Genomic DNA, 528,002 nt, shown 5'->3' with positions numbered 1-528,002 from the left:
TTTCCTTGTATCTGTATACAAATGCTAGAACCCTAAAAAATAAAATAGGAGAGTTAGAGTATATAGCACTGAATGATGAGGTAGATCAGTGGTTCCCAACCCTGTCCTTGAGGACCACTAGGCCAATTGGGTTTTCAGGGTAGCCCTAATGAATATACATGGAGAAGATTTGCATGCCTGTAACTTCCATTATATGCAAATCTCTCTCTTGCATATTCATTAGGGTTAGCCTGAAAACCCGATTGGCCTGGTGGTCCTCCAGGACAGGGTTGGGAACCACTGAGGTAGATATAATAGGCATCTTGGAGACCTGGTGGAAGGAGGACAATCAATGGGACACTGTATTACCTTGTTACAAATTATATCACAAGGATAGAGTAGATCAGATTGGAAGGGAGTTGCACTATATGTTAAAGAGGGAATTTAATCAAATAAAATAAACATTCTGCATGACATAGAAAAAAGTGTGGAATCCATATGGATAGAAATTCCTATGTGTGAAGGGAAGGAATGTAAAGGTAGGGTTATACTACTGTTCCCCGAGACAAAATGAGCAGACAGATGAAGAAATGTTTTCAGAGATTAGGAAAACTGGAGAATTGGGCAACAGTATAAGGCAGGGGTGCCCAATAGGTCAATTGCGATCTACCAGCTGATCAGCCTTCCTCTCCCCGATGTCAATTCTGCTGTCGGAGAGGAAGTTCGGGCCTGCCAATCACTGCCTGGCTGGGCCGGAACTTCCTCTCTAACAGCAGAATTGACGGGGAGAAGAATGCTAGTCAGCCTCATGCAGGGAGAGCTTGGGGCGGCGGTGGCTTTGGGGCCTGTTACCCAATGGTGGCAGCAGTGGCTTGGTGGAGGGCAGGGAGAAGGAAAGAAAGGGGGCAGGCAGGAAGACAGAAGGAAAGAAGGGAAACAGAAAAAAAGAAAGGGGGCATGAAGAGAGAAAAAAAAAGAAAGGGAGGCAGGGAGAGAGGAAGAAAAAGTTGGGGGAGGGAATGAAGTCTGGAGGAGAGGAAGCATACAGGCTGAAAGAAGTGAAGAAAGATTGGATGCACAGTCAGAAGAAGAAAGTGCAACCAGAGACTCATAAAATCACCAGACAACAAAGGTAGGGAAAATGATTTTATTTTCAATTTAGTGATCAAAATGTGTCTGAATTTATATCTGCTGTCTATATTTTGCACTATGGCCCCCCTTTTACTAAACCACAATAGCGGTTTTTAGCGTAGGGAGCCTATGAGCATTGAGAACAATGCTGGGCATTCAGCATAGCTCCCTGCGCTAAAAACTGCTATTGTGGTTTAGTAAAAAGGGAGGGGGGTATATTTGTCTATTTTTGTATGGTTGTTACTGAGGTGACAGTGCATAGAGTCATCTGCCTTGACCTCTTTGAAAAAACCCCGGAATAGGAATGATAATTAACATTTTCTCAGTGTGCTTTGTGGGTTTTTAAAAAATTTTATTGTTGGTAGATCATTTTGACTTGGTCATTTTAAAAGTAGCTCGCAAGCCCAAAAAGTGTGGGCACCCCTGGTATAAAGCTTTTCCTCTACTACAGGGAAACCTTCCAGGGCCGCTGAAGCCAGCGTGTGTACTTCTCTCATGCTGCCCACAGCCTGAAGAGTACAGTCCAATGTTCCCTCCAAAGACTGAGTTCATATGAGCAACAACATTTTTTTGTGAGCAAAACTTTTCCATTACATTACCCTGATGGTATCATACACACTGTACAGTACAAATTAAGAGTTACAAATATATAAATTTTTAAAAAATAGAAGATATTTTGAAAGGACTTAAAACATTTTTCAGTTAGCTCTTAAAGACTAACACCTCCTTCCCCAAGCCAGGTCAAGAGGTCACTTGAATTTTCTCCCACAAATTGCAGGCACTCAATCCTCCCCCTCCTCCTGTTCCGCATAATTCAGTATTGGGGGGAAGGGGGGCAATATCCCACATCCCAAAATTCAATCCTCCCCCTTTGCTCCCTGTGCCCTGATCCCTCTTTGAATGGCACTCTACTGCAGCTTTCCATCTCCAATGCCTGTTCCCTCTCAGAATGGGAAAATTCATAGTGGCCAGTTCATTGCAATGGAGGAGTGGCCTAGTGGGTAGAGCAGTTGCTCAGTACTGAAGGTGTGACTTCAATTCCCACTGCAGCTTCTTGTGATTCTGGGAAAGTCAATTAACATGTCATTGACCCAGGTACAAAATAAGTACCTTTCAAATATGTAAACTGCTTTGATTGTAACCACACAGAAAAAATGGTACAGTATATCAAGTCCTATGCCTTTCCCATTTTGGATCATCAATTTCTACTTCTGCTTTGAAGCAGTCTTGCATCACTTCTTCCCCATTGAAGATACTCCCTTATTTTCCTGGGTCTTGGCAGAAGGCCAGGTAATCAAAGACCCCTGTACTCATTTACTCGCTCCTTTTATCTTCCTCTTGCCCCACCCCTTTGGCTTGGGCTCTCAAGCGATACGCTCCCTGGGCTCCTCCCTCTGCAAAGCTCCCCTACCAAATGGACATCACAGGAGGCCTTCCTCTATCCCCTCTTGAGTTACTCATGGCACACGGGAAATTCCCAGTCCAGTGGGGGAGAACTTTTTGAGCATTCCAAACATGCACGCGTACACACAAAAACACCCAAATAGAAAGTACATTAGCTTTTATGCTCATAGGAAAACTGAGAAGCTGACACAATGCCACTCTCAAGGTGCTCAATGAAGCAGTTTTAGAACTACGGTACATTAAAGTAGCAGAGTACCCACTAATCTTGCCCAGTTTGCAACTGTGTTGATTCTTTAGATTGCTTCATTTCAACTTTTATGAGGTGATCATTTCTTTTATTAGTGCAGACATTCCACTATTTCACTCACCCAGTTTTTACTAAGATCCTTAGTTCAGTATTCATATACAAACTTTAGATTTATCTAGTTAAACCTGAACTACACACAGGGCATAATATTTTGGTGTCTTATCCATACACAAAACATATGATTACGTAAGTGATGGGCACCCATCGGATCTTTAGTAAAGGATGTTAGGGGATCCCCATATCAGAATGCGTTTCTGGGGACATCTGAAGAAATACTGCATTTTCATATAATGCAGAACTATCGCATGAGATTTTGCTGTAAATCAAGCAAAATGAGTACAGGTCACAGATCAGCAAGAAAAGCAAACGATCATCACTAGAGGAAGGTAATAAAGCTATGAACAAGGATGCATAGGAAGTAAGGCTAAGAATCTGAGGGTCAGAAAAGGGGAAAGAGATAAGGAGAGGCACAAAATGAGTTTAAGTAAAGAAATATATCCCCCTCTCCCAAAAGTTCATTACAGAAAGAGAAACTGAAGGTGGGAGGGAATGCTTTAACTAGGACTGTGGTTTCACCTAGTCTGAGGCAGATTTTTGTGAGACAAAGTAGTTGCAGACTAGTTGGAAATAAGATCCACAACCAAAAGCCTTTTCTGGCAAAGAGGGTGAATGTTAAGCAATCTGACATTTATGCAAGGATCAGTGACCTCAGTAGAGACATCACGTCCCAGGGAAATAGGAGTGAAATTGCGTGACATGCAGTGGATCCTACAGGAATAGGAGGGATATAACATTTTTGCTGTTATTTCTTCTATTTCCCCCAGGATTATAATGGAAAATCTTTCTTTTCTTGTCAGGTATGGAAAACAAACATTTTGGATTTTTTGTAATTGCATTTTGGCAATTCACTTCACAAGGTCATTGCCTCCTGTCTCAGCTCTACATTTCTTGCAGATCAGCTATGTAACTCTTTCAAATTAAACATTTTGTACAGAGTTTGAAAATTAAGATAGTTTCAGATTTTACATGTACTCAGACCATGTAATTGACCATATTATTATTACTCCTAATAAGACAAGTGCCTTGGGTTTTATTGGGGATGGTGTTGAATGCAGTGCTGTGGGTATGCCCCAATATAACTAAAAAAAAATATAGGAGCTATTGCAGTATGGACAAGTAAGGTTTTCTGTGGGGGGGAGGGGGGGGTTAATCAGTTTCTCAGATTGGGGCTTCTAGGTTTGTGGTTGAATCAATCATAGCATAGGTGTCGGCTCATTGGGCACAGAAATGTTTGAACATCTGTACAAATACTAAGCAAATTCACTAGTACAGAAGCTACTAGAGAGATATATAATGTTTCTATCCAAGAACAGAAAAGAGGGCCAAAACATGCAAACAGACAGAATCATTTCACTTTCTCAAAGGCTTTTCCCTTCCTTAGGTATTACTATTTAAGATAGTAACACAGTAAATGATGGCAGATAAAGCCTGATGGTCCAGCCCCACAGGTTCATCTGCCCAAGGCGGTCAGAACTACACCGCCACTCTGCGCAGGCCCTAATCACCCATGCTTAAATACTGGTTGTCAGATCTTCACAATACTAACCATATAGGTAACCAAACATGATGGAGTCTTGGTTATAACCACATATCCCTAAGTATCACCGAAAGCATTCAACATGTTTTCCATTGCCTCTGAGCTGTACAGTACCCTCACTCACAGTTGCATGATAAAATGATCTACAACACTGAAGTTGCCGAAGCTTCACCTGTCTTTTGCCAATTGCAGGATACAGATCATAGAAGTCTATCTAGCATTGGCTGCAGTTCCCCCATCACAAACTGTTTTCAAGAAAAGTAATAAAAAACCTATACGAAATTGTAAAAATCAAAATTTGACGAGAACTGGAAGTAGTAAATTTCCCTAACATGACACATGCTGAAATCAACGCAGGTGCATGCATTTCTCCTAATCTCTATGCAATTCAGGTTGGAGGGCTGAAAAGTAGAGAACTGCAGATTCCAGGTTGGCAGTGAGAAGCAGAAAAAGTCAGAGGGCTGGAAAATGGCAAAGAGAGATGCAGATTCCACTCAGAGCCATTAGAAGCAAAAAAGGAAGCGTTTTAGACAGATGATACTGGAAGAAGTCTAAAAAGACTGCCACTGAACCTGCACTATCCTCAGATAGCCAATTACAGACAAGATGATGCATGTTAGATGTTTTTGGCTGAGAGACTGTGTCAACTCCACACCGGTACTGTGGTGTAAACAAAAAAGTTTTTTCCTCTCTCTTTTAGGTCCTAGCTCACACTTGCTTTCTAACACAAGCTCTGGCAGGATATACATTTCAAATCTAACATATTGTAATCACAAATTAAAAAAAAATTTTCTACCTTTTGTTGTCTGGTCATTTTATTATTCAAATCATGGTGATCCCAGGCTTTGGTTTCTGTTTGTCTTCTGTTAACTTGCTCGCCAGGGTCTCCTGCCCATTTGATGTTTTCTTCTTTCTCTGTGCTCACCATCCTTGTATCTTCCTTTCCACTGCCATATCCAATATTTCTGTTTCTTTCCCACTGTCTACCATCTCTCTCCCTGCCTTGTGCCCTGGGTCAAACCTTTCTAATTCCCTCCATGCAGCATATCTTTTTCTCCCCTCCATTATGTCCAACATTTCTTCCCCCCCCCCCAATGTGTCCACAGGAGAACAATAAACTAAAACAGAAGAAGCTGTAGAGACAGATGGCATTGATACAGACTTTTATTCTTTAGAGGTGATAACATAAGAACATAAGCAATGCCTCTGCTGGGTCAGACCTGAGGTCCATCTTGCCCAGCAGTCCGCTCACGCGGCGGCCCAACAGGTCCAGGACCTGAGCAGTAATCCTCTATTTATACCCTTCTATTCCCTTTTCCAGCAGAAAAATGTCCAATCCTCTCTTAAATCCCAGTACTGTATTCTGCCCTATAACGTCCTCTGGAAGCGCATTCCAAGTGTCCACCACACGTTGGGTAAAGAAGAACTTCCTGGCATTTGTATTGAATCTGTCCCCTTTCAACTTTTCCAAATGGCCTCTTGTTCTTTTATTTTTTGAAAGTTTGAAGAATCTGTCCTTCTCTACTCTCTCTATGTCCCTCATGATCTTATAAGTCTCTATCATATCCCCTCTAAGTCTCCTCTTCTCCAGGGAAAAGAGACCCAGTTTCTCCAATCTCTCAGCGTATGAAAGGTTTTCCATCCCTTTTATCAGACGTGTCGCTCTTCTCTGAACTCTCTCGAGTAACGCCATATCCTTCTTAAGGTATGGCGACCAAAACTGGACACAGTATTCCAGGTGTGGGCGCACCATCGCCCGATACAGCGGCAGGATAACTTCTTTCGTCCTGGCTGTAATACCCTTCTTGATTATACCTAGCATTCTATTCGCTCTCTTAGCGGCCGCTGCGCACTGTGCAGTCGGCTTCATTGACCTGTCCACCATTACCCCCAAGTCCCTCTCTTGGGTACTCATTCAATGACATCCCTCCCATCGTATAGTTGTACCTCGGGTTTCTGCTTCCCACATGCAATACTTTACATTTCTCAACGTTGAACTTCATTTGCCATTTTGTCGCCCATTCTCCTAGTTTGTTCAAGTCCCTTTGCAATTCCTCACAGTCCTCTTTAGTCCGAGCTTCCCTAAATAGTTTGGTGTCATCTGCAAATTTTATTATCTCACACTTCATCCCTGTTTCTAGATCATTTATGAATATATTAAATAACAGCGGCCCGAGCACCGAGTCCTGCGGAACACCACTCGTGACCCTCCTCCAGTCAGAGTAGTGTCCCTTCAACCCTACCCTTTGTTTCCTACCTGCCAACCAGTTTCTGATCCATCTATGTACGTCTCCGTCCACCCCATGGTTCTTCAGTTTCCGGAGTAATCGTTCATGGGGCACCTTGTCAAAGGCTTTTTGGAAATCAAGGTATATGATGTCTATGGGGTCACCTCTGTCCATCTGTTTGTTAATTCCTTCGAAGAAGTGTAGTAAGTTGGTTAGGCACGATCTCCCCCTGCAGAAACCATGTTGGCTGGTTATAAGAAGTTTGTTTCTTTCCAAATATATGAATGATAAGAACCCGACACAGTCCTTGTTTCGACCTGTATATCTTCCTCAGGTGTCCCAGTGTAATGGTATAAAAAAAAACATAGGCGTGGAAAAAATAACCGTGTGCACCAGAAACTGCTCTGGAAAGCTGTACCCTCTCTCCCTGCCCTCCACCCTATATCCAACATTTCCCCCCTCTCTCCTCTCCATGTCTCCCTACCCTCCTCCATTGCAGGATTTCTCCCTCACCCCTTTCTACTTCTTTGTTGCTTCTCTCCCTTCCTCTCCTCCACCCTATGTCCAACAATTCATCCTCTCCCCCATGCACAGCATCTTCCCCCCTCCTCCTATCCCCCTGTGCAATACCTCCCAACTGACCCCATCTAACGTGAGATCTGACATACGGGCCTCCCAAAGCAGCGGTGGCTGGCAGGAAGAGACAGCTCTCTGAACAGGCTGCTTCTGGTCTGCCCCAATAGGGCTTCCCTCTGCCACATCATTAGTGATATCTTCAGTGATGCAACAGAGTGAAGGCCCCTGTGAGGCAGGCTAGGAGAACCCTGTTCTGAGCACTGCCTCTTCCCACCAGCCACCGCCACTACTGCTGCTGCTTTAGGAGACCTGTATGTGTAAGGACTCACTGAATCAGAATCCATTTTTTTTTTTTTTTTTTAAGAAAGCGAATTGTTGTGAATCGAAGAATTGGGCAGCACTATTGTGAAGAGTGTGATTCTTTCCTCAGTTGTGCACACTCTTTCTAAAAGAGTACAGATCACTAAACAACTTGGAAAATAAAAGACTGAAAATGTTGTGATGTGCACTCCTATATTTTATTTTATATCTGTCCTATATGAAAATTTGAGGCAGGGATACGTCAGCCAGTGCAGGCATGTTTGTGTTTGAAGTGTTTAATGTTTGTCTTATTTTTAAATTTTAAAAAAGTTTGGTGGTGACTTCTATCATTCCAAAAATTGAAATATGTCTGGCCCCAAGGATTTCAGATCAAGGACCTTGTACCTGTACTAGTAAATCCATTCTGACAAAGTTCAAATAGAAGAGGTTCCACCTGTACCTGCAGCCAGGGCCAATACCACTGAAAGCAAATTAGATGCCCTAGGACCCTAGGTGAATCTTGGCTTTACACCCTCCTCACTTAAAAGGTGACATGCTTTTAAATATTATATACTGTATAGACAAACACACAAGAGAGGGCAAAGTTAAATGGGCTATTAAACTACAGAAGAGCCCTTCAAGTTTATATACACAGAACAGCAAGAACTAGGGCTGCACCTACAAGAGATACCTCGACAGAACACTATCATTCCAAGCAGGCAAATGGAACAAATGGTTAACCAACTTCATTTCAAACGCACCTTCGTACCAAACGTTTAGAAAGTCAATAAAAACCTACCTCTTTGACAAATTTCTCTGACCCCCCCACCTCAACCTGATGCTCTTTCAAAACACTTCCAGATAAACCTGACTCAACTTAACATTCATAAGTTCACTGTAATGTCACTGTCTGTATACAGTCTCTTCCCTTGTAAAGCACTTAGAACTGTTTATGGTATGGCAGTATATAAAAATAAAGTTATTATTATTATTAATTGTCCTCAATTGTTTTTATGTTTAGCCTCTAACAAACTGGGGAATCCAGTGTCTACAAGGATGCTAATTGGTTGGCTGAATGTATAATGTATTGTTACAATTCTTAGTCTTCATCCTGCACCTAGTGATAGCTCATAAATCAGAGCTGCCCTTGCATATTTACATTCTGTACCTCAGATTTCTGGAGAACACCACAGGTGTTTGCTCGATGGGGGACACCGCAAATAGATCTGTTCGCCTCCCCCCTCAACCACAAACTGCCTCGCTTCTGTTCCAGGATTTACTCCCCGGCTCGTCTCGAGGCAGATGCTTTCCTGCTGGATTGGACGGGCCGGTTCCTCTACGTGTTCCCTCCTTTTCCTTTGATCTTGAGGACTCTCGTGCAGCTCAAGTCAGCTCGCACCACCATGATCTTGATAGCTCCTCGCTGGCCCCGGCAGCCGTGGTTCTCCCTTCTCCTTCAACTCAGTGTCAGGGAGCCTCTGCTGCTGCCTGTGTTTCCTTCTCTGCTGTCTCAGAGTTGGGGTTCACTATTGCATCCCAATCTGCTTAACAGCTTGGTTCCTCTCCACGTGCCTCCCTCCTTCGGCTTCTCTCAGTCGGTGAGGGATGTTCTCGAGGCCTCTCGGAAGAGCTCCATTCAACAATGCTATTCCCAGAAATGGACCAGATTTGCTGCGTGGTGTGCTGAGCACCGCATGGAGCCCTCCTTGCTTTCCGTGCTGGATTATCTGTTCCACTTGTCTCGGTCTGGCCTCAAATCAACATCTATTTGAGTCCACCTCAGTGCGATTGCTGCCTTTCATCAGCCGCTTGATGCGAAACTGCTCTCCGTCCATCTTATGGTTTCCCGATTTATGAAGGGCCTCTTCAATATTCATCCTCCACTCAAGCCCCCTCTGGTGGTTTGGGATCTTAATGTGGTTCTGGCTCAGTTGATGAAACCTCCATTTGAACCCATTGATAAGGCTCATCTGCGGTACCTCACTTGGAAGGTGGTGTTCCTGGTTGCTCTCACGTCTGCTCGCAGAGTCGGTGAGCTGCAAGCGATGGTTGCGGACCCGCCTTTTACTGTATTTCATCATGACAAGGTAGTCCTTCGTACTCATCTCAAGTTCTTGCCCAAGGTGGTTTCGGACTTTCACCTCAACCAGTCCATTGTTCTTCCGGTGTTTTTCTGAAGCCCCACTTTCATTTGGGTGAGGTGGCGCTTCACACCCTGGACTGTAAGAGGGTGTTGGCTTTTTACCTCCAACGCACCCAGTCTCATAGGATGACTCCTCAACTCTTCCTATCTTTTGATCCCAATCGGTTGGGCCGCCCTGTTTCCAAGCGTACCTTGTCCAACTGGATGGCTGCTTGTATTTCCTTCTGCTATGCCGGTTCAGGTCACGGGGCATAAAGTCAGAGCGATGGCGGCATCTGTCGCTTTCCTCAGGTCCACGCCTATTGAGATCTGCAAGGCCGCCAAGTGGTCCTCGGTTCATACATTCACCTCTCACTACTGTCTGGATACCTTTTCTAGGACCGACGGCCAGTTGGTTTTGCGTAATCTGTTCTCCTAAATTGCCAACTCTCCCACCATCCCATCCTGGTTAGCTTGGAGGTCACCCACGTCGAGAATATGCTGCCTGCTTGTCCTGGGATAAAGCATGGTTATTTACCGTAACAGGTGTTATCCAGGGACAGCAGGCAGATATTCTCGCAACCCTCCCACCTCCCCGGGTTGGCTTCTTTGCTAGCTATCTGAACTGAAGACCACAAGGAGGGGACGCGCCCTCTAGTGGAGCAGGAAGGCACACGCATGCGTGGTGCAGCACTAGCAAACTTTTAGATCTTCAATCAAGTTTGCTTGAAAAGCTGTCCGCAATGGGGCTCAGTGGATGACATCACCCACATGTTGAGAATATCTGCATGCTGTCCCTGGATAACACCTGTTACGGTAAGTAACAGTGCTTTCTGTACCTCAGATTTCTGGAGAACACCACATACTTTTGTGCAACATTATTGTGTTGACCAGATGTTTCTAAATTATTCTTTACAAAGTGTATTAATAAATATATCCATTTAATAACTTCAATCTGCCTCCTCCTCATATATCAGGTTGCTCCTATTCATGAGTTGCCACCTTTGCGGGTTTTGCTGATCCTGCTTGTTGAGAAAGCAAATGTTGCACACCTGTAACAGGTGTTCTGTGGACAACACGATACAACAGCCACACAATCCCATCCTACCCAACCCAGTTATTTATATATATATTTTTTAACTGAAGGGAACAGGTCTTTCCAATGGATACATTATGGTGGGAAGCTACCACACAGACTTGGAGGCCTTTTGGAAAAGGTTAATCTGAACTATTTGACTGCGGCTCAGTGCTGTCAGCTGTGAAGTCTCCTATATGCGTAGCTGTTGGCTATGCTGCTTGTTCATGGAGAAGGAAAGATGCAGCAAATGTCTGGAGCCAGGAAGTCAATTCGTAGAATGACAATTGGTAGGGACTGCCTGCATCCTCTCAAATATCTTTCTCCTGGAATAAAGGCAGGGGTAAAGTAGTGGTAGAGAAAGGAGAAAGTAGTGGTAGAGAAAGGAGGAAGTAGATTCCTGGATGATTTGATTAGGCAGGGTTGGACATTTTTCTATCAGTTGCTAGCTATAGCCGCAATACAAACAAAGCAGACTATCACACAAAGAGAAAAAGGCATAAAGCTAAATTAAGCCAAGCCTCATTTACACTAAAAGCTGATGGGCTCTAACAATCAAATTGTTTGTCCAGGGCTTAGTTGAAGTAGGAGTTGATTGCAACAAAATAAGACCAACATACGTGAAAGCTTTTCACCTAATTCACTGCTGGGGAAGGGGTAAAACACAGACCTCGTGGATCTTAACTGCACATACTTAAAAAAATCTTCATTTACTGTATTGACAGCTGAGGTCTCAGATTTCATGGCTGCAGGTCCACGTTTTAGCCCCTCATTCCACCGCTGTAACTGTTGACATTTCTAACCCCACAGATCTGTGCTGACAGTCTTATTAATAATTAATTTGAGGAAACACTTCAGCTAAGGAAGGTCTGCATTTTACCCCACAGCTATGGCAGAAAAATGTATTTTTGTTTGGTTCAAGCCAGATAGTATTCAAGAGGTTACTGAAAAGTTCTCAACCCAACGAAGAAGAGAATGACATGGATATAATTCAATCAATGGTCTGAAACAATGCCAAAACATATAATTTTGTTTCTGCAAATTGGCACTTAAACAAAATAAGTTAACACTTTTCAGCTACAATGGCAAAAAAAGCACTCAGAATTTAGGAAGTTGGTTGATTGAGCTAAGAACTTTTCAGCACTCCCTCATAATAAAGAATTAAAAAGCTCTTTTATTACAGTGGCAAAAAAAGCACTCGGAATTTAGGAAGTTGGTTGATTGAGCTAAGAACTTTTCAGCACTCCCTCATAATAAAGAATTAAAAAGCTCTTTATCTTTGTAAGTTAAAAGATGGAAAGAAAACTACATCTTTTATTTTCTTTTGTTCTGCTACCTTGTCTAGTCTCACATCAGCAAGGCAGGTCACTAGCCAAGTATTAAAATAAATTTAGAATCAGAACTTTTGGTGGCAGCTCAATTTAACTCAAAGTTTCTTTTCTAAAGTTTATAACTCAAGCACTTTGTGTTTTTCCTCTAAGTTTTTAAATCTTCTGCCCAAATTAAGAGCCTTCATCAGTCTGCTGAGGTAACAATGCTAGTTGAAAAAAAAAATGGGCCACTTTATACCATCAGTATCTCAAATCAAGCTTTTTAGGCATGTGATTTGATACAGGGGCATATCCATTGGATCCTTTCTATCTGGTATTACCTACAATATTCTCTTTGGTCAACTCACCCCACCCCCTTTTACTAAATCATGATAGCGGTGATTAGCACAGGGAGCCGAGCTGAATGCTTCACGCTGCTCTCAGTGCTCATAGAGTTCCTATGAGTGCTGGGAGCAGCCCAGCTCCCTGCGCTAATAACTGCTATCATGGTTTAGTAAAAAAAAAAAAAAGGAGGGGGGTAAGTTTGTTATCAGTGCCTTCCAAATGGAGTTTAGCCCACTACACTTAATGGAAGATTAAGTTTTCACCTTCGATAATCTTCTGTTAGTCCCTGTAAGATTCCATATGGTAGGTGTTCAATCTCAACCCATACTCTAGAAGTTACAGAAATCCAATACTTTACTGAGCACATGTTCCTCCGACTTAGAGCTAAAGCCATATACAGTTGAGTCCCAAAGCCAAGCAACATACCTGAACAAATCCATGATAAGGGGGGTACGGAAGAAGATCCCCAGCAACAAATAATTTATAAACTGGTCTGCTCTGCAAAACATGAAACAAGTAATAAAGAGGCACAAAGGCAACCAAGAAAAACATTGAGGAACAATGTAGAACTAACTTTACTGTGTGCTACAAGCACCCACTTGAGACAGCCTTCAGTTAAGCATACTCACAGAAGTAGAAAACCCCACAGAATACATCAACTAGCTGGAAAGTCTTCAATACTGTAAGGAGAATAAGCAAGGCAGAAAGCAGGCTATTCCAAACAACAGCATACACAGAGAGGGCAAGTCATATGGAATCCTACAGGGACTAATAGAAAGAAGATTATCGAAAGTAAAAACCGAATCTTCCATTCTGTTACATCCCTTCCAGATTCCATACGTTAGGTGACATACCAAAGCAATGGTAGCAGCTAGGGAGGGACAGAAAAATCGGCACTTAACAATGAGGTCCTAAAAACGGCATCCAAATGAGTCGCCACATCCACTCGGTAAATCTGGGAAATGTATGAAGAAAGGACCAAGTAGCTTCCCTGCAAATTTCATGTGGATGAATCATGCAAGACTCTACCCATGACACAGCAACACTTCTAGTCAAATAGGCCATGGAAGTTGTTGCTCCTTGCCATGAGCGATGTAAGATGTGGAAAATGGCCAATTGAACCCACTGAGCGATCGAGGACTTGAACCCTGGCCAACAGACCATGGTGAGGCACAGCAGTCAGAATTAAAGAGGTGATCAGACAGCTGAAAATTATTAGTTCTCTTCAAATAGAGGAGCAAGACTCTCCTGACATCCAACTTATGCAAGATCTGATCCTTTTGCCCAATCCTGTGGAAATGCTGGCAAATGAACCTCCTAGTTGACATGGAAGGTAGAAACCATCTTCAGGAGAAAAGGAAGGTACAGTATAGAGAACAACTTCCATGTCCATAATACGGAGAAAGGGTTCCCTGCAGTAAAGAGCTAGAAGCTCCAAATACACCAAACTGAGACAATGGCAACCAGAAAGACAGTCTTGATCCAGAAGAGTAGCATCTTTCAGGAGCTTGAATGGAGCTTCCCCAAAGGCTCTGAAAAATGATGTTAAGATTCCACGAAGGGAAAGGAGGACGCAAGGGAGGCCACAAACGAAGCGCCCCTCTCATAAATCTGGTCACATCTAGATGAGCAGTAAGTGAACTAGAACCTCTTGTGTGCACTGAAGTACAAAAGGCTTGCAATCTGAACTTTAAGGGAGGCAACTGTTAAACCCTTCTCTAGGCCCACTGGAAGAAAAGCCAGGACCACCAAAATGGGAGCCTTCTCAGGCTCCACCTGATCCTTAACACACCACTGATGGAAAGCCTTCCAGGCTTTGACATAAGAAGTGATGAGTGTTGAGAGGACTACATCTGAAGAACCGCTTCAGCAAAGCTAAGCGCTCAAGAGCTATGATAGAAGACCAAAACACTGTAGATTCTCCATGGACACTGGACCCTGACTGAGAAGTTTGCCAGGGAGAAGGAGGTTGAGCTTCATGTCCCACTGAAGACTGACGAGATTCACAAACTATGGATGATGAGGCCAGCCCAGAGCAACTCAAATCATGAAGCTGGGATGCGTCACTATCTGGTGGATGACCCAACCAACCGCAGGCCACGGAAGAGACAAGTAAAGGAGTTCATGAGGTGGCCAGGGCTGAATGACTGCATCCAGCCCTAAGTTACTGTGCTTTGTTCAATGACTGAAAAAGTGCCTGACCCTCGAGTTCTCTACTGACACCATTAAGGTCATCTGGGGCTGAGCCCCAGTACTGTACAATCAGATGGAAATGCTTTCCATGAGAAGGACCATTCTCCTAGGTCCAGGACTTCTCGACTGAGGAATTTATTCAATTTTCTATACCGTTCTCCCAAGGAAGCTCAGAATGGTTTACTTGAATTTATTCAGGTACTCAAGCATTTTTCCCTGTCTGTCCTGGTGGGCTCACAATCAATGTAATGTACCTGGGGCAAAGGGGGGATTAAGTGTCTTGCCCAGGGTCACAAGGAGCAATGTGGGTTTGAACCCACAACTTCAGGGTGCTGAGACTGTAGCTTTAACCACTAGGCCACACTCTCCCCTGTCAACTTCTGCCATGTGCGCCACCACAAGGGACAGAAGACGTAACTCCACCTAGCAAAACAGCATGCGAGCCTCCTGGCCCAAGGGAGTGCTTCTTGTGCCCCCTTGACAAATTATATACACCACCGCCGTGGCATTGTTCCTTCTAAAGAGGCTGGAAGTGAGTAATGCCAAGCAAATCGCCTGAAGCTCCAAATGATTGATTGACCAACACCACTGACGAGACCACTGCCCCTGAATGTTGCAGTCCCCAAAGTCATCACCCCAACCTGACAGGCTGAGATCCATCATAAGAGTTAACCACTCTAAGATCTGAAGAAATTTGCCCTGGCACAACGCTTCTCCCACCAGCGCAGACTTCTGCATGCTGGTGTCATCCAGGGGAGCGGCATCTGAAAAGGATGATGTTGTGGAGACCAGCAAAAGAGGAGGGACTCCTGTAGAGGATGCAAGTACGCATTGGCCCAGCACCTGCAGATAATGCCAGGCGTGGGAGTTGGAAGGTACAGGAGATCTATGATCTGCTATTGAAATTTCAGACTGCGTGGTTTGGGAAGAAACCCCTGACCCTGCCGCATGTCAGAGAGAAGGCCCAAATACTCCAAAGTCTGAGACAGCGCCAACTGGCTCTACTACTGCTACTAATTATCACTTATATAGCACTGAAAGGCGTATGCAGTGCTGTACATTTTGACATTTAATAGATGTTCCTCCTCGGAAGAACTTAGTGTAACTTGGACAGACATGACAGGGTTGAGGATGCAGAACTTAAGGTGAGAGGATTTAGATATCAAAAGCACTCCGAAGAGGTGGGCTTTTAATTGGGCCTTGAACACTGCCAGAGACTGAGCCCACCTTAGGGCAGCTTGTTCCAAGCATACCGCACAGCAAGGTAGAAGGCACGGAGTCTGGAGCTGGCAGTTGAAGATATGGATCTGGAGGGCTGAGGACAGCTGGAATAGAAGAGTTGTCATGGAGACCGTATCCCTGGGAATATTTTTGGGAGGAAGAGCCCAAGGATCTCTGAAAACGGCATACCCTCCCAAAGTCCGGCGAGACTTGTGCACAGGGAGAGACTTAGGTCAGTGAACTGCAACACCAGCCCTGAGGTCATCCAGACCTGTCCCAAAAACGAAGCTAACTCTTGAAAGGAAGTCTGCTTAAAGTGGCCTTGGAGGCAGCGATCCCAGCCCAAGGACAGAACCAATGAGGCCAACACAGACACTGCATAAGCGATAATAACTTGAATGAGATCAGAAAGGGTGTCTGCCATAATCCACACTGTTCAGCATTAGTTGGGGACAGACCTCCACTTCCACAGAGGGCACCCTGTGCAAGCATGCCTAACATGCACTTGCCATAAAGGAGGCTGTCGCCGCCTGGAAACCTGAATAAGACACTTCAAAAAAGTTTTTAAAATAATTTTTTAAATAAACAAAACCACCACTGTGCAATCCTGGGAATCCTTAAACACTTCTCCTCCAACACTAGGGAGGTCCATGTGTTGGGTATTCTGCACAACGGCGGAATCCATCTTAGGGTGCTCAAAACTGCTGAAAGCAGGATCCAGCGGCGAAAGCTTAGACATAGCTTGAGAAAGCCAGAAAGAGCAGCTTGGGCATCCTTTTGTCCTGTAACCAGACCAAGCAGCCATGGATGGAATGGAAAAACAGAGGGTTTTTTTGTGTTTTTTTTTGCTCTTGCAGAGCCCCAGCAATATACATGGACAAATCCATGCATAAAAAGCCTGCTGACGAAGGGGTCGTCAAGCCAAAACTGACCACTCAGGGTGACCGTGTGAACTAGTCCCAGCAAGGGTGTCAGCCAGATCTAAAATAAAAGCAGTGTCAAGAGATAAAAGCAGCATAATATTCGAATGGCATAATGTAATTGAGCTCTGCCATAGCCAGACAAGAGGGCTCCTGAAAAAGGACCTCTGCTACTGGCGCAACTGGGTTAGAAGAAACAGACGCACCCACCAGCAATGTCCAACAAGCTGGGTTCAAAGAATACATTTTCCAGAGGAGCCAAAAAAAGGTCTGGTGAAAATTCACATTGTGAACACTGCAGGGCCCTGCTAAGGCACTCGCACCATGTCAAAAGAGTCCCCAGACTTGGAACATAGGCGTTTGGTGCCAAACTCCAGAACAACCTCTGGGTGAGATATTTCCTCCAAATCATGGACCCAGGCTGGCTCCCCAACCCTGAGGGATCTCAAGGAGGCGAAGCCCATAGCTCCCACCCCCTACCCCAGCATGATGTAGCACATATTCAACAGATTAGGTGCTGGGGAGTCCATCTCAAAATATTTTTAAGCAAATCGAGGGGTTTTGAGGCAGAAATAAAACTTAAAAAAAACAAAAGACTGATTAAAATACAATATGGCGAATTTCTGACACTGGAGTGCTTGGGGGGGTGAGGGGGGGGTTTGGGGGGTGGGTTGTTCTTGGCTTTTGATGAGTATCTTTTGTCTCCGCGCAGAAACCACGCGATAGACCCTTTTGTCTTGTGTTTTGATTTGTTCCTGGTTCTTTGTATTCAGATTGTGGTTTACTTCTTTGTATTCTTCTTTTCTTAATAAAAGAAAATTTAAACAAACAAACAAAAAAAATACAATATGGCTGCCACCAGCGAATTCACACCAAAAACAAACAAAATCCAAAAATAAAAAATAGCAATTTGGGGTCTGGAGAGGTGGGGGACCCAAATTCTACCTTCAGAAACTGTGAAAAACAATTTTTAAAACGTTTAGCAACCCTTCCCCAAAATTTTCATTGGAAATAATGGAGGATTACTCATAGTTTCTGATATGCCAGCCTGTCAGCTCTTTCACGCAGCAGCTGAATGGAGGAAAAGGATTTTCTGCCTCCGAATAGCTCCAAAATGACCAGACTTGAAGATGACTGCCGGTCAGATGAACACAGACTAACCTCTAGCCCTATGGATCCTCACCATGCAATCAGGGGCAGGAAATGCAGCCCACACCCTGAAACCCAGGGAAGTGTCACTTCAGATGCATAAAGCCTGTGCTTAAACCCCTGACAAGGTCAGTGGGCAAGCAAATTCTCAGGAGAATGGACCCCTGAGTTCAAGAATGGTGACACAAGACAGGCTGGCTCCACAGATCCACTAAAGTTTCTCCGTGAAGCAGCAGTCTAACTCCGCAGGACTGAGTCCTTTCCACCAACAGGGGACCACCAGAAAGGGGTCTCAAGGCACTGAAGCCATTGAAAAATACAAAGTTTAAGTGAAAAAATAAGAAAAAGAAGCAGAACAATTCAAAAGAAACGTAGAAACATTACGGCAGATAAAGGCTAAATGGCCCATCTAGTCTGCCCATTCATAGTAACCATTATCTCTTTCTCTCTCTGAGAGGTCCCATGGATTGCTTGCAGAAATTGAAACTATATATAGCTCTAGCTCTCAGTCTAAGTGGGAGGAGCACTCAGAAAAGTGTTGGATTTCTGCAATTCCCAGATTGCGGGTTAGGATTGAACACCTAGTGTATGGAATCCAGAAGGGACATAACAGAAAGTAGTCATTCTCAGTTAAATCATCTTTTGGTTAGAAGAAACAGATGCCAATATTTTTATTTTTTGGTTAAATCAAGGTAGTTGCAGCCTCATCATATTATTTCCTTGAATGGGGGACTTTTTGAATCAAGTATCAGGCTTTGGAAAGACATTTGGAACCGAGGCCATTCTTGCAGCTTCCTGGAGACTGATTTTCTCCATGCACAAGCAGGAGACTAGCCACACACCAGTGACATTATCCAAACACAACATGGAAAGATTAGCTTTCCTAGAGCAATAGTTCTCAACTCAGTCTTTGGAGCACATCTGGCCAGTTGTATTTTCAGGATGTCCATAAAAAATATGCATTAGATAACTTTGCATGTAAGGGAGGCAGTGCATGTAAATCTCCCTCTTGCATATTTAGTGTAGGACTCCTGAAAACTTGATTGGCAAATTATGGCCCAAAAACTGGGTTGAGAACCACAGTCCTAGAGCTTAGAAAAATCCAGAAAAGACCAGAGCACATGTTAGCTACCTGCCTCCTGTGTGCTGCGGTTATGCTCTAGGTTCCCAGTCTAATGGATGCATCCTCCTGTTCTGGTCTCCTTCCTAAGGCTATCTTTTACAGCCAAGGAAAAAAAAAACCCCATTCCACCACCATTAGCACAAGGTTGCTCTTTGGAATACAGAAGAAAACTATAAAAGGTGGTCTTTCCCCCAGCACTGTCACATGTTCCAGTCATCTCCTCTCAACTACATCACTGCATGAATCAGAGTAAGCCCATTCTGGGCCATCTCTCCCTGTTCTGAAAATTTTGGAGCAAGATTTTAACTTCGAGAAACCTGTTCTCCCAAACTTGCTACATTGGGAAGTCTTCAGCAATTAGGACCCCTGTCCGGGCACACTTCAACCACACAGGTTATATCTACTCAACTGTGCTGCTGAGACTGCTGCTTCAACTCTCCTTGTTCCCTGGCAATATAGCTCCAGCATTTTCTTTCTAAAATGGATGTAGAATGTCCTACGCCCCTTCCAATGTGTTACCTTCTTTACAGGAAAAGTATTGGTGGAATCAGTTCCAGTGAATTGCCATATTTGATTTTTTTTTTTTGTACAATATATAGTGCCAATATTTGTTACATGTGTGTTGACTGCTTTAGGGAAGTCAACTACATCATCTGTGCAGCAGACTTCCGTTTTAGCAGTCCCAAACAAGTATGGGGCCCTGCATTTTTACAGCACTAGTGAAGGCAGCATGATGGCTGCAAGTATTTTCCAGTCAAGGTTTAGAAATCATGCATCAGAAAATGTGCCACATTAAACTAACAAAAGAAACATAATATATGAAATACTGTACTAAATGAGAAAAAGACTTTTAAAAAAATGATGTCCTCAATCATTATTACAGGCCTGCATGCAAGCACTTCCTTCAAGCTGGAAGTCTATACAGCTTTGAAAACAAACTCCTTCAATAATTTTTGTTAATGGATCTTGTAATGTGCCTCATTCTATGCTAACTTGGTAAAGAAAGTGGAATTTTCAGTGCTAGTCACAAATGTACTAAGTAAGCCTGTGGCCTATTGGGGTCTTTTACTGCCATGGTAGAACCTCATGCTATGTATCTAGTTTTAAAATGTCTTTCTGCTGACAGCTATATTGGAAAGAAAAGGAGAATTATTCTAGGCTAAACCTTTCTTCTAGAGAACTGCTGATAACCTCATTCTCTACTCAGCATACTCTTCTCTTAGAGAATAGAATGTCCTGGCCTAAATTCATGTTGAATTGCAGTACTCAAGGCTGGAGCTGGAACACACAAGGCTCCTGTTATAGTATCATAGAAGCAAGGCCTACAAGAATCAATTCATCTTATGCATGGAAACACTGGTGCAATTCTGTGTTCAGTAACTGAACCAAAGAGGATTCAACCCAGAAATACACATACAGAACCCCACTCCAAGAAGGAAAAACAAAGGCTTAAAATGTTCATTTTTCTTCTTCTTAAGAAATACAGACATATTATGCTTATGAATTGCTCCAAAAAAGAATAAACCATTGCTCCTTGGATACTCATTGGACCAAAACACCCCACAACAGGAAACAGCATGGTTTGAAAAGAGAAGTTTCCTGATTGGCCTATGACATGCATAGCGGTGGGCAAGATCCTCACATATTAATTGTTTATAAAAAAAAGTTGAGATCTGCTTTCTGAGCAACATAATTCAATTAGAAAACATTATGAATCCTTTATAATAAATTAAGTCCATAGAAAGGAGGTGCGTAGGCTTCTGCCTTATTTGAAATGACAACCTTGTGCTTTAGTGTTTAAGTCTGTTAACTTGTGGCAAAGAGCTGAGTCCATTGCTTTACAGTGCCACTGTGGTAGGTCTTCCTTCTCAGCAGTTCTTAGCTCATCTGTGGACAAAGCTCCAGCACCAACTGACAACAGAGTCCCGGCTGTGGCTGTAGTTGGGACTGGATTACAATGTGCTGCAAAGATGTCTTAAATCAGCAAACTGGTAGTACCCTGGCACCTACACCTCTGTAGAGAACAGGATGCTCTGGCGCCTGCTGTCTGGTGTTGGGATAGTCTCCAGCTGTAGGAAGTAAAGAAGAACTTGAACCTGAAAGAGAAGAGTATGAGAGAATTCATTCAAGAAGTCTGAAATAAGAAATGTTCCATCCCCAGGGGGAATTGCTAGAAACATGACGGTACATAAAGGCCAAATGGCCCATCTAGTCTGCCCATTGGCCCTTCTGCGGAATGTAAATGTCACAATTGTACTAATAGGCCAACTGCTTTTACTCCAGACCTGTGACATGACTTCTAGTGACCAGCTGTCTGTCAGTGTTATGGGCTGTGAGGGGTTTGCAGGAATTCTGCTGTCCTTCTCAGAGGGTCTCAGCAACGTGGGACCAAACACTGTTGCTAGGTTATGCATAGACATCTTATTGACACTTTCCTTCTCTGCAACTCTGAGAGAGAAGAAAAAAAAAAAGAGAACCAAAGTGAGGGGGAGGAACAAAGGGGGACATGTGGTGAGAAAATGTTTTGGAGGAACAAGGTAGAGATTGACTTGGGGAGAGGGGCATGGTTACCTCTTTAGATGGTCCAAGAGGAAGAGGAAGGTCACCAGGTTGGGTTCTGGAAGTGACAGCAGCAGATTTAGCATACAGCTTTCTTTTGCAACAGAGTCTGAAAGAACTGTTGAATGAGAAAAGAAAGCAGTAAAAATGAAGTCAAGGTGTAGAAGTTAGATTCATATTTACTATAGCATCACATGTTGTTTGTGAAACTTCCCTGCTATGAGATCTGAATTTTACTATCTCATAATACAGTTCTCCAGAATAGGCACTGGAAGGATACAGCACCTTGTAACACTCTGAAAATTGGCACGCTCTTCATCTTCTGCTCCTAATATTAACTACAAGGAAGTTGTTTCAATTAGAATAGCCCAAGTCAAAATTCAAGTCATAGTCCAGAATTTAGCAAAAAAGAGCCATAGCATCTTGTGGACATCTGCAGGATACCGATATAGCAGAGGCAGCTCAAAGAAGAGCCACCAAAATGGTGCATGGGTCATACAACAAGCCTTTTACAAAGTAGTTAAAAATATACTGTCTGGAAGTAAGATATGAAAAGATACAAGTAAGATATGGAAGTAAGATATGATACAAATACTTAAATGAAAACATCAGAAGGTAGCTTTTTTCCACAGAATGAAAAATTTAAGAAATGGAAGGATGAGACCACCACAGAAAAAATGAGACATTTGCAGAGCTCAAGCATATATAGGATAGACACATAGGGACGTTAATAGCAGAGCAAGGGAAACATATCACAAAACTAGTAAGACCTATGACAGAAGAGCAGACAAGTAGAAATGGGCAGACTGGGAAGCCATAACAGTTCTTTTATGTAACACTTTCTATGTATACATACCAATGCCCTCAGCAAAATTTGGGTAGAGCTCGTCTGTGAATAGAGGCTCAGGAAGCTCCCGAAAATAGAGTTTCAATGTGCCAGCAATAGCATTAACATCCATCTCACTCATCATCACAGATACATCTTTATTATCTGCAAGACACAAGAAGTTGTAAGCTCAGTATGTCTCAACTGATTCATGCTACCATATTGCTTCAATGTAATCCTATAGCAGCATCTTCATGTTGCTAGCCCATTCCAGCACATAGCACCTTTCCATTCCAACAAACAATGCACAAAAATTGAATGGTGTTCCTTCTATTTCTTAATTTTACTCCTGGTCTGTAAACTGTCTTGTTATGCCTTCAGGAAAGGCAGTATAGCATCATGTGGTAAGCGTGGGCTAGCGCTTATTGTAGATTAGTAAAAGGACCCCTAAATAACCTATTTTTATGTTTCATCTGAGAAGTTTTAAGTGCAGAAATAATGCTTACTAGCATCAAATGCAGTCTTCAGAGCCTGAATATCAGTGGCCACTCCAGAGACACGGTATATCCCTACTTCCTCCATGCCTCGGCGCTCAATCTCCTCCACACACTGCCGCACAATGTAAGGCACCTTTGACCTTTCCCTCCTGTAACCAGGGGTATGATGATATGGTCAGTGCAAGAGAATGATAAGAAAATGAGAGAAAAATCAAGAACTGTGTGACTTATTTTTTGTGCTTTTATTTACTATAGTTTTTATTGTTTTTGTTGATTTTATAAGGTTGCAATGCACTGTGAATGTTGGAGACAGTAGGATCTAAATTTTATTAATAATGAAAACTGATTTTTAGAACACCAAACAAGGGAGCAGAGAATACCAAAAGGCAAAAAGAACTGAGCTCCATCTATGAAGATCTGCAATTACAGGACACCAGCAGGAGAGAAGCAAATTTGAAGTAGATACACAGACAGATATAGAAACAATAAAAGAATAGATTGTGTGACCCACTTTTCACTATTTAAGCTCTGAACACACAGCAGAGCTCACCCATGACCTAGCTAACAAATCCTGCCAAAGAACAGTTAACCCAACTTCAGAATAAAGCAGAATAGTTCCAGTCAGCATCATCTGGCGAAAAAGTTATGTTCAATGAAGCCTACAAAGTACTGTCCTGGTTCAAACCTGAACTTGAGGGGAATTACTTAAGATATGATACTGATATACTTCTATGCATGAATAAAGAAAGAGCTTTGCATGGGGGGGTGGAGGGAGGGGTGAGAATCCAAGAAAGCAATACTTACTTGGTGACAAATGAGATCTTTACACCAAAAACTCCAGTTTGTTTCCGAGATGGCAACCTCTTTAAACTAAGCTCTCGGCTGGTAAACTTCACAGAAAGCTTCACTTCAGGCTACAAGGAAAAAAAAAAAAAAAGCCGACACTCTAGGCAAACTTGATCCAGATTCACTTAGCGATCCAGACATTTATCAGGCTAACTGTCAAGTTTATATTTTTTAAATTTTGGGTCTTAAACTATACATCACTTTGTTAATACTTATCAAAAGGTAGATTCTCCAATCTTAATTTCACATACAAAATGAAAAACAAGCGCTTTTCATCCACTATAGCTCTGCAAGGTTTGAGACTAAATGGAACTAGAGGCTGCAACCTGCCCAAAGTCACCACAAGCAGAAGAAAAGGGGTATGAATGCAGAAGAGGAGACTCCCCACATCTAGAGGAAGGGGGTTTCATGCAAAATATGAAAATGCCACGGCCTGTGTGAATCAACACCTGCTCTGTGTACTCACTCCATTCATGGAAATCACAGTACGCTGCCAATCTTTGTTCTGCAATAACTGTGGATCCAACTGTAAAACAAACATCTGTGATTATTTAGTGTAGGTAAGAATGAGGTAAGTCTCTTACTGTGATTAGAAAACTGTGTGCACCATTTTCCAGCCTGAGCTCCAAATGCATTGGCAGAGCTATATGCGAGTGTTAGCTGGGAAGAGTGCTGCAGGGCATTTATGTTTGCAGAACTGTGGTTGGGGCAGGGAGGAAATGCTGCTGCTGATTTATCAGGCCCAAAAGTTGAGGTCTTACGGTAGGGGGGGAGGTTCAATTGGGAAGTCCTGCACGGGTGAATGGGAGGAAGGAATGGAATTCCCTTTTTCCACGCAGAATTTCGCTATGTCAGCATTGAATCTTGCCATCTCACAGTATCAGCAGCAATTCCCACATGCTGCCTGCTGCTGACCTGAAGTCTCTCTGTGGCAGTCATTGCTGATACTGTGACCCGAAGAAGCAAACCTTGGAGTACAGGGGAGAAGAGGAAGGAAAGATAGTGGCACAAGGGGAGGAGAGGGAGATATGCATGGTGAGGGGAGAGGATGAAATTGCACATGATAGAAGGGAGGAAGGGAGAGATGGTGCATGGAGGGGGATAGAGAGATTTGACATAGGGCACAAGGAAAGGAGAGAGAGAGAGAGAGAGGTATTGGACAGGGGGGGTAGATGACAGGTAGAGAATAATAATAATTTATTTATATGCCGCCATACTGGGGAGGTTCTAAGTGGCTCACAGCATGAGAAAAACAATACATACATGTCCATAAAACATCTTATTAAAATATAGCAAAAAAGGCAATACATACATATCAATAAAATGATCAAAATAAAAGTACAGACATTTCAGTAAAATTGATCAAAATGGAAGTGCAAACCATACAGGTAAGAAATGTAGGAGTACAATGCAACATGGTTAAAATGAAAGAAAAAGACAACAATTACAATACCAGCCTATTAAATAATTGAGTCTTTAGTAATTTCCTAAAATCTAAGTAAGAAGAAGCCTCTAACATCATTTTTCCGAGCCATATATTCATTTTAGCGGCCTTCCTTTCTCCCATTCCCCTGAGAGAGATACACAGGAGATGGAAGGGGAGAAGGAGGGAGATGTTGGATCCAGGAGCACAATATGGAGAGATGCCTGGAAATGGGAGTGAGGGAAGAGAATGGGAGATGTCAGGCTACGAGGATGGGAAGGAGATGCTGGGCTATAAGGGTAGAGGAAAGAAGATGCCGAGAATGGTACAACCCTGAGGGGAAGGAGAGGGTGAAAAGGAAATGGATGAGAGGATAGATATAACAAAAGGTAGCATGGAGGTACATTGAAGATGAAAATAAATGGAAGGCTCAGGAAGGAATGAGTAGGGGAATGGGAGAGAAGATGGAAATTTGATAGATAAAGTTTCAAGTTTATTAAAAATTTGATATACTGCCTATCATACTTCTAGGTGGTTTTATATTATAAAACATTTTAAACAAGTAAAACTCTAAAAAAAAGGAGAAACAAACAAGAGACTAACAAGACTGACTTAAACAAGAGGGTTAGAAATCCATCACCACAAAAAGCACAGTTACTTACCATAACAGGTGTTATCCAGGAACAGCAGGCAGATATTCTTAACGCATGGGTGATGTCACCGACGGAGCCCCGGTACGGACATTTTTCACTAGAAAGTTCTAGTTGGCCGCACCACGCATGCGCGTGTGCCTTCCCGCCCGACGGAGGAGTGCGTGGTCCCCAGTTAAGATAAGCCAGCTAAGAAGCCAACCCGGGGAGGAGGGTGGGTCGTAAGAATATCTGCCTGCTGTCCCTGGATAACACCTGTTACGGTAAGTAACTGTGCTTTATCCCAGGACAAGCAGGCAGCATATTCTTAACGCATGGGTGACCTCCAAGCTAACAGAGAGGGAGGAGGGATGGTTGGCCATTAGGAAAATAAATTGTGTAACACAGATTGGCCAAAGTGCCCATCCCGTCTGGAGAAGGTATCCAGACAGTAGTGAGTAGTGAATGTGTGAACTGAGGACCAAGTGGCCGCCTTGCAGATTTCCTCGATGGGCGTGGAACGGAGGAAAGCCACAGAAGCAGCCATAGCTCTGACCCTGTGGGCCGTGACAGCACCTTCCAGTGAGAGACCGGCCCGAGCATAACAGAACGCAATGCAGGCAGCAAGCCAGTTGGAAAGCGTCCGTTTGGAGACAGGACGACCTAGACGGTTAGGGTCGAAGGACAAAAGGAGCTGAGGAGATGAGCGGTGAGCCCTGGTACGGTCAAGGTAGTAAGCAAGGGCACGCTTACAGTCCAGCGTGTGCAATGCCTGTTCCCCAGGATGAGAATGGGGCTTAGGGAAAAAGACAGGCAACACAATGGACTGGTTGAGATGAAAGTCCGAGACCACCTTGGGAAGGAATTTAGGATGGGTACGCAGAACCACCTTATCATGGTGAAAAAAAGTGAAAGGTGGGTCGGCAACCAGTGCATGCAGCTCACTAACCCTCCTGGCAGAGGTGATGGCAATGAGGAAAAGCACCTTCCATGTAAGAAATTTGAGTGAAGTTGTGGCAAGAGGCTCAAACGGAGGTTTCATGAGTGCTGATAAAACCACATTCAGGTCCCAGACGACTGGAGGAGGCTTCAGAGGTGGTTTGACATTGAAGAGGCCTCTCATGAACCGGGAAACCAGGGGATGAGCCGTAAGAGGTTTTCCGAGGATAGGCTCATGGAATGCAGTGATGGCACTGAGGTGGACTCTGATTGAGGTCGACTTGAGGCAAGCGTCGGAGAGAGAGAGCAAATAGTCCAGTACGGTTTCCACCGCCAATGAGGTGGGATCGTGATGATGAAGCAGACACCAAGAGGAGAACCGGGTCCACTTCTGATGGTAACATTGGAGGGTGGCCGGTTTCCTGGAGGCATCCAGAATACGACGGACAGGCTGAGATAGATTCTCTGGAGAGGTCAGCCCGAGAGAAACCAAGCTGTCAGGTGGAGCGAGGACAGATTGGGATGTAGTGATGCTGCTGTGTAAGTAGAGTAGGAAACACAGGAAGAGGAATGGGCTCCCTGGAGCTGAGCTGGAGCAGGAGGGAGAACCAGTGTTGGCGAGGCCACCGAGGGGCGATGAGAATCATGGTGGCTTTGTCCCTGCGGAGTTTGAATAATGTCCGCAACATCAGAGGCAGTGGAGGAAAGGCATAGAGGAACCGATCCGTCCAGTCGAGCAGGAATGCATCCGGGGCCAGACGATGAGGAGAGAAGAGTCTGGAACAGAACTGGGGCAGCTGATGGTTGTGAGGAGCTGCAAAGAGGTCCACCTGAGGGGTGCCCCACCGAGCAAAGATGGAGCGGAGTGTGGGGGGATCCAGAGTCCACTTGTGAGGTTGAAGGATGCGGCTGAGATTGTCAGCCAGGGAGTTCTGTTCGCCCTGGATATAGACAGCCTTGAGGAAGAGACTGCGGGCCGTGGCCCAGGTCCAGATGCGGATGGCCTCCTGACAGAGGAGGGGAGATCCGGTGCCGCCTTGCTTGTTTATGTAGTACATGGCGACTTAGTTGTCTGTGCACAGGAGAAGAACCTGAGGGTAGAGAAGGTGCTGGAAGGCCTTGAGGGCATAGAACATGGCCCTGAGTTCCAGGAAATTGATGTGATGTTGACGCTCCTGAGGGGTCCAGAGTCCCTGAGTGCGAAGTTCTCCCAGGTGAGCTCCCCATGCATAGGGGGAGGCATCTGTGGTTATGATCATGGAGTGAGGGGGTAGATGAAAGAGTAGACCCCTGGAAAGATTGGATGAGTTCAACCACCATTGAAGAGATTGCTGAAGAGACGATGTCGCAGAGATGGGATGAGAAAGAGGAACGGTGGTCTGTGACCATTGGTTGGCTAGAGTCCATTGAGGTGTCCTGAGGTGGAGTCGCGGCAGAGGAAGCACATGGACCGTCGAGGCCATGTGGCCCAGGAGGACCATCATCTGCCGAGCTGGAATGGAGTGATGAAGGAGCACCTGGCGGCAGAGGTGGAACAGGGTCCGTTGGCGGTCGGAGGGGAGAAACGCCCTCATGAGAGTGGTGTCGAGAACGGCTCCAATGAACTGAAGTCGCTGTGTGGGAAGCTGATGCGACTTGGGGTAGTTGATCTCGAACCCCAGGAGATGGAGGAAGGAGATGGTGTACTGAGTGGCTTGTAGCACAAGTGGAGACGTAGGTGCTTTTACCAACCAATCGTCCAAGTAGGGGAACACCTGGAGGTTGTGAGACTTGAGAAAGGCCACCACCACAATAAGGCACTTGGTGAACACCCTGGGCAATGATGCAAGGCCAAAGGGTAGCACCTTGTACTGATAGTGGCGGTGCTGTATCTGAAATCGGAGGTAGCGACGTGAATTCAGATGGATTGGAATGTGAGTGTAGGCCTCTTTGAGGTCCAGGGAACATAGCCAGTCGTGTTGAGAGAGAAGAGGATAAAGCGTGGCCAGGGAGAGCATTCTGAACTTTTCCTTGACCAGACATTTGTTGAGGTCCCGGAGATCGAGGATGGGACAAAGGTCTCCTGGAACCAGGAAGTAACGGGAGTAGAATCCCTGACCCCTTTGGTCTATGGGAACCTCTTCGATGGCATTGAGGAGAAGGAGGGATTGGACCTCCCTTAGGAGGAGAAGGGACTGGGAGGAGTGGGACGCAGACTCTATAGGAGGGTTGTCTGGTGGAAGAGTCTGGAAGTTGAGAGAGTAGCCGTGGCGGATGATGTTGAGGACCCACAGGTCTGATGTGATGACCTCCCAACGGTTGAGGAAGAGTTGGAGACGTCCTCCGATTGGCTGAGGAAGAGGTAATGATGGTGGAAGACTGGCTATGCCCTGGAGAAAGGAGTCAAAAGGGCTGAGATGGTTTTGATGGAGGAAGAGGCTTGGCAGGTTGGTGAGATTGAAAGCGAGCCCGAGTGTGTTGTTGTTGACGAGGTCTGCGAGGCTGCTGTTGGGGCGGGTTGAGAGGCCTGGCCGAGAACCTGCGCTGGTAAGAGGACTGTGGTCTATAAGGACGAGCAGGTGGAGCCTTCTTTTTAGGTTTTACCAGAGTGTCCCATCTGGTCTCATGTGCTGAGAGCTTCTGGGTGGTTGAATCCAGGGACTCCCCAAAAAGTTCGTCCCCAAGACAGGGTGCGTTAGCTAGGTGGTCTTGGTGGTTGATGTCAAGATCAGATACCCTCAACCAGGCCAGACGTCGCATGGCAACAGCTATGGCAGACGCTCGGGAGGTCAGATCAAATGAATCATAAATAGAGCGCACCATGAATTTCCGCAGTTGAAGGAGGCTGGAAATTTGTTGTTGAAAGAGTGGAACTTTGCGTTCCGAGATGTATTTTTGTAGGGCGGATAGTTGTTGTACGAGATACTTCATATAAAATGAGAAGTGAAATGTGTAATTATTCGCCCTGTTGGCTAGCATGGCATTTTGATAAAGGCGTTTGCCAAACTTATCCATCGTTTTGCCTTCTCTGCCAGGAGGGGTGGAGGCATAAACACTGGAGCCCTGAGTTTTCTTTAATGTAGACTCAACTAGGAGAGACTCATGGGGCAATTGAGGTTTGTCAAAACCCGGAATTGGGATGACCCTGTATAGGCTGTCAAGCTTACGAGGAGCTCTGGGGACAGTGAGTGGATTTTCCCAATTTTTATAAAAAGTTTCCCGCAGTATGTCATGGACGGGTAACTTGAGGAACTTTTTGGGAGGTTGTTCAAAGTCTAAGGCATCCAGAAAGGCCTGGGACTTTTTGGAGTCGGACTCTAAAGGAATAGAAAGAGCCGCCGACATCTCCCTGAGGAATTTGGTGAAAGAGGATTGCTCAGGCTTGGAAGTGGTATCGGTCACTTAGGGTTCCTCGTCTGTGGATGATGCGTCCTCCTCGGTACCGGGTGGGGATTCTTCCCATAAGTCCGGGTCCCTGATATCAGTGTGCGCACACCGAGATGTTGGGGTGGAAGGCTCGGTGTGGCGGGTCTTAGAAAGAGACTTGCCAGAGCGCATGGAGACGGTACCAGGAGAGGAAGACCGGTGCTGATCCCGGTCCCAGGAAGAGCGGTGCCATTCTGGGACCCGGGGAGACCGGTGCCCTTCCTGGTCCCGAGGAGGATCGACCTCAGAGCGGGTCTGTACCACAGGATGAGAACGGGGTGGTTCAGCCGAGAGGACTGGCATGGAAGTGTTGAGTGGCACCGAAGGGATGGACACTGGTGGGATGGTGCAAGGCTCGGGCCGGTCTGGTACCGAAAGAAGTGGTGCCAAGAGGGTCGGTAACAGGTGCTGGAGTTGTTGCTGCAGCTGTTCCTGCAATTTGTCATGGAGTATGGCCACGATGCGGTCATCCAGGGGTGGCACCGGGACCGCTTTTTTCTTTTTCGGTTCCATAGGTGCTGCTCCACGCCCCGGCGATGAGGAGGCCGATGATGAGGCACTCACCGAGATCGGGGCGGAGCGTTTGCGGGGTCGGCGTGAGGCTGGGAGGACCGACGTCGCCATTGTGGCAGGCGGGCGCTCAAGGGAGGTGGAAGGCTTCTTAGCCGGCTTACCTGGTGCCAGCGACCCCGAGGAAGGATCGGGCGTCGAAGTGGTCGGTGCCGTCTTTTGCGGTACCGTCGACGTCGCTGCAGGTTCCATAGCAGATCCGGTACCGAAAAGGATGTTCTGCTGGATCTGCCGATTTTTTAAAGTGCGTTTCTTAAGAGTGGCACAGCGGGTGCAGGTGTCAGCCCGATGCTCTGGACCCAAACACTGTAGGCATCAATTGTGTGGGTCAGTGAGGGAGATCGGGCGTGCACACCGCTGGCACTTCTTAAAGCCCGGTTGAGGGGGCATGAAGGGAAACACGGCCTCCGCAAAATCAAAACCGGAGGCCTGTATGGTGACAACAGGGCCCGCTGGGGCCGGTTTCAAAAAATAGAGAAAAATCGAGAGATTTTTTTTTTTTTTTGAATCGAATAAAAAAGAGAACCCGAAGTGGGGAAAAGAGAAAAAAACGAGAAAAAAGCGCGAGCGGGAAGGCAAAAAGGATGTTTTCAACGGCCGTTGAAACCACATGCGTCTTCTTCGCTCCGCGGAAACGAAGAAACTGGGGACCACGCACTCCTCCGTCGGGCGGGAAGGCACTTGCGCATGCGCGGTGCGGCCAACTAGAACTTTCTAGTGAAAAATGTCCGTACCGGGGCTCCGTCGGTGACGTCACCCATGCGTTAAGAATATGCTGCCTGCTTGTCCTGGGATAAAAAGCAGTCCAAAGAGCTAGGAGGAATCGGGAAACTGAAGTAGGAAAGATTTAAGGATTAAAAGCATCCTTAAAGAGGAATGTTTTCAGTTTTCCTTTAAATTTGTCAAGCAAGTTTTCGTTGCGTAGTTCGATAGGTAGAGAGTTCCAAACAGTTGGTACGGTAACTGCAAAATTTGTTGTTCGAGTGATACTCAAAATTCAGAGGGATGGAATAGAGAGTAGATTTTGTGACTGGGACCTGAGTATCCTGGGTGGGGTATATGGAGTTAAGATATTATTAAGGAAATCAGGTTGATTATTTTGAATCACTTTGAAATTTAAGATAGATAGCTGAAAAGTGGAAAAAAGGAGAAGGGTAAGAAGCAGAAAAGAACTAAAAAAGAATAATCAATATGTCTGAGGCAGGTGTGGTGAAGGAATAGACAGGAGAGACTAGAAAAAAAATGGATAGCAGCCACTTGAAGGAGAATTAGTAGACGACAGGAAAGCAAAAAAAAGAAACTGGAACCAACATGATGGAAAAGCAATGTTACTTACCGTAACAGTTGTTATCCAGGGACAGCAGGCAGCTATTCTCACTAGTGGGTGACGTCATCCAACGGAGCCCCGATGCGGCCATCTCACAAGCATACTTGCTTGTAGAAACTTTTAGAAGATTCGAGTTGCCCACACCGCGCATGCACGAGTGCCTTCCCACCCGATGCACCGGGCGCGTCTCCTCAGTTCAGATAGCTAGCAGAGAAGCCAACCCAGGGGAGGTGGGTGGGACGTGAGAATAGCTGCCTGCTGACCCTGGATAACAACTGTTACGGTAAGTAACATTGCTTTATCCCAGGACAAGTAGGCAGGTATTCTCACTAGTGGGTGACCTCCAAGCTAACCCAAAAGGGATGGAAGGAGAGTTGGCAACTTAGGAGAATAAATTTTGTAATACTGTTTGGCCAAACTATCCATCCCGTCTGGAGAAGGTATCCAGACAATAGTGTGAGGTGAAGGTATGAACCGAGGACCAAGTGGCAGCTTTACAAATCTCCTCAATCGGTGTCGATCTGAGGAAAGCTACAGAGGCTGCCATTGCTCTGACCTTATGGGCTGTGACTGTACTGTGAAGGGGTAATCCAGCCTGGGCATAGCAGAAAGAGATACAAGCCGCCATCCAGTTGGAGATGGTGCGCTTAGAGATAGGGCGTCCCAACTTGTTCAGATCGAAGGAGATAAAAAAGTGGAGGAGCAATTCTGCGAGGCTTGGTGCGTTCCAGGTAGAAAGCCAAAGCACGTTTACAGTCCAGAGTGTGAAGAGCTGATTCTCCAAGATGAGAATGAGGCTTTGGAAAAAACACAGGAAGAACAATGGATTGATTCAGATGAAATTCCGAGACCACCTTGGAGAGGAATTTGGGATGAGTGCGAAGGACCACCTTGTCATGATGAAACACTGTAAAGGGTGGATCCGCAACCAATGCTTGAAGCTCACTCACTCGACGAGCAGAAGTGAGGCCAATGAGAAACACCACTTTCCAAGTGAGAAATTTCAGAGGAGCCTTGTTAAGAGGTTCAAATGGAGGCTTCATAAGTTGAGAAAGAACAACATTGAGGTCCCAAACCACTGGAGGCGGTTTGAGGGGAGGATTGACATGGAAAAGTCCTTTCATGAATCTGAAAACCACAGGATGTGCAGAAAGAGGTTTCCCTTGAAGAGGCTGATGGAAAGCAGCAATTGCACTAAGATGGACTCTGATCGATGTAGACTTGAGGCCAGATTGAGACAGGTGCAAAAGGTAGTCCAAAACAGAGGACAAGGAGGCACGTTGAGGCTCCTTGTGATGAGAAAAACACCAAGTAGAGAATCTAGTCCATTTCTGGGAATAGCATTGTCTAGTAGCAGGCTTCCTTGAAGCTTCCAAAACATCCCGCAAACTTGTGAAAACTGAAGGGGAGTTACGCTGAGAGGAACCAAGCTGTCAGGTGTAGCGACTGCAGGTTGGGATGAAGCAGAGATCCCTGAAGCTGCGTAAGCAGAGATGGAAAAACTGGCAGAAGGAAGGGCTCCCTGCTGCTGAGTTGCAGAGAGTTCAAAAGCGTCGTAAGAGAGAGACAGAGAGACAGGCAGAGAAAGAGAGAGAGAGAGACAGACAAAGAGAGAGAGACACACAGAGAAAGAGAGACCAGAGCGTCCAAACCTGCGCTTCCAGGCTCAGATATTTGACTGAAGAATCGGTTCGCCTTCTTGTTTCTTGCTGTCACCATCATATCGAACATTGGGAGACCTCAGCGCCAAAGAACGGATTGGAAGGCTTCTCAAACAGTGTCCATTCTCCCAGATCCAGTGTGTCTGCTGAAGGAATCGACCTGGACATTGACCACTCCTTCTACATGCGCCGCTGAAAGCGCCTGAAGATGAAACTCTGCCATCTGAACAGTAAGTGGGCCTCCAGACACAGCTGTGCACTATTGGTGCCTCCCTGGCGATTGACATATGCTACTGTCTGAGCAGACTCGGACCGCTTGTCCCTCCGGATCTTCTCCAACCTCTGCAGTATCAATTGAATGATTCAAAGTTCCAACCTGTTGATTGACCATTTCCTCTGGGAGACCGACTAACACCCCTGAATTAGGCATCCATTCCAGTGAGCCTCCCATTCAAACAGGCTGGCTTCTAGAGGGGCATGCCCCTTGATAATGCCTGTGGATGGAGCCACCAGCTCATACTGGCTTGGGCTTCTGGAGTCCTTGGCAGAGACATATGCAGGGAGTCTGATTGAGATGACCACCTGAACAGTAACACACCCTGGAGAGTTCACATGTGAGCTTTTGCCCAAGGGACCATGTCTATCTTGGCTGCTAAGGAGCCTAGCACTTGTAAATAGTTGCTATGAGGATGGCGTTGGTTTGGCCAACAAGCTTGTTATCTGGATGCAAATCTTTGTCTGCATACCTTTGGAAGGTAGACACGACTTTCTGCTGTTTTGAAGACAACTCCCAGGTACTCTAGGGAATAGGACAGAACCAGTTGTCTCTTTTAGAAATTCACTATCCAGCCCAGGGTCTGCAGGACCTGAACCAAGTAGGCTACTGAGTGAGCCTGCAAGGATGACTTGCGTAGATGGGAAGCTACCATCACCAACACCTTGGTAAAGATGCGAGGAGCTGTCGCCAGCCCAAAGGGAAGAGCTGAAAACTGGTAATACAGACATGAAGTCTCAGGAACTTTCTGTATTCCAGAAAGATGGGAAAGTGCAAGTAGACCTCTGTGAAATCCAGAAATTTCACTGGTGTCACACCACTATGACTGACTGAGCAGTCTTCATGCAAAAGCATGGCACTTTCGACACTATTTTGACTTGTGAAAGATCCAGAATGGGTCTCCAATCATCTAAGCCTTTCTTATGCATGACAACGTATATGGAGTATCTGTCCAAGTCCAGATAGTCAAGCGGTACCAACTCTATGGCCTGAATATCTAACAGCCTTTGAACTGCAGCTACAACCTTGCTTGCTTTCTCTGGTCACCCAGCCGGGGAGGCCACAAATCAGTCCTGTTAGGAGCTGGGCTAATTCGAACTTGTAACCGCTCTCAATGATCTCCTGCACCCAGGCCTCCACATATTCCAAGAGCCATCCCCCTATCTTCACGGGAATTGTTTGGGATCTGGTGTCATTGTGCTTTCGTGGAGGTTGGAGTGGAACGAAAACTGGAGGCTTGGTTCTGCCTGGAATCTGAGAATCTTTCTGGCTCCCTGGAGGGATCTCTGAGAGGACGCGCCACCTGAATACTGACAAAAGCATCTGGAGCCACAAAAATTAGACCGCCCAGGGCCTCTAGAGACTTGCAGTCTGCTGTCAGGTAGAGATTTCAACCGACAATCTGCCACAACAGTCATGAGATCATCCAGTCCCTTTCTGAACATTTGCCCCTTGAAAGGAAGTTTGTTGAGGGTAGCCTTGGAGGAGGAATCTCCAGTCCATTGCCTGATCCAGAGCATTCTGCGGGCAAAGATCAAATAAGCTGAAACTTTGCTCATGATTCTGATGATGTCAGAGAGAAAGTCAGCTAAATAGTCCACTCCTGCTAATAGGAGCTGGGGCAAAGGCTCATCTTCAGCCATCTCAAGCTCCTGCAACCTGGTACGATAGGAAAATGTCACAAAGGCAGTTGTTGCAGCTGCCTTGATTCTAAAGGCTAGCACTTCAATTTGTCTTAAGAATCACATCCACTCTGCAGTCCTGTATATCCTTTAATACCACACCTCCTTCGCTCAGTAGAAACGTGTGTTTGGTTATCTGCTCCACCAAGTAATCTACCTTTGGGCTGAGCAAACAGATGCTGACACTCCTGTGCCATCGGATACAGCTGAGCCATTGTCTTGGCTATTTTAAGGGACTGTTCAAGAGCATCCAAATGCTCTGTGACTAATACGTTGATGTCAGGATGCTAGGGAAATGAGGAAAACTGGAATCTCACTGTGCTCATTATAGAGCAGGAAGCAGAGGAGACCTACTGGGAGATCAATAAGCTCAATAGGCTCCGACACTGAGGCAGATGTGCCCTGCCTTGGGAGGCCAAGCCCCCTCGAGCGTCCCCCTGGTGTGCTTCCAGATTTCCCCTAGGAATCTCATCCATCCAGATAAGTTCTCCTCATTAGATTGACAAATTCTGGAGAAAATGACATATTAGGCAGTGCAGAGTCTCCTTTTAGATATCTCCAGCTTGCATCTCTTGGGCTCTGTGGCCTCCATGTTCCTGCGCTTAGAATGGCCACCATTCTGGAGCTATGGAAGGGATTACTCCCAACCGATGGAACCCCCGACCATTCTTCAGCACTAGAGAACAAAGGGGAGGCTATGCCGACTGTTTCTGCCCTCTCTTCACGTTCTGTAAGCATGTGGTGCAAGGTCACTCTTCGGGCGCCCATCCTGTGCACACCTGGCATGAATTAAGGGTAAAAGAGCCAGAGAACTCCATCACAGCCAGTTCTGAGGTAAAATGAGGTGATTTGAAGGTTCTGGAAAATTTTGAAAAACAATAAAACCAAAAAATTAGGAAATCAAAGATGGTCGTGACAGCAGCGTTTTGGCACCATAAAGTGGCTCCAAAACCAGCAATTTTAGGATTTTAGTGGTGGGGAAACCTAAGGGAAGGGGCAGAAACTTAAAAAAAAAAAAAGGTTTAAAGACCCTCTCCCCTTGATTTTCCTCAGGCTGCAATGGCCTTGCTCACTGTGGCCTGTGCTGGAAATGTGCTGTAGCCTGCCTCAGCTCCAAAACTAGCTGGATCTGGGAGAAGAAATCACTGCTTCAAATCGACCGCTCCTTCAACAATGAATCTTCGGACTGCCAGTCAGACCAATGTATGACTGAGCCTTGACCCCCTCCCCCGCAGATACAAAAGAAGGGAAAGGTGAAATGCAGCTGGCACTCGGCAGAACCCCGCTAAGTCCCATACAAATGCCTGACAGCCTGCACTAAAGCCCCTGCGATGCAGTAGGCAAGCAATGCTACAAGAGGAACCAATCCCTGAGCTCCAAAAGGTTTCTGCAGGCTGGCCAACAGGTACCATAGAGGGATTAGCCTGTCAGCCCTAGACTTCAGTCTGCTTCTTCTCCATGCAGGCAAAGCTGAACCCTCGATAAGGGGAGTACTGAGCACCAAAAGCCATCAAAAATTCACCAAAACCCCCCAGAAAGAGACAAAAAAAAAAAAGAGAGAAAGAAATATACAGAACAGATCAGAAAGACTCCTTCTGGCTCACATGCAGAAGGAAAACTGAAGGGGCAGCAGAGCCCTCTAGTGAAGCAGAAGGGAATCAAAAGCTGGAGTGGATTCCTTCTGCATGGCTCATGAGCATGGGGATATTAACTGTCTATCCAGAATGACACACCCAGTGCATTAGAAGAGTCTCTACTACTAAATATCTTATCTACTGATTTCTTAATGTCTCACCTGAATCTGGCCTTTACCCATGATTCGGTCTGTGATCTCACCATCTTCTTTGGCAAGCCTGGACTTATTACACTTCTCATAGCAGAGAATCCGCAGGGTTTGTGAGCCTTCCAGCTCAATCTCAAACTCCTACAACATTAGAGAAACAAGAACAGCTAAAAGTCTATAAGATGTGGCATACTAAGCCATAAGATCAAAAAGTGTAATACGGGGACACAAAAGACAACAAAGGGTGAAGCATCTCTGTCACACCCCTACAGCTTTGATGAGAGAAACCTAACCTCTCACACTGCAGCTAGGGGGTGCTCTAGTGCCTAGAGTAATTATTTAGTTTAATTGGACTACTACTTATTTACTTAACCAATCATGAGTTCAAGCTGGAATTCAATTTAACCATTCTATAAAAAAAATAATAAAGTACATCAGCAAATAATTACAGAAACAATAAAATAGCAATACAAAATATTTAAAATATCAAAACTAAATGAGGAAATGACATGCACATCCCTGTGAGCCATTTAAAGGGGTGTTTCTATTTTGGAGGAGATCCAAACCCAAAGTAGGGGTCTGAACAGCCTGCGGTCCCCCTACCCTAGCCTGCGGTCCTGCCCTGGGTCCCACTACCCAAAGTAGTGGGACTCAGGGCCCCCCCATGGCTACACCTGTCATCATTTACAAGATGCAGAAATGAAAAAATAAAACTATAACCTTACCTCATTCCAGTTGGGATCAGATGTGTCTCTATACACTCGTGTTTTGGCCTTGTTCACAAAATAGCCGAATGAATCCACCTCTAAGGTACAGTACAGATCTGCAGGTCAGATACAGGAAAATACTGACACCATACTGTATCCAGAACCGAGAGCCTACCGCAGTTTACATAAATTTCTTCCCAAAACCAACATATCTACAACTTACTTGAGCTTTGTCGGAATCCAGAAGCTGAATGAACAATGACGTTCAGAAATCCATATAGTCCAGGAGATTCATCATCTATGGAAAAGCAGAAGAGAGAAAAAAAAAAAAATCAGGCTGATCTTATACAGCTGGGAAAAGCATACCCAGCCCTCAATCAGTACATCTAACCTTAGAGGGCAAATAAAAGGTAAGAATATAAACCCACTAGATTTAGGGTGATATGACCTGCCTATCCTCTTCGATGATGGCTAGTGGGACATGGCAACCTGCCTACCCTCTTTTTTCATGGTGAGACGTGGGGCCCTGCTTACCCTCTTTATTGATGGTTAGTGGGATATGATGCACTGTTTGCAGTTTAACACATGAATTTGTCAGCATCTGCAGCTCTAGAGAAGTTAGTGAAAAACTTTTAAAGCCTGTAAAGGAAGTTGAAAGGATAAATTTAAACACTGCATAAAAACTTTAAATTTCATTCCCCTTCTATCAAACTCGGGCTACTAAAAACTGCGGCATTTTTAGCATGTGAAAAAGCATACTGCAGAAATGGAATGTAAAAATATCATAATATGAAAGAAAGAGGCAGCAAAACAAGTAGGTTATGGGAAAACAGAGCAGAATGTGGCTAAGAGAGAAGATGGAGATTGGAGGCACTGAAAGGCAGATATAGCTTAATGTTAATCTCTGCAACCATTTCAGGTACTGAATTATGCACATTTAACACATCAAATGGTATAGCATTTCTAAAATTTGACCCAAACAGCACTTCAATGGGCACTCCCTTATCCTACAATAATTTAATTGGCAAGACACATCCAGTCTATAGGTGATACCTATTCCACACAATGCTCAGTTAGCAATCAAAATTCCACACTCAGCAGCAACTGTTAAGCAACCTTCCCACCCTGCAAATCACTTACATTTCTTTTGCTGTTCCAGGATGTTCTCCCTCCACTCGGCACGCTCATAGTCTGATGAGATTAAGAAGGTGTAGCTCTGCAGACAGTATGCAGCAAAATTTTCCAAAGTTAAGTGGCGCAAACAGGGTAAAATAAAGCATCTATTAAGTTGCAATGAAACAGATATTTTGTTGGAACTTACCATATATACTCGAATATAAACCGAGATTTTTGGGCCCAAAAATGGGGGGTCTTGGTTTATATTTGCAGTAGCACCCAGCACCCACCCATTCCTCCTCCTGGACTTGTCGCAGGCCTCCACCGTGCCGCCAGGCTCTGTACCCTGTGTCCCCTCCTTGCCCTGTCCATTGTACGTCCTCTCTGCCGCATACCTGGAATTCTTGGTGGTCTAGAGGTGTAAAGGGCAGAAGCGAGCTTTCCGTGATCCTGCCCCGCTGCTAAACCAGTCGCTGCCGCAAGTTCTGGCTTCAGCTGTACTGAGCAGGAGCGTGCTTTGGTGCTGCTACTCGGCTTCCTGAATGGCTGTGGCAAGTCTCATGAGAATTTATGGGAGTCATTCAGGAAGCCACTCAGCGCCAAGCAGGAGCACACTTTGATACTGTTGCTAGGTGCTGAGCGGCTTCCTGAATGGCTGTAGTGAGTCTCACGAGAATTCATGGGAGCCACTCAGTGCCAAGCAGCAGCGCCAAACCGCACTCCTGCTCGGTACAGCTGAAGTCAGAACTCAGCAGCGACCGGTTTAGCAGCGGGGCAGGAGGGCAAAAGCGCAGAAAGCTCACTCCTGCCCACTACACCTCTGGACCCCCAGGGTTTCCAGATACGTGGCAGAGAAAACATACAATGGACAAGGCAGGGAGGGGGGACAGGGTGCAGAGCCTGGGAGGACAGGGAAAGAAGGGGGCTGGGTGTAGAGCCTGACAGGGGAGGAAGGAAAGGGGGCTGGATGCAGTGCCTGGCAGGGAGGGGGCTGGGTGCAGAGCCTGATAGGGGAGGGAGCAATGCCTGGCAGGATAGGGCACTTGAATATTAAGCTGCCTGACTTATATTTGAGCCAACTATTTCTCCTCCTTTTTGGGGTCGACTTATATTCAAGTATATACGGTAACTGGTAACAAACCACTAACATCCACTTTGGAATAACAGAAACCAGATACAGAGAAATGTAACCCCACTATACACATATGCATAGGGTATCTCAGGCAGGTATGTCCCTCTCACCTTGCCATTCCGGTTCTGGAATCTAAAGGCCATGTTAGGAGACATCAGCAGAAGTAGTGATTCTTGCTCTGACAGTTTCTTTTTCATCCTCTCGATCACCTTACTGCCTTTGTTAGCTCTCTGTGAAAAAGACAAGGCTCGCAGTGAAAACTCCTGCTGAAATTGTCCACCAACACGAGCAGAGTCACACATGCATTGGAAAGGCAGATGCACAAGACACTTTTCAAACACAGCCTGTGGAATTTTGCAGATTCTTTTTTTTTTTTAAACTTCTTTATTCATTTTTAAAAAACTTACACAAGTGTACAAGATTACTTCCTTAACAAACATTTACAGAAATACTTGAAAATACTTTCTCTTATCATCATACATAGACAAAAAATTTAAATCCCTTCCCACTCACCCCTTCTCAATTAATTTAAAGGAACATATCATATAACATTCATATATTTAATTATACAATACTGATTCTTACCCAATCCCTCCCCCCAAAAAGAAAAAATATTGTCAGTGAGAAAATGATGTCTACTCATTACAGTAATTTGCCAATGGTCCCCAAATCTTTATAAACTTATTATAATTTCCTTTTTGCAAAGCAATAACTCTTTCCATTTTATATATGTGACATAGGGAATTCCACCAAAATGAATAATTAAGATTGGTATAATTTTTCCAGTTATTGGTAATATGTTGGATGGCAACACCTGTCATTATCAATAAAAGTTTATTACTTGAACAAATTTGACTTTTAGTTCTCATTGACATGCCGAACAGAATAGTATCATAAGATAAAGCTACATGATTTTCTAGAAGACACTTTATTTGAGACCAAATAGATTTCCAAAAGTTCATAATGCAAGGACAATAAAATATTAAATGATCCAATGTCCCCGCTTCCAAGTTACAGTGCCAGCATCTATTAGACTTAGAGCTATCCAACTTTTGTAAACGAACTGGGGTCCAAAAAGCTCTATGTAACAGAAAAAACCAAGTTTGTCTCATAGATGCGGACACTGTACACCTTATTCTCCAAGACCAAATTTCGTGGCCATTGAGAAGCAGAAATATGATGCTTAATCTCAATACTCCAAATGCTTCCACATGTTGTGAATAGAATCTTTGTGCAGAATCTGAAACTCTGTGTGCAGATTTTTCCCACAAAGTACAGCATACAAAGTTTTAGTCCCTATTCTGTCCAAGGGAAGGGAGAGGATTATTCTGGACCATGGAAGGGTGTAGGAGATAATCCTATCCCTTACACCATCCTGCCTCAGTTAGAGATAGAAAAAAAAAAAAAAAAGAGCAGCTATTTTAGCTCCTGCACAACCCTGTTGCCATGAAGGGAGGAGGTGAATTTTACACCCCTGCTTTATCTTGCTTTGGTTTGCTTTGTAATGATTCTTTTCACCTTTTCCCTCTGTATGTCATTCTTCAGCTGTGATATCTTCATCTTCATGGCCTCCAGTTCCTCTTCTGGCACTACTGGAATATTAGGGATTCCTTCTATTTCATCTAACATCTGGAAGTTGAGATCTGTGAGCGGAATGTACCATTTACAGTCATACTGCTGGTTCCTCCTATGAAACAAAGAAGAAAGTGTATGAGGTGGGAGGGGAGAACAAAGGGCAGGGTGGAGTATATGAAGGGAACGCCTTACCCCCCTATCTGCTTTTTCATCTTGGCACATAGACATAGATCTGTAAAGAGAAAAACATGGCGCAACTTCCGGGCTCCTTCCACCAACTCAACCATAAAGCTGTCCTTCAGGAGCTGCCGGTGCTATAGGAAGAGCAGACAGACAAAATAAGGACAGCAAACATGCTCGTCCCATTCCTGCACACTTATTCTGGCTCACACCACAGACAAGTGTCTCTAGTCTAGATCAAAATTTCCAAAACACAATCAGCCAAGAATAACTGACCATCTCCTAGAGAAATTGGGACTTGCAGCCAACCATGTTTCTCAGGATATCCAAACACCACAAATAGTTAATTTTGTATGAAACATAAGTAGAGCACAGTCAGCTTACTTGGGAGCCTTTTTTGGGCCTTCTTGACCGGGTATGCTTGTAGCCATGTATTAAATATTTGACTGTGTAGTTATTTTCTTGTATTGCCTGTGACATTTGCTCTTCTGCTGCTCTATGCCTTTTATTTCTTTATTTCTTTTGGGTGGGGGGGAGAGGGAGGTTTTTATGGTTTTGAAAATTTGGTCTGGTGGGAGTTTTTTGTGCTTTTGACCAATAAACAGTTTTGCAAATAAGTAGACCACAGCATGCAAATTTATCTTATTATAGATATCCTGTAAACACAATTAGCTGCCTTGAAGGCATCCCACAGACCAGGTATGAAGCCACTGTCCTAGACCCAGTAATCCAAAATGCAAATCTGCAAAATCACCTCTCCTTTCTTCACAGTCATGGACTGCCTACGAGGAGTGATGTCCTCATTGATGCTAGACAGAAAGTTTTGAGAGATACGCAATGCATCCTGCAGCAGGGAGTGGTCCGGGTGGCTTGCTGGAGTGTGTTTCAACAGATCCTATCAACCCCAAAATTAAGAGGCAGATAAAGTGAGACACCAATATCACAAAGGTCAGCCCCTACCCAGTCTATGCAGTAAATCTTGTTCTCTCATTTTACTCACATGAAGAACAAGTGTACTGCGTGTCACTCGATCGACAGGCTTGTACAGCAGAGCTGTGGAGAGAAAACAATGCTTAAGCTTACTAACCACATACATTTATAACTACATATTTAGAAGAGAGGAGACTTACAATCCTCCTCCATTAATTCCCCTTCCTCCTTTCCAGAGTATAGAGCTGACCTGTCCTTCCCATAATCCCTCATTGGTTTTCTGACCCAACCCTACATCTGGCCATTAGATTCATGGTACAGAAAAGGGCTCACTCTCTAGCGAGTTCTTTGTCGTCTGCTCTTTAGAATCCTTTGTGCTTCTGGCCTTCAGGTTCTGGTAATGGGAAAAAAAGCAAGACAATTGATCAAGGGAAATTCCTAAAAGCGTAAAAAGAAGGGATGGGTAAAGCAAGGAGGTTTTCCTTATCACTCTGCACATCTTTTGGAGACAGTGTTTCCATGACAGTAATAAATCTCACTCTCAAACCAGGGTAATTTACTGCTACTGCTCAGCTTAATAGCTGAATTGTTCCAAAGAACTTCCATCAGTAATTTAGGTATTTTTAAAAACTAGGGCTGCATATTTAGTGCATTAATGCAATTTGCAGAAAAATGTCATGTTTAACTTTGTATCACAAAAGTTGCATCAGATTCTATTCCTTGAAATACATCATTTGACTAAAGCACTTAACAGTTGCACATAGCTGTACGGGCAACGTATGAAGGGGTGCTTGGAAAGACTTTTTCATCCGAGGAAGTGAAGAGTAATATAATCATGCTATTTGACTGCTGTTGCACATATGAGATGCTAACTGCTGTCATTCTTTTGTTATGTATGATGACTGTATGCTGTAGTACATTTTTCAAACTGTAATTTACAGAACTTAGGCATATCTGTGCTGTAGATTGGTCATGTGGAGAATAGCTACCTCAGAAATTTCAGCAAACTGCGCATTGGCCTGGCAGCATTTTTCTGCCGTTTCCACAGCAGTCTCGTAGTTATCCACAAAGGCTCGGTACACTCCCAGTTGGCTGGCCTGGAATCATGACACCAAACCCAATAAGAAAAGTGAATGGTCATTAAAAAGCCAATGAGCACCCAAGCTGTATCACAGGCCCCATTCCAAAGCCTCCCCAGCAGCAACGCAGAGTTTGGCAAGACAGCTACAGAAATATGCCAGTTTTACATTAGAACTAACCCATCACATTAAGGTTTGGCAGGGGCCAAAAGAATCTTGCTCAGTCAGGATATAAGCAAGTGCTGCAGAGTCCCCTACAACCAGTACTCCTGCAGAGAGAACTGGAACAGCAAGAGTTGTGCACTCCAGTACCATTCCCTACATCAGCAAATAGTGAAAAGTATACAAGTTGCAGGCTCCCCCACTGTTAGCACTGGGTTGAACCTTTTCCCTACTAATCCTACACCATACTATATACAGCAGATAGAGACACAAGCCAGCAATGTGTGAAACTAATGCATGTTAGCTAGGCCTTAGGTACATTTCCAAAACAGTTGATTTTTAACATCTTACATCCACAGCATATGCTTCCTTCCACAAACCCAAGAGCGCTTTGCAGTTTAGCATTTCAGAAACGTACATGCACTACTTCTGGCATGGAAAAGGTGGAAGTGCAGATGAAACAGGAGTTTATAAAAGTGCAAGGAGGTGAACTCACGAGTTTCTGAAAGAGGTCGCCCACTCGCTGCTGGTGACTCCACTGCTGTACACGAGGGAACAGCTTGTCATAGAAGTCCTTGTGGATCTCGTACAGTTCAGGTACTTTGAAGAAGATGGTCTCAATTTGCTGACAGCTAAGCATAGGCTGGGAAGTGGTAGCAGCTGCCTTCAGAGGCTTCATGGGCTGCGGGCGAATGAAAGAACAGAATACAGCATGTGGATTCCCTTCAGGCAATGAGATGGCAGGATTCACCCTAGGACACTAGATAAATCTACATTTTACCCTCTTTGTATAAATTTCCCCTCTTCCTTGAAAATCATTTAAGTGTCTTCATAATCACTGAAGATACAAAAATGCATAATATGCCAATACCCATCCCATTTCTCTCTTCTTCAGAATTCGTGGAATACACAACATTAAGCTATGTGGGGATAATTCCAGCTCTGTCTCAGCCTTTTACCAATAATTTGAGGAATAGCAACTGCAAGGGATCCCTTTTGTAGCATAATATCTGGAAAAGAGAAAACCAGAATAGGAATTGGCTCACTGTGCACTTTTTTATTTTTTTAAATTTTCATTGGCTATTTTAAAGATAGAGGTATTCATTAGCACTAGGCTGATCCACTTCGACTGTTAAGCCAGTGGTCTACTTTATTGAACTTCGCATAGCAAGATTCAATATCCAACAAAGGATATTTAACTCGTGGTCATCTGACAAAAATGTTTTTTGGTTACTCTCCAAACTGAAATCTGGTCATATTCAAAATTTGTTAAGAACTCATCTTTTAAAGAGAAGAAGCGGCTAGGGGAGTCTCGTTATGACATAGAACTATGTTTTGTGGAAATGGCAAATTAAAGGGAATATCCTTGAGAAAGCTTCAGCGCTTAGCCACTTCTCTTTAAAAAGGTGAGTACTTAAACAAGTATTTTAAGTACTTAAATAAGTTATTTTAAAAATTGAAAATTAAAATAATGAAAGAGAATTGCTTTAGATTAGTCTTGAGAGTTTTAACCAATGATGACAATGGTGATATAAGTCTGTATGCTGAAGCTTTATACATGCAGCAACACTGCCGAGGTCTGAAAATACATTGCAATGTCAACATAATACGCAATAAAGCATTTTAATAGACAGCATAGGGTATAAACAAAGGAGTAGTGTATAGATCAGGGATCTCAAAGTCCCTCCTTGAGGGCCGCAATCTTGAAAGCCCAACTGGATTGCGGCCCTCAAGGAGGGACTTTGAGACCTCTGGTATAGATAGAAGAGACAGAGTTAAGAGGGGTTACAAAATAAGGGACTAATTTGATGTAAGTTGCAGAGGAGGTCAGACTGGTGTTTGAAAATTCTCTCAGCTAAGGTAGGAGAGGATAAACATGTCCTGCTATAGTATGTGCAGTATAGTAATGCTCTCCACTTAGCAACACACTACAGCAGGGGTAGGAACTCCAGTCGGGTTTTCAGGATTTCCCCAATGAATATGCATGAGATCTATTTGCATGCACTGCTTTCAATGCATATTCATTGGGGAAATCCTGAAAACCCGACTGGAATACGGCTCTTGAGGACCGGAATTCCCTATCCCTGCACTACAGGATTACCACCTCCTATTAACAGCCAGAGAAGGGAACTGAGAAAATATTGCTTTTCCATTCACAAGTAAGATGAATGCAGCCACATATGCGATGGTGACATCATCCAGAAAGTGCTGGGAGAGAGAGAGTTCCCCAGAGCCCAGAAAAGCCTTTACTGGGCATTTGCAGCTGTTCCTGTGTGCCCCATAATCCAAGAATGCTGCAGGTTCCCTTATCTGTTTCAGCTAATCAGATGCACAGTGATGTTCTCCAATTTCTTTCTTTTCTAATCATCCATTATAACAGAAAGACCAGGGTTCACTTCAAGCCCTGTTCTAAACTGCCATAAAACCATGACTACTACTGGCATATATGACCACTGAATATGCCATTTCAGAGCAAGATATGACCCTTTGTCTTATCTGCAGTATGTCCATGTCTATTTATGCTAAAATTATACAAGCTTTCCTTGTAGGAGTATCTGCAGCAACCTGGGAAAGTCTCTAATTAGCCCATGCTTCCCCAGCTGCTTTGCCCCTGAATAAAATTAATCTCCTTTGAGACAGCACTCAGCAGTGCCAAATTAACTAGGGGAGTTCCCACTACCCAAAAATTGATCATGCACAGTATCTGTGAGTAATAAACACAGTAAAGACAGTCAATGGCAAACCTTCTAGGACACAGAGCCCCACTAATAGCTCAGTTTTTCTCTTCTCCAGGATGCCTCAAAAGCGGTTCATAGACAACAGCGCGAAAGACAAAGGCGCACCCGGACAATTGAGCGCAGTGTGGAGGCACGCACCGCTCAAAATTACTGATTTTAGGGGCTCCGAAGGGGGTTTTTGTTGGGGAACCCACCCACTTTACTTAATAGACATCGCGCTGGCGTTATTGGGGGTTTGGGGGGTTGTAACCCTCCACATTTTACTGAAGTGGATAGAATTGCTAATCAATGTGATGGATATGCTTGTTTTTGAGCATAACTTAAACAGGGAAAAAGTGAAGTTTTCAGTAAAATGTGGGGGGTTACAACCCCCCAAACCCCCCACAACACAGCGCGATGTCTATTAAGTAAAATGGGTGGTTCCCCCCCACACACCCCCTTCAGAGCCCTAAAAACAGTAATTTTGAGCAGTGCGCGCCTCCACGCTGTGCTCAATTGTCTGGGCACGCCTTTGTCCCGGCACGCTTTTGACCTGACACCCTCAAAAGCTGCCTGGTATGTGGGCAAGTCCAGCTTCAATGTCACTGACCGGGAAAAAATTCCTCAATTTCATCAATATAAAAGGTTAACATTCTCAACACTTAGCCACTTACACCTCTTGAGGAGAAACTTCTTGAGGGGAAAGGAGAGGGATGAAGACAAATCCTCTTCCTCCCCCAACTACCCCACCCCCTCAGTTCTCATAATAATCAAAAGCTTTTATCAATATGACAAAAATATACATGAGGTAGTATCAACTCTGAGGCTTTGTGCGCCAAGCCAAATACAAGTCCCAAGCTTTATGAAAGATATTAAACCAATGTATCTCAAACTGTGTGCCACGGCACAAGTGGTGTGCCTCAAAGAGATTCTGGGTGTGCCAAGAGAGATTCCAGAATTTTACTTTATTTTTTAAAATTCTCTTCATAAGTATACACTAGGATAGATGACATGTATATTGCTTACGCAAGAGTCTGTCAATGTTATGAGCATGTGTGTGTAAGGATACAACCACCCAGACAAGTATTCTTTGATGTGATGTAATTTTAATTTTTATGCAGTAGTTATCCTAACTTGAGCAACAAAGCAATCAAGGTTTGTTTGCTTGTTGATTATCGAGCCGCATTTTGAGTTAATTTGCACTCAAAAACAAGCATATCCATCACATTGATTAGCAATTCTATCCACTTTAGTTTCACCATTGTTACAATTACTCATACATAGCTTAAAGTACTTTAAATAAGTAACTCTCAATTGTAATTTTTGGTTGGTTTTGCAATTTTATAATTTTAATTATAATGTGCCACGAAAAACATTTGCTCCATTTAGTATGCCAGAGCTAAAAAGGTTTGAGAGACTCAGTATTAAATGTTCATATTTAAAGGCAGTCAATTTAGAAATTAAACAAATATACACCCTTTTTTTTTTTTTTTTTACAAAACCGCGATAGCGTTTTTTTTGCGCAGGGAGGTGTGCTGAATGCTCCTTGCTGCTCCAGAAGCTCATAGGATCCTATGAGCATCCTACAAGATGTGGAATCCTACAAGATGTGAAAAATGTACCTCTAACTTCACACTCCCTGCAGCAAGATTCAGTGCCTTAACATCTTTGATAATGAAACTAGGGTGAAGACGCCACTTATAGAAGATTTTGTACCTATTTTCTATTGGTGAGACTGTTATAGAGACCTTAAACAAATGCTTAAAAGATTTAATTCCACTGAAGCGCAGTGTTATTATGCTCCAGATATTTCTCCCACCGTAGGATATGACACTACACTGGGCTTCTTTATTTGCTTTTACCTCCTCTCCCTGTGCCAGTGCTTTATCTAATATTGTTTCCTTTAATTCGAATTCCTCCTTCCCTCTACGTCTATCAAAATCTCAAAGCTGGTTATAGTGGAAGAGGTCTACTACTACTATTAATTATTTCTATAGCGCTACAAGACACAAGAGGTCCTTATATAAAGTACCATATTCTCCAACTAATATTTCAAAGGGCTTTATCTCACCCCCTCCCATATTTGATTCAGCGTGCGCAGTGATTGCTTTGCCCAATGGAGAAAATCTGAGAGATAAGAAATCGGGGTAAGAAGAAAATATTTTGTATCTGGAAATAATTTATGACACTGTACTATCCAAGCTGCTAATGGTGTTCTCATAAAGATATTAACCTCCGAAAGGATTTGCCTCAGTCTAAGAGGAGCCAGGGCAATGCCCAAAGAGGGATACTTTCAATCAGTAATTGCTCTATATCACCAAGCTGCAGATTATAACTGAATGGGTGAATATCTCTTCTAAACCCTGGCTTCATATGGAACAAAGTGTGGAACTCGCATAGCCCCTCTTTAAGTTGACAAAACAGAGCTCTTCCCAACCATGGTTTCTTCTTCCAGATGTAGGAGAAAACTCTTCTATTTAAAATATAAAAGAAACATTTAGGGATTTTTATTGGTAACGCCATAAATAAATATAATAACTTAGGTAGGATCACCATCTTGACTGCATTAATATGCCCAAGCCTGGAAGTATCCAACCACTATCCTCAGGATTCTGGGCCACATGGCAGCTATAGTCAATGACTACCTCTCACGAGGCTCCACATAGTAGTTGAAATTTCAATGGCATCAAAACAGTCATCCCCATCAACCCCTCCTTCTGGCACACCCTTCAGGGATGGCACCATTTAACTAACCAGTATCTCAGCAGCCTGTTCTAGCATCCACAGATGCCTCTCTCACAGCTTCTCAATCTACGTCCTCGGAGCAGCAAGTCCTCTCATGAAAGGAGTTTTCACATTAAAGTACCTAGAACTCCATACTATCTTCAAAAACTGGGTTGTAGATAAAGTACTACTCATACATACAAACAATCAGATTGCCATAATAAATCAGGGCATATCCGGCTCCTGCAATTGTACCATGAAATGACCAGAATCTGGCACCTTATGTTTTTCCTCGACTGCTTCCTGATCAGATGTGAGACTATCAGACAAACAGAAACAGAGAGCAGACTCACTCAGCCACAGGCTGGATCTCCACGAATGGTTTCTTGACTATGGGCCAATCATCTTTTCATGTAATGGTGCATGCCAGAGATCAACCTGTTTACTACTCAGCTCACCTCCAAATGTTCAATATTCTGCTCCCAATGATTAACAATGAACCCATCTTGTATAGGATATTTTTACAATCCACCATTATTAGGGCCTCATACATGCCTTTCCCTCCGATTCTATTACCTCGAGGACCAAAATAACAAATACAGGACTCTGTTCACCTCATCCTAGTTACCCCATTTTGGTCTCACCAAATATTGTTCCTTTACATGATCACCCTGGCGATAGTGGATCCGAACCCCTAGAAACCCATCTTTTAATACAACAAGAGGGCAATCCCCATCATCTGAACTTGTACCTTACCACTGACAGCTTGAACAATGAAGGACAACTAATCTGTACATTACTTGTGCTTCAGTATATTAGAAATCTCATTGTTGCTTCCTGGCAACATTCTATCACGAACTTCTAACAGTTTAAATACGGTCAGTTTATAAACTGGTGCAGAATCAACCAATCAAAAAACATCTAAATGCCAGGTCTCTGCAATGTTGATACCTCTTTTCTCTCTCTGAGGCTGTACAAGGTCACTTTAGGGCCATTGCAATATACCATGAACCAGTTAACAAGCCAGCGTTCTTTCACATAAGAACATAAGAACAAAAGAAGTTGCCTCCGCTGGGGCAGACCAGAGGTCCATCCTGCCCAGCGGTCCGCTCCCGCGGCGGCCCACCAGGCCCACCGCCCGAACAGTGGTCCCTGACCAACCCTATAATTTACCTCCAATCCTGTCCCTATAACCTCACCTCCACTCCCATCTGTACCCCCCAATCCCCCCGTCCTCCAGGCACCCGTCCAGACCCTCCCCGAAGCCCTGCAGCGCACCTCCGCCCATCACATCCTCCGGCAGCATGCTCCACGCATCCACCACCCTCCGGGTGAAAAAGAACCCCCCGGCGTCCGTTCCAAACCCCTCCCCCCCAACCTCTCTGAGTGCCCCCTTGTACCCCTGGCCCCCCCAGCCTGAAAAATCCATTCCCGTCCACTCTCTCCACGCCCCTCATAATCCCAAAGGCCTCCATCATGTCTCCCCTGAGTCGTCGCTTTTCACCCCATGACTTATGACAGGTCTCATGCATACAATGCTATACTCTGTCAATCCAATTTAGGGACAAAATATCATACTAGCTCAGGTCACATATCCTCCCTTGAGCCCCCAGAGGATGTGCCAAATTCCTTTCATCAAAAAAAATTATCCTCATCATCATCTCTGTATGAAGGGGCAGCAAACTTCAAGTGCTAGTGCACTACCTTCCCCTATACACATTTCTTCCCCAATAGGGCAGTACTCTTCACCAACCCAAAGTTTCTCCCAAAGATGGTTGCTATTTCCATCTCAAACAATCACTCAGCGAGGCCCCCCTTCACACTATGAACCAAATTGCAGCAATGCTCACTGCCATTTATCTCCTTTGATCCTAACAAACTAGGCATGCAGGTTAATCATGCATACCATCTCCAACTGGATATCCAAACTGCATCAACTTCTGCTATTCTCAGGCTCAGGTCCCTCTGCCATGCAGGACAGCAGCACACCACACCACACCATGCTAACTCCAAGCCACTATCATCTGTTGCCAACCTCAGATCCGACTCACCAGTGGACAATCTAAGGCTGCCACCTGGTCCTCCATTGTAGCACTTCATCGTAGCACTCCATCGTAGCATCCATCACATAGCACTTCTGCTTCAATCTGTCATCCAGATAACATGAGGCCTTTGCAAGTCTTACAGAACCTCTTCACGACTGCTTCAGCTCCAGATTGTCCATTTTCTGCTTTCCAAGGCTGCACAGACCGATACTAATGAAGCGGCTCTGGAGTCACCACATGTGGCTGCATCCCACCCTGCATGTTGACAAAAAACAGCGTTACTTAGCTGTAGTGGGGGGTTTCTCCATAGACAAGATAAGCAGGCACACAGTCCTTCCCACCTTCTCCACTCATTTGAACCTGCTGTCTCTGTACCAACTGAAGCAGGCACTCAAATGGCGATAGTGTCATCCAGAGTGTGCATCACCCTGTTGTGTACGGAGAACCCCCCATTACAGATAAGCAACTCCACTTTCTCTGGACAAACTGAAATATAAAAACGGTCAGAAATACAGCTTGGCTGAAGAAACTAGTCAGGAATTTTCAACAATTTCTTGCCATACTAGTGGTATGGGAGATCACTGAACATGGAACCAGTACAGAGTAAGACATGAGGGACACTTTTCTTTAGGAGATGTTTTGGTATAAAATCAATTGTACTTAGATAACAGCATAAGAAGGTATACAAATAAGTTCTAACTCATGTATAGACTAGTGCTGCCGATTCAGAGAAAAATATTTCGATTCAATTCACCCTGTTGAATCGATTTTTCGATTCGATTCACTGTTAATGACACAGCTTTTTAAGTTTAAACATTTTATTTAACCAAGGCAATATCATATCAAAAATTCCCAGCTTCCATCCCCCGCTCCCCAGACTCACCAGCCCCCCTGCTGATTCCCAGCTTCCATCCCCAGCCCTCCAGACTCACCAGCCCCCCTGCCGATTCCCAGCTTCCATCCCCAGCCCTCCAGACTCACCAGCCCCCCTGCCGATTTCAGCTTCCATCCCCAGGCCCCCAAGACTCACCAGCCCCCATTCCGATTCATTTACTTACTGGACTGGATATTAAATCGCGGGAAGAGAGAAGAAATGCGGGGAAAGAGCCAGCCAAAAATAGTATTTGCTGCTGCCGAGGTTTGCTGCACGAGGTCCGCTCGCTCGCCGATTGACTCTCCCACTCCTTTCATTTCTTCCAATGTAACTTCCGGTTTCGCAAAACCAGAAGTTACATTAGATGGGTAGAGTCCAGCGGCTGGCGGCGTGAAATATCCTGAACTCGTCTTGAATCGGTAAGTCCGGTTTTTAACAAAAACGCACCGATTCAAATCGATTCACCTGATTTGAATCGGTGAACCGATTTAAATCGTGAATCGGGCAGTACTAGTATAGACACTGCATTATTCCCTATGTGCCCAAACAAGTACTCATTCAGCATATTTGTTACAGACTGTTACAAATAACGTAATCCAAGTTTTCCAATCAATAAATAGATTTTCCATTCCAACACCACTCAAGTGCTGTTGACTCCTTACAATGGCCTAGCTTGAATATGCTTACCAGAAGAAGTGCCTCAAGGTGACTGAGGTAGATCTCTTCACTGGCCAAAATTCCTGACAAAACCCATTTTCGCATCTCCAGGCCTTTCTCCAAATCCGGTTCACTCTATGGTAAGAAAAACAGAACTGTTAAGAAATTCTTTTCCATGAAGAGTCTTCCTTCCATCCCCCTTCCTCATTAACAAACATGTGGTTAAGCAGAATATAAATACATACAGTTAAAAGATACTCTAGTGTCCCACTGAGAATCCTTATCTGGCACCATAACATTGTGCTTATCATACACTGTAGCAGCAGCAGCCTTCTCCAACTGACTACCTTCAAGAGTCTCTTCCCTACTAGCTCCCACTGCTCAGGACTCACAGATTTCATGGACTCCAAGGAACCCGAGGACAGGGTGTTGCGGCTGTTACAGCGCGGCGAGGATGCTGGTGAGTCATCCACATATTGCATCAGGTCCTGGTGCTGGCGGTGCTCCTCCACATGATCCAAATCATAGCTATAGCTGGGTGGTGTGCCAGTAAAGGAGGCATCTGCAAAGAAGAAAGCCCAGGAATAGCAGCAAGAAGCTCCATGCTCAAAACACAGCCAAAAATGTCAGCCCTCATTTCAGGTGGTTACTGGCAAATCTGTGGAACAGCTTAGCTGTGGGGACAATCATGAATAAAGTGTGAAATGGGTCTGTGTCTGTGGGTGAACATTTCAGCCCAGAGACTGATAACCTAGAATTCAAATTCTATGGTCTTGGGCAAGCCACTTAGTCCTCCCTGCCCCAAATAGAAAACAGACCATACATTCTCCAGGGACAACTACATTTTTACTGCATTTGTAAATAGTTTTTACCTTTGTAAATCTCAGCTTAAGTAATATTCACATCTAAACTCCAAATCCATAAAGACATCTTTCTGTTGAAGGGATCCATAACTCTGCTTATAAGAGATTGTTTGGTTTTATGATATCAAAAATCTAATACAAAGCAGCTTTACATCTATAAAAGTAACAAATGCAAATAAATGAAAGGCGCCTGCAAAGTACAGGTACAAGATCCCTTATCCAAAATCTTTGGAATGATAATGTTAAGTCAGCAACTTTCAAACCCTCTAACCTTTTCTGTTTCTTATTGCCACCCTGGAATCTGCAGCTCTCCACTTTCCAGCCTTCTGACCTGAATTGCATTGGTTTCAGCGTGTGTCGCATTGGGGAAATTAACTACTTCTGTTTCCCATCAAATTTCAGTTTCCAGAGTTCTTTGTTTTTTTGAAATTGCAGATAAAGAATCTTGTACCTGTACCCTTAAAGTCACTGCAGAATCCTTTCAATTGGAAATGAACTTGAGAGAAATTACTTTTGGCATATCTCAGTATATATACATTTACTGCTTTTTCTTCTTACAACATTGACAATTTTACTGCTTTTTCTCCCTTTTGAAAGATGGCATCTTCAGTTTGGTTCCATCCCACCCTGGTTCCATCCATCCCATGATCCTTCTGGAATAGACTCAACATTGTTCAGGTTCTAACAATTTCTACCACTCTCTTCCCTGAGGCATCTTCTCATCCACATATTGAAACTCTAGAGGTCTCCCTGTCTGTGTGGCCCTGCATGTGGAATAAAGAGCATGATTGAGAACTTTCTAATTAAGATGCTCTTATATATTGCCTTTCTTGAACAAAAGTTCTGCCTAAGCAATATAAACTAGGGCTCCAAGGGCAGTGGAAAATGTCAGTTTTTCCTTAAGCGCTCAGTATAGGCCTTAACTTCTGAAAAGAGAGGCAATATGTAGCTGCATACCTTTCAAAATACTTTTGGCAGCAGTTTACATGCATAGTATGCTCAGGGAGCTCATTGTGAGCAACCCTAAGAATTTCTGACGATTACCTAAGGTGGGATCATAAACCCAAATGAACAATTTTGCCCCTGATGAAGGCATGGAGGTACCACAACATGTTGGGCATGCGATATTATTTGATTTTGACCAATCTATTATAGTCACTGGCTTTTAGTAGGCTGCATCTGTATTGGTTGCTTTACCTCTGTATAAGTAGTTGCAAACTGATCCTGCCATCATTTCATTTTTATGTATTTATTTCTAAAGAAGTGTGTCATATCACTCCACCAAATTTCTTTCACCAGAGCTCTCACCAAGTCTTGCTAAGTATCTTTATATAGTGACCCTGCACCACTATATTTATACTGGTAACATGAAAACCTAGAAAGCACCTACAGATCACTTGTATGAAAAAATAACAAAATATTCTTAGGGATCCTTTTACTGCAGGGAAATATTAATAGGAGGAAATATTTTTCACTCAGAGAACAGTTAAGATCTGCAACGCATTGCCAGAGGTTGTGGTAAAAGTGGATAGTGTAGCTGGTTTTAAGAAAGGTTTAGGCCAATTTCTGGAAGAAAAGTCCATAGTCTGTTATTAAGACATGGGGAAGCCTCTGCTTGCCCTGGATCGGTAGCATGGACTATTGCTACTCCTTGGGTTTTGGCCAGGTACTAGTGACCTGGATTGGCCACCATAAAAACGGACTATTGGCTTGATAGACCATTGGTCCGACCCAGTAAGGCTATACTTATGTTCTTATGTTAAGGTGCACTAATGATTTATATATTATACAAGGTATTAATTTTAATAGTTTTATCTTATTATCTTTGAATACAATTGGCATGGGCATATGTTTTTGTCTATCTGACATGAACAACTGATATGTACTTTTTACATATTTTTATTCATAGCTACCACTTAGTAGAAATATAGTTTAATGTCTGTTTTAATAATCAGCTTGTTTTGTAATAACAGTCATTCAGTATGTCTATGCCTAAAACTTTTTGTAGTTTCAGATATATCTATATCCACTGGAAATTGTACAGTTTATAATGTTTCATACATTTACAGATTTGTAAGTTTTCTGTGTTTGATTTTATCTGTGGCTCTAGATTGCTCTAAATCCTGATGCAGGCAGCACTAAAACACAGCACCATATTGAGTCCATCAAGCCCAGTAGCCCATTCTCACGGTGGCCAATCCAGGTCCCTGCTACCAATCCAGGGCATGCAGTGGCTTCCCCCGTGTCTTTCTCAATAACAGACTATGGACTTTTCCTCCAGGAAATTGTCCAAACCTTTCCTAAAACCAGCTACGCTATCCGCTCTTACCACAACCTCTGGCAACGCATTCCAGAACTTAACTATTTATCAAGTGAAAAAATATTTTCTCCTATTGGTTTTAAAAGTATTTCCCTGTAACTTCATCAAGTATCCCCTGGTCTTCGTAATTTTTGACGGAGTGAAAAATCGATCCACTTGTACCCGTTCTACTCTACTCAGGATTTTGTAGACTTCAGTCATATTTCGCCTCAGCCGTCTCTTTTCCAAACTGAAGAGCCCTAACCTTTTTAGTCTTTCCTCATATGAGAGGAGTTCCTTCCCCTTTATCATCTTGGTCACTCATGTTTTTATATACAGTATTTGTTTTACATAGACATGGCATTTTTTTTTATTATTATTATAAACTTTGACTCCAAAGTTTCCCTTTTCTACTTTTTGTTGGTCCTCCCCTATTTCCTTTTCTTTAGTATTTTTTCTATACAGGACTTTTCTCCTTTCTGATGTTTGTTCTACCTCTTGCAAAAAACAAAAGAAAAACTGCAGACTAAAACGTACAATATGCAGGCTATGTTTATTGTACCAAATATTAATGCAGTTACTAATATCACCTTATTACAAACCAAGGGACTCAACATGGTCTGTGTTTTGGAGAACACACCTTCTTCAGGGGTCCATGGTTGATAAGGTTTAGGATAAACTGCAATAAAAATGGTATAAAGCAAACGCCTGCAAGCCAGCAGTGCAACGCCAAAAATAAAGGTAAAAACCTCTTGACCAGATATCTACTCCTTATATATGTTTTCGTTCTGGAATCTTTGGTATATAGTATCAAATTCAAATTAGTTTCATAAAATGCTACAATTATGTGATATATAATGTATATTTATGAAAGATTAGGTTCTTACCTCTGCTAATTTTTCTTGTAAATACACTCTCTATTCCTGGACAAGTAGGTTATGCATCTCCAGTAACTAGATAGCTTGTAAACTCATTTACATAACTTTCTTGACCCTCCCCTCTTATCTCAGGACTACCCTCAGGAATTCAGTTTGTAGAAAAGCAGACATTCACCTGTAAAGGACAGACAAAATGGGGAGGCACGGGGAAACTCCCTGCCAATCAGTTTAATCTGTTCGTAACACGAAATATCACAACAATCATACAAAATTGAAACAGGTTATAAAACAGTATAAACCTGAAACAAACCGTGCTATAGACACAGCCTGCACTAATGGAAGGGGGTGCTACAACTAGGAACCTCCAAGGAAAAGTGTGAAACAAACTCGGATGGAACTCCTGGACTTCAGATTTTCTGGCCAGCTTTTCTAGGTTACCTGTACTGGTTAAGGCAGACAATCGGCGAATCAGCAACTCCCAGGACAGGTTCCAGGAATGTGGCATGGATTTACAAGAAAGATTAGCAGAGGTAAGAACCTAATCTTTTGTTCTTGTACAATCCCACTCTATTCCTGGACAAGTGGGACGTATCAGAGAAGTCCCGTAAAATCAGGGTGAGACTGATGAGCCCACTGCCAAAACAAAGGAACCAAAGCAGCATCCTAATTGATTGCAACACCGATCCTGCAAAACTTGGCAAAAGTATGGAAGGAGGGAGAAGGATGTGATGTCACAGCCCATGCTGGCCGTTCAAGTCCTGGGCTCCACTGGACTTGGCCCTTTTTTTGCAAAAATTAGCAGTTAAAATTATTTTCCCCCTCCCAACGACGGAGCATTAGCTATCTGATCAAAGGCTCATCACGGGAATATGCAAAGTGGCTTGGTGTCCCAACCAGACTTAGCAAATTTTGCTTATAAAGCTCTACCCACCTGCCAAGATGGCAGATGAGCAAGACAGCTTACCAACTGATCCACAGTCTGGAGCAGCAGAAACACTGGTGTCCGTGACCATATTAGACCCAATGTTGGATTTTCGCCAGCTGCTTGAGGAAATCAAGACAGATATCAAGGCAGTCCGATTGACTGCTCTCTCTGCGGACTTGCATGATGAAATCACTGAGTTAGGTGGGCAAGTAATGGAATCAGAGACTCGGCTGGAGGAGCACCAAGAAGCGACTGTTTCCTTGGAAACCTCGCTACAGGATTGTAAGTCTGCAAATATGTATTTTGGGACAAAATTGAAGAGTTGGAAAACAGGTTGAGAAGAAACAATTTCCGAGTTTGAGGTTTATCTGAGCTTCCAGAATATTCTGAATGTGACTCCACTATCCAGAGGCTGGAAAGCACACTCTTATCTAATTCATCTCACCCGCTAGCACAGGAAAATATTCTCCAAGAGCACACACCGAGCACTGGGTACACGAACATGCCGCAGGATATCGTAGTGTTTTTCCATCTTCAAATTGAAGGAACTTATCTAATCTACTGCCTGCAGGGTAGAGTCCTTTATTTGGGATACTTATCCGATTCAGTTCTTCCAGGATCTGGCTGCTACTACCTTGCATCACAGGAACAAATTGAGGCCCTGCATGCGGCTGTTGATTGACAAAGGTGTCAAATATAATTGGCAGCACCCCTTCGCACTTTCATTCTACTTAGAGGGAAAACTACAATGTTTGCACACCTTGGAAGAGGCTCAGAAGCTGCTCCCAGAGCTTATACCTTCTACAGCAACACCTAATAAGGTGGCGGACCCTTCTACCAATCACTTGTCTCATCTACTGCTCGCCCGAAATGGCAGAGGGCTTCTCAGGAAAGGGGGGCACCTGTTGCAACAGACCACAGCAGTTAAACTCTGAAAGGGTATCCCCATTCTTCTTGCCGCTTTGTCTGGCACCTTGACTTATACTTTGGTGCTACAGCAAGTGCATTTTTGGTTTTTCTACCTTGTTGTTGTTTATTCTCATGAACACTGGACTTGGGTACTCGTTACTTATTGCTTACATAGTTTTGAGTGTTTTTAGTGCTCATCATCACATGCTTTCCTTAGTGTGCTCAGTGATCTCTATGAGGTGGCTGGGAGAGAGGGGACCTGGAACTATGGGGGAAGACTTTTCCCAGTATAGATTTGTGAGAGCTGGGGTCTCTTGTGAAGCGTCATTCCTCCTCTCTCTTTATAGACACACCTGTGCTATGATGCGCTTGGTTATCCTGTTGGATTGATTGAGGGCGAGGGTGAGTTTGTTAGGGATTTTCTTTTGTGGCGGGGTTCTTTTTTTCTTTTAGTGGGGCTCTGGTTTCATACTTGTGCTCCAGGGAGAGTGGGAGGTTAGGTTTCTTTCTTTCTGCACTTTTTGTGGTGCTGTGACCTGAACAGATGGGTGAGATCCAATTTTTATCCCTTAATGTGCAGGGACTAAATATTCCTATTAAACTCCAATTGTTATTTCATGAAGCCATCCAGTTGAAAGATGATATATTATTTATCCAAGAAACTCATCTGATCCCCCATCACGAATGGGTATTCCTCAAACAATATTCACAGATTTTCTTAGTTTCCAAGAGATATCAGAGCAAATCTGAGTATTTTGTTTTCCCATCGCCTGCCTTGGCACATTATATCTACTGTACTGGACAAGGAAGGGCACTATGCCCTAGTTAAGGTGAAGCTTTACCAGAGCTGCTACACCTTTGTGAATATCTATGTGCCTAATTCGAAACAAGGATCATTTTTCAATTCTATTTCAGGTATTTTGGCTAACTTTGTGGAGAGCATCCTGATTCTGGAAGGGGATTTTAACCTTACAGTTGACCCCTGGTTGGATAACTCTAGCCCCTCGGTTTTGTATGCTGTGCAGGGCCAGTTTAAATTTTGCCGGTTCCTGGACCAATGGGGTTTCGGGGATGTCTGGGGCCGGTTTCATCCAGGGGTTCAAGATTATACTTTTTTCTCAATTAAACATTCCTCCTAGTCTCATATTGATATGTGATTTATGAGCACATTGGGGCTGGAGTGTGTACGGGACATTGCTAGTCACCCAAACACTTGGTCCGATCATGAGGCAGTCTCACTACTCTATACATGTGACACCAAGGGGTCCAGAAATAGACCGTGGCATCTTTCAGATCCTAAACATATTGCACAGCTGGAAGGTCAGATTCATGATTTCCTAGATATTAATGATACTTCTACGGTCTCTGACTTTATCCTTTGGAAAACCTTAAAAGTAGTCATGCGGGGCCATATCATCTCCCTACAGACATATGCTCTTTGAACTCGTCGGGAGCAGGAACTCTCCTTATGAGCACAAGTAGCTTCGTCATCATCGGCCTGTAAGGGCTCAGGTAGCACTCCTGAGTTGCTATCTCAACTTCATGTCTCCACCTTACCGTTACTTGAGCTTGAATTGGTTGACATCGCTGAGCAATTGAACAAAACAAGACAAGAACACTTTGAATATGATAAGATTAGCAGGCTTTTGGCCTATAAATTGCAGAAGTGTCAAGCTCATAACTGTATCACTTCTCTTTCTACAACTGAAGGTACTCTTCTTTCCAACCTAAAGGCGATTCAGCAAGAGTTTACTCAATTTTATCAACACTTATATACACCTCAGGCATCTCCCTTGGAGGAGATGCTTAATGGTTTTCTTACATCTTTGTACCTTCTATCATTTCCTCAGCGGAAAATGAGATGCTTTCTCAACCCATAAAGCTCAAAGAAGTTCTTTGGGCCACTGTTGATCTACCCCTATCTAAGGTGGTGGGAATGGATGGGTTCACTAATTGCTTTTATAAATGCTTTAGTAAATAATTGGCTTCTCTCCTGGTCTAGATGTATAACAGTATTGATTCTTGGAGATTGGCAGTGGTGACTCTCTTGCTTAAACCGGGCAAGGAGCCCCTTTCCTGTAGCTCCTATTGCCTAATTCCATTGCTGGGAACAGATTATAAAATCTATTCAAAGATTTTGGCAGCCAGACTGCAACAGGTGCTGCCACAGACAGTACACCCTAACCAGGCAGGTTTTATTGAAGGACGGAAGACTTTTGATAATATTTGAAAGATTTCACCTTCTTGGGATACTGCTCGTAGTTCCCATACTCCAGCAATACTTTTGTTACTCATGTGGAGAAGGCTTTCAACAGGGTTTCCTGGCCCTTTATGTTGATGACATTGCGGCAAGTTGGGATATCGGGGGTTTTTTTGCACTGGGTACAAGTACTTTATACACACCCCTTGGTATTGTTAAAAATAATCAATACACGGAGCCCTTCAAGTTGCACCAGGGCACTTGACAGGGCTGCGCCCTTTCCCCCCTATTATTTGCACTTTCCTTTGAACTGCTGGCTCACATGATTCAGACATCCGTGGAAATCATGGGTATTGCTCTGGGGGGGAAAGGAGCATCGTTTATTATTATTTATAGATGATATCTTACTCACTGTGGGTGACCTGAGACAATCTCTTGAATCTTTGATGGATATCTTAGAGCGATATGGCCTGGTTTCCGGATTCAAGGTTAATATGGAAAAGTCAGAGATCCTTAATATCACACTACCGGATACAGAGGTTCAGTATTTGCGCTCCCAGTTTCCATTTATATGGGCACCTAAATATATTCGCTACTTGGGGGTGAATTTGACTAGATCCCCACTGGAGCTTTATTGTCATAACTTTCCTCCAAAGTTAAGAGAACTTATAACTGATCTTTATAGGTGTGAGGGATTGAGCACTTCCTGTTTGGAGCAGATAAATGCTGTTAAAATGGTGGTCCTACCCAAATTATTGTACTTGTTTATGGCTCTCTCAATAGATATTCCAAAATGTTTCTTCTTTTTGTTAAATAAAAAACGGTTTGCTTATATTTGGAAGAGGAAACCTCCCTGGATAAAAAGAACGATACTGTACCAACCAAAATCTAGTGGTGGCATGGGGCTTCCTCATTTTGCATTATATCACCAGGCAGCTCAGATACAGATAGTAGCAGAATGGATACAAGGTCCCACTAAGCCTTGGCTTCATCTGGAGCAGCAGTTGCTTGAGTCCATTCCCTTTTAGCCATTGCTTTGGCTTCCTCTAGACAGGATACACCAGCTGAAGAGCTTATATCAGAATATGGCATGTCTGTGTGAGATCTTTTACATTATCATCAGTTGTGTACTTTTATAAAGCGTATGGGGAGAGAAGAACTTGTACCCTATTTACTGCAGCTTTCTGTCTCCTTCATTACTGCCCTTCAGGGATACCGATACCTGAACACAGATTTGCGACACACCTCTTTGTGGCAGCTAAATTGGCTTTGGCTTGTTGGTGGAGGCAGGTAGCAATGCCCCCACTGGACATGGTACTGGTCAAACTAGACTATTTTTGCTTACTGTCTAAACTGACTGCTTTGTGACAGGGATTCCCATGTATCATGGCATAACTTGTAATGTTTCTTAGTACTTTCCTCTCCTTTACCTTTCTCCATAACATAAGACTTTATTTTTATGTCTAAAGACTTAAGATGTCACCATGGCATTGTGTACTTTGTGAAGATTGGGGGGAAGGGTCTGTTTTATGTTATTCTGATACTTTTTGGTATGTTTTGTTTACCTTTAAATAAAATCTTTTTTTTTAAAGTATGCAAGGAGGACCATGTAGCAGCCCTCCAAAAAGATCACCGATGCCTCTGCCCAAGAAGAGGAAATGCCACTAGTAGAATGAGCCCTCATAGACAGGGAGGGTTTCTTTCCGGCTGCAATATAGGTGGAAGAAAAACAGATCCATCTAGAAATGATGGCTTCTGAAGCTAGCCTGCCCTTACGGCAGGACCCACCAGTACGAACAGATAGTCAGAAACCCCAAACTTGTTTATAACCTCCGGGTACCGCAACAAAATCCTGAATGCATCCAGTGACTGCAACACCCTGTTGTACTCCCATGACCCAGAGAGAGAAAGTAGGAAGTCGAACCTTCTGATTAAATGAGGAAACTAGAGACCACCTTCAGAATAAAGGAGGGAACAGTATGCAGAAACACACTGTAAACCGGGATCCTAAGAAAGAGATCCCGGCAGGATAGAGCCTGAAGCTCAGAGGCCCTACAGTTGGAAGGAATGGCCACCAGGAAGACTGTATCCACAGTGAAATCCATTAAGTACACTTGCTCTAAAGGCTCATAAGGCAGACAAGCTAGAGACTGGAGTACAAGATTGAGATACCAAGTTAGAAAGAATGGCCACAGTGGAGGCCGAAGCCTGAGTGCCCCTCAGAAACTGGACAACATCCGGTGAGAGGCCAAAAAACCTCTCAGAGGCTTGGGACCCAGACAGGAGAGACCAGCGATTTGGGACCCTCATAAAGCCAACAGCCAGTCCCTTTTCCAGGCTGGCACAGCCGAATCTTCACGCCTTTGGATGCACCATGATCAATAACATCTCCAAGTTTTCGCCTAGGCTGCCACAGTTGACTTCCTGTGCAGCGCAGAAGAATAGCAATCACGCCCAAAGAGTAGCAGACTAAGGCCACGCGTTCAATAGCCAGGCCGTAAGACTAAAACAGTCCAGATTCTGAAGCGCTATTGGGTCCTGCGTTAGAAGACAAGGATAACATGGAAGATAGAGTCCCAGGTCCAGTTGCAGATGAACCAGGTCAGCGTACCACAGACACCTCGGCCAGTTGGGCGCCACAAGAATCGCCCAACTCCTGTGCGCCGTGATCCTTCTAAACAGACGGCCTATTTGTTGCCTGATTCACGCTGGCAGCTGAAGAACCAATCTATTGTCTTGATGACCACTAACACCATGAGATTGAATGTCAGACAATCCCACCGTTCCATTATGCAGCCGAACGCCCTCAGGAACAGAGACCATTCCCTGGGGTCCAGAATCTGACATCTGAGATAATCTGCCTGGATGTTGTCTACCCCAGCCACGTGTGCAGCTGGAAGTGCCACAAGGTGGTTTCCAACACTGAAAGCAAAGCTGGGTCTCTGCACATAGAGGTATGTTCCTGGTGTCCCCATGGCGACTGACAGAAGCCACTACCATGGCAGTGTCTGAAAAGACCCACATGGCCCGATTCCGGAGAAGACACTTGGAGTGGAAGAGAGCCAGCCAAAGCTCCAGGCGATTGATCAATCACTTCCATACCAAGGGGGAGGACCACTGACCCTGAACCGGACTGTCCAGGTAAAGAACACCCCAGCCGAAGAGGCTGGAATCCATCTTCAAGATCACCCACTCGGAGATCCAGAGGGGGAAGACCCCTGGACAGTGAAAAAGACTAGGCTGTTCTGAGCCTCCGCCCTCCAGGGGAGTCAAGCATGCAACAGATCCCACTGCAAACCCCAGTGGTAAATAAGCGCATCCTGCAGCGGGCCCTGGCCCAATGAACCACTTTGATCGTTGCTACCATAGACCTCAGGGCTGAAAGGGACTACCAGGCCTTCAAGACAAGACAATCTAGAAAGTTCTGGAATAAATGGCGAAGCTTCTCCTGGCGTGAGACAGGTAGGCAGCCTTTGTTCTGGCCCAGGGTGAAGCAAACCCCCCAGGTATTCAAAGTCCTGTGTCGGCTCAAGGTGACTCTTTAGAAAGTTTAAAGAAAACACGAGCAGAAAAGACTAGCTTCTACTGTCTAGCTTGTAGGAAAGCAACTGGATTCCTGAGGGCAGTCTTGAGGTAAGAGAGGAGGGTCTAAAAAGTTATGTAAACGAGTTTCTTACAAGCTGTCTAGCGGCTGGAGATGCATAACACACTCGTCCAGGAACAGAGTGCGATTGTACAAGAAAGATGGGAGTTACAACTTGGTGGGCACAAAAAACAACACCCCCCCCACCCACACACACACACACGTCATTGGCTCCATTCTCCATTTCAGTCTGTGTGGGTTCCACAAAAGGAGGTATGATGGTGGCTGTCATGATGAATGGAGTTCTCCAAGGAGAAAAAAAAGAGGAGAGAGACAAGTACATTCATGTAGCTCCTCAGTATGTTCAAACTTCTCTGAGGCGCCACAGAATGAATGTACTTGTATCTCTCCTTTTCCCTCTCCCTGGAGAATGCCATTTATTGAGACAGTCACTTATCTGTGTCCTTAACTTCCACCACCAACTCTAGATGCTGTTCCATCCATTTGGCTGCAACATACTCCTGGAAAAGACTTCTTGAGTCAGTAGGTCATGCTCCATCATTGATTCTATTCAAATCCAGGCTAAAGCCCACCATTTTGAGACTGTTTATAAATCTTAACCCCTTATTTGCCCGTTTGTAATCATGTAGAGTGCATTACAGTAATTCAGCTGTGGTGATGAAATCAGTGTTCCCTCTAAGCTGCGCTGGCGTGCGCTGGCGCACAAAATATTACATCCAGCGCACAAGTTTCACGTCACAGCGCACGGCGGGCAGGGCGGCGAGAGGAGAATCGGGCGAGTTGGCTCATAACTTGCTGGCGCCCGATATTTGTAGCGCACAGCGAAAAAAATTTTGCTCACAACACCCGCCCGCTTAGAGGGAGCACTGGTGATGATATGGCGTGAACCACTGTGAGAATACTTGCTTTCCTCAATGTATGGCGAGAGATGGCATAGTTGTTGCGGATGATAGGCAGCTTTCTGAAGGTTGTTTGGATTTGGTGGAGTGAGTTTCATTTATTATGAAAATGATTAAAATGACATGGTTTAACAATCAAATACTAGGCTTTTCTCCCAAGCCTTTAATGTGAAACCTCAGTCCTTGAGGGCTACAACCCAGTCCCAGTTATCAGGATTTCCCCAATGAATACCCATGAGATCTATTTGCACGTATTGTCTATTGCATTAAAATTTATCACATGAATATTTGAGAAAATCCTGAAAACACAGTGAGCATGAATAAGCATTTTCACACACTTTTTCTTGCTCAATATTCAATTTTTCCTTAAGTTAGCCACCTTATTGTTTACCACATATTACTCTATCTTATCCATTCCGTTTATTGTAAAAATCATGGAGGGACTAGTACACACCCAACTGATGGACTATCTTAATCAGTTCTCTCTTCTACACAAAACCCAATCCGGTTTCAGACCTTTATTCAGTACGGAGACAGTAATTGCAGCTATTTTAGACAACCTGCGCTATTGTTTAGCAGGGGCCTCAATGCATTGGTTATGCAATTCGATATGAGTTCAGCCTTTGACCTGGTAGACCACAGGAAAATGCTACAATGCCTAGACGCCATTGGTATCAAAGACGAGGTGCTGAACTGGTTTCGTGGCTTCCTTACATCCCGCACCTATCAGGTACGCTTCAATTATGAGCTTTCCAATACCTGGAGTAATCCATCCGGTGTACCACAAGGGTCACCACTGTCTCCACTGCTATTTAACGTCTACATGTCCTCACTGAGCTTGCAATTAACTCAGCTGGGGATAAAACTATTCAGTTATGCAGATGACTTCACGATTATAATCCCATTTGCTGACTATCTCAGAAACTATTCCCAAGGCTTCAGAAGCCATAAACATGTTGGAGCAATGGATGACAAACTTCAAGCTCAAACTTAATTCAGAAAAAACAAAATTCTTCATTGCTCTACCACATCCGTTTGACACCAAAACACCTCTATGCATCAATGAACTTAATCACCCCATCCAGCCCACCATAAAGATACTAGGTGTAACTCTAGACCAATGCCTAACCATGAAAGACCAGGTGGACTCCTTAATCAGAAAGGGTTTCTTCACTCTCTGGAAACTCAGATCCATTAAGGCTTATTTCAATACGTCGGCATTCAGAACCCTGGTCCAATCCCTCGTACTAAGTCAACTTGACTACTGTAACATCGCCTACTTAGCCATTTTACCAAAAAATATGCGACGTTTACAACTAATGCAAAATGCAGCGGTCAGACTAATCTTCGGACTAAATAAATTCGATCATGTATCATCCTGCTACCGATGGAAGCATGCATAAAGTTTAAATTCGCCCGTTTCTGCTTTAAAGCGCTAAACGGACTTGCCCCTAAATACATAACTGACCTTTTCTCCTTCTCTGCCAACAGACACAAGAGAAGCTCTCATTCCTACTTAGTTTTCCCCCCAGTTAGAGGTTGTAAACTGAAAAAACACCATGAACACCTTCTTTCACATCAAGCAGCATTGTGGGGTAAAGACCTAGATCAACTGCTTTCGCCCACTACTTATGAGGAAGTCAGAAAACGTCTAAAAACTCAACTGTTCCTAAAGTATCTAGACAACTGACCCATTCATCTTCTTTCTCCTCCATAGTGTTTCCTCTGTCCTGTTACGGTAATCTCTTTCTCCTCAACAACGCATTTCCGGTCCTATTAATTCTCCTCTTCTCCCCTCTTAAATTTAATCAATTTGTACCTCGCTTAATCTTTAGGAACCGCATAGAACTTAACGGTATTGCGGTATATAAACTGTTATTATTATTATTATCTCTCTGCCTCTGCTTATATCCTATGTAGTTAAGGTGTTGATATTGTAAGTAGACCTAGTGGTTAGGGCTGCAGCCTCAGCATCCTGAAGTTGCAGATTCAAGCCCAGCACTGCTCCTTGTGACCTTGGACAAGTCACTCAACACTCCACTGCCCCAGGTACATTAGTCATATTGTGAACTGCTTATAAGCAGAGTATAAATACAGGCAGTCCCCGAGTTACAGACACCCAACTTAAGTACGACTCGTACTTAAGAATGCGGTTACAGCTTCATTTGATTTCACTGAGTATTATTTCCAGTGGCATAGACTCCTACACTTCTCCTGTAACAGATTCAAGAATGATGCATGGCTACATTAACAACACTGTGTGGTTGTGCATGCTGTACCTTAGAGGGAACCCTGGTTAGGGACAGTTGGCCCTTTTGTCAGCTGGGAGCAGAAGTAAGCAGCAAGAATCTTAAAATCTACAAGTTTCGAGTTACATTCAAATCCAACTTAAGAACAGCTTTAAAAACATAACTTGTTTTTAACCTGGGGACTACCTGTACTAAAAATAAATAAATATATTTACAGCTATAATTGTCTATTACCTATGCATGGCTGTACATAAAGGGTGAATTTCTTCATAAAGGCAGTTAAGTAAGAGATTATTTATGTTAAAATTTATTTCCTCTATTTGTCTGCCTTGAATAGATTGTAAACTTTGTCAAGCAGGACCCGTCTCTTACATGTTTGTGTACAGCACTGCATATGCCTAGCCATAGAAATAATAAGTAGTGGTATTAGTGGTCAAGGCAAATAATATACTGGACAAATTCCTGGAGAAAGCATTCATAAAAACAATTTGTCAGACTTGGGGAAACCATCACTTATCCCTGGAAACAAGTTGTAAGAAACAAATCTACTTATTGGTACTTGTGACTCACACCGTGCAGTAACAATCAGATGCCTGGTTCAATGAACTTTGGTCTATTACTAAAAACTCTCACTCTACATGGAAACAGTACCCTCAGTTTAAAACCTTGCTCACCTGTATCTCCACGGAAGCAGCTATCCTGATTAGCTCTTACAGATGTAGCATCCCCATCATTCTGCCACATTAGCCCTGATCTCCGTATTCCTGTTATGGGAGTGTCAGAAACCAATACCTTGTGCTTCTGATGTTTTTGGGACTGGGGGGTTGGTGGGCTGCTGCTTTCTAATGACTGCTGGGAATTTTCAGATGGAGAACGGCTTTTTTCTCTGCAAAGGTGATAAGCAATAGGACTAGGGGAAATGTGACTGGATTGGCCGGAAGAGAAATCTTCCTCACTAGAGCTAAGATTCTCATTGGAACTACAGTCTGGGGTGTATCCTCCACCAATGTCCTCAAAACTCCCTGGTGAATATGACCTCTTGGGCCAAGTCAGATGCTTCTCCTGATCAGAAGAGTTTTGATGTGGAACAGGGACTTTTCCTTCTTCTTCCATCATCCCCCCAACATAAACACTTTGGTAAGGCTGATACTCTACAGACTGCCACTGGGACCGACCTCCCCCATTGGTATTGTTCAAGTTGTCTTTTAGGAATCTGGGGTTCAGCTCGGCATCTTCATACTCCCTATCATACCCATAGCTGCTATCGACTGAATAGCCTTGATAAGCCTTCTGATAATCCCCCAGCCCAGTGCTGCAAGGATGAGTGTGCACTGCCTTCTTGTGCTCCTGTTTCATGGCTTGAGTGCCCAGCGTACTGATCTTATCGGAAACATCGCGGTCATTGACTTTCACGAGGCCTCTCTCATGGTGGTATTCCATATTCACATAGAAAGGTCTCCCATCCCCCCTTTTAATCCTCTCGAAATTATATCTCAAAGCAGCCACGGTGCCGCTTCCTACGTCCCTATTCACAGCATCAGAGGAGCCATCCGCCTTCTGAGCAGCAGAGGTCTTAGGTCTGGAAGCCGTCCTCTCTTCTGCCTCTCCTGGAGCCTTGGTTTTATCTTCAGCGGCCACTGGCTCCTCTGGTCCTGCCCCCTGTGCTTTTCTCCGGGATGACATCCGTGGTTTCAGCTTCTCCTCCTCTCCGTGGCCGGACTGGCTAATCTCAGCCGCCTCCTCCTCGGGGACCCGGGACACCCTTTTAAAGCCCCAGCGCTGCCGATCGTAGCTTTTCCTCTCCTTGGCCAGTAGGGTTTGCAGGTAAATCATGCGGAAGCGCTCCTTGTTCACCTCCAGCTCCAGCCTGCGGATAGAGGCTTTACACGTATCCAGCTCCTGCTCGATATCCACCACCGACTTCAGCTCCATCCTCGGCGGCTCCGAATCTGGGAACTGGGCTCTCCAAGCCTCCACGAAGCCCACCGGCTCCACCATGGCCACGGAGGAGAAGGAGGCGGATCCTGAGCTTCACCCGTCCTAGAAACAGACACAGCACATCCTGAAAGAACGAGAACACCGGCGGCGGCGGCAGCTGGCTCAGCTTATTGTGTACCGCAAGAAGCTCCTCCTGCCTAACCCAGCATTCTTTGCTCCAGACGGAGCATTTCCGGTAGCCCCTCTGTCCTCCGCCTCTCTCCCTTCAAGTGCGTCTCGCTGACCCCTTCAAGACCCTAACTGAATCCGCATGCGCAAATTAAGTAGACCTATTGAATCTCCAGTGTGAATACAGAGCAACCTCATAGTGCAGTCTGTCACCCTTCAGCGAATTCATCTGTGTTAAAGGAGAGATCATTTCCATTGAGTTTAGCATACCCAATAATTTTGGAAAAGTTGGCTCGTCTAATCAGATGTGGAAATGGTTGATAGATGTCCTTGTAGAGATAGGGGTGCCAATGTGAAATAGTCCTGTAGCCAGTCTTTCTAATTTGGGTGAGGAATCCTGAACCTAAACGTAGGGAGGGGAGTAAAAAAATTTGCCCCATTTTCCATCCTGTCCAGCTCTCCATGCCACCCCCTATGACCACCAAATATCAGAGTTGGCAGGGATCCCTAAGCCCCACCAGTGGAACAGGTCCTCCACTAGCAGCCTGGCAGTACTGTACGTTCCATGGGCCTCTGCTGTGTCAGACCCTCTGCACTTGATCAGTTTTCACAAGAGTATGAAACCCAGAATTTGGAACCTAGGACAATACCAGGTGGACTTTACAGTATATGACCCAGAAATATCAAATAGACAAGTTAATTTAATCATGTATTTTTAGTGGGTATAAGTAATGGGCAGACTGGATGGACAATTCAGGTCTTTATCTGCCATCATTTACTAAGTTACTATGCAGACATGGTGGAGTGGTGTACCATGAAAAGTGCTACTGTCTGCCAGGTAGATGACCTACCTGTTCCACTGGTGGGACTTGGGAATCTCCATAGGAAAAACACAATCCCATAGACCAGTGGTCTCAAACTCAAACCCTTTGAGGGCCACATTTTGGATTTGTAGGTACTTGGACGGCCTCAGAAAAAAATAGTTAATATCTTATTGAAGAAATGACAATTTTGCATGAGGTAAAACTCTTTGTAGTTTATAAATCTTTCCTTTTGGCTAAGTCTTAATAATAATATTGTAATTTATTGCTGAAGAGACATATGGTCAAGAAACTTTTATTTTACTTTTGTGATTATGATAAACATACCGAGGGCCTCAAAATAGTACCTGGCGGGCCGCATGTGGCCCCCAGGCCGCGAGTTTGAGACCACTGCCATAGACTGAAGCATAAAGTGTTAAGATAGGGTGGTTGAGAAAGCACAGTTACCTACCGTAACAGGTGTTATCCAGGGACAGCAGGCAGATATTCTCACACATGGGTGACGTCACCAATGGAGCCCTGGTACAGAAGCTTGAAAAGTGAATCACAACTTTAAGTTTTAGAAAGGTTGTAATCAGCCCACACCGCGCATGCGCGAGTGCCTTCCTACCTGACGTAGGTGCACGGTCCCTCAGTTAAGATAAGCCAGCTAGGAAGCCAACTAGGGGAGGAGGGTGGGTTGTGAGAATATATGCCTGCCGTCCCTGGATAACACCTGTTATGGTAAGTAACTGTGCTTTATACTAGGACAAGCAGACAGCATATTCTCACATATGGGTGACCTCCAAGTTAACTAGAATGGGATGGTGAGAAAGCTGGCCTTTAAGAAAATAAATTTTGTAATACTAACTGGCCAAAGTGCCCATCCCGTCTGAAGAAAGACTCCAGACAATAATGTGACGTAAATGTATGAATTGAGAACCAGGTGGCAGCTTTACAGATTTTCTCAGATCTAAGGAAAGCTATAGGAGCTGCCATAGCTCAGACTTTGTGAGCTGTGACACGACTTTCCAGGCACAGTCCAGTCTGAGCACATCAGAACGATATACAGGCCGCTACCCAGTTGGAAATTGTTCTCTTGGAAACAGGATGACCCAACTTATTAGGATCAAATGAGACAAAAAGTTGAGGAGATGTTCTATGTGGCTTTGTCCTGTTGATGTAATAGGCCAAAGCATGTTTACAGCCCAGAGTGTGCCGCACCGTTTCTCCAGCCAGAGAATGAGGCTTAGGGAAAATAAACCTGGAACAATTGACTGATTGAGATGAAACTCCGTGACCACTTTTGGTAACAACTTAGGATGTGCGCGTAGAACCACTTTATTATGGTGAAAAACTGTGAAGGGTGGATCTGCCACCAATGCTTGCAACTCACTGACACTCTTGGCAGAGGTGAGAGAAATAAGAAAGCCAACTTTCCAGGCGAGAAACTTGAGATGAGCTGTGGCCATCAGCACAAATGAAGGTTTCATTAAGCTGGAAAGAACCACATTAAGGTCCCAGACCACTGGAGAAGGTTTGAGAGGTGGTTTCACATTGAAAAGTCCTTTCATTAATCTGGAGACCAAATGATGAGCAGTAAGAGGTTTTCTCCCAACTGGCGTGTGAAAAGCTGTAATAGCACTGAGATGGATATAGATTTAAGTCCAGAGTCAGTCAGATGAAGTAGATAATCCAACAGTTCCACTGACAAGGAAGTTGGATCGTGATGATGAAGGAGACACCAGGAAGAAAATAGAGTCCACTTTTGTTGATAACATTGTTGAGTGGCTGGCTTCCTGGAGGCGTCAATAATATCGTGAACAGGCTGAGAAAGATGTAATTCATATGAATTCAGCCCGAGCTGTCAGGTGTAACGACTGCAGGTTGGGATGTAGAAGAGATCCTTGATTCTGAGTAAGCAGAGTAGGAAAGATTGGTAGAGGAATTGGCTCCCTGGTGCTGAGCTGAACTAGAAGGGAGAATCAGTGAGCAATAAGAATCATGATGGCTGACTCTCGTTTGAGTTTGAACAGTCTTCAACAGGAGAGATGGAGGGAATGCATATAGAAACAGGCCCGTCCAATCCAGGAGAAATGCATCGGCTTCCAGATGGTGAGGAGAGTAAAGTCTGGAGCAAAACTGGGGCAACTTGTGATTGTGGAGAGTTGCAAATAAGTCAACCTGAGAAGTGCCCCACTGAGTAAAGATGAGATGGAGAGTGGCAGAGTTGAGAGTCCAGTTGAGAGGCTGAAGAATTCTGCTGAGATTGTCTGCCAGGGAATTCGTCTTCCCTTGAATGTAGACAGCCTTTAAGAAAATGCTGCGAGCTGTCGCCCAAAGCCAGATTTTCTGAGGCTCCTGACATAACAGAAGAGAGCCCGTGCCTCCTTGCTTGTTTATGTAGTACACTGCTACTTGATTGTCTGTGTGGAGGAGGAGGACTTGAGGACTCAAGAGGTGCTGGAAAGCTTTGAGAGCATAATATATCACTCTGAGCTTGAGGAAATTGATGTGAAATTTCTGCTCCCTGGCAGACTAATGACCTTGTGTTTGAAGGCCCTCCAGGTGCGTTCCCCAGGCATAAGGAGATGCATCCATTGTTATCATCTTTTGGTGGGGATAAGTGAAAAAGACAAAATAAATTAAGGGAGTGAATGTATGGTGATTGGTTTTAAACAGACTGCTAAGCTCCCTGGGGTGATATGCAAAAAAATCAGGTAATCCTATTATTCTGGGTCAACTGAAAATACTTACCTTTGAGAAAAAAAATCCAAACATATATACAGTATATGGATGGTTGGATTGTGCCAATGAGTTGGTTACTGACCCTTGACAACACCCTGTGATGTTTCATTGCAGAGAACAGGAGTGGTTAGCCATTGCCTTCTCCCATGCAGTGTGTGACTCCATGGCTCTAGTAAAGGTGTTATGATACATTAGCACAGGTCTCAAATGTACAAAGGTTGGCACCAGTATCATGCCCTGTCACTGTAAAGAAATCCAGCAGTAATGTTCCTAGGACAAGGCAAAAGGCTTCAGGGAATATAAATGGCCCTGAGCCACCATCTTATTTGCTCTTGAATAAACATGCAGCTAGCCAAACCCACTGACAGGATTCACACCCACTGCTTCCAGCAGAACACAGAGAGGGGAAGGGGTGAGTGAGACAACCCTTGCGAGCACACCAGTGCAGGCAGTAGCAAGATCAATTAGGCAATCTCAAAGACAGTCAATGAGAGCCTCTACTGCACCATGTGTTTCAGTTAAACAGCCTGGGAATCTGAAGCTAAGGAAAAGTGGCATCAGTTCCTGGGAGAACCTCAAACACAACACACCTTAGGGGAAGGAAAGGAAAGCTTACGTTCCATACCCTTAAGCTCTTCAGCTGCTGACAGAAAAAGAGCTGAATTAAAGAATCTGGCAAGAAACTACCCATGCTAATTCAGACAGATAAGTGCTACCAAGATTTAAGCCAGTCATTTAATTGTCCAGAGGTAGACATGTTATCTGTGTCTGAGATGAGCTTAACAGAGCCAGAAATGGCTGTTTGTATAAGTGTATGAGAGTTCAGTTAGGTGAAGAAATTATTTGGGAGCCGGGAACTGAAATGCCACTAGTGAGTGAGCTGGCCTGAGTATTGGAAAGAGGGAGATTAGGCTCACCATATTTATGCAAACCAGACCAGCAGGTTAAAAGCACTCCAGAGTGAAGGGGGAAGGGGACCCTTAGTCCCTTCCTGAGGAAAGCACAGTGATATTATTTGCATTGTTAAGCTTATGTAATTCAAAGCTCACATCTGATTCATAGTTCATTCAGGGATTTTTTACATATGGGTGGGACAAGAAGTCAGGGATGCTTGACCCTTTTTCACTGAGCCAAATAGTTATGTTTAAAGGTTCAGTGGAGAGCTGAATTACTAGTGGTAGTGAATGTTTAAGCTCAGTGCACAGTTGGAGAAGAGGGAAAGAATTAACAGAGCACAGGGCTGTTTTACATTGTAAAACTGTAGTGGCAGTTTACCTCAGAGGAAGGGGGCTAGAAGTAGGGTTACCAGATTTTATGTAAGTAAAATATGGACCAGTGGCCACACCCCCAGGCCCACCCAGTTCTGCCCAGCTCCACCTCATTCCATTTGTATCACGCTCCGTTATGCCCCAGCCCCAAACCTTCAACCTATTAATTTGTTCGGCATTGGGATGGCATCTGCGCGTGCACAGGTGTGATGATGACATCACATGCCTGCGCACATGTTCATGACATCACCATGTTGCATCCGCACATGCACAGCTGCCCTCCGGACACCGCTCCCAGCTCAAAGCTTTTCAAAACCTGGACAAAGTGCTGAGTTTTGAAAAGCTGTCCGGATGCCTAGACATGTCCTCTAAAGAAGCCATGTCCAGGTAAATCCAGACGTCTGGTAACTCTAGCTAGAAGCCACTTTAGAACCCCAAGATAGGGCAAATCCACCAAGCCTGGAATACAGGAGGCACAGCATAGAGTCGTCATTGATCTAGCCAATAAATACAAGATGGCAGGAGCCACAGTATCTTAAAGGACTCTGGTTTGTGAGCTTAATATGCAGCTGCTAGCAACATGGAGAACTGAGGAGGAGAGGATGACAGTGTGTCTTTGTCATGATCTGTGATTTTGTTCTCAAGCTGCTAGCAAAGCCATAGAGAAAAGCCTATATTTTTTATTTTTATGGACAACTAGAGGGGCATAATCAAAAGAAACTTCTAAGTCCGTTTTGGCCTAAGTTGTAAGTCGCCCAAAGTCAGACACAGGAAAAGGTCCATTTTCGAAAAATAAGTCAGCATATTTTTTTTTTAATCATCTAACTGTACGTCCAGCCATCTGATCGCCCAGACCGCTAAGTTGTCCATCTTTATACCCCATTTTCAACCAAAAATTCATCCAACTCAAAAACGCATAGAAAAGGACCTTTTGGCCACAGGAGGGGCCAGAAAAGTAAGGGACTGGTCACCCAGACATGGCACCAGAGTAGTGGGGTACCTTATAGGGCACTGCTGTAAACTTCACAAAAAGGATCCCACATACACATCTCACAACAGCTCCCTTATAGGTCATGGTGAGCCCCCCAACACCCCCCCCCCCCAGAATCTACTAGATCCACCTACCACCCCAATAGCCCTTATGGCTGCAGGAGCCACTTATATGGCAGTACAAAAGGGTTAACATAGCGGTTTGTTGCTTCTTGTATGGTGGCTTTCAAAGTCGGAGACTGTCACCCAAAGTGGCTCTAAAGAATATTCTACCAAAAATGTAAAGAAACACACCACTTATAGAGATGCTACAACCACCTAAGCTTTTTTACTTATTTTTTACTTTTTAAGAAAAATTATTATACTGTATTCACTCAGGAAAAAGCCTCAGAGTAGGAGCCCACGCTCAGTCTTATCAGACTTATCTTTCAGCGTGGTTTTTTCGCTCCATGGTTCCAGTCATTGGCTAAAAAAACTGAGACTCAATTTTTAATAATAAATAGTTCAAAACGTTTTTATCATAAATATCTTTACAAATTTTTAAATCTTTGAAATAACTACTTTTTTTATATATAGCTGTGGATGCAACACTTCCTTAGTTTGAAAAAACTAGCAACCAAGCACTTATCTCAGCGTTCGTTTTATGTGCTGTCATGCTGTCAAATAATTGCCGCTGCCTGCCAACGTTTCGCGGATATAACATTTAGTCCACTGCTTCAGGGCTAAGGGCAGAAGCATTCAAGCATTGTTCTCAGCTGTAAATAATACAAAAAAGAGAGAAGAAACTGACTTAGTAACGTTTCTTATCCTAGTTCACCTAAAACAGAGTGTAACTTACTGTTCTCAGCTGCAAAGGATTTTCCAAACCGAGGCAAAATGGCCCCGGCATTCATTTTATACTTTAACAGTAACATGCTGACAAAGGATGTTATATCACGTGCTGACGTCATCGTTCCCGACATTAACTCTTACAGGGAATATAGAAGAATCTATCAGTAAAAATGCTGCCACTCTATATTCCTATTGAGCCCGCTAGGGGCTAAAGAACCCAGTCGATCAATCCAGCGTTGTTCTCGCTGGGCAAGATAACGTTTAAAGTTCCCCCCTCTATTACTTTGATGAACAATTTCAATGATTATAGCTTTGAGAGAGAAAAAATCATGATTATTTTCTACACAGTGTCTAGCCAAAGGAGCTCCTAAAACACGATTTTTGATGTAACATCATTGAAATTGTTCATCAAAGTAATAGAGGGGGGAACTTTAAACGTTATCTTGCCCAGCGAGAACAACGCTGGATTGATCGACTGGGTTCTTTAGCCCCTAGCGGGCTCAATAGGAATATAGAGTGGCAGCATTTTTACTGATAGATTCTTCTATATTCCCTGTAAGAGTTAATGTCGGGAACGATGACGTCAGCACGTGACATAACGTCCTTTGTCAGCATGTTACTGTTAAAGTATAAAATGAATGCCGGGGCCATTTTGCCTCGATTTGGAAAATCCTTTGCAGCTGAGAACAGTAAGTTACACTCTGTTTTAGGTGAACTAGGATAAGAAACGTTACTAAGTCAGTTTCTTCTCTCTTTTTTGTATTATTTACAGCTGAGAACAATGCTTGAATGCTTCTGCCCTTAGCCCTGAAGCAGTGGACTAAATGTTATATCCGCGAAACGTTGGCAGGCAGCGGCAATTATTTGACAGCATGACAGCACATAAAACGAACACTGAGATAAGTGCTTGGTTGCTAGTTTTTTCAAACTAAGGAAGTGTTGCATCCACAGCTATATATAAAAAAAGTAGTTATTTCAAAGATTTAAAAATTTGTAAAGATATTTATGATAAAAACGTTTTGAACTATTTATTATTAAAAATTGAGTCTCAGGTTTTTTAGCCAATGACTGGAACCGTGGAGCGAAAAAACCACGCTGAAAGATAAGTCTATGATAAGACTGAGCGTGGGCTCCTACTCTGAGGCTTTTTCCTGAGTGAATACAGTATAATAATTTTTCTTAAAAAGTAAAAAATAAGTAAAAAAGCTTAGGTGGTTGTAGCATCTCTATAAGTGGTGTGTTTCTTTACATTTTTGGTAGAATGGGCTTTCAAAGTCGACCACATTTATAGAAACATAGAAATAGATGGCAGATAAGGGCCACGGCCCATCTAGTCTGTCCACCCCAATGATCCTCCCCTACCTTTCTCTGTGAATAGATCCCACGTGTCTATCCCATTTGGCCTTAAAATCAGGCACGCTGCTGGCCTCAATAACCTGAAGTGGAAGACTATTCCAGCGATCAACCACCCTTTCAGTGGTTTTTTTTTGGGGGGGCTCACATTTTTCACCATGAATACAGTGATTAGAGTGGCTTATGGGTCTGGGCCCTCCTCTTTATGGTTCACTAACCCACCCCCAAGACCACTTAAGCCACCTCTGTGCAGCTCTACTAGGCTTTCCTATGCCAGGTGCTGATGTTCTGGAGGCAGATATGTAAAGTTTTATTACGATGTTTATGGGGGTGGGGGTGGGGTCAGTGATCACTGGGGGAGTATGTGGGGGTCTGTACTTTGTGTCTGCAGTTCTTATCTGGTCACTTTGGATACCTTCTTGTGACTTAGACCTGATTTTAGATGGACTAAGTCACAACATCCAGGTTCCGTCTAGGCAGTGTTGTAAAACTTTCAGTTATACATGCATTATGACTAAGTCTAGGACGGCCCACGTCCCACCCAAATCCTGCCCTTGACACTCCTTTTGACACACCCCTTTTAGCTCTGGTCATTCAGCAGCACTGTGAAACCTAGGTCATTTTTAAATACGTCTAAAACCCATTTCAATTATCGGCACTTGGATGACTTGTCTTTGAGATCGTCCAAGTGCCGATTTAGGCTATTTTTTAGATGTTTTTCTGTTTCGATTATGAGCCCCCTATTGTTTGGAAACAAAGCAGTGCATGAGGGAAGCACTTAAATGTACTCTTATTTTGATATTGGTCCCAATGCGGGAACAAATAAAGTACTCTTATTTTGTGCACAACTTTTGTTGGACTCTTTTCCTTTTGGATAGCAATCTTGCTTTTAGTCATTTCAGTAACCGCTTAACTGGGCTGCATTCAGGAATAGGGCTGGCTTCCTTCTGACCCCTCTCCCCCCCTAAGCGCGCATGCGCACTCTTACCTGCGTGTTCCGTTTTCCATGAACCTGTAGGTCCCCGCCAGCAAGAGTGCGTATGCGCACTTCTACTCCCTCCCTCGACTCACTATAAGGAAGCAGTTCATTGTCTTCGGCCCCTCCCTCCCCGCTGCACCCAAACCCCCGTTGAGCCTTCCACCCACCCCAAAACAACAAAAAACCTTCCGGAACCAGCAGCGTCCCCAGCACTTTAAAGACACTGCTTCGCGACCTTCTAATGCCGATTTCCTCTGCCGTGTCTCTGTCTCTGATGATGTCATCAGGGATTCGGCAGAGGAAATCGGCATTAGAAGGTCGCGAAGCAGCATCTTTAAAGTGCTGGGGACACTGCTGGTTCCGGAAGATTTGTAGGTTGTCTCGCAGTGGGAGGGGCGGATGGGAGGGTCAATGAGGTCGGTTGCACGGTGGCGGGGGGAAGATGGAAACAGGCTGATCACCGGTTCTACTGCACAGGGGGATGGGAGGGAGGGAAATAAAAATGCCGGGTTCTATTGTACAGGGGGAATGGGGGGTAGAAATTTAAAGATGCTGCTCATTGGGTCTACTACACAGGGGGATGAGAGGAAGGCAGGCTTCGGGAGTGGGGTTGGGTCAAAGTCTGGAAGGCAGTGAGGGGAACATAGGAAGGAGGCACTGGAGGGCACTAAGGACACAGGACAGAGGCACTGGGGGCACTAAGGACATGGGAAGGAGGCACTGGGGGCACTAAGGACACAGGACGGATGCACTGGGGGCACTTAGGACATGGGAAGGAGGCACTGGGGGCACTAAGGACGTAGGAAGGGGTACTAAGGACATGGGAAGGAAGCACTGGGGTACTATGGACATAGGAAAGGGCACTAAGGACATAGGAAGGAAGCACTGAGGGCACTAAGGTCATAGGAGGCACTGAGGGCACTAAGGACATAGGAAGGAGTCACTGAGGGCACTAAGGACATAGGATGGGACACTATGGACATAGGAAGGGGCCACTGAGAGACAGGCAGGCATGGCGCAACAGAGAAATGCAGGGGGGCCAGGGAGACAGCGACAGAAAGAAAGATAGACAGACAAGGGGCCAGGGAGAGACACAAACAGAAAGAATGACAGACAGACAGACAGCATCCAAGGAGAAAAAGACAAAGAAAAAAGCCCCCCAAAATAGACATCTACTCTAGCACCCGTTAATGTAGCGGGCTAAAACAATAGTGTATATATATATATATATATATATATATATATATATATATATAAGTGTGTGTTTGTTTTTTTCTGAAAGGTATATTTATAAAGAAAGTGCACATGACAGGTAGTTAAGAGACCAAATCATTTAAAAACAAACCCGATCTGCCTCATCCATTTGCTTCAGGACACATGTCAGTACTAAGTATTATTTTATTATGTACAGTGTCTTTTCAGCAAGATCTACTACTTCTACTACTATTTATCACTTCTATAGCACTGAAAAGCATATGCAGCGCTGTATATTCAACATTCAACAGAATGTCCCTGCTCAGAAGAGCTAACAATCTCATTTGAACTAACTTAATACTTAAGTCAAAATACTTAATAAAAATAAACAGTCAATTTAATTTTTTTTTTCCTGAGTGAGGGGTTCTCAGCAAACCACATGATGGGAAGAAATACTTTTACATGATTAAAGACATTATCCAAATAGCCTGTGCAGCAAAAGAACAGACTCTTTCTTCCACTATTAGTGTCACTGATCATGCACTTGCCTCATTCTAACAGCCTTTGGGCTAGATTCACAAAGCAAACCGATCGTGTACCGATCAGTTTGCGACCCCTTTACTATCAAATTTCCCTCCGGCCTGATTCACTTACCTCTCCTGCAATCCGCTTCGAATCTGTGCATGCAAATGAGGCAAAACGCATACAAAGTAGGTTGGGATGCGATTCACAACACTAAGGGCTCCTTTTACGAAGGCGCAGTAGCAGTTTAACGCGTGTAATATCGTGCACTAAACCTCCGGCTGCACTAGCCGCTACCGCCTCCTCTTGAGCAGGCGGTAGTTTTTAGGCTAGCATGGGGGTTAGTGTGTGATGAAAAGTCACGCGCACTGAAGTCGCTACTGCAGCTTTGTAAAAGGAGCCCTAAATTTCAGATCCGACTGGGCTGGCCAGTCACCTGAATAAGCGACTGCTGGGGACCAGTCGAAAACATCTTTCCGACTGGAAGCCCTGCTCTCTGCCCTGCAATCTCTCCTCCCCGCTCGCCCTGAATGCCGCCCTGCTTTTTATCTCCTGCTGCTCACCCCACATGCCACCCTGCTTTGCCATGATCTTCCCTGAATCTCTCCTGCCGCATTGCTGTTCTCCTGCCCTTCCCCAAATCTCTCCTGCCGCATCGCTGTTCTCCTGCCCTTCCCCGAATCTCTCCTGCCGCATCACCGTTCTCCTACCCTTCCCTGCCCTGCGAGCTTGTGGTTTTAACCCACGGGTTTAAAGCGGGTTAAAACCACGGGCTCGCAGGGCTAAAAACTAATAAAAAAAAGTTTTAAGTTAAAAAAAAAAGAGTTGCGTCTCAGACAGGTATGTGCAGACCATCACAACAGCAATCCATGCAGGCAAATGGGGGCCTGAATTTGTCGGACCTGCCCAGATCGGGCAGGTTAGTGAATCTAGGTCTTTGTCGGTACTGTTTCATATCAGACCTCACAAAGCAGCAACATAGAGACTGTACTAAAGCTGTTCACACCTTCAGAATCCATGGCAGCTGCAGGTGCCATAGGGAATCAGTTCAGGGACTCACAGAGGATGGATGGTCAGTTCCCTTAATACAACACTGGAAAGGAATTTGGTTTTATGGGTCATCTTGTCTACAAAGCACACAGTACATGTACACCATAAAATGTGCTGTTCCACTGTGCACTTACATACATACTTATATGTAGGAAGTACGCAGAGAATTGCTGTCTTTGTGTCCTATGAGAACACAGACAATTTTTGGTGGGCTACCAGGAGAGATACTAAGGGTCAGATACACAAAGCTCTGACACCACAGATAGAAAATACCGTAGTGGGGATGATTTTTCTTTTAATAGCGATGTTCAGCACACTAGCATGTAAATTACATACACACTATTCGATTGGAGAATTGTTGGTAAAAGGGGGAGTAACTAAGCCTTGTGCTTGCTCAGAAGAGCAATCACTAGGCACAGCTCCTCCCTCCTATCAAGCTAGCTGCTCTCCCTGCCCCAAACAGCTGAGTGCCTTTGGGGCTTCCACTGCTGCTCAGCTATTGGGGGCAGGGGGAGAGCAGCTGCTTTTTTTTGTTGTTAATGTACACAGCTACTGTGCGTGTGTTACATTCTCACATCTGTGTGGATTAAAAAAAAAGTTGAGTCAGGACCAACCAACCAATGCCCCCCCCACCCCTCTGTACTTTTTTTTTATTATTGGCAGAAGAGATGCTCACTCCCTCCTGCCGCTGGCCACACTGACAACCCCCTGACAAAGGGCCACCTGGTGATCTATGGGGCTACCTCCACCTGACCATGTCAACTGAGACCCCATACCTTTAAAGTGAAGACTGGCAAGAGGGATGCCCATTTCCTCCTGCCGGCAGGCCCACCTCTTCAAAATGGCAAACCTTCCCCTTCCTGGTGCATCCTAGGGGAGTGGCCTTAGGTCCCTTCTAATGCATCATTGTGATACACTGAGGGACCTAAGGCCCCTCCTCATGGGTAGGGCCTTAAGTGCCTGAGACAATCAAGGCCTTAGGCCCTTTCCAGTGCATGCAAGGATGCACTGGGAAGGGGAAGGCCTGCAATTTTGAAGAGGCGGGCCTGCCCACAGGAAGAAGTGAGTATTCCTCCTGCCAATCTTGAAAAAAAGTACAGGGCTTGGGGGGGCCCAGCAGGAGCGTGAACAAGGAGCAGTATCGGGGTGAAGGCTCGGCAGGAGGGAAGATGGGGGGGATTGGTGGGAGGGAAGGATTTTTATTTTTAAACGACTGCCTTTACTGGCAGGGTGGGCTGTCGTCATAGCCTTACTTTCCTGTGAAAGCCTGAGCCAATCAACATTCAGGCACTGACAGGAAAGTAAGACTATGACAGCTCAGACCCTGTCGGTAAAGTCTGCATGGGTACTTTCCCTGCTGTGCATTACACGGAGTGCTCATTAGAATACTAATGGGCTTCTTGCAATGTATTAACATAGGATTCTTGGTGGCTGCTACTGATGATTGGATGCATCCAAAGAAAAGCCTTTCGTGCATCAGCAGGAAAGTTTCCTTGCAAGTAATACTAGTTAAAACCAATCTTACCTGCAAGGAAACCTTTTGTGCATCAGGGCCTAAGAGGCTGATATTCAGAAAATAGGCCTGGATAACTTTAGGAGTTATCCAGATAAATCTTGATGTTTTAATTTCTCATCCCCCCATCCCCCACCAACTGAATATATCTGTCCAACTAATTAGCCAGACAAAATGTATCCAAATATTATGTTTGGACCATGTTTGGGATATTTGGGGGGCACAGGTTTAGTTTACCAGTACCTGAATACCAGTGCTATGTACTTACACATAACAAGATAAGCGAGGCCACTGAAATAGCTGTCATAAAGTTAAAAAGATAATTTTAACTAGTTATAGTTGGTGGCAAGACTTTCTTGGTTAAGACTGCTGAATATCCAGTTATACTGTAGTATCCAATAACTAACTGCACAATGTCCACAGAATATTAGTTCTTAAGAAAACAAAAATCATATAAGGTTTTTGAAACATAACAGTAATTCATGTTTTGATTATTGGTGTTCCATCCACCCCCATAAGCATGTTGTTTATGGAATGTGTCCTATTACCCAAGCAAAAAAGTGAGCAGAGAGAGATGAGAGAAGGCAAAGTACATGCAAAGACTGCATTTTTACATTGCCATGCAAACCTTTAAGCACATACTTTGTATCTGTGCATACCAATGGAATTTTCAAATAGAAAGTCCAGGACAAGCTTTCTTTGAAAATGACCTGCAGTCCTGCAAGTACCCATGGTCAGATTCAGAAAAGGGTAATTTTATAACTGTATAGACGCATAAATAGTATGCACATACATTTCTCTGTGCAGGTACAGCAAATTGCAAAGAGTATGCAATTTCTTCCAGTATGAAAATCACCCCCGAGAATTTCTGTGCATATATTTCTGTTCTTTGGCATGCACAAATTTCCTGCAGTGGTGTAGTAAGGGGGGCGGACGGACTGCCCCAGGTGTCATCTTGGTGGGGACACCGGCACCTCTCCTCCTCTCTGCCCCGCTCCTTCCCATCCCTCCCTCAAAGCGCGTACCTTCCTTTTCCCCACAGTACCTCTAGCTCTTCACTGGTATGGGCAGCAGCTCCAACTTGCTGCTCACACTGGCTTTGGCTCTCCCTCTGACGCCACTTTGGGTTGTGGGACTAGGAAGTGACATCAGAGGGAGAGCCAAGGCCAGTACAAACAGCAGGTTGGAGCTGCTGTTCGTGCTGGGGAAGTTAGAGGTACAGGGAAAATGAAAGGGGGTATGCACATTGGGGAGGTGGGGAAGCACGATGGGGGTAAAGAAAAGGGCACCGCCCAATCTCACTATGCCACTGATTTCCTGGATTAATTTGTGTGCTTGTCTTATAAAGCATGCACTTTAATACTATCCCCTCCCCATCTCTATCCCTGATAATGCTTCCACTTAGTCTGGGTAAATTTATGCACATGAAATTGTGAGCATATCAGGAGGGCAGATTTACAGAAGTTGTTCCTATGTGTCTCCAATGGGGTCATTCTATGATGTGGGTGCATACATTTAGGTGCCACCTATGCACATAAATCATTAGAATACCAGCATTCACACACTGAAGTGTGCATATCTGATGTGTGATAGGCCATCTAAGCAGTATTTTATTTCTGGTAGCACATAGTTTGTAGGTGGGCAAACACATGGGCAGAGTGTAGGCAGTGCACAAAGTTACACATATAACTTAAAGAACACCAGAAGTTATCTGCATATCTCTGGAATATAGAAACACACATTTACACCAACCCAAAGGCTGGCGTAAGTGCTCACGCCTAGCACTTACACACATGTATACCCAGTTACACTCTTATTCTAAAAAAGGAAAGTAGGTACCTTCTTTCTTACAGAGAATAGGCACCTATATATATGTGCACTATTATAGAATTATTGCCTAAGTGACCAACATACAAACATTACAAATTAATTATATATAGAAAATGGTACACATGAAAACTATTATCAAATGTTGCACACACATTCTATACAGAATTGGGCCCAGAAAGCTTGGTACATTTATTCCTTCCTGCCCACCAGGTCTGTCTGCTAACAGCAGCTGATGCTGGCCTGACTGCTGCCTTTCACATTCTCTGCTTCATCCTTCTCCACTTCTGAAATGAAAAAAAAAAAGGAATTGCTTTTAAGTTGACACTCACGCAGTGTTACAATACTCCAGCCACATTTTGCATATCACAAAAGAAACAGTTTCATTACAAATAGCTCCGTCCCCTCAACGAACTTGAGATGTGGAGGGGCACTTTTGAAAGAATGTCCAAGTCAGACTTAGGATGTACTGCTTATAACAGTGGTTCCAACCCTGTCCTGGGGGACCAGCAGCCAGTTGGGCTTTGAAGATATCCCTAATGAATATGCATGAGAGAGATTTGCATATAATGGAAGTGACATAAGAAGTTGCCTCTGCTGGGTCAGACCATAGGTCCATTGTGCCCAGCAGTCCGCTCCCGCGGCGGCCCATCATGTCCATGACCTGCAAGGTGATTCTTTGCCTAAAACCCTTCAATCCCCTTTATCCCTCTGTCTATACCCTTACATAATCCTATCTATACCTCTATCTGTATCCCTCAATCCCCGCATCCATCAGGAATTTATCCAATCCTTCTTTGAAACCCCGTAATGTACTCTGTCCTATCACAGCCTCCGGAAGCGCATTCCAGGTGCCCACCACCCTCTGAGTGAAAAAGAATTTCCTAGCATTGGTTCTAAACCTGTCCCCTTTCAATTTCTCCGAGTGCTCCCTTGTTCTTGTGGTTCCCGATAGGTTGAAGAATCTGCCCCTCTCCACCTTCTCTATGCCCTTTATGATCTTGTAAGTCTCTATCATGTCTCCTCTGAGTCTCCGCTTTTCCAGGGAGAAGTGACAGGTATGCAAATCTCTCTCATGTATATTCATTAGGGACATCCTCAAAGCCCAACAGGTTGCTGGTTCCCCAGGACAGGGTTGGGAACCACTGGCTTAAAACATACAAAAATCCACAGCCATTTTGCATAAGAAAAATATTAGCATTTTCTGTTCAAAAATATATGAGAACTTGAATATACAGCCATTTTCTAAAATAAAGCGTCCAAATGATGAATATAAAAAAACAGGGACAAGGAATCTGTCTGGCAGCATAAAAACGGCCACACAGATGTCCTTGCAGAGCAGAGGGGCAGCCTAGTGGTTAGTGCAAAGGACTTTAATCCAGAGCATCCAGGTTTGTATTCCACTGCAACTTTATTTTAAATGGTAAGCCCTCCAGAGACAGGAAAATACCTATAGTATTTGAATGTGTATCACCTCAATAGTCTGCTTAAGAACATAAGAACACAAGCAATGCCTCCACTGGGTCAGACCTGAGGTCCATCGTGCCCAGCAGTCCGCTCATGCGGTGGCCCAACAGGTCCAGGACCTGTGCAGTAGCCCTCTATCTATACCCCTCTATCCCTTTTTCCAGCAGGAAATTGTCCAATCCTTTCTTGAACCCCAGTACCGTACTCTGTCCTATTAAGCCCTCTGGAAGCGCATTCCAGGTGTACACCATACACTGGGTAAAGAAAAACTTCCTAGCATTCGTTTTGAATCTGTCCCCTTTCAACTTTTCCGAATGCCCTCTTGTTCTTTTATGTTTTGAAAGTTTGAAGAATCTGTCCCTCTCTACTCTCTCTATCCTTCATGATCTTGTAGGTCTCTATCATGTCTCCTCTGAGTCTCCGCTTTTCCACGGAGAAGAGCCCCAGTCTCTCCAATCTTTCAGTGTATGAAAGGTTTTCCATGCCCTTAATCATTCGTGTCGCTCTCCTCTGGACCCTCTCAAGTATTGCCATATCCTTCTTAAGGTACGGTGACCAATACTGAACACAGTACTCCAGATACGGGCACACTATTGCCCGATACAACGGCAGGATGACTTCTTTCATTCTGGTCGTAATACCCTTCTTAATAATACCCAACATTCTGTTTGCCTTCTTCGCGGCTGCTGCGCATTGTGCCGTTGACTTCATTGTTGTGTCCACCAGTACACCCAAATCTCTTTCAAGGTTACTTCCCTTTAATACTAATCCCCCCATTTGGTAGCTGAACATCGGGTTCTTTCTCCCTATATGCATGACCTTGCATTTCCCTACATTGAAGTCCATCTGCCATTTATTCGCCCACTCCTCCAGTTTGTTTAGGTCCCTTTGTAGGTCATCACACTCTTCCGCAGTTCTAACCCTTCTACAGAGTTTAGTGTCATCCGCAAATTTTATAACTTCATACTTCGTCCCCGTTTCCAGGTCATTAATAAATACATTGAACAGCAGCGGTCCGAGCACCGACCCCTGCAGAACTCCGCTCGTGACCCTCCTCCAGCCCGAGTAGTGACCCTTCACTCCAACCCTCTGCCTTCTGCCTGCCAACCAGTGTTTGACCCATCTGTGTACATCCCCTTCCACCCCGTGGTTCCACAGCTTCCTAAGTAGCCACACATGGGGTACCTTGTCAAAGGCCTTTTGGAAGTCGCGGTAAATGATATTTATGGGTTCCCCTTTGTCCAACTGGCTGTTTACCCCCTCAAAGAAGTGCAGTAAGTTTGTTTGGCACGATCTTCCCTTGCAGAAGCCATGTTGGCTCGCTTTCATCAGCCCATTTTTTTCAATGTGCTCACAGATGCTGTCCTTTATCAGTGCTTCTATCAGAGTTGCAGGTATCTTTAACATTTAGGTTTCTGGCAGGCTCACAACTTAAAGGTAAAAAATAAGTGTTGAAGTGGGATTTGAACGTGGGTCCCCTGGTTTACAGTCCACTGCATAAGAACATAAGAATAGTCTTACTGGGTCAGACCAATGGTCCATCAAGCCCAGTAGCCCGTTCTCATGGTGGCCAATCCAGGTCACTATTACCTGGCCAAAACTACTAGGTTCCTCTTCAGATCTGCTTGCTGCTGTTTTCAGAATGCTGATAATGCCTTATGTTGGTCAGGGAGTCTAGTTTCCCTTTCCAGTGAGGGAGGGGACTGAGAGGTCATGCCTTAATCTTTCCAGGGGTCACCTGCTCAATCAGAGCACCCTTTTGTGCCCCGGATGTGCCTGGACTAGGTCTAAATAAAAACATCCTTTTTAGACTTGGATGTTTCTTCTGGTTCAATTATCACTAATTGTGGCCCTCCCAAGTCCCAACTATAATAGACCCATAACATGCTCCTTTCCTATTTGGATGCACTACAGTGCTAGAACATTCAAATTCTGCCACTCCAAAATTGCAATTTGGATGTTTGGGCATTTTGAGACACGAGCGCCATAGTCACATATGTGTCCTTATAAACAAGGGCTTGGATTCTCAAAACAGTTAGGCAGCGATAGGCACCCTACTGCTGCCTGGTTTAATTGGTTCAATTGGTGCAGTAATTGACTGCGCCGATTAAAATCCAATTAATAGGCTGTTAAAAAAATAATAAAAGCACATAATTGCACCTCCTAAAATGGCAACGTTGTCCTGTCTAAGGAGGTGCCTTGCATCACTTAAGGCCACTGTAGGCATGGTTAATGCTGCAAATGGACTTAGGTACCATTAGGTGCCTCCTTAGGTGTGATTCAGATAAAAAGTAGGCGCCAGAAATGTAGGCCTTTAAAACCCTGGCTTACATTTTTGGCGCCTACCTTTCATGTAGCCATGATTCTCAAAACATTGTTGTTGCATGATTTACACGTGATTGGCACCGCTTTTGAAGGCAGCTGCTGATAGCACTGTTTAGAGAATCCAGCCCTAGGGGTCTTCCTGCCTTAATATCCTAGGCACACTGTTATAAATTACCCTTATACATGCAATACTGCCAGATTTAAAAAAAAAAGCATTGAATGTATAACTGCTTTTTAAATATGAGCTCCAGATTAGCCCAAATTTATTTGTATAACAAATTTTATATTATTCGATTCTTGGTCCATGCACATTTATACAGTCAGAGCTCAATGGTTACCCATTCTGATTATCCTGCCATGCCCCAACCTTCCATCCAGTAGTTTGATAACTTTTGTTATACATACTGATAAGATTTCCTGTTCCAATTTGGGTCATGGGACCACTGCCCTTCTCCAGCTCCTTCAGCACAGAATGCTCAAAGGCAAGTGCTGCAACACGGAAGAAAAATTCCTTCACATTCTCTCCTGCAGGACAGGGAACACAAAAAGCCATGCTATACATGCATGTCCGAATAAAACACTACCGTACTACTGTGTAGCACACCAAAATTACCTAAAAATAGGCTAATACCAGAGTAAACTAATCTCAATAAAACTCTATTAGAGACAATGGATCTCAAGTGCTCACAGCCGGTAGCCGCTTGAACTTGTCTAGGCTTACTGGCCTATATGCGAGTTATCATCAGTCCAATAAGTCTCTTATTAAGTGCTGCTTAATTGCTAATTTTGTTACTATCTTGTTACTATTTCTTGTCATATATTTCTTTTTATCTTGTATTTCCCGATATATAAATAAATAAATAAATGTCCAAGGGCTTTTACCCAACTAACATGAAAGAATATGAGCCCTTCTCAGGGCCCTAGTATTTGTATAAAGTACTTAGTTTGGGTTTGTCTACCCGGCCTCAACACCAACGACGGAAGATCTCCGTTTCGCTCGCATGCTGTAACGAGAGCTTCTTCAGGGCATGGATGGTATGCGTTTACAAGTATAAAAGAGAATAAAAGTATAAATTATACATACTAAAATTCCCTAATATATAAACTGATCAAACTTAAGAAGAGCATAATCTGGCCAATAAAGAAGACCCAAGGGGATCGTTAAGGGATTTCAAAGACCATCCTATTGTCCTGATGCTGTCTACCTTTCAGGCATAGGTTTGGCCAATTTTATTGGGGTACTCTTTAGGATTTGTTAGAGACTTGTTTTAAAGCTGTTGGCCGCAGCTTATGTGGTGGGGGAGCGGTAACAAGCTCGAGGCGGAAAATGGGGTTTGGCCCAGTTGTATCTGGGAGATGAGCAGTTAATAAATAAATAAATGTAACACTCGTAGGTGATACCGCTGCGAGGGGAAGCATGGCCTTGCATCACCGTGGATCATGTTTGGGGGGAGGGGAAGCATGGCCTTGCATCTGGGAGATGAGCAGTTAATAAATAAATAAATGTAACACTCGTAGGCGATACCGCTGCGAGGGGAAGCATGGCCTTGCATCACCGTGGATCATGTTTGGGGAGAGGGGAAGCATGGCCTTGCGTCACCGTGGGTCATGTTTGGGGGGAGGGGAGGGGAAGCATGGCCTTGCGTCACCGTGGGTCATGTTTGGGGGAATATTATAAATTTAAAGACTTAACAGGAGCTAGTTTCGACACCGGGGCCATTAGAGAATTATTGTAATGAATGAACATCATTTTCCTTTCTGATGGATACATGTATTTTATTGGGGGGAGGGGGGGAAATTGGATGATTAATATTTTTATTTAATGATTGGATTTCTGTTGAAGAATTGTTGGGTGGGGGGGGAAAGGGTTATAATTTCTACTTTAATGGATTATATGTATAAGAATGTCAAGTGCTATATATTTTATTAGTAATGTAATGTTTTAATATTAATCACTTGTTTGTCAGTTTTAAAATGAATAAAGAATTTAAAAAAAAAAAGGGATTTCAAAGAAATCACAGCAGGATTTCTTAATACCTGCCCTGTTCACTTCATAGATTTAAATCTTAAGTTTTAAATTGGAATTAATAACAGAATTACAACTATATTAACTTCATAACAAACTATTTAAAATCAAATTTATTGAAGTCAAATTTTCTACACCCACTCACTATAACACCTGATGTTCATACCCTGTATGCCTATAGATGTTGCTAATGATATTATCATAATCGTGGCAACCAGTAACAACAAGCATTACATCTACGGAAACCTTCTAGTTAAACTAACAGCCTAAGCGCAACACCCTCACTTACCTAGTAATACTGCCCCAGCGCTTACTCGTCGTTGCACGAAACTTTCAGTAACGTAAACAGGGAACAAATTCTCCTGTATCTAGTTTTAAAGGTTCATACTGTAGAATTTCACACAGGAAACACATACACGCAGTCTTAGAGTTGGGGAGGAAGCACTCTAAATGGATGGTCTCTCCCCCTTTTATTGATAATCATAGCTCCATTAATTACTTAGCTTTATTTATTTATTTTTTTTGAAAAGGATTGTTTTGTATTACTTAACTGTTTTAAAATTTTGTATAAGAAACCTTTTTCTTTAATATCATCTGATATTGTTAAGCATTAAATTTATAAATTAAAAAAAAAAAAAATTAATTACTTAGCTAATGCTCTACAAGGTTATAATTTCATAATGCATTTACAGTGAGGCTTAGACCAAGGTAATTCATTGTTTACTTATTTCATGTGCTTCTCAAAGCTACTATCTCAAGTGACATATGAATACATAATAACAGTTACAATAAAGTGATTCCCAATGTGTACATTTCTGATATGTCTCAAATCTTACTATACACGCTATAATCTCAGTCAATACTCTGGCATTGGTAAACCATTCATAATACCACAACTATATCTCTCAATGCCGCTCTCTCTTCTTAATAAATTGCTTTAGTCAAACTATCAGGGCTTCAGACATGCCATTTGGTCACCATACAATTTTTTTGTGTTTGCTTGGTTGCCAAAATTCTTCTCACTGGCTATGGCTTCTTCACTATCCCCTACTCAATATGTTTCACAATTTTTTGGTTTTTTTTAAGTGCTTCATTATATCTCAAACTTATTAAAGTGCTTAAAGTGCTTAATGTCAATAACTTAACCGTTATAAAAACTGGTTAAAACGTATCTTATTATATTCTTTTTCTTGATGATCTTATCTCATCGGGAAAGGGACCTGCCATATCCGACATGTTTCGCCGACAGGCTGCTTCAAGAAAAGGTCCCCCCCATCACAACTTATTCTGCACCATCCCGATCCCATAATTTTTCCCTCCCTGCCAGGAGGAACGGTGGCATAAACCTTGGAAGGATGGGACCTCTTCAAGGAGGACTCGACAAGCAGGGATTGATGAGATAACTGTGAGTTGTCAAAGCCTTTGCGATGTACAGTTTTATACCTAGAGTCCAACTTTCCTGGAACAGCTGGTATGGTATAAGGTGTTTCCAGGCATCGACCAAAAGTCTGATTCAAAAGCTTATGAAGAGGAAGCTTAAGTGACTCTGCCAGAGGTTGAGGGAGATGCATGACTTCGAGATACTCCTTAGAGTATTTAGAGCCAGTATCTAATTGAAGATCCAAGTCCACAGCCATCTGACGAAGGAAAGATGAGAAAGATAGCTGATCCGCCAATGCTTTTCCTCGAGAAGGACTTGAGGACATCAAGGCAGCCTGGGTCGAAGATGAAGCTTTGTCAGGAAAAAAGGCATCGAAGGAACATGGTGACTTGGACGAGGCAATCGAAACCGGGACATCTTCGAGGTCCGGCATTGGAGACCTCGAAAGAGGAGTCGGTAGTCTAGTCGAAGTTGGGGTAGATCGAGGCTTAGTTGAAGAAGGTCGTTCTTTAGAAGAAGAACTATGCCTGGAAGGATGCCTTGATGAAGGCCTCGATCATCAGTGAGAACTGTGCCTGGAAGCAGATCTCGAGGATCGAGGAGACTTTGCCTCGGAGACGGAAGCAGCTGATGCTATCAAAGAATGGATAGGACTGGAGGCTGTAGATCGAAGCTCCAGAGGCTTGATGGAGGAACCTTGATGCATTCCCAAAGACTCTGCACCTTATATAGTGTGAGGATTCCTGCCGAGGCACTTGCAAAGATTCTGCTCCTTGCTGCACGTGCTTAGATACCAGACCAGACACTTGCAGAGACTCTGCTCCCTGTAAAGAGTGTGTGAGTTCAGACTGAGGCAAAGGAAGCAGCTCAACCCCGTGGGAGTCTGCTGAATGCCCAGGCTGGATAAGAGAGAGAAGCTTCGGTCCCATATTAGTAAGGAACTGAATTAATTGCTTCTCCAACATGGTCTGGAAAGAAGCCGGCAAGGATGGATCCACGTCTGAAACCGGACCACCTGCTTTGGCTGGAGGTTCCTTCGAGGTAGTGTGAGTGTGCTTCGACTTGGAAGTCTTAGGCACTTTACTCACTACCGCTGGAACCGACTGCTGAGCTATCTGACCTGTGGAAACAGGGGAAGATACAGCAGATGTCATCGAAGAAAGAGCTGCTGCAAACAACGAAGGTCTGATGAGGCTCGAGGTGGAAGCAGGAGGAGCAGGAGGAACCTTGGTAGGAGTCGAGGCCGAGGTCGCCTTTGAAGTTGAGGGATCAGTAGAAGATTCCATCTCGAAGAGCTTGTCCACCAAAATATGACGATTGAAAGCTCGAGGCTGAAGTGTTTGACAAGACAGGCATGACCTAGGATGATGTTTCGGCCCAAGACACGGTGTGGGTCCGTAAGAGAGATTGCACGTTGGCACTTGTCACACTTCTTGAAGCCTGTGACAGGCTGGGAAATAGAAGAAAAAATAGCCGCCGCAAGATCAAAGCCCTTGGGCTGCGGCCAAGCAGCCTGTCCTGAAAAACAGACGGACGAGGAAAAAAATTTTTTTTTTTAAACTGAAAATGAAAGAAATAAAATAAGAAAAGCAATTCATGAGGAAAAAAATACAAACCGCGATTCAAAGAAGGCACAAAGTAACGAAGAGAGTCAAAGACTGACTTCTCAGCTCCACGGAAAACTGAGAACTGAGGAGATGCGCCCTGCATTGGGCGGGAAGGCACTCGCACATGCGCAGTGCGGGCGACTCGAAACTTCGAGTTTCTTCAAGGTAGTCTGCTTGTGAGGCGTCCGCATAAGGAGCTCCGTCGATGACGTCACCCACATGTGAGAATACCTGCCTGCTTGTCCTGGGATAATACTCTATACCTGAATTCTAGATGTCTGGAAATGGGCTGTCTAACATCTGTCCTTCTGTTCTCCCATATACAGGCAGTCCCCGGGTTAAGAACAAGTTACATTTTTAAAGCTGTTCTTAAGTCAGATTTGTATGTAGTTCAGAATTTGTAGATTTTAAGATTCTTGCTGCTTACCTCTGCTCCCAGCTCACAAAAGGGCCAACCGTCCCTACCAGTTTTCCCTCTTTTTTTATTTTTTTTTATTTTATATTTATTAGATTATTCATTACAATATCTTAGTAACAAACCTACATGAATGAACACAAATAGTACAAATGTAAATTCCCCAACGGGAATTAACATAATATATAAGGAAACTAATACAACTATATCCTAGTCCACGTTAAAGCTGATCGCCAGTACAAATAAAACATCAAAGCAAATCTTTCTATCTACTATCTAGGAACAGGCAAATGGCTTTTATATATATTATACATCATCCTCCAAAAATAAACTAAATATTAGGAATTTAAACTTTCAACAAAGGTTTCTCTTTAATAAAATCTTCCACCTGGGCTGGCTCAAAAAACACATATTTATCACTTTCATATGAAATCAGGCATTTACATGGAAATTTTAAAAAGAAAGTAGCTCCGACTGCCAAAACCTTTGGCTTTAGCTGAAGGAACTGTTTCCTCTTAAACTGGGTCTGTCTAGAGACATCTGGAAAAATTATCACCCGTTGACCACAAAACATCTCTTGCTTTTTCAGGAAATATAATTTCAAGATATCTTGCTTCTCAAGCTCTGTCTTAAAGGTCACGAGAAGAGTTGCTCGTTTCTCAATTATGTCTTTAGATGACTCCAAAAACTGTGATACATTCAAACTCTCAGGTGATACTATTCTATCCATTCCACCTTCATCTACCTTTTCTTTGGAATCTCTTGAGATGTAATATAAATTTTCGACCTCAAAGGTCTCCACTTTATTATAATGTAATATTTCCCTCAAATACATTCTCAAGAGTTCCATTGAAGAGAGGTAATGTGTGATCGGAAAATTTAACAGGCGAAGATTCTTAACTCTAATAGCATTTTCCATTTTTTCTAATTTAGCATGTATCATCATACTATCCTTTATATTAGAAACAGCACTGGCTTGTAAATTACCTACTGCCTGATCTAACTTTTCAACCTTTACAGCTGTTTCTCCAATTTTTTTATCTTGTTCTTTAATTTTCACAGTTACATCAGATGAAAATTGACATAAGTTCAAAACGGTTTTTTGTAAAGATGACTCTATTCTGTTAATGCTAAGCCAAACATCATTTAAAGTGATCACTTTATCCTTGGGGAGAACGTCCGAGCTTTGCCCAGTAATCATCTGCACTGGGGTTAGTTCTTTAGCTTGCCCCAGGGATTGTCCTGAAACCTCCAGACCAGATAATAACAATGATTGGGGGGAAGAAGAAGTTATTCCTTCCTTAAAAGGGGAAGGAGATTCTTCTAACCGTAGGGAATATGATGGTTGAGGAGGTGGTGTTGGTTCCCCAGAAGATAAGGAAACAGCTTGAATATTAAAAGTTACCTGTTCCTCAACAGGAGGCAAGATAGGAACCACAAGATGGCGATCCATCGGGCCTGTTGTTCCAGCAGATGGTATTGCTTTGGCTTTCCTCTTACCCATGCTGAAGAATCGGTAGACCTGCTCCCTGCTCCTCTTAGGCTCCGAAGGGGCTCAAAAGGGGCAAGCCCCTTTAGCCACGCCCCTTCAGCACACGCCCCGGGGCTCACGACCGCGGGCCGCGTACCGCGGCTGGACCGCTGTTTAAAGGATCTCCGAAGGACCCTCTCAGCTGGGAAAAGTCGGGCAGCAGCGGGACTGCCTGTCCCGATGGAAACAGTGCTAAACAGCACTAGCGACAGGCTCCCTCGGCGGCTGGACCGCTGTTTAAAGGATCTCCGAAGGACCCTCTCAGCTGGGAAAAGTCGGGCAGCAGCGGGACTGCCTGTCCCGATGGAAACAGTGCTAAACAGCACTAGCGACAGGCTCCCTCGGCGGCTGGACCGCTGTTTAAAGGATCTCCGAAGGACCCTCTCAGCTGGGAAAAGTCGGGCAGCAGCGGGACTGCCTGTCCCGATGGAAACAGTGCTAAACAGCACTAGCGACAGGCTCCCTCGGCGGCTGGACCGCTGTTTAAAGGATCTCCGAAGGACCCTCTCAGCTGGGAAAAGTCGGGCAGCAGCGGGACTGCCTGTCCCGATGGAAACAGTGCTAAACAGCACTAGCGACAGCCAGTTTTCCCTCTAAGGTTCAGCTTGCACAACCACACACTGTTCTTAAAGTGGCCATGCATCATTCCTTAATCTGCTACATGAGAAGTGTAGGAGTCTATGTCACTGGAAAACTGCTCAGTGAAATCAAATGAAGCCGCAACTGCGTTCTTAAGTATGAGTCATACTTAAGTCGGGCGTCTATAAGTTGGGGACTGCCTGTACACAAACAGTACTCCCCTCCCATCTGTAGTCCCCTCCCTAGCTGCTCAGTTCATCTCTTCTTCCTATTACTCCAAAAGGTATCTAGCATCTCTCTCTCCTTCTCTCTCCCCCAATAGCTTTCTTTGTTAGTCTCTATTTTTTTGTAAGTATTGTTATTAATTTATGAATTAATTGTAAACCACTTAGTTCTTAGGCGAGGTATGTTTTAAAAAATAAAATAAAGAAAGAAGTGCCAAGTATCTTCTCTTCCCCCTCTTCCAAACTGTCCAGCATCTCCCTCAAGGTGTCCAGTGCCTCCCCCCTCTTCCCATCCCATGCTACCACTGCTACTGCCCCTACCATCCTACCATCACAAGAACCCAAAGAAAATAGACTTTGGAATAAGATGCAGCAGTGCATTAAGAACATAAGAATAGCCTTACTGGGTCAGACTAATGGTCCATCAAGCCCAGCAGCCCGTTCTCATGGTGGCCAATCCAGGTCACTAATACCTGGTCAAAACCCAAAGAGAAGCAACATTCCAAGCTACCAATCCAGGGCAAGCAGAGGCTTCTCCCATGTCTTAATAACAGACTATGGACTTTTTCTCCAGGAATTTGTCCAAATCTTTCTTAAAACCAGCTATGTGATCCGCATTTACCACAATCTCTGGCAACGCGTTCTAGAGCTTAACTATTCTCTGAGTGAAAAATAGCCTATTGGTTTTAAAAGTATTTCCCTTCAATTTCGAGTGTCCCCTAGTCTTTGTAGTTTTTGAAAAAAGTGAAAAATCAATCCACTTGTACCCGTTCTACTCCACTCAGAATTTTGTAGACTTCAGTCACATCTCCCCTCAGCCTTCTCTTTTCTAAGCTGAGGAGCCCTAACCTTTTTAGTTTTTCCTCATATGAGAGGAGTTCCATCCCCTTTATCATCTTGGTTGCTCTTCTTTGAACCTTTTTTAGTGCCACTATATCTTTCTTGAGATAAGAAGACCAGAACTGAAAGCAATACTCCAGATGAGGTCGCACCATGGAGCGATACAGGGGCATTATAACATTCTTAGTCTTGTTAACCATCCCTTTTTTAGGTTCAAACAATTTTTTATTGATGCAAGCAACAACAAATTGTCACACTCCCGGTACCGGATTCTGGAATGGCTACCAGGCAGTGTGCAAAAATACAGTCTCTGGCGTGCCTTCAAAGGTTGAAAGCCCTGCTGGTCATAATAATATGAGGAGAAAATAAAAGTCAGAACAGCACGGTTCTCCTCAAAAATAATAAGGCTTTAATCCACAATAAAGCTTTACTCAGTAATGTAGCCAATGCTCAAAAGTTCCAAACAAACAAAAACAAACGCAAACAAACAAAAACAGTACTTTTGCCTTGGCTACCAAGTCAGCACAAGGCTGGTCAGACCCTTTCCTCAGGGTAAGTATAACTAGTCTCTCACTAGCTTCTTCCAAAGAAAAAGAACAACAGGAAAACAGTAATTGGTGAGTTTGCACAGTTTCATAGCAGTTATTCAGAACAGTCCATTGGTACTGATAAAGCACACCGTGCTTGCCTGGATTTAAGCAGGCTTCCCCTACCAACTTTAGCAAGCTGGCGGGGGTGGGGAGTTGCCGAATCCACTATCAAAATTGCCTAAATCGGCCCCACAATCTCAACCCAGAGGATCTTCTGTGGATTAGCCCCACAACCCCCACAACCCCCACTATCACATTCAGTGGCTATATTCTCCAAAACAGAGAGAGAAAAAAAACACAGTCCAAAGTCCTTTGAACAGGGTACCATCTCCCTGTAGTGAGTTTTGAAATGCTCACTCAGACAGCACTAGTCCCTTCATTCATCAATACCAAAATAGTTCAAAAGTAAAAAGAAAACTTAGCTTGCTTCCATGCAAACCTCCTCAGGTTCCAGGGAAATGTCCATAGCTTCCTCTGACTGTGGACAGACTGGCTGGTTCACCAGAGAGGAATCTTCCAAGTCTTCCATTTCAATTTCATTCCCCTGCTTGAGCTCTGGGGCACCTGTCCATGTGTCTCCTTCCTCTGCTGGCTCAGGACTGACTCTCCTAGGCTTGTTCTGCTCAGTTTGTCTTGCTCTCAGAAAGCTACGCCCTAACCTGACTAGGGGATGGGCAGGCTTTTGCTTTTGCTGAGCTTTCTCCTGCTGTTCAATTAACTTTAGCAGGTGGGCGTTCAAAGGGCTAAGAGCCTGACTTCTAGGTTGTGCTTTACTGGGAGCTACTCTAGGCTTAGAGGAGTGAGTGTTTTCATACTGTTCCCTCTCCTCCCAGGGCTCCTGCTCTTGGGCACTCTCAATAGGAACAGTCATGTTGCCTACTAGTAGAAGAACTTCTACACTGGTCAGCCTTCTTCAGCTTCAAAGTTAAGTTTTTTTGTCTTTTAACTGGAACAAGGCTATCTGTAGTGCTAGGCTTGTGACAAAATACAACACCAAAGTGCCTTAACTTAGCTGAGGAAGCAGGAGGAATCTGGGTGGCTCTTGGGCTCCTCTGGTGGCGACCTGAATTCTGTCTGTCTCTCAGTTTCTTAGATATTTCCGGCTCCCCATGGTGGTTAGCCGGAAAATCATCATGCTCAGATCCCTGACCGACTTTGTAACTTCCTTTCCTGGGTTTTCTATGCACCTTCATGTCAGCCTTGCCTGGGACCTTGAAGGGCACGGTGCCTGGCTGGTCACAGTGGAAGGTTTCATCGTATTGTCTATGATGATATCCAGATCCTTTTCTTGGGCGCTAATCCCCAAGGTGGACCATAGCATCCTAGCATGTGATTCGGGTTAGTCTTCCCAATGTGCATCACTTTGCATTTGTCCACATTAAATTTCATCTACCATTTGGACGCCCAGTCTTCCAATTTCCTAAGGTCCGCCTGCAATTTTTCACAATCCACATACGTTTTAACAACATTGAACAGTTTAGTGTCATCTGCAGATTTAATCACCTCACTCGTTGTTCCAATTTCCAGATCATTTATAAATAAGTTAAATAGCACTAGTCCTAGTACAGACTCCTATAACACTTCACTGTTTACTCTCCTCCACGGAGAAGAATGACCATTTAACCCACTCTCTGCTTTCTATCCGATAACCAATTCCTAATCCACAGCTGAACTTTACCACCTATCCCATGACACTTTAATTTTCTCAGGAGCCTCTCGTGAGGAACTTTATCAAAAGCTTTCTGAAAATCTAGATACACTATATCAACCGGCTCACCTTTACCCACATGTTCACAATAGTGCTGCCCGATTCAGGAAAAAAATTTTGATTTGATTCAGCCTATTGAATTGGTTTTTCGATTCGATTCAATTTTCCTGCCCAATTGGATGTTTTTTCAAACATCCTGGTGGGTTTATTTTATAGCCTCTTCACCCCCTTTGCCTTCTAACCACACTGGCGCTGTGATATAAACAAAATAAACAAACAAAAAAGACTTTTCCTCTCTCTGTTAAATCCTAGCTCATGTTTGCGGTCTAACACCAGCTCTGGCAGGATACACATTTCAAATCTGACATTTTGTAATTACAAAATGGAAAATAAAATTAGTTTTTCTACCTTTTGTTGTCTAGTCATTATTCAAATCTTGTTGGTTCCAGGCTCTGGTTGTCTTCTGATAACTTGCTTGCCAGGGTCTCCTTCTTTCTCCGCGCTAACTATCCATCTGCCACCTCTGTCCTCCCCTTCCCTCCCCCGGAGGTCTGGCATCTTTCTTTTTCTTTTATCTCCATCCACAGATCCACTTTTTCTTAACTACCCTTTCATCCAGCATCTCTCCCTCCTTCCCCACCATCCAAGGGTCCACCATCTCTCCCTTTCTTTTCCCAATTACCCTCCTATCCAGTATCTCTATCCCCCCTCCACACCATCCCTTGTGTCCAACTTCTCTCCCTTTCTGTTCCTTCCCTCCCTAAATCCCATTGTCCATCATCTCTCTCCCTCTTCTCTATTTTTAGACTCATTATTTCTTCTCCCCCAAAGTCCGGCATATGTACGTCTCTTTGAACACCCATTTCCTCCCTCCATGTACTTCTACACCAAGGCCCCCCACCCCTGAAGGTCTGCACCTACCCCTGAAGGCCTGTCCTACCCCTTGAAGGCCTGTCCCCCCCTTAATGGCCTATGCCACCATCCCTGGCCTGTCCCCTCCTTGAAGGTCTGTCCCTCCCCTTTAAAGGCCTGTCCCCCCTGAAGGCCTATGCCACCATCCCTGGCCTATCCCTGCTTTGAAGGCCTGTCCCCCCTTTGAAGGTCTGTCCCCCCCCCTTAAAGGCCTATTCTCCCTGGAGGCCTATGCCACCATCCCTGGCCTGTCCCCCCTTTGAAGATCTGTCCCCCCCTTAAAGGCCTGTTCCCCCTGAAGGCCTATGCCATCATCCCTGGCCTGTCCCCCCCTTTGAAGGCCTGCCCCACCCTCCACTCCTAAGGACTGTGCACCCCCACCGGGAAGGACTCTGTGTTTCCCCTGGCCTCCCCGCACTGTTTACCTTCTAGTTGCAGCCTGCACAGAAGATCGCGGTTATAGCGTCTTTGCAAACTGCTTTGAGCTGTTTCCTCTGCTGTGGTCCCGCCCCTTCTCTGACGTCAGAGGCAGGATCGCGGCGGAGGAAACAGCTCAAAGCAGTTTGCAAAGATGCTATAACCGCTATGTTCTGTGCAGGCTGGAACTAGAAGGTAAACGGTGTGGAGAGGCCAGGGGGGAAGCCGGACGCCAGGGGGGGAACTGGATGCTAGTGGGGGGAAGCCGGACAGCAGCACAGCAGCATTTCCCGACTGACCCTCCCTCCTCTCCCTCTAAAACAGGTGCGGCAGTGGCTGGCCAGAAAGAGCTGCGCTGCCACTCCTGCTTTAGGGGGCAAGGGGGGAGGGTCCAAATCGGGAAGCCAATTTTTTTTTATTTTAAATCAATTCGAATTGATTCACCCGAAGTGAATCGGTGAACTGATTCAAATCGTGAATTGGGCAGCACTAGTTCACACCTTCAAAGAAGTCAAGCAAATTTGTGAGGCAAGATCTCCTTCGGCTGAACCCATGCTGACTCCGTCTCATTAAATCATGTTTGTCTATGTGTTCCACAATTTTATTTTTTATAATTGTTTAAACTATTTTGCCCAGGACTAAAGTGAGGCTTAATGGTCTGTTTCCTGGATCTCCCCTGAAGCCCTTTTTAAAAATTGGTGGAACATTGGCCATCCTCCAATCTTCAGGTACTATAGACGATTTTAGTGAAAGGTTACAGATCACTAACAGCAGGTCAGCAATTTCATGTTTGAGTTCCTTCAGTACCCTGGGATTTATACCATCCGGTCCAGTTTTTAACTTGTTGATTTGGCTTTGTACATCTTCCAGATTCACAGAGATTTCTTTCAGTTCCTCCGCATCATCACCCTTGAATACCGTTTCCAGTTCTGGTAGATCGCTTACATCTTCTTCCGTAAAGATCGAAGCAAAGAACTCATTCAATCTCTCCACTATAGCCTTATCCTCCGAGTGCCCCTTTTGCTCCTTGATCATCCAACGGTCCCACGGATTCCCTCACTGGTTTTCTGCTTCTGATGTACCTAAAGAAATTGTTATGAGTTTTTGCCTCTTTGGCAAGTTTCTCTTCATATTCTTTCTTAGCTTTATCAAAGCTTTGCATCTAACTTGCCAGTGCTTATGTCTCTTCTTATTTTCTTCATTCAGATCCTTTTCCCATCCTTTAAAGGATGTATTTTTTGCTCTAATAGCCTCTTTCATTTCACTTTTTATCCATGCCGGCTCTCGTTTCCTCTTCTTTCCACCTTTGCTAGTACGTGGGATACCTCTGGTCTGGGCTTCCATGATGGTATTTTTAAATAACATCCATGCCTGATTTACAGTCCTAACCTTTGCAATTGATCCTTTTAGCTTCTTTTTAACCATTTTCATCATTTTATAATAGTCTCCCTTTCAAAAATTAAATGCCTTTACAGCAAATTTATTTTGCGATGTCACTCTAGGTATCAGATTAAATTTGATCACGTTATGATCACTGTTTCCAAGTGGACCCAACACAGTTAACTCCTGTACTATGACTTGCATTCCACTAAAGACCAAATCTAAAATAGCTCCCCCTCTTATTGGTTTCCGGACTAGTTGCTCCAAGAAGCAGTCATTTATGACGTCCAGGAATTTTACCTCCCTAGCACTCCCTGATGTAACATTAAACCAGTCAATGTTGCAGTAATTGAAATCACCCATTATAATACTGTTGCCCAGTTCTCCAGCTTTCCTAATCTCTGAAAAAATTTCTTCATCTGTCTGCTCATTTTGTTCCAGGGGACGGTAGTATAACCCAACCTTTATATTCCTTCCCATCACACATTGAATTTCTATCCATATGGATTTCACACTGCTATCTATGTCATGCAGAATGTTTATTTTATTTGATTCAATTCTCTCTTTAACATATAACGCACCTCCCCCCCTCCAAAATAAACTACTCTATCCTTGCAATATAATTTGTACCCAGGTAATACAGTGTCCCATTGATTGTCCTCCTTCTACCAGGTCTCTGAGATGCCTATTATATCTACCTCATCATTCAGTGCTATATACTCTAACTCTCCTATTATACTTTTTAGGCTTCTATATAGATACTTCAAATTGTGTTTTTTTTTTTCTTGTAACTACAGACTGCTGAGAAGACAGGGAAAATTTGGGTCACTCACTCTGCCTTCCTCTTAAATCCTCCTGGCTTTCTTTCACCATTATTGAAACCTCTCTACTGGGACTCCCTAAATATCTTGTTTCAATAGTATCCTTCAAGGATACCTCACACCGAACAATCAGCTCCTGGGTGACTGTTGGTTTTCCCTTGCATCTCAGTTTAAATGCTGCTGTATTTCCTTTTTAAATTTTAGCATCAGCAGCCTGGTTCCATCCCAGTTAAGGTAGAGTCCATCCTTTCGGAACAAGCTCCCCCTGTCCCAGAAGGTTGCCCAGTTGCTAACAAATCCAAACCCCTCCTCCCTGCACCATCGTCTCAACCACGCATTGAGACTTCAGAGCTCTGCCTGCCTCTTGGGTCCTGTGCATGGAACTGGAAGCATTTCTGAAAATGCTGGAGGATCTGGATTTCAGTTTTCTACCTAACAGCCTAAATTTGTCTTCCAGAACCTCCCTCCCACATTTTCCTATGTCATTGGTACCTACATGTTCCAAGACAGCTGGCTCCTCCCCAGCACAATCTAAAATCCTATCTAAGTGACACATGAGGTCCGCCACTTTCACGCCAGGCAGGCAAGTGACCAGGCAATCCTCATGTCCACCAGCCTCCCAGCTATCTACATGTCTAATGATTGAATCACCAACTACAACAGCTGTCCTAACCCTTCCCTCCTGGGCAGAGGCCCCTGGAGACACATCCTCTGTGCAAGAGAATATAGCATCCCCTGTTGGGCAGGTCCTAGCTACAGGATTATTTCCTACTTCACCAGAGTGATGCTAACCTTCTAGGAACAACAAATCGAGCCACCAAAGTCAAGCAACACTCCACCCGACAGCGGGAGAGATGCCCACTCTCTCCTGCTGCCAGGCAACACCCCCCCCAACATTCCCTCAGCAGCAGGAGAGATGCCCACTCTCTTCTGCTGCAAACACCCCCACCCACCCCCGGGCAGTGGGAGAGATGTCCACTCTCTTCTGCTGCCAAGCAACACACACCCCAACATCCCTTCGGCAGCAGGAAAGAGTGGGCATCTCTCCTGCTACCAAGGGGGGCTATAATACACATGCTCAAGAAGCATGTTTTTAGCACTCCCACTAAAAAAAAAATATAATTTATGAGAATCATGTACTTTTTAATTTTTTCATTAATCACAGTCAAAACACATGCCACAAGATACTGATTTTTGTTGCCAAAAGCTGATGCCGCTCTTGGAGAATGACTCGGCGATGTTTAAGAATCCACCGGAGTGCTCATTTCAATATTCAAGCCCATTTGCTTGACAGTGTCAGAGACTACTAGAAAGCTTGCTAAAGACTGCGATAAGCTGTTTTGATAATCTGCCGCTAAACCCTCTGGAACCAGTTTAGCGGCTGCGTTAAAGGCAACCTTAAGTTTTGAGAATCTGGCTCTCAGTCTGCTTAGTAGTAGGGCCTGCCCTGCAGACATGCAAAGAGGCCACATTAAAATGCATGTGCAAACACACAGTTACATATAAATGAATGTCTAAACATGCACTAGAGTGAATGAATGCACACATTTAAGGGTTAATAGAGAAAAACACATGTGCACAAACAGTTAAACTTACCTGTCTTGGCTGAGACTGTCCAGTATTCCGCCTGCATCTCATTAGCATACCTGATAGCATCACATTCTGTATGCTTACATTGAGCAGATGACTGCAGGGAGCAACAAAAAAATTGTACATGTTACATTTAGCGAATACCAAAAAAATGACTCCAAAATATCCACAGAGAAGAAAATCCAGAAGAAATCAAAAGAAACTCTGTAGAATGACGATGTTCCTTAATGGACTTTATTTGAAAATGTCAAAGTTCCAAAGGTACACCAACCAGAGTGCAACCTGTACTAAGAGCTTGGGAGATAAGTCAGATACCCCCCTTAGATTCTTCAAAGTGGCATTCACATCCTCTATCCTTGTCAATGCTGGATAAAAGAAAGAAATAAGACATCCAGATTCCCCCAGCACATTCAAGGCAGTAAGCAGGTAAATGGAACATCTGATAGGATGGGCTTCAGAAATAATGGGCTCCTTTTACAAAGGTGCTTTAGTGCGCGCTACCTGAAAAACTACCGCCTGCTCAAGAGAAGGCGCTATTCCACACGTTAAGGCCCTAATGCACCTTTGTAAAAGGAGCCCAATGTCTCTACTAGAAAGATTACCGAGGTAAGAACCTCATCTTTCCTTTTTGTGCGACAGACACATTATTCCTGAACAGTGGCGTACCTAGGGTATGTGGCACCCGGGCCCATCATTTTTTGACACCCCCCCATGTAAAAAAATATTTTTTGTAATGACCATGAAACGGAATAAATGGTCAGAATAGAAACAGGCAGTGAAAATTTTCTTATATTCCAAACATAACATAACATAAATTATGTCTGAATTGTCATGACATCAGAAGTACATATGGAGTAGTTGCAGGTGATGCTTGGGACAGTTCTGATTGTGTTAGTTCGGTTTTATGTGTTTTTTGAATAGAAGGGTTTTTATTTCTTTTTGAAGGTTTTGCAGTATGTGGTCGATGTCAATTGGTTGTAGGGTTGGGGGTTGAGTGTTGCAGCTCGAATGGCTAGGAGGTTGTCGAACAGTTTTTTTCTTTTGACGTTTTTGGTTGGAGGGTGTGTGAATGGTGTGTGAGTTCTCCTATGTCTGTTTGAAGTGGATTGAATTATTTAGCTGAAGAAATTAGTTACCCCCTCATCCCACACACATTAATTCTCTTCCATTTTTGTTCCCATTATAAAAAACACTGATAAGTTCCCAGAAAAAAAATACATTAAAATAAGAAGTGAAAACAAAGGCCCCTACAGATGAGAATATAACATAAGAATAGCCTAACTGGGTCAGACAATTGGTCCATCATGCCCAGTAGCCCATTCTCATGGTAGCCAATCCAGGATACTAATACCTGGTCAAAACCCAAAGAGTAGCAACATTCCATGCTACCGATCCAGGGCAAGCAGACACTTCCCTCATGTCTTAATAACAGATTATGGACTTTTCCTCCAGGAATTTGTCCAAATCTTTCTTAAAACCAGCTACACTATCTGCTTTTACCATAACTTCTGGCCACTTCATTTTTCAGTTTAGATCTTTCCTTTCAAACAGAGACCTTGCTAGATGTCAAATACAGCACAAGGTAACTTCACATGGACTTAGCTGTGCAGGAAATGTGAATCTCCTCATACACCCACCATATAGTGCAAAAATGTGCAAAGGTCTGTTTTTTTCTTTCGATCACTACATAGCCTAATGCCACACAAGCAGCGCTGTTACAAACATATTCTGTAGGTCAATGCTAAGGATAACAAAGTTTCCTTCCTTGGACCAGAAGGAGATGCTGATAAACCACTGGAAGAGAGAGATCCCAACACAACACCCAAAGACCCACTCAGTGTGTGAACCAGTTGAGTGGAGTGGACTAACTGGGGGGTGGAAATGGGCCCGGAGTTTGCTCAGCAGAATTTCCCAGACCACCTCTTCCTCTCAACACATTGACACGCTGCCACCACCACCACTAGAAACACCTCACTGGGTAGGCCAGCTATGCTATAAACTTTATAAAACACATTATTATATTTTCTTATAAAGCACATATTTTAACTGAACTCTCTGACATCCTCAGCCTTTCCATTCACAAAAATAGAAGGAAGAAAAGTTCCCATTTCCTGCCTATACAATATAGTCCCCGGCCTATACAATATTTTTTTTCTGCAGACCCTTCAAAAGTCTGACCAAATCCTCGTTTCACTTGCATTATAAAGTACTGAGGATGCCATCTCTCCCCAATCCCAGGTCCTAAAGTCTAAGACAGTAGCGCTAACTAATGCTGCCAGATTCAGGAAAAAAAATTTCGATTCGATTCAGCCTATTGAATTGGTTTTTCAATTCGATTTTCCTGCCCAGTTGGGTGATTTTTTTTCAAAACTCCTGGTGGGTTTTATAGCTTTTTTACCCCCTTTGGCTTCTCCTAACCACACTGGCGCTGTGGTGTAAATAAAATAAAGAAACAAAAAGGACTTTTCCTCTCTCTGTTAAATCCTAGCTCACGTTTGCAGTCCAACACCAGCTCTGTCAGGATACACATTTCAAATCTGACATATTATAATCACAAAACAGAAAATAAGATTAATTTTTCTACCTTTTGTTGTCTGGTTATATTTCAAATCTTGTTGGTCCAAGGCTCTGGTTTTCTTCTGATAACTTGCTTGCCAGGGTCTCCTTCTTTCTTCTTTCTGCGTGCTAACCATCCATCTGCCAACTCTGTCCTCCCTTTCCATTTCCCTTCCCTCCCCAGGAAGTCTGGTATCTTTCCTTTTTTTCATCTCCCTCCACAGATCCACCTTTTCTTAACTACCCTTTCATCCGGCATCTCTCCCTCCTTCCCCACCACCCCAGAGCCCACCATCTCTCCCTTTCTTTTCCCAATTACCCTCCTATCCAGTATCTCTATCTCTCCTCCACACCATCCCTTGTGTCCAATTTCTCTCCCTTTCAGTTCCTTCCCTCCCTAAATCCCATGGTCCATCATTTCTCTCCCTCTCCTCTATTTTCAGACCCATTATTTCTTCATCCCCCCCCCCAAAGTTTGGCATATGCACGTCTCTTTGAACACCCCCTTCCCTCCGTGTACTTCTAAATCAGGGTCCCCCCCAAAGGCCTGTCCCCCCTTAAAGGTCTGCCTGTCCCCCCTTGAAGGCCTGCACCCCACTTGAAGGCCTGTCCCACCCCCTTGTAGGCCTGTCCCCCCCTTGAAGGCCTGTCCCTCCCCCTTGTAGGCCTGTCCCCCCACCTTGAAGACCTGCCTGCCTGTCCCCCCCTTGAAGGCCTGTCCCTCCCCTTGAAGGTCTGCACCCCCCCGAAGGTCTGCACCCCCCTGAAGGCCTGTCCCCCCCTTGAAGGCCTGTCCCACCCCCTTGTAGGCCTGTCCCCCCCTTGTAGGCCTGTCCCCCCCTTGAAGGCCTGTCCCCCCCCTTGAAGGCCTGCACCCTCCCGAAGTCCTGCACCCCCCCTGAAGGCCTGTCCCACCCCCTTGTAGGCCTGCCCACCCCCTTGTAGACCTGTCCCCCCTTGTAGACCTGTCCCCCCTTGAAGGCCTGTCCCTCCCCCTTGAAGGTATGCACAGCCCCCCCCCGAAGGCCTGTCCTCCCCCCCTTGAAGGCCTGCCTGCCTGTTACCCTCCTCCCCCTTGAATGCCTGCCTGCCTGCCCACTCGCCCCACCCCGAAGGACCGCTCGTCCCCCTGGCCTCTCCGCACCACCTATGAAGCAGCACTACCTATGCTCCCGGCCTTGCCGTTCAGTCCCCACCACCATCACCACCCCCGAAGGACCGCTCGCCCCACTGACCTTCCTGCACCACCTATGAAGCAGCCGCAGCAGGATCGCGACGTCAGCTATCCCTGCGCTGCTTAGGCGCTGCTTCCTGCGCCGCGTTCCCGCCCCTCCTCTGACGTCAGAGGAGGGGCGGGACTACGGCGCAGGAAGCAGCGCCCAAGCAGCTCAGGGATAGCTGACCTCGCGATCCTGCTGCTTGCTGCTTCACAGGTGGTGCAGGAAGGTCAGTGGGGCGAGCGGTCCTTCAGGGGTGTGGGGGGACTGAACGGCCAGGCCGGGAGCACCCCTTCAGGGCTGGCACCCGGGGCGGACCGCCCCTCCCGCCCCCCCCTTGGTACGCCACTGTTCCTGAACCTTTGGGACATATCAAAGCAGTCCCCAGAGTCTAAGACAGGACACATAACACATAACACACTCTCAGTTCTGTGCGGTTAACAAAATAAAATATTACTGTACATTCACAGTGATTGCAAGGTCCATCAGAGAAGCTTGCTCTAGAGCAGGGGTGTCCAACCTGCAGCTCAAGGGCCACATGCGGCCCTGTGAAGTATTTCACACGGCCTCGGTCGAGGGCAATGCAGTGTTTTCCTCTACTGCCCCCAGGTGTTTACCGTCTTGCCGGCTCCTTCCTCTGTCTGCTGCAGGGTTTGCAAATTTGTGCGGCCCCAGAAACATTTTTTTTTTGCCAATGCGGCCCAGGGAAGCCAAAAGGTTGGACACCCCTGCTCTAGAGGTTCATAGGGTGCTCTAGCTAGCACCCATAGGACCAAATTAAGACTCCATGCCAGACAAGGCAAAGCGCCCTTCAAAAACTTAGCTACATCTGGACGTGTGGAAACGGTGCTCTTATTAACCTTAGGCCCATAACATGAGAGCCCCGCAATCTGAACTTTCAAGGAGCCAACCGCTAGGCCTTTTTCCAGTCCTTCCTGGAGGAAGGTGAGCACCAAAGATATTGGTGCCAAGCTCAGGTCCTCACTACTCTGAGCACACCAAGCTTGGAAACACTTCCAGGCTTTTGCATATTCGGCTAGAGTCACTTTCTTCCTACATCTTAGAAGGGTGGAGACCACTCTGAATAGCTTTTGTGTGCTAGCGCTGCACGCTAAAGAGCCATGCTGTAAGACCGAATCATTCTGGATACTCCAGCAATTGGGCACTGAGGGAGCAGTTTCAGATGACATGGAAGACTGACCAGATGGACCAGATCTGCATTCCATGGTCACCTTGGCCAGTCTAGAATCACTAGTCCTTGGTGCATCATGATTCTGTGCAGAAATCTGCCTATCATGGGCCATGGAAGGAAGACATAAAGAATTTTGCCTTCAGCCAAGGCTTGCACCAGAGAGTCCAAACCTTCACTTCCACTGAAGATCCAAGTCACCTTCTTGTTGGCTGCCAATGCCACCAGATTAAAAATTGGGTGCCCCCACTGGCTCACAATGCAGGTGACGGTTTCTGGAAACAGTGACAACTCCTTGGGATCCAGAGTCTTCCAACTGAGGAAATCCACTTGTACATTGTCCACTCTTGCCACATGCCGCCGAGAGTGCCAAAAGATGGGACTCCATCCACCAAAATAGCATCTGGGCTTCCAAGCGTATAGGAGCACTCTTGGTATCCCCCTGGCGATTGACATAGGCTATTGCCATTGTGTTGTCAAAGAAAACTTGTACTGCTTTGTTCTACAGTGTGCTCCTGAATGCCTGAAGCACCAGGTAGATGGCTTGAAGTTCCAAGTGGTTATCAACCAATTCCTCTGAGAAGGGGACCAGCATCCCTGAACCGGATGCCCTTCGCAATGTACACCCCAGCCATATAGGATAGCATCCATCGTCAGGATCACCCATGCGTAGATGCGAAGGAGAACTCTGGCTAGAAATTTGGGACTCCAACCACCAGGCCAAACTGTGACAAGGTAGCCGCTGATGCAGTGCATCCTTCTGTGGATACTAGTGCTGCCCGATTCATGATTCGAATCGGTTCACCAATTCACTTTGGATGAATCGATTCTAATTGATTTAAATTTTTTAAAAAATCGGGTTCCCGATTCAGACCCTCTCCCCTTGCCCCCTAAAGCAGGAGTGGCAGCGCTGCTCTTGCTGGCTGCTGCCACACCTGTTTTAGAGGGCGAGGAGGGAGGGTCAGTCGGGAAGTGCTGCGTCCGGCTTCCCTTCTGGCCTCCCCGAAAGACTGCCCCCCCAAAAAAAAGACTGTGCACCCCCCCCGGGAAGGCCTCCATGTTCCCCCTGGCCTCCCTGAACCATTTACCTTACAGCTTCAGCCGAAGATCGCGGTTACAGCTCTTTGCACTGCAGTGCTTTGAGCTGTTTCCTCTGCTGCGGTCTCGCCCCTCCTCTGACGTCAGAGGAGGGGCAGGACCGCAGCAGAGGAAACAGCTCAAAGCACTGCAGTGCAAAGAGCTGTAACCACGATGTTCGGCTGAAGCTTTAAGGTAAACGGTTCGGGGAGGCCAGGGGGAACACGGAGGCCTTCTCGGGGGGGGGGGGGGAGTGCAGTATTTTTGGGGGGAAGTCCTTCGGGGGGGCCAGTCCTTCAGGGGGTGTGACAGGCCTTGGGGGGGTGCAGGCCTTCAAGGGGTGAACAGACCTTTAACGGGGAACAGGCCTTTAAGGGGAGGAACAGGCCTTTAAAGAGGGGACAGGAAGGACTGGGGAGGCAGTCCTTTGGGGGGGCAGTCCTTCAGGGGGTGGGACAAGCCTTGGGGGGGTGCAGGCCTTCAAGGGGTGAACAGGCCTTTAATGTGGAATAGGCCTTTAAGGGGGGGAACAGGCCTTTAAAGAGGGGACAGGAAGGACTGGGGAGGCAGTCCTTCGGGGGGGGGGAGGGCAGTCCTTCAGGGGGTGGGACAAGCCTTGGGGGGGTGTAGGCCTTCAAGGGGTGAACAGGCCTTTAATGGGAAACAGGCCTTTAAGGGGGGACAGGCCTTCAAAAGGGGGGACAGGCAGGCCTGGGGGGGCAGTCCTTCGGGGGGCTGTCCTTCAGGGGGTGGGGACAGGCCAGGGATGGTGGCATAGGCCTGCAGAGATGACAGGCATGCCTTCAAGGGGGGGGACAGGCCTTCAGGGGGGAGGTGCAGGCCTTCAGCAGGGGACAGACCTTCATGGGAGGGGGGCTCAAAGAGATGTGCATATGCCAGACTTTGGGGGGGGAAGAAATAATGGGTCTAAAAATAGAGGAGAGGGAGAGAGATGATGGACAATGGGATTTAGGGAGGGAAGGAACAGAAAGGGAGAGAAGTTGGACACAAGGGATGGTGTGGCGGGGAGATAGAGATACTGGATAGGAGGGTAGTTGGGAAAAGAAAGGGAGAGATGGTAGACCCTGGGGTGGTGGGGAAGGAGGGAGAGATGCTGGATGAAAGGGTAGTTAAGAAAAGGTGGATCTGTGGATGGAGACGAATAAAAAGAAAGATGCCAGACCTCCGGAAGAGGGAAGGGAATCGGAAGGGGAGGACAGAAATGGCAGATGGATGGTTAGAACGGAGAAAGAAGAAAGAAGACGACCCTGGCAAGCAAGTTATCAGAAGACAACTAGAGCCTGGGACCAACAAGATTTGAATAATGACCAGACAACAAAAGGTAGAAAAACTAATTTTATTTTCCATTTTGTAATTACAATATGTCAGATTTGAAATGTGTATCCTGCCAGAGCTGGTATTAGACCGCAAACGTGAGCTAGAATTTAACAGAGAGAGGAAAAGTCTTTTTTGTTTGTTCATTTTGTTTACACCACAGCGCCAGTGTGGTTAGGAGAAGGCAAAGGGGGGTGAAGAGGCTATAAAATAAACCCACCAGGATGTTTGGAAAAAAAAAGCCAAAACAAAACACCCAATTGGGCAGGAAAATCGAATCGAATTGAAAAAAACCAATTCAGTAGGCTGAATCAAATCGAATCAAAATTTTTTTTCCTGAATCGGGCAGCACTAGTGGATACCATCAGGAGAGGAGCGCATTCTGAAGTGGACGCAAATGTGCCCTTGCCCAGAGAACCACATCCATGTTCGCTACCATTGATCCCAGCACCTGTAAGTAATGTTGCTGTCAGAGCTGTCTTGCTCCAAAACTTCCGTACCTGACACAGGAACTTCTCTCTGCGGGCTTCTGGGAGGAACACCTTGTTCTCCCTTGTGTTGAACTGGACTTCCAGATACTCCAAGATTTGATTTGGATCCAGGTGGCTTTCCAAAAGTTAACCACCAAGCCCAGCCTCTGTAGCAGTTAAATCACTCTTTGCACAGCCATTCTGCCTTTGGATTTGGACTGGGCTGTTATCAACCAATCATCCAGATATGGATGTACTTGTATATCCGCTCTGTGTAGGTGTGCTGAAATTATCACTATCACCTTGGTGAAGGTGCATGGCACTATCGGCAGTCAGAAGGGTAAGGCTGCAAACTAGAAGTGTTGCCCAACATATGGAATTGTAAGAAATTCCTGTGCTTCAGAAAAGTGGGAGAATTGTGCAGATAAGTCTCTTGTCAAATCCAGTAAGGTGAGAAATTCCTCAGACGCCACTGAAGCAATTACCAGCCTCACCACCTCCATCCGGAAAGTGGTATCTTGAGGGCTGTATTGACCGCCTTGAGATCTAGAATTGGCTTTTAGTCTTCTGAGTCTCTTTTGGGCACTATGAAGTATATTGAGTAATTGCCAGAGCCTGAGTCTTCTTCTGGTACAGGCTCTATGGCTTCCAGATCTAGCAGCCTTTGCACCATTGCTCAAACTCTGACTACTTTTTCTGGCTTCCCAGCTGGAGAGTCCAGAAAGAGGTTCAGGAGGGGATGAAAGAACTCAAGCTCGTACCTCTCCTTAGAGCAGGATTAATTCTTCGAGGGCCCCTAAGCACACAAGTATACTGGGCCCTCTGGCCCTTCCCCGCCCCTGCCCCGCCCACACCCCGCCTCCATTTATCTGTTTTCTTATTCACTTCTTTATTTCCACTTGTATTTCTTTTTTTTAATTCAAAATAAAGATTAGCATACCAGTGCACAGTTTTTCTTCTATGCAACCCCCAAACATCTCTGAACAAATCCCCCTTCCTTCCCTTCCCACCTACTTACCCAGGACTTTAACTCTGAATCCTTTCCATACATATATAAAAGTATTCAAATATATTGTAAAGCAGAAATACTATCTGAAATATAAGTCTATATTAACCAAGTTTACAACGCCTCTCAATGGCCTCACTCTATGTCAACCAACTATAACCCATATGTATGTATAAACAACCAAATTTGTAACTCCTCTAGTACATTCCACTCCATGTATGTTAACTTGTAACGAAACAACAAGGCAAGCAGTCCACCAAAGAATCCAACATGAAACAAAAGAAGATCGGCAGAAAATAAGGAGATTCAAATCAAGTCTATTCAAGGTGCTCCCAAGAACCATGCCTGATGCATTTCGCCAAACAAGGCTAGTCAACGCTAACAGAAAACCATGTCTTTCATACACACAGAACACAGATACACCCTCACCCAGTATGGAATAAGTTAATCACAACTAAAAATAGGAATATGTAGATAAAGGTTAAACTGAACCATCAAGAAGCCAAACTGCATACAGTAAAACACCAGAGAAACAATGATACATAGCCTCCTAATACTCTGCAAAATATAAATATAGCAGATGTAAATTTGAAGAAACTGACAATCACCACTTTACAAATTAACAAATAGAAATAAAACAAAAATTGAAAATAAGAATATACCATTTTATTCATTTTTCAATTAACTTTCAGAGGCCATAGCCTCCTTCAGGTCAATATAGTATACTGCTTTTACATTATACTGTCCTGACCTGGTCTCTAAAAGTTAGTAAAAAAACGTATTAAAATTAGTCTAGTAAAAAGATTACCTTATTTTCTGTTTATAAAAGTTTTATCAATACAACTACAATACTATTTTATTCTAAAGCAACAAAAAAATCTTTTTTCTATTTTTTGTCTTCATCAATGATGCGGCAGAGGGAATCACTGGCAGGAGAAAGCTGTGAAGCAGCCTGTTTAGAATGCTGCGGCTGCCGACACTGCTGGAGGGAGGTTTGTTGGTCAGTCGGTCGTTCTTCTCGAAGTGGGAAGATTGGTGGGGTTTGCATGGGAGGAAGAGATAGGAGGGTCGGGGGTTGGGGCCTGAGGTGACGACGCTGCTGCTGCTGCCGCCACCGGCGAATCCAGCAAGGGTTAAGCCCTAAAGCACCGCATCGGCGGGCCCCCCTAACCATTTTGGGCCCTAGGCCTGTGCCTACTGGGCCTACCCTTTAATCCGGCCCTGTCCTATATAATGTCCAGCACTCAGTGGTCTGTAGTGATCTCTGCCCATGCTTCCAAATAACCTCCCTCCGATGCGTGGAGGCCCGGCTGACGGCTTGGCATCATAACTGCTTTTTGGGAGCTGCTATGGAGTGGGATCCTGAAGATTGGGGGTGCCTAGCCCCTACAAATCTTTGTCCCGAGCTTTGAAATGATCTCTGGCCCAAAGGCCCTCCTGAGAACTGACGATATCGCTTTGAGGCCCAATAATTACAGAACCCTGACCCCCTAGGGGTTCGAGGTCTGCTGTTTAGTAAGGTCTTCGGCTTGCAATCCTACACACTGGCCATAAGATCGTACAGACCTTTCCCAAAGAGTAATTGTCCTTTAAATGGTAGCTTATTCAAGGTTGCCTTGGAGGAGGAGTTCCCCACTCACTTTCTGATCCACAGCATCCTGTGGGCGGAAATGGAATAAACAGACATTTTGCTCATGACTCTGAACAGATCATACTGAGTATTAGCTACATAATCCACTCCCAACATCAGAAACTGGTGATCCTTCCCAGCCACTGCCTCTGGATCACGGCGCAACTTGGAGTGGCAAGCATGTGTGACAAAAGAAGCCGCATCAGCTGTTTTAAACCTGAGGCTGTGGCTTCAAATAGCTTCTTAAAAGCAAAAGCCAGCATGTGGTCCTGGGCATACTTTAATACTACACCACTTTCACTAGAAGGGAGGTACGCTTGGTAACCTTTTACACTAAGGAATCCACTTTCATTGGATAAAAGAGCTGGTTAAATTCAGCATCCATCAGATAGAGCTTTGCCATGGCTTTAGTAACCTGAAGGGGCCCCTCTGGGACCTCGCAATGGTCCATTAACATTTTTGTAATGACTTGATGAGAGGGGAAACATGTGGGCTGTGCTTTTGTGCTGCTCATAAGCAAGCACTATGTAGACAAGGACTGTGGAGCCTCTATCTTTAATTCCTGGAGGGATTCCATGATTACCTCCAAAAGCACTGAAGGTTTAAACAGCCTGCGCACAGTCGGGTCCTCTCCAAGATCAAAAGCCTCCACCAGATCCAGATCTGGCCCTTCTAGAAATGACAAACAAAAAAAAATAGGTTATAACGCACTATAAATCTGTTTTGCAGGTTTCCACGTTCATCCAGTCAAAAGTATATCAAACTAGACAAAAAAAAATCATAAATGCACAAAAAAGTGGAGAAAAACAGACCTCATACATAGATGGCTGGGACTGCACTGTACCCTAAGGGGCTCATAATAATTAAAAAAAAAAAAAAAAGTCTAAAAAGTGGCCTAAATGGCTACTTGGATGATCAAAAAGCCTGATCGTCCAAGTACCCATAATCAAAGCTGGTTTTAGGCATATCTAAAACCAGCTTAGGCCTTTCCCCTGCCTCTAAACGCACAGAGAGAAAAGAGGCATTTTTAGAGGAAGGGAAAGAGCGGGCGGTGGGCGGGAGGTGGGCCGACCTACAACTAGGCGTACAACACGTATAACCAAAACATTTGACAGGTTGCCTAGTCGGCACTCATACGTTTTGACTTAGACCGAGTCAAAACAGGTATAAGTGCCGAAAAAGGGGCCGCTGAGCTGATCGCTGCGGCTCAGTGGCCCCAGCAACCTGCCTATTGCTGCAGGAGAGATGGCTCATCTCTCCTGCCGCGATGATGATCGCCTACACCCCTCCGAACCGCGGCACTTCGGGGTCAGCATCAGGGCAGGGCATCTCCCCTACCGGCGATGCTGACCCCGAAGTGCCGCGGTTCAGAGGGGTGTAGGCTATCATCATCGCGGCAGGAGAGATGAGCCATCTCTCCTGCAGTGATGAGCCCCCCCCCTTACAACAATCAGGCAAGAGGGAGGCCAAGCCCTCTTGCCCCACCAGCCGCGACCCTCTCCGACAACATCGGGGCAAGACGGAGCCCAAGCCCTCTTGCCCCACCAGCTGCGACGTTCCCCGACAACATCGGGGCAAGAGGGAGCCCAAGCTCTCTTGCCCTGCAATCTCCCCACCCTATGATCTGGCCAGGAGGGAGCCCAAGCCCTCCTGGCCCAGCGATCTTCCTCCCCTCCTCCCCCCCACATGATCTGGCCAGGAGGGAGCCCAAGCCCTCCTGGCCGGCGACAACCTCTAACCTCCACCCCCCACTAAAATACGGGCAGGAGGGATCCCAGGCCCTCCTGCCCTCGACGAACTCCCCCATGGCTGCCCCCTAACCCCCAATCGGCCCCCCCCCCCCGCTGACCCGCAACCCCCCCGCCGACCCCATGACCCCCCCACCCCACCCCCCTTCCCCGTATCTTAAAAAAAGTTGGTTGGACGGACAGGTGCCAAGCCCATCCGTCCGACAGGCCAGCCATCACGGGAATGCCCCTCTAAGCCGTTTGTATCATCACTGGTCTGAAAAAATCTCATGCATTCAGTGGACTCTATATTTTCAAAACTTTGCTTCTAAACAGGCTTCTGCACTCCTGCATGGCAGAATTGGCAGAAAATGGCTGTGCAGGAGTACGGAAGCCTATTACAAAATTTGGAATACTTGAGCGATGTTCGCGTGAAAAATTTCCCCTGATGTAGCACCATTGAGAGTGCGAAACAGGAGTATTTTCTGTTGGGAAGAAGACTGTATGGGCAGGTTTCTGAAAAGAAGAAACTGATATCAACTGCCATAAATATAGGATCTTCAGATAAGTGATATTTACGCTTCAAGATTTGCGAATAAGTTGTTTTTTGCACATCTGCCTCCTTATGCACTATGTTCACCTGTAGCCATTGATTGTGTTTTTTGCAGTGAAGCTACTCTTCTTATCCTGTTTAGAAGCAAAGTTTTGAAAATGCATGAGAGACTTATATATTTATGTATGGAGTTTTTTTCAGACCAGTGATGATACAGACGGCTTAGGGTACAGTGCAGTCCCGACCATGTGTATGAAGTCTGTTTTTCTCTACTTTTTTGTGCATTTATGATTTTTTTTGTCTAGTTTGGATGAATGTGGAAACCTGCAAAACAGATTTAAAGTGCATTATAACCTTCTTTTTTGTTTGAAATTATACAACTGTATTTTTCTCAAGATTTAATGATTTACCTTCTAGAAATGAAGCAGCATCTCCTGTTACTGAGGACCCAGCCTGGAAAAGTAAAGGCATTGCTATAGAGACCTCGTTAGCCTAGTTCTCCTCAGACTGGACTTCCACATCTTGCGCATGATACAGATGCTTGGGAATTGCTCTTTTTAAAGGGGGAAACCCCTGGCGCCAGCATGGCTGTGATCCCTGAGGGTTCTATGTGGCCCTTGTTAATCATGTAAGCTTCAGACATCATATTGATGAATTTAGAGAAGAACCCCTGTCCAGTCATCCCCTGAAGATGCTCCTGAGTTCCTTTCTGGGGTTTTGCAGCAGTAGCAAGGCTGTGCTTCACTGGGGATGCACTTGCGCTGCTCTCCAGCTCAAACCTGGACTTTTTGCCTGGCCCTCATGCCAGTAGGACACTAATACCTCCTGAGGGACTAGAGGAGGCCTCTGCCCCCCTCAAGTGCCGTACGACACGTGGAACATGGATGATTCTCAGACAGCCATCCAGTGCAAATCTAGCATGAATCCAATGTATCTTGGATTATGCCTGTTATCAGGTGTTATGCCTGGTTTTGATCAAAATCGAGGTGTTTTGAGGCAGATAGAGGCTTTTGTTTTCAAATTAGGAAATCCAAGATGACTTCCATAGCAGAGATTTTAGCACCAAAAACAGTTTGTGGGAGCTACATTGGGGTCCAAAAACTAGTGATTTGGGGATTTTAGAGGCGGAAGACTCTGGTTCTAATCCCCAAATACACAAAAAAAAATCACCATTTTACCCCCCCCCTGATTCTGATTTAAAGGTTGTCAGCCTGTTACTCACTGTGAAAGGCTGTGTGCTGGGGGCTGTTTGTGATGAAGCTGCAGACAGCTTACAGGGAGAACTTCTGCCTCAAATAAGCCTGGAATCCAGACTGCTTGTCTCTTCAGACTGCTTCTTGGGCCTAACAACTGACCGAAAACCTTAACCCCCACCAGAACCTAACATGCGCCGTCGGGAGACGAAAGCAGCTGATCCTGGAAAACAAATGCCATGGAGGCACTCATCTTACACTCAAGCCCACTGTGGACAGAACCTGTGGCAATCCTTGCTCCAAAGGGAACAGTCCCTGAGCTCCTGGACTTTTAGTGTAGGCTGCCCGAGTAGGTGCACTGCAAGGCTGTCTGCCCTTGAATATAGACCTCCGACCTTAGAGTCTGCCCTCTCCCACAGCTAGAGATGTTCTAAGAATGGGATCCTCTGCAGCACCAAAAAGCCTCACAAACATTAAGCAAAAACTTAATTTAATGGAAAAATAAACACAAGCAAAAAAGACAGGCTCCTACCATCTCGCTTGAGGAACTGGAGGACAGACTACAGAGATGGGAGGCAGAGCAAAATAATGCTAATGAGGCTCTCTACAAGAATTCTCATAGGAATAGATTGACTACCCGAAGGTTCAGGAATAATGTGTCTGTCACAGTAGAAGTACATGGATGCTTTTAGCATGAGTATTTTGCATCTGCTGTTTGTGTACATTGACAAATGGCAATAGTATAATACATATACTTTTGGAAATGTCTTGTTAACAGCAGATGACAATACACATTTATTTATTTAATTCATTTTCTATCCCATTGTCCCTAAAGAGCTAAGAACGGGTTACAGGTTAAAAATACATAATTTCAGTTCAAGTTTACGATACAAGTTTTTATCCTAACCTGACACATACTAGGGATATAATATTAATATACATAATATACAGTTTACCAATTACAATTTGCTATAGGTATCCTTATAGTGCAAGGTTTTCAGTACAAGTTTTATCCTAATTTGACACACAGATAAGTTTACATGTTAGATTTGTCATAGCTATAGTGTAAGATTTTACAATACAAGATTCCTTATCTGACACATACCAGTTCTGGTACCAATATACATCTCTTTGTAGTCCATTGGTCAAGGGCAGATGTTTAGGTGAAGAGGTATGTTTTTATTGCTTTTCTAAAGCTGAGGAATCCTTTAAGGGATCTGATCTGTGGAGGGAAGTCGATTCCAGTGGTTCGGTATGAAGTGGGAGTAGGATGTCGGTGGTTTGCAGTCAAAGGGCATGACCAGGGGGCATTTTGAGGCGTATTTTGTCCCAGGAGCGGAAAGACCAGTTTGGCACATACAGAGGAAGCTTAGCCATCATGTAGCCCGGCGCCATGTCATGTAAGGATTTGAACGCTAGCATCAGGCCCTTGAAAGCACAACGTTTGGCTATGGGTAGCCAGTGAGCCGACGCTAGAGCCTGGGAGACAGAGTCGCAGGCACTGAGGTTTTTTTAGAAGCCTGATTGCCATGTTTTGAACACACTGGAGCCATTGTACATTTTTTGACGTGAGACTGCTGAATAGCGCATTGCAGTAATCCATGCGGGAGAGTATTAAGGTGTAGTTGGGAAAAGTCAGACTCTGAAAAGTAGTTCCTTATTTTTCGGCGTTGTCGCAGGTTGTAAAATGAGAAAGATACCACCTGAGAGATATGGTTGGAAAACGACAGGTTGCAGTCAAGGAGTATTCCTAGGCTGCGCACTTGGTTTTTCACAGTTAGAGTAGTCGAGTCCCAGTACAGCGAAGGACACGCTTATTAAATTTCTCCTTGTATGTGCATGCAAAAACAGAAAACTTATGAGCCCACGGTTCTCTACCTGAAGGCGGTGCACAAACTTATATCTTCTCTGCAACTCACCACTTTATCTTTCTTTGTCCCAACCAGGAAAATTAAAGTGGAACTTGGTTCATTCTCCCTCTGTGCATCTTCCAGCCAACATCTGGGAGACATAGAGAAGAGAATGAGGTAGATGTTTTGAGAAGGAGAGGGTTGGGCAAAGGAAAAAAGCAACACAAAGAAATGAACAGAAAAACAAGAGAATTAAAAGGAAGGATGGGAATAGAGAAACTAACCAAAGATGAACGCACCCTAGATCTCTCCCTACCTTCATCAGTCCCCCCCATCCTCTCCAGCAAGACCCCCAATCCTCTCTGCTCCTCCCCAGAGGTGTAGTCAGAACTTGATTTTTTTTTTGGGGGGGTGGATGTGGCAGAAATGGACTGGGGTGGTCAAGCATTCCTCTCAGTTCTCCTACCCCTACCAAATCATACCTTCGCTGGTGGGGTTGCTCTAGCCCAGTGCCCTGCAATCTTTGTCAAGCCGCAGCACACTAAGGGCCTTTTTTTACAAAGCCACGTTAGCGACTGCCACACGGCAACAGCCCCGAAGCCCTTTAAATCTCTATGGGCTTCGAGGCCGTTACCGCGCTGCAGCTGCTAGCGCGGCTTTGTAAAACAGGCCCTAAATGTAGTGGCCATAGCTCAAGGCATCAAGAACTGTGCAGAAGTCCATGTCCATGCATGCATGAAGGCGCTCCAGATGGGCCCTGAGCCACCAGTGGGGGGCGAATGCAGGGAAGATGTGCAGAGAGAAGGAGAAATGTTGGAACTGGCTGATTGCCTATAGGATGTTCCTCTCATCGCGAGAAGCACGTCCTGTAGGCAGTCAGCTAGTGCCTCTCCTCCCCAGCATCTCGCGGCACACCTGAAATCTCAGGAGACACAGTTTGCGATACACTGCTCTATCCCCACCCAGCTGAAGAGATTCTCTGCTACAGCTCCCACCCATGCTGCCTGAGGAGCGAGGAAGCCAGTAGGGTGTTCCAGCCTCCAGTGCCAGCACTTCCACACATGCTTAGTTCAGTGTATTAATTAAGCATGCATGGAAGTACTAGCATCAGAGGCTAGAGTACTGCTAACTTCCTGCTGCTCAGGCACGGGTTTGGATGGTGTATCTCCTTTGGCTGGCAGAGTCTGAGTATCCCCGCCAGCCATGCATCTGTTGCCACAATTTTAAAAAGGGTGTGAACCCAAGTCCCCCCTCCTGTAGTTATCCTAGCAAGACATCAGTATTATATCCCCAAGCTCATTATCCTTGTTTAAATTTTTTTGCCTCTGTTTTAAATCAATATTTGGTTTGGCCCCTATGTACTTGGTTTCTCATTTTAATTTGGATTAATCTAATAGGCCTACACATAGAATTCATATGTTCACTTATCCAACAATAAAGGTCTGTTGTTATAAAAGATTCCTGGACAGAACTCTTGCTTTCCAGGCAGGTAAATTGAACGATTGGCTGGGTAACATTATTATGCACTCATCCTATTTTAGTTTTAGAAAATCAGTAAAAACGAAATTGTTTAATCAATTTGTAACCTAAGAATTTTACTGTTTTTACTTCTTTTATTCTGTATGCATGTATTTGATGATTTTATATTGTGCCTATTTCTCCGATTGTCCAGCACTTCTTATTGTAAACCGCCTCAAACTATTATGGCTTTGGTGGTATATAAGAATAAATTATTATTATTCCCTCTGCTCTCATTCCCTCCCTCTCCTACCCCAGGAACACCCTTCCAGCTTGCTCTGTTTCTGCAAGAGCAAACTTTCTCAGCATGCTCTTCCCCCTCCCTCCAACTTGACAGAAAATAACCTCAACATGTTCTCTCCCTCTTTCAAACCAATCCCATAATATAGTAAAACCCCTCAGGTTGCTCTTTAAGAACATAAGACTTGCATACTGAGACAGACTGAAGGTTCAACAAACCCAGTATCCTTTTTCAATAGTGGACAACCCAGGTCCCAAATACCTAGCTAGATCTCAAATAGTAAAACAGATTTTATGCTGCTTATCCTAGGAATAAGCAGCAGATTTCCCCAAGCCATCTCAATAATGGCCCATGAACTTCTCTTTTAGGAAATTTAAACCCTGCTAAGCTAACTGATTTCACCACATTCTCCAGCAACAAATTCCAGAGTTTAATTACACATTGTGTGAAGAAATATTTTTTCTGGATTGTTTTTGTTTTATTTTATTTATAAGTTTATTATAGTTTACAAGCATAATACTTGATAAAGAAACAAGGAATTATTTATACACTTGATGTCAGATGTAAAAATGAATAAAAAATTTAAAAAAATAAAGAAAGAAAGAAAGAAGGAATAAATATCTTATAGGAAAGCTCTATATACATTCCTCACAAATTGAAGGAAGAAAGCAACAAATAATTCTCCGGTTTGTTTTAAATCTACTACTTAGTAGCTTCATCGCATGTCCCCTAGTCCTAGTATTTTTGGAAAAAGAGTGAACAAGTGATCTACCCTTTCCACTCCACTCATTATTTTATAGACCTCTTATCATTTCACCCTGAGCCGTCTCTTCTCTAAGCTGAATAGCCCTATCCACTTTAGCCTTTCCTTATAGGGAAGTCGTCCCATTCCTTTTGTTGCCCTTCTCTGTATCTTTTCTAATTTCACTATTTTTTTTTGAGATATGGTGACCAGAACTGCACACAGTATTCAAGGTGTGGCTGTACCATAGAGCGATATAAGGGCATTATAACATTTTCATCTTTGTTTTCCTTTCCTTTCCTGATAATTCCTAATATTCTATTTGTTTTCTTAGTAGCCGCCGCACATTGAGCTTAGGGTTTCAACGTATCCTCAACAATGACACCTAGATCCTTTTCCTAGGCAGTGACTCCTATCACAGAACCCAGTATCACATAGCTATAGTTTGGGTTCCTCTTTCCCACATGCATCACTTTGCACTTGCTCTTTGTTCCCTCCCCTCCTCTACTAACAAAACCCCTGAGTGTGCTCTCCCCTTACCCCTGCAGCAGAAAAACCCTCTTCAGGCTTCCACAGGCATCCCTCCTGTTTGCTCTGTTGCCCCATTCAACATACCCCCTCAGCAAATCCCTCTCCCTTCTCCCAATAAAAACACTTAGCTGCTCTCTCTATCCTTCTCATTCCTACACTACACTCCATCAGAAAAATAGAATACTCACTGTACTCTCTTCACCCTCATAGCAATCACTCTTGCTCCTGTTTCATACAGCCACCAATAAACAGCAAGGGAGAGAAGGAGAGCAGTTTCATCAAGCTGCATTTTTCTCCTCCACTGCCCAGTGTCAAATGTTAATTTGAACCACAGCTGTACAGTGTCCTACATGGTTCAAATTTAATAGGGCTCAGAGCAACAGAGGAGGAGGATGCAGCACAACAAATAGCTACTCTCCTCCACCTTGCTGTAAGGAGCCATTCCTATAGGGATGGAGAGGGTACAGAGAAATTAGGTCCTTACCTGCTAATTTTCTTTCTTTTAGTCCCTCCAGACCGGCACAGAAACAGATGCCAGCAGGTGGAGGCTGAGAAATTGACTTTTGGCTACAGTACAAGTGGGCTGTGCAGTCCCTATTACATTCAGTCTTAACGAATAGACAAGCAGAAAAAAACTAGGCTGAAAACAATAACATCCCAATGCCATACTTACATGGAGAAGACAAAGGAAAAAACTTTTGGATACTGATTAGAACATTAACCTTTCTGAAACACCCCACAGTTTGCCAACTAAACCAGCCAAAGCAAATGCCGCTTCTCTTTAAACTCCCCAAACAAACAACCACAAATAAAAACCGAAGAGAAAAAAAAACACAAATTCTTCACGAAAACACCAAACAAAATGACAGGGTGGGGTCTGTGCTGGTCTGGAGGGACTAAAAGAAATAAAATTAGCAGGTAAGGACCTAATTTCTCCTTCTTTAGCGTCCCTCCAGACCGGCACAGAAACAGATGGGATGTACCAAAGCAGTACCCATCATGGGTGGGACCCCCGAAGGGCCGCCACAAGCATACACTCACTGAACACCGCATCCCAATGCGCCTGAATGTCCACACAGTAGTGGCGAACAAAGGAATGGAGAGAAGACCAAACCGCAGCTTTACAGATATCCACCGGAGGAACAAGAGAAGATTCAGCCCAAGAAGCTGCTTGACCCCAAGTAGAATGAGCTTTGAGAAATTCAGGATCAGGCTTCTTTTGGAGAAGGTACGCCAAAGCGAAAGCCTCCTTGATCCAGCGTGCAATGGTAGCCTTGGAAGCAACATCCCCCTTATGAGGATCCGCTAAGAAGACAAAAAGACGATCTGACTTACGGAACTCCTGGGTCCGCTGAACATAGGAGTGAAGGACACTATGGACATCCAACTTGCGCAATTGCCTCTGCTCCAACGAGCCCTCTCAACTACTCAAGACCAGCAGAACCACAGACTGGTTGACATGAAACGACGAAACCACCTTCAGAAGAAAGGAGGGAACCGGCCACAGCACAACCCGCTCCCTTGGTATTCCCTAGGGAACTCCAAGAAGGGAAGCCTACAAGAAAAAGCCTGCAGTTCTGAAATGCGTCTTGTAGAAGTAATGGCCACCAAGAAAACTGCCTTAAGAGTAAGGTTCTTCCATGTACATGTGCTGAGAGACTCAAACAGAGGATGCACAAGCCTGGAGAGGACTAGATTGAGGTCCCAGGAAGGAACCGACGGTTGAACTGATGGCCGAAGCAACTTCGCAGCTCTCAAGAACCGAATCACATCCAGAGAAGAGGCCAAACGCTTATCATGCAAAAGGCCATGAAAAGAAGACAAAGTGGTAATCTGCACCCGAAGGGAAGACCAGGCCATCCTGCAGAAACTCTAGAATGTGAGGCAAAGCAGCTCGAAGGGGAACCACACCATGCACGGAACACCAGTCCTTAAAAAGACGCTAAACACGGACATAAGCCCGAGAGGTGAAAATTCTCCGAGACCCTAAGAGAGTGGAGATCACCTTATCCAACTATTCCTTCTTCCTTAGGCAAGCCCTTTCAAGAGCCAAGCCATAAGACAAAAGGGACCTGGTTCGAACTGGGAACTCTCCTGCAACGATTTTGCTTGAATCAACCAATCGTCCAGATAGAGGTGCACTAGAATGTCCTTCTTGCGCAAAGCTGCCACCACCACTACCATAATCTTGGTAAAGATGTGCGGTGCCGTAGCCAGACCAAAAGGAAGCGCACAAAATTGATAATGCTCTCCCAAAATCACAAAGCAAAGGAATCTTTGATGGGTGGCCTGAATGGGAACATGTGGATAGGCCTCCATCAGGTTGAGAGAAGTCAGAAATTCCTCAGGCTGGACTGCCAAAATTATAGATTTCAGGGTTTTCATGCAAAAAGACAGAACCCAGAGAGCTCTGTTGACACCTTTGAGATCCAAAATGGGCCGAAAAGACCCCTGTTTTTTGGGCACTACGAAGTAAATGGAGTACCTGCCAGTGTAAATCTCCTGAAGAGGACCTTGGACTACCATTTTGAGACCCAGTAACCTGAGCAGTATCTGCTTGGGTTTTCCAAGTTGCCTGCCAAGGAGAGAAAAGGAAATGATCTGGCAAAGATTGTGAAAACTCCAGATCATAACCATCCCGAATCATCTCTAGGACCCACTGATCCATTGTGATCTTAGTCCTTCCCTGGTAAAACTCCCGCAACTGGGCTCTGACTAGAACTGGGGGTAGGACCCACAATGAGCCATTGGGCCAGACGGGCAGCCGAGGAGCCTCTGGAGGAGTCATGACGTCCAAAAACCAGCCTAAGTTGGCACTTGGACGAACATTGTCAAACTACGTCCAAGTGCGGATAATAAAAACGGGTTTTGGACATATTTCTAAACGACTTAGGCCTTCATAGTGCCACTGAACGACCATAGCTAAATGGGGCATTTCAGGAGGAGTGTTGAGGGCGGGAGTTGGGCGGGACATGGGCCGGCTTAGACTTAGTCATCCTGCATGTATAACCGAATGTTATACAGCACAGGATTGACGGAACTTGGATGTTGTGACTTAGACCATTTAAAACATGGTCTAAGTCACAAAAAAACACCTAAAGTCGCCAGATAAGTACTGCAAACACATAATACAGACCCCCACACACTACCCCAGTGATCACCGATCCCACCCAACTCCATAAAAATCGTAATCACACCTTTAAAATTCAGCCTCCAGACCATCATCACCTGGTAGCCCAGGATAGGAAAGCCTAGTTGACCTGTACAGAGGCATCTTAAGCCATCTTGGGGGTGGGTTAGGGACCTATGGAGAGGAGGCCCCATGCCCATAAGCCCCTATAATCACTGCATTGATACTGAAACATATGCACTCCCCAAACCCTTTTGTACTGGCATATAAGTGGCTCCTGCAGCCATAAGGACTATTAGGGTGGTAGATAAGTGGGTCTAGGGGATTCTGGAGGTGGTTTGGGGGACTCACCATGACCTATAAGGGAGCTGTAGTGAGATGATGACATGGCATCCTTTTTGTGAAGTTCACAGCAGTGCCCTGTAAGGTACCCCACTATTTAGGTGCCATGTCTGGGTGTTCAGTCCATCACTTTGCAGACCCCTCCCATGTCCAACAGGGCTTGTTCTAGGCGTTTTTGACATGGACGAAAAGTTGGATGAAAATGTGGTATAAAGATGGACGACTTAACGGATATATAGTTAGACAATTTTCGAAACGAAACAAAACTTGGACGTATTTTTCAAAAATGTGTCCTAAGCTATTTTTTTTACTTTGGAAGACTTGCGACTTGGACGAAAACGGACTTAGACGTTCCTTTCGATTATGCCCCTCCACATATTAAAAGAAAGAAAGATAAATAAAACACCAAACGGGTGAAATACCTGAGAGGGAAAAATATAATAGATTAACACAAACAAGAATAACGCAAGGATTCAACATAAATTAGCAAAATATAATAAGCTCAAAATAAAATATAATTTCAGTCAATGTAAACTAAACTAAACTAAACTAAATAAACCTTGGGTTTATATACCGCACCATCTCCACGAATGCGGAGCTCGGCACGGTTTACAGGAAGAAGGATGAAAGAGGAACTACAGTGGAGAGATTAAAGAGTTAGGTGTAAAGGGGGAAGGTGAGAGGCCTAAGAGGGGGGAAGTGTTACAGTTTTGAGAATAGCCAGGTTTTTAGGTGTTTGCGGAAGAGTTGGAGGGAGCTTGAAAAAAAACAACAACCCAACTTAGTTCAGTCCATGTAGAGCGACAATCATCTGATCTCCAAAGACAGGAGAGCAGGCTGGCCACAGAAAATCTCCCAATGCCAAGCCCCATAGACTCCAGCAAACTGTCTCCAATGGCAAGCAACAGACCCTGGACTCCTAATGACATGAGAGGGAGTCGTGTCAAAATTGCTGTCGCTGGTGAAGGAACAGCCACAGGGCTCAACAGTCAGCTGCTCCCAACAAGGCTGATCGCCTATATCCCTGGCTATGTGCTGCTTTGATACAGTCCCTCAAGGCCTGAACCAGTTTATCCAACTCCTCCCCGAAGAGAAAGGAGCCCCGAAAGGGAAACTTACTGAGCTTAGCCTTAGATACTGCATCCGCTGACCAACCCCGAAGGCACAGGGTATGGCGGGAAGCCACAGGGTACAGCGGGTCGCTACACAGAGAGTCATGGACTTGGCCGAGGCATGCAACAGATCATACATAGCATCAGAGAGATAAGAAGCTCTCAGCTCAATCTTAGCAACTTCCTGATCCACTAAGGACCAGTCAGCCATCTCGTGGTCAAGAACTTTCTCAGACCACTGGAAACAAGCCTGGGCTACCAGACCGCCACAAATCGCCACCTAGACAGCTAGAGCAGCCACATCAAAAGAAGAGCCTACATTTTAAGGTCCTGAGGTCTCTCAGGGCCGAGCCACTTTCCACTGGCATGGTATGTGTGCACGCAATAGCTGAGACCACCACGTTCACAACAGGAGACTTAAAAGTATCTCTTTCCACATCTGAAATGGGATTCAGTCTGGCCATGAACCGCACCAAATGAAAAGGCATGCCTGGAACTTTCTACTGAGCATGCACTACATTCCGAAAATCCTGATGCATAGGGAAAGAGTAGGATGCTGACCGAATCCCTCTAAGAAGAGGGTCCTCCACACTAGGGGGGGGGGGGGTCCTTAGCTTCCTCTTCAAGGTGTAAAACTGAGGACACCTGAAGAATGAGCTCCTGCAACTCTTCCCGATGAAAAATGCACCCAACTGACACATCCTTGCCAACCGGTACAAGATCCAAGTCCTCATCCAGAGAAAAATGGATCAGCCAAAAAAGCATCCTAATCCTAAGACACCTACGGCCGCTTGGATGATGGCTGAGGGGGCTGGATAGAGGCAGCTATAGCAGGGGATTGAATGGGGGTGGCCATGAAAAGGAAAACCTCTCCAAATGACCCTGTGACCCCCAGAACCAAAGAAGAACCCCCAGCCGCCTATAAATAAGCCTTGCACGTGGCTAACATAAACTCAGGGCTAAACAACCCTGACAGCAAACCAAAACTCATAGCAAGAGCAGAAGACACATTTAAGACCTGTTCCTGTCTCTCTAAGACAGGAGGAAGATCATTTGAGGCCGAAGGCAAAATGGCCACGCTTCCCGCCATAACTGAGGGAAGAGACGTCACTAAACTGCCACCTGATATAATACACAGCACCAAAACCAAACTCAACCCTGCCACTACAAAAACCCTGCTAGCAGCGCCAGTTGCAGCAACAAGGGAATCCCCAGCCTCCCTGGTGGTCCAGAACACCAAATCTACCAGACCGCTGGCAGATGAGGAAACCCTGGCATGGGCAGCAGGTGAGGCCCAGGCATCACCACCACCTCCCAACGAGCAGTGCATACATGAAGAGAAGCCTGAGACGCCGATACCTGAAGCTGGGTCCCCCGGAGGTGGCTGGAACATTTTGTGCACCTGCCAGCCGTATCCATCGCTTGACACCCACCATAAAATGCACTTATGCTGCTTTTTTTTTTTTAAAGCACTCATACTAAAGGAGCCAAAAACCCACGCACAACGCCATACAAATATGGCGGCCTCAGGATCACTTTATGCTCCTTTTATTTTTTGTGTCTTTTATTTTTTTAACTTCTCATAGTTCACCAGCTGTCTCAAAGAGAGCAGACTGTAGTCTGTGCCAGACAGGGGGTCAGGCAGATAGCTGAGACTCCTCTAAATTCAGAAAACCTGGGGAGGTTGTGTAAATGGGGGAGGGATTCAAACCTTCCGAGTATGGCACCCCAAATGTTGGTAGGACCCCAAGAGGGTCCCCCAAGCTCTGTCCGTACAGCAAAAGGGACAAGAAAAAATTCCCTAACCAGATCCCTAACCAGATTCCCTAACCAGCACAGTCTTTCCACTCCACCTGTGGGAGACTGAGAAAAGACTGAGTGTAATAGGGACTGTGCAGCCCATTTGTACTGTGGCCAAAAGTCAATGTCTCAGTCTCCACCTGCTGGCAGAGGAGCTTAAACCCATCCGTTTCTGTGCTGGTCTGGAGGGACACTGAAGAAAGTAGTTTTTTTCTGGTTGGGAGTGGACGAGATAGAGAGTGAGAGCAGCTGAGGCATTTCCAGGCAAAGGAGATAGGAGAGAATGATATCAACTACCACTGATTGTGTTGCTGACCTTTGTATAGGGGAGGATTTCTGTACAAATTCTCTTAGGAGTACCAGATAGAAAGCTTGTATTGCTAGAGGCACAAAGACTTACCTAGTGTGTTCCAGGGTCTGAATATCTGCCAGGTCAAACACTGTGATAATCACTGGAAATAAATGGCACCCAAAGAATCAATAAAAGACTTCAAGTACAGGCTACAATCATTCTGTGCTACTATGGGAAAAGCAATCAAGAGATGGAGTTGTAGAGTGGTGAGGGGTAGGGTTACCATATTTGAAGCCTAAAACCCAGATGCATGTCCCACCCCATTCTGCCCCATCCTTCCTTTATTCTGCCAACAGCCCCACCCAGTTCTGTCTCAAATCCTGCCCCTAGCCCCACCCCCCTCAAAGCCTCATTTTCTTCCCCAACGAGCTCCGTCCACGTCTGGACTAGGGTCTCGAGCATGCGCGGATGTGTGTGATGTCATCTGCGCATGCTCAGAGGCCCTTCAGATGCAGCCAGAGCTCGTTGGGGCTTTCCAAAACCAGGACAAACCACTGGGTTTTGGAAAGTCCATCCAGGAACCCAGACAGTCCTCTAAAAAGAGGACATGTCTGGGTTTTACCAGACGTCTGGTAACCCTAGTGAAGGGAAATCACTGCTGAACACAAGGGATTTGGCAACACTGTAGAAGCTGGCACTGCTGAGCAGATGAGAGCATGGGAGTGCAGTGTATTGAGGTGAGAACACTGCTATAGAAAAGAGAGCATATAGGTGATCTCAGAGGACCAGGAAGGTGATCTGTTAGCATTTTAAAGAAATAAATACCAGGGGTAGGGTTACCAGACGTCTGGGAAAACCTGGATATGTCCTCTTTTTAGAGGACTGTCTGGATGCCCGGACAGACTTTCCAAAACCTGGTAGTTTGTCTGGGTTTTGGAATGCCCCAACCTCCCAGCTGCAGCTGGAGGGCCTCTGAGCATGTGCGGATGACGTTACATGCCTTCGCACATGCTTAGAGACCCTCCAAACGTGGTCCAGAGATTGGAAAACAAAGATGAGGCTTTCTGGGGGCGGGGCTAGAGGCAGAACACGGCAGGGCTAAAGGCGGAACAGGGCAGGTTAGGGGCGGGGCCATGTGTCCAGGTTTCTCAGGACAAAAATCTGGTAACCTTAACCAGGGGCACAGCCAGTCAATTTTGGATTGGCCTGGACTGAAGTTGGGTGGGCAGATCTCTCCCTCTCCTGCCCGGGTGATCTGGCCTCCCCCAGCACTCTAGTGCCTCAAACTGCCCTCTCCCCCTATACTCTGGTATCTCAAGCCCCCTGCAACCACCACATACCTTTCAGAAAGCAGATCTTCGCTGACAGAACTGCTCAGGACAGTTTCATAGCCTTCCTTCTAATGTACTCTGCCTATGTGGAAACAGGAAGTTGCATCAGAAGGAAGGTTGTGGGGCTGGCGCGAGCAGTGTGAATCAGTCACGCTGCTTGCTGCAGGCAAAGATCTGCTGATTAAGGGCATACAAAAGTGAGAGATTTCAGAACTTTATAACTGATGTGGCTTGGGTTTCCTCACCAGCTACCTCATAGGTGCGCTGCTACTGGGTGGGCCATGGATAACGTAACCATTTATTTTTTCCCTCAAAAGGGGACATCTACTAATTTCCCCCAATCCTGCCCTAACCCCATCCCCGATTTTTTTCCATTCATTTTACATGTGCATACAATATCTTATTAATTCATAATGGTAAGCATAAAATTAAAAAACAACAACAAAGCACACTGTATGCAGAGCAAATGTTAATTTTCATTTATATTTGTTTTATTTTTCAAAGAAGTCAAGGCAGATGACTTTAAAATATGCAATGTCATACACCAAGAAGTGATGTTGTATTATATATTTGGTTGATATTTACTGTACACTTGATGTAAGTTTAAAAATGAATAAAGAAAAAAAAAAAAATATGCAATGTCACCTCAGTAACAACTATAGAAAAATAGACAAATATAGTGTAAAATATAGACAGCAGATATAAATTCTCAGAACTGACACATTTTGATCACTAAATTAAAAATAAAATAATTTTTCCTACCTTTTTGTTGTCTGGTGAGTCTCTGGTTGCATTTCCTTCTGACTGTGCATCCGTTCTTTTTCTCTCCCTGTCCCCCCCTATTTCTTTCTTTCTTTCAAACACAAATCTCTCTCCTGTTGCATCTTTGAAGAATGTTAAAGCTAGAGCAGCTGGTTGGCGTTGAGCAGCAGTTCCTTCAGGCTGCAGCTGTAGCAGTAGATCTCATCGGGCACAGCCTGCAGGGAACAGTGCCACTTGCCCACTATGCTGGTTGTAGTGCCAGAGGGGAATGCACTTGAGCATGGCGAGGGTTGCTGCCGCCGAAGCCCGGGCTGCTCACATCCAACGTGCAGACAGGGGGGGGGGCCCTCCTCACACCGCAGCCTAAATCGGTTCCTCCTCACACCTAAGCTCCTGTGACGAACACTAGGCCAGGGCCAGAGGGAGGGGGCGGTCCTTTCGGGGGGAGGACTGAGGAGAGCGAGTGCAAGTGTTTGCTGAAGTACACAAGATTGACCAGTCCTAGCATGCCCATGGATCGAAAGTCTGTCTTGGGATCATCACCTTGGAAGCCAATGTCTCCCCACTGCTTAGTGATTCGTGACTTCAGTGCTTGATTGGCAATTAGTAGATTCCAAAGCTCCATTAATTGCTCCTCATGGTCCTCATTATTGCTATCATAGGGCTGCTTTCGAAGATTTGCCACACACAGATAGAGCTGTTTATAGCCAGATATTTGTAGCAAGCATACTCTCAGACTGAGCTTAAACCTTGGATCCTTCTGCACATAAATCTTCTTCGCTTTCATTATGTCCATTAAACACTTGTCCAGGTCATCCACATCAACATTTACTGCCCTTCTTAGAACCTTACTCTTTGAACATTTCAATGCGTATTCTATTCTGTGTATCCTGGGAGCACCTGGGTTTAAACTGTCAAAAATTCTCTGTAATTCACATTTTCTGGTCACCTGTTTCAAAATCTTGTATAACCAAGTATTGCCACAAGTAGAGAAGCATCTTAGAGTTGCCTTTCTGCTGCTGCTGCTGCTACTACTACTCTGCAGGGCTGAACCTTGTAGCAGTGCTTTTTTAAAAATGTTTTCCTTTCTTTCTTTTAAATCTGTCCATGTACAACTGAGCCAGCTTCCTTGCGTTAGACTGGCAGAATGGAAAGTCAGCGAGCGAATCCGTCAACTAGAAAAAGCGATGAAGCGGTGTTACACCCCTGTTGCCATCATGAGTACCTTTGAAGAGGAAGAGGCCAGCATCAACGAGCTGCATTTTGATGGCTACAAGCACTAGAAATTCAAAAGGGCCGGAAATATCCGACGTTGCATGCAGCCACTGGTGCAACAGCAAGAGTGTTCCGTGCTGTAAACAGCGCACGAGCCGAGGTTCCCAGGGCACTCGGCGCTCCCTGCGCATTCCCTCTCGGCCCTCATAGTCAGCCGCTCGCATCAACAGGGAGAAATCCCGGGCTCTTTTTGGGCATCCCTGCACGTTGTCCCCAAGCACAGCTTCGGGACACCGAAATGTCCCGTTTTCAGAAAGAGAGCAACTAGACTCTAGTTGCTCTCTTTCTGAAAACAGAACATTTCAGCATCCCGAAGCTCTGCTTGGGGACAACGGGACAGGGTATCTAAAAACGGGCGGTCCCATTCAAAACGGGACGTATGGTCACATTAGCCATGGACTACTTTAGTCTACTTTACTAAGCTCCCCCTAGTAAGTCTACTCTACTAAACTACATCTCACCTTCATTCTATGAAACAAGCTTCCAAGCATTTTTGACCTCGCCACCATTGTCTCACAAGTCTGAAAAGTCTCACTAATCTAGGCCTAGGAAACTCCCATTTCTAGGATAAATGTTATTGTCTACTAAGAAGGCACAACAAAAAGAATCCAACAAACTCTGCAGTATACCAAACACCAAGGAAAAAACAAACAAAAACTGCAGGCTATGTACAAGATGCAGGCAAAATTTATTGTTCTAATATTTTAATGCAGTAATATACAACCTTATTACCAACCAAAGGACCCGACAAGGGCTGTGTTTCGGACAACACACCTTCCTCAGGGGTCCATGGTAAATAAAGTGTGAAGCAAACCGCATAAAAATAAATGATAAACAATTGCCTGTGTGAGTCAATCAGGAAGGTGTGTTGTCTGAAACACGGCCCATGTCGGGTCCTTTGGTTGGTAATAAGGTTGTATATTACTGCATTCAAATATTAGAACAATAAATTTTGCCTGCATCTTGTACATAGCCTGCAGTTTTTGTTTGGTTTCTACTAAGAAGGCACGCCTTCCCCCTCTATGACTCCTGTACACTACCTCTTCCTACTACTAATACTGACTTTTCCTCAGTTCTCTCTTCACCCCAAACCACCGAACCCCTCACCACCATGTTACTCACTTTTTGGATTCACCACTTCACTCTCCCTTTTGTCCTCCACCCCATTCTCTGCCCTAAAGCTTCAACTATCTCTTTCTCATTTAACCATCCCCACTCTTCCTGTGTGCGGTTTCCCCCCCCCCATGCCTCTTCCATTCTCATCTGTATTCTCTCGCTCCTTCTTTTGCTCTCTGCCAGGAATATCAATCCCAATACTGATCCTCCCATTCAATTCTCACCCTACTCATGCAGATTGCTTGCACTAGCTGAGACCTGGATCTCAGCTGACACCCTGTGTCATGGAGGCTAACTTATCTCACATATACCTTGCTTAGTTGGTTGCGGAAGTGGTATTGGGCTGTTACTCTCGCCATCTTGTAGATTTTAACCCCTTCTTCCACCTTAGTCTCACTGTTTTTTTCTTCTTTTGAAGTTCATGCCATCAGTCTATTCATTCTGCTACCCCTCCATGTAGTGGTCATTTACTGACCCCCCTGATATGTCCCTTTCCTTCTTTCTCACTGACTTTGACTCCTGGCTTCCCTTCTTTCTTGAATTTCCATCCCCTTCCCTCATCCTTGGTGATTTTAACATTCATACCAATGACTCTCAGTCTCTTATGCTTCTAGCCTTAACATAGGGCGAGGTCTGCAGCGGTCAAAACGGCAGTCAGGGAGGCCAAACTTCGAGTGGAAGAGACTCTGGCAAAGAACATGAAGAAAGGGGACAAATCCTTCTTCAGGTATATAGTGATAGGAAAAAGAACACAGATGGGATAATACGCCTTAGAAAATCAGATGGCAACTGCGCAGAATCAGATTCTGATAAAACAGAACTACTGAATGAATACTTCTGCTTGGTCTTCACCTGCGAAGCACTGGGGCATGGTCCACAGTTGCAGGCAAGGCCCAGCGTGGAAGACCCGTTTCAGAATTTCGAGTTCACACCTGGCGACGTCTACTATGAATTGGCAAGACTCAAGGTGAACAAAGCCATGGGATCGGACAATCTACACCCCAGGGTGCTCAGTGAGCTGCGTGATGTTCTGGCAGAACCGCTATCAGGACTCTTCACTCTCTCCCTAAGTTCGGGAAGAGTCCCCATAGACTGGAAAACAGCTAACGTCGTTCCACTGCACAAAAAGGGTTGCAGGGCAGAGGCTGCAAACTACAGACCGGTGAGTCTCACATCAATAGTATGCAAACTCATGGAAACACTAATCAAACGTAAATTAGATGCAATCTTGGATGAGGACAATCTACGGGATCCCAGTCAACATGGATTCACCAAGGGTAGGTCTTGCCAATCCAATCTCATCAGCTTCTTTGACTGGGTAACAAAACAGTTAGACTTGGGAGAATCCGTGGATGTCGTATACCTAGACTTCAGCAAAGCTTTCGATAGTGTCCCGCATCGCAGGCTGTTGAGCAAGATGAAATCAATGGGGCTGGGAGAAACACTAGCTACATGGGTCAATGACTGGCTGAGTGGCAGACTTCAGAGGGTGGTAGTTAACGGTACCCTCTCTAAAACATCAGAGGTGACCAGTGGAGTACCGTAGGGCTCAGTCTTGGGCCCGCTCCTTTTCAACATATTCATAGGTGACCTAACTCGGGGGCTTCAAGGTAAGGTAACGTTATTCGCTGATGACGCCAAACTATGCAATATAGTGAGAGATGGCAATTCACCCGATAGTATGACACGGGACCTACATTTGTTGGAGCTTTGGACCTCGACCTGGCAGCTGGGCTTCAACGCTAAGAAATGCAAGATCATACATCTCGGCAGCAGAAATCCATGCAAAACTTACACCTTGAATGGTGAGACCTTAGCTAGAACTTCAACAGAACGAGACTTGGGAGTGATCATCAGCGCAGACATGAAAACTGCTGATCATGTGGAGAAGGCTTCATCTAAGGCAAGACAGTTGTTAGGTTGCATCCGCAGGAGTTTCGTCAGCCGGAAGCCTGAAGTCATAATGCCATTATACAGAACCATGGTGAGGCCTCATTTGGAATACTGTGTGCAATTCTGGAGGCCAGACTACCAAAAAGATATGCTGAGAGTAGAGTCGGTGCAACGGATGGCCACCAGGATGGTCTCAGGGCTCAAGGATCTATCGTACGAGGAAAGGCTGAAAAATTTGCGGCTGTACTCATTCGAGGAACGTAGGGAGAGAGGAGACATGATCGAGACGTTTAAGTATATTACCGGCTGTATCGAGATGGAAGAAGAGATTCTCTTTCTCAAAGGACCCTCAGCCACAAGAGGGCATCTGCTCAAACTCAGGGGCGTGAAATTTCATGGCGACACCAGGAAATATTTCTTCACCGAGAGAGTGGTTGATCCTTGGAACGAGCTCCCGGTGCAGGTGATTGAGGCAAACAGCGTGCAAGAATTTAAGAGCAAATGGGATGCCCATGTGGGATCCCTTAGAGGGTTAAGCCAAGGGAACCTGTCACCAGGAATGGGATCCCTAGGATAGTAGACTTGGGGGTGGGTCAGTAGAGTGGGCAGACCTGATGGGCCCTTATCTGCCGTCATCTTCTACGTTTCTATGTTTCTATGTAATCTTCAGCTGTGCTCTACCATCCCTATGCACCAAAATGGCCACTGCCTTGATCTTGTCTCTTCTCCAATTGCTCCATCACAAATTTCTCCACCACAATTCTTCCTCCCTCTGACCATCATCTGAAAACTTTCACAACTTATCACCCTCCCACCATTCCCAGCCAATCTCTCCCAATACATTTAGGAATCTACAGGCTATTGGAATAGAGGGAGATATACTAAGATGGATAGGCAAATGGCTAGAGAACAGAAAACAGAGAGTGGGCATAAATGGGAAGTTCTCAGAATGGGAAAAAGTGATTAGCGGTGTACCCCAGGGCTCAGTACTTGGATCCATCTTATTTAATATTTTCATAAATGACCTGGAAAAAGGAACATCCAGTGAAATCATCAAGTTTGCAGACGACACAAAGCTATGCCGGGCAATCAGATAGCAGAAGGACAGCGAGGAACTCCAGAGCGACTTGAATCAATTGGAGAAGTGGGCAGATAAATGGCAGATGAATTTTAATGTGGAAAAATGCAAAGTGATGCATTTAGGCAGAAAAAATAAAGATCACAAGAATAGTATGTCAGGTGTAACTCTGGGAAAGACTGAACAGGAAAAGGACCTGGGTGTACGGATATATAGGACCCTGAAACTGTCGGCGCAATGTGCGGCAGCAGTGAAGAAAGCAAATAGAATGCTAGGCATGATAAAGAAGGGAATTACGAGTAGATCAGAGAAAGTTATAATACCGCTCTACAGAGCCATGGTCAGACCGCACCTGGAATACTGCGTCCAGCATTGGTCTCCATACCTAAAGAAGGATATAAAACTGCTTGAGAGGGTGCAGAGCCGAGCAACGAAGCTAGTGAAAGATATGAAGAATCTGGACTACGAGGAACGACTTAGGAGACTGGGGTTGTTCTCCCTTGAGGAGAGGAGACTGCGAGGGGATCCGATCGAGACTTTCAAAATAAGAACATAAGAACATAAGAACATAAGAAGTTGCCTCCGCTGAGGCAGACCATAGGTCCATCCTGCTCAGCGGTCCGCACCCGCGGCGGCCCATCAGGCCCATTGCCTGAGCAATGGTCTATACCTATCTATACCCCCCAATCCCTTTTTCTTCTAGGAATCTATCCAAACCTTCTTTGAAACCATTTAATGTTTTCTTGTCTACAACAGCCTCTGGAAGCGCGTTCCATGTATCCACCACCCTCTGAGTGAAAAAGAACTTCCTAGCGTTTGTTCTAAACCTGTCCCCTTTCAATTTCTCCGAGTGCCCCCTTGTACTTCGACAAACTGGAGCAGGGAAAGCAGTTATTTACAATGTCCAGTGTGACACGGACAAGAGGACATAGACTGAAGCTGAGGGGGACAGGTCCAAGACGAATATCAGGAAGTTCTGTTTCACGCAACGAGTGGTGGACACCTGGAATGCTCTCCCAGAGGAAGTAATTGCAGATTCCACCGTTCTAAGATTTAAGGGTAAACTAGATGCACATCTCCTTAAGAGTATTAGTATATAGGCTTATAACTAAAGTATAATTGTAGAAGAATGTGTACTATGACAACCTAAAGAGAGGGTTTCACTATAACCCTCCCCACGAAATCTTCTATATCCAAACTGCTCAATAAGCTTCCTTCAGGCCCTCAGAGGTGCCACCAGATGCTCAATAATATCTCATAGCAACTGGCTTTACGCCCCCTATCGTCATCGGGTCATTAATTTTTAGAGATTTTTTTGTGCAATGCTATAGTTTGCTCGTGTGTTCATTCAATAAATAGTTAGTAAAATTTGTTACACTTATCTTGGGTGGTTCAGCCAAGAGGGACAGAGTACTGCCAACATGTTTCACCCTATCCGGGTTTCCTCAGGGAACAATCCCTACAATAAAGCATAACTTAAATTAGATACTTCTAAAACCCATTACATCAACCACAAACAACTAATAGTGCAGCTTACCTCAAAACTGTGTAACTCTGTGTAACTGAATAATTGATCCAAGATGGCCGCGGCGTGTACTGGAGCTCATTAAATATTCTACAATTCAGCTGGGGCTGACGTCATCCTATCAGCACGGCAAAACCGAAAACCCGAACCAGGCAGGGTTAAACACAGGTAAACACTCCTTACTATCAATCCTTTCGAAGCACTATAGGTCAGGGGACCCAGTGAAACCTCACCAGAGGGATTTCCACTCAAGCTCCAAATTAAGCCCTTTCGGTATAACAGAATCCAACAAGTAGATCCATCTTTGTTCAAGAAAATTGAGTTTAGCTTCCAAGTTTCCCTCCGCCTGCTGGCTGTCAATCACATCTATGATATGCCATCTAATTTGGTCTGTGGTATGTTTCTTATCCTGCCAGTGAGGGACTAGAGGGGCTGTTAGCGTCCCAGTTGTTATCCGGGACTTATGTTCATTCAGTCTTAGGTGAACCGGCCGTCTAGTCCGTCCTACATAAACTAGGTGGCACGGACAGACGATTACATAGACCACTCAATTAGATTTGCAGTGAGACCTCATGGGCGGAATGGGAATTGATCCAGAAACGATTGATGAGAGCTGAACTACACAGTAGCACCCTAGTACAGTATTTGAAAAAATCTATGATACCCCGGGGCCTGAGGATTGTTAAGGAGCCAAAAGTCATGTCTTCCAACAAATCTTTCCTTGACAAATGGACAGCTATACTGAATAAATGTTCAAGAGACTTGATGATCTTGCTTGTTGAAAGCACCATGGAGATTGAACAGGACCTTAAAGTCAAAGTGGTGGATATCCAACAAGAACTTCAGGCTAAATATTCAGTGGAGGAATATGACAAGAAAAGAAAAGAGATGGAGGAAACCCTTAACAAGGCACGGGAAGCATTGAAACTAACCAAGATTAAGAAACTTAGAAGGGATGAGCGAGATTATCAGATGGGACATGTGTACACTTGGAACAAAAAATCAGTTATACCGACAGCCCCCAAGCGTAGGGTGGCATTTGATGCTACATCAGAGGAGTCTGATGTAACTAGTGGTGAGTCCACTGATAACTCCTGTCCAAAGCCATCGGGGGAAGCAGATCCAGCCTCAAAAAACCTGCTTTCTCGGACCAGAGGCAGGGGCCCCCACAGGACGGGGGGAGCTCAGAAACCCAAATAGTATCTTCGTTGGTGGTGAATATATCTTCCTCGAATCTTACCAACATACAGAAGGAAGTTTTGCAACTAGGGTTGGGATTTGTAGTTCAGGAAAAGCCGGACTTTTTCAGACTATTGATTGCTTTTCACAGATTTATCAGGAATGTACAGATCAAGGTCTTCTTTCAGAATGTAGAGGAGCAGGAGGAGACTTCCAGGGAGCATGATGATTCCATCTGTAAGGTGAAATCCACATGGACTCCTCCCCCGCCTATGGATGCCGCGGTAGCCACTTTTCGGGATTTGGTGATCAAAGACATTGAACATTTACAGAAAAATTACAACTTTAGACACCAAAAATACAACATATCCCATTCCCAATACCAGGCTATCATAGAATTGGCTAACAGAGATGATATTACCATCAAACAGGCGGATAAGGGGGGAACCATAGTTGTGCAGGATTCCATTAAATACAGGGAGGAAGTTACTAAATAGCTAGGTGATGTAGCCGCCTATGAATTGATCCCCAGTGATCCAGGGGAAGCGTTGGCAAAAGAGATTTTCAATTATATTACAGCCACATATGAGGCAGGACACATCACCTTGAATGAGTATAAGTTCCTTCTGGAAAAATCCCCTGTGACCCCTAAAATTTGTTTTGTACCGAAGATTCATAAGAACCTCTATAGTCCACCAGGTAGACCTATAGTTAACACCAGGGCTAGTCTGTTGGAGCCCTTGTCCAGGTTCCTGGATATATTTTTGAAAGAGGCAGCGTTCAAGGTTCCTTCATACTTGAAAGATTCTTCTCATTTCCTCAGGGAATTAGGGCTTATTGAGCATGTCCCCATACAATGTTACATGGTCACCTTGGATATAGTATCCCTTTATAAAAAAATCCCTCAAGCTGGAGCTTTGGAGATCATAAGGGATACCTTGGAGGCCAGACAGGATCCCCAGCGTATACCAACGGACTTTCTCATGACATTAGCCAAATGGGTGATCCAGGAAAATTATTTCAAATATGAGGACATGTTTTACAAACAAACCCAGGGGATGGCCATGGGGGCGACGTTTGCTCCCTCTGTGGCTACCCTCTATGTAGGTAAACTTGAAGCGCAGGCCATATACCCTTCTGTAATATTCCAGGAACATGTCATCTTATGGAAATGTTTTTTAGATGATGTATTCCTTTTGTGGACAGGGACAGATATTGAACTTCAACTATTTGTAGACTGGATCAATACCATTGATTTGAACATACAGTTCACAGCATCTTATAGTTTGACAAAAATTGAATTTCTGGACATTCTCATTCTTAAGGAGGGTAATATGTTTTCCACCACTTTGTACAGGAAAGCAGTAGCTAGGAACACCTTACTCCATTTTTCTAGCTTCCACCCTTATAAGCTCAAGTACAATCTTCCGGTCAGCCAGTTTCTTAGGGCCAGGAGGCTGTGTTCAGACTTATCCTGTTTCCAGGGGGTGGCCATGGAGATCACTCAGAGGTTTCGGGCCCGGGGGTACCCAGATAAGGCCATTCATAGGGCGCATGTAAGGGCCCGTTATGCCAACCGGGAATTGTTGTTACAGGACGCCTCTAATAACAGGGACCAGGAGATGGGCACCACTCGTATGGTGTGTGTGCTCCCTTTTTCTGATGTGGTTAGGAGTGTAGTGGGATCCATCAGAGCCCACTGGCCCATACTTAGAGCCCTTAGGGGTTTGGAGGAATTTCCTCTTATAGCTTATACTAAGGGCACCACCATAGGGCAACTGCTTAATCGTAAAAGGTATCCCACCATTGATCAGGCGGTCCATTCCCCGTGTTCCCACTGCCAGTGGTGTGACAAAACCCTGGCAGGGAGTGATTGGCAGGATCCACACACTAGACGTACCATCTGGGCCAGAGTCCATACCACATGCAAATCTAATTGGGTGGTCTATGTAATCGTCTGTCCGTGCCACCTAGTTTATGTAGGACGGACTAGATGGCCGGTTCACCTAAGACTGAATGAACATAAGTCCCGGATAACAACTGGGACGCTAACAGCCCCTCTAGTCCCTCACTGGCAGGATAAGAAACATACCACAGACCAAATTAGATGGCGTATCATAGATGCGATTGACAGCCAGCAGGCGGAGGGAAACTTGGAAGCTAAACTCAATTTTCTTGAACAAAGATGGATCTACTTGTTGGATTCAGTTATACCGAAAGGGCTTAATTTGGAGCTTGAGTGGAAATCCCTCTGGTGAGGTTTCACTGGGTCCCCTGACCTATAGTACTTCAAAAGGATTGATAGTAAGGAGTGTTTACCTGTGTTTAACCCTGCCCGGTTCGGGTTTTCGGTTTTGCCGTGCTGATAGGATGACGTCAGCCCCAGCTGAGTTGTAGAATATTTAATGAGCTCCAGTACACGCCGCGGCCATCTTGGATCAATTATTCGGGTTGCCACGTCGTATAGAGTTACACAGTTTTGAAGTAAGCTGCACTATTAGTTGTTTGTGGTTGATGTAATGGGTTTTAGAAGTATCTAATTTAAGTTATGCTTTATTGTAGGGATTGTGCCCTTAGGAAACCCGGATAGGGTGAAACATGTTGGCAGTACTCTGTCCCTCTTGGCTGAACCACCCAAGATAAGTGTAACAAATTTTACTAACTATTTATTGAATGAACACACAAGCAAACTATAGCATTGCACAAAAAAATCTCTAAAAATTAATGACCCGATGACGATAGGGGGCGTAAAGCCAGTTGCTATGAGATATTATTGAGCATCTGGTGGCACCTCTGAGGGCCTGAAGGAAGCTTATTGAGCAGTTTGGATATAGAAGATTTCGTGGGGAGGGTTATAGTGAAACCCTCTCTTTAGGTTGTCATCTCCTTAAGAGTGGCATAGAGTGTTACGGGTAAGGGTAAATTAGATGCACATCTCCCTTTTTTATTTTTTTCAATTCTTTATTCATTTTTTCATCTTAAATCAAGTGCACAAATATTATTTCAATTGAACATATACATATCACTTGAAATTTTTAATAATATCATCTTACATACATAAATTTATTTCCTCCACCCCTCACCCTTTCCACAGATATTATAGTCAAAATATCATATAAATATTACATTCATAATTATTAATTAAATCTTTAATATAACTAAAAACCCGCCTTCCCTTCCCCTAATTATAAATATACTTTCAGTATAAAAAGGCGTCTAATCATTACAATAGTTTATCAATGGCCCCCAAATCTTTTTTAAATTATTATAATTCCCTTTTTTGCATGGCAATTGTTCTTTCCATTTTGTATATATGACACAACGAATTCAACCAGAAAGTGTAATTAAGTCTAGAATAATTTTTCCAATTCATGGTAATATGTTGAATGGCAACTCCTGTCATTATCAATAAAAGTTTATTATTATTTGATGAAATTTGACTTTTTATTCTCATTGACGTCCCAAATAGAATAGTGTCAAGAGCTACATGGATTTCTAATAAAGAATTAATTTGAGACCAGATTGATTTCCAAAATGCCATGATACAGGGACAATAAAATATTAAGTGATCTAAAGTCCATACTTCCAGATTACAATGCCAGCATCTATTAGACTTAGAGCTATCCAACTTTTGATGTACATCTCCCTTGAGAAGCATACAGTGATATGGGGACTAAAACTATGCCAGGGTACACCTGGCGGGGCCTCCGCGTGTGCGGATCATCGGACTTGATGGACCCAGGGTCTGATCCGGAGATGGCAATTCTTATGTTCTTATTGCCCTTTGCACTCTCTCCACCATTGTTTCACTCCTTCTCGCAACCACTATGCTACACAAGTCTGCTAATGAGGCTGTCTCCTATAATACCATTCTCTCCTCTGCTCTAGACACCCTCGCTCCCCCCACTCCACATCCCATATGACATGCCATAGAAACATAGAAAGATGACGGCAGAAAAGGGCCATAGCCCATCAAGTATGCCCACTCCATTAACCCTCCCCAAACTACCCCCTAAGGGGTCGCTCACAGGTGGCATCACCTCTACACTGCCCTCGTAAAGATCTGACGTGGGCATCCCATTTTTTCTTAAAATCTTGTATGCTGCTGGCCACGATCACTTGCTCTGGGAGTTTGTTCCAATGGTCTACCACTCTTTCTGTGAAGAAGTACTTCCTGGTATCCCCATGAAATTTCCCGCCCCTGATTCTTAGTGGATGCCAAACCCCAGCTCTGGTTGAGCCTTAAAATCTACTACTTACATTCATATGTCAAATCTTCTGAATGTCTTTGGTTCAAATCCCACACTCATGCCAACTGCATCCACTTCAAATTCCTCCTGACCTCCTTCCAGTCTGCTCTTTCACTTACCAGACAAGACTACTTCACCCATCTGACTGACTCTCTCAACTCCAATCCTCACTGTCACTTTCCCCACAGTCTACAGCTGACCATTTCTATGACAAGGTTCACAAGATCAACCTTGAGTTTTCAACTAAGCCACCTCAACCTCTCCCTTCTCCAGCCCATTCTTTCAACTCCCCTTGACCCCCTGCTGCTTTTTCTTCCTTTCCCAAAATCACTGAAGGGAAAACTGCACACTCTTTCCTCCTTTAAACTTACCACCTGCTCCTCTGATCTGATTCCCACCCATCTCCTCAGCATTATCTTTCCTGCTATCACCCCTTCCATGTGTTACATTCTCAATCTATCACTTTCCATGGCAACTATCCTGGATATCTTCACACATGCCATAATTACACCTCTCCTAAAAATAAAACCACAAAAAAACAGTCACTGGACTCTACCTGCCCTTCCAACAATCACCCCATCTTCCTCCTTCCCTTCTTATCTAAACTTCTTGAATATGCTGCTTACCGCCGTTGCCTTGACTTCTTGTCAACCCTAATTGTTCTTGATCCACTCCAATCAGGCTTTTGCCCCCTACACTCTACAGAAATTGCCCCTGCTAAAGTCTCCAACAACCTGTCCTTGGCCAGATCCAAAGGCCTCATCCTTCTAGATCTATCAACTGCTTTTGACACTGTAGATCACCACCTTTTCTTTGATTTTCTGTCCTCACTTGGATTTCAGGGCTGTGTTCTTTCTTGGTTCTACTCTTATCTCTCATACCACACCTTTAATGTATACAGTGGTGGATCCTCCTCCACTCCTATCCAGTTATGTTGGAGTACCCCAGGGCTCTGCCCTGGGATCTTCTCTTCTCCATCTATACTCTGATCTCCTGATAACTCTCAGAACTATCTCTCCACACCAGAAATCTCTAAAGGTATCCAGGTCCAAGTTTCAGCCTGCCTGTCTGGCATCGCTTCCTGGATGTCCCATTGCCACCTAAAGCTGAATACAGCCAAGACTGAGTTACTTATCCTTCTGCCAAACCCAACTATCCTCAACCCTATTTCAGTAGATGGCATTCTCATCCTCCCTGTCTCGTCAGTTCACAACCTCGGGGTCATCTTTGACTCCTTTCTCCTTTCTTTCTTTCTCTTCTTCTCTGCACAAATCCAGCAGACTGCCAAAACCTGTCACTTCTTTCTCTATATCAGTGTTTTTCAACCTTTTTTGGGCAAAAGCACACTTGTTTCATGAAAAAAATCACGAGGCACACCACCATTAGAAAATGTTAAAAAATTTAACTCTGTGCCTATATTGACTATATATAAAGTAATTCTCTTGAATAGGAATCAAATAAACACAAAGAAAGTATTTTATAATTACTTTATTATGAAATATTAAGTAAACAGAATAGTGAAAAATTATAAAATACTTTATTCAGTGCGAAACCTGAGCCTGTTTGGCTGAACACAAAGCTGATATTCTGGCTGGAATCGAAGAAAGACACACACGTAGCTCTTCGTCAACAGCTCTCAGTCTCTCTCTGTATTTGGTTTTTATAGCATACAAAAATAGACAAATATACCCTCCATCCTTTTTATTAAACCACAATAGCAGTTTTTAGTGCAGGGAGCTGCGCTGAATGCCCAGCGCTGCTCTTGACGCTCATAGGCTCCCTGCGCTAAAAACCACTATTGCGGTTTAGTAAAAGGTGACCATATTGTAAAATATAGACAGCAGATATAAATTCAGAACTGTGCATAGTAAGTGAAGGGAAGTTTTCATCTCTGGGAATTTACCCAGTTAACTATTAAGTTATTTGGGCAAATTCCTTTGAAAACTGTGGTAATATTGCCTCCACTTTGCTAAATTTAAAATAAAATCATTTTTCCTACCTTGTCTGGTGATTTCTGGTTGCACTTTCTTCTTCTGACTGTGCATCCAATCTTTCTTCCCTTCTATCAGCCTGTATGCTTTCTCTCCTCCACACCTCATTCCCTCCCCCAACTTTTTCTTCCTCTCTCCCTGACCTTTCTTTCTTTTTTTCTGTTTCTCTTCTTTCCTTCTGTTTCCCTGCCTGCCCCCTTTCTTTCTTTCTCCCTGCCGTTCCCCAAGCCACTGCCACTGCCGCTGCCATCGGGGAACAGGACCCACCAATGGATAACAGGCCCCAAAGCCGACGCCGACGCATGCTCTCCCTGACGTCAATTCTGCAATCGGAGAGGAAGTTCCGCCCAGCCAGGCAGCGATTGGCTGGCCCAAACTTCCTCTCCGACTGCAGAATTGACGTCGGGGAGAAGAAGACTTATCGGCTCGATAGATTAGATTGCCAAGACAAAGTGAGTCCTGGGTGATCGACTCACTTTGCCTTGGCGAGCTACTGGCGCCCCTGCCTCGGGCCCCCTGTCAGCTCCGGGCCCCTGAATGCAGGACTGGTAGTACTGCCCTGATGGCGGCCCTGCGGCACACCAGGCAACATCTCGCGGCACACTAGTGTGCCGCGGAACAGCGGTTGAAAAACACTGCTCTATATCATCAAAATCCAACCCTTCCCCTTGGAGCAGACCACCAAAAACCTTACTACCTCTCACCTTGACTACTGCAACTTGCTTCTCACAGGTCTTTCTCGTAACCACCTCTCTCCCCTTCAATCCATTCAAAATTCCGCTGCACAATTTATATTCCACCAGTTGTTATACCCATTTTACCCCTCTCCTCAAATCATTACATTGGCTCCCCATCCATTGCTGCATACAATTCAAACTCTTCTTATTGACTTACAAATGCATTCACTGTGCAGCTCCTCAATATTTTTCCTCTCTTATCTTTCTCTATATTTCTCCCCTAGAACTCTGCTCATCGAGTAAGTCTCTCTTATCAGTACCCTTCTCCACTAATGCCAACTCCAGACTCCATTCCTTTTCTCTTGCTGTGCCTTACACCTGGAACAGACTCCCTGAATCACTACATCAAGCTCTGTCCCTGGGTTATTCAAATCCAGGTTCAAGACCCACTTCATTGAGGTTGCTTTTAACTCCTAACCTCCACTCACTGTAAGGCATTCGTGCCTGATGAACTCCCCAATCCCTACTTGTCATGTTTCTCTGTTAAGTAGATTGTAAGCTCTTCTGAGCAGGGACCATGTCTTGAATGTTTTTATGTACAGTTCTGCTTACATCTAGCAGCGCTAGAGAAATTAGTAGTAAGTACACATTTCCCTGGAACTCACCTTGAGCTCCACGATAATACGCAGATGTAATGCACTTAAACTTTTCCTGCCCTGCAGTGTCCCAGCTGTGGGTAAAAAATGGAAACATCAGATCCAAAAAATATATCTGGTTAAAACAAAATGCATTCAGGAAAAGGCTAGAAATGATAACTTCCTCTGGAAAGATCCTCTATCAGCATTAGAAAATGACACGAAGACAACATTTATCCCTGTCCCTGCGAGCTCTGTCCCCTTCCCCACCCCGTTCCCACAAACTCAGTCTGATCCCATCTGAAAAGCCTCAAACAGTTATGATTTTATATTTTAATCATTTTATTAAAGTATAAAAAGAAACAATATTCAGTACAACTGTCATTTTTATAAATCACAAATATAGTACAGAACAAGGATCAACAAAACCTGTTTCCCCTCACATATATCCCCCTCCACTATTGGGAAAACTAAATAAGCCAAATTGCTACAGAATGAAACACAGAAAACTACAAGATCAGCATCTATGAGTCAAACATGGTTGTTTTTATTACATAGAGTTTTATGGACCCCTACGAGATTACAAAAATTAGATAGTAATAGATCTAATAGATGCTGGCATTGTAGGATAGAAGTGGGGACATTGGACCATTTACTATTCTTTTGTCCCTGCATTAATGTAATGTAATGTAATGTAATTTATTTCTTATATACCGCTACATCCGTTAGGTTCCTTTTGGAAATTAATTTGGCCCCAAATTAATAATTTATTAGAAAATCATGTTGGACTATCATATGATACAATATTATTTGGAACAGCAATGAGAACACAAAGTCCGATTTCAGCTAATAATAATAAACTTTTATTAATTTTAACAGGGGTCGCCATACAGCAAATTACTCAGAACTGGAAGGATTACACTAAATTGAATTACACTTTTTGGTGGAATTCAATTTGTCATATATATAAAATGGAAAAAGTATTGGCATTACAACAAGGTTATATTAAAAAATTTAATAAAATATGGGGACCATTGACAAATTATTCTACTGATCAGATATAATAACACATGTATAGAACATATAGAAGGGGTAGGGAGGGAAAACTATTGTAATATTAATATGATATAAAATTCTGATAAAGGGTTTATTTAATTCACATTGTAAGAACATTTAATAATAATTTCAAGTGTTTTTTCATAATTGAATGTATTACATGTATTTCACTTGATGTAAGAATTTAAAAAAAGAATAAAAAATATTTATTAAAAAAAAAAAGAAACACAGAAAATTCATTCTAACAGAATACCTCAGTCACACACAGACAACACAAATGCCAAACATGAAATATAGTAGTAACATAGTAAATGACAGCAGATAAAGACCTGAATGGTCTATCGCTAACCAAAAATGATAAACATAAATTAATATCCTAAGATGTCACAACTTCCATTTAGTACAACATCAAAGAAATGTCCATCTTCTCCTATTCTGTGCAAAATACAAAGCTCACATATGCTAGGGATGGTGCTAGGGGAATGCAACTGGGGCAACTGCCCCCTGGCCAGAGAGAGCCTTATACCTGTTGGAAGCTGAAGGTGGCATGGCCTGGTAGTGGGTTTTGAGGTCCCCTCTGAAATTTCTGTTCCCCATGTCTAACACTAGCACCGGCAGGATAAACATATCAATTTTGACATATTCCAATCACAAAATAGAAAATAAAATTATTTTTCTACCTTTTCTTTTTTTTAACTGGTTATTTTATTTTTAAAGTCATGTTAATACCATGCTCTAGTTTCTGTTTCCCTCTGTCTTCTCTTAATTTACTTGCCAGAGTCTCCTGCTCATTTGACATTTTTTTCTTTCTCTGTGCTCACCATCCATATTTCATCTCTATATGCTTATTTTTCCTTTCTTTGTGCCCCTTATATACTTCCCTGACCAGCATCTCCCCTGTGCTCATCTCCCTGTATTTATCATCACTACTTTAATGTATGTCTCAAACTCCTTCCCCTGCATCTCTATGTCCCCAAGTTCAGCATCTCTCTTCTGTGTTCCTATTATCCCCCATATCTAGCACCTTCCCTCTGTGTCCATATACGTCCTCCCATGTCTGGCATTGCTCCTCTATGTCCATGTACCATTTCCATGAAGCATCTCCCTTTATGTCCCTATCTGTATTTTCCTCTTCATGCCCATTATTTCCCCTCTGTTTCTGTATACCTTCCTGTGTGTGTCTCCCTCTCTCCCTGCGCTGTGTGTTCAATATTTCACTTCTGCCTCCTTCATCCGTTTAGTACAGCATCTCTCTTTCCCTTCCTTTCTGCTCCCCCACAGGTCCAGCATCTCCAGCAGCCACCCTCCATACACACAGCTCCAGCATGCTTCTTTTTTTCCTTCAGCTCCAACTCCAGCACCCATCTCCCTTCAGTTCCAACCCTCCCTTCCCCACCAGTTGTTTTTGGGTAAATTTTGGAGGGCTCACCATACAATATAGATGTGTTTTTGTGGGATGTGTATCTGGGACCATTTATGTGAAGATCACAGCAGTGCCTCCTTTGGTACCCTACTTCTCTGCTGTAATGTCTGTATGGCCAGTGTACTAAAAATGCTGGCCCCTCCTATGTCCAAATGGCTTGTTTTGTATGTTTTTCATTTGAATGTTTTCATTTTTCAAAAATGGCCCAAATAGATAGACACAGTAAGGGTGAACATGTCTAGAAATATCCATTTTCTAAAAAGATAGACATTTTGTTGTTTCAAAAAAAAGACATATTTCCTACCCAATTTTTGGATGTACTTCACAAAACATCCAAACTCAGACTTAGACGTCATATTAAAAATGGCCCTCATTATGTTTTTTCACACCACTATACTACTGGAGTTTGTCCATATCTATTTCAATTGTGTTAATAAGTTCATAGACCTATATGGATTTTTTGGCTTTTAAGGGGATAAATTTGTCCCTGTCCTCACAGGATCTAGCTCCATCCCTGTCCCTGCAAGCTCTGTCCTCATCTGCACAAGCCTCGAATACTTTAAAATCTTGTGTTTGAGGCTTGTGCAGATGAGGACAGAGCTTGCAGGGACAGAACAGAGATAGAGATGGAGAAAGATCATGTGGGGATGGGGACAAATTTGGTACAAATGTATCCCTGTGTCATTCTCTAATTTGAAGTGTTTTGGTATCCTTGTTAGATGCAAATGAACATCCAAATTATACTTTTGATTGTTATTAAAGTCTGAGCAGTAGGGTGGAAGTGCACTGCTCTATAGTAACATATCATATGTTATCTGTGCACAAGCATTGTATGATGCCTTTCCATCACCACCACCACCAAAAATCATGCTGAACTGAGCAGGCAAAATGAATAACTTTAGAGTTGGTGTATCATGTACAATAAAGAATTATCTAGTTATGATGAGAACTTACATCTGAAGGTTATAAGGAATTCCAGCTATTTCAAAACGTTCAATTTCAAAATCCACTCCAATTGTTGCTTTGTAGTCTCGATCAAAAACATCTTTACAAAATCTAGAAAGGATTAAAAGAGAGTTTTAAACGTTAATTTACATTTTGTTTCAATCTAGAAACAGAGTAGAAGGCTTCAACTTGGTAGATTATCCTAATTTATTGAATAAGTGGACAAAGTTATGCATAGGTAGATTGTTTTGAAATAGTTTGAGGCTACCTTATTTCATCAGGTAATAACAATAATATTCAAGGGTGATGAGGTTAGCCTGCTAAATCTACCATTGAAAGAAAAGGTTTATAGTAGTGGTCTCCAACTTCTTTCTTGTAAAGGGCCACAGTGTGAATACGAGAAAGTTCTGAGGGTCACCAAAGATTTTAAGCTTACACATATTACTAATTTTGTAAACTGCTTGTTTAGACTGAGTATGAAACATTAAAAATTAATACTAATATTGATTCTATGAGAAGATATATTTCCAAAATTCTATTTTGGATTGTCAACATTAGAAAATTCCATAAATGAGACACCTGACTAACACACTTAAGAGGTTGTTTGCAGTTACTATTATTAAGTGGGCAGGATTGAAATTAAAAAAATTACAGGATAAGAAGAGCATTTCAGCCAACTGTTTGAGGGCCACAATGGAGGACTTTAGGGGCTTCATGCGGCCCTGGGGCCACATGTTGAGGATCACTGGTATACAGAAGCTGGATAAAATTAGATATTGGTTCCAATGTAACTTTAGATACCACTGCAGTTGACACATGTTAAATTATATGAACAGTGGCTGCCATATGTCCCATGTGATAGTGTGCTGACTGAGGTACGAGGGGTGTTCAATAATTTATTTACCTAAGTATGAAAGTAGCAAGCGTGTTGAAACAAGTCTGTGCATGTTGTAACATGTCTCAAGATTATTCATGCACAGTTGTGACTCAGTACGAATCTAACATTCCAAGAGTAATCATGTCAGGAGTGTCCTTGTGCGAATCAAGTAAGAAACTGCTAGATTTGGAACACCGCTCAGTGATAAAATATCTCACATAAGAAGGGAAAAAAACCAAAGGAGATCCATGAACGCATGATTGCAGTTTATGGTGAGTCTGCCCCATCATCCTACAAAGTAAAATTTTGGAACAAGCAATTTAAGTGGAGTAGAGAGTCCATTGAAGATGACCCTCAAACTGGATGGCCTGAGGAAGCAACTTCTACAGAAATGTGCAAGTCGAGGATTTAATTTTGTCAGACAGACGAACTAAGGTTTCCTGAATAGCTGAAGAAATGGGCATCTCGGCAGGTATAGTTTGGAAAATAATTCATGAAAAATTGGACATGTCCAAGGTTAGTGCAAGATGAGTTCAAAGAATGCTGATGCCATATCAGAAGGCCACAAGGCTCCAGTGCTGTCAGGAGAACTTGGGAGATGCTCTGTGAAGACCAAGCGAATTTCCTTCTTTGTTTGGTGATTGGAGATGAGACTTGGGTTTATCACAGAGATCCTGAGTCCAAAATAGAGTCAATGCAGTGAAAGCACCAGTCATCACCCACCCCCAAAAAGTTGAAGACAAAAAAATCTGCAGGCAAAGTCATGGCAACTGTGTCTTCTGGGTTGATGAAGGATTTTTGCTTCTGGAGTTCATGCCACACAAGACAACTATAACCAGGGAGAGTTACACCAACACAATTATCCCTTTGCAAGAATCAATCAAGGAAAAAGACGAGCCAAACTCACAGCAGGTGTGCTGCTTCTTCATTACAATGTGCCGGTGCACATGTCATGACAATCACAGGTTGCCATTCGAGAATGTGGGTTTTAGCAGCTGGACCATCCACCCTATAGTCCCGACCTGGCTCCCTTGGATTATTTCCTGTTCTGAGTTTTGAAGAAATCTCTGTGGACAGCAGTTTTCAAGATGTCAAGGAAGCTGTTATGTCCTAGTTTGAAGGTCAAACAGAATTCTTTTCAAAGGAGTTAAAGTCATTGCAGGAAAAGTGGATGAAGTGTATGGAGCTATCAGAGGACTATATTGAAAAATAAAACAAAAGTTTTTTGAAATCAAACTATTTGTTTAAACTCCAAGATTCAAATTGGCGGATTTAAGGTCATCTGGAAGCAATGGATGATAGCAGGTATACGGATTTTAGATGATGTAATTTCAAATAATAAACTGCTTGATTTTTCACAGCTGCTACAAAAATATGGTCTTAATAAATCACAAAGCTTTAGATGGTTGCAACTGAAGCAGGCCATTCAGGCAGGATTCCCTGAATGGAAAAATCTTAATACGCAATATAGTTTAGAATTCTTATGCTTTCAGGTGGACATCTTGGGACACCAGGCCGCACAGTGGTATAAATTGCTAAATGGATTTGTAAATAAAAAACCTAATTGGACTTAGGGACATTTGGAGCATTAAGCATCAAATTACTGCGTCTCAATGGCCACAAATTTGGTCTTGGAGAATAAGATGTACAGTGTCCGCATCTATGAGACAAACTTGTTTTTTCCTTTTACATAGAGCATTTTGGACCCCAGTTAGATTGCAGAAGTTAAATAGCTCTAAGTCTAATATATGCTGTCATTGTAATCTTGAGATTGGGACATTAGATCATTTATTATATTATTGTCCCTTTATCTTGACCTTTTGGAAATCAATCTGGACCCAAATAAATTGTTTATTAGAGATTCCTGTGGCTTTGTCATATGATACGATTCTATTTGGTATGTCAATGAGAACAAAGAGCCAAATTTCATCAAACAATAATAAGCTTTTATTGATTATGACAGGAGTCGCCATACAAAATATCATGCATAATTGGAAAAATTGGAGCAGGCTTAATTACAGTTTTTGGTGGAACTCATTGTGTCACATCTATAAGATGGAGAGAACAATAGCCATACAAAAAGGGAATTATAAAAAATTTAAAGAGATGTGGGGGCCATTGACAAATTATTTAATGAATAGATACCATTTTTCCACTGTAAGTATGATACAAGTAATGGGATGGGAGGGAGAGAATTTTGAATTTTATTAAAATGTTTGGATCAGTTAAAAATAATTTTTCATAGGATATATTTGATTGCATATGTTATGGTAGGCTTGGGAGGGAAGGGGTTAAATTTTATGTATTATTCTTAAATATGACAGAAATTCAAGTGATGTATTTATTTTCAATTGTTAATTTATTGATACACTTGTTGAATGAATAAAGATTTATTTAAAAAAAAAACCAAACATCTCTTTTCTTTCCTACTGAGGTAGATAAACTTTTGAACGCTACTCATAGCACCTATGTGAAATTGAAACTGTGGTGGCAATATGTTGCTAAGCTTGCAACCTGTCTTTTTAAAGAGAAGTTTTTTCCACAGTAGTGTCCAATGGGTGCCAATACATTGCAGTCCCTGCAACAAGGTTAATGTGAACTTTTCTACATAATGAAGAAATCCAGTTCTGAAGGATATCAACTGTGGCATTTACAGTACATGGCACAGCAGAATGTGCAGGTGCAGAGATAAGTCAATCATCAATGTACAGAAAGACATATAGTGGCCTTCTCTTGGCAAGACCACAGCCACAACAACTAGGCACTTTGTAAATACCCATAGAGTCAAGAAAAGACCAAAAGGGAGAATTTTAAGAACTGCCAAAGACTTTAATGAATTGGGATATGCGTATAGGCATCTTTTAAACTGATAGCAGCAAGCCAATCATTTTGGTTCATAGCAAGGGAGTTCATCTTTAACTTCTTCTTGATGTACCAATCAATATTGTATAGGTCTAGGATGGGCTACAGACCTCCTGACTGTCAGCATAGCTATCCTTACACTAACATTTTAGGAATGAGGAAGATTCTTGAATAAAACCCTTGTTTTGACAATACAATGGGACTTCCTCAATGGCATTTGCTAAGATGGTGCATAGGAAGGAGTGAGTCCCCTGCCGGAACTTGCTATGGAGGTTTGCTGATGAAATTTAGGCTGTAGCCTTAGGAAATTATTTGGAGAACTCAGCAATTTGTTGTGAAGGCATGCCACCGATTAAAGAATAATGGAGCCTTCCATCTACAACAGTCAAAAGGCAAATGAAGGTTTGGCAGATGAAGATTCCAGCAGCCCTTGTAATTTATGTACTCTTGGATGCTGCTTCTGAGGATATGCCTGATGAGTTTGCCATTCAAACTGTGGCCTTGTATAAGGCTAGTAATTTCTCTTGGGCCAAAATTGTTGAACGTATTGATAGGGATTCCTATACTGATATTGGTGATGCTTCTTAGATTGAACAGCAAGGTTTTGAGATTGAGCTGAGAGCTCTTAGTTGAAAAGTGGTTGTTATTTTTAGATACTGCATCATGATCCTTTTTCCAAAAAGACACTCACTTATGGATGGTGCATCTGTTAACCTATCATGAAGGTCTTCTCTGAAGCCCAATACTTGTGAGTAAGGCTGAGCTAAAATAGCTCTGCTGCTGTTCTGGGCATCATCATTATCATCATATCATAGGTGGCTCGAATAAGACAATATATGGATTCTTGAAGGCATAAGTAAAAATTGATGATTTGATCTTGAGATGCAAATGTAAAAGCAGTCTATAAGCTCCTATAATTTGGTGTGCAATTAATGTAATATTGACAGGCTAATGTGCTACAATTTTGAGAGAATGTATAATGTGACCATATGTCCCATTTTGAATGGGACAATCCCATTTTTAGGTCTCCTGTCCCGTTGTCCCCACACAAAGCTTCGGGACGTCGAAATGTCCTGTTTTCAGACAGCATCCCGAAGCTGTGTGTAGGGACAACGGGACAGGTGATCGCGGAGAATGGGCTCTCTCCCAGCTTCCCTATCTGCTGCCACAACTACAGGAAAGGAAGGTCCAGGCGCCGGCCCACAAGCCTTCTCTCTGACGTCAATTCTGACTTCGGAGAGGAAGTTCCAGGCCAGCCAATTACTACCTGGCTGGCCCGGAACTTCCTCTCCGAAGTCAGAATTGATGTCGGGGAGAAGGCTTGTGGGCCAGCACCTAGACCTTCCTTTCCTGTGGTGGCGGCAGACTGGGTGGGGGGAGAAGAGGGGGACAGGAAAGAGAGAGGCAGAAAAGGGGGTGTTATAAGTAGAAGAAAGTCAGAGGGGGAGAGACCCTGAGGAAGAACAGAGAGGTGGAAGATCATAACAGAGGAGGGAGAGAGAGGGAGACCTGGAACAAAGGTGGTGGTAGGTACAAAGGAGAACTGACACTGGATCGAGAGAGAGAGAAGTCAGAAGGAAGTGCAACCAGAGACTCATGAAATCACCAGACAAAAAAGGTAGGAAAAATGATTTTATTTTCAATTTAGTTATCAAAATGTGTCAGTTTTGAGAATTTATATCTGCTATCTATATTTTGCACTATATTTGTCTATTCTTCTATAGTTACTGAGGTGACATTGCATATTTTAAGGTCATCTGTCTTGACATCTTTGAAAAAACCCTGAAATTCATAAATGATAATTAACATTTTCTCTGCATACAGTGTGCTTTGTGTTTTTTTAAATTTTATGGTTACCATTATGAATTAATAAGATATTGTGTGTACATGAAAAATGAATTGAATTGGGGGTGGGGCTAGGATCTTCCTGTTTACTCACAATTCAGTAAAGCAGAGACAATCAATTATCTCATAGATTTCTTTGAATAGACATGTTTTTAGGCAAATTAATACACCCCCTTTATATAAAACTACAATAGTGGTTTTTAGTGCAGGCTGGTGTGCTGAATACTCTGTGCTGCTTCTGACTCTCATAGGAACTCTTTGAGTGTCAGGAGCGGCGCAAAGCATTTAGCACTAAAAACTACTATTGCGGTTTTGTAAAAAGGGGGGTAAGTTTCCTGCCTAATATACATAGGGAGAGCATTCCAAAATATTGGTCCAACCACTGCTATAAATCCTGTGTCAGATGATATCCCATCTAATATAGTAATTTTTAAAGAGGGTACTACCAGAAGATTCTTGCTAAATGATCTTAGGTTTCTGGTCAGATCATATGGAATTAAAAATCAGACTAAAAAGTAAAGTAGATCTGAGTTATGAATCTTATGGACATGGCTTGAATTATAAACCAGAGCCTTACAGATATTGGTAACCAACATTCATTGCAAAGAAGAGGGGGTCACATTATCATATTTTTTGCATACATATGTTAGTTTAATTACCGTGTATTGTATTAATTGAAGACATCATATTTCTCTTATCTGTAAAACTCAAGGGTTTTTAATGGTCCCTGAATAAACAGATTGCATACCAAGCAGATTGATTTTAGTTCGTAGAAGCATTTTTGCATTACTGATACGAGTATGGAATGATAATTCTGAGTCAAGAAAAAGTCCCAGTATTTTGAGTACAGATACAGATGGTACTTATATACCAGAGGATTTTAAGACTTGAAATTTTTTACTACTAAAAAAATAAATAAATCATAGCTTATGCTTTGTCTGACTTTAGTCTTACTTTCTGCATCTGAAACTAATTACTTTGGTTTACCTTTTGTTAATGGGATGAATATTTAATGGGTCTGATGGCTCAAAGACAGTCAACAGCTGAATACTATTAGCATAAAGGAACGGTATGAAGTCTAATAACTGTAGCAAAGAGGAAAGAATGATATAAAAATATTTAAAAGGATAGGTGCTAAAATTGAGCTCGGGGGCACACCATATGTAAACTGATACTCTTTAGAATGACATGATTCTATTAAACTAGATATTTTCTATTTCTGACACAACATTTTTCAGCTGATGTGCTGCAGCTGTCCCCAGGTGTGCCTGGAGTCCATGGGGATCTTTCAGGTCATAGGCAACAGAATCACAACAAGTCCTCTTCAGGTCTGGATTCACGTCATTATCTTCCTGCCCATCGTGTCTCTGTCCGCCTCAGTTCTACAAACTGCGGTTGCCAGTAGCTTTTAGGCCTTCCTCTGGCCAGCCTTGGGGTCTTCCTTCTGATGTGATCTTTACTAATCCGGCTTGTTTAGTTTTATAATGGGTGTATTGATGTTCTAGTGCTCACTGCAGTGTGTAAGGTGCTGCCTTTTCCTAGGTACACGCTTGTTGTGCGAGTTGTAGATTATTACAAAAAATCATGTTTTTCAAATAAAGGAAGGGGTGTTGAAAAATGATCAGCTCCAGGTATCATATATACTAGATATGCCATTGACACTGCCAAATCAGGGTCATCATCAACATACCTTTGGACTGCTCAAAACATAATCAGGTACCTAGACAGATCTAGAAAGAAGCTGTTCTACAAACCCAAAAAGGTCTACCAGATATTCATGGCATGCTGTATCCTAAACAACTTGGTACTAAAGCATAGAATATCACGCCTAGAGGGCCTTGAGTCACAGGATAGGGACACAAAGGAGAAGAATCAGGCACCAACAGCACTGGTGTATGCCCATCCATACCAGCAGGGCACAGCAGCAAAGAATGAACTCGCTTATCGCTCATTTTGGTGGTGTATTTGTCTTATCAGAAAAAGTGAATCATGTATACAAAATATTTTCTAAATATCACCTAAATCTTAACGGTTCCCTGTCTGATCAGTGACTGTCCCCACCACCATCTATGTGTGTCACTTATAACCATTCCACTATCATCTACCCTTTCCCCCTCCACAAGCACTTGCCCCCCAAATCATCCTTTTTCCTCCCTGATTCCCCTAAATCATACAACCACCTTCCTGCAGCCCATTTACTTTTCCCCCTTTTCTCTTCCCCTTACCTTCTAAGTTTCACTTTTCACTTCCTTTGGCAAATCCTGGTTGTCAGGGTGTTCTGGAATGTTCAGATGTTGGGAAAAGACCCTGTGAGGCTCCCAGGGAGTGGCCCAAAATAGGTAGGATCAAAAGATAAAAGATGAATTAAATGATCCAGATGAGAAAAATATCCCATGGAAACAATGGAGATGAGGAACCAGGAGAAACTTTTGACAAAGGGGAATTTGAGGTCTTTTCTCCTCGTTGTGACTATTGGTATCATATTTACTGTATTTAGTTTTAGATGTTTAGCCTGGTAAGCTGCAATAAAAAAAATATGTCGGTACCAAATGTGGACGTATCCTTGCATCTAGAGGCCTCCTCTTGGGGGATGGAAGTGTACAATGAATTGATGTCTAAAGTAAACATCAAAAACAGCTCATTATTATGAATGATGTTAGTTATGATGTTCAAAAAATGAGTTGTGTCCTTGATGTATGACGACTGTCCCTCAACAAATTCAAGCAAAAACTTGTCTACATAAGTTGACAATGGTTCCAACAATGAACCTTTCGCTGACAAGAACCTGATGACAACATTCAAACATTTATTTTACAGTATATCAACACAAGTCCAAGGATCACCCGTATCGTAAAGAAGCATTGAAACATCATTCAGCACACGATATTTTCAAACATAAAAGATTGAGGATTGCATTTTCTAGAGGAAGAAATTTAAAAGAAATTTTAAGTCCTTCGACCTTGAGGATGTCATTTCAATATTCAAAACAAGTTCTAACGGGACATTACAAGTGTGGACGTTGTAAGAATTGTGACATAATTACTCAAACAAGAACTTTCATTAATCCTGTGGATAGAACAAGCTATTCAATCAAACATTTCAGCAACTGTATACCATAGCCCCCAACGAATTCATATCCCAATGGCGAACATTAAGTGAATCCATCCTGAACGAACTTGCTCCAGAAAAATCTGCAGACTGTCAGATAAATGATTCGACTCTGAACTTCTCCAAATCAAAAAACACTGCAGACAACTAGAAAGAGAATGGAAAAAAAGAACCTAGAACACACTAAAATAGCATGGAGAAGCCTAATCAAACAATACAAGATTAAACTCAAAGAAAAACGGAAAACCTACTACTCCAAAATGGTAGGAACGGATACCCAAGACACAAAAAAGCTATTCAAACTAGTAAAAAACCTCACAGATACCAAGCCTTTCCTAGCTACTCAAGGAAACCATCCACCAACAGCCATCCAACTAGCAGACCACTTCAAAAGCAAGATCACTATGATCAGGACCACCTTTAACAGCACACCCACCCACCTCGACGAGATAACTACAAACCCTACAAAAGGAGAAGCCATTGCTGCAGACAGAAACTGGACCAACTTCCCAGCAAGACACTGGTCTGACATGAATTGACTCTACAAAAAATATAGCCAAGCATCATGCGACCTAAACAACTGTCCCATATACCTGATAACAAACGCCTCCACCAAATTCAGAGCCAGCCTCATGCAATGGATACAAACCACGTTAATGGAAGGACAATTCCCACAGAACCTAGGAGAGATCATAATCACCCCAATTGTGAAAGATTACAAAACCCCAATTGATACCCCCTCCAACTATAAACCCATCGCTTCAATACCAATATATGTTAAAATAATAGAAGGTCTAGTAGCACAATTTCTCACTAACTACCTGGAAGACCACAACCTACTTCATCCCTCACAATCAGGTTTCCGAACCAACCATAGCACAGAGAGACACTATTAGTAACCCTACTAGACACAGCTCGCCAGTACCTTAACAAAGGAAAAAAGATGCTGATAATTCAACTTGATCTCTCTGCGGCATTTGACCTGGTCGACCACACTATACTACTACAGATACTTGAAGCCATAGGGATCACAGGTAGGGTATACAATTGGTTCCTAGGATTCCTCAAATCAAGAACCTACAGAGTAAAGTCCAACGATCTCAAATCTGATCCATGGTCCAACCCCTGCGGAGTCCCACAAGGATCACCTCTATCACCTACGCTCTTCAACCTCTTTATTTCCTCCCTCGGAACCACTCTAGACAATTTAATTTATCATGCACTCTTCGATCTTTAGCACAAGGATTACTGATAGTCCCTTCTTTAAAAGTGGTAGGTACCAGACGTCATGACATGTTCTCAATTGTGGTCCCCCAGACCTGGAACTCTCTGCCACAATATATAAGAGATGAAAAGGAACTCAGTCTCTTTAAAAATAAATTAAAAACTTTCCTTTTTAAAGATGCTTTTAGTCTTTAACATAAATACTTTTTAATTAGTGTAGTTAAGTCATCCCTCCTTATGTTTTTTCCTTGAATGTTCCCTTTTCTTCTTTTCAAAACATTTATTATGTAACTTTTCCCCTTTTATCATTTTGTGTTCCTGTTTTCGTCTGTTTATGAGTCTGTTTTTTACCTTTTACTTAATATTATTTGTATGTTTTTTAAAATGCTTATATATCTTATTGTAAATCGCTTAGTAAATTATGGATAGGCGATTCATCAAATTAATAAAATAAACATAAAATAAACATTACATCTTTCAGCTACGCAGACGACATCACCATACTCCTCCCCTTTGACCCACCAGACCCCACCTCAACAGTAAAACTTGAAAATACTCTAGATGCAGTGAAAAAATGGATGATAGACCACAAACTGAAACTAAACTCAGATAAAACAAAATTCCTTCTGCTCGAAAAGTCCAAAACCCCCACCATCACAGCACTAGAAATCAAGGCCACCAAATACCCATTGCAGCCCGAACTTAAACTCCTAGTTGTAACGATAGACAGATGCTGCACAATGCAGGCTCAAATCAACAAGACCACCCGGAAAGCTTTCTTAATCATGAGAAATCTACATAAAATAAGAAAATTCTTCAACATAGAGCAATACAGGCTCATAGTCCAATCCCTTGTCTACTACTGCAACTCCCTCTATCTGCCATGCCCTGCCAACATGCTGAAACAACTACAGACTATACAAAACACTGCTCTCAGATTGATCTACTCACTGAGAAAATATGACCACATCACCTCTGCCTACCTAGACTCTCACTGGTTACCAATACAAGCACAAATTCAATTCAAACTTTACTATCTATTATTCAAAGCATTAAATGGCTCTGCCCCCCTCCTACCTAAACAACCGCCTAAATCAGATCCGCTCCACTAGATAAAGAAGATCTCTGATCCCATTTACCTATCCTCCACTAAAAGGTACTCAACGCAAGAAGATGTTTGACAACCTACTTGCGACGCAAGCAGCAAAACTCGACCACTCCATCTCCAACCTGCTGACAACAACGTGCGACCTCAAAACATTTAAAAAAGAAATCAAAACCCTGCTATTCAAAAAATTTATCCGGTCACCTTAACCCCACTCATCTTCCCTCCCCTCCCTTATATAATCCCTCTCAATCCACCGCTCTTCTGGTATTCTTTTCCTCTCCAAAATATCAACCAAGAATACAGTACCCTAAAATGTAATGCCTCTGGAAATACCCAGCTATCTTATTTGTAATATTGCCTAGAAATGTCCAGTTGTTCTACTTGTTATCTAATTTACAATATCTCCTGGAAATATCCAGCTATCTCAGCTCATTTGTAACCCAAAATTGTAACCTTCCTGGAAATGTCCAGTTAGCTCTTTTGTAATCCGCTTTGAACTGCAAGGTACAGGCGGAATAGAAGTCACTTATGTAATGTAATGTACCCACGTTGTGTATCTCATTACATGTCCTTGTAACAAGGTTTATGTGGGGAAAACCATCAGAAGTTTAAAAATTAGACTCAATGAACATCGTTCTAACTTGAAAAGAAACAAAATTGAAGCACTATTAGTAGCCCATTGTGTAGAATTTCATCACAGGTTTGAACATTTGCGATGTCTGGCAATCAATATAGTAACTAAGAATCAGAGAGGGGCTAATCGTGCTAGGAAACTACTGCAGAGAGAGCAACACTAGATATTTAAACTAAAAACTTTGGAACCAGACAGGCTCAATAGCCAGATTGAGTGGAGTGCTTTCTTATGATTAAGATATCGTGTCCATCCAGTTTTTTTGACATCTATAATTTTTGGTCATCAACATAATCTAATGAAGGTTTCAATATAAATTCTTGTTTTGAGTGCAGCATTGAGCTTCTCAGATATCAATACCATTTAAGGCAGCCGCAATATGAAACAGTTTTACAAGAACAGGATTTTCCTGCAGATTAATCAGATGATAGCATGACAGTGATGTGTACTACGTTTGAAGTTTTTTCACTGATGTTTCTCTTTCACGGTCATTTTTTCTTTTGTTTTTGATTACCATGAGACCACAAACATTAAAAATGAGGTTATTCAACAGCAATCTGAATCTTAACACAAAATTTAAAATATTCAGATGATGTCATGAGCAAATAACATCCCAATTGGATCAGCAGCGCGCTGGTGTTTTTTAATGCCGGCGCCATTTTAGAATACGTGTGGGAGAAAGAAAGAGGCGACCGTGTGATATGTGAGCGATACTTTTGTGTTGAAAGTTCATTGTAGAAGTAATCTTTAATTTCAACAACCACGATTCCAAAAGAATATGGAATGATGTACTAAGTAGGATTTCTTTCATCTTCACAGGATTTAACAACTATTCATTTGTCGGCATTAATGATAACAACAGTTGAGCACTTCCCATGATAAAGCCAATATAGGATGAAACGGATTTGGCCTCCGTCGGAACCTAAAAGAAAAGTGCCCGCTTTTTGTTTTTTTGTGATATTTGTTGTGTCAGTTGATTTTCTTTTTTTTTTAATCAAATTCTTTATTCATTTTTCCATCTAACATCAAGAAACAATATTACATCATTTAAACCCTATAAACATCTCTTGTATTTCTTTCAACATCTTCTTAAAAACACATTTATACCCTCACCCCCTCCCACAAACATTTCAATCAAAAATTTCATATAAATATTATTAATTGATCAAACCTTAATATAACTTTATACCTTCTCCCTTACCCCCTATGTGCAAGTGTACCTTCAATGAATAATGGTGTCTAATCATTGCAATAACTTGTCAATGGTCCCAAATCTTTTTAAAATTATTATAACTCCCTTTTTGTATGGCAATTACTCTTTCCATTTTGTAAATGTGGCATAATGAATTCCACCAGAAGGTATAATTTAGTCTACTGTAATTTTTCCAATTACTGGTAATATGTTGTATGGCGACTCCTGTCATGATCAATAAAAGTTTATTATTACTTGATGAAATTTGACTTTTTGTTCACATTGACATCCCAAACATTATTGTATCATATGATAATGATACATGGTTGATTTTCAATCTGGTTGCAGATCTTCCGTGAACCACATGAGAGAAAATCAGTATCGTAATACATTTTCAAATAAGTAAATTAAGAAAATAAAAGAAAAAATACAAAATGAATTGAAAAAAGTAAATTAAATATTCACTTATACTAAACAGAGGTTTTTGACCAGTGACAGTACCCTTAAACCCCTAAATGGTGTCTTTCAATTGATTTGGCACCTGGGGTTCTTTGAGGTTTTTTTTCTCTTAGATCAGTGGTTCTTAACCTGGGTTCGACCGAACCCCAGGGGTTTGGTGAGTCAGTCTCACGGGTTCGACGGTGGTCAAAACACACCTCCGACTCATATAGCGCTTCGGTCACGTTCAATCATCTATCAGTTATTCAGTGATTTTGATCAAGACTGATCGTGTACTCGGTTTCTTGATCTATCAATCTGTAACTAACGCCTTATATACATCAATCAATTCCTGATCAAAATTTGTGATTTAACTGATAGATGATTGAACGTGACCGAAGCGCTTATGATTCGTGATGATACGCCCCGCTTGTCCATAATTGGCTGCAGGTGATCACGCAACATCGCTTGGCCTATCTGTGCTGCAGGGGATTTGATGCGCACAGTACTCGAATTGTAACTGTTGTGATGGTACGTCGTGTGATATCTATCTTAATATTTTAATCCCTCTGAGAGGCAACAGCAGAAGTCACCCTGATTTGTAGTAAATTTCATTATTATGTTATTATTATTCGAAATATAGGAGAGCTTTTTTGTTTTCAAAATTGATATTATTTTTTCCCTCACTGTATACCTATGTTTTGAATTTGTAAAAATCATATTTTATTTTTCCAATAAAGAAGGGTTCGGTGAACACGCATATGAAACTGGTGGGGTTCAGTACCTCCAACAAGGTTAAGAACCACTGTCTTAGATTATATTGTACATCATTTGCCATACTCAATGTTCATAACATACATATTACCTTGGGATTTATATTTTAACACTAATTAGAGTTCTGCACTTGATACGAGCCAGTTTTATTCTAAAAATAAATAAGTAGAATTTTATCTACTTGTTTATAAAAAAGAATTAGGAAACTTAATTGGGAGCATACTTAACAGAAAATTCACTTTAGGAGCAAGTAACGTTTTAATGGCATCTAATCTCTGGCTTGACCAGTGAAACAAGAATTCTTGTTGAGTTTTGTTTGCATGGAGTTGAACTAATCCTTCGGCAACATATGGAATTTGGATTATCATGTGTAAGAAACTGAAGCCCGGATTTACAAGACTGCACCAGATAAGTTTATGTTTTGTGAACTCTTAGCCACAGTTGAGAGCGTTTCTTCTATGCTGCAAGATCATTTATGCATAGGTTGGAGTTTTTTATGTTAATGACTGATCTTATGGAAGCACTGCACTGATTGTGCTTATTACTGCCATGCTATTCTGAGGCTTTTTTCTCCACCCTGTTATGTTTGCAGTGCTGACTGATATACGCTCGCTCTGTGATCTTATTCCCTTTCAACAGTAAAAGTGTATATGAGTAATAAGATCTAATCTCCTCCACCAACTAAAGGAGAGGAAGACCATTGTTCTGTAAACTCTTTTAATGATTTTAGTTGAATGGCACATTTCTTTTGTAGTTTCCTCTACAGTATGTCCAAAGAAAATTCCCAAATATTTAATAAATGAGGATTGAATCTTAAATGTAAAATTAGTTAAGTTAGTAAGTGGGACAAGGCTATTCAAAGATAAACATTCAATTTTGTCCCAATTAATTTTGTATCCAGAAAGAAATGAGATTGAATCAAATAAGGTGAGAATATGTGGAATTGAATTTGGATTAGTGTACAATAATAAATTGTCAGCATATAAAGATACATAATTTAATTTCAGATTGAGCCATTTTAATACCAGTAATATTGGGATTTGAACGTAAAGCTATTGCTAGTGGCTCTGTTGCTAAATAAAATAGGAGAGGAGAAAGGAGGCAACTTTGTCTTGTTCACCTGGACACAGAGAAGGTGTCAAACAGCATAAAGTCTACAAAGATTTATAGGATTCAAATAAAGTATATTGACCATCTTGATAAAATGTGGGCTGAAACCAAACCATTCTAATATATGAAAGAGGTAGGACCATTCAACTTGATCAAACACCTTCACTGCTGGGATTTCTGTATGGCCAGTCTACTACGAATTCTGGCCCCATCTACATCATAATGGTTTGTTCTGTACGTTTTTCTTTTGGACATTTTTTTTTTTAATGGTTCAAAAAGATAGATGCACATCTGAAAAAAGGCCATTTTCGAAAAAATAAGAGACAATTTGCAGTTTTGAAAATGGCCATGTTTGGTACTGGATTTTTGTGCATCTTCCACAAAACATCCAAACTCAGTTTTGGACATCATATCAAAAATGTTCTTCTATATTACTATGTAACTGTATTGTTTCTTTACAAAACTGATGGAGAGAATGACTCTTGAAAGCTTACCAAAGATATATTGTTAGTCCAGTGAAAAAACTCAACTGCAGCTTGTTTTTTTTAATTTTTATTTCCACATATCCAATTAGACTAACAGCAACCACCATTCTCCTTCAGGAGAAAAACATGCCTCTTCAGGGTGAACATAAGAAGTTGCCTCCACTGGGTCAGACCAGAGGTCCATCGCGCCCAGCGGCCCGCTCCCGCGTCGGCCCATCAGGTCCGTGACCTGTGAAGTGGTTTCTGTCTAATCCTATAACCTACCTCTACTTCTATCTGTACCCCTCAATCCCCTTATCTTTTAGGAACCTATCTAGACCCTCCTTGAACCCCTGTAGCGTGCTCTGGCCTATTACAGCCTCTGGGAGCGCGTTCCGTGTGTCCACCACCCTCTGAATGAAAAAGAACCTCCTAGCATTTGTTCTAAACCTGTCCTTTTTCAATTTCTCCGAGTGCCCCCTTGTGCTTGTAGCTCCCCACAGTGAAGGGAGAGATAAAAGAATTACAAGACTGTGGATGAACAGCTCAGAGATCAACTGTACCTGTTGATGAGACTGGTTTTCCCTACATAAAGATCTCCGACAACCACCACCTTTGACATCTTCAACCTATAAAAGACATTTCACAGCAGTTTTTAATTTCATACATGCGCAACAGAGACAAAGCACAGTTACTTACCATAAAAGGTGTTATCCAGGGACAGCAGGCAGATATTCTCACATGTGGGTGACGTCATTCACGGAGCCCCAGAACGGACAGTTTAAAAAACTGTACTGTCACTTTAAGTTTTGAAAAAGTTCGCGACTGTTCGGTAGGAGGGACTGGGCATCCTCCCTGCTGGCGAACTTTCAGTGGAGTGTCCGACAGGAAGGACTGGGCATCCCTCCTGGTGGTGATTGTTTTCGGGGTTTATGGGGGGTGTCCGGCAGGAGGGACTAGGCATCCTTTCTGACGGTGTTTTCAGGGTTCAGGGAAGGCGTTCCGGCAGGAGGGATTGTGCAACACTCCTGCTAACAATGTTTTCCGGGTTCGGGAAGGGGGGGGGGGGTTGTGGAAAGGATCCAGCAGGAGGGATTGGGCATCCTTCCTGCCGTTGATGTTTACGGGGTTCATGGGGATGTCTGGCAGGAGGGATTGGGCATCCTTCCTAAAGGTAGTCTTCGCAGGGGGGCGAGGGACAGGTTGCCTGGGACGCTAAACTGATCGCAGCAGGGAGATCCCTTGACGCGATCAGCTCAGCGGCAACCCGATGTGGCACTTATACCTGTTTTGAGTTCGTCTAAGTCACAAGGTATAAGTTCTGTCCAGGCAGCCTTGTAAAACTTTCAATTATCACTGCAGAACAACTAAGTCTAGGTCGACCCACATCCTGCCCACCTCCCGCCCTAAACACTCCTCCAAAACCGCCCCTTTGAGGTCTGGGCGCACAGTGGGATTCAGAGGCTTAAAAAGTCTCTGAATACATCCAAAAACTGGTTTTGATTATTGGCACTTGTACGACCTGTATTTTAGGTCATCCAAGTACCGATTTAGACCGGTTATTGGATGTATTTTTGTTTTGATTATGAGCCCCATAGTGACAAAATGAAGAGAGTAACCTTCCTTGATGACTTTGAGAACCCACAGGTTAGTTGTTATCAGAGTCCAACGTTGATGGCAGAATTGTAGATGACCTTCAATTGGTTGAGGAAGAGGTTGAGATAGGGGAACAGCAGCCATGCTTGCCATAAGCACGTCAAAAGGACTGAGAAGGTTTCTGAGGAGCTGCCGCTTGAGCTTTCTGAGGCCTCTGGTTTTGCTTCTTTTGCAGTGGTGACCTAGAAGCAGAAGGTTTAGAAATATATTGTCTCTGAGATGAATAAGAAGACTTAGCAGACTGCTGTGAAGCTTGATGCTTAGGCTTTGTTCTTACTAAATAATTCCAGTTCTTTTCATGTTGTGTTAATTTTTGCGTGGTTACCTTGATGGAATTGCCAAAAAGTTCTTCTCCTAAACATGGAATATTGGCTAATCTATCTTTGAGATTGATGTCCATATCAGAGGCTAGACGTCTTATAGCCATCGACATAGCAGATGCTCTGGATGACATCTCAAAAGCATCACAATCTGGCCTTGCTATATATTTTCTAATCTGTGAAAGAGTGAATAGTTTGCTGATATTCTGTAAGGTGGTCTGAAGGAATATACTTTTCAAAGTCAGGCAATTTTCTCACCAGATGTTTTAGACAACAGGACATGGAGAAATTGTAATTAAGGATCCTGTTTGCCAGCATAGAATTTTGATAAAAGTAACTTCCAAATTTGTCCATAGTACGGCCTTCATGCCCTGATGGGGCTGAGGCATTAACTCTTGCATTGGAAGAATTTTTAAGGGTTGATTCCACAAGAAATGATTGATGTTGTAGCTGTGGTTTATCAAACCCTGGATAAGAAATGATTCTGTAAATGGAATCCAGCTTTCTTGGAGCTACTGTGATAGTTAAAGGTGTTTCCCAATTTTTAAGAAGCTTCTCTTTAAGAATGCCATGTAACAATAATTTGAGGAGCTCTTTGGGAGGCTCATCATAGCCTAAGGCATCCAGATTCTCAACACTTGGTCCAGTGTCAGTTTCCATTCTGAGAGGTAGGACTTTGCCCAACTGCCTGATATACTTAATAAAGGAAAGTCTTTCTGAAGGAGATCTTCTTCTGGGAGGTATTTTCTGTGGTGACTGTTCTAAAGGTGTGCCATACGACTCAGTAGAGGTATATCGCAAATCTGAATCATGGAGAAGCTGTGTGTCAAGGAAAACAATGGCTATGGGAAGCTTTGTGACCAATCTGATGAAGACGATAATGAGGATAGATGAGTATCCCTTTTTTGCTTTGAAGCATGAGATCGACATGATGAGGAACGATGATACCTTGGCACTGAATGCCGAGTTGAAGAAGAGCGTCGATGCTTTGAAGTAGTGGATTGTTGCCTCGATGGAGAACATCAATGAGATGAGCTAGAACGTCGAGGTGAAGATCGATGCCTGGAGGTAGAACGTCATCGAGATGGGGAGTGACGATGCTTCACAGAAGACCCATTAGAAGTAGCTCAATGCTCTGATGGATAGCTGACATCAGTACCTTGAGGCCTCATAGTGCTATGTTTAGGCTGGGCCAGTACCGGTGCCTGCTTGTCCTAGGTTAAACATTTATACACATGCTCCCAAATTCTATAATATTAGTTCCTAAAATGTAAGCACTATTTCTGTGATAGAATACTAGCACTTATGCACATGAATGCTACATTCATATGTATAAGTAAGCCACTCAGCGCCATTCAAGAATCTGAGCATACAGGTTTCATAAGGGGGGTGTTCAAAGGAGGGGAGCTACAAGAGCTGGTTCCACATTATACTCTAATTCAAGGTTGTTCAACGTCAGCCCTCGAGGGCTGCAATCCAGTCAAGCTTTCAGGATTTCCCCAATGAATCTCAAAGAGATCTATTTGCACACACTGCTTCCATTGTATGCAGATAGAGGCCCCCCTCTCAATGTTCCCTCTAGCTGCACAGTCGCTGACCTTTCAACAGGAGGCTGTGAGGCTGTTCAGCCCGATCGCGCACCTGGTGGGGTCGGGACCAACAGCTCCCTCACTTGTCATTCTTCCACCTTTTGACACTGCTGCTATTGCTTTCTGAAAGCAGCAGCGGCAAACAGAAACAAACCAGCTGCCCACAGCTGCTGGTCCGCCCTCTCAAACATCACTTTTTCTGGGGCAAAGTCGGCAGCCACTGATGTGTATGGAAAGGTCCCGCAATTAGTTTGTTTCTGTTTGCCGCTGCTGCTGTTGCATTAGGAAAGCAGCAGTGGTGGGGATGCTAGGGGGCATACGCTGGTGGATCTGGGGTGAGGGGGATAGAAGGAAGGCAGATGATGTGGGGTGGGGGGGAGAGATGGGAGGCAGATGCTGGTGGATGTGGGTTGGGGAGAGAGAGGGGACAGGTGCTGGTGGATGTAGGCTGGGTGGAAGAGAGAGGGGGAAGACCCTGGTGGAAAAGAGGTGGGGAGAGGGGTAGACTGGTGGAAGAGGGGTGGGAGGAGAGAGAGGGGGCAGAAGCTGGTGGAAGTGGTTTGTGATGGGGATAGAGAGAAGGGGTTGGTTTTGTATAGAAGTGGAAAGACAGATTCTAGATAGAACAGAGGAGGGAGAGAGAGAGAGAGAGCAGATGATAGGGGGTGGGGTACAGAAAGGAGGAAAATGATGGAACGGGGAAGTGAAAGGTGAGATGCTAAATAGTAAGAATAAGTTAAATCTGGACATAGAGGTAGAAAAATAAATTGAAGAAAGCCGAAAAGCAGGAGAGAAAAATCCTGGAAAGAGACTTAACATTACATTACATTACATTAATGACTTTTATTCCGCCCATACCTTGCAGTTCTGGGCAGATTACAAAAGAAACTAGCTGGACATTTCCAGGAAAATTACAATTTAGGGTTTTGGATTACAAAAAGATGACTGGACAGTCCCAGGAAATTTACAGTTTGGGGAGCTGTTTACATGGTTGAGACTTTGAGGAGAAAGAATTACGGAGAGGGAGAGACTTTGAGGGGGAATTTGTAAGGAAGGAGGAGAACAGGGGGTAGAGTTAAGACATCTGGATAAATTTTTTGAATAGCAGGGTTTTAATTTCTTTTCGAAATGATTTCAAGTCGCTCGTTGTTAATAGCAAGTTGGAGATGGTGTGGTCAAGTTTTGCTGCTTGTGTCGCTAGTAGGTTGTCAAACATCTTCTTGTGCTGAGTGCCTTTGAATGGGGGGAAGGTAAATGGGGTCTGGGTTCTCCTTTGTCTAGTAGTGAGGTTTTGATTTAGGCGGTTGTTTAGGTGGGGGCAGTGCCATTTATTGCTTTGAATAATAGACAGTATAATTTGAATTGAATTCGTGCTTGTATTGGTAACCAGTGTGAGTCTAGGTAGGCAGTGGTGATGTGGTCAAATTTACTTAGCAAGTAGATCAATCTGAGAGCCGTGTTTTGTACTGTCTGCAGTTGTTTTATCAAGTTTGCAGAGCATGGTAAATAGAGGATGTTGCAATAGTCCATTAGACCTAGGACTAGGGATTGGACTATAAGCCTATATTGTAAGATAGAGGAAAGCAGAAACCAGAGAAGTGAATGACCAGAACATAAAGGTAGAAAAAAGAATTATATTTCTAATTCAGGATAAAGTAGTGTGGTACCCATGTTTATAAAGGTTAATAAATATAAATGGAAAATAGAATGAAGATGATATCTTTTCACAGAACTAATTTTAATAATTTTTGACCAACTGTCAGAGACCAAAACCTCCTTTCTCAGGTCAGGACAGCTTACTGTCTATTTTAAGGCCTTTCAATAAAAAATCATCTTATTTTCCAATTTTTAATTTGGAATGTACAGTACTATGTACTATGTTTTTACCTGTCTTCCTCCTGTATTTTTCCTCTGTATTGCTTTACTATATCGAATTGTATTTCACAATCCCTTCTTACCTTATGTTCCCAAAATGATGTTTTAGTTTTTAACCCAATGTTATTATTTAAAGTATGTTTTGTATTGTTTTTTTTCTTTTTTTTTTATATAATGAATGTATTTTAAACTGTTCATCGCTTTGAAATATGATTAAGCGATTAATCAAGAGAATTATTAAACTTGAAACTTGTATAATACCAACAGGGTAACATAACGGAAAATTTTTGCTCACATGAACTTGGTCCTTAGAAAGAACATTCCCCCCTCTGTTCCAATCCCCCCCCTCCTGCAGCTCCTCCCACCACAAAGCAGTCAGTAGAATCCATGCCCTTCTCATAGCTCCTCCCCCTTTCCCCCTAGTGGGATGGTGACAGTGTGGGCCCCCCCTGCTCCCACCCCATCTGGCTCTGGGTACAACATATTTGCTGACCCCTAGTAGTAGTTTTGTGATACTACTGTTAAGAGGTCAGCCTTTCATATAAAGGCAATTGCAATAGATTCAGATATATAGTCCAGTTCTTACAAAAACATTTAAGGAGACAATATATGTAAATAGAACCTGAAGGAGGATGGCTGGTAATTTCACCATAGAAGAGGTAGACTTATTAGAGGCAAGCACTCAGATATTTTACTTTATTTCTCTCCAGTAAGGGCTTCAGTTCTTTTAACTGAAGGACATTTTGACATATGTAATGTAATGTAATGTAATTTATTTCTTATATACCGCTACATCCGTTAGGTTCTAAGCGGTTTGAAGAAAATATACATTAAGATTATAAATGAGAAGTAAGAAGGTACTTAAAAATTCCCTTACTGTCCCGAAGGCTCACAATCTAACTAAAGTACCTGGAAATTAATAAAGAAGAGAAAATAAAGATGGTTGAGAAAAGAAAAATTCTATGTGAATTTATAGGATGGAAATTAAACTGACAGTGAAGAACTGTATGAAAAATACATATGGAATGCAGTTAGAGAGGGTAGGTTACAATCTATTTATGGTATTTGTTTAATTGGACGGTGTTAAGGTGGGTAATTTGGGGGAAGGTTATCTGTAATTATTAGCATGTCCATGGTCTACTCTACAAATTATTTATACTTCATTACAAATTTATGAGTGGTAGTAACCTCTGTGCATTCTAATATTAGGTGCTTCCCAACAAATGATGTGATACAAATTTTTTTTAAAAAAAAGATGGTCTGCCCCACCCTAAAACACTCACCCAATAGTCCCTGTACTCCGTTGCTGGCAGGCAGCCCTCACCTGCACATGGAATTGATCTTTGAACTGTAGGCAGGCCTCCGGTGTGTACCACTGCAGAGAGACATGGATGTGAAGTTTGCAGCCGCTATGTAACAAATGTACAAATGGCTTTGTGCTGGGAAAGAAGGATCTTTGTGTGAAAGTCTTTCCGAGCCCAACTTTTAGCACATCAGTTCCATAATGTTGAGATCTTCTGCACCAAAGAATACTTGGCTTTATAAGTATCCTCTGCCTATACAGCTTGTGAGGGGTGAGGGGAGAAAGAAGCATGGAAGTCTGAATAATGGGGGGGGTTACATTTTTCTTCCCCTCTGCAAGGGAAGGGCCAGTGCAGGAACACTGGGCAACTTAGGTGAATCTTCAGTCTTGACTCCCTTCCCTTATCCCTCCCTTACCTACTAGCAGCAGCTCTGGCACCCTCCCAGTGGCGGTGCAGCTCTGGCACAGCTAGGGTTACCATATTTGTGAAGACAAAAAAAAAAAAGAGGACACATGACCCCGCCCATTGTCTACCCACAGCCCCACCCATACCACCCATTGCCTTGATCCCCCTTCCCATCCTCTGTACCCTTTTAGTGCTTCTCTTTCCCTCTTCCTCCAACCCTCCTCCCCCACAAGATGCTTCTCTCTCTCCTTCCAACCCCCCTCCACCCCGTGGGTGCCCCTCTCTCTCCTTCCAACTTCCTCTCTTGTTGTTTGTCTCTCCCCTCCTATCTAACACTATCTTTTACTCCATGTTCTTTTATCTTGCACTCTCTCCTTTCCATAATGCTTCTCCAGCTATCCTTCCTCCATTATGTTTCTTTAAGTTAAAAGACCTTATCATGAGATGCATTTTGTAACATGTTTATAGTGCTATCTTTGGCTGGTAGGAGCCTTCCCTCCCTCCATGCTGTTTCTCCGGGCCCCTACCTTCCCTCTCTCCTCCAACCTCTGATGCAGCTTTGCCTCACGATCTCTCTATCTCCTGACTCCCACTATTACCTCCTCCCCAGCTGTAATTTAATCTTCAGGCAGCTGGCGGTAGCAGAAATGAGGTGAGCCTGCTACAGCCACTTCTCTACAGCAACTTCCTGTTCCTGCATAGGCGAGACTTGCAGAGTGTTGGCTTCTGGGGCAGGCCGATGGTAGCAAGTTCATCTCATTGTTGCTGGAGAGGTGTCCCTCCTTTCCTATACTTACCACAATCAACCTTCCATTTTTATTATTCCCATCATCTATCATCATGGCTCCTTCCACAGCATCCATGCCTCTTGATTCTCCCTACTCCCTCCTATTCCTAGCATCTAATGTCTTCTGCTTCTCCTTGTAATATTTGTCACCTGCCTTCCTCTCCCCGTATCTGGCCTTTACTGCATGTCTCTGGGTCATGTGATTTACTTGAGCAGTGAGAGCCTGATCTTCAATGCCAGCACCTCAAGCATGTTCAAAATGAGTGCTTGCAGGTCAACACATTTCATGGTAATGTTGCAGTGTATGAAATTAACCAGTGGTGTCCTATCTCACAGTGGCCACAAGAGGGAGCTTTGGATCCCTATTTCTATGCAAAAGCTTAAAAAGGAAAAGAAGGAAAAATTATGTTCTTACCTGTTAATTTTCTTTCCTTTAGACGCAGCAGATGAATCCAGAGACCAATGGGGATAGCATACATCTACCAGCAGGTGGAGATAGAGAAACTGATTAACAGGTGGTCCTATTGGCTGGCACTCCTCCTGTAGCTCCTTGCCCAAGCATCTGTAACCATCAATAGGCATAGCATGTAAAAAACTTCTTTCCCATAAAAAATCTCAAAAGGCAATAATACAGAATACAACCATCAATAATAACAAACTTCGAAAGTTGGAAAAGAAAAAACCGACAGACAATATCCAGAAAGGGTGGGGCTCTGGATTCATCTGCTGCGTCTAAAGGAAAGAAAATTAACAGGTAAGAACATAATTTTTCCTTCCTTAGCAACAGCAGCAGATGAATCCAGAGACCAATGGGATGTAGCAAAGCAATCCTCAATCTGGGTGGGAAGCAAATGCTGCCTCTGCAACAATCGAAGCACTAAACGCATCTACCGCATGCGCCCCCACATCCAACCGGTAATGCTGAGAGAAAGCACTCTTGGAAGACCAAGTAGCTATGAGACAAAACTCCTCCAAGAAAAAAACCTCTGGACCGAGACCAAGAAGTAGCCATCGCTCTGGCAGGATGGTCATGAAGTTCTTTCACCAAACGCTTCCCTGCCATCAAGCAAGCGTAAAGAATGTCCTCCTGGACCCATCGAGCGATGGAGGCTTTGGACGCCGCCATACGTTTGAAGCGTCCCCTGAAGAATACAAAAAGGTGATCTAAACAACTAAAAGTCGTTAGAAACCTAGCTCGGGAGAACGCTATGCACTTTCAAAAAATTGCAGTGAATAAAAGCACGTCTCCCCACTTCTCCTCCCAGAAAGAAGGAAGGAAAAGTGAGAGTGTCATAAAAGAAAGGATGACACCTCCTTAGAAAGAAATTGTGGTACTGTCTGAACTGACACCCCAGATTTTGTAAATCAGAAATAGGAATCCCCGTCAAACAAAGCCTGCAACTCAGAAAACCGCCGAGCTGAAGCCATGGCCACAAGAAACCCGTGTTCAACAGCACAGCCCTTTAGAGTCTCAAAAGACAAGGATGAAATGAAGCCTTCGGTAAACTGCGAAGAAGTACCTTAAGACTGTACTCCGGACAGGGCTTTCTAAGAGGTGTACGAATATACCATACTCCGTTTAGGAACTGAACTACATGAAGCTGAGAAGTAAGCGAAGAGCAATATACCTAGCCCTTGTAACAAGCTAAGAATGGCACTTGAAGCTGAAGGGAATTGAACGCTAAGCCCTTGGCAATACACTTGTGCCAAAAAAGAACTCTGGAAGGGTGCAAATGTTGAGAAGTACCCAAGAAAGGAAAAACCTCCAAAAGGAAGCAGAAGCCACAGGTGAAGGTCTGTATCGCCTGGATAAGAGAAGAAACAACCTGCTTCGCATAACCCTTACACGTCAGCCATGACTTTTCAAAAGCTAGGTCGCAATACCACAGTAGTATGAATATCCATGTTCATCGGACCCTAGGTGGGCAAATCCGGAGATACCAGGAAACTCAACAGTCCGGCTATCGAAAGACTCATCAGATCCGCAAAGCAAGGATGGCACAGCCAATCCAGAGATTCTACAAATACTGTGCCCTGAAAGCAAGCTTGAGATGGCAAATCCAAGCCATCATCAGCCAGGGGAAAACACTGAAAAAAGAGAAACCAGAGGCGAGAAAGAAGCCACGCTGCTACCCCCTCTGACTCCCACTCCCTGTGCCCGCCGAAGAAGCTAGGAAGCATTGAATTGTGAGACGAGGCCATGAAGTCAAGTTCCAGGAGATCTCACGTCCATAAAAAGAGCTGGAATGCCTGAGCCAAAACTCCCAATATCCAGGATGTAGAAGATTTCACTATTACTAACATTTACACTTTCTAGAGTGTACACAGCGCTGTACACTGTAACATACAATAAATGGGCCATGCTCAGATTTTGCGGAGAGAAAGTCTATCCAAACTCTTTTCCTGACCCATAAATTGATCTGCCAACAGAAGAGGAAGATGAGGGTCCACCCACTGAAGTAGAACCACAACTTTACCCGCCAACTGAGTACATCACCTACTGCCCAGGATGTTGAGAAATACCCCCATCATAATACTGACTGTAAAGACCTTCAGCATCATTCCGGAAGAATGGTCTGAAGCTCCAGAAACGGTAGCCTAACCATGCTCCAGAGTAGAAGAATGAACAAGTACTGAGTCACCTCTTAAGACCAGACTCCTGGAGCTGAGGATGGAAAGCACCGAGCCCCCCAACCCAACAGCCCAGGATGTTTGGTGGCCATGAGCTAGTCCAGCAAAGACTGAGGCATGCCTTTGAAAAGAGAAATCTCGCTGAGCCACTAACTCATACAGAGCGATGCTTGAGGAGCCTACCAAATAATTGGAGCCCTGAGATACCAGGAACCACCGGAACAAAAGCGACTGCTGTAGCGTTATAATGGGAAAACAAGCCGAAGTTCCCAGTGGAGTCAGCAACATGGATCCTAGAACCTGTACAGAATCCCATACTTTTGGTCATGGTGACCGAAGAAGAATGCAAACCTGAGACTGTGACCCATTGCCCTAGTCTCTGGGAAGAAACACATTTCTCTCCTATATGAATAAAAACATCTCCCCGATATACCTATAAATAGTACAGGAGAAAAGAGCGCTGTGCAAATACGAAGATTCACGTCCAAAGAACTGAGGAAAAGAAACCACCCTTTTCGTGTCAGTCAAATGGCCCAACTGGAAGACGTCCGAATCAAGTAGTGAGTCAAGAAGAAATTAGGTGAATCGCCTGGTAGCGCCAAAACGGTACCACTGCCCACATTTTTTAAAATGTTCGTGAAGCCTTGGGTAGGCAAAATGGCATGTGCTGCCCTGAGGACCAGTAACACTGAAAAGGGAAACACAAAACATAGAGACTCCAAGAACAAACCGGAAACCTGAGGAGGATGCAAAGTTGCAAGCATCCTGGAAATGTTCACAGCCCCCTGACCTGACATTATAATGTCTTCTCCCTCATGAGAAAGCCTGAAGAGTCATTGGAAGAAGTCAAGATCCCCTCAGAATGAAGTGCAGAAGGTCAGGGAATGGCAGGATGAGAACTGTAGGATCTGTAAGAAGAAAGAAATTCTCCTAGGAAAAATCAAGTTTCACAATGTAAAGAGGAGTATACTGGAACCATGAAACCAGTACTAACTCCATGCAACGTGAGCGAAATATGTATGTCCTTTAAAGTGAATACATACTAGACGCAATCAAGATGCTGCATCTACCGCCCCGTGGAAAACAACAGCATCCTAACAGGTATCAGACAAAGCTCACATCGCTAATGAGAGCTTCAGGGATGAGGCTAACAGCCACATAGCGCGCACTCCTCCGCGGGTTTGATAGAATAGGTAACTGGCTCCTGGTGAGAAGGAGCTGCACAGCCCTTCCTGTCTGGTCGGGGGGAGGGGGGGTCCATCTAGCATGTGCCATGAGAAGATGGCGACAGGAGAAACCACTGTGATAAGCATGGGAATCTGAAGTCCAGGCCCTCTCAGAAATAGAGAAAGAGAGTTCTGGCTGCAGGAAGATGTGAAGTGTCATTATGCCCATAGAGACAGCCTGAACTTGGAAACTGTTAGTACCACCTTTATGCATATATTGTCACAACCCTAGCCTTAAAGCTAGGCTTGTGCCCAAGAGAACTCCTCAGAACTCTAGTCTGAAACTGAAAAGGGCTGATCAATGTACCAGCTCTAACTCAGGAAGACAGTCAGGCTCTGAGTTCAAAATGAGTACTCAGGAACAGGAACTCTGTGGGGAGGTGGAACACCAGGGGAACAGCTTTGAGGAATCTAGAGTAACCTTGGGAAAGGAACAGCCTAGGAGGCGGGCTCCTAACTCAGGGAATGCTCAGCTGCTGAGATTAATTAAGTCACAGGAGAAAGCTAAGCAGAAGCAGCAGTTTGCCCTTCCCTCCCCCAGGTTAGGGCGTGGCCAACTAAGAGCTTTAGAAGCAGAGCTTAGGAAAGTCAGTCAGTCTGTCCTGGGCCAGCAGAGGAAGAAGTCTCAAAAGACTGGGCTCCTGAATGCAAGCAGAGTAATGAGGTAGAGATGGTGGATGCAGAAACTTTCCCTGAGGCAAACCAGCCAGCCAGCACTGATGCAGTAGAGGAGATGGACACTTCCATGGATTTATCAGAAGTCTACATGGATGAAAGTTTAAGTGTGATTTCCTTACTGTTTTTTTGAATCCTTTTTGCTGTCTGGAAGCACAAGGACTAGTGCTGGCAGAGTGAGCATTGCTAGACTCACTGCTGGATTTGGCGCCTTGTTTTGTGGGACACTGAATTAAGTTTGTTTTTGCATTTTTACTTTTACCTTTTTCTGCTTGCATGAGACTTTGTTGCTGAATGTGTGAGAGGGGTAGTAGTGGGGAGAATCCACTGAAGATCTTCTCGGGTTGGGGATCGTGGGGCCAGTTTTGGCAAGCTTTATATGGTGGATTCAGCTACTCCCCTCCCCCACCATCTTGTTAAGATGGCTGGGAAGGCCTGATCAAAGCCAGGCATTTTCAGTATAGTAAACTAGGGCTTGTGAACCCTAGGGAAATCTAAGACAAGATTGTGCAAGTTTTGGTAGCTCTGATTTTTCCCCTGTGAGGATGAGAACTGTGAGAAAGAGCTATAACAGGACTATTTGGACACTTACCTGCAAGAAAGGGGGGACTATTTTTGCAAGTCCCAATTTTCTGTTCATGTTTGATTCTGAGTTCAAAGCTTAAGCTGTGACACTTTTGCTATTTGGGGAACTGTGATAAGAAATAAAGTTGGACTCAGATTTTGAAAAACGCTTTATTTTCCTGACATTTTTATGTTACAATGTTTATGAAATCCAGCAGGACTTTCAATCTCTTTTGAAAGCACGCTAAGATCTGTTGTTGTTGAGCCCTGGTCGGTAGCCAGTCACCAAACCCGGCACCGGCAAGCTCACAATATATCCAATGCCACTACTGGACACATGCAGCGCAGCACAGAGGCCCAAATAAGAAGGACAGTTACCAACAAAGACTCAATCTGCAGGGACCTCAAGAGAGACAATGAGATATCCGTGTGAAATACAGGGCACTATCTTACTGCTGATCTCACTGTGCCGTGAGTTGCCGTATGTTGACCCAGTCCAGAGACAAACCGAGACTGGGTGACCTAGCACAGGTCAGAGTCTCTCTGGTAATCCCCTTGAGTGCTAACCCCAGAGTCCAATTAAACTAGCAGCTTCCTTCAAGGGAATACAGCAGGAACACAGACATAGACATATAAATCTGCCCAAGCTTGTCCCAAAGCTGGTGAAACACGTACAACTTGTCTGAACCAGAAAGGAGAGAAGCCGTGGCATACCCTGACCAAAGTCAGCTGTAAATAAACTACCGGTATGCTGCAGCTCTCCCGCCATCACCGGAGATCCAAGCGCATGCCTGATTCTCACTGACACGTGGCCACTGTTTCAACGCTCCTAGAAACATAGTCGAATTCAAGCCCCGCAAAATTTACCCTGCCACGGCCTGCATAGAAAGAAAATCAGACTCAGGGAATAACTAGAAAAATGGTGTGGTGCTTCCCACAGCGCCGGAAAAAACATGTCCCATCTCATGTGCTATAAACCGGCACCTGCACAATCAGCTACACATGGCCACGACAAACACCGACGAAAGAGAACCTTGGAATAAACAGGACTACTACTGCTGCACTGAAACCCGAGGAGAACAAGTGCGAGCAAGAAATCGCACCGCTACTGCCGTGCTGTAACCAACAAGGAAACCAAGCGCGTGCATGCAAAGGGCGGGAAAGTCCCGGCTCCCTCAACAGATTTCTAGTCATAAAATTTAGCCTCAATAAAATATCCATTCCTTAAACATACGTTGACCGAACCCACAGTACTAAGACTCCCAAACAGAACCTGAAGTTCAAACAACAGTAAAAACCACATACATACTCAAGCTTGTTGTTAGGGCCAGTTGAAGCCAGTAAGAGCTGGTTGTGCAGCACTAACAGGGCAGAATGTAGCAACTGTGGTCTCCCCTTTTTTTTTTTTTTTAAACAGAGAAGGGAAAGAAGAAAAAATTGAGACCCAGTCAGATCCTCTAGCAATGGAGGGAGGGTGAGGCAGCGACTTGGGGGGGCCCAGGTGTAACCCCTAAAGCCGGCACCGTTCAGCCGGACATCCCTGTCTCACTGAAGAGAAAATCTCAACAGGAGAAATAGCATCACCAGCTCACTGGAGAGAAACCTCAACAGGAGAAATAGAATGGCAGTCTCAGTGAAGAGAAACCTCAACAGGAGAAAATAAAGTTCCAGTCACAGCCAAAATCCAGGAGCTCTTCGAATAGCGACCATCACCTGTTGGGAGATAGAGCATACTGGAGATACAGGAGGAGTGTCAGCCAATAGGACCACCTGTTAATCAGTTTCTCTATCTCCACCTGCTGGTAGATGTGTGCTATTCCCATTGGTCTCTGGATTCATCTGCTGCTGTTGCTAAGGAATGGTATTTCCTCTTTAAGATCTGACAAACATGGGACCTATCAGGGAAGAAGAAGGTGTTCCTATATGGGGAAGTTAAGAATGAAGCTGAATTTAGAGTCTCTAGAGACCTTTAAAAACACTCCCTAGGTTGAAGCAGGTTAAGCTATTGCCTGCTGTTAAAAAAACACATACCCTGAACCATAAAATACCTACTTCTATGATTCATGAATTTCATATTTTCTTTTTGGTGAACTGGAGGTAGAGGACAGGACTGTAAGATTAAGGTTAACTGTTGTCCTCTCCAAGGGCTGGTGGCTGTTTAACGAAGCCCCTATTTTATTTATTTATTTAAAAATTTATATACTGTTTAAAACTAAGCGGTTTACATAGGGCTCCTTTTACTAAGCTGCGATAGCGGTTTTAGCGTGCGCTAAATTGCCACGCATGCTAGACGCTGACATCAGCATTGAGCTGGCGTTAGTTCTAGCCGCGTAGCGTGGGTTTAGCACGTGCTAAAAATACTATCGCAGCTTAGTAAAAGGAACCCATAATTTACATACATAGTATTTAAAATAGACACATGATAAAACAAATACACGATGAAACAGACATTTGATAAAATAAACATGCAAATAATCCTCAGAAAGATATCATAGTTTAGATAATAAAAATCGTGGATAATTCATCAACTTTGCCAGAAATAGCTAAAAAAAAAAAAAAAAAGGCAAATAATTGGGTCTTAAGCAGTTTTCTAAACCTGCCCTTTTCACAGCAATTTTGTATCTGACCCACCAAGGAGTTCCACAACTTAACTCCTGCACAACAGAAAGTCATTTTACCAGTCTCAACAAGACTTGGCTTCACAGATGTCCTCAGTAAAGCTAAATTCTCAGAACGCAAAGATCTTTTTGGTATATAGCCGAGTATATTATTTTTAAACAATTCTGGGATGTTTCCATACAAGAACTGATGGCAAATCATCACTGCTTTATACTGTACTCTGAAGGTGACTGGAAGCCAATGTAATTTTTGGAGTTATGGTGAAATATGATCAAATTTAGATAATCCCATTATCAATCGTGCTGCTGCGTTTTGTATAACCTGAAATGCCATCAAGAGCTCAATATTCATATTTTGCTAACTGGGGAAAAAACCTGTTTGAACCCCCCCATCAGAGGCGATTAGAAAAGAGGATGAGGGAAGGCTAATCTGTATGAGGCCTGGAAGAGGGGAAACTAATCTGCATTCTCCCTAAGTTCTCTAATCAAGTTTGGTTACTGTTGAATCAGAGAAGCCATAAAGTTCTAGAAGCAAGAAGAATTTGTTCTGGACCCATAGAAGGTGTGCTACAGGAAAGCACAGTTACTTACCGTAACAGGTGTTATCCAGGGACAGCAGGCAGCTATTCTCACATATGGGTGATGTCATCGACGGAACCCGGACGCAGACGTCTCACAAGCAGATTTGCTTGAAGAAACAGCACAGTTACTTACCGTAACAGTTGTTATCCAGGGACAGCAGGCAGATATTCTCACACAGGGGTGACGTCACCGACGGAGCCCCGCAGCGGACAACCTCGAAAGCAAACTTGCATTAAGATCTCGAGCTTTCGAGTGCTGCACCGCACATGCGCGCGTGCCTTCCCGCCCGAACTAGGGGGCGCATCTCCTGTGAGGATCCTCAGTTTAGATACTTAGCCAAGAAGCCAACCAGGGGAGGTGGGAGGGTTGTGAGAATATCTGCCTGCTGTCCCTGGATAACAACTGTTACGGTAAGTAACTGTGCTTTATCCCAGGACAAGCAGGCAGCATATTCTCACACATGGGTGACCTCCAAGCTAAGTAAAAAGGGATGGAGGGAAAGTTGGCAATCAAGAAAAAAGATTTTGCAAAACAGATTAGCCAAAATGGCCATCTCTCCTGGATAAAGTATCCAGACAGTAATGAGAGGTGAAAGTATGAACCGAGGACCAAGTGGCAGCCTTGCAGATTTCCTCAATAGGAGTTGATCTGAGGAAAGCTACAGATGCCGCCATAGCTCAAACTTTATGGCCCGTCACTCGACCTTGCAGAGGAAGACCAGCCTGAGCATAGCAGAAAGAGATGCAAGCAGCCATCCAGTTGGAGATGGTACGCTTCGAGATAGGACGTCCCAACCTATTCGGATCAAAGGAGATGAAGAGTTGAGGAGATGTTCTGTGAGGTTGAGTGCGTTGAAGGTAGAAAGTCAAGGCACATTTGCAGTCCAAAGTATGAAGTGCCGTCTCTCCCGGATGAGAATGCGGCTTTGGAAAAAGACTGACAGAACAATAGATTGGCTGATGTGAAATTCTGAAACAACTTTAGGCAAGAATTTAGGATGTGTACGAAGGACCACCTTATCATGGTGAAAGACCGTGAAAGGTGGATCCGCAACCAATGCTTGCAACTCACTGACTCGTCGAGCTGAAGTGAGGGCAATCAAGAACACAGCTTTCCAAGTGAGGTACTTGAGGTGAGCCTTAACAATAGGTTCAAATGGAGGTTTCATCAGTTGAGCCAGAACAACATTAAGATCCCAAACCACAGGCGGCGGTTTAAGAGGTGGATGAAGATTAAAAAGCCCTTTCATAAAGCGGGAAACCATGGGGTACGCAGAGAGCGGTTTCCCATCCAGAGGCTGATGAAAAGCAGCAATAGCACTGAGATGGACTCGAATAGATGTAGATTGGAGGCCCAATTGGGACAAGTGAAGCAAATAGTCCAGAACTGAAGCTAAGGAGGAAGACATCGGATGAAGCTGACGGCTGGAACACCAAGCAGAAAATCTAGTCCACTTTTGGCCATAACATTGACGAGTGGACGGCTTTCTGAAAGCAAGGAAGACATCTCGAACAGACTGAGAAAATTGAGAAGAGTCCGTTACGCAGAAAGATACCAAGCTGTCAAGTGTAGAGACTGCAGATTGGGATGAAGCAAAGGCCCTTGACTCTGAGTGAGCAGAGAAGGAAAAACTGGTAGAAGCAGAGGCTCCCTGATGCTGAGTTGAAGAAGAAGGGAGTACCACAGTTGTCTGGGCCACCGAGGAGCTATCAGGATCATGGTGGCATGTTCCGACTTCAGCTTTGACAAGAGTCCTGAGAATCAGAGGAAATGGAGGGAAGGCATAAAGAAACTGATTCCTCCAGTCCAGAAGAAACGCATCCGCCTTGAGACGGTGAGGTGAGGCGAGAAAATGCGGGAGCAAAACAGAGGGAGTTTGAAGTTGCTGGGCAACGCAAACAGGTCTATCTGAGGGGTCCCCCATCGAACAAACACCTGACGAAGCGTGGGGGAATTGAGTGACCATTCGTGAGGTTGCAGCAGACGACTCAATTTGTCTGCCAGACAGTTCTGTTGACCCTGAATGTAGACAGCTCTGAGAAAGATGTTGTAAGAAATTGCCCAGTGCCACAACCGGAGAGATTCCTGACAAAGGGAGTGAGATCTCGTCCCTCCCTGTTTGTTGACATAATACACGGCTACCTGATTGTCTGTCCGAACAAGTACCACCTGGTCGTGAAGTAGATGAAGAAAAGCTTTGAGAGCAAGGAAATTCGCTCTGAGTTCCAACAGATTGATATGACACCGACGGTCTGTGGAAGTCCACAACCCTTGCATACGGAGACCATCTACGTGGGCTCACCACGCGTAGGTGGACGTATCGGTTGTGAGCACTTTCTGATGAGGAAGATCGTGAAACCGCAAACCTCTGGAAAGATTGGAAGAGAGCAACCACCAGCGGAGAGAATTCTTCAATAAAGGAGTCACCGCTATTTGACGAGAAGGCGAGTACAGAGCTTGTTGCCATTGAGACGCCAGGGTCCACTGAGGAATGCGAAGGTAAAGTCTGGCAAGGGGGGTCACATGAACCGTAGAAGCCATGTGACCGAGCAGAACCATCATCTGACGGGCAGAGATGGTCGGAAGACAAGACACCTGCTGGCAGAGTCAAAAGTGGGTTTCCTGACGGTTCAGTGGAAGGAACGCCCTCATGCTGACAGAATCCAGAGTCGTGCCAATAAATTGTAGAGACTGGGCTGGAACCAATAGAGATTTGGGAAAGTTGACATGGAACCTCAGACCTTGAAGAAATGTAATAGTCTGATGGGTCGCTGCAATAACCTCTGGAGGAGAAGGGGCCTTGATAAGCCAATCGTCGAGGTAGGGAAACACCTGAAAACCTCGAGAGCGCAGAGCCGCAGCCACTACAACCAAACACTTGGTGAACACTCTGGGGGAGGCTGCCAGGCCGAAAGGAAGAACCCTGTATTGGAGATGAAGATTCCCCACCTTGAATCTGAGATATTTGCGAAAGTTTGGATGAACAGGGATATGAGTATAAGCCTCTTTGAGATCCAGTGAGCACATCCAATCCCCCTGATCCATGAGGGAGTATAAGATCGGCAATGAGAGCATGCAAAACTTCTCTTTGACTAGAAATTTGTTGAGGGCTCAAAGATCCAGAATGGGTCGCAAATTCCCCGTCTTCTTGGACACCAGGAAATACCTGGAGTAGAAACCTAGATTGGGCTGGGAAGGAGGAATCTCCTCCACCGCTCTAAGGCGAAGAAATGCCTGAGCCTCTTGAAGAAGAAGGGGGAGTTGCGAGGAACTGGAATGACACTCTCTTGGAGGGTGATCTGGGGGCACCTGAATCAGGCGCAGAGAGTATCCCTTGTGGATAATTGTCAGCACCCAGAGGTCCGATGTTATACTTTCCCAACGGGAAGAAAACAGGGAAAGGCGACCTCTGATGGGCAGAGGAGAATTTTGCAGGGAGGATAGATTGCTCAGGACCGGAACATCAAAAAGATGGAGCCGGTTAGGCGGCTGCAGGCGCCTGAGGCTTCTGAGGACGTTGATGCTGTTGAGGACGTCGAGGAGGAGGCCTAGAAAAAGCAGGTGTTGTCTTCATCGGGTAACGCTGAGCCGGTGGTTTATAAGCCCGGGACGTAGACGGTTTGGGCTTCGATCTGAGCAGAGAAGCAAAAGAGCGCTCATGTTCAGAGAGTCTCTTGGTGGCAGCTTCAATGGAGTCGTCAAACAACTCATTGCCCTGACAAGGCAAGTTGGCGAGACAGTCCTGCAAGTTAGGGTACATGTCGACTATGCGGAGCCAGGCCAGGCGACGCATGGCGACCGCAAAAGCCGACACCCTCAAAGAAAGCTCAAAGGCATCATAAGATGCCTGCAACATAAAAAGCCTCAACTGTGAAAGAGCCTAGAGGATTTGCTTGAATTCAGACAAACGGTGTTTGGACACGTCGGGATAGAAGGATGGCAACATCTTTAAAAAATGGTTGAAGTAGGACGTAAAAACATAGTTATAGTTCAATATCCTATTAGCCATCATCGAATTCTGATATAATCGACGGCCAAATTTATCCATGGTGCGACCTTCGCGACCAGGGGGAACAGTTGCAAAGATCTTAGATGGATGAGCTTTCTTGAGGGAGGACTCAACTACTAAAGATTGGTGAGAGAGTTGAGACTTTTGGAAGCCCTTACAGGGGATAGTGCAATATCTCAACTCCAACTTTGATGGAATAGCCGTGACAGAGTAAGGAGTTTCCATATTGCGCATGAAGGTCTGCTTAAGAACCGGAGTCATGGGCAACCTCAAAGTCTCCTTGGGAGGATGTGAGAGTTCCATGTCTGCCAAGTATTCTGGGGTATATTTGGAATCTGAGTGTAAGTCCAAATGAAGAGCCTGCCCCTTTTCGAAGACAAACTTTGCAAACGAGGATGATTTCGAGGATGAAGCCCCCTCAGGAGAGGCAGACCGGGAACGAGGCGCCACGGAATAAGATGGAGAAGCCTCACGGGAGTACTGAGACACCGGCTCCGATTCCAACCGCACTGTCACCGAAGAAGCCCCACTCCCAGTTTGCGGCGGAGTGAAGGAATGCTTCCTCTTTAGACTCCTCGACGGTGTCGTCCTTGGAGTTCGAGGCGCGGAATGCCTCGAAACTGGAGGAGACAAGTCTCGAAGCAAAGGCCTCGAGGGAGGAGTCCTCGATCTCGAATGCCTCGAAGATAAAGGAGAAGAGGTGCCCTTAATATCAGAACGAGGAAGTTGCCTCGAAGAAAATTCAGAGGGCTTCGAGCTCCTCGAAGAAAGGTGCTTCGACTGCCTCGAGCGATGTTTCGGACGAGGCAAAGAGGGTTTCGAAGGAAGATCCGGGGAGGAGTCTGAAGAAGAAACCCTCCTGCGAGACCTGCCCCGTGGATGCTGTAACAGAGTCTCGGGCTGCTGCTCAGGCTGGCCCACCGGAGGTAAGGTCGAAGTCAGGACCAACTGAGCTACAATGGAAGAAATTTGCGTGGTCAAGATAGACTTGAGCATATCTTCAAACATGGGCACCGAGACCAAGGGATTCGGTGCGCTCCAAGGAGGGCGATCTCGATTGAGAGTATTCCCGAGACTTGGAGGCACGTTTAGCTGAAGGCCTCATGGACAGCGTCCCACCCGGAGCCACGGGTTGCATGGACAGGGACTCTGGAGGCTTCTTGGACAAGGTACCTGAAAAGGAAGCAGGAGATTTACCCCCAGGTGCAGGCTTCGAGGACGGGACCGAGGAGGCCTTCGAGGCTGAGGCCGGGGCAGCCGTCGAGGGCGATGTCTTAGCGCCCGAGGCCACCCCCGAGGTCGAGGACTTAGGTCCGGAAGGCATCGATACAGTCGAGGTCTTCTCAGGTTCCATGGAGAAAAGTTGCAAAAACCGGTCACAGCAGCGGCGAAAAGCACGAGGCTGAAGGGTGAGACAACGAACACAATCCTCGGGGTTGTGAGTGGCACCCAAACAAATCATACACCGACTATGAGGGTCAGTGATAGAAATCATCCTGCCGCACTGGTAGCAACGTTTAAACCCCGTCAAAGGCCGGGACATAGAAAAAATGAAGTCCGTTCCGGTGAAAAAAGAGACTGGGCCTATGCCCGGAGTCTCCGCGCCCGGAGAAAAGAAAAAACAAAAACTAAACTATAAATTTGTTTGTTTGTTTTTTTTAAAAAAAAGAAAAAATGAAAGGCAATAATCAGCAAACGCACAGCGACTAAATAAAATCCAGCCGTGGTGCGAGAAGGCACAACGCTGCGGAGCGAGATGAACAAGTCTTCTCGGATCCACGGAAAACGTTGAACTGAGGATCCTCACAGGAGATGCGCCCCCCTAGTTCGGGCGGGAAGGCACGCGCGCATGCGCGGTGCAGCACTCGAAAGCTCGAGATCTTCAAGCAAGTTTGCTTTCGAGGTTGTCCGCTGCGGGGCTCCGTCGGTGACGTCAGCCATGTGTGAGAATATGCTGTCTGCTTGTCCTGGGATAATCGAACTTTCGAGTCACCCGCACCACGCATGCGCAAGTACCTTCCCGCCCAGCGCAGGGCGCGTCTCCTCAGTTCAGATAGCTAGCAGAGAAGCCAACCAGGGGATGTGGCTGGGTTGTGAGAATAGCTGCCTGCTGTCCCTGGATAACACCTGTTACGGTAAGTAACTGTGCTTTATCCCAGGACAAGCAGGCAGGTATTCTCACATATGGGTGACCTCCAAGCTAACCAGAATGGGATGGTGGGAGTGTTGGCAATTTAGGAGAATAAATTTTGTAATACTGTCTGGCCAAACTGTCCATCCCGTCTGGAGAAAGTATCCAGAAAATAGTGAGAAGTGAAGGTATGAACCGAAGACCAAGTAGCAGCTCTACAAATTTCCTCAATAGGTGTAGATCTGAGGAAAGCTACTGAAGCTGCCATAGCTCTAACCTTATGGGCTGTGACTTTACTGTGTATGCCCAGCCTGGGCATAGCAGAATGAGATACAAGCTGCCATCCAGTTGGAGATGGTACGCTTAGAAATAGGATGGCCCAACTTATTTGGATCGAAGGAAACAAAAAGTTGAGGAGCAGTTCTGTGTGGTTTGGTGCGTTCCAAGTAGAAGGCCAAAGCACGTTTACAGTCCACAGTATGAAGAGCTGATTCTCCATGGTGAGAATGAGGCTTTGGAAAAAATACTGGAAGAACAATGGATTGGTTGAAATGAAATTCTGAGACCACTTTAGGGAGGAATTTAGGATGAGTACGAAGAACCACTTTGTCATGATGGAACACCATGAATGGTGGGTCAGCAACTAAAGCCTGCAGCTCACTGACTCGTCGAGCAGAAGTGAGGGCTATGAGAAATACCACTTTCCAAGTGAGATACTTCAGATGAGCCTTTTCAATTGGTTCAAATGGAGGCTTCATGAGTTGAGTAAGGACAACATTGAGGTCCCAAACCACAGGAGGTGGTTTGAGAGGAGGTTTGACATTGAAAAGTCCTTTCATGAATTTGGAAACCACTGGATGAGCAGAGAGGGGTTTCCCTTCAATAGGCTGATGGAAAGCTGCAATTGTACTGAGATGGACTTGGATAGATGTAGACTTGAGGCCAGAATTGGATAAGTGCAAAAGGTAGAACAAAACAGAAGATAAGGAGGAATGCTGAGGCTCCTTATGATGAGAAAATCACCAGGTAGAAAATCTAGTCCACTTTTGGTGATAGCATTGTCTAGTGGTAGGCTTTCTAGAAGCTTCTAAAACGTCTCTTACAGATTGAGAAAACTGAAGAGGGGTTATGTTGAAAGGTACCAAGCTGTCAGGTATAGAGACTGCAGGTTGGGATGAAGCAGAGATCCTTGACTCTGTGTAAGTAGAGAAGGGAAAACTGGTAGAAGGTATGGCTCCCTGCTGCTGAGTTGAAGTAGAAGGGAGTACCAAGGTTGTCAAGGTTGTATCGGCCACTGAGGAGCAATTAGAATCATGGTGGCATGATCGTTCTTCAACTTGACCAGAGTCTTGAGAATGAGAGGGAATGGAGGAAATGCATAGAGAAAAAGATTTGACCATTCCAGAAGAAAAGCATCTGCCTCCAGGCGATGAGGAGAATATATCCTGGAGCAAAATTAAGGTAGTTTGTAGTTGTGGGGAGCTGCAAAGAGGTCTATCTGAGGCATTCCCCACTGCGAAAAAATTTGATGAAGATGGGCAGAATGGAGTGTCCATTCGTGAGGCTGCAGGAGACGACTCAAGTTGTCCACCAAGCAATTCTTTGCCTCTTGAATGTAGACAGCTTTGAGGAAGGTTTTGTGGCGGATTGCCCAGTCCCAACCTTTCAGAGCTTCTTGGCAAAGGGAGGCAGATCCTGTCCCTCCCTGTTTGTTGACGTAATACATGGCGACTTGGTTGTCCGTCCGGATGGGGACTACCTGGTTGTGAAGAAGATGTTGAAAAGCATTGAGAGCCTTGAAAATCGCTCTGAGTTCCAACAGATTTTTGTGACACTGATGATCTGTACTGGTCCAGTGGCCTTGTGTACGGAGACCATCAAGATGAGCGCCCCAAGCATAGGTCGAAGAGTCTGTCGTGAGGACCTTCTGATGAGGGGGCGTTTGAAAAAGCAAGCCTCTGGAAAGATTGGAAGAGAGCATCCACCAACGGAGAGACTTCTTGAATGAAGGAGTGACTGAAATGTGTCGAGAGGGAGGGTCGCAAACCTGCGTGCATTGAGATGCCAGGGTCCATGAGGAATTCTGAGGTGAAGTATGGCAAAAGGAGTTACGTGTACTGTAAAGGCCATGTGACCCAGAAGTACCATCATGTGTCTCGCTAAGATGGAAGAGCGGGAAGACACAGTTTGACAGAGGTGAAGAAGAGCTTCCAGGCATTGTGGAAGGAATGCTCTGCATTGGACAGTATCCAGAACAGCTCCAATGAATTGTAGAGTCTTTGAGAGTTGAAGCTGAGATTTTGGAAAGTTGATTTCGAATCCAAAACTTTGTAGGAACCAGGTAGTCTGTCGGGTCGCTACAATAACCCCTTGAGTTGTGGAATCTTTGATAGAAACATAGAAAGATGACGGCAGAAAAGGGCTATAGCCCATCAAGTCTGCCCACTCTACTGACCCACCCCGTTAAGTCTGAGTGCTAATGACCTAGATCCTTGACCCGACTTCCGTAGGGATCTCACATGGATGTCCCATTTATTCTTAAAGTCAAGCACGCTGGTGCTATCTCACCTGAGGAAAAAGGGGAAGATACAGCAGATGACGTCGAAGTAAGAGCCGCTGCAAAAGACAAAGGTCTGATGAGGCTCGAGGTGGAAGCAGTAGGCACAGGAGGGACCTCAGTAGGAGTCGAGGCCGAGGACGCCTTCAAAGTCGAGGGATCAGTAGAAGACTCCATCTCGAAGAGCTTGTCCACCAAAATACGACGACGCTTGAAAGCACGAGGCTGAAGTGTTTGGCAAGGCAGGCACGACCTAGGATGATGTTTTGGCCCAAGGCACTTGAGGCAGCGTACATGAGGGTCCGTAAGAGAGACCGCACGCTGACACCTGTTACACCTCTTGAAGCCCGTGGCAGGCTGGGACATAGAAGGAAAAATAGCCGACGCAAGATTGAAGCCCTCAGGCTGCGGCCGAGCAGCCTGTCCTGGAAAACGGACGGAAGAAGAAAATTTATTTATTTTTTTAACCAAAAATAAAAGAAAGAAAATAAGAACAGCGATTCGTGAGGAAAAAAATACAAACCGCGGTTCAGAGAAGGCACAAATGAACGAAGTTAAACCCAGAGAGTCAAAGACAGACTTCTCGGCTCCGCGGAAAACTGAGAACTGAGGAGACGTGCCCTGCACTGGGTGGGAAGGCACTCGCGCATGCGCAGTATGGGCGACTCGAAACTTCGAGTTTCTTCAAGCAAGTCTGCTTGTGAGACGTCTGCATCCGGGCTCTGTCGTCACCCATATCTGAGAATATCTGCCTGCTTGTCCTGGGATAAAGGAAGTTCAGTTCAAGAATATTGGAAGGTCACCCTGACTGTAGAGGGGTCTGGCAATGAGGACTACTACATTAACACAACAATCAAAGTTTACTGTGTCTGAGCTTTTTCTAAGAGACGTAATTCTTCACTGATTCTTTGAAATATTGCTGGTTGTGACCTTGTTATAATTTTGGTAGTACAGTACTGGCTTCTTTAAGTTAAAAAAAACTTTATCACGAGATGCATTTTGTAATATGTTCTTAGTGCTATCTTTGGCTGGTAGAAGCTCTAAAGATTCTCACTAGCTCTACTGTTTTGTCTGACTGCTTCTACTTGTTTTGCTGTCTCCATGATCTAGTTTCACCGAAGCTAAGCTGCTCCCTTATTTTGGTAGTCTGAATCTTAGTGATATGTTCTGACATGTTGTGCTGTTAGAGGTCAGGACTCAGGTCCCCTCCCCCCATTAGGACCACAAAGGACTTACAGGCAGGGGAAAGTGCCTGACATGGGTGGGTGGACTTTTAACTAACTCTTGCTCATCTAGTGGGGGTAAGGATAAGGTTACCAGATTTTGTGGAGCCAAAAAACAGACACGTGGCCCTGCACCCAGTTCCGGCCTGTTCTGCCCCAGCCATGCTCCCACACATACCTCTACTCCTCTCTTTCCTCAAGCTCAGGGCCAAATCTGGAGGGCCTCCGAGCATGCACAGATGTGACACAATGATGTCATATACATGCACACATGCGCGTGATGTCATTGCGTCACATCCATGCATGCTTAGAGACATTCCAGATGTGGCCCTGAGCTTGGCACTCTTTGAAAATCCAAACAGCTATTTTTTTTAAATCTGTTCGGTCACCAGGACAGTCCTCCAAAAAGAGGACATGTCAAGATTTTCCTGGACATCTGGTAATTCTAGGTAAGGAGGGCCAAGAAAATCTAATCCCTTTGACACAAGCCCAAGAAAAACTAAGCCATTTCATCCGAGCCCGCCAGAGTAGCTAGAAAGAGGCCGCAATTCTCCCAGTATTGAAAAATGACAGGACCCATTCTGGGCTTTCCATCTGGCATTACTGCAGCCAGGTATGCCAGTTGTTCCCAAATGCAGTAATACAACTTAAAATTTATGATGGATTTACCTATAAGAGGCAGGATTGATGAGGACAAGACCGAAAGGCTCCAATGCAAATGAGAATGTGCAAAGACAGAACCCAAGATGGAAACAAGTGGGTAAAGGAGGAAAGACTGATGTAAGGTCTTCAGTCTACCTTCCTGTAGCAGTGTCATCCATTCTCTCCAATACTTTGCTCCCCTCCGTCCATTCCTATCATATCTATGCCTTTCAATTCATTTACACATGCCAAAGTATTATATTTACAAGAATTTCCTTTACCATTCTTCTAATACATATTTCAGTAAAACATGATTTCAATGCTTGTTCCATCTTCCTTTGCTGTTTGCTCTGAAATTTGTGGGAGTTAACTATAACCATTTGAAACTGAGCATTTCAGACAAGGAGAAATTAGCTCTTACCTTTAGTCACAACAGATCAATCCAGAGACTTGCGGGTTACATCCTCCCCCTAGCCACCTCTTTGCAACTGCATCTTCCAGCAGGCGGAGATAGAGTTCTGCCATAACGGATACTATTCAGCAGTTTCTCTTCAGTATTTTCGATAACTGAACTTAAAGGCCAGGAGCAAGCACCACACAGAAGGCTGCAAGGGATGTGAAGGGAGGCTGCTGAACATTATCATTTATGGCAGAGCTCTGCTGATCTCTATCTCTACCTGCTGGACATAACGCACATAACACATATAACGCACATAACGCATATCTCTACCTGGACATAACGCACAAGTATTTGGATAGATCGGTGGGATGAAATGGAAGGTAGCATTTCCCTTTCAAAGGCAGATTTACTTCAGAAAGGATAATCTTCTCAGTTTGACTAGCTCTATGTACCCAGTGGGGCTGGGTACCAGTTCTGTGCATGTTCGAGCAACTCCATTATTGAGTAAACTCATTTACTGCTTATGTTGGATTTAGAGCCCTCAGTCGTTTTGAAAAGATGGTTCTTATGACAGGAAAGCTTTAACTCCCTTTCTTGTACAGGCTTTTGATTTCAGTCAGAGGGCTCAAAAAGGACTACCAGTTAGTGGCTCACATTGTATATCTGAAACTTTAGGTTTACCTTAGGGAAGTCTGAGAGGACTCTGTTCTTGCTGACTGGTGGCACTAGCTGCAACATTCTGTGATTCCTCACTTCCTGAGCAGAGGACCAGCAAATTCAGTTCATCTGTTAAGTCAATATAAAAACACAAAGATAGTCATCACTGCCTATAATCTCTAGCTGCTACCTGAGTTTTCAAAACCTGTTTCAAATTTTGTTTTACTGTATTTTAAATTTTCAAAGTTTAAGTATTGGTTCTATTTTATTCTGTGCTATTACAAAGTTCTGTAGTGCAAAAATGCCACACTTGGGGCTTGGAAGACACACAGAGTGAAGAAACTCCTTTAGCTCCAGGGACAAGAAAAAGGAAAAGGATAATAATAATTTATTTTTATATACCGCCAAACCATCAGTTTGTGGTAGTTTACACAGTGGTATTACACTAGGAAATAGAAATACAAAGTCATAAAACAATTTTTAAAATAGAAGAAAACACAATTCAGAATAAAAGCACTAGGGAAAAAATACAACATTGTAAAACTTGTAGAAGATAGTAATTACACAGTACAAGTAATTACAATATAGTAAATAGAAATTACATAATACAGTTGATTGTACGAATAATCATAAATTAGTTTGAAGCTTAATACCAGTAAAATCAATACAAGAAAGTTTGAGCTACAGATAGTGCAGGCCCAGATTTAGCCATAGGCAATGTAGATGCCAGTGGTGTGTCAGGGCCTTCATTGAATCCCCTGCTGCCTCAAACTCCACTCCATGCAAACCTTGTCTCTTCTTCCCCAAGTCTGGGCCGCATATGGAGGGTTTCCAAGCATGTGTGGATGCGACACAATGATGTTTCACAAAAGCGCATGCGTGTGATGTTATCACAACGCATCCATGAATGCTCAGTGGCCCTCCTGACGCGACTCAGAGCTCAGTCAGGACCTTCCAAAATCTGGAAAAACTGCCAGATTTTGGAAATCCATCGGAGAACCAGAACAGTCTTCCAAAAAGAGGACATGTCTGGGTTTTCCTGGGCATCTGGTAACTCCACTAATTAAAATGATTTACTTTCCTCTTCTCTATCACTCCCCTTCCTCTCTTTTCTCATCCCTTCTGCTTTGCATGATTTTCTCTTTCCTGCTTCTCCCTCACCCCTCCAGCATTCCAATCTTAGTCTTCTATAATTCTCTCTCACTTCCCCTGCTCACTCTCAGCCTTTCGCTTTATTCCAAGCCTCATTCTGGTGCTCCTATGGCCTCTTTCAGTGTATTAGAAGTCTCACTATGATTTTGAGTATGTTCTTTTTGTCAGCTGCAAGGCAAGCAAGCAGTCCCCACCTCTTATCTCCTCTCCTAGCTGCCTGCTGTATGCATGTGCCTCTCTGTACAGCCATTTATTTCTCAGGCTGCAGCCCACAGACAAAACATTAAAAATGCTGCCCAGACCCAGTTCATAGTCTGTCACGTGCGAGACACCAGCGTGTGGACAATCCAGCGCTGACAATTCGGCGCATGAAAGAAGCGCGCCGCAGAAAAACTTAATTTTAAAGAGCTCCGAAGCGGGGTATGAGTGGGGAACGCCCCCACTTTACTGTATAGTGTTTGCGCTACTGTTGGGGGGAGGGGTTTGGGGGGTTGGAATTATAGAGAAAACGGAACTTTTTCTGATTTTTTTTGGGAAAAGTTCTGTTTTCTCTAGAATGTGGGGGGTTGTACCCCCACAGCCCCCCCAACGGCAGCGCGAACACAATACACACCTTGTCGGAGCTCTTTAAAACAAAGTTTTCCCGCGGCGTGCTTCTTTCTTGCGCCGAATTGTCAACGCTGGCTTGTCGGTGTGCTGGTGTCTGGTGCGCGATTATCCCGTCACCCCAGATCCCCAACAGAGCCATAGAAAAGAGGACATGTCCAGAGAAACCCAGACAAATGGTAACCCTAGCTTGGTGCATCTAAAAAAGGTTACGGTGGATCTGGCAAGAGGGACTGGGCATCTGTCCTGTCGATGATCATTCAGGGGTTGGGGGATATTTGGGGGGTTTTTTTGGTTTTTTTTTATTATTTATTTATCAATTTTCAAATAAACAATCAAGTATACACTTGTACAGAAAGGAGAGGCATTAAAGAACACATTCCAAACAAGACAATAGTTATAATCAAAGAAAAATAATCTTAATCTCCTCCTCAAGTCCTCCTATTATGGATATTTGGAAGGAAGGACTAGGTATCCCTCCTGCTGTAGTCTTTGCGGGAGTGGGGAACGGGTTCCCTTATTCTCTAACCGATGCTTACGACAGACACCGGTTAGTGAATAGTGCTGTTAGGCGAAGAACTGGCCCCTCTTAATCCTAAAAGGTCTTGGTTTGGGCGTTTGGGACTTGGGCAAATTTTTCGTTGGGAATGTTTTAAAGATAGACGTAGTGGCCGACTTTGGGTACCTAGCACCTTAGGCCAAAAAGGGACTTAGTTTAAAAAAAAAAAAAAAAAAATTATGCCCCTCCACATCAACAGTATGCCATATTGCTCAAATAGTTTATTTCATTTGCTTGACTGCCTTTCAGTGCTATATCAAAGTAGTATACAATCATAATGATAAAATAGAAATTAACCACTAAAACACAGAATAAGGTTAAATGAAAACAGGTGAGGTAGCTACTATACACTTGCCTTTATCCCTTACTCCACTGAGAGGCCTTAAACCTTTCAATTGAGCCTTCTGCTCTCAGATAACAAAGTAGAGCATTCTAAGGGCTGTTACTGGCTAGAAGAGCAACAGGGCACAACTTTGATGACAACTGGTTACAAAACAAACATTTTCCTGTCATTTCAAATGCATGCACATCACACAATATAGCAAAGGGAAGTAGTATTTCTAACCTATTAGAATACTTTGAAGATAAGAAGGTCAGAAATCATTTCTTAAATCCTCATGAAATTAAAAAGAGGCAATGCCCTATGTGGATTGGTGACTGGTGATTATGGACTGGTGCTTTTTAACATATTTATAAGTGATCTAATAAAAAGGAGCTCTGAGCCAGGTGATTAATTTTTGTGAATAAAGTCAAATTATTCAAAGTTGTTAAAAACACAAAATATGAAAAATTTTGAAAAAAAGGGATGTAAACAAAGAAAAACAATGCTATAGTTTAAAGTTCTAAAATATCCTCCTCCCACCCAAAAAAAAATCCCCTTTAGAATCCTGGGATTATTATATCAGAAAAAGTACACAAATAGTAACTATTTTGAAAGATTTCATAGTATTATACGCATGCATTTGAGAAAATACCTCTTTCTCCTACCCACTAAAAGTTTTTTTGTTAAAATTCTGCAACAAATTTTGACTGTGGCTTCCTCTCAAGTCTTTATAAAGGGACCACCTTTACTCTGGGAATGAAAAGGAAAAATTCAACATAACATTTAACATTTTTCCATTTCCCTTGCTCCTTTAGGATATGTGGGTAACAGTCTCTGAAATCATCCCCTTTTAGCCAGGTTGGCCTATTATCCCTTCTTGTATGTCCACATTCAAAATGTTCCTTATTTCTATGCAAATTAAGTATACAAATAAGAACTCCCATAGATCTCCTTTTAGCTGCAAGTCTCTTCCAATAACAGGTTAGGAAATCCCATATCCCTTTTCCACCCAGGAACTTTGATAATACCACCCCTTGGGAAAATTCTTTCTCCTACCAGAGTCTATCCCACCACCTATGCATTAAAATCATCCCGAGTTTAAAGGCTAGTTGAGCACTTTCCCACCCCTCATATAGCGTTGGCTTCAAAAAAGGCCAACTTTATTTGTGGTTTTCAGATTCTTTGAGAAGCTAAGTGAAAATTTTGTAGCCTTGTATATTATTGTTCTACTGTTTTTTCTTAGCAATTTTATTTCAGTATTATTCTATATCCCACCATTCTTTAGTTCTTCTTGAGGAGTAGAGTAGTAGATCTCTCAAGTTACTCATGTGGGTGACATCACCGACGGAACCTCCTAGCGGACGTTTTCGCAAGCAGGCTTGCTCGTAGACCTTCATGCTTGTGATTGGCCCGCGCATGCGCGTGTGCCCCTCCCGCCCTGCCTAGGGCACGCGTCTCCTCAGTTCAATGTTTTCTGCGGAGCCAAAAGCACTGCTCCCTTACTTCGCGCGTTCTCTTTGTCCCTCTTGCACTGCAGCTTATTTTGTTTGTTTCCTTTGAGTCGCTGTGCTCGTGTCTTTTATTTTCTTTATTTTCATTTTTTTCCGTTCATATAAATTTGACCGGGTTCCCGGTCTTCCTGAGGCCGCCTGGCCTCGCGGAACTGCAGCTTTCTTTTTCTTATGTCCCGGCCTCGTTCCGGCTTTAAAAATTGCACTAAGTGCAACCGGGTTATCTCCATCACCGATCCTCATCATTGGTGTGTGGAGTGCCTGGGTGCAGAGCACCACGCTGAATCGTGTCCCCGTTGTGCGACCTTGCAACTGCAGGCTCTTCGTCGGAGGATGGCCAAGATTCTCCAACTCTTTGGCCCCATGGATCCTGCGGGACAGGCCTTGAGCTCGGCCTCGGCGCCCTCGGTGGGTGCCTTGGCCTCGAAGTTCCCGTTGGCCTCGGCCCCTCCTGCTACCCCGGCCTCGGATAAGTCTCCATTTTCCTCCTCAGGTGTGCCGGCAAAGAAGCCTTCCTCGGAGTCTCATGTCAGCATCGCCTCATCGGCGTCTTCGAGACATCACTCTAAGCGTGCCTCCTCACGTAGGGAATTCTCTTCTTCGAGGTCGCCCCCGAAGGAGCGCACTGCTGCACCTCCGACCCACTTGCCTTTGGTCTTGGTGCCTATGTTCGAGGACATGCTTAAGGCTATTATTACCACACAGTTTTCCTCGGTGGTCAGCCAACTAGTCCCGACCTCGACGCCTTTGACCTCGGTCTCGATCCAGTCGCGGTCTGACCAGCCTGAGCGTCCTCTTGTCTCTTGAGGCCTTCCTCGTAAGACTTGTCAGGTTCCCTCGAGCGAGTCGTCCTCCCCTGAGTCACCAGTGACTTTTCGGGGATCCAGGCCAGGGACATTTTCCCCTGCTACTGCAGCGAGGCTCGCCTCTTCTCCACCCCTGTCGGGGCAGATCTCCACCCTCGAGACCCTCTCGACACGCACTTGTCCTCAAATTGGACTCTAGTGTCTGTTCCCCTTCGAGGCGTTTACCGGCTTCTCAAGGGCCTCCTTCAAAGCCAGGTGGGGAATTTACCTATACCCCATCTTCTCCGATGCTCCCCAGCGGTTTCCTCGAACTCTGGGGGGTCTTCCCCGGTCCATCTGGCACGGGGCCGTTCCTCGACGCCCCCTACACGCCTTAGTCGAACCTCTTCGGTCTCCCGTTCACGGGACTCTGAGGCCCCGGTTTACTATTCCAGGGAGATTTCTCCCTCGTTTTCGGCTACTCCCCGATCTCGGTCGAAGTCTCCCCCGGAGGATGAGTCTTCCTCTCGGACCTCCTCCTTTTCTCATTTCATCTCTGACATGGGCAGAGCTCTGAACATTGATCTTCAATCCGACTCCCACTTTACTCAGGAATACTTGGCGGAATTGGGAGTTGACAACACGCCTCGTGAGGCGCTTCGCCTCCCGTTACTTCAGGTTAGAAACATAGAAACATAGAAAAAAGCAGCAAAGGGCTATAGCCCACCAAGTCTGCCCATTCCAAGTATCCCCTCCCCTGAATTTACTCCCTTATAGAAACATAGAAAAAAAGCAGCAGAAAAGGGCTATAGCCCACCAAGTCTGCCCATTCCAAGTATCCCCTCCCCTCCGGCATGGTGTGCTACTCGGCAGCTGGAGCTGCTGTCCGCCTCCTTGTCAGCTGTCCTGGATTATCTGTTGTACTTGTCTGGCGCTGGGCTCAAGTTCTCTTCGGTTCGAGTCCACCTAAGTGCCATTGCTGCTTTTCATCAGCCGATTGACGAGAAGCCTATCTCTGTTCATCCTGTGGTTTCCCCCTTCATGAAAGGACTTTTCCACGTTCATCCGCCCCTCAAACCTCCTCCGGTGGTTTGGGATCTTAACGTGGTCCTTGCTCAATTGATGAAACCCCTCTTCAAGCCGCTAGCGCGGGCTCACTTAAAGTATCTTACTTGGAAAGTTGTGTTCCTTATTGTTCTCACTTCTGCCTGTCAGGTCAGTGAGCTTCAAGCCTTGGTAGTGGATCCACCTTTCACTGTCTTCCATCACGATAAGGTGGTTCTCTGTACCCATCCTAAGTTCTTGCCTAAGATTGTTTCTGATTTTCACATCAACCAATCTATTGTTCTTCCTGTGTTTTTTCCAAAGCCCCATTCTCACCCTGGAGAAGTCGCTCTACATTCTCGATTGCAAGCATGCACTGGCATTCTACTTGAAGCGCACTGCTCCTCATCGTTCTGTTCTCCAGCTGTTCCTTTCTTTCGATCCTAATCGCTTAGATCATTCTGTCTCTAAGCGGACCATTTCTAACTGGTTGGCCGCTTGTATTTCTTTCTGTTATGCTCAGGCTGGTCTCTCCCTACTGGGTCGAGTCACGGGCCACAAGGTCAGGGCGATGGCAGCGTCTGTTGCTTTCCTCCGCTCCACTCCCATTGAGGAAATCTGTAAGGCTGCCACTTGGTCCTCGGTTCATACGTTCACCTCACATTACTGTCTGGATGCTTTCTCCAGGCGTGATGCCGTTTCGGCCAATCTGTTTTGAAACATCTATTCTCCTAAATTGCCAACTTTCCCTCCATCCCCTTTTTAGTTAGCTTGGAGGTCTCCCACATGTAGAGAATATGCTGCCTGCTTGTCCTGGGATAAAGCACAGTTACTTACCGTAACAGGTGTTATCCAGGGACAGCAGGCAGATATTCTCACAACCCACCCACCTTCCCGTGGTTGGCTTCTTTGCTTGTTATCTGAACTGAGGACACGCTGAGGAGACGCATGCCCTAGGCAGGGCGGGAGGGGCACGCGCGGGCCAATCACAAGCCTGAAGGTCTTCGAGTAAGCCTGCTTGCAAAAACGTCTGCTAGGGGGCTCCGTCGGTGACATCACCCACATGTAGAGAATATCTGCCTGTTGTCCCTGGATAATACCTGTTATGGTAAGTAACTGTGCTTTATGTAGAGCTGCCACATTTCCCATTTCAGAAGGGAATTTTTATGGTCAGTTCTGGATTTCTGCCAGCCTCATTCAATTAATAGAATCATGGCCTACAAATATTATCCTGCTTTGGGAATATAAATTTAAAACCAGGACAGGCAAAAAAAAGGTCTCTCTCCTAGAATGGGTAACTTGGCAGTTCCGATTATGGAACAAACAACTGGATTTCAGTGAGTAAAATCAAGGACTATAAATACTACACTGCTTTTAGGATGCAAATTCAAAACCAGGTCTTTAGCCAAAGAGTCTCCATTCTGGAACTGGGTAACCTGGCAGCTCTGGAGCAGTGGATGTGGTTTAGGAGTGCTGTCAGTAACCGGCTGAAAGCACATGCAAGACTGAAGCATTAAGCGTAAATCCAATAACCCGAGATCATATTCGGTTTACAACTTCATTCATTCCCGCCAGAGCGAGCGCAAACCAGAGAGAGGGACGATAAAGTATATATATAGTAGACCGACAACTGCAACGGCCCCGCTAACAGGCCAGAATCAGGCTGGGACGTACAGCAACCCACTGCGTTCCCATGGCAACCGGCGTCCGGTTCCGCAGTCCTTCAATATCCGGGACTTAAAACCGCAAACAGTTGCACTCCTATGGCCGACACCGGAGCCCACCCAGGACCCGTAATCCGCTGCGTTCTCATGGCAACGGGCACGGCAGCCCACCGCGAGCCTGAGACTTACCGCGACTCGCTGTGTTCCCATGGCAACCTGCTGGCGTTTGCTGGAGCGTCCTGAGGGCAGACCCTAAAAACAAGGGGCGGGGTCAGCCTAGTACGCAGACTCCGAGAGGATGGAACGTTCAGTCAATGAGATATAGGCCCCGCCCTTTTCAAACGCGGCGTACGCAGAACAAGCTGGACAGTTCCTACCGTCCGGTGTGTCGCACGCAATGTTCCTTGTTGCTTGGAAACCGCAGCAAGCCGAGGAAGTAAGGAGAAGCCGTAGAGGTTAAAAAAAACCGTGATATGGCCCACACACGCATCTCAACCTACTGGCCTCCTGACATAGACCCAACCAAAGCTCCCATAGCCTTCGGAGAGCGTGCTCTGCCAAAGCTAAAAGAGGAGCTGCAAAGTCCTGAGCTGCTGACCCGGCAGAGGGCTCTCAAGGCCCTGACTGACCTGGTCCATGACCCAGAGTTTGCCTACCAGGCCATCCATATCGGTGAGTCTCGACAAACATTGTCCTAATTTGCTGACAAAGCTTTTACGAGAGATTGAAACTCGCTGGTCCAGATCCCTTCTGTCTCAAGATCCATCTGACTTGCACCGTCTGAGGTACAACATTTGGAGAGGGAAGGTAGATCGCATACCTACTTTATCATCCCCCATGAAGAGGTTCACAGGAGCAAACAGATGTAATGTAATGTAATGTTATTTATTTCTTATATACCGCTACATCCGTTAGGTTCTAAGCGGTTTACAGAAAATATACATTAAGATTAGAAATAAGAAAGGTACTTGGTAGACCTTAGAAATTTGCAAACGCTAGCAGGCTTAATTCTTTGGGAAGATAAAGGGTTTGTCAAAAATGCGGGGAGGATTGGCGGGTACAGAGGTTTTAGTTTAGTTTACTTTGTTTTTTAAAAAGTGCAAATATGTTAGTGGTGAATTTATTCTAACTGCAGGTTTTTTGGATAGCCTAAAACTTTTGCTTTTGGATGAAGACAATACTGTTCGACAAAGTACAACTGAAGTGTTTTCTATACTGGCTGCCCATAATGTGGGAAGGTGAGTGGCAGATTGAATTTGTTAATATTCATTGCTAAGCACTGTGTGAAAATCTGGTAGGTAGCTAGAGAAAATAACTTTTCCTAGTTTTATATATTATGCATGTACATATTACAAAATTGATAAGCGGTTATAAACTAATGATAGCCAATATTGTTCTTCCAAAATATAACTGAATATAGTGGAGGAGTGTTAGAGCATCCGGCTTGACAGCCAGGGGGGGCCCAGTTCACTGATGCTGTGATCCACAAGTCACCTAACCTTACATTGCTTCAGGTGCAAAGTTAGATTGTGAATCCTCCAGGTGAAAAAGGTGTTTGTTACTCCTGGTTGAATTCTGTGCAAAATTGCACAGTTGTGCAGAATTTACCTTTTGTGGTGCTGAATATTTATGTTTATTAAAACTTGTTATCCTGCTGAATGTAAAAATGCAGCCGTTTTGATACCTAATCTAAAAAACAATCTTAAAAACCGAGACATTCTTAAAAAATTGCGCATGCAAATGAGGTCGGCAGACAATAGCGAAGATTCACTAAATTTGCATGTGCCCATCGCTGGTGATAGCGATGGGCACATGCACAGAAAAAACACTGTCAACACTGTAAAAATAACCCAAAACACAACAACAGTGCTGCGACCATCCTGCTGTGACCCGACCCTCCCCCCCTGCAAAAGAGAGGTGTCCACTACTGCTGCACTAAAATCCCCATCGCGACCCAACCGCTCCCTCCCCCCGCATCAGGAGAGATACCCTGGCAGCAGGTTCAGGACGAATGCCAGGAAGTTCTGTTTCTCACAACGAGTGGTGGGTGCTTGGAATTCTCTTCCTGTGGATGTTGTGGAGGAGAATGCTCTTCGGGGTTTCAAGCACAAGTTGGATATACACCTTCTTGCAAATCATATTGAGGGATACGGTAATTTCAGGTTTTCATAATAGAGAACCTAAATGGGCCGCCGCATGAGCGGAGCGCCGGACTTGATGGACCTCATCTGATCCGGTGAAGGCATTTCTTATGTTCTTATGTTCTCCTGCTGCACTAAAATCCCCGCCGCAACTTCCCCTCCTCAACCCGACTGCCCTCCCCCTACCCGCAGCAGGAGAGATGCCCATTCTCTCCTGCTGCACTAAAACTCTGCCGTGACCATCCTGCCATGAACACCCCCCCCCCCCCCGCAGCAGGAGAGATTCCCACTCTCTCCTGCTGCAATAAAAGCCCCACTACGACCTGATCCCCTCTCCCCGCAGCAAGAGAGATGCTCTCTCTCTCCTGCTGCATTAAAATCCACGCTGCGACCACCGTACTGCGATCTGACCTGATCACCCGACCACAGCCCTGCAACAGGAGAAATGCCCACTTTCCCTCACTTTCAAGTGATCCCCCCTTCACCTGTCTCTGCCGCCTCCCCTTACCTCAACATAGATGAGTCAGAGGGATGTGGACACCCTTCTCTCAGCTGCTGCATCGTCTAAAATGGGCCTTCCCCCTCCTTTGAATGCAACAGGGAGGAGCCTGAGGCTCTGATTGACCCAAGTTGTTTAAGGCCCATCCCATGAGAGGAAGGAGGTCACTTGAAAGTGGGGGAGAGTGGGCATCTTTCCCATTGCGGGGGAGCAGTCAGGTGGTCAGGTCAGGTCGAGGCTGGATGTCAGGTATTTTAGTGCAGCAGAAGAGAGTGGGCTTTTCTCCTGCTATGGAGGGATGGTCGAGCTGCGTCGGGGTAGTCGCATCGGGGATTTTAGTACAGCAGGAGAGAGTGGGTATCTCTCCTGCTGCAGGGAGGGGTGTCACTGCTGTTCCGGGGGGGGGGGGGGGGCGTTGTTGTGTTTGCTGTCACTGCAAGGAAGGGGTGTTGTGATGCAGTGGAGAGAATGGGTATCTCTCCTGCTGCATCACAACACAGGACTCTCTAGCAGTCTCTGACGCTGACCGGCACCCCTGGACCAGTTGCTTATTTTTGTCGCCAAAAGCTGACACCACTTTTTGAAAATGGTTCGGCATTTTTTTTAAGAATTCACCAAAATGCTCATTACAAAGTTGAAAAGCCCATTTGCATATCAATGTCAGAGACTGATAGAAACCTCGCTAAAGACAGAGATAATCCCTTTAGATAATCAACCGCTAAACTGCGTACAGGCTAAACCACCAGAAAACAGTTTAGTGACGGTGTTAAACTTTTGAGAATTTTGCCCTTAGTTCAGTTTCAGTTCTCCAATTGCAGGCCATAATCACTGAAATTTAAGTTAAGGAAACATCAAATGCTTTTTGAAAATAATAAGTTTTTACAAGAGATTTTAATTTAGGAAAAGAAAGTTCAGCATATATATGAACTGGTAGTCTATTCCAAAGATATGTAGAAAAAAAAAAGCAGATTTACATGTGGATTCACAATGAGCTAGTCTAAATGATGGAAGTACCAGCCAATTAGTCCAAAGAGCGCAACGCTCACAATGATATATTAAGTACAGTGATTGTGACTAAATATGGAGGCTGCCCAATATGCAAAGCTTTAAAAATCAAACAAAATCTTAAAATAGCATCTATATTGCATTGGGAGCCAATGAAGTTGAATCAGCAATGGGGAAATATGGTCATATAATTTGGCTTACAGAAAAATCTAGCCACAGAATTCTGCAATGTTTGAAGGCGATGTAGACAAACAGAAGAGATATCACAGTATTCCAAGTTGCAATAATCAATCCTAGAAATAACAAAAGCATGTAAAAAAGTATGCAGTGTCTTAAAATCCAAGTAAGAACTTACAGAACAGATACGTCTCAACCTGTAAAACTCTTCTTTCTCAGTGATATCCCTCCCTAAGACGTTGCTTCAACAGGTCACAGCAGCAGCAGTGATTCCCATATGCTGTCTGCTGCTAACCCAGAAGCCTCTCCTCTGCTGTAGAGAGGCTTCTGAATTAGAGGCAGGCAGCATGTGGGAATTGCTGCCCCTGCCAGGACCCGATGAAGCAATGCCTTAGAGAGGGAGAGTTGTTAGTGGAGTAGGAGAAGGGGATAGAAGGAAGTTTGCTGCACATGTGGTGGAGAGGGGAAGCGGAAGAAATTTTTTACACAGTGCTGAGAGAAAGGGAGAGATGCAACAAGTTGTCAATGGGGTAGTGGGATGCTGCATGGGGGGGGGGGAGAGGAGAGGAAGGGAGAGATGAAACATAGAAGTGAAGAGGTGTGAGAAAGGTAGAAATCCTGCATATGGCGTGTAGGGGAGAGAGAGATGTATGAAAATGGGAGAGGGAGAAATGTTGGATATAGGGGTAGAGGGAGGGAGAGATACTGCATGGGGAGAGAGGAAGAAATGTTGCACATGATGATGGAGGGGAGGAAGGGAGAGATGCTGCATGGGGGATAGAGATGATTGACCCAGGGCACAAGGTAGGATGAGAGGGAGAGAGATGTGAACAGTGGGAAAGAAACAGAAATGTTGGCAATGGAAGAAAGGGAGAGAATGCTGCATGGGGGGGAGGGGAAGAAAGATATTGGGCCCAGGGTGCAAAGGAAGGAAAGAGAGAGATGTTGGACATGGGGGTAGATGAGAGGGAGGGAGAGATACACAGGAGGTGAAGAGGGAGAAAGAAAGAGATGTTGGATCCAGGAGCAGAAGTGAGATGCCTGACAATGGGAGTGAGGGAAAACAGTTGGAGAAATTCTGAACCATGGGGGAGAGTGCAGGAGGGAAGAGAAGGGATAGGGAGATGTCAGGCTATGAGTGTGAGTAGGGAAGGACAAGAGATCAGATGTACTGGGCTTTAAGGGTGAAGGAAGGAAGATGTTGAGAATGGTGGAACCTGAGGGAGGGGCCAGTAGAGGGAGGAGGGGGTGGCAAGGAAACAGATGAGAAGAAGATAATTATTACAGAGGGTAGAAATATGGTAATGGGACAACATTGAAATGAAAAGGAATAGAGGGCTGAGGAAGGAATGAGACGGGGAATGGGAGAGAAGATGGAAATTTGATAAGATAGCTGAAAAATGAAAAAGAGGAGGGAGGAGCTTACCTAAGATGGTGGCCTGAGCTTTCCGCGGAGACGACACCGTGCTGTGGATGAGAATTTCTTCTTTTACCGGATGGTAAAAAGAAAGTCCAAAGTTCGGGTTTTTCCTGACAAATTGGCATTGCTAACGGGCCCGATGGATGCCTTCGTGGACTGCAGCACAAGAACGCAACAATTGGAGGCTTTTCAAGCTGGAGAGAATGCGCAAACTGAGGTACATGATCTCTCCCTCGAGGGCGTCACTCTGTCCTCTGAAGAACATAGCCCGCCTAGCTGTCCCGGTGCGTCGGAGGAGTCGTTTTCGGCCACCCCGGCCCAGGGAACCCTCTTGCCTCACGGAGCGGGAGGACCGACTCCGGAAGAGGACAGGAGTAGCAATCAACATCTGAACAGCCGGCGGTGAGAAGATTACAGCAAACTCATTTAGACAGCTGAAGCAGGCTCAGATACAGTGGGAGCTGCAGGGAGTTCTGGTGCAGGGATTCCTCCCTTACAGAGACCTAGGGTCTTTACAATGGAGTCAATCTGGGACGCTATATCGAGTATGCAAGCTTCTCTTGGTAATCAAATTCAGCAACTGTCTACTCGGTGTGCTACAGTTCTTTAAGAGAATTTGGAACTTAAAACCAAGGTAATGAGTTTGGAACTAAATTGAATGACTTTGATGTTAAGATAAAATCTTTGGAAGTATAGGCTCTTACCTGGGCCAAGGACAGTGCTAATTTGAACTTTAAACAAGAAATGATGAAAAATTCTATTAGGAGATATAATCTCCGTATAATTAATTTTCCTAAAGTTCAACCTATATCTGCAATGGCAATGTTTAAAAGATATTTAACTGAAATTCTGAAAGTTCCAGAATCCAGATACCCACCTCTTTCTAAAATATATTTCCTTCCAATAAGGAATAAATTGCAAAATTCCAACAGCAGAATGTTTCTGCTGATAGCGTGGACTTGACTAATTTCTTGGAGAGGTCGGAGACTGAGGTTCGCGTTTCAGCAATATTAATTGTGTAGTTTGCTATTGACTCTGATAGGGAATGGATGCTTAAGATATTTTTTTTTAATATAAAGATGTTCCCTTTTTGACTAATATAAGAATGTATCCAGATGTCTCTCATTCCACCCAGAAGAGAAGGAAACAATTTCTCATTTTGAGACCCCAGGTAGTTCAGTTAGGGGCAACTTTTGCACTCAGATATCCTTGCAAGTGCGTTCTGACTTATAAAGATAATAGATATGTTTTCTTTGAACCGCAACAGTTGAGTTTATTTCAGATAGAGAGCATTCTGTACCTGCTATAGGAGTTTTGCTGTTCTCAATAGCTCAGTAAAGAATTGTTCAAGTGCACTTAGGCCCCCAACCTTAATTCTTCTTGATATGTTTCCTTGGCTTATTTCAGTTTATTCTTCAGCTACCTCCCTGAGATATATTGTGGACTAATTATATGCTGTAATAAGGTGATACCTACTAAATAATTTGGAGATCTATTTTCATTTTACATTATTTTTTTTGACTTGTAAAGATTGTCAAAACTTGAAATTTAAAATAAAGAATTAAAAAAAGAAAAATGAAAAAGAGGAGAAGAAGAAGGGTAAGAAGCAAAAAGAGTGAAAAAGAAATGATCAGTATGTCAGAGGTAGGTGTAGTGAGGGAATAGACAGGAGGAAGAAGAAAAGTCAAATGGACAGTAGCCACTTGAATAAGAATTAACAGTCAACAGATAGGAAAGTAGAAAAGAGAAACTAGAACCAACATGATGGGAAAATAAAATGTCAAAACAACAAAGGTAGAAAAGAAGCATTTTACTTTGAAAATTTTAAACAGAATGTGGATAATAATTAGCAAACATATTGTTTAAATTTTGACAAATAAATTTGCAGAATTTGCTAATTTTGTGCACAGAGTTCTACCAAGAGTAAAAGCAAAATTCCAATAAATATATAATTGAATGTAGGGGTTAAAGGGGAAGTGACTGCTCTGCACTGGAATTTACACTAGTGTTAGGAAGTGGCTACAATTCTTGGTTTATAACTTGTGTAGCACTGGGATTTAAATACTCTTTCTTACAATTCTATCTGATTTCAGGAATGGTTTTTTGCACAGTGAAGTTATTGTTCCTCTCTCCAAGCTGCTGGATGATCCTGTTGATGCCTGCCGAAGAAATGTACACAGGGCGTTTGAGTTGCTCTCTGAGTTCCCAGATGGTAAACACACAGTTTATTATTATTATTATTATGTTCTTGTATACCGCCATACCCAGTGAGTTCTAGGCGGTTCACATCAATTAATTAGGATCTGATCTGCACACGGATTTACAACATTTTGTCGGAGTTACAAGCAACGAGGAAGGAAATGTTGGTACATTTTAGCAGAAATTTATCCGAGTTACAGGCAGCGACAGGTTGGATTGGCCGGGAAGAGGGAGGGAGAGAGAAGCACAGGGGGGGAGGAGAGTGAGGGGGGAGGGCAGGAGTTGGCTTATTGCAGGGGAGTGAGGGTTAAGGGTCCTGTTCGCGGAAAAGGTATGTTTTGAGGAGTTTTCGAAAGTCGAGATAGATCGAGGCCTCGAGAATCAATTGGGCTAACCAAAGGTTCAGCTTAGCAGCCTGGAAGGCGAAGGTTTTGTCGAGGAATCTTTTGAGCTGACATAATTTTATGGAGGGGAAGGCGAACAGCTGAATTCTGCGGGATTTCTTATTGGTGCAAATCATAGCGAAGTGGGGAGAGAGGTATTTTGGTGATAATCCAAATACTGTTTTGTAACAGAAGCAGGCGAACTTGAAAAGGACTCTGGACTCGTACGGCAGCCAATGTAATTGGTGGTAGAAAGGAGTGATGTGTTCCCGTTTGTTCAGGCCGAAAATAAGGCGGACGGCTGTGTTTTGAATCAATTTTAGTCTTCTGGTGGTTTTCTTTGTGGAGCTCAGGTAAATGATATTGCAATAATCCAGAATGCTAAGAATAGAGGATTGTACTAGTAGGCGGAAAGCGGTGTCATCAAAGTATTTTTTTATGGTGCGAAGTTTCCATAGCACCGAGAGACTTTTCTTGACAGTGAGATCGGTGTGATTTTCTAGGGATAGGTGTTTGTCTAGCGTGACTCCCAGTATTTTTAGTGTTTGTTCGAGTGGGAAAACCAATCCTTTCACTTGGTGTCTTTGATTTTATCTTTAGGGGTGGCCAGGAAGAATTTTGCTTGGTCCGGGTTTAGTTTTAGTCTGAAGGAAAGCATCCAGAGTTCTATCTGAATGAATATGCTTGTGATGTAGGCAAGAAGTTCCTGGGATAGACTGGTTAGAGGGATGACTATTGTGATGTCATCTGCATAGATGAAAAATTTGAGCTTGAGTTTGAGTAGGAGGTTACTGAGGGAGGCGAGGTAGATATTGAACAGGGTGGGGGACAGGGGGGAGCCCTGCGGAACGCCGCAGGGATTATCCCAGCTGTAAGAGAGAGAATCATTTTTGCATACCCTGTAGGATCTGTTTTGTAGGAAACCTTGGAACCAGTTGAGGACCTGGTCGGAGATGCCAATGTGGGCCAGGCATTCCAGGAGAATGGTGTGGTCGACCAGATCAAACGCGCTGCTCAGGTCAAATTGCAAGATCAGGGCGCTGGTGCCCAGACTGAAGAGTGTGTGCAAGTGGTCGAGTAAGGAGGCTATAATGGCTATAATGGTGATCCACGCGGAAGCCCGATTGATTATCGCTTAGGATGTTGAATTTTTCCAGATATGCAGAGAGTTCTGCTTTGACTATCCCTTCCGCTATTTTGGTGAATAGAGCAGTGTTCTTCAACCTTTTTACACCCGTGGACCGACAGAAATAAAAGAATTATTTTGTGGACCGGCAAACTACTAAGACCGAAATAAAAAAAAACACATTTTTGCCCCGTCTCCGCAAGCTCGGTCCCCACAAACCATCTGATCCCATCTGCACAAGCCTCAGTTATGATTTTATATTGAACGTATTTTATTAAAGTATAAAAAGAAATAATATTCTGTACAATTGTCATTAAATAAATACAATAAATATTCAGAGCAAGGACCAACAAAACCCCTGTCTCCCCTCCCCTTCACATATATCCCCTCTACTATCAAGAAAACTGAACAAGCCAAATTATTACAGAATGCTACACAGAAATATCATGCTAACAGAATACTGCAGTCACACATGATAGGAATAGTGTTAGGCTTTGCAGTCCCCAGTTATGTCTCTAGCAGGATATATATTTCAAATCTGATATATTGTAATGATAAAATAGAATAAAATGATTTTTTCTACCTTTTGTGGTCTCTGCTTTCATCTTCTTTCCACTCTTCCTTCCAGCGTCTGCCCTTTCCATCCACTGTCTGGCCTCTCCCCCTTCCATATATATCTGACTTCTTTCTATGCCCTTCTTCCCTTTCCATCCAGCCTGTGTCTCCTCTCTCCTTTTTACATCATTCATTCCAGCTTCACTGCTTTCTTCATTTTTATCTCTCCTACACCAGATCTAGCATCTTTATCCCTCTCTCATTTCTCTGCTGACCCCCTTTCCAGCATCAATCTCTCTCTACTTTCTCATTCCTGTCTCTCCCCTTTCCCTCCTCTAATCTCCCTGCCAGCTGTTTCCTTCCTTTTTTCCTTCTCCCTTCCCTCCTTCCCCCTATCCAACAGTAGCTCTCTTCCCATCCCTTTCCCTCTTCCCCTCCCAGCAGCATCTCTCTTTCTACCTCCCTCCAGGTGCAGTAGCAGCTCTCCCTTTATCCAGCAGCTTCCCAGCCTCCAACAGTAGCTTCCTCTCCTTCCAGCAGCTCTCAGTACTTGCCTGCAGCAGTGATTTCCTTAGGCAGCCTTGGGTCCGTTGCAGCCTCTGAGGAAAGGGGAAGTTGCCAAAGTGAATCACTGCCCTGGTAAGTACAGAGCTGCTAGGAAAGGAGACAGCCACTGTTGAAGGCTCCCTATGATCTTACTCCTGCTGTGCCCTGCACATTCGCGACCCCCCCAAGCCGGCAAAAACAGCTTTGCACTGCAGGCCCTGCCGCCCAAGACGAGCCGGAGGCATTCTACCCGCCGCATCCTGCACATGGGCAGACTCTCAGCACAGACGCTGCTGATGGCCCCAATCCACACGCTGACCCCCCCGCGCACACTGACCATCTCCCTTCTACCTGCACCTTCCCTGGGGCCCTCTTCGGCAACTCGGCAGGGGCAGCGATCAAGACAGGCCACCGACGTCGGGAATTCCCTCTCTGAGTCCCGCCTATTTTGTTTCAACTTCCTGTTTCCGCATAGGCGAGACTCACAGAGTGAATGCCCGACGTCAGCAGCCTGTCTTGATCGCCCGAGGCTGGAAGGAACAGAAGATTTCCGCGAACACCACCGGGGCAGGAAATTTAACAGCGTCCATCTTGCTGGCCCTGCGCGGACCGGCAGGAATTTTCTGCGGACGGGCGGTTGAAGAACTGTGGAATAGAGGGATGCTGGCGATTGGTCTGTAATTGGAAGGGGCATTGGGTGCCAGTATGTTCATCTTTCTGTGGTCTTTCACTGTTATGGCTAATTTGGCTGATTGTGCATACTGTATGTACATTTCTCCATCTCCTTCTGTGTGAATCTGATAGTAAGGATGCATCAGAGTAGAAAGAGCCTGTTGCCTGTCTTCGAATACCATAAAAGAGAGGAAAAAAATCCAGTATCTAAAATGAAAGATTGCTATTGCATGGGTTTTCTTGATATTTGTGGAGATTTTCTGAAAAGTGTGCAAGTCGCACTTCTGAGATTTTCTTAGCACTGTAAACTAACCAAGCAAAGAAGAGGATAGTATGGTGAAAATGTAATTGAGAAATAGGTGAAGCAATCATTCATAGAGGGGGGATCGAGATACTGGATAGGAGGGTAGTTGGGAAGAGAAAGGGAGAGATGGTGGACCCTGGGGTGGTGGGGAAGGAGGGAGAGATGCTGGATGAAAGGGTAGTTGAGAAAAGGAGAGATGGTGGATCTGGGGATGGTGGGAGTCCATCACTGCAGCTGCGGGGATGGAGATGAAAAAAAAAGGAAAGATGGGGGAGGGAAGGGAAACGGAAAGGGAGGACAGAGATGGAAGATGGATGGTTAGCATGAAGAAAGAAGAAAACGACAAATGGGCAAGAGACCCTGGCAAGCGAGTTATCAGAAAACAACCAGAGCCTGGGACCAACGTGATTTGAATAATGACCAGACAACTAAAGGTAGAAAAAATATTTTCTGATTTGTGATTACAATATGTCAGATTTGAAATGTGTACCTTGTCAGAGCTGTCAGACTGCAAGCGTGTTTACATCACAGAGCCGGCGTGGGTTTGGAGTGGTTGTAACCCTATACTTCTACTAAGGGGTCCTTATATTAAGGTGCGCATTTAGCGTGCGCTAAATCAGTTAGCGTACCTTAATAAAAGAACCCCTAAGTATCTTAATAAAAAATTTGGCCCGTGACTTAGCCTTAGTTTTAGATTTCAGCCCCTTTATGTGATTGAGTTTGACACCTCTGCCCTAGGTGCTGGTGGACTCTCATTTGTTCTGTTCATTTAAGTTTTAGGGTAAAAAGTGGCTGTTTATTTCTGAAAATTTGGATCTGTTTCAGTTAATGCAGTGATCTCAAACTTGCGGCCTGGGGACCACATGCGGCCCGCCAGGTACTATTTTGAGGCCCTCAGTATGTTTATCATAATCACAAAAGTAAAATAAAACAGTTTCTTGATCATATGTCTCTTTAGCTATAAATGACAACATTATTATTAAGACTTAGCCAAAAGGAAAGATTTATAAACTATAAATAGTTTTACCTCATGCAAAATTGTTGTTTCTTTAATAAGACATTAACTAGTTTTTTCTGAAGCCCTCCAAGTACCTACAAATCCAAAATGTGGCCATGCAAAGGGTTTGAGTTTGAGACCACTGAGTTAATGCTATTAAGCATGCTTAAAGGTTTATGATGTGTGACTGTATATGTGACCTATTTCTGTAAGGCCTATACCACTTTTAGCTCAACTGTTCATGCCTTTAGTTCAACACACACTCCCAAGTCTGTAATGTTATCATTTGTCAATCTTTGTAGCAATATCAAATCGCATCTCTTGACTCTCAACATGAATTCCTTAAGGCATTTGTTAAGTTCTTGATTTTAAGCCATGGGATACCTCCACTGCAGCAGCTTCATCATCATCAGAGGAGTTAGACTCGGGGGCCTGCTTGCGATCCAACTGCACCCTTACCAGATTGTCTAGCTGGCAACTTGACAGTGTTTTTCTTAGCTATATTGGGTTCTCTGGAGACAATCAAGGGATATGCAGGCACACTTGTTGGTAGACTAAGCCTGTGTGCCAGTGCTTTCCCCTAGTTGCAGTAAGCTTTTGGGCTTACTGGGCATGTGTAGGGGGCCTTGCCTTCAGCGGCTCCTCCTTTTAGCTTGTCGTTTTTTTCTTCTACTGCTCCTCTAAGGTTGCAGCTCTCTCTTTCTCACATGAAGAAAAGATATTAATAATGCTAAATTAGACATCTATATATTATATATCTACACATTTTTTCTTTAACACACTTACAGTTCAGAAAAAAAAAAGTCAAATGAAAGGAAGACAGGTTTACTTCACTGAAAAAAAAATTGACTAAACTAAGGAAACATCACAAAGACAACAAGCTCTGGCAAAACTGGTAAGCTTTAGGACTTCAGGGGCTCCTTTTAACACTCATCCCGGAGCCCACTGCGAACAGCACCTTTACCTCAGCTTTTTTTTCCTGATAGCAGCATGACTTCACTGAAACTGCAGACAGTGCCACTTGCTCCCAAAAACTACACAAAGCACACTGTATGCAGAGGAAATGTTAATTATCATTTATATTCATTTTTTTCCCAGAGGTCAAGGCAGATGACTTTAAAATATGCAATGTCGCCTCAGTAACGACTATAGAAAAATAGACAAATATAGTGCAAAATATAGACAACAGATATAAATTCTCAAAACTGACACATTTCGATCACTAAATTGAAAATAAAATCATTTTTCCTATCTTTGTTGTCTGATGATTTCATGAGTTTCTGGTTGCACTTCCTTTTGACTGTGCATCCAATATTTCTTTCTTCCTCTCCTCCGGATCTCATTCCCTTCCCCAACCAGCATCTCTCTCTGTCGCTCCATGAGTCCAAATTTTTTCCCTCTCTCCTCCACCCCCATTGGCAACATGTCTCTCTCTCTCTCTCTCTGTCATCTCTTTCCCTCCCATGCTGTAAAGGGAGTGGGGGAAAGAGATAGAGGGATCCAGGGTGCATCTATCCTACTCCCTCTACTGCCACATCCAACATTTCTTTCTCTCTGCCTCCTACATGTTTCCTCTCCTCCAGTCCTAATTCCTTCCCCAACCAACATCTCTCTCTCCCTCCCTCCGTGAGTCCAACTTTCTGCTCTCTCCCCCTTTCCCTGAGTGTGACATTTATTCTTCCCTCCTTTCTGCTCTCCCCATCCATCTCTCTCTCTCTCTTTTCTGCCTTCTGGACACTTTCTCTCTTTCTCCTTGCCCCTTCCCTCAAGTGTGACATCACTCCTTCCCACCCCCAGTCCATCTCTCCCCAACCCCACTCACAATATGATCTATCCCCATGCACAATTTCTCCCTCTCTGACACACCATGTCCATTTCTGCCTCACTCATCTTGCAACAATTTTCCTTCCTTTTGTCCCCCCAACCCCATTCACAACTACCGTAATATGCTCTCTCCTCATGCACCATCTCACCCTCCCCTCCTGCGTGCAGCACCTTTCCTTTCCCTCCCTTTCTCCTTCAAGTCCAACAGCACCTTCCCCTCCCCTTCTGCCAGGTTCAGCAGCAACTCTTCTCCCGCCCCTTTGTCCAGCAGCACCTCTCCCTCTTCCCATGTCCAGCAGTACCCCTTCTCCGTTTCCCTGGCCCTTCCCCATGTCCAGCAGTACCTCTTCTCCCTGTCTAGCAGTACCTCTCCTCTCCCTAGTGGCAGATCACTGTGTGCTTTTAACTTCCCCACACAGCTGCTGCTAGCGTTAGTTTAGCTGTGGTTCCATCACGTAGCCTCAAGGCCTTTGCTAGGATGGCCCACCTCCGATGATGCAACTTCTTTTGTCGGAGGCAGTCCGGCCTAGCAAAGGCCCTGAGGCTGCCTGATGGAACCGCGGCTAAACTAATGCTAGCAGCAGCTGTGTGGGGAAGTTAAAAGTACACAGTGATTTGGGGAGGCATTTTCCGGTTTTGATGGAGTGTTGTTTGCCCTCTTAATGGTTATGTTAGCTAGGGTGGCTTTGGCACTCTTCTAAGCTCCCAGAGTGGGGGCAATTACTCAATCATTTGGATTTTGTCCATCTTATTTGTAAATTGACAGCAATGCGTCGGATGTGCAAGGGACCCTACCAGAAAATATGGAATAGCTATGTAGCTTGGCAGGTGTTTTCACTCTGGGCTTGAGATGGGTTAGGAGGGGCTGGGAAGATAGGGTGGGGATAGGGTAATGGGTCAGGAGGGATTGTCTACTAGGGGGGTTGATGCTTTTGGAAGGTGGTGGGATGTAGACTGTGTAAGGGTTCTTGGTTGTTTGTTTGTTTTTTTTTGGTTTAGTCGGTGGTTCCGTCTTTTTTTTTTTTTTTTTTTTTTTTTTTTTCATCTTTATTCCTTTTTATTTCTTTCAACAAGTGTACAATATTATTACAAGTAATTCACATCATTCACTTGACATTCTTAAGCAATATTATTACACATGTTTTAATTCCCTCCACCCACCTCCCATCCCCTCCCCTATCAACAAAATATTTTATCCAAACATATACATATTTAGACTCTCCCTCCCCCCCATTTTTACAAATTATCCCCTAAGGAAAAAGAATAACCCTTAATCATTACAATATTCAATTAATGGCCTCCACACCTCCTTAAACCTTTTAAAATATCCCCTCTGTACGGCAAGAAATCTTTCCATCTTATATAAATGACAAACTGAGTTCCACCAAAAACTACAATTCAATCTAGAACAGTCTTTCCAATTAGTCGTTATTTGTTGAATTCCCACTCCAGTAAGAATCATCAATAATTTGTTGTTTGCTGCAGATATTTGACTTTTGGCCCTCATACACATTCCAAAAATCACTGTGTCGTAGGATAATGCTACATGATTTTCCATCAATATATTAACTTGATCCCATATTGATATCCAAAATGCCTGAATACATGGACAATAAAATAAAAGATGGTCTAAAGTTCCAATTTCAATTTTACAATGCCAGCATCTATTAGACTTAGAGCAATCTAATTTTTGTAATTTAGTAGGGGTCCAGAATGCTCTATGCAACAAAAAGAACCATGTTTGCCTAATAGATGCCGACATCGTACCTTTAATTCTCCAAGACCAAATACGTGGCCATTGAGATGCATTAATTTGATGCTTAATCTCAATGCTCCAAATATCTCTTAATCCATTTTTTGGTTTCTTATTCAAATAATTAGATATCATTTTATACCACTTTGCGGCCTGGTGTCCCAGAAAATCTGCCTGGAAACATAAGAATTCTAAGCTGTAATGATCATTTAAAGATTTCCATTCAGGGAACCCCACCTGAATAGCCTGCTTCAATTGCAACCACTTATAACTTTGTTTTTTATTCAGACCATATTTATGTTGCAATTGTGAAAAATCAAGCAGCTTACCATTATCAATTACTTCCGTTAAGGATCTTATACCTGCTTTAATCCAATCCTTCCAGACAATCTTAAACCCGCCTATTTGTATCTTGGAGTTTACCCAAATAGTCTGCTGTTTCGATTTTAAAATAGAATCACTAGTTAATTTATCTACAAATCTTAATGTTTTCCAAGTATCCATTAATACTCTATTGTCTTTACGTATTCTAGGCACTTTTATACCAAGCAGAAGATCAAGCCTAAGTGGAAAAATAAGTGATCTCTCCACCCTTAACCACTCTGGTAATTGTTCCAAAAGCTCTGGGAGGACCCAATACATACCTTGGCGCATGATATAGGCCTGATGATACCTATAAAAATTGGGAAAATTTACCCCACCCTCCTCAATTGGTCTTTGCAAAGACACTAGAGCCACTCTTGCAATTTTACCCAGCCAAATAAATTTAACCAGAATACTATTTAATTTTTTATAAAAAGACCCCTGAAAAAACACTGGTATCATTCCCAATTGATAGCAAACTACAGGCAAAATCATCATTTTAACAGTTTGAACTCTTCCCCACCATGACAAATGTAAAGGATTCCATTGCTCACATAACTCTGTTACTTTTTGTAATAAAAATTTTTCGTTTATTCTCATTGTCTCTTCAAGTGTTTTATTCAACCAAATACCTAAGTATTTTATACCATCCTCTTTCCAAATAAAAGGGAAAGAATCAAGTATACCTTTTGTACAATGCACATTTAAAGGTAAAATTTCTGATTTATTCCAATTTATTTTGTATCCTGAGAATTTTCCAAATGTATCTATTATCTCCAGTAGACATGGAATTGTTGTTTCCGGATTCCTCAAATGAAGCAATATATCATCTGCATAAGCGGATACTTTATATTCCACTCCAGCACATGGAATACCCTCTATGTCCTTTGCCTGTTGAATAGCTAACAACAAGGGTTCAAGAACTATATCAAAGAGCAAAGGAGATAATGGACAACCCTGTCTAACTCCCCTCTGCAATTTAAAAGCATCTGAAAAATTATTATTTATGTATAAACGAGCAGTTGGGGAGCTATACAGTGCTTGAATCATTTGTATAAATCCGGATCCAATACCAAACCATTCCATAGCTTGATACATGAAATTCCATGGTTCCGTCTTAAGCGAGGTGATTATATCTGTCCACTCAAGAACCCTCCCTCCTTCGAGAATCCATCTTTTAAGCATTCTTCTGGAGCGACCCCACCTGTCTGTTCCATCGTCCCTTGAAGTCGAGCGTGGTACTGGCCTCGACTACCTGATGTGGAAGACCATTCCATCAATCAGTTATCCTTTCGGTGAAGAAATACTTCCTGGTGTCCCCATGAAGTCTTCCCCCCCTGAGTTTTAGCAGATGCCCTCTTGTCGCCGTGGGACCTGTAAGACAAAATATTTCTTCCTCCACATCAATATGGCCCGTGATGTATTTGAATGTTTCTATCATGTTCCCCCTTTCCCTGCGCTAGGATTTTTTTGAGGGTTTCCAAGACTTCTGAATTTCATTGAGTGCTGTTTCTTACTCTGTACACAGTGAGTTGTCATTGTTGGCCTGTGGGGGAGGGGGAGACTTGGGAGAGAAGATGAGGAAGGCGGGAGATACGCAATGGCAGAAGGAAGTTGGGAGACATAGCGCCGGCGCTGTGTATCCCCTGACAATGGTGCGTGTACCCCCTGGGGTACGTGTACCATGTGTTGAGAACCTCTGCTATAGAGTCTATACCTTCAGAGTCTCTGCAGGAGCTAGATTGGAATCTAGATACTTCAATCTGTTCCTCTCCAACTCGTACTGCAGCCTCTCCAGGGGCATGGTCTGGCCCAGATAATGCTGTCACCATGGACCTTGATCCACCTTCACCAATTTAGCCACCTGTCCAAACAGATCAAATGGAGGAATGCTATCCAAAATTTTACAGGTTTCCACCCTTCTCAGCCTCAATCTGGTTGCTGCACCTGTGGACAGAAAAGACTTTCAGGCCATTCTTCAATCTTGCCAGACTGAGGAGAGTGTGGCACAGTGGTTAGAGCTATAGCCTGAGCACCCTGGGGTTGTGAGTTCAAACCCCACGCTGCTCCCTGTGACCCTGGGCAAGTCACTTAATCCTCTACTTCCCCAGGTATATTAGAAAGATTGTGAGCCCACTGGGATCGATAGAGAAAATGCTTGAAATACCTGTGTGTAAATCACAGACCTCCCAAACTCCACCCTAGACCCACCCAAGCTCTTCCCCAGATTCCACCATCTTTACTAATTGTAATACAATTTTTTCCAATCATTTTTCATGTACACACAATATACACAGCAGATATAAATTCTCAAAACTGACATTTCAATCACTATATTAAAAATAAAATCATTTTCCCTACTTTTGTTGTCTGGTGACTTTATTTTTCTGTGCTTTTAACTATGTTTCCAGGGTCTTCCTATCCATTGATTGTTTTTCTCTCTGTCTTCACTTTCTACCTTGCATCCATCTTTGGCATTAACTTAACATTCAATATTTCCATTTTTCTGCTTCTCAAAATCTACTTTTCCATGTCTTACCTTCCCTTTCTATCTCTCTCTCCTTCCCTCCCTATTTCCATGGTCTGACATATCCCTCCTCTCCCCCCCAGTGGTCTGACATCTCTCTCCTTCCTTTCCTCTCTTCCCAGTCTGGCATCTCTCGCCTCTCCTTCCAATAATCTGGCATCTCTCTCTACTATTACCACTATTATTATTATTTCTATAGCGCTATCGGACTCCCCTGCTTCCCTTCCATTCCCAGGTCTTTTTATTTTGAAATAATGTTTATTAGAAGCAGTTGCAACATAGATGACACAGATACCCAGCAGTACAATGTCACCAGGTCCAAATAGAGAAAATACAAATTCCAACAATACATGGTCTGGTAAACTCAGAATAAGAAAATAAAAACGGCCAAGCTCTGAGCCAGTCAGTCACAATCTGCAAATTTTTAAATTGTTCAAAGAAGAAGAACAGAAGCAACCCCCCAGCCACACCAAACGCACTCCCCCCTCCAACACTCCATACAAAACACAACAGTCACTCCACAACCACACACACCCCCACAACCACACACTCCCCCACACATCCACCAGCAGGCCCCCCTGAAGGAGGAACGAGATACAGAGAGTAAGAAAGAAAAAGAACTGTAGACTCAAGAACGGGTTTCCAGCTGTGCCCCCAAATCCCCGGGACACAGCGACAAAGCCGTCTTCCATAGTCCCACATAGCAGCGCTGATCAATGCGTCCCCCCCGTGGAGAAAGGTGAATTTCAAATTGTGCTACCTGGGCCATCCGATGGAGCCAATGAGTAAAAGAGGCCACCTGATCAGACACCCAATATTGCAAGAGAAGCTTTTTCACCAAAAGGAAAGCTAAATAAAGAAATTTCTGCTGAGGATTCGAAAAACCAGCTTCCTCCAGAACTCTCAAGTCGCCCAACAAGAGCATGCCATAATCACGTGGGACAGGACGGTGCACTATGCGCTCCAGAAAAGGGAGAACCTGCAGCCACAAATCAGTGGACGGGCATTCCAAAAAATGATGGGTCAAAGTCCCAGCAGCACGGCAACACTTGATGCAGATATCCCCCTCCCAAAGGCCCATACGAGCCCCATGCTTCCGTGAGATATATGCCCTATGTAATATCTTAAACTGCATTTCTCGAAGATCGGACGGGCCCCCCATGGTTCTAAGAGGACCAAACAATGCAAGGAACGCGCTCCGATCCCCCAGGAAGCCCAGTTCCTTCCGCCATACATCGGCCACATCATCAAGGGCGCCCACAGGCAATTGTGCCCGCAACAGCCGACCCCATGTGGACAGACTGTTCTGAGCCGGCGGAACCAGAAAGAATAATGCATCCAAGGGACCACAAAGCCAAGCATCCCCCCACTTCTGAGTTAGCGTAGTATAATAGTGGCGTATCTGAAGGTACACCCAAAAGTGAGTGTGAGGCAGATTCCACCTCTTCTGAAGTTGAGCATAAGAAGGAAATACTACCCCATCTCCTCCATCCCAAACATCCCTTAAGGTCCGACACCCCCGCTCCTCCCACGCCCTGAGGCGAGTAGGACCCATCCCCGGAACAAAAGCAAGGTTACCACATAAAGGCAGGAGTATCGACGCAGCAGGCGTTTTCCGCTGCTGTCGCCTCCACCATCTCCATGCCAACCGAATCGGCTGGAGGAGAGCCATTGTCCATTCCCAGGTCTGATATCTCTCTCTTCCTTTAGTCATCTCTCCTCTCCTCCCCCCCCCCCCAGTGTAACATTTCTCTTTCACTTCTTCCTTTCTGCCCCCTGCAATCCATCTTCCTTCCCTTCCTCATTTCTGGTCCCCCTCCCAGTCCAACATTTTTTTTCTCTCTTCCTCCTGGTCCTTCTTCCCTCCCCCAACCAACATCTCTCTCTCCCTCCACGAGTCCAAATTTTCACACTCTGCCCTCTCCCCCTTCCCCAGAATGTAACATTTCTCCTTTCTGTCCTCCTTATCCATCTCTCCCTCTCCATGAGTCCAACACTTTCTACCTCCTGCACGCTTTCTCTCTCTGTCCTTGCCTCTTCCCTCGAGTGGCATCCCTCCTTCCCACCCCAACCCAACATGCTCTCTCCCCATGCACCATCTCACCCTCTCCGCCAGTGTGTAGCACCTTTCCTTTCCCTCCCTTTCTGCCAGGTCCAGCAGCACTTCTTTTCCCTTCCTGTTACCTCCCCCCTGTCCAGCAGTACCCCTTCTCCCTTCCCTCCTCACCTGTACAGCATTACCACTTCTCCCTTCCCTCCTCCCCCCTGTCAAGCAGTACCACTTCGCCCTTCCCTACTCCCCATGTTCAGCAGTACCCCATCTCCCTTCCCTTCTTCCCTGTCCAGCATACAGCTCCTCTCTCTAGGCTAGCGGCAGCTCACTGTGTGGTTTTAACTTCGCCACACAGCTTCTGCTAGCAGTAGTTTAGCCACGGTTTCACAGGTAGCCTCGGGGCCTTTACTAGGCCAGCCCGCTTTGATGATGGGATTCAGGCTGGCCTAGCAAAGGCCCCGAGGCTGCCTGATGAAACCGCGGCTAAACTACTGTGGCAAAGTTAAAAATACACAGAGCTGCCGCTGCTGGTGCGGAGTCACCGAAGACACGCGTCCTGGAATCCCGGAAGGAGTCCTGGAAGACACTGCTTATAATATTCTTTCCAGCCTTGCCCAAATTGTGAGTCAAATGTTATAAGTCTGCTGTACTGTTGGCTATCTCGGGCTAATAAAACATCAAACTGTGATAATAGAATTGACATTTCTGCTAACTTCTGTATCATGTGCACGTTGGCAGCACTGCATTTGCCAACTTGACATCCTGTTGTGCTACAAAATTAATTTGCAGTACTTCATTACCATCTGTGGCTAGGTCACCAACACACTTTAATGCAATTTGCCATGGAATAGACTGCATTTGACGATAAGAGAGCTTTCGGTGTATGTGTGTTACTGCTGGAGAGTGAGTGTTGTAGAAAAACTACTATTACTACTACCAGTATGATTTATTTCTACTTCATTAATTTCAGCCAATCAAAAAGTTCAAAAGTCAGTCCCAGTAGAAGTCAGCTGACACCGGAGCCTCTCTTCCTGCCCAGTGTGCCGTGACACACTTAAAATCTCAGAAGGACAGTAGAGTGCCTTAGAGTACATGCAACGGCTTCCTTGGTAGCTAACTTGTGATCAGTCCCAATACAGGACATCTACAAAACTGCAACCAGGACCTCAGTTTACACATTTACTAAGAACTATTGCTTGGACCAGGGTAAAGCCCAAGGCATTTGCTTCAGAAATCAGTCATTCGAAATTTGTTTGCACTTTAATTTTTCACCTCCACCTTAACTCTCATCGAAGCTAGGGATTCACCAGTAAGTGTGCCTGCATATACCCTGGTTGTCTCTGAAGAAAGTGAAGTAATGGGGATTCTCCGTAGACAGCAGGGAAATGCAACTACACTTGCCCTCCCACCATCCCCACAGAGAGTACTCAATTATAAGCTAGAGATAAAACTGACAAAGCAAGGGGAAGAGCTGCTGAAGGCAGGGTCCCCTGCACATATCCAGGAAGCCTAATAGCTTGCCCTAGCTAGGGGAGAGCCCTGACACATAGACTCAGACCTCCTTTACAGGTAAGCAACTTCACTAACTCCATTAGAAGCACAGGTCAACAACAAGTAAGAAGGAGCAAAAAATTGATAAAGCCTGATGGAGGGGAATATAGCTGTTTAAGTCTTTAGGTGAAAGGAACTATCCCATTAAGTGTCTGCTGCGAGTGATGACATTATTTCCTCTCTAAGAGAAGGACATTTTTAAGTTTCCTAAGATGGATGCTGTGGCCAAAAAGGGCACCATCCAATGATAGGAAGTAAAGTCTTCAGCACAATAAACTGGAAATGTTGATAAAGCAATCCTTTGATGCAGTGGCATAGTCATAGGGGCCTAGGAGGCCTGGATCCCCCTCTCCAATTGGGATTCAGGCCCCCCTAAAATTGAGGAGCTGTCTTCCACTTTGTCTGGTGTGGTCTCCAAACCTGGCCAATGGAAGCCCTCCTGTCCCTGAAGCCTGGAAGTTGGCAGTTCTTTTCCTGAGCCACTGCCACCACCCTGCCCCCTTCCTGCACATTTGTTTTTTGTTAAGCTAAGCATGCATAAGAGAGGTCTGCTGCCCCCCTGCATGCGCAAAAATAAATAAATAAAAATCAAGGTCTGTATCCTCTCTGGCAGGTGGCAGTTTATAGTGGCATTTGTTTCAAGAGCTTATTTCTATTGGATTCTTCAGGATAAGCCCAAATTTTGCTGGATTTGGTGAATCTGGAGACAGGAGCTGTTTATGTTTCAGATGCCTTTTGTGTTCTAATTAGAAAGACTGCAAGAACTATGGCGGTGGCTGTTTCTGCCAGGTGTTTTTTATGGTTAAGAAATGGGTCGGTTGACTCCACTTCTAAGACAAATCTTAGTGGACTTCCTTTTGAGAGAAGTTGCTTTATGGAGAAGCCTTGGAGAACTTAGAAAAGATTTACAAAACTCTAAACCAGACATGAGCAACTCTGGCCCTCGAGGGCCTGAATCCAATCGGATTTTCAGGATTTCCCCAGATTTAGAAAGCAAATACTTTATAGGCCATGTCATCCAACATTCTCAATTCTTGTCTTGTCTGTCTTTCTTTTACAATGATAGAAAAGGAGGTATTCGGAGAATAAGGGCACCAGTTGCTTCTTATTATACACAATGAGGAGCTAGAAGTCCATTCCTCCACTTTTCAGAGAGTTGGTTGTCTCCAAGTTTCAGGAGGCCTTGACCCAAATTACTTCTGACCAATGAATGTTGAATATGATATCTCAAGGATACAAACTGGAGTTTCCCTGCCCTTTTATAAATTCTTCTATTGTCTTGCCTTGTTGTGCTATAACAAAAATGTTGGTGATGTGTTCTATAGTGCAAAGCATGGCGGACTTAGGAGCTGTGATGCCTGTTGCCAAAAATGAATGGGGAATAGGGTAGTATTCCATTTACTTCTCAGTGCCCAAAAGAGGGAACCTTCCAGTCTATTATAGATCTCAGGGGAATCAATAAGGCAAGAAAAGTTCTTCACTTCAGGATGGAAACTTTACATTTGGTTATCAGAAATTGGAATTTCTCACTTCTTTGGAACTCAGAAGCATTTCATTGCATTCCAGTTCAGACTCCTCATTAGTATCTTACCTGCTACTAGCAACATTGAGTGATGCGTTTTAGTCGAGTCACTACTTCAACCTTTTCCAAAGTCATGGTGATATTAGCAGCATTTCTATATCAAGAAGGAATCAGAGTTCATCCCTAATTGGACAATTGTTTAATTCAAGCCGAGTCCCTTCAAGTCTGTCCAAGTGACTACCAGAGTAGAAACATAGAAGATGACGGCAGAAAAGGGCTACAGCCCATCAAGTCTGTCCACTCTGCTTACCCACCCCCTGTCTATGCCCTAATGACCCAATTTCCTTATCTTGACCCTCGTAGGGATCCCACATGGGGACAGTCAATAGAATTCTTGGGAGTGAAGTTCAACACCATTCATGGCAGAGTCTTACATTTAACAGAGGGTCTTCAGCAAGATATGTAAAAGAGATACACATCCTTACTGTACCCACCTTCCAGGGAAGTTAACCCTTAAGCTCTTTATTAGAATAAGAGGACTTGTGATATAGCAGTTTCACAGGAATTCTTTATGTTCAAGAAAACCACTTAGGTTTTAGTTTTATAACATTTTTGTTCTGTAAGATATTGCCACCACACTTAAATGTTGTTTGTGGAGAACTCCTATTACAAGTAAGTAATTTTACTTTTTATGCTTTCCTGTTATATCTTTCTTTAGTACATTGGCTAGCTTAGGTCTTTCAAAATCCAATCTTTTTGTTTATAAAGGGCAGTTGGTTCAGTAGAGGTTTGTCTCCCAAGCATGTGTGCAGTGTGCTTTTTGCCAGCTTAATGGTGAGTAGCATGGCGATTGGTGAGCCCAGCAGGAGACTTGACTCTGCCACCAAAAAGAGCACTGGGCCTCGGTGAGTAGAAGTTTTCTGCCATTAAGTGATGGGACTTACAAATATAAACTGGAAGCTGGGAGCAGCACAACAATGATGAAAACTATTTACATTAGTAAGGCCTATTTGTGAGAGATTTAAGGTCAAAACCATTTTGGAGTAGCCACAGAATAGGGACAGATTTCATGTCAGATTAATTGTATTATCAAAAAGGGATGTATAATTATATATAAATTTGGAAGGAATATTTTATTGATATGGAAAAGGGTGGGAGGTGGGGGGGAAATAAAAACATGTATAATAATATTATTTAAGAATGCCAAGTGTGTTATGTAAATTAATTGTAATAATACTGTACACTTGTTGAAAGAAATAAAAAGGAATAAAGATTAAAAAAAAGAAAAATTTTAATGCACGCTTACTTGAGAAATTGAACAACAGTCAGTTGTCTGGGGTGTGAGTTGGGTGAGGGTTGGTTGTTGCGGGGGGAGGGAGGGGAGGGGTTGGGGGGTGGGGGGAGGTTGAGCAGAGGTTTGGGGATTCAGCGGTTGGGGTACTTGTAGATTCTGGTGGGAGTGGGGTGGGGGGGCTGTATGATCTGGGTCTGGATTGGCGGCGGGGGTATGGCTCGCCTTTTGGGGCAGGCGGCTGCTTGATGCTGGAGAAGTGGTGGCTGGGACGCTTCTCTGGTACTTTACTGGTTTCTTCTCTATGTTCTCTTTTTCTACTAAGTGGGCAACTCTGGAATATACTTTAACTTCTTGGAACGTTGGGGGGATTCATTCCCCTATTAAGCGCTCAAAAATTTTGCAGCGTTTGAATCGCTCTAAAACCTCCATAGCCTTTTTACAGGAGACCCGTTTATCCTCAGTGGAACATGCTAAGCTCTGTACCTGGTGGGTGGGTTCCCATTTGGAGGCGCCCGCAGTGAGGGGAAAGGGAGGTGTTATTATTTTGATCCGAAAGGGTCTTCATCTTCAAACCCAGAGAGTGCTCCGTGATCCGCGTGGGCGTTACATCGTTGCCTTAGTGTTACTAGATAATAGGCCCTTTTTGCTATGTAATATCTATGCTCCTAACAATCCATCGGGCAGGTTCTTTCGGGGGCTTCGCAATCAGCTTTTGCAGTTTGGGGACGTTCCCATGCTGGTGGGTGGGGATTTTAACAAGGTGCCAGATCCTAAGTTAGATCGCTCTGCTTCTTCGGGCAGAGAGACCTCTAAACTTTACACTGGTGCCCAGCTCTTGGAATCTACCCTAGGGGTGCTGGATGTGTGGCGGGTGCTCCACCCATTGGAGAGGGATTACTCCCACATATCCAGGGCGCACGGGACGCTTTCCCGAATTGATTTTATTCTCATTTCCCGTGACCTGCTTCCCCGGGTGTTGGGGGTGGATCTGGGGCCCATTGAAGTTTCTGACCATGCATGGGTGGGATTGCGGTGGACCTGGGGCGATTCTACATGCCCTAGAGGCATTTGTTTAGGGAGGCTCGTTTTCATGAATATCTGGTGAAGCGTTGACAAGATTTTCAACTCACTAATCAGCAGCATCACGAGGATCCCATTCTCTATTGGGAGACGGCTAAGGCTGTATTAAGGGGGGATATCATTGCTTATGTGGCCCGAGAGTCGAAGCTTAGGTTCAGGACGGTTTTGGCTTTGGAGCGAAAGGCGACTGTGCTGAGGAGGCAGTACAGTAGGACACCCTCCTTCCTGCTTCGTACGCAGCTTTTGGAGGTCCAGCAGGAATTGAACGAATTATTGCACCTCCGGGCTCTGCGGATGCGGGCGTACTTTAAGTTTCGATTATTTCGGTTTGCGAATAAGAGTAGCAGACTGTTGGCCCGCATGGCGCGTCCGCGGGGCGGACCGGAGAGTGTCTCCGCACTTCGGGACTCCTGTGGGGTGCTGCATCATCGGCCAGTGGAGATTTGCGAGTTGATGCGGGAGTTTTTTGCTGATCCTGGCTCAGAGATTTTGGATGGGCAACTTTATCTAGATAGTCTCGATTTGCCCTGTATCTCTCAGCGAGATGCTGCCGCTTTGGATCTTCCTATTGCAGTTGAGGAGGTTGAATGGGCGATAGGGGTCAGTCCGTTGGGAAAGGCGCCGGGCCCGGATGGGTACAGGAGTGAGTTCTACAAATTGTTGGTGACGGAGATAGCGCCTGTGCTGGCTGAAGTCTATAATCTGAGTGTTGCTAAGGGCTTTTTACCACGTTACGTGAATTTGGGCGACTATTATAGTTCTCCCGAAACCCGGCAAGGACCCTCTGTTACCTGAATCGTACCGTCCTATTTCACTGTTGAATTACGAGGCGAAGCTTTTCGCTAAAATTCTAGCTACCCGCCTGGCACGCGTCCTGCCCTCAGTGATCTCGGACTCTCAGGTGGGGTTTGTGCGGGATCGCCCTGTAGCTAAGAATATCCGGCGTATCTTGTTGGCTCTGGAAAGAGCTTGACGGGGAGGTGGCCCCTCCATGCTTATTAGTTTTGACGCTGAGAAGGCTTTTGACAAGGTGCGGTGGGGTTACCTTTTCGCGGTACTTAGGACGTACGGTTTGGGCCCTTTCTTTTTTGGGGCCATACAGGCGTTATATAGTGATCCAGCTGCGCGGATTTCGGTTAATGGGACTCTCTCGGGCTTTTTTAATATTCATCGGGGGACTCGCCAGGGCTGCCCCCTGTCGCCGCTATTGTTCGTGCTTTCTTTGGATCCATTACTCCGGGAGATTCAGGCTAATGCGGATATTCGGGGATTGGTATTGGGAGATTCCCATTTTAAACTTGCGGCATTTGCGGATGATCTCTTGGTCTTTTTAACGGACCCGCAGCGTTCCTTGCCCATATTGCTGGAGAGTTTACGGGAATACGGGGATTTCTCTGGCTTCGTTCTGAACTTTGCGAAATCTGAGGCTCTGGCCTCCTCAGCTCATCTTCAGCGGTTTTGGGGGGATTGCTTTCCGTTGCACTGGGCTGATTCCTCATTTCGCTACTTGGGGATCCGGCTGTCGTTGGAGGTAGCCCGCTTGTATCGCCTTAACATAGATAAACTCCTTGCCGACACTAAATTGTTACTGGCCAAATGGCAGGCGCTGCCGCTGTCTTTGTTGGGTAGAATTCATTTATTTCGTATGGTTGTGTTCCCGAGGTGGCTTTATGTTCTCCAGACTCTTCCTCTTTCCTTGTTGCAGAGGGATATTCGATCCCTCTACTCCATGTTGTCCCGGTTTTGTTGGGGAGGGCGGAGACCTAAACTGAAATGGTCCTTGTTGGTGGGGCCCGCTTCCAGGGGTGGTATGGGGGTGCCTGACATCAGGGTTTATAACCAGGCTTGTTTGCTACGTCATGTGGGTGATTGGGTGATGGGCACCTCGTTTTATACGGATCTTTCTATGGAGAGGGATCATTTCTATCCTCTTCATCTTTTGTATCTCCTTCATGCCCCCTTGTCCAAATTGCCGAGATCTTGTAAGTGTAGCCTTCTGTTCCGATCTTTGTGGACAGTGTGGCATCAACTCCTTGGGTTATGGAATCAGGATTCCCATACTAGTGCCCTTTTGCCTTTGGTGGGGAACTTGGCTTTTCCTCCGGGGGTCGGCCCTTCAATTTTTGGTCGCTGGAGGGCTCGGGGGGTGGAGCAGTTGAGGCATGTTCTGCAGGATGATGGGTCTCTCCTCTCAAGTGCTGAGTTAGTGGGAAGGGGGGTTCCTGAGATTGGTCTCCCCTTTGCCTATTGTCAACTTAGCCATTATGTGGCTTCTCTCCCGGGGAGTTCCCTGCAAGGGGATTTTGGGACCCAGCTTTGTGCTTTTTTGACTGCTGACTCTGATACTAGGGTCTCTATCTCTTTTTTTCACTGTCAGATAATGGCTCTTCGCCCACCGAGGGTTTTTCCTGGGGTTTTGGCTGCCTGGCAGCGGGACTTGGGCAGGGATTTGGGGGACCATTTTTTGTTGAACATCCTGAAACGTGCTTCGGGTTTAGTACATAGTGCGGAATTACGAGAATGTCATTATCGCACTGTCCTGCGGGCCTATGCTTCCCAAAGTCAGGCTTACTATATGGGGTCTGTTGGTACTCAATTATGCATCCGCTGTTCGGGGGAGGTTCTTACTTTCATGGTATTTGGAGCTGCGAGGGGACTCAGGCATTTTGGAAGGCGCTGGCCTCCTTTTTACAGGGCTTGTTGAAAACACCTGTGCCTGTCTCAGTGCTTTCTATGTTGTTTGCCCAATTCTCTTTCCTGTCTATGTATACTTCTTCTGAAAAATTGTTTCTCAGTAAATGTTTTATTTTGGGGAAGAAATGTATTTTATGTTGCTGGCTTTCTCTTGAGCCCCCCTCCTTTTGGCATTGGAGGAATCGGCTTCACGAACTTATGGGCTGGGAGGCCCGTTTGGCTTGTTCTTCTCGTCGCCGGAGCAGAGACTTTGTTCAAACTTGGACTCCATATTTGAACATTTTGACCCCTGAAAGTCGTAGCCGCGTATTGAATAGGCTCCATCTGTGAGTCCGTTCCTCTCTTCACCATTGCTGTACCCTAATTGAGAGTTGTATGTTCATTGGGGGGGTGGGGTGGGATGGGGGGAGCTGGGGGGGTTTCTTTCTGTGGGGTGGGGGTGGTGTTCACTCGTGGGGGACATCAGAGTCCAGTCCTCCGCGGCTGTTGTTAGGTGACATTGTATACCATGTTTTTCTATCGCAGTTGTGCTTTCTGTTGTTCTTGCATAATAAAACAGATTTGAACATAAACAACAGTCAGTTGGGTTCTATTTATAACTACAAATTTTTAGTTAATTGAAATGGTATATCTCTGGCAAATAAAATGATAGAAAGGTATGGTTTGTTGCATTTGAATTAGCCAGCTGAATAATTCAATTTCTAAGACTTGGTCCCTTTTCTTGGATTATGACACAAATCTGCTAATCTGAATTGAAATGCATAGATGCAAAATGAGCTGCGGTGAGGAGACTGTATCACCACCTGGCTCTAGAGTTCTTGAGTGGAAGGCTGTTGCACTTTGATACCAATGGATGGCACTGTGAAACTAGCATCTGTCATTTCTTCTGTTGGAATCAGTGTGAATAGAGAATTTGCTTTTTTAGTCTTATGATTTATAATACTCCATTTCTTTCACAAGAGTAACATGGTTACTTTAGGAACACTGCTTAAGTATATTTATGGCTAGTGGGGGTGAAAGTGTATGCACTCAGAATTTTTCATTCATCTAAGTACTGATCACTCTGTTATAACGTCTTATCTCCCCTCATATATTTAGGGTCTGACAGATTTATCTTCCATGTTGCTTAAAAACTCTCCAGCTGAATATATCTTTTTCATGACCTTTCCCTACATGAAAACAAAACCAATGTAAGGACAGTGGTGCCATGGCAAATTGGCAGCCCTTCTTCCTCCAAGATTTTGATAATAAGACTTAACAATCAAGATAGTCACACAAAATCCTACAGAAAGTACAGGTTAAAGTGTATGCTAGTGATTCTTTGAGTTTGTGTGGCTTTCAGGCCCTCTTTGACTGTAGCTGCTGTTTGCTGTTCCCGAGAAGCTGCTGTCCTAGGCAGCCACTAACTTTTGCCTAATAGTTGGGCTGGCCCTGCACAAGAATGGAGGTTCTGTCTTAAAAGCAGAACAGGGTAAAACCTTTGGTTAACTTGCACCTTGACATGTGAACATACAGAGGTACAACAAAGATAACCAAATGCTTCCTGAAAATACAACTAAGTAAAATCCATTTAAACTTCTATGTGAGGCCTAGACCCTTCCAAAAATGGTCTTTTAGAAGGTAGCAGCCTGCAGTCCAAGACAGGCATTATGAGCTAAAAGTTAGGTTATCAAAGAACATACAGTTGAGAAGTGTGAGGCTTCTTGTAGAGCTGTACTATCATTTGCCAGACCAGAACATACAGACAGATGAAGAAATGTTAACAGAAATTAGGAAAGCTAGCAAATTTGGCAACAATATAAAAATGGGCGATTTCAATTACCTATTCAAAACAAGGAGAAAGATGGTTGTCAATGCAAATGATCCAAAAAACTCACCTTCATCTGCTATAATAAAACCCTTAGCGCCCTTCAATCTGCGTGCCTCCGTGATCGCCTTGAGCCTGTATAGGTTTGTGCGACTCACAAATGGAAGATTAGATTAGACTCTGTGCTGTCACATGCGCAGTAGGAGCCTGCGGCGGTTTCGTTCTCATGCGCATATGTGGCAATGGCTTCCCCTCTCCCACACCCCAGCCAGCCTGTGCCTCGATGAATGGCAAATTTCCATGCCTCTAGGGGTCAAGGCACCGCTGCCAGGCGCACAGACAGCGTGTGGGAACATGACTGTGGCTCTTCGGCGTTGTGAAGGAGCCGCAGGTAAAAGGGAGGAGAGCTTGCCTGAGAGAGATAGGGGGAGGTAAAAGTAAGGGAGAAGGGCTACAGCTGGACAGGGGGAGCAGGGAAGGGGTGCTGCTGGACAAGGAGGAGGTAAAAGGAAGGGAGAAGGGCTACTGCTGGACAGGGGGAGCAGGGAAGGGGTGTTGCTGGACAGGGGGGAGAGACAGAAAGAAATGCCTCAATCTACACATCTATTCTAGCACCCGTTAATGTAACGGGCTAAAAATATAATGATGGATATAATATAATATAACTAGTCTTATAGCCCGTTACATTAATGGGTGCTAGAATGTGTGTGTGTCTGTCTCTTTTATTTTTTCTCTCTCCTTAGCCGCTTTCTGTATTTCTGTCTGGTTTTTGTTTTTTTTTCCTTGGCTGTCCACTACCACCCCTTGCCTGCTCCCCCTTTCCATTCTCCCTTCCTTTTACCTCCCCTGTGTCCTCCACCACCCCATCACTGCTCACCTTATCCAGCAGAAGCCCTTCTCCCTTTGTTTTACCTCCCCCTGTCCATCATCACCTCCTTCCTGCTCCCCCTGTCCAGCAGTAGGCCTGTCTTCATTTTTCTGCCCCCCCCCTGTCCATCAACCCCTTTTCTGCCCCTCCATTTCCATGTGTTGCAGCATTTCCCTCTCACCCCACTTCCCTGTGCAGTATTTTTGTCCCCCCCCATACCTTCCTCCTGAACTCCATGCCCTACTTATGTTTGAGCTCATTCTCATATTCTTGTGATCACAGCTATAATCCAATTAGAAATTTTTCTTTTATCATTAAACAAAATATATTTTTATAAATTATTTGTGAAGTGCTCAGACCAAGAAACCCATATAATAGTGATGTCACTACAATGAGGTTTTCAAGGGGACCATCATCGCCTTCACAAGTCCCCAGCCCTCCCTATATCTTAAGGCATATATAAAGCCTATCTGGTAAGTACATCCAGCTTATGGTACTGATCTATTTTGGGGGGCAGTTAACGATGTTGAGGCAACGATGTTGAAGTCTCAAAAGGGCTCCTTCCTGAGCATGTGCAGAAACGCGTGTGTGCGTGCGTGTCTCTTTTATAGCATGGGGGAGGAAGAGAGAGAGCGAGCTTCGCCTGCTGACATCCACCTCGGGCCACCGCAGCCGACATCCACCTCGGCGGGGGGGGTGGGGGGGAGGAAGAAGACCGTAAGCCGTGCATGCGCACTTCCTAGCTACAGCTCATGGAAAACGGATGCACGCATAGGAACTGCGCATGCGCGGCTTACCATTTTATTATATTAGATGATGGATGACATAAAGTTTTAAATCTACAATAATTGTGGAGGAAAAAAGCCTCAGTTCAAAAGGAGCATTGCATACACAGCATCAGCTGACTCAGAAGCAAGCTCACATTAATCATAGGTCAAACAAACTCCACATACCAAAAATAATTCAATTACTATATCTCCAAACATTGCATTAATAAATCAGAAAAGTTACTGAGCATGTCTAGTCATATCACAAACTTTACCACACAGAAAAACACCAAATACAGCCACTTCTGAAACAAATCCAACACTTTTTTCCAAAACCTGTATGCTTGAAGTTGCCACACTCCCGATAGGGGTTCCTTGTTTTGCAGTCTAATATGCTGCTTCAGAGGAAGACCCCTCCCAATGACTTCTGTGTCAGTGGCTTTCAAGATGGTTGGAACCTTTCTAGAGGTTGAGGTGGAGGCCACCATTGCTACTGATTCTTAAGAAAATTGCCTCTGCTTCAAGACACTTCCTTCAGTTTTCAAATACCAGCATTGCACTGCAATTCTGGTTGCTGTATCTCAAAAAAGATATAGCAGAATTAGAAAAGGTTCAAAAAGGGGCAACCAAAATGATTAAGGGGATAGAACACCTCTCATATGAGGAAAGGCTTCAGAGGTTAGCGCTCTTCAACTTGGAAAAGAGATGGTTGAGAAGGATATGATAGAGGACTACAAAATCCTGAGTGGTGTAGAAATCAATTGTTTTTTTCAAAAAGTACTAAGACTAGGTGACACTCGGTGAAGTTACATGGTAATACTTTTAAAATGAATAGGAGGAAATATTTTTTTATTCAATGAATAGTTAATCTTTGAAACTCATTGCCAGAGGATGTGGTAACAGTGATTTGCGTATCTAGTTAAAAAAATTTCCTGGAAGAAAAGTCCATAGTCTGTTATTGAGATAGATATGGGGACATCCACTGCTGTCCCTGGGATTGGTAGAATGGAATGTTGCTAATATTTGGGATCCTGCCAGGAGACTGGGCTAGATGAATTATCGGTCTACCCCAGTTTGACTATTTTTATGTTCTTTCTATTTCTTTGGTCTTTCAGCTCATTGGGATCAGGGGTGGCGTTCAGTTCCATGAGCCTTCAATTCTCGGTATTCTATTCTTTTCTAATTTACTTGTGTCTCGTTATTGCAGCAACAGTCTTGAGCTGAAGATCATGCATAAAGGCACCTTCTGAATCCCTGCAATCATAATCCCCAAATTGGCCACTAAACATTTCAGTTGTATGATGTTTGTTCAGTATCTTCAGCCCTGACAGCGAAAGGCCAGATAGATATCAAGCACAGGTTCCACCACATGGTAGTACACAGGTTTTTCAGTAACAGCTAGAGTTACTAACATGCCAAAGCCGTTAACGTGCATTACTGATGACTAGGTGCCATTGCATGAAATGAGATCTGTGGTAAAATAATGCATGTTAACAGTGATAGTGCTATCTAACATGGTAACACGTTAGTAGCTCTTCCTGTAGGTCACCAGCTGATCTAAAACTGTAACATGAGAGCCTAGAAATACAGTCCAGCCAGTGCTGAATTCTCTCTTAGAGTACCGTATTTTCACGCAAATAACGCGCACCCGTATAAAACGCGCACACGGGTATAGCGCGCAGAAATCACGATGATATGTACAAAAACTTTGGTATACCGCGCTCACGGGTATACCGCGCATGCTGCCCGACGCTCCTTTCGCCCGCCCTGACTTTCCGTGCGCTGTCCCGACTCTCCGTTCACCCCCCCTGACTTCCGTGCACTGTCCCCCCTTGAAGGTCTGTCCCCATCCTGAAAGCCTGATGCCCCCCCGACGTCCGATACATCCCTCCCCCCGAAGGACCGCCGACTCCCCAACAATATCGGGCCAGGAGGGAGCCCAAATCCTCCTGGCCACGGCGACCCCCTAACCCCACCCCGCACTACATTACGGGCAGGAGGGATCCCAGGCCCTCCTGCCCTCGACGCAAACCCCCCTCCCCCCGACGCAAACCCCCCTCCCCCCAACGACCGCCCCCCCCCCAAGAACCTCCGACCGCCCCCCCAGCCGACCCGCGACCCCCCTGGCGACCCCCACGACCCCACCACCCCCCTTCCCCGTACCTTTGGTAGTTGGGCCAGAAGGGAGCCCAAACCCTCCTGGCCACGGCGACCCCCTAACCCCCCCCCGCACTACATTACGGGCAGGAGGGATCCCAGGCCCTCCTGCCCTCGACGCAAACCCCCCTCCCCCCCCAACGACCGCCCCCCCAAGAACCTCCGACCGCCCCCCCAGCCGACCCGCGACCCCCCTGGCGACCCTCACGACCCCCCCACCCCCCTTCCCCGTACCTTTGGTAGTTGGCCGGACAGACGGGAGCCAAACCCGCCTGTCCGGCAGGCAGCCAACGAAGGAATGAGGCCGGATTGGCCCATCCATCCTAAAGCTCCGCCTACTGGTGGGGCCTAAGGCGCGTGGGCCAATCAGAATAGGCCCTGGAGCCTTAGGTCCCACCTGGGGGCGCGGCCTGAGGCACATGGTCGGGTTGGGCCCATGTGCCTCAGGCCGCGCCCCCAGGTGGGACCTAAGGCTCCAGGGCCTATTCTGATTGGCCCACGCGCCTTAGGCCCCACCAGTAGGCGGAGCTTTAGGATGGATGGGCCAATCCGGCCTCATTCCTTCGTTGGCTGCCTGCCGGACAGGCGGGTTTGGCTCCCGTCTGTCCGGCCAACTACCAAAGGTACGGGGAAGGGGGGTGGGGGGGTCGTGGGGGTCGCCAGGGGGATCGCGGGTCGGCTGGGGGGCGGTCGGAGGTTCTTGGGGGGGCGGTCGTTGGGGGGGAGGGGGGTTTGCGTCGAGGGCAGGAGGGCCTGGGATCCCTCCTGCCCGTAATGTAGTGCGGGGTGGGGTTAGGGGGTCGCCGTGGCCAGGAGGGTTTGGGCTCCCTTCTGGCCCAACTACCAAAGGTACGGGGAAGGGGGTGGGGGGGTCGTGGGGATCGCCAGGGGGGTCGCGGGTCGGCTGGGGGGGCGGTCGGAGGTTCTTGGGGGGGGGCGGTCGTTGGAGGGAGGGGGGTTTGCGTCGAGGGCAGGAGGGCCTGGGATCCCTCCTGCCCGTAATGTAGTGCGGGGTGGGGTTAGGGGGTCGCCGTGGCCAGGAGGGTTTGGGCTCCCTTCTGGCCCGATATTGTCGGGAAGTCGGCGGTCCTTCGGGGTGGGGGTGCGAGTGGTCCTGCCGGGGGGGGATGTATCGGACGTCGGGGAGTCGGCCGGGCAAGAGGGCTTGGGCTCCCTCTTGCTCCGATCGTGGATGCGGGTGCGGGTGGGAGCGCGTGCGAGCGGTCGTTCGGGGTGGGGGTGCGAGCGGTCCTGCTGGGGGGGTGAATCGGGCGTCGGGCGGGGTGGGAACTATGTTTTAAAACTTTTGTATACCGCGCTCATGCATATAACGCGCGAGAGGTATGCGCGGTAGGTAAAAACGCGTATAACGCGCGTTATATGCGTGAAAATACGGTATACAGTTTCATTTAAGATTTTTAACAGTTGTTTAGTAATTTCATAATATCATTTTAAGTACTTTTATAAGTAGTAACTTTAATGCCTACCGGGGGTCGGCAACCTGCGGCTCCAGAGCCGCATGCGGCTCTTTTCCACCTTTGCTGCGGCTCCGGTAGTGTGTCACGCAGGCATGCAGCTTAAGTCCGGCGTCGCGGCGGGAAATAGCCATGCTGAGCAGTGAGCTCAGCACATACACAGATGAAAGCCTTGCTTGCTGATTGGTCCGGCGGCCCCGCCCCGCCGGACCAATCAGCAAGCAAGGCTTTCATCCGTGTAGTGCTGAGCTCACTGCTCAGCATGGCTATTTCCCGCCGCGACGCTGGACTTGTAAGGTGCCTGAAAAAGAAATCATCCTGGCCGGGGTCGGTGTCATGCTCCGGAGATCTACAGCCTTCCTATCTCCCTCTCCCTTCTACCTGCTTCCGGCCACATCCCCTGCTCCGCGGCTCTCTTCGGCAACTCAGCAGCAGCTTCTGACGTCGGGGCCTACCCTCTGCGAGTCCCGCTTGTTTCAACTTCCTTTTTCCACAAAGGCGGGACTCGTAGAGGGAAGGCCTCGATGTCGGCAGCTTGTCTTGATCACCGCTGCTGACGAGTTGCTTAAGAGAGCCGCGGAGCAGGGGGGTGTTGCCAGGTGCAGGTAGAAGGGAGAGGGCCAGATGCAGGACTCGTGGGTGAGGGAGGAGAAAGAGAGAGGGGAGGGAAACAAAAGGAAATCTTTCATACTGGGCTGGGCCGGAGTGGAGGGAGGGTGGAAAGATTCTAGCTACAGGGTGCAGTAACAAAGGAAAAGGGGGGGAAAGCTGAAAATGGAGATAGTGACACAAAGAAGAGAAAGGGTAAGCAGGACCTACTGAATAAGGATAGAGATACAGAGGGGACATGAAGAGGAGGTGAAATAGAGACATAGAAGTAATGCTGAAAAAGTGGGGGGGGGGGGGAGATAAAGACATTGAAAGGGCAAATGGTGAACATGGCGTAAAGATAAGGACAGAGACAAATGAAGATTCTGAAAAAGTGGTGAGATAGGGATATAGGTGAGATGGACACAAAGAAGGGTGATGCTGGAAAATAGGTGGAATGGTAATTCTGACAGACACAGAAGGGAAATGCTGGATCAAGGAGAGATGGGGCTCAGGCTGGATGGAATGAGGAGAAATGCCTTGTTGGCCCGGAACTTCCTCTCCTACGTCAGAATTGACGTCAGGGAGCGGAATGCTGGTCAGCGCAACACTTCTGCAGGGAAAGCTTGGGACGGCGGTGGCTTGGGGGCTGTTCCCCGATGGCAGTGGCAGCAAACCGAGTGGCTTGGGGGACGGCACGGAGACAGAAAGAAAAAGTTGGGGGAGAGAATGAGGTCTGGAGGAGAGGAAACATACAGGAGGCTGAAAGAAAGGAAGAAAGATTGGATGCACAGTCAGAAGAAGAAAGTGCAACCAGAGACTCATGAAATCACCAAATAGCAAAGGTAGGAAAAATGATTTTATTTTCAATTTAGTGATCCTGTATATAGCATTAAGATAAGAAACAATATATGCAGTGTTAGATTTGTTTTATAATGGTTTTGCGGCTCCAAGTTTTTTTTTCTTTTCGAAAACGGGTCCAAGTGGCTCTTTATGTCTTAAAGGTTGCAGACCCCTGGCCTATCCCAATATTTCAATTTCTTCCTCCAAACAATATTTCTAAAGTCAATGGTGTACCCAGAAGAAGTGGTCATCACTCCTGCCATTGTGCTAGCTTCCAAAATGGTGACACCTGACCATGTTCAGTATATCTGAGGACACATTCCACATGGGGTCGGTCTTCCAAATAAGAACATAAGCAATGCCTCTGCTGGGTCAGACCTGAGGTCCATCGCGCCCAGCAGTCCGCTCACGCGGCGGCCCAACAGGTCCAGGACCTGTGTAGTAAACCTCTATCTATACCCTTCTATCCCCTTTTCCAGCAGGAAATTGTCCAATCCTTTCTTAAACCCCAAAACTGTACTCTGCCCTATAACGTCCTCTGGAAGCGCATTCCAGGTGTCTACCACACGTTGGGTAAAGAAGAACTTCCTAGCATTCGTTCTGAATCTGTCCCCTTTCAACTTTTCCGAATGCCTTCTTTTTTTTTTATTTTCTGAAAGTTTGAAGAATCTGTCCCTCTCTACTCTCTCTATGCCCTTCATGATCTTGTAAGTCTCTATCATATCCCCTCTAAGTCTCCTCTTCTCAAGGGAAAAGAGACCCAGGTTCTCTAATCTCTCAGCGTATGAAAGGCTTTCCATCCCCTTAATCAGTCGTGTCGCTCTCCTCTGAACTCTCTCGAGTAACGCCATATCCTTCTTAAGGTATGGTGACCAATACTGGATGCAGTATTCAAGATGCGGACGCACCATTGCCCGGTACAGCGGCAGGATAACTTCTTTCGTTCTGGTTGTAATACCCTTCTTGATTATACCTAGCATTCTATTTGCTCTCTTAGCGGCCGCTGCGCACTGTGCAGTCGGCTTCATTGACCTGTCCACCATTACCCCCAAGTCCCTCTCTTGGGTACTCTCATTCAATGACATCCCTCCCATCGTATAGTTGTACCTCAGGTTTCTGTTTCCCACATGCAAAACTTTACACTTCTCAACATTGAACTTCATTTGCCATCTCTCAGCCCATTCCCCTAGTTTGTCCAAGTCCCTTTGCAATTCTTCGCATTCCTCCTTCGTCCGAGCTCCATTAAATAGTTTGGTGTCATCCGCAAATTTTATTATCTCACACTTTGTTCCTGTTTCTAGATCATTTATGAATATATTAAAAAGCAGCGGCCCGAGCACCGAGCCCTGCGGAACACCACTCGTGACCTTCCTCCAGTCCGAGTAGTGGCCCTTCACTCCTACCCTCTGTTTCCTACCTTCTAACCAGTTTCTGATCCATCTATGCACATCTCCGTTCACCCCATGGTTCTTCAGTTTCCAGAGTAGATGTTCATGAGGCACCTTGTCAAAGGCTTTCTGGAAATCTAGGTATATGATGTCTATGGGGTCTCCTCTGTCCATCTGTTTGTTAATTCCCTCGAAGAAGTGCAATAAGTTAGTCAGGCACGATCTTCCCCTGCAGAAACCATGTTGGCTGGTTATCAGAAGTTCGTTTTTTTTCAAAATGTTCATCGATGTTTTCTTTTATCAGTGCTTCCGCCATTTTCCCCGGAGCCGAGGTCAGACTCACCGGTCTATAGTTTCCTGGGTCACCTCTTGATCCCTTTTTAAAGATGGGCGTAACGTTGGCTATCTTCCAATCCTCCGGGATCACACCTGTTTTCAGAGATAGGTTGCAAATTTGCTGTAGTAGCTCCGCTATTTCCTCCTTTAATTCCTTCAGAACCCTTGGATGGATTCCATCCGGACCTGGGGATTTGTCAGTTTTTAGTTTTTCTATCTGCCTGCGCACATCATCGAGGCTCACTTCCATGGATGTTAACTTTTGTGCTTGATTTCCATTGAAGATTTGTTTGGGTTCCAGTATGTTGGTTGTGTCTTCGCTTGTAAATACAGACGAAAAGAACATGTTAAGTCTTTCTGCGACCTCTTTCTCTTCCTTCACTGCTCCCTTCCGGTCTCCGTCATCCAGCGGTCCCACCTCCTCCCTAGCCGGCTGTTTCCCTTTAACATATCTAAAGAACGGTTTGAAATTTCGTGCTTCCCTGGCTAGTCTCTCTTCATACTCTCTTTTGGCTTTTCGAACCACACGGTGACATTCATTTTGATACTTCCTGTGCTCTTTCAAGTTTCCCTCAGATTTGTCCTTTTTCTGAATGAATTTTTCTTATTGCCTATCGCTTCCTTCACTATTTTAGTTATCCACGCCAGGTCTTTTGTTCGACTCTTGTTGCACCCTTTTCTGAATCAGGGGATATACAGATTTTGCGCCTTGTTCACCGTGTCCTTGAAAAAGGACCAGGCATGTTCCACCGTCTGCCAATTTTTGGAAGTGTTCCTAAGTTTCTTCTTTACCATTCCCCTCATTGCTTCGTAGTTTCCCTTCCTGAAGTTAAAAGTTGTCGCTATGGTTCTCTTTCCTTTCAGTATTCCTAGTTCCACCTTGAACTTGATCATATTATGATCGCTGTTTCCCAACGGTCCCACTACTTCCACTTCCTTTGCAGGTCCCCTCAGTCCATTTAGGATTAGGTCCAGAGTGGCGATTCCTCTCGTCGGTTCTCTAACAAGCTGCTCCAAGAAGCAATCTTGTACAGCCTCCAGAAATTCTGTCTCCCTAGCGCATCTTGAGCTTCCAAGACTCCAGTCTATCCTGGGGTAGTTGAAGTCTCCCATAATAACCGTATTACCGCTTTTGCATTCTCGCTTCATCTCGGCTTCCATTTCTTCATCGATATCTCCGGTTTGTCCGGGAGGACGATAGTATAGGCCTATCTTTATTTCAGGTCCTTTCCTTCCTGGTATTTTAACCCATAGTGATTCTAGCTTGTTGGCCGTCTCTGCTATGTCCATTCTTGTCGATTGTATGCTTTCTTTTATGTATAGTGCTATTCCACCGCCTTTCTGTCCTGGCGATAGAGCTTGTACCCCGGCAGTGCTGTATCCCATTTGCTTTCCTCATTTGGTAGTCTGGGTGCTGCCATTTTCAAAGATGGCACTCCTGTCTCTTCTTGAAAGTACTTCAGGAAGGATCAGGCAAGTCCCAGGAGGGGCGGCAGAGATTGGGGGTGCCATTAGAGACCACAGCTATTTTTTGGAAGAGATTGGGGGGATCTGCTAGACACTAGGGCTGTTTGCTTTTGGGGATCAGGGTTTTGGTGAATTGGGGTCATTTTGAGGAGGTAAGGGTATCTGAGTATGAGGGGGGGGTTTAATTTGGAGAGTTAGGATCAGGGTATTTGGGGGGGGGAGGGAGAGAGAACTCCATGTGCAGCAGCAGACTTTTGGATTTTTTTTTAAAGAATGTATCTCATCCTGCTTGTGAACTTAATGGGGAGGGAGACATTTGTTTGCTGTTTGGGAACAAATGGCTTGTGTGCTGTTTTTTGGCTGGCAGTACACACTTTTTAACACAGTGATAATTTGCCTGCTATTTGTTTACTGCTTCAGAGAGCAAACCCTTTGTGGTAGGTTCATGTTAGAAATCATGTGCTCAGCCACTAGCATACATCTCTATTGAGTGGCATTCTTGCATTGGCCCTTTAGATGGTTAGTCCCCTAGGGTCAGGAAGATACCTACTGTACCTAAATGTAACTCCTCTTGAGCTATATCTAAAAAAGACCAGAGCTAAAATTCAAAATCCCTTCTCTTCCTTGTTTCAAGCAGGGCCGGCATTAAAGGGTGGTAAATAGAGCAGTTGTGCTGGCTTCCCTTGCCACAGGATCCACAAGCCTACCTCAGGGAAACATAACTGTAGGTGGGCTTTGTGGCCCCTGCCCGTTTTTCCTTGGACCCAGTATGTCTAATACCAGATGGCCAGGGGCCAAATGGTTTCTAGTCCTCAGTGTGACAAGGTGACAGTGCATAATCTCCCCTTTTCTCCCCCTCCCTACCATTGTACAGGTTCCCAATTTCCTTCCTAAGACCAAAATGGGACCATGCTCACTGTTCTGAGTAAGGCATAAGAACATAAGAATAGCCTTACATGGTCAGACCAATGGTCCATCCAGCCCAGTAGCCCATCTACACGGTGGCCAATCCAGGCAAAAACACAAATAGTAGTAAGATTCCATGCTACCAATCCAGGGCAAGCAGTGGTTTCCCCCATGTCTTACTCAATAACAGACTATGGATTTTCCTTCAGGAAATTATCCAAACCTTTCTTAAACCAGCTATGTTAACCATTCTTACCACAACCTCTGGCAACACATTCGAGAGCCTAACTATTCTCTGAGTGAAAAAAATTTCCCTGTAATTTCATCGAGTGTCCCCTAATCTTTGTCATTTTTGATGGAGTAAAAAAATCAATCCACTTGTATCTGTTCTACACCCTTAGGATTTTGTAGACTTCAATCATATCTCCCCTCAGCTGTCTCTTTTCCAAGCTGAAGAGCCTTAACCTCTTTAGTCTTTCCTCATACGAGAGGAGTTCCAATCCCTTTATCATCTTGGTCACTCTTCTCTGACCCTTTTCTAGTTCCGCTATATCTTTTTGGAGATAAGGCAACCAGAATTGAACACAATACTCAAGGTGAGGCTGCACCATGGAGCAATACAGAGGCATTATAACATTCTTAGTCCTGTTAAGCAGTGGTGTAGTAAGGGGGGGTTGGTCTGCCCTGGGCCAACACCCATCCTCCTCTTTGCGCCTGCTCTTTCCCGAACCCCGCTGCCGCGTGCATGTGCCCCTTCTCTTCCCTCCCCTCGTACCTCTTTAGTTTTCCCTGTGCGAGCAGCATTACGAATTTGCTACCAGTGTCAGTGTCGTGTCTCTCTGACACCACTTCCAGGCCCCGCGCCTAGGAAATGACATCAGGGATAACCGACATGATGCAGGCAGCAAGTTCGTGATGTTGCTCCCACTTGGAAAATTAAAAATGTGCGGAGTAAAGGAAGGGGGCACATGTGCAGCAGAGGGGGAGTCAGGAAGGAACGGGGGGGCAGAGAAGAGGGAAGGGGCATCACCTGCCTGGGCTACGTCATCCTTGCTACGTCACTGCTGTTAATATCACTTTTTTAAATAATTCATAATATCTTGTATGCTTTTTTGGCTGCTGCCACACATTGGGCGGAAGGTTTCAGTGTAGTGTCTACAATGACACCCAGATCTTTTTCTTGTGCACTTAGATATGCAGATCATCTTCTTTGCCTGTAGATGGTCTGCGCATGCTCTCTGCTGGAACTTTTTAAAACTTTTAAAAAACTTTTTTACTTTACTAATTTACTATCCCCAACAGCAAACTAGCAAACTGATATGCTGGGAACCTTTCTGAGCCAGAGCCAAGCGGGCGCTCCACAAAGGGGCTGCAGTGGTGTTCCAACCCATTCTCGCCCGCGCTTCCAGGTGAAGGGGAAGTGAGAGGGATGGCAGCAGGTCTCCTCCCTCCCTCTGGTGTGCAAGTGTTGCCGACTTGTTGCAGGGGATGGAGGAGAACCGAGAGGGGGCTACGGAGGAGAAGTTCACGGCTTGTGCCCTTTGCGACATCAGGCTAATGGTTTGGGAGCAGAAAGAAGACCAAAGTGGAAGTCTATGCCGCCCCGACTCTCCTGCTCTCTGCCGCACTTCCCCGCAGTGCAGCCTCGCTTTAAACCCATGAGTTAAAACCACGGGCTCGCACTACGAAGAAGGGTGGCAGAGAGCAGGAGATGTGCCTTAGCTGTCTGGTTGCTTTTTCAGGGAACACATAGGAGAGAATGCGCAGGAGAGTTGGCAGGGACGTTTGCGACTGGTCCTAAGCAGTCGCTTTTTTTGTGATCAGCCAGCCCAGTTGGTGTTACTTAAATTTTTTTGTGAATCGCAGCCTTCCTACTTTTGGATGCCCTTCCCCTTATTTGCATGCGCAGATCGGAATCAGACCGGGAGGAAGGTTAGTGAATTGGGTCCGGGTCGCTAAGTGGTCAGGACTTGATCAGTGGGCTTAGTAAATCTAGCCCTTAGTTAGATAGCTTTAGCTAATTTTGTTATTGGAACTTCTCAGTGTTTTGAGATGAGCATCTAATCTTCCCAAGTTAAGAATTTTGAATTCATATGTTTGCATCTCTGCATATGTGTGGGGGGTTTTCCCATGTGTTTTTCTATCCAGGCATCAGCATGTGTTTATTGGCACCATAAAATATCATCTTCATTTGCATGCGTTTATGTATAGGCATGCAATCACTGGCTTACTAAGAGGGTGGGGGTGGGGTGGTGGACTGCACCAGGCGCCGTCTTGGTGGGGGCTCGAGCACCTCTCCTCCTCTCTGCTCCCCCCCCGCTCCTTCCCACTCCTCCCCCGCCACGTGCATGCCTTCAATTCCCCGCCACTGTACCTCTAGTGCGGGCAGCAAGTTAAAGATGTTACTCATGCCGGGGAGCTTAACAGGTATGGGGGAAAGGAAGGGGGGCATGCGTGGCAGGGGGCGGCGGAGAAGAGGATGAGGGCAGGTGCCACCACCTCGGGCACCTGCCACCCTCGCTTTGCCACTGCATGCAATGTCTGTTCCTTTGTGTCTACCTCTGTGAACTTGCCTGTCTCTTTCTTAAGGCTGCATGTCTTGTCTGTTCCTTTGTGTCTACCTCTGTGAACTTGCCTGTCTCTTTCTTAAGGCTGCATGTCTTGTCTGTTCCTTTGTGTCTACCTCTGTGAACTTGCCTGTCTCTTTCTTAAGGCTGCATGTCTTGTCTGTTCCTTTGTGTCTACCTCTGTGAACTTGCCTGTCTCTTTCTTAAGGCTGCATGTCTTGTCTGTTCCTTTGTGTCTACCTCTGTGAACTTGCCTGTCTCTTTCTTAAGGCTGCATGTCTTGTCTGTTCCTTTGTGTCTACCTCTGTGAACTTGCCTGTCTCTTTCTTAAGGCTGCATGTCTTGTCTGTTCCTTTGTGTCTACCTCTGTGAACTTGCCTGTCTCTTTCTTAAGGCTGCATGTCTTGTCTGTTCCTTTGTGTCTACCTCTGTGAACTTGCCTGTCTCTTTCTTAAGGCTGCATGTCTTGTCTGTTCCTTTGTGTCTACCTCTGTGAACTTGCCTGTCTCTTTCTTAAGGCTGCATGTCTTGTCTGTTCCTTTGTGTCTACCTCTGTGAACTTGCCTGTCTCTTTCTTAAGGCTGCATGTCTATTGTGTGAACGGGGATGACTGTACTTTTTCTTCTTATCCTTTGGCACATACCAGTGTGTGTCCATGCCTGGGTGCTGAGTCTATACCTCTGGGTTTTTTAATTGGAAAGAAATGGTTCGGTGACCGTGTTAGTCCACTTTCCAAAGTAATATAAAGAAATAAAACAAAAAAGTATTGCCTTGTTTCCTTTGTTTTTTGTTTTATTTCTTTATATTACCTTAAACTGGAGAGGAATAGAGGTGCTTTGCATATTTAGCTTTGTTTTGCTTTCTGGGAGCTTAAATGTCATTGTTCCAAAGCCACACAGGGTCACTGTTCTATTGACCATTTCTTGTTCTCACAGTTTCTGTTGGAGTAATTATTAACATACTGACTGTACTGTCCTCAACTATAGAAAGAAAACCAGTGACTCACAAAACACCTTGTTCTGTATCATTTTGAGTCTTTATTGTCTTAAGCTGGACAGTCTTTTCAATCACTGTGATGCTCTTGTTTTGAAGCTGGGGTTTGTTTTTTTTTTTGTAGTTTCATAAAGCCCTTAGCAAAGGATTCTTTGACTAGTCTTGGAATGGGTGGGTGGAGCACGTAGAGAGTGGCAGATTAGGAATTTCTAGGAGTAGGCATGTGCTTGACATGATTTGACTGGTGCATATTTACACACTGATTCCCACTGACATCCGCACAAAACCTTTCACATGATAAGGACAACATAAGAAAAGAATATCTATACGATCTCCTTCACAATCTAGATTTATAGTGTTTTTCTCAGAACATTACACAATCCAAGAAAGGATTTTTCCAAAAAGTGCAGCTCAGAGATGTGCAAATAATATAGGGGTCAATTCACTCCTAACAGCCTAATACTGGCTATTGCTGAATGTCTGCTGTTGCTCTTCTGTGTGTTTTCAAACTCTCAAACAAATGGACTGGTGTAAAGATATTAAGAACAAGCAGGAGATAGAGCCTGTTTTTTCTTTCCTCTCTCATGTCCAAAGGATATGAATTTTGTTCACTTCCTTGCTCTCTTCAGAGCAGGAGTAAAGCCAACCAACCTCACCTCTCACATAGCTCATATTAGTTTCTTTTACTCCCGTGGAAATTATGGGAGCTGAATCACACCATAGCTACACTATTTCCTTTTACTTTTTCTGATTCCATTGGAATGGAATCTGAATAATGTTATAGGAAAAAGTTGCAAAAGTCCCATTTGAAAAAGGGACCATGTTTCTTCTCACTTTTAGTCCTGATGCCACATTTATGCCAGTGTGGATCTGAGAGGAGCAGCTGAAGGGAGGGGGTTGGAGTGCTCTTATGTCTCAGTTACCAACAGCCTGGATGAATAGGGTATATACAAGGGTTTCTTTCATTTCCACTTTGGTTTAAGATTATTCTGCATTTGACGTATTTCCTAGCACTCTAAAAATGCATCCAAGCTTGGATTTACTAACCTGAATTAATGTACTAATGTGCATTATTGCACATTAGCACACTACAGTACTATTTAATGTGCATTATTTAAAACAGGCCCCATAATTCTCAGTCAACTCTGTTTACTAATAACTTGCATTAATCTTGATAGCATGCATTACATGCTAGTTTACACGTTAATGCATTAATGCCGGTTTGTAAATCCAGCCCCTATTTTTTATGCACATTGTTTGAAATGCTATGCCCTCCACTTTGGAATGCTTTAGCCTAGGGCACATTTAGAGAGTACTTGGGTAGATTTAAATTGACCTCAACTCTCATTTCTTAACTGTTTGTTGAGGTGAAAGTGGTGTTTGGCTATTGGCTCTCTCCAGAGAGTAGTAGGAGATGTGACAGGCATCAGTCAGTCCTCTCTCTCCAGAGATGTCATCTTTTCTGGACACCAGCTTGCCTACATCCATTCTTACTATACTGAGGAGGTGGGAGGTACAAAAGGGCTTTTTTGACACAGCTCACTCTCTTAATGTCATTGGGACCATCAGTAACTCTCAAAAGTTTGGTTCTTCCAAGGAGTCAAGAAGCCATCTAATAGAATCATATGTAATTTAGTAGCATGGAGGATCATTTTTGAAAAGGATGTCTAAGTCCAATTTGGATGTTTCCTGCAAGACATCTAAAGTTGGGGGTGGAGAAATGTCCATTTTTGAAACCACGGGATATCCAACATTTTTCTTTTTTTTTTTTTTTTTTTTTAGAAAATCGTCTACTTGGATGTCTTGACTGCCAGGATGTTCAACTTTAGGATGCCTAACTGTATTGCCCATTTTCGACCACAGAAATGTCCTAGTTAAAAACATCCAAATTTAGATTATTTGGATGTGGGAGGATCAGCATTGTAATGGACTGGCCACATAGACATGCCAGTAGAGCACCTTAGAGGGCACTGCTGTGAACTTCACATAAAGGATACCAGAAGTATATCTCATCATAACGTCCTTATAATTTATGGTGAGCCCTCCAAAACTTTGCAGAAGGATGTCACTTATATCTTTCAACTTCTCCCCTTCACCAGAGGAGAATAGCTCCCCCTCTTCAGTTTTTCCTTCTGCAAGTGAACTGAGAAGGTGTGTTCTGATCTGCTCTGCTTCTTTTTATTATTTTCAGGTATACGTATTTTGTATTTGTCAGTCGGTTCTTTTTTTCTATGTGGCTTTGGTGCTCAGAGGTCCCATTCGTGGAGTTACTCAATCGGGGAAAGAACTCAGACCCATGAGGGCAGTCTGCTGCTTTCAGGCCAGTCTCTTAGAGTACCTGTGGAGCCAGCCTGCTTTGTGATCCATCAAAAGCTCAGGGTCTATTCCCTTGGGAGCTTGCTCACCTACTGACTTATCAGAGGCTTGAGCACAGGCAGTGGGGCCCCTGTGTAACAACCCTTTGGGTATCAGGGAGCCAGCTGCATATCATTTCCCCCTGATGCGCCTTGTGGATTTTCAGGGGTTGGGATCCTCAGAGTTCTCATGACCAGCAGCCAGGCGACTTCCAGTGGTGGATTCATTTCCACTAGTTTCTGAGGCACAAATCCTTTTCCTGCAGGCAGGCTGCTACAAGCTGACAGACAGGCACCAGAAAAGCCACAGTGAATACTCCCCATTAATCCCTATGGGGGGCAGAAAAAAGGTAGAGCCAAAGGTTTCTGAGATAAGGGTTAGGCTCCCCTATCTCTAAAACAAATTGCTCTGAGATTTTTCATTTCAGGAAAGCTATGGGCTGTTTTTGGTGTGATTTTACTGGTGGAGCCCATCTTGGATATTTATCTATCTTATATTCAAAAGTCTCCATCTGCCTCAAAACCCCTCATTTTGTCCAGGGATCACCTATAATGGATTCCTCAGGCCAGTCTGCCTATGTTTCATGCCCTTTTTGCACATTTTTGTTGGTAGAAAAGCAGCTATGTTTCACGTGCCGCAGGGCATGGGGGGAAGGGGTGAGAGCTTCGGGCTCAGGCTTCTTAGAGTCCTCCACCAAAGCAGCTCCTGATTGGTGAGGCTCGACTTTAGTACAGGAAGAGGCGGTCGGAGCATACCACGAGTGATTTCCTTCACTTGCCGGTGCTCTGGCTGCCCTCTCCTGCCCGGTCATTCGTGGTCGGAAAATACCACAGACCGCAAATTCGCGGGGGAGCACTGTAGTCCTTAAAAGACAGTTTGAAGTGCTAGCTTTGGATATCAAGGCGGCAACAGCTGTCTCCTTTGTGACATGGGCCCGTCATACCAGGTTATGGCACAGTCCCATGGAGCTGGAGGAAGTCTGTCCTCATTTGATTATTGAAGGTGTGGATTATGTGGCAGATGCACTTTATGATATAATCAGAGTCATGAGCAAGGTATTGGCTTATGCTGTTTCTGCCTGCCAGATGCTTTTTGGCAAAGACTTGGATGACCTCATGGCCAGCATGGTGGGTCGCCATCCCAAATTTCTTCTAGATAGCAGAATTCGACATTCCACCATGGGTGGCAGAAGCACTTTTTGTTCCTCATGGAGATCCCACCAATTTGCCTCTGGTGCCTCTTCCCAGAGACCCTTCCAAGGTCTAGACAGAGATTTTTTTTTTTTTTTTTATCGTAAATAACTTATATTCTGCATATCCAACAATTCTATGCAGATTACTCAAGCATTATTCCCAAACTGTCCCGGCGGGCTGCCACACTATCTAATGTACCTGGGTCAATGGGGATTAAGTGACTTGCCCAGGGTCACAAGGAGCAGTGCAGGGTTTGAACCCACAACCTCAGGGTGCCAAGGCTGTATCTCTAACCACTGCACCATACACTCCCACTACAATTTGTTAACTACAGATGCCAGAAACCTTTGGGGTTGCTTGGCGGCACAGCCACCAAAAAGCCACAATGATGTCAGGTCAACTGCCACGCCTCCTCACATTGAAGGGAGATTGTTGGATTTCTGGAGGTAACGGGAACAGATCTCATCAGATCACTGGGTCTTGGACATTATTTGAGAGGGTCAAAAGATTGAGTTTTCTTGCCCTCCTCCAGATCTGTTCCTCAACTCCCCCACTGGACTGCCAGAAAAGGAGGCCAGAGTCTGAATGACTCTTGGACATTCATGCCATAGAACCGGTTCCTGAAGTAAAATTGGGCCCCGGCAGATGCTCCAAATACTTCATAGTGTCCAAGAAAAGCACAGAAGGCTGGAGACCTATCCTGGATCTGAAGTCTGTAAATGCAGCACTGAGAGTTCCATGCTTCTGCATGGAGATGATCCAGTCAGTTATCATGGTGCTGGCTCCGGGGGAATTCCTAGCCTCCCTGGATTTAATGGAGGCATATCTTCAAATTCCCATTTTTCCAGATGACAGAAAATATCTGAAATGTTCTCCAGAGACGCTTCCAGTTTGTAACACTGCCTTTTTGATTGGCCACGGCCCCATGCATCTTTACTAAGGTGAAGGTGGTGGCAGCAGCTCACCTTTGCAGGATGGGCATACAGGTTCACCTATACCTGGATGATTGGCTAATCAGAGACTCCTCAAGACAGAAAGGTGAGCACGTAGTGCAGCAGGTGGTGAATCTCCTCCAGGGAATCGGTTGGATAGTCAACTTCAGGAAAAGTCAACTACAGGCGACTCAGTGCTTGGAATATCTGGGAATCTGCTTCGACACAGTAAGGGACTGTGTCTTCCATCCCAACTCATGCAAACAGAAGCTCAGGAAGCAGATCACAGAGATCTTAGCGTTACTGATGCCAGCACCCTGGCATTACTTCAATGGCGGCTACCCTGGAAGTCATTTCCTGGGTGAGAGACATATGTATCCACTTCAGGATTCTCTCCTCTCCATGTGGTTCCTGCAACAGCATTCTCTACAGATGCAGCTCCCCTGGCCATGGGAGGCAAGGAACAGCTTAAGTTGGTGGCTCAAGGGGAAGCCTTGTCAAAAGGCATAAGAATATAAGAATTGCCACTGCTGGGTCAGACCAGTGGTCCATTGTGCCCAGCAGTCCACTCACACGGCGGCCCTTAGGTCAAAGACCAGTGCCCTAACTGAGACTAGCCTTACCTGCATACATTCTGGTTCAGCAGGAACTTGTCTAACTTTGTCTTGAATCCCTGGAGGGTGTTTTCGCCTATAACAGCCTCCAGAAGAGCGTTCCAGTTTTCTACCACTCTCATGAATAACGCTCACGACTTTGCCAGCCTGAGCGGTTGGGGGAGGTTACTGCTCCAGGGCAAGTGGACACCATTGGAAAGCAAGTGATCCATAAATCATCTGGAACTGAGAGCCATTCGTTTGGCATTGAAAACACTGGAGACTTTCCTGACAGGAAAGGTGGTCAGAGTACTCTCCAACAACAGCACCATGGTAGCTTATGTGAACAGACAGGGGGGCACCAGAAGCGCTCCGTTGCACCTGGAGGCACAGATGTTGTTCAAGTGGGCAGAAGCTCACTTACAGGTGTTCTCAGGAGCCTATGTGACAGGAGTAGAGAATGTCCAGGCTGACCTTTTAAGCAAGCAGACTCTGGATCCAGGGGAGTGGTCCCTGTCCCAGAGAGCGTTCAGCTTTATTGTGCAGTGCTGGGGAAGATCGAAAATGGATCTCTTGGTCTTAGCCAAGAACACAAAGGCAAATTGCTTCTACAGTCGAAGAGCCAATCCAGGAAGCTTAGGGCTGAATGCCCTGGTTCAGCCTTGGCCTATGGAGAGTCTACTCTTTGTTCCCACCATGGGCCATGGTGGGCTGGATCATCTGCAGAGTTGCTAGCCATCAGGGTCTGATAATACTGGTAGCTCTGGACTGACCATGTCGGCCTTGGTATGTGGATCTGGTGTGACTGCAAAGAGGCAAGTGTCTCAAGTTGCTAGTTCTTCTGGGACTCCTCAGTTAGGGCCCTGTTCCCATGAAAAAATCCAGAGCGCTTTGGTCTTATGGCATGGCTCTTGAGCGCATGGCCCTAACTTGTAAGGGTTATTTGGAGGTAGTCATTGCGATTCTCCTTAGAGCAAAGAAACCTTTAATATTTGCAGCTTACGTTAAAACTTGGAAGGCTTTCCAGTTGTGGTGCACCAAGGACAAGTAGAATCTTGTCAGGTACCAATTCTGTTGATCCTGGCGTTTTTGCAAGCTGGTTTAGAAAAAGGCCTAGTGGTTGTGTCTCTCAAAGTACAGGTGGCAGGTCTCTCGTGCTTTTGGACCTGGGAAGCTAAGTAGTGCTAGCTTCTCATCCAGACATCATTCATTTCTTGAAGGGTGCTCTCAGATTGTGTTCTCCATTGCTTTGACCTTTCCCGTCATAGGACCTTAATATTCTTCTGAAGGGCCTCTCTAGTCCTCATGCAAGCATCTGTAAGATGCGTCCCTTTTAGACCTTATGGGCAAGACAGTATTTCTGGTGTCTGTAGTCTCAGCAAAGTGAATCTCAGAATTACAGGCTCTCTCCTACAGAGAGCCTTTCCTCAAGTTTACAGAGGCTGGTGTTTCACTACAAGTGGTACCCTTCTTTGCCCACTTTTGACCCTACGGGTTCAGCTAAACAGGACAGGATTTTGCAGAGGCTGGATGTACGAAGAGTTCTACTTCACTATCTGGAAAAGACCAATGATTCATGTCTCTCCAGCCATCTTTTGTGCTGACCAGCCAATCAAAAAGAGGTAGGCTAGCCTCCAAGGCTTCGATTGCCAGATGGATTCACATAGCAATTTCTTCTTCATATACTGTCTGCAGAAACAGCCACCTATCTCTATCACAGCACATTAGACTAGAAGTTTTGCTGCTTCCTGGGCGGAGTACCCGGCTGTTCCACTTGATGAAATCTGAAAAGCAGCTACTTGGTCTACTCTCCATACCTTTACAAGGTTCTACAGAATAGATACCGCATTTGGGTCCTCGATGTTGCAGGCAGGTTCATCTGTCCCTCCCTAGACATCTGGCACTGCTTTGGTACTTCATCTTCAGTTCAGATGGTTAAGGGGCTGGAGGAGTTGCCGTACAGTGAAAGATTAGAGAAACTGGGCCTCTTCTCCCTCGAACAGAGGAGATTGAGAGGGGACATGATCAAAATATTCAAGGTACTGAAGGGAATAGACTCAGTAGATAAGGACAGGTTGTTCACCCTCTCCAAGGTAGGGTGAACGAGAGGTCACTCTCTAAAACTGAAAGGGGATAGATTCCGTATGAATGTAAGGAAGTTCTTCTTCATGCAGAGAGTGGTAGAAAGCTGGAACGCTCTTCTGGAGTTTGTCATAGGGGAACACACCCTCCAGGGATTCAAGACAAAGTTAGACAAGTTCCTGCTGAACCGTAACATACACAGGTAGGGCTAGTCTCAGTTAGGGCGCTGGTCTTTGACCAGAGGACTGCCGCGTGAGTGGACTGCTGGGCACGATGGACCACTGGTCTGACCCAGCAGCGTCAATTCTTATGTTCTTAGAATCCTATGTATTTGCAACAAAATGGAAGATTAGGTTCTTACCTCGATAATCTTCTTTCTGTTATAAGACATAGGATTCTGCACAGCTCACTCTGTGCAGACTTACGATTCTCCTGTTTACTGCCTTGGACATTGCTAGGGTTCATCACGGGACTAGATGGGCCATTTGGCCTTTATCTAGCATCATGTTTCTGTTTCTTGTCATTTGGTAAATATGAAAAAAACAAAACAGGAGTATGAATAACACTATTTTTCTTGAACCTTGGGGATTTTATGTGATCTTGCTAGTTGCACATAGCAGGTTAGTTTCTGGATACTCCTAAGTTACGAGTTCATGTTAATTATTCTTTTATCATGAGTAACAGAACAGAAATGTAGTTTGTCTCTGAGGAAGTTCCCCATGCCCCTCTTTCTCTTTTCTTCTGTTTCAATGGATTTCAGTTGCTTTGGAAGTAACTAAAGAGGGAGCTATTCTCCACTGTTGAAGGGGAACAGTTGAAAGATATGTGACATCCTTCTGTAAAGTTCACAACTAAATGAGGACAAGAGCTTCAGTACAGATTCCTTTGTCTTATAACAGAAAGAAAATTACTGAGATAAAAACCTAATTGAATACCCACCTGTCAACCACCCCAATAGCCCTTATGGCTTGCAGGTGATACCTATATGGCAGTATAGTAGGATTTTGGTGGGTTTTAGTAAGCTCACACTTTCCCTCTTAAATGTACTGGTTAGAGGGGCTTATGAGCCTGGGTCCTCCTCTCTATGGCTCATTAGCCCATCCACCGGGCTACTTAAGACACCTGTATGATGTCCAAATGCCAACTTATAACGTTTTTTGGACATCTTTATTTTTTTATTATGAGCTCCATAGTCTTTACATCTTAGTCTAATCTGACCTTTGTGTATTGGTGTTGGATATCGTGGCCAAATTTCCTGATTTCTGCTGTAATACCTAGTTATTAAAGTAGAGCCCTCTCTGACTACATATATGCTTGATAAGAGGAGCCACAGTTGTAGTGGGTACACGTTGTAACCTTAACTGGTGCTAGTGATGGTCTTCATAGCTTCTAGGATTTCGGTCTATGCTTGAATGCTCAATATTGGCCAGAGTGCCAACATTCTTCCTTTGCTCCTGAAGAGCAGTACAGTAGCCAATTGCTCCACCAAGTTCCTGATTAAGCCTACCTTTTGGGCTTCTAAAAAGCTGGCTTTGATTCATAGGCCATACTAGAGGCAAGTCAGCAAAATGTTCATTAGATACTGCATGTGGTACGCATTTGTGTCCATTAGTGCCTTACTTGGCTGGAGTAAGGGCTGAGGATGGAGAATGAGCAGATTCAAGTGCAGCATCCTGGAAAGCTCTCTTAAGTATTCCAGAACTTCAGTTAAGAGATTTCTGGAAGACTTGTTTGAGTGTTACGGCATGGCTGATGAGTCTTTCAGATGTTGAGAGCATTTGTGTGGTTGGCTTGCTGGGACTTTGCTTTATTCTCCTCTCTTTCAGAAGTTTCTCTTTTGAAGAGGCCCCATGGCATGCGATAGAAGCAGACAGGAACATTTTTACCCTACTCTGACTTTTCTGATGCCATGTTACCCTTTTTAAATGTGTCTGAGCTGTCAGGCTACCTATGGATTGGTAAAGCCACTGATGATATTGTTTGTCCTGTAAAAATTAAAAAATATATATACAGTATATATATATATATATATATATATATATATATATATATATATATATGAGTGCCAGGGTTTGTCACATTGAATCTTTTAGCATCAGGAGGAAGAAATATTTTAGGGAGTATGCAGGTGGAGTGCTGTGAAGCTGTAAGTATGAGCAGGTGTTTTTGATCTTGCCCTTAGATCACACTTTGGGTTTATGTGTACTCATTGTGATTTCTCCACTTTTTTCTAAAGGCAACCAATATCACCTGAGCAAATGTGTGTGTCTGATGAGGAATGAGACTCACACATAGGAAAATGAGGCAATTAATACATTCCACTGCTTGGAGTAGAACAGGCCTGAGCTGCTTCATTATATACCCATTTTCTCTGTACTTAATCTCCTGTATAGCCTCTATTCCAGGATTTTATTTTCATTCACAACCCTTCTGCATGGCCATTTACCTGAGCTTCCTTTGTGGCAACATGATGGATGAATCGACCCCTAAATTTTTTATTGAAATTCCAAGACATAACAATATTGTTCATGTTGCTCTTCTCAGTTTCTCAGTACATCAGTTTTCTTAATGTAAAAAGTGAAAGACAGGCAGTCGGAGGGATATACAGTCTGTGACAAGGCTTCCTGCTGTCCCCAGGGTCTTTCTTCCAAGAGACATTTGAAGTCAAAAGAAAAGTGTCACTCTATTACGATCTCACACACTCAGCACAATTGAGGCAGAAAGAGAAGGGGCAGAAAATGAATAAACGTTGCCTTTCAAGTAGATTTAAAAAAGTGATTGAATATTCTTTTTCTTTTTTAAGTTCCCTTATTCTTTTCATTATGAAACATTGTGTAATTTGGCAAAATAAAGAGAAGGCAAAGAAAGAACAGTAAAGTTAACACAGCATTTGCAGGTATATAGTTCCTCATTGCTGAAGGGCCTCTGGCCTCAGATCAGCTTTCTTGGTTATACAGTTTGCTGTCTTTTACGCTGCTGATCCGATTTTTATTTTTGCTGCATATTTTAAAATTTTAGTTGGAGAGTCTGGTATAAATGGATACTGAACTATTTGTCCCTTTAGCAGGGGAGTTTGGGAGACTGGCTTGCAGTACATATATCATTAGAGTTTGGCATTGGATGGGTTGTGGGTACACCTTTTCCCTTTTTGTTCAGTAGATACTAGTTAATGCCAGCCTTCTGAGAAAAAAATGCAAAGTAGGCACCCATCCTCTCCTAACTAAACTTAGTAACCTTTTAGTACCTGTGACAACTGAATAAAGAAAAGGATGACTTCAGATGGCAGTTCTACATGTCCTGGCAACATAAAACACTGAACCATACACCAGGACCCCACATTGTTGGTGAGGAGAAAGTTTCCTCACAGTTACATACCTTAACTTCACCAGAACCCTATGCAAACCTCTAGAACCCCACAAAAATGTCAACAGGGAGGAAGGGTTCTGTGAAAATCCTCAGATCTCCTGGGGCAATCAAGTGCTTGCCCCTATGATTCCATTGCCAGTGGAGGTAAATCCTCCTCTTCTTGATTGCTTAGCAAAGGCCAATATATTTAAGATTGTTCTGGATGATAACATCTGTCACAGCATCAAAGACAAACTGAATGTTACTTGTGTCTGTGGCACAGGTGAAGTGTGAGTAGATCTCCTTAGTTTCCTTGTTTCGGTTCAAGTCCTCAAACTGGCGTTGAATATAGACAGCTGCTTCCTCATATGTATTTTGGCCCTTGTAGTCAGGGAAGCAGACGGTCAGTGGGATACGACGAATCTTTTCTGCCAAGAGATCCTTCTTGTTGAGGAACAGGATGAGGGAGGTGTTGATAAACCAGTTGTTGTTGCAAATGGAGTCAAAGAGACGCAGACTTTCTGCCATTCGGCTCTGTATGGAAGAGAAAGAAGATAAGAACATAAAAATTGCCATTCTGTGTAAGACCAAAGGTTCATTTAGCCCAATATCTTGCTTCCAGCAGTGATCAAGCCAGGTCACAGGTATCTGGCAGGATTCAAAATCCAGAAGTAAAACAGATCTGTAGAAAATCAGCATGCACTTGAATGATACTGCCTAATAGCTCTAGAGATGTAGTTTTTCAATCCAGTCCTTGGGATGCAGCCAGCCAATCAGATTTTCAGAATATCAACACTGAATATACATGAACGATTTGCAAGTGCTGCCTCCACTGTATGCAAATATATTTCATACATATTCATAGTGGATGGTTGGGTGTATCCTGAGGACTGGTATGAGGACCCATGCTCTCGAGGGATCACAAATTTGTACCAGTTTTCAGAGTGAAAGTGTGCACATACTTTCCTGTTGATAATAATTGGAAAGTTCACAGGAAGAAGTCATTGTATTTTATCTTTCTGACCTAGTATTTCTATGCGCCTAGGTGTTTATTAAGATCTTTGAATGATAACAGAGTAGGTGTTCCCCATATTTCAAAGGCTCACCTTGCCTCTACTAGATATTGTGCATTTTCTATTTAGTTCCAATATTGTGGAACTGTTTACCTGTCATTTACATACATTAGTGTACATGCACCCTTGTAAATGCCAATATTCTATACATTTAGGGCTCCTTTTATGAAGCCGCAGTACTGCTACTCAAGATGAGGTGGTAGTGGCTAGCACGGCCAGCGGTTTAGCGTGCGGTATTACGTGCGTTAAACCACTACCGCGCCTTCGTAAAAGGAGCCCTTAGGTTTCCTGTTATAGAATGAGAGGAAATATACAGACACATTCCAGCTCATAGCTTTCCTGGGGCATTTTTCAAAGTGGAAGTGCACATGTATGTTTGCTTTGAAAATCCAGCAAAGTTGTACATTTTATCAATATACGCAAGGAGTAACAGATTTTAAGAAAGTCTAAGAACTTATTTTTCAAACAGTATATTGAAGTGGAATGAATTTTACAGTATAGATGAAAGTAGTATTTATAATCAGTATTTGTTATAATGATATTGCTTGTTTATATGGTATATTGCAACTTTTATGTCTGTACTGTTGTTAATCCACTTATAATGTTAAGATAATACAGAATATAAATATTTTAAATAAATAAATATGGAGTTGTAAAATTATCTCCCGATTGTATAAATTTGACCTACTAAGGGATTAGTGCGCGCTAGCCAAAAATCTACCACCTGCTCAAAAGGAGGCGGTAGTGGCTAGTGTGCGGGGGCGATTTAGCGTGCGCTATTCCGCGCGTTAAGGCCCTAACGCGCCTTCACAAAAGGAGCCCTAAATTCAGAAGGTGACTAAATTCAGCCATTCAAAAAAATGGGTGATTCTGGAAGCATTTCCAGGGTGGACTTGCAACTGATGTTTTGTACTAACTGGATAAGTTTAGATAGCCAATCCTCGCATATAAATAGCAGACCTAAATTATATAGGCCAGATTTCCGCTGACTGGATTCAGACAAATTTCAACCATATAATCTAACAATCCGCAAATGAAAATAAGCCTAGATCACTAGCTAAATTTTATCATGGGCACTCATTTGAAAATCAACCCCATAGTCATTTGCATACTAAAAGTAAAACTACCATGTTCTTTCACTTTTGCTGTTCAGTCCTTGTTAAAATCAAAACAGTAATGCCATCCTCATGTAATTCTCATAGAAATCACGCTGTCAACATATTAATCTCATTGCAGTAATTATGCTACTGCCACAACAGTAATAACTAGTGCCGCCCGATTCAGGAAAAAAATTTTCAATTCGAATTCAGCCTATTGAATCGATTTTTTTAAATTCAATTTTCTTGCCCAATTGGGTGGTTTTTTTTTTTTTTTCAAACATCCTGGTGGGTTTATTTTATAGCCTCTTCACCCCTTTTGTCCTCTCCCATCCATACTGGCTCTGTAGTGTAAACAAAATGAATAAACAAAAAATACTTTTCCTCTCTCTGTTAAATCCTAGCTCATGTTCGTGGTCTAATACCAGCTCTGGCAGGATACACATTTCAAATCTGACACATTGTAATCACAAAACAGAAAAAAATATTTTTTCTACCTTTTGTTATCTGGTTATTATTCAAATCATTTTGGTCCCAGGCTCTGTGAAAAACGTCTTATGATAACTCGCTTGACGGGTCTCTTGCCCATTTGCCATTTTCTTCTTTCTCTGTGCTAACCATCCATCTTCCATCTCTGTCCTCCCCTTCCATTTCCCTTCCCTGCCCCGGAGGTCTGACATCTTTCCATTTTTTAATCTCTCTTCCTGTAGCTGCAGCGATGGACTCCACCATCCCCAGATCCACCATCTCTCCTTTTCTCAACTACCCTTTCATCCAGCATCTCTCCCTCCTTCCCCACCAGCTCTCCCTTTCACTTTCTAACAACCCTCCTATCCAGTATCTCTATCCCCCTACACCATCCCTTGTGTCCAATTTCTCTCCCTTTCTGTTCCTTCCATCCCTAAATCCCATTGTCCACCATCTCTTTCCCTCTCCTGTTTTTAGATCTATTATTTCTTCTACCTCTCCCCATATCCCCTCTCTATGATCTCCCCTAAGTCCATCTCCCCCCTCCACCATCCATATTCTCCCCTCCACCAAGTTCATCTCTCCCATCCATCTTCTCCCCATATCTCCTTCTCCAGTCCACCAACTCCCCCAAGTCCATCTCCCCTCTCCCCCATCTACCTTGATTCTAACGTTACAACATGTTGCCAGTGGCAGTAGTGATTTAGCGATCCACTCCAGCCGCCACTCCTTGCGTCTTCTCTCCACTGCGGCCCGCCCTCAGTGAAAACTTCCTGTTTCCGCATGGGCAGCCGAATGGAGAGAAGACGCCCGGAGTAGCGGCAGGGTAGTGAATTGCATTCGCTACTGCCGCTTTTGCCTGGCCAGGGATGAGAGGAGAAATACTTCCAGCCTGGGAGGAGAGAGCCTTACTGCCGCCAATCTGCATGCAGAGACCCATTTGTGCTTTCCTTCTGCCATGGGTGTCCTTGCTTCTGATGTAACTTCCGGTTTCACAGTTACATTAGATGGAAGGACTCCGGTGGCAGAGGGAAAGCCCGAACGGATCTCTAGCAAGGGGGTCACCAAATTATTAATTTTGATTTTTTGCTAAAACAAATCGATTTACCCAAAGTGAATTGTGAATCAATTCGAGTCGCGAATTGGGCAGCACTAGTAATAACCTCTCTGCCTGTAAATGCATGTATGCACATATTGGGGTCATTGGAGTATATGTGTGCCTGTACATGTGTATATATGTGTGCATTGTTGTGTGAGGGTGCATATTTGTATGTATCTGTACATACATCTATTGTATATGTGTACTTTCAGCGTGTCTGTGATCAGGATTCTTGAAGAGATGAGGGGAACACAGTTTGAAAAATGTTATTCCTTAATCAAAATGTTATAGAGAATTAATATATGTATACTGCAGCTGTTGTTACTGCTTTGTTCATATCTTGTAGCATTTTTTGAGGAGGGGTCTCTATTTCTCTTCTACCCCTTACCAGATACAAAAACATAACTTCTATAGCACAGAAACATTCTCCAGATCATCTCCTCCCTTCCTCAGTCTAGAGTTGCTTTCTAGTCCTCAGTCCCAACTGCCTTTCCATTGGCATATTTAGTATATTTGGCAGTCGTGGCCAATCATTTTTAACACCCCAACCTCTATATAAAAAAATAATTTTAAAATAATAATCCAGGAGTTACACAAGGGTGCACCTAGGAAAAGGCTGCATCTTAAACACTGCACAGTACCCAAAGTTTGGAAGGAAGCAACAATTTATCCAACTATAAAGGATTTCGCAGTAAGCTCATCAGATATAACTAATTATTGTCCAATATCCAACATTCCGTTTCTGGCCAAACTCATGGAAAAAATAGTCTTCAGCCAGATTTCAGATTTTGTAGAGCATACGAAGGTACTACACCCCAACCAAACCGGTTTTAGACAACACCATTCAATGGAATATTCCCTCATTGGTTTGACAACTTCTATTCTGTATTACCTGGACTATCATAGGTTGGTTATCTTAATTTAATTTGATCTTTCAGCGGCATTTGACACAATTGATCACAACTTGCTTTTGCGTCGCCTGCAATCAATAGGCATAACAGAACAGATTCTGGATTGGTTTACTTCTTATCTTGCCAACCGTTGCTCAATAGTTACTTTCAACAAATCATCATCTAAGCAGTTTAAAAATCCTTTTGGGATTCCACAAGTTTTATTAAAATTTGATGAATCACTTAATCGTAATACAAAGCGATGTACAAGTCTAAAAACATATAAACACGTTTGTCAATTCAGGGGGACAACCTCATTAATATACACCGAACAATAAACAAGAACAGACCCTAAAGGAAAAATGGGGGAAGAAATACAATATATAATAGTAAAGGAGAACGAATAGGGGAAGAACGTTAGGGAGGGAAATGACAACGCTAACAGTCTGGCTAAAATTAAAAAAGTGATTAAATTCTAAAACAGATTAGCAGTTAAAAGCATCTTTAAAAAGAAAGCATTTCAACTTGTTTTTGAATCTGTCAGTAAGACGATCCTCCCTTATGTGTTAGTAAAGAATTCCACAATTGCGGAGCAATAACAGAAAAAATGTATTGCCTCCGGGTATTGATAGATTTCAGAGTTAAAATAACTAGCAAGTGTTGGTTGTTAGATCTGAGTGATCGGGTGGGAATATAGGGTATTAGAACACGCTTAATAAAGGCCAGAGTTTTATAGAGTATTGATTTACATAAGAACATAAGAAGTTGCCTCCACTGGGTCAGACCAGAGGTCCATCGCGCCCAGCGGTCTGCTCCTGCGGCGGCCCATCAGGTCTATGACCTGTGAAGTGGTTCCTGACCATTTCTATAACCTACCTCTGCTTCCTTCTGTACCCCTCAATCCCCTTATCCTTTAGGAACCTATCTAAACCTTCCCTCTTAGTAGGCAGATCTTGTAATTTATTCAGTGTGCTTCTGGAAGCCAATGAGATTTTTCAAGAAGTGGGGTGACGTGGTCGAATATTTTGCCTTCCATATAAGTTTGATGGAAACATTTTGAATAAGCTGTAACCATCTGATTTCTTTCTGAGGGATTCCTATGAACAGAACATTGTAGTAGTCAATTCTAGATATTACTAGCGAATGGATCAAAATATTAAGTGATTTGGGTTCTAACCATTTAGACACCGAACGGATTTGTCTTAGTCTAGATAATGTAGATTTGACTACACTGCTACAACTTCAAAGCAATCAAGATACCACAAAAACAGCATGGAGAAAACTGAACCAAAAATACAAACAAAATCTGAAAGAAAAAAGAAAGACATACTACACAAAGCAAATAGGAGAAAAATCCCAAGACACAAAAAAACTATTCCAATTATTAAAAAGTTTCACAGACACCAAATCCTACCTGACCAATGATAACACCCCCCCCCCCCACCACCACCACCACCATCAGCCCCCCTCTTAGCGACATTTTTCAAAAACAAAATCACAGACATCAGGTCCACCTTCAAAGAAACACCTATACACCTTCATGAGATCACAACACCCCCCCCACAGAGAAAGAATCAGCTGCAGCAGACAGAACTTGGTCCTACTTCTCACTGATACAATGGGCAGACCTCAACAAACTATAACAAATACATCCATGCAGCCTACGACCTCAACCATTGCCCCCCCCATACCTACTGAAATCCGCCAGTATGCTATTTCACACCCAGATTTTACAATGGATCCAGACTCTACTCACAGACGGCCTTTTCCTACAAGACCTCAGTGAAATCATCATCACCCCAATCCTAAAAGACCCCAAAGGAGCAATAGACCAACCGTCCAACTACAGACCCATAGCCTCAATACCACTCTATGTCAAGCTAATGGAAGGCCTCGTAGCCAAAGCTCTAACCTCATACCTAGAAAACCACAACTTACTCCACCCTACACAGTCCGGATTCAGAACCAACTACAGCACAGAGACCCTCCTAGGTTCTCTCATGGACACCGCTAGACAACACCTCTCCACAGGCAAAAAAAATGCTGATTATTCAATTAATCTTTCCGCAGCTTTTGATCTGGTGGACCATGACATTCTTCTACAAATACGAGACTCTATAGGAATCACCGGCAAGGTGTTATCATGGTTTAAAGGATTTCTACAATTCAGAACCTACAGAGTCAAAACAAATAATGTAAAATCAGAACCATGGTCCAACCCGTGCAGAGTACCCCAAGGATCACCTCTATCACCCACATTATTCAACCTATACATTACCTCCCTCAGCTTCCACCTAGATAAACTAAACTTAACCTCTTACAGCTATGCAGACGACATAACCATCCTCCTTCCTTTTGACCAACCAATACCCTCCATGGAAGACACAATACACAGAACACTTGAAATAATAGCAACATGGATGAAAGAACACAACTAAAACTAAATCCTGACAAAACAAACTTCATTCTACTAGAAAACAGCAAAACCACAACCATAACAAACCTAGTCATAAACTCTATCTCATACCCCATTCAACCCACTTTAAAACTCCTGGGAGTGCTAATAGACAGACACTGTACCATGCAGCCACAAATCAACAAAACAATAAAAAAATAATTTGCAGTTTATGAGAAACCTAAGGCAAGTTCAAAAATTCTTCAACAGAAAACAATTTCAACTCGTGGTACAATCCTGAGTCCTAGGACTAATAGACTACTGCAACATACTATATCTCCCATGCCCAGCAAACATGATAAAACAACTTCAAACAATACAAAACACAGCCCTAAGACTTATCTACTCACTGAAGAAATACGACCATATCACAGAGGCTTACCTCGAAACACACTGGCTCCCAGTTCAAGCAAGAGTACTCTTCAAATTCTACTGCCTACTATTTAAAGCCATAAACGGAGACAGCCCAGAATACTGGAATAATCGACTAATATCAATCCTCCTCAACCAGACACAGGAGAACCCACACACCATTCATGTACCCGCTGACAAAAAACGTCAAACGAAAGAAACTATATGACAACCTCCTAGCTACTAGAGCTGCAAAACTGGATCACCAACTCTCCAACCTACTAATCATGACCATAGACTTCAAAACATTCATAAAAGAAACAAAAACCCTACTATTCAAAAAATACATTAAACTAAACTAACACAACCAAATGCGCACCACCTGCAACACTCCCTGATCCTTCCATCTTAGTAAATTTCCAGACTATTTCTTATGTATCTCCAATTGACCTAATACCTCATATGTAATATTGTAATAATGTAATCCGCCTTGAACCGCAAGGTAATGGCGGAATAGAAATCACTAATGTAATGTAATGTGTTCGTGAAAAGATAGTTTCTGATCAAAAATAACCCCCAATATCTTGATGGAAGTTACTGCTTGAAGAGTAGTACCAACTAATATAATAGGATCGATGAAGTTGAGTCCTTCTTTCCAAGGAAAGAGCATTACGTTAGTTTTTTTTAACGTTGAGCGCCAACCTATTTATATCAAGGGTCAATTCTATCCCCCCTGTTATTTAATATCTTTCTTGCGTCGTTGTTAACATTAGGACAATCAATCGGTTTCTCTATCTACGCCTATGCAGATGATATTCAATTGGTTCATGTATTAGACCCCAAAAATTCATAGGAGATACAAGAGATCAATTCAGAAATGGAATTAATTAGTAATTGGTTGTGCGGAAATGTTATCTCTGAATGTCGAGAAATCCAAAGCTATGCTTTTTACAAATAAAAAGGGACTTCAGCTTTCTTTCACTATCCAAATTAAATCCACACCATTACAGATTGTTACAAAAATAAAATTACTGTGTGTAATTTTTGATGCAGGTTTCACATATCATGAACAAATTAGTGCAGTTGTTAAGAAATGTTTCTAGAGAATGAGAATGATCCGTTCATTAACAAAAATTTTAGACTCAACAGCTATTAACATACTAATACATTCACTTGTAATCTCCAGTCTCGAATACTGTAATGCTCTCTACAAGGGCATTACACAGAAGCTTCGTTGCCCCCCCAATTATTCAAAATACATCAATAAAAATCATCACCAACTCTAAAAAAAAATGCGATCATGTTACCCCATTATTGAAAAGGGCACACTGGTTATCAATAGGACAAAGGATAACTTATAAAATTCTTCTTTTAACATTTAAAACGTGTACTACTAACTCCTGAATTCATAAACAGACTTTTGATCCCCTATAATCCCTCAAGAGCCCTACATTCCTCTTCAACTCACCTTCTATCCGTTCCTTCTCTTAATCATATATATACGTTACATACATCTATCTTCTCAGTAACTGCCCCTTCTATTTGGAATGCCGTTCCATGGGATCTAAGAGAAGAACCATCATTGGATCGGTTCATATCTAAATTAAAAACTTTTTTATTTAGAGATGCATTTAATACTTGAGCGCCCTTTTCAGGACGACATATGGCTGTTAATTCTTAACTCATTCTTTTAGCAGAATTTTAGACACTATTTGCTCCCTTTCCTTTTGTTTTTTCCCTTTTATGTTCTTTCCTATTCTTACCCTATTGTAACAGTAAATCTCTAGTCCTTGTTTCGTAAGTCTGTAAATGTTGGTCTTTGTAAAAACGGATTTGTCTTAGTCTAAATAATGTAGATTCGATACACCGCTACAACTTCAAAGCAATCAAGATACCACAAAAACAGCTTGGAGAAAACTGAACCAAAAATACAAACAAAATCTGAAAGAAAAAAGAAAGACATACTACACAAAGCAAATAGGAGAAAAATCCCAAGACACAAAAAAACTATTCCAATTATTAAAAAGTTTCACAGACACCAAATCCTACCTGACCAATGATAACACCCCCCCCCACCACCACCACCACCATCAGCCCCCCTCTTAGCGACATTTTTCTAAAACAAACCCATTGGTTGTATTTTATTGTTCATCGCCTTGAAACTTTGGGCTCCTTTTACAAAGGTGCACTAGCGTTTTTAGTGTACGCACCGGATTAGCGCATGCTATAGCGTGCGCTAGCCGAAAAACTAACGCTCAAGAGGGGGCGGTAGCGGCTATCGCACGGGGAATTTTAGCATGCACTAAGGCTCTAATGCATCTTTGTAAAAGGAGCCCTTTGTTTAGGCGATTAATCAAATTTTTAATAAAACTTGAAACTGCAGTGAGGAGAGGAAGGGAGAGATACAATGAAGAGGTAGAAAAGGGTGAGAGGAAGAAATCCTGCATATGGTGGAGGCGAGGGAGACATGCAAGTTTTCCTGTATTTGTTTTAAGTTGATTTCAGGAGAGTCTCCAATCTATTTGTCTCCTCACTTTGAATTTTATAGACCATCAAGGATTACAAGAAGCTCTAGCTTATTTACTATCCTAAGCCAAATGGTGTCAGATACAAGACCTTTTTTGAAAGGACCTTAGCGTTTCAGGCAGACAAATTACAATGTTGGCTTGATGAATGTAGTGAAAATTAGTGAAGTCTGCTCTGTTCGACAAATTCATTGCTTAATTAGATCTTTTTAAGATTTTAATTACTTTTTAACCTTTTACTCTGGTTTTATCTTATGATATGTATGTACTTTGCTGATTGTTCAGTTTCTTATGGTGTAAACCACCTAAAACTTTTGGTAATGGCGGTATAGAAGAATAAATTTATTATTATTATTAAATATTGGACATAGGGTGGAAGGCAGGAAGAGATGGTGCATGGGGAGAGAGAAAGAAATTTTATTTTATTTATTTTTAAAATTTCTATACTGTTTTTTCCAAGATGGCTTACAAAAAGTTACATACATAAAACATTAAAACAAATCAGAACAAAGTAGGAACAAAAGCAGACAGATCAATCCTTACATAAGATCAATTATTCATAGTTGTGTGTTTAACATTTTCCTGAATGAGTTTCTGTCTCCGAATTTGACCAATAAGGCTATTCCACAACTTTACTCCAGCACATTTAAAATCATGGCATTCGTTTCCACATATTTAGAATTAGCCTTTGTTTTCAGCAATGCTAAATTTTCAGAGCGCAATGATCTTGATGGTTGATATCCAGACATCAAATTCTTAAAAAATTCAGGGATTGTGCCTTACAGAAATTGGTGACATAACATAATTGCTTTGTATTGAATTCTAAATACCACTGGCAGCCAATGCAGTTGACGGAGATATGAAGTAATGTGTTAGCGTTCCAGTTATCAATCTAGCTGCGGCATTCTGAATCATCTGCAATGCCCTGCACCGGGTCTTTGTTATTCCCAGGTACAGGACATTGCAGTAGTCCAGCCAAGGCAAAATCATTGCTTGTACAACGGCACAAAAGTCAGGTGGTGATAGCATTGGTTTTAAAACAATACAGTAAATATATCACATGATAATGGAGGGGAGGAAGGGAGAGATTCTGAATGGAGGGGAATAGAGAGGTTTGACCCAGAGGCACAAGGCAGTGAAAGAGATAGTAGCAGTGGGAAAGAAACAGAAATGTTGGATATGGCAGTAGAAGGGAAGGTACAGAGATGTTAGATGGATGGGAAGTAAGGAGAAAGAAGAAAACATCAAATGGGCAGGACGCCCTGGTGAGCGAGTTAACAGAAGACAAACAGAAACCAGAGCCTGGGACCAACATGATTTGAATAATAAAATGACCAGACAACAAAAGGTAGAAAGTAATTTTATTTTCTGTTTTGTGATTACAATATGTCATATTTTGAAATTTGTTTCCTGCCAGGACTGGTGTTAGCTAGCAAGCGTGAGATAGAACCTAACAGAGAGAGGAAAGTTTTTTGTTTGTTTATTTTGTTTACGCCACAGCACAGGAATGAGGTTGGAGAGGGCAAAAGGGGATGGGGTGGGTGAAAAGGCTACAAAATAAACCCACCTAGACGTTTTGAAAACAAAACAAAGACACCCAATTGAGCTGGAAAAGCAAATTGAGAAAAATTGATTCAATAGGCCAAATCATATCGAATCAAATTTTTTTTTCCTTGAATTGAGCAGCACTACTGCCCCTTCCATCTGCTGCTCACCCTTTCTCTCCCTTCCATCTAGTATCTGCCCTCTCCCCCTTCCATATGGTATCTTCCCTTTGTGCCCTTTCCATAAACTGTCTATCCTGTGCCCCTTCTCTCCTTTAAAAAAAAACACCAAAAAACCCTTTATTTATAGCTCAGTGAGAATATCACAACTTTTCTATCACTTACTCATATAACTGAATCACTAAATATGACACATGCCATCAAAATAAACAAAAATTATTGTGAAGTGTAACAAGAGTCCTTAGTTCACGGTGCCAGTTCATAAAAAACACAGGAGCATGTCTTGTAGACCTTGTCCCATATGGGATATGGTCTCTGATAACATCAGTGGACCTCTCGTGATATAATGGTGTCTCAAGCTAATAATAAATACAATTAAATTCAAATCTCCACTCTGTGCAAGTTGAAAAATCAGTGCATCTGATTGTTGATTTCTCAGTCCGGATGTAAAATAGGAGAGCCAAGGTGAGGGAAAGAGATGGAAAGCTTCCGTTATACCATAAAAAAGAGGGAACTTGAAGACTAGGTAGTAAGAATGAGTTAAATCTAGACATAGAAGTAGAAAAATAAATTGAAGAATGCCGAAAGGAAAAGGAAGAGAGAAAAATCCTGGAAAGAGACTTAAGACGGAGAAAAGCAGAAACCAGAGAAATAAATGAATGGCCTGAAGATAAAGGTAGAAAAAATAATTTTATTTTTAATTCAGGATAAAGTAGTGCGGTACCCGCGTTTATAAAGGTTAATAAATAGAAATAGAAAATAGAATTAAGATGATATCTTTACAATGAACTAATTTAAATATATTTTTGACCAATTGTCAGAGACCAAAACTTTCTTTCTCAGGACAGGGTTGCTTACTGTCTTGACCTGGGGAAGGAGGTGCTAGCTTCTGAGAGCTAATTGAAAAATGTTTTAAGTCCTTTCAATAAAAAATCATCTTATTTTCTATTTTTATTTATATTTTCCGGCTACGGTGGTATTAGCTCCAATGCTCATAGGTGATAAAAAGCCTAATGTAGCTTTGTAAAAGGGGGGGGGAGGTAATTTGTAATGTACAGTGTGTATAATACCATCAAGGTAATGTCAGAGAAAATTTTTGCTCACACGAACTTGGTCCTTAGAGGGAACACCAAGGCCAACATAAGCTAAGTGAGTGAATTTAGGACAGCTTAACTTCCATGGGCCCTGGCTGAATTTTGCGACTGGGACCCGCATAAGCTTCTTTTAAAAAATTTGAGCCCGCAATGCTTTCCTTTCTCGCCCTTCCCCCAGCCCATAGCCACAAGTGTCTCCCCTTCCCTCTCAGTCCCCGGGATCAGGAGATAATTTAGTCAGCAACAATCAGCATTTAAAGAAACGTTGCCCACTGCCAGCTGAATATTGAGGGAAATGTATTTAATAGCCATTTGTTCAGCCAGATGGGTCTCTAAATTACAGGCCCTGATCTGCAAGGATTCCTTCTTGTACTTTTTGGCTGATGTTATCTACATCTGCATGATGCCTTTGTTTTGCCAAAAGTGGTCTCACATTTTCATATAAATCAAGTAGTTTGTGTTCTGACTTTTTCAGACTAAGGAAGGTTGGAGCCCTTGTCAAAGCACCATAAGTTGGATGTACACAGAGTTCTGTTGCATTATCAGAAGTCACCAACTGCTTTCATTTGCTGGACAGGCTTCTCATCCTCTTTCAGCGTCGGAGCAAGGGGCAAACTGCCTCTAAGTCTTTCACAGTGCGGTGAATTAAATCAGCTATTGAAGCAGCCTATCTCGTTTCTCAGAAAGATTTCCAGCCAGTCTGCAAGATCATGCTACTTGAGCTCAAACAGCCTCCTGGGTGGAGACCTAAGCTGTCATCTCAGAGCACATTTGTATATACTGTAGTTGGTTAATTATATGCAGACGTGGTTTTCATTGGGGTTTAAAGAGAGTTGATAAGTTCTCTTTTCTGTTTTGGTATTGACATACTTAAGAGTTCCAGGCTTCACCAGCCCTTATTTCCATCTACTATTATTAATTATTTCTTTAGCACTACCAGATGCACACAGTGCTGCATAGAGTCACAAAGAGTAAGAAAACAGTCCCTGCTTGAAAGAGCTTGCAATCTAAACAGGCAAGACAGACAAACTGGATGACATGGATACAGTTAAGGGGAACGGTTAATCAGCGGGCTGGATTGGAAGGCAGAGGAGTAGGGTTAAGGATTGAAAGCTATATCAAAAAAAGTGCGTTTTCAGTCTGTTTTTAAACAAGGGAAGGGGCTTGACGGACAAATGCGGGTAATTTATTTCAGGCATAGGGGGCATCTAGATGAAAGAAACAAAGTCTGGAATTGGCAGTAGAGGAGAAGGGTAAGGTGTATAAGGAGAGAGGTAGGGGCTCATAAACCAGTAGTTTAGACTGATCTAGCAGTGCTGAAAGAAAAGATATTAGGGTTTGGGGGGTACTTGTGGAGCATCAGAATTGAGGGGGTAATTAAGACCATGAAGGGGAACTGGGGACTAATTTTGGAGGTAAGCAATTTATTGGATGGTGAGCCATTGCAGTGAGAGAGTTTTTGGTCTGGAGTAGTTTGTTGGGGTTATTTTTAGGTTTTGGTCTGTTTGCAGGAATGAGGCAGTTAGGGTAGTGGGGGTTTTGGGAGTGGGGCAGTTTGCAGGAGGTAGTTTTAGGGGTGGAGCAGTTTAGGGTTGGTATGGCAGTTGCAGTTAGTGTAATTTTTGGGTGCAGGAGCATTTCTTGGGGATAGAGAAATTAGGGTAGTTGGACAGTTGCAGGGGTAGTTTATGAAGATGAGACGGTTTGTGGTGTGGTGCGGTCGGTCTGGGGGCTGGGTAGTTGTGAGAGGAGTATTTTTGGAGGGAGGGATGTCTGGAGGTTTAAACTGCCTTGCTCTGTCCTTTAATTGCTACTTTCCACTCTAAGCTCCCCCCCCCCCCCCATGTTCAAAAGCTTGCCTTGCAAGTTAGACTGGTTGTAGTCAGTCTTATTTAAAAGGCAGCATAGCCTCCAATGCTCAAAAGGGGGGGGAGCCTCTACCAATCATGGTAGCAGACACCGAGAACCCTATACATATGCATTACAAGGAGCTCATTAGTATTAAAATGAGCACTCCTGCCGTAGCTTTGTGCATCCTACCCTAAGTTTCTATACTACAGAAGCTGGAATTCCATTTTCCATAGAAATACATCAGGCAATTTTTGGGAAGGGCTCATTACTCTGAAACTCCGGTCCAATTTGGCTCATTCTCAAATGTAATGTGTGTTTTTACTATTTTTGCCTACATACCAAGTTTCATCCCATTCCATTAATTATTCTCTGATATAGAAGCTGGGACATCTTCCATAGATTTGCATTGGATTGTTTTCCTTTTTTTGGTGGGGATGGCAGCTTATATCTGTGGAAATCCCCCCCCCCAGTCCAATTTGGCCCATTTTCAATCTAATTATGTCTTTTTACTGGGTTTTCCTTTGTGCCAATTTTCATCCCATTCCATTAAATTTTCAGTGTTATTTTGGTTTAGAAAAGAATAATAATTCTCCTGATTCACCTGGTTAAATACTCTGGAGATGGTAATCAGTTTAACCTGAGTTCCTTTTAGCTATATCTTTGTATGGTCCCATTTTCCTCCTTACTGTATGTTTTGTAACATTGCTACAATGCTTTTTTCAGTCTAGTAATAACATAATCATGTTATTTTCCTAGGAAACAAGAGAATTCCAAATAATATCCAAAGACAACTTCAGATTTTACTTATGATCTACTTATTTTAATTATGTACACTTAAGTTCTGAAAGTGCAAATGCCTTTTAACAATAGTTCTCCTCTGTCTTGTGAGTAAACCTACACAGGTGTCCTTTTCTATGCCTTATTAAAGCTTTTACACAGCAGTTTGATGCTGCCCCTGTGTGTGTCTGGTTGCTTATGATCAGAGAAGTAGCTGGAACTATTGCTAGTACTGGGACCAAGGTTGTCCTTGAGACATGTAGTTAGAACTACCCCAAGGACGGTGATCAAAAGGCAGAGCTGTCCATTTCCCTTATTCTTATGTTGTAAGTTACCTTGGACATTTGATGAAGAGAGATGTAACCAAATGCTGGAATAAACACAGATTTTAACAGTTTTAATTGATTAGTCTGGGAATCAGAGAACGAGAATCCTTAAATCCCAAGAAATGTCAGAGGCCAAGAAAATGTGATAAAGAATACTGAAATATTTCTGATTGTTTTGCATGTCACTGACTTGATTAAAAGGACTTTTCAAGTACACCTTGCCTGGGAGAATGGTATAGAACAATTGAATACATTTTCATAAAAGAAAGACATCCAAAAAGTGGCATAAAGAGGCAGATGGGCATTTTACTCTCCAAACCTTCCAAATCACTATTTTCAAAACCCATTTTGTAGACTGATTTCTATACTGTTTGTCTGCATTGTGTCTAATTCTTAAGGGGGCAAGTTGGAGGTGTGTTTTGGGCAGGTCTAGGGCAGGCTTATGATTTTAACATTTTTTTGCAATAAAGGAAACATCTAGGGCACAATTTGGACATTTGAGACTAGACCTGTTTTCATAATGAATAAGTGCCAAAAAAGGTGCCCAATGACCACTGGAGGGATAAAGATATTACTCCACCTTACACCCCTAGTGGTCATTGATCCCCCTCTCATCCTCCAAAGATATCAATGAACAGTACATACCTGCCTGTATGACAACTTCAAATATTATGGCCAATCCTTTTAGAGCAGCAAGGAGGTTCCTGGAGTAGCTTGTGGTCAGTGTAGTGAACTATAGAGATGTGGACTCAGGCCCATATCCCACTCTAACTACTACATTTATGGTGGTATATGTGAGCCTTCCAAACCCCACCCTAATCCCACTGTTCTGAAATAGAGGTGACACCTGCAGACATAATATAACCAAGGTTATAATATAAATTAAATACCTGATCCATTTTCCAGAGGCATATGGCCATGTGTTGTGTCAGATACTGTGGAGTATTTGTGCTGGTGTTGTGTTGTGGAATGTTGAGCCCACATTCAGCAGAGGTGCTGTTGGTAGTTTCCTAATGCAGTGCTATTTTAGTAAAGATATTGATTAGAATGTGTTGAGAATCTATGCTAATGTAAGAATGTTTCTGATTGGCTGCACAAGTCTGCAGGGACATCAACTGGCTTGTGACAGTTAAACAGACTGAGTTGTCTTTGAAGAAGGGAAAATGGTTCTGGTTTTGTTCTGTGTGTAAATGAGAGTAGGTGAGGTATATGAATGAAACTTTAATAAAAATTGTGTGTATGACTAACAGATTTTTGGAACAGATTTAAGGCAAATTGGTATGTGAGAAAGTTGTGTGTTTTAATGTCTGCCTAAGAAAATGGAAAAATGTAAGTGAAGAGAACTCAGTCTACTACAATAGTTAGTTTAAGGAAAATAAAAAATAGTTTAGATAGAATTCCAGTTATAGAAACTATTTTTATTTCTTTTAAACTTATTTAGTGGAACAGTTCTTAGGTATCCTGAACTGACAGGCAAACTTAAGATACTTACATATAGGGAGTGAGGGTATTTTTCCTCTTATTTTTATTTGACTTAGAGAGGTGTAGGGAGAAGAACAGATGAAGGAAAGAGGCCTGAAGAGTGAAGAATAAAGATAAGTAAAATTCACCAAAGACAGAAGTCATTTTAATTTATGCTAAGAACAACTTTGCCTACCTGAAGTTAAGACTCTATGACTTTAAATGGCATTTATGACCCTGAGAACCGTGTAATATAAAGAAAGGTTTCTGTACTGTAAAGGAAACACTGTTGTTCAGTCATCAGTATGTATTAGTGATAAATAGTGAATGCTGAAACACGTTAGAATATTAGAATACTGGATCCAGTTAGGCATATGTTATTAAATTATAAAGATAAGCACTTTATAACTTATTAAAATATTTTATTTGCTTTTAACCATTTTAAAGACAAATTATTGAATTGGTGCAATAAATTTGTTTTTGCACCTTGCATCTAGTCTGGCTATTCATTACATTGTTTATAACCTTTGTATATTTTATCTGATTTTCAAAACATTTAATCCTAGCCAGTTCTCTTAAAATCCAAGTTAAGAGTAGCTAGTGTTCATTTTTCTTCTGACTTTCCTTTTTTTTTTCTGGCTGGGTGTTGAGCTAAGCCACTTGGATACCATGACTACAGTTTAGGATCCTCAGCACTTTGGTACAGAAAAAAAGAGGGGGGGTTAAAATAAGAGCCATTGATGTGGTGTACAGTTGGGCCCAGTATATTTTGGGTGAGTTTTTGAGGGCCCACCATATAAGGGGTTATGGTGAGATGTGTACCTGGGACTTTTTATGTGAAGTTCACTGCAGTGCCTCCTAGGGTGCCCCACTGCTCTACTGGGATGTGTGTGTGGCCAGTCTACTAAAAATGCTGGCTCCTCCTACATCCCAATGACTTGTTTTGTAGGATTTTTCTTTTATGCTTTTTTTTCAAAAATGGTTCAAAAAGATAGATGTACTGAGAAGCACATCTGAGAAATAGCCATTTTGGGGAGAAAAAGATGGAACATTTTTCTGTTTTGAAAATGGTTAGGTTTGCGACTGGATTTTTGTACGTATTCCACAAAACATCTAAATTCAGATTTAGACGTCATATCAAAAATGCCCCTCCATATCTGTTACATCTTAAGAACTTTGGCAAGATGCAAATGCTATGGCATGTTAGCATTAAATTTGAGAGACTGAGATTACTCTCCCCATACTCTAGCTTAGGTATGAAATTCTTTACTGTCATAGTAACCCATTTGAAGACATCGCTCCCAAGAGAATGGAATCAAAGTATAGAAGACTTACACTAAAAGGCAAAATTTAAATGGTGTTCACACTTCAAGAAAAACATAGAAGGTGGGGACAATCTGCATGGAGCAGCAGTTTTAATCCTAACCACATTACTGAGCAGACTGAATGGACCATACTGGTCTTTATCCATAACCATAGAAAGAGTGTTGTCTCTGATATTGTAAAGAAAAGCAGTCCAATAGTAGTAGTTGAAACTGTCAACAATACCAGGAACTGGCACTCTGTATTGGTTATTGGAGCTGAGGGTGACATTATATCCTTTGTATTAGGTAATAGAGCCAGAGCTGGCTTTGGTATCAAGAATTAGGGCAGAAGCTGGAGCTGTCCTTGGTATTGAATATCAGAGCTGCAACTGATTTCCAGAGTTACAGTAGTTGTCCCTGTTATGCTGTATATTATGCCGAGCCTCCACATTATTGTACTTCCTGTTTATTCACCTTTTCTAGTGCTGCATGAATTTATAATTTTGCAGCATTGAAACAGAAGAGAGAAACTGAATCATTATTGTACTTTCCATTTATTCCATTTTTCTAGCACAGCCTGAATTTATAATTTTGTAGCACTGAAACAGAAAAGAGAAACAGATTACCCAGAGTCATCTTTAAATCTGAATTCCAGACTTCATTAGTTTCACTGCAGTTGTTTCAATTAGCCAACATGCTGGGATGCATTTACCAAAGATTTTCTCCCATTCTTTTTGTGTGTATAGGTACATCAGGCCCTTGGTTAATTCATTATGATATTAGTTATGTCAGGATGTATTTTTACCACTTTTTCTTCCACAACTCTCTTCCTGCAGTCTTATCACAGGTCCAGACAGAATAAATGGATTCATTTTGGATGCTATTTCTAAAGAGAAGAGAAGTAGCATTCCCTACAGCTTAAACAGTAATTAAGAGTGGGAATATTTGATTTTATTTAGGGTCTGATTCACAAAGAAGACTTTTAGCAGATAGGCACTGTGGGCCCAGTTTTCAGCTAAATTACAATTTATATGCATCAATGACTGTCTAAAAATTTCCCTCCCTCAATATAGCTAAAAATAAGCACATCGTTCCAACACACATTTACTGTTAGTCACATTTAGAAGAAGTGTTCCTGGGGATATTTTGAGCATGACAAAAAGATAATACATAGCTATTGTATTGTCAACTCTATGCATGTATTTTTCAGGCATATTCTATCTTTGGAAGCTGATGTAAAGTCCATAAGTTGAAAATACCCACAATATTTGTTCCAATTAAGACAGCTTGCTCCCTTACAAGACAAATTTTTCTACTACCCAGAGTATAGATCTTTGGGTACTTTAATCCCCTTGATCATCATCCCAGATTTTCAAATACACATGCAGAACACATTAAGGCAAGTTATGAATGTAGGGGTGAACTTGCTTACCTCTAACAAATTTAGACTTTCAGAGAATAAGAACTAGTTGGCTGCTCTTATAAGTACAGGTTTACAAAATCTGCACATATATGTAAAAGTAGCGGCACAAACATATATGGAATAAAATTGCCATGTAAATGTCTAAATGATATCACTTTGTTGTATAGATCCCCATTGTTGTTATACCACTCTTTTTAAATGTTTCCATTTCTAAAATGTCCTTTTCTACTGTACGTGGCATCATTTCTAAATATATCGAATTGGAGGAGGTTGCTATATGTTAAAGAGGGAATACAGTAAAACAGAATAAACATTTTTCAGGAAACGGATGTAATGTGGAATCCTTATGAATAGAAATTCTGTTTGTGAAGGGAAAGAGATCAGTGGTAAGGCTTTACTGCCATCTGCCTTGCTAGAATGAGAAGACAGATGATAAAATGTTACCAAAGTTGGCAACTCTGTAATAATGGGTGATTTCAGTTATCCCGAAATTGACTTGATAAATATTATACCAGGAAATCCTAGGGAGGTAAAGTTCCTAGATTAAATAAATTACTGCTTCATGAAGCCACTGGTATAGGAACTGGCAAGAGGAGATTTGTTTTAAATCTAGACCTAAGAAGAATGTAGGGCTTAGTGCAAGAAGTAATGGTGCTAGGTGCACTTAAGAATGGTACACTTCTCCCTCCGAATCCGCAGTTTCAGTATTCGCGGATTCGGTTATTGACGATATTTTTTTTTTTTTAATGAAACGCTGCATCCTGGACCTACCTGATGGTATAGTGGGCTTTCAGGGCAAGAGCGAACTTCCTACACTCCTGCCCCGTGCAGATCACTCATACAAAATGGCTGCGGGGAGTTCCCATCATAGTCTTGAGAGACTATGAGAACTCACAGCAGCCTTTTTGTATGAGTGATCTGCATGGGGCAGGAGCGTAGGAAGATCGCTCCTGCCCCGAAAGCCCGCTAGACCACCAGGTAAGCTCCGGGGAGATCCGAGATGCAGCATTTCATTTAAAAAAAGGTCCGGGATGCTGGGGGAAGGCGGGGGTGAGTCAGAGTCGGCCCAAAAGTTATTTGCAAATTTTCAATATTCGCAGGCCGGCTCTGCCCCTAATCCCCACAAATATTGAGGGAGAAGTGTAATCATAATATTTTGAAATCTGAGGTAATACTAAAGTGAAGACAGTAAAGAAATCTACTGCATTAAGCATCTAACTTACGTTAAAAAAAAAATAAAAATCTAAAGGGAGTAGTCGCAAAGGTTAAGGAGCTCATAATCGAAACAGAAATACATCTAAAAACTGGCCTAAATCAGCACTTGGACGATCAGTAACACAAGTCGTCCAAGTGCCGATAATTAAACCGGGTTTTAGACGTATATAAAAATGACTTAGGCCTTCACACCCAGAGCTGTACACCCAGAGCTAAAAGGGGCATTTCAGGAGGAATGTTGAGGGTGGGATTTGGGCAGGACGTGGGCCATCCTAGACTTAGTCGTACTGTATGTATAACCGAAAGTTTTACCTAGACAGAACTTGGACGTTGTAACTTAGGCCATCTAAAACCAGGTCTAAGTCACAAGAAGGTATCCAAAGTGACTAGATAACCACTGCAGAGACAAAGTACAGACCCCCCACACACTGCCCCAGTGATCACTGACCCCCCACCCCCATAAAAATCGTGATAACTTTACATATCTGCCTCCAGAACATCAGCGCCTGGCATAGGAAAGCCTAGTAGAGCTTCACAGAGGTGGCTTAAGTGGTCTTGGTTAGTGAACCATGGAGAGGAGGACCCAGGCCCATAAGCCACTCTAATCACTGCATTCACGGTGAAACATGTGCACCCCCCAAAACCCTTTTGTACTGCCATATAAGTGGCACCTGCAGCCATAAGGGCTATTGTGGTGGTAGATAAGTGGGTCTAGTAGGTTCTGGGGGTGTTTGGGGGGCTCACCATAACCTTTAAGGGAGTTGTGGTGAGATGTTTATGTGCCACACTTTTTGTGAAGTTCACAGCAGTGCCCTGTAAGTTACCCCACTTCTCTGGTGCAATGTCTGGGTGTCCAGTCCCTCACTTTTCTGGCCCCTCCCATGCCCAAAAGTTCTTTTCTAGGCATTTTTGACTTGGACAAATTTTTGGTCGAAAATGGGGAATAAAGGTAGATGACTTTGCGGTCTGGACGATCAAACGGTTGGACGTACAGTTAGACGATTTTCGAAAAGAAAAATATTTTGGACGTATTTTTCAAAAATGGACTTTTTATGTGTCCGACTTTGGGCAACTAGCGACTTAGGCCTATAACGGACTTAGATGTTTTTTTGATTATGCCCCTCTAAGAGTTTAAACTAGGCATGAATGTTCTTTAAAATGCCATCTTGAAAACCCATATTACTTGTATTCCACATATTAATAAATGATGGAAGGAAGGTCAAATGACAGCATGGTCAAATGGTTAAGTAACATGGAAGGCCATTTTCAATATTACATCTAAACCGAGTTTAGACAATTTGTGGAACACACACACAAATTCAGTACCAAACTACCATTTTCAAAACTGCAAAACGTCTATCTTGTTTTTTCAAAACCAGCCATTTTTCAGATGAGCATCTATTTTTTTGAATCATTTTTGGGGAAAAAAAAAACACGTCCAAATAAAAAATGCACAAAACAAACCATTGGGATGTAGGAGGGGACAGCATTTTTAGTAGACTGGTTACACAGACATCCCAGCAGAGCAGTGAGGCACCCTAGGGGGCATGCAGTGAACTTCACATAAAATGTCCCAGGTACACTTCTCACCATGACCCCTTTATAGTGTATGGTGAGCTCTCTAAAACCCACCCAAAACCTACTGGACCCAACTGTACACTACACCATTAGCCCTTATGCCTACAGGTGCCACCTATATTTCAGTACAGTGGGATTAGGGTTGATTTTAGAAGGCTCACATAATCCATCAAAAGTGTAGTAGGTAGAGTGGAGTATGGGCCTGAGTCCCCATATCGACCACTAGGTTACTCCATATACCTGCTTGCTGCTGTACTAGGACTGGCCATAACATTTGAAGCATACAGGCAGGTATGTACTGTTTCATTTACAACTTTTGGGGTGGGAGGGGCTGAGTGACTACTAGGAGAGGTGGGGGTGCCATGTTTACATCCCTCCAGTGGTCATCTGTTCAGTTTGGGCACCATTTTTGGCACTTATTCGTTATGAAAACAGGTCTAGCCTCAGATAATAATAATAATAATTTTATTTCTTATATACCGCCAAAGCCATAGTAGTTCGAGGCGGTTTACAATGAAGAAGGGCTGGACAATCAGCGAAAATGGTACAATGTTACAATCAGAGAAAATTAGGTGGCAGAGAAAAAATGGTACAACAGAGAGAAAAAATGGTACAAACAGAAAGAAAGATGAGTACAATTATGGCAATGAAATGGTACAGGGAAGAAGGTCAAAACAATCTGCGTAAAGGACATAGAGAGATAGAAGGGGCCAGGGTGAGCATAGGGTCTTAGGGTATGAATCGGGTGAAAAGATTAGTTTTTAGTAGCTTCCTGAAGTTTAAGTAGGATGAAGTGCGTGAGATGATGTGGGCCAGCCAGTTATTGTGATGACCTGCTTGGAAGGCAAGAGTTCTATTTAGATATCTTTTGTAACGGCAGGTCCTTAGGGTAGGGTAGCTAAACAGGTGGGTTCTACGTGTGAGTTTGGATGGGCGGTCTAGGATAAAATGGGGTACTAAGTAAAGGGGGGCCAAGCCAAGGATGGATTTGTAGCAGAAACAGGCGAACTTGAATAGCACTCTTGCTTCTAGGGGTAGCCAGTGAAGTTTGTGGTAGTAGGGAGTTTTGTGATCCCATTTTTTTAGTCTGAAGATCAGTCGGATTGCCGTGTTTTGAATAATTCGCAATCTTTGTGTAGTTTTTTTGAAAGATCCCAGGTAGATGATGTTGCAGTAGTCGACTAGACTTAAGATGGAGGATTGCACAAGTAGGCGGAATGAGGGGGCGTCAAAGTATTTTCTGATGGATCTTAGCTTCCATAAGGTGGCGAAGCCTTTTTTGACCAGAAGGTCGGTGTGAGCTTCGAAGGTAAGGTTGCGGTCGAGAGTCACTCCGAGTATTTTTAAGGAGTTTGTTAAGGGAAAGAGGCACTAGCTAGGACTTCAGAAGAACGGGACTTGGGAGTTATCATCAGTGCAGACATGAAGGCTGCCAAACAAGTAGAGAAGGCCTCATCCAAGGCAAGGCAAATGATGGGATGTATCAAGAGAAGCTTCGTCAGCCGCAAACCTGAAGTCATCATGCCACTTTACAGATCCTTGGTGAGACCTCATCTGGAATACTGTGTACAATTCTGGAGGCCGCATTACCGTAAAGATGTGCTTCGAGCCGAGTCGGTCCAGCGGATGGCCACTAGAATGGTCTCCGGACTCAAGGGTCTCTCATACGAAGAAAGACTGGGCAAATTGCAGCTCTATACTCTAGAGGAGCGCAGGGAAAGGGGTGACATGATTGAGACATTTAAATACGTCACAGGTCGTGTCGAGATGGAAAACGACATATTCTTTCCCATGGGACCCTCGGTCACAAGAGGGCACCCGCTTAAACTCAGAGGAGGGAAATTTAGTGGTGACACCAGGAAGTACTTCTTCACGGAAAGGGTGGTGGATCATTGGAACAAACTTCCGAGGCAGGTGATCAAGGCCGCCAGCGTGCTCGACTTTAAGAATAGATGGGATATCCACGTGGGATCCCTACGAGGGTCGAGCTAAGGAACTAATTCATCAGCACTCAGACTTAATGGGGTGGGTCAGTAGAGTGGGCAGACTTGATGGGCTGTGGCCCTTTTCTGCCGTCATCTTTCTATGTTTCTATGTTTCTATTCAGGGAGATTGAGGTAACTTTGATTTTGTCGTTTGGGCTTGCCAGGAAGAACTTGGTTTTATCTGATTTGAGCCTCAGTTTGAAGTCGGTCATCCATAGTTCGATTTGCGTTAGGATTGAAGCTAGGAGGTTGTTTATCTCGGGGGTTATGTTGGAGATGGGAAAGACTAAGGTGATGTCGTCAGCATAGATGTAGAATTTGATTGTCAAGTTTAGCAGTAGATTCCCTAGGGCGACCAGGTAGATATTGAACAGCGTGGGGGACAGGGGGGAGCCCTGTGGGACTCCGCAGGTGTTGGCCCAGCTGGCGGAATGGGAGTTGTCGCTGTAGACTTGGTAGGAGCGTTGACCTAGGAAACCATGGAACCATTTTAACACGTTGCCTGAGAGGCCGATAGACTCCAAACAATCCAGAAGAAGGCATGATCAACCAAGTCAAAGATCTAATTGTAGGACTAGAGCACTTGAGCCTTGGCTGAACAGGTTGTAAAGGTAATCTACCAAAGAAACGATGACGGTTTCAGTGCTGTGTCCAGGGCGGAAACCTGACTGGTTGTCGTTTAGGATGTTGAATTTGTCCAAGTAGGTTGTTAAATCTTGGTTGACCAGACCTTCCATCAACTTTGTAAAGAAGGTTATCCCAGGACAATCAGGCATGATATTCTCACATGTGGGTGACGTCATCTACGGAGCCCCGATGCGGAAGCATTTTCAAGCAAACTTGATTGAAGATTTAAGTTTGCTCTGCTGCTCCACGCATGCGTGCCTTCCTGCTCCACTAGGGGGTGCATCCCCTCGTGGTCTCCAGTTCAAAATTTTCCGCTGAGCCTAGAAGTCGTGTTTTTCAGGCTCTGCCCCAACTGCCTTCTAGCACCGCAATTTTTTCTTGTTTTTCCTCAATTAAGTGCACGAATTCTTTACCTTTTAACTTGATTCCTGCTTCGTTTTTGACGACCCGGAGGCTTCCGGGTCCCCGTGGCCGCGTGGCTAATCGAGCCGCGGCTACTTTCGATTTAATGTCCCGGCCTTTGACCGGCTTTAAAAAGTGCACCCGGTGTGAGCGGCTTCTTTCCCTCACAGATCCGCATCGCCGGTGCATCCTCTGCCTGGGGGCGGCTCATCCAACCGACTCCTGCCCCCAGTGCGCTACTTTCCAGAACCGGGCCCTCCGTCGAAGAAAAGCCCGCATGGCGGACCTCTTCACCCCGGACCAACCCTCCACCTCGGCCTCGAGGTCGGCCCCGGCCTCGGCCCCGGCCTTGACCTTGGCCCCGAATACCTCGGCATCGCCTCGAGACTCGACTCCGAAGTCCTCGGGACAACAGAAAGCCTCGGCCCCGGGTAAGTCCCCTCTTCCCTCTTCAGGCTCCGTAACATCGAAGAAGCCAGCCTCGGGGACAACGTCGACGCATGGCGAAAGCCCCATGCTTACAGCCCCGGCTAAGCCCTCCAAGCCTTCGGGCCGTGCCTCCACCACACGGGAATACTCTGATACGAGGTCGCCCCCGGTGGAGTGCACCGAGGCAGTGGACATGCCTTCGATGCTGTCCGTGCCCGTCTTCCAGGACCTACTCCGAGCGATGATCTCGTCGGAGCTGTCCGCTGCAATGGCCCAGTTTCAATCGGCCTCGACCTCGACCCCGCATGTGCCAGACCAGCCTGAGCTTCGCATCGAGCAACCTCGGGGAAAAGTGCGCAATCCTCGCCGCATCCCATCCTCCTCGGACTCCTCGCCGAGGCGCCCGAGACGTTCTCCCTCCACAGACCGCCGAGGGGCAAAACGTCGTGCTAAAACGACAGAAACCCCGAACTGCCGTACCTCCAAGAAGGCCCGAGGTTCACCAACTCTACGAGGCCGTTCTCCCACACCTCGTACGGGACCACTAAGGGTGGCTGAGTTATCACTCTCCAACCCGCGCATCCTCCGAACTCCCCCTCGAACCGGGACCCCGACCCGAGGTCGCAGGTATTCTCCGAGGGAGTCCGGGTCGAGGTCACCGATTCGACATCGATCGGTACCCCGAACCCCGGCATCGTCTCCGAGGGGCTCCTCGAGACGCCGAAGATCGACAACTCCGGAACACTCTCACAGTGCTTCCCCGGTCTCGGAGCATGGATCGGAGCAGGAACCTCGATACTCGAGGGAAGCCTCCCCATCCTTCTCCACCCGACGAAGGTCTCGTTCACCGACCCCGCACGGGGCCCCGGGAACATCTCGCCCATCCTTCACTCGCTTTGTTCAGGACATGGGCCACGCTTTGGACTTAGACCTCCAGTCCGACTCCAGATACTCTAAAGAGTACCTGGCGGAGCTGGATATGCCATCACTGCCCAGAGAGTCCCTTCGCTTACCACCTAACCCGGTACTCCAACAGGCCTTCTTCAGGAACCTGGAGACCCCCTACATGGTCACAGCCTTACCCTCCAAAATGGAGGCCAAGTACCGCACAGTACCCTACCCGGGATTCGAGCAACCACAGCTCTGCCACCAATCGCTGCTAGTAGAATCCTTGAAAAAGGCTCACCCATCCCGGGTCTCAGCAGCGGTCCCCCCATGAGCCTAATTGTAGTTGGGAGGAGAGCCAAGTATATAATTTGATTTTGAAAGAGATCGGGGCAGCTTGCATTACATTTGGTGGACAGCTATCTAGTTTGCAGTGGGATTTGGTGTATTTTGAGTAGAATTTTCAGAATTGTTGCCAGGTGGGGGTGGTGAAGTTGTTCCAGTAAAAATCAGCCCTGATTTCGTCGTCATGGGACTGAATGTCCAGATAGTTCAGATGGTTGTTGGAGGAAATAGGTAGGGTGACTCTGAGATTGGAGATTTTGTTGTTGAAGAACACGGCCAGGTCATTGGCCGGTGGGGGTGCGTCTGAGAAAGGTCGGGTAAGGGATTGAGTATCGTAGAGGTGGTTGACTATTTTGAATAGGTTTTTGATATCAGGGTTAGGGGATCTGATTTTTTGGGTGTAGAAGTTAGTGCGTTTGGTGGTTATCAGATGTTTGTAGTCTTTTAGTTTTGTTCTCCAATTGGATCTGCTTTGTTGTCATTGGATTTAAGCCAAAGTCTTTCCAATTTTCGAAGTTCCCGTTTTACTGCTCCAAGTTCGGCATCAAACCAGCCGTCCAGAGTTTTGTTTCTCATTTTCTTTGTTTTCAAGGGGGCCATTGCATTTAGGATCTGTGTGCTATCGTTTGACCAGTCGTCGACAGTAAAGGAGTCAGGGTCAGGGTTGGAAGTGGTGTCATAGAGGGACCAGAATTCCACTGGGTTGATAAAGCCTCTTGAGGATATCACCTTTTTAGGCCTTTTTGCTGTCTTAGGATAGGGTTGTTGGCGTCTTGTTTGCCAGTTGAGGTGGAAGTTGCATAGTCTGTGGTCTGACCATAGTGAATCTGTCCAGGTAGCTTGTTCCCAAAGAATCTTGGGATGATATTGTTCTTTGGAGGAAAAGGTTACTAGATCTAGATGGTGACCTTTGTGGTGGGTTTTCGGAGTGAAAAAGTCTAGAGAGGAGATGAGGGATAGTAGGTCTTTTGTATCATTCTGTTCAATCTGATCTAGGTGGATGTTGAGATCCCCGATCAGAAGATTGTAGGGACCTGTAATTGAGTTGGTGAGGAGGAATTCTGAGAAGTTGTCTTTAGCAGTGGGCCATTTCTTGGGGGGAATGTAGAATAGGGTGAGAATCAGGCTATCTTCTAGTTGATCAGATTGGAGTTTGCAAGAAAGAATTTCGAGGTTTTCGAGGCTAGGATGGTGGTCTTGAAAGGATCTCTTACTATGATGGCTAATCCTCCTCCTCTTCCCCAGGATCTGGGTAGTGATGTGATTTTAAGATATCCAAATTGTGCCCTGGATGTATTCTTAAATGTTTGATTATGGCAGAAAAACATCCAACACATTACAACCACTAATAAAAACAAATGTCACTGAAGGTATTAAATTTACCTGGGTTACAAGCCTTAGATTGTGGAGCTTTACCCATTACGTGCTTTCTACAGAAGAAATTCCTTTTCTCCTGCTCCTTCTTATAGCACCGGCTTGAACCCATCCTTCCTTTATTTAAATTTTTATTCTAGTCATATTATTCTTACTATAATAAAGTTAATTTAAAAAAATGTCTCACTGATTTCTTATAGACTGTTTACATTCACTTTGGCACAGTTTTCTATGACCTTATGTTCCAGTCTGTTTTGCCATTTCGGCATTCATCCAGTTTATTTATCTGCATTTCCCCTCGATACTGATTGCCATTCCATGCTCATATTTTTTATATTTTTTTCTTTTTAGTTCCCATGGTTATAAGTTATATTATAATTCTTATGGTATTGTCCCTCTTAACCAATAAGGTTTAGTTGGTAAGATTTTCCCACTCATGAAGCTTCACGCTATCAAGTCACGCGTCATCACGTCTTCATTACGTTTTTTCAGCAGCACATTTAAATGAGGTTTTCCCACGGCGTCCCTTCCCAGTTGATTTACAGACTATACTCGTGGTAAGTAGCACCCTCATTTACTTTCCTGCATGTTGGCTCTGTTTCTACTTAGAAGCTGGTTATGACAATCTTATGTTTTTCTAGTCCAGTTTGCTGCTTTCAGTCCTTACCAACTCGGGGGCAACTCTGTACATTACATTACATTACATTAGTGACTTATATTCCGCCTTTACCTTGCAGTTCTAAGCGGATTACAGTGTAAGACAGCTGGACATATCCAGGAAGTTACAATTCAGGGGATGTATACAGATCAGGCGTAGAATAGAGGGGGATAGCTGGGGTTTCTAGGAAGTTATAATTGGATGATGCTTACATAATAGATGCCGGAAATTACAATTTAGGAGAAGGGTTTAGGCTTGGATGCTTGTTAGTTTCGGTTGGGAGGTTGTATAGTTTTTTTGAAAAGTAGGGTTTTGATTTCCTTTCAGAATGATTTAAAGTCGATAGTTGTTGACAGCAAATTGGAGATTAAGGGGTCCAGTTTCGCTGCCTGTGTTGCTAGGAGGCAGTCATACATCTTCTTTCGCTGAGTTCCCTTGAGTGGGGGATAGGCGAATAGGTTCTTGGTTCTTCTTGTTCTGGATGAGCAGTTGAAATTAAGGCGGTTGTTAAGGTAGGTGGGTGCAGATGTGTTTATTGCTTTGTATAGTAGACAATAAAATTTGAATTTGATTCGGGTACTTATTGGTAGCCAGTGAGAGGCTAGGTAGGCATTGGTGATATGGTCAAACTGTACTCACAGTTTGTGTCATTTTAGCCATGTGAGCGCAAATATGGGCTGTAATGCATGTTTGTTCCGCTTTTACTCATACATTGGTTACGGTAATTTGATGCTCATTACTCACTTTTTGTGTCAGGTTAGCTATGGGAGCGAAAATTTGTCTCATAATTCAAAACGAGAATGTTCCGCTTTCACACCAATGCATACTGTTATGCTCCACGTTGCTATATAAATGTAATTTTTCAACACTTTCAATGTATTTTTTCAGTAAAATATAAATCGTTATAGTGACCATAGAATGCTTTTTTAACTTGCCGTCTCCTATGTCTTTTCCGGTTCCATTCTTATTTGGATGTAGGCTCCGGTTGTTTAGTTTTCAGTCCTTAGCAGCAGCTTATCACTTATTTGTGCCGTCCAGTATACGGGACGCAAATTTGTCTCCTTACACAATTTTAGTATGCTCCGCTTCCACACCAACATATGCCGTTGTGCATACAAATGCAATTTTATGTATACTTCAATGAATGGTTCGATTTTTGTATATTTTTGTACCTTTCCATTAATACCTAAGTTGGCAACAGAGTGCCCTTCATTTTAACCTTTTCCTTCTATTTCATTTTATTTATTCCATTTTACTTCCAACATTTTGTCTCCCTCATTTTAAATATCTTGTCTCTTTCATTCTGCTCCAGTTTTTATGCATATCATTTTGGTGCTCCTCCATCTTTCATCTACTTACCCTCTATTCATCTTTCATTTTTCTTGCAGTAAACAGCTTTTATTGCGTTGTTTCGCATTTTTTAACTTGTGGCTCATAGTAAGACCAGTATGTACACTACCTTTCTTTATAATTCTTTTTTATAACTACACTTTTTTTGTGGTATTCACCATTTCAGTTTATGTCTTTATTCATGGGTCTCTTTATGAGTCACGATCACCTACTTCGCCTTATTGTCCAGCTCTATCCTAAAATTCGCAGATTGTCCAACTTTAATCCTTGGGTTGCATACATGAGACCTAAATTACATACTTAAGATTCATATTTTCCTTTTATCTATTTCTTATGTAATAAGTTGTACCCTCATTTCTTGCATTCTGTAATTCGCTGATTGTCCAGCCTTCTTCGATGTGAACTGCCTAGAAGTCATTCGACTGTGGCGGTATAGAAGAATAAAGTTATTATTATTATATTATTATTTGTTTGAAAAGCTACATTGCAATCTCTTTAATAAAGATAAAACTTTTATACCTTGTACATCGGTTCTGCAGTATTTTTCTTTTGTTTTGTTGTCTGACTTCTTTACTGCAGATTGGTTAGATTTATTTTTTGGTGTGTTTGGCTTTTTTTGTTGTTGTTGTTGTGTTAAACTATACCTATTGAACACTACCTAGGGTGAATCTCTTTATAGGCAGTTGTTAAATCCCAATACTTAAATAAACTTATAACTAAAATAGGACTTTACATTCTTGATCTTCTCCAATAGGCAAAATGGGGAAAAAAGACATCAATCAACCTCTTAATATTATTATTATTATTGTAATTCATTATATAAAGGGTTGTGTCTAAAAGATAGAAAACGTCTTCAACTTATACAAAATACAGCTATTAAAATTATTTTGGGTTCAAAAAAATTTGATCACGTCACCCCTCTGTTACAAAAAGCTCACTGGTTGCCTGTTTTACTTAGGATTACCTATAAAATTGCACTCTTGAACTTTTAATGTCATGCAAACTAATACCCCAGCTTTCATAGATAAGCCAGCTGATCCCTTATGACCCTCTCAGAACTTTAAGATCAGCCTCATAGCATTCCCTTAACATCCCATCCCTAAAGATAATCAGTACTTGTCGTACTCTCATTTTCTCAGTCACTGCCCTTTTAATTTGGAACTCTCTCCCTCTACACTTTAGAGCTGAACAAAACTTGCAGAAATTTAAAAGCAGCCTAAAATGCTTTCGCTTTAAAGATGCCTATAACTGAATTTTTTTACACAAGTACATACTTCTGCACTACTTAACTTTTGCCCCTTTCCTATTGTATTCTTTCTAAGAAATTGTAGTTCTTCCCTTTTTTCCCAATGTTCTCTGGCCATAATCTAATCTAATCTAATCCTTAGGTTTGTATACCGCATCATCTCCACGTTCGTAGAGCTCGACGCGGTTTACAGTAGGAGAAATAGGAAGGAACTATAACAGAGGGTTAGAGGTAGAAGTGTGAAGAAAATTTAGAGGACTTGGGATGCCAAGATTTAAGAGTTTCCTTGATTCCTAAATTGGAGGGAGACTTACATTTTTTGAGAAAAGCCAGGTTTTCAGATGTTTGCGGAAAACTTGGAGAGAGCTCAAGTTCCGAAGAGGGGAGGCAAGGTTGTTCCAGAGCTCAGTGATTTTGAAGTATGTTTGATTAGTTGGTGTATGTCTAATTATTTAAAATGTTTGTCTCCTAGCTATTTTAAATTATTATGTACAACGCTTTGTACTTTTGGGTAAACGTTTAATCAAAATTTAAATAAACTATGAAACTATGAATATGTTTTAAAAATAAATATTATTGAAAATTGCCCTGGATCAGTAGCATGGAATGTTGCTACACCTTGGGTTTTGGCCAGGTACTAGGGATCTGGATTGGCCACCATGAGAATAGGTTACTGGGCTTGATGAACCATTGATCTGACCCAGTAAGGCTATTCTTATGTTATGTTCTTGTGTTAGTTTTCTAATTGTTGTTGTATGATCCAAAATAATGTGTTATCTACTTTCTTCATTTCAGGTGATTTCTTAGCTCTACTTTTCAATCCCCATTAAAAATGTAATTATTATACATGTTTTCCTGCTGGATTTAATGCTTTTTGTACTTAGGAGCCCTTTTATTAAAATGTGTTAAGCAGACTCGGGGCAGCCACTGCAGTAAAAATCCTACATCAGCTGTTTAATGAGGAAATGGGCAAGATCTGGGTGGGCTGAGTTGAGGCTGGCTGTGACAGCTAGCTCCGGGGTTGGTACTGTGCATTAGCTTTAATGACTGCTGATTGCATGGTTTCATTCACTGTCACCTCAAGAGGAGGTGGTAAATACAGCCACACTACTATTGTGTTTCCCCAAAAATAAGACTGTCATATATTCATTTGGGCCCCAAAAAAGGCACTAGGTCTTATTTTCGGGGTATGCACATGATTATCTCTTCCTCCCTCTCCTTCACCCCAATCCTTCCTCTTTCCTTTCTCTCCCCCACATGTGCAGCATCTTTCCTCCCCTCCCTCCCATCCCCCTGTGCAGAAGCTTGCCCAGGTTCTATCCTTCCCTTCCCTCCCTCCCATCACTCGTGCAGCCTTGCCCAGCTTCTATTCTTCCCTCCCCTCCCTCTCATCCCTTGTGCAGCAGAACCCTTGCCACGCTTCTATCCATCCTTTCCTCCCTCCTATGTGCAGCAGTACCCTTGAGCACCCGCCCCCCCCCCACTGCACTGCTGACCCTCCATCCTTCCCTCCCCACTGACCGTGAGCGAGCCCTACCTTCAACCAAAGCAGCATCGAGCCGGCAGCACTCTAAACAGGCTGCTTGGCCTTGTCCGTCGGGGATTTCACTCTGCCGCATTACTGATGACGTCCATCAGTGAAGCTAAATAACTCCTACCCAGCATAGGAAATGTAGCAATTGATGGAGCAGGCCATGGAGAACACATCTGAACCGTAAGTTGCAGAGCACTGCTGACAGCAGGTTAGAAAAGCCTTTCTTCCTCCCTTCCCCTTCCCCACCACTGAGCAACAATGATACTACTCCTAATAGAATGGCTTGAGCCAACTGAAGCAGTGGGAAGCATTTCATTCCAGAACCCAGAAAGCAGCAAACTCAGCTTTGGTGCTAATCAGTATGGAGGGGGAGGAGGATACATTTTTAGCTCTATTTGGAAGCAACATCAGGGCCTCTGATGAGAGAAGGGGCTGGAGTAAGGAGTGGGAGACTATAGAAAGAACTGAGAATAGGGTGGAAGGGCGAGGAAAAGCTGCACAGAGGGAGGAATAAAATATGATAGGCTGATGGGGTGAGGGTACATTTATAACAGGGCTCCTATTTTGGCATTATAAAATGCTAGTACAAATCCTGCAACAGGAGCACCTGCATTGAAGGCGCAGACATTATGCCTGCTTGAGAGCAGGTCTAAATAGATTTTTACTCCACCACGCTCTTACCTAAACTTCAATCCTGTGCACTGACTTCCACTGTGTATACTTTTAGGCTTCTCCTAATTTTATAGGAGTCCATTTACATAAAATGATTATGAAATTAACCTCTTATCCCCCAGATTCTATATATGGTGCTTTGAGTTGCATGTGCAAATTAGGGCGCATACCCAATCTGCATGTACAACTTAATTGATTAACAAGCCACTCAGTGCCAATAATTGGTTACTAAAAAGCAATTATTGGCACTAATTAGAATTTATGCATGCATCTTTTTAGGCGTATTCTACAAAGAGATGCACATAAATTCTAATGTACAGAACTGAAAGAGGCATAGTTGTGGGAGGGGCATGGGTGGGTCGTAGGCATTCCAAAAATGTAAGTGCACTGTTCTTGAATATGCCTGATCCAGGCATAAGTTAGGCACAGGGATTTACATCAGATTTTAGTTGGTGTAGATGGTCATGCCTAAATTTAGTCACAGGTTCCGTCACTAAGAGCTTATTCTGTAAATCATGCCTAGAATAGCGCCAAGCGGGTGTTTTTTTCCATTTCAGTTTTTTGGGTGCCCTATATAGAATTTCCCCCTATAGGTGTTCTTTTCACTATAGAGACTTTCACTTCAAAAACTAACCCAGGCAACTTTACACATATTTAATGTTACTGAGAGAAAATTATGGGCATACTTTGAAAATTCAAAAGTATGTTTGTAAGTGCAAGTTCTACCTTAGCTCTGCCTTTGAAATGCCTCCTCAAATTGCAGGTAAAATTACACAATGTGTTGTTGCTTTTACTGGCATATAGGGCAAGCAGTTTTACAGGCAGAAGTGGTTTGATACATTTATTAACTTTGGCCCCCTTTTATCAAACCATGTTAAAGTTTTTTATCGTTGGCCACTGCAGTAAAAGCTCTGACGCTCACAGAACTCCTATGAGCATCGGAGCTTTTACCGTAGCGGCTGGCGATAAAAAACCCTAACAGCTTGATAAAAGAGGGCCTTTGTTATTAAGTTTTATAACTGTCTTTATAAAGAGATTACCCAAAGCATCGTTCAGCAGGTGTAGCTTGACATAGACAATTTGCATTGTAGTGACAGCATAATTAGTAAAATGATTAAATGTCAGCGTAATACACAAAATAGTGAGGTAAACTTGGTTAGATGAGCATATAAATTCCTTTATTTAATCTAAAACCTATTCTCCATCAAGCATTGAGGTGATCTTGGTGTCAGGATTGGTGAGGCTGTTGCCGGAACATTTGGCTTGCTAGCTGGTACCTGCCTCCTTCCAATCTGTCAGAATGAACCTGGTTGGTTTCTGGGGGGCTATAGTCTTCTGGAACCAACCCAGCTATCCCATGACAGTCTGTGGTTTTTTTCTATCCAGCCTTTGTTTACCTGTTATCAGTCTGCCCTTTGCCTGTGATCTTGAGGAAGTTCCAAGACACTTGGAAAAATGCCACACATTAAACACATTTGTTATTCTTATCAGTTGTTGCGGATGCATTTTTTTCCCAGTACAGAGCTTTCAAGGTTAATCTTTTTTTTAAAGTTATTTGAGAGCTAACTATGGTAACAGTGCCTTTTTGTATACATGTACTTAGAACAGTGAATATCCAATGTTGCTTGCATGTACTTAAGAGTATATTTAACAGTTTTATGCGGACAAGAAGATTGTATATTTTTGGCTCCAAGCCTATGTTTCACTAATATTAACATGAGCATCACAATGTATTCTGTTTAATGAAGTTTTGTAAAACCTTTATTTGTGAATGCAGTTGTTACTTTCCATTGGAATTAAGCAGTCATTTGTAATCTCACAAATTACCTTAGATTAGAGAATGGAAGCAGTGTGCAGAAATTCTGTTTGTTAAATTACTGCAATATAAAGGACAATTTTTATTCTTTCTGTCACAACATGCAGAAAAGGTTCATAAGGGGTTGAGAACATTGGTCTGTCTAGGTAGGGGCAAAATAACCAAAATTTTAACAGAATGGGACCAAATTTGGTGTGGGATAAAAATAGTCAAAAGACACATAAGGCCTGATTCTATAAATGGTGCCTAGGTTAGGCACTACTGGACACCTTAATTGCGGATGCCTAGTGATGCCCAACTAAAATCTGTGTGCAACTAAATTGGTTTTTAATTGGTTAAATGGAGTGGTAATTGATCACACCATTAAAAACTGATTAAAAACAATTTTTTAATACTAATTAAGGTTGCGTGAGGATATCCATGCGGCGCCTATCAACGCCTAAGGTGAGGTACCCTATTAATACTTAACAATGCCTACCTGAAAAATAAGCATGGTTAGGGGTGGAGATTAGATGTGGTAAACTTAGGTGTCACTAGGTATGTGAGTTAGGCGCCGGTAAATTAGGCCACATAAAACATGACATAATATACTGGTGCCTACCTCAACAACGCCTAGCAATGCCTAAGGATTCCAAGGTGCTGCTAGGCGTGATGCTATAAAGGATGCTTAGCAGTTGATTGACAACCATGTGAACTGGTGCCTACAAGTTAAGTGCTGTTTATAGAATCAGGCCTGTAGAGTTTGAAAATGGGCCAGATCAGACTGGAGGGTCCACAGAAATAAGCTCCCAAGAAAGGAAAGTGTGAGCCAGGGAGGTGGTCCTATACTATACGTGTTAAACTTCTGCCTGGAGGAGGGGAAAATGGGAATAAGCTCTGCAAGAAGCCCTGGGAGGATCATGGAGAGAGCCAGTGAGTGCCCTGAGGACAAGGTTGCTTACAAGGGGTAGAAATGGGGAGTCTACAACAATTGGTAGGAAGACAATTCATAGGATACGACAATTGGTAGGATGACAGTTGGTAGAAAGATCCTACCAACTATCACTCTACCAATTGTTGTCTTACGTCTTACATCTACCTAGTGTCGGAAATAGGAAGCTGATCCTTACTCCCCCTGCCCCCTTGCAAGAAGCAGCAGCTTGGTGGCATGGGGGGGAGGCAAGTCCCCCCAACTCCTCAGAAGAAACAGCAGCTTGGTGGCAACCCCTCCAACTCCCTGGAAGAAAAAGCTTACCCCCCCACCAGAAACATCAGTTAGCAGCATGGGGGCCGTTGTCTCCCCCCCTCCCCCCCTGGAAGAAAGAGCTTGGCGACAACTCCTCCGGAAGATCCCCTAACCCCCCAGAAGAAGAAGCAGCTTATTACCACCTCCCCAAAAGAAGAAGCAGTGTGTAGGCCTACTCCTTTTCTTCCTCCTCCTGCACAGTTGTTCACATTTCCACAGGCAGTGGCTGACCTGGAAGCATTCCCTCTAATATCAGAGGAAACCTCCCTCTGATGCAGATGGAGCCTCTGACGTCAGAGAGAATACGTCTGGGTCAGCCACTGCCCACAGACTTCTACGCGGACCTTATAGCCAGCAAAAAGGAGGAAGAAGAGAAGGAGTAGACCTATGTGGAAAGGTACAGGCCTATGCAGAGAGGTACAAAAGCCTATTGGATGGGGACATGAAGGGGTACAAATCACGGGAAAGGCCCCTCACAGGAGGGCTTCCCATTCTGACGCAGTAGGCCTATGCAGAAAGGTACAAAAAACACATGGGAGGTGGGCACAAAGAGGCAGAGAGATACAGGCTTAAGCAGAGAAGTACAAAAAATAACCTGTGGGAGGGGGACACAAAGAGGTACATACCACGGGAGGGCCTCACATTCTGATGCAATAGGAGAGGTACAAAAAATCTGTGTGGGGGGAGGGGGCACAAAGATGTAATAGGTAGGACAATTGATAGAACAAATGATAGACAATTCATAGGAAGACAGTTGGTAGGATTTTCTTACCAATTGTCATATTCTACAAATTGTCTTCCTACCAATATCATCCTACCAATTGTCTTCCCATTCCTACCAATTGTCTGGATGGGAGAGGGATATGGGGAGGTTGTGGGAGTGGTGGTGTTGGAATGCAGAAAGTCTCGTGGTATAGCCATAGGTGGATGTGTGAGTGCTTGGCTTCTACTGCGAGCAAAATACTGCAGGATGCAAATTTTTTGAGTGGCAAACATGGAGGGAGTATTCTGGACACATTTGCACAAGGTTGTGTAGTAAGCATGGCTTCTTATGCACATATCCAAAACAAAAGCGATAGCACAATCAGTGCTTGCTTTTCTGTGCCTAAATATAAGACTTGTGCAAATTGCTTTCCACTTGAAATTTTCAAGAGGCTCATTTTAGAAGCAGAAAAACAGACGCCTTTGTGTGTTTTCACTTTCAGTTTTGTTCGGACAAGCATACATGTTTGTTACTTACCATCTCTCTTTAAAACTTACATGGGCTTCCTCTTGCTTGCATAATAAGACAAAACCAACACTTTAATGTAACAATAGACAAGAAGTTCTCGCTACAAAACCTTTCACACTACTCTGGACCATTGCAGAAAAATTTTCACTTTGTACGCGCGTTAAAACCGGGCAGCATACTCTTCGCATACCATGGAATACCTAAATTACCTCATCAGCATCCATTTTCATACAATTTGCAGCTGTATCTTCCATACAAGTTAACACCCACACACAAGTCCTCTCTGCATTCCTTAACACATACAACTACTGTTCAATCCTCATTAACCCTGTAGCTAAGCCTGCGGCTGCTTCTGAGAACACCAGAAGAGAGATAGGGTGTTTTTTGTGTCTGGTCTTTCTCTGGTAGGCGCAAAGTCCAACAGGATAAAAACCCACAGGTGCCAAACAGCAAAGAAGACAGTGGGAAGTGACAATGAGCACTCCACAAGAGCCAGCAGTATGAAGAAATGTTTTATTTATTTCAATCTGGGACGTACAGTAACATGGACCTGACACAGTACTGTATTTAGGCAAATCTAAGTGTCTGAAAAAGTGGCCCACAGTAGTTCTCCTGGAACTTCCCCTTGTCACGACCCAGCATGTTTTCCCTCTTGCGCCGGTCCAGTGTCACCATCACGCTGAAAAATTTGCCAGCCTTGGCAGTGATCCAGCAACGTTGTCCGCGGCTCCCCTTCCTGCTTTCCTTGGTCTGTCTCCAAAGACACAACTTCCTGTTCCGCCCAGGTGGACTACGGCTGATGGAAAGCAGGAAGGGGAGCTGTGGACAACATTGCTGAACCACTGTTGAGGCCAGCTGATTTTTCAGCATGACCAGCAACATCGGACCAGCACAAGAGGGAAGACATGCTGAGCTGTGAGACGGGAAGTTCCAGGAGCACTGCCATGGGCCACAAAAAATGACCAGGCGGGCCAGATTCAGCTCGTGGGCCTTGTTTTTGACATCTGAGGCATAGATGATGAAAGGATTTACCCAACTTTTGTGATGTTAACCAACTGTTCTAACCACTAGGCTACTCCATTCAAGGCATGTGCTTTCACAATCTCCATGCTCACTCACAAGCAGCTATTATTGTCACTCCTTCATCCAGAACTAGACCCTATAGTTTTCCATGTTAATACTTTTTTCCCTCATTTATCTAAGTCTTACACCTGCAGAGATGACACAGCTAAATACACACACTCCGGAAGGCTGAAAATAATTCCTTGAACTATGCTGTGCTTGCTCTCCCCACTTATTTCATGTATTTTTAGTGAATTATAGTATTATCCCAGGACAAGCAGGCAGCATATTCTTAACTGATGGGTGACGGCACCGACGGAGCCCCGGTACGGACAATTTTAGAGTGATTGCACTCTAAGAACTTAGAAAGTTCCAGCAGGCCGTACCACGCATGCGTGAGTGCCTTCCCGCCCGACGGAGACGCGTGGTCCCCAGTTTCTTAGTTTCCGCGGAGCTAAAAAGACGCGGTTTTTTTCAATGGCTGTTGAAAATCTTTCTTGCCTTCCCGCTCGTGCGTTTTTTTGTCTGGAAGTTTTCTCTTCCTCGTTTTCTTTTAGTTTAGTATTGTTTAAAAAAAAAAAAATTCTTTATTTTTTGTTCATTTCTTCACCTCGCCCCGGTGGGGCCTGTTGGCACAATCGAAGCCTCCGCCTTCGATTTAGCGGAGGCCGTGTTCACCTTCTTGCCCCCACAGCCGGGTTTCAAGAAGTGCCAGCGGTGTGCACGACCCATCTCTTTGACCGACCCCCACAACTGGTGCCTTCAGTGCCTGGGTCCGGATCATAACGCTTCCTCTTGCACCCGTTGCACTTCTCTTAAAAAGCGCACTATGAAGAACCGGCAAATACAACAATGACTTCTCTTTGGTGCCAGGATGGAACCATCGACAACCACTCCGATGTCGGCTGCCCCCTCTAAATCGGCACCGACTCTTTCGACACCACCGGAGTTTCCTCCGGTGTCGCATCTCCCAGGTAAGCCGGCTAAGAAGCCTTCCTCTTCCCTGGAGCGTCCTCCAGCCGATCCTGCAGTGAACCCAGTCCTGCTGGCCTTGAGGCGCCCCTGTAAGCACTCCGCTCCCATTGAGGTGAGTGCCACATCATCGGCCTCCTCATCTCCCGAGCGTCGAGCGGCCCCACAGGTACCGAAGAAAAAGAAAGCAGTACCGGTGCCTTCCTTGGATGACCGCATTGCGGCTATCCTTCAGGTCCAGCTTCAGGAGCAGTTGCAACACCTTTTTCCTGCTCTGCTGGTACCGAACCTTCCAGCCCCGGTCCGGTCTGAGTATACGGTACCGTTGGTTGAGCAACCTCTGTTGTCGGTGTCAACACTCTCGGCACCGATACCTCCTGCTTCCGCTTCCATGCCTGTTTTGTTAGCGGAACCCAGAACCTCGCATCATGTGGTGCAGATGGTCTCCGAATCGGCACCATCTCCCGATACCGCTAGGCACCGTATAACTTCTCCCGGTGCCGCCTCCATGCGCTCAGGTAAATCGGTACGCAAATCCCAGCATGCTGAACCCTCAACCCCGCTTTCTCGAGGTCGGGGTTCGCAGGTTCGTGACCCTGACTTGTGGGACGACTCTGAAGAGCCTGTGGGTACCGATGAGGCAGTTTCCTCGGACGAGGAAGATCCTTCTCTACAGGAGCCGACTTCTAAGCCTGATCAGTCCTCCTTTACCAAATTCTTGAAGGAGATGTCTCTCTCTCCATACCCTTAGAGTCTGACTCCAAAAAATCCCAGGCTTTTCTTGAAGCCCTGGATTTTGATCAACCTCCAAAGAGTTCCTCAAGTTGTCTCTGCATGACATTCTGCGAGAAACTTTTTACAAGAACTTGGAGACTCCTTTGACAATTCCAGGAGCTCCAAGGAAATTGGACACTCTATATAAGGTTATCCCTATCCCAGGCTTTGACAAGCCACAACTCCCCCATGAGTCTTTGCTCGTGGAGTCCACTTTAAAAAAAATTGGCGGGTTCTAGTATCTATGCTTCTGTCCCTCCTGGCAGAGAAGGGAATATCATGGACAAATTTGGAAAACGGTTATACCAAAATGCTATGCTGGCTAACCGTTCAGGAAATTATGCATTTCATTTTTCATTCTACCTGAAGCATTTAATCCAACAGCCTTCTTCCCTCCAAAAATACCTTCCTGAGCGTAAGGTCCCTTTATTCCAACAATATACTTCCAGTCTACTCTAGCTGAGGAAGTTCATGGTCTGTTCCATTTACGATACGTTTGAACTGACCTCCAGGGCTACTGCCATGGCAGTTGCCATGCGCCGCCTAGCATGGTTTCGGGTCTCGGAGCTCGATGTGAATAATAATAATAATAACAGCTTATATACCGCAATACCGTGAAGTTCTATGCGCTTTACAGAAGATTAAGCAAAGGTAACAAATTGAATTGACTTTAAGAGGGAAGGAAGAAAGAGAATTAATAGGACAGGAAATTCATTGTTGAGGAGAGAGTGATCAAAAGCACAAGTTAATCGCTATAGAGGAGAGAGAGAAGAGAAGATCAGTTGTCTACATGCTTTAGGAACAAGTGTGTTTTGAGACGTTTCCTAAATTCCCCATAAGTAGTGGGCGAAAGCAATTGTTCTAGGTCTTTACCCCATGATGCTGCTTGGTGTGAGAGAAGGTGTTCATGGTGTTTTTTTCAGTTTACAACCTCGAACTGGGGGGGAAACGAAATTGGAATGTGAGCTTCTCTTGTGTCTGTTGGCTGAGAAGAAGAAAAGGTCAGTTATGTATTTAGGGGCAAGTCCGTGTAGTGCTTTAAAGCAGAAGCAGGCAAATCACCAGGACCGTCTTGCAAATGCTCCTTGCTTGGGTGACAAGTTGTTTGGTGAATCCTTGGACACCACCACGTAAAAATTGTCTGCCCATGAGACCCGGTGGGATACTCTACTGAAGAACAAGAAGAAGCCTCCACCCACTCGCCCTTTTCGTCAGCACACGTCTTACCAACGCCGTTATTCTGCTCGACCTCTTCATCCTCCTCAACATCAACCTAGGAGGCCTCGTCAGCAGCAACATCAACAGGCTCATCAACCACAGCAACCACCTGTAAAACCAGCTGCTCCACCCAAATCTACTCAACCTTTTTGACTTGCTTCTCAGGGACATAGCCAGTCTCCCACCATCGTCTCCTCTACCCCAGCCTATCGGAGGACATCTCCACATCTTTCTCAACCATTGGGAACTCATCACCTCAGATCAATGGGTACTAAACATCATTCGTCACGGTTATTCTCTCAATTTTCAGATTCTTCCACCAGACAATCCTCCAAAAGAGTCTGCTTCCAACTCCTCTCAGTCCTCCCTACTCCTTCAAGAGGTCCAATCCCTTCTTCTTCTGAACGCCATAGAGGAGGTTCCTCTAGATCAGAGGGGACAGGGATTTTACTCCCGTTATTTTCTGGTTCCCAAAAAGACGGGAGATCTCAGACCTATCTTGGATCTCAGGGACCTCAATAAGTGTTTAGTCAGGGAGAAGTTCAGAATGCTCTCTCTGGCCACACTTTATCCTCTTCTCACTCAGGGCGACTGACTATGCTCCCTCGACCTCAGGGAGGCATACACTCACATACCCATACATCAGAACTCCAGACGGATCTCAGATTTCAAATCCATCACCGTCATTATCAATACCGAGTGTTACCCTTCGGCCTAGCCTCATCTCCAAGGCTATTCACCAAGTGTCTAATAGTGGTAGCTGCCTTCCTCAGGTCTCACAGTCTCCAAGTCTTCCCTTACCTGGACAACTGGCTAAGCAAGGCTCCCTCATCTCAGCTGGTGGTTCAAGTCACCAACCACACCATCTCCTTCCTTCACATCCTTGGATTCGAGATCAATTACCCGAAGTCGCATCTCCTTCCCACTCAGCGACTGCAATTCATTGGAGCGGTCCTCGACACCAACCTCATGAGGGTGTTTCTTCCCTCTGACCGCCTGCAGACACTGTTCCACCTTTGTCATCATGTGCTCCTTCAAGACTCCATTTCGGCCCGCCAGATGATGGTTCTGTTGGGGCACATGGCCTCGACGGTGCACGTCACTCCTCTCGCTCGTCTCCACCTTCGTACTCCTCAGTGGAACTTGGCCACTCAATGGTCCCAGGCGACAGATCCTCTTTCGCGTCACATATTTGTGACATCTTCACTTCGACAGTCTCTGCGATGGTGGTCGAACTCCTCCAATCTTTCCAGAGGTCTTCTCTTCCATCTACCTCCTCACTCCATAATCATCACCACGGATGCTTCCCCGTATGCCTGGGGAGCGCACATGGACCACCTCCGCACACAAGGTCTTTGGACATTCCAGGAATGAGCTCACCATATCAATTTCCTAGAACTCAGGGCAATATTTTATTCTCTCAAGGCGTTTCAACATCTTCTCTGTCCCCAGGTTCTTCTTCTGTGCACAGACAATCAAGTGGCCATGTACTACATCAACAAGCAAGGTGGAACAGGCTCTCGCCTCTTATGTCAGGAGGCCCAAAGGATCTGGTCTTGGGCGACAGCTCGCAGTCTCTTTCTGAAGGCTGTTTACATTTAGGGCAAGCAAAATTCCTTAGCAGACAACCTCAGCAGAATTCTTCAACCTCACAAATGGACCCTTGACCCTGTCACTCTCCGGTCCATCTTTGCTCAGTAGGACACTCTTTTGGACTCAAGTGGACCTCTTTGCAGCTCCTCACAACCATCAACTGCCCCTCTTTTGTTCCAGACTTTACTCCCCTCATCGTCTGGCAGCAGATGCTTTTCTCCTCAATTAGGCGGATCGGTTCCTTTATGCCTTTCCTCCCCTTCCTCTCATTTTGCGGACATTGTTCAAACTTCAGAGGGAGAAGGCCACTATGATTCTCATTGCCCCACGATGGCCACGGCAACATTGGTACTCCCTTCTACTTCAGCTCAGTTCCAGGGAACCCATACTGCTACCAGTATTTCCTACTCTACTTACTCAGCATCAGCAATCTCTGCTTCATCCCAACCTGCCATCTCTCCACCTGACAGCTTGGTTTCTCTCGGGCTGACCCCTGCTCATGCATCTCTCTCTCAGCCTGTTCGTTCCATTCTGGATGCCTCCAGGAAACTGTCCACTCTTCAATGTTACCAACAAAAGTGGACTCGCTTTTCTTCCTGGTGTCTCCTTCATCATCATAATCCCACTTCGCTCCCGGTAGAACAACTGTTGGATTATTTGCTCTCTTTATCGGACTCTGGTCTCAAGTCTACGTCAATCAGAGTACACCTCAGTGCCATTACTGCTTTTCATGAGCCAGTTCACGGAAAACCTCTCATGGCTCATCCTCTGGTTACAAGGTTCATGAGGGGCCTTTTCAATGTGAAACCACCTCTTAAGCCCCCTCCCATTATCTGGGATCTTAATGTGGTTCTGTCCTCTCTCATGAAGCCTCCTTTCGAACCATTGGCCAAAGCTCATCTCAGATTTCTCACTTGGAAAGTGGTCTTCCTTATTGCCCTCACTTCTGCCAGGAGGGTTAGTGAATTACATGCACTAGTGGCTGATCCACCTTTCACTGTTTTTCACCATGACAAGGTGCTTCTACGTACACATCCAAAGTTTCTCCCTAAGGTTGTCTCTGCCTTTCATCTCAACCAGTCCATTGTTTTACCTGTATTCTTCCCGAAACCTCATTCTCATCCTGGGGATCAGTCTTTGCATACTTTGGACTGTAAGCGTGCTTTGGCTTACTATTTAGAGCGCACTAAGCCTCACAGATCATCTCCCCAACTTTTTCTATCTTTTGATCCCAATAAGTTGGTTCACCCTGTTTCTAAATGTACGATATCCAATTGGCTTGCTGCTTGCATCTCGTTCGGTTATGCTCAGACCGGACTGCCACTGGAAGGTTCTGTCACGGCCCATAAGGTTAGAGCTATGGCAGCATCTGTGGCTTTCCTCAGATCCACGCCTATTGAGGAAATCTGCAAGGCTGCTACTTGGTCCTCAGTTCATACTTTCACCTCTCATTATTGTCTGGACGCATTCTCCAGACGGGATGGACACTTCGGCCAATCTGTTTTACAAAATTTATTTTCCTAAAGGCCAACCTTCCCTCCATCCCTCTTTTTGTTAGCTTGGAGGTCACCCATCAGTTAAGAATATGCTGCCTGCTTGTCCTGGGATAAAGCACAGTTACTTACCGTAACAGGTGTTATCCAGGGACAGCAGGCAGATATTCTTACGTCCCACCCTCCTCCCCGGGTTGGCTTCTTAGCTGGCTTATCTTAACTGGGTAGGGCGGGAAGGCACTCGTGCATGCGCGGTGCGGCCTGCTAGAACTTTCTAAGTTCTTAGAGTGCAATTACTCTAAAATTGTCCGTACCGGGGCTCCGTCGGTGCCATCACCCATCAATTAAGAATATCTGCCTACTGTCCCTGGATAACACCTGTTACGGTAAGTAACTGTGCTTTTGCCTCACAGCATTTGAACAGTGGACCTACTATTAAGAAAACCCAAATCCTTAGGCCAAAATAATAAAACAAATTTATAAGTTCATTATTTGGACTGTTGCATTCAGTGTGGCAAGTTTCATCAAAGCAACAGGGATCACAATCTGTTGGAAATTATCTCAATTACATAAAAACTTTCATTGACAACAAGAATCTTCCCTCAGTACATTTTTGGTTGTATGACTGTTTGATGCATCTGTTTTTAGGTGTGCCATGAGTTTTTATGGAGTTGAGATAATTTCCAACAGATTGTGATGCAGCCTGCCTTGGTAAAATGTAACCATGTTGGGTTTGCTTATCAATACACCTATGGACTTTTTTATTTGGACTTCTTTTTGAATGCAGCTAATTTTTTTTGTTTCTTCTTTGTTTTTTTTTTGGTTTTTTTAGCACTAGCCTCTTTCTTTTTTTAGTGTTATATACAGGCCTATTGTTATTTTATTCTGTTTTTATTTTCATTAGTTTTTTTGGTGGGGCAGGGGATTTCTTCCTAGCCTACATCTAAGGATCTGAACAAAGCAAATGTTCAGGATGGTTTCCCTATTCACCCTACTCCCAATGATTCTGGTTCAAGATTGACTATGTTCTCTGGACTTAAAGGAAGCTTATACTTGCATACAGATACATTCTTATCACAGGCATATCTGAGATTCCATGTAGGAAGCACCACTAAAGGTACCATGCCATTCAGCCTCGTGTGAGCATATAGGATCTTTACAAACTGTCTAGCAGTAGTCAAAGCATTGCTATATAGACTTGGAGTACATATGTTTCCCTATCTCAGGAGTATGCAACCTCATCCATTGGGATTTCAGCTCAGAAGCTGTCATAAATTCCCCTGCTTATCTTATGAGGCCCCAGCTGAATATTGGGCCAGGGTCCATATAAACATTTTTTTATTTTAAAAGAAAAAATTTTTTTTAATGCATAACTCTTCTGCCCCCCAGCAATGACCCCCTCTTTCCCTTCCTTCCCCCAGCCACCACTAAAGCCTCCCCCAGCTTGCTCACCCCCAATGTATAATTAAGCCCCACCAGTCCTACAGACCTATCTATATACCAGGTGGTCCAGTAGGGAGTTGTTGGGGGCAGAAGCACACTCCTGCCCCTTGGTGGCACTGTCCCAAAATGGCTGCTGTGACCTCTTGTAGCAGGTTGTGGTACTACACAAAGTAGTACAAGTTGCAGCAGGAGGTTGTGGTACTACATGAAGTACCACAAGCTGCCACGAGAGGCAGTCATTTTGGGACAGCACCGCCAAGGGGTAGGAGTGAAGGGGCTGTGCTCCTGCCTCCAATGACCACCCACTGGACCACCAGATATGCAGGTAGACCCAGGGGGGGGGGCATGTGGGAGGGAGGCTTTTCCTTTGGTTGGGGGGAGGGAAAGGGTTAATGTTGGGGTGGGAGGAGGTACAGTTTTATAAAAATAAAAAAAGGTTATGCAGGCCTCAGCTTGATATTCAGCTGTGGCCTGCATTACTCTTATTCGGCACCAGCTGAATGTTGGCTGGGCCTGTATAAGCTCTGGATGACCAATTATCCCTCGACATTCAGTGCTGGTGCCTGGACATGGTCTGGCACTGAATATCAGGGGGATAATATAGCTGGAGATGATCAGTATGAAAAAAAACCTGAATATCAAGGGATAGGTGTATTCTCGATTGGCAGCGGGACTGCGGCAAAGAGAAGACAGCTTAGAAGACCCTACGGCAGCTTGCAAAGATCGCTAACACTATTCTTGATGGCCCTATTCCGTTTGGCCCAGGCGCCTCAGGCCCCACCTGTGGGCGGGGTTTGAGCCACCTGGGCCAATCAGGCCCTAAGACCAGCCATTCAATGCATGGCTGGCCTGCTGGATGGACTGGCTTGGCACCTGTCCGTCCAGCCAACGATTTAAAGGTACGGGGGGGACCCCAAAGTACCTTAAAAGTTGGCCAGCCGGATGGATACTTTCTCCATCCTGCTGGCAGGTCTGCCTTCACTGAATGGTGCATCGTGGATGCCTGGGGAGGGGCCTAAAGCCCCTCCCATAGGGGCCAACGGGAATCTTAGACCTGTTTCCCAGTGCATTCTGGGATGTTCTGGGCATGGCCTAAGATTCCAATTGGCCAGATCCCATAGGCCAGTCCCATGGGGGAGAGTTGGGGGAGCTGTTGGTACCCAGTGTGGTGGCATCGGCAGCAGCTAGAGGGAGTGGGCATCCCTTTTGTTGGAGTGTGTGGTTGTCGGGGGGGGGGGGGGACATGGACTCCACAGTGGGAGGGTATGGGCATCCCTCTAGCCATCCTTCAATTCGTGGGTCTTTTTTTTGCAGGGGGTGGGAGCTTGAGCTATCAAGCCTTCCCTGTCTGAGCCAATCAGCTCAGACCCTGTTGGAAAATTTTGGCAAATGAATATACGGTACAAGTTGAACAGTTCTTTTTTAATAAAATGCACAGATGGGACCCAATATAGGTTGTGTTTCTACTGAAGCCTTCATCAGGAGTCCACAAAACAGCATGAATTATGTTGTTAAGTAGACAAAATTAGAGCTGTATGCAATAATACTATTGGTGCTTCAAAACTCAGAATCTGGCAATGGCAACATAGCAGGAAAAAAAAGTTAATTCTATACAACAAAATATCATATTTCAAAGTATCAAAAGCGGCTGTCAGATATAGTAGGATCAACAATGTAAAACCATCTCCATCTAACTACTGCCTCATTTCATCCAATGATGCCACCAAGACAATCTCTATACTGAAACCATAATGCAAATTTGACAGCAGGAAAAAAAACCCCTTAACTCATCATAGTAATGCATATTTCAATCATCTCAGCCAATAGTGGTAGATAGAGATAGGATTATACATTTTAAGAAGGGCTTGGGTCTCTAACCCTGTATCTTTTACTCAGTTTTCCTACTCAAATCTAGTTCCTGTTATCCTTGCCCTGCAGGAGATAAACTCCTTACAGACAGATTGTGTTTTGTTATAAAATAAACATCACTAGTTCATCTGATTCTGGCATAAGCAATTCATGTTGCATACCTGAAGAAGGGACAGAGGTCAGTTCACATGTTACTATCTTAAAAAGTTCCTTCACTGAACAATTGGTTTCTTTAATCGTTTCAACAAAATAATCCCACTTTAATTTATGCACTAACCTAAACAAAACTTTCCACTCCTCTTTCCATTCCATTTATATTCTAACCTCCAAATCTTCAACTTCTTGATTTTCAAATCCTGTTAAAAAGGGAATAAAATCTTTTAACACCTTTCATCTTTTGCTACCTGGTGCAGTCATCCAAAGTCTCTTTTAAAATGGAAATCCAAGCTGATATCCTTTCCTCTAGTTCTGTACCCTCCTGTTTTCCCAATTTCTCTAGCACTAACTTCTGAAAGGACTCCATTTGAATAGGACCATACTACATCATCTCACAATTACATCGTACCACTCTCTTGCCTAGCCCTCAAACCCAAACTACGAAATAAATAAATACATAAAAGTAATTAAAATGATATAGCCATATTAAAAAAGATACATACAGTACTTGTAATGATGGTATATGTGCATCTATCCTTCAAAGCACAGATCTCAAAAGTAGTGAGGTCTGCTTACTTCACCATGCGGAAACTGTCTCATTTGAAGAATATCCTGTCAAATTGGGATTTGAGACAGGTACTTGAAGCGCTAGTACTATCACAGATAGATTACTGTAATGGTATGTATCTGGGTTTACCTCAAGTACGTATTAAAGCGTTACAATTGATGCAAAACTCAGTTGCCCGGTTACTGGCTGGAGTATCTTGACACGAACATATTACACCTATTTTAAAAACATTGCAGTGGTTTCCAGTATTGTTTCATATCCAAAGTTTTGAAACTTGTCCAACAAGGTGTTTATGACTTCCTGCCAAATTATTTGGGAAAATGTCTAACATAATATACTCTGCCAAGGCCGCTGAAGTCACAGAATTGTTGGTTGTTAGATACATCAAAGGGGAATATTTTACGATATGAATGAACCAAAAATTCATGTTTCTCTACAGCTGGACCATAATGCATTGTCTGGTGCCTTACGGTTTTGTAGAAATCTATTGTAATTTAGAAAGTTGCTTAAGACCCATTTGTTTGTTCAAGCTTTTTTAAGCTACTATTCTGCTTCCTGAGTTAATACTTTCTGAATATCATCTTTTTGCAGGTTATCTGATTTGTGCTGCTTTATTGAAGTAATGTAGTAGATGAGCGGTTGAGATGTAATTTATAGGCTGAGATGGTATACTCTTATGATTTTTGCTGTTGTATGTGGTTTTTATGTTGTGCAAATCCTGAAATGTGTATGTAATACTGTGAGCCGCTTTGGATAAAGGCGGATTAAAAATGTTTTAAATAAATAAATAAATAAAATTAGCTATATTCTTAAATTGGCATAATTAATAAATCCAACATAAGGATGTTAACATACATAGAAACATGAGTTAAAATTTCTAACTCTAAAGATCTTATAAAGGCCTAAAACTCACTAGCTGCCTGATTAGTATTCTCATCCAATGATAATTAAAATCACCCCAAATTAAAATATCTATTCTAAGGGGAAAAATTCAGCTAAGAAGGCAAATAGACTGATAAAAAGATTTTACCAAAAACAGTCAACCTTCCCTTCCAGGAGCACCTTCTACTACTACTACTTTAATTATTTCTATGGCACTACCAGATGCACGCAGCGCTGTACAGAGTCACAAAGAATAAGAAAACAGTCCCTACTCGAAAGAGCTTACAATCTAAACAGGCAAGACAGGCAAACAGGATGTCATGAATACAGTTAAGGGGAATGGTTCTTCAGCGGGCTGAGTTGGAGGGCAGAGGAGTAGGGTTAAGGATTGAAAGCTATATTAAAAAGGTGGGTTTTCAGTCTGCTTTTAAACAAGGAAAGGGAAGGGGCTTGACAGACAAACTCGGGTTATTTATTCCAGGCATAGGGGGCAGCTAGATGAAAGGAACAAAGTCTGTAAATTGGCAGTAACTATTACTCCCCCACCCCTTTTACCTCCATCCCTTGACTGATACAATATATTAAAAAACCTTCTGTTAAACTAAGGAAATATACAGTCTCTATAATAAAAAGCATATTGAGATTATAGTCCCTAATCAAATCTGTAGTCAACATGCCCTTATTTACAATTGATCTAATAGTAACCCGAGCACAAATAGATTCATTATAGAAAACAATATCCACTCAATTCTTTAAATGCCCACCACTCCAAAGTACATGAGGTGGCAACACAGCCTCCAAACAAAGGCTCATATTTATTTATTGGGATTTATTAACCACCTTTTTGAAGAGATTCACCCAAGGCAGTGTACAGCTTTATCCCTTCCCCTCCCCAGCTTCCCACTATATCCTCCTGTCTTTGATCCTGCAGCAGAGCAGCCATCTCCCAATAGTGGTTGAACATAACATACTCCAGGAATTAAAATAAATGTTCCAGTTGCAAAGCTTACTAAAACTCCCACATCTCCCTACCATGTCCTTCATGAGTCCTGCAAATAGTTTACTAAGGTGCATGACACTTTAGCACACCCCTTAGGCATAACACCTCAGTGGATCAGTGTTTTATCAAGGTCACTATGGATGATGTCATAGGTGAGGGAAGGGCTTAAACCAGGGGTCTCAAAGTCCCTTCTTGAGGGCCACAATCCAGTCGGGTTTTCAGGATTTCCCCAATGAATATGCATGAGCTCTATTTGCATGCACTGCTTTCAGTGCATATTCATTGGGGAAATCCTGAAAACCCAACGGGATTGCGGCCCTCAAGGAGGGACTTTTGAGATCTCTGGCTTAAACTCTATGCAGGAAGCAACCATTGGATTCTTCAGCTCTGCAGCACAAGGTATGCTTTTGCTCAGTACTTACATCAAATATAAAGTGCAATGTGCATAGCAAACAGGAAGCATCCTCCCAATTTGTCTCAGAAGGGTGACAGCTTTTCACCTGTGGAAGAGGTAGATTGCCAAAGAGTTTCCCTATCCATGGAGAGAACACACCTCTCTCCTGCTCATGCATTCTCCATATTCTCTTCCCAAACTCTCCAAGGAAAACGCTAGGAAGAGTGGCCACTGACCAGTTTAGAGCCTTCTTGGAGCCTGAACCCCTGGAAATCAGAGAGTTCTTCAACATGATGTCACTATACTGCAGACTAGTGCTGCCCGATTCAGGAAAAAAAAATTTTGATTCGATTTAGCCTATTGAATTGGTTTTTCGATTCGATTCGATTTTCCTGCCCAATTGGGTGTTTTTTTCAAACATCCTGGCTACTTTTTCACCAAAGGATCCCTTTCATTGTGCTTTCCTTCTTTACTAACTCTCAACTGATTTTTTTTTTCCTTTTAATAAACTTTACTCAGTGTTGTCCCCTACTGGCCCTGTAAGGGAGGTAAGGAGAGAAAAAAAAGAGACCAGACTTGTAGAGCTTAACATATCAGTTCCTCCCCTCCTCACTAGGAAAGGACCATACCCATTGGGGCTCTGAAGTCCTTTCCTCCTGCTCAATCAGAGACTCAAAAGCCCTAGGAGACAAATATTGTCATTAATCAACATACTAGCACTAGATTAGTGCACCTTTGTAAAAGAGGGCCATAGTGGCAAAATAGAAAAACACCAGAACAGCATTGATTATAGAGAGATGTTGATCCTAGTGGATCATTTTATGAATTATGGAGAGAAAATGAAGATCCTCAAGTACCAAGAAATACAGTCAGAAAATTAAAAAATGTTGCAACCAAATGTAGAAATATTTCCATTGGTTTGAGTGCTACAGGCTTAGTGTTAGCAGTAAATTTGAGAATCTTAGATCATTTTTCACATACCACCGGTTTAGGAATGGCATGGTATGTGCAAAACTCACTTGGAGACAATCACCCAACAGAGATTCATAAATGCATTAAACAGCCTACGGATGGGCCCCGATGTTGTTGACTGGATTAGAAACTGATCGAGTAATAGACAATAGGGGGTGGTAATAAAAGGATGCTCAATATCTTTGTAGGTGGGATATGTTCAATATCTTTATAGATGGGATTAGTTCAATATCTTTGTAGGTGGGATTAGTAAGAAAAAGGAGGATTGTTATTTTACAGATGTAACTAAGGAGTAGACAGACTGAGAGCAATTTAAGAAAACTTAAGGAATGGTCAGGTGACTGGCACAGAAGTTTCAGTGCAAAAAAGTGATGTGCCATGTATTTTGGGATGTCAAAATTCTGAAGGTGAAATTCACAATGGGGGTGAGTGAGGTGTGATGTTGATATATTTAGGTATTTCACCTTTTGTCACCCTTAGTAAATGTACTTAAAGCAGAAAAGAGACTTCATGTGGTCCACTTAGGATTATAGGCAAAATATAAATGTTTTAAATAAGTAAACGATCTCAAGATAGCAAAATAGTATGATCAGGCAGTGACCAGAGCCAGAAGGATGCCAGGTTGCAGAAGAAGAAGCATAACTGACAGAAACAGGAGGTGCTAATGCCCATATAATACTCATCATTAGTGAGACCTCACCTGGAATACTATGGGCAGTTTTGAAAGCCACAGATATAAACAGCACGGAGATGATCCAGAGAGAGGTTGCCATAATGGTGTAAGGTGTGTACCAAACTTAGGGACCTAAGCACATGTACAAGGGGGTGCTGAAAAGTTCTCAGCCCAACCAAAAAGAGAATGATATGGATATGGTTCAATCAATGATCTGAAACAATGTCAAAACATAGAATTTTGTTCTGCAAATTGGCACTTGACAAAATAAGATAACACTCTTTTCAGCTACAGTGGCAAAATAATGCTCAGAATTTAGGAAGTTGGTTGTTTGGGCTGAGAACTTTTTAGCACTCCCTTGTATGCTGGAGGAAAGGAGAGAGCCATTTAACAAAACACTAATGTCTCCCATTAAGCAAGAAGGGGGTGTGAATAAACACCTAAATTTAAAAAACAAGAAACCGAACTCCCACTAGTTTCAGTGGAAGAGGTGCAAACCTAGGGATAAACACAAAAGATCCTCTGTGGTGGGAGATGAAGGCAAAGCCAGGGATCAGCAGAGGTCTAAGATAGGGCAACCGAAAGCATATCAGATAGACTGAATGGGTCTGACTGTCCTTTATCTGCCCTCATAAGCCATGCTTCTATATAATTATAGTAGCACTAGAAGTGGACTGTAATACTAGTGGGAGTGGAGGAGTAGCCTGATTGGTTAGTGCAGTAGCCAGGAAACCAGGTTTGATTCCCACTACAGCTCCTTGTGAGTGGGCAAGTCACTTAACCCTCCATTACTCTAGGTACAAACTAAGGGCTAGATTCACTAAGCAAACCGATCGTGTAACAATCAGTTTGCGACCCGATTTTACTCCGGCCCGATTCACTTACCTCTCTGCTGACCATCCTCCAATCCGTGCATGCAAATGAGGGGAACGGCATGCAAAGTAGGCAGGGACGCAATTCACTAACCAAAACCCTGCAACACCGACTGGGCTGGTCGATCACAAACAAGCGACTGCTGAGGACCAGTCGCTCAAGCCCTTTCTGACTTCCCTGCCTTCTGCCGCCCTGCTCTCTGCCCTGTTTTTCTGCTCTCTGGCCCAAACTCCTGCTTTCAGCCTTGCTTCCTGCTTTCAGACTCTCCCACCTGCCCAGAACTCCTGCAGCCCCGACTCTCCCGCTGCCTGATCTCCTGCCTGCCCTGAACTTTTGCAGCCCCGACTGTCCCGCTGCTCTCGCCCTGATCTCCTGGCTGCCCCGATCGCCTGCCTGCCCTGACTCTCCCACCCTTCCCCGCAGTGCAAGCCCGTGGTTTTAACCCGCAGGCTTAAAGCGGATTAAAACCATGGGCTCCAAAAAAGTTTTTTAAAAAAAATTCTCTGCTGGATGTCCAGTGCATGCACAGACCATCTACAGATGGTCTGCGCTGGCGCTGGGATCATTATAGAGTGATGCAGGCAGTTGGGGGCATGATTCTGATCACCCTCATTTGCATCAGCCCCCCGGACACAGATCCGATCCAATCTGATCCATGCCTTTAGTAAATCTAGCCCTAAGTGTGTGTGTATGCCTTTGAGTCAACCACTGACCCATGGCTCTGTGCACAGTGAGGCATACTCCTTGTGATGTTCAAGGCAGAGTACAGGAGTGGTTTGCCATTGCCTTCTCCCATGCAGTGTGTGGCTCCATTGTGACTGCCCAACATAGGGCTCTGCAGCCTACAGCACCTGGTATTCCCCAGCCAGGCCTGACCCTGCTTAGCTTTAGGGCAGCCAGGCCATAGGTACAAACTAAGGGCCAGATTCACTAAGCTCACCGATCCTGTAATGATCGTCGCTAAACCGGTTTGACTGGTTTTGCGATCGTTCGTGTTCCCCAACCCGATTCACAAAACTGCTCTCCGATGTGCTTCTCCGAGCATTCTCCTAATCTCCGATCCGAGCATGCTAATGAGGGGAAATGCCAAGCAAAAGTAGGCAGTGATCGAATCGCAAAGCAAAAGAAGAAATACCAATCGAGTTTGCCGATCTGAAAAAGATCGACTGCCGAGGACCGGTCACTCACTATCCTTGCCGACTCTTCTGCCTGAAATATCAGTATCGAGGTTACAATGCCGCATAAAACAACTATTAAAAATAACTATAAAACTATAAAATAACTTTAGATATGCACAAGAACTATTTCGTGTTTTATATTCTGTATTATGCGCATTGTAAGCACGTGTGTTAAAAGCGCAGGTTTAAAGTGTGTTGAAGTTCTGTTTGATACATGCCCGTAGTCTGCCTACACAAAAATATAATGCACTGCGGCGGTCCCAAATCTTTCCTTTTAAAAAATTACCAACTACTAGGGCCAGTGCTAGTAAACTGCACCCACCCCTCCCCCTTTCTTATGGGCTCGCTTGTCGCTTGTATATGGGGTCACATTGTATGAGGTCACATTGTATGGGGTCGTATATGTATATGGGGTCACATTGTATGGGGTCGTATATGTATATGGGATCGCATTGTATGGGGTCACATTGTATGGGGTCATATATGTATATGGGGTCACATTGTTTGGGGTCGTATATGTATATGGGGTCACATTGTATGGGGTCCCATTGTATGGGGTCGTATAGGTATATGGGGTCGCATTGTGTGCTTCACACTTCACAGCCCTAGAAGCTGCAAAGTATTGGATTGCTATACTGTATATAGCCGCGCATGATACCAGCGTTGTTAACCGTGTCTGTTAGCTCCAAAGACAACAGAAAGCTCTCTTCTAATATTCCTTATATTGCACTTTTTACGACAACAGTGCCTTGCGGCCGACGCATTCAACGCCTGCCAGTGACGTACGTGGATAAACCACGCCCACTAACGATGTAGTAAAGCGGGAAGAACAAGCGCATGCATATATTGCACCAAGAACCAACAAAAATACTCTGCACATACGTTTTGATTGCTCTTACAGAGATCCATCGGATCGCTGTAGGGCATGCGTTCAATCAGATCATTTGCATGTAAACTCGGTTGTGTATCAGTCACTCGGCAAAAATCGGCCAGAGAATCAGCCAACAATGATTCGATCTGCAAGTTTAGTGAATTGGGGCCTAAGTACCTGTATATCAATAATAATAAAATGCTAGAGGCGCATGCGCTCTTGAAAATTCGTGAGCGCTGGCGCCCTGAGGTGTGCTTCTGTGGCAACATTCTAAACCTCAGGGCGCGGGCGCGGTGGCTGAAGGCGCGCAATTGTGGAGCTTTCTCAGCGGTCATCTTCGGCGCATTTGGCGGCTTGCAGTCTGCCGCTGATTCGGAGGGAGAAGGGGGGCACAGGCGTACCTGCCAGGATCTTCTCACCCACCCACCGCGGCTCCTCTCTCGAACTGCACCAGATGGGGATTGAGAGAGGAGCTGCGGCGCGGGCGGCTGGCCCGCAGACAGGAAGCTGCCGAAGCTGGAAATGAAGCTTCCCGGGGGGGGGGGGGGGACGGCGGCGAGGAAGGAGTGGGAGCAGGCTGCAGAGGCTGTCGGTGCCTGCAGGCCGCCGCGGCTTTAGGCAGATGTCGGTGGAGGTAAGGGTTGCTGCTGGACATGGGAAGAGGTGCTGATGGACGGGGGGAAAGGAAGGGAGGCCTACTGCTGGACAGGGGGAACAGAAAAGAGGTACTGCTGGACAGGGGAAGAGGTGCTGATGGACGGGAGGGAAAAAAAGGAAGGGAGGACTACTGCTGGACAGGGGGAGCAAGAAAGAGGTGCTGCTGGACAGGGGGGAGTTAAAACAAAGGGAGAAGGGCTGCTGCTGGATAAGGGGACCAATGAAGGGGTGGTGGGGACACAGGGGAAGAAAAAGGAAGGGAGAATGGACAGGGGGAGCAGGCAAGGGGTGGTGGTGGACCGCCGAGGAAAAAGAAAAACAGAAAGAAAGAAATACAGAAACAGGCTAAGGAGAGAGAGAGAGAAAGAAAGAAATACACACACACATACATATTCTAGCACCCGTTAATGTAACGGGCTTAAAGACTAGTAATATATAAACTGCTTTGGCTGTTACCACAGAACAGTGGTATATCAAATTCCAACCCCTTTTCCTAGCTGAGCTCAACCCTATAACTGATTGCTCGGTGAAAAGCTGGGTATTGTTTACTAACACTAAAACATAAAGAGACTGGGTGTGGTTTACCAGGTCATCTGAATATGCTTGTGGTAGTACCTTGTGAGACATGAAAGACTGAGAGAGTGGCTTCAGTCATTTGAGAAGGTTTCAGTGGCCCATTAAAGGCCACTTGGGAATGTATTAGTGTCACACTTTGTTGGAGGATTTAACCACAGGGATTGCATTAGTAAAAACAATATCAAGCTAGCAGACTGTGGTTTTTAACAGGTGCTGCCTAAGATCAGGAAGACATACAGCGAGCCTTTTATCAAAATCAGGGAGCTTTTTCATTAAGTAGAAAACCAATGTAGATAAACAGCTCCATTTAAAGAAGGGAACGTACAGATCAGTTAAAAAATGTGGGTGGAATCAGAGCCTACTATGTATTGACAGTTATGGATACAAAGGGAAAAGAATTGTGTTTGCAGTTAGTCCACTTGGATATTTATAAATAAGGATCAACAAACCTATTTACAGGACTAACATAATAGATCTGTGTCTAATTTTCAAGATTTATTTTCTCAATCAGCTCGTAAGAACATAAGAATGGCCTTACTGGATCGGACAAATGGTCCATCTAGCCCAGTATTCCATCTTCACCGAGGCCAATCCAAGTCACAAGTATCTGGCAAAAAACCCAAATAGTAGCAACATTCCATGCCACTGATCCAGGACTTTTCCTCCAAACCTTTTTTACAACCAGCTACATTAACCGCTCTTACCAGATCCTCTGGCAACGCATTCCAGAGCTTAACTATTCTCTGAGTGAAAAAATATTTCCTCCTATTGGTTTTAAAAGTATTTCTCGGTAACTTCATCGAGTGTCCTCCTAGTCTTTGTAAATATGGATGCAGTAAAAAAAAAAATTAAAATCGATCCACTTGTACCTGTTCCGGAGTACCCCCTTGCCAGTCAGGTTTTCAAGATATCCACAATGAATATGCATGAAAGAAGTTTATGCAGATTCAATTTGGATATCCTGAAAACCTGACTGGCAAGGGGGTACTCCAGGACTGAGCTGAGAGACTTCATTCATATCTCACCTTAGCTGTCTCTTTTCCAAGCTGAAGAGCTCTAACCTCTTTATAACTCTGATAAACTCATTCATTCTCAACAATACTCCACTAAACCTAGTCTCCTCTGTTAAAATCCTTGGAGTAATAATTGATGACAAACTGCTTTATCACGAACACATTTCTCTTACTGTCAAAAATTGCTTTTTTAAACTACATCTGATCCGATCAATTGCCAAATTTCTGAGCTCAAATTCGATCAAGATACTAATTCACTCTTTAATTATAGCAAAACTTGACTATTGCAATGCACTTCTCCTTAACATTCCTCAGAAAGAAAAAAGGAGACTTCAGTTAATACAAAACACTGCAATCAAATTAATATACAATGCTAGGAAATATGACCATGTCTCACCATTGTTGATAGACGCCCATTGGCTTCCAATCGGCCATAGGATCACTTTTAAAATAATGTTGCTTATTTTTAAAACTCTAGCATTCAACGAACCCCAATTTATATCTAGATTATTAATACCACACAGTACTCAATGCCCACTTCGTTCATCTGGCCAAAATCTCCTCTCAGTTCCTTCTTTGAAAATTATAGGAATAAGAAGATCTGACATGTTCTCTGTGATGGGCCCTCAATGGTGGAACGCTCTGCCACAATATATTAGAAACGAAAAAGATGTCACAATATTCAAAAAATCTTTAAAATCTTATCTGTTTAAAGATGCTTTTAATATTTAAATTTTTTTAGTGAGGTTTCAAATCGTGCTATGGTTTAACTATCCCTCTCCCTCTTGTTTTTTCCATTTTTCTACCAAAAATTGAAAATTGTAACTTTTACTTCTTCCCTCCCGACTCATGTTTGTATTTTATGAAAGTATACTGTTAAAATGTTAGTTTCTTTATATTATTCTCTATTTTGATTTTTGTACATCGCTTAGTAATTTTAATAAGCGATTCATCAAACATATTAATAAACTTGAAACTTTAATCTTTCCTCATACAAGAGGTCACTAAAGAAACAGCTCATTGCACTGGATTAAATAGGAGAGTCATCTAGCTTTTGCACTTCCTACAATCATCATTATAGTTGTAATATTTTATGTCTCACAATGGATAAGAAAGCCAATATCCCTATTAAGTCCTTATGGTGGGGGGTTTGTTTGGGGGTTTTTTTTTCAAAGTGTTTGATCATCCTATTTTCAAATATTTTCTGTTCTTGCCTGCTAAAGTTCCCTTGAAGTACTCTGTGAGTCATTAAAGGAACATTGTTCCTTTTGAGAAATATTTACCTATTGAACTAGCCATCGGTTTTTCTGTGTAACATGTTCTGTCCATGAAGATTGATTCTTGCTCTTAATTTTTTTTCTTGTTTCATTGATGTAAAATATCATGCATGCTTTTGGGAATCTCATGCTTCGGGGAAACATTTTTTTGCTGGTTAAAAGCAGGCACCGTGGACGTTTTGCACATCCGTTTACGCTTACAACAGAGAGCAGTTTTGAGATTTCCAGTCATGAAAGATGCGCATTCATCTATCGTATTTCTGTTATGTGAATGTTCTTCTTTCCTGTTTGTTAACATTTACATTACTGATATGAGAGTGAATTAAAAATTAAAAGCAATTGTTAAATTAAGCGATAACTGTTATCACCTGAAATTTTGTTAAGGAAATTTTTTAAAGAAATACTGGGATTGCCCAATGCGAAGAATTTTCCAATAAATAATTATTATTATGTTCCTCAAAAAAAAAAGGAATCTGCCCGTGAAGTGGACCATTTTGGTCACAACTGAAATCAATTTAACTGAATTTTTGGAAGATACTCAAGATGTGATTCAGAGTCGGTCCACCCTGGTAATAACATGCATGAGTGAGATAGATAAAATGTTAATCATGAAACTTTACTTCAAAAATAGGTTAACAAAGTTTTGCGGAGATTTGGTTAGAATTTTTCCTGATGTCTCTAGAGCTACTCAATTTAGAAGGAAAGAGTTTTTGAGGTTAAAAGTTAGAGTTTTGGCTCTAGAGGCATCTTTCTATCTGAAATTTCCATGTAAGTATTTAGTCAAGTTACAAGATGTTGAATATGTTTTTTGGGATCCCATTCAATTACAACAATTTTTAGTTGCTCGTGAACAGAAGAAAGTTTAATTTTTTTTGTTTCATCGCTAAGAAATAAGAGGAGAAATGAATCCCTATTATAGTAAGGAATAATTCAAGGTTTGCGAAGGTGAGCTGAGAATTATTTCCTTTATCTTTTCTTATGCTTTCTTGTTGTAATTGTATCACGTCTCCCCTTTTAGTGGGCTTAAAAAGGAATTATGTATGATTGATTATGGTTTGGTTTTTTTTTTGTTTTGGTGATCCTTTTTTTCCTTGTATTATTGGATAATGTATTATTCAAATTATAATAAAAAACTTATAGAACAAAAAAAAAAAATTAAGCGATAAATGGAATAGAGCTAGTGAAATGCAATATATGCACTCGTACATTGCCTGCTGGATAGTTCGCCCATGCATAGTGCAGCGCTTGGCCTTTAGTTGTGTGGCAGCCACAAGGTCAGAAACCTGGATGCTCCATTGCAAGGTTGCACTATCGGAGATCAACATGCAGTAGTGCACTTTCTTTGGGCAGAGGGAATGAAACTTATGGAAATTCATAATCAGATATTGACTCAGTATAGACATAGCACCATGAATAAATGAAAGGTTTATGAGTGGGTAGAAAGGTTTAAAGCGGGAAGAACAGGTGTAACCAACAAAGTTCATTCTGGTTGCCCATCAACATTGTGCACACAAGAGCACATTGACAAGACGAATGCCTTGATTAGAGAATACTGATAGATAACTGTGTCTCAATTGGCTGCAAATTTGGATGTCAGCTATGGATCTGCTTTTGCCATAATGCATGATGACTTGAGATTAGAGGTCTGCACGGGAACGGGGATCGCGGGAATCCCGCGGGTCCCGCAGGAATCCCCCCTAACCCACGGGACTCCCACGGGGACCCCCCTCTAGCCAACGGGACTCCCATGGGGATGGAAGGCTTTGGAAGCAGGGTTCGTCCATATAATATAATGGACACGTCAGCCTTAGTAAAAGAGGGGGTTTATAAGTTAATTACCTGAACAGAAAACAAAAAAAGGGTTCCACCAAAGAGATTCCACAAGGAAAACAGCAGCGCAAACACAAAAGAAACTGTGGAATTGATGATCCTGTCAGAAGTAATTGCTGCTTTTTATGGGGACGGGCGGGGATAGAGGTAATTGCTTATGGGGATGGGTGGGGACAGAGAGGATCCTGACAGGGACGGGCGGGGATGGGTGGGATTTCTGTCCCCGCGCAACTCTCTATTTGAGATACAGGAAAGTCTGTGCATGATAGGTTCCCAAAGAGCTTACTGATCTGCACAAGCAACAATGTGTGGAGGTTTGCGACCCAGTTCCTGAGATGGTATGAAAAAGATCTGAGTATTCTGGAGAAAATTGTCACTGGCAAAGAGACGTGGGTGCGTCACTGTGACTCGGAGAGCAAAAGACAAAGCACGATGAAGTAAAGGAAGTGGTGCTCACTTAGCTTTGGAAGCAGGAATGCAGAAGCTAGTTGTACGACATAACAAATGTGTCGTCTCATATGGGGACTATGTGGAAAAGTGATAGTCCAATTTTTAGAGGACTGTCTGGATGTCCGGAGTGATTTTGTCTGGGTTTTGGACTCACTCTCTCCAGTCTAGCCCCCAACCCAAAGTCAGGTATGGCTTTTGTGAATCTCCACCGGCCCCTGTTTCAAGTTTTTATTAAAATTTGATACAATCGCTTATCAAGTTTCTAAGTGAGTTAACAATTAAAATTAGAGGGGTTTGTAAAAAAAAAAAAAAAAAAAATGCCAATAACAATTTAAAATGTTCGGGCAGCCAACAGCGTTAGTGATGTGATCCATCTGCCGTTGGCCTGCCTTGGAAGTCTTCACTCTGCAGCACTTCCTGTTCCCACATAGACGGGACACTGCAGACCAGGGAGACTCACAAAAGCCATACTGGATTCTGGGTTGGCCCTGGTTGGGGCTGGAGAAAGAGAGACTATGCTGGAGGTGGAGTGTTTAGGGACGAGACTAGCAAAAGGCAGGGGCGGGATCAGGTCCCCTTTGTGGACTTAACAAATATGATCACCCTGAATATGAGATGGATGTCCTTTCGAAAAAGCCCCTCCATATTATATTATATTACATTAGTGATTTCTATTCCGCCAATACCTTGCGGTTCAAGCTGTACCTGTTGCACACTGTCTTGGTCAAATCAGTTTATAAAGATGGTTAATAAAATATAATAAATAAATTCATATTAACTTTATAGACTGATATAAATAACAAAAAAGCATCATAGTCACTCTTTGGGGCAGCCTCTCATGTGCAGTTAAACATAGTGCATGTACAAAAGCAGTGAATTACATGACTGAAACAGAATTAAAGTAACTACCCACATCACAGGAAGATCTAAACATCCGCTCTCCTCCAATTCCCAGGAATCACTCCCGTCTCCAGAGATTTGTTGAACAAGTCTTTAATAGGACTCGCCAGAACCTCTCTGAGCTCCCTTAGTATCCTGGGATGGATCCCATCTGGTCCCATCGCTTTGTCTACCTTCAGTTTTTCAAGTTGCTCATAAACACCCTCCTCCGTGAAAGGCGCAGAATCTACTCCATTTTCTCATGTAACTTTGCCAGACAATCTCAGTCCTTCTCCAGGATTTTCTTCTGTGAACACAGAACAGAAGTATTTGTTTAGCACATTTGCTTTTTCCTCATCACTCTCCACATATCGGTTCCCAGCATCTTTTAGTTTAGCAATTCCATTTTTCATCTTCCTTCTTTCACTAATATATCTGAAAAAATTTTTGTCTCTCTTTTTTACATTTTAGCCATTTGTTCTTCCACCTGTGCTTTCGCCAGACGTATCTCTCTCTCTTGGCTTCTTTCGGTTTCACCCTGTAGTCCTTTCTGCACTCCTCTTCTTGGGGTTTTTTTTATATTTCACGAACACCAACTCTTTCACCTTTATTTTCTCCATCACTAGTTTGGAGAACCATATCGGCTTCCTTTTTCTCTTGTTTTTATTGATTTTCTTCACATAAAGGTCCATAGCCATTTTTATCGCTCCTTTCAGCTTAGACCACTGTCTTTCCATTTCTCTTATGTCCTCCCATCCTAATAGCTCTTTCTTCAGGTACTCTCCCATTGCATTCAAGTCCGTACGTTTGAAATCTAGGACTTTAAGTAACGTGCGGCCACTCTCCACTTTAGCCATTATATCAAACCAAACCGTTTGATGATCGCTACTTCCCAGGTGAGCACCCACTCAAACATTAGAGATACTCTCTCCATTTGTGAGGACCAGATCCAATATCGCTTTTTCCCTTGTGGGTTCCGTCACCATTTGTCTGAGCAGAGCCTCTTGAAAGGCATCCACAATCTCCCTACTTCTTTCCAATTCCACAGACGGAACATTCCAGTCCGCATCCGGCAGGTTGAAATCTCCCAACAGCAGAACCTCCTCTTTCCTTCCAAACTTTTGGATATCCACAATCAGATCCTTATCAATTTGCTGCGATTGGGAGGCCTACTGCTGGACAGGGGGAGCAGGGAAGAGGTGCTGCTAGACAGGGGGGGAAGTAAAAGGAAGGAAGAAGGCCTACTGCTGGACAGGGGGAGCAGGGAAGAGGTGCTGCTAGACAGGGGGGGAAGTAAAAGGAAGGAAGAAGGCCTACTGCTGGACAGGGGGAGCAGGGAAGAGGTGCTGCTGGCAGGGGGGAGGTAACAGGAAGGGAGAAGGGCTAATGCTGGACAGGGGGAGCAGGCAAGGGGTGGTGGTGGACAACCGAGGAAAGAGAGAGACAGAAGGAAAGACAGACAGCGGCCAAGGAAAGAAAGAGAGCGAAAGAAAGACAGACACACACATCTATTCTAGCACACGTTAATGTAACAGGCTTAAAGACTAGTCTATTAAATAAGCTTCTGAGGGATGCCAAAGAGCAGTAGCAGTCAATGAAAAAAGTAGGGAGGTACAACAAAAAAGCATGAGTTAAGGAGGAGAATCTAGATGGTGGCACGTACCCGGTGAGCTTTGTGTCTTCCCCTGCATTTCCGGCTTACTTTGTTCTTTTCTTTTTACTACAATGCCCCATTCTAAAAGAAAAGGGATGGTGCGAAATCCTTCCTTGCTGGATCATACGACCTCACCGGTACAGCAAAGACTGGAGCGATATTTCATCGGGAGCCCAGTGATTCAGTCTGGAGTGGAGAGCTCAGCATTGACTCAGCCAGAAGGAACAGCTAAGTTTTTGGAGCCCAATGTTACACTTTCTCCTCTGGAACCAATTCCGCCTCCTTGTCCAGCATCGGAAGTGAAGTTAACGCCAGAGTGCCTGGCGACTCCTTGGATGCGGTTGTAGGATGCCCTGAGTGAGGGTGTTTCCCCACCAGAAGGACGCCAAGATAGTTTTCAAAGTACTGGAAGTCCATGTGCTTCTAAGGGGATTACCCTCAAATCGATTTGGATCGCTAATACAGAGTTAACATCAGTGGCGGAGAAATCTGCTATAGAGGTAATAACTTTAACTTCAAAAATGGATACGATGTCTAAAACTATTGAGGACTTTAAGCATGATACTACTGTAAAATATCAAAAGCTTCAAATAGATGTATTATCTCTTCAGAATGTCCAAGGTACTATGATTAAAGATCAGATACAATTTAGAAGGAAAATAGAACAGTTGGAGAATTTTAATAGAAGATTAAGGGCTCCTTTTTACAAAGGTGTGTTAGGGCCTTAACGTGTGGAATAGCGCGCGCTAAAATGTCACATGCGCTAGCCGCTACCGCCTCCTCTTGAGCAGGTGGTAGTTTTTCGGGTAGCGCACGCTATAGCGCGCGCTAATTCAGTGCGTGCACTAAAAACACTAGCGCACCTTTGTAAAAGGAGCCTTAAATCTACGTGTTTTGAATTTTCCTAAGGATTGGGGGATTCTACCAATTGATATGTTTAAGAAATACCTCACAGAGATTTTACATTTTTCCTTAATTATGATTCCCCTGTTAAATAAGGTGTTCTACTTAGGGGCTTTGAAAAAGCCCTCTTCTGATGATTTAATAATTCAACCTTCAGGACAACAAGAATTGGACTTAAAGTGTTTGTCAGTTATATTGGAGCAGTCAATAGATGAATCCACTCAGAGAGCTACATTAGTTGCCTCCTTTGTTTTTGAACAAGATTTAAATAATGTTATGAAGATTTATTTCTGCACTTCTAAGACTTTTTCTTAGGCAAAAGCAGTGGCGTACCTAGCATATGTGATACCCGGGGCCCATCTTTTTGTGACCCCCCCCCCAATCTGTATGAACTAGAACTGGAAACGACAAACCATAAACAGGAAGAAAAGAGTTGATAAAAACCAGGCTTATGATATTTAAATATATCGCAGCACGCTGCTTAGCCTAATCAGCCTTATACATTCTATGGGAAATGGATATATGAATTAGAAAACAAAAAACCTAAGGAGGGACTCCAAGGACACATAAAAGGGTATAAAACCGCAGAGAAAAGATACATACAATAAAGAGAAAAAAAAGCCATACAAGCCAAAAACCACAGCAATAAAAAACAAAGACAAAATCCTCAACACTGCACAAGAAAACCCCATAGTTAGAAATAGAAGACAGACAAATTACTAATAAAAAAAAAACCCGTACAACTTCAGAAATGAAGGGGAAAAAAAAAATCAATCCTCCTGAACAGACCCTTCGTCAGAGCACTCACTCCCGGATGGAATAGGCCCGAAGCGCATGTGCCCCCTAGGTCTGGAAGGTGGGAATGAATGAAAGAGCAAACATTTGAGCGCCCACATAGGCGAGAGTGCGCACAGTCAGGCTCCCACCGCTGATGAATGCCTTACCTTCTCCCCGTTTATCTCAGCAGAGCACCGCCCTGCCTCTTCCACGTCTTTCTCACTTGGCCATCTCGGGACCTTGCTGCACCTCTCCATGGTTACCAACTCTGCTCCAGAACAAGTACATCAGTGGGAGTGGACCGGCAGCCACGCTGAGGTGCAGGTCCTGTGGCAGAGTAGAGCGGGAGGTTCTGGATCCAGCCAGCTGTGCACCCCCCTAGGATGTGCCGCCCCCACCCAGTACACCACTGGGCAAAAGATATGAATTTTTCAGGATGTTTCAAAAGTAACACAAGAACAATGAAAAACTCTTATAGACAAGAGACTTTGGACTTAGAGGCCACATTTAGGGTCCTTTATCTTTGCAAATATTTGATATCTTTGAAAAGGTTAAAAATGTTTTTTTGTTCCTGAACAATTGAAGGCCTGTATAGATCTTAAGAAAATAGCTAAAGGTTCGAGGATATTGCATATTATCTATAATAATAAAACGCTAAGCGCGCATGCGCACTCTTAAGGCCGTGTTGACTGATCTGTAGTTCCGTGGCCGGCAGAGTGCGCATGCGCGCTTACCACGCATCTCTCTGTCTCGCAGCGGGCTTGCCGGCTCCTGCCAGACAAAGTTCATTTTTTTGTTCAAAGCCCCCGCCGCGGCTCCTCTATCGAACCTCACCAGAGTTGGAGAAGACTTCCGACTCTGGCGGGGATCGAGAGAGGAGACGCAGTGTCGGCTTTGAACTAAAAAATTAACTTTGTCTGGCCGGAGCCGGCAAGCCTGCTGCGAGACAGAGAGATGGCATCTGAATATTAACAGCGACTCGGCAACGGGGGAGGGGGAAGAAACCTAAAGTAAGCCATGCTAGGGGTGGCTGCACATTTTTGTTTTATGGCAGAACGGATAATTTTCAAAGCCACGGTGGAGGCTCCTTTCTCGAGCCGCACCTGCGTCGGAGAAGGTTTCCGATGCAGGCGGGGATCTAGAGAGGAGCTGCGAAGGTGGCTTTTAAAACAAAAATAAACTTCTCAAAGTAACTAAGGGAGCCGTTAGCCTAAGGGTAGTCTAAAAACAAAGTTGCCAAAATTCAGTCGTAGGAGTCAAGCTTACGTCTGACCGGCTCCCTTACTGCCCCCCCCTTCCCTACTATAAACCTGCCGATTCCAGCAGCATGTGCAGCACTCTACATACGCTGCTTCGAGGCCTTCTACTGCCCTGATTTGCTCTGCCGCATCTCTGATGATGTCATCAGGGACGTGCCAGAGTAAATTAGGGCAGTAGAAGGCCCCGAAGCAGCGTGTGTAGAGTGCTGCACACGCTGCTGGAATCGGCAGGTTTGTCGGGACCGCGAGAAGGGAAGGGGGGCAGTAAGGAAGCTGGCCAGACCGCGGGAAGAGAAAGGGGAGTTAGGGGAAACTCTGCTGCTGCACAGGGAAGTGGTGTGGGGGGAGGGAAATGGAGGGGGAGGGAATGCTGCTTCTGTGGCTGCTGCACAGGGAACTGGAGGGGGAGGGAATACTGCTATGGCTGCTGCACAGGGAAGTGGGGGGAGAGAAATGCTGCTGCATAGGAGGCAGGGAGAGAGACAGATAGATAGAAAGTAAGACAGACAGCGGGAGGAAGGGAGACAGAAAGAAAAGAAGAAAGACACAGGGGCAGGGAGAGACACAGAAAGACAGACAGACAAAGGGAGCCAGGGAGAGACACAGACAGAAAGAAAGACAGCGGGAGGGAAAGAGAGAGACAGAAATAAAGACACACAGACATATATTCTAGCACTCGTTAATGTAACAGGCTAAAATACTAGTTGGTATATAAACTTATTGCTGGAGAGTGCTAAGGCCTTATTCAATAAGTTTTCTTAATTTGGATTTCCTTATCCTTTAATGATTTCTCCCTCATTTACTCAGTTTGTGGTCTAATATAGGAAACGTATATAATTTTTATTTCTATACCAAGCACAAACATTTGTATGCCAAGAATGTCTGTAAACTACCAGAATGCCAGCATATACAAATTTATGTGTGCACAAATGCGTGTTCATGGCAATATTCTGGCTATGAATTACTCTATAAAGTGGGGCCTAAATCCAATGTCTAGGGTTACCAGATGTCCGGATTTCCCCGGACATGTCCTCCTTTTCAACGACATGTCCGGGGGTCCAGACAGCTTTTCAAAACCCGGCACTTTGTCTGGTTTTTGAAAAGCTTCCAGCTAGCAGTGACGTCGGCATAGCATCTGCGCATGTGCGGATGCAATGTGGTGATGTTACGTGTATGAGTGCATGCATATGACATCATTGCATCACACCAGTGCATGCGCAGATGTCCTCTGGACAAGCGAACAGGTTGAGGGAGCGGGGCTGGGGGTGGAACAGGGCATGACTCAGGCAGGATGGGGCAGGGCCAGGCAGAACTGGGTGGGCCTGGAGGCGGGGCCATGGGTCCAGATTTTCATTCCAGAAAATCAGGTAACCCTAGCAATGGCACATGGTTGGAAAGTGGCCATTACACATAGGCGGACTCTAGCTGGGGTGAGGATGGGACACACAGTTATACAAATAAATTCTAGAATATTATACGTGCATTTTCCAGCAATCTGGGTAAGAGCATTTACACCAGTTCTATGGCTGGTGTCAGTGATTATGCCTAAATTAGATACACATATTTGTGCTGATACATTGGTATTTTATAAAGGAAAGTAAGCTTCTTGCCACCTAAAAATATGTTTCTCTTTATAGAATTGCTCGCTAGGTCCTGACAAACTCAAAGAAACAATAAAAGGTTCTTTTACCAGCAGTTAGGTTGGGCAGTTTCAAACAGACCATTTTACTATAATTATTATGGGTAGAGTGATGTTGAGGTGATCATGATTATTGAGAGGGTCAAGAGATTTTAAAATTAATGCACGGGAGGTGGCACAAAGCCGAAAATTTGTGAGAGCACCTAAAACCAGTGAATCAGTAACAAGGAGCCATATTTTATCCCACGTTTCTCATAGACACAAAAAGACCATGTATGGTGTCTGTATACAAATGTTGCTTCAGATGGTTGGAACCTGTTATAAGCAATAAATCTGACGTATCTGCCTCGTTATTTTTGTCTACAGTGCGTATCCCAGCTATTCATAGTGTGACCTCTAGTACAATATCTCTCTTTAACAAGGACAGTTTGTGATCTTTCTTATTTATATGCTGGCCTCTTAAGCAGACAGCATACAGATTCTCCATCTAGTTTGTACCTACTAGCAAGACCATTGCCCAAACATCTGACCTCCCATGTCCCCTGTATAATAGAAAGATCTGGTTACGTAAGCACTTGCATTTCTGCTATAAATTCTTTTTCCAAATATTTAAACACCATGGACAGCATTGACCTTAAACCCTGATTGTGGTGTTTATGTTTATACTCAGATGCTCAGCATTGGGTCATACCCTGAAACTGCTGCTGAATATCTAGGTATAAAGTGGCCACTGGAAGCTATCTGGGAACCATTGATATCTTCCAGCTCTGTTCCCCAACTGTCCCAATTGTGCTGAGATGGTCGGTAAAGATTTTCAGTGGCACTATCTGAAAACCAGTGGCTGGCCCTGCCTGGATCAGTGCCACTGAATCTTGATCCTTCTAGGGGAAAAGCTTGCCCTGTGCCTTAACATAAGAACATAAGCAGTGCCTCTGCTGGGTCAGACCAGAGGTCCATCATGCCCAGCAGTCTGCTCACGCGGCGGCCCATCAGGTCCAGGACCTGTATAGTAATTCTCTATCTATACCCTTCTAATCCCTTTTTCTTCAGGAAATCACCAATCCCTTCTTGAACTCCAATACCGTACACTGTCCTATCACACCCTCTGGAAGCGCATTCCAGGCATCTACCACCGTTTGTGTGAAGAAGAACTTCCTAGCATTGGTTCTGAATCTGTCCCCTCTTAATTTTTCTGAATGCCCTCTCGTTCTTGTAGTTTTCGAAAGTTTGAAGAATCTGTCCCTCTCTACTTTCTCTATGCCCTTCTGGGAAGCCAGCAGAGGAGCAAGTTAAAAGTAAAAGGGCAGAAATTCAAAGAACTTTTGTTAAAGAAAGCGTGGTACAGGCACATGGGATCTCTTAGGAAGAGGAGATAATGGATGCTGTGAATGGGCAGACTGGATGGGCCATTTGGACTTTATCTGCCATCATGTTTCTATGTTTCTGGCTTTTACTGCATTTAGAACTTACTTGCCAATTAATGTCAACCCGGCCTAGTGCAATAGTTACCCAAATATTCAGTCTCCGAGGTTTCATTTAGGATTTCTAGTTACTATTATAAAGACATAGATCCTCTACTTCATCCAGTATCCAGTTCCCTGTGTCATATCTTTTCACCAAGCTTAATAATCTAAACAACTGCCATATTTAGTGAAGCTGTTGCCTAAATATCTGGCCAACTGGAGCCCATGACTTGTTGGACTGTATCTGGACATCACCAATCTGCTGGTACAAACTAAGCTATGTTATGGCCTGTCGTAGTGTTGTTTGCTTTCTTCATCCTTTGTTTTTTCAAGAAGAGAAAAAATGACCTTTGCTACTGCAGGCCAAGGGGTGGGTAAGTTGGTACCAGCAGACTAGAAGTTAGCAGATGCATAAAACCAATATTGCTACCACATACGAACAGTAAAGAGATAAGTTTACTGCACTCACCGTTTGGTTGTCTTCATATAATTTCAGATCATAGCCACTCAACTCCACACAGAAGATTATTGCCGTAACACCTTCAAAACAGTGGATCCATTTTTTACGCTCAGATCGCTGCCCACCCACATCCACCATTTTGAAGGTTAATTCCTTGAAGGTAAACTTGTTCTCCACAATACCTGTGGTCATGTCCCGGGAACGCAAGATATCCTCTACAGTGGGGATATAATCTAGTGCAGCAATTCGTTCCAGGTCATTCAGATAATAAGCAGCATTATCCTCCAGGTGGTATTCATTAGAGCGACAAAAGCACTCTTGCACACCAGGATCTGCCCATAGCCTTTTCATGACACCCAGAAGTTCTGGGGTGATCTCTCCTTTGCTTTCAGCAGGGCCAGTCAAGGCAAACAGTTGCACAGCATCATAAGCCCTGTCAGGATTATGGAATTCAATCTTAAGTGTGGCCAGGGCACGGATAATACGTGTCAATGAATCAATAGCATTGTAAATAATCAGGGGCTTGTACTCCTTACAGGCCTCTAGGTTGAAACCACCACTGTGGATGATTTTCATCTGCTTGACAATGGTGCTTTTTCCAGAGTTGCTTGTGCCCAGGAGCAAGAGTTTGATCTCACGACGCTGGCGCTGGCTTTCTGAACGCAGGTGGCGATCAATCCTGCGGGAGCGCCGTGCTGCCTCTTTCTCCTCAGAGCTTTGCCTACATCCCATGGTACAGCAGACTGTAGCTGGAGAGGCGGTGATTTGTTTTCTCTCCCTGTCTCAGCAAGAGAGATTCAGTGACTTTCAGTCTTTGTGCCAGGTATACCCTGTGAAATAAAAAGTAGTATGATCCAGTACCTGATAGGCCAATAAGGACAGTACCAACTAGTTCAGTCCTTCTAGGTGAGTAAAATCAAGCAATAAGACAACCCAAAGCAGAAGGTCTCGGCAACTCTCATGGCACTCCCCTATCTTGGAGGTAGATAGTGGCACACTCCCCTTAATAAAAGAACACTTCCCTTCTCCACTGTGTGACCGGATCTGTCAAATATCCTTTTCTTCTCTGCATAATTATTTTACTTCCTTCTGTCTAAAGGCAAGGAACGACATTCTCATCTGCTCCGCTTCTGCCTCACTTGCCTTTTTAATTGTATTTTCCAGTTGCCATGGTGATGCTGCTAGGTACAGCTGAAGATCTACAATCCTTTCACTTATACTTCTCTGATTTGCCTTTTATTTTTCCACCTTCCTTTAGAAAGATCCAGCACACACCTATCAGACAAAAATAAAATAAAAACAAGTAAAATTTGGAGATCCTTCTTAGCTCTGCTTTAGAAGCCTTTTTCCTTAGGACTGCCTCTACTCTCTACTGCTTCACTTGCTACAGTGCTGAAGACAGATAGGCAGCAGTAAAAGCTCCCAAGCAAATACAGGAAACACAGGGCAGAATAACTGTTAAGGCCTTGAGGAAAAATGTCTGCCTCCAGCTCTAGCAAACTAAACCCTTGTCACCCCAGTCTCACTCACAATCCTCTGCTTTTCTGTTGTTGAAACAAACAGAGCTGAATCGGAGCTGTACTCCACAGCCAAGTAGCCCTGCTCCACCCATCCCTGTTTTCACCAGTTTTCCTGTGGCTGAGATAAATTTTAAAAAATCATCATCCACCCCCATCCTCCCCCCCTACCCAGTTTTATAGCTTTGTCTATATCCTCTGCTGGCACAGGCGTGGGTACACTTCACCATGTACCCCTTCTTATTATTTGCAATTAAGCAGTGAAACAGAAGGCAGGTTTTGGATTTCAGTGAAGAGTGAGCCTCTAGGGAAGAGGATTACGTAAGGAAGAAGAGTTATTGAATTTTACAGAAAACAATTGGGATTGGCAGCCTGTGGGTTAGGTCTTGTCAGAATAAATGATATGTGTCCTGCCTAATCAATGTCGAGTTAGGGCTGAAGGTCTCTTTTCAGGAAGTGCTTTTGTATTCCTGCCTATAATAGGTTATTTTTCTAAAACAAACACATGCCTACTCCATTCTTTTATCTTATACATGTATTCATGTTCGCACACAAATTTCTCTCTTTATTTATTTAATTTGTTTTCTATCACATATTCCCCAAAGAGTTCAGAACAGGTTACAAGTTCCATACATGCATACATTTTTTTCTTTCTCTTTGATCTCATACATAGAGTCACAATCTTTTTCTAACTATTTCTGCCCAGCCCTTGAGTCCCACTTTTCTTCCTCTGCAGTGACATTTTCCTGCATTCTGAGAAAGGGGCGGGCCTAGTCAAGAAGGGCACCCGTTTACTCCTGCATTACACATGTTCTTGTGTAAATGTTTAGAATAATGGCATTTATGGTATGCATGTAAATGTCAAAATATGCTTAAACTTTCTTCTGTAAATACATGCATATCTTACACGGTATAAATTTTACAGATAAGCGTACATGTAGGCAGAATGTGGGTGGGAATCACACATATATACCCCTGGATTTTGGGTGCCAGTCAAGTCAATTCTTTGCAATAAATTGATGTTACTGCTTCTACTATTTATTTAAAACTTTTCTAATCTGCTTAAACCTAAGCAGTTTACAAAAAACATACATAGTCATCAATATATCAGTACATCAGCATATTCATCTGAACATTCACAAATAATATAACGATCATTCAGTCAAAAGCCTCTACAAACAAAGTTATTTTCAATATCTACTACTACTGAGCATTTCGATGGTGCTATTAGACATTTGCAGTGCTGTACACATTATATGCAGTTACCTTCTCTGTCCCTAGCAGGTTCACAATCTTAAGTTTTTGTATCTGGGGCAATGAAGGGTTAAGTGACTGGCCTAGGGTCACAAGGAGTTACAGTGGGAACTGAACCCAGCTCCCTAGGATCTCAGCCTGCTGCACTAACCACCAGGCATCTTGCTGAGTACTATTCTATAACCCTGCATGCCTAAATCCCTAGTGCACAATTCAAAAGGGCATAGCTAGGGGCACGGCAGGAGTGTTAAAAAAAAAAAAATTGCACATGGAGTTATAGAATCGTGCCATTTCTGTGCCCAAATGCCAAGAGTTGGGCATCTGCATTTACAGCAGGTTTTAGCTGCCATAAATACTGGCATCCAAATTGTGTGCGGGAATGGGTTCTAAGAGCTATTCTATAAAGAACTCAACTTAGAGCGCCTTTTATAGATTAGTATTTAATGCTGATTTTTTTACATCCACACAAATTTACTGAATCAGGTCCATAACTTATAGAATACCATAAGTTATGCGCATATCTATGGCATTTAAGCACAAGCACTGATACCTGTTAGTATTTTTTGAAGGAAAATAGATACCTAGGCACACTGTTATAGAATTACTCCCATCATGCCTTGGTGGCGTAGCTTGTTATCATCATAATAGTCACATGATTTAATAGCTCTTATCATAAAACTTGGCCCTGGAAGTAGGAGATGATGTAAAGCTCTTCTCCAGCTGCTGTGTGTGTGTATGTGTGTGTGTAACCAATATTTTAATTAAAGAACAATGTTGGGAGGCTGCACAACAAAACTGGTAAAGGTAAGTTCAGTGTTTGTTGCACTCAGCTCCTGTTAAACCTGAGGGAATGGGAAGAGCTCAGTTAGAACCATCCTCTACTGGGCTACAGCTTCAAAAGTCTTCATTTATGTATTTATTTTTTAAAGCTCTATCACTGATCACCTTAAATAGATAATAATAAATATAATATATATAATAAAATTACACTATCAAACTGGCTTCAAAAAGTGGTATTAAGTGAACGCTCAGACCCACAACCTGAACTCTAGTGATTTTTCACGGAGCCAGTTGCAAATGAGACCATCATAGCATGTTCACTGTCTCTGCCACTATAACCTGCATATCAATAATATTCTTACACGACCAACAATGTAAAATTAGATACAATTAAAATATAGGCCATTTTGCACATGTAAATAAAGTGCATTGAGGACTAGGCAGTTCTCCACCAACCACTCATCAGTAGCTGTCAACCCTTCATTCAGTTTAATAAGAGCTACATTCTCATAATGACCTAATGTCACAAACAATTGAATCAAGAAGAAACCAAGGTCAAAATGACCCAAAGTACTTAAAAAGTTACCATTCAGTATATAAATATTGGTTATCACTCATTGAATGAGGTAGTAAGCTCGAAAGAGCAAGAACCTGAAACATGATATACTCCCCCAAAGTTTGCAAAAACAAAAAAATATATGAAAAATCATGGAAGACAGAAAAAAAACCCTGGGAAAGTCCATAGCAGAAGGTCACAAAAGCCAGTTCCATGTTTATTAAAAAAACACTTGAGACCACTGCTCCTACCCAGAGGACTTAAACCACTCCAAAGCCTTCCTCACTATCCCAGGTCTAACAAAATTAACATCCCTTTTTCACTCTTAATAACATGGCAACACATTTCGTCCTACAAAGCCACAAGCACGGTCTCTGTATTGTGTTTCTGTTGAAATCTTGATTCAATTTTACCAATCCATTCACCTCTTCCACACAATTATACAATTCTGAAAAAGGAGTGAATTAACTCACCTGGTATTCTCTGAGTACAGCATGCCAAGTATTTTCAAATGTTGGTGATGTCATCTGATGTAGCCCAATGTGTATTCTGCCTAGCACATATTGCTTTAAGAAAGTTCGGACAGCATCCCACTTTACTTGTGCAGGTGCCTTCCTGCCCAACGTGCAAGCTTGGGTCCCTCAGTAAAGTGACATAGTTTATAGAATACAACTCCAAGGGGAGGTGAGAGAGTATGTGAGAATACTTGGCCTTCTCTCCTCAGAGAACATCCACTACAGATGAGTAACTTTGCTATTTTCGAGGACAAGCAGGCCAGAGGTATTCTCACATGTGGGAATCCCTAACTACCAGACTCACCAAAAACAACAATGCTAGGAAACTATATACAAGCAAATTCTGCAGGACTGTCCAACCAAACCAGCTGCTGCATCAGTATTCTGTTTAAGGCAGTAGTGAGATGTGAATGTGAGGACCAAAGACCACGTCACAGCCTTGCAAATCTCCTCAATGGAAGCTGATCTTGATTTGGCTACTGATGCAGCCATGACTATAACATTATGAGCCTATCATGTCCCTCAGGAGTCAGCCTAGCCTGGGCATAAGAAGATACAATCTGCTAGCCAAATGGAAAGCATGCATTTGCCAATGGCTACCCCCATCCTAAACTAAGCCTTAAGTTTATATAGTGCCTCCTCTCCATAAAGATAGAGCTCGGCACGGTTTACAGGAACTTTAATATAAGGAAGGAAAAACATAATAAGAATTAATGACTATAAAGAGGGTAGCGAGATTTACATTTTTGAGAATAGCCAAGTTTTCAGATGCTTTCGGAATAATTGGAAGGAGCCCAGATTCTGCAGCAGGGCAGGAAGGTTATTCCAAAGCTCAGTGATTATGAAGAAAAGAGATTTCCCTAATTGATCCTGTTTGGATCAAAAGAAATGAAAAGCTGGATGGACTCTCCTCTGGCTTTAGTCTACTCCAGATAAAAAGCTAAGGCTTATTTGTAGTCTAAGGTATGTAGTGCGCTGATGTGGTCAGGAATGCTGGGGCTGGGGCTTGGGCTTTTGGGTAGTGCATGAAGGTGGTGGAAACCTACGTCTTTAAAAGTAGAGGATAATATACCTGGAGGCTGCCAAGAGAAGTACTGTTTGGTGTCAGTATTCTTTTTAATGAGATCAGTAACATAGAAACATGACAGCAGATAAAGGCCAAATGGCCCATCTAGTCTGTCCATCCACAGTAACCATTATCTCTTTCTCTCTCTCTGAGAGATCTCATGTAACTTCTTCCACCTTTTCCCCAAGGTCAGAGATACATAGCGATGAGAGTCTATACCTCTCTACAACCATGGCAGAGAGTCTGGATGCAATATCAAATGTATCATATATGTCTCTGGCCACATATTTTCTGCACTCCGGTTGCTTTTTGGCCAACTGGCAAAGCTCTGTGGCTTGTTCCTGAGAGAGAGTCTACAAGACTAAGTATACTGCATGCCAGAGACTTCAAGCAAATGATCATATAGAGCTAATAGGTCTGGATGCAGGCAATGAGCATCAAGACCTGAGAAAGTTTCCTCCCAAATGAGTCCAAATGGATCCTTTCTACATGGTGAAGCTGAGACATGAGTCCTGGAACTTCTGGTCCCTTTGAGGGCAGATTCAACTACCAATGAGGCAGTTGTGCCTTTTCAAATCAGGGAGCCTTTTGGATACAATATTGTGTTATCTACCTTCTTTGGCACAACCTACACTGAGAGGGGAGATTCCTTGCTCTTCATCAGTGTGTCCTTCAAGATAGGATGTAGCGGAACCACAATCCCTTCCTTGGGAGGAGATTCATAATCTTAATCAGATAACATCTCTGCCCTGGTCTCCTCCGCTGTTTCCGGCATTAAGGACCTCTCCATAGGTAAAGCTTGGGCCTCAGGAAGGAGTTGAGGCTGAGCTGCAGCTGGTACAAGTGCCCTCAATGCTTGTGATGTGCAGCTGAAACATCTGCGCCAGCTCCTCCCTGACCATGGCTCGGTACCATGCATCGAAGATAGGCATTGGTAAAGGCTAGGAAGCTGGATCAGGGACAGCTTGGGAAACAATCAGTGTCAAATCAAAAGCTGGGAACTGGCTGCCTGGAGCCTGCTACATTGACACCTCTACTAAAGGGGGGGAGTGGTCCTTTCAGTGCCGACACTTCTTGGGTGATGGCGATGCCAATGAACCGGAGCACTCGGCACTGTGCTTCAAAGAAGACAAATGCTGATGTTTTTTATGCTTTCCTCAATGCTTGGTATTGTGGTCCTCTCAGTGCCAATGAGGATGTTGCTAAATCCATGTGCGTCCTCAATATTGGGTCCAATGCTGACCATTCCCGTGGCCTATTACTAGTGGCCAAAGCCAAGGGAGGTGGAATCCTTCTTCATACCGGTGTACTCCCAGTGGTAGCAGCAGTCTGGGAAGTCATCAAGGTCAATACTTCTGGTGCCAGTGTTGATGGACTGGCCTTCAATGATCCAAAAAGTTTCTCCTACTGGACCTAACATGCTCTATATGTTCGTAACTGCATTTGCAAACAGAGAGAACAAGAATCAGCTTTATGGTCAGGTCCCTTAGAGGGTTAAGTCAAGGGAACCTGTCACCGGGAGTGGGATCCCTAGGATAGTAGACTTGGGGGTGGGTCAGTAGAGTGGGCAGACCTGATGGGCTATGGCCCTTATCTGCCGTAATCTTCTATGTTACTATGTTTCTATGTCCTAGGCATCCAATGCACCAAATATATGGGTCCATGATAGAAATCACTCAGTTATATTAGGTGCATCTTTTGAAGCCACTATGGGTCTTCTTAGGCATCAAAAAAAGAATGAATAAATTAAACTCCTCAATTTTGAGATAAAAAGGTGCTAGTTTCATGTTGAGGCTGGTGTTCAGGCCTAAGTGGGCCTAAAGAGCCACGAGAAAAATAAATACAACTTTAAAGGCCAAAAACCCCCCTAAGAAAATAACATGGAGAGCAACTAAAAAAAATAATTACTCTCACAAGAAGGCATCTGAAAAAGCATAATAAAGAAATGCTGAAGGGAGACTGCCAAAATGCAACCTCCTAGCTCCATAGAAAAGAAACTGAGGGACCTACACGCATGCACTGTAGGCACTGACAGAACATTTTTTTTTAAGCTATACGTTCACTGGGCCTCATTGGATGACATCACCCACATGTGAGAATACCTCTGGCCTGCTTGTCCTCAGAAAAAAAAATGACACATTCCAGCACCTTTGTCAAAAACAGCAAATTCGCTATCTGTCCATAATTCTTACACTCACAAGGATCAGGGCAGGATTAATTTGTCGAGGGCCCCTAGGCACACAAGTACACTGGACCCCCTGCCCCGCCCCACCTCACATTGCCCCGCCTCCACCCCACAATGCCCCGCCCCATGTATTTACTTCTTTATTTGTACTTTATTTCTTTTATTTTAAAATTCAAAACAAAAATTACCATACCAGTGCCAGTGTACAGTTTTTCTTCTATGCAACCTCCAAACATCTCTGAACAAAACTCCCCTTCCTTCCTAGAAGAAGAGATCTTAAGCTGGTAGGGCTTTGGGAAGCCCACCAATTTATATTTTGCATTTGGGTAGGAGGCATAGGGCATAGCGGGAAGAAAATTTAGTGCCCATAATTTTATTGGACTAATACATTTCTTACTTAGCTTTCAGAGGTTAAAACCCCTTTCTTCAGATAAGTAAACCATACTGCTGTTACAGCATCCCTGTCCTGACCTGAGGAAAGGAGTTATGGTCTCTGAATTTGTAAAAAAATGTATTAAAATTAGTTCAATAAACAGTATCATCTTATTTCCATTTTCTATTAATAAGCGATTATCAACACAGCTACAATAATACCTTATCCTAAAGCAAAAATAAATAAATAAAACAAACAGAAATTTTTTTTCTACTTTTGTTGTCTGATTTCTGCTTTCCTCATTTTTTCATCATTCTCTTCCTTCCATCCACTGTCTGCCCCTTCCAGAAAATGTTTGTCTCCCTCTGCCATCTCTGCTCTTGCCCCCTCCCCCCTTGGTCTGGCATCCATCACCTTCCCTCTGTTCCCCTCATAGTCTGGCATCTCTCTCCTTCCATCTCTCCTACCCTCCCCCCTTCCCCCCCCCCGTGGGTTTTAGCATCTCTCTTCTCATTTCCATCACTCGGATGTGATATCTCTGTGTCCTTCCCCATTCTTTGGCATCTCTTTCCTCTCTCTTCCCTTTCCTTTTCTTCTCTGGTCTTCCTTCTCTATTTTCTGCCTCTGTCTAAATTAAATTTTTTCTTACTATTCAGCCCTCAGTTTCCCTTTTTTCACTGTGTCTACTCACAGCTTGTCACCCCTTTCCTTCACCCCTCCACTATCTCACTAACTATCTTCTCCCCATCCAATATGTGGGAAAGCAGTAGCAGTGGTGAGGAGGTGAGGGCTGGGCACAAGTTCTCCCCACTTCCATCATCTGTCCTGCTCCCTTCTGTCTCCCTTCTCCCCACTTCCATCATCTGCCCTGCCCTGCCCCTTTCTTCCCACATCCATCATCTGCCCTACTCCCTCTGTCTCCCTTCTCCCCACTTCCATCATCTGTCCTGCCCTGCCCTTTTCTTCCCACATCCATCATCTGCCCTGCTCTGCCTTGCCCCCTTCTCTCTCTCCCTCCACCCCAGGCCCATCTCACCACTCACCTTTCACTCAGATTTTTTTTTTAGAACGGCGACGCCCCCAAGCATCGATCAGCAACGCGGCCCCCCATCGGAAAGTAAGACAAACAAGCAACGCACGTAAGAAAGGCAACGGGAACTGTAATTTTGCAAGCTGTGCTGCTTGCCCAAAGCTTCCCTCTGATGCAGCTTCCTGTTTCCGCCTGGGCGTGTCAGAGGGAAGCGTTGGGCAAGCAGCACCGCTTGCAAAATTACAATTCCCGTTGCCTTTCTTATCTGCGTTGCTTGTTTGTCTTACTTTCCGTCGATTGGGGGGGCTGCATTGCCGATTGTGGGGGGGGCTATGTTGCTGATCGGGGGGCCTGCGTTGCCGATTGGGGAGGGGGCCTGCATTGCTGATTGATGCTGGAGGGGCCCATCGCCATTTGGAAAAACAATGTTGATGCCCTCCTTCATTGGACCCCCCTGACCATTTTGGGCCTTAGGCACGTGCCTACTGGGCCTATTGGTTAATCTAGCCCTGACAAGGATACTGGGCTTGATGGACCATTGGTCTGACCCAATAAGGCTATTCTTATCTTCAACAATAGAATAATAGCACACTGCAGTGTTTCTGGGACTTTTCCCCTCAGTATGGACCAACACACTATGTTTTAGGATTTGGCTTGGGCCTTTTTTCCATTGTACCTCAAGGCAAGTTAAATTCAGGTACAATATGTATTTCCTCTGGTTGAAAGGCTTACATTCTAAGTTTGTTCTTGACAGGAGCATAGCCTGCACTGGATTTCCAGGGTCCTAAGGATGGATTGGGGAAGAGGGCAGTGCATTTTCTCTCCCCCGGCTGTCACCAATTCCATATTTCTTATCTTTGCTAGTGGAGATGTCCAATCCCTACCAGTTGATGAGATCCCAGCACTGCCTCTGCAAGGAAGAAGTTGACAGTCTCCTTTCCTGCTGCCAACACCTGTACTCATCACACATGTTCAGTTAGGGTTACCATATAGCTCCAGAAAAAAAGAAGACAGATAGAGATATCTGGGTTTTACTTCCATGGAAAGCAATGGAAGTAAAACCTGGATGTCTCAATCCGTCCTCCAATCCAATCCTTCAGTTTATATACTGGATCATCCTCTAGTCCAGGGGTAGGGAACTCCGGTCCTCGAGAGCCGTATTCAAGTCGGGTTTTCAGGATTTCCCCAATAAATATGCATTGAAAGCAGTGCATGCAAATAGATCTCATGCATATTCATTGGGGAAATCCTGAAAACCCGACTGGAATACGGCTCTCGAGGACTGGAATTCCCTACCCCCCTGCTCTAGTCTAAACAACAGAGGCTTGATTCAGTTTACATAAGGAGAGGTTGTTCTGATTCCTCAGATGAAATTGCTTGTGTAACAGTTTTTGAAAAAGAAAACTCTTTAGATATTTTCTAAAGGCATAAAGAGAAAAAGTAGTTCTGATCTCAACTGGTAGTTCATTCAAGATAGAAGTAAAGATATATACAAAGGAGCTAGAAACATATCCTAATGCCTTTATTACCTTAGTTGAAGGAAAAGAAAATTTATACAGTGGAGAAGTTCTTGGTCTTGCATTTCTTAAAAAAATTAAGAGAAATAGTGACCAGAGGCAAAAATATTCCATTCAGAATTTTGAATACTATGCTTGCACACTTGAACTGGATTCTAAGGTGGACTGGCAATGAAGAACCTTCAGCAAAGGAGATACATGATCGTACTTCTTTTTCTGGAGCCATATGGTAATTACAGCTTTGGGACACCCCCATAAAGCTCTCTGAAGAGGTTAGGTATTTGGGTGTAGTGATGGATTCAAAATTGACATTAAAAGTCATGTTCAGGAGTTGATAAAAAAAGATTTTTTTCAGACTGCATCTTTTTAATAGGCTTCATCCGTATTTGCCTGCAAGCACATGTAAGATCATTTTGCAGTCAATGGTGCTATCACAGGGGTCTCAAAGTCCCTCCTTGAGGACCTCAATCCAGTCGGGTTTTCAAGATTTCCCCAATGAATATGCATGAGATCTATGTACATGCACTGCTTTCAATGCATATTCATTGGAAGCATTCAGGGAAAAAGATGGGTGCCAGACCAATTTGGAAGGGGGGAGAAATGGAGATGCACAGTAAAAGAGCAAATGGAAGACACAGAGAGAAGAGAGACAGTGGATGGAAGGAATTGAATGAGAAGATGAGGAAAGCAGAAACTATAAAGACAAAGGTAGAACAAAAATTTTCTATTTATTTATTGCTTTAGGAGACATGTGTCACTGTTTCTATGGTGTTGCATTGTATGCAGAGTCCAGCTTCTTGCTGGTTCAATTTAACCTTTGTCTATGTATTTCTATTTTATCCCTCCTTTTACAAAACTGTGGAGCGTTTTTTAGACGTGGTGGTAGCAGCTCTGATGCTCAAAATTCTATGAGCGTCAGAGCTGTTACCACCGTGGCTAAAATCCACACTACAGTTTTGTAAAAGGGGGAGGGGTAAGTTTGTGATTACTTATTCCATACTAGGCGAAGGTGTTTTCTGTGTTCTGTGTGTTCGAAAGACATGGTTTTCTGTTAGGATTGACGGTGTAGGAATGATCTGTACTAGTCTGGCTTGTTTAGTTTTACAATGGGTGTATTGATGTTGTACTGCTCATTGGGAAAATCCTGAAAACCCGACTGGATTGCGGCCCTCAAGGAGGGACTTTGAGATCCCTGTGCTATCATGTCTTGATTATTACAATCTTGTTCTCTTGGGCCTACCTGCAGATTTGTCGAGTGCTTTATAGGTTGCTCAGAATTAGGGTTACTGTATGGCTCCAGAAAAAGGAGGACGAATTAAGGCATCCTAGTTACAATGGAAAGAAATGGAAGTAAAACCCGGATGTCTCAATCTGTCCTACTCAGAATTCAGTGGTAAGGACTGTCTTTCATTTGGAAAAGACTGAGCATGTAACAGAATATTATGTGAAGCTATATTGACTGAAGTTAGAAGACTGTATATACTTTAGACTGCTTGTGTATGCATGGTTCAACTCCTGCAAGTTTGGTGGGTCTTATTCAGGCTTATGTCCCAGTATCCAAGTTACATTCTGTTCATCATGGTGTCCTGTTTGTGCCATTGATAAGGGAAATGAGACTGAATACCTCACGTGTAAGCATGTTCTCTTGCAGGGGCCCCCAGGAATGGAATCGGTTACCTCTGTATATTCGAAAATAGAGTAATTTTGATGTTTTCAAGAAGTTACTGAAAAGACACTTAGGCCCGGATTCTATAAACGGCATCCCGATTGTAGGCAGCAATAGGCGTCCTACCGCTGTCTAACCAGCCAATTGGGACACATGTTTTTTTTTTTTTAAAAAAAAAAGCTCCTGAGGCAGGCTGCCTACATTGGCAGCGCCTCCAGGAGCATAGCTTGCCTAAGGCTAGGCGCAGGCGTTGTTTGGTCCAGAAGTAGTCTTAGGCAGACCTATGCGGCCGTACATGTCTCCCTACTCCGGCAGGAGATGCATACAATGTAGGCCAGTAAAATGCTGGCTTACATTGTAAGTAGACGCGGCTGCTAAGCTTATGAGGCAAGGGATCTCCCTGACGTGATAAGTTTAGCAGCCGCAGCTGTGGCCACCAGTCCCCCCACCCCAAAATGAACGTTGCAACTGAATCCAAATTAAATACAGTGGCATGAGACAGAAGAAACAGAATCTGCATGGTAACTACTGCAATCGAAATCTGGCATGGTTAGACAAGAGAGCTCCCGAAAGGAAGATTCGCCACAGATGCCCACCAGCTGCGTCAAACGAGCGGGGTCTGAGGAAATGCCGTTCAGAGGAGCCAAATAAAATCTGGTGATAAATCCCACTCTGCACCATGGCAGAGCACTGTTGAGGTACATGTGGCGTGTCAAAAGAGTTCCCAGACTCAGAACACAGGCAAACTACGCCAGATTCCAGGAAGGCCCCTGGGCAAGATTTTCTTCAGAAGGCACGGACCCAGGCCGGCTTCCCATCCCAAGAAGACACAGAGAAGACGAAGTCCAAAGCTCTCGCCCCCCTCCTCCAGCTCGCTAAGGCACACGCTTCAAATTCACTGATCCGGAACAATCAATGTCCAAATCCAATAGATTATGGGTTAGGGAGTCCAACCAAATCTATTTTGAATCAAATCGAGGGGGTTTTGAGACAGAACTTAGAAAAAAAAGATCAATTTTAAAATCCAAGATGGCCACCGTCACGAATTTGTGGCAAAAATAAATAACATCCAAAAATAAAAAAATAGCGATTTGGGGTCTGGTGATGAGGGGGGGACGGACCTGAACCCTACTCTCAGAAACTGTGAAAAACGGTGTTTAAATCAATTTACAAGCCACCCCCGAAATTTCCATGGAAAATAATGAAGGTACTCACAGTGTCTAGTGTCTTTATCAACATTTTTAAAACAGCTCAGTGGAGAAAAAGGACTTTCTGCTTCAGAAAACACCTCAAAATTCACTGAAATTGAAGATCTTTGGACTGCCAGCCAACCAGAGACTGACAACACCCTCTGCCCCTACGGATCCAACACCCTCTGCCCCTACGGATCCTCTGCCACGCGGTCAGGGGCGGGAAGGCAGCCTGTGCCTTGAAACCCAGGTAGTTTCTGTTCAGACGCACTCAGTCTGCACTAGAAACCTGTGACTGTGGGGGTCACCAGCCAGCAAATGCTACGGGAGGAACTCCGGACACTTCCAGAAGGTGTCCCACATCAAGCTGGCTTCACAGATCCACCAGAGATTCTCTGTGAAGCCGCAGGACTGCATCTTTTTCTCTGACAGCAGACCACTGGGGAGGGGTCTCAAGGCACTGAAGCCATCGAGAAATGAAGTTTAAGTGAACTGTAAGCGAAAAAATAAGAAACAGAAGCAGAGCAACAGCAAAAGACTTCTGCTCAGACTGCTTGTAGAAATTGAAACTGATTCTGTTACTGGGGGGGAGTGCAGCATGTGGTCTGAAAGGATTTGGATTTCTGCAACACCCGGACTGTGGATTGGGATTGAACACCTCTTCTAGGTCATTTGGGATGGCCCCACAGTCTGGGTAACACCAAGCTAACTCCAGTGATGAAGAGCCCTCCATCTTCTGCCGCCCTCCCACTGCCTGTTGGAGAGTCCGGGGTCTATACAGGGCCCGGCACTGGCATTGGCTCAACTGATGCAGAGATTTTGAGTCTATCGCTTGTGAGGCTCTATTGGTACTGCCCCTCTGACGCAAACGTGTCAGAGTGAGTGGAGCCTTCCTGAGTGCATGGATAATGAAGGCTCTTTGTTGAGGTTGGTGCTGGTGCCGGGCCCTGTGTGGACTTCGGATTCCGGGTCAGGCAGAGTGGCTGAAGGAGGAGGAGAAACGCTTGACTTGCTGGGGGGAGGGAGGAGAGAGGGAGTGATGTTTGACTGAGAGATGTGGGGAAATGGAGAGAGTTGGTAAGGCTGGCTGGCTGGATGGGTGTTTAGATTGTAAGCTCTTTCGATCAGGGACTGTTTTCTTACTCTTTGTGATTCTGTGCAGCACTTCGTGCATCTGGTAGCGCTATAGAAATAATTAATAGTAGTAGTAGTAGATGCCAGAAGATAAGAACCAATTGACCTATGTTACACTACTACTCTAATTATAGTTATTACTTTCTTTGTCGCCAACATCTGCACTAGGAATGTTTCTCAGTCATAGTTTTGTGTATACTCATATGGGTGGCTAAGGTTTGCCTTTCATTGTCAAGATGACAGTACTCTAGGAAGAGCTAATAATTCTGACTGGCAGTATTTGCTCTAAATACAGTTTCAGTTCTAAAGGCAAAACTTAGAGTCTGAGTAAGCAAAATAATTGATGATAACAGAGAATAATTAAGAAAGGTAGTTTACCCCAGAAAAGCAGACAGCATGGGGTGATGTCATCCATGGAGCCCGGTACGGACAGTGTCAAAGTGTATTGTCACTTTAAGCTTTAGAAAGCTTTAAGACTGCCCACACCATGCATGCATGAGTACCTTCCTGCCCAAATGCCGGCTTGCGAGGTTGTCAGTTTTTCATTTTCCGAAGAGTGAAGATGACGTATCTGGACTTTGTCTAGTCAAGTTTGCCTTCTTGCTTCATTTTTTCCATTAATTCTCTCAAATTTTCTTCTTAGTTGGTTTTTCTTTTCACTCCTTTCAATTTTTTAATTACATTTCTTAATTTTCAATTTTGGGCCCTGTGGGCAATTTTGAAGCCTTTGTCTCCACTGACGGCTAATGGCTTCCATGCTTTCTTTTTCCTGCTGGATCTCTTCCTGATCTTACAGGGCTAAAAAGAACAAAACCAAAAGAACAGGAAGCAGAATAAATGCCGCTCCAAATATTTTATTCTTTTTGTGCCAGCATTTTATTTCTACAAGACGATATTAGGCCTGCAGTCAGGTACCCAGCAACTTGGATGATCATCGATCTTCGACATCGACAATTGACATCGATCATTAGTGTCACAGGCATATTTCACATCAAGTCTCTTGATGCATGCTTCTCCTTGACACCATAAAAGTAACATAACAACTTTATTCTTCTATACCGCCATAACCACACGATTTCTAGGCGGTTTACACACAGTTAATTGATGCTAACAAACCAAAAGTAAAGAGATGGGGCTGTCATTTCTAAAGCGTGCCTCTTCTTGGGGTTACCAATGCTTCAACACCCTGCTGCACCTATGGTATCAGCTGAGTCTTCTGGGTGGTATCGATTCCCTTCGGTACCAGTGAGCATCAGCAATTTCATAGATATCATCACCAGCCTCATGGACATTTTCAGCATCAAGTTTCTCAATGCATGCCTATCTTCAACATCATCATTCCTTGATGTAGGCTGTCATTTCTGAAGCGCATGTCCCCTTGGGGTTCCTAATGCCTCGAAACCCTGTGGCACCTATGGTAGTACCTTCACAGCCCTTAGTACCGGTGCAATTTCCTACCATATGCAGGAGCATTTTATGGTGCATGGCTGGCCATGAGATCACAATTAATTTGGCCTCAATGTCTCCTTTTTTTCTCTCCTCGGTACTGATACATCTTATTTAGCATCGGACCCTGCTCAGTACTGATCAGTCTTTGCTTTATGTTATTTGCCTATATTGAGGCTTGGTACCGATGCTACATTCTACCTTGGTAATGTTGCTGCTCCTGTAACTTCAGTTCAATGACTGGAACCAGTATTTCTACTGTTTCCCTCGGTAGTGGCCTAACCTCAGCATATGGTCGGCAGCCTACATATAGGTTCCTCCACCCCTTAGCTCATCAATCCTTGTTGATTTCAACAACTCTTGCGAGGCATTTTCAGTGTCTTGGTTTGGACCATCAAGTGCTCCAGATACAATCTTGTCTTGGACTTGACAAGCCATAGTGGTTGCATCAGTCTTTGCTAGTTAAATCCACTCTTTGAAAGTCCTTTAGTTCCAGAGACTATGCCATTGCACCATCAGGACATGACAGCCATGCTGTGGATAAGTTTAGATGCCGTCTTTACTAAACCTCTAAGTGGAACAACAGAGGTCTCATTTCAGCTTCTATATGTCCTTTTATCTCGAACAGCTCATACAGAAGTTGGCTGATTTTGAGCAGTATATTCCATGTGGCCAGAATTTCTGGACTAGAAAGGATCCACTATGGCTATTGAGTCTTTTAAAGTTGGATTGCTTCTTCTGCTTATCATGAACAATCCTGTACATCAGAGGTGTTCCTTCATGGGTGTTCCTTCCAACAGGAATCCATCAAGGGTGTAGAACTTGTTAAAGATGGATCGCCTATTCTACACATCATAACAACTTTGCTTCTCACCATATCAAGCTTCTAAATAGAAGGATCCACTAGGTGTAGAGCCTGTTAAGTTTGGATCTCCTAATCTATTTTGTAACACTTTTGGCCATCATTTGGCTCTGTCTCGTTTGACATAACTACTTTTTATCAACAGACTCCACTCTGGGTATAGAGCTATAGAGTGGATTATAATTTTTCTTTTGCAGCTCTTCTCTGCTAGAACAGCTTGCACAACGAATGTATCCATAACACTACTTGTACACATTCTGCAAGCAAGGCTTTCGATGCATTGATGTCACATCCGGAGCATTGCCTTGACTATTACTAAGACACTTCTTTTCTGATATGGACTTTATTATTCAATTTCATTTACTACATAACCAGAATCTAAATCCATTGCGCCTTTGCGACATTGGATTTTGATGAACCTTCTCAAGAGTTTCTTAAATCGCCTCTTCACAATCTGTTCAAAGATGCTATGTTGCAGAGCTGGGAGAATCCTCTATCCATTGCCACAGCTCCACAGCTGACTTACTCTCTCTACAGAATTCAGCTCCCATTGTACTATCAATGTTCTTATCCTTCTCATAAAGACTAACGGGATATTCACCATACTTTATGCAGGTTTCTATACTTCCCTCACAATATCTCACCTGCTTGAACTAAAAAAAAAAAAAGAGATAAGAAACCTCCAATTCCTTTCTTATTCTAAAGAACTTGGAGGACTGAGAGTGGCTGTAATGGAAGAGGAAGCCACTCCCACATCCTATTAAGGGTGATTTTATGTCTTATAGGCCTTCCTGGTATTCATATATGGTAGCTTCATAATTTCTAGAACTTTTAGGAACCTCTGATTTTCCATTAAAGTTGCATACACCTCTTATATGCAACGTGTCTTAACAAATGTGTTTTAACAGTTTTTTCATTCCTATCCTATAATTCTATCTGGAATGGCTTCTCCATTATTTCCAGTTGAGACCTTTCTCTATTACAAGTCTCACCTCATTTATCTATATATTTGTATACAGTACTCCCCCAAAATTCACGGGGGTTCCATTCCAGGAACACCTACGAATTTCAAAAAACTACAAATGCAGTTTTGCGTCTGTCAAAAGGCTGGAGAGGCAGGAGAGGGCAGCTGGGGTGCCAGCGGGTACAGAAAATCATTCGCGGTATGCTCCAACCACCTCTTTCTGTTACTAAAGTCAGGCTACACCAATGAGGAGTTGCTTTGACATGCAGCTCCTGATTCGTTTAGCCTGACTTTAGTACAGGAAGAGACGGTCGGAGCATACCGCAAATGTACGGGGGAACACTGTATATCTGCCTCTACTTCATGGCTCCTTAATCTCAAGTATAGCCAGTAATTTCCAATTTTTTTTTACTACTTTCTGTCCATAAAAAAAGAGGAAAAACACCAAGGGTAGGGGGAGGCTCACTGGTGGAGCTATTGCCCTTGTACCAAGAGGTTGTGGGGTTACATCCCAGTGCTGCTTCTTGTGACCCTGCACAACTCACTTTACACAAATGGTGCAAGATGGCACCTTTTACTTTATTCCCTTAATGTCACTCGAGCTTTTCTCCATTGCATTTCCTGCTATTGCAATGCATTCTATTCTTTTCTTCCTTGCAGACCCCTGGATTACTTTTGCCTATGGTGTTCCATTCTCTGCAAACATGAGTGACCCACTAGTTGACACAGCTTCTTTGACACTCTAGGGTGATGGTTTTCTCCCCATCATGGCTTTCTCTGCTCTGGCCACTTCTCCTACATATGTCCTCCTTCATACTTACAACCTGCCATACATTCCATTCTTTCTACACACTTCTTTTTCAAATCTCCAATAACTGCTATGTTGGATTTAATTTCCGTGGTGCTGTTTTTCTATTTTCTTCAAACAACAAAATGCTTTCTTTCCTCATTCCACTTTTTTCCGGCTGCACTAGTGGACTTCCTGGGACAGCAGGCAGATATTCTCACATTCCACCCATCTCCCCTGGTTGACTTCTTCACTTGGGCATAGAACTGACAACCTCGCAAGCTGGTGTCAGGTGGGAAGGCACTTACGCATGCAATGTGCAGGCAGTCTTAAAGTTTTCTAAAGCTTAAGTGACAGTACACTCTGACACTTTCTGTACCAGGCTCCATGGATGATGTTACCCACATGTGAGAAAATCTGCCTGCTGTCCCTGGATAACACTGTTATGGTCAGTAACTGTGCTTTATAAAGCTATCTACTAGAGCAGTGTCCACGCAAACTTTGTTGAGCTGCGACACACTAAATATAGTGGCCATGGCTTGAGGCATCCAAGAAGTGCGCGTTGTTGATGTGATAATGTCACGTGTATGCATGATATGCGTGACAGAGGCTGCACCATGCAACCACAAATTAACAAAACAATACAGAAATCTTTCGCAGTTATGAGAAACCTTAGACAAGTCCGAAAATTCTTCGAAAAAACACAATTTCAGCTCCTAGTACAATCTCTAATCCTAAGTATCCTAGACTATTGCAACATCCTCTACCTCCCCTGCCCTGCAATAATGATTAAACAACTACAGACAATTCAGAATACATCTCTGAGACTCGTCTATTCATTGAAAAAACATGATGACATTACTGAGGCATTCATCAATTCTCATTGGCTTCCAATCCAGGAAAAAATACAATTTAAATTCTACTGTATACTATTTAAAACTATAAATGGAGACAGCCCAACCTACCTAAATGACCGCCTCATCCAAACCACCTCTACCAGGCATAGAAAAACACACACCCCATTCAAAGAAGTAAAACGGAAAAAAAACTATACAACGGACTACTGGCCACTCAGGCAGCGAAGATAGACAACCAAGTCTCCAACCTATTGACAACAACCCCAGACTACAAGATGTTCAGAAAGGAAATAAAAGCTATACTCTTTAAGAAATCCCTTAATAAAGCTTAATACCATGATAAAGCTTAAACCCCTCTTACCATCCCCTCCCTAACCCCAGATCCTACTTTTCCCTCTCTTGGAAACCTTCACTGATCTAACATTGTAACCCTTCTTCCATAACTCTTTTTGTAATCCGCTTTGAACCGAAAGGTAATGGCGGAATAGAAATCTGTAATGTAATGTAATGTAATGATATCATCACATCGACATCTGCGCATGCACAAAGGCCCTCTAGACAGGCCCTGAGCTGCCAGTGAGGGTGCCGGCAGGAAAGAGGCACGTCCTGTAGGCAGTCAGTCAGCACCGGCACCTCTCCTTCTCCCAAGTGTCTCACAGCACACCTGAAATTTCAGGAGGCACTTTAGTGTGCCACGGCACACACTTTGCGATACACTGTACTAGGAAAATAGACATGTCTTGTAGCCAATTTAAAAAGATTTTCACAGGGTGTGTTTAGGTCTGAAAATAAAGCAGCACCTATATGTGGAATTTTCAAAAGTAAGTGCAATATTGTGACCCCGGCTACATGGATAGTGGGTAAACAGATCATGGGTACTTTTAGTGTGTGTGTGTGCATTACACTACTTCAGTAGTTTAATTTTGAAAACTAGTTATAAAATACACACAGTGTTTGTGGAAATTGTCTGTTTGACATCGGTAGAAGTCGTGTATTTCAATGCACATGCTTGTGTAGTTCAAGGTGTTTCCATGTGAGGAGATAGATTGGGGAAAGCTACAGTGTGTGTAGTTTTAGATTTTCAAAACTACATTTACTTTGCCTTTGAAAGTACTCACATAAAAGTATGGGAGTGGAGAAGTAGTTTAATAGTTAGCGCTGCATGTTGAAAACCCTAGGTTCAATTTTCACCACAGCTCCCTGTGACCCTGGACAAGTCACTTAGCCCTTTATTGCCTCAAGTACAAAAAAAGAAACCAAACTTAGATTGTGAGTCCAGTAGAGACAGAAGAAATATCTGTATGTAATATGTAAATTGGTTTGGTTGTACCACAGAAAATGCTATATCAGATCTATTATGCGCCTTGAACCTAGTTAGGTACAGAGCAACTCATAAATATTAGATTAGATTAAATTTGAATTTGTGGGAGGAGGGACAGAATAATAAAAGAAAACAAAATGTGAATACCTTTGCATTATTGTGACAGACTACATGTAATTTGATTATCTATGGACAATGATAATATATTCCACAAAAAGGATGCACAGCTGTATTTAAATTAGCCTTGGAAGTAATACAAATCACCTTTTTGATAAATTGTAAATGATGGAACTTCTTGAAGTGAGAGAGGCAGTCGTTTTAGAAACCCTATTCATGTTTTGGACGTGCATACACCAGCATTTAGATGTGTATATTACATGCACATCTATATCCCAATTTTATTTTTAAAAAACTGGCATAATCATGTTCAAAATTTTAATATGTGCATATGGCAAGGAGGCATGGTCTGGGTATATTTTGGGTGGGACTAGGGCAGGGAAAAATGTACATTTGCATTACCCATTTAGAAGGAGAATGCATGTCTGCCTGTCATCAACTTTGATATTTACACCTGTTCTCAGGGAGGTCTGGCTAGAGAAAGTTGCTTTTTATGCCTCACCCACTGAAAGGATTCTAGCAAAGGATATCAGGATCTGTAAAAGCTTCAGAAAGCATAAACATGTATGTTCTGGTACATGGGTCGGCAACCTTTTTACAGCAAAGAGCCAATTTATCCAAAATGTTTGACTCAAGATTTACAAAGAGCTGCAAGGTGTAGCTTCTCTTCCCTCCAACCCCTCGCAGGTCTGTGCATCTCTCATCCCTTCCTCCAATCATAGCCAAGGTTCTCTCCCCTCTCCAGGCCCTGACCCTTTAATCTAAGTTTTCAAGTTTATTAAAAATTTGGTATCCTGACGTACGGTTATAACCAACTAAGCAGCTTACAATCTAACATAAAATTATTCTACTAGAGAACAGTTTTTCAATACATTTCAAGAAAGTGGGGATCAGGGAAAGAACTACAATCTCCCTCCCACCCAACTCCACAATTCCCCTACCCCCTGCCTACCAATGTACTTGGTGGTCCAGCGGGAGTTTTTGTGACAGGAGCGCAGCCCTCGCTTCTGCCTCCTCATGACTGCCTTCTAAAATGGCTTCCATGACCTTTCACGGAAGCTCATGGTACCACAGAAAATGCCTTGAGCAGGTAAGGCAGGTCACAGCAGCTACTTTAGGAGGCAGAAGCAAAAGGGCCATGATCCTGCCACAAAGACCCCTGCTGGACCACCAGGTACATTGGTAGGCCTGGAGGGTGGGATCAAGGTGGTGGGAGGGAGATTAAAGGGTCAGGGCCTGGAGAGCTGCAGCTACATGGAAGAAGAATCACATATGACTCCTGTTCTGGTACATATATGTTGTCATAATCAGGAGAGAAAAGACAAACTCAAAACTACTTTTAGGTCTACTTCCCTTAGATAAAAGGAAGAAAGAGAAACCTTCTTTGGAAACAACATGTACTCTCCTTTCATGGATGTGAAAAAAGGTATGCAGTAAAATAGACAAACCTGGGCAGGGAAGAACCCACCCAAGAGCATAGATTCTACTAACCCCAAACACTATGGAATGGATATGAGGAATGGGGAAATTTCCAAGTATTCTTGTAGCTCAGGGTAAGGGCAATGTGTGGGTGTTGGGATAGACTCTTATAGGAGAAAGAACTATCCCAAGGGGTGGAGCTGTCAGAGTCCCTGGGTGGAAAAAGGATATTGATAAGTTAAATGGGATTTCCTAACCTGTTATTGGAATATGAAAAAGACTTGTGACTGAAATGTTTCTGGGAGTCTTTATTTGCATAAGGAGGAGGAACATTTTGAATGGGGACAAACAAAAGGGGTAAAAAGCCAACCCAGCTTAAAGGGATGATATCAGAAACTGTTACCCACTAACCCTAAAGGGGCAAGGGAAAGGGACTAATATTGAATGTTGTGGCTGGGCAGACTAGATGGACCATTTGGGTCTTTATCTGCTGTCATTTACTATGTTACTATGTTGTGTTGAATTTTTCCTATTCACCCTGAGAGTGAAGGCCTGGGAGAACCACAACCACAGGCAGATGGCATGTTAGGAAAATAAACATTTTTTCCTGAAAAAAGAGGATTGGTGATTGAGGAAAGCATATTTTATTGGTTTGTTGTTTAGACATGTGATGAGACTGGCTGGGAACTTAGACTACTATAATATACATGTTCTAAGTGCCAACATATACATTTAAGTTGTTATGTTGATCCTATTAATGCTTAAAGTAACATAGGGCTCCTTTTATGAAGGTGCATTAGGGCCTTAATGTACGGAATAGCGCACGCTAAAATGCTGTGCGCACTAGCTGCTACCGCCTCCTCTAGAGCAGGCGGTAGTTTTTCAGCTAGCGTGTGCTAATCCGGTACATGTGCTAAAAATGTTAGCACACCTCCATAAAAGGAGCCCATAGTAGATGACGGCAGATAAAGACCTGAATGGTCCATCTAGTCTGTGTATTTAATACTTATAAAATGGATATTCCTTCTGTATGAAACCAGTACATTCTTAGACACATTTTTAGCTCTATGTCAGCAGAATCTGTTCTAAAATACTGCAAAACTTGAGATTTCCAGGTCAGCACTTGTCATTTTCAAATTTTACATCCTTTTAAAAATCTCTCTCATAATGTGATTAGTTGGAAATTTCCTTTGCATTTTTTTATGCAGATCTCCATTAATACAGGCCAGGGCAAGTTTTGAATTTATTTCCCAATTAAGAAGTTGAAGCTTTAATTATTTGTAAGTCTCTTGAGATATTGTTTCAGCTCCAAAAGACAGTGCTGGGGCCTGTTGAAATCCTCAGTGGCAGAGCCACAAATCAGTTACATCAAACACTGCAGATACAAATGGTGAACACCTGATCATATATATTGTACAAGGGACAGTTTAAAGTGCAGGTTTCTTTATGGAGTATAAAGCCAGATGATACCTGGATGTTTTTTCTCCTGTAAATTGTTTTTATTTAAAAAAAAATTAAATTGCTTCTTTTTTTTTTTTTTTTTTTTTAAATACAGATGTGTCAGCTTGGTATCAAGCTGTACATAGGAACTGTATACTGAAGAAACACTTCCGTTCCTATTATTCTATCCTCTCCCTCCCCTTCCCACACACATAATTTCATTAGACCAGTCTCAAAAGGCAAACTTTAAGAATGTGAAGAACAAGGGTTTCAAAAAAATATGAAATGGTTTATTTTTATTTTTTTAGGGTCACTTGATGTAATGCTGCTTCCCTTTCTGAATGCTCTACTATAGCAAAGAAATGTGCTCCATTTGTCCTATAGGACAGTGCAGTCATTTAGCTTGCTACAATATTAGGTGATCACATGAACCTAGGGAAGATTCAGACATTTTTTTTTTTTTTTTAATATCAGGGCTAGAAATCAGTGGATTAGATAAAAGCAAACACTTTTTCTGAAAAAGCAGAAAACAGATGCCACTACAAGGCCAGCATCCCTAGGGAAGGTCATTTTCCTGGATCAGCAGCCTACCTCCCTTTTCTTTCCACATAGCATAACATTCGAGCTTGCAGTGGTAGCTGTGAATCCAGCGATGTGAAACCCTTCGTCATTATCAGAACAGAATCTGTCTCTAAAAACCTCCATCTTCTACGTTCTTTTACATTGTCTTTTTATTCTGAAAATATATGGGAGAGACTGGAAAAAAAAAAAAGAACAACACAGGAAAGGGATGCCTAGCATTACACCTACCTTTTCACAGGCAGTCAAGCAGCCAGCCTTCGCCTCTTGGATCCATCAGTCCAAAAACACATATTCATGGGAGCTGTTCCTCAGGTTCTTCACTGGCCCTTATTTATATCACCATCAGTCTCGGCCAGAAAAAAAATAAAGAAAAATGTAAGAAATTTTTCCTTTATTTTCTCTTTCTCCCTCTCTCCCTTCTTCTTCTTTTTTTTTTTTTTTTTTTTTTTTAAAGAGATTCGCTTGTCTCCTCTTCTCTCTCCAGTGTGCCCCCCTGAGCTGTTTTGTGATTACACAGAAAGGTTGGTTGGGGAGGAAAGCTTTTGGTTGGCAGAGATGAGGGGAGTGAAAGGCATATATCTTGTTTCCAAGTCAACAGAAGATGGGGGTAGAGCTATTTTCCCAGTGAAAGCAGGACCACACTAGAGCACAGCTGTCTGTACAGAGGTGCCTGCTAATCTAGAGGACCACTGTACTCTGTGATTGGTTAGCACAGAAAAGGTTGCAAGGATTGACTTGGGGTCTATCCAGTGAAACTGCAAGAAATTCATTGCTATGTAGCAGGAGAGAATAAAAAAAAAATAAAAATATCGTTGTAACCATGCGTGCAACAATCTTTCCTTCTTCTCATTTGTTCCTTTCTCTGTGTTTATGTCTCCTGTATAGTTATTTATGTAGATTGTAATATATGAACACAGTATCCATCATAGATATATTAATTTGAAGACATTTTATAGAAAGGAAGAACATACTTTTAAGCTTTGTTGCTTTGTTTTCATATCATCATAACAGTTATATTTGTTTAGAATCCTTTCTTTTGCTAGTCTTTTTCATCCTACTTGCTCCATGTTGTACATAAATCAAAAAACAAACCAAGAACAGGGGGGAGGAACCACTTAAAAAACTTTGTCAAAAGCACAAATCAAAACAAAAAATCCCAGTGGTCAAAAAGACCTATAATACTTGAAAGAACACAATATAAAGGGACCCTGTGAAGAAAAAGAGGGAGCATGGAAGGTATACAATATGCAATACCAGTTTTTAAGTTTTAGATTATACATTTTTAGTAATAAGTGACTCCTTAGTGTAGGGTTATGAGCATTAGAGAGCACAATCCTCCAAGGAGGCAAATAGCTCTTACTCTCAATGCGGCTACAATGAAACCAGAGGGAGAGAGCAACCCCTATCTCTTAGCCGCCACCATCATCGGAAGTCATTAGTGTGCATATGTAAAAAGTAAATAATATGTGATTTAGTGCATTTAAAACAAATCTAATCCAAACAAAAAATCATAACCTTCCACATTTACATGTTTCCAAAAATACTTTTGTATTAAAGGATGACCTCCTTCTGGACACCCTTAAAACACCTTCTATCAAGAAATGTTCTTGTACAGACCCTCAGAAATGCCACCATATAACTTCAACCTTCAGTGTATAAAGTTAATAAAGTTATAAATTTAATAAATGCATTTCGGGTGGTCTAGCGGCGTGTGAACAAAACCAAGGGACTGTAACCCTGAGGAAACCCCCTAAGGGTGAAACATGTCGGTATACTTGTCCCTTACCACCACCACCAAAAGTTAAGTACAGTAGCAATTATGCTTTATTAACTTTATAACTTTATTAACTTTATACACTGAAGGTTGAAGTTATATATAAAAAAAACACACATAAAGAATAATATTAGGAGTGACCCGGTGAGGATTCAATGTGTAAATCCAGGTGTTATGAAAAAATATTGAACACGTGGTGGCATTTCTGAGGGTCTTTACAAGAACATTTCTTGATAGAAGGTGTTTTAAGGGTGTCCAGAAGGAGGTCATCCTTTAATACATGTTTAGACTTATACCTTCTATATCAACATCAATCTTTAAACCAAGTCATCAATCCAAAAATACTTTAACACACAGGTGGCCCTTGAACCATCTGTTATTGAAGCAAAAGTGCAATGGAAAAAAAATTATCTTGAAGTAATGCTGCATATATATAATCAACCAGAAAGTCGTTAAGCAGCGGCATTCAGTGTTTCCACTGGCAAATGTTTCTTGCGCTTGTGAAGTGGATTCAACTAAGCTTAGTTTCAGGGAACAGCCCCTTCTTCAGAAACCTCATATCTTCTCTCTCCTGCCTTTCCTCCAAAGTATACATATTGAGATTAAGTCTGTCACCATAGATGTAGACCACTGACCATTTTAGTATTCTTCATCTGGACTGACACCATCCTGTTTATATCTCTGGAACTGTATATAATATTCTAAATGAGGTCTCACCAGAGTCTTCTACAAGGGCATCAGTACCTCCTTTTTCCTACTGGCTGTTCTTCTCTCTATGCACCCAAGCATCCTTCTAGCTTCTGCCATTGCCTTTTCAACCTAATTGGCTACCTTAAGATTATAAATATTAAAAAAAAAATCTGGGAAAAAAATCAAAATATCTAATAGAATATCACAAAAACTGAACTAAATAGTGCACAGTTAAATTAACACCGAAGCTGCTGGCAGTGATGTTAATGGATACATCATAGTACTCCCAGCCTTCCCCCCTATCATATTCCAAAAAAGCATATAACAGTCACTTATCATGCTGATTCGATAGGTGGATGATCAATAAACACGGTCGCTATGGAAATCCAAGAAGTTCATTGCCAGCGGTTGTAATTCCTCAAAGTGGAAATCCCAGAAACTTGAATAAAATGTGTGAAAAAGATTATCACATACTATCACAACCAAGTCTTGCTCTTCTTTCATTCCAGGAAAGAGACTAAAGATGGGGATCCCATTCTTGAACTAAACTAAACTAAAGCTTAACTTTGTACACTGAGTCATCATTCTGAGAAGGCTCAACTCGGTTTACAGCAATTAAATAAACAGGGAATGATTTACAAATGATAAATAGAAGATAATAGCAAAATGTCAAAAGAATTAATTTTCAGAATGTTTGGCAAATAGAGTAGTTTTTAAAGATTTACGGAAAAAATTGAAATGAACTGGTACTCCTTAAAAAAAGGGGCGATCATTCTAGAGTTGAGAGAGTTTAAAAACCAAAGATTGACTGATGATCTTGACTCCTTTAATCCCTTTTTTAGAAGGAAGGGAGAGTTTAAATTGTTGGATACCTCTTGCAAAGGAGAATCGGTAAACATTCCAAAATAAAGGAATAAGAGGATTTAAGATACCATGTAGAATTTTAAAAGAAATACTAGTGCATTTAAATTGAATTCTAAAATAAACTGGGAGCCAATGAAGACTCTGAAGCAAAGGGGTCAGTCACATGGTCAAATGTACATTTTCCAAAGATCAGCTTCGCAGCAGTATTCTGAATTAATTGTAATCTATGAAGACAAATTTTTGTAATGCCGAGGTAGATAGCGTTACAATAATCAAGACGAGATAATATAATTCATTGAACTAAGATAGAAAAATGACGGTGATGAAAAAGATGTCTAACCTTCCTCAGCATTCGCAAACTAAAGAAGCTTTTCATGACCAAGAAATTTATTTGGTCCTTAAAGGAAAGAGAGGAATCAAAAAAGGTCTCCCAATATCTTAGCAGAGAACTCAATTGGTACGTCTTCACAAACCATCTAGAGCCTTTCCTTTTCATTGTGCTCTCTGTAGATGGTATTAGCAGAGTGAGAGTAATCTGACAGACAGGCTTCTCAGAGCCTGTCCATGAATGTAGTGCCTCGATCTCCTTCTACAGAATTTTAAAAGGTTTCTACGTACATATCCTTAAAGTGAACAGTCTCGTGAAAGCAGTCACCAAAAAGATCGCAATTCCACTGGAGAGCAACTCAACCCTTAGAAAACTCATGATTGCAAGGTGGAGTTGTTTCTCAAGCAGGCATTAGTGCTTCAACTCTTGTTATACAGGCTTTTGTGGCTGTTACATGGCCAGGGCTCTTCTGCAGTAGATGCAGCAATTAGACAACTCTTCTGAGGTGGCTAGGCTAGAGTCAGGGTGGCCTTTCTGGTGGATTCTCTTTACAAACTTATGCATATTTGTTTTCTCTAAGTTGTTCCCTGTAAGAGCCTGAGTAGACTTTGAAGATTAAACCTGTGCACATCCAGTCTGACACACTTCAAAGATGTAACAAAATCTTTATTAATTACAAACCTGAACCTGCTACTTCACAGGTTCAAAGGGAGCACCATAATCTTTTTAGTTCAAATGCAATTTCTTATAAGGGCTTGTGGCTTACAGGACCCCAGATCTGGTCGTGTCCATTGGCTACCATGTCCCAAACACTAAGTGCAATAGTCTAATATACAAAGGTGGCTTACCTTAGCCAAGCAGAGAGTACCTTTCTCTCCATTACAATCTAAGGAAGATTACAGCTCTCCGTTATAGCTAAGGAAGATCTCTCCTGGAGACCTCTTGTTTCCAGGCTCTCTCTGGAAAGTCTCTTGCTGTGGGACCTCTCCATCTGACTCCAGTCTAGGGCATATGAACTCTTCCTTGCCTGTGTTTCATCCCCATGATTCAGCAGGGTTACCCCACTTATGCTAAGGTAGTTTAGTCTTCCACTCTGTGAGCTAGCACCCCTGCTGTATAATGGTGTAACTGTAGTATCAGTGAAGGAGTACTCCTCCCATGCCCCAAGAAGGATGGTCTGCTTCCTCCTCTGACAGCTTTGATTAATAGATTCCTTGCTGAAGGGCTGGCGGTTCCTATTAACCTCAAGAGGGCAGTCACCTGCCTTTTGTTTAAAAATGTGAATTTGGATCCTAATGTAATTAACTATTGATCAGTTTTGTCTCTTTTGTTTGTTGCTAAGATCTTAGAAAAGATAGTATACAATTACAGGATATTCTTGACTCTAATGACATTCTGATAGTTCACAATTTGGTTTTAGACTGAAACAGTCAACCAAGACCCTTTTGCTTTCAGTCTTTGACTTGATTTGAGCAGGTTTTGATAGAAGGGAACGTTATTTCATGTTGTGTTTGGATATTTCTGCAGCCTTTGTCACTATACTCCTTGGGATCCTCCTTGAACGCCTGAAAGCACTAGATATCAATGGGAAAGTTTGAGACTGTTTTAAATCTAATCTAATAGAAGATTTCTGAATTGGTCTAATACCATTTAGTTCAAGGTAATTTACATCAGAAAGAAGCCATAATAATTCTATGGGAAAATACAATTCCTTGGATAAAAAGATGTCCTTACAATTCTTTAACTAAAAGTACTAACTTTACAATCTATCATCTAAAAATGTTTCAACATTCTATGAAATTTCCGATAACTTCTTATTTGTATACAGTAGGTAAATTATTTAGAATGATTTACTTAGAGACTGGTTTAAATCTTTTTAACTGAGCATTCCTTTTGTGTGCAAAATGGTACTGATTATTCAGAATAGACATCAATTTCTATAGGTGTCCCTCGGGGATCAGCTTTAACTGCTGTACTTTTCAATCTTTATATGTTATCTCTTTGTTTACCGATCGAGTCACAAATCAAATTAATTAATGAGGCCCCTTTAACTTTACTCCATCTCTCTATAGACCATTATATAAGCTATGATCTTCAGATAAATTGTTGCTGGATGTGCCTTACTTCAAATGTATCAAACTGGTCATCTATCATGATGCAGTAACATACATCAAAGGAGCCCTTTTGTGAAATACATTACCTTTATGAATTAACTTGGACTACTTTGTTATAGAAATATGATTAGGTTTTAGAGAATAACATCTGTTTTATTCTGCTACTTTTATATGTTTTGTTTTTATGATATATGTTTTACTTTTGTACCCTAACTAGAAAAGTCAGATAGTGTGGGTAATAAATATTTAAATAAAAATCAAACATAAGAAGCAAAATATAAACCACATAAAACAACTAATTTCTCAAACATAAAGGCCCAAGCAGGAACTTCTAATTTTTAGAGATATATGTATATATAAACCCCCCACTTGTTCCCTCTAGCCACTGTTTTAGTGTGTTTATCCTACTTGTTTTTAATTCCGCCACTGGTTTTGTCCCTACCACATCCTCCGGCAGAATATTCCAGGCAGGGCCGCCATCAGAAATTTCTGGGCCCCTTACTGAGCAATCCTATTGGGCCCCCCACGCACCCCTTCCCCCCCTGACCCCTCCTTCTTCCATGGGCCGAATACACACATACTTTTATCTGTTGCCGCACTCTTTGACCAAAAGATTAGTAAGCCTGCAACCACGTCAAGGTAGACTCTTTCAGCAGCTCCCCTCCCTCTGGCCTTTGTGGCCAAGTCAAAATGATCTACCAACAATAAAATTTTCAAAACACAAAGCACGCTGTACGCAGAGAAAATGTTAATTATCATTTATATTCCGCGGGTTTTCAAAAAGGTTAAGGCACATGACTTTATGCAATGTCACCTCAGTAACAACTATACAAAAATAGACAAATATTCCCCCTCCCTTTTTACTAAACCGCGATAGCGGTTTTTAGCACAGGGACCTGCGCTGAATGCCCCACGCTGCTCTTGAAGCTCATAGGCTCCCTGCGCTAAAAAACGCTATTGCGGTTTAGTAAAAGGGGGCCATAGTGCAAAATATAGACAGCATATATAAATTCTCAAAACGGACACATTTTGATCACTAAATTGAAAATAAAATCATTTTCCTACCTTTGCTAATTTCATCAGTCTCTGGTTGCACTTTATTCTTCTGACTGTGCATCCAATATTTCTTCCCTTCTTTCAGCCTCCTGTATGCTTCCTCTCCTCCAGACCTCATTCCCTCCCCAAACTTTTTCTTTGTTTCACCCTGCCCCCTTCTTTCTTTTTCTCTCTCTCCATACCCCCTTTCATTCTGTATGTCTGTCTTTCTCTCTCTCTCCGTGCCCATTTTTCTTTGTTTCACCCAGCCCCTTTTCTTTATTTTTTTTCTGGCTCCCTGTCCCCCCCTTTCTTTCTTTCTCCTTGCCCTCCCCTATGCCACCACCATTGGGAAAATGCTGCCACCGCCACTGGGGAATAGGCTGCCACTGCCGCTATCGGGAACAGGCCGGCGCCGAGTTCGCCCTGCTTCTCTTCCCCGCGGGGCCAACCAACTCTCGCCACTCGACGTCAATTCTAACATCGGAGAGGACGTTCTGGGCCAGCCAGGCAGCGATTGGCTGGCCCAGAACGTCCTCTCCCACGTCAGAATTGATGTGGGTGGCGAGAGTTGGTCGACCCCACAGGGAAAAGCAGAGAGAACTTGGCACCGGCCTGTTCCCAATGGTGGCAGTGGCACTCAAGTGGCTAAAGAGACGCAGTTTGCCAGCCTAGGGAGAACACTGGAGGGTGGCCAGCTGTGCACCCCCTTGGGGCGTAAACCCGGGGCAGACCGCCCCCACCACCTCCTTGGTATGCCACTGTATGTACCTCACTCCCTCCCTATGACCAAAAATTCTCCTTTCTTCTATTCCCCGTGTACACAACCATCTCTTTCCCTCCCTTTCTCTCTCCCAAGTCCTTGCCTTCTGTGTCCAAAAACCCATTCCCTCCCCCACCTCAGCATCTCTTTCCCTCCCTTCCTCTCTCCCAAGTTCATGCCTTGTGTCCAAAACGCACTCCCTCCCCCTTTTGTGTTCCCCGTTTGCCTCCCAGCCCATCTTAGCAACTTACTCAGCAAAATGTAGCTCGAGCCGCGTAGGCTTGTCTTCTATTTCCTGCCTGTCCCGCCGCGCACACATAGCCGACCAGAAGTCTTCCCCGACGTCAGCGCTGATGTCGGAGGGCGGGCTTTGCTTAAGCCCTCCCTCCGACGTCAGCGCTGACGTCGGGGAAGACTTCCGATCGGCTGTGTGAGCGGCAGGGCAGTCGGAGTAGAAGACGAGCCTCGCGGCTCGAGTTATATTTAACCCCGCGGGTCCCCCATCGTCCCCGTTCAGCTCTCTCTCCTGTGCACCCCCTTGGGGCGTGCACCGGCGCACCGCCCCCCCTAGGTACGCTACTGGCCCGGGCCCCCTGTCAGCTCTGGGCCCCTGAATGCAGGACTGGTAGTACTGCCCTGATGGTGGCCCTGATTCCAGGCATCTACCACCCTCTCTATGAGGTGCAGGTTCTTTCTTGCAGAGATCCATACCTGTCCTGTTTGGCCAAGTTCGTTTCCATTAGAAGGATATCATCCTTTCTTCTGAATGTGGTTTCCCCCTTTCACCAAAATCAGGTGATTGCACTTCCAGCTTTCTTGAAGCTTCCTAGAATAAGTACCAATAAATCTATTTTACTATTTGGGATCTAGCTAGGTACTTGGGACCTGGGTTGCCCACTGTTGGAACCAGGATACTGGGCTTGATGGACCTTCAGTCTGTACTAGTATGGCAATTCTTATGTTCCAAATGTTTCATAAGCTGGATGTACACAGCGCTCTCTTGCATTACTTGAAGGTCACAAATTCTTTTTGTAAGTCAAATAGGCTATTTATATTTTATGGGCTACGCAAAAGTGAAGCAGCCTCAAAAGCTACTATTGCCTCTTGGATTAAGGAAGCCATAGGAGCAGCTTACCTTCTCAATTGGAAAGAGGTTTCAGTGGGTCTTGGAGCTCACTTGACTAGATCACAGGTGGCTTCTTGGGAGGAAGAAGCCATGAGAATATCTGATGTTCGGACCAGGGGATATACTGCCTTTGGCAGAGCTATGATGCAGGGTGCCTTTTCTTTCTCCCACTCAGTGTGATAGATGGTAGAGTCCTGGTATTCGTTAGCTTGAAGCTGCCCATTCATCTTTATTTAAACATACATTTTTAATGTTCTGGGGTCTATAGAGGTTTCCCTGGTTGATAATGGGTTCCATGTATCAATAGGTTCCTTTGGTTAGTTCTTATTTTTGATATTAGCACACTGGGAATATTCTTGGCTGCACCATCTATTATAGTAATGCCATGGGAATTTTTAAGTCTCTGCATTCATTTGCTGTAATGGGAACATAAACTATGAGTTTGATCTGGTCTAGTAGGACTTAAATCATCGTGGAAGGGTAAATTTCTCCTTAGGGCTCCTTTTACTAAAGCCGTGCGTTAAATTGCCGCGTGCACTAGATCTTAACGCCAGCATTGAGCTGGCATTAGTTCTAGCCGCGTAGCGTTGGTTTAACGCACGCTAAAATGCTGCGTGCGTTAAAAATGCTAACGCAGCTTAGTAAAAGGAGCCCTTAGCTTCCAATTGGCAATTTCTGGCACTATCACTTGCACTAGACACTATATAATGCAATGCTGGGAGGGCAATGAAGAAATAGAAGTTGTGAATAAATAAAATCAGAAGTGGGCAGACTGAACACCAAACCAAGTCTAGAAGTGCTTATTTTTCTTGTCCATTTCAGGCCTATTCCACAGTTGCTTGCTAGCATTGGACTCCTTTTACTAAACAGTACTAGAGGTTTTTTAGCATGGGCTGGCGAGGTAAATTCTCTGACATTCATAGAATTCCTGTGAGCATCGGAGCATTTACCTCGCTGGCTTGCGCTAAAACCCTCTAGCACCGTTTAGTAAAACCCAGTGATTGTCATTCAGAGTGTGAAGATGACATGTTGATATTTACACATCATTAAAGGTGGGCATTTTGAACTTTAAAACTAAACTAAACTAAACCTTAGGCTTATATACTGCATCTTCTCTATAACAGTAGAGCTCGGCACGGTTTACAAGAAAATTAGAAAGGAGAATGGAGGGGGGTCACGTGATGCACTTCACCTAGGAAGACGTGCCTGTGTATACCTCTCCTGATCCCGCTGCTGTTTAATCAGCTTTTTGCCTGCTAGACTCCTTTTTAATGGCCTCTCTGTGCAAGTGCTCATCTGGAGCTTCTCCAGGGCTACACCCCGGTGCCCGTGTATCGGCGGTCTGCGAGGGATGCCGGCTCGTGCCTCGAAGCCTGCAAAGCTTCCAAGAGGCCCCGCAACACCAGTCAAGATGGCGGCTCCATCACCTCCCGCATGGGTACGGCCCTGCTCCCACTACAAGCTGAGGCGCTTGAGGAGCTTAAGAAGCATATCACCGCTTTTCTAGACGACAAGCTTACATGCCTGCAAACTACAGTGGACAGCATTAAGGACACCCTGGAAAGACAAGCCTCCTGACTTCAGCGGGTGGAAGATCGGGTGTTGGCTCACGATGATAGCACAGTAGCGCTGGAGGCTGAGGCCCAGGCACTGGAGGAGCGGTGCTGTAAGTTGGAAGACCGGGCGGAAGACCTAGAGAACTGCAGCCACCAAAATAATGTCAGGCCCATTGGGGGTCCCTGAATCAGTGACCGAAGTGGCGCTACACTTCTTGGTATCGACTTGGTTGCCCCGCGAATTGGAAATGGAGACTGGCAATGGCCCCTTGATGGTGGAAAGGGTGCACCGCATTGGGGTGCGCCGCGAAGGGGACCAGCGGCCGAGACTTGTGATCGCTCACATCCTCAATTTTGCAGACAAACATCAACTTCTGACCCGGTTTTGGGCGAAAGGCCAGGTCTGTTATGAAGGGCATCGCCTTCTGAGGTTCCAGGATTATTCCATCCAGGTATCGGAGTGGAGGAGAGCGCTGGCACCATATTGCACCCAACTCCACCAGAAGCAAATTTGGTTTGCCTTGCAGTATCCTGCTAAGCTCCAGGTCCATCATGACAACAGAGCGCTCTATTTCACCATGCCGGAGGACATCCGCGCCTTTTTGGAGGGGATTCCACGTTGAGTGACTCTCTTCTATGACTGTTATGGGCCTTCACCCTAGCAGGTGACATGTCGGTTGGGGCCAGGAGTGGATCAGACCCTCCCTTCCGGAGATCTGGCGTCTGCCCTGGGACTCGGAGTTTCTACTTTTTCCCTAACTGCTTTTCTATGCTTTTTCTGGTGATCCTTCCTTTCTTTGTTCTTTCTTAATAATCTTTCTATGACTTTTGAGACTGATGGACTGAGGGGTTGGTAGACATTATTATCCTGTGCTCTCTTCCATTTTTTTTCTCCCCCCCCCTTCCCTCCCCCTTTTCTTTGCTGTGCTGCAGGCCTCAGTGTGCTCCTTCTAGGTGCATGGGGCCCTATTGCTACCTGGCATGTGGCAGGGGTTATGGACCTGGACTAGCTGGGAGCGAAATAGTACTCACCAATTGTGCATTCTTAGTATTGGTGTGTATTTCTTACTCCTTTTTTTCTTTTCCTTACTTATCCCGTCTTTTTGCCTGTGCTGTGGGGAGCTTCTGGGCTTTCCTGGCCCTGCTTGAGAGTTGCTTGTGTTGGGGGCGGGGGGGGGGGCGGCGAGGTCCAGGTACCTACAGTACTGATGTCAATGATGTTCATTACCATCTGATCCTCTGCTTTGATTAAGGTGACCATACGTCCCGTTTTCGGGCCGACCGTCCCGTTGTCCCGACCCATCGCTTTGGGACACCAAAAATGTCCTGTTTTCAGGGACAGCGTCCCGAAGCTGTGCGCGGGGACACCAGGACAGCCGATAACTTTCCCTTCCTGCCGCGCAGATTGAAAACCTGGGCCGCCACCGCTGCTTCTTGTTCTTCCCGACGTCAATTTTGACATCGGAGAGGAAGTTCGGTTCCAGCCAATCGCTGCCTAACTGGCCCGAACTTCCTCTCCAACATCAAAATTGACGTTGGAAGAAGCCAAGAAGCAGTGGCTGCGGCCCAGCGTTTCAATCGGCACGGCAGGGAGGCAGACAGGCAAGTAGCGGCGGTACATGGGCCGGCGGGTGGGCAGGGGGGTTGAATCGCATGGGGGGGGTAGAATCTGCGGGAGGGGGTTGGTGAATCAAGCACTGGAGAGAGGGAAGGAGGCAGGCAGGCAGGCTTCGGGGGAGGGACAAAGGCAAGAGAAGACATAGGAAGGAGGCACTGGGGTACTAGGGACTCAGGATAGAGGCACTGGGGGGCACTATGGACATGGGAAGAAGGCACTGGGGGCACTAAGGACACAGGACAGGTACTGGGGCACTATGGACATGGGAAGGAGGCATTGGGGGCACTAAGGACACAGGACAGGCACTGGGGGCACTATGGACATTGGAAGGAGGCACTGGGGGCACTAGGGACACAGGACAGAGGCACTGGGGGGCACTATGGACATGGGAAGGAGGCACTGGGGGCACTAAGGACACAGGACAGGCACTGGGGGCACTATGGACATAGGAAGGAGGCATTGGCACTATGTACATGGGAAGGAGGCACTGGGGGCACTAGGGACACAGGACAGAGGCACTGGGGGGCACTAAGGACAAAGGAAGGAAGGAGGGAGGGAATAGAAAGGGACAATTGTTGGGCCTGAGTAAAGAAAGAAAGAAAGAAAGAAATGAAAGAAAGGATACACAGTAAGAAGAAAATACAACCAGAGACTCATGAAATCACCAGACAGCAAAGGTAGGAAAAATGATTTTATTTTCAATTTAGTGATAAAACATGTCAGTTTTGAGAATTTATATCTGCTGTCTATAATGTGCACTACATTTGTCTATTTTTCTATAGTTACTGAGGTGACATTGCATATTTTAAAGTCATTTGCTTTGACATCTTTGAAACCCCCCAAATATAAATGATAATTAACATTTTCTCTGCGTATAGTGTGCTTTGTAGTTTTTTTTTAATTTTAAGGTTACCGTTATGAATTAATATGAAGATATTATGTGTACATGAAAAATGAATGGAAGAAATTGGGGGCAGGATTGGGGGTGGGGCTAGGGCAGGGTTGAGGCGGGGCTAGGACGGGATTGGGGTGGGGCTAGGGCGGGACTGACAATTAATAGATGTTCCCTTTTGATGAAAAAAATAAATGGTCACGTTAGCTTTGATTCATCTTCAGTATACTTGTGGCCCTTTTCATTTCTCCTTTGTAGGATGCTGCCCACTGCACTTAGCAAATCTGGCTGCTTCTCCACCCTCATCCCAACATCAGCCCAAAACCACAACTCCATTCAGCAGTGATGTCTATCACTAAAGCCTATCTTGTCCTTCATTGCTTCTTTCCTCTTTCCCCTCTGTTTTCTACCTCTTTTGTTCTGTCTCTTTCTTTTTACCTTTTCTCTTGGTCATTTTTTGTCTTGTTTTCTCTACTGAAGTATCCAAATAGTAAGAGCGGATAGCGTAGCTGGTTTTAAGAAAGGTTTAGACAATTTCCTGGAGGCAAAGTCCATAGTCTGTTATTGAGAAAGACATAGGGGATGCAACTGCTTACCCCTGGATCGGTAGCATGGAATGTTGCTACTCCTTGGGTTTTGTCCAGGGACCTGGATTGGCCACCGTGAGGACAGACTTCTGGGCTTGATGGACCATTGGTCTGACCCCGTGAGGCTATTCTTATGTTCTTAAAATGAACCATGCTGGTGCCACTATATAAGTAACTGGTAGAGTATGGGATGAATGATGTAAACTGGAGAAATCTGTACCTCTGAACCTTAACCCACAGTCTCTCGCTCAGTGAGGCATTCTGGCAGAGATTATCATGGAACCCCTGCCAGTGGGGGAGATGAAGTCTCCCCACCCAAGAGCACTGCTGCAGCAAACAAAACAAGATTTTAAAAATTGGCTTTTCAGCTTTATTCTTTTGACTGTTGTTGGGAGGGAAAAAAAGAAAAGATAGGCCCCGACAAAGTAAAAGTCAGACTCTGGGTCCAAGGGAAGGTGTAGTACTTTTGCCCAGTGGGTGTTGAACTGGTGCCTATGGATCCAATCGGTGAGTACTCCTATGGGCTTCTCACAATGTGGCAGAGCTGATTTAAGGCAAAATGGGCTACCATTACCCCCCCCCCTTCCCAGTTGATCATTCCAGCCACAGTTTCTGTGGCTTTGGTGGTAAAGGCAGCCATCTTGTCTCTCTCCCATTCAAATGTGGCACAGCTCAAGGAGAAAGGTGCACTCAGAGTGGGGAGCAGGTGGATTCTCTGCCCATCCAACTCAAGTAATAGGTTTTGGGGGTTCCCAGGAGCCAGTGTCCAAATGGCTTCAAGCCATGTATTTATTTATTTAATAAACTTATATTCTGCTTATACGTAAGCAAATTTAAAAACAAACAAACAATCATAAGATAAAAACACAAAAAAACAAAACAATATACAGATAACATTTCCATTAATCACTTCGTTCATGTAGTCACTGCTTCTTAATAACTTAAAAAGCTTCTGTAAAAAGATGTTTTTAATAATTTTTTAAAACTCTGTAAGTTATTATTCATTCTCAATTGAACAGATTATTCCAAAGTTTCACCACTGCCACTGAAATAGTCATAGCTCTGGTGCTATGTAGCATGCCTCACATGCTGTAACTCATCAACAGATAAACACATCGTGTTCTCCGGTCTTAAGGATCGACAGGGCTGTCGTAATGTCACAGTATGCAAAAGATACCACAGTATTCCATGGTGAATTGTTTGGAAAATCAATATGAACACCTTAAGCACTACTTGAGATTTGAAAGGTAACCAATGCAATTTTTGTAGTAAAGGTGTCACATGCTCAAATTTATTGCCACCAAAGATTAAATGTGTTGCAGTGTTTTGAACCACTTCTAAAGATCTACAATTGGATGATGACATACCCAAATTACAATAATCCTGAACTACAAGACAAAAATTATATGGGTTTTAATCTACTCAAAAGCTGCAGCTGAAAGAAAGCAGATTTAATGACAGATAAAACCTGATCCTTCATGGATAAAAGAAAATCTATCCAAATGCCTAAAACTTTCATTTTCTTTTGCATTGTAAGCACCATGCTATCATGGAATGTGTACACAGACACTGGAACGAGGTGACCTTCAAACTGGCGGCCTCAACCCTGACCATTCAGGGTGTTGAAATTCTAGTGACCCTAGCCCATGGCTCCAACAGGTCTAGGCAGTTTAGCAGGAGTTTGGGCCTAGATTGTGCCCTATTTTCTGCTGTATCATTGTTAGGGGACACATGGGGTCTGGATGAAGCAGTTGTTTTGGGGAACCCTCCGAGTTTACTTCATACTCTTCGCGCTGCCGTTGGGGGAGGTTTGGGGGGGTTGTAACCCTCCATTATAGAGTAAACTTAACTTTTTCCTGATATTTTAGGAAAAAGTTAAGTTTTCTCTATAATATGGGGGGTTGAACCCACCACACCCTCCCCCAACGGCAGCGCAAACAGTCTGAAGTAAAGTGTGGGACCTGTGGGGGGGTCCCCCCCCCCCCGTCGGAGCTCTTTCTTTAAAAGTCACTTTTTAGGCGTTGCGCTGGTGTCTTGCGCCAAATTGTCAGCGCACTGAAGTCTTGCATGCTTTTGTCCCGTCACCATTTTTTTTAAGGTTCTCCATGGAAGGTTGCCTCTCCAGAGCTGAGGGGCCTCTATCTCCGTAGGTGGTGCAGTTGTTCAGGTATAAGAAGCTCAATCAGCTCAGTCCTTCACATTTTAGCAGTGGCTCAGGTGGAACCCTCAGATGGGGATCTCATTTTGGAGGGCTTTCAGAGGCCATCCAAGGCCTTCCTACTTCAGAGAGCCCTATTTTAGATGGTCCTGATTGAAAGGGAAATAGCAGAGGGTATTCTTCAAAGAACAAAACTCCTGAGCAAACTACCCATTTATGTATGAGGAACTGGACAAGTTGTTCCATTTCCATAAGGTAGATGCTCTGATCATGGTATTGGCCAAGAAGATTACTTTTACCTGCATTTGTGGAGGCATTGCTAGGAACTGAAACACATTTGTCAGGGAGGACAAGACCATACAAAAAAAAAAAAAAAAGTTTTTGCTTTAGTCTTTACTAAGGAGTTGTCAAGGAGATACCCATGCTGGAAACACTTTGATCATGATAATTCATAGGACCAGAAGCAAAGCACTGTGAAACTGGAAGATGTAGAAGACTAAACTGATGAATTAGTGAGTAACAATTCACTAGGAATAGATGATATTCACCCCAGAGTTCTGAATGAACTCAGATATGAAATTGTAGATGTATTAATCATATACTAATCATAATCTTTAGCCTATCATTAAAGTCAGCTACAGTACCTAAGGATAAGAGGGTGGCCAATATAAAAACAATTTGCAAAAAGGACTCCAGTGAGTAGTGATCCTGATTTCAGTGTTCAGCAAAATAGTCAATGCTCTTCTGAAAAAAGTTACTAGGCACATATATGGACATGACTTAATTTTTCTGTATTTATTTTTATTTGAAAAATGTATATGCACAAATCCAACCAATGCAATTTTAAAAAACCCATAATATACAATACAAAAAAACACACAACACGGCACAAACACCAAAAGAAAACATAATTCAAATCAAAATCAGCAATCTCTCATAATTGAGGAGTTTGTTTAGTTCAGTTAAAAAACAGGCATGAGATTTCTTCAATAATCTATGCAAATGCTTGTTAAAATAAGTAGATTTTAAATCTATCTATGCTACGTAGTCAGTTTTGATTTTGATTAACTTGGGAAGTTTATTCAAGTTGCAGATCAGTCACAGAAAAGGTAAACAGGCTACCTTAAGAGATGGTACTGTCAGCAAAATACCAATAACTATCTTCAAAGTCAAAGGACATTATATAAAATCAGCAGCCTAAGTAGCCCAGTTCATGCCCTCAAATAGCCTTAAATATTAACAGACATTCCTTAAAGGTCATATGATAAACTATCAGCAGCCAGGCAAGCATTTGAATCAATTGAAGGCAAAACCTGCTTGAATTTAGCAAAGTGAAGATTTGCTTTACCAATCTATTACATTTTATTTTTAAAGTGTTAATAAATATGTGGATAAAGGTAAGCCAGTATAAGGTACATGTGGTGTACAATGCATAGATTTTCAAAAGACATTTGACAAAGACCTATTAAGGAAAAAAAAAAGTCAGGAAATAGAAGGTAATTCCCTATTGTGAATTGGTAAACTAGTTGAGATAGTTAACCTAGAGGAAGATAAATGTTCAATGGATGAGTGGAGATAGGTAAATATTGGAGTTCCCCAGAAATCTAGATACCTAACCTAAGACCACTATCTAGATACTTAACCAGAAAAAGGTTAGGACAGCCTTTTTGCTGTCCTAAATTTATCCAAATAACTAACTGGATACCTCTAGGATTGCCCTCACTTTACACACAGACCACCTCAGCACTATCTAGATCAGTGTTTTTCAACTTTTTTACACCCATGGACCGGCAAACTACTGGGACTAAAACTTAAAAACCCATTTTCCGCACTATCTCCGTGAGCTCGGTCCCCGCAAATCATCTGATCCCATCTGCACAAGCCTCAGCTATGATTTTATATTGAATGTATTTTATTAAAGTATAAAAAGAAACAATATTCTGTACAATTGTCATTTTATAAATATAAATAATATAGAGCAAGGATCAACAAAGCCCCTGTCTCCCTTCCCCTTCACATATCCCCTCTACTATCAAGAAAACTGAATAAGCCAAATTATTACAGAATGCTACACAGAAATATCATGCTAACAGAATACTGCAGTCACACATGTCAGGAATAGTGTTAGGGGAATGCAACTAGGGCAACAGCCCCCTGATCAAAGAACACCCTAAGCCAGCTGGAAGCTAAAGAAGCACTGCCTGGGCTTTGCAGTCCCCAGTTATGTCTAACACCAGCTCTAGCAGGATATATATTTCAAATCTGATATATTCTAATCACAAAACAGAAATAAAATTATTTTTTTTCTACCTTTTGTCATCTCTGGTTTCTGCTTTCATCTTCTTTTCACTCTCTTCCCTCCAGCGTCTGCCCTCTCTGTCTCTTCAATCCAGCATGTGCCCCTTCCATCCACTGTCTAGCCTCTCCCCCTTCCATATGGTATCTGTCTTCTTTCTATGCCCCTTTCCCCTTTCCATCCAGCTTGTGCCCCCTCTCTCCTTTTTACATGATTCATTCCAGCTTCACTGCTCTCTTCATTTTTATCTCTCCTACACCAGATCTAGCATCATTGTCCCTCTCTGCTTATTTCTCTGCTGTCCCCTTCCCATCATCAATTTCTCTACTTTCTCATGCCTGTCTCTCCCCTTCCCCTCCTCTAATCTCCCTGCCAGCTGTTTCCTTCCTTTTTTCCTTCTCCCTTCCCTCCTCCTCCTGTCCAGCAGTAACTCTCCTCCCTTCCTTCCCTCCCAGCAGCATCTCTCCTTCTTCCCTCCAGGTCCAGTAGCAGCTGTCCCTTTTTTCCTTTGTCCAAAAGCTTCCCAGACTCCTTTCCCTCCTCCCCTCCCAGCTATATCTACAAACTTTAATCTCTCCTTATCCCTGCAGGTCCAATAGCAGCTGTCCCTTTTTTCCCCTTGCCTAGCAACTTCTCATACTCCTTTCCCTCCTCCCCTCCCAGCAGCATCTCTCCTTATCCTTCCCTCCAGGTCTAATAGCAGCTGTTCCTTTTTTCCCCTTGCCCAGCAGCTTCCCAGACTCCAACAGTGGATTTCTCCCCTCTCAGTAGCTCTCCTTACTTGCTAGCACAGCGATTCAGGAAGGCAGCCTCGGGTCCTTTGTTGGGTCGCACCGCCTCTGAGGAAAGAGGAAATTGCATCATCAGAGACAGCCGTGACTCAGCAAAAGCCCCAAGGCTGCCTTCGTGAATCGCTGCGCTGGTAAGTAAGGAGAGCTGCAGAGAGGGGAGAAAGCCACTGTCGAAGGCTCCCCATGATCTCTTCTGCCCAGCGCGGACCAGCTGAAAATATCTCGATCTTTCCGACCCTGCATGGACCGGCAGGAAACTGAAGTTAATCAATCTCGCCGGCCCTGCGCAGACCGTCAGAAATTTCCTGCGGACCGGCACTGGTCCGTGGACTGGCAGTTGAAGAACAGTGATCTAGATCAGTGTCTTGCAAATTTCCAGAAGCTGCGGTGCACTAAACCCTGTGCATCCAGAAATGCATGAGCCACCATTGGGGGCAGGGGCAGGGTGGGGGGGGGGGTGTGTGCTACAAAAAGAAAGGCACAGAGAAGCATAGGTGTTGGTGAGATGCAAGAGACACGTCCTATAGGCAGTCAGCTGGTGCCAGCGCCTCTCCTCGCTGGCATCTCGCAGCACACCTGGAATCCGCGGCACACAGTTTGCGATACACTGATCAAGATAGTGCAGAAGTTGTATTTAATATTCAGTGGCACTATCCATATACGAGGGAATGCTGAAAAGTTTGCAGCCCAACCAACTTCCTAAATTCTGATTGCTATTTTGCCACTGTAGCTGAAAAAGAGTGCTATCTTATTTCATTAAGTGCCAATTTGCAGAAATAAAATTCTATGTTTTGACCTTGTTTCAGATCATTGATTGAACCATGTCCACATCATTCTCTTCTTGGAACTTTTTAGCACACCTCTCATACCATAGTGCTACAGAATACCATAGTGCTCAGAATACCATAGTGCTTCATCGCGCCGAAGAAAAACATTCTTTTAAAGGGCTCCGATGGGGGGTCTTGGTGGGGAACCCCCCACTCTACTTAATAGTGATTGCGCTGGCGTTGGGGGGGTTGGGGGGGCTATAACCCCACATTATACTGTAAATGTAACTTTTTCTCTATTTTTTAGGGAAAAAGTTACGTTTTCAGTATAATGGGGGTTACACCCCCCTCCAACGCCAGCACAATCCCTATTAAGTAGAGTGAGGGGATTCCCCACCAAGACCCCCCCGTCGGAGCCCTTTAAAAGAAGGTTTTTCTTCGTCATGATGAAGTCCTGCGCTGAATTGTCGATGCTCGTTTGTCGGCGTGCGTCTGTCTCGCGCTCATAAGAACCTTCACCGAACCAAGATAGGTGGTCTCTCTTTGGAAAGTGACTACAATGTATGTGGGCTATTCAGTATGGCCCCTAGAATGAGAGAAAAGCTTGTAATACCAATATTCCTCAATTATTAAAAAAAAAAAGAAAGTATCTACAAACTTTAATCATTGTTTTAGTCACTCTGCAACAAAGATGTCTATTGGAAGGAAAGAGCTGAACTGATACCAGTCATTGATTTGTTACTGGTTAGATATCACTGTTGGTCAACAAATAATGCTTATCTCCAGAATAAGATCAGCAAAGTACGCATAAGGCTGAGTTTTTTCTGTATCATCTTAAATGTTTCATAGGTTCTGCAGGACTAGTGGAAGCCCAACTGATTGCCCAGTTTGTGCTAAAGCTAAAGACAGAGTTGGAAGAGATCCAGGAGTTGATACTGGACACACTGCATTTCTGCCTTCGGGAAGAAGCATCTCAAGCCCTCAATGCTGGTGCAGTTACTGTTCTGAAAGAGAAACTCAGCCACTCATCAGTGCCCATCAGGAACAAGGCTGCCCGTGCTCTAATGGGAATCATGTGAGTGAGGAAAAGACATGACAGTCCAGACCTAACTCTGCCACTGGGTTTCAGCGTAGAAGACCAAAATCCATACAAGAAAACGGTCCTAAAAGGCAGGATTTAAAAGTTATAGGAAACATTTTGGAATCAATACAATACCATACAAGCTCATAAGAAAAAATGCTACCCAGAAAATACAATATAACAAGTATCAGTCCCTTTTTCTGCTATTATCCTAGATATGCTGCTATAGGGATAAGTACTGTTTCTGCCAATTTTCAGGAGCACGGTCCAGATAATACCACTGAAAATGTATTTAGATAATCTTGGAAAATAGAGCCAGGGTAGAGTAAGGTTGGAGTTTCAGTATTCTGCCTATCTCTACAGACAGTTGGCAATATTTAACCACTATTCATAGAACTACATAGATAAATATTGGTCAGCTAAAAGGCTGTCCTAACTTAAAACGCATAGAGGGGCATAATCGATAGTGTGCCTAGTGTGTAAGATGTCCACAAACCTAGTAGGAAAAATGGCCATTTTCAAACGTCTATCTTTTATTTTTGAAAATGAGCTAGGTATAAGTTTTGGTCCTTAGGACGCCTACCTTTTTTGCCCATTTTCAAAAATAAAAATGTTCACCTGAAAAACACACAAAAGCAAGTTTTATAGACGTACCCACCAATTACCTTGTCTGATCGCAGCAGAGGAATCCCCTTCAGCTGAGCCAGTTTCAGGGATTCCTGGCAGCTCAGCTGATGGGGATTCCCCCTGCCAGGATCAGCTGAGCCACAGAGCCCTACATCCCCGGACCCCCTGTACTTCAGATACAGGACTTCCGACGCAAGTGGGGATTATGAGAGGAGCCGCCGCCGCGTCTTTCAACTAAAAAATACAATACGGCAAGGCACGCAGGGTGCAGGGCAGACCGAAGCTCCGAATTGAACTGCCAGTTGGCTGGCTCCCTTGCCGGAGTTATTTTTCAGTTTACAGGTGCCGCAGCGGCTCCTGTCACAAGCCGCACCTGCTTTAGAGAAGACTTCCGATGCAGGTGGGGATCGTTAGAGGAGCCGCGGCGGCACCTTTAAACTGAAAAATAACTCCGGCAAGGGAGTCGGCCAGACTGCGGGAAGATTAGGGGGATGGAGAAATCCTGCTGCTGCACAGGGAAATGGAGGGGGAGGGAATGCTGTGGCTGCTGCACAGGGAAGTGGAGGGAGGGCAAAAAATGCTGCTGAACAGGGAAATGGAGGGGGAGGGAATGTTGTGGCTACTGCACAGGGAAGTGGGGGGAGGGGAAAAATGCTGCTGAACAGGGAAATGGAGGGGGGAATGCTGTGGCTACTGCACAGGGAAGTGGGGGTACGGGAAAAAATGCTGCTGAACAGGGAAATGGAGGGGGAGGTAATGCTGTGGCTGCTGCACAGGGAAGTGGGGGGTGGGGAAAAAATGCTCCTGAACACGGAAATGAAGGGGGAGGGATGCTACGGCTGCTGCACAGGGAAGTAGGGATGGAAAAAAATACTGCTGCACAGGGAAATGGAGGGGGAGGGAATGCTGCTTCAGCTTTTGCATGAGGAAGTAGGGGGGAGGGAAAAATGCTACTACACAGGGAAATGGAGGGGGAGGGAATGCTACTTCGGCTTCTGCACAGGGAAGTGAGGGGGGAGGGGAAAAATGCTATTGCACAGGGAAATGGAGGGAGAGGCAATGCTGCAGCTGCTGCACAGGGAAGTAGGGAGGGAGACAGAAAGAAAGGAAGAAAGACACAGGGGCAGGGAGAGAGACAGCCAGCCAAAGGAGGCCAGGGAGTGAGACAGATAGAAAGAAAGACAGCTGGAGGGAGAGAGACAGAAAAAAAAGACAGTGGTAGGGAGAGAGACAGAAAGAAAGATAGACATATATTCTAGCACCCGTTAATATAATAATAACAACTTTATTTTTGTATACCGCAATACCACAAAACAGTTCAGAGCGGTTTACAGGGGAAGAGACTGTACATATACAGCGAAGTTACAGAATATCAGAAAACAGTTCAGAGCAGTTTACAGGAGATGAGAACTGTACATATGCAATGAAGGTACAGAGAATTAGTTATCAAGTGTATGGTATAAACCAGTGGCAATTACAAAATGATCCAATAACTGTTGCAAGGGGGGTGCAGAAAGGGGAAAGGAAAAACAACTGGGGAAGAGGAGGAGGAAGGGTAGGGAGGGAGGCGAGGTTGAGATTAGTAGTTTGGTTGGGAGGGTGGGGGTTAGAGGAATTTATCAAAGAGGTATGATTTGAGAGATTTCCTGAAGGATAGATAAGTTGGGGCTTAAAGACTAGTTGCTTATAAACATCTTTGTGAATATCTCAAAATCCTTTTTTTTAAATCACAGTACTTCTCTTTGTTTATTGATGTTCAGACCCATAGCCAACATGCATATTTTGCAACAAAAGTCTGTATCAGGGCTCGGTCTTCTACAAAAACCCCAATATATATATTTATATTTATTTATTTAATTTGTTTTCTATCCCGTTGTCCCCAAAGAGCTCAGAACGGCTTACAGGTTAAACATACATATTATATACAGTATATATGTAGTATTAGGTATAAAATAACATTTAAACTAACATTTTGTGAAAAGATAACTTCTAAAATATTCATAGGGCTCTTTTTATAAAGGTGCATTAGGGCCTTAACGCGCAAAATAGCGAGCGTTAAAATGCCCCGTGCGCTAGCTGCTACCGCCTCCTCTTGAGCAGGCGATAGTTTTTCGGGTAGCACGTGCTATAAAGCCATATTTTGCTATTAAGATAGATATGGGAAAGCCACTTCTTATCCATGAGTTTGGCAGCATGGACTCTTGCTACTCTTGGGATTCTGCCAGGTGCTTTTGTCCTGGTTTAGCCACTGTTGGAAGCAGGATACTGGGCTGGATAGACCATCTGTATGACCTAGTATGGCTATTATGTTCTTATGAGAAGGTTCCCCAGATTGATGTACTATAGGTGATTGCAAATAAATAGCCAGATAGTGGTACTGAATATACAGAGCATGTTTAACATGGTGACGTAGCCAGACCAGGGCCGTATTAACCAATACGCCCAGTAGGCACGTGCCTAGGGCCCGAAATGGTCAGGGGGGCCCGAAGAAGGAGGGCATCAACATTGTTTTTCCAAACGGTGATGGGCCCCTCCAGCATCGATCGGCAATGCCCCCCCCATCCGATCAGCAACACGGGCCCCCCCTCAATCGGCAACGCAGCCTCCCACATCGCCGGAAAGTAAGACAAGCAAGCAACACGGGTAAGAAAGGCAAGCGGTGCTGCTTGCCCAAAGCTTCCCCCTGACGCAGATTCCTGTTTTTGCCTGAGTGCTTCAGAGGGAAGCTTTGGGCAAGCAGCACAGCTTGCAAAATTACAGTTCCTGTTGACTTTCTTACCCATGTTGCTGGTTTGTCTTACTTTCCATTGATGGGGGGCCACGTTGCTGATTTGGGGGGGCCCGCGTTGCCGATCGATGCTTTGGGGGGGGGGGCGTCACCGTTCTAAAAAAAAAAAAAAAAAAAATCGGAGTGAAAGGTGAGTGGTGAGATGGGCCTGGGGTGGAGGTAGAGAGAGAAGGGGGCAAGGCAGAGCAGGGCAGATGATGGATGTGGGCAAAAAGGGGCAGGGCAGGACAGATGATGGAAGTGGGAAGAAGGGAGACAGAAGGGAGCAGGGCAGATGATGGAAGTGGAGAGAACTTGTGCCCAGCCCTCACCACTGCTACTGCTTTCCCACATGCTGGATGGGGGAAAGAAGATAGTTAGTGAGATAGTGGAGGGGTGAAGGAAAGGGGTAACAAGCTGTGAGTATACACAGTGAAAAGAGGAAAACTGAGGGCTGAATAGTAAGAAAGAATTTAATTTAGACAGAGGCAGAAAATAGAGAAGGAAGACCATAGAAGAAAAGGAAAGGGAAGAGAGAGGAGAGATATGCCAAAGAACGGGGAATGACACAGAGATATCACATCTGAGTGAAGGAAATGAGAAGAGAGATGCTAAAAACCACAGGGGGGAGGGAAGGAGAGATGGAAGGAGAGAGATGCCAGACTATGAGGGGAATAGAGGGAAGGTGATGGATGCCAGACAAAGGGGGGGGGGGGGTGGAGGCAGGAGCAAAGATGGCAGAGGGAGACAAACATTTTCTGGAAGGGGCAGACAGTGGATAGAAGGAAGAGAAGATGAGGAAAGCAGAAACCAGACAACAAAGGTAGAAAAAAATTTCTATTTATTTATTTTTGATTTAGGACAAAGTATTATTGTAGCTGTGTTGATAATCGTTTATTAATAGAAAATGGAATTAAGATGATACTGTCTATTGAACTAATTTAAATATATTTTTTACAAATTCAGAGACCATAACTCCTTTCCTCAGGTCAGGACAGGGATACTGGAATGCGCTCCCGAGAGAGGTGGTGGAGAGTAAAACTGTGACTGAGTTCAAAGAAGCGTGGGATGAACACAGAAGATTTAGAATCAGAAAATAATATTAAATATTGAACTAGGCCAGTTACTGGGCAGACTTGCACGGTCTGTGTCTGTGTATGGCCGTTTGGTGGAGGATGGGCAGGGGAGGGCTTCAATGGCTGGGAGGGTGTAGATGGGCTGGAGTAAGTCTTAACAGAGATTTCGGCAGTTGAAACCCAAGCACAGTACTGGGTAAAGCTTTGGATTCTTGCCCAGAAATAGCTAAGAAGAAAAAATTAAAAAAAAAAAAAAAATTTAAATTGAATCAGGTTGGGCAGACTGGATGGACCATTCGGGTCTTTATCTGCCGTCATCTACTATGTTTCTATGTAGCAGTATAGTTTACTGATCTGAAGAAGAGGTTTTAACTTCTGAAAGCTAAGTAAGAAATGTATTAGTCCAATAAAATGATGGGCACTAAATTTTCTTCCCTCCTACCCAAATGCAAAATATAAATTGGTGGGCTTCCCAAAGCCCTTCCAGCTGAAGATCTCTTCCTCTAGGAAGAAAGGGGAGTTTTGTTCAGAGATGTTTGGAGGCTGCATAGAAGAAAAACTGTACACTAGCACTGGTATGGTAATCTTTGTTTGTTTTGAATTTAAAAAAAAAAAAAATAAAGTGGAAATAAAGAAGTAAATACATGGGAGTGGGGTAGGTCGGGGCATGGTGGGGTGGGGTGGGTTGGGGCAGGGGGCCCAATGTACTTGTGTGCCTAGGGGCCCTCAAAGAATTAATCCTGCCCTCAGCCAGCCAGCCAGCCAGCTCAAGCAATAGACTCTCTCTCCCTCCATTCCCATCCCCTCCAGCCTGTGCAGCAGACTTTCTTTCCCTCCCTTCCCACCCCTCAGCCCATGCAGCAGATTCTTTCTCTCTGTCTCTTCCCACCCCCCTCCTGCATACCTTTTCTTCAGGTCACTGGCAGCAGTTCCTACATGCAGCTGGTGGCTGACCCAGAAGCTTTCCCTCTGACGTGTTTGTTTTTTGCGTCAGAGGGAAGGCTTCTAGGTCAGCCACTGGCAGCATGTAGGAACCAGTGCCGGCAACCTGAAAAAAAAGTATGTGGGCTAAGGAGATGGAAAGGAGGGAGGGAAAGTCTGCTGTAAAGGGCTGGAAGGGGGTGGGAAGGGAGGGAGAGAAAGAGGGAATGTTTCTGGGTCACGTAGGACCCACTGCTGGCAGCCTTTAGCTGCTGGGTGGATGGGCCTGAGCCCAAATTGGACAGGCAAGGCCTGCCTAGGCCCATGGCTACACCTCTAGTTTAACAGCCAGGGTTAATGCTAAAAAACAATGTTGATCATGATGTTTAAATATTGAATATTGAAACAATTATAATTGTCTTCCTATTCATAAAATCCTAGACTTGTGAGCCTTAGAAATTGAATTGAATCTTGGGACATTTTTCATGAGCTAATTATTCATTCGTTTCTCCTTCATGAAACTATCAGGGTTCCTCTGGAAGGAAAGAACAAGGCATGTGAAGAAGGTGTCATACCCCTCCTGGTACAGCTCCTGAAGGATAAAGATGCAGAGGTACGGGCCAATGCTGCAGGTGCATTGATGAATGCCACAATCACCACAAAAGGTAAGACAAAGAAGGTGAGATAGGCCTGCTTCCAACCTAATCTTAGATCTGCTGCCTCTTCGTAAGGTCAGTTAAAAAGTTGGACAACAAAGAAAGAGAAATTTGGTAGGCCCAGGATGCTGCTCAGTGGGTTCAGGAGGGGAGCTCTCTCTGGTTGAGGGAGGAAGAAAGTGGGGGCTGGGGTGGGGCTAGTTTCATTTTCAGCTTTGGTTTCAGATAAAACTAAGCAGCCAATTTTGGTTTCAGTCAGGCTCTATTCAGTTGCACATTATGTATAGTTAGGGTTACCAGATGTCCGGATTTCCCAGACATGTCCAGACAGCTTTTCAAAATCTGGCACTTTGTTCGGGTTTTGAAAAGCTTTCCTTCGTGTAGGAGAGCATCCTTGCATGCATGGATATGACGCGAAGATGTCTCACGCACGTGTGCATGACATCATTGCACATGTGCGGATGTCCTGCCCAACGAAAGAAGGCAGTGGGGGGGGCGGGGCTGGGGCGGGATTAGAGGCAGGACTTAGATTGGACTTGGGGGCATGAAAGGGCGGAACCGAGGCAGGGATGGGTGGGACTAGGCGGGCCTGGGGGTGGGTCTAGTGGTCCGGATTTACTGTATAGTCAGCAGTGCTGAATATATGCATAACATCCAAACAAATTGAAAACAAATGTAGAAAGAGTTTTGTTCACCTAGTGCTTAATTATGTTGACCACATCCTCTAGTAATAGATTTCTCAAGGCAACTTCCTTAGCAGGGTTAGAAGAGGTTTTGACACGTTCATGGGGGAAAGATGCATAAAGATTATTCTCGAGATAGACTTGGGAGAGCCAATGCTAATCCCTGGAATACAGCTAGATCTACCTTTTTGGGATCTGCTGTATAGTTCTCAGAGATGGGATGCTGAGCTCAATGGACCTTGGTCTGACTCAGCATGGCTTTTTTGTTTTTCTTATATACATCAAGTCCAAGGTGGATGTTACATTTAAGGTCTTATGAGTGCAGGGGAAAGGGATTGAGACTTGTATACCACCTTTTTTGTAAATCAACTCAAAGTGGTTTATATAAAGGTACTTAAAGCATTGTCCTTATCTGTCCCGGTGGGCTCACAATCTATCTACTGTACCTGGGGCAGTGGAGAATTAAATGACTTGCCCAGGGTCACAGGGTGCAGCATGGGGTTTGAACCCACACTCAGGGTGTTGAGGCTGTAGCTCTAAACACTATTGGGTGCCTAAAGAAATCTGATGGCAACTTTACAGACTCGGACGCAGACAAAGCAGAAATATTCAACAACTACTTCTGTTCAGTCTTCACCTGCGAAGCACCAGGATCCGGTCCTCAGCTACAGACAAAGGGGAATTTGGAGGACCCATTCCGGGACATGGAATTTACTGCGAGCGAGGTCTGCGAGCGAGGTCCACCAAGAATTATCAAAATTAAAAATAAACAAAGCTATGGGCCCGGACGATCTACACCCTAGAGTACTTCGAGAACTGAGGGATGTCCTGGCAGAGCCGTTAGCTGTGTTCTTCAATCTTTCGCTAAGCGAGGGAAAAGTTCCCCTGGACTGGAAAACTGTCAATGTTATCCCGCTCCACAAAAAGGGATGCAGGTCAGAGGCTGAAAATTATAGACCGGTGAGTCTCACATCAATAGTGAGTAAACTCATGGAGAAGTTGATCAAGAACAGATTGGACACATTTCTAGATGATGAAAGATTAAAGGATCCCCACCAGCATGGCTTTACAAAGGAAAGGTCTTGTCAATCCAACCTGATAAGCTTCTTTGACTGGGTAACAAAAAACTGGATGAGGGTGAGTCCCTGGATATCATGTATTTAGACTTTAGCAAGGCTTTTGATAGTGTTCCACACCGTAGGTTATTGAACAAGATGAACTCGTTAGGACTAGGAAAAACACTGACGGCATAGGTACGAGACTGGCTTAGCTGCAGACTTCAAAGAGTAATGGTGAATGGTATCCCCTCAAAAACATCAAAAGTGACCAGCGGAGTGCCACAGGGTTCGGTCTTGGGCCCGATGCTATTTAATATCTTTATTAGGGATCTAACTCAGGGACTTTGAGGCAAAATTACATTATTTGCTGATGATGCTAAACTATGCAACCTTGTGGGCAGAGCAACAGAACCTGATAGCACAACCGGGCCCAACACTATGGAGCAGGACCTGCTTTTGTTGGAACAATGGTCCAATACTTGGCAACTAAACTTTAATGCCAAAAAATGTAAAGTAATGCTCCTTGGGAGGGGAAACCCATGCAGAACATACACCTTGAACGCTGAAAACTTAGCAAGAACCACTGCAGAAAGTGACTTGGGAGTTCTCATCCGGGAAGATATGAAAGCTGCCAATCAGGTGGAGAAAGCTTCAGCAAAGGCAAGACAAATGCTGGGTTGCATCAGAAGGAGCTTTATCAGCCAAAAGCCTGAAGTCATACTACCGTTATACAGATCCGTTGTGAGACTTCACCTGGAGTACTGTGTCCTGTTTTGGAGGCCACATTATCAAAAGGATGTGAAGAGAATGGAGTCGATCCAGAGAATTGCCACTAGGATGGTCTCAGGACTTAAAGACATCCCATATGAAGAACGTCTGACCAGACTGCACTTATATTCTCTCGAGGAGCGCAGAGAAAGGGGGGACATGATAGAAACATTCAAATACATCACGGGTCGCATTGAAGTGGAGGAAGAAATATTTTTTCTTATGGGTCCCACGGCAACAAGAGGGCATCTGCTAAAACTTAAGGGGGGGGGATGATTTCATGGTGACACCAGGAAATACTTCTTCACCGAATGGGTGATTGATCGATGGAATAAACTTCCACGCCAGGTGGTCGAGGATAGTAATGTGCTCGAATTCAAAAGTCGATGGACAAACAGGTGGGGGTGCTAGAGTTATGCATAAAAGATGGGTACTCCAGGGAGAGAGGGTTCTTGAGTGGGCAGACTTGTTGGGCCGCCGGCCCTCTTCTGCCGTCATACTCTATGTAAACCACGCTCTCCTCACTATTAAGGATATTGTCACACCTGTGCCCCAAAGAGCGTGGCGGGCAGCCAGGTAGTGACACACTGCTTGAATCTGGCGTGGTCCCCCTGGAACTAGGGAAGCCTTTCAGGATGTTTCTCTCTAGGCAACAGCCTAGAACTGCACTTTCAGATGATCTTTCAATGAAAACCACTTAGTCAGAATGGCCATAAGAAAAAAATGTAAGCTTTATTTGGCCAGTGGTCTCAAAATCATAGTCCATACCATGAGCTTAGTAATGCAGCACAAACATAGAGAACTTTGTAAGCTCACCACAGGTTTTTATGAAAGCATAAACAAAATATAATCAACAGAAAAGATTTGTATTGTAATTCAAAATCAGGTTTAACCCAGTCACTGGCTCTGGGCTTGGTAAGTGAATTAAGCGCTGTCCTCTTCACCAGAGCCTCATTATGGGAATGTTTGAAAGTTTCCAACCCAGTTCCTTTAGTTAATTTAACATTTACAGTGGTCACAAGAAAGCAATCCTCCATCCTGAACTTCAAGAGGGGTTTTGCTGCAGCGCTTTCCTGGTTAACAATGATGGCTATAAGCACAGGAAGCCATGAGAGAGAGAGACAGCAAACTTATACTTCTAGGCAACAAGTTCTTATTTCAGCAGAGACAGCTTTATCCAAAGTCCCTATCTCCAATTTACAATGCCAGCATCTATTGGACAAGGAACTATTTAACTATTTATCATCTTTTATTCTACTGTCCCCATATCTTAGCCTTTTGGAACTCAATCTGGGATCAAATAAATTGTTTATTGGAAAACCATGTAGCGTTATCTTATGATACTGTGATATTTGGAATGTATATGAGAAAAAAGAGTCAGATATCATCGAGTAATAATAAACTTTTAATGATCATGACTGGAGTTGCCATCCAACATATTACTAATAACTGGAAAGATCATACTAGGTTGAACTTTAATTTTTGGTGGAATTCATTATGCCACATATATAGAATGGAAAGATCAATAGCGATACAAAATGGAAATTATAATAATTTTATTAAAATTTGGGAGCCATTGACGTCTTTTTGTCATGATTAAATGCCATTTTTCTATTAGTCATACAACATATAGTATTGGGAGGGGGGAGGGATACAAATATTCTTATTATGAATGAAGAGTTTTGAGGGAGGGTGGGGAGAGGGTTACATTTCTATGTTTAGATTATAATGATAAGATATGCAAGTGCTCTGATTAATTGTGTTTATTATGATTCTTGTACACTTGATGAAAGTTTTAAAAATGAATAAAGAATTAAAAAAAAAAAAAAAAGAGAGACAGCTTTATGGCGTTCATGCAGCAGATACACTCTTAAGGTTAGACTTCTTCACAAACCAGGTTGGTGTTTAGCAGTGAAAAATATATCAGCATTTACTCTCAGAAATTTTCACCACATTTATGAGAACCATGCAGGCTCAGTGTAATTAACAGGGCTACCGTGGCAACGGCTAGCAGCTGGTACCTGCACACGGAGCTCTGTTAGCAGTGATTCACCAGAACAAACAAGCTGAGTTTCCTGCCCAGCGTTTGACTCAGCTTTGCCAAAGCTCTGCTCAATGTGGGATACAGTTCCTTAATTTCAGGCACAGAGAGAAAAATGCAGACAACTACACAGTCCAAAATTAAGCCTTTTCTTGCAGCACCCACAATCTGTATAGAAAGGAAAAATAGCAAGAAAAAAAATCTCCAGCAAACTCACTTTTGTTTTATGCCACTTCCATTCTTGGTTGGGCTGAGAATATTTCAGCATGTTTTATAAAATATATGGGTACTTGTTTAGGACGCTATTTTAAAAAGGATTTTTATTGGGATTATGCCTGTATACATATGTTAAAAACATTACATTACATTAGTGACTTCTATTCCGCCTTTACCTTGCAGTTCAAGGCGGATTACATAAGAATTGTTATGATCTTAATACATAAGATTATATAGGAACATTTTCTAATTTGCTAAGGAGTAGATTGGTAATGTCAGTGGAGATTGGAACTTTATTGGTAAGGTTATATTGGTTTTATGTGTTTTTTGAAGAGTAAGGTTTTTGTTTCTTTTTTGAAAGTTTTGTAGTCTGTGGTTGAGGTCAGCTGATTGGTGAGTTGTCGGTCCAGTTTTGCTGGTCTGGTGGCTAGAAAGTTGTCATATATTTTTCTTCGTTTGACATTTTTGGTTGGCAGATGTGCGAATATTGTGTGGATTCTCCTGTGTCTGATTGAGGTGGAATGAGTTAGTCGATTGTTCTAGTAGGAAGGGCTATTTCTGTTTATAGCTTTGAATAGTAGGCAAAGGAATTTGAAGTGTATTCTGGCTTTATTGGGAGCCAGTGTGAGTCGTGGTAGGCCTCCGTGATGTGGTCATATTTTTTCCAGAGTAGATAAGTCTTAGGGCTGTATTTTGTATTGTTTGGAGTTGTTTCATCTTTGTTGTTGGACAGGGGAGATATAGTATGTTACAGTAGTCTATTAGGCCTAGGATTAGAGATTGAACCACAAGTTGGAATTGTTTTCTGTCAAAGAATTTTCGGACTTATAGTGGCGAATGATGTTTTTATAATTTTGTTGATTTGTGGTTGCATGGTACAACCTCTGTCTATCAGCACTCCGAGGAGTTTTAATGTGGGTTGAATGGGGTATGAGATCGAGTTAATTTCTATATTTGTCAAGGTTGGAGATTTGCAGTTTTCAAGGAGGATGAAGTTTGTTTTGTCTGGGTTAAGTTTTAGTTTGTGTTCTTTCATCCATGTTGCTACTGTATCAAATGTTACGTGTATTGTGCCTATCATGGATGGTTCAAGTTGGTTGAAGGGGAGGAGTATGGTGATATCATCTGTATAGCTGTATGAGGTAATGCCTAGTTTATCTAGGTAGGAACTTAGGGAGGCAATGTATAGGTTGAAAAGTGTGGGAGATAGGGGAGAACCCTGTAGCACTCCACATGGTTTGGACCAAGGATCCGATTTTTCTTTGTTTGTTTTGACTCTATAAGTTCTGGACTGTAGGAATCCTTTAAACTATGTTAGAACTTTTCCTGTAATTCCTATTGCATCTAGAGTTTGTAAGAGGATGTCGTGGTCTACTAGGTTAAAGGCTGCAGAGAGGTCTAGTTGTATGATCATCATTTTTTTTCCAGTGCAGAGCTGTTGTCTCACGATGTCCATGAGTGTTCCTAGTAGAGTCTCCGTGCTGTAGTTGGTTCTGAAGCCTGATTGCATGGGGTGGAGTAAGTTGTGGTGATCTAGGTAAATGTTTAGGGCTTTAGCTACTAGACCTTCCATTAGTTTGACATATAGTGGGATTGAGGCTGTAGGTCTATAATTAGATGGTTGGTCTGTTGCTCCCTTGGGGTCTTTTAGGATTGAGTTATGATGATTTTGCTGAGGTTATGTGGGAAATGGCCATCGGTGAGTAGGGTTTGTATCCATTGTAGGAGCAGAGTGCGGAATAGCGTACTGGAGGTTTTCAGTAGGTATGGTGGACAGTGATTAAGTTTGCAGGCTGCATGACTGTATTTGTTATATAGTTTGTTGAAGTCTGACCATTGTATAGGTGAGAAGTTGGGCCAGGTTCTGTCTGCTGCTATCAATTCTTTTTCTGTGGGAGAGGTTGAGATTACTTCTAGGTGAATCAGTGTATCATTGAACGTGGATCTGATATTAGCGATCTTATTTTTGAAGAATGTGGCTAACACGGTGGCTGAGGGAGGGGGGGAGTTGTTAGTGATCAGATATGGTGAGGTGTCTGTGAGTTCTTTTAGTAACTGGAATATCTTTTTTGTGTCTTGGAATCCTTCTACTATTTGCTTTGTGTAGTAAGTCTTTCTTTTTTCTTTCAGCTTTTGTTTGTAGTTTTGGTGAAGTATTTTCCATTCTGCTTTTGTGGAAGTATTTTCCATTCTGCTTTTGTGGAATCTTGGCTACTTTTTCTCCATTTTCTTTCTAGTTGTCTGCATTTTCTTTTGAGTTGGAGTAATTCATTGTCGAACCTCTTTCAAAATTACTCCACATGTAATGTATGCACACTAACAAGAAGGCATGTCCATTTATACAACTTGGATGTAGGTCTTCTTTGGGCAGAGTGTGGATGCAGTCACAAAGTATGCATTATAGAGAGGGGCATTTTGAAAAGGTCATTCAAGTCAGAATGTCCCAAACAGATGTCCATCTTGCATGTGTTTTCAAATAGGATACAGTAGAGTTATCATATGTCTGGATTTTCCCAGAACTGTCCTCTTTTTAGAGGACTGTCCTGGTGTCTGGGTGGTTTTTGAAAATATGGCAGTTTGTCTGAGTTTAGGAGCTCGGAGCTGCATCTGAAGTGTGTCCATGCATGCATGCATGTGTGTGATGTCATCACGTCACGTCCGCACATGCTTGGAGGCCCTCCAGACGCAGCTCAGAGCTCACGGAAGGAGAGGAGAAGAGGTTCGTGTGGGGGTAGGACTGGGTTGGAACAGGGTGGGGCTGAGATGGAATGGGGTTGGATTGAGGCAGAACAGTGTGGGGCTGGGGGGTGAGGCCACATATTCTCTTTTTTGTGTGAACAAATATGGTAACCCTAGGACACAGCCTTATCGCAAATACATGAAACAGACCTCCATACAATGGAAAAATCCAGCATGAAGTGTTATTTTCACCTGGGTCACTTGATTTACAGTCTACTGCACTAACCACTAATCCACTCTTCAGACCTGCTTCCTACTCTGTTAAGAATGCTCATAATACCTGATGCTGTCATAGAGCCTGATTTCTACTTTCAGGGGAGAGGGAGGTGGACAGCAAACACTGGAGGATTAAGGAGAAGTCATGCCTTAACCCCTCCAGTGGATGACTGCTCAATCAGAGCACCTTTCTGCAGGGTCGGATTAAAGGATAGGCCCAGTAGGCACATGCCTAGGGCCCAAAATTGTTAGGGGGGCCCGCTGAAGGAGGGCAAAGAGAGAGCCTTTTTATTTTTTTTCAAACAGCGACAGGTGGCATTTAAGATTGGCAGCCGACCCTCCCCCTACGACGGCACTCAAGATTGACAACGGGCCTCCCCCAGCACTTTAGATCGGCAACGTGGTGCTAAGCCCAAAGCTTCCCCTCTGACGCAGCTTCCTGTTTCCGCTTGGGCAGTTCGTGTCAGAGGGAAGCTTTGGACTGAGCATCGCGTTGCCTTTATGAAGTGCCATTGATGCCGGGAGAGCCCATTGCCATTCTTGAGTGCCGTCGCCAGGGTGGGTGGGGGAGGGCCTGTTGCCAATCTGAAGTGCAATTGCCAGGGGGGGGGCGTTGCCAATCTTACTTGTTGCCAAAATCTGAAAGAAAGGTGAGGGAGATGGCCTGGGGTGGAGGGAGAGATTGAGAGAAGGGACAGATGGTGATGATGGAAGTAGGGAGAAGGGAGAGATTGAGAGAAGGGAGCAGATGAAGATGATGGAAGTGGGGAGAAGGGAGAGATCGAGAGAAGGGGCAGATGATGGAAGTGGGGAAAAGGGAGAGAGAGAAGGAGGCAGATGATGATGGAAGTGGGGAGAAGGGAGAGATTGAGAGAAGGGGCAGATGATGGAAGTGGGGAGGAGAGAGAGAAGGGGCAGATGATGGAAGTGGGGAGAAGGGGAGATAGAAGAGGGCAGTTGGACGTCAGTTGAGAGGGGAGAGCAAATGCTGAATGGAAGTGGAGAAAGAGAACACATACTGGATAGAAGGAGGGGATAAAGCAAAACGACATATGCTAGATGGGGGGAAGAAGATAGAGTTAGTGAGATAGTGGAAGGGTGAAGGAAAGGGGTGGCATGCTGTAGGTAGACACAATGAAAAGAGGGAAACGGAGGACTCAATAGTAAGAAAATAGAGAAGGAAGACCAGAGAAGAAAATAAAAGGGAAGAGAGCGGAGAGAGAGATGCCAGAGAACGGGGAAGGAGACAGAGATACCAGATCTGAGTGGAGGAAATGAGAAGAGAGAGATGCTAAAAACCACAGGGGGGAGGGAAGGAGAGATGGAAGGAGAGATATGCCAGACTATGATGGAACATAGAGAAGATGATGTATTCCAGACCAAAAGGGGGGGGGGGTAGGAGGAGAGATGGCAGTGGGAGAAAGACAGTTTCTGGAAGGGGGCAGACAGTGGATGGAAGAAAGAGAATGACAAGAAGATGAGGAAAGCAGAAACCACATGACAAAGGTAAGGGGATGGGCATGCCTTAATCTTTCCAGTAGTCATCTGGTCAGTTTGGGTACCCTTATTTGTTTTTAAAACAGGTCTAGCCACATATGTCTAAATAGTGCACTGGACATTTTGTTAAATGTTCAATTATTACTGCAAAGCGTCCAAGTCCTAAACCCGCCCAAAACACGCATTCCACATCCTCCCTCCCCCCCTTGAAATATAGATGAATGGGATGACCAGGCATCAAATACTTTATGCCTTTTTTGGACTATAGATGAATGAGATGACCAGGCGTCAAAAACTTTATGCCTTTTTTGGACCTTTTTCTCTTTTGAATATGAGCCCTATAGAAACATGATGGCAGATAAAAGGCCAAATGGCCCATCCAGTCTGCCTATCCACAGTAACCATTATCTCTTTCTCTCTCTGAGAGATCCCATGTGCCTATTCCATGCCTTCTTGAATTCAGACACAGTGTCTGTCTCCACCACTTCTTCTGTGAGACTGTTCCATGCATCTACCACCTTTTCTGTAAAAAAGCATTTCCTTAATTACTCCTGAGCCTATCACCTCTTAACTTCATCCTATGCCCTCTCATTCCAGTGCTTCCTTTCAATTGAAAGAGACTCGACTCATGCGCATGTATGCCATTTAGGTATTTAAACATCTTTATCATATCTCCCCTTTCCTGCCTTTCCTCTAGGCACTTATATGTCTTTATGAAATAGCTTCAAAATAGGTGCTTGCTTAGCCTCTCAATTTAGGTTCCTGTTACAAAGTTACCTTCTTAGTTTATAAGTGTGTGTGTTCTAACTTCTGAGCTGGTATAAATGTGTGCATGAGGCTGTATCTGACTGGTGATGTTGCATTTATAAAATAGACTTTCTCACACAGGAGTCCGGTTATTAAATCATACCTTTAGTATGTAGTATACTGTTGCCTAAAACCTGGATTGAGTTTATTTGCCAGTGATTTGTTCCTTCTTTTCCTTCTATTAAGGTAAATATGCAGCATTGCATGCAGAAGCCATCACAGCTTTATTGCCACTGGTTGACGATCAGCTTAGCAAGGTGCGTCTGAATGCCATCAAAGCCCTAACCATGATGTCTGAGGCATCTGCGGGACGCAAGATACTGCTGGAGCATGTGAACAAGTTACGTGGGCGACTTAATGACCCAAGTGAAGCTGTGAAGAGAGCCACTGAAATTCTCATTCAAGTCATACAGTGGAAACCTTAAACCAAAAGAATAGTAGTGAAGTTCCTGCATGTTCTGATATTTCCCACTCATAGCTGATACTCCCATAACATTTGTACATTAAATCCAGTCATTAGGTGCATTTAAATATTGAGAGAGTGAAAACTTGCTTTCTCTGATCCCTTTTGAGCCTCCTTCCTCCTTTCAGCTTCATCTTATGACCCTTTGACCTTGAGGTTTTCATTCAATTGACAGTGCTAGTATTTTCTTGAAGTCTGCTATATATTTAAATGAGCCAATATATTATAGGTTTCAATACAATACCAAAAGAAAGCATTTTCTGTAGAATGAAAATCAAGAAACAAGTTGTAGGAGTTAATGTTATAATTCTTAGTACACCAAATACATCAGTAACTAGCTTTCTAGAGTTATCCTTCATTTGTTAGGTCAGTGAGAAGGCCACACTTATACTGGTTTTAAATAATGCCATAGTCAGCTAAGTCTTAGGTTGTTTGCATATACCATTACAGCTCAGTCATGAAACAAGCATCTCAAGGACAAATGGTTGTCATTTAGACCAAGAGAAAAGCAGGCTTAAAAAGAATGTGAAAAAATACTTTTTTCACTCAAAAATGAATACCTACAGTAGATCTCAGTCAAAAGTCATGAGAGCTAAATCAGTGGCAGAATTCAGGTTTGAATGCAACAAACACAAAGTCCTTAGTGCAGGGGATAGAGAGGAAGATGACTTATGATAGCTTAGTGGGATGCACAAATGGGCAAAGTGGCTGGAGCTTTCTGTGAATAAGACCTATACAACTGGTTTTTTTTCCAGGCAGTTTATTGTTGAGTTACCAAACATGCCTTAGCTGTATCTAATGGTTAGAGTAGTGGGCTGGGAACCAGGGAATCCAGGGTTCAGATTGTACTGTTGTTCTTTGGGATCATGGACAAGTAACTTAACCCTCTATTCATTTGCCTCAAGTACTGTACCTGAATGTAATTACAATGGGCTACAAGATACAAGCTAAACCCAAATCCAAACTCTAGTATCAGGCATACTAACACAAACTCCTACAAAAGTCACTCAAGACCTACAAAGGAATTTCAGCATGCTATAATATCACTAGCTTCTAGGAGTCACACAACAAATGCCTGCCTAGGAAAAGGCAGCACTGTAAATTCTGCGCTGGGTAGGTTTAAGCAGGTTAGAAAATTTTTTAAACAAATACCTCAATACACCTATTGAGAAAATTAAACAAGCCAAATTAGTACAGATCAATCCAACACAGACATTCAATGTTAACAGAATACCTGGACTTTTTTACATATGCAGACTAGATTTAGACCCTCACTAACCCCCTCCTTTACAAAGCCGAACAAGCATTTTTAGCGCCGGCCACCACAGTAACAGCTATGATGTTCATAGAATTCCTATGAGCGTCCAAGGTGTTACCGCCGTTTCCGGCACTAAAAATTCTAGCTCGGCTTTGTAAAGGACCTAAGTACAGAAAAGTAACTAAAACTGAAAAAATAAATAAATAAATAGACAAAATCCTCACTTTGGATAAAGATAGGTTATAAATATATGGACAAATGCAAAGTGATGCACATTGGGAAGAATAACCTGAATCATAGTTACCGAATGCTAGGGTCCACCTTGTGGATTAGCGTCCAAGAAAAGGATCTGGGTATCATCGTAGACAATACGATGAAACCTTCTGCTCAATGTGCGGCGGCGGCCAAAAAAGCAAGCAGGATGCTAGAAATTATTTAAAAAGGGATGGTTATCAAGACTAAGAATGTTATAATGCCCCTGTATCGTTCAATAGTGCAACCTCATCTAGAGTACTGCGTTCAATTCTGGTCTCCTTATCTCAAAAAAGATATAGTGGCGCTAGAAAAGGTTCAAAGAAGAGCGACCAAGATGGTAAAGGGGATGGAGCTCCTCTCGTATGAGGAAAGGCTAAAATAGTTAAGCTCTTCAGCTTGGAAAAGAGACAGAGATATAATTGAAGTCTATAAAATCCTAAGTGGAGTATAACGGGTACAAGTAGATCGATTTTTCACGCCGTCAAAAATTACAAAGACTAGGGAACACTCAAAGTTATAGGGAAATACTTTTAAAACCAATAAGAGGAAATATTTTTTTCACTCAGAGAATAGTTAAGCTCTGGAACACATTGCCAGAAGATGTGGTAAGAGCGGATAGCGTAGCTGGTTTTAAGGAAGGTTTGGAATAGTTCCTGGAGGAAAAGTCCATAGTCTGTTATTGAGAAAGACATGAGAGAAGCCACTGCTTGCCCTGGATCGGTAGCATGGAATATTGCTACTCCTTGGGTTTTGGTCAGGTACTAGTGACCTGGATTGGCCACCGTGAGAACAGGCTACTGGGCTTGATGGACCATTGGTCTGACCCAATAAGGCAATTCTTATGTTCTTAATCCAGACTGTGCATACAGTGCAGCACCAAAGAGTGATACATGTTTCCCGGTACTGTGCAAAATACAAAGATGGCAGGTATTAAAAAAACCCCAAACAAACCTGACATATTATGTTAACTAAATTAAAATGAATAAATAAATATTTTAAAAAACATAAAATAAAGTGATACATTTTTATTGGCCTCTGAAAGCTAGTCAGAAATGTATTTAGTCCAATAAAAAAGTATCACCTTATTTTCTGTGGGGGTGGTGTATTTAACCTTTTAAAGTGAACTAACGCTAATGGACTACTTCATCCTAAATTAAAAATAAAAATCTTTTTTTTTTTCATCGTTGTTTGGACATTTAATTTTTTAAATCATATATATCCCAGTCTCTGACTATTGTTTTCATATCTTCTCTTAACTCACTTTCCAGGCTCACCTTTCCATTTGTTGGTTTTTCTCTTACCTCCTGTCTTCACTTCCTCCATTGCATCCATCTTTGACACTGATCTTTTTCTTTTAACTTTCTTCTATTTTTCTGCCTCTGTCCATTCAGATTTCATTTATTCATACTATCCATTCTGTTACATAAACATGGGAGTCTGTACATTAGGTGATCAATCTGTGCTTGCAAACTGTTGCAGAAGTATGTCAATCATATCTTTCTGCTCCTCCTCCTTCACCAGTAGAGTGGAGTGCCCTCCAGATTTTCCTTCTGCAAGTGAACTGAGAAGGTGTGTTATGATCAGGTATTTTTCTTCCATTCTGTGAAGCTTTGGTGCCAGGAGGTCCCCATATTTGGAGTTACTCTGCCTGGGAGAGGATGCAGACTCCACAAGGGCAGGCTACAACTCGCAGGGCAACCACAGGTGTTCCGAATGAGCCAGGCTGGTTTGTGCTTTTTCAAGGTTTGGGGTCTGTGCTCTGGGAGCCAACTCACCTTTTGATTTATTAGAGGCTTGAGCACAGGCTGTGAGGTACCTGTGGAATCCCGGGGATTCAGGGAGCCAGCTGCATTTTAATCTCCCCTCATCGCATCATGAGGATCTGTTGGGGTGGAGTCATCAGTCAGTGTCTGTCCAACTAGCAGCTCAAAAATGTCCAGTTCTGGATTGATTCCAACAAGGATTTGAGGCAAAAAGACTTCTCCACTCAGTCAGGCTGAAGCTAAGCTGATACAGGCTGTCACCAGCACAGCACAATGAATACAGCCCACTAATCCTTATGGGGAAAGTCAGGGGGCAGAAAAAGCCATTATTAAGGGTTTCTGGGGCCAGAGTTAAGGCCCCCTCCACCAAAACCCCTTTCCCTGAAATGTATGAACTTCAGGAGAGCCCCCACGGGCTGTTTTAGGTGTAAATTCACTGGTGGCGACCAGCTTGGATTTTATTTTTTTCTAAAATCTCCATCTGCCACAAAACCCCTCAATTTTGCTCAAAATTGCCTTGGATGGACTTCTTAGGCTGTTCTCCTCCTATATCATGCTAGTTTTCCAATGGATGGTCAGCTGAGAAGAATCTATTTACCACATGGAGGGTCAGAAGCCTTGGGCTCAGCCTCCTCTGAGTCCTCTAAGGCTGGGGAACTGCAGGGGGTCTGACTGGTAGAGAAAAAAATCCCTGCTGGAGATCACAAAACAGTAAAGGCGTGAAACGCAAGCACGTGGATGCTGCGGAGCCCAACAGAAGCCAGTCTGAAATCCTTCAGGGGTCTATGGGGTCACCTGTTAGGAACTGAAAGTTTGTAAAGTTGGTTGTAAAGCTGGCTACTGCTCCACATGATATTACAGATGCGCTCAGGAAATTGAAGTTGGAGCCACAGCAGCCATCCACCTCACAGTGCACGTCATGAGCAGCTCTAATGCTCAGACTAGGGTTACTGGATTTTGTCGGTAAACAAAAGAGGACACTTAGCCCCACTCCTTTCCACCCACAGCCTCTTCCACTTCACCCCATTCTGCCTCCAGCACTGCCCTGTTCTGCCCCCACAAGAATTTTGTCTCTTCTTCCCTGAGCTTGGGGCTGCATCTGGAGGGCCTCCGAGCATGCACGGATGCAACATGATGATGGCATGTCACATCAGTGCATTCTCAGTTACCCTTCAGATGTGGCCCAGAGCTTGGGGCCTTTCAAAACCCGAACAAACTGACTGGTTTTGGAAATCCCCCGGGCACCCTGACAGTCCTCTTAAAAAAGGACATTTCTGGTTTTCCCAGATATCTGGTAACCCTAGCTCAGACCACCTTTTCCCCTGCGCAAATTCATGACTAGGGCGCTAAAACCTGCGCTACGCATTAGTAAAGGAGGGGGAAAGTGTATACAATACAGCTTTACATATTCAAGTTACTTATAAAATTACCCCCTGTGAGGGGTAAATTCATTAAGGAACTGAAATCTTGAAATTCTGGCACATATATATAAGAAGTGAAATATTTTAACAGAGATCCTTAAGCTTTAGGCTGTGATTGATTGAAGGAGACAGAACAGGGGTGCTGGAGGAGTACCAGCTCCTGATGGGAGTGTACAGCTGGGTTGCTTGGTAACAGTCACAAAGTAGTTAATGACTGAATGCATATGCAAGACTATGGTATTAAGCATTCGTTCTACTAAATTATATACCCTCAGTGATAGTACACTGTTTCCTTGTGCTCTTCTGCCCCCTGCTTTCTTCCTGGTAGTTACAATTCTGTGCTGTGAGAATTCACAGCTGGCAAAACAGAGATTCATGATAGCTAGAGGAATATTGCAGGTAACTTTATCTATATATACAGCTTAAGGGAGAGAAAAGACAAATGCCTGATGGGGGCAGGGCTAGGAAAGTGTATTAATCCAAACCAAAATCAAGTAAACAATAAAAATGATAATAAAATGTTACACTAGAGCAAACAATACAGTTAAGAAATAACAATGGGACTTTATTAGAAGGGAGAAATACCATAGATTAAGATCTGTGACAGCACATTAGGCAAGTACAAACGGGAAGACATCTTTTATACAGTGTGGAGCAGTATTTCTTAGAAACGTATTGTTTTGATCACCATGGATGTGCTACTCAGCAGCACTCAGTTTCTTCCAGTATTGGCCATAGTATTCAACATGCTCAACCTCAGTCCATACAACAAACCAACCTTCAATAAGCATTGAGTCACTGGCAACTGGAAGAATATTCTCCTATAGGTCACTATTCGCTCCCCCCCTTTTACAAAACAGCACTAGCATTTTGTAGCGCCAGCCACGGAATTCTAGGAGCGTCAGAGCTGTTACTTCCGCGACCAGCAATAAAAAATGCTAGTTCGGCTCTGTAAAAGAGGGGGTATGATATTTCACCTAATAAATGTCTGTGGAGAATGACCAACACAGCCTATTGAGTCTCCCCAGGAAGGTTGTTGAGTTATATCTGCCGTGCGGTGCAGATTACTTTCCCCATGGGTTGATGGGGTTGTACCTGTTGCACAGTGCAAATTACTTTTCCCCATGCTTGAGTTGTTGAAATAGATCTTTAAAAAATCAATTTAATTTGAATACTTGAAAATTCATATTGCTGCAATTGTCTATTGCCTGTGTTTCATTTATTCTTGCTGTATACTGCCTTGAGTGAATTTCTTCAATAAGACAGTAAGGGGCTCATAATCAAAACTTAAATGCATCTAAAAACCCACCCAAGTCAGCACTTGGATGATCTAAAAGGTCGTCCAAGTGCCGATAATCGAAACAGCCTTTTGGACGTATCCAGGGAATTTTTAGGCTTCTGAATGCCACTGTGTGCCCTGAGCTAAAAGGGGCGTATCTGGAGGAGTGGTTAGGGCAGGATATAGGTGGGATGTAGGCTAACCTAGACTTAGTCGACCTGCAGGGATAATTGAAGGTTTTACAAGACTTCCTAGACGGAACTTATACGTTGTGACTTAGACAAAATAAAAACAGGTATAACTGCCCTAAAGATATCCAAAGTGACCAGATAACCATTGCAGAGACAAAGTAAATACCCCCAGACACTCCCTGAGTGTTCACTGACCCCCTCACACCCTCACAAAGATTGAAATAAAAATGGATATACCTGTTTCCAGAACATCAGCACCTAGTATAGTAGAGCTGCATACAGATCTCTTAAATAGCCTTGTGGGGGGGGGGGGCTAATGAACCATAGAGAGGATGACCCAGGCCCATAAGCCACTCTAACCACTACATTTATGCTGGAACTTGTGAGCCCACCAACCAACCCCTCCCAACCCTACTGTACTGCCATATAGGTGGCACCTACAGCCATAAGGGCTATTTGGGTTGTAGACTGGTAGGTATAGTGGGTTTTGGGAGGCTCATCATAACCTATAAGAGAGTTCTGGTGAGATATTTAAGTGGCACACTTTTTGTGAAGTTCACAGCAGTGCCCTGTAAGAATATGATTGAGAAAGATTTACACACACTGGAGGGAGTAGACATGCAAATCTCTCTCATGCATATTCTTTGGGTATCCTGAAATACTGATCTGTTGGTAGCCCTGGAGGACTGGAAGTGAAGACCAAAGCAATAAATGGAGATTTAGACAAAATAGGCTTCTCTGAGACCTAGTGGAAAGAGGAAAACCAATGGGGCATTGTGATACCACCAGAGTACAAATTATAACAAAATGACAGGGTGGATCTAATTGGTAGATGGCGCTATATGTTAAAAATGGCACGAAATCAAACAAGATAAAAGTTCTGCAGGAAGCAAAATGTAATGTGTCATGGAGAAGAGCATACAGGTGGCATTATGCTGCCATCCACCTGGGCAAAATGAAGAGACAGATAGTAAAATGCTAACAGAAAATAGAAGGACTAACAAATTTGTAACAGAAAATAGAAGGACTAACAAATTTGGTAAAACGATAATAATGAGAGAGTTCAATCACCTATTATTAATACCTCTTGCTGAGAGATAATTTTTTTCCACATATAATAAGAAAAAAGATTATATTCACAGTATATTTAACCTGCTGCGGGGAGTTGAGATAAGTGATATATGATAAAAAGAAAAGTGGAGTTTTTTAATGGCCAATGACTATTGAGAGCCTGTGCAAGTTAGTGTTTGCTATATAATAACAGAGCTCCCTTTTGACTGAGGTCTTTTTCTCCACTTTTTTCTTGTTATATATGGATGAAATTCTCTCTCCCTGCAAGAGGTATTAATAGATTTTTTATTTGGGGATTTTTGATTTTGAAACCTATTTATTCTCTTTCTTATTTTCAGAGTACAATTACCACAATATTGATTGGGTAAATGCCTCATCTTGAGATGCCAGAAAAGTAAAGTTTCTAAATGCCATAAACAATTGTTTCATTGAGCACTTGATTCAGGAGCTATCCAGAGTGGAAAATACTTTAAATTTAGTTCTCACTGGTATACAGGGCCTGGTAGTGGGGCCACTGGGCAGTATCACATTTGCTATCACTGAAAGGAAGATGCTAAAGCAAATTACTACTGTAGTACTTAGTTTTTTTATTTATAATATATTTATTGAATTAGCAAGTCAATTCCAACATACAGAAATCAAGAACATTTTGTTAACTCACAAAACTCTCTCCAATCCCAATCCTCCCAATCTTCCCCATCCCACCCCACCCCACCCCACCCGGGCAGCAGCAGCGGTAAAACAAACAGTTCAAAAGGAACCAAATTATATAAATAATATACAAGTCATACGTTCCAAAGTCGCTGTTGAATAGTCGAGACAAATGTTAAACTAAAGTTGTACCAGCATTGGCGGAACAGCCTGCCCTTTTTTGTTGTCAAGTCCACGAGATCCCTGCGTTCCAACAACATTTGCTGTAACATTAGGGACCTCCACTGTTGAAGAGAAGGAGGTTGAGGCGAAAGCCATTGCGTCAGTATACATTTCCTGCCCATGAGTATTGTCTTTCTGAGGAAAAGCGCACACCCCTGTTTAGGTGGATGGAAACGGATTTGTAGCGTAAAGAGAAAGTTAGGGTGTATCCTCCATGAGCATCCCCAAAGCTCGGCCACCGCAGACACCAAAGTTAACCAGAAGGTAGACACCAAAGGGCATGTCCAAAACATATGTCCGAAAGATGCCATAGGGTGTGCGCACTTTCCACAACCAGAAGTCGCGCTAATCCCCATAGTCATAGCTCTCTTGGGGGGATAAAACGCTCTCAATAGAAATTTGTAATTTCGCTCTTTCTCTATTGCGGATAGGGTAGGGTCTTTCCCCACCCGAAGGCCCTTTCGTAACACATCGTCTGAGATGGGCACTTGAAGATCAGCTGACCATTTCTGAGCCAGAGCAATTAAATCCAATTCTCTGGATAGGTCCCGTAAGAACCCATGAAAAAACTTCAACGGGATATGGTCTTGTGCAGTAAGGTCAAGCGCTTCCCGTAAACTAGATTGAACTTCCTCTCTCAATGGCACCGGGGTCAAAGTATGTAAGTAGTGAGAAAGTTGTCGAAAAGCAAACCAGTCCCCAGGTGACACATGGAATTGTGTTTGTAGTTCAGCAAATGAAGTAGGAGCACCCGTATCCTGCACCACCTGGGATACATAATGCAGACCCAGAGTCGTCCAACGTCTGAAAATTGCAGAGTCCAAGCCGGGAGTAAAGTCCCCGTTGCCAGCCACAGGGAGATATGGTGTTGAAACAGAAGAGATCTTCAGCAACTTACATAACTTCTTCCAAGCCATGCGCATTACCTGCAAAAAGGGGTGTGAATGTAGCAATGGCAAATCAGGCAAATGCCTAACATGTAACAGGTAACTAAAATGATAAGGTCTAAATTCAAAGCATTCATTCTCAGGCAAAGAAAACCAAGTAGTGTTACAAAACCAATCATGAAGATGTCTTAATTGACAGGTAAGGGCAAATCGTGAGATATCCAGTAAACCCAACCCCCCTCGGTATTTTGGCAACATCAACTTGGACAAGGCTATCCTAGCCCGCTTACCTCGCCATAAAAATGCGGAAAGGTGGGAATTTAGTTGTGTTAAGTGTGTTGGTGTTAATATAATGGGTAGCATTTGTAATATATAGAGCCATTGCGGCAATAGTATCATATTGTATAACGCTATTCGACCTGAGAGGGATAAGGGGAGGTTCTTCCAACCAGCAAGTGTAGTCTTTGTACGATGAAGTGGAGGTGAAATATTAATGGAGTACAGCCTGCCCAGGTCCTGAGGGATCACCACCCCCAAATATGTCAGCTGGGACGAAGCCCACTGTAAAGGAAAGTCCCCCTGCCATTCAAGACGTACCTCAGGTGATGTTGACATTGCCATGGACTTCTGTTTATTAAGCACTAAACCAGAGTATAAATGAAACTCATCCAGAAGCTCCAGAGCTCGGGGCAGTGAACGTTGCGGAGAGCCCAACGTAAGCAAAAGATCGTCTGCAAATGCCAACACCCTCAGTTGGGACAATCCCTCCGGGAGCCCCACAATTTCGTCATCTTTTTGTAGGGTACGTAACAAGGGGTCTAAGTACAATAAAAACAGAAGAGGTGACAATGGACATCCCTGTCGCGTCCCCCTGCCCGTAGTACTTAGTTTTAAAAAAGGGAGACTATGGTAAAAATAAGAAACTAGATCCCCTTTTACAAAGCTGAGTGCCATATGGCAAATGCTCGATGCCCATTCAATTCCTATGGGCATTGGAGCATTTATTGTGCCAGCCCACGCTGCTGGCTTTTGTAAAAGAGGGGATTTGACGGGAAATAAAACCCCTAAAATGTGGTTTTCAGGGTCAAAAGTTTGCATGAAAAGAGAGCATTCATTCTTTTTTTTAATTTAAATTTTTATTTTTCAAAATAAATATACAAAGTATACAAATAATTATTATAAATATGCAAATATACATATATACATATATACATATATGCAAATATACAAAAGAAAACTTAAACATGAAACAGACTAGTTGTACGTATCACAGTTAATAAGCGGGAAGATAGTATTATTTATAAGTCAATACAACCAGTTTCTCATGTTAACCAAATCCAGCAGGGCCAGTACATATAATTCATTCATTTAAAACACTATTTTGAATCTCAGATACAATATATTCCAGGTTACAAAAAAGTAAAATAAAGGCAAAGCATGGTTTAATGGTGAGGTCAGGCCTTGACTTAGGCATAGGCAACTGCCTCTGGTATCATATTTATATATCACTTTTATACTGTACATTTTCTAGCAAAAAAGGTGTCAGAACTCAAATACCAGGCCATTCTTAAGAAATGGGACCCAACCCCTATAAATGCTTCTATCAGCTTGATATCTTTATAAATTGCAGCTAATGATATCTTTATAAATTGCAACATTGCTAACAGGCTCCTGAGTTATATGCATTGGGTGGGGCCAAAGAGGGTAAAATCAGGTTTCTTAGGTCTTAATTCTGCTGATTAGAAATGGATAGTAAAAGTGAAGTTTCCTTCTGTTATCTCTGTGCATGCACTCTTAATGACTCTAATTCTGAATAGCAGATCAGCAAAGCACGCTGTTGCTGGAAGGTGTGTGTGAACTTTAAGCCTTGACTTCGTCACTGGGTTTGAAAGTCTTAGGAAAAGATGTGCAGGTAAAAACTTAGACTCAAGGTACAGAACAAGAAACACACTTAACTGTCGTGCGAGTATTAACATGCATAGCTTGTCAAAAAGAATAAGTGACTCCAGACAACCAGTCTACCAAACAGAAGGAAAGAAAGTCATTGCAGGAAAGCAGCCAGTGCCAACAGAAAGCACTGAATCAAAGTGTGTAAACTGTGCTAACTGGAGAAATACAAAACATGGCCAAAAAGAATCAGGCACCATTGTGAAGTACTATATAATGCTAGAGACTAGTCTTGAGCAAGGCTGGCACATTTTGGCCACAATTAAAAAGCACTAGAGAGGTGCTGGAAAGGAACTATTGTACAGAATCAGTGAGTATCAAACAGTTACAACAATCACAAGAGGGTCATATATTTTATGCCAGGAACTACAGTCTCGATAGAACTAAACAAAGATTTGCCATTTGTGTTCATAATAGTTATTGCTGCAGACAGCAGGTGCTAGAGAAAAGCTTAATTCCACGAAATCTTAGTCAATACCACAGAGTGACTGAGAGAAGACAAGCAGATCTTAATTCACTGACCCCCCAGCCTATTTCTTCAAATATGTTGGCACAGTTACCACCTAAGGAGACTAAAGAAAGCACATAGCAAGTTAAAAGAATTACTTTGCAGATCATGATACATTGAACCACAGTCAGAGAAACGTCACAAAAACACGAATATTACTAGTTATGCTGCTTAGCTGCACTGGATAAAGGGGGGGGGGGGAATTTAAATATAAATGAAAAATGGAATGACCAAGTTCCATCCAAGATAGCTGCTGTCATAAGAGAACTACGCGTTGTCAGAGGTTGTGGTAAGAGCGGATACTGTAGCTGGTTTTAAGAAAGGTTTGAACAATTTCCTGGAGGAAAAGTCCATAGTCTGTTTTGAGACAGACATGGGGGAAGCCACTGCTTGCCCTGGATTGGTAGCATGAAATGTAGCTACTCTTTGGGATTTTGCCAGGTAGTAGTGACTTGGTTTGGCCACCGTGAGGATGGGCTACTGGTCTTGATTATGGTATCGCAAACTGTGTGCCATGACACACTGGGGAGGAGGACAGGTGCTGGCACTGCTGACTGCCTACATGACATGCCTCTCGCAATCAGCCAGCGCCTCTCCTCTCCAGCTATTTTCCTTGCAGGCACCTCCCACTTCCAGTTTGAAGGGCCTTTGTGCATGTGCTAATGACATCATGATGACATTACACATGTGTGTGATGTCATCAGGGCAACATTGCGCACTTCCAGGTGTCTCAAACCACAAACATTAGGTTTAGTGTGCCCTGGTTCAAGAAAGATTGCGAGATACTGGTCTTGATGGATCATTGGTCTGACCCAGTAAGCAGGGCCAGATTAACCAATAGGCCCAGTAGGCACGTGCCTAGGACCCGAAATGGTCAGGCGGGCCCGATGAAGGAGGGCATTAACTTTGTTTTTTTCCAAATGGTGATGGACCCCTCCAGCACCGATCGTCAATGCGGGTCCCCCTGATTGTTAACGTGGGCCCCCCCCATCATCAACACGGGGCATCCCCGATTGGCAACATGCCCCCCCCCCATCGACGGAAAGTAAGACAAGCAAGAAACGTGGGTAAAAAAGGCAACAGGAACTGTAATTTTGCAAGTGGTGCTGCTTACCCAAAGCTTCCCTCTGATGCAGATTCCTGTTTCCACCTGGGTGTGTCAGAGGGAAGCTTTGGCCAAGCAGCACCACTTGCAAAATTACAGTTCCTGTTGCCTTTCTTACCCGCGTTGCTTGCTTGTCTTACTTTACGTTGATGGGGGGGCCGCGTTGCCGATCGGGGGGCCCCGCTTTGCCGATTGGGGGGGCCGCGTTGTAGGGAAGATGATGGAAGTGGGGAGAAGGGAGACAGAAGGGAGCAGGGGCAGGGCAGATGATGGATGTGGGAAGAAAGGGGCAGGGCAGATGATGGAAGTGGGGAAAAGGGAGACAGAAGGGATCAGGGCAGATGACGGAAGTGTGGAGAACTTGTGCCCAGCCCTCACCTCCTCACCACTGCTACTGCTTTCCCACATGCTCCTTTTTCTGGAGCCATATGGTAACCCTACCTACATTGCTACTATATTTGGCCAAGGCTTAGGTTTCCTTAAATCCTGTTGCTTTGCATTTTATGACTTTAATCTCAATAGTAAAATTCTGTATTGATGTAGAATTGGGTTTAAGAAAACAGGAATGTAAAACAGCCTCTCAAATAATCTGGGCAAAGAGCCACACTGTTGTATTTTGTGAAAGTTTGAGATTTTATTTTTATTTTATTTTTTTAAACCTTGATGTAGCTGCTCTGTCGTCATGGAGGAGACTTGGTGGTCTGGTTTCACATCACATCAAAGTATAAAGAGGTTATTAATGAGGGAGAAATTTTTGCAGTGAATGAAGTTATTGATAATGACAAGCTTATTATCCCTGATCTAAAGCTAGTTGCTATAATATGTGTAAAACTCAATAATTAAAAGCTGATGAGAGAAACAATTTATAGGCCTGAAATAAATAGCAAAGAGCCTTTAATGCATGTTTTTATCTAAAGGTTTCAGCAATAAATTAATAAACAGAATTCAGAACCAAAACTGAGATATGCTGAATTCCTGCCAACCAGTCTTCAAGGAACAAAGCAAGAGTTTTTACTCCGGGTGAAATATTAACTGTAGTATGGGTGACTGGCTGAAGATTTCAGCCTTTCCACACTAATCAATGCCTATACGGTGTTGGTTAAAGATAGCAGAAGCACGACTAAAGGGGAGAGGGAACCAGCAACATGCTTACAGCCCTAGAAACTTCCTAAGGTGAGCTTTAAATTGCCTGGGCCTGTTTTACAAAGCCGCGTGGCAACAGCCCTGAAGCCCTTTAAATCTCTATGGACTTCGGGGTCATTACCGCTCTGCAGCCGCTAGCGCGGCTTTGTAAAACAGGCCCTTAGTAATAAGCTGCACCATAAGCAAAAGGAGCCCAGCAGAAGCGTAATGGTCCTTAACTGCAGTTACATGTTTCCAACCAAGGCCACACTGGAGAAGAAGGGCATTCATACTGATAGAAAACTATTACTAACTGGCTGTTGGAGAGGATAATCTTCAAAAGCCATTTTCCTCAGTACAAGGACTGACAATTACTAACCCTTTCCCTGCATATAAAAACTCACAGAAATTAACCGCGTATGTACTTTTACACATAGAAAAAAGAGGATGCAGTTGGGTTAAGAGAGGCAATAACTTAGTTATGTTCACAGAGAAAGCAGGTACACCTCTGTGTGTGTACTCTTTCCTGGGCAGTTTTCAAAAGGTTTACTTTACTTTTCAGAAGCGATGCAAAGTCCACTGGTAAAAGTACTCATAGACCAGGGATCTCAAAGTCCCTCCTTGAGGGCCGCAATCCAGTCGGGTTTTCAGGATTTCCCCAATGAATATGCATGAGATCTATGTGCATGCACTGCTTTCAATGCATATTCATTGGGGAAATCCTGAAAACCCGATTGGATTGCGGCCCTCAAGGAGGGACTTTGAGATCCCTGTCATAAACGTTGCTCACACAATTCTGACAACTGTCCTTGTATAAAAAGGCACAGTATGGGAAAAGGAATATGAAGTCACTGAAGGAATGGAGAATTTCATTATACCTTTCCTATAGATCAGGGGTGTCAAAGTCCCTCCTTGAGGGCCGCAATCCAGTCAGGTTTTCAGGATTTCCCCAATGAATATGCATGAGATCTATTAGCGTACAATGAAAGCAGTGCATGCAAATAGATCTCATGCATATTCATTGGGGAAATCCTGAAAACCCGACTGGATTGCGGCCCTCGAGGAGGGGACTTTGACACCCCTGCTATAGTTTATGGTGTGACTGTGCCTTGTGTATTCTGATTGTTCCAACACACAAAAAAAGGACATATAGTGGATTCTGGTTAATTGGGGCAGCCATTTATAGAGTCCAAACCCTGGAGAACAAAAATCAAGATTACAGCCAGAACACGTTTTGCTTATTTGGCACACTACACCGTTTAATTAGGTCAGCAACATCCACAGTGCGTCATTGGCACATTACTTTCTCATTAAGTCTAAATGGGTAGCTGTGTTTGCATACTTATGCTGCTGCGTGTTTCTGGATTACAACTTTATTTCATGCAGGAAGGCAATGAAGACAGTCCTGGATGTGCTCTAGAAATCTGTGCTGTTCACACAATCAATTCCCCCAGCACTAATAGCATTTTTAAGGAAAATTTGTCTGTGATTTGCTACTTTTTGCTTCTGCTCATCTGTGTTTTTGTTGCAAAATAAATGGGAAAATGTCGTTTTATCTTATACTTGTACTACATTCATTTAGCACTATATATCTTACAACTTCATATATTTGGGGCAGGTGCTTAATCAGGACAAAGTATAGGGACCCCGATGTGTCCCAATTAATTGGAATCGCACTGGAGTGAGCTAATACAATTTTAAAGAAAGGTAAAATTGTTTGAGGGAATGGAACAGCCCCTTATGAAGAAAGGGTGAACAGGTAGGCTCTTCAGCTTGGAGAAGAGACAATAGAGAAAAAGATATGAAAGAAGGTCTTAAAATCATGAGTTGGGTGGAACAGGTAGATAGGAAATGGTAGTTTACACTTTCATAGGATTAAGAAACATGCTGTGAAACTAACAGCAGATATAAAGCAAATTGAAGAAAGCGTTTTTCACTGGGCACACAAACTGGGATTTGTTGCTGGAGGATACAGGTCAAGGCATCTAGCAAAGCTGATTTTAAAAGAGATTTTGGATAAGTTCCTGGATAAAAAGTCCATAGAAAAATGATTAGCCTGATAGACTTGAGAAAAGCCACTACTTTTTCTTGGGAGTGAACTACAAAGAATGGCTCTAATCATTCTAGTTTTTGTCACTGTCCAAGCACTCCAATCCTGGCAGTGTTCAAATCCAAGCCTCAACTCATAACTCCCACTCACTGCTGTCAGATACTTATACCCACTGTATCATTTCCTCTACCACAATCTCCCCAACCCTGTAATGTCCTGTCTAAATTAGATTGTAAGCTCTTCTGAGCAGGGACTGTCTATTGTAAGTTAAAATGTACAGCGCTGCGTACGCCTTTTCAGCGCTTTAGAAATAATAAATAGTAATAGTGGTAGTAGCACTGAAACGGCTTATTTAGGTATTACCATTTACATTCAAACAAATCTAGACTGCAGTAAGACAATTCTCCTATCATTTGACCTCTCGGAAGACTTTGCTCTTACAGATCATTTTGCTTTGTAGATTACAAATCATTGGTTTATCTGGTTGCAGGTTTCAATCCTACCTAACAGATAAGACTTACATAGTTCAATAGTGCAATACATCATCTATATTGCTCCTCTTTCCAATATTATATCATCCTTGGATCTCCCTATGTACGGTAACTCTTAACTTGATGATGGACAAGTGCCTACCACACTAGACCCATTGAATCCTGAAGGTATCCTTTCGCTCAGTAGTAAACTATCCCACATTGCAGACTGGCTTATACTAGTATAGAGTATGAAACTCAAGCTAAGAAGGGAAACTCTAGCCCTCTCTTGTTCCTTGTGGATTAATGGAACTCAGATTCCTATTAGTCTCTGAAAATAATAGGGATTAGCTCAGATACCAAATTAAAACTATGATCCTGAGGTTGTCACTCTTGTCCTCTTGCTCCTTGTTCTTTCACTCATCACAGTTGAAGAGCAGTTGGAGTTCTGTTTCTGCAGAGCAGCTCTAGTGAAACAGGGAACTTTCCTGTTGGGGACAAGAGGAGTGGAAAATTTTTTTGTATTTAAAACAGGTGCAGAGGAGTTACAAAGATTGATCAGATAAGATCATGGCACTAGTAACATGTGAATATGTTCCTCTGCAACACTGGGACACTGCTATGTATAATTGATATGTATAAATGGAAGCATGGAGAGTCATAATCAAAAGAAACGTCTAAGTCCGATTCAGACAAATGGCGCTAGACACCCAAAGTTGGCAGTGGAAAAATGTCCATTCTTGAAAAATACATCTAGAATATATATTTCTTTTTGAAAATCATCTGTCTGGACATCCAGACCGCCAGTACGACTATCTTTATATCACATTTGTGACCAAAAATTCATCAAATGCCCAGACCAAGTCCATTTGGACATGGGAGGGGCCAGCATTATGATGGACTGGCCACCCAGACATGGCTACAGAGCAGTGGTGCACCTTACAGGGCACTGCTGTGAACTTCACAAAAAGGGTGCCTGTCTGTCTTGGACTATTGTAACATAATTTATTTGGGATTTCATAAAAAAATTCTTAACAGATTAAGAATAATACAAAACTCAGCGGTTCGTTTGATCTTCAGTCTGAAAAAACATGATCATGTTAGCTCTTATTATAGAGAGCTTCACTGGTTACCATTTGATGCAAGAATTTTATTTAAATTTGGTTGCATCTGCTTTAAAGTATTATTCGGTTTAGCTCCTGCTTATCTTGTCTCTCATTCTGAATTTCCTAGAACAAACGTGAATACACGCAAATCTTACTGGTTTGCATTTCCATTACCTAAAGCTTGTCATTATACATGATTTTTTGATCAAACTTTAGCGTTTCAGGCTAGCAAAATGAACACCTGGTGGAGTATCTTAATTCCTCAAGCTCAATCTTACCGTGCTTTTAGAAAAACACTGAAAACCTACTTGTTTGATAAATTCATATCTTAATTGTTTTAGTATTGTATTTATGATATGTCATGCGGTGCATTTATAAGATTCGCTGATTGTCCACCTTTTCTTGATGTAAACTGCCTAGAACTCATTGGTATGGTGGTATACAAAAATAAAGTTTATTATTATAAACATCTCACCAGAACTCCCTTATAGGTTATGGTAAGTCCCTCAAAACACACTATAACCACCTGTCTACAACCCCAAAAGCCCTTATGGCTGCAGGTGCCACCTATATGGCAGTACAATAGGGTTTTGGTGGGCTCACATTTTCCACCATGAATGTAATGGTTAGAGTCCTTATGGGACTGAGTCCTCTTATCTAAGGTTCACTAACCCATCCCCTCAGGCTACTTAGGACACATGCAGCTCTACTAGGCTTTCCTATAGCAGGTACTGATGTTCCAGAGACAGGTATGTATGTTTTTATTCTGATATTTGTGGCAGTGTGAAGGGGGCCATTGATAACTGGGGGAGTGTGTGTGTGTGTGGGGGGGGTCTTTACGTTGTCTCTGCAGTGGTTATCTGGTCACTTTGGATACCTTTTTGACACTTATACCTGCTTTTACATCATCTACCTCATAATGTATAAGTTTAATCCAGGAAGTCATGTGAAACAATTATCCCTGCAGGATGACTAAATCTAGGTTGGCCCACATCCCACCCAAATACCACCTTAACCACTCCTCCAGATACGCCCCTTTAAGCTCTGGGCACACAGCAGCATTCAAAGGTCTAAAAAGTCCCTGGATACGTCCAAAAATTAGTTTTGATTATTGGCACTTGGACAAGCTGTCTGTTAGGTCTCCAAGTGCCGACTTAGGCATGTTTTTAGATGTGTGTAAATTTCGATTATGAGCCCCATGGTTGAATGTAATTTTTTTAATATTATGAAAACATTGTGGAAAATGAGGTTTTGAAGACTGTTAAGTGTGGAGTTTTTTATGGCCAATGATGCAAAAAGCTCCTTCAACGTAATTTCATATTTGGAAGAGGTCTGAGCATTTTGGGGTGAGGTTCACTAGGGGGGCCCTCCTAGGAAACAAGGTTCAGTATAGTACATCACAAATCAGAGGCTTCTTCTGGATAAGAAAAATAAAACACCTATTCTTGATGACAACTGAGGACTAGCCACAGATCTATGGTGCCGCAGTTACCTATAGGTTAAAGTCATATGAGAGAAAATCTAATGTACATTCTTGAGCACTTGTGTGTCCCATGTATACAGGTGGAGGGGCATAATTAAAAAAAACGTCTAAGTCCCCTTTTGGCCTAAGTCCTTAAACGTTGAAAGTAGAAGCAGGGAAAATGTCCATTATCAAAAAAAAAAAGTCCAAAAGGCGTTGTTTTTTTTTTTTTAAATAATGGAGAAATGTAAGGTCTTGCACATAGGGAAAGGAAACTCCATGTACAGCTACACGATGGGAGGGAGGGTACTCGGGAAAGGCAGCCAAGAAAAAGATCTGGGGGTATTGGTAGATAGCACAATGAAGCCGGCGGCACAATGTGCAGCGGCCTCAAAAAAAGCGAACAGAATGTTGGGCATTATCAAGAAAGGTATCACTACCAGAACGAAGGAAGTTATCCTGCCACTGTATCGAGCAATGGTGCGCCCACATCTGGAATACTGCGTCCAATACTGGTCGCCATACCTCAAGAAGGACATGGCAATACTCGAGAGGGTCCAGAGGAGGGCAACGAGGATGATAAAGGGTATGGAGAACCTTTCATATGCCGAACGGTTGGACAGGCTGGGGCTCTTTACCCTGGAGAAGCGGAGACTGAGAGGGGACATGATAGAAACTTATAAAATCATGAAAGGCATAGAGAAGGTGGAGAGGGACAGATTCTTTAGAATAGCAGGGGCAACTAAAACAAGAGGTCATTCAGAAAAACTGAGAGGAGACAGATTCATAACGAATGCAAGGAGGTTCTTCTTCACTCAGAGGGTGGTGGACACCTGGAACGCGCTTCCCGGAGAGGTGATAAGACAGAGTACAATTCTGGGGTTCAAAAAGGGACTGGATGACTTCCTGGAAGCGAAGGGGATTACAGGGTACAGATAGAGTTACCTTACAGGACATTGAGCGAATGGGGTATGGATATTTTAGGTTAGGTAAGGAACACTTCCAGGTCATGGACCTGGGGGGCCGCCGCGGGAGCGGACTGCCGGGCACGATGGACCCCTGGTCTGACCCAGCAGAGGCAATGCTTATGTTCTTATGTTCTGCCTCTACGTTCAGCTGTTAAAACGTCCAGACCACCACTACGTCTACACCAACACCATATAATCAACCTAAAAAAAGCCTAACTCCCAAATGCCCAAAACAAGAGCTTTTAGGCGAAGGAGCCAGTCCTTCGCCTAAAAGCTGGATTCTGTAACCGGTGTCTGTCAAAAACAACACCGGTTACAGAATCCACCACCCCTACAACGATCCAGGCAGGAGGGAGCCCAAACCCTCCTACCCACAGCACCCCTGAACCCCCGACTCGATCCGGGCAGGAGGGAGCCCAAGCTGGGTTGGGCCCATGTTCTTAAGGCACTGCCCACAGGAGAGGCCTAAGGTTACTGGGCCTATTCTGGTTGGCCCAGGCATCTCAGGCCCCACCTGTGGGCGGGGTTTGAGCTGCCTGGGCCAATCAGGTCCTAAAGCCAGCCATTCAACAGATGGCTAGCCTGCAGGATGGACGGGCTTGGCACCCATCCGTCCGGCCAACGATTTAAAGGTAGGAGGGGGGATTAGGGGGGGATCGAGGGGTCAGGGGGGATGCATCGAGGGCAGGAGGGCCTAGGATCCCTCCTGCCCATATTTTAGTGGGGGGGAGGTGGTGGCTTCACTTGGGCAGGAGGAGTTGAGCTCCCTCCTGCCCAATTTTGTAGGGGAGGTTGTGGCCAGGAGGACTTATCATAATCGGTGGACGGGGAGGAGGGGTTGGGGATCCCTCTTGCCCCGAAGCTGTCGGGGATGTTTGGGGTTGTCGGGGCAAGAGGGCTTGGGCTCCCTCTTGCCCCGATGCTATCGGAGGTTCATGGTGTCACCGGGCAGGAGGGCTTGGACTCCCTGCTGCCCAATCGCAATCACCTGGGGAGGGCTGATTGCTGCAGGAGAGATGGCTCATCTCTCCTGCTGCGATGGTGATCGCCCCTCCCCTCCGAACTGCGGCACTTTGGGGTGAGGATCGCCGGCAGGGGAGATGCCCCAACATGATGCCTACCCCGAAGTGCCATGGTTCGGAGGGGTGTGGGAAATCACCATCGCAAAACGTATAAGTGCCGACTAGGCAACCTGCCTAAAGTTTTGGTTATACCTGCTGCACACCTAGGTCTAGGTCAGCCCACCTCCCGCCCACCGCCCACCCTTTCCCCTCCTCTAAAAATGCCTCTTTTCGCTCTATGCGTTTAGAGGCAGGGGAAAGGCCTAAGCTGGTTTTAGATACATCTAAAACCAGCTTTGATTATGGGTACTTGGACGATCAGGCTTTTTGATCGTCCAAGTACCCATTTAGACCACTTTTTAGACGTTTTTTTTAAATTATGAGCCCCAGATTTTCTCACTGTGGTCTCCAAAAGTTGTACCTGTTCCTCCAGGTGAGAATGGGAAGAACAAGACGGCCCTCATTTTACAAGCTCATCATATTTAACTGACTATGTTTGGTTGGCATGATGGCATATTGTCAACCAGTGTTTAAGCACGAATGACTATAACCTGCACAGAGCAGAAGTTGTGGCTCAGGTTGCCACCTTGTTGGACAGATCTATATCTGTCATTATTTCCTTGTCTAAAATTTTTAAAATCACTTGCTGAGGGATTCCTTGTGTGTAATGATAAGATACTCAGCTGATACCAGAGAGGCACAACATTGCCTCTTTGACAATTGCTTCAAGAATCTCTCTTCTGACCTCGACATATTAGGGGTTATGAAAAATGCAAATACGCAGAAGGTAGAAATAAGGCATAAGAGTTATTTTTTGTTGGAAAGGAAGTTCAGAATGACTCAGGAGTAATGTTAGAAACTCCAGTCATGGTACATGGGCTTGTTGTGCCCCAGATTTTACTAAAGTAAAAAGAGGAGGTGGGAGATGGGGAGATAGTTGGAGGAGAAGGTAAAGCCAATGAAGGTTTTTGGAGAAGCAGTGTAACTATGGCATGTTTGAAGGATATGGCAAATAGAGGGGATGACAGTAGGAGAGATGATGATCAATAAATAGGTGGGGATGGGATCAGAGGAATAGGTAGTGAATTTGGAGAAGGAAAGAAAATGTGCAGTTTCCTCTTCAGTGATTTTAGAGAAGGAAGAAAAGGTGGCAGGGATGGACAGAGGATCGGCAGAGATGACCGGAGGAGGGAGAGGTGAGGGAAAGTCAGATATCAACTGGGGTCTAATCTATTGCAGATAATTACTTTTGTAGATCCACTAGCAGTGTATCGCAAACTGTGTGCCACGGCATCCTAGTGTGCCTCCTGAGATTTCAGGTGTGCTGTGAGATGTTGGGGCGGAGGAGAGGCACTGGCTGACTGCCTAAAGGATGTGCCTCTTGCAGTGAGAAACACAACCTGTAGGCCAGGGGTGCTCAAAAGGTCGATTGCGATCGACCAGTAGATCATAAAGGCAACATGAGTCAATCGCGTTGCCTTCGCGTTCTACTTGCTTCCCGACTCAGAAGCGCCGAGCTGACCAACTTTCTCCACCCGACGTCAATTCTGACATCAGAGAGAAAGTTCTGGGCCAGCTAATCACTGCCTGGCTGGCCCAGAACTTCCTCTACGACTTCAGAAATGGCATTGGGGAGAGGAAATCTAGTTGGTCCGACGCTTCTGTGTGGGGAAGCAGGGAGAGCTTGGGGCGGTGGTGGTTTAGAGACCTGTTCCCTGATGGGGGCGGCAGTGGCTTGGGAGCAGGCAGGGAGATAGAAAGAAGGGAGAGCAGGGAGACAGACAGAAAGAAGGGAAAAAGAAAGACAGGGGAGAGTGGAAGACAGAAAGAAAGGGGGCATGGAGAGAGAAAGACAAACAGAAAGAAAGAGGGGCAGAGAGACAGAAAGACAGAAAGAAAGGGGAGGGGGGCAGGGAGAGAGGAAGAAAAAGTTGGCAGAGGGAATGAGGTCTGGAAGCATACAGCATGCTGAAAGAAGGGAAGAAATATTGGATGCACAGTCAGAAGAATAAAGTGCAACCAAAGACTCATGAAATCACCAGACAACAAAGGTAGGAAAAATGATTTTATTTTCAATTTTGTGATCAAAATGTGTCCGTTTTGAGAATTTATATCTGCTGTCTATATTTTGCACTATGGTCCCCTTTTACCAAACCGCAATAGCGGTTTTTAGCGTAGGGAGCCTATGAGCGTTGAGAGCAGCACGGGGCATTCAGCGCAGCTCCCTGCGCTAAAAACTGCTATCATGGTTTAGTACAAAGGGAGGGGGTATATTTGTCTATTTTTGTATAATTGTTCCTGAGGTGACATTGCATAAAGTCATCTGCCTTGACTTCTTTGAAAACCCGCAGAATATAAATGATAATTAACATTTTCTCTGCGGACAATGTGCTTTGTGTTTTTTTAAATGTTATTGTTGGTATATCATTTTGACTTGGTCATTTTAAAAGTAGCTCGCAAGCCCAAAAAGTGTGGGCACCCCTGCTGTAGGCAATCAGCTGGGTGCCAGTGCCTCTCCTTCTTTCCACGCGTCTTCCCTTCCAGTACCATCCACTGCTGGTCAGGGCCCATCTGGAGGACCTTCGTGCATGCGTGGATGTCCGCGCACTTCCGGATGCCTCAAGCCACGACCACTAAGTTTAGTGTGCCACAGCCCGACAAAGTTTGCGGGACACTGTGCTAGTAGTATGATTCATCTCATTCTACTCCTACTACTTATCACTTCTATAGTGCTACCAGAAGTATTCGTTACTGTACATTAAACCTGTGAGAGATGATCTTTTCTCGATAAAGCTTACAATCAAATCAAAACAGACAAAAGGGACAAGTAGTGGTTAGGAAATTTCTCAAAAAGAGAATGATAAAACAGACGTTGGTAAGAGTTAAGAGTTAAAAGCAGCCTCAAAAAAGTGGGTTTTTAGCCTAGATTTGAACATAGCTAGAGACAGAGCTTGGCATACTGACTTAGGCAGCCTGTTCCAGGCATATGGTGCAGCAAAACAGAAGGAATGGTGTCTGGAGTTAGCGGTAGAAGAGAAGGGTACAGATAAGAGACACTTACCCAATGAACAGAGTTCCTGGGGAGGAGTATAGGGGGAGATAAGAGAAGAGGGATACTTGTGACCTGGATTGGCCACTGTGGAAAAAGGATGCTGGGCTAGATGGACCATTGGTCTGACCTAGTATGGCTGTTCTTATGTGGAGTTGCAGAGTGAATGCACTTGTAAGTCAATAAGAAGAGTTTGAACTGTATGCAGAAATAGTCCAGGTACCTTTGTGCTTTTCTTCTAAATATGCTTAGCATATCACATGTTTGATAAAAGCACAAGGGTTTTTGGACCATCGAATGAGATTGGAACCATATAACTAGCATATGTACAAAAGTGCGGTGAAGGTTTCTGAGGTCCTTTCTCCTTGACAAATAGAGATAACATAGAAACATGATGGGAGATAAAGACCAAATGGCCCATACAGTCTGCCTATCTGCATTAACCATTATCTCTTCCTCTCTCTAGGACAGTGTTTTTCAACCTTTTTACACCCATGGGCCGGCAGAAAGAAAAGAATTGTTCTGTGGACCGGCGGTTGAAGAACACTGGGCTAAGTCATGGGCCAGACCCCACCCATCTCTACCCAATCTCCACCCCAGACCCCGCCCCCATAATAGTACTAATTACACCTTGCACGTCCCGTACCTCATCTGGAAGCCTTCCCTCTGACGTTGCAACGTCAGAGAGAAGGCTTCCGGTTCAGGCGCAGGACGCATGTAGGAACCACTGCCCCTGGCTTTGTGCACTGAATCAGTTAGGAAGAGGGAGCTGGCTCGAAGATAATGCCACATTGATCGCACCGTGGACCGGCGGTTCAAGAACACTGTTTTGGGCCTGATGCACGTGCTGGCCCTGTGGACCGGCAGAAAATTTCTGTGGACCGGCACTAGTCCATGGACCGGTGGTTGAAGAACACTGCTCTAGAAGATCCCACATACCTATCCCAGGCTTTCTTGAAATCAGACACAGTCTCTGTCTCCACCACCTCTACCAGGAGACTGTTCCACACATCTACCACCCTTTCTGTAATAAAGTATTTCTTAAATTACTCTTGAGCCTGTCACCTCTTAGCTTCATTCTATGCCCTCTCATTCCACAGCTTCCTTTCAAATGAAAGACACTCAACTCGTGTGCATTTACACCACGTAGGTATTTAAACATCTCTATCATATCTCCCCTCTCCCGCCTTTCCTCCAAAGTATATAAGCTTTTGAATGAAATACTGTTGTGTGTGGTAGATCTGCTCTTCCATCTCATTTGAAGACATTAAAGCCTGGTATGGTCATATTCCCAATCCACCTAATTTACAGACTGACTTTGCACATGTTGTAGTTATATAAGGGTTGTGGAAAGAGTAGTTTCCTCAGGAGATGTCCTGATGTTAAGACTCTTTGGTGATTTATATATGTTGGATACACATAGATGGATATTTGGCCTGCATATACAAGTCAGCTTTTGGCACAAAAATAGCTTTATTTTTTTACAGTTTATGATAGAAGAAATTTTAGATATGAGCACACAAAGAGTTGTCAGCAGTGCATGGATAAAAAACTGACAGAACCCATAAAGTAAACTTTAACTAACTACTTGGGCCTAGAGGCCAGCCTCTAGGAGTTTAGCCTTGACATGGCACTGCCAATGTCCAGAAGCCAGCCTTCAGCATGGCACTGCCAATGGTCAGCATCTAACACACTGGGACACAGGACTATTTGATAATTATGTGGAATTAAACAGCTTTCCATAGAAACAGAGCTTTATATATTTTCCCTGGTTCTTACCAAATGCTTCTTTGTCTGTTTGACTAAATTGTATGCTCTATAGACAAGGGACTGCCTGTATTTGTAAAGCCTGTGTATACCTTAGAGTGCTGGAGAAATGTTTACTAGTATCAATACAGCATTTTGTGAACCATGGATGCTCATTGCAAGTTCTTTTCAAATCCCTAACTTAGTACCCATAGACCTGAAAATTTATTTTTAAAGGGAAACTCCACGGGGAATTTCCTGTCAGAAATAAGTCTATGGTACAAACTCCTTTGTGGCGTTTCCTTTTGAAATTTTCCACGGGTACTTTGGTACCCATATACTTTGCATCTGCTTAAGATTTCAAAATCTCTCCCCTAATCTTATTCCACCCTTTCTACCCTGTATTGGTATGCATACTTTTACTCTCTTTGTAGGGGAGGGCCCTTTTCAGTGGTGCTTTTGAAGCAGGTAAACACATTTACCTGTATAAACAATTTTTCCTAGTACCTTCAAGATGTCAAATTTCAGCAATGATTAAGCATTTCAAAAGCATATATTATCTTTCTGTAATTTGCAAATTTCTGAACATATTATCAGAAACATAAAATCTTGAAAAACAAGTCCATTACAGTTTTTTGGTCTTGGCCACCAGTTATGCGAAGTATCCATGACAGAACACAGCCACTGTTAGTAAAATAATGGCATTAATGTTGACTACGGTCTTCCAGATCGGCACCTCGGAAGTATCGGTCAGCTTCCTCTGCAGTGCTTCTTGTTCTTCTGGACTCAGAGTTGGAGCTTTTTTCTCTTCAAACCCACAGAACCAATTATAAGCCTTTCTGCAGCAGCTCAACTTTGTCTCTGTCTCTGTGTTACCAAGTAAATACAAAAGTATGAGGATCTAGTAATAATCCCAGGTAAAATAAGGTAAAGGGGATATGGAACTCTAAAATTACTCCCAAATAACTCAGGATAAAAGGTATAAAATAAAACAATAGTCATTGCTAGGATACATTTGCTAAAAGTATACTATACAGTATCTTAATTATAGTAGTGCCTAATATGGACTTTTTATAGAAATATCGCTAGCGTAGCCAGGAATCCAAGTTTGGGGGCGCTCAGAGGTAGCCTGGGAGGGGGACAACACATTGCTCCCTCTTCTTCCTCTCTCTCCCCTACCTCCCCGCGCATGCTGAGGCCCCACCAGCCAAATAAATACCATGCTGCCACTCCTTTCCTCCTTGCGCTGCTTTCTTAAGGTAGAAGTCGTCATGTGCTGCATATAAGAGAAGTTGATTTTTTTAAAAAGGGGGGGGGGAGGTTTCTATGGCTAGTGAAAATCAATTACTGTATTCAGAAGAAATTTTCACAAACTAATGTAAATAGCTCATGTAACTGTCAGTGTCTATTCAGTACTAGACATTAAGTTAGACACTAAAGGAAGCTTATGATTAAGGGTGGGAAGGAGGTCCAAAGTCAATGATTATAAGGCAAGTTCTAATTCCAGGATAAGGACTTGAAATAACATAAATGTTATAAGAGGTTCTAGGTACTGAACTGGTGCCTTTTCTGATACACCAACCTCCTAGTTAATATACTACTTAGGAAAGGATTTGTAAATTTGGGTTGCTGTGTAAACAGCTTGAGCAGAATGTCATTTATGTCACACCGACAGTTACATGAGCTATTTATATTAGTTTGTGAACATTTCTTCTGAATAATTGATTTTCACTATCCATAGAAACCTCCTTTTTTATCAAGTTATTATATTATGGGTTGGAATGAGTTTGAAGTGATCTGTTTTGCTTCTTTTGCATATGTGAGAAGTCCCAGCATTGATGACTGAAGGCACGCCCCCAACTTCTGACTGGATGGGCCATTTGGCCTTTGTCTGTAATCGTGTTTCTGTGTTAAGGAAGCAGCACAAGGAGCAACGGCACTGCATTTTTTTGCTTCTTCCTTATAAAGCCCTGGCTAACTTTGAGGCCAGCACAGTTTTGAATATTTGCCATACAAAAAGTGACAGTGGCTGTAGGTCAAATGGTTCTTCTGTGAGAAACAGCACCAGTTGGGTGGGAGTGACTGTTGTTTTCTGTTTAATTTTTTTAAATAAATGAAATAAAACAGAAAAGAAAATGAACTAAAAAATAAGGTCATTCTATACCCTAGCAATTCACAAATCTCAACTTTAAATTGAACCTCATATGCGCCAATCAACCTGCAAGTCTACTGGGAACATCAAACTTTCTCATCTATTCTTTTAACATTGAAGAGTACATGTGACAAAAATATATTCCAAATAGCTCCAGTAGAAAGTAAGTTCTGGACTTAAGTATAGTAAAAGGAAATATTTCTTCATAGGAGGAGCAGTGGAAACATGGAGCAGTCACCTACTGGAGGTCAAAACAGTAAGAAGATTCATGAAAGCAGGAGCAGAGGAACACTTTTTGTTGGGGGGCCCCCAAGCTCTGTCCCTAACACTACCCTCGGCTTTGCCCCCTACGCCAGCATTTCCCCTCCCTTTCCCTATCATTCTATAGTCCAGCATCACCCCAGCTATGTCCCAATCCCCTCCCCTACTGGGCAAGTCACTTAATCCTCCATAGCCCCAGGTACGTTAGATAGATTGTGAGCCCGCCGGGACAGATAGGGAAAATACTTGAGTACCTGATTGTAGAACCGCTTAGATAACCTTGATAGGCGGTATATAAAACCCTAATAAACTTAAACTTAAAACTTAAACTTAAACTTATCCAACATCTCTCTCTTTCCCTTCCACTAATCTTTTCCCTATGGTGTCCAGAATTTCTCTCCTTCCCTACCTCTCAACTTGTCCTCCCCCCCACCCCACCGTGGTTGTCCATGGCACCTGTGAATCCCCAATTTCCATGCCTATGCACAGAGGTTCCTGAGTTGTAAGAATGTGAGAGGAAACCAGCCATCCCAATCCACGTATAATTTTATACACCTCTATCATGTCTCCTCTCAGTTATCTTTTTTCATGGCTGAAAAGCCCAGTCTATTTAGTCTTTCATTGTAGGGGAACTGTGCTATACCTTTTATCATTTTTTTTTTTTTTTAATTCTTCTGTAGTATGTTTGAGAAGAGGTTTATTTGTAATGCCTCTTAGGCTAATGAAATTGAATAAAGTCTTCCTTTCTGCTTTGGGTGGGGAGATGTGGGGAGGAGGATTGAAACAGTGGGAACGGTGAGAGGATATGGTTACAAGGTGTGCTTAAATGCGGGGATGGGGTGGAAAAAGAAAAAAATCTTTGTCCCCTCACCACTCTCTACTGAGTCTACCTTTTCCATATGGCAAGGAAATGGTGCTTCTGGGTGTATACTATATGTTTTGTGTGTGGCCTAAAGGGTCCCTTTGGGATGCTTGTGGTTGATGTCATATGTCATGACCCCGCCATTTCCTTTAGGATGGTGGAAGGGGTGTGTATGTGCCAGCTGGGAACATGAGCACCATTTAGGGTCAGGGATGACAGACCTGTGCCTTCTCCTGTATCTGGAAGGTTCCATCACCACATTGTGCCTCATCACATTGCAGTATAGACTAGGAGGGTTGGAGTCTAGTGTAATGCCTTTGACACTGCTCGTTTGCTATGTGTTAGCCTGTGCTGATTGTGGCCTAGCTACTGTAGGAGGTAGGCCCTTGGGGACATTTATTGATTCTTACCTTGCTAGAATTATCTGCATGCCTTCCCATAACCTTCTATTTATAGTATTAAGTGGTATTTCCTGTCCTGTCTGTATAGGCAATGCTTATTAGCTCCTACAAGCACTGCCAGAGGTTGCTTTCCTCATGGGAGAAGTTGAGTTCTCTTCTGGCAACTATCTTCCTCATTTATAATCTTTTCCCAATAGAGGGTGCTGTGTTGTGCAGAACGGCAACACATAGTCGAGGCTCTGCAAGGTTCACACAGCTCATCTGCAAGGCACGCAGAATTGCACAATGCACATCTTGCTACCATCAATCTCACAATGTAAACAGTTACTCTACTAACTGAGTACCCCCAAAGATGTCCATTACACTAACCCTCAAATTCTATAAAAAGCACTAAAAATTACATGTCTAAATTTGGGATGGTTAACAAGAGTAAGAATGTTATAATGCTTCTGTATTGCTCCATGGTCAGTGACGTAGTAAGGGGGAGAGAAGGGGGCGGTCCACCCCGGGCGCCAGGTTGGTGGGGGCCTCTTCCCATTTCTCCCGTCCACGCGCGCGCCCCCCTTCCCTTCTCCCTACCTCTTGTTGAAGTTGTTGTTCGCAGCGGTCAACAATGTGCTTTTCATTACCCCGTTGGCTCTCCCACTGATGTCACTTCCGGATGCCGCACATAGGAAGTGACATCAGAGGGAGAGCCAACAGGGTCGCGAGGAGCATATTGTTGACCACCATAAGCAACAACTTCAACTAGATGTACGGGAGAAGGGAAGGTGGGGCACATGTGGCAGACAGGAGCAGGGAAGGGCGCACGGAAGGCGGGACAGGGGAAGGAGCGGGTGGGGCAGAGACGAGGGCAGGTGAGGGGCGCCACCACTCTGGATGCCTCTCCCCCTCGCTACGCCATTGTCCATGATGCAACCTCACCTTGAGTATTGTGTTCAATTCTAGTTGCCTTATCTCAAAAAAAGATATAGCAGAACTAGAAAAAGTTCAAAGGAGAATGACCAAGATGATAAAAGGGATGGAACTCCTTTCGTATGAGGAAAGACTAAAGAGGTTAGGGCTCTTCAGCTTGGAAAAGAGACAGCTGAGGGGAGATATGATTGAAGTCTACAAAATCCTGAGTGGTGTAGAACAAATGAATTGATTTGTTATTTGATGAAGTTACAGGGAAATACTTTTAAAACCAATGAGGAAATATTTTTTTTCACTTGGAGAATCGTTAAACTCTGGAACTCATTGCCAGAGATTGTGATTAGAGCGGTTAACATAGCTGGTGGTTTGGACAATTTCCTGGAGGAAAAGTCCATAGTCTGTTATTGAGACAGACATGGGATAAGCCACTGCTTGTCCTGGATCGGTAGCCTGGAATGTTGCTACTATTTAGGTTTTTGCCAGGTACTAGTGACCTGGATTGGCCACCGTGAAGAGGGGCTACTGGGTTAGATGGACCATTGGTCTGACCCAGTAAGGCTACTCTTAAGTTCTTATCAAGAATGGGCAGACTAGATTGGCCTTTTAGTTCTTAAGGACTTGAGAAAAGCTATGCTGAGTCAGACCAAGGTCCATCAAGACAGGCATTAGGTCTTTATCAGTAGCCAGTCTGAGTCACAACTACACAGCAGATTCCAAAAAGTAGATCTATTCTCATAGCTATATTCCAGGGATGAGCAATGGCTCTCCAAAATCTAGCTGGTTAATCAATTTTTAATAGACTCCTTCTCCAGGAACTTATCTAAACCTCTTTTGAATTCCACTATGTTTTGTTTTTTGCCTTCTGTATTCATGTCAGGTAGAGATGTAGAGCAGTGGTTCCCAACCCTGTCATGGAGGACCACCAGCCAGTCGGGTTTTTGGGATAACCCTAATGAATATGCATGAGAGAGATTTGCATATAATGAAGTTAACAGGCATCCAAATCTGCTCCATGCATTTTCATTAGGGCTATTCTGAAAACCTGACTGGCTGGTGGTCCTCCAGGACAGAGTTGGGAACCACTGATGTAGAGTGCAAAGCTGAAATATTATTCTTACTCTTACTGATAGTTCAGACATTCAGGATATGCAATTGGTAATCCGTGAACTGTAATTCATGATCCCAGTTCATTATAGAATTAAAAGTCACTCTTCTTGATTCTTGGATTATAGACTAATTACGGTGACAGGTCAAAAGCGCGCAAGACAATCGCGCGTGGACAAAAACGCCCAGACAACTCAGCGCTAAGACAATAGCGCTCAACTGTGGGGGTTCCCCAACAAACCCCCCGTCGGAGCCCCTAAAAACACTCTTTTTCTTCAGCGCATGCTTCCGTCTTGCGCTCAGTTGTCGGCGCGCGCCTTTACCTTCAGCGGTTTTGTCTATGAACCTTCTCGTGCTCACCTGCCAGCGCTGAGTTGTCTTGCGCTGAGTTGTCTTATGCTGAATTATCTTGCGCTGAGTTGTCTTGCACTCACCTGCCGGCGCTGAGTTGTCTTGCGCTGAGTTGTCTTGCGCTCACCTGCCAGCACTCAGTTGTCTTGCGCTGAGCTGTCTTACGCTGAATTATCTTGCACTGAGTTGTCTTGCGCTCACTTGCCGGCGCTGAGTTGTCTTGCGCTCACTTGCCAGCGCTGAGTTGTCTTACGCTGAATTATCTTGCGCTCAGTTGTCCCGCTTGTGCACATTTCGGAAAATAATTTGCGCTCAATTGTCTTGCGCTCAAATGTCTTACGCTAGGTTGTCTTTGCGCTCACTTGTCTTAACGCTCAATTGTCTTCCGCTCATTTGTCTTGCGCTCAGTTGTCTCGAGCTCAGTTGTCTGTGTCTTTTTGTCCGCGCGCGATTGTCTTGCGCGCAATTGTCTATGAACCACTAATTACAAATAATTGTTTGAATCACTCCTTGTGTACCCAACCTGATCTGCATTAGCCTCAATAGGCCAATTCAATCTAATCTTGCCAAGTTACAACTTCAGCTCAGTATACAAATGGGGCAAAACTAAAACTGGTTCAGCTTGCTGTCCTAGCAGCAATGGGGCATCTTCGTCAGGTTTATATCTTATCTTGCTCTCACCTTCATCACAGTTATCTTTACTATCAGTTTCTTCTTCATTCTTCCAGTCATCTGCATCCAGGTCTATACGTTCCTCAGTGCTATTCCGCAGAGCCCAACAGAGACGGTAGAGCTGCCACAGAAAAGAAAACATGGGTACATCAGTGCAATTCTATGTGCCTTGACAACAATGGTCAAGAGACATAGAAAGCCTCAAAAGAGCGATCAAAGGAAAATAAGGTCTAGATTTAACCTATTTTTCCTTCTTGGGGTAAGTTTGGAGATTTGGTTGATAACAGGCACCCCTCCACTGCCCTTGATTCTGCTCCCTGCTCCTTCCCCGATCCCCCCTGCCACGCACAAACACCCCTTCCCTTCCCCAGCACCTCTAGTTTTTCCACTGCCGTAACAACTTCAACGTGCTCCTCGCAACCCCGGCGACTCTCCCTCTAACGTCACTTTCTATGTGTGGAAGAGATGTCAGCGGGAGAGCTGATGCAGCTGCGAGAACATGTTGAAGGTGTTGCTCGTGGTGGTGAACAACTATAGGTATGGGGGAAGGAAGGGGGCATGCGTGTGGTGAGGGGATGAGTGGGACGAGGAGGAGGGGTGGAGAGGAGGAGAGTTGCCGGTGCCCCCCCAACACGGTGCCCAGGCGGACCGCCCCCTCACCCTCCCCTTACTACGCCACCGATAACAGGTAGCATGGGTAGGGTGGATTGTAGAGTCTGAAGGAGTCCATCTCTGTTCCTCTGTGACCCTTGTTCTGTAGTCTTTAAAAATCAGAAAACCAATTTTGAGAGCTAATTAGCACACCTGCAATCTTTAGGCCTCAGGGTTCCTCGATCGCTTCCTTTTTGGTAAAGGTGATTAATATCACTCACATGCTTATCTTCTATACGTGGTGTCAACAGAGAGACTCCCAGGACAATAATACTGCTTGCTCCAAAGAGAATAAGAGCAAAATATAGATAGTGGACCCCACAGATGATCGTAGGGCAGTTACTGGGTTTAACGCAACTTCCTGTTCCATAGGCAAACTCTGTGAACATGCGAGACAGTCCAATCAGCAGTCCAATGACAAGGCCCCAGAAGGCACCCTAGGACCAAGAGAGAAGACAAGCTCAGCAAATGACTTGCATAATCATAGTTTACCCAAAATCATCTAAATGATTTAGGGTTTCATTTTCAAAACAGACACACAAAGTACCGGTACTTTGTGTCTCTAAATACTTTGAAAATTAGCCCCTTCATTTAAAATAATTATAAATAATGAACTTGTGGCATCTGTTTAGGCATGATGCTCACTAGTAATGAGAAACCAAAACTAAATCAACCTGAAATGGAAGAAATTCTGACTTTTAGTTGAGGGAGGGCCTGGAGACTGTTTTCCTAGGAATCACAGACAAGAGGATGGCTGACTTGGCAAAACAAAATGGCTATTTTGTTGGGAATGACAAACCCTTTATGTAGCTTTATGTTACAAAAAAAAAAAAGGCAATTCTATAACCAGGCACCTATATTAATGTGCCCTATGCACACATAAATATATAGGGGCCAATTTTCAGACCATGGAAAGCAGCAAACCCAAAAATTCAATGCTGGGGTCATATCTGGCAACTGGCATTGAATTTCTAGACTATGTTAAGCTGTATTTGGCATAGTTGACCAAGCTGATATTCACTGGATGACTGGTTAAGTCATAGTGCCAAAGACTGACCAGTTGTTTAGGCAGGTCTATCTGGCCACTAGACTTAGCAGGCCAGCTAATGAATATTGGTGCTGACCAGCTATGTTGCATGACATAGCCGCTGACCAGGCAAGCTGCTGATTAGGATCTTCAGCAAGAAATAGCATCTATCTCCCACTGAATATTGGCAGTTAGCTAGCACTATTTAGCCCAGTGTCCCACATTTTTTTGCTCCAGCACACTATCAGAGCAAATTTTTTTCTGTTGCACACCCACACCCACAACTGTACCCTGCTCCGCCCCCAGCCCCGCCCTGCTCTACCCCCCCTAGCCCCACCCTGCTCCACCCCATCCCCGCCCCACATGAGCCTCGTCTAATTTTCCCTGAGCGCGGAGCCATGTCTGGAGGGCCTCCGAGCATGCACAGACGCCGATGTGATGGCATCACACACATGCACACAAAGTCATCATGTCAACATCTGCATGAGTATTCTCTCCCAGAACCTGGGTGCCCAGATGTTGTTATAGATTAGGTTCTCACCTTGTGGCATTGGGATGCTTAAATGAAGGTGTTCATGTATAGAATTGCCCTTTAAATGATCATATTACTCACTTTCTGCCTAGTTGACTAATATTCAACTGCAGATATGAAAAAGTGTGGTTATACCACTGTCCTGTATGTACCCTCTGGGCTGTAAGGGTTGTCGAAATTAGCAGGCATGAACAAAAGGTTAGGTCACTCACAAATTAAGAGCTGAGGCATGTTTTAGTCCACGAGTCTATGAGTAAAAACATTATGTGCACATTTGAAAAGAAAAGATTACATGTACACCCAAAATGACAAGATTCACCCTTCCTCCACTGCACTCACCTGCTCATTCACTCGCTTGCAAAAAATTGCAAGTAAGAAGACAGAAGCAATAGGTGGCCCCAGATAGCTAGTCACAGATTGCATATAGTCAAAGAGCTGTCCATTCTGAGCCGACTGGAGTATAGGAATCCAAGCAATACTGATCCCAATCAGAATCAAAATAAATACCCTAAAATGCAAGCCATCAATTCCATGTTAACAAATCAGCAATAAGTCCAACTAAACATCAATTGACAGCTATTTAGCAATAATGTACTAGTCAGTGACTAATGTTCGCCACATTATCAATCTGTAAACAGCATCTTTCTGTTCAACATTCAGCAGTCATCAATAACAACTGTTCATTAAACTACCCTTAATATACAAAAATCATCAATAATTAACATCTGATTTTACACTATACTATTACACTAAATTCTGCCCATATGATAAGATTAAGGCGTATTTATCCATATTGCATTTCTTTAAAATAGTTTTGTAACATTTTTTATTGTAACCGGGCTTAGAGAACTTTATTAAAAAAATAGAAATCATCATTCAACATCCAAGAAACATCAACAAATCATAAGTAAACATTCATAACCCATTAATAAATTACAAAAATCAACAATCTTTTGACATTTAAATTATACATATCCCACAAATTGCCATATTGGAACAGATTGAAGGTCCATCAAGCTCAGTATCCTGTTTCCAACAGTGGCCAACCCAGGTCCCAAGTACCTGGTAGAAACCCAAAGAGCAGCTACATTCCAGAGCTGAGATTGTGATGTCATAATGCCTCATTCCACCAATGCCTACAAGTCAAACTCATCAGTGATGTCACAATGGCTTGATTGTCCTATACTTGGCTCTTGTAAGAACATAAGAATTGCCATACTGGGACATTACGAAGGTCCATCAAGCCCAGCATCCTGTTTCCAACAGTGGCCAACCCAGGTCACAGGTACCTGGCAAGATCCCAAGGAGAAAACCAGATTGTTCGAGGGGGTGCTGAAAGTTCTCAGCCCAACCAAGAAGAGAATGATATGGAGCCATGAAACTTACAAGTTATTCCACATATTCACTCCTAAGTTCAACACACTTGGCACATTGTGTCTGAAATACTAATCTGCTACTGCAATCACCTATGAATCACTCAAAAACTGGTGCCCTTTCAAACTTTTTTTAAGATTTGGAAACAGAAAATAGTCAAATGGTGTAAGATTTGTTGAGTAGAGTGGATGGTCTTTGCACTGAAACCCCAACTGCATCAAAACACCCATCGTTTTGCCAGCCTTGTGAGCAGGCATTGTCTTGCAAAAAAGAGAACTCCTTTTTGCAGCTTCCCTCTCCTTTTTTCTTTCAATGTCTCCTTTAATCGGCACAGCATGTTATAGTAGTATTCTGCATTAACTGTTTGGCTCCTTTGAAGATAGTCAGTCATTACAACATCTTCCTGATCCAAAAACACTGTGGCCATGAACTTTCCTGCTGACTTTTGGGGCTTGAATTTCCTTTGGCCTTGGAGAATCTGAGTGCCGCCATTGCATGGACTGTTGTTTTGTCTGAGGATCATAGTGGTGTAACCATGTTTCATCAACAGTAACTAGTCATTCCAAAAGGTTGGCACCAGCTTGCTGAAAATGCTTCAAAATCAACTTGGAAGTGTCCACTCGATGTCGTTTCTCACCAGCATTCAAACATTTGGCACCCACTTGGCTGACAGCTTCTGCATACTCAGCTGTTCATGGATTATACACCTAACACGTTCCCTGGATATCTGTAGTGTCTCAACAATTGTTTTAGTTGATATTCACTGATCTGCCAAAATCATGGGCATGGACATGGACAACAATCTCAGGATTTGACACCATTTGAGGCCTCTCAGACCTTGCTACATCTTCGGTCTTGAAATCTCCATGCTGAAAATTTGCACACCATTTCTTCACTGTGGAGTATGATGGGCATTTGTCACTCAAAGTTTGCATCATGCATTTATGGAGTTCCTTTGGAGTTTTCTTCTGCAGGAATAGGAACGACATGACTCAGAGCTCTACACTTGAAAATTCCATACTTTTCGCTGATATGGTTCAATCAATGACCCGAAACAATATCAAAACATAGCATTAGAATTCTGCAAATTGGCAAGTTGCAAAACAAAATAACACTCTCTTCAGTTACAGTGGCAAAATAATGCTGAGAATTTAGGAAGTTGGTTAGGCTGAAAACATATGATGCTTATCCTAGGAATAAGCAGTGGAGTTCCCCAAGCCATCTTAATAATGGCTTATGGACTTCTCTAATAGGAAATTATCCAAACCATTTTTAAATCCTGCTAAGCTAACTGCTTTCACTACATTCTCTGGCAATGAATTCCAGAGTTTAATTACCCCTTGAGTGAAGTCATATTTTCTCCGATTTGTTTTTGCCCTGTAGTCCTAGTATTTTTGGAAAGAGTAAACAAGCGATTCGCATCTACTCGTTCCACTCCACTCAATATTTTATAGACTTTTATCATATCTCCCCTGTCTCTTTTCCAGGCTGAAGAGCCCTAGCCGCTTTAGCCTTTCCTCATAGGGAAGTCATCTCATCCCTTTTATAATTTTTGTTACCCTCCTCTGTACCTTTTCTAATTCCACTATATCGTTTTTTGAGATATGTATTGAATTGTATTGCTCAGGGAATTATAAAGGTTCTGTGGATTACAATGCTTCTTGTTGGACCCTACTAATTTAAAGGGAAGAACGGCCTAATTTAAAGCCCTGGACTGAACTGTATTGCTCAGAGAATCGCAAAGACTCAGTGGATTACAACCTTTCTTGCAGAACACTGATGTTTTAAAGGATGTCCTGCAGAGAACAGGGAGGGCGGTTGTAACTGCAGCTAGAAGACACCCCAGACCCTTTGTAGAGGGAATCTACAAGGATCATTACATTGCCTATAAAATTGATGTCAGTAATGGCTCATTTGTCAATGGTTAATAATGGTCGTGCAATAAAGGCAACATTAGCATGTGGCCATTAGCTTGGAAGCCTATGGCCTGGCTTCTCTGGGTAGGCCTACTTGTACCATTGGAAGCTAAGCAGGAACAGGCCTGGCTAGTACCTGGATGGGAGGCCACCTGAGAATACTAGGTGCTGTAGATTTCTCAATGGGTGTTGCTAGGGGTAGGTACCTGACTTGGTGGCATCATCCATCCATTACTTTGGAAAATGGGCTATTTTCTAGCTGTAGTAGAGATAGCCTTAGTGCACAGGAAAGACCCACAAAAGGGTGCACCAAACCAAGCGAGAGATGCCCTAATACAGGGGTAGGCAATTCTGGTCCTCAAGAGCTGGAGCCAGGTCAGGTTTTCAGGATATCCACAATGAATATGTATGAGATGGATTTGCATGCACTGCTTCCTTGAGATGCAAATCTAGCTCATGCATATTTATTGTGGATATCCTGAAAACCTGGCCTGGCTCCGGCTCTCGAGGACTGGAATTGCCTACCCCTGCCCTAGTATGTTATCCCTAGAGCTCTATAGAAAGAGCAACATCTTTAAGGCATTGCTGACCTGCATTTGACTGGAAGTATAACATGGCTATTTGCGAATATACAACAGTTATTAGATGGAATAAAATATTTCATTACCTTCCAGCTATCATGAGCTCTTTCTCAGATGCCTTGGATCGGATTTTGGTGTAAATGTCCATAGTGAAGAGAGTGCTGGCACTGTTAAAGATGGAAGTCAGGGAGCTCATCAGAGATGCCAACATGACTGAGAGCATCAGACCTCTCAAACCTAAAATTGAAAGCATGAACTATTAATTCATCCTCTGATAGTTCCTACTGATTCTCTTGATCGTGTTTCTATAATAGACTTCCAATGGTCATGTACTCCAAACCATGCTTCGGATGCGTCACAGCAACCAAGAAAACTAGTAGGGGTGAATTTATCCCCCAAAAAGCATAATGACAAAGGAAACAGTCTTTCCATACACATCATAATAGCAGCCAAAATTTGTATAGGGCGTTTAGATTGGAAAACTGTAGTACTATTTTATAAAAGACTTGCTGTACATGGAGTTTTTTTGGAATGATTGTGCCTTTTGGTAATGTTTGTGTCTGTCCTTTCTTAATTGGTATTCCTTTTCCTTTTTATTGATTAGTCTGTACTCCGCTTCGACCTTTGGAAAGGCAGTATAGCAAGTCTCCTAATAAATAATATACAAGGACCATTTTTGAAGTAAGAATCGTTTGCATATATTAACAACCCAAGTAGGCGCTTTGGACTGGAACATTGTAGGGAATATGTCTGTAATCCTGCCTATCAGTGCCAAGCTTTTTAGTGCATCAGTTATAATTTTACAGAGATATTTCAGCAACCATGTCTATCATCAATCCTCCAGTTGTGAGGTGCAATTGGTGATTTGTTTTTTAAATGCTAAGACCATTCGCCCAGCAGAAATTTATCGACAGCTAATTGAAGTTTATGGTGAAGGTGTAATGAATGAGACAAATGTACGGAAATGGTGTCAGTTGTTTAATGAAGGGAGAACAAACTTGCACAATGAAGCAAGATCTGGACGCAGGTCTGCCATCACAGAAGAACTGGAACTGCAACGGTGATTTGGGACCAGAAAGTCATTCTCTTGATTGATTTCCTGCCTCAAGCAGAATCCATAAATGCACAAAGGTACTGAGAAACCTTCAAAAAGTTACAGCGAGCTGTACAGAAGCGTTGGCAAGGTCTGCTTACTAAGGGAGTGTGTCTGCTGCATGATACATGCATCCTCATTTTGCTCAAAACACAGCGGAAGTGTTGCAGAAGTTTTGGTGTTCATTGTGCGTATTTTATACTACTACTACTATTTATTATTGATTTTCCTGCTTTGGGGACTCTTCCAGGTACAGTACTTGTGACTCAGACTGGCCACTGTTGGAAGCAGGATACTGAGCTAAATGGATTTTCGGTCTGACCCAATGTAGCAACTTTTATGTTCTCGCTTTATTGGATTGTAATCCCTGGAAAAAAAAATAGATTAAGGTTTGGACTCGGGCACAGGCATCAGTCTCTTACCATCTGGCATTAAGTCAACCACCATTTTTGGATAGGCAAAATTTGTGCAACCGACTTCAGTGCCACAATACTCCTTGCATACTGTAGGTGACACACATGCCACTTCATCTAAAGAAGAAGCACCAAAGTTAGAAAGAGCAATCCTGGACATTGATCCTATACCAAGCAAGCTACAGTACCTGACACCTTATGAGGTAGCTTGCATCTGTTTTGCTCACATCTGTACACCCACAAAGAGTGCACATGCCAATAGAACTGGGACAGATGATTCTTTAACCCACACTAAAACTTCTTGGAGTACTGATTGACAGAAGCTGTACCATGCAAGCTCAAATCAACAAAATTATAAAAGCATCATTTATGACTATGAGAAACCTAAGACATATCCGAAAATTCTTCGACAGGAAACAATTCCAACTTTTGGTACAATCTCTTATCCTTGGACTAATAGACTACTGCAATATACTATACCTCCCCTGCCCAGCGACCATGATAAAGCAATTACCGTATTTTCACGCAAATAACGCGCACCCGTATAAAACGCGCACACGGGTATAGCGCGCAGAAATCACGATGATATGTACAAAAACTTTGGTATACCGCGCTCACGGGTATACCGCGCATGCTGCCCGACGCTCCTTTCGCCCGCCCTGACTTTCCGTGCGCTGTCCCGACTCTCCGTTCACCCCCCCTGACTTCCGTGCACTGTCCCCCCTTGAAGGTCTGTCCCCATCCTGAAAGCCTGATGCCCCCCCGACGTCCGATACATCCCTCCCCCCGAAGGACCGCCAACTCCCCAACAATATCGGGCCAGGAGGGAGCCCAAATCCTCCTGGCCACGGCGACCCCCTAACCCCACCCCGCACTACATTACGGGCAGGAGGGATCCCAGGCCCTCCTGCCCTCGACGCAAACCCCCTCCCCCCAATGACCGCCCCCCCCAAGAACCTCCGACCGCCCCCCCAGCCGACCCGCGACCCCCCTGGCGACCCCCACGACCCCCCCACCCCCCTTCCCCGTACCTTTGGTAGTTGGGCCAGAAGGGAGCCCAAACCCTCCTGGCCACGGCGACCCCCTAACCCCACCCCGCACTACATTACGGGCAGGAGGGATCCCAGGCCCTCCTGCCCTCGACGCAAACCCCCCTCCCCCCCAACGACCGCCCCCCCCAAGAACCTCCGACTGCCCCCCCAGCCGACCCGCGACCCCCCTGGCGACCCCCACGACCCCCCCACCCCCCTTCCCCGTACCTTTGGTAGTTGGCCGGACAGACGGGAGCCAAACCCGCCTGTCCGGCAGGCAGCCAACGAAGGAATGAGGCCGGATTGGCCCATCCATCCTAAAGCTCCGCCTACTGGTGGGGCCTAAGGCGCGTGGGCCAATCAGAATAGGCCCTGGAGCCTTAGGTCCCACCTGGGGGCGCGGCCTGAGGCACATGGTCGGGTTGGGCCCATGTGCCTCAGGCCGCGCCCCCAGGTGGGACCTAAGGCTCCAGGGCCTATTCTGATTGGCCCACGCGCCTTAGGCCCCACCAGTAGGCGGAGCTTTAGGATGGATGGGCCAATCCGGCCTCATTCCTTCGTTGGCTGCCTGCTGGACAGGCGGGTTTGGCTCCCGTCTGTCCAGCCAACTACCAAAGGTACGGGGAAGGGGGGTGGGGGGGTCGTGGGGGTCGCCAGGGGGATCGCGGGTCGGCTGGGGGGGCGGTCGGAGGTTCTTGGGGGGGGCGGTCGTTGGGGGGGAGGGGGGTTTGCGTCGAGGGCAGGAGGGCCTGGGATCCCTCCTGCCCGTAATGTAGTGCGGGGTGGGGTTAGGGGGTCGCCGTGGCCAGGAGGGTTTGGGCTCCCTTCTGGCCCAACTACCAAAGGTACGGGGAAGGGGGGTGGGGGGGTCGTGGGGGTCGCCAGGGGGGTCGCGGGTCGGCTGGGGGGGCGGTCGGAGGTTCTTGGGGGGGGCCGTCGTTGGGGGGGAGGGGGGTTTGCATCGAGGGCAGGAGGGCCTGGGATCCCTCCTGCCCGTAATGTAGTGCGGGGTGGGGTTAGGGGGTCGCCGTGGCCAGGAGGGTTTGGGCTCCCTTCTGGCCCGATATTGTCGGGAAGTCGGCGGTCCTTCGGGGTAGGGGTGCGAGTGGTCCTGCCGGGGGGGGGGGATGTATCGGACGTCGGGGAGTCGGCCGGGCAAGAGGGCTTGGGCTCCCTCTTGCTCCGATCGTGGATGCGGGTGCGGGTGGGAGCGCGTGCGAGCGGTCGTTCGGGGTGGGGGTGCGAGCGGTCCTGCTGGGGGGGGTGAATCGGGCGTCGGGCGGGGTGGGAACTATGTTTTAAAACTTTTGTATACCGCGCTCACGCATATAACGCGCGAGGGGTATGCGCGGTAGGTAAAAACGCGTATAACGCGCGCGTTATATGCGTGAAAATACGGTACAAACAATACAAAATATAGCCTTAAGACTCATCTACTCATTAAAAAAATATTCATAACATAACAGAAGCATACCACGACACACACTGGCTACCAATTCAAGGAAGAGTACACTTCAAATTCTACTGCCTACTATTCAAAGCGATTAATGGAGAAATCCCATCCTACTGGAACAACCGACTAACTCAATCCACCTCAACCAGACACAAGAGAACCCACTCACTATTCACATACCCACCAACCAAAAATGTCAAACGAAGAAAACTAATCTAATAGCCACCAAACCAGCAAAACTAGACAGGCAAATCATCAATCTGCTATCTTTGACCACAGACTACAAAACCTTCAAGAAAGAAACTAAAACCCTACTCTTCAAAAAATACATAAAACCTATATAATAAGACCAGTTCCTTCCCAAACTCCACCACCTCACTCTCTTACCCCTTTCAAATCTAAAAAGTTTTTAACTACCCAACATATATCACCTCAAGTTCCCAACAATCTCTTAGGTAATTCATATGTAATCCCTATGACAACTCTTAAGTAAAGCTACAATTCTTGTAACCTCCTGGTAAATCTTATGTAATCCGCCTTGAACCGCAAGGTAATGGCGGAATAGAAATCACTAATGTAATGTAAAAAAATCATCTCTCCCATTTCTATTGGCATGTGCACTCTTTTGTGGGTGTCGTTGACTTTTTTCTGTATATTTTGATTCCTTTCTGTATGCTGTACTTGCTCACATCTGTAAAAAAACAACACAAAGTTCTGCCAATGCACCCTACTCCTGCCAGGCAGCAGCCCCTGCTATTTGAGTACTGACACAGCTCTGCCAATGCACCTCAGTCCTGCCATGCAGCATTTATATTTTTGGTGCCTCTGTTGCCCTTGTCCAAAAGGACTCAAGGCAGTTTACAACATGAAAACACATTTTCAAAGTTCACCATCATATATATTAAGTACAGTAGCAAAAACATCAATAACAAAAAAAGAACTCACCTTTCCTCACCCTCTTTTTGCAATGGGTTGAGGCTAGTGACATTCAATATCATTTCTGCTGTACTCCCATCCTTGGTTGCTTCCAAAAGCATGGTCCACTTTAAAATAACCCCTCCCCCCCTTTTGGGAGCAGTGGCTCCCTCCTCCTGCATCCACAGAAGCTGGTAATAAATGGTTACCACTTCACAGATGGCATACATCTCTCCCCCAGTAAGACATCCAGAATCACATTCTATCCATTTTCTCTAAGGGGGGGACAAGTCCAGGACAAATGTCAGGAAGTTCTGCTTTACACAGCGAGTGGTGGACGCTTGGAATGCTCTCCCAAAGGAGGTTATTAAGGAATCCACTGTGCTAGGATTCAAAGGCAAATTAGATGCACATCTCCTTACGAGAGGCATAGAGGGATATGGGTGACTAAAACTACATCAGGTGTATACCTGACTGGGCCTCCGCGTGTGCGGATCGCCGGACTCGATGGACCATGGGTCTGATCCGGAGATGGCAGTTCTTATGTTCTTATGTTATGTTCTCCTGCAGCGAGCTGGATTTTCTCTGAGGTTTACAGTCTTCATAAGTGGTTGACATCATCTGATGGTGCCCAGGCCAGACAGAGAATGCTTTCAGAGCTTTCTAAAGTAGTACAATACACGAGTGGGATTTCCCACAGTTGCCACTCAATTCCACTTTTTTTTTCATGGAGCCTAAGTGGTTTACATTCAAGTACTCAAGTATTTATCCCTATCTGTCCCGGTGGGCTCACAATATGATTAACGTACCTGGGACAATGAAGTGTTAGTGACTTGCTCAGGGTCACAAGGAGCAGCGTTGGGTTTGAATCTGCAACTGGCTATCTCCTGCTGAATGTCCTATTCACTGAATTGGCCGGGAACCGGCATGACATAGCCAGTCACCGCCAATGTTCAGGTGGCTGGCGGGCTAAGACTTGTGGCTAGATAGGCCCACTTAAAAAGCAGTTCTGTCTTTCACCACTTTGCCTTAGCTGGCCAGCCACTGAAAATGGGCTTTGGCTGGCTAAATCTGAGGTGAATCTTGACCCGCATATACAATGCCAGTGGCTGGATACAGCTCTGGCATTGAATATCCAAGATCGCTGTAAACCGCAGGAGGTAGCCAGGCTGCATCCCACAGTCTGAATATCAGATCCATAGAATCTAACCCTAGGTTTTCTTTCCATGAGGTCTTTGTGGGAGTAGCATGTTTAAATTTGGTTTTGTTTGCTGGATCACCTCAGTTTAGCTCTTGTTTCTTTCAGTGATCTCATGGTTAGGGTTTCCAAATGTTTCTAAGTTTCCTCAATTTTTGGCATGGCCACAAGCTGCACCAGTTCAATGTATCAAGAGGCACATATTTTTAAGCAGCAGAAGCTTAATTCATATAGACCTTAGAACCTTGCTCTTGATTAACCTTTAAGATAAAGGTAGTGCAGGAAAATTATTAAATGAACTTTAAAAGACTTTGGCTCTTAAGTTTATCCAATCTATGAAGGAAACAGGCTTTACCTACTTATGAATATACTGTAAATCAAAGTGTTTTTGATTCACTTTCACCACTCTGAGTGACTCTGGACCGTGCCACACCCTCTCCTATGCCGGTACAGATTTAATAAATAAACCTTTATTTACAGGTCTCCTGTTCTTCAGACAGTTCCGCCAAATATTTTGTAATATAACAAGTAACCTGTCTATATTAATATGACTTTGTCTTTTTATGAAAAGATAGAATTAAAAATTGCTCTGGATAAGAAATTGGCAGCACGTCACTGATTCAGAACATGTATGAGACCAGACTCACCTGTATAAATAATGCGACTAATCATCCCAGGAAAAACCATTAGGAACATGGGCAGCAGCTTCAGATAGCCACACATGATGCATCCTGCTTTCACATGGGACATGTTCTTTGCCGAGAGGCAACGTTGCACAATAACCTGTCAATAGGACACAAAAAGGCTCATCCAGATCCAGATCTATATAATCCTGAGTGGAGTAGAACGGGTTCGAGTGGATCGATTTTTCACTCCGTCAAAAATTACAAAGACTAGGGGACACTCGATGAAGTTACAGAGAAATACTTTTAAAACCAATAGGAGGAAATTTTTTTCATTCAGAAAATAGTTAAACTCTGGAACGCATTGCCAGAGGTTGTGGTAAGAGCGGATAGCGTAGCTGGTTTTAAAAAAGGTTTGAACAATTTCCTGGAGGAAAAGTCTATATCTGTTATTGAGAAAGACATGCTTGCCCTGGATTGGTAGCATGGAATATTGCTACTCCTTTGGTTTTGGCCAGGTACTGGTGACCTGGATTAGCCACCGTGAGAATGGGCTACTGGGCTTGATGGACTATTGGTCTGACCCAGTAAAGCTATTCTTATGTTCTTATGTTCAATGATTCATCCAGATCCACACTTTTAAAAGCCTGAATGCTGAGATGCCCAAGTCTCGCTCATTAGCAGCGTGTCACACTTGTCTGAGGGCTTTCTCGCTCTAAGCCTTCCTCTCACTTATGATACCTCAGTTCACCTCAGCTTTCATGAGAGGAAAACTAGGAGAAGAAAAGCCAAGTGATTCCACCAGTAGGAAGAAATCTGAGCATACCTTCATGCACACTTTACCTCACCCGACCCCCTCCCTTTTCCCTGCACCTAGAAGCAGTGGTGTAGCGAGGGAGGTTGTCGCCCAGGGCAGTGGCGCCTGGCATCACCACACCATGCACCTCCCCACTCTTACCCGCCGCTTCAATGCCCCTCCCCCCCTTCCCCACTGCTTGAGCACCCCCCTGGCCTCGTGTATCTCTTGACATGTTCACCGGCCTCGGCTCCCTTCTGACGTCACGTTCTGGTCCCATGACCAGTATTACTACTACTATTTATTATTTCTATAGCGTTGAAAAGCATGCTCAGCGCTGTACATTTTAACATACCATAGACAGTCCCTGCTCAGAAGACCAGGACGTGATGACAAAAGGGAGCTGATGCCGGCGTACATTTAAAGAGGTACATGGAGGCGGAGAGGAGGAAAGGCACCAGCACCCCCCACAAAGATGGTGCCCGGGGTGATCCGCCCCCTCTTAATAAGCCACAGAATGCATGTACTGTGAAACTTATATACATACTGTTAGCCACTGAGAAGAAGACAATGTCAAGGAGAGAGAATTCCTTTGGCTCCAATCTGCCTAAATCCTTTTAGAGCCATCAAAGAGAAGGAAATATTATTTTATGTCACTACACTTACATTTTTCTATATTTATACCCCAGACACATCATCTGAAAAATCTAAGTGTCTGCCTTCAGTCTCATTCCTTGAGATGCTTCATTCTTGGCTTCTCTGTGGACACCCAGGAGCTTTGTATCCCGTTCCTCTTACATGCCCAGGAGATTTGCATTCCATCTATTACAAGCTCTGGATACCTAGAAGCCTTGTATTCCCTCCCATTACAGGCTATGGGCAACCAAGAACCTTGTATGTCTCCTTTTAGAAACTCTGGAAACCAGGAGCCCTGTACAGTATGTCCATTATTTACAAAGTTTACAACCACTAAACAGTTAGCAGCTACGTATGTATTCGTTCCTTCACAGGTTCTGCACACTTACGGCCATACATTTCTTGCATTACCTGGTCTGTGCACCAGTACCATGTGGCAAGGATGGTCAAACCGAAGACTAGGCCAGGCCAGGGCATGTCTCCTGTAATAGGATCTCGGAACAGGTGGAAGGAGTCTGGGCGTGGTGTATAGCATTTAGGATCAATAAGTATAGTCTCATTTCCTTGCATATAAAAGGTTGTATTCGGAATGGCATCCATGTATTTTTCCACAAACGCATTGTAGCCACCCACTTTAGTAAAGGCTGAAAAATGAACAGGAGAATGCTTAAAACCTCAAAGCATTTTCTTGTAAAGAAGCAAAAATGACATTGAAAGGTAACAGTAATGGACAGAAAAATCACTTTTACATTAAAAATATGAAGGCCCATTTTAGATGGACAAACAAACAGAAGAACATCTCACCTTCAGGGAAGAACATTCAAACAAAAAAGGCAAGGGTGGTGTCTTTTCAACCGATAATACCAGTAATTACCGGTTGAAAAGACACCACCTTTCGCCTTTTTTGCTTGACCATTTTAGATGGACACATTAATTTCAATGTCCACATTCTAAGTCATCATGTGTACGTTTCCGGTAGTAATTTTAGAAAAGGACCTGCCCAGGCATTTGTATGTAATAGCACATGCAATAGGAAGTTCTAAGTATAATCATAATATGGAAAACTCAGCAACTTACACATGTTACATAATATTTCTGAACTTACAAGTGCACGTCAGCACTTGCACATGAGTGGATCATGGCTCATGCATTTGAAATACCACCTTTCTGTGGTACAACCAAAGTGGTTTACATAGTATATACAGGTACCTTCTCTGTCCCTAGTGGGCTCATAATCTGTTTTTTGTACCTGGGGCAATGGAGAGCTAAGGCCTAGATGCACTAAAGTCAGCGATCGTCTAATGATTGTGGCTAAACTGGTTTTGACTGGTTTAGCAACGATCGCATTTGCCGACCTGATGCAGAAAACTACTCACCGTGTGGTTTTCTGCACGATCGCTCATTCTCCAACCTGGGAGGGGCCTTAAGCGCCTGAGCCAATCAGGCCTTAGGCTCCTCCCTCTGTATCCCAGTATACAGAGGGAGGAGCTTAAGGCCAGGGTTTTCAGGCCTACATTTCTGGTGCCTATCTTTGTTGTGAATCGTGCTTATGTGTCTAATACCGCTTCCGGCATTAGCCATGCTCATTATGGTGTTAAGCACCATAAAGTGCCTATGTAGGTGCAATTGTGGTGCCTATTAATTAGGTGCCAGTAGCTGCTTTAACTTTGCTGGGTTTTTTTGCTATTTTAAACAGCATTTGTCAATTAATATAGGCGTTGTTTCTAGAATTTCTCCCTCAGTGTACTATCTGTACCAAAATTCCAGGGCATGTCTTGGGGGTCTAAGGAGAAGTATTTATTTCATTTCGCATGCAGGCAGAGATGTATACATTCTGAAAAATGAGCTCCATGGAGCAAACTTTTGACAAATGCAGAGACTGCTTTTCCAGCAGTGAAGGTCTAGATTGAAACACTACTTACCAAATCCCATGAGAATAAATGATCCCACCAGCATGATAAAAGTCTGCAGGGTGTCGGTATAAATCACAGCAGCAAGACCCCCTAAGGGAAGCAAGAAACAAAAATAACAGCACATGCTCTTATTCAAATGTTTCTCCTCACCAATCACTCCCTTGCCTCACTTCCTCTCTTTCCCTTCTCATTATACCCTTCCTCTCTTCTTTTTTCCTGCCCCTCCCCAACTTCTCATTTTCCATGCATTTTAATATTCTTTTTTATTATTTGACAACACACTATTCTCAAAGGCATCAAAGTGGTTTCTAAGAAGACCTTCAGAAACAGAGGCTATGTCACATAGGCCCTGATTATATAAACGATGCCACACCCCCAGGTCCATGAGCACAGCTCTCAATCACCCACTAGGTGTCGTTTATAGAATCACACCTAGTGGCGCCTAAGCGTTCTTAAGCACCAGTAAGCATTAAAACCTTAGGCGCACTGACATTTAGGACAGCGTTTTCTTGGCCTAAATGAGTTTGCCTTAGTGAAACTACACCCAAAATCCGCCCCGAATCCACCCCTAACCATGTCTACTTACCGGTAGTTGCTTCAGCGTAGATGCCTACCTCAAAGTGGTAGGCATAGGGTTACCAGATTTTACGTCAGTAAAATCCAGACCTCCTAGATCCACCCCCAGGCCCACCCAGTTCCATCCATCCCCGTCCCGTTATGCCCAAGCTCCGCCCCCAGCCCCACCCCCGCTGCCTGTTTGGACAGGAAGGCATCCATGCATGCGCGGATGCAACGCGATGATATCACATGCATGCACATGTGTGCGGGACATCACCGCATTGCATCCGCGCATGTGTGGATGCCCCCTGCTGACGCGATTTCTTTTCAAAACCCGGACAAAGTGCCGGGTTTTGAAAAGCCATCTGGACCCCTCAAAAGGAAGCCATGTCCGGGGAAATCCAGACGTCTGGTAACCCTAGGTAGGCACCTACTGAGTCAGGCACTTACCAGCACTTATTAAGCCAATTACAAAATGTAAGTTAGGCACTTAGATTGGCTATTTATTTATTTATTTAAAAGACTTATAGCCTGTTTAGGCCAAAGTGGATTACAAAATACAAACAAACATAATCATATAAAACATATTTAAACATATTAATCAAATGTCTATTAATTACTTCACATCTTTTAATCAGTACTTCTTATTTATTCAAAAAGCTTTTATTTAAAAAAAAATGTTTTCAAAAGTTTTTTGAAGCTCTGTATATTAGTAATCATTCTCAAATTTCCAACCAGATTGTTTCATAAACTTTACTCCTGGCACTGATATAGCCGTAGCCAAAAAATATATATATATATATAAGGGGTAACAGAATTTAATCACTAGATTAATACTGTTGAGTGACTAAAGAGCAATGTTTGAATAAAGGAAAGTCACTTCATTCGAGGTCACTTCATGAAAACCAATCATGAAATTTAAACATTGTACTTATCAATACATATATCGTATGAAACTCTGCTCAGAGACATGAAGGCGAAGTATTCTGCCTCACCACCCAATCATTGCAGTGTTCAAACGAATTTACTCCAGGTTTAAATTTAACTGTTGTTCTGCTAGCTATTACAGCTATGCTTAACTTTTATAATAACTGTAAAGTTCTGAAAAAATCTTTCACTTAGCTTAGGAAAAGTACTTGCCTTCATGTCTCTGAGCAGAGTTTCATACGATATATGTATTGATAAGTACAATGTTTAAATTTCATGATTGGTTTTCATGAAGTGACCTCGAATGAAGTGACTTTCCTTTATTCAAACGTAGCCCTTGTTCTGGCATATTTCACTTCCTGTATCCCATCCAAAGATAAGTGCATTGGGGCATATTCTATAAAAGGCACCTTAAGTTAGGTGCCAGTCGGTGCCTTACCAGCGCCTAACTTAGGGGTCCTTTTACTAAGGTGCGCTAGCCGTTTTAGTGCATGCTAAAAATTAGCGCACGCTAAATGCTAACCTGCACCAACACGTCTATAGGATATAATGGATGCATTCAAACCTGTTAGCGTTTAGCACACGCTAACTTTTAGCGCGTGCTAAAATGGCTAGCGCCTTAGTAAAAGGACCCTTTAATTGGCAAAGCCTTAAAAAAAACTATTTAAAAAATCATTTTTAATCATTTTTATGGTTAAACTCCAAGATTCAAGTGGGTGGTGCTGGGATCGCCTGGAAGAATTGGATGCAGGCAGGTATTCGAACATTGGATGATGTTATATCTAATGAGAAACTGCTGGAATTTTCCCGACTGCAACAATCATTTGGCATTTTGAAATCTCAACAGTACAGGCGGCTGCAGTTGAAGCAGGCCATTCGGAGTGGGTTCCCTGAATGGAAAAATTTTAAAACTTATTATAGCCTACAGATCCTTTGCTACCAGACAAATTTAGTAGGACATCAGGCTGCCCAGTGGTATAAATTAATTTCTGAATTTTTGAATAGAAAACCTAAAAATAGTCTCAGAGATATTTGGAGCATCGAGATTAAGCAGTCTATTTCTCTATCTCGTTGGCCACAAATTTGGACTTGGAGGCTGAAATGCACAGCGTCAGCATCTATGAGGCAAGCATGGTTATTTTTATTACATAGGATTTTCTGGACTCCAGTTCGTTTGCAAAAATTAGATAGTTCCAAATCTAATAGATGCTGGCACTGTCATGCTGATATAAGGACTTTAGATCATCTGTTATTTTTTTTGTCCACTGATATTTAGTTTCTGGAAATCAATTTGGGGACAAATAAATATTGTTTTAGAATTGGATATTCCATTAACATACAAAGCAATAATTTGTGGTTGTTATGCCAGTTATGCCCCAGCATATTACTGATAATTTTGTTTATGTATTCTCAAGTCTGCTGACCCAGCATATTACTGATAAGTTTGTTTACTAATATGTATTCTCAAATCTGCTGACCTGAACTCCTGACCCCCAAGACCAGATGGTCTCTACAATAACATTGCTTATTGTAGATCCTAACCTCTTTGATCTGACTTCTTTGATCACACCAAAAGGACAGATGGCCTCTGTAACACCTTCTTGATAGCATCAAAGAGACAGTGCAACACCTATCCTGACTTCCTTTATTTGAATGACAACTGGATACAACACCTCCTTGCCGCTCAAATAACCTCAGTAAAGACAGATGGGAAACTACATCAAAAAGAAAGGGACAGTAAACATCCTAACCTCCTTGATCTTCAAAGGGACAGTGAAACTAGTCTCATGGGAAAACAATTTCTGCAAACACCTCCTTCTGACATCCTGACCTGGGTATTGTCAAAACACAGAACCAAAGAGCAGGACTAATTGTAACAGCAGGACCAGCTGTTTATGCTTTTACTATGAACTCCGCAGTGTACATCCTATATAAGACCGGGATTCTGACCCTGACAGTAGAATCCATGACGGTTGGCCACGTCTCACGGGACAGTCCTTTGGTCTTTCCATCCATCTATTGTAGGGGTTCACAATAGTGAGGATGGGGTCTGGGGTCAAGGTGAGGATAATTTATATTTAATTCTTATATGTGTATAATAAAGTGTTATTGTTTATGCTTTATATTGTCTGGGTGCTTTCCTGAGTGTTACTGATCATTCCACCTGTCAGAAATTAGTGGCAGAACAAATTGGTACCAGAAGTGGGGTAATCATGTGGTCAGGAAAGTTAACTAGAAAACAAGGGGTGGAGGAGCAGGCTCCCAATCCCTCCATTCCAAATGGGAATGAAATTATGGGAAAATTAATGGCCACTGAGTGGTCTGTAGAAGCAGGATTGTGTGAATCCTGTACTTTTGGAAGTGGGGATCCACATGAATTATGTGCCTCCTTACAAAAGGTGAAAATCTCAAAAGGAGAAGAGCAAGAAGTAATTTCTAGACAAGGAAGGATGATTTTGTCAGACTGGAGGAATTTGCATGAAGCTAAACAGGAATTACAATTGAAATCAGGAGAGCTGGAAAAGAATAGGTGTAATCAACTGCATGCCTTTGGAATGCTGCAATGTCAGAATAAGTTGTTAATGGATAAGGCCGTGCGATATGCACAATATAAATACAAAAAACGGAGGCGGAAAGTGAGTTACAGAAAAGTTAAAATCTTAAATTATCATCTGCCGGATAATTGGAATCCAAACAAACGGGATGGGGAAATTTGTGATTCAAATTTTAATAACAGTAAGGAGGATATATGTATTGAAGGAACGCAGGCAGATAGTTCAGAAGCAAAGCCAGTGAGGAGAAATGATGTTGTGGAAGACTTTACTCAGCACGAAGTCATGGATACGATGGCACGCTTTACACAGCAGCCTGGGGAACCACTAATGCCATGGGTAATTCGGGTACAGGAGATGGGCGCAGCAGGGATTATGTGGGATGCCACAGATGCCCCTAAATTTGTTCAAATTAGTCAAGAAATAGCAGTACAAAATGCGTTACGGGAGGATCCTTATCCTGCAAAAAATGCCCAATGGTCTTTATTAGAAATAATTAGTAGGGGTGACACGAGGCGATATCCACTTGAATCTGATTGGCCCTCAAATGATAAGATTTGGTATACATTAAAAGATGCTCAAATGAGAATTAAGGAGGAGTCTATGAAGGCAGCCTTAGTAATAGGTCACGCTGACACATATATGTCATTACCTTTTACTGAGTCCATGAGAAATAAAATGATTAAGTATGCTGCACCAGCATACAAACAGGTAAAGATAACTTTGTTGATCAATCAAATAGACAGGACTATTTTGGAAGCCTTAGAAGCGATCCGACAGTTAGGAGATCGGGGGGACTGGGGACCTCAAAATACTTTTGATAAAAAGAGAACAGGACAATCCAATTCAAACAGGGCTAAGCGGGTGTCTCGGAGGAATATGTTTTTGGCATTAATAAAAGATGGTGTAAAGAGGGAAGAAATAGATGGAAAAAATACAAGGACATTATGGGGAATGTATAAAAGTAGAGGACTGGGAAAGAAATCTATGCCTCAAGCACACGTAAACAAAGGAGAGAGGGTGCCAACGGCTCCCCCTGAGGAAACTGCTTCCATTCTTTATCCTGATTTAAAAGGGTGGAAGTGTTGGGAGAATCAATAATGTGAATGCCGAGCCTCAGTGTGTGCCTGGACCAAATTAGAACAGTGTCCGCAGGTAGAGATAAATATTTAGTAGTAACCTGGGGAGCAACAGGTACAAGCTGTAGCGAGCCTCAGTGTGTGCCTGGACCAAATTAGAACAGTGTCCGCAGGTAGAGATAAATATTTAGTAGTAACCTGGGGAGCAACAGGTACAAGCTGTAGTGTACGCTGGGGTGTAGGAATATAAATATCAGGATTGGGAGGAAAATTATACAAGCAGGAAGAAAAAATTTTACAAATTTTAAAATTGGACAATTACCAATATGGGATTAATCTATGGGATTCCTTGCCAGATATCCAAAAAAGGGTTAACATGACAGCTTGCATTTTTACTATCCCTATAGTGGAGCAAAAATACTTACAGATGCCTAGATGTGATAGAGAAAGCTAAACTGTAGAAATATTGCTAAGTGACCTTTATAATGTATAAAGTTTTGTTAGATAGTATAAGGAAGTTGCACTCCAAGTAATTTTGCAAATGTGTCTTTTACCTAAAACACTAATATTGTGAACCACTGTAACTGCACATAAACCTCTCTTGTATATTTTATAGATTAAAAATTCCCTGCGTGCATTCTCTTACGATTGAGTGACAGAGCTTTGAAATGGAAGAAAATAGAAAAGAAGACCAGTAAAACTATATAGAGCAATTAACTTAAGTTTCTATCTCTCTCTTTCTTTTAGAAGCTTATTATCTAAGACATGGTCCGGAGAACCAATTTCACTGTGCCACATTTAAAATACTTCCAGCAATGTGACCTGATAGTGGGAATCCAATGGATACCACATTTGTTTGTGTCTCTTTTGATTAATAGTGTGCTTATTTACAGATTAAATTCAACCCTGAATCATTACTGATGGAAGAAAGCATGCCGGAGCTCTGTGTTTGTCTGTTTCTGTTATGTGTTGTCTGTTCTAGCTTATGGGGTACCCCAACATTGCACATTGGCCATTTCCAGAGTTTATTCCACCCCTTCTATTAGTCCAAATGGTACCATATCCCTTTCCAAAAAAGATTCCCCCACATACCAGAAAGTATCTTATGAAGACCATGCTCACAATGATTTTATGCTATGGCTCACAGGTAATAGAGGCCATCAGCGTGCCAGATTTTGGGAATAAAGGGGACGCCCATGTGGAATCCCTACGTGGGTCAGGGCAAAGGGTCTATAGAGTGGGCAGACTTGATGGGCCTTGGCCCTTTTCTGCCGTCATCTTTCTATGTTTCTATACAGCCCAATGATAATTTAGTTAGGGGTTATATTATAAAAGGATATCTGAAGAGAAATAATTAGAAAGCTTTATACCTGGTAAAATGGTGTTCAACTTACCAGGTATAAACAGTGCAGTGCACATAAATGACATAAGTTATTTTAGTATCACATTCTGTACGTGTGTATGGTCTCTCTTAAATGACATAATTATGTCCAGAACATAAAAAGGTATATTTTCTGAATGTCCTACAGAATACCTTTAAGTGCATTAGTGTTGTTTCTCTTATCTCACACAAATACTACCTTACACACAAGTATTGTGTCAAATGTTATCACATTCTGTACGTGTGTATGGTCTCTCTTAAATGACATAATAATTATGTCCAGAACATAAAAAGGTATATTTTCTGAATGTCCTACAGAATACCTTTAAGTGCATTAGTGTTGTTTCTCTTATCTCACACAAATACTACTTTACACACAAGTATTGTGTCACATGTTATCACCTTCTGTACATAAAGTGGTTTTTCTCCTTTTTCTCTTATACTCTCTTTTACCACTAGGGGGGTTTAATGTAATTAAAGCATTGAAGATAAACAATCATGAGGAAATATTTTCCTTGAAAAATCACGTACTGGGAAATGTTATTCCATATAGACTTTCATCCTTTTGTGATAAAATTGGTCAGCTCTGCTCTCTCATTCTGATGATTTGGCTAACATGCTGGGTTAAGAGAAAATTTCACCAGACCGAGAAGATGAAGACGCAACCAGATATACAGTGCCGTGCCATGAGGCTGTTATGTGGCACCAACTGGGGAATAGAAGTGAGCCTATATCCTGCCACTTCACATTAGGGCTGGTCTCTGGAGGTGGGGCCTGAAACTTACATGAGTGAAGGCATGTGAGTGGCATAGCAAGCCTATTGAAACCGGAGCATAGCCAGACCCTAACCAAAGATGCTAAGAAAAATGGGATACCAGATAACTGCGGTGATCGATGGTGAATATGAAGCTACCCTAAATGTATGCCATGAGTAAGAGCACAAATATAATATTAATAAGATTATTAATTTTCATGATTCCCAATACGTGATACTTTCAAGTGAAAGGCCTAATTAGCAAGAAATATTAGGGAATGCAAGGACACCAGGTTTAGCACATAAGGAAATAAATTATGAAGGGAAAATTAATTTTCCCATTTTACCTTTGCTTAAAAGTAGAATAGATACTATTGTTTCTGAAATACTGGCTGGCAAAGAAGCATATTTTGGCTCCAGAGTAGCAGATGTATTTAGAAGGGAAGGTGAATGGGTGACAAATACTGTACATAATTATGAACTAACGCTATGATATGATCAGTTAATGTTACATGTCGTTAATGATATCACAAAGAATTAACTTTATCGCATTGATTTAAAAACCACATCACATTCTGTCCCTTAGATAGAAAATGGTGTAAATTTTGAAATGAAACAATGTGTCCTTAGTACTGTTGAACTTGTGATTCCTGCTAGTCAAGCTCCCTTTTCAGTATGTTTACAGAATGTTAATGTGTTGCAGTGAGCAACTGAATTTTGAAATAATAACTTGCATTCTGTGGCAGATCATATTGAAGCTACCACTGCACTCCATGGGTGGGATGCTATTACTAGAGGCTGTGATATGGCACAAAAGGTGTTTAGCTATTAGGAGGACTTTTTATGGGAACAGACTTAAGAATCCAAGGGTGGAATGTTATGCCAGTTATGCCCCAGCATATTACTGATAATTTTGTTTATGTATTCTCAAGTCTGCTGACCCAGCATATTACTGATAAGTTTGTTTACTAATATGTATTCTCAAATCTGCTGACCTGAACTCCTGACCCCCAAGACCAGATGGTCTCTACAATAACATTGCTTATTGTAGATCCTAACCTCTTTGATCTGACTTCTTTGATCACACCAAAAGGACAGATGGCCTCTGTAACACCTTCTTGATAGCATCAAAGAGACAGTGCAACACCTATCCTGACTTCCTTTATTTGAATGACAACTGGATACAACACCTCCTTGCCGCTCAAATAACCTCAGTAAAGACAGATGGGAAACTACATCAAAAAGAAAGGGACAGTAAACATCCTAACCTCCTTGATCTTCAAAGGGACAGTGAAACCAGTCTCATGGGAAAACAATTTCTGCAAACACCTCCTTCTGACATCCTGACCTGGGTATTGTCAAAACACAGAACCAAAGAGCAGGACTAATTGTAACAGCAGGACCAGCTGTTTATGCTTTTACTATGAACTCCGCAGTGTACATCCTATATAAGACCGGGATTCTGACCCTGACAGTAGAATCCATGACGGTTGGCCACGTCTCACGGGACAGTCCTTTGGTCTTTCCATCCATCTATTGTAGGGGTTCACAATAGTGAGGATGGGGTCTGGGGTCAAGGTGAGGATAATTTATATTTAATTCTTATATGTGTATAATAAAGTGTTATTGTTTATGCTTTATATTGTCTGGGTGCTTTCCTGAGTGTTACTGATCATTCCACCTGTCAGAAATTAGTGGCAGAACAGTGGTACTATGTTACATGTTAAACCATCCCTTGATAAATTTAAAAGCCGTCTTTTCTTGGTTTTGACTGGAATAGCTGTTCAAATGATCACGAAAAATTGGAAAAGCCATGATAGATTAAACTATACATTTTGGTGGACAAATGTATGTAATACATATAAATATGAAAGAATGAACGCAGAATGTTTGGGGGTCTAGTGTTTTATTTAACAAAATATGGAGTCCATTGGCTTTATTTGCTGCTTCACATTAAGAGTTAATGTATTATTCTCTGAGTTTTTTCATTACACATCTGGGATGGGAGGGGGGTAAGGGAGGGAAAGGTAGTGGAAAAATGGATATTAAATCTTCATATTAATGTAATAAAGTTGTTTTGTATTATTAATAATTGATAGAAGGGGTAGTTATGATTCTATATACTAATTGTATGAAATGGTGTATTCTCTGTAATATTTTGCTATATTCAATCAAACGTAATACACTGTTGTAATTTATAAAATAATAAAATTTTTGCAAAAAAAAATAAAAAATCATTTTAAAAATGTAGGCGCCTTAGAACACCTAAGGTGAAAGGAGGCATGGTTAACTCTGGAAACGACCTCAGGCATTCTTAGGCTGCAATAATATCCAGTCAGCTGTTGGTTTCTAGTAACTTGTCTGAGCTTCTATTCATGTAGACCAGTGGTTTTAAATCCAGTCCTTAGGGACCACTTGACCAGTCAGGTTTTCAGGATACCCACAATGAATATGCATGAGAGATGTTTGCATGCAACAGACGATGTGTTTTCCGTATGTGCAGCTTTGGAGCATATATGGAAGCATGATACGGGGGAAGCTGTTGATGAGGAGGAATAGATGCTCTTTGGGACAAGGGTTTGCAGACCAACTCTTTCTGCTTCTGTGATTCAATCTTTATTTTGTTGTAGCTCATCAAGCACTTTGGACACCATATAAAGTGTCTAAGTTGTCGAGGAGTGGTACTAACAAGTGTTTGCCCTGTCATATAGAGGTGGGAACTTTTAAACATATGTCATATATCTGCATCAATGTGCAACAGTTTGAGATTAGCATGTGGATAAGAATTGAAAATATTTTTCAATTTAAGGTGCCATTTACTTATAAGCTCATACTCTTGCGGTCTGTGGCTTTACCCATAATCTTGCATAAATCTGAAGCAAAGTTGTTCGATATATTAATGGGGTTAGCAATACAACATATTTTAACTGAATGGAAGAATAGTTCTGTATTATCTGAGACTGCATGGTAGAATGTTGTTTGTTTAATTCGGAAGTACGAAGTAGCAGCTGCTGTAAAAAAAGTGTAACTTAATTCATTTTCGAGGGGTTTCGGGATTGATGGGTTTGTATTGTCAGTCTGCTGAATAAACTAGGGATCTGACTTTACGGATGTTATAATGGATAGAGGGCTATCCTTGTATTATTGTATGTTGATGCTGTTGTCTAAAATTCAATAAAAAATTTGAACAAGAGGATGTGCATGCTAATAAATCTCATGCATATTCATTGTGGATATCCTCAGTGGTGTAGTAAGGGTGAGTGGCCCCTGGGCGGTGGCACCCCCCCTGCCCTCTTCCCCCCCCTACCACACGCATGCCCCCTTCCCCCAGAGGTACCCAAAAGGTCGATCACAATAGACAAGTAGCCTTCCTCCCCCCCATCATCAATTTTGACATCGGAGAGGAAGTTCTGGGCCAGCCAATCGCTGCCTGGCTGGCCTGGAACTTTCTCTCCAACGTCAGAATTGACGTCAGGGGAAAGGCTTGTGGGCCCGGCACTTGTACGCGCCTGGCCTGGCGTTGGGGAAGCAGGGAGAAATCGGCAGTGGTGGCTTGGGGGGGGAGAAAGAAAGACAGACAGAAAGAAAGAAAGGGGGGCAGGGAGAGAGAAAGAAAGACAGACAGAAAGAAAGAAGGGGGCAGGGAGAGAAAGAGAAAGAAAGAAAGGGGAGGGGAGGGGCAGGGAAAGAGGAAGAAAAAGTTGGACTCATGGAAGGACAGAGAGAGATGTTAGTTGGGGAATAGAATAAGGTTTGGAGGAGAGGAAGCATACATGAGGCAGAAATAAATAAATATTGGATTTACAGTAAGAAGAAGGAAGTGCAATCAGAGACTCATGAACTCACCAGACAGCAAAGGTAAGAAAAATGATTTTATTTTAAATTTAATGATCAAAATGTGCACTATGGCCCCCCTTTTACTAAACCGCAATAGCATTTTATAGCGCAGGGAGCCTATGAGCATTGGAAGCAGCACGGGGCATTCAGCGCAACTCCCTGTGCTAAAAACCGCTAGTAAAAGGGGAGGGGGTATATTTGTCTATTTTTGTATAGTTGTTACTGAGGTGACATTGCATATTTTAAAGTCATCTGCCTTGACCTCTTTGAAAACCCCCTCGAATATAAATGATAATTAACATTTTCTCTTCGTACAGTGTGATTTGTGTTTTTTAAAATTTTATTGTTGGTAGATCATTTTGACTTGGTCATTTTAAAAGTAGCTCGCAAGTGTGGGCACTCCTGCCTTACCCCGTACCTTTTTAATTTCTCCAGTGTGAGCAGCATGCCCTCATCAACTCGCCCTTTGATGTCATTTCCTAGGCGCGGGTCCCGGAAGTGACGTCAGCGAGAATGCCGACACTGACGGGGGCAGCAACTTCACGCCAGGGAAGTAAAAAAGGTACAGGGGAAGGCAAGGGGCGCACGCATGCGTCAAGGAGAGGGGCAGAGGTGTCACGCCCTTAGGAAGACTGTGCCCAGGGCTGACCGCCCCTTCCCCTCTTACTTCACCACTGGATTTCCTGAAAATCCAACTGGCCAGTTGGTCTTTGAGGAATGAGTTGAAAACCACTGATGTGGACAACACTCTAGATCAGTGGTTCCCAACCCTGTCCTGGAGGAACACCAGGCCAATTGGGTTTTCAGGCTAGCCCTAATGAATATGCATGAAGCAAATTTGCATGCCTATCACTTCCATCATATGCAAATCTCTCTCATGCATATTCATTAGGGCTAGCCTGAAAACCCAATTGGCCTGGTGTTCCTCCAGGACAGGGTTGGGAATCACTGCTCTAGATATCATCAACGATTTGACAGCCAAAGCTCTCTGCCTGTCTTCTGCATTTCAGATGAGAAGAAGAAAGTGGTTTCAAAAGAGAGTTATAAGCTGGATGGGCACCTGAAGTGCCAGAGCCCACCCCAGAGTGCCCCCAGCTGTTCTCTGTTCTGCTTCTTTCTTACACATAGAGGGCTGGATTCAGTAAATGGTGCTCAGAATTCAGCACTGAAAAAAAAATTGGTTCAAGTGAGCCGTACCATAGCACAGGATCTTCTAGTCAGCAGTCAAATCTACAAGATTTATTCTTCGTTTGGAAGCACTGGAACTCCGGGTGGTGTTAGAACGATTGCAGCACATTGCTCAGATAAGCATTTACTTCACGTTATAGCTTCATGTTACAGTCTTTTGTTTAATAAGTTTTGTGACAGCATTAACTAAATGTGAACTGCAAATCTTGTTAACAGGAGGTGTTTTTTGGCCCATGCTAGAAGGTTGGAAGACAGCTAGTTTTATATAGGGAGAGGTATGACCAGTAGGAAAAAGGAGGTATTGATGCCCCTGGTGAGAACTCATTTAGAATATTGTGTACAATTTTGGAGGCCAAACCTTCAAAAAGATATAAAAAGGATGGCGTTGGTCCAGAGAAGGGCTGCCCAAGTCCGGTCCTCGAGATCTACTGGCAGGCCAGGTTTTCAGGATATCCACAATGAATATGCATGAGAGAGATTTGCCTGCACTGCCTTCTTGGTATGCAAATCTCTCTCATGCATGTTCATTGTGGATATCCTGAAAACCTGGCCTGCCAGTAGATCTCGAGGACCGGACTTGGGCAGCCCTGGTCCAGAGGAAGGCTACTAAAATGGTGTGTGGTCTTCGTGATAAGGCGTATAAGGACTGACTTAAAGATCTCAATCTGGAGGAAAGGCGGGAAAGGGGAGATATGATAGAGACGTTTAAATACCTGCATAATGTAAATGTGCATGAGTCGAGTCTCTTTCATTTGAAAAGAAACTCTGCAATGAGAGGGCATAGGATGAAGTTAAGAGGTGATAGGCGTCGGAATAATCTGAGGAAATACTTTTTTACAGAAAGGGTGGTAGATGCGTGGAACAGTCTCCTAGAAGAGGTGGTGGAAACAGAGACTGTGTCTGAATTCAAGAGGGCCTGGGATAGGCACGTGGGATCTCTCAGAGAGAGAAAGAGATAATGGTTACTGCGGATGGGCAGACTAGATGGGCCATTTGGCCTTTATCTGCCATCATGTTTCTATGTTTCTACTGAAGAAACATATTCCTCATAGCTTCTGAGGCTGTTTTTCCTCCTTTGTCTAGAACTATCTTGGCAAATATGCTCAGCGATATCACTGGAGGCTATAATATGTTTGAATTTTGATTTATTACTCCAGTTCCTCATTTTGTTTCCAAGTTTAATAAAGTTTTGATTTTGAACGCAAAATCTTAATTCAATGAGATTTACAAGTACTAGTAAAATTGGGGTAAAAAAAAGAAAAAAACACATTACTCAAAGACAATTCACACACCTATGTACCAGACAAACACAAAAAGGAAAAATAAAAAAAGGATTAAATACAATTTGTAAATCAAATCAAAAAAGGCAAGGTAATGAAACAAAAGGATGGGGAAAAGGTTACCCGCTCAATTTTCGCTTATCGACCTTATTACTCTAACTAGAATCCTGGGGATATAAAATAAGCATATCTCAGTTAAAAGCATCCTTAAAAAGCCAGCTTTTCAGGAGACTTTTAAACTTGCCAAGTAATTTTTCTTCCCTTATATTAGTCGGGAGCGAATTCCAGATATGGGGGGCCATGACGGAAAAGATCGTGTCTCTCCTAGAATAGATGACTCTTAATGAGGGGACTAGGAGGAGTGATTTCTCTTCCGATCTTAAAGATTTTATAGGAGTATAAGGGATTAAAAGACTTTCTAAAAATGCAGGAGCTTTGTTCGTTAAAATTTTGTGTGAAAGTAATGCTATTTTATATGTGATTCTAAGGTTATCAGGTAACCAAAGCTTTTCCTTCAGAAGGGGAGTCACATGGTCGAATTTTTTCCTTTTAGTAAATATTTTTATTGCCGTATTTTGTAAGATTTGTAGATTGCGTATTTCTTTTCGAGTTATTCCCTTATACAAAGCGTTACAGTCGTCAGTTTTTGATATGACTACAGAGTGAATTAAGATGTTTAGAGATGCTTCATCCAGGAATGAGGATAGTGATCTAATCCAGTGTTCTTCAACCACTGGTCCATGGACCAGTGCCGGTCCATAGAAATTTCCTGCCGGTCCCCAGGGCCAGCACGTGCATCAGGCCCAAAACAGTGTTCTTCAACCGCCGGTCCACGGTGCGATCGATGCGGCGTTATCTTCGAGCCAGCTGCCTCTTCCTAACTGATTCAGTGCACAAAGCCACGGACAGTGACTCCTACGGGCATCCTGCGCATGAACCGGAAGCCTTCTCTCTGATGTTGCAACGTCAGAGGGAAGGCTTCCTGATGAGGCACGGGACATGCAAGGTGCAATTAGTACTATTATGGGGGCGGGGTCTGGGGTGGAGATTGGGTAGAGATGGGCGGGGTTTGGCCCACTACTTATCCCCGTGTTCCTCAACCACCGGTCCACGGATCGATGCCGGTCCACAGAATAATTCTTTTATTTCTGCCGGTCCATAGGTGTAAAAAGGTTGAAAAACACTGATCTAATCAGCCTTAGCCTGTAGAAGCAGTTCCTAACAAGTGAACTTATTTGATCATGATAGCTCAATTTCTAATCTAAAAAGACCCTGAGATTCTTTACCTTGGTGACTTCTTTGATCATGCTGTTATTGATATTTATACTAGCTCCTAATTTCTGATCCTCCCTGCATGGGAATAGCATAACCTCTGTTTTAGATGTGTTAAGGGCCAACTTATTATCGTGTAACCGTTTGGATATTTTTGACAATTTCATGTTGACTTCTGAAATTTCTTCAGCTGATCTTGGATCCAGAGGATACAAAAGTTGGACATCATCAGCGTAAGCAAATGGTGTAAACCCAATTGATTGACTAAGGGTTAACATGATACTGTACATGCTTTTACACCCGTAACCCTTGGGCTAATTTTATGAAAGCCCATTTACATGCCTAAAAGTTCTTTCTAAAATTTACCACCACCACCGAGACTTCCCATCCCCACCTCTGCCTTTCTCCTCAGTCTTTGTTTTTATGGGCACAGGAGGGCCTGAGGTACGGCATAAGTACATCCTGATGTGGTACACTTCCAATTTCCTAGCTTTCTACTGTGTCAATTGGAAGCACAAAGTATAAACACAATATTCTTTTTTATATCTCTAATATACAGTAGTTCTGCTAATGCCTTAAATCCCAGATCAACATGAACTTTAAGTTCTGATCTTTGCCTTCATCACAGTATGATAACAGCCAAAGAGAGTTTCCTGGATATTCCAGGCTGCCTCCAATTTAATTCTAGTGCTATATTCACCTTGGATTACTTAATGTGATTGCTGTGATATAGTCTGTTTGAATGCAAAGAAGTAAACACAAAAAAAACCAGATGGATTCTTAGCATTTGCGTAGGAGTGTACACTCACTCTTGTGAGCCACTGGGCAGTGTCAGACTCACCTGTTACCGTGTAAAGGGCTGTAATAAGCAGAAGCATGATAATAGCCACATAGATGTTTAGTTTCATAGCCTCTTGTATGAATATGCCCCCTGAGAACATGTCGGCCTAAAAAAAATGAAAAAGAAGAATGACTGAGAGGTGTTGTGACAAGAAGGGTGGTAAGGGAGGATAGCAGATGGGGTGAGGAAGGACAGTGAGAGAGGAAAATGGGGGCAAGGAGAAGATGCTGTCGCAGGCGTAGCCATTCAAGGTGTGTGTGTTGTGTATGCACACCCTATCAGTTGATTTCTATTAATGGCGCCAAACTGCATATTTCCCTCCCTTCTCCATCCTGCCCTCTGTGCCTGGTCCAACATCTCTGCCCTTCTCTTCCCAGCCCCATAAAGCTCTAGTGATTTCCTTCCTTCCCTCACTCTCCCCACTCCCCTCACCCGTGCCTTAAGATCACCTCCAGTCCTTGCCAGCAGCATTGGTACTCACAGGCTGGGTGCAGCTTACACCGGAGCTTTTTCTCGGAATCACCCCACCCTTTCTGACACAACTTTCTGTTTTCTGAATGGTGGGATGGTTCAGAGAGAAAGCCCCAGGGCAGGCCACAGGCAGCCTATGGTGCCACTGCTGCTGCTGGCGCTGCCCAGGCAAAGACTGGAGGTGATTTTAAGGTAGGGTTGCCAGATTTTCCAATCGGAAAATCTGGACCCCTAGACCTGCCCCTCCAGGCCCGCCTAGTTCCACCCATCCCCACCCTCCAACGCCCTAATCCCACCCCAGTCCCGTCCTAGTCCCCCCCCACTCCCGCTAATCTTGTCGGGCAGAGAGGAAGTCCGTGCATGCACGGATGCTACAAGATGATATCACGCACATGCGCACGTGTGCGTGACATCATCGCGTGGCATCTGCGCATGCACGGACTTCCTCCCTGCCTGACGCAATTTGAGGAGGTTTATCAAAACCCAGACAAAGTTTCGGGTTTTGAAAAGCCGTCTGGACGTCTGGGGAAATCCGGATGTCAGGGAAATCTGGACGTCGGGTAATCCTATTTTAAGATACCAGGGAGAAGGGGAGGAGCAGGAGTGGGAGGGAAGGAAGGAGCTGCAAGAGCTTTGTGGGCCATGCTAAAGATACATCCCCTATTGAAAATTCCTGGTTATGCTTCTGGGAGCTGCTGTTCAAAGGGCAGTGAGTTGGTCTCACTGTTTATGAGTAGAATATCATAAAAATCTAATGAAAAGCAATAATGTTAGTTTTATAAGGGGTCCTATTACTAAGGTGCACTAACAGATTTAGCGCGTGCTAATGATTAGTGCACACTAAATAATAAGACAATCTTAAGAATATAATGGGCTTCTTATCGTTTAAACCATGCTAATCATTAACGTTAACTAAATCCATTAGCAAACGTTATTAGAAGGAGCTCTTAGTATTTTAACCCTAGAAAAATATTACATATTTTTAATAAAAGAAACCCGACACTGTCAGTGTTTCAGCTCTTAGCCTGTCTCAGGGGTCTTTTGAGCAGCTATATAGTTATTCTTTTTCTTTTTTCCAATCTTTGATTGAACTGTTGGGCCTTCTCCTGCTTCTCTGTTCAAACTTTCGGAAACTTTAAAAATTCTTAAAACAGTTCAATCAAAGATTGGGCAAAAGAAAAAGAGTAATTATATGGTTGCTCAAAAGACCCCCGAGGCAGGCTAAGAGCCGAAACACTGACAGTCAGGTCTCTTTTCTCTGGAATAAAGGAATATATGTCCCAGATCTTCAAGCGTCTACACTCATTATTGGGTGATATTTTGTTTGTTGTTTACTTTGCATTCCCTTTCATTGCATTTTATATTTTTAATTTAAAAAAAATAAAAATTTGAAGTAATTTCTGCAAGCACATTGGTAATTTTGGCTTCTTTTTGAGAAAATAGATCTCTTTCATTTTTTTAATACACAAAATTGACCACAGTTTTAGGTATTCAGGTTCAGCCTACATGCATTTTGTTTGCATTTCCTTACAATAAAGTGTTTTCTTATATACAAATGTCTGATATAGAATTACACCTATAAAGATAATAGGTCTACATTTCCCAGACTTCATATGACCATGGCTCAGAACTATGTAAACAGCAACATCATTTGTTAATCATATAGTGGCATAAAGTTGTCCATTTTATATACCACATGGCAGTTGTTTTTTTAATTGTACATGATATTGGCCTATTGTAGGACCAGATGATGTGTCTCTAGATATGCAATCTTTAAAATATGTGACCTGACACCACTAGCTACTTTTTTTCTCCATCTGACTTTATTTTTTGAGTCTATTTGTGAGTAATAACTTTAAGATCAATTGTTTTTCTTTTCTCTCATTGACTATAATAAATCAACCACCTTTTTCATTTAAACAAACGAAAAAAATCATAGCTTAAATTCTATGAAAATCATGTGAACAGAAATGACATTTTAGAAAGGATATCCAACTCAGAATATGGATGTCTATCTCGTGTATTTTAGAACAGCCTGTTCTAAAATACATGTGAGATGGCCGTCCATGTGCTGGAAACATAGAAAAGTGAGGGCAGGTAAAGACCATATAGCCTAACTAGTCTGCCTATCCATGTCATCTATTTATTTATTGTAGTATTTGTACAATGCTCATAGCCTAAGCGGATTAATTCAAGTATTTCTCCCTATCTGTCCTGGTGGGCTCACAAAATGTATCTTCTATCCCTTCTTTTCCCTTAGAGATCCAATGTACTTATCTCAAGCTTTCATGAATTCAGATACAATTTTTGAATCCACCACCTTCATCAGGAGGCTGTTCCATGCATTCACCACCCTTTCCATGAAAAAATATTTTCTGAGGTTACTTCTGAGTCTATCCCCTTCATCCAATGTTCCCTCATCCCAGAGTTTCCTTTTAATTGAAACAGACTCACCTTTTGTGCATATATGCCACATAGGCATTTAAGCGTCTCTATTATATCTCCCTCTTCCGCCTTTTCTCCAAAATATACATATTGGGATCTTTAAGTCTGTCCCTACACACTTTATGATGAACACCACCGACCCTGGATCATCTCTATCCTTCCTTGAGAGAACCCTCTCATTTCAAGCCGCTAAATTGAATGTATGGCTTGGAAAAATTATGTTAGAGGTCTCTTCCTATCTTGATTTTAGAAAATTGTTAAAGACTCAACTCTTTGATAGGCTGGTATCTTAATGCATTCTGCTTCATCTTTTTAATCAAGTTCCTTATATTCAACTTGATGTATTTTATCTGTTCTATGTATTACTTCTTTCCCTACCATGCCGGTATTTTCTGCATTATATTGTAAATGCTTCCTGACTTTATCTATTTTTAAGTGCATTATTCTAATTTGTATTTTATCTGTATCCCATGTATTAACTCACCTTGTTCTGAACTGCCTAGAACTTTTTCGATATGGCGGTATCTAATATAATAAAATGCTAGGCCGCGCATGCGCACTCAAAAGTCGTGTTCGCTGATCCGTCGTGGAAACACGAGTGCGCATGCGCACGTTTTACATCACCACCTGCTCGCTTAGTACGTCACAGCCTCCCTGCTCTACACAAGCTGGACCGCAGCCAGACGACGATCTCCGTTCCTCCTGCCGCCGCCGATCTCCGTTCCTCCTTTGCCACCCACCCCCTTCTCTTCCCGCGGACCCGAATGGCGATTCCAGCAGCATAAGCCGGACCGCAGCCAGACGACAATCTCCGTTCCTCCTGCCGCCGCCGATCTCCATTCCTCCTTTACCACCCACCCTCTTCTCTTCCTGCGGGTCCGAATGGCGATTCCAGCAGCGTGTGCATCAGTCTTCACTCGCTGCTTCGGGCCCTTCTACTGCCCTGATTTGCTCTGCCGCGTCTCTGATGATGTCATCAGGGACGTGCCAGAGTAAATCAGGGCAGTAGAAGGACCCGAAGCAGCGTGTGGAGACTGATGCAAGCGCTGCTGGAATCACCACGTTTGTAGTCCGGACCGCGGGAGGGGGGTAGAGGAAACGCTAATGCTGCTGCACAGGGAACTGGGGGGGGAGGGAAATGGAGGGGGAGGGAATGCTGCTTTGGACAGACAGACAGAGAGGGGAAGGGAAATACAAAGAAAATAAGAAAGACACAGGGGCAGGTGCACAGGGAACTGGTGTGGGGGAAGGGAAATGGAGGGGGATGGAATGCTGCTTTGGACAGACAGACAGAGGGAGGAAGGGAGACAGAAAGAAAAGAAGAAAGACACAGGGGCAGGGAGATACACAGAAAGACAGACAGGCAAAGGGGGCCAGGGACAAAGACAGACAGAAAGGACAGCGGGAGCCGCGTCAGGAGGGGTGCGGGATGCGAGGGAGAGAAGGAAAGAGGTGCTGCTGGACAGGGGGGAGGTAAAACAAAGGGAGAAGGGCTGCTGCTGCATAAGGAGAGCAGTGAAGGGGTGGTGGTGGACACAGGGGAGGTAAAAGGAAGGGAAAATGGACAGGGGGAGCAGGCAAGGGGTGGTGATGGATAGCCAAGGAAAAAGAAAGGCAGAAAGAAAAAAAGCGGCTAAGGAGAGAGAGAGAAAGAAATAAAGATAGACACACACACACATATGTTCTAGCACCCGTTAATGTAACGGGCTTAAAGACTAGTATAAGAATAAAATTATTATTATTATTTTATATCTTTTTGAAAGTGCAGTCTCCAAAATTATATACAATATTCTAAATGAGGTCTCACCAGAGGCGCATCAATACCTCCTTTTTCTTACTGGCCATACCTCTCCTTATGCACCCAAGCATCTTCTAGCTTTCGCCTTTTCCACCTGTTTGGATAACTTAAGATCATCACATACTATCACACCCAAGTCCTGCTCCTCTTTTGTGCACAAAAGGTCTTCACTCCATAAACTGTACCATTCCCTCGGGATTTTGCAGCCCAAATGCACGACCTTGCGTTTCATAGCATTAAATCTTAGCTGCCAAATTCTGGATCATTCTTCAAGCTTTGTTAGATCCTTTCTTATGTTATCCAGACCATCAGGGGTGTCTACCCTATTGCAGTGTTAAAAAGAAAAGGTCCAAGAACCGAACCTTGTGGCACACCATTGGCAACATTCCTTTCCTCTAAGTGATCCCCATTTACCACTATCCTCTGTCACCTTCCACTCAACCAATTCCTAACCCAATCCATCACTTTGGGGCCCATACCAAGTGTACTCAGTTTATTTATTAGATGTCTGTGTGGAATAATGTCAAAGGCATAGCCAAAATCCAAATTTATCACATCTAGCACTCTCTCTTTATCCAACTGTAATAGATTCAAGGGTTTCCACTCTCTAAGATTGCAGTTAGGTTTCTAGGCAGAAGGGGGCATTAGACTACATGTCCCAGAATGCCCTGAGTTTGCAGCAGTGCTGAGTCAGAGGGGCGGGACTCAGAAAAGAGTATTTCTGCCCAGACTTTAGGCAATCAGAGAGGTCCCAAAGAGACACAAATTGGCAGAGGTAAGCTGAACTTTGTTTAAGTTTCAAGTTTATTCAAATTTTATGTACCGCTCATCAAATGTCTCATCAAAAGTAAAAAGATAAAATTTAAAATACAAATACAGGGAATTCCAAAAAGACAATCAACTAGACACATAAGGAAAGTGGGGAAGAAATTCAATATTTAAAAGTAAAGGATACAGAGGTAAAGCACAAAAGGGTATAATTTAAAATTGTCCAGTCATTGTCTGAGTATGGGTTAAAATAGTCCCGTTCTTAATTGCTATCAAGAAAGTATAGAATGGTGAAGAAAGACACTTATTTTCATATATTGTATGCATCTTTAAATAGAAAGGTTTTAAGGTTAGATTTAAACCTATCTAAGAAGGATTCTTGATGAAGATAGGAAAGCATAGCATTCCATAATGTGAGAGTGGTATCGTAAATAATATGATGTAATGAAGGAACAGTAAGAAGATTTTGACAGCTAGAGCGCAAGGTTCTTGAAAGATTATATGGAAGAAGTAATCTGGCTTTAAATGCTAGAGAATGCTCTTGTCTAGATTTAAAAGTAAGAAGCAAAATTTTATATGTCAATCGGTGAGTGATGGGTAACCAGAGAGCATCAATAAGAACTGGAGTGACATGGTCAAATTTTTTAGCCTTTGATAAAAAGTTTCACAGCAGTGTTTTGAATTATTTGTAATCGTCTAAGCTCCTTTTGGCAAATTCCCTGGTACAAAGAGTTGCAGTAATCAAGATGTGTAATGACAAGAGAATGTGAGGCACATAAACTAGAATAAAAGCCTTTTATATGCAATTGTGTGCTTGTGTCTTGACCCCCATCTAAAAACCCAAGCCAGCCTGCCACATCAGGCTTGGCTGTTACACCAACTCTGCCTCTAGTGAAACCTCCCCATTCCTCTGAGTGATCCCCATTTACCACTGCCTTCTGTTGCCTTACACTCAACTAGTTCCTAACCCAGTCCGTCACTTTGGTGTCCATACCGAGGACACTCAGTTTATATATTAGACACCTGTGTGGAACAGTGTCAAAGGCTTTGCTAAAATCTAAATATACCACATCTAGTGTCCTCCCTCTATACAACTCTGTCTCCAGTGATACCAAGTTGCCTCGGATCCTGTGTAATCCATTTGGATTCCAGAAACTTCACTATTCTCTGTTTTAAAAGTATTTCCATTAATTTATTGATAGTTAAACTGCTGGCTAGGGTGTTGAGCAGAGGGCAGAGGGTAATAAGGTTAAGAGTCAAAGGCTATCTAAAAAAGGTGGGTTTTCAGCCTACTTTTGAACATGAGAAGGAAAGGGGCGTAGCGGATCGACTCAGGTAGTTTATTCCAGGCATATGGAACAGCAAGTTGAAAGGAACGAAGTCTGGAATTGGCAGTGGAGGAGAAGGGTACGGATAAAAACAGGTTGTCTGAGGAATGGCATTCTTGGGGAGGTGTATAAGGAGAGAGAAGAGAGTAGAGATACTGAGGGGCTGCAGAACAAACACACTTGTAGGTTAATAATAGGAGGGCAATGGAGGGTAGCAACCAATCATTATGAAAGGCAAGGGAGATGATGTCTTTTCAACCAAGACCGTAGACTTTACCCAGCCTGTACGTCCCTACCTCTTTCTTACTTTTACTTTTGTGGAAAGGGATCGCATCTGCCCCTCTCCAGTCCTCCAGTATCACACCCGACTCTAAAGAAACTTGCGTTATATACATCAATGGTACAAATAAACTGAAATGTCCAAATTATGAACAGGGAAAAAAAAGAGAAATAGACATCTGTATGGCAGTACAGGAACAGGGGAGAGTGTGGCGCAGTGGTCAAATCTACAGTCTCAGCACCCTAAGGTTGTGGGTTCAAACCCATGCTGCTCCTTGGGACCCTGAGCAAGTCACTTAATCCCCCCCCCCCCCCATTGCCCCAGGTACATTAGACAGCTTGTGAGCCTGCCGGGACAGACAGGAAAAAATGCTTGAGTGCCTGAATAAATTAATGTAAACCATTCTGAGCTTCCCTGGGAGAACGGTATAGAAAATAAAAGAAATAAAATGGCCACACAGACATTTATGCAGAGCAGAGAGGGTTAGGGCAGTGATGACCTAGAGAGACATGTGAATATGGCATCGTAAAAAGACCATAATGTGGTTCACAAGTATTATCACAGGTCATCCGGATACTTAGTGCTGTCATAGTTTGATTCCTCATTCCCCGTTTCATTCCGTAGGACATGCATATGTGCTTAAGCTTAGGGTTAATAGATTTTCTGTCTGGAAAATCCGGACCCCCCTAGACCAGCCCCCAGGCCCGCCCAGTCCCACCCATTCCTGCCCCATCATACCCCCCAATCCCACCCCCAATCCCGCCCCACCCCACCCACCTCCGCTGCCTGCTCTCACTGGTCATGCGCGGATGCGACGCAGTGACATCATGTGAGCGTGCGTGTGATGTCATCACGTCGTATCTGCGCATGCACGGATGCCCTCCCACCCGAAGGAAAACTTTTCAAAACCCAGACAAAGTGCTGGGTTTTGAAAAGCCGTCCGGACTCCCGGACATGTCCTCAAAAGGAGGACATGTCCAGGAAATCCGGACATCTGGTAACCCTACTTTTACTTCTTGAATGTTTTTTTAAGCACTGCTTCATGGAGCATAAGATTTATCTCAGCCACCTTTACTTCAGTGCTCAAAACTGGAGCCTTGTCTTGCAAGGAGCCCTCTTAGCCCTGCAGTCGGAGGGATTTTATCTTTTCCTGATAACAAGGAGATGGCATTTCAGTGTTTAAATAGCTAAAGGGAAGTGTGAGATAATGACTGCCTTAAACTGGAGGCAGGGAGCTGATCCTCTAGTCTATGACAGGGTTAGGGAACTCCGGTCCTCGAGAGCCATAGTCCAGTCGGGTTTTCAGGATTTCCCCAATGAATATGCATTGAAAGCAGTGCAAGCAAATAGAACTCATGCATATTCATTGGGGAAATCCTGAAAACCCGACTGGAATATGGCTCAGGAGGACCGGAGTGCCCTTCCCCTGCTCTATGACATGTAAGCAAGTGTTTGTACCGAGGGGGTCAGTGAACACATGGAGAGGAGAACAGACAACCATAAGCAGAAGGAGGGAAGATTAGACAGCACTTGAGAGCTCTGAAGAATAGCATTAGAGCTAAAGAAACACCAAGCTCCATGGGCCCAATTCTAATAATAGCACCGTAAGTTACGCAGCAGTAGACACTCTACCGCAGGGGTGTCAAAGTCCCTCCTCGAGGGCCACAATCTATTAGCGTACAATGAAATCAGTGCATGCAAATAGATCTCACGCATATTCATTGGGGAAATCCTGAAAACCCGACTGGATTGCGGCCCTCGAGGAGGGACTTTGACACCCCTGCTCTACTGTCACCTAAGTTAATTATTTTAATTGGTGGTAACCAGTGTGGTAATTGACTGCTTGGTTTAAAACCAATTAAAAAGTCATTTTTAAAAATTTGGGTGCCCGCAGGTACTTAGAAAATAGGACACCGTAATTGCGACTACAGAGGCGCCTAATGGCGCTTAAGATCATTTCTGGCATAAACAACTCTTATTTTGACCTTAGGCACCTCTATAGACACGATTCTCGTCAAACATAGGTGCTAGTATGTAATATAGGCCTGCAAAATCCTGGCCTACATTACCGGGCAACTATGTTAGACATAAGCTGCAAGTCTCTTAACGGCGCCTACACGTGATTGGCACACAGCTGGTGCTATTTTTGGAGGTGCTGGCCAAGGTAGGTGCCGTTACTACTATCAGGCCCTATTAGAGCACATTGAATAGTTTTATGGCGTAGTATAGTGTCAAAGTGCATTGCAAAGCAAGAGACACTTTAGACCATATCAAACACTGAACAGAGATAGGGCGGACTTCCCAGGTAACAAAGTGTTAGAAAACAGAGGTTGTCAGCACTAGTAATCACTGGTCAGCAATTAGGAAGCATTAGAGCACAGCAGCATTTGGAAGCACAGGGCAGTGACAGGGAGCATTAGTGTGTGGCAGCATTATAGCGCAGCAACATTAAGTATCAAAGAGCAGTATTAGGGAGCGCTAGGTAAGGCAGCTGAACTCACCGAGATCTTTGTGAACACATAGAGCAATAAAGAGAGCACTGACAGGTAGATCTGAATTCGCTGTCCTCCAAACCGTTTCTTCAAATATTCTGGCATTGTGACCACCTGAGGAGACCAGAAGGAAAATCATGTGACATGGCATGGAGAGAGATAAATGTTGATTGAAAAGTTATGAGAGAGAAAGCAGTAGAAAGAGTAATGGACAGTTGTGGGGAGGGGGGGGGGGTAATTTTTAGGCACATTTTGCCCAAGCATTGATACCTATTGGAGAGGCTCCATCTGACTGTCTGTTCGTCCATTTGTATGCATAGGCACAAAGACACACACATGAAAATGACATGGGGACAAAATTTTCCCCATCCCCCTTCCCTGTAAGCTCTGCCTTAACCACAGAAGCCTTGAACACTTATGATTTTAAAGTGTTTGAGGCTTGTGCAGATGAGGAGAGAGCTTGCAGGAATGGGGCAGGGACAGGAAAAGAAGTCGCGGGGACGGGAAAATGAGTTCCCACGAGGACGGGGAAAAATTTGAGCCTGTGTCATTCTCTAACACATGCCTCATACAGCCCTTGTCACCCTAACGAGGCACACTTTAATTTGTCTCATCATACCCAGTCCCTGAATAGACATGCATGAATTTGCATTTGGAGGAAGGCAAAACAAGATTCTGGTGCATGCAACTTTTGGAATGTCCTTGACACGCACATACATCTTCCGTGGTCACACCCCCTTTTGAGTAGCACACTAAGGGATTTAGGCATCCAGCAATATAGAATAGCATAAGAACATAAGAGAAGCTATACTGGATCAGACCACTGGTCCATCTAGCCCAGTATTCTGTTTCCAAACTGAAGAGCCCTAATCTCTTTGCCTTTCCTCATAAGCTAGTTCCCAGTGGGGTAGTAACTCCCGGGTGCCATCTTCATTGGGGCGCCAGTGCCTCTCCACCCCCTATATAACTCCTTAAACATTCGCTGGTACAAGCAGCATCTTCCACTTGCTGCTCGTGCCATCTTCAGCTTCCTTCTGACATCACTTCCTGCTCGTGGGACCAGGATGTGACATCAGATGGGAGCCGAGGCCAGCGCAAGCAGCAGGTGAAAGATGCTGCTCATACCGGCAAACATTCAAGAGGTACGTGGGGGGGGGGAAGGGGGTGCTCCAGCAGGGGGGAAGAGTGGGGGGCACATGGCACTGTGATGCTGGACGCCATTGCCCTAGGCACTAACCTCCTTCACTACGTCACTGGCACCTAAGTGTATCCACGCCCAACTGCAAAGGGGGCATTCCCATGGGGGGCAAGGGCAGGTCAGGAACATTCCAGAAAATTGTGCACAGTATTATAGAATACCACAGATGTGAGTCCAACTTGTGCACCAGGATGTACACTTAGTTTTGGTTAGTGACCTGCACTCAGATGGCTAGACCATGGGGATGATGCTGGAGGACCTTACTAGACTAGCGCAAAACAGATTTCTTATTAGATCTGTAATTCATCGAGTTGCTAGGACTCGCACACAAGTCGATGGCACCTAAGAGAGAGAAGTCTTTGCACCCAGGTGTGGAATTCAGCGACCAATAGTTTTCTATAAAGTGCGCTCATTCCAGCATGTTGGTTTAAACATAAGCAATCTCTATTTAGGAGAAGTATTTTTCAACCATCCATAAAACCTTCTATTTGAGTAACTCTTTCGGCCCTCAGAAATGCCACCAGTTATTCAACAAACTTTCATAACAGCTGGCTTTATGCATCCAATCTTCACCGGGTCATATTATGATAAATTTCACTCAAAAATGAGATAAGTTAAACTGTCACCTATACTAAGGTGTGTGGTTTATGCATATATTTATACTTAGCTTGGGTGGTAAACAAGGGACCAGCACGGGGCGTAATGACTTAGTTTTGTTATATTGTTTTATTAATCTATGGTTTTAATTATTTTTTATGTACTATACTGTTTATGTTAGTGTCCCCTGAGGAAGGCATCCACTATATGCCGAAACTGGGATCCTTGTTGGGACCAACCTTACTTTAATAAAGACTCATTTATTTGGTTGAAAAAACATCATCTCCCTTGCCTTTCATAATGGTTGGTTGCTACCCTCCATTGCCCTCCTATTATTAACCTACAAGTGTGTTTGTTCTGCAGCCCCTCAGTATCTCTACTCTCTTCTCTCTCCTTATACACCTCCCCAAGAATGCCATTCCTCAGACAACCTGCTTTTATCCGTACCCTTCTCTTCCACTGCCAATTCCAGACTTCGTTCCTTTCAGCTTGCTGTTCCATATGCCTGGAATAAACTACCTGAGTCCATCCGCTACGCCCCTTCCCTTCTCATGTTCAAAAGTAGGCTGAAATCCCACCTTTTTGAGATAGCCTTTTACTCTTAACCCTATTACCCTCTGCCCTCTGCTCAACACCCTAGCCAGCAGTTTAACTATCACCTCAAACTGTAACCCCCTACCCTGGCATCCTGTTTCTCTGTCTTGATTGTTTAGAGTGTAAGCTTACTCGAGCAGAAACTGTCTCCTTTATGGCTCTGTACAGCGCTCCGTACGTCTGGTAGCGCTGTAGAAATAATTGAAAGTAGTAGTGGTGGTTAGCTGTATTTTTACCCTGATACTATCTGTGTGGTGGTTGAAAAGCAGCAGCCAGCAAACACATAACCTTTTATGAACATTGCTCCTTTAGCTATCAAGGAGTAGGAGATATCAAGGAGAACAGCTCACAGTCATAAACTATTCCCACAGGGAACTCTGCCCCATGGTTTAAATGTCTCAAAATATAGCATCAAGATCACCATTGTTAGGAGCACAAAATCATATTGAATAGTAGAAAATTCTAAAGAAAAATAAATCTATTGTACTTACACCAGCTTTGACATAAATAGGTACAAAGAGCCATCCCAAGATGACCACCGCAATCAGAGCCTGAAGAAGAAGAGAAGAAATGAATCAGTCTCCTTGAACACTGTAACGTGTTAGTGTATCACTTTTAGCTGTGGTACGGGAGGCTTTCATGGGGGCATGTTTGTGGCAGGTACAGGAAATAAATTTCTTAGGTTATTTGCAGGTACTTCACAGGTTATTATATCAAGTGCAGGTGCAAATCAACCCATATAGAATGTCCATGGGTTCTTCAAAGATAGGTTTCAAATTGAAAGTAGGGAATACTTGCATGTTTTCTTCCAAAGCAAACATATTGAAAAGCATCCCTAGGCGTTCAAGAGGTCCATCTGGCAGGCCACACAAGCGATAGCTACAATGCTATGAATGTCTACCCGCATGACTGGAAAACCTTGTGATTAGATATGAGGATAAAGATGGGAACTAAATAGAGATTTTGTATTTTCATGTGCCTGCAATGGCAGAATATAAATGTACAGGTTAACCAAAACTTTCCTAGATAAGGATGGCCATGCCCTGTGGCTGGCAGGTAGGACTGAACAAGAATAACTGGGTAGACTAGTTGCTTGTTCTCTGCCACCATTTTCTGTGTCTCTGCGGTTCTCAATGTAGTCCTTGAGATGCACCCAGCCAGTCTGAAATTCAGGATATCCATGACGAATGTACATGATATAAATATGCATACATTAGAAGCAGGTTATGTCATAGAACAACTCCAATGCTATTTACAGCGCTTCAGTATCCTCCACCTTTCACAATCAGGATTCAGGAAAATCACAAGAACCGAGATGGTGGTTACAGCACTAATAACATACGGCAAAGAACTACTAAGTAAGGGTCACGGTGCAATCATAATCCAATTCGATCTAAGCAGTACATTGACATAGTAGAATTCAATCAAATGTTTGAGATCTTCAGTGATTTTGGATTTAGCAGCCCAATCCAACCCCCGGTTCAAAGGCTTCCTAATCACACGGCATTACGCTGTACGCAAGGATGGTGAACTCTCTAACAGCTGGTACCCTCCCAGTGGGGTCCCCCAAAGATCGCCACTTTCACCATCAGTATTCAACTTTCTAATGCAATCCTTGGGAGCCAACCTAGATCCTGCATGAATAAAACATTTCACCTATGCAGACAACATAACGATCATGCTACCTGTAATGGCTGCATTAGTCAACACCCTCACCACTGTCAAAAATGTGTCCAAATCATGGAAAACTGGACCTCAACCCACTGCCTCAAACTAAATAAGAACAAAACCAAATTCCTTTGGCTAGGACCTTCGACTAACCCACACTACACTTCAAGGATTGCAGTAGAAGACATAGACTTTGCATTAGAACTACAATCTCGAAACAGGAATAAAAATGGATAACCCCCTATCCATGAAAAGGCATGCACAAGGAATAATAAAACAATCTTTCCTTGTGATGAGAAAGCTAAGACCCATCAGAAAATACCTTGAAACATAGGCCTTCCGAATTGTAGTATAATCCCTAATCCTGTCCCAACTAGACTACTGTAATGCAGTGGCGTACCTAACATATGTGACACCCGAGGCCCATCATTTTTGACCCCCCCCCCATCTATACGAAAAACATGATTTTTAGAAACAAGCCACACGTCAAACATGAGTACGTAGGAAAAGGCAGCATATTACATAGAAACATAGAAACATAGAAAAAAAGCGGCAGAAAAGGGCTATAGCCCACCAAGTCTGCCCATTCCAAGTATCCCCCCTCCTGAATTTACTCACTTAAAGATCCTACATGAGTATCCCATTTTTTTTTTTTAAATCCGTCACGCTGCTGGCCTTTATCACCTGGGGTGGGAGTCTGTTCCAATGATCCACCACTCTTTCGGTGAAGAAGTACTTCCTGGGATCGCCATGAAATTTCCCTCCCCTGATTTTCAGCGGATGCCCTCTGGTGGTCGAGGGTCCCATGAGCCAGAATATATCATCTTCCGACTCGATGCGTCCCGTGATGTACTTATACATACTGCAGTGAACAGTACATCAATACACCCATTGTAAAATTAAACAAGCCAGACTAGTATAGATCAATCCTAACAAAAAAACCATATCTTTTGAACACACAGAACACAGAAAACACTTTGCCTAGTATAGAATATGTAATCACAAACTAACCCCTCCCTCTTTTACAAAACTGTAGTGGATTTTAGCCACGGTGGTAACAGCTCTGAAGCTCATAGAATTCTGAGCATCAGAGCTGCTACCACCACGGTTGGCGCTAAAAAACCCTCCACAGTTTTGTAAAAGGGGGCATAAAATAGAAATACATAGACAAAGGTTAAATTGAACTAGTAAGAAGCTGGACTCTGCATACAGTGCACCACAGAAACAGTGACACATGTCTTCTAAAGCAATAAATAAATAGAAAATATTTTTCTATCTTTCTCTTCTGTGGTTTCTGCTTTCCTCATCTTCTTGTAACTCTCTTCCTTTCATCCACTGTCTGCCGTCTCTCTTCCCCTATATGGCATCTTCTCTCCTTCTATGCCCCTTCCAGAAACTGTATGTCTCCCCATTCCATTTCTCCTTTCACCCCCATTGGTCTAGCATTTCTTTCCTCTCCTTCCCTCTCCCACACCTTTCCTCTGCAATCCCTTTCCCTTTTTTCCCTCATTTTCCTTTTCAATTTATTTTCTGCATCTGTCTAGATTACGTTCTTACTACCCTCTCATTAATGTCATTTTTTTACTGTCTACCTAAAGCTTGCCACCTCTTTCCCTCACCCCTTCATTGTTTCCCTAACTCAATCCTTTTATCCCATCATGTGCCCTCCTTTTATTTATCCCATCCTTCCATCATGTACCCTCTTTCTCCAACCCTTCCATCTAGTACCTTCTCCTTTCTCTGTCCACTTCCATCCAGTGTCTGCTCCCCTCTTTCTCTCCTCCCATTTCCTCTCTACGTTTGCTCCCTTATCTCTCCCATCTGCACTTCCATCCAGCATAGGCTCCCCACTACCATCCAATGTCTGTCCTTTCTCTCGCCATCCACCCCTCTTCAATCAGCATCTGCCCCCCTTTCTTTCCCTCCAATATCCTTCCCCCTTATGTCTCTCCCCTTTCTCTGTACATCAATTCCATCAGCAACACCCTTCCACACCACCCTGCCCCCTTTCTTTCCCTCCACCACTCTTCAATTCCAGTAGTCCTGCTCCTTTCTCTCCCTTCATGCAGCAAGGTCCCATGTTGACTGTAGCTGCCGGCTGCCAGTCCACCCCACTCCAACGTACTTGCTCTGGAGCAGACTCAGCAGCCGCATGCTGGAAGGTCCCACGATGACTCATCTGCTGGCTTTGCTCTGGAAGAAGTAAGTTACGTCAGAGGGGGTGGACCCGGCAGACGCAAGGAGTTGTGGCAAAGTCCCGCAATGACTGCGTCTGCCAGGTCCACCCCCTCCGACATAACTTACTTCTTCCGGAGCAGAGCCAGCAGACCAGTCATTGCGGGACCTTCCTGCACCTCAGCGCGGCTGCCGCTCTGCTGCAGAGAAAGTAAATCTGAGGTAATGTGACCATTTATTTTTTTCATCAAAAGGGGACATCTATTGATTGACTGTGTATCCTTTCTTTCATTTCTTTCTTTCTGCACTCAGGCCCAACAATTGTCCCTTTCTATTCCCTCCCTCCTTCCTTCCCATGTCCTTAGTGGCCCCAGTGCCTCCTTCCCATGTCCTTAGTGCCCCCAGTGCCTCCATCCTGTGTCCTTAGTGCCCCCAGTACCTCCTTCTCATGTCTTTAGTTTCAAGTTTCAAGTTTCAAGTTTATTAGGATTTTATATACCGCCTATCAAGGTTATCTAAGCGGTTTTTACAATCAGGTACTCAAGCATTTTCCCTATCTGTCCCGGTGGGCTCACAATCTATCTAACGTACCTGCCTCCGTCAGGTGTCCATAGTGCCCCCAGTGCCTCCGTCCTGTTTCCATAGTGCCTCCAGTGCCCCCGTCCTGTGTCCTTAGTGCTCCCAGTGCCTCCATCCTGTGTCCTTAGTGCCCCCAGTGCCTCTGTCCTATGTCCATAGTGCCCCAAGTGCCTCCTTCCCATGTCAATAGTGCCCCCAATGCCTCCGTCCTGTGTCCTTAGTGCCCCCAGTGCCTCCTTCCCAGGTCCTTAGTGCCCCTTACCTCCTTCCCATGTCCTTAGTGCTCCCAGTGCCTCCATCCTGTGTCCTTAGTGCCCCCAGTGCCTCCTTCTCAAGTCCTTAGTGCCCCCAGTGCCTCCGTCCTGTGTCCATAGTGCCCCCGTCCTGTGTCCTTAGTGCTCCCAGTGCCTCCATCCTGTGTCCATAGTGCCCCAAGTGCCTCCATCCTGTGTCCTTAGTGCCCCCAGTGCCTCCGTCCTGTGTCCTTAGTGCCCCCAGTGCCTCCGTCCTGTGTCCTTAGTGCCCCCAGTGCCTCCGTCCTGTGTCCTTAGTGCCCCCAGTGCCTCCGTCCTGTGTCCTTAGTGCCCCCAGTGCCTCCGTCCTGTGTCCATAGTGCCCCCAATGCCTCCGTCCTGTGTCCATAGTGCCCCCAGTGCCTCCTTCCCGTGTCCTTAGTGCCCCCAGTGCCTCCTTCCCATGTCCTTAGTGCCCCCAGTGCCTCCTTCCCGTGTCCATAGTGCCCCCAGTGCCTCCTTCCTGTTTCCATAGTGTCCCAAGTACCTCCATCCTGTGTCCATGGTGTCCCCAGTGCCTCCTTCCTGTGTACATAGTGCCCCAGTGCCTCCATTCTGTGTCCATGGTGCCCCCAGTGCCTCCTTCTTTTGTCCATAGTGCCCCCAGTGCCTCCTTCTTGTGTCCATAGTGCCCTCAGTGCCTCTGTCCTGTGTCCATAGTGCCCCCAGTGCCTCCATCCTGTGTCCTTAGTGCCCCAAGTGCCTCCGTCCTGTGTCCTTAGTCCCCCCCAGTGCCTCCTTCCCATGTCCATAGTGCCCCCCAGCGCCTAGTGCCCCCAGTGCCTCCTTCCCGTGTTCATAGTGCCTCCAGTGCCTAGTGCCCCCAGTGCCTCCTTCCCGTGACCATAGTGCCCCCAGTGCCTCCGTCCTGTGTCCATAGTGCCCCCAGTGCCTCCGTCCTGTGTCCATAGTGCCCCCAGTGCCTCTGTCCTGTGTCCATAGTGCCCCCAGTGCCTCTGTCCTGTGTCCATAGTGCCCCCAGTGCCTCCGTCCTGTGTCCATAGTGCCCCCAGTGCCTCCTTCCCATGTCCTTAGTGCCCCCAGTGCCTCCTTCCCATGTCCATAGTGCCCCCAGTGCCTCCTTCCCATGTCCTTAGTGCCCCCAGTGCCTCCTTCTTATGTCCCTCCACTGCCTTCCAGATTTTGTCCACCCCCAAAGCCAGCCTGCCTGCCTGCCTACCTATCTCCCTCCCTCCCTGCCACGCTAAAGCCAGCCAGCTTGCCTGACTACATCCTTCCCTCCCTGCCGCAGAAAAAAAAAAGCGCCTCTCTCCTTCCTTTCCCCCTGTCTGCGCCGCTGCAAACTTACCTCCCCACTGCTGAAACTAATCTCCAACAAGAAGTCTTCTTTCCGACATCAATTCTGACATCGGAGAGGATGTTCCAGGCCAGCCAATCACTGGCTGGCCCGGAACGTCCTATCCGATGTCAGAATTGATGTCGGAAAGAAGACTTCTTGTCGCAGCAGCAGCGGGGATGTAAGATTGTAGCGGCGTAGACCGGGGGAAAGGAAGGGCAGGAGGACCCGGACTTGGCAAGAGGACCCGGACCGAGCCGGCTGTGCACCCCCCCAAGCCGTGCACCCGGGGCGGATCCACCCCCCCCCCCCTATTGGTAAGTCACTGCTGTAATGTAACACCAGTTCTTTGCTCTAAAACGTTACTATCACATCTACAACTAGCTCAAAACGCAGTGGTAAGACTCGTATATGGACTATGGAAACTGGAACATCTGCAACCCTACTATATGAAACTACATTGGCTGCCCATAACCGCAAGGGTCAAATTTAAATTAGGCATAACTGCCTTTAAGGTCCTGAGAGGGTATGCCCCCAATTACCTAACAGACTCGGCCATCCTACTCCAGGGTGCCTCCAACAGATATTCCACCAGAAATCTTTTCCACTTAAAATTCCCAGCATGGAACAATATAAAGTCTACCAGGCAAATCACCTTATCCATCCAATATCAATTAGCAAAATGCTGGAACCAACTACCACTTACACTATGATCTTGTGACCACTAGGTCAGATTCAGAAAACTTTTAAAAGCATTTCTAATTTTAAAAGTCCATTTCTAAACTGTCTAATGCAACTCCTGGGACATGACGATGAGCTAATGATGACCTACTTGTACTTATATTTGTAACTATGACCTAACTATTAATAGTTGTACTGATCTATCTGTACTAGCAACTCTATTGAATGTAACTTCCTGGGTAACTGACCCAACTTCTTATAATGTAATCCAACCTTGAACTGAATAGGTAAAGGTGGAATAGAAAACCTGATTAACATAACATATTGTAAAATTCGTTAGAACCCTTGCTCCCTCCTCCCCTTTTATACACAAAATTGCACAGCACTCTTTAGAGATGCTTGCATAACCCTGATTGACATAACAAGATGGAAAAGCTCGATAAAAACTGATGGAAAAAACATATACCTCAAGTAAACAGCGCAGAGCTGCTAATTCATGTTTTTATCACTATGTCTCAGCAATAAATTATAAACACAATTTATAACCAGAGTAGAGCCATGCCGTGTTCTTAACAACCAGTCCTCAAGGCGCAAAGCTACAGTACTTACTCCTGGTGAAATATTAACTGTAATATGGGTGACTGGCTGAACATTTCTGCCTTTCCACACCAATCAATGCCTATACAGTGTTGGTTAAAGATAGCAGAAACACGACTAAAGGGAGAGGGAACCAGCAGCATGCTTATAGCCCTAGAAACCTCCTAAGGTGAGCTTTAAATTGCATGAGCAGCCATTACTCGGAGGTTTAGTAGTAATAATAATCTGCACCATAAGCAAAAGGAGCCCAGCAGAAGCGTGATGGTCCTTAGCTGCAGTTACATGTCCCCAACCAAGGCCACATTGGAGAAGAAGGGCATTCATACCGGTAGAAAAACTTCATTCTATTTCTGTGGCCATTAGGAGAGATCTTTTAGATCCTGAATTCAGTTTTAGCTGTTATGATTCCAGGAACCAATTCTGACAGGAAGAAAGTTTCCAACTCAACATAAAGCTTCATCACTTGAGATTATGAAACAGTGATTAAAGTAGAGACTTAAGTGTCCTTTTACTAAGCTGCGGTAAGTGCTAGTGTGTGCTTACTGCAGCTTAAAATGGCTTACTAGGGGATGCACTCAAGTGTATTGCAGTAAATTGAAAATCTGCACACATTACCTGCGAGCTATTTTTTGTTCTTGTTGGACAGGTGTGTCGAGGGGGCAGAGAATAGGCATTCCTGCGCTAATCATTTAGTGCATATGCATTACCACATACTAACTGGTTAGTGCAAGATTACAGCAAAGAAGACAGTGGGAACGGACAATAGACACTCTACAAGAACCAGCAGTGTGAAGAAATGCCTTGTTTATTTCCAATCTGGATCCATGTTACTGTACGTCCCAGACTGAAATAAATAAGACATTTCTTCACACTGCTGGCTCTTGTGGATGCTCATTTGTCCGTTCCCACTGTCTTCTTTGCTGTTTGGCACTTGTGGGTTTTCGTCCTGTTGGATCTTTGGCTGCGTTAATGCAAGATTACCACATGAGCCCTTACCACTTACACAACAGGTGTCAGTAAGGTCCATATTCTATAAATGGCGCCTTAAATTAGGCACCAGTAGGCACCCTAATGGCGGCTAAGTTAAGTCCAAAATGCCATTTAAAAGCGGACTTAAGAGAAATTACAAGGCGCCTACCAGCGCCTAAAAACATGGCAATGGAATCGCATCTCTGGAAGCTTCTACTGGCGCCTAAAGCCACTGTAGGCATGGCTAACGCCTGAAGTGGTGTTAGGCAATAGTAAGCGCCTCCAGAGGCATGATTCACATCAAAGATAGGCACCAGAAATGTAGGCCTTGAAAACCCTGGCCTACATTTCCAGCGCCTACATTTTCCAGAGGCGCGATTCTCTAAATGGCGGCATCACGTGATTGACATGCGATCGATGGACACTTTTAAGGCAGCCACCAATAATGGCACCGTTTAGAAAATTTGGGCCTAAATGCTCCCATTGTAATTCTTTTTATTGGCCTTGCGCTAATAGCAACATCAGTGCACGGCCATTAATGGGAAAAAACCAGAAAACTGGTCATTTGCTGGTTAAAGCAAAAATGTATTTATTTGTGTCTTACTATACCGTCTTTAACTGTTTGAGCAGAGCAAGACGGTGTACAGTCTAAAATGACAGTGGAAAGGAACCACAATTTATTCAATAGGACAGAAGCAAACATTCTAGAGTTAGAATAGGTCAGGAAATATTTCATAGACAGCCAAAACACAAGTACTGGGGTGCCATCTTATCGTTTAGGAATCACTTGAGTGAATAATCATGTTTTGATAGCTGATTTCAGTTTCTTAAATTGGGATTCATTTCAGATGTATTGGGGAAGTGAATTCCAAAGTGCTGAGGCAGTAAAGAAAAATGCAGAGTGTCTGGATTCAAAAGAGTGGATTAGTAGAACTAATCTATGATCAGATGTCGAGTGAAGATTATGAGATGGAGTATAGAAAACAGTTAACTGTTGGAGATATTCAGGTGACTCATATTAAGAACATAAGAACATAAGCCGTGCCTCTGCTGGGTCAGACCAGAGGTCCATCATGCCCAGCAGTCCGCTCATGCGGCGGCCCATCAGGTCCAGGACCTGTATAGTAGCCCTCTATCTATACCTTTCTATCCCCTTTTCCTTCAGAAAATTGTCCAATTCCTTCTTGAACTCCAATACCGTACTCTGCCCTATCACGCCCTCTGGAAGTGCGTTCCAGGTGTCCACCACCCGTTGGGTGAAGAACTTCCTAGCATTGGTTCTGAATCTGTCCCCTTTTAATTTTTCTAAATGCCCTCTCGTTCTTCTAGTTGTTGAAAGTTTGAAGAATCTGTCCCTCTCCACTTTCTCTATGCCCTTCATGATCTTGTAAGTCTCTATCATATCCCCTCTAAGTCTCCGCTTCTCCAGCAAAAAAAGCTCCAGTCTCTCTAATCTTTCAGCATATGAAAGGTTTTCCATACCTCTTATTGCATGCATCGTTCTCTTCTGAACCCTCTCAAGTATCGCCATATCCTTCTTTAGGTACGGCGACCAATATTGGACGCAGTACTCCAGATGCAGGCGCACTATCACCCGATACAACAGCAGGATAACGTCTTTCGTTCTGCTTGTAATACCCTTCTTGATTATTCCTAGTATTCTATTTGCTTTCTTAGCGGCCGCTGCGCATTGTGCCAATGGCTTCATTGTCATGTCAACTATTACCCCCAAGTCCCTTTCTTGGGTACTCTAACTCAATAACAGCCCTTCCATCATGTAGCTGTACCTTGGGTTTCTGTTTCCTACATGTAGGACTTTACATTTCTGTACATTGAACTTCATCTGCCATCTCGTCGCCAACTCCCCTAGTTTGTTCAGGTCCCTTTGTAAATCTTCGCAGTCCTCTTTAGTCCTAGCTCCATTAAATAGCTTGGTGTCATCTGTGAATTTTATTACTTCGCTCTTCGTCCCTGTTTCTAAATCATTTATAAATATATTGAACAGCAACGGTCCAAGCACCGACCTCTGCGGAACACCACTCGTGACCTTCCTCCAGCCGAGTAGTGGCCCTTCACTTCTACCCTCTGCTTCCTGCCCGCCAACCAATTTCTGATCCATCTGTGTACGTCTCCTTCCACCCCATGGTTCTTTAGTTTCCGAAGTAGGCGTTCATGGGATACCTTGTCAAAGGCTTTTTTGGAAGTCTAAGTATACAATGTCTATGGGGTCCCCTTTGTCCATCCGTTTGTTAATTCCTTCGAAGAAGTGCAATAAGTTCATCAGGCACGATCTTCCCTTGCAGAAGCCATGTTGGCTTGTTATCATAAGTTTATGCCTCTCTAGATGCTCCTCGAAGCTATCTTTTATCAGCGCTTTCGCCATTTTCCCCGGAACTGAGGTCAGTATTACTGGTCTGTAGTTCCCCGGGTCACCTCTCGATCCCTTTTTAAAGATGGGCGTAACATTAGCTATCTTCCAATCCTCCGGGATCACGCCTGTTTTCAGGGATAGATTACAAACCTGCTGTAGTAGTTCCGCTATTTCCTCCTTTAGTTCCTTCAATACTCTAGGGTGGATTCTGCCCGGCGATTTGTCAGTTTTTAATTTTTCTATCTGCCTGTGTACATCCTCAAGGCTTACTTCCATGGATGTTAATTTTTCTGCTTAGTCTCCTTTGAAGATTTGTATGTTGGATGTGTCTTCTTTTGTAAATACTGACGAAAAGAACATGTTTAGTCTTTCCGCCACTTCTTTCTCCAACACCCCCTTCCTATCTCTGTCATCCAGCGGTCCCACCTCCTCCCTAGCCAGCTGCTTCCCTTTAACATATCTGAAGAATGGTTTGAAATTTTGTGCTTCCCTGGCTAGCCTCTCTTCATAGTCTCTTTTGGCTTTTCTAACCATGAGGTGACATTCTTTTTGACACTTCCTGTGTTCTTTCCAGTTCTCCTCGGTTTTGCCCTTTTTCCATTTCTTGAATGAATTCTTCTTATCATCTATCGCTTTCTTCACTTCTTTAGTTATCCACGCCGGGTCTTTTGTTCGGCTCTTTTTGCACCCTTTTCTGAATCTGGGGATATACCGATTTTGCGCCTCGCTTACCGTGTCCTTGAATAGAGACCAGGCTTGCTCTACAGTCTGCCATTTCTTTGTGCTGTTCCTAAGTTTCTTCCTTACCATTACCCTCATTGCTTCATAGTTTCCTTTTTTGAAGTTAAAAGTTGTCGCTGTGGTTCTCTTTCCCTTCGATATTCCTACTTCAACTTTGAACTTGATCATGTTATGATCGCTATTTCCCAATGGTCCCAGTATTTCCACTTCCTTTGCAGGTCCTCTTAGCCCATTAAGGATTAGATCCATTAGTTTACATTAGTTCGTTTACAAAAGTTGGATAGTTCAAAGTCTAAAAGATGCTGGCACTGTCATCTTGAAGTAGGGACACTGGATCATTTGTTTTTTTATTGTCCCTTGAAACTCAATTTTTAGAAATCAATATGGGGGAAAATTAATATGGTACTTGAGGTATCGATACTATTATCTTACGATGTGGTACTATTTGGGACATTGTTGACTGCTAAGAATCCAATAAACATATACAAAAGCAGACTTCTGATCATGACAGGGGTGGCCATACAGATGATAACCAGAAACTGGAAAAACTGGGATATGCGAAAAAATGTATGCAGAATAAATGGGAAATAATATAAATTTAAAAAAAAATATGGGGTCCATTAGAGACATTTGTTAACCTAAAGTATGACTAATTGATGAATCTTTAATTCCTTGATGATCTTTATACACATCCAGGGAGGGGGGGAGGGGGAATAAAGTATTTTATTTATTATCTGTTTGAAGATAAGTGCTGTTTATATGGGTTTTTTCTGATTGTATACTTTGCACTTTGTATAAGTTTTGAAAATGAATAAAGATTTACAAAAAAAAAAACCACCTTTATTTTTATATACTGCAATACCACAAACAGTTCGTAGCGGTTTACAGAAGAAGAGACTGTATACAGACAGCGATACTATAAAAAAACTTTCAAAATTACATTAGCATGGTAAGATGAATCAAATTTTTCCTGGAAGTGTTTTAGAAGTACATCATGGCAGAAATGGAGTCAGAGAAATTTGTCAGAGAGATAATAAGGGAATAAGCAGTCGGGTGGACAATGGGGAACCCATAGACATCATTTACCTCGATTTTCAAAAGGCTTTCGACAAGGTGCCACATGAAAGGCTGCTTAGGAAGCTGTGGAACCACGGGGTGGGAGGGGATGTGCACAGATGGATCAAGCACTGATTGTCGGGTAGACTGCAGAGGGTCGGAGTAAAGGGACAATATTCTGACTGGCGGGGAGTCACGAGCGGTGTGCCACAGGGATCGGTGCTGGGGCCGTTACTCTTCAACATATTTATCAGTGACCTGGAAAAGGAGGCAAAGTGCGAGGTTATAAAATTTGCAGACGATACCAAACTGTGCGGCAGAGTTAGATCCAGGGAGGAGTGTGAGGACCTGCAAAGGGACCTGGACAAGCTGGAAGACTGGGCAAACAAATGGCAAATGCGCTTTAACGTGGAAAAATGCAAGGTCATGCATATAGGGAAAAAGAACCCGTTGTTCAACTACAAATTGGGGGGGGGGGCATTACTGGGAGACAGCAGCCTAGAGAGAGACTTGGGTGTGCTGGTGGATGCATCACTGAAGCCATCTGCGCAGTGCGCAGCAGCCTCGAAAAAAGCCAACAGGATGCTGGGCATCATAAAGAGGGGCATAACAACCAGGACGCGGGAAGTCATCATGCCATTGTATCGAGCGATGGTGCGTCCACATCTGGAATACTGCGTTCAATATTGGTCGCCGTACCTCAAGAAGGACATGGCAGTACTTGAGAGAGTCCAAAGGAGAGCAACGAAACTGGTAAGAGGGCTGGAACACTGCCCATACGCCGAGAGGTTGGATAGGCTGGGGCTCTTCTCTCTGGAAAAAAGGAGGCTCAGGGGAGATATGATAGAGACCTTCAGGATCATGAGGGGCATAGAGAGGGTGGATAGGGACAGATTCTTCAGGCTGAAGGGGACAACAGGTACGAGGGGGCATTCGGAGAAACTGAAGGGAGATAGGTTCAAAACAAATGCAAGGAAGTTTTTTTTCACCCAAAGGGTCATGGACACCTGGAATGCGCTACCGGAGGAAGTGATCAGGCAGAGTACGGTACAGGGATTCAAACAGGGATTGGACGGATTCCTGAGGGATAAAGGGATCGTGGGATACTGAGAGAGGTGCTGGGATGTAACACAGGTATAGAAAGCTAACCAGGTAATAAGTATAGAAACCCAACCAGGTAGTGCATGTGCAAGACCGGAGGGTTAGGACTTCGATGGGAAGATAGGACTCAATGGGAAACCAAGGTGGCAAGGGGGCCCCTTCTGGTGATTCAGACAGGTCGTGACCTGTTTGGGCCGCCGCGGGAGCGGACTGCTGGACAGGATGGACCTATGGTCTGACCCGGCGGAGGCACTGCTTATGTTCTTATGTTCTTATAAGTTTTGATTGACTTCCTAAAAGTTTGGTAAGAAAGAGCATTTGAGATAAAGTTGGTTAAACATTTATTCCATATGCTTACTGATAACAACTACAGACTACAAATTGTTTAGAAAAGAAATAAAACCCATCCTATTCAAGACATCCTTGAAGACAAACTAACTCTGCAAAACTCATCCCAATTCTCTGTAGCAAATCTCTCTACTCTTCAATTCCTCTGGAAATGTCCAGATAACTTCTTTTGTACTCCGCCTTGAACCACAAGGTATTGGCGGAATAGAAATCACTAATGTAATGTAATGTAATATGTAATTGTCTTAAGGTATAGAAACATGATTGACTTAATAATGAAATCTATGGGGAAAATGATAATTGTGAGTTGATGAATGCATGAGGAAACCCCAGAATTGATTTGTTAGTTCTTCTAGCGGTCCACGGCATGCCTCAAATCCTTCTTCAATTCATCAAAGTAGTGCAAATCTTCATATATCTTGATTTTACTTCTTAAAAGATATTCAATTAGTATTTATAGAGCCATCAGAAGCAGCACCCCAACTACACAAAGTAGAAGCTCAAGGGGCTAACTTGCTGCTGACACTTCCTCATAGGCTCCTATACTAATTTTATCAGAGTTGCTTATAAGTTAATAGAGTTATAAGAAGGATATGGCGGTACTTGAGAGGGTCCAGAGAAGAGCAACAAAAAATGATAAAGGGCATGGAGAATCTTTCGTATGCTGAGAGATTGGAGAAGCTGGGGCTCTTCTCCCTAGAAAAGCAGAGACTTAGAGGGGATATGATAGAAACTTACAAGATCATGAAGGGTATAGAGAAGGTAGAGAGGGACAGATTCTTCAGACTGGCCGGGGCAACAAAAACTAGAGGACATTCGGAAAAATTGAAGGGAGACAGATTCAGAACAAATGCCAGGAAGTTCTTCTTCACTCAGAGGGTGGTGGACACCTGGAATTCACTTCCAGAGAAGGTAGTAGAACAGAGTATGATTTTGGGTTTCAAAATGGGACTGGACAAGTTCCTGAAGGAAAAAGGGATTGAAGGGTACAAATAGAGGGGTACTATACAGTACAAAATGCTTTAGAGTAATGGATAACTTACAGGTCATTGACCTGGGGGATCGCCGCGGAAGCGGACTGCTGGGCACGATGGACCTGTGGTCTGACTCAACAGAGGCGATGCTTATGTTCTTATAATTTAATTCTTTCAAATAGTTTAAGTTATCGTCTTTCAGTAGATAATAATGAACACTTCATCAACATATCTCTTTAGTCATCCTGGTTCAGATAACCCAATCAAATCCTTCTCCAGCATCAAAGCTCAAATGAGTCATTCCTCTTTCTGTCTTGTTTTCATAATGTCCAGCTTTGGCATTCGTAACTGACCATTGAGAAAATGAGTGTGTGGACAAGTCTGATCTTCGTTTGGAGTGTTACCTCCTTGCCTTTGAATACTTTGTCAAGAGCCTTCATTGAAGAGTGACCAAGTGCTATTCTGCAGAATATTTCCTCCCTGCTAGTTGCTTCTTTGTTTACAAAAGAGCCCAGAAATTGAAATCCTCTACAACTTCTATTCTATCACCTTCAAGTTGCAAAATCTTCATCATTTTCTGTGTCAATGATCTTTGTCTTGTTTATGTTCAGTTCTAATCCCATGGAATGACATTTAGCTTTGACGTTTCTCAGTAGATACAGCATGTCTTCTTTGCTGCTGCTGCTGAGCGTTGTATCATTTGCATAATGCAGGTTGTTTATATTTTGGCCACCAGCTTTGAAACCAACACTCTCTTCTTCCAAATTTGCTTTTCTGAAGATGGTTTCACCATACAGGTTGAACAGGTAAGGTGACAAAATGCATCCTTACCTGATGTCAAGAGTACACTCCATGAAACTAACAACCGGAAGACTGAAGTAAATTACACAAATTATTTTTTCATGCACCATGTAATTAAGCTGTGGAATTTGTTGCCAGAAGATGTGGTTGACACAAGAGGGAAATGGATTTGATTGTCCCACACAAAGCAGTTTATGTGTATTATTATATCTAGCTATTTTCTCTGTCTCTAGTGGGCTCGCATTCTCTTTTTGTACCTTAGGTAATGGAGGGTTAAGTGGCTTGTCCAGAGTCACAAGGAGCCACAAAGGGAATTTAGCCCAGTTCCCTAGATTTTTAGCCTGCTGCACTAACCATTAGGCCATTCCTCCACACCAACCCATGTAATGTGCTTCAAGAGGTTGGGCAAGTTTCTGGAGGAAAAGCCAATAAAAAAAAATTATTATCCAGGTGGACTTGGGAGACCCATTGTTCATGATCAAAAACTTCCACTTCCACAAATAAGCAAAATGCTAACAAATCAATTAGACAACAGAGTCAGTTTATCAAATTATGCTTCTAATAATAGAATAGAACAGGGGGAAAGCCTCAGGGCAGAATCCAGTACCACCATCCCCACAAGCAATTCAGTGCCTCCTCTATATATAACTAGATGTCTCTGTTTACTTGATTGCTGGTGGTTTACTTATTTGTGGAAGTGTGAGTTTTTTATATTGTATATTTTCCACGTGTTTTTTTCTTTGAGAGATTTCTAGACCCATTGTTCATCCCTGGAAATGAGCTAAAAGAAATAGATCCGTGTTTTGGGATCTGCTGGATACTTGTGACCAGATCGGCCCGTGTTGCAAATAGAATGCTGGGATCAATGGTCCTTGGTTTGACTCAGCATGTTTTTCTTATGTTCTCAAGGTCTCAGATGCTGCTCCTGCATTTGCTGCTTTGAGCCTCATATCAGGACTTCTTGGTGTAAAACCTCCTTCCTACTGAAACATGTCTCTTTTGTATTGTTTCTGCCATATTTTCCTGTTTTTATAAGATACCACTACTGTTTAACATTTCTTATCTTCTCTTACCTTAAAGGATTAAATAAACTCTCTTGTCAAGAAGTGCGTTTTTAGCCTTCGAATGTTGAGAAAGGTCAGAAACCTTTTCCACCAACAATACTTCTCTGTTCTGGTCCAATCTATCATATTATCCTGGTTAGATTACTGTAACGCTATCTATCACGGCATAACAAAGACCTGCCTTCAAAGACTCCAACTGATACAAAATATCGCTGCAAAATTAATTTTTGGAAAAAGTAAATCTGACCATGTGTCTCCTTTGCTTTTAAACCTTCATTGGCTTCTGGTCTATCTCAAGATTCACTTTAAATGTGCATGTATTACTTTTTAAAATTTTATATGGTATCTTCATCCCTCATGTCCCTTTATTATGGAATGCTTATAGATTCTCCTATGCAAGAGGCACCCAACAATTCAAACTCTCCCTTCCTTCAGTAAAAGGAATCAAAGAAGTCAAGAATTTCAGTCAATCCTTGGTTTTCAAATTTTCTCAACTATGGAACGAACTTCCTCTTATTTTAAGGGGTCGTGGTCCTTTTCAACTTTTTCATAAATCTTTAAAAACTATTTTTTTTGCTAAACACTTTGGAAACTAGTCATATTAATATTTTCTGATTGTTACTTTTTTTTAGTCGAGCTCCTTTCTGGCTGAAGACCCGGCATATAAAGCTAAGTTTTAGTTTAGTTTAAATCGCTGAAAGGTGTATCTGAAGAGCTTACAATCTTGTTTAGACAGACAGGATATATAGGGGTAGGAGAGTTCTTTGCAGGGAGAATGATAGGAAGGACATAGGTAATTTTAAAGTGAGTGGGAGTTAGGACTTGCAAGCAGTCTTGAAAAAGTGGGCTTTTAGCTTGGATTTGAATAGTACAAGAGACGAAGCCTGACGTAATGACTCAGGCAGTCTGTTCCATGCATACAGCGCAGTAAGATAGAAGGGACGGAGTCTGGAGTTGGCAGTAGAGGAGAAGGATACAGTTAGGAGGGACTTGCCAGATGAATGAGCTAATGGGAGGGGGGTGAGATAAGTGAGGAGAAATTTTGAGGGGCTGCAGAGTAAGTGCACCTGTAGGTCAGTAAGAGGAGTTTGAATTTATTTATTTTAAAAACATTTTATTCCACTTAAACCTAAGCAGATTATAATGAAATAAACATATCTTAAAAAATCAAAAAATCCTCTATACAGCACAATATTACAAGACTATTACAAAAATGTTAGCTGCCAGAACATCCTTTAAAACAGTAAAGGACAAATATACAATTCAAAGAGTCTGCATCAGAAGCCACTCATTCTAATAAAATGCTTTAAAAATACAAATGAGTTTTCAACAGGTTTTTTTTTTCTTAATAATTTCATGTTATTACACAATTTTAAAGAACCTGGAAGAGCATTCTATAACTGTGGATCAGCCACCGAAATGGCTGTAGAACATGTTTTCATATAATGCACCTCGCTCACTGATTCAATGGATAATCTCAAAGCTGACTGTGATCTCAAAGATCGACTGGGCAAATATTTCTTTAAAGTCTGAGTCAAAATACCAGGGCGCTTCACCAAAAACACTTGATGGATGATTGCCAAAATTTTATATTCAATTTGATAAATGATGGGCAGCCAATGTAGCTGTACTAACACAGGAGAAATCCATTCATAATGTGATACCCCAGTCATCATCTTAGCTGCTGTGTTTTGAACTATTTGCAGAGCCCATACTTTAAACTTAACGATGCCTAGCAGCAATGCATTGCAAAAATCTAAACAAAACAAAAATCCCTCCTCTTGTAATTGTCCTTGATTGTGTCATCTGCCTCCAATTATTGTATTTCTATCCTATTTACCCTACTAGTCCCGTCTGTTTTGAAAGCCATGTATTTGTTATATGAAGTTTTTGTTCCCCTGTGTACTGTTATAAAATATTTTTAGAATTGTACATCGCCCTGAATATATGATAGGGTGATTAAACAAATTTTAAATAAACTTGAAACTTGATTTGGAAATTGCCAGGTACTGTGTCACTGTCCAAAAACCAGACATTGACAGCATTGGTTTTACTGTGGAAAGAATCCAGAAATGGATGAGGGACAAGTGAAGTGACTTGAGAAGAGGGATAATGTAAGTATATGGTGGCTCTTGTGAATATGTCATTCAGCAGAATTTTGCCAGGGTTGGAAGGGAGAACATAAAAACATAAGAATTGCCGCTGCTGGGTCAGACCGGTGGTCCATCGTGCCCAGAAGTCCGCTCACACGGTGGCCCTCTGGTCAAAGACCAGCGCCCTAACTTAGACTAGCCCTACCTGCGTACGTTCCGGTTCAGCAGGAACTTGTCTAACTTTGTCTTGAATCCCTGGAGGGTGTTTTCCCCTATGACAGACTCCGGAAGAGTGTTCCAGTTTTCCACCACTCTCTGGGTGAAGAAGAACTTTCTTACATTTGTACGGAATCTATCCCCTTTCAACTTTAGAGAGTGCCCTCTCGTTCTCCCTACCTTGGAGAGGGTGAACAACCTGTTCTTATCTACTAAGTCTATCCCCTTCAGTACCTTGAATGTTTCGATCCTGTCCCCTCTCAATCTCCTCTGTTCGAGGGAGAAGAGGCCTTGTTTCTCTAATCTTTCATTGTACGGCAGCTCCTCCAACACCTTAACCATCTTAGTCGCTCTTCTCTGGACCCTTTCGAGTAGTACCATGTCCTTCTTCATGTACGGCCACCAGTGCTGGACGCAGTACTCCAAGTGAGGGTGCACCATGGCCCGGTACAGCAGCATGATAACCTTCTCCGATCTGTTCGTGATCCCCTTCTTTATCATTCCTAGCATTCTGTTCGCCCTTTTTGCTGCCGGCGCACATTGCGTAAACAGCTTCATCGACTTGTCGATCAGAACTCCCAAGTCTCTTTTCTGGGAGGTCTCTCCAAGTACCGCCCAGGACATCCTGTATTTGTGCATGAGATTTTTGTTACCGACATGCATCACTTTACACTTATCCACGTTGAACCTCATCTGCCATGTCGATGCCCATTCCTCGAGCCTGATTATGTCACGTCACAGATCTTCGCAATCCCCCTGCGTCTTCACTACTCTGAAAAACTTTGTTTCATCCGCAAATTTAATCCATTGAATCGGAACACGCTGCTTAGCAATACGACAAGTTTTACAAAAGGAAATCTCTTGTTCATCTGAATGCAGTTCAGTATCATTAGTAAGATCCAAAAGACACACCTAAAATGTGCTGCATACCATCTCCCCTAACATATGCGCCAAATGTGTCCACAGTTCCTCCCAAATCCTCTTTACAAATATGGAAAGGAGTGGCCTAATGGTAGAGCTGCTGCCTCTGCATCCAGAAGTTGTGGGATCAAATTCCAGCACTGCTCCTTGTGACCCTGGAAAAGTCACTTATTCCTCCATTGCCCCAAGTACAAAATAATATAACAAAAATGTATTTGTATACTGCAAAACCTTTCAGTTCTATGCGATTAACAAGATAAAGAGGACTGAATAATCACAGTGAAGAATAAAACATCAATCTTCCAGGAATTTCACAAATAAATAAGTTTTCAATAATTTCCTAAAATATGGGTAAGAAATGGAGCTTACTATCAATCAGCATAAGTCGGTATCCCAGCTTACAGCCTGGAATGACAGCAATCACTGAAAATATCTTTTGTATAAGCAGCCTTTTACAGATGGAAAAGCAAATAATGCAGAAGTTCACAACAAATGTCTTGGATTAGTGAATGTAAAATGCTCCACAAGATAGTTAGTGGCAAGACCATGCGATACCTTATAACTTATATATCCAAATTTAAAGATCACTCTTGCCTTAACAGGAAGTCAGTATAATCTTCGATAATAAGGTGTCACATGGTCTGTCTTCTTCAAGTTAAAAATTAAACCTCTATGTTGATGACTCCCAGATCTACCTCTCCACAAGAGGTATCTCTACTAAAACTCAGATTCGAGTCATGCCTGTCGACATTGCCACTTGGATGTCTCACTGCCATCTAAAACTGAATATGACTAAAATGGAGCTGCTCATCTTCCCGCCTAAACCCACCTCCATACTTTCCCCATTCTCTTTCTCTGTGGACAACACTCTCATCCTTTCTGTCTTGTCTAGTCACAATCGCGGGGTCATTTCCTCTCTCTCCTTCTCCGTCCAGATACAACATATCGCTAAAACATGCCGCTTCTTCTTCTATAATATTACCAAAATCTGACCCTTCCTCTCCAAGCAAACTACCAAAACCCTTATCCATGCCCTCATCACCTCGCTATTCTCAGGTCTTCTGCTCAGCCATCTTTCTCCCCTTCAATCCATCCAGAATTTGGCTGCATTACTCATATTCCCCAGTTCTCAGCTCATTAATGTAACCCTAGACTATCATCATCTTCACTAACTTTATTTAATATACCACAGAGTCAAAGAAATATATCTAAGTGGTTTACAATTATTAAATAGAATTTAAAAAACATAACAAAGACACCACAAAAGGTAAATAGTTAAAATCTGATCCAATATGCTGTACTAATAGTAGAATATTAAAAAGAAAAGGATACACCAGGAGAGGGAAATGAAATCCCAAAGACTGAAAGTCCAAAGGTAAGCTCAGTAAAGAGTCAAAGTTGCTGCAGAGCAAGTTTGCGAAGACATACTGATTCCAATAACCAATCAGATACCAAACCCTGAGTATAATAATAAGTTTTTAAGGCTATTTTAAATTTACAGTAGGAGTTCTCAGTTTGGATACAATTGGCAAGCCATTCCACAAGGATGGTGCTATAACTTGAAATCAAGAGTGACAGGCACAATCCAGACAAATCTGCAAAGGGGGGAGGGGGGACAGAAGAAACATCGTATAGCTAGATTTTCAGAAGGCGTTTGACAAGGTCCTGCATGAACATCTACTTCGAAAAATTGTGAGCCATGGCATCGAGTATGATATACTCACGTGGATTAAAAACTGGTTGGTGGATAGGAAACAGAGAGTGGGGGTAAATGGACAATACTCGGACTGGAAAAGCATCACGAATGGGGTGCTGCAGGGTTCGGTGCTCAGGCCTGTGCTCTTCAACATATTTATAAACAACCTGGAAATTGGTACGACGAGTGAGGTGATTAAATTTGCGAACAATACAAAGTTATTCAGAGGAGTGAGGAAACAGAAAGATTGCAAAGACCTACAACTAGACATAAACACACTCGAGAAATGGGCCGCGAAATGGCAAATGAGGTTCAATGTGGATAAGTGCAAGATGATGCATGTCGAAAACAAAAATCATATGCATGAATACAAGATGTCCGGTGCTGTAGTCGGAGAAAGCCCATAGGAAAGAGACTTGGGAGTGCTTGTAGACAAGTCAATGAAGCCGTCCACGCAATGTGCGGTGGCGGCGAAAAGGGCGAACAGAATGCTAGGAATGATTAAGAAAGGGATCACAGACATATCTGAGAAGGTTATCATGCCGCGGTACTGGGCCATGGTGCACCCCCACCTGGAATACTGTGTCCAACACTGGTCGCCGTACATGAAAAAGGACATAGTACTACTCGAAAGGGTCCATAGAAGAGTGACAAAAAAGGTTAAGGGACTGGAGGAGCTGCCATACAATGAGAGACTAGAGAAACTGGGCCTCTTCTCCCTTGAAAAGAGGAGATTGAGAGGGGACATGATCGAAACATTCAAGGTACTGAAGGGAATTAACTTAATAGAGAAAGAGAGATTGTTCACCCTCTCCAAGGTGAAGAGAACGAGAGGGCACTCTATAAAGTTAAAAGGGGATAGATTCTATACAAATGTAAGGAAGTTCTTCTTCACCCAGAGGGTGGTAGAAATCTGGAACGCTCTTCCAGAAACTGTTATAGGGGAAAGCACCCTCCAGGGATTCAAGAAAGGTTTAGATAAGTTCCTGCTAAACCAGAACATACACAGGTAAGGCTATACTCAAATAGGGCATTGGTCTTTGACCTAAGGGCCGCCGTGTGAGCAGACTGCTGGACATGATGGACCACTAGTCTGACCCAGCAGCGGAAATCTTATGTTCTTAACCATCAGGTGTGATTGGGAAGAACAAAGAGAGTTGTAGGATATAAGGAATAAGGGAGCTAAAGTGAAAGCCTTCCTCCTCTTCTTAGTGTCGCATGGTGAATGTTGAGGCCTTTGCAGATAAGTTAATATTTTGGGTTTTTAGGATCCAGTGTTAGTTGCTACAGGATGCAGCAGTGTGGATAACAGGAAAGGGATGCCCAACATGCTTGATCGAGGAATCCATAGGAGTCTAGAGGTAAGGTCAAAATCAAAAGGAAGAAAAGAAGGGTGTCCCAAACCTCCAATCTGCTTTTCTGCCTGCATACTTTGAAACCACCACTTTGACTGTTGCCATGTGCACCATTCGTTTTGAAGAACAGATTACCAGTAAGAATTTATTATGAAACACCAATTTAATAGTACATCTTGAGCCTAATCATGGAGAATTCCTCCAACCCATCAGAGAGTCTACTCCATAATTTGCAGACAGTTCACGAGACCTGTGTTGAGCCAAGGGAGCAATGGGGTCTACAATGGGGACCAAGAGGAGAGGCTGCAATTACAGATGAGTATAATGCACTTTGAGGTGGCATGTCATATTATTCTTATTATAAAGAAAATAATGATGCTTTGGCTTTTTCTCCACAATATTTAGAATCTGTTGAAAATTAAAATTGACTATGAAGCTGGATGTTCACCTTGAATAAAGCAAAATTGAGTACAATAGAAATAAAGCAATGTGGTTCTTCTAAAACCTTGAAATGAAAATTAGAATTCCTTAGGTCAACGGAGCAGCTTAGTTGAGTTGCAGAAAGCATTCAGCAAAACATAAAACACTCATGTTCTACTCAAAAGAATCACTTACATTCCACTCAAATCCACCAATGACTATACCTCCAGCTGCAGCAGTCCCTGCAAGTCCCACGAAATGCCCACTGCCAATGTTACTAGCAAAGAGAGAAGCTCCAATCTGAGAAAAAAAAGGACAAAAGAGACACCAGTCAGGTTGAAATTTCTGGGCATTAGGTGATCAGATCTCCTTCATTCTTCCCAGGGAATCGAGTGACGCCAGGAGATAGAGGTGTATCCACAATCTGTTCCCGGGCCACTTGGAAAGCAACATTGATTTTACCAGTGCTCTCTACAGAGTTTTAAACTTTCATAGCTCATGATTATTAAATCAATTTACTGGAACATTCACAGCCATTAACAATTTGTATTTCATAACCTATTCTGTGAGCATGTGATCCTGCTCTTGAGTTTATACAATCCAGAATGTTATTTTTTGTAATCATTTATTATCTTATACAAAAAATAAAACTCATCGAGGGCTTGATTTTATAACAGGATGCTTAAGTGAAAAGTCTCACAAGTCTCTATTGTTAACCCCTTTTATAAAAATGTGCCCTAATAGAATAGTATCCCAGAGCCAACCCAATAGAACGCAAATGCACAAGCGCAAATTTATACCTGCTCTTAAAAAGGAATGAATCTGTGCATGTAAACACTATTTTTTTTTAAAGTATTTGCAGACAATACAACTCCACCTCCATTCTGCCCAATCTATGCCCAGAAACCCCTAATGGAGATCATGTAAAAGTGGGCACAAACCTTTACATGCACATAGGGGGCAACTCTATAACTTGGCGTCAAGATGTAGGCACCACAGTGGGGCATATTTAGCGCCAATTCTATCAGGGCTACTTGGGTGCCCAAGTCATTATAGAATACTAGAGCAAAATTTAGCTGTGTGCATTAATGCTGCCCAATTTGTCGATTCAAATCGATTCACCGATTCTCTTCAGTGAATTGGTTCAAATCGATTCATTGTCCAAGAAAATTGGACTTACTGATTCAGCGGCCAACCCCCCCCAACATATTTCCGAGGCCTCCTATATCAGCAGCGTTGGTGGATGGACAGCAGCAGCATTGCTCTGAACAGGCTGCTCTGTGACCTGCCCGGCCGGGGCCTTCCCTGTGTCATGTCACTGATGATGTCACTGATGATGCAGCAGAGGGAAACCCTAGTGGAGCAGGCCATGAGCAGCCCATTCAGAGCAATGTCGCTGCTGACTGTCCACTGCTGCCACTCCTGCTGCTTTAGGAGGCCTCGGAGGTATGTCAGGTCTCACAGTGGGAGAGTTGGTGCTGCTGCACAGGGGGGATGGGAGGGAAGGATGGAAAGCTGCTACACAGGTGAATGGGTGGGAGGGGAGGAAAGCTGCTGTTCAGGGGGATGGGAGGGGAGGAAAGCTGCTGCACATGGGGGGAGAGGAGAGAAGAAGAATTGTTGTGGTGGAGGAGGGGAAGGGAGAGAAGAAGTAGAAAGGGGTGAGAGAGGAAAATCCTGCATATGGTGGAGGGGAGGGAGACATGCATGGAGAAGAGAGAGAGAGTGAGAAATGTTGGACATAGGGTGGAGGGCAGGGAGAGATGGTGCATGGAGAGAAAGAAATGTTGCACATTATAATGGAGGGGAGGAAAGGAGAGAAATTGCATGGAGGGGAATAGAAAGGTTTGACCCAGGGCACAAGGCAGAGAGAGAGAGATGGTAGATAGGGAAAGAAACAAATGTTGAATATGGCAGTGGAAGATAGAAAAATATAATTTTATTTTCTATTTTGTGATTATAATATGTCAGAGTTGAAATGTGTATCCTGCCAGAGCTGGTGTTAGCATCGGCGTGGGGGTCAAAAAGGGAAAAGGAGGGGGGGTGGAAAGGCTGCAAAATAAATCCATCAGGACGTTTGGGGAAAAAAAATGCCCGATTGGGCAGGAAAAGTTAATTGAAAAATTGATTCAATAGGCCGAATCAAATCGAAAATTTTTTCCCAGAATCAGGCAGCACTAGTGTGCTCTATGCAGTCGATGCAATTGATGGTATTCTGCATTATAGACATTGCTTAGCAATATGCCCATACTCTGCCCATTCCCTTTGCAGTTACATGCTAAGAAACTTCTATGTTATAGAATAGCAGTTGGCTTACACACATAGCTGACAATTATTGATGCCTCTGATGTGTATAAGTGCTAGAATTGCATAACATCAGCATGCACTGGGAATCTAACCCTATAGCCTTGTCATGAAGAGATTCATCCAAGCAGTGGCTAGTAAGGGGGAGGGGGGTGAGAGGGGTGGTCCACCCCAGGTGCCAAGGTGGGAGCACCGGAACCCCTCCTCCTTTTCCCACTCCTCCCCTTGCCACACATGTGCCCCCCCCTTCCCTTATAACTCTAGTTGTTTGCCTCTGTGAGCAAGAACTTCAATGTTTCCCTCGCAACCGTGCCAGCTCTCACACTGATGTCATTTCCAGGTGCCGCACATAAGAAACGACATCGGAAGAAGATCCGCCAGGGTCGCAAGGAGCATGTCGAAGTCGTTGCTCGCGGTGGTGAACAACTAGAGGTATGGGGGAAGGGAAGGGGGTGCGCACGTGGCAGGCGGAGATGAGGGCGGGGAAGGGGTGCCTCTCATCCTCATTATGCCACTGCATTCAAGGCAGTTTACAATACACTGAATAGTAATCAGGCACTCTTAAGTATTCTCCCTATCTGTCCCAGCAGGCTCACAATTGAACTGTGGTACCTGGGGCAACAGAGTGTTAAGTGACTTGCCCAGGGTGGGATTGAACTCGCAACCTCATGGTGATGTATTTTGGTTTGCTTGGTTTTCTTTTGTATTTCCCTGAATGTCATAATTAGATTGTAAGCTCTTTTGAGTAGGGACCATCTCTTGTGTGTTTAATGTACAGTGCTGCCTGCGTCTGGTAACGCTATAGAAATAATAAATGGCAGTGGTGGGCAGCAGCTGTAACCACTAGGCCACACTAGGTGCCAAGTTATAAAATGAGAGAGATAGTTCTGTGCTCAGTGTTACAAAAGTCCTTTTCTATGTGTAAAACTTGCAGAAAAATCTTTCGAACATTACCCCTTCGATTACCTCAGTAGTCCTTGTATGCAAAGTACTCCAGCTGTTTTATCCAAGTACATTGCACCCATTACCATTCATAAAGGGAAACCACCTGCTGTATTTTCATCTAAAAATGAGCATCCAGGTGCTTTCCATCTGCTACTGGGAGTTACGTTAGATCGTCACTTAACTCTGATTGAGCATACAGATATATTAGTCAAGAAATGTTTCTTCGTATTATGGAAGTTGCAGACCATCAAAAAATATTTCGACTCTACTTCTTTTAGACTATTAGTACAAGCGTTAATTTTGTCTATACTTGATTATTATAATATAATCTATTTGGGATCCTATATGAAAATCTTGAGGCTAATTCAAAATACAGCTGTCCGATTAATGTTTGGCTTGAAAAAACAAGACCTTACTATCGGCAATTACATTGGTTACGCATTTAAGCAAGAGTATTATTCAAATTTGCTTGCATCTGCTTCAAATTGATATTTGGATTGTCTCCAATTTGCCTTTCCTCTCATTTTGAGCTGCACAGATCTGCAAAGCCCACTCAAACTTTTCGCTTATTTGCTTATCCTAATCTAAAACGTTGTCAATATAAGACAATCCTGGATAGGACATAACATAACATAACATTACATTGTGCTTATAGGCCGTGTTACCAAAAAGTTCTACACGGTTTACAAAAATTATAAACACAGAACATTATTAAAAATGAATGAATCAGGTAGTCAAATATTTAGAAAAAAGATGGCCTTTGGCTGTTTTCTAAACTGTTTATAGGAAACAGCTGTAAGCAGTAAGGATCAAAATGATTTTTCGTGGGAAGATGACTGAGATGCTAGAGAGCGATTAAGAAATTTCTTGCTTTTACAACCCTTTGCAGGAGGGAAATTGAACAAGGCATGGGTTTTTCTGCTATATTTGTGCATCGCTATGGAGAAACTGTTAACCAGATAAGTAGGGGCTGCACCATATAAAGCTTTATAACAGAAACAGCCCAACTTAAACAGTACCCGAGCCTCCACAGGTAACCAGTGCAATTCGCAGTAACATGGTCGTATTTCTTCAATCCATAGATCAGTCTAACTGCTGTATTCTGTATCAGTGATAATCTAGATAATTCTTTCTTGGTGATAGATAAATTAACAATATTACAATAGTCTATGACAGTGTTCTTCAACTGCCGGTCCGCAGAAAATTCCTGCCGGTCCGCACAGGGCTAGCGAGATCGACATGCTGCAATTTCCTGCCGGTCCACGGCAAGATTGATGAGCTGCAATTTCCTGCCAGTCCTCTGCAAGATTGATGAGCTGCATTTCCTGCCGGTCCGCGCAGGGCCAGCGAGATCATGGGGAGCCTCTGACAGTGGCTTTCTCCCATCCCAGCAGCTCTCTTCTCCGTACTTGCCTGAGCAGCGATTCACTAAGGTAGTCTTGGGGATTTTGCTGAGTCGTGACCACCTCTGATGATACAACATCCTCTTTCCTCAGAGGCGGTGCAACCCATCAAACGACCCAAGGCTGCCTTAGTGAATCGCTGCCCTGGCAAGTATGGAGAGCTGCTGGGAGGGGATAAAGCCACTGTTGGAGTCTGGAAAGCTGCTGGACAAGGGAAAATAAAGGGACAGCTGCTACTGGATCTGGAGGTAGGGAGAAGGAAAGATGCTGCTGGGAGGGGAGGAGGGAAAGTGAAGGGAAGAGAGTTACTACTGGATAGGAGGAGGAGGGAAGGGAGAAGGAAAAAGGAAGGAAACAGCTGGTAGGGAGATTAGATGAGGGAAAAGGGAGAGACAGGAATGAGAAAGTAGAGACATTGATGGGAAGGGGGTCAGCAGAGAAATAAGCAGAGAGGGACAAAGATGCTAAATCTGGTGTAGGAGAGATAAAAATGAAGAGAGCAGTGAAGCTGGAATGACTCATTTAAAAAGGAGAGAGGGGGCGCAGGCTGGATGAAAAGGGGAGAGGGGCATAGAAAGAAGGCGAATACCATATGGAAGTGAGAGAGGGCAGACAATGGATGGAAAGGAAAGATGCTGGACTGAAGAGAAAGAAAGGGCAGACGCTGGAAGGAAGAGAGTGAAAAGAAGATGAAAGCAGAAACCAGAGACAACAAAAGGTAGAAAAAAATTTTTATTTCTATTTTGTGATTAGAATATATCAGATTTGAAATATATATCCTGCTAGAGCTGGTTTTAGCTGGTGGGGACTGCAAAGCCCAGGCAGTGCTTCTTTAGCTTCCAGCTGGCTCAGGGTTCTCTCTAACCAGGGGGCAGTTGCCCTAGTTGCACTCCCCTAACACTATTCCTGTCATGTGTGACTGCAGTATTCTGTTAGCATGATATTTCTGTGTAGCATTCTATAATTATTTGGCTTATTCAGTTTTCTTGCAAGTAGAGGGGATATATGTGAAGGGGAGGGGAGACAGGGGTTTTGTTGATCCTTGCTCTGTATTATTTGTATTTATAAAATGACAATTGTACAGAATACTGTTTCTTTTTATACTTTAATAAAATACATTCAATATAAAATCATAACTGAGGCTTGTGCGGATGGGATCAGATGGTTTGTGGGGACTGAGCTCACGGAGACGGGGCAGAAATGGTTTTTTTTTTTCATTTCAGTCCTAGTAGTTTGCCAGTCCACAAAATAATTCTTTTATTTCCGCCAGTCCATAGGTGTAAAAAGGTTGAAGAACACTGGTCTAGGAGACTCAATAGTGGTGATTGGACCAATAATTTGAAGGCAAAAAATTCAAAATAAGGTCTGATTGTTCGTAATCTCCATAATGTAAAATCTGAGTTTTCATAGTGAGATGTTGATCTAATTCGATTTCTTATATTTTAATTGTTGAATGAATTGTATAAGAGTTTGAATGTAGGTTAATAGAAAGTTCATGAGAGATATTGATGGGTGATGCTACAAAGAACTTTGTTTTATCAGAGCTGAGCTTAAGTTTGAATTGTTGCATCTAAGAATTCATCCTTTCCATTACAGTCTCAATTTGAGTAGTAATCTGAGATAGAGCTGCATTACATGATATAACTATAGTAATATCGTCGGCTTAACTGAAAAATCTTATATCCAAGTTGCTTAGACACAGGCCTAGCGATGAAAGGTAAACAATAAATAATGTAGGTGATAATGGGGATCCTTGGGGCACGCTGCATGGATTTTTCCAGCTAGAAGAGAGTTGAGTCTGAAATCTAACTTGGTAGGATCTTGTTTCCATAAATCCCTTAAACCATAAATAAACATTGCCATGTATACCTAGAGCAGGGGTGCCCAACGCGTCGATCGCGATCGACCAGTAGCTCAGGAAGGCAACTCGAGTCGATCGCACTCGTGTTGCCGTCCTGATCTACGGGCCGATCAGCCTTCCTCTCCAGTGTTCTCCCTAGGGCCTTTTAGCTGGGCGGTCCGCCCAGCTGTCATCTGCCGCTGCTGAACATTAAAAAAAACAACCAAAAAACCGGCTTGGAGATTTCAGTCCCTAGCGAACTTATGCTCCGGGCTCTAATGTGTGCATGTAGGCTTCTCTTCTCTTCCCTCCGAAACCGGAAGTTATGTCCGGGGAGGGGGGGGTGGAGAAGGGAACCCTGCACGCACATGTTGAGAGCCCTCAAGCAAGCGTTCGCTACGGGCTAATGCGGGAGACAGGTTAGTGAAGCATTTGTTCTTGTTCCTGCCGGGTCCTGCCTACTTTCTGTTTCCGCGAAGGCAGGACCCGGCAGCATTTCCCCCAATAGGTTGATCACGATCTTGGGCTGATCAGCCTTCCTCTTCCCGACGGCAGAATTGACGTCGGGGAGAGGAATGCTGGTTGGCCGAAGCAGGGAGAGCTTGGGGCCTGTTATTGGTGGCGTTTGGGTCCTGGTCCCCGATGGTAATGGCAGTGGCAGTGGCTTGGGGGAGGGCAGGGAGAAAGAAAGAAAAAGGGCAGGCAGGGAGACAGAAGGAAAGAAGAGAAACAGAAAAAAATGAAAAGGAGGCAGAGAGAAAGAAAGGGCAGGGAAGAGGAAGGAAAAGTTGGGGGGAAGGAATGAGGTCTGGAGGAGAAGAAGCATACAGGCTAAAAGAAGGGAAGAAAGATTGTATGCACAGTCAGAAGAAGAAAGTGCAACCAGAGACTCATGAAATCACCAGACAAGGTAGGGAAAATGATTTTATTTTAAATTTAGTGATCAAAATGTGTCTGAATTTATATCTGCTGTCTATATTTTACACTAAGGTCCCCTTTTACTAAACCGCAATAGAGGTTTTTAGCGCAGGGAGCCTATGAGTGTCGAGAGCAGCGCTGGACATTCAGCGCAGCTCCCTGCGCTAAAAACTGCTATCGTGGTTTAGTAAAAAGGGAGGGGGTATATTTGTCTATTTTTGTATGGTTGTTACTGAGGTGATAGTGCTTAGAGTCATCTGCTTTGACCTCTTTGAAAAACCCTGGAATAGGAATGATGATTAACATTTTCTATGCATACAGTGTGCTTTGTATTTTTTTTTAATTTTATTGTTGGTAGATCATTTTGACTTGGTCATTTAAAAAGTAGCTCGCAAGCCCAAAAAGTGTGGGCACCCCTGACCTAGAGCATCCAGGCAGGTTAGTAAATTGGTATGATCTATCAGATTAAAGGCAAATCACAATCTTGGCTAGGCAAAATTATTTCTCAAGCCTTATCCTACTGTTCATTCAGGAAATTATTTAAGACCTATCTGTTTGATATTTTTTTTACCTGATTTGATAGTTATATTGCTATGTCTGTGTACTTTTTATACAATTGTATTTCTTCACTGATTGTCCAGTTCTCTTATATGTAAACTGCCTAGAACTGCTGGAGTTGGCGGTATAAAGAATAAAGTTATTATTATCATTATTATTATTATTATATTGATATCCCAAGAACATGGACTCTTTCTCCAGGGATGTTTCATTTTCATGTATAAATGTCTTTATATATTACCCTCCAAGAAACCAAATGCACTCATTACTACATATGGAGAGACTGTCTGTTCAAGGCAAAGGGCGAAAGAAAATCACCAGATTTGTCATATTTTAACTCCATTCTTTACAGTCTCGCATAAGAAATATGTTGCTTATTTCTTTTGGAATGTGAGGACTTCTGCGCAAATTCTGTGCTGCGCAGTTAAGCAGAATTCCGCCAGGAGTAAAGTAAACTGCTTTGAGGGTGGTTGTATAACTACAAAAAGGCAGTGTATAAGTCCCAATCTGTTTCCCCTGACAACTCTTTAAATAATCAAAAACAGATCATGTATGTTTAGAAGGAAGCAACAAATTTAGGTCATGGAGACTTTGAATCACCGCGTCAAGGAAATGCAAAACAGAAAGGTGTGGAAAAGCACCAGGTTAACCTCACATGATTTTCATAATCTCTGCTTACTGCCTGTATCTTTATTGTTTTGCATGCCCCTAAATGCTGTAAACCATATTATAGCCTTAAGAAATGGCACTGAATTAATTAGTTTGCTTTCTATTTTAACCTGCTTCCAGCTCAGTCAGAAGCAGGCCTAGGAAGTGGTGCAGGAGCCTTCCTTCGCATTTGTTTCAGTGACGGTCTAGAGCTGGGTGTGTGCCAGCAGGACTCTTTCCAGAGCCCTGCAGTCACAGGCGCCAAATGAGCCACGAGAAAGTGATCACCATGCTCCCCAGCCCCAGCCAACCTGAAGCATGTTAACGTAAATGCTTACTACATCTCAAGATCTGCACGTAGGGGTTTCTGTTGTACGCGCATGGTAGTGCAAAGATTGCTATGTTTAAAAGAACTACCCTGCAGTCTGTGTTAATGATGGCAGTAATGTGTTACTGTGCTAATTTCATAATATATATTCATGCGTTATTTAAACAGCCAATGGAACCAAGCCAACATCCAAAGGAAGACTCTCTTTCTTTAATTTTCAATTGCAAATAAGTTAAACATGAAGGACTAGATTCAGTAAATGTCTATTGATACAAGATCCACCGTATGTGTTGTGTTAGGACAAAAACATGTATTGTAAAATCTTGTACTGTAACTATGACAAATTTAACCTGTAAACAGTATATTACAGATCCCTAGTTAGGGTTCCCAGACATCTGAATTACCCCGGACATGTCTGGGGGTCCGGACGCTTTTCAAAACCTGGCACTTTGCCCAGGTTTTGAAAAGCTTCCTCAAAATTGCGTTGGGCAGGAGGACATCTGCGCAATGATGTCGTGCACACATGTTCATACGCGTGACATCATCACATCACATCCGCGCATGCCCTCCTGCCTGACGAGAGCAGACAGTAGGGCGGAGCTGGGGTGGGGCTAGGGCGGGATTGGAGGTGGGACTGGGGCATAATGGGGCAGGGATAGGTGGAACTGGGCGGGCCTGGGGGGCGGGTCTAGGGGGTCCAGATTTTACTAAAGTAACATCTGGTAACCCTATCCCTAGCATGTGTCGAGTTAGGATAAAAACTTGTACCAGAAAAAAGAAAACCTGTACTATAACTATGGCACATTGTAACCTCTTAACTGTATATTATGTATGTTAACCTGTAACCCATCTTGAGCTCTTTGGGGATAACGTGATAGAAAATGAAATAAATAAATAAATAAAAAGATCACAAAAAAAAATCCATGCCGAGCATTAATCTATAAATGACACTCCACGTTATGTCACACGCAGTGGCGTACCAAGGGGGGTGGGGGGGAGGTCCACCCCGGGTGCAGCCTTTATGGGGGTTGCACAGCCAGCCCGGTCCCTATCGCACTTCCACCCTCCCAGCAAGAGCAGCAAACCTAACCTCCAGTAGCTTCGCGGCTTTCTCCTCCCTCTCCTGTGTCACTGATGACGTCATCAGCGATGCTGCACCAGCAGGAGAAAGCCACGAAGCAGCCGACGCTACTGGAGGGAGGTTTGCTTCTCTCGTTGGGAGGGTCGGAAAGGTTCACTTGGGGGGTGGGGGAGAGATAGGAGGGTCAGCGGGGGTTCGGCTGGGAGGGGAGAGAAGAGGTCTGCCTCGGGTGCTCCAAGGCCTGGTGCCATTATCTTCTTCGGGCATCAGCAGCGTTTACAATTTGCTGCTGTTGCTGGCTTCAGGCCTTCCTCTCTGCCAGGTCCTGTCTACTTCCTGTTTTCATGAAGACAGGACCCGACAGAGAGGAAGGCCTGAAGCCGGCAACAGCAGTGAATTGTGAATGCTGCTGCTGTCCGAAGAAGTTCAGGACACCAGGCCTTGGGTGACAGAAGGAGGAAAGGGAGCAGAGGGGGAGAGAATTGGGGAGAGTGTTGCTCTACCCAACTGGAGGGAATGAAAGGAGATGCCAGGGCTTAAAGGGAAGAAGAGACGCCAGGGCATGGAGGGAAGGAGAAAGGTATGCCAGATTAAGGGGAAAGGAAGGAGGAGATGTCAGAGCATGGAGGGGGAGGGAGAGATGGAAGAAAAGGAAAGGAGAGAGATGCCAGGAATCAGGGAAGGGATGATGCCAGACTGTGAGGTGAGAAGGAAAGAAAGGAGAAGAGAGAGATGCCAGAGCATAGGGGAGGGGTTGGTGACAGAGAGAGAAAAACAGAGAGGTGACAGAGTTGAAATCAATCATGTACAAAGGAGAGAAGAGGCACGGGATAGATAGTTTATGGAAGGAGCATAGAAAGAGGGAAAATGCCATATGGAAGAGAGAGAAAGAGAGAGGGAGGGTGCACACTGGATAGAAAGAGCACAGAGGGCAGTGAATGGAAGGGGCGAGATAAAGGGTGAACAGTAGATGGAAGGGGTAGAGAGAGGGAAACAGACACTGAATGGAAGTGTGGGGGATAGGAAGGACAGCTGCTGAATGGAAGTGTGAGGGAAAGGGGGAGCAGATGCTGGAAGGAAGTGGGGAGGAGAAAGAAAAAAAAAGGGCACATGCAGGATTGAGGGAAGAGAATAGAGTTAGTTACTGGAAGTAGTGAGGGAAAGAGGTGGCAAGCTATAGGTAGACACAGTGAAAGAGGGAAATTGAGGACTGAATAGTAAAAAAAGAATTTAGACAAAGGCAGAAAATAAATTGAGAAGGAAGACCAGGGAAGAACAGGAGGAAGGGGGCGGAGAGAGAGATGCCAGGGCAGGGGGGAAAGGAGAGGAGACAGATACCAGACCAAAGGAGAGATGGAAGGGGGAGGCATACTGTTTCTGGAAGGGGCATAGAAGGAGAGAAGATGCCATATAGGGGCAGAGAGATGGCAGACAGTGGATGGAAGGGAGTAATAAGAAGATGAGGAAAGCAGAAACCAGAGAAGACAAAGGTAGAACAAAAATTTTCTATTTATTTATTGCTTTAGGAGACATGTGTCACTGTTTCTGTGGTATTGCATTGTATGCAGAGTCCAGCTTCTTGCTGGTTCAATTTAACCTTTGTCTATGTATTTCTATTTTATCCCCCCTTTTACAAAACTGTGGAGCGTTTTTTTAGCGCCAGCCGTGGTGGTAGCAGCTCTGATGCTCAGAATTCTATGAGCGTCAGAGCTGTTACCACCGTGGCTAAAATCCACACTACAGTTTTGTAAAAGGGGGAGGGGTAAGTTTGTGATTACTTATTCCATACTAGGCGAAGGTGTTTTATGTGTTCTGTGTATTCGAAAGGCATGGTTTTCTGTTAGGATTGACTGCAGGATTGATCTGTATTAGTCTGGCTTGTTTAGTTTTACAATGGGTGTATTGCTGTTGTACTTCTCACTGCAGTATGTAAGATGCTGCCTTTTCCTAGGTACTCATATGTGACGTGTGGCTTGTTACTAAAAATCATGTTTTTCGTACAGATGGGGGGGTGCCAAAAAATGATGGGCCCCGGTTGTCACACATTCTAGGTACGCCACTGGTCACATGCCCACAATGAGGTTCCAAGCCACCATTAGTTTGGAGTCGGTGCTCAGAGTTATGATTGAATAAAGTCCCTGAAGCAGCCAAAGGTTTGTCGAAACAAGGACGCTTGTCGGGGTGAGTTCGGGACAAGCTCCACGGGATCGTTTTTGATGATTGTGTGCATCGGTGGATTGAATCCTGTATGCTGCATTAACAGATAAGTCCTACTGTTTGTGCGCACGGAGGGCTTTTTTTTTCACTTTGAGACTTTGAAAAGTTCATGTTGGGGGGGGGTATTTTTAATGCCAATTAAATTACTTATGACAGCCTTTGAGCACTTTGTGTATGTTGCTGTCAAGCCAGTTTGAGGCATTTTTCTCCACTATTTTTTTGATCAGTAGAATCTCCATTAGATACCATATACTGTAACAACTTTTGTGTATGTTGACTCCAAGTTGTGTGCCATGTATAGAATAGTGGTTAAAACTGATTTCCATGCCAAACTTTGGGTGTGAGACAGTGGTGCAATTTTGGAAGGGACACTGGCACCCCCCCTCCTCTCCGCCCCCCTCCACTCTCCACGTATGCGCTTTTAATTCCCCACCCCATCCCCATACTATAGAAGTGGGGAGGATGGTAGAGAGAGGAAGAGACCAGAAAGGGGGATGGGAAGGGAAGAAGAGATACTTGGCTAGTAGAGAGAGGGAGAGAGAGATGTGAGCCAGGGAGGGTATTCAGGGTGTGAGCGAGACAGTACTGCAGTTGGATTAAGAATGGGAACTGAGGAGGCTGGAGCCTGTGAAAGGAAAAGATTCCAGATCTTATGATAGGGGAATTCTACACCAGTGGTTCCCAACCCTGTCCTGGAGGTCCACCAGGCCAATCAGGTTTTCAGGATAGCCCTAATGAATATACATGGAGCACTATATGCAAATTTCTCTCATGCATATTCATTAGGGCTAGCCTGAAAACCCAATTGGCCTGGTAGTCCTCCAGGACAGGGTTGGAAACCACTGTTCTACACAATACACTAGAAATAAACTTTGCAAAATATTAAAATATTTTGGGAAGAATTTTCAAAACTTTTGCACAGAATTCCACCAGGAGTAATAACTGAGGGGGCAGAACAGTTACCATCATGCACACATGATGATGCTTTAACCACTTTTGTTGGCTAATGAAGGAGTTTAATGCAGGTTCCTGTGTGAATGCAGTTTAGTGAAAAGGGACCCTAAGACATTGTACTTTATATTTAGACCAAATGCCTATCAAACGGACTCCAACACCTCATAAATTATTAAGCTTTATGCTGGTTATTAGGAATGCAATTATGTCAAATGATTAGCCAGCTTTAACTTGGACTTGTGAAGATCGTCACATCACACCTAACTAAAAGCTTGGAATGATGGTGGACTTTAGCCAGGCATAATGAGTGAGATGTGACATTATTCTGCACCATTTAGAGAGAGAATGAGAATATCAACCTTGATACTGCAAAGCATGCCAGCTAAATGGAGAATTAAGAACAATATTTACAACTTTTGGGAAGCCCTCGAAAAGGATTTCTAGTGTTTTTCTAGGGAATTTTCTGTGTTTTAGAAACCTAGAAGAAGTTGGAATATAAAGGCCACTTACTGTTCCCATCTGACTAGAGAGAAGAAAATTCACATCTTCTACCGGTATATCCCACAGCATGTCTACTTTTGCAGATGCCAGCTCTTCCATATGTAATATCACTTTGGAAGGGCAATTCTCAAAGTCAGTTGTGTGGGTGAAAAGTGATTTACTCAGATAAACAGACCTGCATTTTTTGGAGGTGTTCTTGGGAATACATTTTGAGTGAGATCAGATAATTGTGTTGAAAATTGTCCCCTGGCCCCCTCTTTCCCTTTTGCGGCAGGTAGGCTTGAGTTTGGGTTGTGTCTAAGAGGGCTCCAATGAACTCCAGAGTCTGGATTTGATTTCCTTAGTTGACTGCGAATCCTAGAAATTCGAACAGATGAACTATTGCATTTATGGTCTGCTGAGCCTGCTGAGGTGTGGAGGCCTTGATCAACCAGCCATCTATGTAAGGGAATACATGAAAACTGTGTGAGTGAAGGATTGCCACCATGACTACAAGGCATTGTGTTAATGGCAGTCCAAAAGGGAGCACCTTGTATTGATAGTGTTGTGCTGCCAGTTGAAAACAAAGATATTTCCTGTGGGCTAGGAGGATGTTATGTTAACTTAATCAGGTTTCCTATTCCGCCTTTACCTACTCAGTTCAAGGTCAGAATACATTGCAAGAGATTGGGTCAGTTACCCAGGAAGTTTCAATGGACGGCTTGACATGAACATTCAATAGGATTTCTAGTATAGATATATGTGAATAAGCTTCCTTGAGGTCTAGACTAGAGAACAGAGCCAGTCATTCTTCATAAGAATAGTCTTACTGGGTCAGACAAATGGTCCATCTAGCCCAGTATCCTAAACTAAACCTTAAGTTTGTATACCGCATCATCTCCATAAAGATAGAGCTCGGCACGGTTTACAGGTAAATTCAGTAAATGAGGGAAGGACATAATAAGAAATTAGAGGTTATGAAGAGGATAGCTAGCTTTACATTTTAAATAGATAGCTTTACATTTTGGAGAAAAGCCAGGTTTTCAGATGCTTTCGGAATAATTGAAATGAGCCTAGGTTCAGCAGTGGGGCAGGGAGGTTATTCCAAATCTCAGTGAATTTGAAGAAAAGGGATTTCCCTAATTTACCTGCATACATGACGCCTTTTAACGAGGGGAAAGATAGTTTGAGTTTGTGGGCAGATCTGGTAATGTCAGGTCTCGAAGAATTCCAGGATAGTGGAATTAGGGGAGGAAGAATGCCATGTAGGATCTTGAATATTAGGCAGGTACATTTAAAGTGAATCCTAGAAATCACTTGAAGCCAGTGAAGTTTTGACAGAAGCGGGGAAACATGGTCAAATTTGCTTTTTGCAAAGATCAACCTAGCCGCAGTGTTCTGGAACTGCTGAAGTCTTTGAAGATTTTTATTGGTTAAACCAGGGGTAGGGAACTCCAGTCCTCGAGAGCCGTATTCCAGTCGGGTTTTCAGGATTCCCCCAATGAATATGCATGAGATCTATGTGCATGCACTGCTTTCAATGCATATTCATTGGGGAAATCCTGAAAACCTGACTGGAATATGGCTCTCGAGGACCGGAGTTCCCTACCCCTGGGTTAGACTTAGATAGATGGAATTACAATAGTCCAGTCTGGAAAGAATGATTGATTGTACAATCCTGTCTTCATAGTAGCCAATCCAGATCACAAGTACCTGGCAAAAAAAAAAACAAATAGTAGCAACATTCCATGTTACTGATCCAGGGGAAGCAGTGGCATCCCCCATGTCTATCTCAATAGCAGACTATGGACTTATCCTCCAGGAACTTGTCCAAACCTTTTTTTAAAACTAGCTATGTTAATCTCTCTTACCACAATGTGTTCCAGAACTTAACTATTCTCTGAGTGCAAAAATATTTCCTCCTATTGGTTTTTAAAAGTATTTCCTTGTAACTTCATTGAGTGTCCCCTAGTCTTTGTAATTTTTGATGGAGTGAAAAATCGATCCACTTAAACCCATTCTACTCCACTCAGGATTTTGTAGACTTCAATCCTATCTCCCCTCAGCCGTCTCTTTTCCAAGCTGAAGAGCCCTAACCTCTTTAGCCTTTCCTCATACAAGAGAAGTTCCATCCCCTTTATCATCTTGGTTGCTCTTCTTTCAACCTCTTTTAGTTCTGCTATATCTTTTATGAGATAAGGTGGCCAGAATTGAACAAATGCTCAAGGTGAGGTCACACCATGGAACAATACAGAGGCATTACAACATTCGTAGTCTTGTTTACCATCCCTTTTCTAATAATTCCTAGCATCTTGTTTGTTTCCTTAGCTGCAGCCACACATTTGTTGGAAAGTTTCTGTATAACGTCTACAAGGACACCCAGATCTTTTTCTTGGGTAGTGACCTCCAAGGTGACTATGATATGGATTATTCTTCCTAATGTACAACACTTTGCTCTTGTCCACATTAAATTTCATCCGTCATTTGGACACCCAGTCTTCCAGTTTCCTAAGGTCTTCCTGCAGTTTATCACTGTCCGCATGCGTTTTAACATCCTTGAGCAATTTAATATCATCTACAAATTTAATCACCTCAATCGTTGTTCCGATTTCCAGATCATTTATAAATAGCACCGGTCCCAGTTCAAATCCTTGCACACTCCTCTATTTATCCTCCTCCATTGAGAAAAATGGCCATTTAACCCTACCCTCCGTTTTCTGCCCAATAACCAATTCCTAATCCACAACTGAACATTGCTTTCTGTCCCATGACTCTTTAATTTTTTTCAGAATCCTCTAATAAGGAACTTTGTCAAAAGCTTTCTGAAAATGTAAATACACTATATCAACTGGCTCACCTTTATCCATATGTTTATTCATACTTTCAAAGAAGTCAAGCAAATTAGTGAGGCAAGACCTCCCTTGGCTGAACCCATGCTGACTCTGTTCCATTAAATCATGTTTGTCTAAGTGTTCCACAATTTTATTTTTTTATAATTGTTTCCACTATTTTGCGCTGGCACTGAAGTCAGGTTTACTGGTCTGTAATTTCCTGGATTTCCCCTGGATCCCTTTTTAAAAACTGGGGTAATATTGGCCACCTTCCAATCTTCAGATACTACAGACAATTTTAGCGACAGGTTGCAAATCACTGCAGAGGTAATAAGACTCCCAGAAAGACCATTTGCAATTTCTTCTTCAAGTATTTGTTAAGGGCACAGAGGTCTAGAATTGGATGGAAACTTCCCTTCTTTTTCGGTATGAGAAAATACTTTAAGTAGAACCCTCTGCTCCTCTCCTGCAAGGGAACATCTTCTATGGCATTAAGCTGGAGTAGGGCTGAGAGCTCCTGGCGAAGGAGGGTCTTTTGCTAGGATTTGAAAGATGATTCAGGGGTCTTTTCTGCAATTGAAGGGCATAGGCCTAACTCACCACTTGAAGGACCCAGTGATTTGAAGTTATAAGGGTCCAGCATTGATGATAATGGTTGAGTCACCTCCCTCCTCCCCCCCCCCCCCCCCCCGATAGATAGAGTCTGAGGTGAAGGTTGAAAAATATTGGCTATGCTCTCCAGAAGAAAGTCAAAAGAACTGCTGTGGTTTGGACTGAGAAAATACAGAAGCTTTCTGCTGCCTTTTTTGGATGGAACATCTTTGAGATGGTCGAGTAGACATAGCAGGCTGGCAATATCTGTGTTTTGAGTAGAAATTTGTGCGCTTGAATATCTCCTTTTAGGATGAGATTGATGAGATTTCAAGGACAAGGTCATCATGCAGTCATAATGATGTTTGATTTTTTGAGTGGCCTCCTCTATACAGTCTCCGAATAAATCATCTCCTATGTAGGGTATGTTAGAAAGATGGTCTTGAACATTGGCATCCAGATCAGATATTTGCAGCCAAGCTTGTCTGCGCATTGCAATGGATACTGTAGAGACTCGAAAGTTAATATCAAAGGTGTTAAATGTAGAATGAGCCATGTATTTCCTTGTCTTGAGATCATTTACTAAATGATGGTACATGTGAAGATGTTCTGATGGAATAAATTGGTCAAAAAGAGATATCTTTTGGCCTAGAGATTTCAGATAAAATGTCATGTACAAATTGTAGTTTAAAATTCTCTTTGCCAGCATGGTTGCTTGGAACATTTTGTGTCCAAATTTATCCAGAGTTCTACCTTCTCTCCTGGGGGTTTACTGGCATAAGTCCTGGTACTGAATGCCTTTTTAAGGCAGACTCTATGACCAAAGATTGGTGGTCTATCAAAGCCAGGACAGGATTGGATTCTGTAGAGGTTGTTCAATTTGTATGGCACTACTTAGATATTGAGGAGATTCCCAGTTTTTTAATAAAGCCTCTTTCATGAGGTCGTGGAGTGAGACCTTTAGGCAGTCTTTAGGCCACTCTCTGTAGTCAGGTGTATCCATGCATTCTGCTTGCAGCTGTTTTTCAGATCCCATCTTTATAGGCAATGCCTGCCCCATTTGTCTGATAAACTTTGCAAAAGAAAAACTTTCTGGGGGTGACCTGTGAGGTGAATTTGACGGTATACTGTAAAAATCCTCCACTGACAAGGTCTGGACAGCTGTTGGAAAAGCAGATAGATAAATCTGAGTCATATCTCTGGACACCAGATTTTGGAGACTCAGATCGTAAGGGGGAACATCGAGAGCGATATGATGAACTCTGTTCCTTCAATGTGGATCCATATCTTAACAACAAAAATGGACGCCTATGTAATGCACCAATATCATGCATCAATGATGAACGCACAGGACGCGCATCTGTATCATGCACCAGTGGCCGCTGGTGTTGTACTTCAACGTCGTGCCCTGATGGACATCAGTATTGTGTCTCGGACTTGTGCACCAATGGCCAGCAGTGATGTGCTTCAACATCATGCATTGATTATGAATGCATCTGATGTGCGCCGACATCATACGGCGATAATGAATGCCCATGACGTGCGCCGATGTCATGAGTCAATGATGTCAGTGTTCGATGCTCAAACTGAGCAGAGGCTTGGAATGTCGAGGCAGGAATTCGCACAGTGTGCACCTTCAGCAACCCAGCTAGTTTTTGTCTTCAGCAGTTCTTTGAACTGATCGTGCAGTGATAGCGCTGGTAACAATATTTGCAAAGGTAACATGTGTGCGGGCTGCATCAATTATTGAATTTATTTATTTATTTCGATTTCTAGCCCGTCTTCCCAGAAGCTCTGAACGGGTTACATAAGGACATTCACAGTGCAGACATTTCACAAAAACTAAGGACACGACTGGCCATCAGGTAATGGGGTACAAAGAGGGAGATAATTACTGAAAATTCACAAAGACTAAGGCCAAGATTGATCATAAAATAATGGTGCACATAGGAGGGTTACAGAAAAGGAGGTGGCAGTCTGTCAGAGTCTATTCAGCTGAAAAGGAGGGTCTTCACTGCTATTTGGAATGTCATCAGTGAATTCTGAGATCTTATCTGTTTGGGCAACTGGTTCCAAAGCTGAGGGATAAAGTGACTGTATGAGTGCTTACAGGCCGTTTCCATCTGGAGAGATTTTCCCTGGGGGATGCACAGTCGTTTTTCCGCAGCTGAGCAGAGGGGGCAATTGGGAGTGTACTGGTGTAGTTTGGAAGCTTTGCATGTAGGGGTTATGTTGTGGAATCTTTTGTGAGCGATTACCAGAGCTTTGAAAATGCAGCGTTTCCTGATAGGTAACCAATTTTCTGCTTAGAGAGCTGGAGTCGCGGTAGTTGAGTCATTTGAGTTCCTTTGTGGTGATGCCATTGAATAGAGAGTTGCAATAGTCCAGTCTAGAGAGTATATAGGCATAGATGAGCCTAGAGCGCTTCGATGGTGAAGACTGTGTGGATACAGACCTAGAGAGAGAAATATGTTTATGCTTTTTACTCTTTTACCAGCACTGAACAAACAGATGTTTGAGCCTGTGAATTTTCAGACATTATCGAAGTCCCTGAAGTCGACCAGAAAAACTTTTCAGATCTCAACTTTCTGGCTTTAAGCGACCTCTTCTGCAATTTAGAGCGGAGCATGCAAGAAATATCCTGGTGTTCAGGACCTAGACACTAGACACACCTGTTGTGTGGGTCCGTACCTGAAATGGTCCTTTGACACTGAGTGCACCATTTGAACCCGCTTAAAAACTTCGACATGGACACAAGGTCATAAGACTTAATGTTTAGGGGAGGTTGAGTAAAAGATAAGTAAAAAATGGGTGATGCTCCCTGCTTTAGAACAGGTTGAAAAAGGGCCGGTAGGCCGAAAAATAAAAGATAGTCAAAAATCATAAATTTTGGTTAGCAAATGAAAAGGATAAGAAGAAAATAAAAAATGACGAGTATAAGATGGGAAGGCACAAAAAGTATGCATACAATATACACATTAAATATGTGTATAAAAAGGTGCCCTTAGAGAAACTCTAAGAGCATCTTCTCTGCTCCGCGATAAAGAAAGAACTGATGATCCTGCGAGCTGGCAGCAGGCGGAAAGGCACTTCAGCATGAACGATACAGGGAGTTCAACATTTTTTTTTTATTTTTAAAAGTGACAGTATACTTTTGCACTGTCTGTACCAGGCTCTGTGGACCTGCATGTGAGAATATGATGACTGCTTGTCCTCAGTTAAACTGCTTTTCTGTGGTTACAATCAACATGGTTTATATATTATATACCGGTTCTTATTTATACCTGGGGCAATGGAGGGTTAAGTGGTTTGCCCAGAGTCGCAAAGAGCTGCAGTAGGAATCAAACACACTTCCCCAGAGTTCTCAGGCCATTGCACTAACCACTAGGCTGGAATGAGACCATTCAGTGCGGCCCTGTAAGAGCTGCAGGACTGTTCAGCGCGGCCCTTCATGCTGGATCGAGGTGGTGTGCTGATGTGGATGGGGGCAGTGCTGGATCGGGGGAGTGGGGGAAGGGGGCACTGCTGGATTGAGGTGGAGTTCTGCATCAGGAGAGTAGAGGGGGTATTGCCTGATCGAGGTGGAGTGCTGATGGGGGGGGTGTGGGAGGCATTTTCCCCCGCCACCACATGCGCCATGGATAAGTGCTGATGGGGGGTTGTGGGAGGGCACCACGAGCACCACATGTGCCACATGCTGCACTGGGGAGGGGGTGATATGGGGGGGGTGATGATGGGGGGAGCGGCATGCTGGATAGGGGGGTGTTGATTCTGGAGCAACAGGCCACACTTAAAGCGCGGCACTGAACAGTCCCATGATGAAAGGGCACGCTGAACTGTATAAGCGCAATGTTCACAGTATAAGATCGGAAAAGGGGAAGGGGATGAGATCTTATATACTGCCTTCCTATATTGCAGCAGTATCTGTCCCTTATTCCTGCTCATAGTTTCGGAGCATATTGATGAGGCCAGCATTGAGTCTTAATCCTGGCCCACACCCAGTAAAGCCACGTCAACTTCAGGATGTGAAAGGAACAATTATAACTGCATTTCTTTATTGTTTTAAAGTTTCATTACAAAAAAAAAAACTGGAATTTCTGCCTCTGTGGTTCAGGGAGGAGATCTGCCTTTTCTTAGGCTTCAGGCCAGGACCCTGTGGAGAGCGGGAAGGAAGGAAAAAAGCTTTTCGCAATCTGTGCTGGGATTTGACATCACCTGTGAGCAATGAAAGCTCTAAAGTGGTGCTCTTCCTTCAAAGGCAGCACTGTTCACTTCTGAAGCCCAGTGCTGGGGCCTAGCTGTTTTGCTATTCCTTCTTAGTTTGTGGTAGGGAATACCAGAAGAATGGCTGACTGGCAAATGCTCTGAGTGGTGTGAACACATGGTGCTCTGGGGTAGATTTCGTCGGACATGTCCTCCTTTTGAGGACATGTCTGGGGTTTTTTGAAAAGCATGGAAGAAATCACTGACATCACGCACACATGCAGGCAGCAGGGCGGGGCTAGGGCGGGGTTGGGGTGGGGTGGGACTGGGGCATAATAGGGCGGGGATGAGTGGAACTAGGCAGGCCTGGGGGCGGGTCTAGGGGGGGTCCAGATTTTCCAAACGGGGAAGTGAAGGTAATGCCAGACAGACTTCTACGGTCTGTGTCCCATATATGGAAAGATAGATAAGGATGGGCTGGAGACAGCAACTCCAGCAGTGGAGTAGTGTAGCCCATGCTAGACAGACTTCTACAGTCTGTGTTATGTAGGGTTATCAGATTTTACAATCATAAAATCCGGACCCATGGCCCTGCCCCCAGGCCCACCCAGTTCCATCCAGCCCCGCCCCCAACCTCTTCTCATGACACAATGCATGCATGTGATGTCACCGCTTTATATCCGTGCATGTGCAGATGCCCTCCCGACGCAGTCCCTAGCCGGGTTTTGAAAAGCCGACCGGACGCTCAGACAGTCCTCTAAAAAAAGGACATGTCGGGGTAAATCCGGACGTCTGGTAACCCTAGTGTCACGTATGTGGGTAAACAGATCAGGAGGGGCTGGAGGAAGTTTTGACAGTCACCTCAGTAGCTGGGGAAGTAGGGCTATTGCAGGGCAGACTTTTTAACGGACCGAGCCCTGAAAATGGCAAGAATGGATCAGAAGTAGGTATCACCTGAGTACAAGTCTTGCGTATCTCAGGAAGAGGGGAAGACATTTTATGGTGGAACTTGGCAAGTAAAATGTAATAATATACTGGATTGTTGATAATAAATGTGACTGTTGGGCAGGCTGGATAGCCATGCAGGTCTTTCTCTGCCGTCATCTGCTATGTTACAATGTTATTATGGGGAAGGAGTGTAAGAAGTATAGTGTGTACTCTGTGCTAGGATGATAAGTATTCAGGTACAATTTGTCCTTGCCCCAAAGAGCTTACAATTAACTACAACTCCCAGCATGTAGTGGATGAAAAATCAAGACTGAAAGCCTCTCCTGCTGACTTCAAACTAGAAGGCAACCAACCCTAATCAGGAAGGGGTTCTCTGCAGGAATTAATTTGCAAATAAAATGAAAGTAGAACTGTGGATGGGGGGGAAGGCTTGGGTGGACCAAGAGCAGGAAACATAGAAACATGAAACATGATAACAGACAGATTTGGCACCCCTCCTCATCTCCGCCTCCCCCCCTTCGCTTATCTGCTCCCCGCTCCTCTCCTTGCCTCCCCCCATACCTTTTTGGCGCGCTCTCTGACATCACTTTTGGGACCTGGATCTAGGAAGTGACGTCAAAGAGAGCCGATATCGACATGTGTAGCATGCTTCTCACGCCAGAGAAGTTTAAAAGATATGTGTAAAGATACGGGGGTATGCACGCAGCAGGGAGGTGGGGAAGAGGGCGGGAGAGGGGCACCACTCACCCTTACTATGCCACTGATGGCAGATAAAGGCTAAATGGCCCATCCAGTCTGCCCAACTGAAGAAGAGGGGATGGATCAGGGTATTACAAAAACTGTTGCTTCATGCTCATAATCAACCCTAGTCGATGAAGCCGTCCACACAATGTGCAGCGGTGGCAAAAAGGGCAAACAGAATGCTAGGAATGATAAAGAAGGGGATCACGAACAGATCAGAGAAGGTTATCATGCCGCTGTACCAGGCCACGGTACGCCCTCACCTGGAATACTGCGTCCAGCACTGGTCGCTGTACATGAAGGACACGGTGCTACTTGAAAGGGTCCAGAGAAGAGCGACTAAGATGGTTAAGGGGCTGGAGGAGCTGCCGTACAGCGAAAGATTAGAGAAACTGGGCCTCTTCTCCCTCGAACAGAGGAGATTGAGAGGGGACATGATTGAAACATTCAAGGTACTTAGTAAATAAGGACAGGTTGTTCACCCTCTCCAAGGTAGGGAGAACAAGAGGGCACTCTCTAAAGTTGAAAGGGGATAGATTCCGTCCAAACGTAAGGAAGCTCTTCTTCACCCAGAGAGTGGTAGAAAGCTGGAACGCTCTTCCAGAGGCTGTTATAGGGGAAAACACCCTCCAGGGATTCAAGACAAGGTAGGGCTAGTCTCCGTTAGAGTGCTGGTCTTTGACCAGAGGGCTGTCGTGTGAGCGGTCTGCTGGGCATGATGGACCATTGGTCTGACCCAGCAGTGGCAATTCTTATGTTCTTATTAAGTCCACGGTTTTCTCGTCCAATTGGGCTGCTTTGGAATGCTGGTTGCAAGAAATTTTGAGTAGCCGGGGGTTGCAGTTTCTTGGGCTGGCTTTAGATTTATGAGTTGTAATTTGGACTGCATCAGGGATGAGAGACATTCCAGGGCTCAAGAAGTGGAGAGGGAGTATACACTGGATTCGATCTGCAAATGAATACAGCCTTTACCCTAGTTAAGATGAGTACAAAGTGTTTGAGGTTTTTTTTGTTGTACATGTGCAATTTTTCTTTCATAATGAGCTTGTAAGTTTCTCTTCATGGGGGAGGGGGTTCTTGAATGTTTTCTGTTTGTTTTGGGGAATGCACAGTACATCTCTGAAAATATTTGTGTTGTGCTGAAAAGTTCTCAGCCCATCCAACAAAGTTGGGACAGTCTCCATTGATAGCTATACACTTAGTTCCGTAAGTTTCCACTTTTTTCATTCTGTTAGAAAAGTACTGAAAAAAAGTGGAAAATCGCGGGACTAAGTACACAGCCCTTGATGGACACTGTCCCAACTGAAGTTAGTTGGGATGAGAACTTTTCAGCACCCCCTCATACATTGAGCTGCTTTTGGGCTGCTTTTTCAAGGTAATTGGGTGGGATTATGAAAAAGTATCTGGCAGTACTGTCTGCCTTCCTCTTCCCTGAAAGCTGCTTGGAAGGGAAGGACTAGAGTAGAATGCCCTTGCTTCTCTAGAGCCAAAAAATAACATAAGAATGGCCTTACTGGGTCAGACCAAAGGTTCATCAAGCCCAGTAGCCTATTCTCACGGTGGCCAATCCAGGTCACTACCTGGCCCAAACATTCCATGTTACTGATCCAGGGCAAGCAGTGACTTCCCCCATGTCTTCCTTAATAACCGACTATGGACTTTTCCTCCAGGAAATTGTTCAATCCCTTCTTGAAACCAGCTTCGCTATCCGCTCTACCACAACCTCTGGCAATGACGTTCCAGAGCTTAACTATTCTCTGAGTGAAAAAATATTTCCTCCTATTGGTTTGAAAAGTATTTCCCTGTAACTTCATCGAGTGTCCCCCTAGTCTTTGTAATTTTTGACAGAGCTGATTCAAGTCATTCCCTCACATATTAAGCCCTGATTCTCTGCCATCTGTGTTCCACTTCCTGGTTTTTGGAGTAGATATGAAAAATCTGATTTTCTGTCCTCTCAATTCTGAGATGAAAAGAGTGTAGGGAAATGTGCTTACCGGCCACCACACCATGCTGCGCCCTGCCAGGAAGAATCCTCCCACTGTTCCACGATTCGTCCTCACCATTGCCTACAAAACAAGCGCTGGTTAAATAACATTGTATCTGGAAAGAAGGAAGAGCTGTAAACTGTGTCCATTTCAAGGATTGGCTACTAGAGCTGCCAATTCATTGATTCCTTTGTCCTTAAATTTTTCAAGATTTTCGGGTTGTGGAACCATTCATACCCACAAACTCTCCTTTCCCTCTGTTAAAGGTATCATATCAGTCGGTAAAATGGCTCATTCTTTTTCATTTTTATTAACTGCATTGTGGAATGATCTACCTTTGCAAATAAGATCTTGTATTACATTTCAGGTCTTCTGAAAAATCTTTAAAACCAAGTTGTTTTCATTACATTCATTGCACATCCAGGGAGGGTGGGAAATATATTTTGAAAAGTTCATTTATTTCATTATAATATTGAGATTATTTTATATGTTTTATTGTTCAAATAATAAGTTCAGGAGTGGAGAAATGATTGTTAATGTAATAATTATATAGTTAATAGTGTGTTTTTTTGTGCAGTCTTTCTGATATATCACTGTTGAAGTTTGAAAACCAATAAAGATTTACAAAAAAAATAAAAAACCCAAACCAAGTTGTTTCAACGCTTTTTAAACAATAATTTGTAATTTGTCATGTTATCCCTTTTAAATAAATTGTTGTAAACAGAGTCAAGCCCTATTTTTTTAGGGATGACTCATTATATAAATCTAAGATTAGATTAGAAAAGGGTAGCAGTGAGGCCCCCTCCCTAGGTGTAACTAAATAGTTTTGTGGAGGGCCACGGGGGTGGGGGGTCCTTCCAAATGCTTCAGGTACAGTTACTGAATTGGTTCCCACCACCACCATATGACCAGCCTGCACCTTGCCCCCACCCAAACTAAGCAGGCAAACTATGCCTATGGAAGTAATGTGTGTGTGGGGGGGAGGGGCAGATCAATGAGAATTTGAACTAAGGCTGGTGGTTTTTCAGTACTTTTATAGTTAACAATCACAGCTGTAATACATTTCTGGATCTAACAGCATGGGGTCAATTCTCTGGATCTGTAGGAAGAGCAATTCCAGCTCGAGCACACTGTTAAAAAAACCTCTTGCACAGCATAGGACCAACCCCTGGAAAAAGGCTAACACATAACTTTTTTTAAAAAAAATTGCACACAGCAGGGAATCAATCCCCAGGAGCTGCAGAAAACTGGGTCACTGTGGCAGGCAACAGCACCGGTTTGAGGCTATAGTCTTTGAAGCAGAAGCATCTGCAGTAAAAGGCCAGCTCCCGGACAGGGCCACCTGTCACCTTCTGCTTCGTAGATGCTCCAGCATCTGCATATCTGCCTCTAAATACAACGCCTGAAAGGTCTTACACAGTGACGTGGAGAGGCATTTTAGATATGACTTCTAAATGTTTTGTGGAACATGCACAGAAATCCAGTACCAAACATGCCCATTTTCAAAACTGCAAAATGTCTATCTTGTTTTTTCAAAAATGGATATGTTTGTACTCAGTGCGTCTATCTTTTGGAACCTTTTTTTTTTTTTAAAGGTCCAAAAGAAAAACGCACAGCAAACATTGGGATGTAGGAGGAACCAGCGTTTTTAGTAGACTGGCCACACAGACATCCCAGCAGACAGTGGTGTAGTAAGAGGAGTGCATGGGGGGGGCAATCCCGGGTGTGGTCTTCCTAAGGGCATGGCACCCTTCCTCCTCTCCACCTCCACTCCTTGCTGCATACCCCTTGCCTTCTCTGTACCTTTTTTACTTCCCTGGCACAAGGTTGCTGCTGGCATGGGCATCGATGCTCTCACTTCTGGGACATCACATCTGGGACATGTACATAGGAAGTGACATCATAGGGCTAGCCGATACCAATGTGGGTGTGCTGCTCACGCCGGAGAAGTTAAAAAGGTATAGGGAAGGGGGCGGTGCACAGCAGGGGGGTGAGGAAGAGGGCGGGGGAGGGGCACCACCGCCCCGGTTACCGCTCACCCATACTGCACCACTGATCCTAGGTGCCCCTGAGTGAACCTCACATAAAAAGTCCCAGGTGCACATCGCACCACAGCTTCCTTATATTGTATGGTGAGCCCTCCAAAACCCACTGGACCCAACTATGTACCACAACAACAGCCCTTATGCCTGTAGGTGTCACCCATATGCAGGTACAATGGGATTTGGATGGGTTTTGGAAGGCTCACATATTCCATCATAAGTGTAGTTCGGGTTACCAGATTTTACTTTAGTAAAATCCGGATCCCCATAGACCCGCCCTGTTCCACCCATCCCCGCCCTGTTACACCCCGGTCCCACCCCCCAATCCCGCCCTAGCCCTGCCCCAGCCCCACCTGCTGCCTGTTCTTGTCGGACAGGATGCGACATGATGCACGTGTGCACGTGATGTCATCGCATGGCATCCGTACATGCCCGGATGTCCTCCTGCCCGACGTGATTTTGAGGAAGCTTTTCAAAACCCGGACGGTCCCTCGGAAGTGTCCTCAAAAAGGAAGACATGTCCGGGGAAATCTGGACATCTGGTAACCGTAGTTAGAGTGGGATAAATGGGCCTAAACTAAAAACTAAACTAAAGCTTAACTTTATATACCGGGTCATCAACCTAAGGAAGCTCGACTCGGTTTACAACTATTAGATAAAAACTAAAGAAATTTTACAATGATTTAAAAAAAACTAAAGAAAGTAATAGCAAAGGTTTCAAAGAAATTAGTTTTCAAACTGTTTGGCAAAAATAAAAGTTTTTAGAAATTTGTGGAAAGATTGGAAAGAACTGGGGCTCCTCAGAATTAAGGGGAGTTCATTCCATAGTTGAGAACCTGCTTGCTGGTCTAACAGGACTGGCTATAATATCTGAAGCTATCATATAGGCAGGTATGCACTGTTTCATTCACATCTTTGTGGGATGGAAGGGAATCAGTAACCTCTGGGAGAGTGTGTGTTATTGGGGGGGGGGGGGGGGTTCATACTTGCATCCTTCCAATGATCAACTGGTCAGATTATGCACTGTTTTGGCACTTGTTCATTGTAAAAACAGGTCAAGCACCAAATGATCAAATTGTGCCCTTGACGTATTCTTCAATGTTCACGTCATAAACTTGCCCTAGTCCCACCCACACCACACGTCTAACATGCCCCCTTGAGATTTAGACGCACTGTGGACAAGCATCATTGAAATCTGTCTAGAAATTAGGCTTTGAAAATTGCGAATTGGAAGGGTTTGGTGAGAATAACATCCATGTGCCCCTTTTAGTCCACTTTTTGGACATTTTTCTTTTTTGGAAAATGAGCTGCACAGTATATCACAGCAAAAGCCCCACATGATCCATCTAGTCTGCCCAATAAGGCAGCCTGAGTCGCAGCTGCCACTCCATGCAAGTTACCTTCCATTGTGATCAAATACTGACATCACAAACAGGATAGTCACACAATCATGGAAGAACAGTTGTAAGTTTAAGTTTATTAGGATTTTATATACCGCCTATCAAGGTTTTCTAAGCGGTTTTACAATCAGATACTCAAGCATTTTCCCTGTCTGTCCCGGTGGGCTCACAATCTATCTAACGTACCTGGGGCTGTGGAGGATTAAGTGACTTGCCCAGGGTCACAAGGAACAGCGCGGGGTTTGAACCCACAACCCCAGGGTGCTGAGGCTGTAGCTTCAACCACTGCGCCACACACTCCTCCACAATTTTGTCTGCAGGATAGTCACACTTATTGTCACTAAATGAGTAAAGTAGCAATTCAACAATGTTGCACACTGACGACATTTTACTTGCTAGTAGAGAATGACACAGGGACAAATTTTCAGGGACAAAGTTTTCCCCATCCCTGCGGGAACTAATTTTCCCGTCCCGGCAAGTTCTTTTCCTGCGAGCTCTGACCTCATCTGCACAAGCCTCAAACACTTTCAAATCATAAGTGTTCAAAGCTTGTGTAGTTAAGGCTGAGCTTACACAAATGGGACAGGGACAGTGACAAAACTTGCGGGAATGGGGAAAAATTTGTCCCCGTCTCATTCTCTACGTGCTTGCAACCTTAAGGCGTCTACCCTCCCCCTCTGAGATACACATGTGGTATGAGCCTTAATGAGCCAAGTTCTAGAAAAAGGAGTTGTGATATAAAGCGTATGAGCATTAACATCAAGAAATGTTTTTTTCACAGACTGGGTAGTGTATCCTAAAACTGAATAAGATATGAACGGGGCCTGGAAACGGTGAATGAATGACAGAGGCACAACCCAGTGTTGTGCATTCAAGTGCTTGTCAATAATTCAGTAATGAGCATTGGGACTGAAAGAGTGAAGTGCAGATAACCACACAGCCAGATTATCCCACTGGAAATCTGTCTGGCAGGCTGCAGGTACCGTAACAACCAGAAGGCACACTCTCGTCTTTAAAATAGGGGGGAGGGGATGGTATTTGGGTTTGCTAAAGGTATTTACCTATAATATTGTAATCATATATGCATGTGCAGTGTAATAATAATAATAACTTTATTTTTGTATACCGCCATACCCGGAAGAGTTCTAGGCGGTTCACATCAATTAAACAGAGTTACAGGCGGTTCTAGACCGGAATTGATCAAAGTTGTGAACAACGAAGTTGGAGTTGGGGGGTGGTAGGGCAGGGGGGGAAGGTGGAGGTTAATAAGGAAGGGGCGTTAAGGATCCTTGTCTGGGAAGAGGTGGGTTTTGAGTAGTTTTCTAAAGCCGAGGTAGTTGGGGGCCTTGAGGATCATTTGGACTAGCCATGGGTTTAGCTTGGCGGCTTGGAAGGCGAAGGTTATGTGAGGAAGGGAGGGAGAAAAGGATTGGTAATGTATCAATTTTGTGTATTTTAAGTGTGTTATGTATAATGCTCATGTTTAATATATTTGTATTTCACTGTCAAAATATGAAAATCAATAAAGAATTAAAAAAAAAAAAAATACTCCACTGCCTTTCCCAAAGCATCATATGTTCTATCTCCAAACACTCCAATAATTAAACTGCCTTAGAACATAATATCTCTGCCTATGAAAGGGTCAATGGATCCTGTACAGGCTCAATTAATATTCCTGAGGAAGGCAGATCCAGGAAGGATCTGAATAAAGAAAACAGAAACAGCTTTTTTTTCTGGTAAATTAGATGCAAAGCATTGGCAAGGAAGGCAAAAGGAAATTTGGAAAGAAGATTGCTATAGAGGAAAAAACAACAAAAACTTAGTTCAGTTACATTCTAAGCAAGAAACCTGGGAGGGAGTCCTTTGGACCATTAGATAACTCAGGGTTAAAAGGGAACTCAGGAAAGATAAGGCCATAGTGGATAGATTAAATGAAGTCTTTAGTTTGGTCTTTCTCAAGGAAGATGGAAGGGAACTCTGTACGTGTCGAATAGGTCCCAGGAAGAAATACGCCTCAAAACACCCCCTGGTCGTGCCCTTCAATTGCAAACTGCCAAATGATGTTCCACTTCATACCGAGCCACTGGAATCGACTGCCTCCGTAGGTCAGATCCCTTGAAGGACCCCTCAACTTTAGGAAAGCAATAAAAACATTCCTCTTTAACTAACTCCCCTGCCCATGACTGATGAATTACAAAGAAATGTATATTGGTACCGAATCCCAAGATGTATCACATTAGGAAAACTGAATTGAGAAATCCTCACTGTAACTATGGCAAATTTAACCTATACACGTGGTATGTCAAATTAGGATAAAAGTTGCATTGGAAAACTTGCAGTGTAAGGATAGCTATGGCAAATTTTAACCGTAAATTGTATATCAGTTTTAAAACCCCTAGTACAGGGGTAGGGAACTCCGGTCCTCAAGAGCCGTATTCCAATGAATATGCATGAGATCTATTTGCATGCACTGCTTTCAATGCATATTCATTGGGGAGATCCTGAAAACCCGACTGGAATACGGCTCTCGAGGACCGGAGTTCCCTACCCCTGCCCTAGTATGTGTCAAGTTAGAATGAAAACTTGTATCGTAAACTTGTACTGTAATTATGGCAAATCCAGTGCAAATCGTAACCTGTTACCTATGTATATTATGTATGTTTAACCTGTAATCTGTTCTGAGCTCTTTGGGAAAGCAGGTTGGAAAATGAAATAAATAGATAAACTATCCGTGCCAAAAATGGAATTTAATGGCAATGACTACAATAAATCTCAGTGAATCTGGAAGATGTAATCAGTCAAATCAACAAACTGAAGAGTAGCAAACCATCCAGACCAGAGGGTGTACATCCCAGAGTTCAAAAATTATATTCCATATCTATTAATCTGTAATGTATCATTAAAAAATGCCTACAGCATGTGAAGATTGGAGGGTGGCTGATGTAAGACCAATTTTTTTTTTAGAAGGATTTCAGGGATGAAACTGGGAAACTACAGACCAATAAGCTTCACTTGAGTGCCAGGGAAAGTGGTTAACACTATTTTAAAGAGCAAAATTACTGACCATATAGATAGACATGGACCTCTTCTATCAAACTGCGCTAGCAGTTTTTAGTACAGAGAGCCGCGCTGCTCCCGACGCTCATAGGAACTCTATGAGTGCCGGGAGCAGCGTAGGCCATTCAGCGTGGCTCTCTGCGCTAAAAACTGCTAGCGCAGGTTGACAGAAGAGGTCCATAGTTTAATGAAACAAAGTCCATATGGATTTAGCTAAGCGAATACTTGCCTGATCAATCTGCTATGAGTTCTTTTTAGAAGGTGTGAATAAACATGTGGGTAAAGGAAAACCAGTTGATATAATGTACCTGGATTTTCTGAAAGCATTTGATAAAGTACCTCATGAAACACTTGAGGAAATGAAAAATCATGGAATAGGAGGCAGTGTCCTACTGTGTACTGAAAGCTGGTTAAAAGAGAGAAAACAAGGTTAAATAGTAAGATTAAATGGCCAGTTTTCTCAATGGAAGAAAGTAAATAGTGGGATATCTTAGGAGTCTGTACAGGGACCAATGCTTTTTAATATACAGTCAAACCTTGGTTTGCGAGCATAATTCGTTCCAGAAGCATGCTTGTAATCCAAAGCACTCGTATATCAAAGTGAATTTCCCCATAGGAAATAGTGGAAGCTCAGACGATTCGTTCCACAACCCCAAAACTTTAAAACAAAATACTATACATATCTGTATTGCAAGACCTCGCTCATTTAGAACAGTCACTACACTTCCGCAGCATCAGAGAGAGATGAACCATCGGCTCAGTTGTGATGATGTGACGCGTGTATACTGTATGTACTTGCATTGCAAGACTTTGCTCGTTTAGAACAGTCACTGCACTCCTGCAGCGTCAGAGAGAGAAAAACCGTCGGCTCAGCTGTGATGATGTGACGTTTATACCGTATGTACTCATATTGCACGACTTTGCTCATTTAGAACAGTCACTGCACTCCCGCAGCGTCAGAGAGAGAAGAACCATCGGCTCAGCTGTGATGATGTGACGCGTGTATACTGTATGTACTCGTATTGCAAGACTTTGCTCATTTAGAACAGTCACTACACTCTTGCAATGTCAGAGAGAGAAGAATCATCGGCTCAGCTGTGATGATGTGACGCGTGTATACCGTATGTACTCATATTGCACAACTTTGCTCATTTAGAACAGTCACTGCACTCCCGCAGCGTCAGAGAGAACCATCGGCTCAGTTGTGATGTGTGTATACTGTATGTATTTGTATTGCAAGGCATTGCTTGTATATCAAGTTAAAATTTAATCAAATGTTTTGCTTGTCTTGCAAAACACTTGCAAACCAAATTACTTGCAATCCAAGGTTTTACTGTATTTACAAATCTGAAGCAACGTTGTTTGATATATTAATGGGGTTAGCAATACAACATATTTTAACTGAATGGAAGAATAGTTCTGTATTATCTGAGTCTGCATGGTGGAATGTTTGTTTAGTAAGGAAGTATGAGGAAGTAGCTGCTGTAAAAAAGTGTAACTTAATTCATTTTAAAAGGGTTTGGAGGCTGATGGATTTGTATTGTCAGTCTACTGAGATTATTGGGGACCTGGCTTTCAGGATGTCATATTGGGTAGAGGGATATTGTTGTATGTTAATGCTGAATTTTATGATTCTAAAATTCAATTCAATAAAAAATTTGAACAAATGATCTACAAATGGGAAGAATGAATGAGATCATTAACCCTCCTCTTTTACGAACAGATAGTGCAGGTTTTAGCACCGGCAGTGACGATAACTGCTCCCATGCTCATAGAAAAGGTGTGGGATGAATACAGTAACATAGTAGATGACGGCAGATAAAGACCAAAATTTGTTGGGGTTTTTTTTTCTTCTTAGCTATTTCTGGGCAATAATCCAAAGCTCTGCCCAGTACTGTTCTTAGGGTCCAATTACTGAAGTCTTCTCCATCAAAGCTCACTCCAGTCCATAAACAGTATCCCCTGGGCTGTCGACTTCGTGATGGCTATTGAAGCCCAAGTAAGTTTGCCCGATACATCATATTGTCTCTAAGTGATAAAACATGCTTCCAAAAACTCAAACAATATAATGAATGAAAAAGTGAAAAATGTGTAACAATTCATGACTCAATCATCTCCCTCTTTCAACATGTCCTCAAAGCTCAAAATATGTTCAATGGAAGAGTGCCAGCATCGTGTATAACAAATAATACCATAAAAATTCTTTTTTTTTAAATCTTTATTCATTTTTAAACTTATAATAAGTGTGATAACACATCCATACAAATAACCATAAATATATCACTTAATAATCAACAATGATACATATGATATTCTCTTATCTCCCCCCTCCCATTTGTAGATCATTTGTTCAAATTTTTTATTGAATTGAATTTTAGAATCATAAAATTCAGCATTAACATACAACAATATCCCTCTACCCAATATGACATCCTGAAAGCCAGGTCCCCAGTAATCTCAGTAGACTGACAATACAATTAGTACAAGAAAAGTCCAACTTATCTGGATTAGGAAAGCTTGAACTGTCCATGACTATCTAAGGTAAGTCCGTGATAGTCACAGCTCTGTCGGGTACATCACGGACTTACCTTAGATAGTCACAGACAGTTCAAGCTTTCCTAATCCAGATACCTCTTTTGGCACAAACCTCCTATCATTTTCATCGCCCTTCTCTGGACCGCTTCAAGTCTTCTTATGTCCTTCGCCAGATACGGTCTCCAAAACTGAACACAATACTCCTAGTGGGACCTCACCAACGACCTGTACAGGGGCATCAACACCCTCTTTGTTCTACTGGTTACAGCCCAGCATCCTTCTGGCAGCAGCCTCCGCCTTGTCGCACTGTTTTTTCACCTTTAGATCTTCGGACACTATCACCCTAATTAGAAAATGAATGTCTAAATTGAAGAACTAGGGCTGGTACTGGGCAAACTTGCATGGTCTGTCCACTGTTTATAGCAATTTGATTTAGGATGAACTGAGGAGAGCTTTGACAGGAACTCCAGTAATTTGGAGTATGAGGACAGTGCTGGGCAGACTTTTATGGTCTGTATCCCACAAATGACGAGATGGTTTGGCTAGGTTAGAGTGAGTTCTGACAGCAACTCCAGTAGTTGGAACCTAAGGACAGAACTGGGCGGACTTCTACAGTCTATGGCCCAGAAATATCAAAGAAAAAAGATGATTCAATTTAATCATGAATTTATAATGAGCATAACTATTGGGCAGTCTGGATGGACCATTCAGGTCTTGACCTGCTTTCATTTACTATGTTACTCTGTTCACTGCCATGTGGAGTCTCCTAGCGTTTCATCCTATCACCACTTCTCTTTAATCTCTTTAAACTATAAACCAACAAAACAAATAGGAGAAAATATTTGTTGGCTGTGAACAGTGAATGTATAGTTAAGCTCTGGAACTCACTGAAAGGAAGATGTGGGGGGGGGAGGAGGGGGAAAACAGTTAGTATAGCTGAATTTAAAAAAAAGGTTTGGACAAATTCCTGCAGAAATCAATAAACTTTTATTAAGATAGATCTGGAGAAAGTCACTGCTTATCTCTGGGGGTAAGTAGCATGAAACCTTGTAATCTTTTGAGTTCCTGCCAGGTACTTGTGACCTGGATTGGCCACTATTGGTCTAACCCAGTATGGCGATTCTTATGTTCTATGTTAACATGCTAAGCAGTGTATGGTGAAGGGTCCCTGGGGTGAAGATCGGGGGAGAAAAAAGGACTAGAGCAGGTTCGGCCTAGTGAAATAATCTGAAAATCAAAGCAGGAGAGATAAAGACAGATGTGCCAAGGAGCTGAACTGCTGAGACAGCCTGCTGCCATTCCAAAGGAGGGATTGGGCGAAAAGCCAAAGATCCGTTTGCCTGTGAGCTCACAGAAGCTCTGAACTGTTTCTGTAAAAAGGAACCGGTTAAACAGCTGTGCCTGGCATTAGAAAAGCAAACGTTACCGCAGACCCTTCACTTAGCTTTCCCTATACATACAGAATAGGAGAAAGGAACATAGTGGTTGAATTTCTTTTATATCAGTTTATTAGAATTAAAGGGTTATCATGCACATTTAACTGCATCTCTTGGCAAACAGGATAATTTTGTAACAACCTGCCCTACTTGTCCAGTCAATACGCACCTAGAAAATACATCCTGTATTGTCATTTACATTATTACTATGTTACTATGAATGTAACTTGCCTTGAACTATTTAGGAAAGGCATGAGCTAAATTCACAGCCCTCCTAACTTAAGCAGTTTTCAAGAAGAAATGATTTACATTCTTCCCCATTTTAAAGTATTTCACTAAACACACACACCTGATCAAATCAATGTTTACAAAGTTCAGAATCCAAAAGCCGACATGTAGATTAAAACCCAGTTCATCCTTAGGGGCACCATTGCTCTCTCTGGATAAAAGTGTGCCTGAAATGGCATAAACTATGGAAAATTTCATAGTAAGAAATTTCTGTGCATAAAAACTCTGGCTTCAGTTTGAGAATTGGCACCAAACACTCCATGACCTACTCCCACCATGTTAGATGCATTTCTTCCCCTTTAAGCTCAGAATTTCCTCAGATTCCTCTGCGAAATGTTTCTTTTTTGTTAGATCATTTCACGCCTTGTCGTGTGCCATGCTGCGTGGCATCTGGGCAGGCTCACCAGTCACCACAGAATCTTTTACTCCATCAACTGAAAAACCACACAGGAAAACTTTCCTCTGTCCTCTGTATCTTCCCTGAAAAATTACAGCTCATGATCCTGAAATACCAATACAAATAAGTAATTATTACTTACCCAAATACCTACTGCCAGAACCACTACAAAGTAGACCACGATAACAGAAATATCAGCTGGGTTGTTGATTGGTATGTTGTCATCTTTCTTTAAAGGTGGACTTGTGGTCATTGGGGTCAGAATGCTGCCTGTTGTTGCCATTCTGGTTCTTCTCTGACCTGCTGCTTCCCCCCTGAAGTCAAGAGGTTGTCCCTGGTCCTTGTATTTCAGGTGTGCTTAGGTGGTATTAGAGTTAATCATAAACCACTTTATAATACATAATCTTTCCCCCACCTGATGGTAAATGTGTAACCTCTCGTGTCCTATCACAAACACTGGTAGCTGATTCTAAAAAAGTGTGGTAGCATACTTTACCATCCTTCACCATCCTACTAAGAAGTTGCTGTGTTTCACTTCCAAATAATGGAACCATTACCTGCCTCTGCAGGGCAGAGGAGTGGCAGCTGAGAAGGAGTGGCTTCAATGGATGCCAAGGTGTTGAGGAGGAAGTGGACAGAATTGATTACATAAGGGATTGCGTACAATGCTCCTGGTGTACCACAATGAGTGTCTGCATTCCTGTGAGCACATTCAGAACACTAGTGACAGATTTGCTTAAGACGGTTCCGTCAGAAATGTGGTGCTAAGAAGCTCTGGGAAAAGAAGTAATTATTGCACAAGGCATATTAGTCAGAGTGTCAGTGTGTCCTACAGGTGACTTCTCCAAAGCAACTCTCCTAATCAGGGGCTTAACTACCATTCAACAGGCCCTGTAACATGCCAAGGGACACTCAATAGTAGGGGGACACTTGCAGCTGAATCCTCCCTTCTGCGCACTGAGGTCCACTCCCTGCCCCCACGCTCAGCTACTTACCCAACCGCTGGGTCTGCCACAGCTACAACATCAGAGGCAGCATTAAAGGCAGCCCCTCTGGCCAGTGAGGCCTATCCTCAGCTGCATCCCACCATGCTGATGCAACTTCTGTGGGTGGGATGTGGCAAAGGAAAGGTCCTGCTGACCAGAGAGGCAATCTTTACCGCTGTATCTGATGCTGTAGCTGTGGAGGACCCAACAGTAGGGTACATAGGAAGGTGAGAGCAGGAAGGAGATGCCAGAGCTAT

At 43.7% G+C, this 528,002-nt stretch overlaps 6 protein-coding genes across 10 annotated transcripts; 1 reads left to right on the top strand and 5 right to left on the bottom strand.

Annotated features, from left to right (window-relative positions):
- Positions 1-20,420: 20,420 nt before the first annotated feature.
- On the bottom strand, positions 20,421-70,337 carry BCR (BCR activator of RhoGEF and GTPase). 2 transcript variants are annotated; one of them, XM_033955776.1, is made up of 23 exons: positions 68,800-70,337; positions 53,692-53,861; positions 53,330-53,434; positions 44,779-44,964; positions 44,031-44,138; positions 43,375-43,435; positions 43,112-43,164; positions 42,866-43,006; positions 42,124-42,245; positions 41,875-42,043; positions 40,467-40,586; positions 39,249-39,324; positions 38,643-38,747; positions 38,332-38,406; positions 38,127-38,224; positions 37,414-37,542; positions 24,175-24,234; positions 23,667-23,776; positions 22,872-23,011; positions 22,396-22,530; positions 21,552-21,657; positions 21,266-21,428; positions 20,421-21,076 (listed from the first exon to the last, which is right to left on the bottom strand). In XM_033955776.1, exons 1-23 carry the CDS (start codon positions 70,121-70,123, stop codon positions 20,987-20,989), a joined length of 3,846 nt encoding a protein of 1,281 aa, XP_033811667.1. In that variant the 5' UTR covers positions 70,124-70,337; the 3' UTR covers positions 20,421-20,986. The 2 variants fall into 2 exon arrangements, with proteins under 2 accessions (XP_033811667.1, XP_033811668.1); XM_033955777.1 differs by lacking the exons at positions 53,330-53,434; positions 53,692-53,861; positions 68,800-70,337 and adding an exon at positions 51,775-51,916.
- An 11,907-nt stretch (positions 70,338-82,244) lies between these two features.
- Positions 82,245-203,189, bottom strand: RAB36 (RAB36, member RAS oncogene family). 3 transcript variants are annotated; one of them, XM_033957131.1, is made up of 11 exons: positions 203,083-203,189; positions 195,275-195,379; positions 174,123-174,214; positions 167,963-168,028; positions 151,776-151,877; positions 148,373-148,437; positions 130,739-130,790; positions 120,992-121,073; positions 105,126-105,216; positions 89,504-89,623; positions 82,245-85,593 (listed from the first exon to the last, which is right to left on the bottom strand). In XM_033957131.1, exons 2-11 carry the CDS (start codon positions 195,329-195,331, stop codon positions 85,529-85,531), a joined length of 792 nt encoding a protein of 263 aa, XP_033813022.1. In that variant the 5' UTR covers positions 195,332-195,379; positions 203,083-203,189; the 3' UTR covers positions 82,245-85,528. The 3 variants fall into 3 exon arrangements, with proteins under 3 accessions (XP_033813022.1, XP_033813024.1, XP_033813025.1); XM_033957133.1 differs by lacking the exon at positions 203,083-203,189 and adding an exon at positions 202,904-203,058; XM_033957134.1 differs by lacking the exon at positions 174,123-174,214 and having other exon boundaries at positions 203,083-203,103.
- Positions 133,109-135,473, bottom strand: LOC117364814 (ELMO domain-containing protein 2-like). Its single transcript, XM_033954450.1, has 2 exons — positions 135,426-135,473; positions 133,109-133,684 (listed from the first exon to the last, which is right to left on the bottom strand). The coding sequence occupies exons 1-2, from the start codon at positions 135,471-135,473 to the stop codon at positions 133,109-133,111; spliced, it is 624 nt and encodes a 207-aa protein (XP_033810341.1).
- Positions 203,190-203,240: 51 nt separating the features above from the next.
- On the top strand, positions 203,241-392,729 carry RSPH14 (radial spoke head 14 homolog). Of its 2 annotated transcripts, none has more exons than XM_033955836.1 (6): positions 203,241-203,565; positions 204,029-204,131; positions 210,229-210,347; positions 374,345-374,570; positions 380,496-380,632; positions 390,835-392,729. In XM_033955836.1, the coding sequence occupies exons 1-6, from the start codon at positions 203,367-203,369 to the stop codon at positions 391,071-391,073; spliced, it is 1,023 nt and encodes a 340-aa protein (XP_033811727.1). In that variant the 5' UTR covers positions 203,241-203,366; the 3' UTR covers positions 391,074-392,729. The 2 variants fall into 2 exon arrangements, with proteins under 2 accessions (XP_033811727.1, XP_033811728.1); XM_033955837.1 differs by lacking the exon at positions 203,241-203,565 and adding an exon at positions 203,630-203,758.
- Positions 257,844-330,512, bottom strand: GNAZ (G protein subunit alpha z). Its single transcript, XM_033955835.1, has 2 exons — positions 329,568-330,512; positions 257,844-258,774 (listed from the first exon to the last, which is right to left on the bottom strand). The coding sequence occupies exons 1-2, from the start codon at positions 330,288-330,290 to the stop codon at positions 258,430-258,432; spliced, it is 1,068 nt and encodes a 355-aa protein (XP_033811726.1). The 5' UTR covers positions 330,291-330,512; the 3' UTR covers positions 257,844-258,429.
- A 23,682-nt stretch (positions 392,730-416,411) lies between the features above and the next one.
- SLC5A1 (solute carrier family 5 member 1) lies at positions 416,412-527,322 on the bottom strand. The gene is made up of 15 exons (XM_033956554.1): positions 526,902-527,322; positions 515,614-515,685; positions 490,825-490,929; positions 467,705-467,764; positions 464,834-464,938; positions 455,243-455,348; positions 439,583-439,663; positions 438,072-438,304; positions 436,253-436,388; positions 431,018-431,125; positions 429,589-429,739; positions 425,971-426,139; positions 424,294-424,509; positions 423,431-423,542; positions 416,412-417,570 (listed from the first exon to the last, which is right to left on the bottom strand). The coding sequence occupies exons 1-15, from the start codon at positions 527,040-527,042 to the stop codon at positions 417,356-417,358; spliced, it is 2,010 nt and encodes a 669-aa protein (XP_033812445.1). The 5' UTR covers positions 527,043-527,322; the 3' UTR covers positions 416,412-417,355.
- Positions 527,323-528,002: the final 680 nt, after the last annotated feature.

This window comes from Geotrypetes seraphini, chromosome 8, assembly GCF_902459505.1.
Source record: "Geotrypetes seraphini chromosome 8, aGeoSer1.1, whole genome shotgun sequence".
Lineage (NCBI taxonomy): Eukaryota > Metazoa > Chordata > Amphibia > Gymnophiona > Dermophiidae > Geotrypetes > Geotrypetes seraphini.
Note: the sequence above shows the minus strand (reverse complement) of the source record. Positions and strands in the feature narration are given on the sequence as shown.

Excerpts from the sequence above, each read along its gene's own strand:
- RSPH14 (XM_033955836.1), top strand. The coding sequence starts at position 203,367 with ATGGCCCACACACGCATCTCAACCTACTGGCCTCCTGACATAGACCCA. Across the intron at positions 210,348-374,344 it reads GCTCTCTGAGTTCCCAGATG|GTTCTGCAGGACTAGTGGAA; the intron begins GTAAACACACAG and ends AATGTTTCATAG. Across the intron at positions 380,633-390,834 it reads TGCCACAATCACCACAAAAG|GTAAATATGCAGCATTGCAT; the intron begins GTAAGACAAAGA and ends CCTTCTATTAAG.
- BCR (XM_033955776.1), bottom strand. The coding sequence starts at position 70,123 with ATGGTGGAGCCGGTGGGCTTCGTGGAGGCTTGGAGAGCCCAGTTCCCA. Across the intron at positions 44,965-53,329 it reads ACCTTGAGGCACTTCTTCTG|CCCATGAAGCCTCTGAAGGC; the intron begins GTAAGCATATTC and ends ATTCGCCCGCAG. Across the intron at positions 21,429-21,551 it reads CTCTTGGACCATCTAAAGAG|AGTTGCAGAGAAGGAAAGTG; the intron begins GTAACCATGCCC and ends CTTCTCTCTCAG.
- GNAZ (XM_033955835.1), bottom strand. The coding sequence starts at position 330,290 with ATGGGATGTAGGCAAAGCTCTGAGGAGAAAGAGGCAGCACGGCGCTCC. Across the intron at positions 258,775-329,567 it reads TATATGAAGACAACCAAACG|AGCCGAATGGCAGAAAGTCT; the intron begins GTGAGTGCAGTA and ends TCTTCCATACAG.
- SLC5A1 (XM_033956554.1), bottom strand. The coding sequence starts at position 527,042 with ATGGCAACAACAGGCAGCATTCTGACCCCAATGACCACAAGTCCACCT. Across the intron at positions 439,664-455,242 it reads AGCCCTTTACACGGTAACAG|GGGGTCTTGCTGCTGTGATT; the intron begins GTGAGTCTGACA and ends TGCTTCCCTTAG. Across the intron at positions 429,740-431,017 it reads GGTTGACTTAATGCCAGATG|GTTTGAGAGGTCTGATGCTC; the intron begins GTAAGAGACTGA and ends TTTCAATTTTAG.
- LOC117364814 (XM_033954450.1), bottom strand. The coding sequence starts at position 135,473 with ATGGCGAGAGTAACAGCCCAATACCACTTCCGCAACCAACTAAGCAAG. Across the intron at positions 133,685-135,425 it reads TCCGCAACCAACTAAGCAAG|ATTTTGAAACAGGTGACCAG; the intron begins GTATATGTGAGA and ends TGGTTATACAAG.
- RAB36 (XM_033957131.1), bottom strand. The coding sequence starts at position 195,331 with ATGTTGCAGCTAGTGCCACCAGTCAGCAAGAACAGAGTCCTCTCAGAC. Across the intron at positions 174,215-195,274 it reads TCCTCTCAGACTTCCCTAAG|TGGTACACACCGGAGGCCTG; the intron begins GTAAACCTAAAG and ends GTCTCTCTGCAG. Across the intron at positions 130,791-148,372 it reads GTATTATCGTGGAGCTCAAG|TGATTATCACAGTGTTTGAC; the intron begins GTGAGTTCCAGG and ends ATTTATTTCCAG.